General features: G+C 42.7%; 2 protein-coding genes across 5 annotated transcripts; both read left to right on the forward strand.

Moving 5' to 3' along the window:
• Positions 1-216,271: 216,271 nt before the first annotated feature.
• Positions 216,272-234,825, forward strand: CCDC82 (coiled-coil domain containing 82). 4 transcript variants are annotated; one of them, XM_087758296.1, is made up of 9 exons: positions 216,272-216,408; positions 217,088-217,640; positions 218,300-218,516; positions 219,689-219,781; positions 221,889-222,013; positions 222,859-223,029; positions 229,493-229,678; positions 230,242-230,337; positions 233,275-234,825. In XM_087758296.1, exons 2-8 carry the CDS (start codon positions 217,095-217,097, stop codon positions 230,305-230,307), a joined length of 1,404 nt encoding a protein of 467 aa, XP_087614422.1. In that variant the 5' UTR covers positions 216,272-216,408; positions 217,088-217,094; the 3' UTR covers positions 230,308-230,337; positions 233,275-234,825. The 4 variants fall into 4 exon arrangements, with proteins under 4 accessions (XP_087614422.1, XP_087614419.1, XP_087614421.1 ...); XM_087758295.1 differs by lacking the exon at positions 233,275-234,825 and adding an exon at positions 216,753-216,889 and having other exon boundaries at positions 216,315-216,408; positions 230,242-232,872; XM_087758293.1 differs by lacking the exon at positions 233,275-234,825 and having other exon boundaries at positions 230,242-232,872.
• A 4,300-nt stretch (positions 234,826-239,125) lies between these two features.
• On the forward strand, positions 239,126-456,577 carry MAML2 (mastermind like transcriptional coactivator 2). Its single transcript, XM_087758870.1, has 5 exons — positions 239,126-239,555; positions 384,215-385,672; positions 442,765-442,968; positions 446,076-446,187; positions 451,741-456,577. Exons 1-5 carry the CDS (start codon positions 239,133-239,135, stop codon positions 452,721-452,723), a joined length of 3,180 nt encoding a protein of 1,059 aa, XP_087614996.1. The 5' UTR covers positions 239,126-239,132; the 3' UTR covers positions 452,724-456,577.
• The last annotated feature ends 16,583 nt before the right edge of the window (positions 456,578-473,160 follow it).

Consider the following 473,160-nt stretch of genomic DNA (forward strand, 5'->3'; position numbering starts at 1 on the left):
TGAGGAACCATGAAGGTATTTAGATAACAAATATCAAATTGAATTCAGTGAGACTTGGAAGTATGAATAATTGCATGGAATTAGACCTCAGTGCTCTGTCCTGTTTAGGTTTATATATCTCATTAGGCCTTCTTTTATCCCTTGACCTGCCTATCTAGTCTTCATTTTACTTTCCTCCAACAATTACTGTCAGTCCTTCAGATTTATATTTGTCCAACTTGCAGCCAGGCAAAGTCTCCACTTGCTAGCTGAAATATCTGGCTCCTTTAACACTTTGTTAAAAATCCTTTCAGTTCTCTAATCATTTTTGGTTTTCATCTAAGGACAAGCCCCAGTTCATCAGGATCTATCTGGCAGTTATGTGTTCTGGACTGAACACAATGTGCTGGCTGAGGTGATACCACAACGATAGAAAGAAGAAATATAACTATGGCACTCTGGAACATACCACCTCTGAACATGAAACTCTGAATAACTCTGGCCTTTTATCGTGTCTTATTATATTGCAAAATTACCTGGAGGCCCTTTCCAGCATGATCACTTTTTCCCGCTTCATCTTGCCACTGAGCCAAACTGTTTCAGACCATTCTTCCTCTAATTTCATGTTACATGTTTTCAAATTGTAATTAGTAACCTGAGTTTTTTGATCCTGCAGATGTGTAAAGATTCTCAGAAGATGTATACTGTCATATAGAGGGCAATCAAGAGAGACTTCAAGGCCTTGGGACAACTGGTTAAGCAATTAGGAGCACAAGTAGTGTTCTCTATGTGTCCAATGACAGGGAATGATGAGGGAAGAAACAGGAAGAGCCAGCAGATCAATACTTTGCTCCAAGCCTGGTGTCACCAGTAGAATTTTGGGGTTTTTGATCATGGGTCGGTCTACACAGCACCAGGACTGCTGGCAACAGATGGGGTACACCTGTCTCAAAGGGGGAAAATTATCTTTGCACAGGAGTTAGCAGGGCTCATTGAAAGAGATTTAAACTAGATTGGAAGGGGGAAAGGTATAAAACCAGGCTCTCTAGAGATAAGCCTGGGGGTGGCATGCCAATGTTTAAGGGACAGTGTGCTAGCAAGGTCCTTCAGTCCACTGTCTCAGTGGAGGTAGGGGATGGAGATCCATGTGCAGCAAACACGCAAGGATTATGGATGTGTTATAAACCACGGAAGTGCCTGAGAATGGTCATGTAGGAATTAGGGTTTCTCCCCCCAAAAAGGTGGTGGGATCAATAGCCCAGCTGAAGTGCATCTACACCAATGCATGCAGCATGGGCAACAAATAGGATGAGCTGGAAGCCATTATGCAGCAGGAAAACCATGATATAGTTGCCATCACGGAAACATGGTGGGATGACTTGCACAACTGGAGTGCTGCAATGGGTGGCTATAAACTCTTAAGAAGGGACAGGCAGGGAAGGAGAGGCGGTGCGGTAGCTCTGTATGTAAGAAAGTGTTTTGATTGTATAGAGCTTAATGATGGTGACAATAGGGTTGAGTGTTTATGGGTAAGAATCATGGTGAAGGCCAACAAGGCAAATATCATGGTGGGACTCTGTTATAGACCACCCAACGAGGATGAAGACGCAGAAGAAATATTCTATAAGCAGCTGGGAGAAGTCTCATAATCACTAGCCCTTGTTCTCATGGGGGACGTCAACTTACCAGGTTTCTGCTGGAAACTCAATACAGCAGAGAGGAAACAGTAGAGGAGGTTCCTGGAGTGCGTGGAAGATAACTTCCTGACACAGTTGGTGAGGGACCCAACTAGGGAAGATGCCCCACTGGACCTGTTGTTTGTGAACAGAGAAGGACTGGTGAGTGATGTGACACTTGGAGGCCATCTTGGGCATAGCAATCATGAAATGACAAGAGTTTTCGATTCTCGGAGAAGTAAGAAGGGGGGTCAGCAGAACTGTTACTTTGGACTCCTGGAGGGCAGACTTTGGGCTGTTTAGGAGCTGGGTTGACAGAGTCCCTTAGGAGGCAGTCCTGAAGGGCAAAGGACTCCAGGAAGGCTGGGCATTCTCCAGGAGGAAAAACTGAAAGGTGCAGGAGCAGGAGGTCCCCATGTGCCAAAAGATGAGCCGGTGCAGAGGAAGACCAGCCTGGCTGAACAGAGAGCTTTGGCTGGAGCTCAGGAAAAAAGGAGAGTTTATGACCTTTGGAAGAAGGGGCAGGCAACTCAAGAGGACTACAAGGATGTCCTGAGGTTATGCAGGGAGAAAATTAGAAAGGGCAAAATCCAACTAGAACTTAATCTGGCTACTGCTGTAAAAGACAATAAAAAATGTTTCTATAAATACATTATCAACAAAAGGCGGGCTAAGGAGAATCTCCATCCTTTATTGGATGTGGGGGGAAACATAGTGACAAAGGATGAGGAAAAGGCTGAGGTACTTAATGCCACCTTTGCCTCAGTCTTTAATAGCAAGGCCAGTTGTTCTTGGGGTACCCAGCCCCCTGAGCTGGAAGACGGGGATGGGGAGCAGAATGAAGCTCCCATAATCCAAGCGGAAAAGATTAGCGACCTGCTACACGACATAGACACACACAGGTCTCTGGGGTTCGAGGGGATCCACCCAAGGGTACTGAGGGAGCTGGTGGAAGTGCTCACCAAGACACTTTCCATCATTTATCAGCAGTCCTGGCTAACCAGGAAGGTCCCAGTTGACTGGAGGTCAGCAAAGGTGACGCCCATCTACAAGAAGGGCCAGAAGGAGGATCCAGGGAACTACAGGCCTGTCAGCCTGACCTCGGTGCCAGGAAAGGTTATGGAGCAGATCGTCTTGAGTGCCATCACATGGCACATACAGGACAACCAGGGGATCAGGCCCAGTCAGCATGGGTTTATAAAAGGCAGGTCCTGCTTCACTAACCTGATCTCCTTCTATGACAAGGTGATCCGCTTAGTGGATGACAGAAAGGCTGTGGATGTTGTCTGCCTGGACTTTAGTAAAGCCTTTGACGCCGCTACCCACAGCTTTCTCCTGGAGAAACTGGCTGCTCATGGCTTGGACAAGTGTACTCTTTGCTGGGTAAAAAACTGGCTGAATGACCAACCCAGAGAGTGGTGGTGAATGGAGTCAAAGCCAGTTGGCGGTCGGTCACAAGTGGTGTTCCCCAGGGCTCAGTATTGGGGCTTCTTCTGTTTAATACCTTTATCAATGACCTGGATGAGGGGATCAAGTGCAGGCTTAGTGTTTGCAGATGACATCAAGTTGGGTGGGAGTGTCGATCTGCTGGAGGGTAGGAAGGCTCTACGGAAGGACCTGGACAGGCTGGATCAATGGGCTGAGGCCAACGGTATGAGGTTCAACAAGGCTAAGTGCCGTCCTGCACTTGGGTCACAACAACCCCATGCAACGCTACAGGCTTGGGGAAAAGTGGCTGGAAAGCTGCCCGGCAGAAAAGGACCTGGGGGTGCTGCTCAACAGCCGCCTGAACATGAACCAGCAGCGTGCCCAGGTGGCCAAGAAGGCCAAGAGCATCCTGGCTTGGATCAGAAATAGTGTGGCCAGCAGGAATAAGGAAACGATCGTCCCCCTGTACTTGACGCTGGTGAGGCCACACCTTGAATACTGTGTTCTCTTTTGGGTCCCTCACTACAAGAAGGACATCGAGGTGCTGGAGCATGTCCAGAGAAGGGCAACGAAGCTGGTGAAGGGTCTAGAGCACAAGTCTTATGAGAGGCAGCTGAGGGAACTGGGGTTGTTTAGTCTGGAGAAGAGGAGGCTGAGGGGAGACCTTATCGCTCTCTACAACTACCTGAAAGGAGGTTGTAGCGAGGCAGGGGTTGGTCTCTTCTCCCAAGGAACAAGTGATAGGACAAGGGGAAATGGCCTCAAGTTGCACCAGGGCAGGTTTAGATTGGTTATTAGGAAAAACTTTTACACTGCAAGGGTTATCAAGCATTGGAACAGGCTGCCCAGGGAAGTGTTTGAGTCCCCATCCTTGGAGGTATTTAAAAGATGTGTAGATGTGGTGCTTAGGGACATGGTCTAGTGGTGGACTTAGTAGTGCTAGGTTAACGGTTGGACTTGATGATCTTAAAGGTCTTTTCCAACCTAAATGATTCTCTGATTCTATGATAAACCTGTTGGTTTAAGTGGTGCTATGACAATTCAAACTGGCTGAGAATCTATTCTAAAATATAGCAGTGCATGCGCCTGGTGTCAATCAAGAAAAAGATTGTCATGGGGATAAATCATTTTTCACTTGCTTTGCTGAAAAGAAAACTTCACTCCAGCAGCAGCATTTCACAGTAACAAAGAACTTGGAGTGAGATTTCTCCTTAGTCATCATTTTTTGCTCTGAGGTAAGAAGTAAAAGTATTGAGTGTGTGTATGTATTTATATATACGTCTGTCTTTCTATACATTTTATAATAGTCATGCCATTCTCCAAGAAATGAAATTCACAGATTTGAGAGTCATGTCGGAATTCCACCCTGCATTTTACAAGCACTCATTGTTTATCAGTACACGTTCATGTACAAACCACTAGGTATTAGTGATTACACCTAATCTTTGATATTAATATAATCATATTTCCAGATAAACAAAACATGTAGAAAACTAATTACATTATTTTTTAACCTATACCCAGCTCATATGTTCTCCCAAGTGCATGCATTTCTCCTATTGTGTACTATTTTTATTAATTTGCTTTTCTGACTATAGGAGCAAATATTACACAAATCAAAATCCCCTCACCTTTTCAGATTTGAAATTCCTGACCCAATAAACCTCTGAAAGCTCTATGATTTTCAGCTAAGTTGTTCTGAATTATCACAACCCTCTTCTGGGCCTATGCCATGGCTTCCTTCAGCAATATTTCTGATAAAGGTTAATGCTGAAAGCAAGCCTGCAAACACCTCTTCCCTTTGATACTTCTGGAACCATAGAGACTACTTCCCCTGCTTGTCCGGGTCAGAGCAGAGTTTTCAGAACAAAGCTAGATTTGATTGCACTAATCTTTCCCCAGTCAGCCTTTGGCAGCTCCAGATACCCCTTCTTCCAAGGTACTTGCAATAATAACATATATAATCAGAACAACACATTTTCATTTAGGGAAACCTGGTGAAAGAAAAGGATGCCCAAGGTGATAAATACTACCAGTAGAACAGCTGCAAAACCCTCTTTTTTTCCTTGAAAAATGCTTGGTTTCTCAAACACCCCATACCAGTATTGAAATATTCTTAATTGCTTATATATAGGTGTGGTTTACAGAACACTTCAACAGAGAGAACTCAACTTTTGCTGAAAAGGCAGCATGACTTAAGAAACAGCACATTAGACTCCTAGGTAGCCATTCTGTATTTTCTTCAGCACCTGCCTTGAGCTAGAGCAAAAATCACTTTTCTGTATCCCAGTTTCCCTCCTGTAAAAATAGGGGCAATGGTCCACAAACTATTCACAAGAAGTGCAGTTTTAGCACTGTAGTTCCCAATGACCTGCTTTACATTGCTCAGACAATACAGTGGGATTTTAAGATGCTGTAAATGTAGCCTTAAAGTTCTGTCAAACCACCTTAATAAGAGTAACACATCAGCCAAGATTCTGTTCCTACAGGGTATTAAGTGTCCCCAGACGAAGGGCAAGAGGGAAAGGAGTGGAGCTGTACAGTCATTGAAGTCTAATGGCTATATAGGTATAGTTTCTTTAAAGCTGGCACATAACAAGTAGCCCTCCTCTTCCTTTCTTTGTTTAATGTCAGTAGTAAAATTGCACACTTTCACCCTAAGTAGAATAAAGTTTTAGTCGACACAAAAGTAAAAATCAATTAATCATAATTAACTAGCATTTGTACAGTCCATAGCACAGAATTCATGCTTCTTGCAATATTTTGTATAGCAGCTTAAGAAAAAATTTAGGAAATAAGATCAGCATCTGGGGAATATCACTAAGTAGTTTTAAGAAACCCTTGGCTTTAATTCAGTGAGAACTCATGTAGGAACATATCTAGCTAATTTTTATTGTTATGATTCATTTTACTGAGTCTTAGAAGTACCTTAATCCTATAGACAGACTATCTGCATTAGGTTAGATGTTAATCAGTCTATATAAAAGTGCTACAATCCAAGCCCACTCTGATGTCACTGGGGCACACTTCAGTGTATGTTATTTTGTTCATTTCAGAAACCTTATCCATTATGAAGTCAGTTTCATTTCCCCAATGTCTTGCACACTGCATTTTGGAAAAAACAATGTACAAATAGCGTTAAAAGAATATTAGTTCAAGAAGCTAAATTCTGAACAATTTTTAACTTAAAAGAACAATCCATAAACTCAAATTTCCATAGCAGTCAGAGTAAAGATTAATGAAATATTAAAAGTACTCAAAACATCTTGCATTTTGAAGCTATGACCATTTGATTCTATGACAAACATCCCACAATCAATACAACCTTCATGAATATATTAAACAGCTGTTCCAGTCCAATTTAATAAGTTCTCAAAACATTTTACTCAAGATACTGAAGTAATTTCAGCAATAACTCCACAAGCATTTATTGTATTTAGTAGACCTCCATCTGAAGTTTAGAGGGTAGGTTTAAAATATCTGGACAATTCACATTCTTATAAATGCCAATTACTGGAAATATAGCACAACCTTCATTCTGATCTTCAAAGCCAGCTTATATATCCCAGGCTGCCAAGAGCCCTCTGCTTATTCAAGAGCATCTTACCTTTCTTCTGGACCATGAGGCTGGTGCAGGTACTGTGGAACAATCCACATCCTCAACTGCAGGAAGGAGGTAATCAGCTGGGATCAACCTGGCCATGTCCCTCCAGCACACAGTTGCATCTACCCTTCAAGGCAGATGCAGGAAAAGGCAATAATCATTGTCTTGTCCCACCCGTGCTCTGCTCCTGGCAGTCCTTCTGCTCTTGGTTCTTCTTCATGTGGTAGTGACCTTTTAGTTTTCACATGTGTGACAACTATGCTTCTCATGGCCCAAGAAAGTCCAGTTGTCTTTTGCAGGTGAATGAATGAGCTGTTTTATTGCAATTGCATACAGGTACATTTTTTGAATTATATTCCACCTATGGACTGTCTCAGGGCATACAAGCAGCATTTGAGACTACTGGAACAGTGAGAGCTGATATCTCCCATATTCATGCTGACATTCATGCTGATATTGGGCAGTGTCAGTCATGCACTGCAGTTGATTTCTGTCCTTAAACCTAATCTAACACAATCAATAAGAGTTCTCTGTTCTTCCATCCCAGCACAGACTCTTTCTATTCCTTCCATCTACCCTCAGTCTGGCAGCAGGGATGCATCCCGGTAAAATCAAGAATCTGAAAAAGCTCCCAGACACCCAGACATCTTTACAAACCTGAAAGGAGAGTTGATGCAGCAGGGAACTTTGTCTCTTTCTGAGATCTCACCATGTTCATTATTACCATGAGCTGTTCAGTGTATCCTGACAATCAACTTAATACGGTTTATCAGATGTTTCCTCCATGCTTAGTAATAATGTTACTGCCTATGGCTATCTACCTATTTTCTTTATGTATGTTATTTTACTTTAAGGGTAAAAGTAGCACAGTAAACTAATAATAGATCAGTTTATCCTGTATGGGATTCATATCTGATTACACTGAAGTACCAGAATTTTCCAGTCCAAATTTTCTGACCACCAAAGATCAAATAAAAACTCCAATGTTGGACAAAAATGCAGTTCTAATAAACCTGAAAAATTCTTCTGTCACTGCACAGATCAGCAACGGCACTTGGTTCAAAGGATGATAATATTTTTTTTTTAGAAGAAATAATTGCTTAACAGCCTTTACCGGAACACAAATGCCAATTACCTTATAAGTTATCTAATCTTTGTCTCACAGTTTTAAAATGTAGTTCTATATTTATCTTTTATTTTTATTAGACTTCTATGAATTAGGTTACAAATTACCTGTCAAGCAATACTATTGTGCACAGACTCATGTAACTGATTTTTCTGATATATATGAAACATTTGCTTCCATGTTGTATGGTGTTGTCTTCTTTTATATTTAAGAAAGACACAGATCTTGAATTACTTTTAGTGAATTTCTATCATACAGAAATATAGAAGTCCAAGGTTTGTGTTGATCAGGCTCTCCATTCTACATGTATTTTTTTGTTGGATTTTTAAAATAATGATTATTTTCAGGGCTGGACTTTTTTACTAAAATCAGGCACAATATTGCCATCTCCAGCCATTCAGCCATAGAGCTAATCCAAAGCTTTTGTTCCTGAGAAAAAATACTTGGGGACATGTATCCAGATCATCTGACCCTTTAACTTTTGGAACCATATTTTTTCTGACATCAGTTACATTTAGCATGCTACAGGAAGAGATCTGTGGTGAAAGCACCAAATGTGCCTGGCAGTCAGGATCACAATGACAAGAGCAGAGACATTTGTGACCCTACAGTGGAGGGTCATGACATGATATCTGTGCCACCAAGTCAATCAACCAGCAAGGGAAGGACTGAGAGCCACAGCTCCAGTTCTCATTTCCTGCCCCCTTTTATTTTCCTTTTCCTTGGAGACCCTGATATTATTCTGAGGAACCATCTCAGAATATAAGGTTTTAATCCAGCTTTGCTCTTACCCAAGAGGCAAGAGGGAACTCCAAACTTTTCCTCTCTCCCACTGTGCAAGTCAGTCAGAGCTTAGCCCTAAAGGGATGTCTTCTCCAGCAGAGTACTGTGAAACTAGCACAGACCACCTTTAAATGAGCTATCTCAGGCACCAGCAGCAGCCTCTTTCAACACAGAGTGCCTCACAGCATGATTTAACCTATGCTTTGGACTGCTGCCAGCTCCTACATCTCTAATTTAAAGCAAGTCTGAATGTTTCTCTGCTGCATAGTAATTTCTTCCATAGCTGTGAGATGAAAATCCTTTAAGCAATAGATATACCAAGGATTAAGAACTTTCACACCCTAAATGACAGTGCATGCACTAAGTCATCTCTCACTGAAGTGACGTTACATGTCATCCGTACAGCAGAGGCCATCATTCTTACCTGTGTCAGTGTGCAGATGAAAACTAGCAAACATTCAGAAAACAATATTTTTACTGACTTATTTTGATACTTTCAAAACCCAGTGTTTTATATTGCTGTTGGACAGCAAAAGCTCCATATAAATATCCATCATTATCATAGGTTTCGTGAGAACCACCATGACTACAACCTCCACTTAACACAGTCAAAACAGCTCTTTGAATTTTCATTTTTCTCACACTGCTGTGCCGAACAAGAGCTCTCTGCACCATCATTTTGCAGCCCCTGGTACAGTTCCCCAGGCAGTAATACTAGGGAGAGAAAAGGTGGTTCTGGATACCCAGAACTGAAAGGATTATCAGCTCCATTTTCTTGCAGTCACAGGCAGCCATGACATGCAAATGCCTCACATGACAGGCTCCTTCTGCCAGCCAAACAGTGTCCTGGTTGCTGGAAAGCCAAAGACTTCAGATGATCCTTGGCAGCCACGCTGCAGCTCTCTGTGTATTTGAGATGTAAGAGGTGAGTACAGGGAATGCAGAAGAGTGTAGGCAGTAAATTCATATGTTTACTTGAGTAAGACATAGCAGATGACAATGTTTGGCATAAAGCCACAGCAGCGATTGGATTTACAGCTCAAATTTGAAATAAAGAAGGTCAGGTCATCTCTTCCTATACAAAGAACTATAGAGAATAATATAAATTGAAATAAGTTGAAGAATGTAAATATCCACTATGTGCGTTGGAGGGCTACATATTCAGGGAGTGGTGGTGTTCAGAAATGGCTTGGATCTCAGGGTCTCACCCAGGTTTAGGATATTAAGCCCCTCTGCAAAGCTCATGCCATTGATCATGACAAGGTTCCTCAGCAGCATTGCTGTCCTTGCAGCTCCCTATACTTCTGCTGCACAACTGAAACACAAAGAGATTAACACCAAGAATGTTGGGATGAACTCCTGTATTTACATTTCATAGTTTTATTATTCCTGCCTAGAATAACTGTTGATGAACTGCAACTCCTCCCTGCACAATTCTACTGAAAATATGTAGGTGTCATTTACACTTTTTGGTCTTGCATTTTCCTGAGCGCACTCTGATGCCTCCAAGGCTTGACCTCACATTTATGCTTCCCTCGTCAAGAGATAAAGTCCTGGCTGAACTTCATGGTGTCTATCAACCTTATCTACCTTTGTGATAGGTGAGTCTAATGGTCCAGGAAAGATCTTGGGCCATCCTGACTGACTGATGGCATTGTTATGTCATGGAGTAGGTGGAAAACTGGATGTAGAGAACAACCAGCCATCTCCACGATACCCATAACTTTCCATTTTTTTCCCCAGGAGAATGGACTGATCTGCTTTTGACCAGCTTCAAAGGCATTCTGGTAGATAAGCTGCACTAAAATGGCCAGCCTGGATGCTGTTGCTATCCAATCAGTTAGATGTCACTGAGAAGTTCATGCTTAGAAGAGGCTGGTGGATTACCACGAGCTCAGGGAACTGCACAACACACTTCACTCTACCACCCTCCTCCAGCAAATACTGACCATTGGAGTGAATTTCCTAACTATTTCACACCTCAGTGACTCTGAGCAGCCATCTGCTGCAGGGAGTTCCTGAAGCAGCTAGGAGCTCTAAAGATGGACAAAAGTAACTCATTGGATGCTTGCCCAAATCCCCATAATGCTTTGAGCAATCTCTGTTTAGCTGATGTGTACTTGGCAGATTTGCCTGAGCCTCTTCCATTAATCCCTTTCACAGTTTGGAGAATCTCTGCTGTATCAGCACAAAATCTTACCTCAGCCACTAAAAACACACCCTGGTTCCTCAGACAAATGCCTTTGAGACCAAATCTGCCTGCTCCCTATTGCACCCTCATGGGCACTTATGTCTTTTCTTAGGTGTGATGCTCAGTGTTGTTTATAGTGCTCTAGGTGCAGTCTAACTACTTTATATACAATAATACTATCTTCTATGATTTATATTTTATTCCTGGCAATTCTGTTTGCCTTCTCCAACACAGAAGCACAGTAGGTTGAAGGCCATGGGGAATATTTCCATAATAACTCCCCAAATTTATTTCGAACTCCTAGTAACACACTGCAGTGACATTCTATTCGTTACCTCGTTGGATTCTTTGCTATTCTACATTGTCTCTTAGAAAAAGGCATTTAAATGATTTAAGCCCTCTGTGTCGAGCTTCATTGTTCTTCATTATTTGCTGTATTTCCTGCATTAGTATCATATCCACACCTGAAAATTCAACTCTCAATAGCATTAGGTAAACCGTTAAAAATAATAGAAAGCTGAGGAGGGTACATTGATCCTAGTGATCCCTTATGCTTTCTATTTGCAGTAAATCAGTCCCATCCTTTCCTACAGAGGACTTTTATTTTGTTGAGAAAATGTTTTTTCTTCTTCCAAAGCTTAGGCATTACAAGAATTTTTTCTGTTCTTGCCCATGGCTATATTTTTTTCTCCATGGCAGATTTTTTTTTCTCTGAAGCAAGACAGAGGCAATGGCTTAAGCAGTATTCATCAAAATGTGTATTTGGAACATGTAATAGCCACTCAGTGATACTGGAACAATTGTGGTTTTAGTCCATCTATCTAAACAAAGATTTAGGAGACTTGTTATAGTGGCAGAATATTTTGCATAACACTATGAATTATTTTAAATAATTTATCTCCATAAATTGCTGTAGAATATTAACCAGAGATGAAAAAGTAGATTTCAAAAATTAAACCTCAAACTTTAAAACAAAATGCAATAAAAATTTTGCAAGCAAGCTAGTGAAGCAGGAGTGTGTTTGGAGGCAGGATGATTCTCACGTAGGATAGTTTTCTCAGCTGACACCGCCACTCGCCATGACCAATGTGCTAGAAAACCTAGGAGAGGTGAGCTGAAAGGAAGGTAAAAGTTGCCACAATGGAAGACCAACTTTTTAGAAAGCTAAAAGGCTTTTTAAGATGTCTGAACAGAAATTTGAGCCAATAAATTGGCGATCAAGATTTCCACTTTTTAAAATGGTATTGAAATTCTGGATCTGGTCTCCCCCAGTAGACCAGTAAAAAATGCACTTGTTAATATCTACCTTGCTGTACTCTGTTCCCTCCTGCCTTTATGTATGTGGGGGGGTCAGACTGTAATTCAGTATATTAGAGACCAAATGAACAGGACCCCGTTTGTGGATGTTGCTGCCCACCCTCCCTGTGGGCAGTCCACCAGTAACAAACCAGGTTTCTCTTCAGGACAGGCTACTCTTCATTTGTTTCCAATGTCAAAGACATTGGCCTTTTACTTTCAAAACAACTAAAAATCAAGCCAAATTACATTAAAGATTAAATTCGTATCTTAGAGTCACTACAATATTTAAACACCCCAGGAAATGATGCAGAGCAGGGTGCCCATCATGAATTACACAAGAGCCAGTCGGTCCAGCCACATGACAAGGTTTCAGTGGAAAAGAAACATATCTGGTGTGTCTTGCTTTAGTAACTGTTACAGAACATGACCCATCAGGAAAGGCATTTCCACAACCATAACTTCTAGCAGAAAAATGCCAATGCTTTCTTTCCCTTCCACAACCAAAAAAGGAAATTGACCAAATCTAAAACAGAATTTGATCCCAAATACTTTTTTATTGAGAAAAGGGGTAATAGGGAATTTATGGGCACAAAATCACAGAAATCAGACTGAAAAGGACCTTGAGTGGTCATTTTCTACCACGGTTTGTGCTTATCTACCTATTTCATAATACTCAGTACACTTCCTCTGCCACTGACTTTGCCTGGAAGGTAATTAGATGCTGTACCATGGTGGATGGCAGTATGAAGGTAAGAAACAGTTGCTAAAGAATTTGAGCTTGAAACTTCATACTGGGATAAGCATAGCCTGCAGATGCTTTAAGGCTGTGTTTTTTAAAAAAACTTTAGCCTCAGGAACTTTATGGTTTGGTCTTTGGCAGCCCATTTATTGGACTGTTATCCTTATTGAGGCTCTATAGTTTTTAAAGAATGCCACAATGATCATGCTGGTATTTGGGGAGCACCTGCATCAGTGTGTAATGCCAAGTACCCCATCTCAGTCATTCTTAAAGCAGGGAGAAATAAAGAAGTCTTTATACGGAGACTTCCCCAAACAATTCCCTTCCTAACCATTTCAGTGTCATATTTGACAGGCTTCACATAGCTGAAAGCAACTGTTTAGGTAGACACAGCCTTTGGCGACTTGACTAAGTAACTTGGAAAATGGTCATTCAGCATAGTACAAAAACTGCTTCAGTGAACAGCAGGAGACATCTTGATCACCAAGAAATATCCTGCTGTCAGGGTGCAGCAATGGGTGGGTGTTCTCAAAGGGAAGAAGGGAGCCAGCAGCTGAAGGGGATCCCAGTACAGTCCATAGGGTGACATCTCACAGGGTCCAAACGCAGCAGACAGAGCTGTGGGCTGGTAACAGGGTCCTTCAACAGTCCCAGGCAATGGCAAGCAATGAACCAGGGCTGGGGTCCCTCCAGGGAGCCTTGGCAGGAGGAAAAGGAAATGGAACTAGAGGCATAGCTGGAGACAAGGCAGGGTCCATCCAGTAGATGGGACCAGAGTCAGAGCTGGAGACCGGCACTCCTATGGTTTTGCTGGGGCAGGGACTGACAGCCACCAATTGAACTAAAAATGGGATTCCTGGGCCCATGGACAGGGAGTGGAGGAAGACCCCAAGTGAGGTCTACTGGAGCCCTCAAGACCCTGATACTTGCTTATGAGGGCTCAGGTCACTATTTTAGTGATGTTTCTGCAGCCATGGAAGTTATCACCTTTCTGTTTAATGACTAATGCCATTGGGAGTTTTGCTAATGAGCAGATCTAGATTGCCTGACCTACAGTCACACACAGAACAACAAAGAGGATTTCTTCATGTATACTGTACAACCATAAGACAAGCTTCAGAGGCTTACACACTAATGAATATTACATTATCTTTTAAAATATCTGAGGCAAGTAGAGACTAGATTATCAAGACACATTTTCAACATAGCAGGGATTGAATCTTGACTTCTTGAGGCCAATAACAAAGCCCTAACCACAAACTAAATTTTCTTCTGTTCTTCAAGTAATTTCAATTTATTCCCTCTAGATATGTAACTGGACCCTTTCATTTCTCAAGTGAATGCATAAAAATGTTACCTTGTCCACAAGACCCTTCTATTACAATGTCTTTCCAATGAATGCAACATAGAATGATCAAAAAGATTTGCAACTTTAACTCCAACTTTCACAGCCAAGGAAAAATATATTCCTGTTTCACACATTAAATATTTGCAACTGCAGTCAAAAATGGTCTTAATCCTGAATCAAATTCTGTTGACACTCTTGGAGTGAAAGACTTCACAATTTATTATTTAGGTATGAGATATTTTATCTGAATGTAAAACAAGCCTCAATTCTGAGTCAGACTCAGACAGGTGGTGACAGTGGCATTTTAATTTATATTGAAGCATGGACAAAATTAAACATAATTTCAAGTGAGAGTCAAACACTGAGAAAAATAAGAGATTGAAAATGAGAAGCCATGACACATCAGCCTGAAACAAGCTGCATGTAGTGGAAAGCTGCTAGATTGTGACGATGGGTAATTAGCCTCAAATATGCGCAACTGTATTTCCTCTCAAAAAAAAAAAAAAAATCACATCTATATAGGAGTCTAAACAAGTTTTACAATCTACTATATCCAAAGAGAAAAAGTGGAAAACTTATCAAAAGATAACACTTATCTTTTATTTTAAGGGATGCCACATCCAATTAACCTCAACACATCTAACACAAACTCCCCCCCAGTGTGAGAGCAGCTGTTTTGGAGCGGTCACCTTGGAGATTGCTAGATTTCTGGAAGTGCCTATAGGAGAAGAGGTCCTTGTGACTTTGGATGAAGGCATGAACTGACTTTTGTGTACTTCTACCACAAGCCTGTAGAATTGTAATTTATCACGGAGAAAATATTTGGGATTTATTCTTTCCTTGCTTTGAAACAGCCAAACTTTACAGAGAGTTGTATTGTTTGTTCTGAATTCACATCTGAACAGAGATCAAGTCTGAGACCAAGGTTTCAATTTCAATAGCTAAAGATTTAAAATTTATAAGGAATCGAAGTCAGGATTTCCTCTAACAAGGTCAAGGTACTGTTCTCTGTTTTATTTTAAACATTGCAAGCCACCACTGTAATATTCAGGGCTTGGTTTCATCCAGTCTAAATTCAGCTGAAGTCCCAGCTCTTCTCCCTCTCGTCAGCTGGCTCCAGGACTGCCATGCTCCCTAGTCAATAAGGGAGTACAGAGTAAAGCCACTTAGATGATATTTAGGCCTGGTAAATCTAAATCAGTTTATTCTGAGGGCCCTGATAGAATGATCACCCCACTACCTCTTCTAATGTAAGCTTTGTTGATCAGTTGATCAGACTGATCTGGTGTTTCACATCTGCTATTCCTTTTTCCCTTTTGTGGAACTTGCTCACTCAGGCTATTCTGGCAAATGAATGTCATTAAAAATGAAAGGGAGACAGGTAGTACTATTAATGACAAGGCAAATACTATATACAACATGTGGAGAAAAGGCAACACAGAGAGTTGTCATTTATAAACACTAGGGAAATAATTCAGCATGGGAATAAAAGTGGTGAAAAAATATATCCTGCCAAACTGACAGGAAAAGTAAGTTATTGCATGGTATTCACTTGTAGAAGTATAGGAGGGAAACTGCTGTTTTCTGCTTTCTCTCTTATAAAAGAATCTTTCTTTTCATATTTATTCACATGCATGCAGAGAGACTCATAGGGGCTGATTTTGAAAGATTTTGATAACACCTATTTAGCCCACAAGAGTTTGCCCACTCAGTACCAATTGGACAAAGAGTCAAGATTTTAAGCCCAAAGTGACAGAATCTACTAGGAGGTCTCTGTTGGGATTAATACAAAACTGCATTTCACAACCTACCTGGACCACGGGAAGCAGCCAGCAAACTGCTTTCACTTTCCTGAGAGGCAGGTCTCACAACTGCCGCCTCTGATGACCAACATAAATGGAACACAAGGGACTTGAAGGCGGAGGAGGACAAGGGAGGCTGAGGAGAGATCACGCCCTGCATCTCTGAGAACTCTCCAGGCAGCTGAATTTCAGTTTTGCAATAACAAACCAAAACAAAGTAGATTTTTTTTTCTTTTCCTTCCCTAATCTTTCAGAAGACAAGAATGCCAATATTTTCTTTCAAAGCATTGAGAAGTGTCTTTCCTTAAAAAATGGAGTCAGTGGACTTTAGCAAAGCAGTGATACTACAAGAACCAAGTGCCATTGGTCATATTCAAAGGATATCTGTTTCTAAGCACTGATTCCCCTTGAGGGGCTCAGTGTGAGCAGACTCGTGTTACACTAACAACTCAGAAACCTTGGCTGAAGCTGCCATCTAAGTAATAAATGGGCTGTGCTGGAACCACACTTTCAGCTGGCTGCTGCAAACTTCCAGGGCACCCGGAATTTTAAATTTAGCTTTTCCTCCATTTCAAACATCTAAACCTGTGATCCACATGTGAACATCCTATGTGACACATAGAGACAATGAGAAGAAGTGATTACCTCTGAAGATCTCCAGAAGAAAATCCAATCCATCTAAGTATCTATCTCCCTTCATTGACTTAGAAGAAACAAGTAAGAATTTTCAAGGTGTTAAATGTATATTCAGCATCCAGGTGTCTTTCCCCCTTTTCAAAATGAAATCTTAGTGGTGCAGGACCACCTATTTGCAAAAATGATAGTGGTAGCAATTCTTTGGTTTTGAAAAAAAAACTAATAGTCAGAATACATAAAAAGAAGCAGGACAGTCAGGTTCCAGGTTGACATGGAAGAGTTTGAACACCTGTCTCCACTGAGTGCTTCAAAGCACGTGAGATGAGAAACTCTCTGCCTTACTTGATGAAACTAACCTATCATGCAACCAAGGTGTTGGTACCAGAAACAAAGCAAGATAAAGAAATCTGATAAACTTCTGATGTAGAGGCTGGCAGAAAGGAACAAAACTGGGGTCTTGGCCCTGAGATGTATGTGCAGTTCACATGAGAACTGGATTTTGCTGTTTGCTAGCAGCATCCTGGGCTGCATTAGACAGAGCATCACCAACAGGTTGAGGGAGGTGATCCTTTCCCTCTGCTCAGCCCTGGTGAGACACATCTGGAGTGCTGTGTCTAGTGCTGGGCTTCCCCCCACATGAAAGACACAAACATACTGGAGCGAGTCCAGCAAAGGGCTAATTAAGGGACTGGAGCATCTGTCATATAAGAAGAGGCTGAGAGAGCTGGACTGTTCAGCCTGGAGAAGAGAAGGCTTAGGGGGATTTAATCAACGTGTATAAATACCTGATGAGGAGGAGTAAAGAGGACAGAGCCAGACTCTTCTCAGTTGTGCCCAGTGACAAGAATAATGAACATGTGAATAAACTGGAATACAAGAAATTTCCATTTAAACATAAGAAAAAAACTTTTTCATGGTGAGGGTGTCAGGCACTGGAACAAGTTCCCCAGAAGGGCTGTGGAGTCTCCATCTTTAGAGATATTCAAAACCTGACTGGACGTGGCCCTGAGCATCCTGCTGTAGGTGACCCTGCTTTGAGCAGGGGGTTGGACTAGATGATCTCTGGATGTGCCTTCCTACCTCAGTCACTCTGTGATTCTGTGAAAATTTAAAGCAGTCATGGAAGCAGAGACCAAAACCTGGGTTTTGGTGGGGGAAAATTAAAGCTAGACAACTTCCAATTCAAGCAAGGCAACAGCAGGAAGGTTAACTAGTTCTGGGAACTAAGTAGGTTGGACTACTGTCCAAGAATAAAGGTAGGTTCTATCCATTGGCATGGTTTGCTGAATAGCAATCATACAGCTGAGAAAATGCTTCAGAAACATTTTCCCAAATGACTGTACTGCTAGTCAAAGACCCACAATGCTCCTGAAACCTTCAGCAGGCTGTGAGCACCCTTCCTCTCACCCTGCATAAGATCCAGACAAAATATGGCCTTGCTATGTTTCTGTAATGCATATTTAACTGTCGTTGCTGTTATTTTGCCTAAATTATGTGAAGATCTCAGCCCCTGGCTCTTTACGCAAATTTTATGCTGCAGGGCAAGAATAGCCAGCTATGTCTTTCTGCCTGATACTGCAACTATGAAAGCAGGTGCAATCTTTGGTATAAAAGCAGCGGGACTACAGTGAAGGTATTATTACTATGACACATAGAATTAATGAGAGCTTTTCTGGAAACCTTTGCTGAGCCTTATATCTCGTAAAAAGAAGCAGAAAAATTTGAAAGATTTTAGAAAAAAAAAGCCAGAAGATGGAACTGAGGTTTCAAAAGCCACATTTAAGTATAAGAAAGTAAAGACACTTCATTTATTTAATTTCTCAAAACACAGATTGCACCATCACTTCATCATAGCCTACACGTAGTACACGGGAAAAGATTTTGAAGAGTAGAGGAATCCTGCTAGTAGATAAAGGTATATAGAAATCTATTATCTGAGAGCTGAACCTAGACAAATTGGGGGTAAGAAATAAGTCAGTCTTCAAATGACAATAAGTACCCAGAGAAACAATTTAATGACTGACACAATGGATTTTCCATCATATGAATTTAGTACATCACTACTGGATGACAAGTGTTACTGAATATATCCAACAAAAGTGATTGCTGAAAGAAGGACATGAGCTGACAGACCTCATTGACATCTGTTTTAAACGCCTGATTGATGCATCTGATTCTGAATCTGAGAGGCTGTTTTTTTGAGTGGTGGCAATTATCTTACCATTAATTAATGTGCTATTAGTAAGCCTCTAATGCTTGGTTTATACTTCAGATGTTTAGCCTGAGTAGTAGCTGTTCTGCAAACAAATAAATCTTCTATTTTAGTGTGTAAAATAATGAAAATTCTTTCATTTTCCCAATCCATTTTTTTGTTGTTTTTGGTTTTTTTTTTCCTCTCCTCTTGGTATTACATTATGACTAACGAAAAGATACAAAGTTAATCCTCAAGTCTATAATGTCCCAAAATACCAATCACTAAGCCCAAATACTAAGAAGACAAATGCAAGATGACCTTGTACTGCTTAAATAATACATTCAAGCTAATAAAGATTGAGACAGCAATGCATTGATGTTACCTGACTGTGAACCATCAAATACAGAGATGTGTGGGATGAAGGCTACGGAAAGAGCAAGCAGGTGCATGCAAGTGGACTGTGTTGTTCAGATCACCATACCAAATTTAGAAACTTCATGGCCAGTCTTGTTTGAGTCACCGCTTTCAGAAGACAATACCTTCTTGGTAATGTGGCGATGAGGGACGGTCCCTGACAAATGGAGGAAGGTGAATGTTGCATGTACTTTCAAAAAAGGCCAAGAGGAAGATCCAGGGAACTAAATATTGAACAGTCTCACTTCAGTCCCTGGGAAAATCATGGAGTGAGTCCTCTTGGAGCACATCTCTGCACATGTGAAGGACAATAGTGTGGTTGGGAACACTCAACATGGATTTACAAAGGCTAAATCAATGCCGACCAATCTAATTGCTTTCTAAGATAAAATGACTAGATGTCCAGAAGAGGGAAGAACAGTGCATGTCATTAATCTCAGTTTCAGCAAGGCTTTCAACATATTTCCCGCAATATTCTTTTATCCAAGTTGGGATGTCATGGTTTGGATGAGTGGATCAAACCAAGGCATAAAACTCTGGTTGCATGATCATGCTCAGCGGGTAATGGCTAACATGTCATTCTCCACCTCAAGGCTGGTAACAAGTAGAATACCACAGGGGTCAGTCCTGCAACATGTTTAATGTCTTCAGCAGTGACCTGGAGTAGGTGAGAGAGTGTACTCTTGTCAAATTTGCAGATAACACCAAACTGAGGGACCAATTAATATGCTGAAGGGCAGGCCTAACAACCACGTGGACCTAGGCAGGCAGGAGGAGTGGGCCAACGGGAACTTGAGGAAGTTCAACATGGACAAATGTAAAGTTCCTCACCTGGGAAGGATAAGCCCCTGCAACAGCACAGGCTGGCCACTGCCTGCCTGTGGAGCAGCTCTGGGAGAAAGGCCCTGGAGGTCCTGATTGGGGAAAACTGAGCATGGGAATGCAGGAACACTGGCAGCAGAGAGGCCACAAGCACCCTGGGCTGTAGGAACAGGGGCAGAACCAGGACATCCAGAAAAGGCATTATCACGCTTTATTCAGCACTCATTACACCACAACTAGACACTCTGCTCAGTTTTGGGCCCCCCAGTGCAGGAAAGACATCAATAAACTGGAGGGAGTTACTAGGGACAGCTACTGTGATGGTGGTGGTTGGACCACTTGCCCTGCAAGGAGAGCTTGGGGGAGTTGAGCTTGTTAATCCTGGAGCAGCAAAGGGTTCAGGGACCTGACAGCAGCCTCCAGTGCCTACAGCAAGGTCATTGAGTTGGCAGAGTTGGGCTATTCATAGCAGTGCAGGGCAGCAAGATGTGAGACAACGGGCATAAATAGAAACAGGAGAAGTTAAGAATGGACATAAGGAGAAATTTTTTCACCATGAGGACAGTCAGGGGGTGGCACAGGTTGCCTAGAGAGGATGTGCAGTCTTCATCCTCGGAAGTTTTCAAGACTTAACTGTATAAACTCTGGAGCAAGCTGGTCAGACCTCATAGCTGACCCTGATGTTCCTTCCAACCTGAATTATCCTGCATTTCTGTGATTCTAAGGGTAAGTCCACATCCAATAGCTCAGAAATATAATTCATTGCCCACAAGATCCCAGACAAAGTTTAGAGCAGGAGTTCAAGAAAGGTAAGCTTGGGCAGCTGGGCAATAAAATTATACTAGGAATAATGTAGGCTTATTAGAAATTATAATTCATGATTAATCAGATAGGAATTACTTATAACAGATATGAGGGAATTAAAAAGAGTTATGTTACCAGGAAAATCTTGGGAAATGAAGCATCCTGTATGGCTGGTATGGTGAAAGGCTAGTTTTGTCTGAATCAGAGGAAATGAATAAAGCAGTGTGAGATCTGTCACTATATTAAACACATTTGGTAGCTGATCCTTTCCAAGTCAACAGTCACTGCAAAAAACACCAGAGTATCTGTAAACATTTCCGTTCCCTCTCTTCATCAGCAAGAGTATTTCTGCAGTGCCACCATTTCCTCATGTTGTGTTTTCAAGCTCAACAAGTAGGTTTATAAGCATTTCTACACAGGTATTGTCAAGCAGAATTAACCTCATTAAATGGTAGATGCATATAAAGGCAATACCTGCTTTTGAACTACTTGTCCCAGCCACTTTCAGGTCTGATTTTCAACATCTCACTTAGGATAGGATTAATTGCACTCTGAATGTGCCTACCTCACTCTAGCTGAGTTGCTGAGCTGTAAATACCTGTCCTGTACACGATTTCATACAGTCAGATGAATCTCACTTGAGGTGCTTTTCCTACCAGCTGGAAAGTTTTGTGGAGGCTATATGGTGAGATGGAGGTGGGAGAAGGTGAAATGGTGGTAACACTCTAAAAAAAGGTGGACCTGTATGTAGCCAAAGGCAAGACTGTTCTCCTAAATTTTGGGTGCCTGAGGGTTATCTTTGTCTCACACATGATGCCCAGCTTCAGGGTGACTCTCTCCAGTCTGGCTTGCAATGGCTCCTTGGAAGTCTGTAAGTAATTGGGCAGTCCCAAAAGACAGACACTGTACAGACACTGTCCCCAGCATGTGTCCTGGCTACATGCCAAATTTCCTCATTTTAAGAAGCACAGGAAAATATAGTATTAAATTACTTCTGGCCCAAAAGGTTAACAAATAAAGTCCCAAAGCATGCAAGGCAGCTTTAAAGACTTGATCACAGAGTGGTGCCAAGGCAGCCTGACTGGAGCCCAGACAGTGGGGTGCAGAGACACCCCCCTCCCCAAGCACCAGGTGATATAGCTTAAGTTGAAAAGCAGGGCTGTTCAGCTTGGCACAGCACTAAGCAAATGCATCCACAAAGCTTCTGGATCCAAATCAGTATCTCCAGATGTCACAGAGCTGTGCTGTGGGAGCTCAGGAGTTCAGGCAATGCTGCATTGTACAGCATAGGAAAGGCTCTGCTTCCCCTCTTCTCTCTGCTAAAACAAATGCCTGTGGGGGGTGCTTGCCCCAACACCCCATGTGAAAGCATTTAGAAGGAAACAATGGGTTTTCAGAGTTAAAGTACATTTTTACAAAGTTTCTGCACATCTACACCAATGGCACTAGTGAGTGTTTGCCAGGGAAGAATTTCAACAAAAGTAGATGTGGCATCATGAGCCCCTGAAACTGTCCCTGACAGTGGGTTGTAAATTCTCAATTCATACTAAACTAAACATACTTCCCACTCTACTTGTATGCTGTTCCACCTCAGGAGCCCAGACCATACACAGACCTCTGGGGTTAGCATACCCAAGTCCTCCCTTCCAGCTATCCAGACAGGTATGTGGCAGAAATGTGCTCTGACTCCTTTCCACCCACACACCCCATTTTTCTTCCCAAGGAAAAAAGTACTGAGGGGAGACATGGCTTTTGTTCAGGTCTCATCTTGGCACGGAGGCTGGGTACGGCGGGAGATGAATACGTGCAGCTGCACCTGGGAGCTGGCAAATGTCCCAAGGTCTCGTAGTGCAGCACATGCAGGGCAACTTTGTACAGTCAGCTTGGCATGGAGTTCACACAAAGTTAAAAGGCAAGTGCCAATTCTTACTCATTCTAGCAAGGTTAAAGACAAACACAGAACTGTGAGAATTTTGAAACAAGACTATAAAAAGAAAATTATTAAATGCATTAACCCACTACTGGAAATCCTTGACTTGCTGGCTCTTGAAGTTTCTTTTCAAGCTCTCCCTTAGTCATACAAATGCAGGAATGATTCCCACCTATTATAGCTCTCCTGTTAACACAAAATTCCTGGAACTGAGTTGTGGGATCTAACTCAGCATGTGGCTGTGGTCCCAATCTGCAGAGCATAATCTTCTTGTCTAGGGGCTGCCTTACTAAATATCCCAGTTCTCACTGGCTCATTGCAGCTTGGGGTAGCAGCAAGTTGTGGTATGGAAACAAATCCTTGCTGCTTTTCTGCACCTTACCAGTTAGCTTTACCAAAACCCACTGTAATATCCCAATGTACTTCTGAGCAAGCATACAGAGATCCATGTGGGAGTGCTTTTCAAATGTGCTATGGATGAGGTAACTCCCCTCTTCAAGAGACCCCTTCGATTTAATTAAAGTAGATATGAAGACATTGATAGGGTTGCCTAACTGGTTCAGTTGTTGGTTAGCTCTGCTGCTAAATTACAATCTTATATTTTCTCAAACATAGAAGTTCTGAACTAATTCACAGGCTCAGCCTTTAGTATGGAACACAATATTTATGAAGCAAGTATCTTGAAAATATTCCTTGCATCCATGTCCTCATAATATAATTTTTTTTGATGTACACAAAGTCTAACTATGCTACCCAAACAACAGAAAACAGATTAACCATACCCCCATGGTTCAGGCCTTTCTGCCATTTGCAACACCATGGCTTGACAGGAAAATCCTTATCAAGAAAATGCAGAAAAGCAGAATTTTAGAATCAGGATTGCCTATTACAGTGAAGGTTCTATTTTTACACCATTTTTCACAACAAAACCAAAAGCCTTCCCTTTATGAAGCCAAGAGATGTATCACATTAGGATGATTTCTGTAGTCATTTCTTACACTTTCTTAGAACACAGATACACTCTGAGAATTTATTAATACATTGAAATCAAACAAGTCAACAAACAGAAATAGTACAAATGATTACTACTTTGAGGTTTGATAAAATGTGTTTTAGAAACTGTTTAGAAACCAGAGAGAAGCCTATAATTAAGGAACAAACAGAATGAGTGCCACTGAATTTAATCTTGCTGGTATCAAAACAGATGAAAGGGCATTATGCATTACTATTGTTTAGAGCTGTAAAGTGTGGCTTTTTATAAACTAAAGGGAAAGCTGTTGAAAAAATCCTATGTTGAAGTTGGAAAAAAACAGACGAAGTAGGAAATAATAAGCAGAATCTGGTTAAAAGTAAAATTAAGAAAGCAAATAGAAACAATGAAGATTGAATTTCCAAATATTCTTTGACTTGAATAGAGGCTTTTCAAAAATACATTTTCTACAGTTACTCAAAATAAACACACTCAGAAATGGTGGGGATCGATTAAGGAAATGATGCACTTATTATAAAGAGCTGCCCATGTTTTGCCTTGTGCGTGAAAGAGAGGGAGAGGCAATCACAAAATCGTGGGCAGTAAAAGCAGCAAAAAAGAGATCAGGAAAAGAGATGGCAGGCTAGTCTCCATGGATGAGACTGCAAAAAACTGGATGCTAAATGTTGTTCTCATGCAAAGTCCTGAAGCACTTTTGTAGAACGGTTTATTGACCTTTCACTAGTCCCACAGGCAAGGTGAAATATTGGCCAGCTCTGTCTCTGCCAAAATGAAACAAACACACTCCAAGTTTAGACTATTTATGGTCTTCCATCATCAGTATACAGAAAAAAGAAACTTTATAATCACACAGCTAAATTAAATAAGAACAGAACCACAACTTAGCAACAATTTATGGTCGACAATTTTTCTGTTCGCATTGGGGCGGCAATCATATTTTGCTTCTCTCAGTTCACTGCTGTAACACTTCAGCTTGACAACCCCTGCAGCTCTCTGAGAGTCGATGGAGTTACACCACAGTAAAACCGGAGAGGCGCAAAGGAGTCTCCAGCCCTTTTTTACTGACTGCTGTGGAAACTTAAAATAACTAGTATCAAAAAAATTTTTCTCTTCTTGTTGCAAGTATGAATTGTTGCCAGGATAAAAGCATAAAAAACTGTGATTTTAAATTGAGTTTCTTCTGTGAAGTCTACAAGTGATTCAACAAGACAGACATTCAAATTACACTAGTCCAGCATGTTCTTACCCAAATCCCCATCCTGTGCACTTCCCATTACTATGCTAGCACCTTTGCTATTCCCAGTAAAATCAATGGCAAAATTTCCATTCATGGAAAACACCAAAGCTGCTTGTCAGAGAAATCCTTCTCTTTCCCTATCCTATCTTTTTTTTCTCTATCCTGTGTTCTCTCTCTATCCTTTCTCTAGCAAACTTTTGGGCTTTTGAGGACTACGATGGGTCCTGTAATGGCTGTTCCAGAAATACCTCCAAGAAGTAAAACCATACGGTTTTGCAAGCTCCTTCTGCCATCTCAAAACATACCTCTTGCCTCCTTTTCTGGGTCTGCTTATGGCAGATACATACAGGCTCAAAACACCACCAGGGAGTGAGGGTTTTATATAGATGGGCACAAATCATTCTGAGGTTCTCCGATCCCAAGCTGATATCTGTAATGGAGCAGTCTGAGATATCCTCAGAGAGAGTCTGAGAGATTTGCTGGGGATTATATGGCTTCATTAACTGTCTGGCAAAAGAGACTAATTTAATCATCTAAGAACTGATAGTCAAATGGCATGAGAAATCCCATCAAATCAAAACGCTAGGCTGATCCAAAAAAATCGGATACAAAATTATCACCTCAGTGAAATGGTAGTGCTATGGAACCAAACACAGACAGTGAGGATTTCTGTAGATAAGCCATGTTTTGTCTCATTCAGGATGTTAATTTGGTCCCAATCCTGCAATTTTTAGCTATATAAGGAAACTAATAATCTGAGGAAGAAATTTTTACACTGCTACCAGATTGTTCCTGTGTATTAGGGTAGCAGGATCTAAATCTGCACTGTCTGTTGCTGGAGTTATGCATGGGAAAAGTCATGCAAAATTTTAACAACAAAGAAGAAATTGGTTGTCACGAAAAAAGCAGCTTTTGCCAATAAGACTAGTGAGTGGTATCTAAAAGATAGGCTTATCGTCTGTTTGGAGACCTGCAGCATATAGACCTTGACATCTACAGCAGGCTATAAAGGTTTACAGCTTAATGTTCATACAGAGGTGTGCTGACTCTATGTCACATGCTGGTCTGGGGGCCGTACATAGGTGGTTCTGGGATCTGTGTATGTACATTACTTTGTGTAACTCTTTTAGACCAAACACAAAACCTCAGCCACTTAGTCACATTTCTTGGTTTGTTTTGATAATATCCAGTTCTTTGCAATAAACATTTCAGAAAAAAACTTGATTTGTTTTAATTAAAGAAACAAGTAATCACTGTATCTTATATCTTGTATCTTATACAGTAATCACTGTATATAAGAAAGACATTCTCTGCAATGTCTTTCTGTAATGTAACCAGCTATAGAAAATATTTACCTTAGCGGAACTCAGTGGAGGTTGGGACTTGATTTCCTCTCTTATGCAGATGGAAGGATAGGGTTTGGGTTTTGGGTTGTTTGGGAGTTTTTTCGTTCATTTTTCGGTAGGGAGAACGGGGAATGTGGGATCTTTCTACCTCAGTACTAAACAAGTACACAAAGATGGTAAAGGGCTTAGAGGGGAAGCCGTACACGGAGCGGCTGAAGTCACTTGGTCTGTTCAGCCAGGAGGAGACTGAGGGGAGACCTCATCGCAGTCTAAAGCTTCCTCACAAGGGAAGGAGGAGGGGCAGGTGTTGATCTCTTCTCCCTGGCGACCAATGATAGGATCCGAGGGAACAGCAGGAAGATATGCCAAGGGAGGTTTAGGTTCGACATTAGGAAAAGGTTCTTCACCCAAAGGGTGGTGGAGCACTGGAACAAGCTTCCCCAGGAGGCAGTCATGGCGCCAAGCCTGACAACATTCAAGAAGCATTTGGACAACACCCTCAGACCTATGGTGTGAATTTTAGGGTTGTCCTATGCAGGGACAGGAGTTGGACTCGATGATCCTTGTGGGTCCCTTCCAACTCAGGACATTCTATGATTCTATGATTCTATGATTCTAAGTACTTGCAATTTTTGTTCTTGCAATGGCAAAATTAAATCTACAAGCCAGTTTATAGTGTTCTTGTAAATAAGCAGTTATTTCTTGAAATGACAAACTCTGCCACTTACCGTGTCTCTGAAATCTGATCCTACAGTACTGCCTTTGCAGACCATGGTATATATTCATGTGCAAAAGAGTAAGGATGGAGTTCATTTTATCCCATTTTAGTGACCTCAAAGTGCAAAGTCATTATCTAGGGTCATCCTAAGGGTCTTCACTATAAACAATAGCAAGAGACACTTGAGGGGGTGAATCTCACCATCTTCAAGAGCTTCTTTATGAAAGGCCACATCACCCCGCAGAGCTGCTTAACTCTCTGTAACAGCAAAAGCAAGGAATGGCTTCAGCCATGCCAAGGTGCCTCTTAAAATTAACGAATGGATCATTTCACATCTTTGATCCAGAAAACTTCAGAAAACTGTTATGGACAGATATTTTTATTGATCTTTTTGTTTGTTGGCCCAATATACTGTTTCCTTTTCCTTTTGGAAAACCAGTAAGAAATAAAAGTAGAAAAAAACTAAAGAAAAGATTTACAAAAATTGAGAGGTTTTCTGGTGGCTGTACCACCTGCACCAAAACTGCCCAGACCACTGAGAAGTCCTCCAGATGCTGATGAAGTCTCCATTGCATGAAGTTCTATAAAATACACTTTTAGATATGAGATACAGCAACAGTTCTGAAAAAATCAGAGTGAAATTAGTCAAATATCCCCAGGTTCTCCTGCACGATCACATATCTTGCCTGTCAGCCCAGAACTTGAGGCAGACGTATGGCACGGCTCTAAACAAAGCGACAAACAGAAGCCCTGCCAAATCCATGCTGCCATTCCAAGGCCATGAATTCAACGAGCCTTTTGCATCAATTGTTTTCTCTTGGGTCAGTGCATGACATGTCGCATTGCGTGCGAGGAGCTGGGATAAGACCCTGTCACTCTATTGTCTTGGCCTCTTCCGAAGAATCTCATTACAAACCTGAAGAGCTTGGCTAATGGAGTTTAAAGTGACAGAGTCTTTTATAGTGCAATAAAACCTTTTAAGATGTACTTCAGGGGCTTCTAATTCTCTCAGCAACACAGTAAATATAATGAACGTAAAAATTATCCTTGCAGATGTTGTGGTGTCAGTAACAATAACAAAATCTCAGCACGGCACAGGACCAAAATAGCATCTGGGATTTTGATTCACTCAATTTAAGCACACAGTGTTTGAGCATTTACGGTTTTACAGTTTTTGTTTATTGATTTACAGTATTTTAATAAGATTACTGTGAAAACATATATGCTGAACTGTTACTTATATGGGACATATACCAATGCCCATCACTTCCCTCATTGGTTTCTACAGAGTGCTAATTTGCAGCCCTCTGGAGCTCACAGGAAGATTTAACATTAAACAGCCTGCTGCCTAGTATGAGGGGAAGGAGATGACTAATAACTGTTTCCCAAGCCCATCAAAAGACCATGAAGCCTTCTAAGACTTTGCAATAAGGGAAAATAAAAAATACAGAATGAAGCCATTTATATTTCTGCTGATTTAAAACTGAGTGGGGAAGTATTAGCAAAGCAACACACTGATCTATCGGTCATTGCTCAGGCAATTTCCAAAGCATTCTGAGTATAAAAGTCATTTGTTGCTTTGTGGCATACCCAAAAGTGCCAGTAGTTTCAAATTTGTGAGCAAGAGGCCACAGGGAAGCAACTCTTCCCATATCCATGCACTTGAGCACGCACACACATGCAGCGAGGGATTTGTCATGTGTAAGTTTTGCCATCTAAAAGTTAGGTATCTCAGTTAGGCAGCTGCCTATGCTTGGGAAGCAGTTCACACATCAGTGACTTCCATGTCAGGTGGCGATTCACACTACCTACTAAAATGCCACCCAAATCTCATATAAAGATATCCCTGCCTCTCTCTCTTGTTCTCTCCCTCCCCTTAGTGTCTCCACTGGCTCTAGCAGAAGCCCAGCCATTGCCTGAGGCTATTCTTCACTTTTGGATGGCTAAAGTTGGGGGAAATGAATCCCAGCTTCGGGTAGTAAAGAGGCAAAAAGCTGAGCAGATATGAAGAGTGAACTGCTCGATAGACTTTTCTGCAAATGTACTCCCTCCACCTGGTGATCAGGGTACCTGGGGAAAGCAGTACAGGTACCCTTTTTCTGCAAGTGAATAGAAGGTCTGGCCACAGGAGATGTCATGCTGCCACCCCCCCTGAAAGCCACATTTAGCAACCCAGGGTTTCCCACAGGATATATAAAATAACTACTCAGGGTGGTCTGTGGCCTTGCACAGCGGAGGACACCGCTGCCAGGGCTGTGCTCACCACCAGCACCACTGCTGTTCCCAGCCACTGTCAAAAACAACCCTTGCAAATGATTGTATTAAAGACAGGAGGAAAAAAGGCTGCTGGGAAATTTATCTTATTTCTGAACACATGTAAACCACTGTTTGTCAGCTTCACCCATGGGAATAGTTTTTCACCTGGAGTCTCAGAAATCTCTTGTCATAAAAAGGACACTGAAAGCCAAGGTTTTCCAGAAGACTTGCCAGCCTTTGCCCCATGATCCAAATTCCAGAGCATAACAACCCCTGTCCTCTCAACAGCTCCCATCACACAAGCCATGCAACCCCCTCCTAACAACAATGGTAAGGCTGGCTCCCAGGTGCTGTCAGCCGGTGTAACTCCATGGCAAGTACAGTGATTGCTCCCAGCTTGACAAGTGGTCAAATTAACACTGTGCTTGGTAAAGACAGGGAACACACTGGAGTAAAGAAAGACTTTGGCATTAATTTTTGAGCAAGAGACATTTTTAGTTAGAGTGAATGATCATTCCTTTCATTACTGGAAATATTTGCTTTCTTCCTTCCAGCATGCTTGGCCAGATAGCAGCTCTGAGTCAGACTTTTGTTTATATACTGTTGTCCTCTACATCTTTCAGATGACCCAGAATGTATTACCATGGCAGGCTGAAATTTCCCTGCCACTACTTGATCCAGTACTCCTTCAGCTCTGTGCGGGCATGAGGCATAACCTCTCTCCTCTTTGTAATGGTTAATGCTCACTTTGTGCTCTAGCATGTCTGGCCTCAGAGTCTGGTGTATGTGGTTGGAGATATTAGATGAAATCAAGTTTCTTCTCTCTGCAATGAATACGTATTTGGAGTAGTATTGTTTTTCTTGTGCTGGTTCAGAATAGTCAACAGCAGTACTAAAGTGTTTTTTACTCCTTCCCAGATTAAATCTGTATGCTTTCTTTAGTTTCCACTTTCGAAGGAAGGTTTGCTAGCAATATCAGCTGATCCAGTTTGGCATCGCTTGACGAATCAAGAACATTATTATTAATATCCCAACTGTCAGAGAAGCAGAATATAACTTTGTATGCCCTCCTCTGGGGTTTTAATCCATTCAGATGGGAACTCTTTAGTTGGTAATTCAGTAGCATCAGACTTTTCACTTTAGAGGCAATGATTCAGTCTCACGTTTTATTTCTTTCTGTCATATAATAACCAACAGTTCATTTGTATGCTGCCCTGTGTAGGTAACGTAACTAAACAATCACTTTGGTGAGAAGAGAAAGCAGGCCTGTCAAGGAAGGCAAGAAATTGGGGATTATTTAGATTTTTTATAATTAATTTTTTTCTGTTTAAAAATGTCAATTTTTTTACTGTAAAAAGGGAAACAAAAGAAAATGTTAGCTATTACTATGACCAAAATAAAATTTCCTTCAACCATAAGTTTCACCATTATTTCTTCATCAGAACATCTCATGAACAATAAATTTTGGTATCTACTGACATTAGCAATAAAGGCCACCCCAGGCAGAGCATTTATTTCAGTCAAGCATTATGTATTCTTAAGCTGCCAAACATGAGATCTGTCAGAAACAACAGCTGGGACACTAATGACAGCTACATACTGATATACCACAGTAAGCTTCTCAAGAAAAAAATTTAAATATATTTCAAAATCATTGAAATTGTTATTATGCTGACTGGGCCTTGCACTTTCTTATAACAGTTCTATATTGAAAACTCTTACAATTCAACAAAGGAAATGGGTTAGTGGATGCAAACATCTGGGTCCTTTTTATTAAAAAAACCCGAACAATACTCCTGAGGAGCCTGATCCCTGAAAGATAATTACTTTTTATAGTAAGAAAACACTGTTGCTTTTTTTTTTCTTTTTTTGGCATTACATAAACAAATATTTAGCTTCTTGCATACCATGTCTAAATACATACTTGCTTTGGTGTCTCAGTGCTGGGACCTAAATTCTTTGCTGATTCATACCCTGTCAAGTCAATGCAGCAATTGCAAGTAAACTATTACATTTCAAAGCCTTGTCTATCCCAGTCTTGCAAACTCAGCTCTATGTTAATGTAAGACAATTATATTGTACCCTGGATAGTCTCTTACTTATTCTAAACTATCTCACCCATGATCCCCAAGGTTGTGAGACATGTTCCCACTCACCATTGTGCTCCTTGGGGTGGAATTCTGGTCTGGAGAGTGCTTCTAAGAGCACTTTGTCATATAATTTTTTTAATTTTCATGTTCTTTTTTAGCTAATAGGGAGAATTGGTGCTGATTTCTTTGGGGTTTTAATCCAGCAATCTTTTAAAAATGGAATTTGAGAGTTAAGTAACTCTCAATGTAGTAACAGCTCAGGTGAACCATTCACAATCAACCCACCGTTCCCAACATCTCCATGAAGGAGTCTGCGAAACACCAGACTTCAGAGTGCTGCACAAGGACAGGGGCTGGGGTATGCTGAGCAGCTCTTGTGACCCAGCACAGCTCAGCACTGGACGATCTGTGGGATATTAAATTACATCAATGGAAGAAAGACACATCAACAGATTCAGGAGAGCAGGCTCAGGAAGAAGTGCTAGATCTGACTTTTTAAGCCTCCTTGGTGAAGTTACACAATTGTCACTCACAGCCTGATATGGTAGGAGAATCCCTACTTATTTTGTTTTCATTGGGGCACAATTGTCATCACTTTTTGATAATTCCTTGAAAATCCATTTACATCTCACAGGGACGAAGGAAGAGGTTTTATATAATACCTATAGTTGGTCGAGTCACATCAGAAGACGCAAAGAAAGTGCTGATTCTTCAAAAGCACCTTTTGGCACAGGAATACATCAAGCTCTGACTAAATTTCACTGGGAGAGATTTCTTAGCTCCAGGAGGATACTCTTTCCTTCTGTTAGAGCTGTTCCAGACTGTATGTATAATTAAATATTCATTGTGTGAGAGAGACCGAAATACAGCAACTGATAGATAGGGAGAGAGGCTGTCCCCAAAGCCCAACAGCTAGAGCAGTCATCTTGGATGTTGGAAGCCTTAATCCCAGAGGCCAACTCCAGCTCTGTCAGACAGTTTACTGCAGACGTCACACATAAGGGAAAAGTGTGTATTGTATACAGTAAAGTGCACTTCAGAAGATTTTGTTTCCTCCCTTAACATGTCACTCCAATATTCCACCTTAGCTTAAATCCAGGACAAAGCTACCCATCTCTTTTAATGGTGTATGGCACTTTGGAGGCAGTTAGCTTAAAAATCAATTAAAATTACTTTTTTGGTAGGATTTCTGTAGAGAAAATATACAATCTACATACATTTTTAGCCAAATGCTGACATTTGGTTCAACTATTTAATCATGATATGGATGGATTTTAGACACATAAAATATTGATGTGGAAAACAGAGGTGGCCACTGTGAAATACACTTCATTTACTATCTGAAAACCACTCACATATTCTTAGGGACTCTGTATTATTGACAAAATTATAAATAGCTGTCGTTTTAACATGCCAAGTTAAAAAAACGCTATTGCTATTATTACACACATTTATAATGTTTCTGGGGAGTGTAATTGGCCCATCAGGGTAATTATGTCTTTCATTTTTCCTTCTTCCTGGTTGCCTACAGTAACTGGTGGGTTGTTTCATTGTCTTTTTCTATTTTTTTCAGAAAGCAATGAAACCGTTAAATACCACTGCTGGACCCCAGCATGAAGCAGAAATGAACCTTTACCAGCCACCAAAGGATTAGGGCAGGGCGAAGGACCTGCCTCCTTCCAGCAGCAGAAGAAAAGGCGTCATTCCTTCCACTCCTCATGCAAACTCAGGTCTACCCAGAAATACTCCTGTGCACACATGGTGGAAGGAAATTGGGCAGAAGTTGTGAAAGGAGGTGGAGGAGCCACCACTGAGCCAGGCAAAGCCTCTGGGCTGAGCTTGGGTGCACTGATATCACTGTCTAGCCCTGGCAGCAAGCAGGGTACTGCTAAACTCCCTTCTCCTTGTTACCCAAGTGTCATCTCAAACTTCTCAATTGAACGGTTAACTTCCTTCAAGTCTTTGCTTAAAGAGTTGGTTCACTCTAATTAGTTGAATCTTTTTTTATATATGAAGGATGTCTATTCACACATATACACCCATCCCTACTCAAAGACATGTATATACAAATATATATACATGCGTATATATAACCATGTTTAAATATATACGCAATTAAACTAAATTCACACTCCTATATAGCTTCTTGCCATCCACTGAAAAAGGGATGAAAAGAGACAGAAAGAGAGAGAAATTAAGGGAAGGCAGGCAGGCTGGCAGGGGGGGAGGAAGGAAGGCAGGGAGGAGAGAAGGAAGGACAGAAGGAAAATATGAGACCCAAAACCCACTGGTCCTGTATTTTGTCTCTGAACTGTCTGGCACCAGGTGTTTCCACAAAAAGGCATGTGCTCCCTGAAGTACCAGAACACGAGACCATATGAGCCCTTTCTTCAGTAGATAACAATCTAATCTCTAATTTTTAAACATGTGGTTTGATTTCCACAGCCCTTGATATAATAGCCTTTTACATGTTTTGCTGCCCTCAGTATACAAACTCTACATATGCTCAACATGACTATAAATGGGAAATCCTTTTTTTTTAACTGAAAGCATGAAATCAAAAGAATCTTTGCATGCGAAATATCATAAATTATTATGCTTTACTATCTTGAAAAAAAAAAACCACCAAAGATTGAAGCAGAAGGAGAATAATAGCATTTTATATAAATGCATTATATAAATGTAAGTGGTGTCTTGAATCTCAGAAGGCTCCATATAGCTTACACTACACACCTTGCAGCCTGTGTACCTCAGAGGAATTAAATTGTATTCCATTTTCATGAAACAGAATAGGGAGTTGCAGACAAGATTATTATTCAATCAAGTAGCAATCTTTTCTTTGGGGTACATTAAAAAAAAAACAGTGATGAGCAATATGATTTTACTGATTTTTTTTTGTTTGTTTGTTTTAAAAAGAAGCTTTGTTCTAAAATGGCTAGAGTTCATATGCACACAACTAACACGAGCAATGAAGCAGGATGTTAAATCACTTAACAGTACCGGCATTATGACCCACAGGTCATCACCTAACCATCACTACACACTGCTCCACATAAATCTCTGCACAACTTAAGGCTGTCTGCAGCTGAAGAAAGGTGCAAATGGTACAACTTTGGGAGGACATAAGCTAATTCACAGAAAGAAACAGCCTCCATTGTCATGCCCATTTATGCATACCCCTCATATACTCGCAGAACAATAAAAGTACTTACAAAAGAAAATCTCCAGTGACATTTTCCATACTTTTTGCTTATTAATGACTTTGAAAAAAGCGCATGTTATCGATAAAAAAATAATTTAAATGCATGTTGCACATTAACACGTCCTGAGTATACTCAGGATATTCCAGTCTGACAATTTTTGTGTAATGGCTCCATATTTTTAAGAGAGATTAATCAATAAAGAAAGGTGAACAGATAAAATAGTTTCAGGGAGAGAGTCACATTTCAAACCTCTTTCCTAGTAGGAAATCATGAATAGAAATGAAAATTGCATGAAAAATTCAAAGGCCCTGGAAGCTAGACCTGTCTGGATTTTCACACAGTCAAGCTTTAAAGAAGCAGAAATCCTGTTCTATTTTGAACACATTTTAACCCTTCAGTAGAGAGTTGTTATCAGATAGTAGAAAAGTTATCCTACAAAGAAAAAGTAAACCCCTATCTATTATCTACTATCAATTTCTTTTATAACATAACTATGCTGTGGAGATTATTAAAAATATCACGTATAATCTTATATATTATTACAGGAGGGCAAGTGAGGAAGAATCCCCTGTGAGTTGGTTAAGAATTTTCTTATGCCTTTTGCCTTCCAGTGGATTTATTCTGGACTAAAAGAGTCTCAGCTTGTTTGCTCCAATAAAAATAACTTAAGTCTTGGCAGTACTGGAGAACTGCGGGAGATTTTAAGCAAAGGGACAAGGGGGCAATCTAGAGGGAACAAAATGCTACAGAGATTTCGTGGAATCTCATCAAAAAAAGAGGTTTTTATTTTTCCTCTAGACAGGCTTTAATAAATTTGATATCAGTAGGAAGCATGTGCCATCTCTCCTACTGTTTAAGTAATTATACAGAGGTATTAAGATGTTAAATATTTCAGCATTTGGAGAAAAGAATTTGGGTTGTTTATTTTCATTGTGAAAAATCACTGGAAGGAAGGGAGTGTGAGGTATCACTTACTATCTTGGCTGAGATGGCTAATTAACAGATGGCTCAGTGTAGGAGAGGTGAAAAATACACTGAATTACTTGCTCAAGCCGCAGAAGGAAGCTTTCATCAGAGCAAGACACTGATCTTGGACTTTGCTACACAGTGATCTAATCCTCCATCTTCACTGCCTCATATAAAAGTTTGCATCTTCTGTGGTGCTCAAAATGAATGAGTTTACTCCTAAAATTTTGCATTTCTTATATAGTTTTCTTACTGCACCAGAGGTCTAGGTATGATTCTTTAACCTTGAGGGAAATGCTGAGTGCTCTATTATTGCATAATGAGTTGATACAAAATAACAGTGCCAGCTATCAACTTGTTGCCTGACTAAAGGATGGAAAGCAAAACAGATATTGGGACTCTGGGGCTGCACTGCCATCCAAGAGACACACATTGAAATGCCAGATATTTGTATAGTCTTTGTGATTTCTGGCAAGCCAGGTAATTTCTCTCTACCTTAGTCATTCATCTGCTAAATGGAAATCTGTTTAAAGTGTGTTCATGTGAGGATGGAGACCATCTCTTTCTTCCACATTCAGCTTCCTTAAATTTTATCCACATCCATTCACCCATCTGTCCTGTGTTCCCTATTGCCAACTGATGCCTAGCCCATGGGATGCGCCAGGCTCAGGGTGGAAGTAAGGCTGTCTGTAGTGAGCAGCATGCCTGACACAGTGGACCTGTAAGTACATCTTGAGCTGCTACTCATCTATTTCACTACACACGAAAAACAGAATTTCAGTTTTACACAGCTGTGTCGCATGTATACTTGGGTACAGACAAAATGTGAAATCTGCCAAGAAAGCAGCCATTTTCTCCTCACAGCAGTGTTCTATGTAGAAAAAAAAGAATATATATATATATATATATATGCATCAAACATGGTCCTTTGCCAAAAAATAAGAACATTCCAGTTGTATTTTCTTGGGCTGCCCTCTGTTTCCTCAGTTTCCTTTCTATAACAATGATCCAACTTTTCTGTTAGGGTAATTAGACTAACCTAGTTAGTGGTCAGCACTTTCTTTTCAGTTCTTCTGCAAGCTGCAAAATGAACAGTTTGTCAAAACGCAGAGAACTTCATATTCAGGTGGCAGAAGAAGCCAAGCTTGAACATTTCATGTATATTTAAATGTGCACTCAAGCAGTGACATGGAAATCAGTAAAGCAGCTACTAATGATCTGGTTCCATTAACAAATGCTCATTTGGATGGTAAGTGACCTGAGACAGAGAGGAAATGCAATTTTAGCTGCCAATACAATAAAAAATGGCTGCTATTACTGCTATATAGGGGTTATAATCAACTATACTTTTTATTGGCTCAATTCAGCTACATTACAAACAATTAAACCTCTGTTTTGAATAAAGGAGTATAGTGGGTTTTACAAAACTACCTCATGTACAGTTCCTTTAGCTTATGTTATTAATATCACCTTGGTTACTGCGTTGATGGAACTTATTCCTGACATAACGTTTCTAGCTTTTGCCTTATTAGCCTAAAGTTTTCTAAAATGCTTTTACCAGGAGAAGAAGTATCTCTCTTCTGGACATCAAATTAAACTTAGTTCACATAACACAACACAATCACTCTAGCCAATGACTAGAACATAACCTGATTCTGCCACCCTACTTTATTCTGAGTAGGAATTTATTCTACTGCTGCCTACAGATACTTGCAAACCTCTGTTATGACATTTATTACAATTCAAAAAGTTTTTCTTTCAGTAACATCTATTAACCAAAAAGTTTAAGCACATTATGCTACACACTGCAGAAATTCATAGAAAAAAAAAACATTTCCACAAAGACCTTTGAAGTCTTAAAGAAAAGTGACCATACAGAAGGTTAGTATCGCTATCACAGCAAAACTACTTTGTCCTTTTTGGTCATCAGTCTTAGAAAGGACAGATCCTGCCCACTGAACAATCCCCTTGAAATCAACTGAAATCACTGTGTCAAGAAGACAAAGTATACTTGGCCCCAAGTTCAAACAAGCAGAATTTACAAATAACCTTTAATTCACAGCCCTAATCTGTTCTTCAGATCTCACTGACAGACTTAAAAGCAGAGTCTGATTTTAAGAAAAGACCGAATTCTCTGTTTCTAGCTGGTTTTAGAATTGGATCAATCCTGATTTCTATGCTTTACAATCACATACAAAGATGTGGCTATTTTATTTGTGAGTGTCTTTTTCAGTAACGAGCCTTTTTGTAAGTGGAGCCCAAAGGAATAAAGGGAGCTTCTGATTGTAGTTAGAAAATAATGTGGTTAGCACGCCTAATGACTATGGGATGGACAACTGAGGAGCAGGTGGTTGAAGTTTAGTGGAGTGTGTTGGGAGGATCAAGAAGTGTGGGTGAAAACGGGAATTCAGAAGCAGGAAAGTGGGCCCGGAGATAGGAGAACAGTGAGCACAGGAAAACGAGTAAAGAGGTTTAATCATAGGTCTCAAAGGAAGATATGTAGTTGAGGCTGAGTGAACTTGCAAGTAAATCAGAGGACCTTTCCCTCCCATGATCTTCTCACTTGACCTTTTGAAGGAATGCGTAGTTTAGAAGTGCAGGTGAGTGCAGTGAAAGCATGAGGAGGCAGTGGGACTAAGACCACGTCCCCTTGAAGGCCTGTCCTTGTAGGTCCATCCATCTTGATCAGAGTACTAAGGCTGATGCAGCACTCTGCTTTTCACTGATATTACATCAGAGCATGCTCTACCAGGTCACACTGAATGTACAAAGACTTTGAATGGTAAAGCTTTTAATGAATGCCCCAACACAGTGCATTAAGGAGCACCAAGAATAAACAACAATTCTGCGTCACCTGCACACACCCAGTAACTTCAGCAGGCTTTAGACCAAACCTTTGGGAGGACACACTCTTTATCCTTAATGTCATCAACTAGCCAACAAGTTAGGGTGTTTTCACCTCTCCCTTTTACTAGTAAAGGCACTTCCATATTAAATATTTTATTCAAGACTGATTCCTGGAAGGACCCCAGACTCCAACACTTGAGGAGATGACTACCATCTGAATGGCTCCCTGCAGTCCCAGTTTGAAGAATGCTCAGCTATAGTCAGAAGGTTGCATATTCATAGTTAATCTCACTGGGGTAAATTTCCATCTACAATATTATTCCCACATGTCTTTGTCATGGTTTCTATGGATTGAGAGTCAGTTGCTCAAAAATAAAATGTCCGTTAAAATATTTCCCTGCCCCGTAACTCCTTCTGGCTAAGTAAGCACAAGCTAAAAGAGTCAAGCTACATTTTCATCCTGAGCTCAATTTGATTTTCAGTACTCACCACTAATGAAATATCTAAAAGTGATTTATTGGAACATACCAGCTATATTTAAGCAGCAGCCAAAACAATTACATTTAATTAAAATTAAGGTCAAAGAAACACAGCAAGCTAATGTGACACTTCAGACATCAGCCTGGAATAGATGTTATGTTGGTTGATTATCAGTTAGGTACAGTAAACATAAACGTGTTCAGCAGGCAATTCTCAGTGAAACCAGTTCAGGCAAGCAAACAAGTGCTCTGACTGAAATTTTTTTCACTTTCTCTGGATTCAAAATCATCCTGCACACTGTACTGTTCTTTCTATCCTTAACCTACTTCAATGATTTATTCTTTTTCCTTGAGGAAAAAGTATTCTGCCACTGGAGAGCCAGAGAAATGCAAAATTGTGGGGGAAGGGGTTTAGTTTTTATTATGTTGTTTCATCTCTTCACCTTGAAAGCAGAAAAGGTCTTCTCGTCACAAGCCTTAGTCTAATTGGGCTGAGAGGTATTTGAGCATCTTCTACATGGCTACATATCAGCAAGCTTGGAAAAGGTTTTACTATGAAATAGTTAGTTGCTTAGTCCTTTCTGTAGCAAAGATTAAACAACTGTGATTTTCTCTGTGTTTGTTTTCTGCATAAGCCATTGTTTATAAAGGTATCTTTTAAAACTGGGCACTTTCACGCTGTATATTTATTTAACGAGACAAATAACTTAAGTCTTGATGGCAGTTTTCTCCTAAACTCCTTTGATGATCAGAAGGAAAGGGTACTGTATGAATAAAAAACTGCTCTGAGTGTCCCCTGACAATCAGGATTCAGTCATGTCCAAAATTCCTTCCAGTCCCTCACGTCTGAAGTCAAGACGCTGATCTGGCAGTGGTGTAAATGGATGCAAGATCTGGCCTTCAGTCTCCCTGGATGTTTTGTTTCCCACAGCTCTCTAAACAAAACAACAAACAGAAGCCCTGCCAAATACATCTTTTGTTTTCCACTTGTACAAATAACCATGGAAATAATACAGAAATAAGTTCTCCTGCAGCCTCTGCCTGTCAGGCAGGGACAGCAATCGCATCCACATCACCCAGCAGAGCACACTGTAGAGACCCTCAAGCTCACAATAGGTTGTTTGGGTGCATCCACACACTACAGTGTGCACACTACGCAGAAATACTAGCTGATATGCCAAGACCATTGTTCCTACTCAGCTGAAACCTGCCCCCCAGCTCACCAATTCCCGCCATAACTTCTAGCGCAGGTGCAACAGTGCTCATTCAGCACAAGTATGAGTGATGCTGTTCTGAGGATCTCTGTGCAACCAACAAATGCCCACACATCCCCAGCACAGTGGATTTCTGATCTCCACTGGTGATGCCTCAGTCTAAATAGTAATGTGGCAATTTTTCCTCTGAAGCCTCAGACTTTTAGGGACGCTGCGTGAGGCTTACAGGCAAACACAAATGGAAAACCAAAGATTAGCGGCAGAGCACAAGGGAAAGGATAACTTATCCCTTTTGTACATTCATTGGAACAACACATCTTTGGGGACATGCCAGACCCAATCTGAATACAAATCAGAAAGCATTAGCATAGCAGCTGGGGCTACAGACAGCCAAGTGAAAGCACAACAGGGTCACTGCCGAGGCTGCTGGAAACCAAAAGTAGTGACTGTGTGGAGGCAAGTCACCAGTAAAGAAGGAAAAGGAATGGCAGACAGAAAATCACCCTGACTGGGGAGGAACTGGGGCGATGTTTCCATACTGGTGACGTTTTAGCTCTTCCTGTAAGAAAAAGATGCTAAAGGACCTAAATGGGTTTCACAAAAGCAGCAACCCTTACTTACCAGCAGTGAAATAATCAGAAAGACTTTTTCTCGAACACCTTCCTGATGTAGGCCTTCCTTATCCTGATCAAGGCAAAACATCATGATGGAATAAATCCTGATCCGATGATAGAATTACTCCAGCCTTCACCTAGGACAGGCTTATGGTTTTCTGCTTTCTTCTGAAGATGGAAGAAAGCTGATTATCTCTGCAGGCAGATCTGGGCTGGACTTTGGTCCTTCAGGCTACTTTCTGTGCTGCCATGTAGCTGTCAAAAGTGTTAAAATGACAGCGACTAAGAGATGGTACAAGTGTACGTTATGCTGAATCTGATGGGATTTGGACTAGTCATCTCTCCTTTCAGCAGACCTGCCTGATTCACTCCTCCAAGCTATCATCCACAATGTTTCAAAAACTCCTTGTGGTGCTCAAATGTCCAAGAAAAAAAGATGACCGATCAGAGAGTCTGGAAGGGATCTCTAGAGATCATCTGTCCCAACTCTGCTCAAAGCAGGGCCAGTTTCAAAGTTACATTGGGTTTTGCAGGTCCATGTTCAGCTGAGTCTTGACCACTTCTGAGGATGGAGGCTCCACAGCCTCCCTGGGCCCCATTCCAGTTTCTGACCTCCCTTGCTATTAAATATGTTTTCCTCATGTCTAGTCATGTTTCCTGTGTTGCAATTGTGTTGCCTCTCATCACTCAACATCTCTTATTAAATATTTGCAGAAAGCAGTTAGGTCCCCCCAAAGCCAACCCTGCTCCAGGCTGACCAAGCCCAGCTCCCCCAGCCTCTCCTTACAGGGCAAGCGCTCCAGTCCCACCATCTCGGGGACCTCCCCTGAACTCCCTCCAGCTCACCATTGTCTTTCCGGCACTGCAGACCTGAAACTGGGCACAGATGTGATCTCAGAAGTGCCAAAAAGAGGGGAGAAATCATTAGTCTCGGCTTGCTAGTGCTAGGGCTTGTCAGCTTGGGGAGGAGGATGATGACTGAGTTTTACAAACTCTCAAAGACAACAGGTAAGTTGAATGCAGAAGAGTTGTTTATCAAATCCTGCAATGCAAGAGGCATTTGCTGAAACTAGTTTAAAAAACATCAGTTTAAAACAGTCAAAAGAAAGTATTTCTACACACAGCAGGTAGTGAATTTGTAAAATTTACTGCCACAGGAGGCTGAGGAGACAGCATCAGCAGACTCGCAAAGGGATCAGACAAATTCATGAACAGAAGATGCTAAAAGTTCTGGGCAGGGATATACATACTGCTGCTATTCCAACTGCAACAGTTGTGGATGTGACCAGGGAAAGCAGTCAGGCTTGCATGCTGTCCCTGAACGGCCTCGCCTCTGGTCACTGTTGGAGGCAGGTGGACCTCTGGTCACTTCTTGTTCTCTTGTTCAGCTGAGCCCTGTGGGAGGCTACCGAGCTGACACTTATTAAATAAAAGAGACACAGGGACAATAACTGAGTTCTCTTCCATGGAAGATTGATCTTACTGTGCTGAGAATCATCAGAAGTTATGACAAGCCATATCCAAAACTGTTGTCCTGTAGAAGTTAGACCAGAAAACCATAAGGTCCTCTTCAGGATAGGATTTACTGCTAGTGATTTCTGTGGGCTGTAGAGGTCTGACAGCCCTGCAGGATGTGGTCCTAGTGGCAGGGACAGTAAATCAAATATATCCAATTGTCTATCATCTCCAAAAGAATAAATAGAAATCACTAGCATAAAAACTGAAAAGTAACTGAAACAGCTCAAAATATTAAGCCATGAGAAGCACATTTAAATGTGCAGACCTGAGGGGGTTTAACACAGAAACTTTTGATAACATATTTCTCTTTTAGATATATTTTCCTTTTGTTTTCTGTTGCCAAACAATTCCAAAACCTTTTTTTATCAGAATCATTAAAATGTGGGTCATGGTATTCATGAATTGCACGTTTGCAATCCTATCTGTGGGTTTTAAACAAGTGAAATTAAAATTCCCCCTTCAAAATAAACTCAAAAAATGTGTTCTGCTACCATTAAACATAAAAAGGATTGTATTTTTTTTATTTGTTTGCTGCTTTTAAAGTAATTGCTTGTTCTTTGAATAAGTAAAGTGTGTTTACCCTTCATTTGCAAACTTTGGACATTTTAGGACTTAGGCTATGTGTATAAAAGCAGAGGGAATTGAAATAGCAAAAAAGTCCATACAGGATAGAAGAATCTGAAAGTTTTCTCTTCATTAATTATTCCTACAGAGAGAAACATGGAGAACTTTCTTAGTTAGATTCAAACAAATTGTCTTCAGGAAGTAAAATCTCCGAATGTTCTGGAAGAGCAAATCTTTCTCTAACAGCAATGCACGGCTCCACTTAGAATCATAGAATCATAGAATTATTAAGGTTGGAAAAGACCTTTAAGATCATCGAGTCCAACCGTTAACCTACCACTGCCAAGTCCAACACTAGACCATGTCCCTAAGAACCACATCTACCCTTCTTTTAAATACCTCCAGGGATGGGAACTCAAACACTTGCCTGGGCAGCCTGTTCCAGTGCCTGACTACTCCTTCAGTGAAGAAGTTTTTCCTAATATTCAACCTAAACCTGCCCTGGTGCAACTTGAGGCCATTTTCTCTTGTCCTTTCCCTTGTTACTTCCATGATGTATAGCTCAGTTGAGGAGCTTTTTATAAAGGAGAATGTCAAAATATGTCAAGAAGAAGAAAAACAAACCTTCAACACTGCATCAAGGTGGAAGAAAGTAAGTTGAAGTTTTCCTCTAAGAAAGACACTAGGTAAGGAATTATAAAAATGTAAATTCTCTGATTCCCCTTCCCCACTGAGGTAGTGAATGCATTTCAGTGTGGTTATAAAATTACTTACTGGAAGCAAAACCATGATTTGTGTAGGTCTGGTATAACCTAGACGTTTGCCAGTCATAACACTGGAAGAATTTCCTGGTGCAAGAGCTACTAGCAAAACTGTGCTTTCTGGTATAGCTTAAACTAGTATATGAACATGAACAAGACCATGCTTTTTTGTTAGTTCTGGGAAAATTTTTTTGCGTTCATTAAAAAAAAGAAGAAAAACCAAAAACCACCAGCAAATAAAAAATGGCTTTTGCTTTTGTAAAAAAAAAAAAAAGGAAGAAGAACCAACAAATCAAAAATACCAGATCCTAAACAAGGTAGTTATGCTCAGAAGAATATTTAATACAACTGTATCTAGGTTTCGTTCGTCCCCTTCCAGGCACTGTGATGAAAGTAAAGATGATCACAGCAATTATGTTAACAGTATTAAGAAACTATTGCTTATGCTGTAGGAAGTGACCACTGTTCTGCATTTCAGCTCACCCTGACAGTAAAAAGGCTAGCTTAAACCACTTATTTAGATTCTAATTTGTGCTGACCACTGCAGAAGTGATTTAAACTCCCTCACTCAGACAAAGCCAGCTGAGAGCAGGCATCTGAGCAGTTACCATGAATCAGCTTGAGAAACACTATACGAATTGCTTGCAATTGTGCAAACATAAGTAAAAAACTGGACGGAGAATTAAAAAGAAGGTGGAATTACAACCCATAAGGATGAAAGAAATGAGAAATCAACATAAAGTCGCAGTTCTCCAGGGCAGATGGGATGGGCTGTGAAAGCTTCAGTTCTGACAGTGCTTTGTGACCATCAGTTACGTGCTGTTGCATGGAGCTCTTAGTACTGTCTTTTCTATTGACTAAACACCCTTCTCCAAAGAAAATGAGCCATCAGATTGAGAAATTTTCCTAGTTATAGCTGTGTCAGCCTGCTTAAACTGACCTTTAGAGGATTCACATGAGAATAAAGGACATCTTATTATTCAGTGTGCATTTTTGTGAAGCCAAACCAGGAACTGCCTATCTTAGACAAAGCACAAGATTTCCTCCTAAGAGAATCTCTGAGGATTTGCAATTAATCATGCTCTTGAGTAGTTTATAATCTGATATCAGAAAACACTTGGGGGAAAATTAATCCCTGAGGCAACTTCATTTTTGTACAATAGGGTAAAATTTGGCCCATTTGAGTATGTTTCTACCGGCCAGTGTAGGGTATGCATGCAGGGGTGGAGAGAGTAATTTGATAAGGGGAAGGGAAGCTGGTTTTTCTTATGTAGAGAGTGAATTTGTTGTGTAAATAGGCCAAATAGTCTTAAAATGTGGGTTGTTATAACAATGTTTGTAATATCAAAACAACATTAGTATGCCTTTTATTCTGTAATTTCAAGGTAATTTTCAAAGCTTAATGTGCCAAGTTATAATAGCTGCATGGGGAAAATTAATACCATGTATTCCCAGTTTGCATAAAGGCAAAGATGAAGCATGGAGTGGTTCATGAACATGCTCCAGGTTCTTGGGAGAATTTGGTGTTCCAGATTCCCACTACAGTGCTCGAATAAAGCATGGTAGGAGGTAAAGGGGAAAAAAAAGAGACCATATCCAGTAGGGATTTTTACATATAGTGCCTGGCACCTGCGGAGTTATAAAAAATTAGTTCTTCACATAAAGTGACCTCCTGAAAAACTGACTTTGGCTCACTGAAGATATAAGTACATCCCTTGGCCCGTGTGATTTTGCTTATCTATCTGAAGAAAAAAAATCTCTTTGGACTGATTTTGACTAATGGCAGTGAGCCACATGAATCTTGGAATGATGACAAGAGTGTAATATGAAGTGATCAGGGAACATTCAAGCATTTCATCCTGAATAGCACCAACTTGATTTTGATTTCAGAGTAAAGGGATGGTGAATAGGAGGGAGGAGAAAGAAACAGGGAAGATAAGACTTCCCATAGGCTATGTTTCCAGCCCTGATTTCCTCTGGTACTTGTTACACTAAAATAATTATTTTTTTTTTTTTCAGGTACTTGAGATTTTCAGAACCTTACATTGAAGGGGGGGTAGCTGACACTTGACACTGGTAATTTTCTAATTTGCCCTAAAACTAGGCAATGAGGAAAAAAAAGGGGGGGATTGCATAGGACAGGAAGAGAAAAATGAGGTAATTACAGCATTGTTTCAGTATCTATACTTAGGGCATGTACAGTACATCAGCCTTCTTTCGATGGGCAGCGGAATTCACTGTACGTCATTATTGTAATGAGTAGTAATGAATAATGATAAGACTATGGGAGTCTTCTCTCTGTACAGTACCATTACAGGCATGAGTGGATAAACAGATTTTGATTGAAATAGTCCCTAGTAAATCAGGGCTGAGTTTTTTTCTGTGCCATTTGAAATAGCTTGAGTCTATTTTTATCCTCACCCCATCATTTTGCAGTTTCTTATCTTCCATACTTATTACCTAAGTCATTTCAAAATCCAGGAGATTGCTAACTACTTGTGTGTCAGAAACTGTTTCAAGGACCTTCAAATTTACCAGTGGAAGATGGAAAGGAATGAGCAAGATTTTGTCTGACTTCACGCTTCAGTTTCACCAATGACCTATATACTAATAGGAAAACTTATGCCTTTACTGAAGGAGAGAATGTTCTGGAAAACTTTATGACAGTTAAAAACCCATCACAGAAAGTGCAGCTTGCTCTCAGTTGCAGATTTGACATGACTAACATTTCCTGAAATCAGTGTTTTGGGGAGAAGTGTATCTGGATATCATCCTCCTGGCAGATGAGACATTGTGTCATAGGACAAATGTCAAAGTGAACATCAGAGGTTGGTTGCAACGTATAAGGTGACAAACCCAGAGGAAAGCAGAGAAGCCTCTCTGCTTCCTGGAAACGTGAGATAGATGCTTTGCCATGTGTGGCATGTTGGCTGCCTTGTCCAGAGGTATCCATGTGTGTAGACATCCATGAAGCAAGAAGGGAGACTCATACCTTTCAGCAAGTGGGAGTCTCCTTCCTCATTAACATCTGCTGTCCTAAAGAAACAGATTGAAGATGCAGCAGTAGGAAAAAAATGGACTAAACTGGTCCCCATAAAGCACTGGAGTCCTAAGGTGGAACTGCTTCCTGTGCCTGAATCAAGGCTGAATCAAAGCTGTCCATACATGCAACATACAGTACAGATGTGCCCTTAAATGACAGCTTTTTCCCACCTTGCTACTAAGGCAAGGCAGTAATGTTCTCCTCCTCACATGAATCGGGAGAATAATGCAAAACACAGGCCAGAAAGCCAGGGATGTTCTGAGCTTGGCAGACATTCAGTAAACTTACTTAACTGAGGAAAAACTGAGTGAGGACTTGAGAGCAAGGAAAAGTGTAAAAAACCCTAAAAAAATCAGAAAATCTGCCAGTGTACTGATACTGTTCAAGCACAGTTCAGCGCATGCCTTTCAGCTTTAGGTCTGCTTTGAATGAGGAAGTTTGAGGCTGCGATAGTTTCTACTTGTAATGATACATTCACTTAAATACAAAGCTTTCATCAGCAGAATCACATCTCTGAACATGATGAGTCAGCTGAAAATTGCAATTCAACCTCTACTGCTATTTCAGAGGTAATTCAAACACAGTCTGATGATTCTTAAAAGAAGAAAAAGACATTGATGAGCTGATTATTAGATTTCCTGGGATATCTGTGCATTCAAAAGAAGTAGACTTTCTGAAAAATTTAGGGCACAATTCATCTAACCAAATGTAGAAGTCAGTAATGCACTTAGATCTAACCTAGTCATCTAGATTCCCTTTATAGTCAGAAAAGAGAAATAAGCTGCTTTAAGTCACCTCACATGAAACAGACATTTAAAGCAAATGACCAAACAGTGCCAATTTCTTCTGGAATGACCCCATCATAAGTGACTAAAATTCAACAGCATCAATCTTGCCCTTTCTCACCAAATACGTAAAAGACATGAATGGTAATTGAGCTTGTGAGATTTTCCAGCCACTGAAGCTGAGGTTCACCAGCCACTGTGCTCTGAAACACTGTCCCTTGCCTAGACTGTGCCTGTCCATAGCTGGTCTCTCCCAGCATCACACCTCTGATGTGAACAGCCCCAGGTTCAGAGGGACCATTTCCACAGCAGGACAGTAAAGTATGTTGGTCCCACAAAATGCAATGTCTTGAGCACCATTTACAGGTACATCATTTACTAATTAACAATTTGTTTGAACACCAGCAGAGATAACTAAACTAAGGATATAGACCTGAGGATAAGTTGAGGACCATATTTTTGTGCCAAGGGGCTGTAGTTTCCCTAGAAATCTTTTCCCAGTACCTATCATAATCTATAGCTCCCTACAAACTGGGGCAACTCTGGGATGGGAGTGAGGAAAAGGTTGCAGCCTTTATATATAACTGCACATAGAGACAAGGTATTAAACAACCAGGAGTTTTTCCAAATCACCCCTGAGTTAAAAAAAAAAAACCAAACATTAATGTCAGTGGGGATTGCAACATCATATACAAATATTGTGCAGAATACGGGGCGGGGGGGGGGCTACCAGTCATTACTCATTGAGATCAGAGACTGGGCAAACCTTGCCTCTCAGGCACAGAATAGTCTGACAAGCACAAACAGGGCTTATTCTTTTGATTTAACTTTATCAAAATATAAGGAAACATCTCCCTTTTCCTCTTATTTTCCTGTATTCTCTTGATCTTCCTATCACCTTGAGCACATCACCCTAAAGTCACTCAGTTTTATCTAAGGCAGCACAGTTTCTAGATGGAATTAGGATGATCACTGAATTCGTGGAAATGACTTGGTAAGCATTATATTTTTCAAAATGTCATTTCCTTTTTTTCAGGGGTGAGGAGAAGGGAAATAATCGTGTCTTTTTTTATATCTTTCTTGTATTCTTTAGATAAGCATATCCATTCTTTTTATAACATCTGCTTACATGATTTCTACCTGGTTTTGCATATAATAAAATATTCTAATAGAGGTCCTTCACTTCTTTGATTAAAATAAATGAGGATGGACATACTCCTTGAAAAACTGTGGAATAAGTGAAAAAGCGTTGTTTGGAATAGTGCTTAACATCTGAAACTCCCTCATATTGCCATGCAAAAGTCAACTGATTATTTCTGAGTGATGTATGCTATGCTGTTAGTCTAATTGCTAGCAGTGGCATTGCTCAGCCATAAAGAAGTTCACTGCATCAACAAAATTTAATTGGGGCAGCTCAATATACTGGCATTTTCTTGCAGAACTAGTTAAAATGAATACAGAAACTGTTATGCACAAGGACTGAAGTGTACATTCTTCACTTGAATCAGAGACATTCACAGAAAAACTCATTTTACAACAGCACACTGTGATTCTGCTTCCTGATCTTTACTCCAACAATCTCTAGCTGAACAACAACAACAAAAAAGTCTCATTTCCTTTATCATACAACACTTTGGGACTATTTAACTGACCAAGCCATTGGCTTTACTCTCGTGCAGAAATTTTAACAAGAAAAGAAAAACACAATAAACGAAAAAGGAAAAAAAAAAATTAAAAATTGGTATAGCCATTTTGTGTGAATTTAATTTCAGTAGGTAACAGAATTAATCAGTCTGGCATTGTTGATGACAACTGTATTAACGTGCCGCTGGTTTCCTAATGTACAGAAGTGCTTTTAACAAAAATTACAAAAAAAGGATAATTTTATATAAAAGCATAAAACCCCAGCAATACAAAGCACTAAAAATGTTCTATTTTCATTACTCACATCCTCCCTGGGAGGCAGATTCATTAAGATAAGGGAGAAGCCTAAAATATCCACTGACATTAAAGTGACCGAAAGGCAAAAAAGTAAATAGTAATACTAAAAAAGGAGAAAATTTAATTCTCTCTCTGTGAGTCTGTGGGAGAAAATGAGTGCACCACAGTTTAAACGGGTAACAGGGCATGTTTCAGAAGTGGCGTATGAAAGCATTTGTTGAAATACTGAACTTTGTCTTCTCTCATTAAGTTGATTCATTGAGTAGGTAACAAGGGAATAACTGGCAAGTGCTGACTGCTGTGTGAGCCTCCACAGTGTACACATTAATTGTTCAAAAGAAGCAAGCATGCCCACCCAGCCTTGCCTTTCAGAGCTCATCTCTTTTCTCCCACCATCACGCTAAAATTATTTTTTTGCCATCGCAGTTTAGGAAAGCCACTGCCTCCTACCAGAACTATTTCAAGTAGAGACTTGTACAAATAAAGCAAGAGAGAGATCATAGAATCATGGAATGGTTTGGGATGGAAGGAGCCTTTAAAGATCATCAAGTCCAACCCCTCTGCCATGGCCAGAGACTTCTTTCACTAAGTTAGGTTGTTCAAAGCCCCATCCAACCTGGCCTTGAATGCAATCATGGGGCATTCACTATTTCTCTGGGCAACCTGTTCCAATGTTTCACCACCCTCATTGTAAAAAAAAGTCTTCCTTATATCTAATCTAAATCTACCCTCTTTTAGATGAAAACTGTTACCCCTTGTCCTGTCACTATATGCCCTGGTAAAAAGTCTCACTCCATCCTTCCTATAAGCCCCCTTTAAGTACTGAAAGGACACAATAAGGTGTCCCCAGAGCCTTCTCTTCTCCAGGTTAAACAACCCCAACTCTCAGCTTTTCCTCATAGGAGAGGTGTTCCATCCCTCTGTGGCCCTCCTCTGGACCCGCTCCAACAGGTCCATGTCCTTCCTGTGCTAAGGGCTCCAGAGCTGACCACAGTGCTCCAGGTGGGGTCTCACCAGAGCAGCATAGAGGGGCAGAATCACCTCCTTCGACCTGCTGGCCATGTTTCTTTTGATGCAGCCCAGGATACGGTTGGCTTTCTGGACTGCAAGCACACATTGACAGCTCATATCCAATTTTTTATCCATAAGTATCTCCAAGCCCTTCTTCCCAGGGTTGTTCTCAGTCCATTCATCACCCAGTCTGTACTGATGCTGGTGATTGCGTCAACCCAGATGCAAGGTCCTTGCATCTGGGTCGACGCAATCACCAGTATCAGTACAGACTGGGTGATGAGTGGATTGAGAGCACATCCTTGAAGGGACAGACCCACATATCATTGGACACAATGGAAATACTCTTCTGGACTTCAAGACTCCCAAGCACTTAAAAAGAACTTCCTCATCTAGAAACTCTCCCAAGTGGAGTGCAAATCAGGCCCTAAATCTACTTAGTGTAACTATTTGTCAGACGGACTTATTTCAGAAATGGATACTTGGCGCTGATTAATCAAAAATAGAGGTGATGTCTTTTCGCTTGAGTGGGATGTGTTGAGGGTCAGGGGACTATTGATTGTTCTGATTAATACACTGCACTTCCACGGCTGGGAAATGGCAACTCAAAATGAAAGGGCCCTATTCTGCCCTGCTTTTGTGGGTACAATTCCCCACTGAAATCAGTGTCTCAGAGAAAAAAGAGAATCTATGGTTCCAAGCATTAGTGAAGGTCAGAGTGCAAGACATACAGGGCAAATCAATGGCCATTGTAAATCATGGCCACTCTTTTAACTCAGTGGACCTATTGCACTTTAGTCAGGGATTTGACCCTGAGAGCAATCAGTATTTTTCCTTCATATCTATTGTTTCCTTAGACAATTTTGATTGTTCTTCGGTTTTACAATTGGTGCTATTCAAAATGGATTACAGTAAGCATTCTGTTAATTTCTAATATTCACAGGTACTTTGATAACAAAATTTTGATATTTTTATGCCTTTAAATTATCTTTTTATGCTGCATGAGTATATATTTCCTACATTTCACTGCTCAGAGAATACCTCTGATCTAGAAAGATGCTGGGAATCTAAAGGAAGGTGTCAGTACTATAATTTCATATTGAAATGTGGAGTATACTCAGCATCCTGTAGATATGCACTTCATTTGTTTATTCCTGTTGGATTTTTCTTTTTCTTCTTTTTATATTTACTTCCCATTTTTTTTAAATTTCATATGCTTTACGTGCTAAGAAATTTAATATTTACCTGAATTCTGCAATCCAAAATTCAGCAAATTCTCTACACAAAATCATATATTTTTCTCTTTGATATCTCACATGAAAAGTATTCTTTAATATTTCTCCAAGGAGAAAAATTCTCCAAGGAGGAAAATATAGCTCTTAAATAAATATACTTAAGTACATTTTTTTAAAAAAGTATGAACTTATAAACATACCCTAGTCCTGAACTTAAAGTGTAAGTGTAACGAAAAAAGAAATTTTGTTTGATATGTTCATCCTAAATTTGCAGAATCAGAAAACTGGGATAGTTCAGAAAAACTTAATTGCTAATTGAGTTGACTCCTGATAATTAGAGATTCACTTCTGGAGTAAGATGGCTTTTTAAGCAATTCCAGTGCTGTCTTTTAACTTGAAGAATTGAGGAAGCCTCCGTTAGATATTTCTCAGAAATAAATCCAAATTCTGTCACTGCAATTTCCAAATGGTTCTGAAAATCTCAATTACTCGTCTCCCACTAAAAGACAACCTATGGTCACAAGTGATGCTTATAGTTGCCTTTGGAAATCCCAACAAAAACTCCCCTAGCTTCATTATCCATAACCCCTGTATAAAGAGTAGGATAGAGAATGAAATACAAATAGATGTGGATGGATGAGAGTCTAATTTAATAACTACTCAATATAACTGCCCACTGTCTGATGCATTGCTGCATAATGTGCTATTGATTTGGGGAAAAAAAGATTATATGATAGCTGGGAGCAAATGCCTGCCTCTCTTCCTCACAAGATTTATTGTTTTTGATAATGAGTAAATACATTTTATGCATGAAAAGCTAGTAAAGTTTTTTCTAACTGTCTTAATTTCATCAGCTCCAAGGACAAGACCCCTTATAACTTCATGGACACTGTACATAAAAAATCTGCATGTACTTCAGTCAGCTAATGAAGGCTCCCACGAAGCACAAGTAACTCCTGCAGACAGGAGAGGCTGACAGAGGATCCCTTCATGTACTTACTTTCTTATGGTACAAATACTCTGATTTCTATAAGCAGCATAGATGTTTTGGTGCTTCCCTTTGAGTCAGTATTAAATCCCATGTTAAACAAGACACTAGTTTTCTGGCTAGGCCAGGTAGCAGGTACTTCTGGGCTAGGTATTCTTCAAAGGAAAATATGCTATGTCTCAGGACTTGTAGCTGGTGGTTATGACTCATATCTTTCATCAGTTCAGCCTTCTAAGGGCTGTCAGGACCAAAAAATTTCATTTATGGCAGCGAGGGGTAACTCATATTTAGAGAGAGATTAAGTCTTCCAAAACCCTTCATCTTCATCGTCACCTTCATTGTCCTATTTGAGGTTCCTCTCTATTCACACTGAAGATCATCCTTGGTAACTTCCTGAGCCATAACATAGCTGAATACAGCATTGCTTCCAGCTTTTTGGGCAATTCTGCAATAAGCTGGCTGGTGAAAAAGCTCCTAATTCACTGTTCTCTGAAGAAAGATTCACCTTGGGATGAGCCCATCAGATAGAAGACTTTACCATTCTTTATTCCCTTACCCTTAAATTGCTGACACCTCTTAGTTGATCTTCTTGTCCAACTAAGTAACACGGTTTTAGGTCATTGGATTTGAAAGATACTGAGCTATGATTTTGTCTGCCACAGAATTTGACTGGAAACATTTAGAAGCCTATGTCACTGCGTCAGAAGATTTCCGTCACAGATTCCTACATGCTTTAACTGGAATAGGATGGGTGCGAAGTGGAAAAAGAGATGAGATTTATCTTCCATCCCCATGACATTCCAGACACCCATATGGAGCAGTACAACTATAAGCTGAAAAGCACAGCTCTTAACAGTTGTGCTAAAATTATACCTACAATAATTAGGGAAGTGTGCCCACTGCTGGGAAAATGCAAAGATGCTTCAGCTCTTATGTAATGCTTTTCTTTGGAACACATCTTTTATATGCATGTATATCTATGTAGATACAGATATAAATAGATGTAGATGTAGATGAAGAGAGATATATGTATGTATATTTTTAAGAATGAGAATAGGCTGACCCCTGAATTTCATAAAGCTCAATATCTTTATGAAGTACCTTCACTTGTAATTCACTGAAAGTGGACAGCCTGTTGAAATTAATAAGAGGGTATTTAAAAACTGGGTAAAGCAATCCAAGAGCCACTAGCAATTATTCTGGAAAGCTCATGGAGAAAAAATGAAGTGGCAAAAGAAAAAGGGAAAAAATGGCTCTTTAAAAAGGGAGAATAGAAGAGGATGTGATAGTCACAGCTCAACAGCTTAACTTGAGTTCTTAGAAAAACACTGAAAAAATTAACAATCTGTAAGCATCAAAAAGATGATACAGTACCACGCAGCAGCTCCACACAAATCAGTCAAAATCAATTTTACTTCCTTCTCTCATAGAACAGCAGATCCAGTGAATAGCAACAAAGAATTTTTATTCTGTTCCAACTTTGGTAAAGCTTTTGCCACTATTTCAGATTGAAGTTCTGAGGTAACCTGAGGAAATATGGACAAATAAAAATACTAGGTAAATTAAAAGCTGCTTGGATATGATAATCAGAGAGTAGCTCTCAATTATTTACTATCAAAATGGAATGGGATAATTAGGGGTCTGCAACCAGTAATATTAAATATTTTCATTGTGACTTAGAATCATAGAATCATAGAATCGTTAAGGTTGGAAAAGACCCTTAAGATCATCGAGTCCAACCGTTAACCTATCACTGCCAAGTCCATCACTATACCATGTCCTCGAGCACCACATCTATCCGTTCTTTAAATACCTCTAGGGATGGAGACTCAACCACTTCCCTGGGCAGCCTGTTCCAATGCCTGACTGCTCTTTCAGTGAAGAAGTTTTTCCCAATATCCAATCTAAACTTCCCCTGGCGCAGCTTGAGGCCGTTTCCTCTCATCCTATCGCTTGTTACTTGGGAGAAGAGACCGACCCCCACCTCACTACAACCTCCTCTCAGGTAGTTGTGGAGAGCGATAAGATCTCCCCTCAGCCTCCTCTTCTCCAGACTAAACAACCCCAGTTCCCTCAGCCACTCCTCATAAGACTTGTGCTCCAGGCCCTTCACCAACTTCGTTGCCCTTCTCTGGACACACTCCAGCACATCGATGTCCTTTTTGTAGTGAGGGGCCCAAAACTGAACACAGTACTTGAGGTGCAGCCTCACCAATGCCGAGTACAGGGGCACTATCACCTCCTTGGTCCTGCTGGCCACAAAGTTCCTGATCCAAGCCAGGATGCCATTGGCCTTCTTGGCCACCTGAGCACACCGCTGGCTCATGTTCAGGTGGCTATCAACCAACACCCCCAGGTCCTTTTCTGCCAGACAGCTCTCCAGCTACTCTTCCCCCAGCCTGTAGCGTTGCATGGGGTTGTTGTGACCCAAGTGCAGGACCCGGCACTGAGCCTTGTTGAATCTCATAGAGTTGGCCCCGGCCCATCGGTCCAGCCTGTCCAGGTCCCTCTGCAGGGCCTTCCTATCCTCCAGCAGATTGACACTTCCACCCAACTTGATGTCATCTGCAAACTTACTGAGGGCGTACTCGATCCCCTCATCCAGATCATTAATGAAGATATTGAACAGGACCGGCCCCAGTTCCTCAGAACCCTGAGGAACACCACTTGTGACTGGCCGCCAACTGGATTTGACTCCATTTACCACCACTCTCTGGGCTCAGCCGTCCAGCCAGGTTTTAACCCAGCACAGAGTGCACACGTCCAAGCCATGTGCAGCCAGCTTCTCCAGGAGAATGCTGTGGGAGACAGTGGATGACGATAGCAATTTGGGGAAGGTCACGCAGGCAGGATTAGCATCCATGGTGATCTTGAGATTTTGGAGGTATGATCTAAGTCAAATGGGGGACAATTCAATGTGAATAAATACAAACTTCTACACTTAACTAAAAATAATCACTTCCACAAACATGAGATGATGCTTAACCTAGACAGCAGTGCTACAGGAAAGAATCTGGAAATCCGTTGTTGAATAGGTATCAACAGTGCTACCAGGTAAACATTATAGAAGAATACGAGAAATATCTTCTGAAAGACACACGATGTAATCTTTCCAATCTCTTTATCATTCACCTCCCAACTAGAATAGTACATCTATTTTGGGACATCGCTCTCTAAGAAAGATGTGGGCAAGGAAAACAAGAACACTCTGAAGTCTCGAAAATATGATCTGTAGGGAAAAATTAAAACATTGGGGGTTGTTTCAGCTGAAGAATACAAGACTAGAGGGACAAATGATACAGTATTCTTCAACTGCATAGCAACAAAGATGAAGGAAAATAACTGTGAATAGTTTATCATTTAATAGGTTAAAATTCATCAAAAAATATATAAGGTAATTTTGGGGAAAACTTGGCTAGTAGAACAGATAACTTAGGGTGGGAAGATGGAAGGTGGTTTTGAAATCTCCTTTGTAGAAGGTTTTTAAAAATGAGTTACACAAGTATCTGTCAAGTTTACCTATAGTTGGTCATTCTTTGAGGTAAGGGAGTGATTTTGAGAACTGGTTTAACCCTACTTTCTCTTATCACTCTCTGTCCATTCACACCAATTGTACATTAATGTCTGTTTTCAGAATGGGTGAGAGTCATATCACCTAAGATTCCTCAGCATTTCTAGAACATACCACATGGTACTCAGAAATAATATTATAGTACTTCTCGTTCAGTTTCTGTTACTGTTGCTCATTTTTATAAGTTTTGGGGATTCTGTGGGATCCTTGAAGCTGATCCACCTCAGAAGGAATGTGTCTGGAATTACCCATCCTTCAGCGACAACAGTGTGTTGCTTTGCATATATAAAAAGGTTCTGGCAAATAGCAGTTTCCACTGACTGGAGTGGGATGTCCAGTGAGCCCTTGTTTTTCTTGTAGGCAAGAAGCCACAAACAAGGTGCTTATTGGTATCCGTCATCTTGCAAGATGAAGTTCTTTGGAATACAAGATTGTCTTCAGTAAGTTCAATTCAGCTCTCTTACTCAGAAAAGCAAAATAATACCTATTTTTTTTATGTACAAGCCTGTTGCCTTCATGGTCCTACACCATCACCCCTCAGTGTCTTTCAAAACCAAAACATATACTACTGGTACTTCTTTAAACTCAGACCAAAGACTGGTTGAAACACAGTTTTTCCACTATTTGTACTGCTTTTTGAGAGACAAAACAGGAAGTCAATCAGTTGCTGCCAAACTCTCTTTAATACAACACTAATTATTTCAGATCTTGTTGTCAAGTTTAGTTCCATGTACCAAATGATTGAGTTATTTTTACTGTTTAAGATAAGTGCATGTCATGGTTTAACCCCAGCCAGCAACTAAGCCCCACCCAGCCACTTGCTCACTCCCCACTGGTGGGATGGAGGAGACAATCAGAAGAGTAAAAGTGAGAAAACTTGTGGGTTGAGATAAAGACAGTTCAATAGGTAAAGCAAAAGCCGCACACGCAAGCAAAGCAAAACAAGGAATTCATTCACTGCTTCCCATCGGCAGGCAGGTGTTCAGCCATCTCCAGGACAGCAGGGCTCCATCATGCATAAGGGTTACTTGGGAAGACAAACATCATCACTCTGAACATTCTCCCCTTCCTTCTTCTTTCCCCAGCTTTATATGCTGAGCATGATGTCATATGGTATGGAACAGCCCTTTGGCCAGTGTGGGCCAGCTGTCCTGGCTGTGCCCTCTCCCAGCTTCTTGTGCACCTGGCAGAGCACAGGAAGCTGAAAAGTCCTTGACTAGTATAAACATTACTTAGCAACAACGAAAATATCAGTGTGTTATCAACATTATTCTCCTCCTAAATCCAAAACACAGCACTATGCCAGCTACTAGGAAAAAAATTATCCCAGCTGAAACCAGGACAGTGCAGTTTGAACCTCTCTTCAAGTCAATAGCATCTTCATGAAACCTTCCAGGAATTATTCAAAATCATTTCTACTAGTCACCAAGTTATAAGGTCTAAGAATCATTATTAATCTGTGTGTAGCAAACATTTTATAAGGATGTTGTTTTCCAGATGATGCATGCTTTGACAGTTCTAACTGCATAATGGTTTTAGCAAACTGAGGGAGATTTCTAATTTTGTATTAATGAAAATCAATATATATTTCTCTGGATTTAATGTGTATAATGGTTATATTTCTCACAAGCATTTTGTCAACTATTGCTGTGGGTCAGTCTGACTGAATTCCTAATGTAAGACAAACACTGGAATGCTCCCTGTGGAAACTGATTTCATTTCATCTGCCATATTGTCCCAGATAGAATTGTTTTTATCAGTGTGATTAGGCCAGTGAAAGTTGCATTTGTTTATTTTCCTTGTATATGTTATGTATGATAGCCCAGCATCAGCATCAATAGCTACTAAGTTCAGGCCACAGGTATCCTTCTATCCTGTGCTCTGTCAAGTGGCTCTGATGCTGAAGCGTAGCATTTTGGGGAGGTGGAAACTGATGTGGTTCTCAGCAGCATCAGATCTGTTGCATCCAGATGCCAGAAGTTCTGTAGTCAAAGAGTATGTGTACAGGCACAATATCGACACCTCTGGACCATAGTGAAGATGTTCATGTGATAATGACAGTAGACTTAGACAGTCTTTTACTGCCTTTTTAGATGGCAACAAGACCTGTGACTAGACCATCTCAGTGACTCATTTAAACATTTCTTTAATAAAACCTAGGGCTAAATGCTACAGTATATCTGCTGTTGCTCCAGACATAATTACCAGTTAAGCACATTCATCAGAGCTGTAATATAATCTTAAGTGATTGACTACTGAAAACATAATCAACCCAAGATGCTGTGGGACCCTGTTCATGTGCTGAATGTGTTCCACAAGGACAGGTAACAAAACTGAATTTCAAGATGGTTTTTTTGTCTCTTGGGATTTCACTTGCATCTTTCTGTGGCCTCTATCTTCACTGGTTTGAACTCCTCTGGAGTTGTCTCTCATTTGCTGTAATGTTTCCACTTACCTCTGCCTTACCAAAGCTATAGTTATTTTGCAGAAGAGTTATAGTAGTCAGGGTGTAAGAAAGCTAAGATTGCAGGGACACTTGATACAGCCAAAAAAGCAAAACAAATCAAACTAAAAAAGATTTTTAAAAGACTAGACAATCTCTGAGTCTCAGAATCCCATTATCACCCTAAAGCTGTTATCTACATTTCTCTGTATCTCATTGTGTCTTGTACAATGGCATCTTAAGTATTCTGCCTCACCTAGGTAACATATGAGCTGCTGACACAAGACTTCTTCACCAGTGATGTACCTCATTTAAACCACCTCTTATTTCCTCCCTGGCTCAGCTCAGCACCCATTGCATATTTCGTACTTCCATTTCATCAGTGTTTGAACTTCTTCACTCCAGCTGCCTCAGAGACTGATGGGGATGTGCTAAGCACCTTTTCATAGGTGTAGCAATACTGACACAACCACTAATGATGTCATCATTAATTTTTAGCTATGTATTTACATCTTTGGTTTTTTTTTAAAAAAAAAGTATCTGCATTTGTTTGTCTTCGGTGCAGAGAAGTGGTTGTCATTCTCATGTGGTAAACAAAAGCACTGTATTCCTCCAATCACTTGAAATAACAAATAAAACACTGATGATAAATCCTTACTCTGTGAAATTACCCTATATACAACTATTTTGCAAATAACTTACCAAATATGGTGACACAGCTGTAAAGACATATACTTTGCAACTAGACCAGGCTAACTACACTGCTGTCCTCATTGTCCAAAGATTAATTCTCTGTTTCCCCATATTGGGAAACAGGTTTCAAAAGCCCAGGAGACAGAACTAGAATGATTTTTCTGAGATATCTTTCACCTTAGTCTAAAAAGGAAGGAGAAACTGAAGCAGAATAGACTCACCATTTCTTTAACAACAGAAAAGAACATATTGGAGTGTGGTTGTTTTTCAGAAGGGAAACCTTATGAAAATTATTTCAGGGTCAGACAGCATTTTAGGGACCTAGAGGGAATGCTGAGAAGAGAAATCCTTGCCACTCTTAACAGATAACAGACTATGAAAATCACATTATACATCCACTGGTTATCCTTAATTGAGAATCTGTTTTATCAGAGTTAGTGAAGAGCAGAAGCAGAACTCAACAATATGAAGATGTGCTAATCCCTCAGGTGATACAGTTAAATCTTTTGGAAAACAAAAATGCTATGAGTAAATGGGAAACTCACTGACATCAAGGAATCATTTGTGTTGTATGCTGAGTTCATATGACTTCATCTGCAACCAAGATTTTCCTTATGAGCCAGAATGGCTTGGCTATTTTAATTTTCTTTTTCTCTGCCAATATGGGCATGAGCTGAGAAGTGCAGCCATGCTCATTCTGGTTCTTTGTTCTGTGTGAAGTCTTCCTTTGCTTACTTTCACGTTTCATTTCGTATGTATGAAGAAAAGCCAGAACATAAACACTACGCTGACAGTTGTAAGTTATGTCAACATTTTTATATATTTTTCTCTTATACCATGAATATGCATTTGTTTATGTAAATGTATATAGTATCTCTCTAAAGCTTTAGGAGATATACAACAACTACAAGTCAGAACATAAATACATATGAAATAAAACCAGAAAATAACTACTCTTCTGGGCCATACATCCACAGTAATCACTCTGAGAGAATCATAAAAATAACTCTTCTGAATACGTTTAGACTAAAACCAGCCCCATACCTTTAAATTGAAACAAGAGACTCCGAATATTTCCTTCAGAATTTCTATTCTAGTACTAATGTAATCAAATGCCGCGGTCGTGACCCAGACAACCTTCTAAAAGTGCTCAGAAGGAGTTTCAGGGTCTTATCACATCTGCTCAGATTTTTTGATCTCTCATCAGTGGGTCCCTAGTTAGGAATTATGCCAGCAGGTTAGGATTTCCACAGCTTTAAAAAGAGCAAGAGACAACCCAGCAGCAGACACTGAAAAGAGACTGAATATGGGTACATTTCCTCTCTCTACATCAGTACCCAAGTAGATATCTTGTTATCTTTCTCTCTCCCTCTTGGCTCCTCCTCATGGAGTAAAAAAATTGCCCTTTGGCATATGATCAGACACACCAGGATGATCTTGATCTTCTTGTTCTGATATAGACACAGTTTTTAGAAATGTGCCCAGTGGTTGTGTCACAATTGGAAAAAGTGTTTGAGCTATTGACATGATTTACGCCTCAGAGAAACAAGAGCCAAAATAACTTTACAATGGCTTGTCGTGGTTTAACCCCAATCGGCAACTGACCACCACCCAGCCACTTGCACACCCTCCTCCCCCAGTGGGATGGGGGAGCAAATTGGAAGAGCAAAAGTAAGAAAATTCGTGGGTTAAGATACAAACAGTTTAATAATTGAAATGTAGTAATAATAATAATAATAATAATAATTTTTTTTATAGTAGTAGTAGTAGTAATGAAAAGGAAAACAACAAGAGAGAGAGAGGAACAAAATCCAGGAAAAACAAGTGATGCAACCGCTCACCACCCGCTGACAGATGCCCAGCCTGTCCCCAAGCAGCGGTCACTGCACCCCAGCCAGCTCCCCCCAGTTTATATACTGGGCATGATGTCATATGGTATGGAACAGCCCTGTGGCCAGTCTGGCTCAGCTGTCCTGGCTGTGTCCCCTCCCAGCTTCTTGTGCACCGGGCAGAGCATGGGAAGCTGAAAAGTCCTTGACCAGTGTAAGCATTACTTAGTAACAACTAAACCATCAGTGTGTTATCAACATTATTCTCCTCCTAAATCCAAAACAGAGCACTATGCCAGCTACTAGGAAGAAAATTAACTCTATCCCAGATGAAACCAGGGCAGGCTGGACTCTTATCTCTGTGCTTGGTTTTCATCCTCTTGCAGCAGTGTATGGCACTTCCCCAGCACAGAGGGAGACGGAGAGGATACCAAGGTTATAACACACTCTGTAACGAAGACCATAAAATTACCTTAGATTGCTAAAATATCCTCTCTTTTTAAAAATAAATCTTGACAAAGTTAGTGTTCCCTATATTATAATCCATGACAATTAACCTAGACACGGGGCGTATTTCCAATTGTAAGGTAATGTAGCATTCCTTCAAAGAGGTGTCAAAAACAATCATAGGCTAATGAGATTTTACATGAACCACCTGCTGGTGGCTTTCAATTAGATAAAATGCCTTTGCTGGAAGTGAGGAAACCCTTTTCATTATTTGCAAATGAGTTACACAACGGAAAGCAATAACAGGAAAAGAAATGAGAAACTAATAGAACAGTCTGAGCTTCTCAGCTCTACTCCCATTCCCATAATTCCTCTCTGGGAAATACAAACCACAAAAAAAACCCAAAACTAATGATGGCAATACTGAGTGTCCAAAGACACTGAGGAAAAACACAGAGGAAAGCTGCATGAATAACTGATATGTCAGTTCACTGGCAACCCTAGAAAAATGTTAAAATAAATTGCTTTGGGTCAGATCAAGCATTTGGTTCAATTCAAGAGGAAACGTTTTGTTTTGCATTCCAGTTGTCATTTTTTTAGAAGAAAAATAGGAAGATTTTTTTTTATAAAAGAAAGGTTATTTAAAATAATATAGTTATTGTGTTTAAAAAATTTTAAAGATTTCAGATTTCAGAATCTCTCTCAGGGGCAACGAAATGATCGAGAAGAACAGTTTGACAAAACCTGACATAAATTTGCAAAGTGTCATAGTTTAGCCAGATCTAGGTTTTATATGTTTGTTTACTCAAGACACCTTGGGCCAAAATGTACTCTTCTGTCCCAGTGAGATTTGGGCTTTCCAGTATAAGATCAGAAATCACTTTGGATAAGGCTACGTTTAGAGGAAGTCTGATGTAAATCAGAAGGCATAACATCCAACACAGATCCCTTCGAATGGAGGAAGAGGAGTACAGCTCAGAAGCATGACAGATTCCTTCTCTTTTATGTTTATTTTATAGACCTTTCATATTTGCAAGTTCCAGAGAAAAAATAAGACAGCACAGAACTAAAGGGCTTATACTCATTACATTTCCACCCACCTCATATCAGGATGTAATGGACATTGACAACAGAATTTTTGAGACTAAGAGGCTATTTATATGGACATAAGACTTTCAGATTGGCAAGAAACATTCAAGTTAGATTCTTTTCTCTCACATCAGGCATGGTGATTTCATCTGTAACATTAAAGGACTGGTGTTTTTGAAGCATCACAGGGGATTTAAAGACTAGCCTATAGCATCATGGAAGATGCCTCCTGCAAACTGCTTTGGAAGCCTGTACTGTGGATGTGGATTTCCAGAGAGTTCAGGTATTGATATACTTCTATTAGCTCTGTTAACAATATGATTTTCAGATAGGGTGTCTCAAAAAGACTTCCTACATGTTCCTCCTGCCATCTAAATTCTGACCTTTATTTTGTTCCCCAACCCATCTTTTCATTACTGAAAAATATATAAAGTATTTCCCATGATTCTTGTTCTACATGAATAAATGAGCTTTTAATAAAAAAAAAAAAAAATTCAGTGGATGCTACCCAGTTCTACGAAAGAGGCAGATTCCTTATAGAAGAAAACAGAAAACAAAAACTAAATACCTTCCCCACTGGCTGACATCTGAGATGGGAAAGGGAAAACCAAAGCAGAAGGAAAAGCACAAACCCCATAACAATGAAAGACCTACCTTTCATAAAAAAAAAAAAAAAAAAAAAAAAAAAAAAAAAAAAGAGCATCTTTGCTTTCCTAGGTGTTTGTGATGAATTACCTTAGCTGAAGGAAGTTTTGAAGGGTCTCTGGATCCCACCGAAAACCAAAGAGCCTTGCAGGGGGAAGAAGCCTTATCCCCCTGAGACATGGAAAAGTGCTTACAAAAGGTTTCTTATTTCAGTCAACCAAAAAAAGGTCAGATCCATTCGTGATGGATAGAAGCTGAATGCACTGTCACACTTCTTGAAGTTTCAACAGCTGTATACCCTGAAGATATTATTCAAAAAGATGCATTTGGAACCTGAGTCTCAGGCAGAATACAATTTGAGAATCTGCTGTGGCATTAAAAAAGAAGCTCACACTTTAGAAGGTTCATCATCCAGAACCATGGCTTTAATACAGACTGTTGTGGCAACCAGTCCTTGCCTGCAGAGTCTGACAGGGATGAGAGAGAAAGATAATGTATCATTTAGAGGCTGAAACACTGCATGGATTTCCAAGTTAATTCAAATAAGCCAAGCAGACCACAAAAAAAAAAATGTGTTTATGCAAAAGCAGGCTGAAAATGAGAAGGTGACTAAACTTGCTTTTTCATAATGTATCATATGCAAATTAATTTAAAAATTAAGGAAATGAAGCTGTGGGTGAGTTTGATTTTTCAATATTTAAAAGCAAGAAAGGATTAGTTTTAAATATAAGGCAGTAAGAGGACTTATTTATCATCATTTGTGGTTCATTAGTCAGTAAAGGTCAGATGATGTCCCAAAGGCACAAATTTACTCAGGCTTATACTAGTCTCAGGTCAATCCATGGAGAGGACTGGGGTGCATTAAAGCTGCCTTACCCCTGCTTTGTAGGGTAATCACTTTCTTCTGACTCGGCTCAGCAGCATATAACCGCCCTCTCCCTCCATGTCCCTTAGCTTCCCAGCCTGGAAAGAAGACTGGGTCGTCAGTACTCCTTTGGCTATGATCCCCCCTTACTGCTGAGTCTCTCCTACAGCTGCAACTTTTGAAGCATACATATATATTAAAGAAAATGTGCCTCCCTCTGAACAAGTGTTCTGGTTTGGGCATAGAGAGTTATTCCAAAACAACCCCATACGTTCACATTAAATGTAGGTCATTTGTAAAACAGAGTTTCTTTTGGGGAGGAAGAAAACTGCAACTTCTCCCCCTTGCCCTTTTTGTCCATTAATTCCCACAGCTAAAATTGAGAAAGTGAAATCAAATTTTATGCCCACTTACACTTTTGCAGAGATGCTTAATCCAAGCTGCAGTCTAGCTTTAAAGAAATAAGAACATTATTTTATTTGTGACAAGTCTGGCCAACGTGTCTAGCTTCTAAATCTCATATTTAAGCTATTTCTACATGCAGTTTTCCTAATGAATCATATTATTGTTGTGTTACCTTCCAGCGCTGCCTACCAGGGCACAAGCAGGTAGTGTATCCAGAGCAGCTACAGCAGACTGACTGAGAATCATTAGCGAGACAAAAGGGCAGATGACAGACATTAACGTGAGGGAAGGAAAAATTACCTCATGCCAGGCCCAGGAAGGGTCATAATTAAGTTGTTTCTAAATCAAAAAAGAGAAACCACTTGCAGAAGGGAAGCCTACTGATACCCCTATATTGACTGCTAGGAGGACTGGAACATCATTTTGCATCCTAGCTCCTACCGTAAGATAGTGCCTGTTGTATTGCCTCTGGAAGACCATGACTCTGTCATGACTGGTCCCCAGGGCCACCACAACATCTGCAAAGAGTCATCTCCTACCCTCTAATGTTTATTCTTGGCTATATGGACTATCAGTGGATGAAGAACAACTTGGTGGTGGTCACTTTGCTCCACGGGCTCTAAATGGATCTGTGTGCTCTATGACTTTCCAGCCCCCTGCTCTGACATGTATAAACTTACTGCGTGCATGGGATCTGAATGGAAGGTCCTCACAACACACTCAGGTCACCCTCTGTGAGAGACAACGGCTAGCTCAAGGAGAAACAGCTTTGGAGAGAGAGCGCGAGAGAAGAGGTTCCTTTGTCCTGTCAAAGTAGAAAATAGCTTGGAAAACAGGCCCAGCCTAGTGACAGGCCTGAGATCTTCTCAAACCTGTTTTGTTGCCTATGGACACACCTGCAAAAGAAAGGGGCAGCACATTGGTTACAAATGTATGCAGCAAGCTCACCAATTATCTCAAAAAATGCTGTGTGGACTGGAGCACAGCCACAACACAGTCTCTGCTCCCAGATGTTCCAAGACAGGGAGACACCAGGACGGGAAGTCATGTCCTTGCTCTGCAGCCATGGCAGGGCAGAGCAGAGCAACCTCAACGCTGTCATGAGGAGCTGGAAAGAAAGGAAATCCTTTCATGTTGCCAATGACTGCACCTACCATTCCGTGCTGCCTTATTGAGGATAAGACTAATTTTGATTCTATTGGTTCAACAAGAATTTGGCCTGCTACTCTTCAAAAATTAGTCTCTGTGAGATACAGTGCTCATCTTTGTTCACCAAAGGTTATTGCTGTTGATCAGGATTTGCATGGCTTTATTTCTGTTGATCTTCTCAGATCTGTTGAATGAGAGCTTATAAAAAGGTGTCTGTCACTATTTATGGGGTTTTTTTCTACATATTTCTAACCTATCAGCTGTTCATTTTACCCTAGTAGATCTTGATTCTTTCATTCCTTGTATCATCTGTGTTGTGCTTTCATCTGGCATATTGTATTCTCAGAGCTGCCAGAAGATACATGTCAATCCTTAAATCTAGGCCTGAGTGGTGTATATACAAATCAAGTTGAAAGATGCCAAACAAAAACCTGAAATGAATTTTCTTTTTTTTTGTTTGGACTGAATCATTAATATAGTATGGTTGCAAAAATGTTGTCCTTGGATCTCTTTCGTATTGCATACTATAGACAACATAATTGCATAATAGAGACAATTATGTTACAATTATTCCATCGGCAAATATGCTGGATTGCATAATACAGACATCATAAAATAGACAACATGGACAGTCTTTTCTATTCAAACTGGAGGCTACCACAGTTGCCATGCAAGGGTCACTCATTCATCTTGAAAACATTTTTCGAGCAGTCCATTAAGTAAAAGTGGCAAAAAGTTCAGTGGTAATTAAAGGAGTGAGCAAACTCACAATGCTGGTTCAAAGGATGTAAACTTCTTGTTTGTCCTTCAGCTGCAGCAATGAGAAGTGGTAATCCTGAAAGAATGTCATTTTCCGCATGGATACAAGGACGACAATTGTTTTACACAACCAGCTATGTTACTATATTAGTTAATATCATAAACTATAACCCTGAATATTGAAATCAAGTACCTGAAAGGGCAAAAGCTAGGAAAAGATATCCTTCTGATGCATGTTAGTGGAAACCATTTGCTCTGTATTCAACATAGTACAACTTTGAACAAGCCCACCAAACTCTTACACTTTAGCTCTGATTACAAGCATCTGTATATATTAGACCCATATTGTCAGGATCATTTCACTTGTCACTGAAATGCAGACACCGCTGAAGAAAAGCAAACACTTAACAAAGCAATATATTAGCTGTAAACAGGCAAGTGTGAGACTCCAGGGAGCCAAAAGCAGAAGGTGAGACCATGGCCCTGAAGCTGAAGCTCTGCTTAAATGGATTCACAGCAAATTGCCTCATTTCCCCCTTTCTCCATAACATGAATGCAGCAAGTTCCAGTGTTTTCCACAGTGCAATTCTGCAGTTTGAATATGCAGGCAGACAGCTTACACACCCAGGGCAAGAGCCAGCATCCCTGATCTGGCCATGCTCCAGGGAAAAGCACATGGATTAAACACCAGGGCAGAAACATGCCACAATATGTCACTCAGTAAAAGCCAGACAGTTCTCAAAAAAAAAGACTCTCCCTTTAGTTTCCTATAAGATTGCACCTCAGATTGCATTTTGTGAGTACTGAATCCTTTGGAAGCAAGTAGCCACCCTTTGCTCCACAGTGTGAGCCAGGTGCTGTTGTTATCCACAGTACAGTGGATCCCATTATGCCAGGAGATGGTTGTCCCATCATCCTCTCCGCTAAGGCTACAAATAGCAATAATCCATAGTAGCAATCAACCCCTATTCAGCAGTAAAGGTGCCATTTCCAATACATCTAGATTAGGATTGCATTTCATAATGCAATGCCTGTCTCCTAACCTCTTTTATACCTGCCATAGATCAGATTTCAAGATTTACATATGTGACAATAATACACTGAGGAAAAGAAAACTAATATTAAAAGCCATATTTAGATTTTAATTCTTTCAGAAACTTTCTGAAGTCTGTAATTTCAGCAACACGGAAAGAATCTGACAGTCAAAGTTAATCACTTCTCCAATCAGCTGCCTTATTTACCAGGCTACTAGATGTGAGATTATTCCATCTGCATAAAGATTCCTTTATTTTTTAATTTACATATAAGACTGTAAAAGGTACAAGATTGACAGCACTGGAAATGGAAGGCCTCTAATTTATCCAAAAAAAGCAAACTGCTTTTACCAAAGGCAAGAGCGATGCAAGGCAAGAGCAGTGCAAGGCTCCTCCTTCACACTTGTGATGTGCCTCGGCTTTAGAAACAGAGGGACCACTTCTAAGAGGAATACATGCAAAATAAGAAAAAAGAAATACAAGAGGACTTGAAAATTGAAGTTTTGCAAGTGTCTTTATAAATCTTTAAATAGATCCTTTCTGAAACCAACTGTTTCAGATAGCCATATTACTCTAAGAAAACCTGGTTAATTTACCAGTTAAACAGGGCAAGAACTGAGTAGGAAAAAATAGGATCGCCTTTGTGAAGATTTACTGAAAAGGATTTGGAGTCCTCATCTTTGCCTGTTTCTGAACACAATCATTTTCTGCAAACAAACAACACACTTGAATAGCATGGACAGAGATGAACAAAATGGACCAGACATTGGAAGCAAAACAGACCAACAATGCATGTCGGATGTGAGAATGGACATGATGGGAGTTTCCACTTTAAACAAGCAAGTTTTTAAGAAATGCACAGAAAAGTCAAAATAGCTGGACTCTGAACTTCTTTGTGCAGGTTTCAAATCCCACCAGAACTCACACAGTATTTCATTCTGCCTGGCAGACCAACTAAGGTCACCCGTCTATCATGAGAAATGGCTGATCAAAAGTACCAGTCAGTAAAATATGTAGTCTGTCTGTAATATGTTCCTTAATTCCCTGTGGCATCTCCTAGGACTCCTAGTTCTCCGTACAGAGAAAGAAAAATCTTTGATTCTAAATTATATTCATGTATTTTCAGGCTAGAGAATACTATTTTGATGTACGTATTCCTTCTCCAGTTCCTTAATCTTTCCTGCATACTGTTAATTGAATTAAGATAACCCTTCAGGTTTAAAATAGGGCTAGAGAAACATTTTTTTTCTGAACCCTGATCCTTTCCAACACACAAAATTCTCTAGCAGAATGGCACATGGGACTTCAAGGAGCTACAAAAAAGTACAGATATGTCTTTTCAGTGTGGCATTGCAAATGGTAATAGTAAATGTATCTTTGTGAAATCACATTATTAAGGAATTTATTAATAGGCAATGATCTGCAAGGCAAAATAACAGAGAAAAGAATCAAAAGTCTAACCTTAAAAAAAAGATACCAACTGTGAGAGCCGATGGTACATAGATAAAAATTAACAGTGAGCAGGCCGTGGATGAAAGCAAAGGTAGTTTACAGCTACCAGCTCAAATCTATCTCCAGAGGCTCTTTGAAACAGAAACAGCAGAGACATACCTGCTTTCCCCTTCCTTTCCTCTGCAAGGCAAAGGTGAACTTGATGACTTTGGAAATTTGTGATACTGAGACAAGTCTAGAGTTCCTTAGGCCACCAGCTGAGCAGGGAGGGGACACAGCATGTAGCAATCTACCACACATTTAGGAAGCTTTAGACAAAAACATCCACTCTGCAGTGGGTGCAAATTATGAGAGACACAATGAACACAACAGTTCATTTACACATGAATGTTGGTTTGTTGCCAAGAGGGAGGTGTTTATGCTGTTGTTTGCTAGCTGTATTTCAAGCAAGAAGATCTCGTAATCCAGGGTTGATGAGTCTTGGAAATGCTAGTGTCCAAGCTCCATGCTAGTGTGCTAGCTTCATACCAAAGCCTCAGCAGAGATTTTCACAAACTAACAAAATCATGAAGTTAGATTCCTAAATTTGCAGTTAGGAAAGTGCCATGGTTTAACCTCAGCCGGCAACTAAGCACCACACAGGCGCTTGCTCAGTCTCCTCCCAGTAGGAGAGGGGAAAGAATCGGAGGGGTAAAAGTGAGAAAACTTGTGGGTTGAGATAAGAACAGTTTAATAATTGAGATAAAATAAAATAGTATAATAATAATAACAACAACAGCAATAATAATAATAATAATAATAAATTGTAACGAAAAGGAAAACAACAGAAGAGAGAGAAACAAAACCCAGGAAAAACAAGTGATACAACCACTCATCACCTGCTGATCAACTTCCAGCCCGTCCCCAAGTAGTGATCACTGCCCCCCAGCCAACTCCCCCTGGCTTATATACTGAGCATAGAATAGCCCTTTGGCCAGTCTGGGTCAGCTGTCCTGGCTGTGCTCCCTCCCAGCTTCTTGTGCACTTCCTCACTGGCAGAGTATGGGAAGTTGAAAAGTTCTTGGCTTAGTATAAACACTGCTTAGCAACAACTAAAACATCAGTGTGTTACCACAGTATTCTCATGCTAAATCCAAAGCACAGCACTATACCAGCTACAAGGAAGAAAATTAACTCTATCCTAGCTGAAACGAGGACAGAAAGGCATGCAAAAACTTGATTTCCAAAATGCTGAGAACCCAATTGCTTCCAGAAAGGTTTGCAAATATTAATTTAGCAGAGTCATCCCATTTCTTCCCCAGCAGTTGTTAAGCACCTTTTCTTTATTTGTGTCATCAATATTCCCTTTGCTGCATCTAACCGTAAGGGATTTTGACAAAGTTACATTTGACCAAAACCTTTGATCTAAAACCCCTCATGCAATTAGCACAGCAGTTATAAAGCTAGACCAACAATCCAACAGTATAACCCAAGAACTCTTAAGAGAATGAATATGAATCACTATCAAATGAGAATCAAATAAGAATAATTTGAAAGCTAAGACACAAAGGATTTCTCTAATCTTAGATTGGTTAAGGTCTTGGAGGAAGTCAGTGGCAGTGACAGAATGAAAACAACTTCTTTCCTGTCACTGGAGAACGAAGTCCTCCCAGATTCCTCATACAGTCCCCATTTTTAACATGAGATGATGTAATAAATCCTACCCTAGTGAAGAGGGAAAAAACAATAAATCCAAGGAGCTTCTTTCTTTATAGCGGGATAAATCAGAACGAGAAGGTGCCCAGGTTTGTGTTCTGAAGGCAAACACAGCTTTTGTAATTGGACCCCTTTTCTCAGGGTAAGTATCTCATCCTGCTGGGCTCACCATTCTGCAGCAATCACAGAGGAATACTCTGCTTTCATTCAATATGACATTTCCTCTGTGTATGACTTATTAGTGTGAAGTTGCAGCCTACAGCAAAAATAGAAGCTCAGCCTCTACTAAGAACTCTCTTCCAGCTAAGTAGTAGTTTATAGCCTTTTAGCTATAAGTAGATCTGATTTTAACTAAAGAATCAGAGTACAAGAGTATCAATTCTAATTGCAGTAGACTGGGTGACATTACTTGAATCCTTGTTTCCCAGTACATTTCAGTAATGTACTAAGCATTTGCACAATCCCATCAAAATTAAAACCAATCAGTAGTGGACAGAGGAACGAAACCCATGGCTTCTAGAAAAAGCAAGTCAGAGCTTTTAATTGGGATTTCAATTCCAATTTCTGCCTAAATGCTTCACAGACATCAGTATAGCCAAAATAAATGGCATAAAATATAATCAACTAAAAAGAAAAACAAATTGTTCATATTTCATAAAATAAAGGACAAAACATTGCATTCAAAAATATTAGTTTCAGGGAACCATAAAATCGCCCATGTGAAAAGAATTCCAGCAAAATCCAGCTAATAAAGTTGCTGTGATATATTAATTTATACGGGGGGATATTTTTATCATTTTCTGAGAGGCTATTGATAAATTGTACAGAAAGGTACTGAAAGAATTGTTGTGTTTGCAAAAACTACAGCAAAAAGCAACAGAGTGCCAGAGATGCAAGCATTTTACTTCTTTGTAAAGGTTAGAAAAATTAGAACCAGCTACACTGCTGTTTATGCCCTCCAAACAAGTTAAATGAGGTGGAGATGTAAAGGGAGCTGACCTTTCATGGCTGGCCATTTTAGCGGTCACGTGCTATAAGTAGCTGGTGCTTCTTGCTGCATGAAATAAAATCCATGGACCTGCTAGGTACAGATGCCATGCTGCTGAGCTCTAGTGTCATCCCAGAACACATGGGATTCATTGCCCAGACACAGAACTTCTCTGCCAAGACTTACAACAAGATGGCAAAGGCAACTGGGAGCTTGAGCCAACACCATCAGGTCTCACCAGTTTCTTACTGAAATGCGCTCAAATTATTCCATGTTATTTTTCTACCAGTTCACAAAGTCACTGATTTCAAACAGATCTTTTCTGTGCCCTTCCTTGCCTTATCTCTGTAAGAGGGATTCCAGCATGGGGATGATCCTTGCTTGGTCCACAGTGCATCCTTATGCAGAAATGTCACCCCGCTCTACTGCCTCATACAATTTGAAGGATGCTCTGCTTCTAAACAGAGTTTATTCTTCAGTATCTTTGTGAGAGATTCTTTGAGAACTTTATATCCCCGTCCTTCTCACATGACCTTCTCATTTGTTCATAATATAGTACCATGAGAAATAATTCCCTCCCAACTATTTTTTCTCCTTTTCGGATTTAAAAAAGATGCCTTCTCAATTCACTTTTGTGATCTTTCAGTCAATGATGAAACATTTTTCAGTGGCTTGCAAGCATCTTTTCAGCTCACAATCTGTTTCCACAGCACATGGTACACTTCAAAATTCACCATGTTACATATTTTCATCTTTATTTTTACACTGATGTTGTCAAATTTCCAGATTTTACAGAACCTAAAATATGTTTCTCTACTCTTAACTCTATGAGCTCACCCACACAAGCACTTCTCATTTCTATCACAGAAATTATGGCAGTTAAACCATATATTTTTCACCTGTTTCAAGTCCATATTTGCAGTCTGCATCTCTAGTTTTATCACTCTGAACTCCTTCTCACTGGCCCTCAATAACCATTAGGAGCAGCCAGCCCTCTAGCCTTCTCTATCTTCTTTAGGTACTTGTCTTTTCAGGAGATACGTAACATCACCAGCAAAATCCGGGTGATGCATCCTATATGATGTATCCCTTGTCTGCTGTATTTCCATCCTGTTACAGGCAATCAGGTTATTCACTATCCAGTTCCACGTCTAATTCAAAAAACAAAGATGAGAGGATAATTTCCTCTTTTTGCCTTCCTTTAGTAATCAAGCCTGAGTATTTGCTGCTAGCATAAAGATGATACTCTTGCTATTAATTTACATTTTAGCAAGACCATAACTTCATTGTATATTCTCAGGCACAGGCTCTGTGCTCTTCAAAATCAATACTTTACAGAATTGATGAAACAAGCTTCTATTAGCCTTTGATATTCCAATCACTTTGCTATAATTTCCTTTAGTATGAATTAAATGAAACCACACCCATCCACAAGACCTTTCTCACCTGCTTCTTTGATCCCTATTGATATTACTATTGAAACTGCCTCATCTGATATTCAAAAGAAAGGAATAGCTCTGAAGTCCTTGTTTTCTCTAGTATCACCCTTCATTAGAAATGATGCATCTACCTTCGAACATTTTTGAGGGAGCATTTTCCAAAGGATAATACAAGGTCAGACACCACACTGTGTGCTCTCCACCTTCAGCACTTCTGCGGGGATGTGATCCAATTTGGGGGAGATATCAGTCCTTATTTTCATTATGTCCCTCTCTTTATTTCCAATTACCTGAAGTTATCTAAATAATCTAAGTTTACGTTCCTAATAAATTTATTATTATCATCAATTATGGTGCAGCTACCAGAAGTGGGCAGTGCAGTGACTCATCTTTTTCATTAAGATTTTTTATTCCCTTTTTAAATGTAATTTCCACAAAACATATTTCCTCTATAACTTCATGCACTTCATATGCACCATTGTTTCTACTGGAATCCTTAAATTCTGAGCAAAGAGCTACCTTCCCTTGTAGCTGGTCTGTATTCAATTGAGACAAAAGACTTTGTAGAAAAGAAGGCGATTGAAGAGAGAACAGTACAAGCTAGATTTCCTCCTATGATTTGTTTAGTAATGGTTTGTCTCAAATGGTTTTCTTCAAGCCCAAAACAGCCCCATTCCCTCGAAGAAGATATCCTTGAATTTTAGTGGCACCACAGAGTTCATCTTTTTGAACTTAAATCTGTGGTTTCTAGAAGCTTGGGTCATCACATGAAGTTTGACAGGTTTTAGGAAATTTTAGTTACAGTAGACAGGAGAATTGAAACCTTTTCATCTCAGGTGAAAAATGAGGAAGTTTAAATCATAGGCTTTGAAAGTACCACATGGGGAAATCTCCAGATATACTCGATTTGACATCTCAATAAAAGAGAACAAGGCATAGCAATGTAAAATGAAGCACATGAAAGAAGGTCAGCCCTGCTACCTTTCAATTAAACTTGTGCTTCAGAAAGGTTGAGGTGAAGGACCTCAAGGCCTCCCATATCAACTTTTGATGCTGAACTGAGCGTCCATACTGAAGTTTGATCTTAGAAAAGAAATAACTGGACATTGTCTTGTAACACATGACTGATACCACAGATTAAAAACTAATAAAGGGTCTGATTCACTATTGATTTTTTGCCTTTTTGGCTATATTCTGAGCTGGCGCAAATCAGTTTAACCTATTGATGTCAGTGGAGTTATGCCATCTTTGAATTCCTGAAAGGCCCGCGCTGAGCAATGATTTACATTTGTGAAAAGTGGTTTAAAGAAAAATTAATAGAAATTAAAGCAAATGGAAGTGCAGTACCTCTCTTTCCACCAAAACTGGAGGGAAGCATTTCTTTTTCTGGCTTGAGAGAAAAGGCTCTCTGTCTTTACTGATGGGAGTGCCTTTTCTGTTGCAGACTAAATTAGCAATCAATCAAACACTCATTTAAAGAGACTTTCCACAGCTGTTTTGATTCAGAAGAAGATTTACCATGGGAGGATATGAGGGCTGTAATAGCTTTTTTAGCAGTGCTCAGTGCAGCAAATACTCTATAGCAGAAGGTGGTGAACCACCAGTGGTTTCTCTCATTTTCCGTGAATATCACAGCTTTATCCATCCCTGTCTGTGACTATAGCACACTCAAATTGGTTCAAAATCTGACTTCATATTTCATCATACACCAGAAATCTGCACATAAAATTCCAGAGGCTACTGTGTAATTAATTCCTTGGAAATATAAAGTGGGAAAAAAAATATATATAAAGAGATACTGCATATATAAAAATAAATATTTTCAAAATTTGCTCACATTTATTTGATATCTGACTTTCAAAGCACGCCAGTTGGCTTTCATTCACACATACACACATGTTCACGCACACATGCGCACCCCACAAATACAAATATAAATTCCACAGGCTTGTTTAATATAATTTCTAAATGTTTTACTGTAATTTTTTTAGCAAGAGCTAAGATACTGAAAATCAGAAGAGGGAATGATTGCTTTTGTAACAAAAAGCTACACAAGAAAAAAATTAACAAACTGGTGAACTGTAGGCAAGAAAAAAAATATTTTTGACATCTTATGAGAATATGTAAGAGAAATAAAATAATAAATTTCAGATGGATGGTATTTCTCTACTTGAGGGGAACACATGCCTACAGAAAGGAAGATTATGAAGCACTATTATAATGAAAGCCACACTTTTAGTAAAATGAGATTATTCCATTTATAGGTGCTGTTTACAGGTTTTTTTTCTATTGAATAATATTTTAATGAAAAATTGTACATTCAAAAAAGTTTCTTTAGATAATATTATATATGCTTATATATATAATATTATATATAATTATACAATATAATACATTTATACAATATTATATAACTAAACATTTCTGTAGATAATATTGCTTTTCTTACAGAAAACTGAAAACACCAGGCTAAGAATTAAATTTCAGTCAAAAAGCTGGTATGTTTTTGAACTATAGCAGTTTTAACAGCAAAAGGTTGGTTCCGGTGTTTCAACAAGAAAAGTCTTTATTTTCTGCTGACAAGAAGGCCCTGTTTTCAGCACAATTTTCCATGGGGAAAGCTGGGCCTAGGTAAAGACATCTCTGAGACTGGCATTTCATATCCTAGTTCTTCATAGATAATCATGAGCATTCGCTGTAATCAGAGATATCACCGTCATGACATGACACATCATGACGTACAATGTAATACTTTATAACAGGATGTAGGAGAAGCTTGATTCGATAGACATTTTTCAACTGTTAATGACAAATTAGGGTCACTTCTGAATTATTCATCTACGATCCCTGCACATGTTTAAGTCAAATTGACTTTGAAGCCATGCAAGTTTCAAACTTACTACAAGTGAGCTTCTTGCTTTTGTCTGTAACTAATGTCAGAGAAATGAAGTACTAAGACTCTACTGAAATCAAGAAACGTTTGAATTTCATGACTGTTTGCAACGCTTGCAAAGCAGTAAGTGTACCAGATTCAGAGCAGCCAGTGATTTACCCGACTTCATTAAAGAAAGTTTAAAAAAATGAAAAAAACAAAGCAGTGTTTCACTGTTGTTTGTTTACTCTGCTAACTTGCATGTAATTAAATTATGTATAGATGCTCCAATGAAAATATATGACTTTCAATGATGTTATACAGGTTGCTATTTACTGTATTCTTTCACACTGATATATACAGAAAATATAATGGATTTAAGGAGAGACAAATGCCTGTTTAATAAAACCAATGGTTACAACAAGAGCCAATATATTTTTATATTGATGAGTTCATTAGCACTGGAACATTCCATTTAAAAGCCAATAAACATACCTTCATACTGGGCTTAAAAATCAGCTTTGTTAGAGCAGCGCAGCAGTAGGAATCAATACAGCTTCTGGTTCTGTAAATCTTCCATGACAGTCAGACCTTTCCTCTTTTCATGAATGTCTGAATGGGGTAGTCATCTGCACCAACTCAGCTAAAGGGGTTTCTGAGTGGTCCAAGCCATTACCCTCTGTAAGGATGGGATTCATCTCAACCTCACCAAAAAATTCATCTGATGAAAACCTATATCCAGGCTAATGAAGTCTAGGTTAAGTCTGTTAACAATGGAGAAGGACAGAAATCTCCAGAGGGTGCCTTGCTCCTCCTACTGTGGACACAGCTTAGCAGAATCTAAATTGCCATCTTAGGGCTTCCACCTTTCTCCACTACTATGGACCTGGCCTAGATGTCTAGCATCTGCCTTTTGGCTGGCAATGGGCATAGTCTTTCCTGTTCTATGTACTGGTTACAATATTGTGGAGGTGAGTTTTGGGGACATAAGTTGAAACGAGAGATGTTCAGATGGATATAAGGAAAACTTTTTGCCTACAAGGACAGTCAAGAAGTGGAAGAGGTTGTCAAGAGATTTTATGTAGTCTCCGGCCTTAGAGGTTTTCAAGGTCTGACTGTATGAACCCAAAATAACCTTGCCTGACCTCATAGCTGACCTTGCTGTGAGCAGGAGGTTGGACTAGAGACCTCCTGAGGTCCCTTCCAACAGGAATTATCCTTTGATTCTATGGTATTTATCCAATATTATCTTTGTACCGAACTGACTTCCCTAATGGCATTTTAGAGGATTCAGAGTGTACATGAAGCTCAGTCAACTCAATTGGAACTTTTCTTTTAATTTCTGTTCAGAAGTGTCAATGATTTCATACTAGTGCCTGTTGAGTACCTGTTGAGGAGGGACATGACCTTTTGGGGACTTTGGGCTTATTAACAAAACAGCAATGAAGCAGAAAACTGATTTAACTCACTTTCTTGCTCAGTCATCTTTAAGAAGTATCTTCATCTTCAGAAGCCTACAGATGTTCTATGATGAGCCCCACAAAAAAAATATAGAACTATGAAATCAAATTATAATTTCTCCAAATGACTGTCAGTTTTTTGAAAATTCTTTACTTTGTTCATTTTACCCTACCTGCTAGATTCTGCTTGACTGCCAACAGCTAGGAGTGAGGAGAAGACTCGTCAAATGCTTATTCTCCTTCAGTTCGGTGGTCAGAGGAACTGCAGTCCCTTGCATTGCCTTAATGCACGTGAGGTCTTAGGCACCTGGAAGCGAGAGTGCCGAATGTGGGACACGGGTGCAGTGAAAAGATAATGCAGTGGGTGTCTGCATGTGGGAATGATGCTGTTCCCTCTCCGGGGGTTTCAGTGTCAACAGCACCAGCAGTGATGGCTCTGGGACCAGGTACCATGCCTGCTCGCAGCATGGCACGATGGCTCTCTGGGAAGCGGGGTGCCCGAGCCAGCCACAACACGTTGCCACAGCCCCTTGGAGCACAGTCAGCAAATCTGCGTGCTTGAAAAGGCAGAAGAACTTGAAAGAAGATATTAGGATCTAAGAGGCAAAATCAGTTTAGTAAGATTAAAAAATGATTAGGCATTTATATGAATAAGAATATGCCTTATAATTACGCTAACTAGGCTAAAAATTATAGGGCCAACAGCGTTTATTTCAGACATAAGATGATCACCAGCTGGGGACAGACAGAGATTTCATCTCATGGTATAATATTACACAATCAGGTGCATTATGTGGGTATTTTACCTTCCTGTGAAACATCTGGCATGAGCCACTGTCAGAGACAGGATGGCAGACTAGATGGACCATTTATCTGTTCTGGTGCATAATTCGTACGCTACTTTAGCTTACAGACTTAACTGACTGCTTGAGAATATTTATGAAATTGTAGGGAAGGGAAGAGATGTTATTTCTAATTGAAGAACTTGCTATCTCTCACCACCTGTTGTTTGTACATAAGATGATAGGGTTCCAATCACAAGATTAATGCCCAATTTAGACTGGGAAAATATCAGTAAATCTGTCTGATTCTCTTATTTTAAACCCTTTCATGATCTTTAGAAATATTTTACAGTGCCAAGAACAATTTCAAAAATAAACCATAGGACTTCAAAAAAATTTTTCAAAAAGCTGCATCTGTTATTTGCTTATGCAAAACTTTCCTTGCAGATTCATGAATAACTTTGGTTATGTAATTGCTGTAAAATTTGTGGGGGTTTTGATTAAATGGAATTTTTATTTTTACTTTATATGGCAGAAACATTTACAACTGATGTGCTGAATAAAAGTGCAGAGGTAAAAATCTGGGCCCCACCCTAACTTTCTCCAGCATAATATTTTGCTCTATGCTAATTGCTGCATTCTTTTTTTTTTTCCCCTTTACTGATTCTCACTCAGAATGCCCACCAGAAAATGTTTACTTTGTTTTAGAAAATAACAACTTAAAAGCTTATTAAATTAAAACTGAAGAAATTCCATAGCTATTATCTCCTCTTCTGTAAAAATGGATACATCTTAAACGCAATATTTCCATCAAAAAACACTTCCTATGAAATTTCAACTGCCTTAATGAATACTTCCTCTGCTAGCATTTGACATCCATTTGTAACGTACTTTGTGGATCAGGAATAGAGCCCAAGTCCTCATTCAATTAACCCCTTTAAGTTTGCTAAGAATAACAAGATGCTTCCAGATTATTGACTGGTTTCAGGTTTTGCTGAGAGATGCCACTTCTGTGAAACCACTTTTACTCTCTAACCAGCTTCCTGAATGCTATTACAGATAAACAGAGAGAACCATAATGAAGCATTCCTATACCCAACTTCAGCCATTTAGAAGTTAGGTAAAGTGAGTCACCTGTGTTTCTTCATAATCAGTGGGACAAGATAGGCACTTCCAGAGCAGAAATCATGGCATCTTGGCAGAAACATCTAAAATAGTGGGGTACATCCAAAAAGGAGATGCTTCTCCACCCTTTCCCAATTAAGAAGCCTAGAAAACTAGTTTAGCCTGAACACCTTGTACTTAATTCAGCTGACCATACACAGGCTTCTAAGGAGCATACAGGTATAAGGATTGATCTGCAGAGCAATGGTCAATCTAGCCTATTACTTTGTCTTCAGCAGAAGTAAGAGGAGAGATGGTTTGGAGAGAACCTGTGGTGCCCCTAGACGTTCTAAGCTTCCACACTAGGCTCATAAATCTGCCCAAAGCCACGGGAGAACCCTTCCCTTCTGGACAGGCAACTGGAGATCAGCCAGAGTAGCTTCCACATCTGAAATAACTCCAAATAATTGCACACAGGAAACTAAGTCAAGTCCCTATTTTTTTTAGATAGCTAACATTATTTAAGATGAATCGCAATCTGTAATATTAAAACTTCATTACCTGTCTGTTTTTTTGCTGTAGCCATGGCTGATTATTCCTGTTAGGATATCCAGTTGTATGCCTGAACCTTTCCTCCGAAGACTTTGCAACTGTGCTTGAAGCTGAAGACACATGTAATAGGAATGTTAATTTTTAGGAAAAATTACATCGGTGCTTTTTTGTAATCACAGCTTTTATGTTACAAGCTTGCTGTTTAGATTTGTCAGCATCACTGCTTTCCCCATCTCCCTTCAAAGAGTAACACTGAACTTCTCCGATGCTCACAGCTCCTTATTTTTCCTGGTTTTACCCACCTCACCTTAATGTGAGAACAAGGATGGTGGGTTTGCAAAGCTGTCCCCCCCTCAAAAGAGCTTGCTTAGGTTTTTTCCAGACTTCTTTAGAATTTCATAAATGCAGATTGGGCAGAGAAAGTTACTCTTCTGAATAAGAGCAAGGTTTTTGTGAAAGGATCAACTGCGATCTGTCAGGACTCTTTGGGGGTCATCCTTTTAGTAGTCTCATCTAGAAATAATTTTTTCTCCTTGAAAAAAAAAAAAAAGAAAGAAAGAAGTCCAGCAAGCTACAGCAATGTAAAGGGAACCACCTATTATTAACCAAAGCTCTGTGCCCAAAACCAATTGCTCTTAGGCCCTGAATCATGTAAGCATCCCTAATCAGAAAAGTATTTAATCATGTGCTTAAGACTTCAGCTTGAAATCAATGGGACTTAAGCAGATGTTAAGACTAATCAAGTTTTTAACTGACACCTGACATAGGTGAAAGCCAGAAACACTGTTACTTGCTTTCCTGAATTAGGGCTTAGAAAATGATCAGGAACACAGAGGCGAACTTAGTACTGCACCTCTAATTTATGTGGCATCTATTTTAGATCTTGCAAAAGGAAAGAGTATGCATATTTGAAGATACTTTTGTAACATTGTAAGTTTGGACTGATCAGGAGCAAAGGACAGACAAGTCTCCGTGTACAGCTTCCATCTCAGAGACCAGTATTCTTTAGAGGCCAGAGCCTTTCGTGGGACTGCCAAAGCTCAAAATGCACATGTAACCCACTTAACCAACATGTGAGACATTATGAAAAGCATTCAAGAGGGCAGCTGTAGCACCATCTTCCACAGTTTATAGACTCTTAGATCTCCCCATGGCTGATGACACATGGAGGGTCTTCTTACACCGTGCTGCTGATGATACAACAAAGCGTCAGGGACATTTCAACCCAGTAAATACTGTCTTTACCCAGTGAAAAACAAAAACACGACTGCTTTGTAATTAAAAAGAAACCTTGAAAGCCTGCTGAAAAGAATTCTTTGATTCAATTGTTATCTAATCTCCACAGCAGCAGATATTTAAGCTATTGATACATTTGCTGGGTAGAATTATCTACGTATCATATATCTAATGCCCAGAATAATAACATTTTTTTCTGTCTTTCTTGCATAGAAGCAATAGTGAATTTGTAAATTATTTTAATATTTGGTTGACATCTAACAGTATGTCAAATACTTAATGTACATCACATTCTAGGAGAAAGACAGCTGCTTATTTTATTAGACTTTATCTTCTGTATGAATTTTGACAAGATACCAATTTTCCAGGTATAAAAAAGATCCTAGTTTTACTATGATTTATTTTAATTAATTTTAAATTATTTTTACCTCTTTTGCTCTCTTTTAATGATGGTTTCAACCTTAGGAGAGCATATTTTTTTTTTCTCTAAATGAACAAAATAAAATGGAGAGAAGCTCGTCTCAGGCTTACTATATTCTATATCCAACACATACCTTGAACAAAAGGAATTTTGATATTTGACTCTGAAGGAGAAAAAAGACTGCTCTTCCCAAACATTTATCCGTTTAAAAGACAACTGTTGAGGGAAAATAAACACTCTGAAGACTGAACCAAGAAAACAGTGAGCCACAGGTAGGTTTCTAAGCTTCTTTCAAAAATAATTCACACAACATAGTTCAAATAAATAAATAAATAAATACCTATTATAATACCCTGTCTTCATATGTTAATTACACCTTCAGACAGACGATTTTGGGAAGAAAGTACTCCTTTTCTAGTTTACAAACCCCGAATGTTGAAATTTTTTTTAAGCTTAATGAAAATCTCTTTCTAGTTCCCAAAATAATAATTTAAAATAGATTTTTTAAAGACTGAGTGCGAATTATTTCATTACTACATTTTGTCTTCTTCAATCAGTTTTCTGAGCAGATCAAAAAATCTGCTAGTGCATTCTTCAAGAAAAGGTCTCTAAATCAACCTTTGAGGGAAAATGAATAAACCACTGAGTGGAAGGTCTCCCATTTTGGAGAGGGATGAGAAATATTTCAGGTCTTATGGTTGAAAAATAATTTCTGATTATGCTTAGTAAAGAATTCAGGAAACCAATTTTTTACATTAAAAATCATTTTCTTTCATTTGATTTATCAACAAGTTAAAAAAAGGCTGTTGGTTTTTGGCTACTGTTGGAAGAATGCACAAGATAATGGTGAAACCCTCATGTTTAACATTCAGAAGAGGAAAAAAAGTATTACTAGCCTGTAAAATGTTGCAAAAATGCTTAAAAAAACATACCCTGAAGTGGCATAAAATATTGAAGCCAACAGAACTGCTGATTTCCATTAACTGAGCACAGAACTGAAGACTAATGTGTTACCCCAAATCCAGCAAAATCCTGGTAAGTAGTTCTTGTTTGGAGTCCTAGCAATCCAAAGCCTGTGTAAGCTCTCTGTATCAGGTGGAGTTGCAGGTTATCTAGCATGCTTTCCTTTAGCAGACCTATAAAAATACATGGATTCAGATATATTCAAATTATTACCTTTATTTGTGCACATTCATGTATAAATGCATATAGGTATTCATTCAAAAATAAAAAATATGAATTTTGTTGACATCCCTGCATTACTTATATGTTGGAAACCTTTTCCGTAGCATTTGTTTCCTGACTTTTTTTATGATGTTTGCAGAGATCACTTTTCACCACAAGATTGGCTGTAATACTGTTGAAGGCCATCAGATAATGCAAAAAAAAACCAGTACAATGTTCTTTAAAAGCATATGTATTTAAATTCCTATTTATTTACCATTTAGCTGGAGAGTCCATCAAATACCCATTTATAACCCTTGCATTCCTGAGAAAGCTGAATATCTTCTGATTTCAGTAAGCACATTATACATTCTGGAGTTGAAAGCTCTGTACATTTAGCATCAGCAAGTTTATCCAAGTACTTAACTAAAGACTTCAGATTTTGCCTTTTACATAATGATTAGAAGGTGCCCTGCTTTTGGCTGAGATCCTGGAACTGCACCCTGTGCAAATGAGGTAGCCCTAAGGGTGATCATTGTTGCATTTCGGGAATTAAAATATAGCCTAGACATTTTGTTCGTTATCCTTTTTGTTCACAGAATCACAGAATGGTTGAGGTTGAGCCCAGCACTTGCCTACCCAAAAGTCCAGCTACTCTCATTTTGGAGAAAAGGCTCAGGAGTCAAGGGTCACTGTCACTGAAGTACCCTACCATCCTGACAGGCTGCTGGGTGGCCTGAGGTTATCTTTTCTGTCTGGTGGCAAGCCAGGCTGGGAGGGTTAACACCCAGGACATCCTACTTATGATGCTGCAGGAATAATTAGGTCAAGTTTTCCCTCAATATTGGCCCAATAACTTTGCTGCCTTCACAATACACAGCTCCCAACACAACACTGTTCCCCAAGAAGGCTCAGCTCTTCAGCTCAAACAGGGCAGAAAACAGCTGAAACTGTCATCTAATTTAAAGGCAACTAATGAACAGCTATCAAACAGCAGTGACTTTCTGCCATTAACAACTTTGATTCAAACAAATGAACTAATGTAGAGAGGGTCTATTTCTCATTGCCAGACATTTAGGCTTAAGCAATCACTCTTTTAAGGTTGTCTGGAATAACAGTCCTAATTCTGGTCTCCGGCAAGTGCAAATGAGCAACGACTCCACTGAAGTCCACAGACACGCTGGTGCAGAACCAGAATGGAAATGCAAGCAAGCTGGCACACGCTGTCACTATTTGCCAGCCTGAACAGCTATCAACCAAACAGTACAAATGCACGAACAGCCAGGAACTTGTATGCTTCTAGTGGTTTAACTTCCAGAGTTTTTAAATGACCCTTGCAATGCTGTGTGCCCTTAGAAGCAGCTGATGTGCCAGAAGAATTTGTGTCAGCTAAGGCAATAGCACATTCATTACAAAAGCAGGGGGAGGAAATAGTTCGCTGCCAGGTGTAGCTGCTCAAACACATGTGCTCTCTGCTGTGTTTGACTTACAAGAGTATTAGCTAATAAATATAATTTTCTTACCTGGAAAACCAAAGACTAGCTGCAGCATAGGTGAGCGCTACCTGCATTAAAAAAGCTTCCAAATCTTTCAGCCCTCTGAAGAAGCAATTAACTTGTTTCATTGCTTTTCCCGTTAGGGACTGATGATAGCAAACACTGTACTCTTTCTTGCAACACAAAGCGTGGAACCCTCCACACAGTAAATAGCATTGGAGGAACTCTTTCTAAGTGGAAAAAAATTAAGTGTTTCTGCCTCAAAAAGCAGGCAGGCAAATATGGCAATTTCTTACTGAACAATTCTACTTACTGAATATAGCTGGAGTCATCTGCTTACTCCAGTAACTAATTTTTTTTTTATTGCTTTTTGTTCCTGCTATCCTGCTGCTCCAATGCAGTTAAGAGAGACGACTCTGAATCCTGCCCCATTTTGTGCAAAATAAACAGAATTTATGCTGCAATTACAAAGTCAGATTCCGCCTGCAGTTATACCTTGTAACTCCCATGAAGAAAGCAAGTTGAGCACAGCTGAACCCAGAGTGTGGCCTCTGGAATCTTTATTGCCGACAGAGGAACAAGACCCAGGGAGAACCCAGCTTGGCTTCCAGGCACAAGGTTGAGTTTATCTTGGTAACCCTGCTAGAGCCTAGTGGTGGATGCTTTATAATAAAAAACAAAGGCAGGTGTGTCGGCAGGGATGGCATTACATACAGCTTTGTAGGGTAGGAATTTACTACAGCAGAGAAGAAGGATTCAAACTCCCTAAAGAGTGTTTTCCAAGAAGTACATATATGTTTCCCGCTGATGAATGGGAGCCTTACAGCCACTTCTGTTCTCCATTCTGAAAATATAATGTATATTTCCAACTATTTTGGTTTACCTCTGACTGTGAGAAAGGTATAATTTAGGGCTTATCAACACAGGGAAATTGCCCAGAATATCTATTGCAGAATAAATTGTCCTAAAATATCTTTGTGAACTCGAAGAGATTATTTGTTCTCTGACCACCACTGGATCAAGATCATGAACTACATCCAGTTTCTTCTCCTCTGTCTGCTCCAGCAAGGCACTTTCCAAATAATTACAGCAGGCCTAAAGGAAAGTAAAACTTTCATTTATTATTAGAGATTCCTATATGCCTTTACATCAGGTATCTAAGTTAGAAGGCTGGTAATGGTAGGCTTCCCAGACAGTTAATATGGAGACAGAGAAAGCATCCCCCTGTCAGCCCACTCCTGATACACAACACTCTCTGGAGAAGCTTATTTTTCTATTAGCTGTAGAGAGCAGTTCTAGCTTAAGTGCCTCAGTAAGGCCTAAAGTTAGATGTGATGAAATTGAGTTAGAGCATTCCTGCGAGCAGCTGTTCCAGAGGGGTTTGTTTCACAATACCTGGCATCCCTCAGAGACAAAGCTGCCGTCCGCAGGTGTGATTGCAGACCTGTCCACACTTTCATGCTGGTCAATGTGCACATCGTGCTCCCTCTTCTCCCTGAAAGCCAACACTGGTGACCATGAGACCCTGCAACTGATGGCTCAGGAGCTGATCTGAGTGAAGAGTAATCCTATAGAAAAAAAAAAAAAAAAAAAAGCTGGTTTTCATTTGGGTCAGATCCCTATACAGACTCATCACCCTGTCAAACCAGAGCTGGCGCAAAGGAGGTGGGGAGGATCATACTGTCATATGTGGAGGGCAAGACTATCTTTCTGGGTGCCAGCCAGACTTGGATCAGCTCAAGGCAACAGTGAAACTACCTCCAGAAGCTCTGGAAGAAAGCCAGGCCAAAAAGCCAAGATTTTGAGAACACTCAATATGTCATTTTAAATTCTTACTAGCTCCTTCTTTACATATAAAGTGTTTCACTTCAATAACCATTTTTTGCTGATGCAAAGATCTTTGGGAGCAAGGCATTGTGCAGAGGGGTGAACAAGAACTTTAAAAGCCTGAGATGACTCCTACCTAGAAAGGTCTAGCCTGGTGGACCATCTGAGGAGGAGTAAAAAGCAACAGAAGAAATACGTTCAAAAATACTTGAACTGATGAACAAAATGCTTTGCGTTTCTCACACTTGTGGGCTTTTTACAGCTGATTGCAAGGTGGCTGCCTTGGCTGCATCACATAACTGCATGGTTCTGCAGCCCACACTGACACCTTCTGCCACAGCATGCTACACAGGGCTAATTCACTTCACGCTCCACAAACCAGTACAAATGGATTTTGGTGACTCTACGTATCAGAAAATGACTCAAGAAAAGATAAATGGATGAACTGCCTCAGCTTTCTCACTGAAGTCTACAGCTCCAGAAGAACCCCTTGTGTCCACCTATGAGGTGCTTGGGCTGTTATGGGCATGTGCAAATCACTGTGGAAGAAAATAGAGGAGTGGGATCAAAATCCCTGCTAATGGGGTCCATGCACATCCAGCAAAATTATCTTGTCCAGAAACTAGCACTTCTCTGAACCGCCAGCAAGTCTGACTGAGGCAGTAGTTCATCCCAATCTGCATCTGTGTCCACACAAGGTGACACTGGAGAAGTCGGAGTTCCCTCATATGACTCCTTCATGGACAACCATTGGGCTGAATCCATGGGTTTTTTTGTCCATCTTTCTGAAGCAGTTTGAGGACCTTCTAAATCATAATTAAAAATAAATAATTAAGTGACAATTAAATGCATAGTTCATATATTAATTATTAATAAAAGCTTTTAATTAAATTAAGAGGGAAAATCCATTTCATTAGCCAAATTTCATTTCTTTTTTTTTTTTAAATAGTCACCTCTTCTGGAGGTCCTCTGAAATGATTCAGTAGCACATCTCTTCAGGACTCACCGGGTGCTGACTAGATATCTCACAGCTCAGGATGAAGGTTTGGGGAGGCTCTCATAACTTTGAAAGAATTGGGTGATTTTTTAGGAATACAGAAATCTCTGTCAAAGTGTTTGTCTAAATTAATTTGTCTCTATTATCTCCCAGAGCCTAACAGTTTGGACCATTATAGCCTATCTCCAAAAGGACTTGGGAAAAGTCTTTCTCAGACTTCAGTCTTCCGCTGTAGGCAGGTTTCAAAGCTCTCCATCACTTTTTCTTCTTCTCTTGTTCTTTTTCTCTCTCTTGCTATCTTTCTCCTACATTTTTCATTTTCTTTTTTCCCCAGTCTTTCTGCACTGTCTGGTTTCAATGACCCCTTTTTCCATTCACACTGCTGGTGTGTCCCCATTTCCCCTTGATTCCACATCACGAACCCAGGATCGCTGCACCCCTACAACACACACCATAAAGTGCCTCTAACCCTCTCATCTCAGCACTTTCCAGCCTATATCTCCTCTAGTCAAGGCCTCCTTCATTCTCCCCTCAGTTTTCCACTTTCCTAAGGCTACTCTAGTTTTCTTCTTTCCTCTTTTTCTCAATTATTTCTACAGCATTACAATTACTGTGGAATTCATGCTGCTGCCAGGGTCCATCACAAGAGCAAGAGATATGTCAAGGTGGTCAGACATCCACAACTCAACATTATTCTTCATTTCCCCTCTCCCCACACAAAGATATGCTCAATGGCACCTGTTAGTCCTCTACATTTCTAATATCTCTGTCCCATCCTTGAGTTTTATCGTATGAGCTCACCGGTGCACTCGGCATGCCATGAGGTGCCACTTAAAAAAACACAAGTATGACGTTTCCTTTTTGGGAGAAGGTCTCTCTGTGTAACAGATCTGGTGTCAGTGCTGCAACACAACCTGTGCTGACAGTTTCATACCTGCAAATTAACACACAGGTCTGCCAAGGAAAAGCAGCCATGTAATTGGTGAAGTCCCACGGTTTGATGTTCAGCAGTGTCGATGCACTTGGGGCATCTATTGTATTTATCATTGCTGCCCACAGATAGAACAGAAGCATCACTTTAAATTGACAGAACACAACAATGAACACAAAATCAATGCCAGATGTGCCCAGACATTACTGAACTCTTTACACTACTTTATAAGGGAAGAAAATGAAAATTCTCTTTTCCTTTAGTTTTGTTCTTTTAAAGTGGCACACCCTCATCAGCAACTCAAGCTGAAATTGTTTAGGTTAATTTCTGTGCATGCAAAAGAAGGACACACATATTTTCACAGGTCCGGATCTGAAACCATTTACATAACTCTTCCACGTTTTTGTTATATGTATGGGCTCATTGCTGTTGTATTAAAATAATCATCAGAAATCCCTGACAGTATTCTAAAGTGGGCAAGAAATAACTATTTTCCCCTTCTAGAAATAAAACATAGAGATCTGATCCAAAATAGGCAGCTATCTGCGGTGGCAAAAGGGACTCAGTTGCAACAAAGTCAATTTTTAGATGCCAAACTGGGTCTGCTTTTCAGGAAAGCTCATCATGCAGTCTGTAGGAAACCAACTTCTTTAAGGAGTCTCCACTTAGTCAACAACTGAGGCAACCAGAAGCACTAGGCTCTAGCGAAAAACATCTCTGTGTTACCCTATTCCTCTAAATAAAACAGAGATGTTTTTCCAAGAAATAATATCCATTAATTTTTCTGTAGGGGAAGCAATTTGGCCCCGCATTTCTAAACACGTTTTACACTGGCTTGCAAACACTTTGTATCATAGTGAACAAAGGCAGACTATTTCTGAAATAGCTTTTTGCACATGTACTCTGATTGTATTTTGCTTTCTTTGATCATTTTGTTGCTATGCTATTGATTTTTGCATTAAAACAGAGACACAATTCCCAACAACATACATGTTTAAAAGTATAGAAATCTTTCCCCTTTTGTAATTAGTTCCCCCTTTTCTAACTCCATTTAATGAAATCTCAAGGGCCAGTTGCTACAATTCTTATTCAGGCAAAACCCCCATTAATCCATATATGTTACCATAATAATCTGTTATGAAAATAGCAGTCATATCAGGTTATAGTTTTCTAACATCATTACGTGGAAGAGGAAGGAGAAGGGGATGGATAGTACGGAAAATAAGCTTTTATTGTAAACCAAAACCATCCATAATAATTAGCTATATCTGGGAAACATTCATGATTACCAAAAGTAAATTGATTAATTTTAATTAATGTCTCTGTTTTACCATGGTATCATTCAGATTGCAGAAGGGACATTTTCCCTATTTATTTTCTTCCATGGGATTGTCTGTCTCCTCCTCCCTCCCATCCCCAACAATTCCAATTGTTTTACTTGTCAGCTTGATCAAAGTATGGCCTTCAGTGATTTCACATCCTAAGCCCATTCATCAGAAAGTCTAATAAAAGTGTTGAACTCTTTTATTGATAGACAGTGGCACAAAATATGGGGCCTGGGAAAGATCAGCCACCTCTGACTTTCCCTCCTCAGCTGTCATATGAAGGTATTGCTTACCCAGTGACAGAGGGGCCTTGTTTTGTGGCCTCAATAAAATTAATCCTGCTGGAAAATAACACCAAAGATGGCTATTCTTCTTCTGAACAGTATTGTCCATCACAGCCTTCCAGAAATCCTCAAAGGACAGTTCAGCTTTCAGCTATGGGTTACCCATTGCTTTATATGTCAGAATGAAGATTATCAAATAAGCAATCAGTGGGATGTCACAGGCCATCATAATTTATAGCGCTACAAATACATCTCAGGCTGAGTCTACATCTTCTACTCCAGACTGAAGGGCTGTCTTGTTTCAGGGGAAGAAGAGGCAGCCTCAGCAAATCCAGCAACACAGATATGTATCTCAGCAGAGGGAGGGCCAGAGGACAAGCAGCAAATGCCAGGATAAGAGGTTGTTAACAGATTCCAGCTAACCCTATTGTTGATTAGAAAATTGTGGTTTTGATTAAAGAACATCTCTCTTTTCTTTCCCAACAGTCAATTTTCTCTGGCACATGATTTACTGATTTCTTCATTTTTTATAATTGTAAGCAAATTCTATTGCTCACATGATAGTGAACTGGAACTACTTAAATAGGGAGCCTGTAGTCCATCACAAGAGATGAAGTCAAGTGAGTGACACCAATTTACCACAGAGATTGGGACCACAAAATAACAGAGTAGTATTTTATCTTAAAATTATTTTGGTAAAACTGTTTTTTTCAGTATTCAGATATTTGCTACGGAAATTAAACTTTCCATAGGAAAAAAATTCCAAAACCTCAAATTCATATTAAATTGCAAGTGAGGTGTGTTCATTTCACAACACAGACTGGATCATTGAGCATCAGCTGTTCATATAAGTGTCTCATATAGTATTAATACTAACAAGTCAAGTAGCAGCACTTCAGCCTGCTTAATACTACAACCATAATACTTAAAAATACTTTTTAAACATCTATTTAAGAAACAAAAACACAGCTGAAGTATTGTGTTCTAGCAAGGAAACAGTTCTAAAAGTTGGACCAGCTTTAAATTATAATCATTTTCATTTATCTCTGAAAAAGACTATGAAAAGACAAAATAACATCATCATACTAAAGGGAAGAGAGAAATACAGTAAAAAACTGTTATAGCTGCATCAGCTGTATCAGGGGACTTCTAATGACCTGAAAATCTAACAGAAATCATAACACTAATAGAAACAAGGACATGACAAAAGGCAGCATAGATCCTCTTGTCTTCAATCTTCACCAAAAATGATTAAGTATGAACAGACAGTTAACTAAACTAGTTTAAATGAGGTGGCAGTAGTACAAGCCAAAGGAAGAACAGGTTAATGAACGCTAAGATAAATTAGGTGTATCTGAGTCAGCAGGAATTGATGAAATTCACCCTAGACTACTTAGGAATATAGCCAATGTAATCTCTGAATCATTAATAATTATCTCTAAAAGTGCAAGAAAAGTAGGGATGGTCCCAGAGAACTGTAAATTAGCTGTCACGGTATGTATCTGTGTAAACAAGAAAGGAGGGAAAGGATCTGGGGAATTATGGACCAGTTAACCTAACACTGATTCACAGAAAAATATTGAGTTAAAATTATGAAACCATCGATTTATAAACAGTCAGCGTATACAAAGCAGATAACATGTAATTGTGAAGAAAAAAACAGGTACAACCAAATTAACTTCATTTGGTGGCCCAGTGGAACGGGGGGAATGGGAGCTGTGAAACATCTGGACTCAAGTAAACTTTGGACATCACACCATAATCTTAAGAGCGAACTAAGGAAACAAGCTCTGAATAAGATAGGCACACATTTAATTGAAAAACTATATTCAGTGAAACACTAGTTCACTACTGAATTGGAGAGTGAGGACTTTTGGTGAGTCCTCAGGCAAATGAGTCCAGTTGGTATTATTATTGACATTACCGGTATTTTCACTAGCAACTTGGATGAATGTGTTTGCTAGTACTATAGAGCTATAGAGAGCTGTGAGCAATAAGAAAGACGAGATTAGTCTTGAAAAGTATCTTGATAAATAAAAGCTGCCCAGAAAGCATCAAGACTGAAATACATAAGCATAAATGCAAAATTATTCAGAGAGATATTTAAATGTGCAAATAAATAATAGACAATATCTGTCTATGCAGAAAAACTGCAGGAAAGTATGAGCAGAGTGGACTCAAATTAAGTGAATCAACAATACAATGCTGCTGCAAAAGAGGATAAACCTAATTCTCAGCATTATTAGCAGGAATTTCCAAAGCAAAAGACAGGAGACAATTACTGGTTCTGAGTGAGGCACAAGATGAACTGCTGTATTCAGTTGGGGGACTTACTCTAAAAGAAATGAAAGGAAAAATTGAAAAGAATGAAAAGAGATCATTAAGAATGATGTGGGTTAAAAAGCAGTAGCAGTGATGAAAGGTTGATAGACCTGAATTGCAGTTCAGAAATGGGAAGGCTGACAGCAGTCTTCAAAGATATAAGAGCCCATTACAAGGATGATGGCAGTCAATAATTAAACCTGCTGTAGGACTAGGCATAATCAGATTAACTTCTATGCAGCGGATTGAGGTTAGGTTAGATTTGATGGGACAGCTAACTAGACATGTAGGGAAACAAACAGTATTTAGAAGTTAGAAAGACTTGGAAAAACAAGCAAAGTAGAACGTGTCCTGAAGAAGACGCTTTTTCTGGCTCCATTGTGAAGAGGGGGAATTTAAGTAAATCACTTTAAACCTTGTTTAACAAGGTTTACAAACAATTTCTATTCTTTTGTGAGTCTACTATTTAAATACCAAAGTAGCAGGTAAGGCACTCATCCTCAACACCCTTCTTCCCCTTCCACTGAGCTTCAGATAAAGCATGCCTGGGAAACTTTTTGTTGCATAGTGCTTTAAGTGCAGTAAAGCAAAGGCTAGCATTTGCAGTTCTGTCTCCTGTCTTTCACTTGCAGCTCTGTGCCTTTCACCTGAGCTGCTGTGGCAGGTTTTTCTCAGGGCAAAGTTTTTTTTGCCTTGTTCTTATGCTGTTGTTCTCAGGTTCCTATTCTCATAGTCCTGCATCTGCAAAACCCAATATTCTTGTTATATGAGATTTGTCATGGGAGGCAATGCATGAAACTCACCTCTTCTTTCTCTCCTTTTTCTTGCCACCTTCCTTTATAGGTTTTAGTTTATATTAGAGGATTACTCCAAATGGAAGTGTGAGTAGTTCCCTGTCAAAGTATATAGTGCTAGAGAAAAAGCACCGTGTCATCTTTATTGTCATCACCTGCTGCACTGTGAGTTTCACTGTTAGAATTGATGTCTGCCATCATCCATGGGCACCCTAGTAAAGTTTTGTGCATGTAAGCCTGCTCAGCATCCTTTGTCCAAAATTTTAGATTATATAAAAATAGAAATTGCTTGAGGGTAAGCAAAAAGTACCAGCTGAGATGATGAAATTGTTATTAGTAGAACCCAAGCCTTTCTTCCTGTAGATAAAACAAGAAAAGAAACATAATGGAAAATGGATAACCAAAAACCCAGAAATTCTGCTCTTAGTAATGACCCTTACCCATAAATGCTAGAGAAAAAAACAGGCACAGCAAATATGTTATCAGCCCTACTGAAAGCCAGCAAAATTCTGTGAGCCTGGGCTGTTTCAGACATTGCTTGTAGCTGCTTCTCTGTTTACGGCAGTACTACAGAATCTGTCACATTCCTGGCTGTGCCAAAACCTGTTTAAAAATATATAAAGAGAGAAAGAGAGTGAGCAAGACAGAGAAAAGCTATTTTGAGAGTGGGAAGGAAGACACCACTGAAGGAATCGATGCTCTCATTTCCAGTGTGGTGAAGAAGATAGTGATGGGTGCCTTCCTCTCCTTCACTGTGATCAAGATGATGAAAAATTGGTACGAGCACTGTGGCCTGATGTCTCTGAAGACAGTAAGATTGACAGTCACATACGTAACTATTGCTTCCTTCAGTCCAAATCTCGTGGTATCAGTGTTGTACCAGGAGCCCCAAAAGGGGTTGATGGGTAAAAAAGGTGCCATTCTTTCACTATATTTGCTAATGACTTAGACCTTATTTCTGGCAGCACTATATTTGATCATGGTTTGCAGTCCTATCCTCTTATTAAGCAGACATCATCTCAACACAGTCTTTTCATCAAAGGAATAGATGTTTATGTCTGGACTAATTCAATCCTCCTATCTGTTTTTTTGTCTACTCTTATAAACAACTACAGGATGGACTGAGTTATACTTCCACCATTTTGGACAATTTCAAGTACAAGGCCCTTTAACAATAGGAGATTTGTCTGCAACAAGTGTAATTTACAGAAAATTACTATTTTAAGACTTGTAATTATTCCGTTCCTCTAAGAGGCTGATGCTAGTCACAGCAGCTGCAAGTAATATTATAGCAAGAATCTTTTCTATCCATTGCCTGCACTTAAGTAATTTATATCTGAAATTATTAGGAAGTTTAATATTTATATGTAACTACTTTAAAGTTTGAAGTAGAAAAGTTTACATTCATACAGCAGTAGTCTGAGCTGCAAAATGACTAATAAAAAATTATAATTTCTTATTGAACATAGATTTGTGAGTGTGGTAAAAGTTCTCTACTACATTTAAACTGTATACAATAAAATGGTCAGTAAGTCACATATCACAAAGTACTACACAAAGATTACAGTTAATGTTAGTTAATGGATTCTTAGTTAATGGATTCTTAGTTAATGGATTACCTTACAGTACTCTAGGAAATGCCACAAACATTGTTCCTTTGAAACACTGATATATTATGCCAACCTTTTCTACAGATATAGTTGGTTTCTCTTAAATCAATATATGTAAAATAAGTAATCTAGCAAACGTGCGTCATGTTTCTCTTTATCTAATTTAAGCCAAGTCTTTAAATTATTCATTCAGAGAATATTAAACAAAAAAAACTTTTTTCTCTATATGAACAAAATGACAATACAAAGGCATGCCATATTAAAGGTAACGATTAAAAATAACCTGGGAATTGTCCAACACGAAATGTGTGCTTTACTTCAGTTTTCAGTGAAAATAATGACATCGGACTGGGAGGAAATGGAGATGACTGTAAGCAAACAGGAGTTACCCCACAGAAGGGGAAGCAAGAAGCACTTTGGAAGGAAGATGATCTTCCAGTTCACAATTTGGCGATAACTGGTTTCTGCAGAAAAAAACTTAATCAGTTGACAATGACCTGCCACTGAAAAAAAGTCTCTCAATCCCAGCAGTATTCAGAAAGTACCTTATACTTGAAGAAATGTGGTTATCCCACTAAGTGCTGTTAGACTGTGTCCTCTTGTGGGCCTCGCACTACGGAAGATGAAGACAATCTGGAGACAGTCAGGAGATTTGGTAAACATATCTACCGGGAGAGAAATAATGCCAAAAGCTTTAAAATGTGACCTATAAGGAAAGGATGAAGGAATCAGCCTCGGTTTTGCCAGCAAAAAGACAGCGTAGCTGAAACATGGTAACAGACTTCTTACTGTGTAAAAAGCTGTTATGAGGAAGGCAGAGATAATTTTTTCTCTATGTCTATTGTAGGTTTGACAAGAAATAAACCTCTTAATTTTCACATGGTGTTTCAGGTTAAATAATAGGAAAAGCTTTCTACTGACTCCTTGTCACCTGAAGCTTTAATGAACACACCACAGAGTCACTTATCAGCCTCAGGGAAGGGGTATTGAATCCTGTCATAGCAGGGATGAATTAGGAGACCTCCTGAGATCTCTTCCTACACCTATACAACTTTTATGATGTAAGCTGGGAGTAGTACCAGAGACTAATAAACATAGTGTTTCTCTTCCTCTTTCTCTTTCTCTTTCTCTTTCTCTTTCTCTTTCTCTTTCTCTTTCTCTTTCTCTTTCTCTTTCTCTTTCTCTTTCTCTTTCTCTTTCTCTTTCTCTTTCTCTTTCTCTCTTTTTCTCTCACTTGGTCTCACTCTAGCTGTATGCCTTTCTCTTGTATAACATTTCAAACAGCAACAAGAGATTTTTAATTCATACCAAAATGTTCAAACCACCCAGCAGAGCCCAGGGAAGCCTGAAGAGTCCCCAGTGTAAGAGGATGTCTGTGATTTAGAGACAATTAATAAATAAATTTTCCATTTATATAAAAAAAACCTGCATCTGCTGTGAATTGCTCAGATGCTGAGGTACCATGAACAGCTTCCAGCTAAGGGGAATCCAAACCTTCTTCTGTGAAGTCAACAGTAGGTTTTTTGACAGTAATATGACAGGTTGCTATTTTAATGTCATTTTTCTTTTCTGCTAAAAGATTTGGACATGTACTGGTAGGATTTCTTAGATATTAGGTCATGAAGTGATGCAACTTTATGTCTTTGGGAAACCCTTATTGTCAGTAGTTTTCAAGTATTTCTGTACCACAACTACTTCATATCTTGTAGTTGTTTGTAGAGTATGCAACAGTACTTGAACTCAGGAACTAAAGAGTTTAGTGCCCTATTTATCTCCCTCAAAGACCATTAGCTTTGTATTAGGGCTGTTACACCAGACAAGCAATACTCTGCTGTCAGGGAATCAATGCTTTTGTTGACAGCCTGAGGGTATACTCACCACTCTCCTTTGTAATGCTGGCTCATACCCAAATTATATTTATATAGACTTCTGTCACTTATTTGGTGTTCTCCAGGTGCCATTTATAGCTAACAGTTCTTCATGAGGTACCTTAGATAATTGTTACTCACCAATCTAATGAGAAAGACACTCAGTGTGTGCAGTTTCACTGTAACATCAATTCTTGATGACACAAGCGAAATGCATCTATAGCAGCTTTAAGTGATTTGTTTCAGCCCTCTGTCCTTTGCCTGGACTTTTGAAGAGGATGAGTCTGAACTGCAAGTTTAACGTCATTCACCTAAATGAATTTATGAGTGGTAGAAGATAGAATACCACATGCATAAAGACTGAAATGTGTTCATAAGAGGAACTCCACCTTTGAACATTACTGTGAGGCTGAACTGGTAGTCAGTATAGACATAGAGCTGGACATACTGTTCAACATGTCTTCAGTAATAGTAATGGATAGGGTAATGATTTATGATGTTTGACAGCTTTCTGACAGGCAGCAACATATGTAGAGAGAGGTTAAAGAACTTCTGTCTTTAATTTCTTTAGGTAGCCAATTTTCATTGATGTGGCCAGTGCAAGGATTTGATGGCATTTACCAAAGTTAAATTCTACTGTATATAAATAGGTCAGCTTGTTCTAAACCTGGTTTAAGTGACTGAGAGGAAGACCCATGCTAGTGAGTTGTGCCAAGGACTAAGTGGGGAAATCCTGCTGAGAGGCTGAATAGAAGCTTATTGTTTTTATTCCAAAATAAAGAATACCTTAACATTCATGATCCTCTTCTCAAAAGGTTTTTTATCAGTGGGGTAAATTGTTACAAAACTGTCAGTTATAGCTTTCCTTTTCATCCTGAATTCTTGAGACACCCTGAAAAACATGTCATCAAGTACAGCAGCCTTTCATGGATTCAGTCCTTTGCTCATCTTTTATACTAGAAGAGTCCTGAAAATAAGGAAGACATCTGACAGCTTGGCTTGTTTTGATGGAGTTCTTTGTAGACATTTCTTCAACAGGATTTATTTACCAGCATGTTTGTGTTCCTGGCAAGCTGTATGGCTATCACATTTTCATTTACTTGCACCACATTGCTGGCATCTTGGTTCACAGCACCCATAAGCAAAGCAGCAATCAATCAGCAGCTTGGCTTTTTAAAGTTAACATTTTCCATGCCGTCTTTTTTTTTTGTTTTATCCTGACCAGGCTTGCGGATTTTAGCAATAAGATTTCTGTGCACTGGATCTACCCCAATTCCAGTGTCCTTAGAGTGCTTCAATTTTGATTACCCAGGAGGAAGGCCCCTACTTTTTAAGACATTCCTTTAAAGCCCTAGGAATTGTCAGGTTCTGCTGATCTCTTCAAAATATTAAAAAGCCTACTTCAGTTAATCAGATCCTAAGGATTTTTATGATGTTTTCATTAGTATCACCATGTACTCACTACTGATTCTAGCAAGGCTTAAACACCGATGCCTTAACCTGATAATATATGTAAGGATATACTGATACCACCTCCCAGTGTGTCTGTGTTTTTAAGCCAATTTTATCATGCAATATAATATGAAGATCAGACATTTAGCACACTCTTCAACAATTTCTCTTTTTTTTTGTTCTTGTATGATAGACTAGTCATTGGTCGTTCAAAGTTATGTTTAAGAACAGTTCTCTCATGTGACTAGTATTAGCCCCATAAATGCTGCATCCACACTTAAGGTGGCAGTGAGAGGAAAGGAGTGAGTGAAACAGGTACCCAGAGGTCTGTTAGTTAGGTTCAATAACAAGCAAGGCTTTCAGACAGTTTTCTAAGACAAAATAATTAAGGACACAGTAGTAGAAGGAGAATAGGACACAACACAACAGTTTTATCAAAAGTACACTATTCAAGACTGTTCTCTTACGTTTCTTTGATATAATAACTATCAAGACAAAGAAGTCATATAAATCCCATATAACTGAAGCTGGGTAAAGCATTTCCTATGATGATACACGGAAAAGGATAAATTGAGCTAGGTGTTAGTACAAAACACTGCAAGTAACAGGAGAAAACAGCTAGAAAAGGAAATAATCACATGCTGGGTTGAAGTGCATTGCTAGTACAGTTCCTCAAGGATTAGTCTTGGAAAAGTATTATTGAATTGTTTTACTTATTTATGATAAAGAATAGCTACAAAAAACACATATTAAGTATTAAATAATATTTTCATCAATGAATTTGACAGACGTGCTCATGAAATTTGGTGACAGTAAAGCTGGGAGTCACTGTCAATATAGAATTATGCTACTCATGAAGTAGCATTGTGTGACCTTGTGAACTGGAATAACAGTAATAAGAAGAAATCTAATAATACCAAGAGCAAGGTCATTCCCATAGGGACTATTCACTTGAACTTTAGCTATATAATGGGTGCTCATCAGTTGTAAATGGCAGAGCAAGACCTCGGTATATCTTGGTACATCACAGGATGTCCACACACCAATGATCTGATGACCCTGGAAAATACAAAGGTGTTAGCTATATAAGTCAGGTGAAGTATCTTTAACAGCCAGAAGCCTTTTATGCCGCCCCTAAAAGTATGAAAAGGATAGAATTTCCTCTCCATAGCAGTGATATATATCTCCAGGGGTAGGTGAGTGATGAGTTAATGAAGAAGTCTCATCTGGGAATATGCAAAATGTTCAATAGAGATAAATTCAAATAGGGCCAGGTTTAGACACGGGTTACCAGGGAACAGAGAGGCCATCTCTTCTGTGAATACTAGACATGCTTGACATGTTTAGCCTAATGGAATAAGGCCTGAGCAGGGAAATGAGTACTCTTCATAAATATATCAGGGACATAAATACTAGAAAAGAACTATTAAAGTGAAGGTGCAATGTTAGCACCAAACAAAATGGTTTTACTGTGCTCTGGAAGACTTGAACCAGGAGAAAAACAAGACTCTAGAACATCCTTCAAGGAAGAATAGTGGGAGGAATACCTTAATCAGTTTATAAAAGACATAATGAAAGTTTTATTTGAAATAGCAGTAAACTGTGCCTAGCAGGTCCCTTTCAATTCTATGCTCCGATGTAGTTCACTTTTGTAGTGAAAGAGAATAAATCTTTCTTTAATAAATAAGGAACAGAAAAGCTAATATAGATACCAAGCTTTCTTTTCAAAACTGAGAGCTAAAATGTTGCTATTACCCAGTGACAGTACATTTTCTCTAGTAGGGTTAATTATCCCATTACTATTGGTTATCATTAACATTAATTATTGATACCAAAGTAGCATCAAGAGGTCCCAGCCAAACTCAAGGCTCCACTATTCTGGGGGCCTGTGAGAAAAACAATAGCAGAAGACAGTCTGTTTTTCAAGGAACTGCAGTCTAGCTTCCCAGCTAGAGACTCAGAATGACCACGGCATGTGTGTATGATAACTACGCATGATAAGGAGCCCATTTAATTTAATAGTGCTGCTTACAGTACGCCAAGTCAGGCAGGTATAAGTTCTAGCAGACTGGAGGCAGAACAGGGGGGACAGAAAAAACTGGAAGGAAGACAAACTGGATTCCTGTCCCTGAAATTTTATTCTTAAAAAAATAACATAAGTACACAAGGACAGGCACTGTAGGTCAGACCAGAGTGAATTTAACAGCAGTCAGAAGCAGCAAAATAAATTAAGGAGGAAAGAAACATCGAATGACCACTTTCCTGTTCTTATTACCCAGCTTCTGTTAATCTGTTGTGAGAGAATATACTAAGTCTTAAGCCATACCAACAAATCTGAGCTTAATAGACTTTAACGAACCATAAATTTGTCCAGTCACTTTTGGAACTCATGAGGGGTTTGGTCTTCATAACATCTTGTGGCAATGGTTTATACAGCTTAACTGACTGCCTCCTTTTGCTTAATTTTAAATCTGCTGCCTTTTATTTGGACTCCTGATTCCCATATTACAAGAAACCTTCAATAACCAATGCATCTTCACTATCTTCATATGCCTTAAGCTTTACAGATAAACTGAGGTACAGGGAGGCAGTTTGCCCAAAGTCATTGAGAAAGTCCTTAGTAAAGTGAAGGACAGGAGACAGATGTGTTGGGCTCTCGAAAACATCTCACAGCCATAAGATTCTCCTTTCACACACCATGTGCAAATGTGCACATACATTGTCCAGAGACAATTACACTTCCTCAAGGATGTTATTAATTGACAACATGAAATGGGCAATCTCATAGTTCTGCTAGATCAAGTATTTAATAATGTTCCTTTTTAGGATCACAGCCCAGCTAAAAATCCAAGTACTTTCTTTTAAGTTGCTTAAAATAGCGTGAAAGCCATGCATGAAATTCATCATCTGAGGTGGAGAGAACAAAATTTGTTTAGAGCCAGGCAATGGATAAAGCTACCTTGTTAGTTAATACACCAAACTCATTTCTTGTTTACATCTGGATTCAATTAGGTCTTGATTCAGCCAGGCTCTGAATTACACCATTCAGTTCATTCTGCTCCGACCTGCACTTTACATATGAAGCTGCAAGGATGTCCTTATGTACTATGCCGAACAGGGACAGATGCTGAAATCAAAGCAATAAGTAACATGTCACGGAAGCAACCAAAAGCTGAGTTTGTCTCCAGGTTTATCAAACAGCTCTGTATTTTAAGTGCTTTGCCATATACTGAACCTAGTGAAACTTCAGTACTGATCCAGGTATGTGGGACTGCCTTTACTTGTTAAGATGTAGGATTCTGAAAGGAGATAAAGCTTAATGGATGCCTACAAAAGACCTCAAATATGTACTGCTACAATGTCAAAACAACATTGTTTCCTTTGGTCTGTGGCTGGGAACTTCAGCTTTGGTGGCTCAACAGCAAAGGGTCTTGTTGTCAGTCTTTCACACCTAGATGTGCACAAATACCCAAGCTCACGTATACCGCATATTATATCGCAAGTATAACTAAGAAAACTTCTCTGAACTGCCTGACAGTTGTACTCATGTGCAATGTGGAGTAGCTCTCACTCTCTCAAGTTCATTAAAATGATGATATGGTTCAGTAGGAAAGAGGGGAAACGGCAAAAGGAATGGGAAATAGGCAAGAAATAGCACAAAACACTGAACAACTAACTTTTCTACCGACAACTTCCTCGTAAGCACTTTTCCATCAGTTTTAGATTTGGTTTGAGACATCTGAAAAAAAATTGTAGCTATTTTTTTCTTGCAGTGCGCTTTCCTTTTTTATACTTGGTGAATTTTAGTGTCCAGGAAGATAAAGAGAACAGCCATGGCATACTGCAAATATTTTACAGGAATGTCTGACAACAGGTTTCTCCTAGCCCAGAATAAATTTCAGATGTGCCTGCCTTGCAGAAACAAGGGGACAAGCATGCAGAAATTGTATTTACTGCTTTTATTGCTTTAACAAAAGCAATGCTATAGAAGCAGCATTTGGAAGACTTATACAAATCAGACTGTCTGCAAATGTTTATTAATGTCCTTCTATGAAAATAAAACCCCCTACACTGATTAGCTATATCGCAGTGCATTTCACACATGTATTAAGACAAGGTCAGGAGACCCTGTTATGGATGGGATAAACTTTTGGAATTTGCTGCTGATTGCAGTCACATTCAGTTTAACAATGTTGCTCCTCATAAATATCTTAATGAGTCTCAGGATAGTTTTCTTGGCCTGTGAGATTAGTAATATCCAGAAAGAGTGAGCTCCATGCTCAGCAGGGAATTAGGTTCAAGCCTCCATCCAGTTTAATGGGCTGCTTAAAAAGCAGCTCCTGGAATGCTGTCTTGCTCCTGATGTCACCCCAAAACTGAGTTGGCTCATGAGATAAATAGGAGCTTGCAGGGAAGGATTCTGTGTGCGGTGAAGACTGGAGTTTCTTAAAAATTAATGCTGAAAGCACAATTGCATTTTAGACTTGCTTTGCTGTTCAATAAAAACAGTCAGCACAGGTAAATATGCTTTATAAAAACAAACCCATTAAAATTTAAGAAAAATATTATATGTGTAAGAAGGAAACTCACATAAACAATATGTGCTGCATCTGTTAATTTTGTGCTAAGAGACCCAGCAAATTCAGGGGCAGATAATTTTGAAGACCAGTGAAATACTATATCCCTGCCCTGAACAGTCTAGACAGTATAGAAACGCAAGCACTGTGAGAACTCTTACCAGCTTCCTAGCTCCATTTTATAGATAGGAAGCTAAAATAACTTCTCAGAAATCATCAGAGAAAGCCTAAGGGACAAGATTTTACCCACATCTTCTTAACCCTACACTTTACCTCAACAATATCAATCTTTCTCACGTACAGGTTATTCTGGTGCTTTCTTATAAAGAATTTTTAAATATGAACATTTAATGCCAACATCACTAATAGTGCTCCATGCTTTTGAAAGTCCTTATAAAAGATATGCACTTATAAAAATAGAGTGCTGCTAGAATCATGATGCATATGTTACAAAAGGAGGGCAGAATAACTTCATGGACTGCTTTATTTGTCCAACCAAAGTGTGGAAAGTGAAAAATTACTTTCTTAACACAAAAAAAAAAAAAAAAAAAAGAGAGCTCCTTAAAGAAGAGATTCTGCTGGCCAGTATGGGAAACTTATTACTAACAGGCAGATAGCCTTATTTAATAATTGTTAATAAATTACAAGCAGATATCAGATACAATGCTAAAATTATGTTTTTAATACATATTGAATTTGTAATGCCTACAAAAGTGAGTTAGCAAATGGTATTTTGAAATCTACACTAAGTATGATTGTAAATCCTCAATAGATGGTGCTATTATCTAAGTTAATATCTTAGCTGATTATGCAAAGGACCTCAAGACGAGTGTGTCTGGGATTTATCTGTGAGGAGAGGCGACCATCTTTATGATGTCTTTGTTGTGGTTATGGTATATGGTCGTGAGAGGGCTTCCATTTGCTTTCCACTCCAGGGTAATGATCACAAACATAGGCAGGTATTCCAGTTATACAACTCCACCTAACAGCAGACAGATTTCAGTCATTTTCACTAAAAGTAAGGCTATTAGAAACAGAATCATTGCAGAAAATGGCATACCTTTCATAATTTTTCTTCCATAGTTTGAAATGGTTGATATCTGGAGCTAATTAAAAGTGTGACACAGTTTCGCAGCATGGCAGAACATTGCAGGCTGCTCTTACATGGCTCAGCATTATGGAGGCAGGATGCATACAACAGCAGCCATCGCAATGACTTGACTTCTTGGAAAGTAGCTGTGTGTTTCCTATACCTACAGACTGGATGCAATGATTGTCCCCCAAGGCAAATTTTTCAGTCATTCCACAATTTCTGCTTTTGATTACATCTTCTCAGGGATGCTCTTCCAAACCTTCAGGAAGGTAACCGAGAAGGGCACTGTAATCTGATCCTTGATCTGTTTTTAGGATTTAAATCTCTCGAATGCAATCACCTATTTCTACCATCTAGATTCCAGGACTTGGAAAACTTTAAAAAGGTAAAGAAATAACAGTATCATTCAGGAAGTGAAGCATCAATGAGTAAGGTACCATCAGTTTCCCCATTAAAATATAGTAAATATTTGCTCATTCACTAATGGTTGAAATGTTCTCTCCTTTAATGACAACTCCAAAGTATAAATTAAATTAAACCATTAGCTAATTCCCCATTTTATATCCTATTTCAATCACATTTACTACTGTTTGATTGCCTACTCTATGTTATCTGAAATACTATATACATATTGATTTGTGGACATTAATATAAGATGAAGAGCACACTAAAAAAGTACCTAAAAGAAACCACAGAGGAATAATTAGACTATTAGGACTTCTTAATTGTCCTTTATCTCCTTTGAGTATTTAAGCGAAAACAAGTTTTAAATATATTATCAGTAAGTCACTGAATTTTAGGAAATAGTAATAAGCAAGTGACTGTAATTGTTAATCAATATGATAAGAAAACACAAACATGGCAACAATTGCTAATAATAATATTAAGGCAAGGTCTAGTCTTGAGTTAGGTTTGGACTCTGGCATCCTGACTTACCCTGAACAGCAACGTATTCTGGGAACAATCCCACAGCATCATGCGCTGTATCTGTACCAGGCTGGAAAAGTGATGGTGAGCATGATGTAGTTGATGTCATGCCCATGATACCCCACAGACTGTCTGATTGAGAAAATCTGGACCTTCCTGACCAATCTGGGTATTTAGGTTGGGCCCCTCAGACAGGCTGAGCTTGGACTCACAGGGTAAGTACCGTTATGTTTCAGACAGAGTGATGGATTATATCCTTTATTTTTTACTCAGGTATAATTCAGAAAAATTACTGTAAACAGGCATTGGTCAAAAGAAGTCTGTTTAATATATTACTACCCGGAATACGTACTGGGTATTTGGACAATTCCAGCTGTTCCTCCCACAGCTTGATAAGGTGATGTGGGTTTGAATCCACAAAAGCAGAGAAGGGAATTCAGATGGAATATCCCAACTGAGACAAATGATTTCCAGCATCAAGGCCACCATCATTTGTATTTTCCAATGATAACAGCCAACACTGTTGAGTTTTCTGCTGAAGTTACTCCTGTCAGATGTTGGGTATGCACAGAGTTTGCCTCTTGGACTAGACCCATTTGCACTACTCGGCCAAAATTATGTGTAGTCTGTGGTTCTTGAATGAACTAAGATGAAAGACAGGCACTGTGATGTTCAGCCCTGACAGCGTGGATTCTGTTCTGTTTGGGGAGTTTAACTTACAAAAAATGAATGTCTACAATTTTCCGGGTATCTACTTAGAGGCTTAAACAAGAGTTTTGCAGATCATATTTGCAGACCAAAGCCATGACTTCTGGCTGGCTTAAAGCATGCTAAGCAAGCTGCAAGAAACTTATAGCCTGGATAAAATCCTGGCAGGTGGATTTTACTGAAAGATTTAGGGTGATCATGTTATGATCTGCAGCAATCCCATTATGACTGAGTGTCCGTTATAACAGATGCTCAATTAGAGAAATTGTGTGCCCATTTGTATTCACAAACGTTTTAAAGTACTGTTTCTATAAGCCTCTATGTATAAAATTCCTGATGAAATCAAGAGTTTTCTAAGAATAATCCACTCCCAAAGTGACAGAAGGACTCTTCTGACAATGAATCTGACACTGCCTAGATAGCACAGGAAAAATATTTATTTTTCCCAAAGCCCAAGAAAACGTGAATGAAGCACTAAAAAATGAAACCAATGGAATGAACACTAGCTGCTTTGAATGTTCTATTAACAGTCAAATAACTAAAGGAATAAAATCCAAACTGGAGAGATATGGTTAGTTTGTGAAAATCACTGCCATGATGTAAAGGCTACAAAACTGTATGGACAATGGCTGTAAGGGTTTTTAATTTGGAAATTAAGCAAAATTTTCTGATCCTCTAGTTATTAGTTTTTTAACAACTGCATTTGAGAAGTAACCAAATATATTAGTTTTGAGCAATATGAGATGATTTTATGAAGCCAAATGTAAGAACTGGATTGAGAAGTGTGCAATTTTCTATTCTTGGGCTGATGTACTTCATTAGAACTGAAAGAAGGTGAGGCAGCAGGAAGCCTTCTCATGCAGACTGCAGCATTTTAAATTACTGCAGCATGCATACAACTAATAAATTAGAAAGAGACATTTCTGTCAGGAGGGAAGTTGGGAACTCTCTAGCTTTCCAAGACAGTGTTCTTCCCCAGTCAATTCAGGGCAACAAAAACTGTTCAAGACAAGGGAAACTGCGGTACAAGTCTGAATGCCCCACTCACATCTTCTCCCTTGCTAAGTTATCTCCTGTTCAGTATTGATACTAAACTAAAGTTTTATGAAAGTTCAATTGATTTTTTAATATTTTATGAAATATCCTTTCCATAGGACTTTAAAATATTATTAGAATGAACTCTTTTTCACTTCTGACCTTTCACAGACATTGCGCCTTGCATTGATTTTTCAGCTCTTTGATACTCGCTGAGCTACAATAGTTGCAGCAAATAGGAGAGGAGGGGGAATCAAATGCCATTGCATTAAAGAACTGAAAAGAAATTATCTACGTTTGATTACCAACAATTCAACTTTCCTATCTCGCCCCCTCAGCATGAGACCTTCAGAGATAAGTCACCAAGCAAACACTTTTTCTCATACTCACCCAAGATTCAGCGACCTTAACATTGCTTCCAACCCCTTTTATCAATCACTCTTAGCATTAAAAACATGTATTAAAATAAATACCTGAGCTGAGTCTTTAGGCAATACTAAATATTCTCTTTCTCAACTAAATGATTTTCTGTCAGCTGGCTTGTCAGGCTCCTGAGGGAGCAGCAGGGGATCATTTGAAAAGAATTATGTTGCACCAGTGATATATTAAATCCACTGGAATCAATAGCATTTAGATTTTTAAGAGGATATAGCCAAGACACTATCAATTAAAACAAATCCTGACTCAGTAAGCTTAGTTTTCACATCAGGGTCTTATTTAAGCCAGTCTCCCAGAAGGTAGCGTGGGGTAATTTTATCTCCAATTTAAACATCTGACTGATGGACACCAATACTTGACCTGTTAATTCTTGGCTCTTTTTATGTCAGGCATGAGGTATAGGGTTTGTTTTCACTGTCCACAAAGAGTCCAGTGCCACCTGAACTCTCCAAAGATATCACCCACAAGGTGATGGAAATCTCTCAAATGACCAGTAGATCCGCACCCTGGCAGGAGACCCTTGTGCATCTCAATGGGCACTAAGTGCTTATATGTAGGCCACTGATTCAAGCTGTTCATGCCATCCTAAAACTGAATCTCAAATAGATCCAATGAAAGGAGCTTAAGGTAACTCAGACTCAGCCACCAAAATCTTTCGTACCTAAATTCAGCAAAATTCTTTCTACAGGCAAAATTCCCCACCTAAAGTTGTTTCAGCAGTACTGCAGTTTTAGCATTACTTGGATTAAAGAGTTCACAGAAGAAGTCACTCAGAAAACCTTCAGTATCATCCATAGGACATGATGTGGAATATCACCAAGCGGATTTAGGGCTCTGACTCTGGTGAGCCAGGTTGGTATTTGTTTGGGTTTTTTTTTCTCATGTCTCAAGAGACAAATATTAATCATGTCAACAAAGGCACTATGGGAGGATTTGCAGATACTGCGATTTTTTCTTGGTTAATATTCAGGGGTTTGGATTTGTTTTTGTTTGGGGAGACATGTTTTATACAGACTCTTGATTCAGGAAGTCATATCTTAGAAAAAGCCTCCAATCATAAATTCAGGCAGAAATGATGCCCTGTTGTTTTCATTATCTGATTTCACCTGTTGTCTTACAGCTGAGAAATTTCGAAAGACTGTGAAGGTAGATTAGAGTTGTATTACCTTCAGTTTAGCCTCCAGAAGTCCTGAAGGGTGACCAAGTCACAAGTAATACCTGCTCTGTCCTCTGCCAGTACATTTTGGGAACCCAGGTGGATATACACCAGCAGGATCGGCATGAACTGCATGCCTTGCTAGCAGTAATCCTTCTATTTATGTTTCCAGATCCCTCATTCTACCCAGTCATGTTAACAGAGGCAAAGAAACACAGCTTTTAATCTCCTAGCTTGTGTATTACTCTAGTATGAGTAAGCGAGCAGCTAAAATCTCTAAGGTTGAATTAATCATGTATTTTGAAGCTCTTCATAGGCTCAGTTCAGGCTGTTTCCAGGAGCATGAGATTATTTTGACAATATAATCTCTTAAAGGATAAAGGTCAGCAGCACTTGCTTCTTTCAAGAGGAATTTTGCCACAGGGAGAAGTTCAGGCTCAGGTCCATTATAATTACCATGGTAGGATGGATATAGAACTTGAATAACACAGTGTCAACAGGGTTTTCCTCATAACAGTATTCATCATCCTCAACCACAGAAATACTTTACAAAGCAAACCTGCTCAGTCAAGCCTATCAGCTGCTTGTAACTTCTCAGCCTACAAATTTTTAAATGCTTTGGTTTGAAAGATGACATTGTAAAGAGAACAGCTGAGAGGAGAAGTTTGAATTGCATTTTAAAACTTCATTTTGAATTTCCCGATTCTTATAAATCGTATTAGAACCATAGAAAAATTTAACTTGGGAGGGACCTTACGAGGTCATTTGGTCCAATCCCCTGCTCAGAGCAGAGACAGTGTCAAAAGTAGATCAGACTTACCAAGGTCAATCCTCCAGAATATTTTAATAGTATTTGGGGTGAGTTTTTCAGACAGAACATGTACTTCAGTACATATCAGGAATAGACCAGAAATGAATTCACGTCTACACTAGGTCACTTATGGTAAGATTTATTTGACCTGTTTTAGTTTATGTATTTGACCAGTATACTTAATGATGAATTGGATTGTGTTCAGAAGTGTCTCTTCCTTTGTGATGACTGTAAAGGAAGCCTAGTCCAGATGTAGCCATCTCCAATTAGTCAGATGAATACCACCCCAAGAACCAAATGCAACCATTCAATTACATTATCATCAGTTGTATCATCTGTGTACAAAGGGGAAATCTGGATAGCAAAATGACACCATCAGCATTTTTCTATAATGTATTCCCAGCAACTGTTTCCCCAAGGATTTGTTTTAACATTTCAAGTCTCTGAGGATCTTTTAAAAATCAACTTTGCTTATGTGTTTCTTATACTCCTAAATACACTGTTACTCACTTAAGTACAATGACCTGAATTATTAGTGTTTAGTTTCATATTTTTTATCAAATACAAAAAAGGCCATAAGATACTCCTGGAGCTTCTTATACTTCTCCTTGAGCCCTGTACATATGTACTCAATGTAGCCAAATACTTACCAAGGATACAAAAGTGTAAGCCCAACTAAAAAAAGAAAAAGAACAGAATGTCCATATATAGTTTGTTTCTAAGAGTACATATCACTTCCAGAATATCCAGTGGCATAACATACTCTAATGGCATTAATCTAAAACCTGTCGGAGCTGAATTCACTGAACATCACACAGGATTGAACTATCTGTAAATTAGCTTGCCAAACAGAGTTCCATGAGAAAGGAATGATCCTGACACTTGAAAGAATGCAATAATTGGGAATAGATTTTATTATTGGGCACAAAGGAGGAAGGTGTGTTTTGCCTTCTTGTTTTGTATACCCACTCAGCAGACAGGCATCAGCAAGTTCACAGTGCCACTGAATGTCTGTGTATTTCTCAGTCTAATCAGTCTCTAAGAGCTGTAATTCTAGTTAAATTCAGTGCAGAGTGGAACTGATTCGCAATCAACCGGACCTACTATCCATATGCTTAAGCTCCAATTGCATGAAAGAGAAAGGTGAATGGATGCCTCACTCTCATGCTATCAGAATAGAGTGAAACCAATTGAATGTATTGCCTTGTACTTCCATTTAAAACCCCTTTTCTAGTAGACTCACACAATCAGCAAAACCCCTTAAAAGGTCTGAATCCCTACATAAATACCATCCAGAATGACCAATTTCAACACATTACAAGCCAGTAAAATAGAAAGACCTTGACTCATGATTTTTTTCTTCTTAGAAATTTCCAAAGCAGTTATAACTCTCATAATGACAAAATATAAAGTCCTTAGAGAGATGTGGGAAGTAAACCTTCTCTGCTCTCTTTGTGTGTTTCATTCCAGGTTTTGACAGTGAAAGATGCAGCAAAGTGCAGTCAACTTCCTCTGGTGTTACTATGATTTAAACATTAAGCACATTTTTCTGAATAAAACAACTGGCAGTGACCTCAAACAATCAGATTCATTGGTTTATATAATAAGACAGTCTGAATATCTTTGAATTTGAAAGCAAAAAAAATATATTTTGCTTTGCAAAATTATTTTAATGCTCCATTAACTTGCAATCTTATATTTTTCTGCTACTACTATTACTAAGAAAAGAAAAAAACAAGAGAGTGCAATCCATGGTCATCAGTACAAGATTTCACCTTTGTTTTGTGCTATATTAAGAGTTATGCTTATGGTCCTACAGGACGTGGATCCCTCTGCCCGTGTCATTCACTGTGATACAGTGGAAAGCATTACATGCTTACACATTCTTATCACTGATTTAAAAAAGAGATAGGGACTTGCAGGGAAAGCTATCAGATAGAGTCAGAACAGAGAGTGCTACACAGCACATAAACCTTAAAATGCCTTCTTCTCTAGGGTTTGCAACAGGGACAGTATTCCTGTTCACTTATTCTTGGTCAGCCAGAAGTGCTTCAGGGCCGCATGTCCCCTGCACTGCCAGAGGATGAGAGTCTCATCCATGCAGGACCTGAGATGCTCCTGTGAGATGATCAGGGTCTTCAGTGTCCAGCCAAAGGCTTATATCTGCAAGACTGACTACTTCCTAATCCTCGCCAAGGTAAAAATCATAACCACTGGAAAGTACTTGGCCTAGGAGGTTTGTTAACAGGTGCTGGCATCCCTTAGCAAGGGTTTGGTAAAATGTTTTTCACACAAGCTTGTTCCCCACTCCTCTTAAGAAATTCCACAAAAAAACCCAAAATCTTATATTTTTATATAGTAGAAATAACCCATCTTTGAGCTTTTGTTTGTGCAGCGGCAAAGGAGATTATGGGAACGGGTAGGAAAGAGTGCTCTTTTCTCAGTTTTTAAAAAATTGAGGCAGTTTTTTTTTCCTCAGTTCCCACTGAATTAATTTCATGACTATCCCAAACTGAAGTCTTCTGGTATTTAAACTTATATCAGTTGAAGCTGCCAATATGTGGCATCGTTGAGAAAAAGATCCTGAGGGTACTGCTGAATAACTCAGTTTCATGACAGCAAAAACATCTGATTTAGGGAGTACCTATCTCTCCTACAATCTACTGCAAATGCCGTTATCTTTCCAAGTAGCAATTGTGGAAATTACTGTAATCAGGATGCCTTAACATGAAATCTTGGAATGAATGTATGCTAACATAGTTATTCAGTGTCACTGAGGACAATCTGTTTGATTAGTCCCAAGCATTTAATGAAAATAATTTATTTCTGTCCACACATTGCAGTATGTATATACCAATTGTAGGCTCTGTCATGGACTGGTGAACAAAATCAAATTTAATGATAAAGGGCAGGGTATTCATTATTGTTCAACATAGCTAATCCTCTATCAGTACTAGATTATACCCACAGCTCATCTTCAAGGACCTTTTGAATCAAAGTTGATGCAGCATAATTTCTAATCCATCTGAGCTCTGTGAGCTGCAAATAGTATGAATATAAAATATTCATCTCCCTACAATGTTTTTTAAAAAAATCCAAAGACTTCTTTTGCCACAGAAAATAAAACACTAGGTCATTTTTATTGTTTCCTGCTTCAAAAATAGCAGGTGGCTGATAGAAAACTACAATGAGTTCCGTTTCTGCTCATCCATCTGCAGCTCACAGTCTATTGTACAGCTCTTATTTATTGGCATTGTATGTCAATGTCAAATATGTTTTCAGGCTATTTAAGCTTTTATTATACTATGCTTCTATAGGATTAAAAAACAATCTTTGTTTTAACAATGTCTGTATGATTAGTTGATGTGCCAGCAGTAACACTGAGCAGCTTCACTATATGTCCCTAGGCTGTAACAGATGTTTTTGTCTTCTGGTTTCTTTTAGTGTTTATCTAGCAAAAATTGAATATTACAAATATTGAAGTGTCACTGTTCATGTCTGCATTGTAACAATAAGGGCCTCTCAGCATTTAAACTTCAGACCTTCACTTGGTCTTTAAAAAACATGGTAAATGTAAGGGGTTTTTTTTTTCAGCTAGATAATAAACTAAAAAGGAAAGCTAGATTACAAAGATGGGCATATTCTTTTAATCTACTGTTAGAATAGAATAGAATAGAATAGAATAGAACAGAACAGAACAGAACAGAACTATTTCAGTTGGAAGGGACCTACAATGATCATCTAGTCCAACTGCCTGACCAATTCAGGACTCGCCAAAAGTTAAAGCATGTTGTTAAGGGCATTGTCCAAATGCCTCTTAAACACTGACAGGCTTGGGGCATCGACCACCTCTCTAGGAAGCTTGTTCCAGTGTTTAATCACCCTCTCGGTAAATGTCCAGTCTGTGCTGTTTCCATTGTATATACACACAATTAGTACTGTAAAGACGTCTAACTGTATACAACATATAGGTAATGGGTTAAAGCTTTTTGAGAAAGAAAGGTTCTGTTTTGTCTCTCCATTTCATTTAAAGAGTCAGTTAAGCTCCTCTTTCCATCCAAATCAATACCAAAAGGAAAGTTTCTAAGGAATTTGAAAACTTTGTTTAGTATTGTTTGGTGTACACAAGAGAGAAAATTAAAGTTCCACCCCACATAGTTTTTCTCTCTCCTGTCTTTCTGCTTAGATTCAATTCATTTTCTCTAGGTTGGATGTATTTAATAAGTCACAGCCTGAGTCCTTCACGTCAAACACCCACACATTCACATGCCTCTGAATAAATAGCATACATAAGAGCATGATTATATGCCTTAGGTTTAAAGATACAAATACGTGTTTCAGCATCCAAAAGAATTCTGCAAAACAGTAGCAGTTATTATTCAAGGTATTGATTTTAATGAGAGCTGAAAGTCTCAGCATCTCTGAAAATCAGGACACTTATTTAGGTCATATGGATATTAACCACCATTTTCAAAAATGGCTGTCTAAATTTAGGAACAGAAATTCATATTTAAGCATCAGCCTCAGCAGTTCACTTTTTTCAGAGGTATTAACCACTTGCAACTGCTAGTAACTTCATTTCTCTGTTTCTATAGGCCAAAATTTTTCAGAAATGACAGAAGAGTTACAGTGATTTGATTTTGGATATCCACCTTTTGTGACCTGTTCAAGGGCCAGGTTTCCCAAGAACAAGACTTAGCCATTTCTAATCAGGCATATCTAAGTTGTACTGGACTGGGCATCCAAATTTTCTAATCTTTTCTTAAAATCTTGGATCTTTGAAGTAAAGGTTAGGATTTTTAAAATATTTTAGCATTACAATTGTGGTACTTTTCCCTGCTTTATATGAATGGTGATTTTGCATCGCACACACTTATGAATGTGTTTTGGAAACCTAAGATAGGTGTACGGGAGCAGCTGTGGGGCGAGGGCAGTCAAGTCAGGGACCAAGGGTGATGGCCCTTCCCAATAGAGCATCATCCCACAGCACCCAGCCAGAAGACCAGAGAGGGGATGGGGATGGTGACCAGGGTCAGCCACACCGCAGGGGTGGCCAAATGAGTCTGCAGTTATGGGCAGGCCTGAGGTGACGCTAGGGAGGGCCAGTGTGGGGATGGGACATGGCCAGGCACAGGCATTGCTGCGGCACGGCATGGGCAGGGACAGCAGCTGGACCCCAGGTTACACTGCACCATGCCAGGGCTGTCCTTGAGCACAGCTACCACCCCCTGGGGAGGGGGGAGAGGTTGTGGAACCTGTTCGTGCCCTCAGGGACCTGAGAATAGCTTCATCTCATCCCATTTCCAAAGTCTATGTGTTAGATACCTAAAATGGAGCTAGCTGCCCCAGATTTTGCATAGTCAGTGGATGGAAAAAAAACACTTCCATGGGGCAATACCAGTCTGTTTTAGATGCCTGTCTTCAGATAAGATGAGTCATGAAGACACTGATTTCTCTACCCAGACAAATGAAGAATCTTGTATAAATCTAACTTTTAGGTACCTAAGTCATGAGATATAAACCCTTCCTCCAATTTCCTTTTAGTGGAAGAAGGGGTTAATCATACGCATGATATTTTGTCTTCAAATTTTCTTAATGTCACCCATATGTCACAGCAGCTACACCTTCTCTCAGATCTTTTAAGTTATTTCTCCATCAAAACTGGCTTAGATTATCCTTTTAACCATTTTGAAGAAGAAGGTGTGCCTAGCCTCCAAATTTGGATTATGAATCCATCAGTTTTGCTTTTAGCAAAACATATGAGAATACAGTAAAATTTGGTGTTATGTGAAAGTAGGCAGCAATGACAGGCTATAATTCAGATCAAATATAGTTACTAAGCCAGTGTGAGAAGAAAATGTTATAATTCAGCACATACTTGTAACTTGCTTGTTTTTTACAATGTCAAAATTTGAAAAGAGAAAAAAAAATGCCTGTTTCATTTTGTGTAAACCTTCTCAGATATGAACTTTGAAAGGTTCATCCCCATACTATTATGCATGTTCGCTATCTCAGCACCAGAGAGACACTGAGCAAATAAATGTAACTTTTAAAAACAGTATTAGGATGCATGGTAAAAACTATCTACTCCAGCTGCTTTTTTAATGGCAGAATAGCTATACTGGCTGGGAGACAGTGAACACATGGCTCAAGAAAGAAGAGGCAACTTACTGTAACACTTCTGGAACCCGTGATCTGCACAATCAGATTTCCATTTCAACAGCATGTGCAGGGCTGGTAACTAGATGAACTGCTATGCAAGGTGTCAGACTTGTCCCTGGGAAACTTTAGGGTTACACCAAAGGTGAATTTGACCTGTGGGACTTTTCCAGCACCTGAGATTACAGTGATCAGCATTTCTATTATTAGATGATTGTGTCAGCACTAGAAGCCACAAGGCTGAAACAGACAATAAGGAAGGAAACTTCACAATTAATGAAGAACTAATTTAATGAAGGCTGTGAAAAGAAAGACTGATGCACTTTTAAAGGGCAGGGAGAAGAAGACACTGCAAAGGGTCATTGCAGTCCTCTACTTTTCATATTTATCTCCTTGAGGACTTATTTAATATATTCATTAACACAGATTATCTACTGAACTACCTAGATTTATACTTAACAATAATATTTAATGGAAACTGATCTGCATGTCTTGTCTTGTTTCATGACACCAAGCCTACCTATATATATGTAGTGCAGGTGGTAGTCCGGTCGAATGGCACTATCAGGAGATGCATGCGTTTCAAAGGCAACAACCTCCTGTCAGTATGTTAATCAACAACTCTGAATCACAGACAGACATTCACAACAGCCTGAGCTTAAAGGTGTTGATCATCCAAGCACATAATGTAAATAAATGAAGGTTTAATACCTCTGATGACCAGAAAGCTTTTGTTTTCTAGGATGTATGAGAAATTTGAAAGTAGGTGCTAAGATCCATATGAGTACCATAGCCCTGACCCTGGGCAAGCGTCACACTTTTGTAGTAGCAGAACAGATTGGGTAAGCACAAAAAACAGAGGAGAGCAAGTAGGAAATTCTGGACAGCAGTTTTTCCTGAGAGAGGCAGGAGGAGAGAGAGCAGTTGGGGACTGGCTCCTAGGAAGCAAGACAAGTTTAGGGAGTTTTGGGTTGCATGATTAGGGCTGCTCTTTAAGTGGTGGCCCAGGACTTGGCATGTTTGCGAGTGCAGCCTGCCACAGCTGAGGATGCTTTGAGGATTTGCTGTGTGTCTGCTATTCAGAGGAAGGTTAGTGGAGTGCAGTGGGACTGGGATGACACACTTTTTGATCCTGAACAGGAGGCAAACCTTTCCCAGACCCAGGTGAGGTTAACAGATAGTGGCTGAGTGACTAAGGGAATGCAGTGAACAGCAGAGTTTGTTCTTAGGACCTGTACTGCAGAGAGCACAAGGAGCAGCATATCACCTTGCTGCTTATTTGGCGGCGGGGGAGGTGGTTGTTTTCTTTCATATTCTTGGGTATTTCTAACATACTGGTAACTAGTTTTATTAAAATAAGAGTAAGAGCAATACTAATCACTCCTTCAAAAAAGAAGCTAAACTAACACAAGCTTCTGAAAAAAACACATTCCCTGTCCGTAGTATAGATGAACAGGGATTATCTGCCCAAGTTTTGTTCATGGAGTGTGAGCAGTAACTTGTCCTGACTGGTTTGTTCTCTTGAGGTGAGGAGGGTTGAAGTGAAGCAACATACAGAACAAAGGTTCCTATATGAAGCCTATGGTATGGTCAGATGATTCCCACCTCAGCTGTGTCACCCCTTGTGCTGACATACTCCCATGGGAGTGCAATTTTAGCAAATCCCATGAGATTCCCACATGTACTTGGGGTGCACAAAATGAACTGTCATGGTCCATGCTGTTACCACTGGTGCAGGGGGGCCCAAGGGGGATGTTCTGGAGACTAAATCTGGGGCGCCAGGTAAGACACAGAAGTCCAGGACCTTATTGATAGCATTCTCTGAAAAACTGCCAGCTCCCCACATGAGACCAAAGATGCAGGCAAACCACCACAGTGTCTGTGAATGAATGAGATGATAGTATAGCAGTGAGGGAATTAGGCATCTTAGGAACTGGGGAAACCTGTACAAGAAGAATTAGATGTACGTTAATCGTAATAGAGCCAAGCTCCTGTCACTAAAATTCAATAAATTGGGAAGGAGTGCTTACAGTGGGAACAGAGGAAAAGCTGACAGCGTAAGAGCACCTGCTTCAGACTTATGTGACCTACAGGGTGGTTGTGGCTAATGCTCAGTGTACCTCTGAGAAAAACAGTAGAATAATTGCTGCACAAACGCAACAAATAGGGAAGGTGAATTAGACCACTTACAGTGCCATTTTGCTGATGCATGCCAGATTCAGGTGACAGGGTGAGGGCAGAACTTGCAAACGTTTCTACACCAGTGCTAAAAGCATAAAAACAAAAAGAAGGGAGAACTAAAACTTGGGGGTTTTGATAAAGGAATAGCCTACATGGCACCAAGCCTGCTGGCGTCAGATGGGATTCACCTTTCTTAAAGGAGGAAGAGGGTCTTTGCACACGAGCTAGTGGGGCTCCTTGGCAGAGCTTTAAACTAGATTTGAAGGGGGAGGGGGATAATATCAGGCTTGCCTGTGACAAGCTGTGGGATGACACGCCAAGGTTAGAGGGACGGGGTGCTAGCGAGGGCACTCAGCCTGTTTCTCTGAGATGTGCTGGCTACACTGTAGCACGCTTGACGCCTTACAGAGATGAGCCAGGGGCTCCTGAGGTAATAGGAGCCACCAGGGAAGCACCAGTGAAATACTTCAAAAGAATTAAGGGGTGTTCCTCTAAGAAGGTGACATGGCCGACAGCCTAGCTGAAGTGCCTCTACAACAATGCACACAGCATGGGCAACAAACAGGAGGAGCTGGAAGCCACTGTGCTGCTAGAAAGCTACGACCTAGTTGCCATTACTGAAACTTGGTGGGACAAATCCCATGATGGGAGTGTGGCTATCAATGGCTACAGCCTGTTCAGAAGGGACAGGCGAGGTAGGAGGGGTGGAGATGTTGCCCTCTACATCAATAAATGGATAGAGCGTGAAGAGCTGTCCCTGAAGAATAGCCATGAGCAGGTTGAAAATTTCTAGGTAAGAATCAGAGACCAAGGCAACAAAAGGAACCTTGTGGTTGGTATCTACTACAGGCCACCCGATCAAGGGGAGCCTGTTGATGAAGCCTTCTTACTCCATCTACAGGAGGAATCACGCTTGTGAGCTCTTGTCCTACTGGAGGACTTCAACCATAGAATCATAGAATGCTTTGGGATGGAAGGGACCTTTAAAGGTCATCTAGTCCATCCCCCCTGCAATAAGCCTGGCCTGGCCTTTAATGTTTCCAGGGATGGGACAGCTAACACCTCTCTGGGCAACCTGTTCCAGTGTTTCACCACCCTCAATGTAAAAAATTTCTTCCTTATATCTAATCTAAATCTACCCTCTTGTAGTTTAAAACCATTACTCCTTGTCAGGTTGGACGGGGCTCTGAGCAACCTGATGTAGTTGAAGATGTCCCTGCTCATTGCAAGGGGGTTAGACCAGATGACCTTTAAAGGTCCCTTCCAATCCAAAGCATTCTATGATTCTGTGAAAATGCTCAGCTCAAATGACAAACCTCATGTAATAGCCATCTCAGACACACAGTGGAAGAGGAAAACCAGAGGGATACCATGTTATCAAGCAGCCAACCTTACAGGAAGAATGTGGTAGGAGGTAAAAGCAGGGGAGCAGCCTGTGTGTGATGGATAATATCAAGCATAACAGTATTAAAATATTATGACGAAAAAACTCCCATGGACTCCTCTCAGGTACAAATCCCTGATAGCAGCATGTACTGCTTGGATTGCACAACCAACACTCCAAACAAGATGACGGCAGTGATCCAGAAGTGTTATGTCAGATTTAAGAAACTGCACATTTAGAAGAGGCAGCAATATCAGGAGATTTTGGCGACCCACCTATGAACTGCAGCCATACCTCACTGTGATGCAGAGATAACTCTTTTGGATGCAACAAATGTAGAACTGTTGATCTTAAAAAACACAAGAAAAGATGGCCGCCTTCTGGACTTGATCTTGAGTTGTGCATAGGACCTAGCTGATGGGTTATCCATGGAGAAGTCCCACTGTAGCAGGTTTAACATGGCAGCCAGAGAAAGCAGAACAACAATATACTGCACGTGGTTATTCAGCTTGAATAGATGGAACTATATAAAAATGAGTCAAACCAGACAAGGTGGAGGGCATGAGAGGGGCAGAGAGCAGCCCAAAAAAGCAGAAAGACTATAAGAAGCCTGAAGAATATCCAGAAGTAGTACATTAGAAATGGAGGTTAAATATTTGTCATAATTCAAAAAGACAAAGCAGTCCAAGAAAATAACTTGCATAGCTCAATAGGACAGGTAAGAAAACTAGCAAATTGGCTGGTATTTAAGAAATAGGAAGTTGGTTCAAATAAGAACAGAAAAGCCCATAAAACATGGCAGGCCGAATGTAAAGAGGAAATACTGACAATTAAAAAAGAACTTGAATAGTGCTTTCTTCTCTTTAGACCACTGTACTCCCTCAAGCACATTAAAAGTCAGAATCAGACCAGGGAAGTGCTACAGCTGATTGATGGCAAAGGTGTAAAAGGAGCATGTGGGGACAATAAGGAAACAACAGTGAAGTTCTGTAATTTCCTTGCATTGTTTTTTACTGTTGAAGATGACACGGAGCTTTCAAGACCTGACACCTTTGCAGCAGATTGTTCAGAAGAGTGAGATGAATTTGGAGTAAATATACAGAAGTCTCAGACCACGCAGACAAATTAGATTTCAGTAAATCGTTGGGACCAGATGGTGTTAACCCATGAGTCTTGAAGGAGCTCAAACGCGAAATTGCAGAAGTGCTGGCCAAAGAGTGTAATGTGCCTTTGCAAACAGCCATGTGCCAGAGGACCAGCAGTGCACCAGCTGCCACTGTGCCTCCTGGCTGGAGAGCGGCTCTGGAGGGAATGGGAACTACCGACCAGTGACTCACCTGCGCAACGTGGTAGAGCCTATAACAAGGAATAAGATCACTGAGCACATGAACAAGAGCTATTTTGGGGAAAAGAGCACAGGCTTTACATAAGGAAAGCTTGCCACAGAAACCTGCAGACGTGAGAGCATCTCCTGGCACCACTGTTGGAGGCAGACTCAGAAGGGCACTTCTCATGTCCACTTTGGTGGTGCCTGAAGAATTTACAGCTTCAGCTCCTCTGTCTGCAGCATCTTATATTTTATATGCTCCTCATTCCCTGATAACCCTGCTTTCCCTTTGCTTTTACATCACAAAAAATTGCAAGGCTTATCCCTACAAAGCATCTCTGCTAAGCCTTATCCCATGCTCAGACAAAACCTTAGTTCTTACTGCATTTACATTAATATGTCCTCTCTAGATGTGTCATTTAATTTCTTTTGGCTTATATAAGGCTTCTGCAGTGTAGTCTATCCATAAATATAACTTAGAGTTATGTGGCCTATAGCATTTAGCTGTATAGGTTGTCGCTCTTCCCCTTGTCAGACTCAACTTAGTTCTGTGCAAGGTCCTTTGAGACCTCACTCTCTCCAGATGAGCTTGAAAGAATTAGAGAAAACTTGCCTCTGTAGGTATACAGAAAACTCTCCCTTGCCCAAACCACTTACATGCAAGATCCGGCTTCCTGAGAGCCAGTCCTTCTGTGTTTTACCTTGAACTTCACAAGAACTCATTAAACTCTGAAAAAATCCATTACACTGCCATGTCTCTTGGCTCCAAATGGGAAATGTACATTGACGGCCAATGTCCTATAACATCATTTCTTAGTGGTTGTTATGATCATTATGCACAGCTATGAATGTGCAAAAATACAGTTAATATCACTATAATATATTAAGGAAGTAGTAATAATATATTACCTAAAGTAATTGCACAGCACATATATAATGCTGAAAAATTTATTTAAGCAAATTAAGAATACTGCAGAGGAGCTATTTTCCAGCTATCTTGGATTGAAATGTTCACTGTTGGAAGTCTAATTTAAATTTTTATGATTAGATTATGATAACCATTGCGAACTCAATACTAAAAGTATATAGCCCTAAAAGTCCATACAAGCACCAATTAATCTATCCTGAGATTCTATGAGCAAGAAAATGTGTTTACCATGGAATATTTTATTAGCACTTCATTTTAAAAAGGTACTTCCCCACAGGGCAGAGTTTTCCTCGCACTGGACTCTGAAGAATGCTGATGATGCCACAGTCTCTTACTAATTGGATTCACGAGCTACAAAGAAACGAATCTTGGTTATTATCTGTCACTTGGTTATGGAGACCTACAAGTCTCTGCCTGAAGAAGATGTGGTCATAGATTTCCCACCCCTAATTCCATCCGAATGACTAATTAGCAGTCACTTCCTATTGAGGAGGGAAAAAAACACTGCTCTACTTTTATTTGCTAGCAATGCACCATATATTTAAGTAAATATTGATTTTCTAATCTCTAAGATAAAGTACCACAGAATGGCAATTTTGAAATGGTGGTAGTGCATATAGCACTGCATGCTCCATTAACCTGTTCCTTCTCCCCTGTGCCAAGGCTTGTTGTCAGTCTGGGTAGCCCAGTTCCTGAATATTCAACTTTTTATTTTTATCTGATTGAACTCCAAACCCCAAATACCTCTTCACATCATGTCTACTTACCTTCTGTCATTCTTCGACATTGAGATAGCCCTTCCTCCCCTCTTCATATCACCTTTTATGAAATTAAATAGTAAATTTGTTGGGCAGGAGCAACATCTTTTTCTTGCCTATATCGTGCCTAGCTGTGTCAGTATAAACGCATTCATGTTTTTTATTATGTATGTAGCTCAGTTTACTTACAGATACACATACAACCTATTAGGCAAGTTGTGCTGACAGCAAATAAAGCCTGGTTCAAATATTGATAAATCCCTTTGAAAGTTAGTAAAAATGTTATAGCTTGAACATCCACCCAGAAATCATGGAATGTCAAACATTTCCCCAAACAGGGATTTTACAGGCACAACTTAACAAGTCTGGTTCTGAGTATGAAACAAAAATGGTTTCTTGAAGAGGAAAAGGAACACAAAATTAAATTTGGAAAGCCAATAATTAGACAACAGAAATGCTCTTCAATCCAGTCACCTCTCCTCTCTTGGGTCTATAAAGTGCTTTTTGACTGGATTTTCTCATCCTTGTTAAGAGGCAAAATTTCACAGCCCCATTCCTCACAACAGAATGAATTTTTACCAAAACAAGTGCAACATTCTCACTGCATGGTCATCACCTAAGCAGAAGAGTTGTTTATTTGGCCCTATCCTTCAGTTTCTCAACAGATGATGGCACAGAAGTCCTTTCCACAACAGTCTTCAGACCACAGGGCTATCTGACTATATATGTTTATATACACACACACAAATTGTTTTTACAATCATAGATGGAAGAGGTGTTATAGACTTCACTGCTCTCCACTTTAGCAACATTTTCCTCTATCTTGCACTTAGAAATCATTTCACACTTTACCAAATGCACCATTAAAGCACTGCCCTGAGCAGGGTCTGGTGCTGAAGTGGGTTCGTCACTGGATGGGTTCATAACGAACCAATGCCCCACCGAAGTCTATCATACGAGGGCTGCACACTGTGACCGTGGTAGGGTTATTCAGTGCATGAAGAGCCCCATGTCTCTGTGCTCAGCTATGAAAAAGTTGTCTGAGCCAGGATCCTCTTCAGGAACTGTGGGCTAAGACATCCCCACTCTGCTTTTCTGCAGAGAGGCGGAAAGGGAAATGTCTGAACCTGCATTTGTGGGGCTGATTTTTAGCTCCCCCCAGCCTAGGCATAGGTCTTGCTGGAAGCAGAAAGATTGAAGTAAAGACGGCATTGGCAGATCAAAACCTGTTCTGTTTGATGGACAAATGTAAGTAAGTTAAAGCAGCATTAGTAGAAAGACATTAGAACCTAAGGATAACACTAGTCATTGAAAAAAAATCTTCTATCTATCTTGATAGATAGTGATCTTCACTCAGCACTGACAGTATTGGTACTACATGTAGGCAAAGTCTTTACGATTGTATTATCCTTGCAGACATTAGGGACCACAGTTTTTTAGGGAAGCCCAGAAATATGCAGTCACGCTCCATTTGAAATTCACTCTATTTGCTTTCAGCTGACCAAAATTACTAAAAAAAACCCTAACTTGAAAAACAGTAAGACTAAGCAATGAGCTAAAAATTGTTCATGCCAAATCCTTCCCTTTCAGAACTTTTTACTTCTTTTTTTCTTTGTCTGGCAGACTCTGTGAAATGGTATACCAGAATAAGTTCCACAAAGAGAAAGCAATGTGCTCTAGCAAAGAGTGCTTCAGCATCCATGAACTTCACTAATGCATGTAGACAATAGTCTCAATATATTTCAGCATGAATTATTTGTCCATCTAATACAATATTTTCCCTTCTTCCTTTCCAGGTGTATCTCATCATGACCACACACTTTATGTTGACTTTACTTAAATCCTGTAGAGCAGGAAGAAATTCACAGATGTGAGATAGGCCTACTTGGCCTGTGTAGGGGACATTTAGAGTAGAAAACTGTAGCTACCAATATCTAGTAGAAAACTATAGCTTCCAATATCTGATAGCAAAAAATGAAATATCTCTGAAGGCAATCAATGAAAAACTGAATCACGCAGTTCAAGAAGTGACCAGTGCACTCCAGGATTTGGGAGTCAGGCCACTTATTTCAGGGCATCTCTTTCAACTTAGCTGCCTACTTATCACCAGTTTATATTACAAAAGTTTGGGAACAGGTTACACATAGCAATCAGCTTTGTTTATGGACCTGTCAATCAGTAGGATAGAAAACATCTGTGATCGGATAACATGGAAAGGAAGATACATGAGAGGACTATTACCTCCTTTGGGACAGAAGCAGTGATGCGTATATAATGAGATGCAATTCCAACCACCAGGTAAGTGAAGAAAAGGTGGGCATCCAAAGCCTGAAGTCAATCTGAAAGAGTATGCAATTTTTTCTTTCTAAAATCTGTAGTCATAATGCAATAAAAAGAGCGATTGAATAAGCACATTCACTAAATGCCTCTGCTCTGATGATTAGCTGCCTGTTACCAACAATGTCCATTTAGTCAACAGTGTTGTTATTTGACGTAGCTGTTATACTTCAGAATTTAAAATGCGGTAAGGCAGAGAAGGTAGTTCAATTTCATACATTCACAGATAACTCTGATAACCTATTCTGATTTCTGAACAAGAGCAAATTCACTTCACCAGGGAAATTCATAAAAGCAGTTGAGAATCAAGGTTCATATTATCATTCAACCAGCACTAACAAGGACATGTAAGTATGATATTACTATGGCTTAATATAGCTATGTATCAGCTGGGTGTCAGCTGCACTAAAACACACAGGAGGTTTATTTTCTAATGATGCCATTGATTTTTTTGTAGTAATACCAGTAGCAGTAGTTGTAAAAGGACAGAAGGTCTCAGTTTTGACCAGGGTCAGACTATGCCAGACATAAAACAACATAGGGAAATCAAATCCTTGCCTGAAAGAGTTTTTAGCTCAATCAAAGGAGAGAAAGACAGAGGAATACAACATGAATGCAAGCTAGTTAACAACTGAATCAGTGCAAGTTCACTTTGCAGAAAGGCAGAAGCAGGAGGTGACAAGGACCAGTCAAAACTTGCTGGCACGATGGGTGCTCCACAGCTGCTGACTGCTACCAGCCATCTGCCATTGCCCACATGCAAGTCCAGCTCAGTTCCTCTGTGATAGGTACAGGCACAAACACATTGCTTGCTTTTAGCAAGAGTTAGCAAAGTGCCATGAACTCTGTAGGGTCTCAAATAAACCCTTATCTAAGCAAAACAGAGCGCCCTCAGTTTCTGTGATCAGCAATGTCAGCCAAATGGAAAAAATACTATTAATTTCATGGGTTTGCACAGAAAAGGAAAGGATTGTAACTTTTATAATTCTAATGATTTCTAGATTAAAAATTAAATTATACAAGAAGTAGAAAATATTAAAAATCCATGTGGAGACCATCTATTTGGAGAGCAGGTAGAACATCCGAACTCTGTGGATAGTGATAAAGAAACCTACAGGTACCATTGATCTCGCTGTCACTATGTTATTAAAGAGTCGTAATGCAGTAATCATGTTATAGCAGCTAGGAAGCAAAGTGGCATCTCGTGTATAAGGAGTTTCTGAATATACTTGATCATACAGTTGGCTCATAATCATAATATCCTCTGCACCTCAGACTTGATCTTATTGTTAAATTCTGTGGGAAAAACATGGAGATGCTTCGTCAGGTGTGAGTGAGTAAAGACCAATCTGGTAATCTTCACCATGCATCTAGGATAGATATAGCTAAACAAATGTGGAAAGAACGAAGGTCAGAATGTCTACTGGAGGAATCTAACTTAGGTATTTGTATAGGTATGTGAAACGATATGTCATTTCTCCTTTAGCTTGAAACCATGGGGCCCAGGGATTCGTCTTTGTTCTCTGCAAGGGGTCTCACCCCTCTTCTATCTTTCGTGCCAAGGCCTCCGAGCTGCAGAAGGCTGACAACTGGGCAATTACAAACTATCCTGCTCAGACAGTGTCCCCTGAGAAGCATCTTCAGGATTATATTAGAACACACCCACTAAGCATGTGCTTGGTATCACCCCAGCTCATCAAGGTTACAGGAGTTAAACCATTGCTAGTCCTTCCCATAATGAGTTTCAGATACCTCCCAGAGGTGGCTCAATACAAACTACTATATGTGGGCTCCAGTGAGTCCTGCTCCCTTCTTCTTCTTCTCCCCATCCTAGGAACCATGTCACCTCTGTAGTGTGCTCCTCATCACCACTAGCTCTTTCTGCTCACATCATCACCACCCGTATTCAGTCTTGGATCTCCTTCTCTATCTCACAGAAGCTCTGCAAAGTCATGAAGGAAGCAAGGAAAAGTATCAGAAGGGTAGCACAGCACACCATGGTTTGTTACCCTAGGTTGTAATGAAAGGATAGTCCATATTTATTTGGAGCCTAAGATAAGGGCTTCTCATTATTAGGACATGGTTACTTCTAAATAGTGAGGTGTAGAAGACATGAAGCTACTTGTGCCAGCTGGCCGACCACAGGAAAATGTGGGTTTCTACACATTCAGTCAGTATGTGCTACCATACAGCTCATGCATGTATGACTTGGCAAAGGACAGTTATTGTTATATAGAACAAAGTAACTTCTATGTTTTAGTCTTATCGTTTAAGTACACCAGTTACCACCAGCATCTTAGTAAGCCAAAAACCTCTAGGAATCACATTGTTGAAATTAATATATGTTCTTACATCAAACTCGCTTATACAGATCAGTCTGAAAGGTGCTAGCCTCCCATCTGGGCTTTCTGATTAGGGATTTTTACTGCTTTAGACTGAACGATAAATTATGTTCAAAGTGTCATTAAGTACTTCTTCTAACAATGATAGATGGCAATATTTAATAGCTACAGGGGAAAAAACCCACACCCCTGCTTTGATCCCAAGTAATTCAAATATAGGAGTTTGCCTTTTCATCACAGAACATTTCTGGGAGGATTCAAAGTTGAGCTGTGGACATATGTGCTGCAGTGCTTCTACAGCCGGCTTTGCCTCAAAGTTACATGGTATCCTAAATAAATCAAAATTATTTTTCCATCCACTTTCCAGTTACCATATATATAATTAAACTACCTGCTCATAGTGACACAAGCCTTTTCACAAATGTTTCTTGATATCTCTAGTGTTTCATGCATTGAAGATGCTATCAAAATGTTTTGCTTTTATTATTTTGTTCTTAAATTTGTGCATTCATTCATTTGTCATCAGTTCATCTATACTATATCATGTGTGCATTTCTCTCTCTGAGGCTGAATTGTTCTTGTCATCCATACTAAATTGGTTACTCCCTGGTGGAGGTCAGGGAATAAGTTGAAGTATGCAATGTGAAGACAGAGGTTACTAATTAAAATAATTAATGATTATTATATTTTCATTATTTTATATAATACACAATACATATAGAGCATATAATGAACAATATAAAAGGATGCATTAGGGAAGTGTGGGGAGAATGCAAGAAGGTCAAACCCCAAAACCCACCCAAGAGATTGCTCAGCAGGGACAGTCGCCCATCCAATTTTTCAAGTTCCTTCACTTTGTGGTAACTTACCCCCAAACTCTGCTCATGTCCCAAAATGTGAATACAATGATACTGAAAGTAAAAAAAAAAAAAAAAAAAAAAAATTGTGAGAGTAATATTCCGTGTCTCTCTGAACTGGAGTTCCTAGAGAACTAATTCATTTTCAGTAGACCAGGCTTTTTCAGATTAGAGAAGCAATCTATACCATTTTACTTGGCATTGAGAGACTGAATTTTATTCCACTGAGACAGACAGTTAAGTGTCAATAACTGAAGAGAGGTTCTTAGCACCATTCATTCCCTTCTAGGTGCTGTCAGCTGAACTTAGAGTCTATATTAGTACATCTACAATAAATGTGTCCCTGAAGAATGTAGAATAATTACAAGCAAAACACAAACCATAGAAAGAAGGTTGAACATCTATATTTAAATAGAATTCTGATATCAAGCAAGCAAAAAAAAATTCTTGCAAGGACATAGGGGAACCCTGGGGAAAAAGGAAAATTACTTGCCAAGTCTGAGTTAGGCAATAGTTAGCAGAGAACATGTGTTTTGTTGTCTTGCTAAAAAGTGATGCCAATAGGTAACTTCTGTCAAATTAAGCTACAAAAAACTGAAACACCTTGTTCATTAATTAGCCTACCGTAAGCACTAATTTGACCCTCTAGCAAGAACAAAAACCTAATACATAATATATCCCTTCCTGATATTGAAGGTCAATGAGAATCTTTCCATTAACTTCACACAGGAAGAGAGTTCAGTCTCCTCCACTGCTCTGCTTAAACCAACTTTCCCTTGACTCCCCTCACTAGGTCTTGTTTTAGCCAAACTCCTGCCTGTCCACTTTTGCTGCCATTCTGGTTTCAACCTGCCCTGATCTGGTGCTCCGCAGTATCTTCCTTTGCAAGTCTCTTTCTCTGCTGCCTGCCTGATTCCCTTAAGCGATGCCCATCACCATGTTTTATCAGTCCTTTCTGCACTCTGAGCTGCCAGTGTGATGCTTTGCAAAGGAAAGCAACAAATTCACATGACTTTGTGGAATGACTCAGCTAGCACATTTCCTTTGACCACCTGCAACAGCTGGATGCTAAAAGGGACCCAAACAAACATGCTGAAAATGCAGACCTGCGAGTCGCATTAGATGTGGGATGTAATGGAGCATGGTGGCTTAGGGGCTCATAAATAACCCCTATACCACCTTCACCACCACCTTTTGGTTCCTCAACCCAGAAACCTATTAAAGATAAGTAATTATCACCATACCTCCCCAGGAAGCATTCTCCACAAAATGGCCCTCAGACAGATTAATGCTTCCTTTTTCTGCAATGAAGTCTTGATTTTCAATTTTTGGTACAATTAAGGAGCACTGTAAAACATTTTTATTATCTTTTTGTTCAGACTGAGAGACAATTATTGCACTGTTTGTATATGCAGCAACCTATTCAAGTATTAGTCATTTTCTTTGTTATTAGCTTCTGCTTTAACTTGCATGATAAAGAATTATGGCCACTTTTGTGATCCCACGGTGTTTGTTTTCATTTTTTATGGCATGGCAACACAAATGAAAAGAGACAGCTAATGGCCTGGGGAGGAGGACGTGTGGTCTCAACGGGAAGGCTGCAATGACAGCTATGAACACTCGTTAAAGAGGCAGGGTGAGAGGACATTGATTTTCCAAAGAAAAATACTTTTTTATCCTTCCAAAGATATCTTCCTGTAATTATCTGGTGCCGTGTTCATTCTACACGTGTTAATTGGAACAAGTTTTCATTTGCACAGGTGGCAGCTCAGGATATCCTTTCGCACTGTAACAGCACCAAGTTACGCAAAGAAGAGAATATACAGCACAGCATCTGCCCTTCACAGGACTGCAACTTTGTGTACCAACAGCCGGAGGTGGCCGAGCAGCAGACGACACTATCACCAGGGTCCCAATTTGCTAAGGGCAGATTTGTGAACACACCAACCAGGGCTATGTCTATTCTAGTAAATGAAACGGGCCAGGGACCATTCTCCAGCCTGGAGGCCAACTGGCATAGCACAACTTTCATCCTTTTAGGTAAATTCTCTTATCTTCAAAAACAGAGTGGCTGCATTCAGGCTGTTTACTGGGCACTGTCCCTGGCTTGTGCTGTCTCCCCAGCCTTGCCTGAGCGTTATCTTGGAAAGCACTAGTTGCAGCAAGCCAAAGCTCTGCTAAGACTGGGATAACAACTTAACAGTAAAGCTGAGCACACACCCCTGCACGTGCCCACGGCCTGACACTGTTTAGTTTACAGGTGTAGCCATAACCATGGAAACTATTCTGAATATTTGTGCAGAAGAGGCTCATGGATGAAAAAATAAATCCAGTGCTGTAGATTTGCAATGTGAAGTGCACTTACAGCGCTTTGTAAGAATTTGATGGATTGTAGCTGTAAAGTGCTGCTTAACTGTGAAAATGAGTAATTTCTGTGCTATCCTATCATCAACACAGTTTTTAGAAATTATGTGTCCTTTTATGTACTGAGCAAGGGGACATAATAGCTTAATAGTGACTTTAAGAAATTAAAATGTCTCTCAAGTAATAGTAAATGACAGCAGCCTTTCTTTTACCCCCTCCCTCAGAGATAAGGACTGAACAGCTTCATAGTTAGGAGTCAACATGTTGTAATTGCCGTATTTCCACTCAACCAGCATAAGCTTTTCCAAAACACTGTGCCTATAGCCTCCTCTCAGACATATCAGCTATGCCTTCCCTTCCCTCCACTGGCCCTGCCAGCATAGCCAGAGGGATTATAGGGACAGGCTAACCTGAATTTATGTATGCCAAGAGTCATAGGACTTCCCTGCTTCAAGTCCTGCAGGCAGAGCTGAACTAGAGCAAAGCCTTGCAAAACCAGCAGCCTTCACTGCAGATTTCCAGTGATGGAGAGTAGCTACACACTCAGGTGCCAGCCTTGCTACACTACATCTGATAACTAATCACAAATTGCTTAGATACTTTCTGCAGCTACTCATTGGTTTGACATGTTGTACCCAAGCATGCTATCTTTATTAGCAATGCTTGGGAAATTGCAAATCTAATCAGATCAATTACACTACAGGTTTATTTCCTGATTTCTGTTGGTCTTTCTCTCTAAGCATTATTATCTTTGTCAGCATTCTCAGTACTTAACTTCACACATAAGATTTATGCAATTAGATGCACAATTTTAAGGATACATATCAATTGGTATGCTTATTAATTAATTAACTATTATTATTAACTTATTAATTAATTAACTATTATTATTAATTAACTATTAACAAATAGTTAAATAGGCCCAAATAATCTTGTGTGAAAAGCCTACTATTACCAAGTTTGCTCATGCTTGCAATCTTTCTGGACTGTTACCATGGTGGAAAAAAAAATTCCTTCTGTCAGTATCTCCCCATTGCAAATTTTGCCCATTCTCTGTCATCCCCCACCTGCACCACTGCAAAAATAGGATAGGATAAGATATAGGATAGGATAGGATAGGATAGGATAGGGTAGGATAGGATAGGATAGGATAGGATAGAATAGAATAGAATAGAATAGAATAGAATAGAATAGAATAGAATAGAATAGAATAGAATAGAATAGAATAGAATAGTTCTATTGGAAGGGACCTACAACGATCATCTAGTTCAACTGCCTAACCATTTCAGGGCTGACTAAAAATGTTATTAAGGAAGGGCATTGTCCAAATGCCTTGTAAACACTGACAGGCTTGGGGCATCATTACCTCTCTAGAAAGCCTGTTCCAGTGCTTGACCATCCTCTCAGTAAAGAAATGCTTCCTAATGTCCAGTCTAAATCTCCCCTGACACAGCTTTGAACTGTTCCCCAGCGTCCTATCACTGGATATGAGGGAGAAACGATCAGCAGCCAAAAAGTCAAACACCATCTGCTCAATGACCTCCCAGCAGACACTTGGGGCTGCTGTCAGGGCCCCCAGAAGCTATCTCTGCTCCAGGCTGAATAAACCCAGCTCCCCGGCCTCACAAGTCAAGTAAGTACTCCATCCACCACCATACTGGTGGCACCTCTTAACTCACTCTAGTTTACTAATGTCTTTCTGAATAAGAAGGTGCAAAACTGGATGCAATATTCCACATGTGATCTAACAAATGCCAAGTAAAAGGAAATAAACCCTTCCCTGGAAGTCCTGGCTCTACCCCTGTTCCTACAACTCAGGGTGATGTTGACCTCTTTGCTACCAGTGTCCCTGCAGTCCCATTCTCAGCTTTGCCCCAGCAGGACCCCCAGGGCCTTTCTGACAGAGCTGCTCCCCAGGCAGGCAATGCCCAGCCTGTGCTGTTGCAGGGACTTATCCTTCCCGGGGGAGGAGTTGGCATTTCTTCTTGTACAGTTTCAGGAAGATTTTGTCAGCCTGTATTTCTAGCCTAAGTCCGTCTGAGTGGTGATCCTGCCTGCAGACATTGCTATTTCCTTAATTTGCTATCGTCCCTAAAGCTGATGCAGATATCATCTGTCTCGTCTTCTGGATCATTGACACACATAATAAACAGGATAGGTCACAGTACAGACCCCCAAGGAAGTCCACATGCTACTGGACCCCACGTTGAGAACGACCCATTAATTACTGAGCCTGATGACCCAGACAGTTACTTTGCCCAATCTTGTAAGCCACCCAGCCAGCCCGTAACATCCCAACTTGGATACAAGGAAGTTGTCAGAGACAATGTCAAAAGCCTTGCTAAACTCAAGGTAGATATTATCACCTCTCCCTCTCATCAGAAATTCTGGGCTTTTATCCTTCTAAGAATCAAAATATTCCCTTCAGCCACTGCATGTTTAGCATCCCGTATTCTCTTCAGAGTTCTTGCTCTGAGACTAGATTTCCCCCTCAGCCTGTAGCCATGTCATTATTTGATCCTTTGTATAACCTTAATAACTTAACTTAATCTTTATCTTTGGCCATGTTTAAAATGTGCATTGCTGGCTGGAACCCAGCCCACTGAAATATCAAGACCGCTGTGTTTCTGTGACCTACTCTCATATTATTTCTGGCATGTTATGTAGTATTTATTATGGAGCTGCCAATCAGACAAAGAAATGGATGTGTTCGCTTTTTTGTTATTGCTATCTTCTGCTCTGGGTAATGCAGCCTTTACAAGAATCACCAGGAGCTACATTTTAATAAGGCTTTGCTTTAGTTCATCCAGAGGCACATCAATAGCACCATTGAACCTGAAGATAACACAGACTGGAGACTTTCTACTAAATACGTAGGTAATTCTTTCTGTTAACAGTTTTTCTGCTGGCAGTAGTACCTATTCATGTCTTTTTTACCTTGTGCTCTACCTAAAAGTTATGACCTGTGTGAGCCTGCTTCTCTCCCACTCCTACAGTTTTGTCCTGTTTGCTCTGTTCAGCATGAAACCAGAAGAAGAGACACTTTCCTTGACTGCCAAAGCAGCAGAGAGAGACTCTGCCTTAAGGAAATATTTATAGGCAAGATGCTGAAGAAGACTCCTCTCTTGGGTTCCTTGCCTCATTTCCAAGTTAACTGTATGACTATTTTTTTTTTAATATTGTTGACACTGAGTAATGATAGCAGTAACTTTTTCATCCCAAACAAAATTCCCAGTGAAACGCATGAGCTGCTAGGACAGAATTCATCACCATCCAGACTTGGATCTTAGGTCAAGAAGCGTTGTTTGATAATCTCTTACATGAAATCTAATGAGAAAGCCAAGAATATGCCTTAAGGAAAAGTGTAATTTAAAGAGCAGAACCTGTACTTGTTCATCTGAATCACATTTATAATGCACAAGAAAAAAAAAAAAAGCTTCATTTCCTGTGAATGTCTTTACCTTTGGCTTTATGAGATTTCTTTTTGTACTGGTTTTGGCTGGGATAGAGTGGATTTTCCTTATAGTAGCTGGTATGGGGCTACGTTTTGGATTTCTGCTGAAAACAGTGTTGATAATAATACAAGGTTGTTTTCGTTATAGCTGAGCAGTGCTTACACAGAGTCCAGGCCTTTTCTGCTTCTCACCCCACCCCACAAGCGTGGAGGCTGGGGGTGCACAAGGAGCTGGGAGGGGACACAGCCAGGACAGCTGACCCCAACTGACCAAAGGGCTATTCCATACTATATGACATCATGCTCAGCAACAAAAGCTGGGGGAAGAAGGGGGGGATGTTCAGAGTGATGACGTTTGTCCTCCCAAGTAACCATTACACGTGATGGAGCCCTGCTGTCCCAGAGATGGCTGAACACCTGCCTGCTGATGGGAAGTAGTGAATTAATTCCTTGTTTTGTTTTGCTTGCCTGCGTGGCTTTTGCTTTACCTATTGAACTGTCTTTATCTCAGCCCATGCGTTTTCTCACTTTTACCCTTCTGATTCTCTCCCCGACCCCACCGGTGGGTAGTGAGTGAGCGGCTGGGTGGGGGTTAGCTGCCCAGTGGTGTTAAACCACAACATTTTTTAGTTATTTCAATCCTACATTCCAGTCTACTGTTTTCCCAAAATCCCACTGAGGACATTCGTGTCTGGAACGAAATAATGAATTTTTATTTTCCCACTATGGCATCACTGGGGCAGAGGAACCCTTCCTTTCCCTCTCACCAAAATAAAATAAAATAACACCAGAGAAAGATGAGCACAGAATTGTTTCCAATACAAAGATATGTCTGAACTTTCCCCATTTTCACACAAAATGACTGAGTGAACGGCTTCCCTAATTTAATTCCCATTTGCTTTGCTGTAATATACCCTTTGTAAAGGTTAGAAGTCCATCTGCTTATTCTTCCATCAGAGACTCGGCACAATTCCAGCTGCAGATGTGGCAGCTCCAGTGCAAAATGAGCAACAGCTTAAATAGTCTCATTTCCAGCCCAAAATGTGAAAGTTTTTTCTCTTGAAGGAAAAAAAATATATATCCCAAATCAGTATTTTGTTAACAGGTCCATAACAGTTGGACTTGACGATCTTAAATGTCTTTTCCAACCTAAACGATTCTATGATTCTATAAATAAGAACACTAAACAGGGCAAGCCTGTCAGAAATGGGCCAAAAATGTGATTCTGGGAGCCTTGATAGACAGATCTCCTGCTCTCAGTAACTCCCAGAATCACATTTCTTCACCTTTCATTCCAGAGAAATTTTGAAGAACACAAAACAGACTAAAGTTCAGATGTGAAGGGTGACCTCAGCAGTGTGTGCCAGCAGGAGTTGGTTTTAGTGGCATTTTGCAGCATGAAAAAGCAACCCTCACAATCCCCATTCCCATTCTGGGGAGGGGCAAAATCCCATTGTACTGAAATCAGATCATTAATGGATCGTTTCAGTGAATGATGATGTCATTCGCAGGACTGTAATATCTGTACGTGCTCAGTCTGCTCGTGCAATCAAGTGATTTGAATTTTGTTTGCAGTTGTGCTTTGGAAACCACTGATGCTGGAGGAAGGAAGGTATCATGCTGTGCAAGGTGCTGAGCACAGCTCTGATCTCCCTGAAGCTTTGTTCTCATTTCAGTGGAACTCCATCAACACAAAGCCTTTTTCTCATCCGCCGTGGGTTGCCATGAAGAAGCAGCTGATGTCTTATGTCTGAGCTGCATACCTCAGGTGCTGATGCCCTTTAAGATGATGTGAATCAGGAAATAACTGTTGCAATCAGTACAGCTCCACTGATATAAAACTTAAGTCACAAGGACCCCAGAGTACATAGACAAGACTCTTTTCAGCCATAATCACATCCATAAAAGCCCGCTGGCCCCATTGCACTCGCCCTCTACAACAAGACAGGAATATGCTTGTACCTTCCATCTCTCTCCCATCTCTGACAAACCAGCAGCACAAATGTAAAAGCCTTTTAGGGTGAATGCAGAGTCCTGTGTAGTACTGCCTCTGCAAAAACTATGGCACAGGGCAGCAGAACAGGAACCAAATAAATTGCATGGGGAGAACTAGAAGGCAGTTTCATTGGGGCAATCTGGCATCCCTGTGATGTCCTGTTGTGACAAGCTCTTCTGGAGGTTAACACTAATAAAGCAGCACTCACCTGCACCAGTGTCCTGGTTTCAGCTGGGGTAGAGTTAATTTTCTTCATAGTAGCTGGTATAGTGCTGTGTTTTGGGTTTAGGATGAGAATAATGTTGATACACTGAGGTTTTAGTTGTTGCTAAAGTCAAGGACTTTTCAGCTTCCCATGCTCTGCCAGGTGCACAAGAAGCTGGGAGGGGGCACAGCCAGGACAGATGACCCAGACTGGCCACAGGGCTGTTCCATACCATATGATGTCATGCTCAGTATATAAAGCTGGGGGAAGAAGAAGGGGGGCACATTCAGAGTGACAGCATTTGTCTTCCCAAGTAGCCGTTATGCATGATGGAGCCTTGCTGTCCCAGAGATGGCTGAACACCTGCCTGCTGATGGGAAGCAGTGAACGAATTCCTTGTTTTGCTTTCCTTGCGTGCATGGCTTTTGCTTTACCTGTTAAACTGTCTTTATCTCTACCCAGGAGTTTTCTCACTTTTACTCTTCCAGTTCTATCCCCCATCCCGGGGGGGGGGGGGGGGGCGGGGGGACGGGACACGACATACAGCAAGTGAGTGGCTGTGTGGTGCTTAGTTGCCAGCTGGGGTTAAACCACGACAACCAGGAGCAGCATAGTCTTCACAGCTCCAGTATTGGGCAGGATCAAAACACCTTCACTTACCTGAGAGAAAGCTGGAAAAAGTGGCATGCACTCCAAAATGGTGTACAAATCCAGAGCACTGAATAAAGCAGTCTAGGAAATATTTAGGAAATATTAAGGAAATATTATATTATATAGGATATATAGGAATAGTAAGGAAAGCAATCTCACCTGGGCTTAGACCTTTCCCTCCAGGCAGTATTCACAGTCCTCACTTTTTCTGTTTGTGTTTTGTGTGTTGGTTTCTGGTCTCCAGCTATTAATTTGCTTTGTGAAAGCCTGCTTCGCTCCAAAGCTCCACTTACAGCTCTTTTTCAGACTAGCAACTAAAGCTTCTTCTCGGCCTGCATCCCTGAAGAGAAAATGACTACTGAAGATATTTCCCAGGGTAGTTTTTAAGACCATTCTGGTCTTCCACATCTATGTCTATCCTCAACAAGTGCAAGGTCCTGCACCTGGGTTGGTGCAATCCCCAGTATCTATACAGGATGAGGATGGAGGGACTGAGAGGAGCCCTGCCAAGAAGGACTTGGGGGTACTGGTGGACGAAAAGCTGGACTTGAGCCAGCAATGTGCTCTCACAGCCCAGAAAGCCAACCGTATCCTGGGCTGCATCAAAAGAAGCGTGGCCAGCAGGTCAAGGGAGGTGATTCTGCTCCTCTACTCTGCTCTGGTGAGACCCCACCTGGAGTCCTGCATCCAGCTCTGGGGTCCTTAGCACAGGAAGGACACGGACCTGTTGGAGCAGGTCCAGAGGAGGGCCACAAAAACGATCAGAGGGATGGAGCACCTCTGCTATGGAGAAAGGCTGAGAGAGTTGGGGTTGTTTAGCCTGGAGAAGAGGGGGCTCCAGGGAGACCTTATTGCAGCCTTTCAGTATTTAAAGGGGGCTTATAAGAAAGATGGGGACAGACTTTTTAAGAGAGCCTGTTGTGATAGGACAAGGAGTAATGGTTTTAAACTACAAGAGGGTAGATTTAGATTAGATATAAGGAAGAAATTTTTTACATTGAGGGTGGTGAAACAGTGGAACAGATTGCCCAGAGAGGTGTTAGCTGTCCCATCCCTGGAAACATTAAAGGTCAGGTTGGATGGGGCTCTGAGCAACCTGATGTAGTTGAAGGTGTCCCTGCTTATTGCAGGGGGGATGGACTAGATGACCTTTAAAGGTCCCTTCCAACCGAAACTATTCTATGATTCTATGATTTTATGATGATTCATCTCTCATTCATCTGGAAAGCATTAGCCCCCCTGCTAACTGTCCAGAGGTCTGGCCATGTTCCTGAGGCCAGTCACGGAGAACCAGCCCTTATGTTCAACTTTCTCAGAAACACTCACGTGCCCTGTTCTATTAAATCTAAGCTACCTAAAAGCAAAAGCCCTGAACTTGTCCTCCTAACAGTACCTCCTTCTGTATGGAAATCACTCAGCTCCTCCACAGCAGGAACTGACCCCAGAGTCCCCTTTGCAGAGACTATCAAATGCTTCAGCTCCATGAACTGTCTTTATTGGCCAGTGAGGGTTTTATATACCTTCAACACAGTATATTTTTTATCCTTTTCCAGCCTGTTATAAATAAGAAAATAGTCACTTTCTATTGTTTCTAGAATGGCTTCCTGTCTTGATAAAGGTCAGGGAACAAATGGGCTTGCACAACTTGCAGCTTCTCAAGAAGCATTGGTAAGGCAGGGCAGGAATACCTGAGCAGAGACTGCTTGAGCTCTATCTTGAATAGAAACAGGTCTTTAATTCCGGCAGCATACACAAGCATCATTTTTCAAATACAAAAATCCTCCCACTAGATATTGGGAATTGGGCAAGGGTCAGCAGTGTTAAACGGAAGGCAGCACTTGTTCTGCTCTGAAAGAAGGGCTGATTTGGAAGAAGTGTAGCACAGTCCTGATAAATCTCCCTTAGTTCTGGAGGTCCAATATGTCAGCAGCATGAGAGGGAGAGAGAAGGAGAAACAGAAGCTAAAAAAGCCACTAGGATATTGTGGTCAGGATCATGCAACTAAAGATCAGGCATTCAATCTGGAAATGGTAATAGGGAAGGAAAGCAAGGGAGCAGAGTGAGATGCTATGGGCTATTAGAGATAATAGAGAAAAGTCTTTTGACAGAGCAGGGGGACTTCATAACCTGTAGATTAAAGCCCACCTTGCTGCACTGGAGAGATGGAGCTGGTTAACCTGATGTATGTTCCTGCTGTAACAGGCACTAACACAACAGACAGACTAGAAGTCAGGAAGACAGTTTGACTGGGCAGCAATATTAAAGTTTTTCACTCTCCTTGCTGAAATATTACTGGAAATGGATGTTATAGATAAATACATGCAGAAAAAAATATTTTCATATCAGATGCATTAGTGACTTTTTTCTTGAAGACAATCCTTACCTACAAAGAAATAAAGAGTTAACAACTGCAAGGGGAAAAAAGTATGCTTCTGGTTATGTATTTGACAGATACTAGAACTATAAGTCAATAGAGGAAAGAGAGCTGAGCTGAAAGAGAAAGTCAAATGTGTTCTGAGCACTTTCTGGGGTCCAAAGTGAAGAAGAATAGAGGCTAGCATAGAAAATAAATAGTTTTTTTCAGGGGTAAAGGTGGAAGGCAGGAAGCAACCTGGTGGAGAAGTTTGAGACCAGCATTGCCGCTGAAGTTTTCCTATAGAAAAGACCACAGATACAGAGGTCTAGATGAACCCTATGCATGTCAAAGCAAGAATAGCACCGTCTGAAGTAACAAAGCAGATATGTTCACGCCTCAACAGTGTGAAGAAAATCTCCACGCACACGTTCCTCTCACATCAGGCTTTCTAAGGATTATGTTTCATTTTCCCCCAAAAATGCAGTGTCACCAAAGCAGAAGATGAAGGAGGAAGATAGAAGCAGAAGAACCCAATGGGTCCTGGGTTTCTAGACATGCAGGTCCCTGCAATGAGTCCTAGGTAAGACTGCACCTTCTTTCTTTTGACTGTCATTTCACTATTTCATCATCACTTTTCCCTCCATCTTCTCTTACTCACAGTGCTGTTTTGAAACAGAGACAGCCTGAAAACATATCGGGGGGGAGGGGGGGGGGGGGGAGGCACATCTGTGTTTTCTTATGTGTCCATACAATCGCTTTGTTCCCTTCTGCACCTTCTCCATCCTTTCAGAGGTTTCCAGACACTCCTGAGAGATGCTGTTGGGCTGCCCTGTGCAATGATCTTTGCTTCCAGACTGCTGAAGGGAAACAAATATCATCTTTAGTGTGTTTTCTGTGACTTCAGAATACACTGTAAAAGAGAAAAGTTTGATAAACCCTGTTTAGGAAGGTAGGAGATGTAGAGCACAAACCTCTCTTTAGCCCTCAGGATTTTATGAGCCACTGAAAATGAAAACAAACCCTTTTTTGCGATATGGGATTGCTGGTCTTTCCCTGCTTACCTCAGGGGAAGTTTGTGTCAGAATATGAATTTGAGCCCATCTCTCCCTAAGACCCATCTCTCCCTGGACCACTCCCTTTAGTGACTTACCCTGCTCAGCACAAGGAAGAGGTTTGCATCTACATGGCCATTCATGGCCTTACCTGTGTTCTGCCACACAAAACCAAAACATTTAGCAACAGACACGGTATTAACTTAGACGTGGCTGGGATTTATTCTAAAACAGAACTACCTCTTTTTTAAATATCACTTTGAAATTCTCAGTCTTTGTTTTGCTGCAAGTTTTACCAATCATATGCATTTTTAACAACTAAAAATCACGGTCTTTTTTAGCATATATAACTTAGGCAACATGAGATCACTTTGTTTTAACCAAAGACCCTACTCAGATTATTTCATGATACACCAGGTTTCAGATAAATCCAATTTAAACTAGTCAAGCTTAAAAACAAATCCTAACACAAACTGTCAGATTTGTTAACAGTAATTTTTCCATGTATTATTCAGGTTATAATTCAATAAAATCTGTATAAAGCCAAAATATGGTAGCTAGGGTGATGCAACAGTTTTTTATCACTTAAGCATACACTATACTTAAACACAAACAATTTTCTGTACAAAAACTTCATTTTTCAGGGCAGTTATAAGTCTCTATGCTTTCATTCAGAATGAGTGTTAGTGACTGTATCACAGTAAATACCTGAATAAATAAGCAGAACTGGCACTGAAATATGAATATTATTCAGTCCAATTTCCTTTGATTTTGACATGACCAATTTTGAAAGTCACAAAGTAGATCACAGTGGTGTGTCACCTGATTGCATCTAATATAAATCTAGATAAAAGGTTGTATCTTTTTTAATATATCAACTTACTTAGAATGCTTTTTGGCTGCTGACACATCAGCTAGATTGCAGTGATCAATAAAAGCAAAGAAAATGCTGAGATATTAGAATCTTTATAATACCCCTGGTCAATTTTTCACACAGTTCTTAGTACCCAGGTTTTATGTCTAAACTTGCCAAGCTAAAGAAGTAATTCATATGATAATGAAATGTCAAATAACTCTTGAGCTAGAGACCTAGATATTTAAAGTATCTGATTTCATTAGGAAGCCACTTCTTAAAGATATAAGGAATGATCAGATGCTCTACTCATCTTCTGTCAGCATTCAAATAGAAGTGTATTTGTTTTACGAGAATTTAGCTTCCTCCTAATAAATCACACTCCAAGAGCACTAACATCTAATTACCGATTTACACTTATACAGTATATTATCCCTTAATGAAGATGAAGCCTATTAGAACAGACAGTTCACTGCAAGTTCAGATGCTGAAGAACAACAATGATGGGATGCCTGGAAGGAAGAAAAAAATACTTTTTTGCAGATGTTAAGCTTGTTGATTTGGTGCCCTGCAAGAACCGGACCAATTTGTATCAGACAATTTCTCTAATACACCTCTGTTTTTAGCCTGGAACCTGCCTGGAATGCAAACTGTGTTATAACTGTCACATATTGCCAGAGGGAAAACTGCGCCCTGTGTACATCAGGGTGGTAAATCAAATCACAAAGACACATCTTTACGCCACTAGATACAGGAAACACCTCAACGAATTTTATTCCAACTTAAGAAATTTAATTATAATTATTACAGACAATGGAGCAAAATAAGGATGAGGTAGTTTTGTTCAAAATAAAAAAGGTGCTGGTACAGCCTGCAACCCCACGATGCTTTCGTTTCCAGCACAGAATGCATAAAACATTTCATAACACCTATGCAGCAACTACAAGAATTTAGCATTGTGACCAATACTGCAACAAAAATGTAAGTTCAGTGAGAACGACAGCAATGGAAAGAACCATTGGCGTATCCAGGGAATTGTAACCAGATACTTGCAGCTTATGGGACTCCCTTCAGCTATTAATAGTGAGAATGATAACATAAACTGAGATATAGTTTCAACCCAAAGAAGTTGAACTGTAAGAAGAGGAAAGTCTTATACATAAGTATGTCAGTGTGGGAACCTGCTTTGACTTCCACCTTGTCGCTGGAAGGTATAGGAATTACTGAGCTGACTTTGCATTGTTTTGCACTGACACCCGAGGCTGCAGCCAGGATGGAACTGATGGGTCCTAAATGGAAACACATTCAGAATATTCCTGGCAATTAAATGGACATCTTGTAGCATCACATCCAGTAGTTTTACTGGATGTTGTCCAATACACATTTCTTTGAATTCCTGCAAGTTAACATCATTCTTGTAATCACAGAGTTCTTTTAATGCCAAAGTCCCAAACATTTCAGAGAAATAGCTGATGAGCAATTATGATGTCTGAGCTCAGGGGCTCTGCTGCAGTGCTATGCGCTGGTGTGATACTATACATCTTCTTTTCTCTTGTTTTTGTAGTCACATCTAATCAATCACATGAGGTCATTTGATTCATTAGCTACATTCTTCTAAAAAGAGGAATATTGAAAGTTAGTGACCTTCTGTTATGTTGGTCAGACTCTGGTGCCTTCATGGGATGGTGCAATTACAAGTCCTACACAATGCTTGAGAAAACACATATCTTCCTACAAATCTAATTGAAAAACACACAAACCTTCCTGTGTCCAAAAGCGAACTGAATTATGCATAGCATAATGCCTTTTCTTAGGCTAAAATATTTTCATTGTGAAGACACAGATTATGATGGCAATGCTGACTACATAAAGTATGTCATCTAATTTTAGCATCAACAAACCAATGTGGGCATTATAAAATGAACTGGCCACCCTTCCGCTTCATTTATTAACTGGTTTTGCTAACAGTCATAACAGAGAAAGAAGGTTTTTGCTTTTCATAACAAAATAGAGTTGGCATTGCTGCTAGTGAGAAAAGTCATTATTTCACCTGAAAGGTAGCTTGACCTGATAACCACTAAAACACAAGAAACAGAAAGATCTGAACAGCTTAAAACTTCTAGAGTAATTAGGATTCTTTCATTTAGAGAACTCATTGTTTGCCTCTAGCAAACAGAAGGAATTATTGATCCTTCATTCACTTTTCAGCTAATTAGATATCATCGCTCAGCTTCTTACTAATATGATACTCTTTCTTCTGGATTCATTATATGTCCACCCTAATTAGCACTGGCACGCAAAAGCATAGAAACAATCAACACTCCCACTAAGAAATGTTCAGCCCAACTTAGTGGAAGATAGGCATCTCCCTGGCACGTCCTTGTAAGATTTCCAGACCTCCTTGTTGCTGCAGAGTGTTTGGCATTACAGAAATTGGCTCACGGTCCATGTCCTATCAGGACATGCTCTCATCAGGGTTAATACCACAGAGACAGGAAAGAAAAAAAAAAAGCAAGTCTTGATTATTGCACCTTGTTCCAATTGTGTATGGACCAAAGGGGATAAACATGCAGGCTGTAACACCATTTGTTCACAAGCAGTATAAACACTACTGATATGGCACCGTCTGATCTGCAGCATTCCATCTGCCAGCTGCAAGAACGAAAAAGGGAAAGCAATTAAGAATATTAATCAGGGCTTGAAGTGATTCATGATTCATGATTCACGTGAAGAAAGACCAAGATATATCAAAAGATAATGTGTTTGTTTAAAATAAAATAGAAGCATGATTTCTTTAGTCCTGCATATTTAATGCAGTACATTTTTTTTCCCTGACTGCACTGAACTTTCCACCAAATCTCTTGCACTTACTTTGAATAGTCAAGCACTTAGCTCAATCTATCTCAGTCTAATTCAAGCTTCTGATTACTGATTATTTAGAAGCACTGAGTTAACATTAGAGTATCAGCAGTTAGATTATTTCCTTGGTGATCTTCATTCTGGTATTTAAAAATGTCATTTCATCCACTCCAATTAGACTTTTCTGCTAACAAAAAAAAAAAAAAAAAAAGGCAAAAGTTTCTTTTAGATTTCTGGGTAAATGTACAAAGTATAACAAAAAATTTGATCCTTGCTGTGAAACTATTTGGGAATATTAGCAAAACCACTCTACAAGTTTTATGCAGAAAGATATCTTTTCTGTACAGCGGAGGTATTTCTCTACAGAATTTTAGCTGCTGCTGAGGGGCTATCTCCCCGTGGAAAAGTGAAGTACAACACTGTAAAGATATTTAAAGTGCCTAAAGATGCAGATTGGCACCCACCAGGATTTATTTCATCTCTCCATAAGAGACCTATACGCAAGCAGAAAACACAGTTTAAAATCTAAGGAAATAAAATATCTATTCAGAAACCCAACCAAGAAAACTAGCCTTTTGTGTGTGCAAAAGCTACAGAAGCAATCTAATACCATGCAGACAATCCTTTTTACTGCCACTCACCAAGTTAGGTGGCCTTCTTACCGTGACAGGCACTTAGGACACAACAGGCACTGCCAAAGAACAGCTTTTCTGTGCATGTGGACCATGCCTCTAAGTTGAGGAAAAGAAAGGTTTAGTGTAATCTGCCCTGGCCGGCAGTTTGTCTCTGGGCCAGCACAATCCCTCGTGCACACCAGGGAATTGGAGGAGAAGCCTCCACTGTGGAGACCAACCCCCGGACACTCATGGAGGTTATTTACCATGCCTCAGAAAGCTGTCCTACATAAAAAGCTGCCGTATCCAAAGATGGTAGCGCAGACTCACTGGGGTATTTATTGCAGCTATTCCAGCAGTTGCAAACACTTCAAAATTAAGATTGGATTCCTGAGTTGAAGGTCTAAGGTATTTTGATTTAGTCTCTTCTCCAGAAATAAGCAAGACTCAAGATTTTAAAGCATCAGGTATTTAAGGATGTCTCAGTCTGGAGCACAGAAATGACAAAAAATATTTCATGCATGTATAAGGCAGGGCTTTTGTTGGGTTTTGTTCCCTGGATTTTAGGTCATACAACAGCTTGCACCTGTCAAGATAAATTAAGACAATGTTGTATGCAATTTTCATATTAAAAAAATTATTTCCTAGAGTTGAAGTAGGCAAAAAGGAGCATTTATGAAGTTAAAGAACCTCAGAGAGAGGACTTTTAAAAAGATTAACCTGTTAGAAGATGATGATATGTTATCAAGCTCTGCAGTAGAAGCTTGATAAACTTAGGCTGCCTCTGAAACCATCCAAATGGGGGCTTTAGATGATTTGGAACCATTTAAAGAAGGTCTGCATGCCATCTTTTGCAATAAAATAAGGACCTTGGCACTTGATGTCCTCTGTCATTAAAGGCTGAAGTATAACATTAAGCAGGTTGAAACCAGATGGCACACTAAAATTGAATGGGTAGGTGAAAAAAAAGCAGGGATATCTGGAGAAAAGGGCATAGAAATACAACTTTTTGTGTGCAGACAACATGCCAGGGGGGAAAATGATAGAGAGGGCACAGCATGCACCTATATGTGCCATCTTCACAAATGATCAAAGCGATTTGCAAGAATACATGAAGTTTAATCCTGCAAAAATGCAAGGGACAGGCTGGGTATGCTGACTCCCTTATTCAAGTTTTCCTCTTAGGAAGGATTGAGCACCTGGATGGCCTGCTCTTTGCTCAAAGAAAGGAAACCTACATCAAAGAGATGTGTTTCTCTTTTTACTGAATTGCACATATAAGGAACAACCCTTTGGGAAAGTTCAATAAAGACTGAAAAGGTAGCAAAGTTGATGTTAAAATTCCTCTGTGCTGGGGCTCTCTGCAAACAAATCTTCATTTTTAAATTCTCTGGTCACATTTTGCTTGCTGCACTTCCCAGCATTGCCTTTCTCGTAGCATCCAACCTAGGTCTGCATTAACCCCTTCTTCAAGCACAGTAAAAGATCTCAAAAGTTAAATCATTGCGTGAGCTCACTGAGAAGCTGTATCCAACTGGATGTTGCTCATCTTCTGCCCTTCAACAGACAGAAATGCCCCTCCCCAACACCAGTAGTGTGCAGAGGTAGGGCTGCATGTTATAACCATAGGGCTGACCATACTGAAGTAAAAATCCTGGCTAAGTAATTATTTAAAACAAACTTCTGTTCTGAAATACTGTGGGATCACCTCAGAGAAACATCACTCCCTGTCCCACAGAGTGGTCGTCTGGGGTTGAGGGCACAGGACTGAGGCTGAAGGGACAATTTCTTTCTATGCCACATGGGCTAGAGCAGGTAATCCAGAACAGCTTTTACTATGCAAAATCATGAGGAAGCTGTCTGCCACGTAAATTTAGACAGCAAGTTCTCCAGTTCGGAAAGTCCCACATAATACACAGTACCTCCCACAGTGAAATCTCCATGTCTATACACATATATATGCATACAGAGTAACTCTGGGACACAGCAACTGAAAGCAAAATCCACCTTAATTGTTGAGCACAGAACAATGGCAACAAACTCCCCTTTAAGAATTTAATCTCAGTAGGTCTTTATATATTGAATGCCTTTATTTTCTTTTATTTTCCCTATGACTGTTTTGGGTTTTCTTCTTAAGCAGGTCGCAGAAGTACAAGAGGATACAGATCTAACAAGCTTCGATTCGAGAAGAATGTCCTGACTTCCCTGCTGCAGACAGGCGCCTTAATGGGAGTTTGAGATAGAAAGGATTTCTTAAGCCATTATCAAGATCTTTTCTGGCAGCGGCTTTCATAACACTGTCAGATTAGAGTCCCCCTCATTAACTGTCAGCCACTATCTGTTTTTCAGTGGGAGAGAGGACAAGGAGGGAATAATAATCCTCATATATACTGGATGGCCTCTAGGAGAGAAATGTCACTTAATGACATTTGTACAGCAGATAATACCAGGCAAAATAAAGGGCAGGAGGAATTTTTTTTCTTTTTTTTTTTTTCTCCAGAAATCCTAGAAATGTTTGTTGCCGTTCTCTCTCAAATTGGCTTTGCAAGTGAGTTGGAGGTTTTATGTCAGAAATTACTCATAGATCACTGGAGGGATAACAGAGTCCCTTTTGCAGTCCCGAGCACACTAAAATATCTTCCTTTGCACTTTGTGACTGACAGCAGCTTCCTTTCATCCTCAGGCAATGGACAAATTAAAAGACAATCCTGGTCCCTGTGTTTTCCCTCTGATTACTGTGCACAGGCTCGCTCTCAGCTGTGTCAGACTGTGCTATTACCGCACCTCAGCTACTTTTCTCTAGATGAAGAGGGGAAAAGGTCTAAAGGTTTTTTTTTTTCAGAAGACTTTTTCCTTTCCCTTAAGAAAGTTCTTCTGAGCCCTAGATGGCAAACCTTTGAACTTAGTGCATCCTTTGTACCATGGCAGAAGCACAAACTACCCCCAATCATCCAGGAACAGAGCTGATTTGGTGTGTCCTCCTCCCAGGTTTTATTTCCACCATAGAATTCTTGTGTTTCTCTGCCTCAGAAAATACCTAGAAATACCAAATTAAAATTTAAAGATAATTAGAAAGGATCGGGAGCCAATTTAAAAGGCACAACATCTTTAAAACAGTACACAGACAGCATTTATCCTTGATTTTTTTCAATGATCTTATCTCTTAGGCTAGCTGAAAAGGCTTGGAGATTTCCACCTTCCCTCCACACTCAGTCATGGACAGCCCAATTATTCATGAAAGAGGTATGCAAAGGCTGCAGCCGTCATCGTGGCTTTCTAAAATCACCTTCGCTGTTTTTACACAGCCTTGCAGTAGAGACAGAGTGGACAGCTGGGTCAGATAACAGCAGCAGTCAAAGTCTCAAGAGAAGTCACTGCGTTCCTAAATCAGAGCTTAAGGAGGTTCCAGCAAAAGATTCAAGGAATAAAGTTAGACAAACAATCATCTTCAGTGGCAAATTCTGTGCTGGATCTTTCTTCATAGTTCTTCTCAGTAAAGTAACTGGTAATATACCTCACACAGTCTGAAAAAAACTTGTCATTTTGTACATGGAGTCTGACTGTCATACGGGTAGGAGATTTTTGCTTTGTCTGTATTCAAAGACTTGTAGTATGCTCTGCAAAAACAGATGTTGCTATATTTCTTGAGAAGCCAGGCCTTAAACGTAAGATCTTTTAGTCAACAGTCGCAAGATGATATGAAATATATTTTTCTCCTTTTTCTTTTCTTATCTTGGACAGCATTTGTTCTTCTTTTTCCTCAGCAGTGCTGTCTGAAGCATCTTATTCAGTCCTTGCTTTGATCTCCATATGAAATCTTCCCAAGACAGACACGGTCCCAAATCACAGCGGAAATCGTCTATGTCCTTGCAAGACCAGAGAGAACATGAGCCACATCGTTGGCATTTCTTATAATCAACTTCACACACTCCCTTGGCTCCCTTTGTAGATGCATGTGAGTCTAGGCTATGCCATAGGAAGCCTAACCATGGCTACCTAATGATTTAGGAGGTAAAAGTCTGTCATGAAAATTTGCAAGTTTGGAGAAAATGTCTCTAAATGACTAGGAAACATACTTGTAGCAAGGGAAGGAAAAAAAAAGCAAAACCAAAACCACAACAATATCTTCAGTCTTAGATTACATGAGAAAATAGCCTAATGGACCTCAAACTAAAATAAAAAAATAGGAAAGGAAAATACAGATCAAGTCACATGAAATGTTCACCCTGTAGCTCACTACCTTGCAAATTATGCACAGGTTATATTGCAGTGTGCTCAAAGAAAGAGAGAGAAACAATGGGAAGTCCAGCAGACAACCAAGAACCTTGGCTACAAAAGCCAAAACAATACTGGACGTGCTTGGGGATATTTCCAAAGCTGTTGGTTATCATATCACACTCCTGGTGTTGGACCAACTTAAGCACCTTGGGGAGATGGCTGTGAATACAGGGATTAAAGACAGCCATGGAGATGGTTCATCCACAAAGGACCAAGCAAGCCCACCATGGTGCTTGGTCCCGGACAGTAAAGGCAATAGCTGACCTGAGGATTTTGCCAAAAGTGCATGTGAGCAGCCTGGCAGCTTGTTGGCTGAAACAGAAAGAACTGACCTTGAGGTTAATTCAATACAGAAATAGCGATCATCAGGGTTTTCAGTCAGTTCTGTGTATCTGTTTCTAAACCTAATAACCCCATTGTTAATACTGTTGTAATACATTCCTGCCATGCTTGTACTTCCATATTTCTCTATTGTTGAAAGCAATTGCCCATTAACTGGCAAACCGCAAAGCATTACATTCCTCCTCCTAGCAGTCTTTGAAAACAGTCTTGTGCCTTTCTCTAAAACTTTATACATAAGTTTCATGAGTACCACAAGGGAAGGGAACTTCTTTCTCACTGAACAGCGTGAGCCAGGGTAGGTAACACCAAGCATGAGTTAGAAAGAGATGTTTTCCAGTGACAAGTATTAGCCAGTGATGGGCAAAAGGAAAACAGGAGCTTTGTGGAACCTGAAGGGCTTCCTGCGAGTTTGTAACAGTTATCTGAATCATAATTTTTCTTCCCTTCAGCTGGAGGAAGAATGTGATCTATTAATATTAATATACCACCCTTGGTGGTGGCAAGACCAGCCCCTGGTAATGCACACAGGCAGGAAGAGGCACTCGCTTGAACAGCATTTATATACTACAGCGTGGGAAATGATGCTCTGGATCATAAATAGACTCTTAATTGCCATAAGTGCACAGCCTGAAGGGGTGTGAGGGAAAATTCCTTGAACTCTCTCCAATCAAGATACTATAGTGTGTTCATTATAGAAACAACAAAATTCAGTCTTTATGTCTTGGGAAAATAGAAGCTTAGCACCTTTGACCACTGACTATCTTTCAGAAAAATCTGGAGACCCTGAGGAGTCTAAAATACATCAAACTTAGGAGCAATTCTGAGCATACCAGAAGACAGATTTATTTGTCAGTGTAAGTCTTAGCACCTTTAAAATTTAAACTGCATTTTTTTCAACAGTAGTTGTAAGATGAAAAACAAAGGCATCAGGGACTCAAGAAGAAACAGTATCTTGGAAAAGAAGCTCTATTCTTATTAAGAGTCAGCAATTGTGTCTATCAAGTTATCTAAATTTAAAAATACAATTGTAAAGATGTGTTACTTTAGCCTCCAAGAAGCTAAAAAAAAAAAAAAGGAAGAGTGTTATTGTAGAAACGTTAACAGACTACAGCACCCACAGAAAAGGGAGTGCTGTAAATCAAGTGACATATCGTAAATCTAAGCAGACAATTTATGAAAGCCTTGCTGAAAATCAGTGTGTCATTCCCTTCATTCCAATGTCACCATTACTCTGCAAATATAGAACAGTTAGAGTTAATTTTTCCAGCAAGGAAAAAAAAATTGTGGCCTCAGAACATTACTAAGAAAATATGACAGATTGGATAGAATTAGGTTAAGGGGAAAAATAAACTCTGGAGGGCAAAGCCTATGCAAGCTTGTAATAAAAACACGCAAATCTCAAAAATTGCACTGAGGCTGCACCCTCACTTCAGAATCTCAGTGCTGTTGTAACTGAATGCCATGCTTTTGCATCAGCCCAAAGAAGAGATTTCTCCCATTTTACATTATAGTTTGTCTCCAGTAAAAAGAAAATAGCACAGCCCTTGACTGAACCCACTTTGGGAGTGTGGATTTCAGAGAAACCCAGACTCTGTGCCACATGAAGGATGTATTCCTCATTGTATGCATCCCACCACACTGGCCCCTCCACTCCCAGAGTCCCTTTTAGATCTAAACTTCCATATAGATTTACTTATGTTGAAAGAGCTGCAGTTTTCTGATTGTTCAGTCCTTCTGAACAAATGTATAATGAGCAATTTTTTTCCCTAAACTTGGTAAAACTCCTATGACCATCTGAAAACTGATTTACAATATCACAGATTGGGCAACATAATCATGGTAGCTAAAGATAATAAATAATTATTGTTGCCATCTGGACGCTTTGAGAAGCGTCCTTCTGAAGTTTGTGCTTCAGTTTCTACTGGAATAGAGCTGGTACAAAAGTAAAGAACAACAACAACAAGTTAAATTTACATTAACAGAAGAATAGCTGCTAATTTGGAATCTACAAGGGGAAGCACTGACATTAATTTAAATGCACTTTACACAGAAATATTCATGAAATTTTGTAGCTATTTTCTAGCTTGTCAAGTATATTGATATAGTAGAATAGTTTCCTGATTATCAGTGCTTCTACTTGTAACAGTACAGATCACATCATCTGAGACACAAGGGTTTGTTTTGATACCTTTTCCCTACCTCTATGAATCCGGTTATCCTTAAAGCCAACAGTTGCAGCAGGTATTTAGCATTTGGAATGCATTTCTCTGCATTGTTATGTTCACTGTTGTTTGCAGGACAGACTGATAATATCATATGAAATGCTTAAACCACCTTTAGCACTGTGCTGCTCATAGGCATGGTAGGGGAGAGTTCAGCCCTGCCCTGATCTGCAGCGTTGAGCATCAGCTCACTGCTATTAGTCACACGCTGCAGCACCGGTGAGCAGCGACCAGTGCTAATGAATGATAGCTTTGGAAGCAGGGAGAGGTGGCCTTTTCTTTTGCTGTTCTGTGGCTACCCCTGCAGGCAAGGAAGATGCAACCTTCGGCTCCCAAAACAGAGGTGCTTGGGAAGCACATGGCATTCAGGGTTGTGAGCGGAGATTCACCCAGTGCTCCTCAGAGCCATAGCGGGTGTCTTCGGGGCATCTAGCAAACAAAAGAGTGAACTTGCTCATGTGGGAAGCTGGAGGTCAAGGCCTTCCTCAGAAATAAGCCACAGCTGTGGGAAGGGACTACATTACAGTCCCATTTTGAGGGAAACATTGAGGGTGAATATGATTTTTTGTAGCCCTGTCAACAGGTTTAAAAAGGTCATGGGAGAGAGATAAAATGTGCATGGCACCCACAAGGCATGCTCTTCATTCCACTGAAACAGCAACCCCATTTCTGTCCCTGCACATTGATTTTATGATCATCAGTGCAGTGTCAATTTGCCATAGGAGTGCTGATCAAAGACCGTAACTTCAAAAAATATTTTCATGAAACAGGCTAATTCCCTGTTATGGCTGTTTATTCCAGGGGGGTTCACTAAAACAGTGAGTCATCATTAGCCTTCCGATTTATTTCAATTACTTGATCAAATGCAGCATAAATAATCCAATTAGTATATTCTGATTCAAGCAGGCCCGCATAATGTTCTTAAAAAAAAAAAAAAAAGAAAAGAAGAAGAGAGAGAATCCTGCCTGGAAGTAGCACACTTTGAGTGAAGTGCTATTTGGCTCTGATTTTGCAAGGATGACATTTGGATTGTTGTGAGCTTTCACAAGTAGGGCATTGCAAAGTTTAACTTCTGTTAAACCCAAGTAATGCCCTGATATTCTCTCGACTGAGAACATGCCTCCTCCTGGGCCCTCTTGCAGATTCCTCTATCTTATACACCATGTGAATTTTGCAATCAGTACCTGTAGTGGAAGGCTCTGTCCCTGGAACAAGCAGAGAGTGGGCAGTGTAATGGTTTGATCTTGTTGGGCGTAATCAGGTTCCTTTGTAAAAGGAAACAGGTTCTTACTCCGGTTCCTGCATCATTTCCACACTGTTCATAGCAAAACACTAGCTGCAAACTATGTCTAGGCGGCAGCTTTCAAATTTGAATTGCAGTGCCAGGAAATGCAGCTTGGGAAAATCCAACAACTGGTTGTAACATTCAGCACTGTCCCCTCCCTGGGCTGAACTGAAGTCCATGAGCACTAAGGCCAAGGAAAGGGGATTAAACTCACCCTTCCTTGCACTGCTTCAGGCTCAACCCCTGGGAGCCAGGGACTTAGTTTTGGATGCAGGACAGGAACAGACCCTCCTGCATCAGCTGGGAGAGGCTGACACCCTGCAGAGCCCTTGCTTCTGACCACCTTTGCTCACCTCATGGGATCCAGACCTGCAAGGTCCCCAGGCCATCTCACTGCAGCTTCTGGATCATCTGGGAAGAAAGGGAGAAGAAACTTTTATCAGGGCAAGCAGTGGAGACACTGAGCCAGGCAAAGGCTGGCTGTTGCACCCAATGGACAGACGAGCAATGTAGCTGCCAAGCCAGGGGTGTCCACCACTCCCTGGGAGGTGCCACATGGTGTGCCATAGGGTGTTTATTATGCATGTGTTATACAAAGGAGGTTGTCTTTAAAGAATAATTATGGTGTTGACTATGGCAGAAGAGGAAGGGGATGGACTATTACAGAAGAGAACTTGGGATCCAACCTAAAGCACCCAAGAAGCCCTGTTCAGGAGGGAGTTGCCCCTCCAGTCACCCCTCAGTGCACACTGAGAAGATTTTATTTCTTTGCTACTTATTTTTTTATGTGCAAATCAGCTCTTTGGCCTCCCATCTACTAGGGGCTCCCATCGACTCCCCCTGCTTTCCCTACCCATGTCGGCAAGTCCAGCAAGGCTGTCCCAGGGGTGCAAAGTGACAGGCACCATTCATCAGCCCCTGCACTGGCAAGGGCATTTTCACACACTCTGGGTACAGGTTCCCACAGCTGCAAGACACAGTGGGGTACTGATTGCACAGCAATGGTAAAATGAGCCCCTTACCCTTGCCAGCTCCCTACCTTGCCTCTGGTGGCTACTGACCAAAAAAAAGCAATAACACCTGACAGGCTAGTGTCCAATGCTCACTTTTTAGGTAGTTGTTTAATTTACAGCTTTTCAGACAAGTTTGTCTACTTCACACTGCTCACTTGGAGTCAGGATTTCATTCTATTTGAGTCAATGAGAGTATTTCTACTCATATCAGAAGGCAGCAGGTAGTAGGTCTGTTTCTAAGGCGTATCACTTAGATAATTTATGACAAAAACCTGCGCTGCCTTTGGTGGAGGAAGACAGAGCTGGAAGCCTACAGAGCTATTGGACAGGGTTCCCTCTTAATGTCCTTGATGCTGAGGGCAGGTCTATCAGTGCAATGCAATACCACGTGAAGCTGCCCAAAATCACTGTGCATCAGAATGAATATACTCACCGCCATGGAGATCTCTGCTTTGCCTAATTAGCACTGCTGAGAAGCAAGACTTATTAACCTGGGCAGAGCGCCACAAAAACACAGCTATCCTGCTTCCAGCGCTTCAGTGGACTCATTAGTGCTGTCTTGGGCATCGTTGCACAGAAGCAAATTTGTGAATGAAGACCTGAAGAAGGGAAGCCATCTGATAAATGCTGTGGCTCTCTGTGGCCCTGATTAGAAGTCATTCAAAAACTGGGAGGTGGGGGACCATATCCATTGTGAATCTGAGTCATACGCTGCACGTAAGTTTTGCAAAATGGAGGGCTTGTTCCCCCTGTCTCCTCTGGCATGAGCTGCCAGCAGGATACTCCTGAAAATTATTTGCCACAATATGTAGATCCCAGTGCATGCTCCTTGTGCTTTCACATGAAGACACAAAAGATCATCCGAGGTTTCCTGTATCACCAGAGGAAAAAGCCTCCCTCTAATAGACCACTTTGCCTTCCTAATGATGAACATTATCTAATAGCGATAGCTGACCTAAAAACAGAAACAAAGAAATATCATGTGTGCTCTCATTATAGCCACTGAAGTAGTTATGGTCCCGTTTCATGGAAGGAATATGTAGGTGATAATAACCTTACCAAAATGAAATGAAATGGTGCTGTCACTAATTCCATTTAATGCTCTAACAGCATCCAAGTTAAACGTGCTTATTAGTTCTTAACATTGCTGGTTATAATTTTTAATCCCAGATAAATCTCTCCACAATGAGGAACTAATATAATGAGCTGGTAAGAAAACAACACACTTCGTAAATAAATATTCTTAATGACAATCATGTGTGTCCAATGGTAGCAAACTGCCCAATACTCTTGCCCTTCTGTGACCTCCTCCTAGTTATTGGTGGTATGCGTTCATATTTCCCTATAAATGCCATGCCATATTGGTTTTACTCTACTTTAGAGGAATTTTAGGGGAAATTAGGTTCTTTGGACATATTGCACAATCTTTTAAAGATTGCTGAGATGTTCTGAAATTTCAGCGTGCTGTTATTCCAGAGTAGCTCATCTGGACATCAGAGATGAATAAGAGGGTGAAAAACATCAGTATGAAGATTAACCTTTGCAGTAAAGTGATGCTGTCAACAAAATTAACAGCTTTCTGACACACTTTCATTTGTATGAGTTCACTTTGAATTTTGAAAAAAAAAAAAAAAAGCAAGCCACGACTCCATGGAAAAGATGTTTTGTTTTTCCCCATGTTTTTGTCTAAGAGAAAAAGGTGTAGTTAGAAAGAGAAAGTCACCCTTCTGTAGGAACAGTCCATTCTGTATAAAAGCAATGAATTAATAGGAAGGTTAATGCTATTGACAAGTATCAATAGCACTACATCAAAATAACTCTGTCAACAGGCCTTTAGTACTCCCAGCACCAACAAAAAGATGCAGAAAACAAAACACAAGCTTTGACAGCAATGCTAAAAGAACTATAATTCTTCAGGGTCACAAAAGGATAGAAAACCTTAAAATCACAAAATAATTAAGAGATCATTTCCAAGGAAGAACAACTCAAACTCTTCATTTCACTACTGAAAACAATATCTCTGGGTGATCAAAGTGTAAAAAGTATATTATGCTTTTTATTTTCAGTGAGCTCAGCTACCCACTATAGATCAACAACAATCAACTATTTTTCTCATTTTCTATGGATGCAGCCAGTTCCACAGGTAACATGTCAGAAAGCCACCAAGAGTTCAGGTCTTCAGAAAACTGCTGTTGACTGTAGCTAACTTCAGCAAGACTGAAAAATGAGTTTCTTCTCTAAAACTTTGTTTGAAAGGTTCCATTCACAGCTCAGAGAGACAAAGCAAGAAGCTTGTGTTGTAATGTCCTGTGGCTAGACTTCATCAGTATCTGCAAATGATTTATTCAGATGACTGATAGCATTTTATCTGTATGATCTGTACAAGCGAGTTAAGATTTGTAGGAGGTTGTATCTCTTAGTAGACCTAGGAGACTGAAAACAACAGAGAAAACTTTCAGTCGCACATGCTTGTCTCAGGTCAGTTGTTTCATGCTTCTGGACCTGTATTTAGCTTTATAACCTTATGTTTTGGACTGAGAAAGGACTTGTGCCATTTTTTCAGGCATTCGCTGTTGGTCTCCCTGCAGACCTTGATTTCTTTAACTCTAAAATTTAAGAAACTTTGTCCTTTCCCCCAACCATGTTTCTGAGCATAATGACCCCTTGGTCCATCATGTCCAAATTGGATTACTGTATTTGAACCTGATGACAAGTCACATATCCCAGCTCTCCAGGAAACACGCACTATCTTTCTCAATAGATGATGTCATGACAATGACATCAATTACTTTAGACTCTGATCATTTCAGTGTTCCTTTTATCAATATCAGATCAATAAGGACAAATGCAGACCTGTGAATCATCAGATCTATGTCCAGCTCCAGGCAATGCAGATCACAGAGCTTAAAACACAGTGCAAAACAACTGGGAGCAGAGTATTTTTTGTTGTGGGGAATAAAACACAAGACCTCCTGGATCCTACCAACATACAAGGCTTCCAAAAGACAAGACAAAGGAAGAAAAATTCACCAAGGACTACTAAAGATACTTATGTCGCTTAGGTTTCTAAACCACAGGTGACTGTATAGCTGCAGGCTTCTTAACTGCTCCTACTGTTGCTATTGACCATTGCCAAATACGGGATGAGCATCCAGGTTCACCTCTGATCTGGCCCAGCACTGCCACCTGTATGTCTTAAACTGAAAGAGAAAACGGCACAAATCCAGAATGTGACTACTTGATGGAAAGTTGCAAAGCCCCTCTCTGCCTTGCAGCCTTTCCAGGCATGAGCGACATGAACAGCTCCATCCACCTCAGCGGTCCTCTCCAGCCCTGCGTGGCTGTGTAACCATGCTGCTTCCCTGAAAGAACCTGCATGAACTGCAAAGCAAATCAACTACAAACTAGTTTTTAATGATGATGATAATTTAAAATAAAAACAAAACAAATACCCTGACAGTAATATTACCTAAGAAGGGAGAAAAAAGATGAAGTCTCTGTGAAATCCCCCAGCTTCTTCAGTTCAGCTCAGACTGTGTTGATGTGCAGCAGGATAATATCCCTGAGTAGGTTTTGAATTGCTCGTGACAAAGGTACATTTCTGCCAGTTGGCACTGTTATTCTTGTCACTTACCTTGTCTCCCTGTTCTCTCCGTGCAACAAATGATGCCAATCACTTGTCTGCCTCTTTCACAACAGTTTCTGTATCTTCTTTCAGGCCATGCAAAGAGGTTCCTAAACAACTTTCTGAACATTTTTTTTTTTTTTTTTGGCATAATTTCCTGCAGTCTGGGGACAAGACTTTAGGAACCAAGACACTTTTTTATTCCCTATGTATCAGTTTATCATGACACATATTCTTTTGTCAGTCTTTAGAGTAAGGCTCAGAGAGTCTTAGGGAATAAAAATGGAAAGAACAAAGACAAATAATTTGCATTAACATGTTCTTTGTATTTCAACCTTTTGTCTGTTGTGGTTTTTTTTCTTTCTTTATAGGTCATAAGCAATCCAATGAAAATGGAACGGTCCCTATCTACCTGAATATCACCTAGCATAGTGAGCCATCACCTCTGGCTCATAGCACATTTTCCCACTGAAGACCTGATTATGAAAAAAGTTACAATTTTGTCAACATTTATATCACCCCTAAACTCAAAATATTCCCACTCTGTGCTATCCACCTAATTTACTGAAAAAAAAAACCTCTCTGTATTTTAGTCCATTTTTCCTGTGGAAATGAAGCTAGGTGTTTAGTCTGTGTATTTGTCCGCACGTCTTTCTCAACATCATTGGAATCTACAGGTTGATTTTAATGCAATTTGACATCAGTCTGAAAGATAATTAGGTTTCTATGAATTTCATGAGAACAAATGGATGGTCAGAAGCAGAGAAAGGATCCCATTCATGCCCCAGCCAAAGGCAAGCCCAAGAGCTTATAGGCATGCGGGTACATACCTTGAATAGCCCCCAGAGAAAAAAGGTTCTTTTCTCACTTCTCACATCTCCCTTCCCTTGATCAGTCAAAAGATACAAATCCAAAGGACACCAGGCCTCAATATTTCCAGTGCTTATAAAGATACTCTTCTGCTTTCTACTTCAGTTAGCATTGCAGAGCCCAGCGCTCAGCACCCAGCAACAGGAGAAAGGGGTGGTATATATTTTGGCTCATGTTTATATATATATATATATACATACACATAAAAAACATTAAAGCTTAGGGATGATCTATGAATGAAAGTTAACATAGATAGACCTGTGCAGTTACTTACATTATTTACTTGTCTGCTGTTTATGGAGGCGGATCTCAGTTGCCCCCAACCTTCTAGCTGCCCTGTAATATAAGCAATAAATTGATGGTGATTACAATTGTGCATGAAGTTTCAACATGCTGTTTATAGACTAAGCTGCTGGTATTGACAAATCGCCTTTCTTCTTGTAAGGAGGTGAATGCAATATGAGTTGCAGACACTGCCCTTTAGCAAGCTCTGACTGAAGATTCCCACTTTGATTTACTTTGGTATTAAAGCTTTAGTTTTACATATATGAAAACTAAAAAGGAAAACCCTGCAAGCCATTGCTTGTATGAATATCACTTATTTTTCTTTTTTTATCATTTGAATGACTCTCAGGCAATTAGTAATCTGTGCCAGAACAAGGATTTCTATATGGCCAGATTGTGCGTTATTAATTTATGCAGAGTACCATTTACTCACATAACTAGTCGTGCTGATTTCAGGAGGACTACTCACAGGAGTAAAAGCTACTCTGCTTATGGAGTTCTAAATTCCTATCCCAGGAGTATCATGTTTCTGGAAAAAGCCGTTAGTCTTCATTTTTTTTACTTGCTTTAGGCAGAAAACTGAACTGAGAGTGTAAGCTATCTTAATTAAATCTGATCTGAAGCTTTGCTTTTCTAGTTAGCTCATGCATTCTGATATGTAAGTTATACCCTAATCACTCCTCAACATAATCTTCTGCACGATGGTATCTAAATATAACAATTAGTGCAGAAATGAAAAAAATTAGTTCAGACTAGACAATATAAGAGAAAAATAAACTCCAGGTGGCATGGTGATTTTTTTAAAGTCAAAAAACAAATTCCTCACTGGGAGGCAGTGCTCATAAATTAGAATTCTATTTATAATGCGTCAGTGACATTTTCATATCTATTTATTTTAATGCCTACCAGCATTTAAAAATTAGTTGAGGTTGTGTTGCTATTACAAAGGTTAAATGAAGAAATTACGAGTTGCACAGATGTTTATGGTTTGGGTTGATAGCTCTGGGACATCCCATTCTGGAGGCATTGTGTTCCAGTTCATTTTAACAGTAATTAGAAGTACCCCCGTAACGAGGTGCTTGCTGCTGAAAACAACTTCATTAGTTTGGGTGATTTTATTGGTTTCCTTTAGGGTGAAGAACGAGTGTTAATAGTTGTAATTTAATAGGAAAATTACTGAAGCAAGGAAGATTCCACTGAATCTTAAATGAGGCATTAGACAGACGTTTCTTTTCCAAATAATGAAATATAAGGGAAGAGCAGCAACCTTAAGAATTATCATATGAATGTATTTACCCTAGAACAGATGAGCTATTTTGTTTAACTATTTTAAATATCACTTGAAGTTGTTAGGAGCCTATAGAGAAAATACCTATTAGTTTAAGAAATTCTGAGGACATTTGGCTGCACGCTTGAACATTTGCACACATTGCGACTCTGAACTGAAGGGCTGCCGGTCAGAAAGGTTGTGTTCTCTTTCAGAGAGTGAGAAAGATTTCCTTCCTCTGGCAACGTGATATTGCTCAGCACGGAGCGTCTTCTTTAAGGTACCACCAGATCCCACCAGGTAGAGCTGCCCTAGCTATGCTGGAGCCCATGCTCTCAGGGCGATGATGGATTGGTGGCAAACTTGCTAGGCTGCCTGAGCTGAGCTGTGTAGTCACACCTCTGCTAGAAACTTCCTTTCTCTGGAATAGGAGATGTTACTTATTGTTGGCCTAGGGAACATGTTCTTTCCTGAGTGGACAGCTGCCCTCCAGCTCCTGTTGAAAATCAGTATGTTCTCCAATAGCTTGTCTGGAGGCCTTCTCTGACTCTCCTTTCTGCCTTCCCTCCCTGCTTTCAAGTCTCCCTTCTTCTGCAGCTCCTCAGGAATATCTAAAGGCCTCTCTGATGGTGTCAAGAAGAGGTAGATAACATGAGGGTGCTCTGTGAAGATGCTGTCATGTCTCTGTGACCTGCTGAGAAGTTAGCTGAGTCCTCTGGCCAGAGAAAACAGCTTCCTTGATAAAGTGGTCCAAAGTCACAAATGCAAACACTCCCTCTGCAGAGGTTAGCCACTAGATCACAGCCAAGGTCAGGGCAAAAGATAAGCACATCCCCTGCCTAAAGGGAAGATATATTTCCTTTACTAGAAATGTCAGACCCAAATCTATGAAATGAAGCCACCTCTGTCAGTCTTTCTGACCTTGAGAAATTAAACAACACATGGTTCTGGAAGGAGGATGGGAAACATCATCAGAAGAAAGGTGCTATCATAATACCTATCAGAGTTTAAAAGACTTGGAGAAGGTTTAAAGACCACTTACTTCTGCATCTGCACACAAACTCTATCAGAAAAAAAGAAGCGAAACGAAGCGAAGAGTAGTTTTATTTCTGATAATAGAGGTTTGTGAAGCACTTGATGCTTTCAAGAGCTTTCCAGTAACAGCAGATGTGGCAAACTGAAATTAAAGAAGTGCGCTCCATATAAAATGACTTACATAAAAAAGGTATTTTTAAAACAGAAAGTATAAAATAAAGGTGTAAATAGAGAAGGAACTCAGGTGGAAAATAGTCCCTGAGAAGAAGAAGAAGAGCATCCTGAGACTACAGACATTAGAAGTAATTCAAAATACAACCCCAAAAGACACATAAGTTAGAAAGTGGAAGAGCTCAACTCAGAACTTGCCTGGCTATAAAACAGCCAAAGGCCAACCCTAGAAAAGGGGGACGTATTACATTGGTTGCAACACTTTTCAAGGGTTAACAAGTGCCAGAAGATGTCCACAGCATGAGCAAAGAGGATGACAACCAGTAAAACTGTATTAATTATACATTTTTTTTCCGATAGAATTAAATTGGTTAAAAGCATTAGAGAAAAAGCAAAGCCAAGTACCAGCACATCTTTGTCACAGACCAACAAAACAGGGGGAAAAAAAGCAGTTATCTTGATGGATATGATTCAAAGAATCACTTGAGAAGACAGTGAAACTATATTGGCAACATTTCCACACACAGCCTTTGCTAATATTTCTTCTCTGTAACAGATAAAAAGCAAGTAGCATAAAACTGGAAAACAAATAAATAATAAAATTATTTCTACTGCTAACGTTTAACATTCTTCAAAGATCATAACAAAGCCATGTTCAACTGTACTCATCAACTATTCCATTTATTGCAAAGAAAAGCTATCTAGTAAATACTTCTAGTGATCCAGCTGTATGTAATCATGTTTGAAATGAAAGTCTCTTATTGTGATGATTGTACTCCAATGGTGCTGCATATTCTGACAATATTATTAAATACTGGTATACTTAATATGTCCTGACTCCTAATTCACTAAACAAAGAGTTTCAGAGCTGTTTTTCTGTGAAAGCAGAAAGAAAAAAATCAACTCAAATTTCAACATTGAGAAATTACTTAATGAAAGGAAACCCAAGAAGTGGTGTCAAAATAAGCTTCATTAAAGATTCCATAAAGAAGCTTTTTGCCACCTATGAATAACACAACTATGAAGGAGGAAGTATGTGAGTGTTATCTTTGATCTTTGCTGAAGTCAAGAAAGTAAAACCAAATGCGTGCATTAGTCTCCTCAGAAAATCCTTCTAGCCTATGCAAGTACAAGACAAATTCAATAATCCATGTCCAACATCAGAAAGGGGGAAAACAATTAGTCTTCTAATACTGAAATGCACACCATTTGATAAGCAGAGAACAAGAATATGCTGGATGCACTCCTATCCACGCAGCACAAGTGACCTTTGGAAGTTTTAAAGGGCCTGAAGAGACCAGAGAAGGAGACTGCATTCAGCTGAAGGTAAAGCTCTAAGAACAAAACACCCACTGCCAGGTGTGTGAAAACCAGAGCTTTCACTGTCATGCTGCTCCTTGGTGGAAAGGAAAGAAAATCTCCCACCATCTTTTCTTCCCTCCTTCCCCCCTGACTGAAGGATCTGGGCTGGGCTGCAGAGCTTTTGGAGTTATACGGAACCAACTTGAGCTGGGTCCAGAAGAAGGGGGTGTCATATGGTACCCTCAGCACCGAGCAATCACAAAACCCTGTGAGCCCACCTTACACCATGCACGCTTTGCACCCAGGGAACAAGCTCCTAATCTGTGGTTTTGGGATTTACTGAAGGCAAAAGATAGAGTCCTACCAAATTCCCAGCACAGCCCAGAAAAACTTGCTAATTGAATGACTTCTTCATTTCTTATAACCAGCCACTTCAATGTCCTCCTGTATATTTCCACACCAAAAACTACAGAAACATTCTTCTTCCCAGCTCCTGATTTCTGAAACCATGTAGCTGGGGATTTCTCATCTCCAACAGTTTTTGGAGTTTTCCAAAAGCCACCTAAAATACTGCCTTCTACAATTCTTTGAATCTACCATGTAAAGTGGAATAGATTTCAGATAGATGACTTTTAAATGATAAAATATAGCACAGAGAGGATAACAAAAAATTTCTCTCATTTATTGTTAGAGATAAAAGAGAGAAAAGACACAGAAAAGAATTTGTAAAGGTAGAAGCTTCTCCCATCCATTAGATATAGTGGGGTTTTTATGCTAAGTGATAGGAGATGACTCCATTAGACATGTACAGTTTGAAAGTGGCATCTGAGGTAGCCAGTCTATTATCCTGCTGTAGTCAATGAAAACTAATAGGCATTTTCAGCATATGACTCCGCTGATCTGTTTTAGAGAGCTGTTTCAGATTGAGATGAACTGAGGCTTAAAAGCAACTATTTCTCTCTGCTGACCATAAGGGAAGAGGAGACAAGTTCATGTGTAGGCATTTACATTTGACCAGGTGGCTCCTCCTCCAGGTTTCCAAAACATAAAGTGGCTTCATTCAAGGAGACTTCCCACAGACACATCCCTGTTTGTGACAGTTTGCAGGCCATAGGCTAATAAAGTGATCTTCTGCTGTCTCTTCCAAAATCTACAACCTCCCATGACCTGTCGGCTTCCATCCATATTTCATGGAGAAACAGGCAGCTGGGTTTTCAGATACTGTCCAAACATCCTCCTTGTTCTTTTCAACCAAATATGGTTTACTCGGTATAGAACTGCGTACTTTATTAATACTGTGTTTTTCTGCATCAAGTATCTTCAATAGACTTATAAATAGGAACCAAAAACTGTCTCCTCCACAGGAGGTACTGATAATTTCCGCAAGGTACTGACTCTGCTCTTACTCATTAGCCCTGACCAAACAGGGAGTTTACTAGACTTTTTACCCAGCAAGTTGACTTGATTTCTTACACGTAATCACCTAGGTGGGTAAAAAAATGGTTGCCCAGAAAAGATGTGCAGTGTCCATCCTTGGAGACTGTGAAGACTCAGCTGGATAAAGACCTGAGCAACCTGGGCTGATCTCTTAGCTGACCCAGCTTTGAGCAAGAGGTTGTACTAGAGACCTCCTAAAGTCTCTTATAAACTAATTTATGCTATGATCCCATTCTGGTTTAATACATAGGTCCAAAAAGTGACAAAGCCAAGAAAAAAAGAAAAGAAAAAACTATTACAGGTATTTGAATTAAAGATTTTACTCCCTAAGTTCCAAAATGATGAAAGTTTGGGTTTATACCAATATCTATATATTCTTGCCCTGTTCTAACACTTTTCCCTAGTCATTTGTCATTTGCCATGGTTAGAGACAAGATACTGGACAGATAGACCTTTGGTTTGACATAGTAGGGCTTTTCTGATGACAGACATAAAGGAAAATGAGGTATTGTGTATCTGTCAAGCCCAACAGTAATATGTTGTCAGAGGTTTCCATGGAAGCAGCATGGCATAGCTCAGTCTCAAGAGTGCTGCATAAATAATGCTTTCGGAATACTCAAACTGCAGATTATTAGAAAGACAGAAGAAAGTTCACATCACAAATCATACTACATGGCAGGGAGGTAACCAAAAGACAAACTGCTGCATCATGCCAAAAAAACCCACACAGATTTCAAAATGTTAAATGTAAGTTTACGGCTGCAACTAAATTTATCTCCTGCGTGCAGGACTACAAGAACAGAAACTATCCTCAAAAAAGTTTAAGAGTATTCTAATTTAACAATTTCAAAGATTGCTTCTATTTAGTGTTTTATTCTGGATCAGAAGCGCATGTTTGAAGCAATCACGTTCACCTCCAGGCTTCAATTTGCATGGCAGAGCAGCCTCAGAAAGCAGCTGGATTCCTCACCAATGAAGCCAAGCAGGGAGCTGCACCTCTTGCACACCAACCACAGGTGAGCATTGGGCTCACAGGGTGGTCCAACGTAAAATCTCCCAAATGTATACAGCATGGACATCAGGACCTCTGCAGGAGGTGGAGCTGCGGAGAACAGCTCCACAGATCCACCCCTATTGCTGATATAAAGATAGCCAGAGATGCTGAACACCTAAGAGCAAAGATAATAAGGAAAGAGGTCCCCAAGATTATATTCAGGGATTCATCCTTCTGAAGTAAATAGCTGAACCTCAAAAATTTGGGGGACTTGAAGAATACTCTTTCAGGACGCTTGCTTCTTACCAGTAGTTTGGGAATTACTCCACTGATGCACATGCTCCTCACCCTGCTGCAAATCTCTGTGTGGTGACCAGTGACACCAGTGCCCACAAGCAGAAGACATCTCTGCTGGTAGCCTGCAGCCACGTCCTCTTTGCAAGGAGGGTGCTCATGATTCAGAGAACCCTGAAGTCACCCTGTAATTGTCCTCTGCTGGCTTCCTCGTACATATCTCTAAATGCACTATTTGAGGCAATGAAGTGAAGTAAGAGGAAGGAGTTGTGATTAATATTAATACAATCACTGTGACTTTCAGTCAAATCAGTAAATTGCAGATGCTGAATGTTTGGGCAATTCCTCACCTTTGAATCTCCATTCACTTCTTCAGCTGACTGTGTATTTATCACACAAAATAAAGCACAACAGATCTTGTAAACTGACACCACTGGGGGTCCGAAGGAGGAAAACAGGGAGGGAGGAAGAGGGACAGGGAAGTCAAACCCATTCAGGCATTTCTGTGAGCGCTCAGATGGGGTGGCGAGGGGCACCCTGGAGTAATCTAAGAAAGCCCAAAGCAGAACCCAGGCCAGCCAACCCAGCAGACCCGCAGAAAGTCTTTTCCAGCTCTGCCCAAGACTGCCAACAAAAAAGAAGCAGAGGATTAGATGAACTGTTTAAGTCAACTGAATTTAACATTTAGGATCAACTCAAAGGTCCTCCTTCAATGTTTATCAAGTCAGACGTAGTTGGGGATGTTTACTACCTCTGACATTTCAGCAACCTTCTTCGTAAATGAAGGTTTAATTTGCAAAATGTTAATTTTCAAATGTTTCAAGCAAATGCTTAGAGGTCAACCGTTTCGTTCGATCCGGATTTTACCATTCAGATTTTTGTTCACTGTAATAACATCATGTGAAAAGTTAACCTGCCTAGTGTGGAGCAAAATAATAGCCATAACATATGATTTAGCATATAAACGTCTTTTTTTTTTTTTTTTACAGGAATAAAGGCAAATGCAAAAATAATTGACTTCAGTACACTGCAGTTAGTTAATTTCTTTTTCTTTCATAATATCTGCTGTAGGTCTATGCCCACAAGCCTCATATAAAATGGAATGGCAAAATATTCTGGAAAAATACTAGCCAAAGCTGGATCTGGACTGTTTTATACTTATAGCAGCAATATAAACTACTATAATATGTTACTGCAAGTACCAGTAGGAATGGTGACATTTGTTGTTACAGACCTCAGTATGTCTGAACAAAAGATGGTTGGAAAACAAAAAAATCTTGCCAGAATGACCATTATTGACAAAAATATAATGTCTATGGTTTCAGATTGAGAACACATAATCACATCAGAAAAGTTAATGCTTCTCCTTGAAATGCAAAACACAGAAGTGCAAATCCCTGAACCAAGTCACAACAGGGACTTGAGCCTGAATCTGTTCATCTGTGACTGAGTTCTCAAATGAGGCTAGCAAGTACCCTCAGCTGATCTTCTCTAATGTGCTTGGGTTTTCAGGGATGATTGCAAAGCATCTTCATTTCATTCTGCAATGGAAGAACTGCTTTAAAATCCTTATTATTTCTAAAGAACTGGAAATGTTGTCTGTCAGTTTCCTTTTTCCCAAATAAAGATTGGTGAAAGCTTGCTTTTAAGAGAGCTCTGCAGCATTAGGGATTCAGCTGGAGAAGTTTAAGAGAAATATCATTGGTAGTGCAGAACTTTTTTTATGCTGTCATAAAGCCAGGAGAAGTCAATTAGGTCTAGTACTTCATTAATGATGTTCACAAATCACATTTATGGCAAGTCTCATATCTATTGCTCTGTTAGAATATGCCATTTGGAAAGACTAGATTTGACACCCTTATATGATGGCACTGCAGCTACTGCTGGGGTAATTAATTTTTACTTGTGCTCTGGAGAAACCAAGCAAAACTTTCTAAGACATTTGGCCAATTACACACTCTTTAGGGCAATGAAGCCTTTGCAGAAAGCTTGGCTTTATATTACCACTACGATCAAAGCTTTAATGAAATTGCTTCATGACAGAAGCCACTGGACTATTGAGAAAAAGCTACAAAAATAAATTAATGCACAATTGTGAATCTGCAAAAAGTCATATCTTTCAGGTTTCTGACTTTTTATTAATGTGCTCCACCAAGCAGCCTCCCCTGTGTACAGTTCTAACAGATATTACAAGAACACCTTTTCCTTTTGATAAATGATAAAGGCCATCCATGGGATCTTCATAATGGGAGTGTTGTATTCCCTTTGTTTTATTACAGTATTTCCAGAGGAAAGGTGTTACTCTGCTCTCATGGGGCAAACTTGGAAGGACTGGAGTTCTTTTATGGATGCACTGGCATAAAAAACTACAGAGGAACCTGGGGAATTGCAGGCTGTTTTGCAGCTCTGATACAGCACATCCCCACTAATATATGTGTCAGAGTATTGTAAAAAAAATGGCAGTGAAGTTTAAACAGAGCAATGAAAACTGTAGTTTAGGAAGAGACAAAACTTTGAAGATCCTTCCTGACTATGGCTCGGCTGTACACGCCGCCCTGCACCAACGTGATACCCTCACACACAGGCACAGCTCAGGTGCACGCAGTAGTGTGCTGAGCTTGCACAATTTCTTGGCTGCAGACTCATCTACAAAGTGTTTCTGAGTCACAGAGGATGTTAATGACTTTTTAGAAATGCAAGTAGAGAGAATAAGGCACCTGCAGCACACAGATACACTGCAGCTCAGTCGAGCATCCTTAAATTCCTCGGAGATCAGTGAGCAAGCTCATGTGTGTCCCAAGTTAAAGACTACCCCGGCACAGTATGACATTACCGAATCTTACAGTAACTTGCACGTCCCTGATCAAGCCAACACATCAGTCCAGCTGGTGAGCTACCCTGAACCACGCACCGCAGGTCAGCTCCTCAGGCAGTGCAAATGGGCAGCATCAGGGGCCAATGGATGCTGTAACAGGCCTGCAAAAAGGGAGAGGGGGCATGGAGGCAGGCTGGGGGGACAGAACTGACAGGGAGGAGAACGAAATTCTCTAATACAAAGTACAGCTTTGCTGTTGCTTTTAACTCTGCTTTTTCTAAACTCACCCTCAAAAATGGTTTTTTGAGATCCTGAAAGATAAAACACAAGTGCAAAACATCTGTGAAAACCTTTCCTCAGCAGAGCAGAGACTCCAGTCCAAAGCCTTCACCCAGATTATGTCTCTTGAATCTGCGCTGTGCGGCATAGTTATCCATGAAGGTATTCTGGTGTGGTGTAACTCAGAAAATATGCCAGTGTCTATACAATGAGCCCAGATGCACATTTACCCCCTTGTCTGACTTTCCTGAGGTGCGCTCCCAGCAACACAAGATGTGAACAGTGGATAGGCAAGCTGCTGGTCTGGATCTTGATGTGGATCTGCACTTTGGTGACAGCAGAAGCCACCCTGCCTGACCGTCGGCGCAGATAACAAGTGGAGGAATTATTCATCTTACTGGCTGTCACACCATGGTAATTACATACAAATGCAAAAATAAATCACAGCTCTTGGTCAGTGCTCTCTAATACAGCGTAGAAACATCACTTTTTTTGGTGTTTCACGTGGGATCCAAAATATCCATCTTCCCTTTCAGGATTGTGGTTTCCTTATATTTGATTGGTTTGCCTTTACCAAGCAGGCTACAGAAAATATGTGGAAATTCTAAAATATAAATGTATTTCCTGATTTATGTTTCTTTTAATGTAACACATTTAAAGAATGAATAACATATAAGTTCATATTTACTTGTTTCTGTTATGCTTTTCATTTTCAGGTCAGGAGAGCAGTGCAAAGAAGCAAGGGGGATGCAGGATAGTGCAGGAGTGGTCAGTGGTGGCACCTGCTGGGGACCTAGCAAGAGCATCTCATCAGGATACCAAGGGTTATTACAGGAGGGAAATAAGGAATTAGAAATGCAGTCCTCGTGAAGAATTGTGTTAAAAGATAAAAGGGCGGATTCCTGTGCAGCTCAGAGACACAGTGGCCCAAGGATCAGAGAAGAGCTTTTGAAGTCTAGACAGGAGCTCTCATCCCTGCTCTGCCACTCTTGGGTGACCCCAGTGAAGTGTCAGTTTGCTAATCTTCAGCCAGGCGAGTCTACTTCTGTATTTACTGTTAAAAACCTGCAGGCAAGCTACAGCTGAAGAACACAACATAGCAATAAGTGGCAAATCAAACCCTGCAGGGTTCACAGGGGTTCATCCTTCAGCTTTGCACTGATTTTCAGAGATGAGTCCATCCCACACCAGGGGAGAGGTGGAACATGGAGCAGCATTCAGCAACATGTAGCACAGCCTGAGGGATGCTCATCCTGTTAGCCAAGAGCTTTAGCCAAATGAGCCCCACTTTCACAAAGCACGTCTGCTGGAAGAGCACAAGCCGCTACGATGACAGAGCAGGCTCACACTTTGTGTTGCAGGGAAGCTACTGCAGTATCTGAGCTTCCTGGAAGACTCATAAAACTCACCAGCCAGATACAGAAAATAATAATGTTTAATGTAGCAAAAGGTTATTAGTGGTCCTCAGTGTCCAGTTGATAGGGAGCGTGGTTTGTTGCAGGCCAGAGAGATGCCCCTGAGAGCAGACCTCTAAGGGTTGGTGCTGCAGGGCTGCTCCGCTCCCCTTTTCAGCGATTCCCCACCACGGAGGTCACTTCAGGCTCACCAGCTCCATGGCACCTGCCGTCACGGGGAGGGTAAGAAATCCCTTCCCTTTCTGCAGCTGAATCCTCTCCTAATGGTAATGAGGCACTCAGAAAGAAAGCATTTACTTAGACAAACATCATCATCTGTCAAAGCCATGGCAATAATAAAACCTCTGTTGCCAGAATTCACTTACATTGAGTGATGGGTGGGTGGATTCAACAGCCATGAACTCTTAACTAAATGCATTTTTCCTATAAATTCCCCTGGTACATTAACTTCTACTGATAGCAAATAGCTGCCCCATCTCTAAAGAAACCTATATTAATCTTACAAACCTGCAGGACAGAAGAGGCAACTACTGCTGGCTCAGACACATGCCATGGCCCCGCTTCTCCAGATCTTTGCAGCTCCTGTAGACATTGCAACAAAATGCCCCCAGAGCAGACAACCCACTTTGCATAGGTGTAGATGCTCATCTAGACAAAGCCCTGGAGTCTGGCAGGCAAACAAGCCAAGGCACTAACTCCAAGATGTGTGAAGCAGGCTGTCGATTAAATGAGCTGTTGAAATGAGCTTACTGATGGCAGTTTAAATGACAGGCTCCTCAATTATTTTCAATGAGGACTGTAAAAAAAAAAAAAAAAAAAGAAATTCGGCCAATGCATTTTTTGTTCTTTTCATGAGCCCATGGCTGATACAAGACATGGGGACACAAGCCACAGCATGCCTTCTAGCTGGTCAGGTGGCTGGGATGGCTGGGATGACCAAGTGGTAAAAGGAGGAGCTATCTCTGGTCCCTGGGGTCACAGAGTGTGCTGTGGCTGCAGGTCTGCAAAGAAAGCACCTGGTCACCGGCTCCTTTTCAGTGTGCTTGAACTGATGGGTAGGCACTGAGGAGCAGCATAATTATCCTCCTAACCTCAATCCCCACTCAGTACAAGTCTGTGAGAAACCATCAGGAGGCAAGGAAGCCCTGGAGACAATAATATGTTAAAAAAGACCCTTTAGGAGGTGAAGTAAAAGGTCTGGACACTTTACGTTTACTTGGAAATTCATATTTTACCACAGTTCAAAGACATTTCCTGGGGATAAGAAATGGTATTTTTTGCAGCCAGGCCTACAGAATTAATGAAAACCTTCAACTTCCCAGGACCCCAGGGTCCCCTGAGGGCAATCGTCCCAATTAACATTTTCTTGATTGCTCATCATTAGGCTTTCAGAGTGTGAAAAAGTGTTGCAGAGAAATCACAGTTCAGCCACGCAGCTAATCCCGTGGAACACTTTTATTGTTGCATCTGAGTGAGGAAGCCATAAAACAGAGAGAGAGAAACTGTGCTGAATCTTTCCAGCTCTTTGAACAAGTACCCCCCAAAGATTTAGCACGATTTCCCCTCTCCCAGCTGTAATTTAAATAGCCCAAACCTATGGCTTGTGTAGGAGTTTGTTATATGCTTTATTCTCTCATAACTTACGCTTGAGGCCTGGTGGTGCAGAAAGTGTTGGCGAATTTCAGGCTCAAAGCGCACCAGAGAAGCTCTTCTAATAATCCCAGGGTGAACCAAGGGCTGAACAAAATTATTAATGGAGATAATAATTGTGAAGATGAGGCATAGTCTCTCTGCCTTTATCTCCTCCTCCTGCAGAGCCTGTACACGCAGCCTTTGTCTCTGCCCAAGGACTGCCTTGAACATTCATTAGCATGGATGTGATCGTCAAACGGGCTCACAGGAATTTGCAGCACAACATTCCCATTAAAAATCAGAGGAACCTGTACTCTTGAAATACACAAGCCTTTTTGAACTTCCTGTTATGTGAGCACTGGCCCAGCCTCAGCTGGGACTAGCTCTCTCAGTTGAGGCAGACCATGTGTAGAAGGCAAAACGGGAGTCACCTGAGGAGTGGAGCTGCAGGAGGTGAATGAATATAGTCCAGGTTACTGGGGAGCCCAAAACCAGACACAGTGCTCCAGGTGCCACTCATAAATCCCAAATAGAGGGAAAGGATGATGGCCCTCAACCTGCTGCCTACGTTTTCACTAATGCAGCCCAGGATGTGGTTCTGCACCCTTCTTCACTGCAAGGGCATGTTACTGACTCTTGTTCAACTTGTTGTCCACCATGACCCCCTGATCCCTGCAGAAACAAAGCTGTCTATACAATCCAGTCCACAGCCAGTCTCCATTGTTTTGTGGGGTTATGCTGGCCCACGTTCAGGACTTAATGCTCCCCATTACCCTATTAGGTAACCCTACAAAAGCAGCACTGTTTGATATATGCTACTATCCACCAAATCAATAAGGGCAGAGTGAAAGTGTGCTCCGAGAGTGAGGCTAACCAGGTTGCCCAAGGATACACACCAGAGGGAACTCCAGTGGCTGGATGGACAAGGGACTTTCACCATGCTGTTCCAGCTGCAGGTCTCTCTGCCGTTCCCAATGGTCAGAACTGGTCAGAAAAAAAAGCCTTCTAGACGTCACCAGCGCACTGTGAGAGCACTAAATGGAAACAGCTATTTACTCCGGTGGGACTAATCCTGAAGCACTGTGAGGGTGGTTGCAGCAGGTTCCTATTGCTTGTACCTTACAATGCCCACTCTATTGACCGGATGAAAGCCAGAAAAAGAGCTGGAGGATTAATTATTTCTGTTCCTCTCTCAGTAATTACTAAACATCCATATTGCATAACATCTGTTCCTAATAATTCTAAAAATAAATAACTTTACTTGCAGTTGTGCTTATAATGCAAAATTAAAAACCTGACATCAAGCATCCTGACTCTTTCATGTGAATACTTCAGGGGAATAGACTCCAGACAAGAAGGTCTATATTTCCTTTCTAGTCACTGGGGTTAACAGGGATGAAATGGAAACAAACAAGAACCCCAGACACGCTCCCTGTTACACCTTCCACACTGAGCACAGCCAGGATCACTCTGTCCAGCACCTGCCCACAGGGACCAAAATGTCTGTGATGCTGTATGTCCAGCTGTCCAATGACCCACCAGCCCCATACAGAAAGATGATGACTTCTTGCAGCATGGAGCAAGAACAAAGCATGCTCTTGTTTCTCCTTTCTTCAGCTCCTAAGCCCCAGCAGATGAAGGGCAACAAAGGTAATGAGTTCTGCTCCTTGCCTGTTTTCAACTAGTCTATCTAGACTGGGCAAAGACCATGGCCAGAATGATCCCAAAGGCTCCTAAACAGAATTAAACATTCTGGAACTGTTTCTTTGAGCTTTGCTTCCATTTTTACTCAGTATTTACTGAGCTTGACACCCCACAATCCCCAGTGACCTGTAATTACTCACTTGGACACTATGCATACACCTTTTCCCACAATTAAACCTCAGAGTGCCACAAAGACATTAATTTGTACCTTCAAATATGTCCCCAATATCATACATTTAGGAGTGTTCAATTAGTAAGTGACCATTAACATTCAACTAGAGTTATCAAAGCAGAAGTCATGTAACTATTCAACAGGAAGGCCAAAACCCTACCAGACTGTGTACTGAGCTCATTAGGCACACAAGTCATGCACCAGCAGGTGAAGAAGCCTTCTTCCAAAACTCTCGAGGTGCATTTAAACTAATAAACAATATGAACCAAGGAGCAGTGTCTGTACTGAGGCCACCAGGTGAGGTACAGTTCAGGTGCATACAACTCAATTCTCTAACCTCTGATACACGGTAAACACTAGGAATGGATGCTGATCTATGACAAACACCAGACCATGCCCAAGATTTATCATGCTAGTAGGCAAGACCAGAATCATGCCGGGGATTATCCTAATAATTTAACAGCATGCACAACCAGGTTTCTATGTTCAGGCCTGTGGCAAGGTTAATTTTATTTTACTAGTGTAAACACAGCCTCAGAGCTCCTTGACATGGCATTTCAAATCTAGCACCTGCCTTTAAAATTGCACCTGGGACACAACAACCCTACACAGTGCAGGTGTGGTGCTGACTGGCTGGAAAGTAGCTTTGCAGAAAAGTACTTGGGGGCCTTCATGGACAAGAACATGTGCCAGCAATCTGCCCTTGCAGCAAAAAAGGCCAACAGCCTCCTGGGAAGATCAAAAGGGATGGTCTACTCAGGACTGCTCAGCACTGGCAAGATCCTACCTGGAGTATTATGACCATATTTGTACAAGAAAGCATAAACTGGAGCAAGTCCAGTGAAGGGCTGGAGCTCTTGCCCTGTGAGGGAAGTGGGTTCATTCAGGCTGGAGAAGAGAAGGCTCAGAGGGGATCTTGTTGTTGCCTTAAAAAGGAATACCTAATAGGAGGGTGTGGAGAAGACAGGCAGACACTTCTCAGAGGCTAAGGCTGACAGCAAAAGGACGAAAGATAACAGTCATGAGCTGCAAAACAGGAAATTCCAGTTAGGCATCAGGAAAACATTTTGATCATGAAGGTGTTCAATTATGGGAGCAGGCTGCCCAGAGAGGTTGTGGAATCTCTGTGCTGGAGATATTCACAGCCTGACTGGACAAGGTCCTGGGCCTGCTGTGAGCAGGGGCTTGGACTAGAGTAGGTACCTCCCAGCCTGTATTGTTCCACTACTCTATGATCCTGTGACCAAACATTCCTAAAACTACCATAAAGGAAACTGCTTTTAATCTAAATATAGCTGCTTTTAATGTAAGTACGGCTAAATCATCTTTGATTAAGGATTTACCAAGCTGGAGAGAGATCTTATTCTGTCATCCTTTCAGATTCCTTACTCCATCTCATCTAGAAAGAAATTATCTAAATTACATACTCTTTTCCTTTCTGTGCATCTGCAAAAATCTTCACTTTACAGTTGGCTTCCAAACAGTAGATTGCAGAATCAAGCCCTCAGTTAAGACTGCAGGAGTTTTTTATTCATTTTGGCTCCGTTTCCCTGCTTCCCACAGGCAGTATGCAATTACTTTAAGGAAAATAAAAGATATTATCCAGCAACGGTGCATGACACTTCCTAGTCAGTTCTGTGAAGCACAGCACCGCAGTAAAGCACCCATTAGAAAGTCACATGGACAAAGCATCAGTGCTTCACTACATTTTAATTTCTGCAAAGGTAACATGAAGAGACTCAACTTAGTGAAACAAAACTCTGCAGTGAGCTGTTCGGATTCAGACTTCCCAGGTACCTCCCAAACCCCTGAAACTCGCTGCATGTGTCTTTCCCCATCCTGTGAAGGCCCTGACTGTAAGATTTTAAAAAGCCCTTCTGAACATGATGGCTAATAAGATGCAAAACCATCAACATTTATGAGAGAGTTTACTCATTATATATTACATTATCCACATAACATATATGGGAGTACTGTAGGAAAAGGAGGAATTTTGAATGGCCATCAGCTCCTCCAGCTTTCAGAGAAGCTCAGCCAGCCTTAGACCATCTCTGACAGACTAGATCTTTCTTAAAAACTGACAGTGCCTGGGACTGCACAGACTCCTGAGGCAATCTGTTCCAGTGCTTAACTATAGTTAGAAAGTTTCTCCTAATATCTAACGTAAATCTCCCTTGCTACAAATTAAGCTGATTACTTATCATCCTACCCTCCACGGACACAGAGAACCACTGATCACCAGCCTCCTTAAACCTTCAATATGGTTGAAGACTCCAGTCCTGTTCCCCACTTTTCCTTCTCTTTTCTAGACAAGACGATTCCTCCATTTTTTTCTCATAGGTCACATTTCTCTCTGTTAAGCCCCTTTCAAGTTAGTCTGCATTTTTCTTAAAATGTGACATCCAAAACAGTACTCCAACATAGATTTTGTAAATGTGAAGTAAAATAAATTACTTAACATCGTGTCTCACCTAGGACATGTCAATGCATTCAGGAGGGACATCCTGTTTTATGCCAACATTACATTGTTGACCTGTCTTCAGTCTATGATCCAACACCACCACCAGATCTTTTTGCACAGGACTGTGGAATAACCACTTTCCTCCACTCTGTACTGGATTTTTCTTTCCTAAAATATAGTCTTCAGATTGTTCTTTATCAAATTCCACTTTTGTGATTTTAAACCATCTATATATGATTTTAACAAGATTAATTTCAGTTTCAAGCCCATCTTTCAAAATGCTTGAAGTCCCTGTCAGATTGTTGTTCTAATAGATATATAGATTTTTTTCTTATATTCTTATTTTGACCATAAGCCTTGCAATATTTATCATCAGAAATATTTGTTGCAATTTTTTGCATTGTTCTTTGACTCTTGGATCTTTAGGAAGCTCTAATGCAGTCACAAGTTTCTTGTTACACATTCTCTTTTCTCCACACCTGCAAAGTTGATTGGTGGGCTGCTTCTTTCTCTTCTTTCCCTTAAGATTATGAATCATAACTCTTGGGGATAGCTTTCCCTCAGATCCCTTCTGATTTTGGTTCCTGCTATATTAATAATTCTGTCCACTTTAAACAAAACAAGTACATGAAAAAATGTTCCCAGCAGATTTCCAAACACATAATTGGGTAGCATGTGTCCAGCCAGGCTGCTTTTTCCAGGGGCCTTTTATTCTCTGGCTCTCACCATTACCAGTCTTGCTCTTTGAATGCTTCTCACGTTGTTAAACACACTTCACATACTTCCCCACCTGATCCAATCATTTCTTGTAAAGTTCTTCATGAGTCACCCTTATGCTTTAATTATTATTCCCTTCATCCAGATGTTCTCAAAAATCCTATCATCACTTCCTAGACATTCAGGTAAGCACAGACATGCCTCCTTTTCTCTTGCTGGTATAACTATGATATAAAGCACAGTTTTTACAGACTGCATCTCATGCATGTATTTATATAAGCAAACACACATATACAGAAAGGTGTGTAATTCTACCTCACTTAGCAAAACCAGCTATCAAAGTCACCAGCAGATGCTGAATCAATTCTTAAAAAGCATTTCCAGCAAGCTACACCCTCTTCCACTGCTGGCCTTCTCCTCCTTCTCTTCTCCTTCTCCTTCTCCTTCTCCTTCTCCTTCTCCTTCTCCTTCTCCTTCTCCTTCTCCTTCTCCTTCTCCTTCTCCTTCTCCTTCTCCTTCTCCTTCTCCTTCTCCTTCTCCTTCTCCTTCTCCTTCTCCTTTCTCCTCTAGCCTGTCTAGCCATGATCCTCACTGAGAGAATAATGATTATTCTGGCTGCAAAACTCTCTATCTACTATACGGCTCAGTAGTATTCATCTTATATAGTCTCTATGTGGTTTGCAGGTTAAAGTGCAAGACACTTTTTACAGAAGCATTTGTATACAGATATGGATTATGGTTTCAATTAACTTTATACTATTTTATATTTTAACTATACAGCCACACACTTACTTACAAACAAAATGAGTATGATTTTTCTTCACTATGATGGTACTAAATATGTATTAATCACTGGTAACACAGAAGGGAGGGCTAGCTCGTGATCGGTGTATGTCAGTGCTGCTGAAGGAAGTTCAGTGAGCTCTGCTGGGCTTTCTGTGAAGTCAGTCACTGCTGCGTGTGAGCAAAGGTGCCACGGCCTCCCCTGAAGAGCAAGAATAATCAGCTCGTACAGAGCTTTTATCCAAGGAATATCAAATTGGTTAGCCAACGTTAATTAACTCTCATGGTGTTCCTGTGTGGTACATTGCTATTGTTATTCACAAACAAAACAAACTCTGCTAATTTACCATCAAGCTGACTGAAGTAATTAACATAACTCATATGCAAAACACATGAAAGATTTAAACGTGGTGTAACCGCCACCAACAGTCACTCACAGGGGCCATCAGCTCCGGTGCAGGTGCATTCCGCAGCGGAGCAGGGGATCATGGCTTATGTGGGGGCTCCTGAGCCAGGGAAGCCCCCAGAGCGCAGAGACCCACCAGGGGCCGGCAGCTCTCACGAGGGAGGGCGTGCAGGGAGGGCGCCTCTTCCAAGGAGGGGCATCCCACTGGCCAAGTGGAAGACTTGAAGTGCACATAGCCCAGCAACCGGGCACCGTTCTGTGACCACCGGCACGGATCAAGGGCACTCATCCTACCTGACCCTCAAGGCGGAATGGTGGGCACTTGTCTGAGAGCAAAGGCTGCAGCTCTGGCTGGGGGATCTGCACCACCCACCCCAGCGGTGGCCGTTGCCTCCACGCGGATGGAGCTGCTGAAGGGAGGGGCCGCCGTGCAGAGCTCAGACTGCAGGACGTGCCTAGACCTTTCTCCTGGGGCAGGGACAGGTGGCAGACCTGCCTGCCAAAGGTGTGCCCAGGTGGAGGGCCTCCTGCAGCAGGTGGCTGAGCTGCAGGAGGCAGTGAGAAGGCTGCGTAACATCAGGGAGGCTGAGAAGGAGTTAGTTAGCTGAGTCCAAGCACAGTCTGTAGTGGACCCGCAGCCCATGACCAAACAGCCAAAAACTCCCCCACCAGCACACACAGAAGGGAGGGGGGCCGATAATGCAGAAGAATGGACGGTTGCAACGGCAAGGACCAGCAGGAGGAAGAGACTACCCCCGAAGCCTGAGGTCTTCTTGCAGAACGGCTTCACCACTCTGCAGACTGAAGAGGAAAGACCCGTCACACCAGGAGAGACGCTGGAGCCGAGTAAGGCAGCCCGATCTTCTCCCCGTATTAACAACCAGTGCAACTAAGAAAAAGCAACAGGTGATAGTAGTAGGCGACTCTCTTCTGAGAGGTACAGAGGCACCCATTTGCTGACCTGACGCACTCCCTAGAGAGGTGTGCTACTTACCAGGGGCTCATATCAGTGATGTCACCAAGAGACTACCAAGCCTCCTACAGTCCACTGACTGTTATCTGCTGCTGTTGTTTCACGTGGGCACCAGTGATACAGCCAGGAGCAGTCTGAGCTGTATCAAGATGGATTACAGAGCCCTGGGAGCAGCGGTAAGGGACTCCGGAGCACAAGTAGGTTTTTCATCAGTCCTCCTGGTCAAAGGGAAGGGATTTGAAAGGGCCAGTCAAATCTGGCAAATGAACAAATGGTTACAGGACTGGTGCCACAGCCAGGGGTTTGGCTACTTAGACCGTGGGACTCGCTTTGAGAAACCTGGTCTGCTGGGGGCTGATGGGGTCCATCTGTCAGAGAAGGGGAAGGGCATCTTCAGCCATAGGCTTGCCAAGCTGCTGAAGAGGGCTTTAAACTAAAGTTTCTGGGGGAGGGGAACCTTGATCCCTCCCACTCCTACCAGTTTGATGCCAGTGCCAGCAACAGATGCCCAGAGCCTGGAGAAGGATCACAGGTCAGCAGGAGAGCACCTGAAGAGCAGCACAAAGGAATTCCAGCTACTCCAGCCAGTAAGTTGGCTTCACTGGGGGCCCAACTTCAATGCCTCTATGCAAACGCACGTAGCATGGGGAATAAACAAGAGGAGTTAGAGACATGCACATGCCTGCAGGGCTATGATCTTATGGGCATCATGTGGAGATACGACCAGAGCATTGGAATGGAAGGATACATTGGAATGTGAAGCTCAAGGGCAGCCTTGGCTGCAGTGACCATGAAATGGTGGAATTCAAGATCCTTAGGGCATGGAGGAGGGCGCACAGCAAGCTCACTACCCTGGACTTCAGGAGAGCTCTTTGGCCTCTTCAGGGGTCTGCTTGGTAGAGTACCATGGGATAAAGCCCTGGAGGGAAGAGAGGCCCAAGAAAGCTCATTAATATTTGAGGACCACCTCCTCCAAGTAGAAAGTGTCCCTGCCCATGGCAGGGGGGTTAGACCTAGATGATCTTTAAGGTCCCTTCCAACCCAAACTATTCTATGATTCTATGATTCTATGACTATTCTCATTCAAATACTCTCAGCTTTCAAATAGATCAAGATAGTCACACATTTATGGATTTCTTTTCAGTTAAGAGACAACATTAATTAAAAATGCTTGCTGAAGATGCAACCCTGCCCCTCCATCCCAAGGTGTGAGTGAGCCCAAAGCCAGATCTGTTAGTTCTCATGTTTGAAGAGTATTTTTCACATGTGTTCTTTGCAGGGGAAGGAGGCTGTGCACGCCAGCTCTGCTGGAGCTGGAGCCAATGCACACATGCTTGTGCTGCTGTAGGCATTAGCACATCTCTCCCAAGGGGCAAGGGAGCAACGTTGGCTGCTCCCACCCAACCTGCAGCGCTGCCGAGACACTGGGAGCAACCCAGGGCCAGCAGAGCAGGGGACTCAGGGGTGTCCCAGCTCCCCATGTTTCACAGGGTCCAGTTACCCCAGCAGGGTAATGGCAAAATGTGTGGTCACTTGAAACTCAAGTGGTCCAGCAGTGTCCACATGGATGTGCTGAAACAGAAGTCCTAGCTAAATAACTAATGGTATTTTTGTTTACCTAGAAGCATAAATTATGAGCCCCCAAGGAAGCTTGTCTACACAACCAAAGATATGTAATAACTGCTGACACTCTCACATGATGTATAGCTTTATTTTGACATCTAAAGGATTATTTTCAATTATTTCTTCCTGGACAATTATGCTTATTCTAGCCCCATAATGCATTGTGTCAGTCATCTCTGGACATAAAACACTTTAATAGTGTAGAGTAAGCTTTTTCCTTCCACACAAAATATCTTTGGACCCATAATTACATTTCATAAAACTTCAGTACCATAATTTAGCAGTCCCTTTCATAATGTTAGGTCTGCATTTGTACAAAACAAAAAAAAAGCTGTATATATGCTTTATCTCTAAAACTTTAATTTATTTCTTGTCTATACAAAGTGTCAAAAGTTTGGTCAAAGTGGTGTGTTACAAGGCAAGAAATAAGCTAGTATAACACCTTGACAAGGCCATTCCACAACTGGCAGCAATACAGGATTAGTTTGGGTTTGAAATTAGTTAACTTTACCACATATCTTTGCTAATAATGGATCAATAATCTCCTGGCCACTTACTCCCAACCCCAAACTATTTCACAGCATTTTAGAGGAGGACAACCCACTGGCTAGGGCTGTGCTAGAGTTTTCTGCTCTGCTGCAGATTCTTTTTATAAACTCCAGCAAATCACCAGGTACCTCCAGGACCGGGATAACAACATGGGGTTTCTGAAGGCAGCTATAGCAAGGACCATAGCAGGCTCAGGGACCTCGGTAGGGTTCCTATACAGCAGATAAAGCAGCAAAACTCAAGGCAAAGCCATACAGATGGGGAAGCAGACTTTTATTTTCAAAGAAACAGACTTGCCTCCCTCACACCCATTCTCTCAAACTTTTCTCATTCTTTTATGGTTATAAGCACCGAGATGTGTGCATCCAAGTAACCTGTCCAGGATGACTTATGGTGACACAGAAGGTGAGGGACACTAGCTAACAAGTCCTCATCCAGTCTTCTGGGTTCATCCTCAGTGGTGATGAGATGCATGAGCTTTGGAGCCTACAGAGTCTCTCTTGCCAAAGAAAGCTCATGTCCAGCATGAGTTGTTTTGCACCAGTGCGGCTCCACATCTGTGATGAGGTCTGTGATTGCGGAGCAATCATCACGGCTTCCAACACTTGCCCTTGCTTTTATTTACATGCTGCTTCTATTTTGTCTTGCTTTTCTCGGTCTTTTGACTTACAATGTATACACCATTATTTGAAATGCTACTTTGACATTTATTCTGGTGCCTTTACACATGCAGTCTCATTCACACTCTGTATACTGATAGATTCGATTTACAAATTTCTACACCTAAGAATGTACTAGCAGCAGTAAGGGTCTCACCTTAACATGTAGGGCAAGAGCACATTCTCACCCAAATGCCATTGTTCATAACTTTCAGGTACAGGAACTGGAGATCCAGGATATAGAAACCATTCATTGTAAGAACAAGCAAAGCCATATAGGTACAGTGGAATGAGTTTGTGATATATTGCTCTATCCACCACCTCAAAGGCACAATTTTCATTGAAGCCATAGCACACATTGCTGAACAGAGGTTAAATCAGACACATGAGCCCAGGTTTTCAACCAACAGATGGAATTTCGTAGGAACACAAGTCACCCTGGCATTATCGGTTGCACAGGCACCATGGGTGTTCAAAAGCAACTTTCAAAGTTTATGGTTAAGGACTTAGAACAAGCATGGCTTAGTTGATCATGATTCTATTCATTTATTGACCCCAGATGATACTTTTGTGTGCTTGGAAAAAATAATTCTGATATTCATGAGACTAAGGGTAGAATTAGGATCCTAAGTTTGTACAATCACTTTTTAACATTTCAAAGGCAATTCATATGTAAGAAAAATGCTTCTTACTGTTTTAATGAGTGTTACTAAGTAGCTCAGTCCCCCTTGCTCCACAATTCTCAAGTAGTCTCATGCACATTGGTAATAGGATTCGAGATCATTAACCTGTAAATCATTGGTTGAAATCTTGAACAGGTCATTAGTGACTAGAAGGCATTAGTATCTAATGACTGGTTTCATTCCAGTAGACAAATAGTCACCACCACAGCTGGCATTAGTAAATTATTTCAGTAGAGACCTAGGAAATGTACCAGGTCCAGATTTTGCTTCTGCCAATCTGATATCCCAGCCAGTCTCCCTATTAAGCATTGAAATTAATATTTTTTCTTCAGTGTTTTCAAGAGCAGCTCTCGGAACATTGTTGGGAAATGACAGAACAGACTGAAAAAAAGCATTTTTTAATGTCTGAATCTAGTTTTCTAGAGATTTCTGTCTTGTAACTCAATCACTGTAGTCTGAAAAAAATCCAAAAGAACAAGAAATGCATTTCCCCCAGCTGGGACATTTTATAATGTCTCTCTCTCTCCTGTGTGGATTTCTCTGCTTGATCAACATCTGGAAATCCCAGTGGTTCCTGCTAATACACAGAATCACTCCACAGTGTACTTACAGCAAGCCTCATCCATCCCGCAGCAAGCCTGTGATGATGGGACCCAAGGGCTGGAAGGACTCTTGTATGCCACAGAGGTCAGAGCCTTGCAATCCAGAACAACCCAACAACATCCATGTTGCAAGCATTACCAGACACATAACACTTCCAACAGCCTCTAGCAAACTTGAATTCGAAGTCAGGACAGATTACTGAGAAAAAAATACACCATTATTGCTTAGTTTCTTCTAATTTCAGCATTTGCTACTGGGTTAGAAGGACCTTTGGTCAAATACAATATGTGTTTTCTTAAGCAGGACCAGAAATACAAAGACCAAAAATCACAAAAGGTGCAATATGTCGTAGGAGGAAAGCAGGAGAAATTAAGAATATCATGAACACCCAAAGCACTAATAAGGTGTTTTGTTTTGTTTTAAATGAAAACAGGCAGTAGACCCCAGATGCCAGATCTTTATAGGCTGCCATCTGACTACACAGATAGCAGCCTTGTACAGCCACTCTCATGTATTTACAGTAAGTTATTACATGAGTCAGAAGCCACATACTGACCTTTGCAGTCCATTAATTTTATTTTTTCCTCCTGTTCAATTATTGCAAGACCTTGAGTCATTGTGGGTAACCCCAGGAGAATTGTAATTAAGAATTAATATAAAGCCAACGTGTGGTGCAAAGCTCTGAAGTACTTTTGTCACCACGTGTTTATGGTAATGAAACCACGATGAAGATTTTATCGCTGAGTAAAACACTTTTGAATGTACAGTCACTGACCTGCAAACTGTTCACATGGCAAATGTATTAGGACATTTGCCTAAAGATCTCTTTCACAGCTGAGAAATAAGCCAGGCTGGTTTTGAATAGGATTTAACAAACTAATCACCACCTGCAAGTTTTGCAAATTGCAAATCCTCACACCTCACGCTGCAAACAAGGCTTAGGTATTCAGCATGTAAAATCCAATTATTAAATACTTTTAGGGGGTGTGTGCTTTAAGCTACTACCTGTCAAAAGCACTAAATAACTCATTTCTTCTGCACTTATAACATAGGTCTGGGTAAGCACACATCGAAAATACCGCTCCAGCAAGGACTAATTGTAGAAGTAACCAGACAAACTGAAGCAGCATTTGCGTTTTTTCCTCTTACCTGTCAGTCAGTCAATCACATCTTCAAACTCCGTGCTGGTGCAGAACCATGTCATGCAGCAATGCAACCAGAGAGAGGAAATATTTTACTGTGGGCTCCATCCTGAAAGTCCTCAGCATACTCGGTTATGAAGATGCATAGTCAAGTCTCAATACCTTCTGTGCAAAGGTTAAAAACATCCAATCGAATAAAAAGGAAATCAGCTGGTTATTTATTATTTATCATAAGTTTGCTCTGGCTCATGTTACAAAAAGGCAGCTGGAGAAAAGAGAGCCAGTGTGGAGTCGGAGATGTGTTCCCTCTCCTCCCCACCAGGTATCACCCCAAAGCGTGAATGACTTTGTGCTGCTTGTGGGATTTGTCGGCTGTCCCTGCAACTTTCCTGCCTGCGTGGAGGGCAAGAACAGGTTCGGGAAGGCCATGGGTCCACTGCACAATGTGCCATGAACCTCCAGACCAGCCACAGCTCCTTCCTAGACCCACGCTCTTACCTGGCTTCGCTCCCTGATGTCCTGGGCTCTGCCTGCACCAGGCTCAGGCTTCGTCGAGCAATATTGCTCTGAACCTGACAGAATTGGGCCCTGGAGGACATAAAAGGCATAAACAGTTGCTGTCCATATTTTACCTCACCTGCATAAAAATAGATCACTCCAGTTTCCAAAGCAAGCAGTTAATCTTCATAAGCATAACCTATATTTTCTGAAGGAGGAGAGAAAGAAAGAATACTCTCTGCAAGTTTGTTACGTTTGACATATTTTTCCTAAGCTGTCTCACTGCATTACTAAGGCATAAGAAGACACATATATTAAAAATCCTGCATTTAAAACTTATTTTGTTTGATCTACAACAAACTGACAAATCAAAAAAATTCAAAGTTATAGATGATACTTTATTTCAGAAAAGGAATAGAAATTTAAGACACAGACTGAGGACAGCAGAACTGTCTCCAGATGAAATTCTTAATTTGTATTGCATTAAATCAGGCAATTAACATTATAATCTGGAGGCATAAAGGCTGATACTTCTTGGTTTTTCTGAATTTGTTTCCTTAGGGCTTGACAGTGACACTCAGACACAGCTCTCAATAGAGGGTAATATTTAGCTATGCCACATTAGAAAGGAGCCTCAGGAATTCACAGGTTCCTATTTTGTCTTGCTCAGAGGGGAAAGCATTTCACTGCGTGTTTGAAAAAGGCTCTTGCTTATTCCTTTCTTCACTCCAGCTGTGTCTAACATTGGACAGAGCTAAGCACTTTGGAGGAATGTTCATTCCCCATCATAACAAGGATGAACCCCTGGGAGGGACCTCGAGATACCCTTTATAGCTAGATACAATCAGAGAAAAATTATTCCCAGACTGTTTCTTCTATAAAAATAAAACAGATAAATGCATTTCTATATGTCCATTCTAGAGCAGGTGCTGTAGCCTGTACCTGAGCCACTATGATAAACCAGGAAACAGCAGGTCTAGCAAATAAAAACATCAAACTGCTTTTACAAAGCTACGTATCCAAGCTTCTACTGGGTAAATGCATGCCTGAGCGCATGGAAAATAAAAATGGCACATGATGCCAGTAGTGGCTTAGCTGAAGAAGATGTTATCAAAGCAAAATAGCTAGATTGTACAGAACAGTCAGTTCTTGCCCCTCCAACTTGACTTCACAAATCCCCTGTGCAAGTTTATGAACCTCTTACAGTGGGACCAGATTAGCTGCAACTGCTGTGCTTGCTTTGGCCATAAAGCATACAAGACATTACAAGAAAGGGAGAATTTGTGCATAACGCCTATCAAACTCAAACAAGGTATTTTCCCCAGTTCCCACACACCCACCCAATTCTGTGATCTTTAGATTTAATGTCATACATTAACTCATATTTGATTCTTCATAAAGCAAGAGCTTTAACCTTTACAGTTGGTATTTTTAAAGGGGAACAAAGGAAGGCTCCCCTCCTCCAAATTTTCATTCAAGCACACATAGTCACACTGATGAAACTGCTTCCCCTGAAGTTAGCAAGGGCAGTCACAGGTTGCAGAATGAGGCCAGAAGAGACTCTAGACTAGTGGGCTATCAGACATCAAAAATGAGTGTGCATGCATCAAAAATGCTGGCCTTGAAAGGACAGGTCCATAAAGACCAAGGGAACAGAAGTCTTTCACATCTGCCATGGAGCTCTGCCCAGGATCCCCATATGAACAACACAACCCATGCATGTCAAGAAAAAATAATCATTCAACATCCCTTTTTTCCGAAGAGGGTAAATGGCCCACTTGAACTCCTAGCAAACTTTGCTGGGGGGAGAGAAGAATGGGGTTTTCCAAGTGAAATGAAAACTATGAAATTATAGAATTTATGACCTGGAGGCCACAGTTCCTGAGTCAAGAGTCCAAAACAGTTCTGTTGCTTTGACATTACAAGTCCCAATTGTATGGAAAATGTTCACAGCCAATAAGAATATAAGGGGCTTCCATACCAGCTCTTGCTAGGTAATGAAGCCTCTCTAGTGAAGTGTTCACAGGCAATAAAAGTAATAGCTGAATTTCACTTATTTCCCCTATGCATCAGCAGACTTCTACACTTTTGTATCTCTGGAATGTGTGCATTATTAGATTCTTCCATGTACCCGTCACCGTGGTGTTCAAGTGCTGTTCATCTTGAACCAATGCACACTATTCGAAACTCGCAGTATCCAGCTCTAATTTTGCAGTGTCAGTCCATTATTAATTGTTCCATATGCTTGGAAATGAGCCAGCGAAGCTTTCTTGGCTTTGCTCCCACTCCTCTCCATATACGGGCAAGTCATCTAATTATTTTAAATACAATTCAAATATTTTTCTCAAGGTGCTGGGAGACCTTCTGTGCTTAAGACAGTAAAATTCTTCATAATAGGTCTTTTTCTTCTCCTTTTGTAACTAGGCTATGAATAGCTTTGTGAGCTTTTAAAGTTCATTTACACATCTTCCAACAAGAACACACAGCCAGTGACACCGCATGGACCTTTCTTGATCCAGGTAATAAGGTGTGTTACCTGCACTGTGGATCAGTTGTGTTTTAACATCTGACATATTCCAAACTGATCTTCCTCAATGAGAATTGTACAGGATGTACGGCAGAGATCTGCCACAGGGATGGGAACATCCACAGACCAGAAGCAGGTACAGAAGTTTGCCCAAAGCGTTTATAAGCTTCAGTTTATAACGCATCAGCCCCATCCACCCAGCTGACAACTGCTGCCTCTGCTTGCATTCTCCAGATTGTGCTTCCTCCTCTCCTCCTGAAACAGCTGTTTACTCTGCAGACTGTCACAACCATGCATCCCTGCAGACACAGGCAACAGCTTTTCAAATTTGTCCAGGAGTCTGGCTTTGACTAGTCTCTCCCAAGGGGTCATTTCAAAATGCAGACCTGCTTCTGCTTGGTGATACTTTCTCCTAGGTTGTTAAATAATTTTGTGCAAGCTTCCATCTGCTTTACCCTTCAGCATAGTTCTTTTTCACAATATGGTAAATGTAGCCTTGGCAAGGCACCACAGCAGAGTTAAGCCCCTCATCCGCAGAAAAGGTACATTCAGGGCAACAGCAGGGAAAGCTTCCTCCGAGTGCCTGCACTTTAATCCTGCCCTGGAGAGTTTCCTGCCACTGTTGCGCTCTTGTTAACGACAGTTGTCAGCGGCTGACCATTTTCCTAGCACAGATGGGCCCTAGGTATCTGTAGCCAAAAGTTATTGCTGAAGCCATTTATTGGTATGTCTTCAGTTTGCAACTCATGCTCAAACTCTGGCATTCCAGCAGCTTTTGCTCCACATCGCTTACATCAGCTGGTACCAACATCTGGCCCAAAGTTTAAAGCTCAGGTCCAGATGAATCAATACAGACTACAGCAATTTCTCTCCCACACAGGAGAGTCCTGAACACTGTACTGAAATGAAACAGTTCATCAATTTAATTCCAACCCATAACATCATGCATTTGGATGTTATGCCAAATTTCCCGTGTCCTAGCAGCAGTGCTGCGACCTGCCAGGTAGGCTCTTTGGGAAGAGCGTGGTCAGGGATAGACTGGAAAGGACCCTCACGAGTCAGCTGGATGCATGGAGAGCAGGTGGGCTTGCAGGTCCCTGTGGATAGCAGGCAGCACTAGTTTTCTCCAAACAGTGTTAGTGAACATGCTTAACTATTGCTAGTACCAGCAAAGAAACAGAGTCATCCGTCCATTACTTTCTCACTTAAGATACTATTTTAAATTATTCTGGAGCAGTTTCTGCTCTGACAAAACAAGTCAGACATCCAACATCTCTGCTGCTTCTTGCATTAGCTGTACCAAACACTGAGCACTAAGTGGAGATGGTTCCTGGTTGTATTTGGGACAGCCATTAGTCCTTTAGATATTGATTGGAGTCAAAGGTTGTTGTGTTTATTTCACTTTGTTTACAGAAGGAAAAAAGGAAGGAAAGTCTGTTATGTTTCTTAAAGAACAGTTTTACCTGGATTTGTTTTTACTTCTGCTGCTGTGAATCAGACATAGTGCCATTTAGCCCTGTGGTGTTATCCCAGGTAAAACTGCCATGAAATCAAAACCAAGGACATTGTATTTAGAATAATGGTATCAAAAATCCTTCTCTTCGTAGGAAGTATTGCTGAAAGAGGGGTTTAACATAATCCTTTAACTGGAGTTCTATGCAGTTTTCAACAGGAGTCCTAGAGTATTTTTTCCCTTTTTTTCTTCTTGCATATTATGCATGTCATTCATCCATAAGATGCCAAAATATCCTAAAAGCCTAAATACAGGACTAACCGCAATTCTGAATAAAAAGCAGTAATTAAAAATAAATAAAAACAGTGCTTAGGCTAAACTCTGAATCCACAGAAATCAGGGTGCTCAGCTTAAGTTGCCTTGACAACCCTTCCACCCCTTCATTCACAACGTGGGCATGGAAAGAAAAGGTGGAGATGGAGTTAAAGTTGTCATGACAACTTTGCCTCTGAATTTTCTGTCTTTTGTAAACTGGCTACTTTGGGCTACATGTTGCTCAGCAAAGCTCTTGACAGAGAATGAGTTTCATAGAAGCAGTTTAACAGATCAAAAACTTGATTTTAATTTTAACAAAAATGTATGTATGCATATATATATAGACAGAGACAATAAAGACTGAACACGTGATGAATCCAAGCATCAGCTAAAACAGAATATTTTGTGTCTTCAATCAACACAGTATTGTTAGCAAGATTTTTTTATTTTATTTTTAGTATCCCTCAACCTTCACATAGAAAAGGTTCAGGTGATATCTGAACTGGCAAAGATGGCATATTCATTTACCATCTACAGTCTCCAACATTACCAAGCTATTTCATTTGTTTTGTTAGGAGCATAATCAGAAACTGCCTCCTCCGAGAGGAAATGAGACAAGCTCTCAAACACTACACAGAGATTTCTCTGCAGTGGGAACTGTATATCAAATCTCCTTGCATAGTATTAAATATTATTTCCTCAAATATTTTTAACCTCTGGACTTCACAGCAGAAAGCGAGTCTTTCACAGATCACTCTGCTTGCCTTGTATTCCTAGGAGCAGAGCTTTCACTACAGCCACCATCTTTGTTAAGTTAAAAAAAGCAAAACAGAACACAAAAAAACCTTCACCTTTTGTTCTGTGTTCTTGAAAGTCCTCACTGAAGAAGTAAAAAGTTCTCATTTGATCTCATAGCAGATTTCTCTTGCAAAATATGATTTCAAGTAGTAAACAGTGATCTTTAAAAAAGGTATTATTTCCTCTCAAATACTTTCAAAATCATAACTCTCAGTCAGACAAGGGCTTAAATCCAGTATCTGTGCAGACTGGAAAGCTCAAATTGCTTTCTAATTTGACTTTTCCTATCTGCTCCTGAAAATGTCACCGAGACCGGCCGATAAAAGAAACTCAGAGAACTGCAAACCTGCTACTTTTTTTCCTCCTGCTCACCTCAAAAAGATAATCTTCATCCAGGAGAGCCTTCCCCAAAATAGGAGCTCTGCTTTACGACCAGTGTGTGTAGCAAGCACAAGTCGTAGACCGCAACTGTGATTCCTGGGCACTGCAGTAATGTGCTTAACAGTGAAATAACAACCGCAACACCACAATATTCGCAAACATCAGTAAACTCTGCATCCAGATTTTCTCATTTCATGGAGAGAGTTTATTCTTTTTAAGTGGATCCACAGCCCAAGATCTCCACCTGCTCTGCATTGGACCTACAGAAGTCCACTTTTTCACAACTACTTTTTGCTACTAACTAAGCATAGGCAGAGCACATGGTATCAGAGTAAAGGAGATTACCCAAGTGCTGCTAAAAGGCTGAATCGCCTGCCCCCAGGGGGTCCCTGTAACTTGGTTAATAAGTGTAGCTGTTAAAAGCTGTTGAAATGATGGCGCTAAAAAACTGAACAAGCACCACAGAGAAAAGGCTGGCTAAAACAACCTACCCATGAAAACAAAGTGAAGATCAATAAAAGAATGGAAAAAAACCAAACCAAACCAAACCAAACCAAAAACCACCAAATAAAAGTAGGGGAAAGATAAAGGACAAAGAGATATGTGGAGCTGATAATAGTCTGAAATCAGCTTTCTCTCCCCTCCTTACTTTCTCTTCCTCTTCCTTCTCCCCCTTCCCCATGTCCTAACTTCTCAACTCCGCTTATACAACTCTTTGGCCTCTACTGTCAGATTAGCATTACAAATCCTCACGCTGGATTTCATTAAGTCAAGCAGGCTCAGTGAAGATCACTGGGCTCAGCGTACTCCTGGTGTAATCTCACCCAAATCCATGGAGTTACATGAGGGATGAACTGGAAACAGTGATGTTTCCCGAATCTTCTGACATCCAGCTTTGGAGCTCTGTAACTCCAGACTGATGATACACACTGAAGGGTTTTCCAAACACAGCAGGGGCGAAAGAAAAAATATGAGCTCCTTGGGTGGTTTTCATCACGGTAGTTGCACTATGTCTGCCATATATCAAAACGGTTCCTATGTTTCCTACGCAAGATTCATAACAGCTCTAAAAACACCACCATACTTCACCATGTTGAAAAACAAATTTCTCCATAGCTGGAGAAATATATTTTTCTAGGTGCAATGGCAAGGAACACAATGTCCTTTAAAGCAACTTCACAAAAGAAATGATCTGATTTCTGGAAAGCCTTTTGCAATCTCTGCTTTTTTATCTGCAAACTCTCTGCAGTTGTTTATTCGTGAAGCGATAATCCTCTCCCTTTGTCTCAGTGAATACTTCTTCCTGGGAGATAAAAAATAGTTTGTACGAATCTGCTGTATTGCTTGTGAGTAGTAATAACCAACTCACATCAAGGCTGTATTTTTTTATTATTATTTGTGCTGCAATAGTGCTGGGAGCCCCTTGCTGGCACTGGATGTCACTGTGTAGGAATTGCATATATATGGGATAAGAGACACTGACTGATCCAACCGATCAGCTGCACTGCGTTTTAAATGGAAGAGGCAGGGAAAAAAGGATCAGCAAACAAGACTCCAAAAGACCTCAGGAGGTCATCTAATCTATATTTGGATGTGTGGTAGACTCACTTATGGCTGATCAGCTACTGCTATCAGTTGTTTCATCTGTTTTATAGATGGAAAATTAAAAGATTGTGTCGCGCCCGTGAAGCTTACTGGCTGGCTGTGGCAGAAGTGGAAGTTTAACCCAAATCTCACAAGTCCTGGTTGATAGAGTCCATGAAAATATTTTATGTTAACTGAAGTTGGGAGCCTCTAAGGAAAACAATGATAAACCTGTTATCTGTATTTGCTACTATGAAACAGCGAGTTAAAGAAAATCTAGCTATCAGCTACAATTCTTTATTTGCTCTTCTGCACTCAGACATACCTTAAAAAAAGCACAAAGTCCACAAATAGCTGTATATATTAAAATATCTCCACCTCATTTATCACGCTGCATTAGATATTCATTTTTCCTTCACTATCAGTAAAAAACACTGTTCTTTGCCATATATAATATATGAAAGTCACACTATACAAAAATTCACAGAAGATAAAATACTAAGATCAAAAGCACTCTATATCTGACACAGACTTTTTACACACTGCAATGCATCTTTTCCCATGTATTCTGTCTATTCCATGAAGCAGTATACATGCTTAATATAAGATAAGCTCATCCTTTCAGTCAGTTATTGTAGGTACCGAGTTTTCTGTTTCAATGCAGAAGAAAAAATAGTTCCAAGTTACAGGCAGTTCCTTTCCTATCACCGTGTTATCATTTCTTCTCTGGGCTGAAGTGTAATCACCTTCTTTCATAGGTTACTGTTTCTACCTTCTATTTCAAATATGTTTCATACATTGATGCAACCTAGGCAAGATTAATATGGCTTTCCTCTTTAAAATAAATCTTTTGATTTGTTGCTGAACGGACTGTTCTCAAGTATTGCTATCTAACTGCAAGGGACAATGCTGTTTATCATTTCCCCCTGAAAGCAGCCATCCAGATCTAGATATTACAGTACTTTGAATTTAGAAACCATGAAATATAAATGTGTTCCTACCAAGACTGAGTAGGAATTAAATGAATGTTTATTTTACATCTGAAGTACCTTTTACATTTACTTCCCATCTATGACATCTAGATAAAAATCCCCACTAAAATAGACAGCTAACACTGAAGATTTCTTCGGAATAAGAAACACGGAAGTTCAAAATTAATGAAATGCAGGTCATATGAAATAAAAATATAAGTAATTACACTTAGTCAAAAAACTAATGGAGCATTTCTCCCCTAGAAAATGTTGGTTTTTAAGCTAACACATCTTGGGAGAACTCCCTGACAAAGTCTCATTCTTGTTTTGAAAAAAAACCTGGAAAATTCTTTAAAATACTTCAATGTATTATTTGAAATTATTGCTTGAAAATGTTTTAACATCATATGAAATATAGTCTATACATTAAAACTGAAACAAACCAATGTGATATCTTCATTCACATTAAATTTCAATTTTCACCAATTCTCTTTCCAACTTGGAAATGAGATGACATTTCATGGCTGTTGAATTTCCTATCAGATAAGAAGTCTGGTTCCCGTTTTCAGAGAATACTTACTTTTTACCAGAGGAATGGTTCCTTCCACTAGCCACCCTCTCCTCCAGGTACAAGCTCCTACAGTTAGTAAAGTTGAATATTAGAACATGCAATATACTTAAACACAGCAGAAGTTAATGAAGTAATGCCCTTTGTTGCTGACAGCGCACTGGGAGCGTGAAGAACATTAAATCTCTTTCCCAAGCTACAGAATCGAGTTAGCCTATCTTTTTGACACAGATTGGTATCATCCTAATGACTAAACAGGGCCATGCCTGTTTACATCAGCTGAGGTGCTGATGCTGTACACATATCTACTTTAGCTTGAACCAACAAGCTGCACTGTGATAATGCAACATTCCAACCAGATTCTATTAAAACATACTCCAGAGTACTGAAATTGCTAAAATGGAGGAGGAAACTGGGATCCACTGGGCAACAGAATAAAAATTAAAAAGGGATGTGAGGCAGACTTCCCCTTTATCCCCTCCTTGCAGAGTGACTGCTTTTCTCCAAGCTCAGTCTCAATCCAGCACGCGTGCTGGGTTGCAACAAATGACTGGTCTCTTTTCAGCTCCAAAGAAAAGTCTTCTCCTTCCATCCATTCTCTGCCTGCTCCTTGCTCTCCTCAGCAATCTCTGCCTCTGCCCATCTGAGCATGTCGAGTTATTTTGAAAGTCTGGAATCTCTCCCTCCTTCCAGAGGACTCCACCTGAACCAGGGTCTAGTGGCAAGGTCAGGCTGAGAGGCAGACCTCCTCCTTGCTGCCCAGCCAGGTCCTTTCCCCAGGAGATATCCTTATGCTCTACCAGAGGTTCTCAAATGTCAGCCAAGGAGGTGTTACCTCTGCAATAGGACAGGACAAATAAAAACCTTTATCTATAGTCTAGAAAACCATTCTCACTCTAAACCAATGGAAACACTCTAAACCAAAGGAAAAAATCAGCTTTAAATGGGTGAATGAAGGACCCCTTGAAAGGATCAAAGGAAGGATCAAAGTGGATGAATGACTACCTAGGGATGGAGGAACTCAGGAGCTAAGAAGGTGGTTGTTCATTATTCATGGGTGCCCCCAAAACACTAAGAAAAGACTTAATCTTAGTACCTGACCTCTGAGAAGGCTTATGACGATACCGCTGATGCCTACAGTTTATTAAGCTCAGAGGGACAAATGGTCATTGGTATTTTTTATCAGACACTTAATCCATGTTTCTGGGCAATGACACAGACAAAAAGTGCTTTGTTGCACAGATGAGGCTCCCTTTTTTTGAGAGAAAGGCTAGGAAAACGGAAAAGTAACAATTTGGCTATCTGAGAGGAAAAAAAAAGCGCAATAGTTTACACTGAGGAGGTGTAAAACCGAGTACGGGTTTTGGATTCCTGAGGGACGAACCTGGCACCTGTCCTCCCCCTCAGTGTGCAACTAAAGGACCAGGTGTAGGAGAACAAAGTCAAACAGACTTTTTGATCTGGAGAGGCTCACAGCTGTCAGAAATGTGAAGTTTAAAGAAAAGTTCAGAGGACACATAAAATTTTTCCAGAGTATGAAGAGCAAGACCCAAAGAAAGAGACAGAGAGTTGCATTTGGTGCCTGAAGGAAAGACAGAAGAGCTGTAACAGGACAACTGAGTTGCTTATGACTGATCCAAGAGCAATGTTTAAAGGACTAATGCTGTGCCATTATTGAGAGGGTGTCCCCTGAGCTTCTACTGGAGGGGAGATGTGTAATGTGTAGTACATGTTGTAGCTCCTTGTTTGTCAGCTTTCTCTGAGGTCCTTGAAACAGAAGCAATGCCTTTTTTTGTCATCAAGCCCCCACCACAATTTGAGTAGTTCAAATGTTTAGGGGGTGTTATTCACTGAAGACTCAGTCACTTCATCGCTGGGTATAAGTACAAAATCATTCTTTTGCCTCCCTTTCCGTTGAAGTCAGTAGCAATATAGTCCCTTCAAAAAAAAGCAAGATTTGCTTGGAGAGCTTGATCATGAAAGGTGGTACCTTCATCTAAAGAAGCACCTACAAACAAGATTAATCTGAAGCATGCAACTAATGCTATTGATTTCAGTGGGATTATTCACATGCAGGAGTTAGAACAAAATATCTATGCCAGTGGAAAACGGTGTATAAAGCACAATCTGCTGTGTATGTATGCTATTTAATGTGTACTTTTGCTGTTTCAAGATTGCAAGACCTGACTATAACCAGTTGTGGTTATAATACAGGACTCTGCCATACTGCCTTTGCTGATAGGGAAGATTCTTTTTTGCTTACCCTGATAAAGGCTATCATTTTCAATACAAAACAACTTAATTCTGTTCCCTATGTCGCAAGTTGGATATTTAGCTGGAAACAGGACATCTGGAGGTAAGCAAATGGAGAATCATTACAGGTTCATTTCACAATTTAGCTTTGCTGTATCTGAAAAAGAAATGGGCATGGGTTAATCCCCTTCTGCTTAGAGGAGAAGCAAGCAGAAAGACTGCCTAGAGCAAAATTAAGAAACTATTTTCTCTTCTCACTGTTCTCATTTTATCTCATCTTTCCATTTCATCCTGAAGCTGCTGCCAATAGTGTTAGTTGTGGAATTAATGTCTTGCCAAAATAGTGAGAAAAGACTTTTAAACAGTGAGATCTATTAAATTATGCAGTAGTTTCCACAAGGGAAAGGATAGGAGACTTATTGCTTAAGTAGTTTGAAAAAAGCACGGATAGTTCAACAAGGGGAAGTGCCAAGTCCTGCACCTGGGGAGGAACAACCCTAGGCACCAGGACAGGCTGGGGGCCACCCAGCTGGAAAGCATCTTGGCAGAAAAGGATCTGGGGCTCCTGGTGGAAAACAAGCTGAACATGAGCCAGCAATGGGCCCTTGCTGCAAAGGTGGCCAATGGTATCCCGGGCTGCATTAGGCAAAGCATTGCCAGCAGGTCGAGGGAGGTGATCCTTCCCTCTACTCAGCACTGGTGAGGCCACACCTGGAATATTGTGTTCAGTTCTGGGCTCCCCAGTACAAGAGAGACATGGATATACTGGAGAGAGTCCAACAAAGGGCCACGAAGATGATGAAGGGACTGGAGCATCTCTCCTATGAGGAAAGGCTCAGAGAACTGAGACTGTTCAGTCTGGAGAAGAGAAGGCTCAGGGGGATCTCATCAATGTCTATAAATATCTGAAGAGAGGGTGAAAATAAGATGGAGCTAGGCTCTTTTCAGTGGCACCCACTGACAGGACCAGAGGCAATGGGCACAAACTGAAACACAAGAGGTTCCCTCTGAACATCAGGAAACACTTTTTTTACTGTGAGGGTGACCAAGCACTGGAATGGTTTCCCAGAGAGATGGTGGAGTCCTCATCCTTGGAGACATTCAAAAGCCATCTGGACATGGTCCCAAACCCAAAAGGATAATAAGGCACCAAAACAGACCTTAAAGCTCTTATTTATACATACCATTCACTGATATCAATTATATATATTGCATGAATCAGTTTAGGTGCCTTGACTAATTTTAGGGAAGAAACACAGAACAATGCTTTCTAAAAAGTATCACCAAATAACAGGTAACCAAATCCAAGCACGTTTCAGAGATCTCATCTGTAATGCTAGAAGTTCCAAAAACAGTGGAGGATCAGCTTAGTTAAGTTTTCTTAACTAAGAAAAAATTGCCAATGAATGATTTGCTTGACTGCCTTGTCTGTTCTTGTCATCCCTGAGTAGACTGTGAATTTCTAAAACGGAGTGGAAAGATACAACTAAAAACATCCAGTGAATTAATTTTGTGTATCTTATCACTGTATACTGCAATATTTGAAACATCCTCCATATAGTATTAGTAACAGCAAAAGCGCCATGATCTCTATGGAACTTCTGTGTATTTTTGCTTGAGATGCAAGGATCTTGGTTGACTGGTTACTTTGCTGATTTTTTTTTTTTAAGTATTATTTTAGTATTTGGAAGGGCAATGGCCCTTGGAAAAGCTGGTACATGGACAGTGCAGAGTTAAAAGTGACATTTTAGCTGTGGTAGAAGGTCTTTTTAAAAAATAGTAAGATTTTGCAGCACTTCCAAAGAAAAGGCCAGTCGTGGCAACTGTCTAATCTTCCCAAGAAATTTTACTGCCTGACTAAATCCATTTAGTAAGATTTTAATATTTAAAATGTGAACTGTTCTGAATAGACTCACTAGTCACATGGAAAGCTGCTTCTCCCAGACTGGAAGGGTGCACTATCCAAATTGCTTCCTATTGTGCAATCATAAAATTATGGATAAGAATTGTACTTTGCAAAAGTTTTTTGCTATTTGATTTAAATACTGTTTTGTCTCATACCACTTACTGATCTATATATTCTTTTGTTAGAGTACTGGAGGAAAGGTGCGATCACAGTCAAAGTGAACTTGCTAAGAATTTCTGCTCTTGCTATTGACTGAAAATATTTCTGCTCTCCTCACCAAAGCTCTGTTTGACATCTCTCCTTCTATCAAAACAAATGACGTCTGACAGCAAACAACATTGGGTCTCCTGGCCCAATTTTATATTCTCCTTTATTTTATTTTTAAGTGTGCTTGCTGTCTTATTATTCTGTCTGGATACAAATCTCCCAGTTGATTTAAAAATGCATATAACCCTGGGAAGTCTGTCCCAGCATTAATGAGAAATGGCACCATTCATTTACAGGGAGCTCCCTCAGCCTCGCTGTTGACACAGGCACCTTCGTGAGTGCAAGGGAAAATGAGGAAGGAAGCGAGAATATTTTCTGATGGTTTGTCTTCTCTGCATCAATTATCTCAAGTTATTACACACAAGTAGTTCTCTGTTGGTTAGTGTATATCAAGTGAGAAATTCACTGTGCAAAACCACCACCAACTAACACAGGCCTGGTTTGATTAAGAAGAGAATTATGGGTTTGATCCCAGATGCTGCAGCTCATGCACATTACCGGCTCAAGTGTCAGCAGCATTTGACCTCAAAGCTGTATCCAGCAAGCCATCTGGATCAAGCTCACAGCCCATTTAACATGAGCTAGAAACATTTATCAGGACAATAAAGCTTTCAAACTAGCAGCCATCTCAGAGTATGAAGCTTGTTACGGAACCAGCATCAGCACTGGAAGACGCCAGCACGTGTTAGCCCCATTCCTCACATATCATCTGCAAGGAGCTCTCCTTGGGGTGAAAGACATGTCAGTCAGCACAAATGAGAGAGTAAAGCAGGTAACTATGATCAATGAACAGAAATATGACTGTGCCTGATAAGGTTTATTCACTTTTCAAAATGGGGTCTGCCAGCACAGATCAGTCAGGAGACGAGCCAGATGGCAGTATGTCATTGCTCAGGAATAAAAGCCCTTACAGCACACCCTTGGTTCCACCTTCATTGATAGCTGATACGTGCATTACCGAACAGTAAAAATTTGATCTGGCTCAGACAAAGGCACATGACTGTATTTCTGTCATGTTAGAAAAAAATGATATGGTACTTACATCAGCTCCTTGCTACTTGGAAAAGATAGTCAATACCCAGTCCACTATGAGAGGAGAATGACATGAGACTGTTTCTGATCTGGAATAGCGTCCACTGGCACAAAGTCATCCCTTCAAAAAGCAAAAGCATTGCATTTGAATTGGCAGGATGAGCTTGCATCAGTTCTGTGTTTGCACCATGTGTCTGTGGTGGTTTTTATCTGGTTTAGTCTGTTAAAGTGAAGCTGTACACCACAGCTTCAGTGTCGTATGTGTTCAGCACTTTTTGAGACTCCATAATCACCACTGGAAACTCTAGCTATGAGGCACTACCTTTAGGATACATATAGGATTTATCTAATCTAACTTTAGATGTCAGTAAAGTAGGCACCTACATCTAAGCTAGCCATCAGAGCCTCCCATGATAGTGAAGAGGAAAAAAGGAACACGTGGAGCATGACTTGCCTGGTTTGTTTTAGAAGCCCTTTTCACAACATGACGACTTTAACCCTAGAAGCCACCATTTCTTTACATTGACCTCAAAGAGAACCTAGGTGACCAGCTGAAATGTAGTCATCTATATGATATGTATGTAGTCAACCGAATCCCACAAATGAAAATTAGAGTGAAACTACTAGTCCCTTTAGTGTAGGTGTCTCTGTCTGTATACTGTCAGGTGGCTGCTACTTTCCCAGGGTTGTTGAATTTGGCCATATTTTGTCCTTTAAATGAAAGTCAGCCCTTCTTCCCAGAAGCATATAATTCACCTTGAAGGATTACCAGAAATATTTTATCACCTGCTCTGGTGTTAAAACATTTCTTAAAACAATCTGCTAGACAGGAAGAAATGTGAGGGGGAGATCATTCAGGGAACTCTATCAGAATACTAAGTCGACTGTGAAATACTCAAATATATGGTAATTATCAACTTAATAGAGTATGTGTTCTGTTCGGATTGGTGGTGGGGAGTCGTTCAAACAATTAGAAAGATTCCAATTTGTCAGTACAGCAATCCTAAAATTGCATTTAAAAAATATCATGCCAGGACATTGGGAATTATAATTACTAAAGAACATGCCATGCACCTAATTTTTTTTCATGGTTCCTTGATTTTTGCTAATGAATAACTGGAAGCACAAATAATATTTGAGTTGAGATTTTTTTAAGGGACTAGTGATATGTGGTTCCTCCGTTACCCAATGCCTAACTGAAACCACTTTTAAGTGCTCAGGACATTGGATGTTCAGCTGTCTCTAAATATCCACGCATTTAGAATTAGTCGGACGGCCTTCCTAAACAGTAAGCCATCACTATAAGAAACACTTCAGGAATCTTTGTCCGCTTACTTGCTTGCATTTTTACAAGAGGCAGACAGACTGCGGACCTGCCTGTAAAGACGGATGGAGACAGATGGAAGCTCTCTCTGTCCGTGTGCTGAGTTGGACATACGCAAGCTAAATGCCGCTCAGCAGTTGTATAGCTGTATTAGCACAGCAGTGTCAACACAGCTACACAACTTCTGGAGCAGAACAGATGAGGCACAGCACTGTGCAAACACAGCCAAACAGTTTCTGGATGGTGTTTGGTGTAGCCCAGTAAATATGATTTTTTTGCCATTCCTAGTAAAAGGCCACGCATTTTTTATTGACCTGACAGCAAAGGATGTCAGGATTTGTTTGGGCTTGTCCTGGCCTAAGTTGATAATTAGCTTGTTTTATTTAACTAGGGTAGGAAATGTCCAGCAGTCAGGTTTGCTTTGGGTTAGCTCTAGTTTATAGTGATAACAAGTAGATTTTCTGTGTCGATTAAATTACCTGTGATCCTAGAATAAAATATGGTTTGCAAGAATGCAAATACGGGATGGTATTGGAGGTCCCAGACTGTAAACACAAATCCCAATGGTCGGTCAGTGGTCACTGCAGGCATGCAACTGTCTAAACCAGTTTAGACCATATAACAAAGAGACCACAAAACTGAATAACTGAGAACTAAAGAAAACAAAGCCCATGTAATACAGGCTGTATTAAGAAAACAGACAAACATAAACCCAAACTGACCCCAAACCAGAGAAGAAGGGACCTCCAGCCATCAAACTCCTCCTGGGGGAGAACTGAGGACACTGGTGGCTGCTGCCACCCCCTCCAGCAGCCCCAGGACCCAGAGGGACACTGGAAGGATGGTGCAACACCAGATACAAGGGGGCAATACTTTAATTTTGCAGTTAATAGGATTTTGGGCTTAACACTCTACTTCTTTGTAGCTGCCCTGTAACCTGGGAAGAAAGATGCTGGCTTTTTGCCCCAAAACATATTCACCATAAGATAAGTTTCACTTCATTTTAGATATATACAGTGTATACATCTACATTTGATCTAGTCATCCTGGGCTCCCATTATAGTCACTGGAGTGAAATAGGTGCTTTTAGGGCATGAATTATCTGATCTGGTTTAGATGTCTGCTTTAGGCTGACAGGAATTGCACCTCAGTTCATAGTTCATTTCCCTCCATTGACTACAAAAGGGCTCAAGGCAACTAATTCAGAGAGGGACAGTTACAAGGACTTCCACCTGCGAGAACACGATTCCTACCTTCTGTGTTCATGCAGTATCTCTGTCTTTTTTATTTACAGATTATTTCAATGCGTAATTACTCATTGGATTGAAACCCCTTAGAAAGCGTGGCCGCAGGATTTAATTATAAAACAACACTGTTAGAAGTAGGGGTCACTCATCTGGAAGGAATTTGCATTGTACCAATAATAATAACAACAGAACTAATAAACAAAGGCCATAATTTCAAAGGTATTGCTGGTTGCAGAAGAAATAGATGGGAACTGTAGAAAATCAACACTTTTCCAGAAGGTAATTCAGCATCTTCCTGAATTAGGGTCTTACAAATTAGGAAGCTCAGCTACAAGGATCATAACTTAAAAAGCAAAAGCACAGCTACAAGAGCAGAGGGAGCGCTCTAGCAGTGAGTCCCATAGGAAGCAAGGAGGATCTGCCCCATTTCATCCCTGTTTTACACTAACCAGCCCATTATTAGGGCATCAGAGGACAGGACCACCCCGAGCTTGGGGTTTCCCAGCAGAGAGCTCTCTCCTGATGCCCCGGCGGTGCCGCCGCCGCCTGCCTCGTCGCTGGGCTCAGCCTGAGGAAGCAGCCAGCCATGTGAGGCACCCGCTACCGCGCCGGTCTCCGGACCAGACAGCTCGGCTCTGTGCACATTTATAGCTCCATAAACGACAACAATACTAACAATTTACTAACTTCTGGTAAAGACCGGCTTCTTGGGAATTGCTGATACCTCTGTTTCTATGGGAAATAAATCTCTCTGGAAGCTTTGCTCTGCTGCTTTCTGAGCACATGAAAGTGCTGCTGAAATTCCTAATTGCAAATTAGACTTTTGACAGGGGAAGGCAGAGCAGACGGATTGAAATAGCCTGAAAGTGCTTTTCTCTTCCTGATGGCAGAAGAGTTCATAATCCAGACAAATTAACTGATTGTAACAAACAGCATTAAGGCAGCACTGTGCAATGTTGTGTCTGGCAGCTGGTGGCCAGACACTAGAACATACTTACCCAATTAGCGCAGTCCCCTGCGCTGGCCAAAATGCACATTAAGAACAACTGAGATGTGATCTGGGACATTTTGTGGTCCACGTACAGCAGCTTTACCAGGTGGGCCAGAAAAGTGAGATTCTCAGTGGATGAGTTAGCTGGGATTGTAATAAACCTGAATCTGCTGGAAGTCAGTCTTTGCATATCTTATTGGCTGAACCACTCCAGGTTTAGCTGAGCTGTCTTTCCGTGGCTTTACAACACTTCAAGGAGATTTTAGAGGCATTTTGTGATTACTGATGCCTTCCTATACTTCCAAAAAATAATAAATAGGCTGCAGACCTTTCAGAATATTCTTTTTCTGACATGGTTACACTTAGGGAATAATTATTCTTGGTACTCGTACAATACCTTTCTTCAGCTATCATAACAAGTTCCAAACATTAATGAGTTACAGGCTTAATTTTCAAACTCAGCTTCGGTGACTCAGCAGTCCTAAAAAAATACAGTCGTTTGTCTGTGTTCTCTACCTAAGATTTAGGAACTTAACGCTAGTCACTCATATCTGAAAACATAAGCTGCAGAGACTTGAGGGAGAAGTAGGAAGAGATCCCAGATCTCATGACACTTAGTTGTGTATCTTCCCCAAAAGACCGTGTTTCATCTTATGCCTCGATGATGTGAGGGAAACATTTTTTTTTCTAATATACCATGGGAATGCTGGCTTGCTAAGACCCAGGCAGCGCAGAGTGCACGATGGAGAATCTGGGGATCTCACAGCAGCATTTTCTCTCCCTGATTACCCACGGCTCGGGAAGATGGGCTGTCTTGGATTTCTACCTGTCTTCAAGGAAAGAACTCAGAGTGGCAATGATATTGTTAAAATCAGACAGTCTACTCACTGAGCACATTAGTTTAATTTCAGTTCCAAGATTAATGAACCTTAATTTTGATGCATAGGCTCATGATTCATTTTGAACGCTTTTGCTGCCTAGATATCCCCATACTTACCTAGCCAGTGTGACCCCACTATCCAAACATGTCCGAGTTATTAAAGAACTATGTTTTCACAACAGCTAAAAGGAAGCAGCAAATGCATGCCCTTTGCAGAAAGAAAGGAAACTAGAATGCTGAAATCCTAATTTCCCTGATTCTCAATGCCTCGAACCTGGAACACTTCGCCTTTCCTGTTAAATCAAAAGCATTCTACCTGATTTTAGTTGTGTACATCACAGTAAGGTGACTTGTGCCCTAGAAATGCCTTTTTCTTGTTTCCATCGACTAGAAAGGGAGCCTGGGCAGATCAGCTCAGAAAAAAAGGATCTCTGCAGGGTAAGTACTTGGAGTTAGGTTAAAAAAAATACCAGTCAGGGAGTGGGAGAGAGGCTGCAGCACTGTGCTGCACATGCCGCTGCAGACAGGAGGGAATCAAAAGTGGGAGACATCACAGGTTTGGGGAGAACTCCCAAAAGAAGCTCTCTGGAGTATTCTGGCCAATTTACATATTGTACTACCCCAAAATTAAGAAAAAAAAGGCTCTGGTTGCTTCACACTCCCTTAAGAGTTCAGCTTGGGTTTTCAGCTGTGTAAAAGAGAAAATAATCCGATGCACTTTCTAAACAAAATATTAGGTCAAAAATAGAAGCAGAGGCAGAAGAAGGTGAGGTTTGTGAGTTCTGAGCTGTCCATTTGAATCAGAAGACTGTACTCAATAACTTTGCTAAAAATATCTTCATTAAAGCTATTTAACATTTTTGTTGTTTTGAGCATTTATCTACAAAGTAAAATATTCCAAGTCAGTTTCTAATTTACCTTAAGAGCTAACTTTAATGAAGTAGAAAACAATATGCAATAAATTGTTTTCCCATAACAAAACAAGTTTACTGATGCTTACCAGATGCCTCCCTCTGACTAAATGCAAGAGCATCCAATATAATGGGTTAACTCTGATTCAGCCTTCATTTCACAGAGCAACACACCAGCCATTTGACTGGACTGGGTTTGAGATGGACATTATCTTAGTTACATAATGAAAATATTTACTGTTATTGTTGAAACTGCTAAAGTCCAAATAATACCTTCAAATGGCTGAGGAAGGACTTGATCCTTCTGTGGCCCTCTGCTCCTACCATCTAGTTGAGGATCTTCATATTCTGTCTACTTCTAAATTAGGGGGAAGCAGATTCTTTTTGCTCTTTCCCAGCCGTCTGCCTCCATGGGATATTCATTACTATGCTGCTTAAAACCGTATGTAAAATTTACTGTTATTCCCTCCATATTGTGTTGCCTTATCAATACCTTAACTTCTTCCCTTTCCACCTTCCCCCGAGTTTGATTAATACTGCCATCTCATCAAGATTTGAGCACACGAACACCATAATTCAGGGTACTGCTTTGCAAACCGATGATACAACATTCACGTAGGTGGTGGTCATTTACCCAGAGTGGGCTCAGTGCACGGCAGGGGTTAGGTTTAGGCAATACGAAGCCTGCGAATTCCTCAGGAGCTGGTTTCACACAGCGAGTTACCTGCTGTTCTTTTTAGCTCTTTCATATGCAGAGGTCAATACTTTTGTAGAGATTATCCTTTTAAATCAATGTCAGCTGACTTACACGCGGATTGCTTACACAAAGTCTGATGGTATTTGAAGCTGTGGGAGGAATGTGTGTAAGCAGGGAATCCCATGCTGAAAGTTGGCCATTAGCGTACATCCAGGCTCTGTTAGAGCATTTTGCAGCTTCTTTAGTGTCTACATACAACATGACAGCAGATTTACCACATGCTGTGACAGCCCCTTCAGCAGGACAGTGCCATTAATCTCCGGATAGACTACTGAGATCAGCACTGATCTGGTGGTTGGATCCCCTAATCCAGGACCCCGCGCCCAGCAGGACCCCTCACTGCGTCAGCTTGTTCCAGAGGCACAGGACTTGACCTCAGCCTGGAATCTCTTAACTCATATTTAATCATAATACTTTTCTCAGTTCCTCTGCAAGCATTGTAACGTAGTGACTGAAGACATAGTCAAGCATTTAAGTAAACGATTAACCTAAAGCGCTTGAATAGAATCGTTGACTTCAGCAGGGCTGCTTGTATACTTCCAGTTAAAAATGCGTTCAAGTGCTTCACAGATCAGTTAGTTAATTATCACTAAATACATGCAACAAACAGAAACACAGAGATGACACAACCACAGAGTACTGCAGAATACATCTTCTGGAGCAGTAATAGCAAATTCTGGGTTTAGGTGCATCTTTAAAGTACATACTTCAACATTAAGCCAAGAGGATATTTGATGTTTGTGGAAGAATACAACAGACTCAACATGCAAAACAGGAATACAGGTAACCTGCTTCCAAGATGTGCCTGTTTCCTAGAGAATAATTGAAATTCTGTATAAAATGCATGCCAATAGTAAATTACAGAATATTGAAAACTTTATAAGGAAAGGAGCCAGTCATTGCTGCCCCCTCACACAGTATAGAAATCACATTTTGTTTAATTAAAAAAAAAAAAAAGAAGAAAAAGAAAAAAAAAAGTCTGCTGGTTTACAAACCAGTCTGCTGTTTTGTTAGTTTCTTTTTTTCCCTGGGAAGTATGGGAAGGGACCCTCTCGGGGGTCCTGTTCAAGCTCCTAAGGACACTCTTCCTCAGGCCTGCCTTGCCTTTTGCGGTGAGCTGGGGCACAGGGCGGGGGCAGCCCCGGGATGCTGGGGGTCAGGCCGGCCACCGGCCCGGGGCTGCGGGGCTCCGGGACGCCGGGGCTCCGGGCGTGCGGGGCTGCGGGCGAGCAGCGCGCCCTGCAGGCACAGCGCGGCCCCGCAGCGGCCCCCCGCCGCCGGCCCCGGCTCCCAGCCCTCCGCTCAGGGTCACAGGTATAAATGAAGTGGCTGAAAGTCGCCAGGTTGGCCCGGGGCTGTGCCAAAGCAGAGGCGACTGCTCTCGGTAGGCTGTTGATTAATACCGCGTGTGGTGGCAGCAGTGATTTTTTTGTAGGTTCGCATTACTTATTCTCCTTGAAAAGTAACAAGAAAGGGCAAGTTTGGCTTATTGTTTCCTCATCCCTGTACTGACAACTGCAAATCATTTCCAGGATGGATTAAATTATGCGGGGGGAGGCAGGAAAGGAGGCTAAGAGGGAGATGTGCAATGCAATACACTCTGCGTGATTTGCAATTTAGATTCTGTTGTATTGATTACTGCACAAGCTGGGGAGAAAAAAAAAAAAAAAGGCAGTTGGCAGGTCTCCGACTCCAAATATTTCCAAAATGATTATACATTTTATTAATCAAGGTCAAAGTAACCTCATTTGGCCAGTATTAATGAAAGCATAGGGTATGTGTTAACTAAAAATCACTTCAGCAAAGAAAATTGAGATACATTAAAATTCGGTGGAGAGAAGTTTACCGTGTGTGGGTTTCAGATGCCATCTACTGGGCAAATCTCATGCTATAAAATGACAAGTACACCTTGACTCCTGGCCTTGCAGTCTCCCCTCTCTTCCTCCCCCAGCCTTTTTCCCCCAGCGGTTCAAGCTAAGGAAACCTTTCCAATGCGTTTCACTTTGGCTTGAGAAGTCAGAAGGGTTTGTGCAGTACTCAAGTGCTGTGCTTTGCTGAACTGGGAGACAGGGTTACCCATGTATTAAAGGTTTAATGTAAAAATACTTGCACAATTTTTTCTATAAACACTGAAGAGAGAAAGGCATTTTGCAATGTAAGTACAGCTCAGAGCACAAACATGACTCGTGTCAGGAAAACCCCTCCTGAGCACCTAAAAATAAAGGTCATCTTGAAATAGGATACATTGAGCAGTAAGGCCAAATAACTACTCGAAGTCACATGACATGGAAGTATGAACAAAAAACCAAAAGAAGCCTAAAGGAAACACTAATTTATCACAATTTTGGCTCATAGCATGAGCCATGCACTGCAAGTGCACTGCAGTCAGCGGGGAGTCTTTCTATCCCACTTCGCAGGCTTTGGACTGGAGTCAGCCTGCCCGCCCTATCCAGCTTTTCTGAGTAAGTATCTTTCACGTTTGATGACTCTCAGTCTGTTTTCTAATTACTTTGTTTCAGCACTGCACCAGAACCAGAAAGGATCAATCCATTAAATAAAGCAAGAGTCCCTGCCTGGGGAGCTCCCAGCACGTAGCCCTAATTCGAGCAAACAGCTCCCTTCAGGACAAAGCGTAAGCAGAGCTGGCTTTTTGTATCCTGGGCTAATAAATCCCCAGATTATTCCGCAAATTCAGCAGTCTTTTGTGAGCTACAGTTCTGGTTTTCAGGCCCCTTCTCCGATTCTTTGATCTGCTACAAAGCAAAGCTACCACGCAGTTTAAAATAATTCATCTTATATTGCATCAGATTATGAGTACACATATGGACATTTTCTCTCTCCTTCCCCTTCTCCATCTCCCCCACTCTCTCTAACCCATCTCCTAAGGCTGTAGATTTATAGACAAACAATCAGACTTTTTTGTTGGTTTTTTTTCAGTGCTGTTTCATTTTAATAGGACCAGTGGGAATTGGCCTACTTAATGAGAGAAGCTTTGAAACTTTTTGTAAATAAATCTTATTCCAAACTGTGAGGAACAGGCAAAACCTAAAAAATATTACAAACCCCCTTAAATCTGAACAAAAAGGTTAACCAAAATGGCATGGGCTGATGCAAGGTATTTATCTGGCTAATTTTGAATGTATGATTTCTAATACATTTTGTAATATGTTGTCAATAACCCATAGTTTCAAACAAAATTATTTTGAAACATAAGACAGGGCTTTCTCAATTTTGGAAATATTAAATTAATATCTTGGTAATTTTGAAAAATGCTCTGAGCAATTTTTAAGTTCAGGAGGTAATTTCAACCAACCCATTTCTATGAAAAGTTTTGTACAAAAAAAAAAAAATCTCTTTTTTGATAAGTTCATTTATTAAACAGTTTCCAAACCACTACACTTCTTTAGTAACTACTGCTTTTTCATCAAATCAGAATAAAAGAGCAAACCCAGCAAGACAGCAATTTCCTGAGACCCTATTGGATAAAACCAGAAATCCAGCTCTGTCCCAAAATATAAGAAGCATTACATAACCTACAGTAAGTGCACCAGATAAAGATAAATCAGCACCTGTCAACTAATGAGGAAGGGTTATCATTAAATTATCCCATAGTAACCGTTCTTTCTCCTTTCCTCAAAAATCACTTTTAGAAACCTGCTTTAAATGCCTATTTTAAAAGACTGCTGTTATAAAATATAACTTCCCATGCTAAAAACTCTCTTCAAATTCTTTCTCTAGAACTACATTCTAACAAGAAGGCAATAAATCTGCACACATTGTGAAAAATAAAAATACTTTATGTTAGCAGTTAAGAAAAGGGCTTGTTCTGGGTCAGGAGTTCTCTGTCTGTTGATGCAGCAGAGGCAGCCTAAGCGAAGACCTGCCAGGTGCCTCTGAACCACTGTCACAGGGGAGGAGGGGACAGTCCCAAACTCTGAAGTTAACGGGCGCTCTGGCCCCAGTCAGTGGGTCTAAACACCTAAATGGGTGTTTACCAGCACTATTTTACTATCTATTTTGCACCTTAGCTTTTGAGTCAAGCAGTACTGCTCCCACCCTCGGTCACCCACCCCTGATCATAGATAATCACGGATAAATGTGCAAGGGAACGTTATCATTCTCCAGGACTTTTCTTCTCTTTCCCCCTCCACAGCTTCCTTTTGCACCCTGGTTTAGGGCCCAGAGCCTGCAACCTCTGCTGTGCAATACCCAGAGCACGCTAGAAAACCTGCACCCCACAACAATCTTACTGTGCTGTATCGCTATGAAATGCCCATCATTCCTGCTTCCACCACCACCACTGGTCACCAAGGCCCTTCTGCTCCCCTGGTCTCACCACGCAAAGGCTCCCCAAATTACCACTTGCTTAATCTGGGGTGGGTGACCATGCCACGATTTCTGCAATTCAGTTCCATTTGCTGTCAACACTGGAAGAAAGGCTTCTTTTCACCCCAAAATATGTAGAAAGGCCAATAGGAAGCAAAGCCTAGAATCGCAGAAGCATTAAAGAATATAATTTTTACTGAGATTAATGACAGTAAAGTACCTACACAGGACTCAGGGCCAGATACACAAGGATTTCAGTTGGGAAATCAAGTCCCTAAATGTGTGTCTTTAATGCCTAATGACCTTAACCCCTAGTTTTTCAAAAGTTAAAAACAGTGAATGTAGAGGTTTTTGAAACAGTTGTTTCAAAATGGTTTCCTGGGATTCACATCTCTGGAATTAATAGCATGTTAAGAAAAAAAAATACGTAGGTGCTCATAAGGAACAATGTTTGCAATATGTTTAATTCCTTTTGCCTCCATAGAAAGAAAAAAGGAAATTGTTATTCTTCCTACATAACAAATTCATGGATTTTCTTTGACGTAGAAGTATTTGCAATATGAGCTATTCTGCTGTGAAGCACAGACAGAAAATAGTCATCTCAGTATATCTGAACAGACTCATGACCATCTTTGTTGCTATTACCTAGGTACCAGGTATGTCCGTTACATTCACTCCCAAACCTGGAGCCACAAGCCCCAAAGTGCCACAAAGCATGAGAGTATTTGGTGGGAGATGGGAAGCACAGAAGAGTAAAAGACTTGGAAAGCACTAGGTCCTCTGGGGTTATAGAGTATCAGGGATAGGGCAGATGGGTGGTCACAGGCAGAATTCATGAACCTACTCTTCAGAAAGTTTCCTTCATTGCCTACTCAGCTGTAAGAAGCAGGAACAAAGGCAGATGCCAGTCCCACCAACAAACACCACCAAAATGAACATTAACACAATATGCAAGTACAGGATGAACTGCAGATCTAGAGGAGGGTGCTATGCAGAATTTTGCTATTTGCTTAAATATAGCTTTGATTAAAACAGTGCTGTCAATTTTAACTAAGCAAAATACTCCAGGGGTCTAAAGGACAGCAGAAACTATAGCCAGTTTAGAGCGTAAATCTCTCCAGCTGCAGGAAATACTATCAACACTAATCACTTAACCATGTTCCAGTGGAGTAAGTGGTCACTCTGAGTTTGCCTGAATACGTATGTGAAGCAAGCTTATTTTGCATGAAATCTTCTTTGTAAGCACAGTAGTTGTCTCCTGTAGGTATTAAATTTTTACGAGCTTCTCTCAACTCCTTTTACTTCCTTTAGCTCCCCAGCTAAAATGCTGAGATAACTGCTTGTGTTTCCTACTTGTCTGGCACTGTCAGAGGGAAAAGGGAGTGATTTAGTAACTTAATGCTACAGAAATGTTGTTTTCAGCCAAAACAACAATCAAATTCCAAAGTTCTCTGAGATTTGATTCATGGTGTTTACAAAAATGTGGTTCTGTGACCTCTGCTTATCATTGCAATCATAAATAACTGGCTGTGTCCCTCTGCTCCTTTTAGTTTCCTTTATCCACCCTCTGTCTCTTACTTCATCCTTACATTGTACGTTCTAAGGAACAGAGACCATCTTTTCACAATAATCAACTAACTCTGCAGGACCATGTGTGAACTGGTAGGTGCTTCTCGAATACAAGTAATGAATACTCAGAACAGTAACAGCGAGTCGAAACTGAAATACCCCTTCTGTGCCTCCCCTGCAAGTAGTTAACATCAGGTCATTGTGGTTGGAGTTATACTAGCACATGGGCAAAACAGAGACCCAGCAATCATACAGTTACATTCTAATGTTCTGCTCTGCGCTCTTCTGTTTACGAACAATATTAAGCACTTTGTAAATGTGATGCTTGGAATTTAACACGTAATTTAACCACCATTTTACCAACTTGAAATGTGATGTACTTAAGTTTAATGGAGCCAAAAATGAACACTGTAAGAAAAGCATAATCTCAAAATATATTGTGCCCTAGTATTGAATGAAGCACCTTATGTGAAGGCAAAAATCCATGTCATTGCATGACATCATTATATTCAAACGGAAGAAATTCATAAGTGTTTAGTATGAGCAATCATAGAAATTTTAAGGAAACTTTTCATTGTGACCAGTTTTGCTCACAATTGGTTATATAGCTATTTTTTCAATTTGTGGGACAGAAAGAGAGCTTTCTCTTCAGACAAAAGAAAGTTCTTGAAATCTTTTATGGGAATTTATAAAAAGTAATAATCAGATTTTTTTAATAAGTACTTTTTAGTAAGCCCAATTACACAAAAAGGGGGGGAAGGGATGCAAAAGCCTTTCAACAAATGAAAATTACAGTTAGCACTAGTTTTAAAGTCAAGCTACTGGCAAACATCCATATCTAATAAAAGCAACTTTCTCAACACTCCCCACCAAGAGTTTGCTTTCCCTCCCACAAGATCCCCATGTGCTTAAAAAGTAGCCATGACAATTCTTAAGCATGTTGTGTAGCTAAAATATAAGACACCAGTTAATGAACTATGTACCCCTAGATCTGAATGGGAAAGTATGCCACATATGCTGAGATAACATCAGAAATAGAAAAGTCATGGGAAAGGAACTTAGAAACTACATTAGCCTAAGAAATCGAAGATAAAAATCTAGCCCAGACCTCTAAGGGTCTTTGAGGCCTTTCACATGGCCAAATTATTTCATCATTTGCAGTGTTCAGGGGCAATTTGGCCTGTGATCGCTTACTTAGTAGCATTGTTTTTTTCAGGCCTATTTCACCTTGCTGAAAATGCTGGAATTCTGCACTAAGTACTCTTTGGGAATGTGGGGAAAGGTGGTAGAGGTTAGGATACTTCTGATCTACATAGTCTCAAAGGAAGTGGATTACCTCAGCAGCTGAGATCCTGTACTGGCCTCTACCTACTGTCCGGTGGTTTTGATAATTTCAAGGTAGAATTTCAAGACACGAGGCTTTTGTAATGCACTTTCATCTGGGTTTTCCCTTTGGCTTACTAGACCCCACATCCCAACCTCAATATCATGTAGCTGGGCTCATGTGAACTCAAAGGCTATTTCTGGAGGGAAGGAACAAGCATATAGTAGAGGGGATGGGAAACTTTAAATACAGAGTTAGGGAGAGGAAAAACCCCACTATTCCATCTGGTCTCTGCAAAGACCATACCTACACTAAGGACATTAAGTGAACATATTTTGTTAAAAAAACAAGAAGTTATTGTACTTACAAAGAACTTGTGCACAAGAACATAATCTTTGATCACTTACCGGGTACCAGCATTTACGTCTGTCTTATCTACAGTTTGCTTCTGGGTACTTCTGATACATAATACATATCATGAATACTATTCTTTTGTCCATATATCCCCAGTTATGCCGAAAGATTCTTAGATTTTAAAGATTTAAAATATGCCCCCTAGATTCAGCATTGCTCTACAACAGGCCAGTTCTTGAATGAGAGGTCAGCAGATACAAAAGAATATAAGGGGAAGCTGGGAGAATACTGAACAAGAGCAGATGTGCAAACTACACAGTAATGAAAAGAAATTAAGGATTTCAGACTTGAATACCTAAAGTGACAATCCGTCTTCTATTTTAATTACTTTAACAATGAAAGAACTCTCCATATGATCTACTTTTTTCATCTAGTCCAAATGTGTAAATCTAGAACTAAAATTGCATTTTAAAATATATTACATATCTATTTCAAAAAACACCCAGACAAACCTGCTTTCTCTGTTTCTCTTATGCATCTCTTCAGGCATCTCTTTTTCCTGTGTTGATCTTTCAGGGTATGAGTCTGTGGGGTTGAAGTCAGTTGAACATTTGTTGTTGACTCCACTGGCAGCAGGTTAAGACCCAAAACTCATAATCTGTCTGCCACTGTCCTGATATCTGTATCTCTTCGTTGTGCCAGGGATCTGAATACAAACAATAACTTCAGATGAAGGGTGCTTTACTACCTTTCAAATAGTAAATCTTGGAGAAGAACCATTAGCCCTGTGATGAAACAATCCTTTATTCTGACTTTGCCATTATGCAAATTAATTTAATAGATTTCTAACTTTTACAGCTATAATATGTAAACTGCCACCTCCTTACAAACAGGATTACCTCACCTTCATCCTCTCGATTAAATAAGAAATAAATGGCACAATGAGAAATTATTAGTAGAGATGTCAGTTTATTTGCATATACTTTGGTATTCTCTTTGTAGTACATGCAGCTTAGGTTAACCAGTCAGGTGCTCTCTCCATTACAGTTTAAATACTTCATTTTTTTTTTTCTGATATATAATGCAAGGAAACACACAAAAGAAGGTTTTTAATAGCTGTTAATCAAGCCAGGCCAAAAACGAAGGCTAAGTTTACAGCTGAAAGGCTTTGCAGGTATAGAGATTCTGGTATATTATCATGGTAAAAAGTTAGTGCAGACACGGTTTACACAAGCAGATAAACGCTTTCGCCACTACAGGTTTTTTTAAGTGTTCTTGTTTCTGCTGTCCCAGGTCAAATATATTAGAGCAGCTAAGCACAGCTTTATGGGTGGAACTCTATCTACTCTTGGCAATTGTAATAGCACAGTTATTCTGGTCACACATCATGACTCATCACATTCTTCCTGGCAAAAGCTTGTACTCCAGCTAGAGAACTGCTGCCAAGGGATTGTGTGTGGTTTGTGAAAAAGAGAAAAGAAACCACCCAGAAGCTAAAAGTAAGTTCTTAAATATCAAAATTAAGGTGAAAAACTCTGAAAGTAGGATAAAATACCACTCCTCTCATTGCACAAAAATCCTGATCTTCATTACACAGTTCTTGTGGATGCTAGTAAGTTATGCCTTGAACTGCTCTTGCTCAAAACTCAGCACATGAATATGGTCAAGTTATGGCCAACACTATCTAAACCTCGACATCATTCAAACAGAACCTTTCCAGCAGTGGGAAGGAACGCCTCAATCTTATACCAGCACCAGATAAACATCAAATCCTATTTACTCCTCAGTCTCCTACTTCAACACAGAAGGATGTAATTCATACTCCATGTGACTGTGAAAGATGAGGATATTTCTGAAATCTTACGGCAGTGAAAATAAAATAAACTGAGGTTTACTGGAGTGGAACTGGAGCAAAATGCATGTGATTTTCAAATAGTGATAATGAACCTTAACCACATTCAGCCTTGTACTCTCCTGTTAGACTATATATACTTCAGGCACTGAAGATAAAAGATTTTAACTTACACACACAAATGGCAAAATAAACTACACATTTTATCAATTATTAGGACTTTTAAATAGCAGGAAAACCAAGAACTCCCAAAGGCACTGCAGACAACATAAACATGCAAGTCATCTAGTAATCATAATCCAGCCTACAAGACACACAAAGAAAACTTTTGTATATGGAATATGATTTCAGAATCTTATGAGACCAGAAAGCTCTCAGTGTTTCAAAAATAGATTAAATGTTAACTCCATTGGTCTCTTTTGTCTGAAATTCACTCTTTCTATGAAATTCAACCCTACACAAAGAGCCAGAATCAGGATTAAGGATCTCATAAACCCTATTTAATTCCTTAAAAAGGCTTCTGTGCAGAAATGAATTCCAGTCTCTGAGAAAAGTTGTACTATTAACAAAAGTATGCCAACAAAAAAAGGCATTTAGAATTAGTTTGAAAACTCTATGCTCTAGAAAACTTTCTAAATTTTTGGAAAAACTTTTTTTCTAAATGGAGATGTGTGTTCTTTAAAATATGCATTGAAATAGAATCTTAAAATATTTTCTCCTAAGAAATGATAACTATTAAGGTAAATTTCTCTGTTGCTACTGGCTACAGAGTGATAGCAAAAAATGACAAGAATCATGTTAAAGTCAGCCAGCAGCTACCAGGGCTCCTGGGCAGGTTTATCATTTGCAGGGATTCTCCCTAAAATTAGGGAAATGGTCTTCCATTGACAAGGAATAGGAGGCAGAGGAATGCAAGATAATGAATCTCCTGTAATATTGTCTTCGTATACCCTGTAGGAGGTTGAGTTCAACAAAGACAGAGAGAAAGAATGAGAGACAGAACTAAAGAATGAAGGAAAGGAAGATGACCCTATATTCAATTTCTACACTCGAGGCATAGTCTTACTTGGAGGCCTCCTTATGAGTCCTAGCAGCTCTTTCTGGTGATAAAACAGTTACTGTCTGGTTAATTTACATCTCTATTTAATGTATGACATAAATGGACTGAGAAATGTGTTTGGTGAAGGGACAGGGAGTCCCTACTGATGTAAACTGATGAACAGTAAAAAGAACAGTCCCTTCTAAGGAACTGCAATGCCAAAACTCTTCATGCCAGCTGAAAATTTATTTCAAAAGCATTAGAGCTCATTGTCATGGGTTCCCTTGGCTAAACCTGTTGTTGTCAAACTCAGAGGTGGCTTGCCATTCCTGCTTTAACAAGCTGTTGAGCTATTGCTGTCAGACAGCGAGAGCCACCTTGGTGGCTGTGCCAGTTCCAGACAGGCCTAACCTCCTCATAAGTTTGGGTGCATTCCTCTTTAAAAAAATCAAAAAGAGCTTTTTTTTTTTTTTTTTTCAGCTGGGGTAAATTCCAGCATTATTATTTGAGCATGAGCCAGCCTAACGTTCAGTATGCCTGGGAGTCATAGCGGGTTTGCAAATGCTGCACTGCTGCAGGAAACAGTCCCTGGGAAACGTGGGCTCCGAGCTTCCCATTGCTTACCTTAGGGAAGGGAGAATACCCCAAGCAGGAAGGGTCTGTTTTATGGAAGGGATGTCAGTATAATCCTGTACATCACTGAACCCCAGAAAAACTCAAGCTTCAGAGAAACTGCAATGTGAACATAGCAATAGCCAGACAATTAACAGATCAGTTGGAACGCAGCATAGCAAATACTCAGCAGTGAAAGTAGCTAGCAACGGAAGTGGCTAGTGGGGGCTGCCACTTAAAATAAATTCGAATTTCCAATATATTAATTTCTCTATTATCTGAAATCATAGGGGACTGGGATACCCCAGTACAATAGAAAACTCAGTACTGGGGAGATTCTGTGGCCATCACATGGCATAGTGATTCCACAAGCCCAGTGAAAAGGCTATGGTACACATGAAAATCAACTGCATTTATTTTTTATGTGACAGATGAGTTTGCTTAATGTGTAAGGAACATTTTAAGAAATTTAGAGAGGAGCTTTGAGGAAAATTGGCCTATTTGGAAAACTTGTGTCTCGACTGGAAGTCTGCTTCTAGAATCTGAGGACACAACATGACCCCACACTGCAGACCCCCTGGAACTGGGACTCACCTGAAAAATCATCAGAAAAATCAAGACAAGATCTTTCAGCATTGTGCATAAGAAAAACTTCTTACCTGTCCTTCAGAAGCCAGTATTCATAACTGAAACTCTTCATGTCATTTAAGTAAAAAAACATATTTATTATCTATTTTCCTCAGTTACATACAATATATTCATTGTAATTATTCCAGTCTCCTGTACTAGAGTGGTGTAACTACAAGGTTTCCTTCACGCCTTTTATCACTAGGTGGCGACGTCAGAAGGAAGAAAAGCGATGAAGACCAGGGACGGAGCAGCACCCCGAAATGCTGATTTCCACCACAGGTTGGAGGAAGCATTAAATCCTGGGCAAACCCTGATCCGTTTATTTCTTTGAAAATTCACTGACTTTAAATTTAAAGCAATTAAAAGAAATGTCAGCCCAGGACTATAAATCCCTTAATGCAATATAATCCTTGAATTATGACCATTCTAATCCTTGCAATATAAACATTTTGGTGGGAATTCAACCCACCATCTACATAAACACCTGTCCACACCTCTTCACCACGTGAAATCCATAGCAGTGCTATGCAAATAAGATGAGAAAGAATTGTCTTTCATTTCCAGGTATTTATTCTCCTTGTGGTTTCATTACCACCTATTTTTAAAGAAATACATGGAGATGTTTACAAGGTCTTGTTAAAACAGTACAAAAAAACATCAGCAGAATGAGTTCCAAGGTAGCAGCAGTTTTCTACCACAGACCAAGCAAAGCAGAGCAAATTTAAGACACAAATCTTATTAAAATGCATCTGTAGGAGTATTAGCTCTGAACAGATTCCAACATCCTATTCAATGGACATTTTAAGCAGAAAAACACCAGAAGCTCATTAATTGTAAATGTTCATATTTTCCTATATACACATCCAGAAAATGTCTTGTTCTTGGAGCAGCTAAAGTAGTGCAACTTACTTCCTTATGAATTTATTGTACCCTCCATCTCCCAAACTCCTCTGCTGCAATACTCCCACGTTCCCCTGTGACCAAGACAACATTCAGGCCACCTCCCCATCCCCTAACCTCCAGTTTTGGGGTTCCCGCCTAAGGGCCAGCCCCAGCTGAGAGCAGCACGCATGCTCAGCGATTCGGTGCATGCTGTGAAGTTACTATTACCAAGAAAAAGAGCCCTGTGCTGAGCTCGCAGGTCTCTTCTCAAGCACCAGCACTCGCAGGACCTCTCTATGTCACCCAGCCTCTGATTTTCCACATGGATGTAGCACGAACCACAGAGAACCAGAGCCCTTGGCGTGCTCCTGCTGCTGGCTGAGGCCCAACGAGGAGCTGCAGGCACTGTGCCCAAAATGTGATCTACAGACACCAAAGAAAGTGGTGTTTTCTTCTAAGAGGCCCACGGAGGATGGGTGGGCTGGCAGAGGCGTTCCCAAGCATGGCCACCACTGGGATTTCTGGTCTGGCTGGGCCCCAGCCTGGCACCCCCAAAACATCCCCATAGCTACAGCTGCCACAACCTGCTTTCATGTCCCCCACCATCTGGGGATTGAACACAATAAATCTAGCAGGTTTGTTCCCAAGGCCGCAGGGAAGAAGAGTGCTGGCAGCTCTGAAGAAGCTGCTTTGGCAGGGTAAACCTCAGGCCAGGCCGCTCCTCAGTGACCAGCCACTGGTGGTGGTCACTGGTAGCCCCCTTGGGGAGGTGCCGTACCTCACAAGCCTCCACAGATTTTCCTCAGGAACGCACCTAGGGCGAGCAAAAATGCGATCACAGCTGAACCACCACACTCCAACGCTACTTGAGACCTGCCGGCTGAGGCGCGGGACGGGCTCGAACCCGCCACCTCGGCCTCTCCAGCACCGCGCGCCAACCCGCGGACCCGGGCACACCACGTGACACACCTTCCACCCCGCCGCGGCCCGCCAGCACTTCCGTAAACGTTGCGGGAGCTGAGTGACAGAGCGCGGCGGCCAATCGCGGCGCGCGGTGCGGCGGGGGGCGGTAGTCTCTGCTCAGCGGCTCCGGCGCTGGACCGCGGGAACGTTAACGGTAAAAGTAACGGCTGCTGCGCGAGCTGCTGAGGGGCAGGGGGAGGCGGGGGGGCCTGTGTGTGGCATGGCCGCGGGGGCGGGCGGGATGAGCTCTGCTGGCCCGGGCCCGGGCCGCTTTGTAGGGTCGGGAGCGGGCCGCGACGGCGGGGCGCGGTTCGCCTCAGGGCGCCTCCGCCGCGTCGGGTCGTGCTGCGGGGCGGGCAGGTGGGGGTGGGCCCGGCGGCCTGTGTGGGGTGGGCCCTCCCCAGCCGAGGGCAGCGGCTGTGGGCGCCGGCCCGCTCCTCAGTGAGGCCTGCTGATGATGATCCTGAACGAGCGATGCACGCTGCTCCTCGGGAGCAGGCAAGCTCTCTGCCTCAGCTATGGGCTTCCAGCGTTGGAGGGGATGATGGGATCTGTAGCTGCACTTCAGACCTGATTTTTCCAGTTCATTCACGCTGGATGTGGGCAGTTCTGCTCTTCTACAGTTTTTGAGTCAGGTATATCCCCTTCAGAAGTTCTTGTGCATGCTTAATTTTGTTTGGTGTTCATTTCTCTGTGTGTCTCTTAATAACGATATTGTTAAGTCACAAGTGTATGTAACAAAATATGCATGCCCTTGTACTTTTTTTTTTTTGAATGGCATAATGTAATAAGTGCTTTGTTTTACTGGTTTATATTTTGGTGTGTTGTCACAGCCTTCCAATGGAGATAAAAGCAGTTGTCAGAAGGTACGAAACAAGAAATAAGACAGCAGGAACAGAACTGTCATCCAAATCCCGAGTTGATTGGAGACGCACTAAAAGGGAGCTCATACTACTTGACAGCAACGATGAATCCTCATGTACCTCTGAGGAGGAAGAGCCTACCACATCAGAAGATGAAGTAGATGAAAAAGACGAAACTGTTGTGAAGAACAGCCTTTCAGATCAGGAAGAGAAAAGCCATGATGGGGAAGTAACAGAAGATGGTGAGGATGAGTGCATTGTGCCTGGGAAGCGTAAAAGGTTGAACACCTCTGTCTTGTATGACAGTGATGACAGCGAGGACAGCGATATACTTGTTAGAAAAGTTTTTGCTAAACGTCACTGTATAATGGATGAAGATGAGAGTTCTGAAGAACAGCAAACTGATGAAACCTGCCTTACAGAAAATGTTTCTACTAATAGGAAACAGAAAGTGTTTGCAAAATTGAAAGAACTTGCAAGACAAAGAGCAACTCGGACATCCTGCAGCAGTGAAAATTGTGAGGTCTGGATTTTATCTTTGAAATTCAATCACAGAAAATACTGAATGTACGGGAAGGCGAAGCCTAACAGATATAAATCAGTGGGGTTTTATTTATTTTGTGTTGGTTTTTATTCATGAGAAATCAGTAGTTCTGTCACATTTTAACAGTTGTCATATTAACTAGATAAAAATATTGACTGCTGAAAACCTTTATCTTGAGTTAAATTTTAATCACTGAGGATTTAAGAATTCCCTTTCATTTGCTCTTTCAGGCATTCTGATGACTAAGCAGCTTAGAACGCAGGTATCTATCTTCTCTACGTAGTCAGAAAGGAAAAACTTCTTTATCGTTCCTTTTTTTCCGTAAAGAAGAGATGCATGAGAGGACTATCAAATTATTTTTATCAAGAAGCAAAATGCCTGCTGAAGTAACTTAGAGATCTCATGTTAGCTTAATTCCTACAAATAGACTGAAGAGAGGTACAAGGAGATGGCTGATTTAAAGCTGAAAGTAATTATCACCTAGTACAGAATGATGTATTTTTTGGAAACATTGTTTCTTGTTAATTGAACAGATGGTGTTATTAGGAGGTCAAAAATCTTATCCAGTATATGTAGCATTTCGTCAGTGCAAATACTGAAAATTCTTGTGTTTGAAATACTTTTTAAAATTTAACTAGGATTCTAATGGTGAAGCAGAAGAGGAACCACTCTGTTACTTGCCCCTCACACCAACAGAAGGTAGTGAAACAGACAGCGACAGCATGAAAGATTTTATAGTAGAGGAAGAAGAAGATGATGATGACAACACAGAGCATGTGAAGAATGAAAACCAGCCACAACAGAAGGAACTATATACATCAAATAGCGAGTTGCTGGAATACTATGTCCCACACTGTAAGATCAAAATTAGTGACAATTCTATATGTATAACTTGCTTATAGTGCTGTGATGAATATTAATGGACTGTAAATACAAATACTATGCAATAGGATGTGATACTTTAAACGGAGATTTCTAAAAAGCTTCAATTTATTGTGGAAGTACTCTGATTTCCATAGTGAACTTTTACAGTCTTTCTGTATCTCATTAAAGGGAGGGTATAATTTGGGGGGAAGGAAGGGAAACGCTATTGCACAGATTTTTTAACTTGGTCTGATTTAGGATGAAGTAAGCTACCTATGATGCAGTCATTCCTGTGGAGACCTAAAAGCATCATACTCCATCTTGTCATATATGCTACGAGCAGCTATGTTACTTCTAGCCAAATTCTGTTCTGGAGAGTGATGTAAAATTCTTGTCATGAGTTTGGGGTTTTGGGGGCTTGGCATTTTTTTTATTTTAATGTATTTTTATTCCATGGCAGTGAGACTTGGGAGCACAGGTCTATAGGGGTTTCTGAATTCACTGGTCAATTTCAGCCAAACTGCACAGAGTGAGAAAACTTTTCAAGTTGATCTTTTATGAAAACTGGTATCTGGATGGAGCAGAGAGATTTGAAACAGAACTTTATGCTAGTTCTCTTCTTCCATATTTTGTTGTTCAGAAGCAGGTATGTACTCACTGGACAGTCAGCGCTAGTGTAGATGGTCACAAGCATTTGTGATATTTCTTCCCCAGTAAAGACCTGAGCAGAATTGTGTGTATTTGAAAGAAAGTTAGAAAAAAGAAAAAACAAACAAACAAAAGAACCCCATAATCCTGGCCTTCTCTGGTTTGCATTATTTCCTGCTATTCGTAGAACAAATTCTCTTCTTTTAGTGTTTGTAGCTCTTACTGTGGGCTATTCGTGCTGAAAGGACATGTGACTTGAGGATGCTAAAATTCATCCAGATCATTGGGGTGAGAAGCACTATTTAAAGGCAAGGTCTTAAGGGTGTGGATGTTGTACATTGAAATTATTTTAAAATCCATATTTAAATGACTTCAAAATTCTAAATTTACAATAATGGGGAAAAAAAAAGAGTTATTCTTACAGGACTTTTAATATTGCTTACATCTTTTTTTTTCTCTTTTTTTTGCTTTTTTTTTTTTTTTGGTAAATTCTGGTTATATTGCTTTCTTTCCAGTATCTCGCTGTGATCATTATGTACACTTCAAAAGAATAGTAAAGGCTTTCCTCATAAATGCAATTGATGACACTTTTCTGAGTTCATTATATGGTAAGTAAATTGCATTAAATAATGTAATGGTTCATTCAGAGTTATACGAAGACATTTATTCTAGGGAAAGATGGGTCTCCTGAGTATAGGACTGTGAATCCTGAGATCTGTTCTTGGTTTTGCTGCTGTGTGACTTTGGAGGGGCAGAAATCTATGTGAAAAGGATAGAGTAATCTTGGAAAAATGTGTAGACTTAATTCTTTTAAGCCTAGAAGGCATTCTGAGATGTAGGGAAGTGTTTTTGTGTTACTGATCAGTAGTAACAGTTCCAGCATGAAAGCAAAATTAATTTCAAAGTAGATATCTCATTGAAAACATTGCAAGGTCAGGTGATTTGTCAAAATGTTGTGTGCTTCATAGATTTTTCTGATGAATTTGATAGATAAAAAATAATTTTAGTTATGGAGATTACTCCATATCTGATTTTTTTTTTTCTTTTCTTTTTTAACATTTGTGCTTTCAGATAAAACAAATAAATTTCAGCTGCAGTCAGTACTTCTTGTCTTGTTCTTGCTGAGGAAGTGCTTTTTGGCATTTGGCCTAGCGGGGCTGAATGGCAACCTCACATGTAGTTTCCAAAGCGCTGTAAAGGTGGGATTAATGAGAGGACTGTCAGTGTCAACAAAGTGCCAAAGAGAGGAAGTTTTGGTGTCATCAGGAGCTAAGAGGGAATGGAGAAACTGAAGTAAAGGCTGTGTATTCTCGGAGCTAAAAATGTATTTCAGCTACCACTGCTAGTTCGTTCAGGTGTTAGTTTTGTTTTGTTTTACCAAGTGAAAACAAGCTTATGAAAAGTAATAAGTAAACTTTGCCAGTTTCATGTTGTAATAGCTTCCTTCTATTTCAAATTGTATCTGCTCTACAAAACTAACAACTTATTGCCAAGGTGCTGGAAGTAGATCAGCTATGCAGGTGAGTTGGAGGTTGTATTCTGTCTTTCTGAAGAACATTGTATAGTATGAACGTAGCCTATAGCATTACAAACATATATTTTTATAACACACACTGGGTCTTTCTGAGTTAATGTAAGTGAATCTGTTAATTAGTTTGAATCAAGTATTAGAGTTCAGACTTGCTTTTTATTGTGAGGGATTTTTTTATGGTCTAGCACAGTCTCTTCAAGCTTTTATTATAGCTGATTTACTGAAAATGTATGTGTAAAGCGTATACAGAAAAACAATTAATTGTAATTGTGGTGGCTATAACAATAATGACAATTAACTGTTTTTATATAGAAAGCTAGATAGCCAGTGGTCCTTCTTGGTTCTGTTTCTTTTGCTTGAGTAAGTATTTGGAAGTACTTATGCTGCCTAACTTGAGGCATCTGACTGAGCTGGTGAAGTGTAAAGGTCAGTTTCTGTGTGTTCTTTGTAAGTAACAGAGAGAGTTGTCAAAATTTCTCCTGTGAAGCAGCTATTATGGATCATAATAGAAAATGTATTCAGTAATAATTTTTAAAATAATTCATAGTGCTTAATATGCAGATTCATAGAATCATTAAGGTTGAAAAAGACCTCTGAGATCATCGAGTCCAACCGCTAACCTAACTGCCTGGTCCACCTCTAAACCGTGTCCCTAAGCACCACATCCACACCTTTTTTGAATACTTCCAGGGATTGTGATTGCACCACTTCCCTGGGCAGTCTGTTCCAATGCCTCACCACTCTCTCCATGAAGAAACTTTTCCTAATATCCAACCTAAACCTCCCCTGGCGCAGCTTCAGGCCGTTTCCTCTCGTCCTATCACTCGTTACTAGGGAGAAGAGACTGACCCCCACCTCACTACAACCTCCTTTCAGGTAGTTGTAGAGAGCAATAAGGTCTCCCCTCAGCCTCCCCTTCTCCAGGCTAAACAACCCCAGCTCCCTCAGCCTCTCCTCATTAGACTTGTGCTCCAGACCCTTCACCAGCTTCGTTGCCCTTCTTTGGACGCGCTCCAGCACCTCGATGTCCTTTTTGTAGTGAGGGGCCCAACACTGAACACAGTACTCGAGGTGCGGCCTCACCAGTGCCGAGTACAGGGACACAATGTCTTTGAAAATTTTATTTGAAGAAACTTGTACAACATAGGGTGGGCAGCAAATTAATAATGACTCTCACTCAACAGATGGAACAAGACAAAAGAAGTATGCGCAAGATATGTTGCTCTCGCTTCATTATTTGGATGACCGCTTCATTCAGCCTCGTCTTGAGAACTTAATCTCTAGAAGTCGCTGGAAAGATCGATACAAGGTATGTAGCTTCTACTTTAAATAGTGAAGTGGGGTCTAAATCATATTATTACTGACAGATTTTTTTTTTAATACTGTAATTCTCAGTAAAGGTACAATAATCGCTATAATTATATATACTTTTTTAATAGAAAATCATTGTTCTTTACCTTATGTAACTTGTTTTGATACTTACAAATATCAGAAGTATTTTATGTGTTTATAACCAGATATTTAGGTAACAGAACAGAATCTGTTCTCGGTTACCTGACTGCTTTTCCTGCTAACTTCAGCAGATGACTTTTTGAGGATTTTTTGTGACTCGCTAAGTGTTCTAGCAAAATTTCTTCCCCCTCCCCCAGAAAGATAAACCAGTATGTTCATAATGAACCTTCTACTACTTAAAAAAGATGAAGTCAATATACAGTAGCCTAGTCATGGTATGTGAATTGCTAGAATAGTATTAGTGGGATAGGTGTGGTGATCTAATTATCACTGCAATAAAGGAGTATGGCCAGTGGAGAGATACAGTGTATTTATTTGAAGTAGACCAACTGATACAGTTGCACCCCCACCCCCTCCAGGAAAGAAAAAAAAAGATATGAGAGAAAAATAAGTGCCAGGATGCAGGAGCCATTCGTTAGGTCTGAAGCCGAAAGAAAGAATTAATGAACTAGAACTGAGTGAAGTGTTGGAAAATGATTGAGAAGGTATATGTTCACAACTGAATGGTGAAAGACTTCAGATTTTAATCTCTTTGGTTTCTCTTGCACTAATTTTTTGTGAGTATAGAGTACCCGGCAGCCTATTTGAGGCACCTTTCAGTTTATGGAGATTCTTTAATGTTATTTGAAATCTGTTTTTCAGGAGCGTGTGGATTGTTACCCAGATGTTCGCATAATCTTGAAAAATCCAAAAAATGTGTCTTGTCAGGCCTGTGAATTGAATCGGTATTGTAAGTTTAATGTGCTGCTCTCTGGAAAGCTTTATAATAGTAGAACTTTGCAAGCAGATGACTTCATGTCAGATGACAAGCAGGTAACTTCAAACAACCACCCTTTATAATTATTTTTGAGCTTTGTCTAGTGTTACAGAAAATCATACAAAGAACAGAAATCTTATCAACATATCTAATGTCTATAATGCTAGAGGCAAGAGTTAAGCTACTGTACTTCCATTTCTAAACCCTATTAATTTTTAAAATATGAGGACCATTTTGCAGTTTGGAGGAGCATAGTCTTGGATTTAGCTAGGAATTATGAAGGAAGTTCCTGTGAAGCTTAAAAGGATGAATAGAGGCATTCCCCTCTGCCCCCCACCCCATCCTTTCTTATATCTTGGGAAAGAGGTAATGAAAAGTATCCTCAAATAAACCTAACTTTTATGAAGAAAATAAATCTGATGTTTTTCTGTGACCTTTGTTTGTGCCTGCATCACAGTGATCGGCGTGCCATTTCCTCCCTACTTTTGCCACTTAATATTAGTACCTGATGCAGCACATGTACTTGCACTGCAGTAAGCGCTAGTAAGTACACCGAACCATGAGTTGGGCTTCATGATAAAAAAGATAAAGGGCTCTAAGACATACGATAGGGTTTATTGATAACTCTTGCCTTCAAGTCAAAATTGACATTTCCCTCAATTTTTCCTCTGCTTCAAATCTCTACAGTCTGAGTCTCATCCAGGGCAAGAAGGAAACTCTAGGTACATGGCGTCCTACACATCCTACTCAGCATGCTGGTCTTCTGTGGTGCATGGGGAGGCAGTCTGAAACTGTGCATCAAAGAGGCTGACAGCACACATGAGGATTCACATACTAACCAAAGTGCTAATACGAGCACTCAATCAGTTATTTCTAAAGTAGTTTTTTGTTTTGTCAGAGAACATTTAATAGAAGATTGAAAATCCTAAAGCAGATGTGTATCTTAAAGACAGGAAAACCAGTGGTAAAGAAATGACACAACTGATTGATGCTCTGAACATGCCTGGCATTCCTGGTTTTCACCAAGTACCTGAGAAATACCATGACTTTTTTTTATCTTGACTAGATCCTGTCTCTGTATGCCAGGAGTCTGAGGCTTTAAATCAAGAATGATACTTGCCTCTGATTTACATATATTCTAAACATCAGAATGCCTTTTCACTGAAATTAGATCACTTGAAAGCCCTTTACCTTTGTGTGTGCCTATAATGCCCTTAAGAATTTCCCAGCAGAAATCTTGCATTGATTAGCTTTCAGAAACATTATAGAAGTAACTTTCTGTGTAATGGACAATCATCTCCATTGAATGATGGTGTTTTCTATTTTCTTGCAAGTAAGGATTGTTCTACATTGGGTCACTAGGCTTGCTAATTCTGTGCCTACTATGCCTCTAGCATTTGGAGTGTCCATGTGCACTCCAACAGTTCTTGTTTGCTCTAGGTCAGAACACTGAGTGAAACAGTGCCACTGTCATTCTAACAGTCCAAGTGCAGCCTAGTCAGAATTTACTGCTTTGCTCTTCAGATTTTTTCACATCTACTATTTCCCATGTAGCTATTCACTCAGGACAAAATATCTTGACATCTCAGTTGCATTGACGCTTGAATTGCTGATCTCCTCTTGAGAAGACTTGTTCCTAACTACTTCAATACATTTTATTAGAGCCTTTTTCTCATTACTGCATTATCAGAACTACTTGTCCAAACTAGAAAACGTTTCCATTTGGGTAGTCTTGGATCTTTTTCTCACTCAGTTGTCTCTACTAGCACATTTTGGATTAAATTATATTTTTGAAATGAAACACATCTTTCACGTTGTTACATGATGTTGCACTAGGCAGTCATTTTAGGTGACCTGAGCAGTCAATTTTGTTATATTGCACAGCTGAGACTTTTGAAGACCTTGACTCTTAAGGACCTGGGTGTTCCTAATATTTAGGGATCTTCCCTTCAAATTTACAGCTACCAGTAATTGTTATGATTAGGTATGCATGTGGCCTTCTTAAGTAATGTAATTCATGACCTCTTATGATAAAGCACACTATCTGTCAAGAATAGAATATTGCCACAGTTGTGTACCAAGCTGATATCCAAGTTCTGCCTTTCTTCCCTTTCAGGAGGCTTATATATTCCTTTTCTTTGTGAGTGTAAAAGAATTTTTGAATACAGCTGAAGTTCCTCACAGTATTTGCTAAAAAGAAAAAAGCGTCAGAACAAGTTGTATTTACAATATATTTTGAAATGTGGTATAATAGGATTTCTTATATAAAAATAAAGTGAAGCCCTCATCAAACTGGAAGTACACCTTACTGAAGCTCAAGCCTATATTGGTTGGATGTTCGCAAATATTCTTGGAGATTTGAGGGGTGTCAGTGTGATTATCATTATGTCATCATATTGGGCTCTGCGTGTAATGCGGAATCTAGGAAAACCTGTGCCACAGTTTTTTTTTAATAGATTACAGACCCTTCTGAGCAGCAGTTGTTAATACTCTGTTTTGATAAGTCTTGTCTGTGCATGATAGTTAAGAGAGCCAGGCTTTCCCAGCAAGGCTTTTCCTTTTTTTCTGTTTATTGCAGCAAAACAGTTAAGTCCTTGGCAATCATACTAGCACTGATACTGCAGTCCATCTTACAGTCATTATTCTTCCTTACATGCACATCTCTAAATGGAGATCACTAATTTAAAAATTTTCAGTTTTTCGTGGGAAGTGTGTGCCTTACCTAACCAGAAAGAATAGGTGAACTAGCACAAGAATTTAATCTTTACTCAACTTCCAACTTAACTGTGGAAATAACAGTAGCAGTTCCCTCACTGCTGTCCAAACATTGTCCTACACAAAGCATTGGCTATTTTTCACTTTGGAAAAAACTTGGAATGTCCTACTGAATATTGAACTAGCTTGCTAGTTCATTTTTGTCTTCTTCAGTTTAACAGTAGAAAATGAGAGCTTTTTTTACCCTGTGTACCCCAGCATCTGGTGAGATACCTGCCATGTGCATGCTCAGTATAGCTCAGGGGCTGCGGAACAGACCCAGGAGAGAGAGTTACTGAGCACTTTCCAGTAATTTTTGATAGCGCCTTTGTAACGCAACATTCATGTTCTTATGGTGACCTGTAACTTAGACTGCTGAAGGTACTGTTCTCAAGTAGTCTTTGAAGTTCTGCTGGCAATGCGTTGATCAACTTGTCCTGCCAATTGAGGAAAAAGAAAGGAGAAAAAAAAAAAAAAAGAGGCACACAGAGCTACATAAAACTGGCACTTCAAGAACTTAATTGACTGAAAGAGAAGGCAGTTCAGCACTGGCAGATCAGATTGAATGGAAACACGTAGTTGGACTATATTCTAAAGTTTTATTTGAAAATACCCAAGAAAAGTGAATGTGGAGAGAACAAAACCAGACCTCCAACCCTCTTCTTCTGCATAAAACTTTGCTTTTCTCTCGTCTCTGAAGTATTCTGCTTTGCCAGTAAAAAGAGAAGAGAAACAGCTGTTCCAGTTTTGCTTAGGCTTCCAGTGATTGTTCCGTCTGTAGCTGCCAATTCTCATTCCTCCACAGTCAGGAAGAATCAAAGAGTTTAAGGTATAGGTGTCCCCCACACTTCTTTGCTCCTGGGTCACCTGGGTTATAAACTGTTTTCTACTGTCAGTCTTGGTGTTCTACTTCTGTTTATAATCACGCTTAAAGGACATGGATTCAGTCACTACATGGTGTACTATTGTCAGGCTATGCTCCCGCATTCCATACAAAGTGATTTAACACAACTTTGGCTGATGTGGCCAGCTTGAGTAGATAAGTTAAGCATTAGGACAGAGTCACTGAGAACTGCAAGAGGAAAAAATTAGAATGAACGCAGTACTGAGATTCTTTCCAAAGCTGCATTCTGAAATAGCATTGTATTTTTAGACAATCTTTCTTGCTTTAAAAATGCAATACATAATTACGTTATACAATATTTAGCTATTTGCCTCTGTCATTTCTCCAATGTAGAAATACTTTACACCTCGCATATAAATGAACTATGAAACTCATTGTCACAAGATACTTTGGAAGATAAAAGTGTTAGTGGGTCCCAAAAGGGATTAGACAGGTTCTCGGGGAAGCTTCTTCTACACTATGGAACATGATAGCTGGGATGATACAGACTGTCTGAACTGTTGACTGCTAGAAGCTGTATGGTAATGTTATGATCATTCTCGTGTTTGTCCTGCATCTTATACGAACTTCCTAAGTATCTCCTGCTAGCTGTTGCCACAGGGGAAGAACCAGGCCATCAGTTGATGCAAGATGGTATCTTCTATTTTACATCACATGGTGTTCCAGATGCCACACCTCATTGCTTGGGATACTTGGAAAGTTATGAAATGCTCTGTGAGACACTGCAGCTCAGTTCTTGGTTGTTTCAGTATTTGAAATGGCACTTCTGGAAATTTGAGTGAATCAAGGGTATGCATTGGTTGGTAGGTCTTGCACTTCAGAAGCACCTATCGCACCAAACACAAGCCTTAGCTTTTCAGTTTTCGGGAGAGTAGAAAATGGAGCTGCATGTAGGTACCTGTACATGATCAGTAGAGAATTACAATATAGAAATAGGAATTTTTTTATCTCAAGATGGTTAAAATTTCAGTTAATAACCATCTGCTTTAGGTCAGATCAAAAGTTCTTTTAAGTGAGTGTGCCTCTTTTGACTTCAGGGATATTACACCTGCTTACATCAGTTGAGCTGCTGGTTAATATATTTAAGAAATTAGGTATATTCTTATATTTAAGAAAATATATAAATAATATGTGTAAATATAAATTTAGTTTATATAATCTTTATAAATATAAATATGCTTTTCTGTTACTGTCATCGTCAGTAGAGACTGCTAGTGCTAGGTTGTATAAGTAGGTCAGGTGTTTTGGGGAACTGCTCACAGAGGCAAACGTTTGGTCATGCATTTGGAAAAGCTTCCTGAAAATGCGGGTTGTAAGCATTAATAAAACTTAACCTTCTCATAATTTCAAAGAGTATTCAGATTATTACCAATGGCAGCAATAAAGAGTATCATTATTTTGGCTCACAAGAGATCAATTTGCAATATATAACATGGTTGTTTTTTGATATATGTGCATGTGATCTGAAATAGCAATATAATTGCAGCTTGCATTACTGATGCAAAGAACTTTAACCTTTAGCCATTTACCTGCTTGTTATTCGCAAAGGTGTGATAAAACATCAATCCAAAACAATGCTGCCCTTGAAGGACAAGTTGATGGGGTCTATTTTCAGTAAAACTAAATCAGTTTCTCCTGTATGTGTCAGGAGCTGAATTTCTTTATACATGCATTAAGTATGTTGCTTTTGAGTGTAGAAAACCTGACCTCCAAAAACCCAGCCAGATGTAGATTTCTTACCTGGTAGGCTTTGTCTCCGTGGGTTAGAGTAGTAATCGGTGCACCTGTGGGTCACTTACAGGGGATAGATTCCTTTTCTGATTTGCCATTGTATGTACTTGAACTACTTCTCTTGTAGAAAAGGAACAAAACTTACTCTTGTGAAACGCAGGATGTCCTTATAGGCAGATGAACTTTGCCTCTTTCTCCCTCCCCACACCTCCAGTTTCACATATTCTTAGTGAAGATTTAGGATTGCCAAAGATTTTTGTAAACAATATATTATTCAGTATTTTCAGGTAAACACCTTCACTGCTTAACATCTTTGTATAAAATCTGAGTTCAAGATACGTGCAAATACTTGCCTGTATTTAATGCTAGCGCTGATAGATGGTAATGAATCTACTCTAATCCATGCTCTGATTATGTATTTATATGCATATTTACCCTTTGTTTATCTATAAATACTGCTGTAAAGAAAATTGTTAAACAAGACAGTTCTGTCTTTTCTGCATGGAAATTGTAGAAGTAACACTGGTAATAACTGGGAGATGCAGAGGCTTTGATTTCTACAGCATTATGGCCTAGCTATACCTCCCAGACAGTACATTTTATTTTTATGAAATCCAATCTCTCTATATATTTATGAAATATATGTTTCTAGGCATGTGTCTATTTGTATTCGTATGTATTTCTTGAAGAAATATTGAATATTATTCAGTCTACAAAATGCTAGAGCTGGTATTTCATGTCCCTAGGAAGTACTACATATGAAGCAAAAGTAATCAAATAATTTCTCTTCCTCTGCTTTCACAATATGGTGGCTGTCTAAAGCGTTAGTGATTTTGTAACAGAGTTCCACCAAGAGATAGGAAAGAGTACCAATTATGCACATGGTTGTGTTTGTAAGAAAACAGTACTGATAAGCTGCCAATGCATAGACTTGCTGGCTGCCTGCTTGTTCAAAAATTGTTCTGCTGTGGCTGTGAAAACTACACGGTTTTGCACTGATTTTATGCATGTAGTGTCATTCTGTTTATTTCATTATTCAAAAAATCTTCCTAGACTGACTTAGCCATTCTTTATATTGTGAAGACAATCACAGTTCTATCAGAGAGAATGATTTGTTCGCTTTGGCCTAGGTTTTGAAGGTTGGCGTGGTGTGTGCAAATCGTACAAGAGTTTACCATAATTTGAAGCACTTCAAATACAAGTTGTATGTGGATTGCAGCTCCCTTACTGAGCTGGATGGTGTTGAGGATGAGCCAGTCAAAGACACAGTCGAGCGGCTTTTCAGCCAGTTGGAAGATACTGGGTGGATTCAGAAGGTACGACTGAGTTATTTGATGTATCCGTTTCCAAGTAGATAAAAGTAAGCTGAGGTAAAATGTCTGATTTGATTGGTCAGTTCTGAATTACTGGGCTTCAGTAATATAACTCAGCTTAACCATTCATCCACTTCTGCTGACCCAGTCTCTCAAACAGTGGTACGCTGCTGCGTTCACATAGAGTTCGTGTCTACTTTTGACATTAAGCTTTTTGACAGCTGCACGATCTCTGGGCTGTGGTGGGCAGGCTCCTTTTTCATTTGGAAGCAGCAACACAACAAACTCAAGCTGTAACTTAGAAAGATTGGAAACACGTACGTGAGGCACAGCAAGAATATTTTACTCTTCTGTTTAGGCTGAAGTACTGTGAAGTACTCAGAAACACGTTATGAACTATTTTAAGACAACTTGTAGTACAATTGCATTTAGCAAGCTTTGAGATGTCATTGCTTCTGAATTGTTATTGGCGTGCTCGTTAATGTACTGAAGAAAAAGAAAAAAACAGTCTTGTAATTCAGTTATTAAACATTGATAAAACAATACAGGTTTTATTTTATTTGCAGAGATATGATGATCTTGAAGACTACATGAATGATGCAGACAGCTTCCAAGAAGAGAAAATGGATTAAGTGGTCATGTAGCTGTTTGAAAGACATCTTGTAAAAATTTGAATGGCCTGCTTTATCTGCATGCACTTTATCTCTGCTTGGTCTTCAAGATTCTTTTTAGGCTGTGGTATACTTAAATCCATATGCCTTTAAACTACTGTTTGAGAATGTGCTGTATCTTTTTTTCTCATCTGTGTCAATAATAACCCAAAGTTTTACCGAATGAGTCCTTCCAGTCTTACTGCATAGGTCTCTAAGTTTCCTTCTGTTCTTAAAAATAACATCTCAATATCTGTTTCCTTGTGAAATAAAACTTCCACCTATTTATACTGAGCTGCATCGTTGTGAAAGTAGGAGATGCTGAGACCTTTTGAAGTAGGTATATTTGGAAAGGTAAGGCTGTGTTACACAAGTGTGTATGACTTGCATCTGACCTTCCTTGTTGCTTGTTATGTGCAAGTAAGTCCAACCATTTAGAATGATAGTTACAATAAACAGGACCCAAATGCAAAGGTCTATTTCCCCTCTGAGGAATTGGTATAGACTGTTGCAAGGCAACAGAGGAAATATTCTGCAGTTCTGACTACATTTGCAGCACAGTAGTTGTTCCTCTCTTTAGAGAGTAGGTGATGAGTCACATTATAGGCGTCATACAGACTGAGTCTGGCTTAGCCATCTAAATGAACACTTGGGCCCACAGTGCTGTCTCTGATAAGCAGCTGGGGCAATTTACTGAGATTTTAAGCATCAAATTATGCTGTGCAAACATAATGGCAACAACTTGCAGTAACTGAAAATTTAAGAGAATGGATTAATGTGGCCATGGAAGATAAGCAAGGAATTCTTCCAGTGTAACTTAACAGAAAGTAGGAGTTACTCAGAATGCATGGCTTACCTGAACTGCATGAAGCCCAAATCAAAGTTCTTTGGGGCGAGGGGAGCAGATTTTTGAGGAGTTGGGAAGGGTTAAGTACTGTGTTGTCCAGTCTGAAAAATCAGACGTGAGCTGTCACTGTGTGCTTGCAGCCCAGAAAGCCAACCGTATCCTGGGCTGCATCAAAAGAAGCGTGGCCAGCAGGGCGAGGGAGGTGATTCTGCCCCTCTACTCTGCTCTGGTGAGACCCCACCTGGAGCACTGCATCCAGCTCGGGGGTCCTCAGCACAGGAAAGATGTGGACCTGTTGGAGCGGGTCCAGAGGAGGGCCACAAAAAAGGTTCAGAGGGCTGGAGCACCTCTCCTGTGAGGAAAGGCTGAGAGTCGGGGTTGTTCAGCCTGGGGAAGAAAAGGCTGCGGGGAGACCTTGTAGCAGCCTTCCAGTACTTAAAGGGGGCTTATAAGAAAGATGGGGACAGACTTTTTAGCAGGGTCTGTAGTGACAGGGCAAGAGGCAACAGTTTTAGACTGAAAGAGGGTAGGTATAGATGGACATAAGGAAGAAATTTTTTCTGATGAGGGTGGTGAGAAGCTGAAACAGGTTGCCCAGAGAAGTTGTGGATGCTCCCTTCCTGGAAGTGTTCAGAGTCAGGTTGGACAGGGCTTTGAGCAACCTGATCTAGTGGAACATGTCCCTGGCCATGATGATCTTTAAAGGTCCCTTCCAACCCAAACCGTTCTATGATTCTGTCCCTGTACTTTGTGCTGCATATAAAATTAATTAGATGTAGCCTAAGATAAGAAGTAGGGCATAGGGTTCTGAATCCAGTTAGGAACTGTTCCTACATCCTGCTGTATGCACATCTCTTTTATTAGTCTTTTGTGGCTGAGCAACCTAGTGAAAGCGAAGATGTTGTTAACACTCTAGATTCTTTTAACACATTGCTCTTGCAGAAGCAAAACTAATGAAACCCAGTTTCTGGTGGATTTGTCCATAAGAAATCCCCGCATTCATTATGCCACGCTACTGGTGAGGGGTATGCTGACTGGCTAGGCAACGGCTGCCAGGCGTATCGCTTAGTGGTGAACATCTGCTGGCTTTTTACCGTAGGAACTGTACCTTACGTTTGTCATTCAGTACCCTTTTTCCAGCGTTCATTGTAAGAAATGAACTGCTTTTATATTTTAAGGGGTTGAAATTCAGCAATGGTTTATATGCTATTAGAGTGAGCTAATATCATCAGTTCTCCCAGGTACCACATGCAGGTACAAGATCTACAAACCAAGATGAAAAATCCCAGTAAACAGATTGAGACTTACTCTCAAGTAAACTTATGCTGAAGATATTATTTCCATACCTTAACTGTGAGATAGATATGTAAATATTCTGAGATTTGATATATCTTATAGCTATCTCCCTGGTTACCAAAGCTGAAGGAAATCTTCTCTGTTCTTTTTCCTTCTTCATCCCTGTTCTTCTGGGAATATTGGTGGGAACACACCCATCAACTTAAAAGTACTCAGGAATCCGTCTCAAATATATCCCTTTTAGGAAAAGTAATGCCCCTTGATGCCCCACTTCTTTCTGTTAACAAAATCTCTGTACACTTTTGTTGGCCTCTCTAGAATAATAACATTTATGTTTGGTGCAACTTTATTCTTACAACAGAAAACTGTTCTGAAATAAATGAGTTTGGTGTCACATAACGGAGTATGCCCTCTCAGAGCCTTCCTGACTGGTCTTAATCTCTGCTACCTTCTGAATTTTCTGAAAACTCTCAAGCCTGTATAATTTTTATTTCAATATTTTGCTATCAAAATGAATGGTCTATTTCTCATTTTGCCACGTTAAACTGTTTGCTACCAACTTAATAAGTTTGGGAAATTTTGGCTTGCTGATTACTGAGAATATTTCAAGAATACATACATTTTGATTGAAAATGAAAATTGGAAAATTGTTCCAGTGATCAGTTTTACTCATTTTTTGATATCTACCACATCCCGGGTCATGTTTCTCACCTCCTCTTTGTTCACCTAAAAGGTGTGAGCTATCTACTTCTTTCGTGTTCCTGCAGGCATTTTTTTCCAGATCTATGTATTTCTGTCTCTAACAGGGACACAAAAGTATCCTGTCAGAGCTTCTTGGAAGGAAGTGCCTCCATAGGTTTACTCATCTTGTCTGTGACATCACCGGTTGGACCAAGAAAATGCCTAGAATTGACATCACTGACTTCTGTTTCAGTAGGAAACTGATATTTGATTTGGCTTGGCAGGGGCTGACATAATGTTTGTGTGTGTGGAGTCTCTCTTAAACTTTGATATTCCCCTCACTGAGACTGGAGGAAGTGATAATATTTCTGTGGCTGTTGTTTTACCTGGAGAGTTTCGACACGGCAGAGAATGTGCAGTATCATTACATCATGTTTACATTTGTCTTCACCACAGGAAATGAAAAGATTGTTTAGAAGACCTGTATATGTAAAAAATGAGATCAAATATTCCAGGACAGGCTGTAAATGCTAGTACTTGTGCAGCACGAAGTACAAAGAGGACTCTTCCCCCCTGAGACTTCCTATGTATAGAAATACTCAGTAAGAATAGTTCTAGCAGAAAAATTCTGTGCAAATATCTAATGATGGGAGAAGTCAGAAATGTGACCAGTCTTTCATACTTCCTTTTCCACATTGGGGAATTTGAGTGGAGTTAGGGGGTGAGAGAATATAATGTTTGTTCTGATAGGACATTTTTAATTGTCTTTAGTGTTAATTTGTGAAGTGGTAGCTCTAATTAAGATAAAGTACCTGTCTCAATGGAACAATGAAGAGAGCTCAGTATGTGGTTAGACTGGGCATGGGTGATTAATGATCATCCTTGGACATTAGTTTCTGTAATATTTCGATAATCTGCTCTAGTTTAAGTTCTGTAACTGGAGACTCTGATAAAGATAAAGCTCACACAAGGTATTGATGCACAGGATCGGGCTTCCTAACGTGAGGTACTTCGGGGAGAAAAGGCCCTTTTCAGTCTATATTCTATATCCAGTTCTTGCAGTGAAGTATGACAAGAAGCGATTTTTCTCCCCTCAGTGTCCCTCAGTTTTTGGAAAGAAAGACATTTGTGGATCAAACGGGATGGTAAACTTCTTTGCTAATAGCAGAGAGCTGTTACTGTCATTTTTTTGACAGTGAAGGCTTCTCCTGTTTCCAAAAAGCAGCTATTTCTAGCAGTTCAGCAGGCAATTACAGGCAATTCCCATGCTTAACTCCTCTAGTTTACTTTTATTTGGATAAATAAAGGCTTGTAGTTTTATCCTTCTTTAAGTCTGTCTGGATAAACAGAGTGGGTGTGTTAGATAAACACATGTAAATACAATACCACTCCAAGAGAAATATCCAGCACACACAAAACAGACTTTATAAAGTTGACTTTCTGATTCTGCTTTGAAAAATAAGAAATAACAATTTCTAATCTGAACTTAGAGGTGAGACAAAAGAATGTAAGAAAGTATGATCTACCAGCAAGGAATAATATGAAAAATATGTGACATGGTATCGAAAGAACCTGATAACAACCCCCTTGATGGCTCCGCTTCCCTGAATAGTTTGTGTGAATTTTGGTATTTTTCTAGGTAATAAAAGTGATGGCGTGGGGTTGTTTTGGTTTGGTCTTTTTTTTCCCTGTTGTTTATTAAATAACATGTAGACACAGTTTCTTTAGATTGCTCTGGGGATTATATTCTTAATTAAAACACTGGTGTGTGTTCAAGATGGCTTATTTTACAGTTTGAACAGAGCGATAATTGCACCCACCTTGTGCCCAGCATTTAAGGACAAGAAAACTGACTCGGGCGCAGTCAGACTCTGCTCCAGGGTTACACAATTTACCAGGTGAGCGGCACGGTACGTGAGCGGCACGGTACGTAAGCCTGCCTAGCGGGGAATACCCCAGGAAACACACGTATGTATAACCGTCATCGTTCAAAATGGCTAAGAACCCCTCACTGAAAAGCAAATAATGGAAACGGCTGAAAATTCAAAGCTCTAGTTTGCAAAATCCTCCACAAGACTGATATTAAGCATGTGCCATTCCGGTAGAGTTAATATAACTTTGAAGTAATTTGATACATGATTTCTAAACACAGATGAATGAGGTATGCGCCTAGATTTAAGCGTGTACTCGAGTTTTTAAGCGACATAGGATCAGTACAGTCTTTTTGTTCCATTTTTGGAAAGTTACTAGCACAATGGGACGTCTATGGTGAGAATTCCTGGCTGTGAACCCAGCACAAGTAAGCGCTTTGCTGATCTGGAAGGGGCTGCCGACTCCGGGAACTCAGAGATCCGACAGCAGGAGTGAATTCACACAGAAAAAATGCTCAAGCATGACAGCTCATACGAGGTTACAATATCGTGTGAAAAGGTCACAAGTTAATGTGGACAGAAGGAAAAAATTAATTAATTATTCAGGATCTGTTACGTTAATGTTTTATCGAGTGTGTTTATTAGAATGCCTATGGCACGAATCGCAAGTGATGTCACGATGATGTTAAGAACCGTTTCCTTTTAAGAAAACTGACAACCAGGCAAACCAAAACCTACAGCGGTATGCAGGGACTGGGAACGTTGGCCAGGGTCTCCTGGACAAAACTTGCAAAGCTGAGGGACGGATTTAGGGTATTTCCTTCCCTGAAACACCAGGGGCAGCATTCGCTGTCTGTTGAGCGAGCGGCCGGGGAGGTGCAGCGCAGCCCCGCCACCGGCCGTCTCTCGCCCCGAGAGGGACCGATTCAACCACAAAACGCCGGAGATGCTCCTTGGCAAGGAGTGACTCTTAAACGCCTGAAGTGAAAACTGAAAAATCTTTGGTTTGAAAGATCATTCTCTGAGCCCTACAAAATCTTGTAGGAGAGGGAGAACTGCTGCAGCTGCCCTGGTACCTGCTGGAGCAGCACCACCGATTTCCTACTCCCACAGCAACTTTGAACACCCCAGCCATGACCGTGTTGAGGACACCCTTGCTTGTTCCCCGTGAGGTTCGTGTGTTACTGTCACACGTGCGCTCTGTGACTGACCTCTCAAACCCAGCAGTGGCACCTGAGCTATGACAAACAAATAAAAGCCCGAGCGAGGCCGGAACCAAAGGTAACATTGTCTATTATTTTACAAACATTAAAATTTCATATTTTTTTCCAACTGTGCCAGCCCATTGTTCTCAACAGATGCATGCTACCGTTATGTACCAAATAATAACCCACTCTTCCTCAGTTGCTCAAGGTTAAACAAAAAAAATCCCTTTTTCCTGTTAGCAATAATGCCTTCCTGTGAGCGCAGCACATCCACAAACCTGGCTTGCCCAGCCCTTGTCCCTCTGTGAAGAATCAAAGTCTTTGCTGGGGCAAACGTGGGTCTGAATGTGCCGGAGGCTCTGCCCGGTGCTCACGCAGCCGGATCCTGGAAACCCATGTGGATGTTTATTGCAACATGAAGGAGATGGGGGTCTTGGAAGCGGGGGCTTTCGTATTCCCCATATGTCCAATACTGCATATCTTTTATGTATTTTGGGGGAATTTCCAGGAATGTGTCGTTTTGTCATTGGCATTCAACGCATTTGCACGCATGACCTTGGAAGGGGATAAAACCACCTCGGAGGGTTATCATTAGTTCCTCCTCATCCTCAGCTTAATGCTCCCGGTACGTTGTGGTGAAATTAGTGTATTTTTCTGACTGGATCCACCGCAGAACTGAGTGAGATGATGCACCCTTGTATTAAGGGCTGCAGAGTCCCAAAAGACCTTAAAGGTTTTCCAGCAGGGATGTGTCTCCGCATGCTGGCGGGCCATTTTTCTTCCCAAAGAGCTATTTGGGAATTCAGATAATACAGCCACAGTGGCACAGCAGCGTATTGCTTTAGTAAAGCTGACCAGCTCCCAGCTATTTCTGCATCCTCCTCCTTCACAGCTCACCTACAGCAACCCGCAGAACCTGACGGCTGTCGCTTGCAGCAAGGCCAGCACCGGGGGCCAGACCTCGCAGTCGGCCAGCCCTGCTCCAAATGGAGGAGTCGGGCGAGAGAAGCACCAAGACTGTGGCTTTCCCGGGGAGGAACCGAAGCGCAGGCGCTACGTGCCTTGCCCCGGACACCCAAGAAGCTCAGGTCAGAGCCCGGAGCTCCCACATCCCAAGCCTGACCTCGTGTCCTGCGCTCCTCCCGTGCATGAGAGCGCCCTAGAAGGCACTGCTTGTTTTTCTACCGTCTGTTCCAGAGAAATCCAGCTGGTAGAGGAGCGCAGCGCCGTGATTTATTTGAGAACTCCCTCGTACTCGCCTGAAGGTCTCGCCGCCGGGGGAGGAGGGAGAGCGGGAGGCTGCGCTCCTCGGCGGCTGCTCAGGCGGCGCCCGCCCGCCCCGGCCCGGCACCCAGGTACAGGGCGAGGAGGGGAAAGGGGATTTCCTTGGCTTCCTCCCATGCAAATACCTCCCGCGGAGCGGCGGCGGCGGCCCGGCTCCCCTCGGCGGCCGCTGGGAGGCTCCGCGCCTCGCCCCGGCCTCCCCGCCGCCGCGGCCCCGGCCGCGCCGTGACACCCGCCCCCCGCCTCCCGCCCCCGCGGCGCCCCGCGCCCCCGCTCCGCGCCGCTCCGCTCCGCTCCGCACCGCACCGCGCCGCGCCGCGCCGCACCGCGCCGAGGGGCAACGGGCTCGGGCAGCCGGCGGCGGCGGAGGCAGCGGCGATAGCCCGGCGGCAACCACCCGCCCGCCCCGGCGGGCCGGGGATGGAAGGTACAAAAACACAAAGGAAAAGTGGCCGGACTGTTCTGGGTGCAAAATGCTGGAAGTTTGTAAGTGCAACTCTCCGTTTGTAATTACTGTCTGAAGAGGGGCTGGCTTGCTTTTTTTTTTTTTCCCTTTTTTTTTTTTTTTTAATTTTTTCCCGTGCTTTTCTTGAAACTGTACTTGAAACTATTCAATATCTGGGAGTATAAGGGAAAGTATGCGAGAGGAGTTCTTTGCCTGGGTTCGTAGCTTGCTGCTTTATTACTAAGGGGGGAAATAAGCACTGAAAGCAATACGGATTTTATCCAGAGGCTGGATTAACTGAAGGCGAAGCGTGGTCTGGAAGTCCACTGACTGACATTGTTCCGGACCGGGGGATCCGGCTCTCTTATTTTTAGAGGAACTACAATTTAGCGGCAGACAGTTGGAGACAGTAACAAACCGAAGAGCGGCCAGCAAAGAGCGGGCGAGAGAAACGAGAAAGCACAAAGACTAAACTAACCCGAGCCGCCTCCTCCTCCTTCCCCGGCTCTTTATTTGCACATTTACTAAAGACTTTTTTTTTTTTTTAAAAAAAAAGAGAAAAATCCCAACAACCCCCACTCCACCAAATCTACGAGATTTTTGGTCCGCCGGGGGGGTTTCTCCGTGCCGCCGCGCACGGCGATGCCTTCCCTTGCATAAATTTCCACTTCAAGGGATAACGTTCCCGCTCCCCCGAAATAAAATAAAATCAATAAACCTGCCAAGTCTCACTCATTCCCGAGGGAGATCTCCTTCGTCCAAGGATTCATTTTGGAGGCAGCGGATCGCTTTATTTTTTTTTTTTTCCGCCCTCCTCCCCCGGCGGAGCCCCCCCTCCCCGTCCCCCCCGCCCCGGGCGCCCTTCCCGCCTCGCGGAGCCCCTCGGCGGGGGCTGCCCGGCCCCGACCCCCGCCCCTCCCGCCCGGCCGATGCTGGCACAACACTAGCGGCCGCCGGACGCCCCGTCCCACCCCCGATCTGTCAACCCCCCGCCGGGCCGTCACCGCCCGGGGGCCGGGTGGGGGTGGGCCGGGGGCGCGGGGCTGACCGCCCTCCGCCCCGCCGCCAGCCCCCGGGCTCGGGCTCCCGCCGCTGCCCCCGCCTCCCCCCCCCCCCCCGCCCCCTCCATGCGGCAGTGAGGACCGACCCATCCGGAGGGCCAGGACCGGCAGCCAGCGATGGGCGACACGGCTCCCCCCCAGGCCGCGGGGCTGGGGGCCGGGCTGCTGGGGGGGGGCCCGGCGGCGCCCCGGGTGCACAGCGCCATCGTCGAACGGCTGCGGGCCCGCATCGCCGTCTGCCGCCAGCACCACCTCAGCTGCGAGGGGCGCTACGAGCGGGGCCGCGCCGAGAGCTCCGACCGCGAACGGGAGAGCACCTTGCAGCTCCTCCACCTCGTGCAGCAGGGGCAGGGCGCCCGCAAGGCCGGCAAGCACCCCAAGGCGGCGGCCGCCCCCGGCGGCTCGGCCACCCCCCCCGCCGCCGCCGCCGCCGCCGCCGCCGCCGCCGCGCCCCCGGACTACCACCAGCACCTCCTCAGCAACGGCGGCATCAACGGGGAGCAGCCGGCGGGGGAGCAGCGCGCCTCGGCCCTCCTGGCGGTGAGTCACAGCGCCCCCTGCCGGCGGGGAGGGGCCGCCACGCGCGGCCCTGAGGAGCAGCCCCTGTCCCCCTCAGGGCACGGCCCCGGCCCCGGCAGCCGCCCCTCAAGGTGGGCTCCCGTCCCCACCCGAGGGCCGACCCTGGGGCGGGGGGGCGGGGGGTGTCCGTGGCCGCTCGGCTCGACCCGCCGCGCCTCGTACCCCCCGCGATGGTCCCTACCAGGTGCTGGGCCCCGCCGTGGCATCCAGGGTGTGAGGAGCGGCGGGCAGGTCTGCCGGGCCCGGAGCGGGGCGGCTGAGGGACGCGTCCTCCCTCCGAGGGATTTTGGGAGTACTTGGGGGTTTTTTAAACCAGGTTGTGGTCCTAAAAATGGGTGGCGTGCCTCCGCCATCGCCCCGCCAAGGCGGTGACAGCAGGCATCATCCCTGAGGAGGGGCGAAGGCGGCAAACGCTGCCTGCGCATCCCCGAGCAGGGGTGAAAAGTAGCGCTAAACTATCGCCCATGTTCAAAATTGCACCCCTGCCCCGTTTGATCCCGTTGGTCAGGGCTTCAGGCAGCTCTTTTCACGCAGGGCAGCAGTTTGCTGCCGCGTCCCTCGCCCTCGGCCGGTGCTGGAGCACGCGGCAGAGGGGCAGTGCCGTGGCACGCCAGCCCGCGCGTGCGGCTCAGCGCCGTACCCCAGCGACCGGCAGGCGCCGGCAGCAGCAGCGCTGCGCCGGAGCGTGCAGCGACGTCCATCCGAGCGACGGCATCTCACGCCCGGTGCCACAAGCACCGGCCCCACCAGAAAGGGTCAGTTTGTTATTATCACCAAGCGTGTTTCACGGAGCAGAGTTACAAGAGTTTTCCAGGCACTGCCACTTTGTAAGTGATATGCTGACCTTTTTCAACTGGAAATTGCTCTGAACATGTCAAGGAGGCGAAGCCTGGTCTCCTGTTACTTTATTACGAGCAGTCCATGTACCACGCTTTTGAAGGCGTACGCTGCGCTGTGCTGCCTTGCTGCCTTCCAACTCTTAATTCTCGGCACACATGCGAAATATTAAGAGGAGCGATGGCGTCCTGATAGGCCGGTGGCTGCTATTTGAACGGCTGAAAATAGATCGCTCCCTCCGCTCCAGACATCAAACCTATCTTTCTTCGTGCCTGACGTATGCTAAAATGGGACCTTTGTGGTTGTTTCTCCCTTCTTACCCGGGAGTTCGCTGCCGTGCGTCGATCGACATTTGGGGCTGTGTTACTCAGCATCATTCGTGAGGGTGATGATGTAAGCGTTAATGTGATAACATTGTGTCCGAGGGGAATTCAGGCGCTTCGACCTGACGCAGTGTTGAGATTAAATCTCCCCACGTTCCTCGTCACAATCAAGAAAGCCATTATCTTATTTTTCCAGTGTGTATTAATGAAATGCTTTGCACTTGTCTTATGGGAAAAAAAAAAGGCTTTTGCCTAATAACGTACATCCCAGAAAAATCCACTTTCTGAAATCAGGGAACAGGCCTGTGTGGGGTTTTTTTGTTTTCAGTTTTTTTTACTAGTTGTTACTATTATTATGAAATAGCTGGAGGCAGCTGTTTGAAAGTGCTAAATGAAACAACTCCAAAGGAAATATTGAAAGATTTTCATCTTTTAAATGCAGAGAGGTTGTCCTTGTTTCTGAAATACCGCTAACGATTGTTAACCTGCTCTTTGCTGGAGAATGCCATGCACGGCCCTCGCTCCGCGTTGCGTGTTGCATCACCTCCCAGATAACTCCACACATACGTGCCTTTGACAAGGGAAAGGTCTGACAAAGACCCCCTCGTTTTTGCACGCTAGCGTTCGGTAATCCTGCTGACAAGGTACATGACTTCACTGAGCATGACGTTTGGGGCCCTGAACCATGTTTTGACACTGAAGAAATGCTGGCTCATGAAGCAGTATTGTTGTAATGGTATCACTGCACATCACTGATCCTCCCACTCTGTGCTTGACACAGACATTCCTCATTTGCTGCTCTGGTAGAACTGCCTAATTAAGGAACAGAGAAAGGCATCGGTTCAAAGTCACGTCTCTGTGTCATGGAGGCACATGTTTCCATTACCAAGAGCTCCTTAGAACATTGTTGCAAATATTAAAAAGGAAAAGCAAACCACCCAGTGTCTGAGTGGGATGAATTCAAGTGGCTGAGGGTCATACACCAGGTAGCACAGCATTGTGCTCCTGTTCTTGAAGATTCAGAGGGCAGGAATGGGCCAGGAAATAATGGGGTCTTGCTTTTGCTCCAGCCGTAGCTGGAGGAGGAGTTTGCTCTACCAGTTATTCCAAGGGTACTTGAAGAGGAAGGACAAGGCAGACTAAGCCTGTTGCCCTGTGTGTTTTAAATGGATGGGGAAGAGAACCATCTCTAAGCAGAATTCGTCCTCTGTGGGGTGTTTCCCGAGAGGAAATCCAGTGGAAGCCTTATATGCACTATTCCTCTAATTCCAGACATTTTGCTTAGAGCAGACAGCAGATCTGAGGTGCTCAGGGTCCTGGAACAAGGCGCAGCTCTGAGCTTCAGCTGTGGCAGGCACAGCTCTGGCATAGGGAAGCACAAGACAGGAGCGTTTGTGTGAGTCTCCCACTGAGCATGTGAGATTGGACACATCTCTGACTCCACGGGGGGATTGTAAAGCTCCACCTGCCTTGCTGTAGGTCCACCAGTTTAAAGAAACCTCCACACAGATAAGCGCAAAGGCAGTCATAACTCTCGTTGGGGAGTTCTGGCTATCGGGACGCACTGTCTGCAAAGCCAAGATTGTCCCCATGCTTCCTTTCCTGAAAATAGCTGGGTTGTTTTCTTTGCTTTGCAAGTCCCACTGCTCTTGTTACGAGTGTGCCAGCCATGTTTAGTGGCACTGGATGGGTCATTTACACAGTTGGACTCAAGAGTAAATATTTGACACTCGATAACATTTGACACAACGTTCACTTGAACATATCAAAGAGCTTGAAGTGATTATCTGACATTGTTGATACTATTATTTGATAATTATCTTTTCCCAGTGGACAGTTTAAAACCGGCAGAAGAGAGAGAGTTTTTAGTGAGGTTTGGTTTGGGCTCAGTTTGGCAGTGTTACTTTGACTTTTGAGAAAGCGTCTTTGGCAGCAGCATTTTCTAATTGGAGAGTGGAGACCTGATTTTTTGGCTGGACCAATGGATGTGGGTGCATGTGGAGGAGAAATTTATTCTTCGGGACACAGCTAGGAAAGCTTTTGCACTTTCTGCATCCCTGCATTTCCCAAGAGCTGACATTTGTTTATTTATATGGTGGTGTTGCTTTTCATGGTGCAGAGTGGAACAGATAAAATATTCTGTCTTTCTTTTATACATACATCTATATGTATGTATATGCCCTCCAGCACTTAGCTGTTTATATTATTTATGTTATATATAAACAGTTAGCTCTGGAGGGCGTTCCTCAGTGGCTTAAGCATTGAACTGGTGATACCAAAGTTCTTGCACTGCAGTTTCAAATCTCCGGTGGCCGATTGATTCTTTCGTTCTTCTGCCACAGGCTGAGCACTGTTCATTTTGCTCTGGAACCAGGAACTCTGTTTCACGGGCATTATTGTATTATTCTGGTCAGGCTCTTTCACTGCAGCCGTCACACTGGTGGCAACATCTTCTCTGAGTGTGTTAAGCGATGTTAGTCATTAGTCACAGGTGACTTGTTCTACTTTCACTCATCTTGAAGTTGCGCTGAATTTATCATTATAAGGATTAATTAAAAATATTAACTAAATATATTAATATTTTCTGTACTCAAAAGAGTGACTGTGAAAGTGGCCTGCTCCCCAGATGTAGCAGGTGAAAAAGAAAAGGGAAAGCAGTCCTATGAAGATGATGTAGCCAAGGAAGAGGAGAATGGGTTAATTTCTCCTACTCCCCTAAATTCTCATCAACCTCAGTATGAATCTGGAAGAGTCAATGAGTTTGTCCCAGTTCCCTGAGGACCTCAGTGGAAGAGAGGGTTGCCTGACTGGTGCCAAGAGCCAAGTTTGGCTTGTAAAACCTCAATTTATGCCGTTATTTTACGTGGAGATCCTTTACGTGATCATGGAAGCCCTGACTTTGTCTCCTAATAACTTTTTTTAATGATCCACACTGTGCTTGCTGAGGTTTGGCTTCCCCTGTGCTAGCACTAAAGATCCTCAAGTATTTTAAAAGGAAGGATTGTGCTCTGGTACCTTTGGCCCAAGTGTACACTTCCCCATCTCCCAAGCTCCTTGCTTTGCTAGTTGCCTGCCAGGGTACCCTGCTGAAATAGCTGCATTTTCTAGTTCTGGACGTACGTAACTTTTGGAAGCGCTCTGAAGCAAGCAGGATAAGGTGACCAGGTATGGAGCGATGTGATGTTACGGTGTGGTGAGCACAAGTGGATTAAAGCACAAACCATTCCGCAAAGCTGGGGTGGGATCTTTTGACTAACAAAGTTTGGTGCCAAAGCAATGAAATGTTCTGTTTGTGAGGTGAGGGACCGCTGTCTGCTCCTTGTGCTTCCACGGGAGTGAAGCTGGGTTCTGATAAAGACAATTTATGTAGCTGAGTCAGGTAAGATGGGTAAGTCACATTGCCTTTGTGGGTAGAAAACTTTGATCTGCTGTCATGGGCTCTCTGGCCTGCTGGGAGCCATTTGGTTAGGATGGACATGGGCACCATTTAAAATCTTTGTTCCCCTTGGCTGTGAGAATGTTTTCTGAACCAAAATCAAGACGACCCCCTGGAAGCTGCATAAAAGCTATATTTAATGAAAAGTTCAGCAGGTGAATTTGTTAAATGTATGCTCGTGTAGGAGCCTTTTCAGTCCTAGCTCTCCAATCAAATCACTTGCCTCCTTTGAAGCTTTTTGAGCTTTGAATACATTTAATGAAAGTCTCCTCAGTTCTGAAACTGTTTAACAGACTGTTTCCACCACCAAAGTTTCTGTAGGTAGCAAGCAGAGGAACAGTTTGTCTGCCTGGACTTGACACGCCCTCCGAGGCCAAGCCATGGGCTTCTTAGCTTCCCTGACTATTACGGCACGCCCTCCGATAGAGCTCTCACATCCCCCGCGGTACTCAAATTGAGTCCCTTGTGTGTAGCACCACAACAAAGGAGAGTGATACACAGCTTCTGTTTCTTCTGCGCTGAGAAGTGTGACTCCAGCAAAAATGTTAGCTGCTCTGTGGGGAAATCTGAACCTTAGAAAGGTACGTCTGAGTCAGAGAAGCTGCTTTGCCGAAACTTTGACTTATCTCACTATTATTACTTCTCCCCTTGCAAAGAATACTGCCTGCAGAAGGTGTATTTGGGGTTCGGTTAGCTTGCAGTGACCAAAAAAACCCCAGTAACTAGGTTAGTCAGTTAGCAGGTTAAGAAACGCCATAACATGCCTCTCTTCCTCTTCCTAACTGCTGTCAACGGTCCTTTCTACCAAAATATCATCTTTGGAGGCTAATGGTTGTCTGCTTTTCTTACGAAGTCTGTTGGCTTATGAAACTGAAACTTCACCCATGTCTCATTACTGGAAAAGAAAGGCTCCATCCTGGTCCCTTTGACAACTTTGGGAAGGGTAATATCTTCACTGCTCCATTTATATTGCACCTCCTAAGTGGTGTAGGAGGAGCTGGAAGCTCCAGCTAACAAAGCACTGGCACAGAGGTGCCAGCTTTGGCAGCAAGCGTCTCTGTGACCTGTTGTGCCACTATTTCCCTTCCATGCTTGAGCTCTTCAGGTGCCACCATCTCACTGCTTAGCACATGGGACCCTGGTCTCTGCTGAGGGCCTAACTCTACATGATAATGACCTGACACCATCACTTCTATGGAGTTCAGGAAGGTGATTAAAGAAACCACTATGCAACACTTTAGAGGGCACACAATCAGCTACATGGTACGCAGAAAAGCTTTAGCCACCTGGCTGCTCTGAAGAGAAGAAGAGGAATGATGTCTTTACTCTTTGGCCTCTCTCTGGTGTCCGCATGTCAGCATTCCCCTGTATGACTTCCCAGTGATGGTACTCTCGGCAGCAGTAGGATGAAGCTGATGGGATTCATGACAGGGCTGTGTTTTCCACAAACGTGAATCAGTGGCTGTAAACCTCAAAAGGATCTTACCCATATCACGCTGCTACAGTTTGGAACAGCTTTGAGCAGTGAAAGAGGCAGTGGTCTTGGCTGCAGAAAAGGAGGAGTTGGTGCCAAGTGAGATTTGGATCACTTTTTCAACTTAACAGTATTAAGAGACAGATTTTTTCGTTTTTGTTTTTTTTTTTTTAGATGAAAGCATAAACTATTTATGCCCCAGATTTCCCATGAAAAGCTTCCTATAGCCACTTGAGAGCCAAATTTTGAATTCGTCATACCTTGTCAGGTTCTTCCAAAGCATTATTAGATGCAGGTAATCAATCCATAATTGTACTGAAGTGCCAACATCAATACCTAACGCAAAATACCTGCAACTCTCAAGCAACAGTCCTTAGGTGAGTGCGCTGTAAACTAAACACTCAGTGTTTCTACTCTGACTCTAGGATCTATTCAACAGATTACTCCTGTTTTGTTTCACTTCCATAAATCTTAGTTTCCTCTATGAAAAATACTATTTATCACCTTTGTAAAGTGCATTGAGATCTGATGGTGAGTTTTATGGCTTAGAAGCCAAATTCGTTATTGATGGAGCCTAAGACACGATATTGGAGCGTTTGCTTTGGCAAAGGTGCAGGCAATGTATATGAGTTGATGGATTCTTCTTATTTGACTTCTGTGTTTTGAGCCTTTGAGGTGCACTCGAATCACCTCTTCAGCCTTTGACCCACAGGTATGAGTACTGTAAATACAAACCCAAACGAATCTTTTACATAATCACATGACTCCCAGAGCTGCGGTTTTATGGCACCGCACAGCCAAGATTCACAATAAAAGTGCAAGATGTGGCAGTGCCCCTTCTTTTTAGGAGAGAAAAGCATTTCCCAACTTTTCATTCATAATCATAAATGTATGCTTCATATTTTCTTGCTTTACTTGCTCTTCATTCTGCATCAGTTTGTACTCTAATTAGCCTCTCAATTAAGTCAGCTGTGTCCAAGCACTTTGTGTACTTGATGCTCCAGCAAACTGGGAGCAAAGTGGGACTGCAACTGAGAGCGTATACGCAAGTCATCTGCTCTCCGTCGAGGCTGCAGCTGCACCCTAGCACTAGCAGGTGGGAGCCACCTTGTCCTGCACGTGTTGCCTCCCATCTGGTAGTAATGGAGGAAGGTTCATGTTTATGGCTTGGGGCGGGAGAAAGACTCAGAAATATTTCTTAATTGAATAACTTACACAAAATTCCCACACACTTACTGAAAAATTATAATTTATTTCGTTTTTAATTTGAAAATACCTCACGCCTGTGGCTTCACGTACAGGTGTTGGCATTTCCCTGAAGAAATGCCTTTTGTTCAGAAATGGCTCCTGTAGCTATTTTTATCTGTGTCACTCAGTTATAATTCTGATGCGCTTGCAAACCCAGCTGAATCGAGTTGCAGAGAAATGAGTACCAAATGGAAATCGGCATGAAAGTGCTTCTGACACAGTGAGGAAGCAGATCTTTCAAACCCATTTACCTGTTGCCTGAGCCTGAAGCTGGCTGAAAGACCCGGTGGGGTCCTGGACTAGCAGATGAAACCCCAAGAAGGTTCCTCATGGCTATTCTGTTTTGAAACAAAACACACTATTGTGCAAGCGTCATCCCTGTGGCACCCTGGCTTTATTACAGAGCTCTGCAGGCACCTCCCTAGAGTAGGTGTTATACAAACACCCAGTGAGAACCGTGCCCTTCCCTGCATACCTTAGGGCCTCAAGAGACAAGATAGACAAAGAATGGAAGGAGGAACAGAAGCACAGAAAGGTCAAGTGTCTTGCCCAAGGTCAAACAGCAGGTCAGTGGCAGAGCTGGGAACGGAGCCCAGATTTCCTGACTCCTAGTCCAGCACTCTATTAATCATCTCTTTGCTTTGTGTTCTGCGGCCCATTACTGTCCATAGGAAATGTGAGGACGACTTTCCGACAGCTTCAGTTACTTCTTAGTTTTGGAAACTATTGATCATCAGCACACTATTGAGATAAAGAGGTCATGCAGTGGACATATGCACTAGAGGATTCAGAACTAAGTGCTCTAGGTATCGATTTCATTCCAGGACACTGAAAAGCCATATTTCATAATCCCAAACGTTTCTTCTAAGTCAGATTTTTTAAGTCTTTTTTCCCTTACATTGTGTACAAAGTGGTTTGTTTTTACAGAGTTACTCATCACAGTTGAACTCCTACATTGGTGCTTGCCCTATATATTATTTCTTCCTTGAAAACGAGTTACAACAGTTATTTGGTTAGCAGGGCTTTTCTTCTCCATGGAATTTACCAATGAAACAGTCAGAAAACCAGCGAGTCAACAGTCCTGAGACACTTGTGATTCTTACTTATTTTCATTCCTCACCATACGATGTATTCAGTTTTCAAAGTCTTTCAATGGAATTATCTTGATCACAAAGTTAATTATACCTGTGAGATTTTTTTTCTTCAGAAAAATTTTGACTTCAGGCAAAACTCTGGCTACCGTGGTAATGACTTATCGAGAGTCTCTTATAAACAATAGTATAATCACTTTCTTATAGTCATGGCAACAGTGTTTAAGCAATGAGCTTACTGAACACAATGTGCACTGTCTCCACTGAATAGCTGTTGCAGCGCTGAAGTGTATGCTGCTCATTTTCAGAGGACTCAGGGACATAAATTATTCAGCAAAACAGCACTGCTTCAGAAAGTGTCTTTGAAATTGTTGTATTTTGTACTAGCCAAAGAAGGATGCTTGTCGGTGCTGACGGGGCTGTGTTTAATTACTGCACGACAGTGTACTCTTTGGGCCAGGTCCGCTCCCACTGAATTTAAGGGTGTCTGTCTCAAACCATTTGAGAGCTGTGCTACCTGTCGGCAGGGTCATGCTTCTCCTGGTAATGTTTGCCGCCGTGTGGAATCCCTAAGGTGGAGGGCAGAATGGCTCAGGAGGATGCATCCTGCACATATGCATGGTGTGAGAGGCGGTGACTAGATGCAGAATGAGGAATTTGTTTTAATGAACAAGGGGCTTACTCCAGCAGGGCCGATCCCTTCTTTGGCCCAGAGGATCACCTGGATTCCTGTTCAGTGGGTTGGGGAGGCACCTTGGAGAGTGGATGGCTTCACAGGAAGCTTCAGAGTTGAACCCCAAGAGAAGGAGTTGCCTCTGATTTTTCTGTTTATTTTGTTTTCACAGCTCTCTCATTCAAATAACTAGACCTGGAGGAAAGACCTTGTTGGCAACAGTTGTTGTTTTGGGATGAGTCATTCCACCAGATTTCAGAAATGCCACCCCAGTGACAGTTGGCAAAAATGCTGCATGGGCTGTTCAGTTTATGTTTTTCACTTTGGAAAATCATACCATTTATTTAGGGTTCTGTTGCTTTAGAAACCATCTCCAGATGCTCCAATTTCCTTTCCTTTCCTTTCCTTTCCTTTCCTTTCCTTTCCTTTCCTTTCCTTTCCTTTCCTTTCCTTTCCTTTCCTTTCCTTTCCTTTCCTTTCCTTTCCTTTCCTTTCCTTTCCTTTCCTTTCCTTTCCTTTCCTTTCCTTCCCTTCCTTCCCTTCCCTTCCCTTCCCTTCCCTTCCCTTCCCTTCCCTTCCCTTCCCTTCCCTTCCCTTCCCTTCCCTTCCCTTCCCTTCCCTTCCCTTCCCTTCCCTTCCCTTCCCTTCCCTTCCCTTCCCTTCCCTTCCCTTCCCTTCCCTTCCCTTCCCTTCCCTTCCCTTCCTTCCCTTCCCTTCCCTTCCCTTCCCTTCCCTTCCCTTCCCTTCCCTTCCCTTCCCTTCCCTTCCCTTCCCTTCCCTTCCCTTCCCTTCCCTTCCCTTCCCTTCCCTTCCCTTCCCTTCCCTTCCCTTCCCTTCCCTTCCCTTCCCTTCCCTTCCCTTCCCTTCCCTTCCCTTCCCTTCCCTTCCCTTCCCTTCCCTTCCCTTCCCTTTTTTTTCCTTTCCCCTTTTTCCCCTTTTCCTCTTTCCCTCTCCTTCCCCCCCTTTTTTTCCCTCTTTTTCCCTTTTCCTCACTGCTATGGTATCTCAACATCTGAGCTTTTGAGCCTTGATTCTGATCTGATTGGCCCCTCCTGAAACCACCTATGGGAAATATTATGGATGTGGCACTGTGAAACATCAGCCTACTGCAGGATCAAGCTCTTTATTTCTGCTCATTATGCTAGTTTATAGTCAATTATTTTGTTTTCCAAAGAAATGCATTCTCTCTGCTTTTCTAAAAGTTTTTGCTTCAACATACTTCCAAGCTGGATGCACTTGGTCTTCAACATGGGGCTGCTTACCTCCATGGCCCAGTTCCCGGAAACAGTTATGCATGTGCTTAATTGTGCACACATGGGTAATCGCACTGAAATCAAGATGTGTAGAATTAAGCAAGTCTAGAAGTATTTGCAGGGTTTGGTGTTTGTTCAACAAACAGGCCTCAGCCTGGCTGAAGTCCACGACGTGCTACAAAAAGAAACCAAATTCAAAAGTAGCGTATTAATTATCAATTGACTTTTTTCCTTAAACTAGTTAATTCTGTACTTTTAAAAACTACTTTCCATTTTTCCTGCAAATCCAATTGCCCTTCCTTTCACACTCATTTTTCCTCCTCACTGCTCAACTCCCAGCAGACCTGAGCTGCCAGCCACATGATCCCCTTTCATAATGATTTGAGTTCCGATGTTTCTTTTTTCCTACCAACTTTGTGTACTACCATAATGGTTCCTAGGACATATTTTGGCCAGCTTTTAGGGAGAGAGAGAGTCACAGTGTTTCAGACCTTCATTTCCAAGTGCAGTATTAAATATAATCCTTATAATTATAGCACTGCCGCTTGGACCACTGTAGTTCAGGCTATGTCAATATGTCGTCAAAAGCTCTCTTTTTTCAGGAGCTGGAACTCAGTCATGTTGATTGAATTGAAATTTGATGGCCGGCAGCTGCAAACACACTCTGGCCCCATCCCCCTGCCTCCCTGCTTTTTTTTTCCTTTTACTACAAAATCCTCTTGCTTTCTGTCAAAGTCGTGAGTTTACAGAACAGAGATAATGGCTGATGCCAGGCTAAGTTATTCTGAGGCACCCCTTTGGGTAAGTCTAGACTGTCCTTCGAGGGGTGCCCTGAGGCAACCTGAAGGCACAATATGCTATCAGTGCCGATGGTGAACCTGAGAGCACAGCCCCAGGTGCAGCGCGAAGGCCACCCTCAGACTACACATGACCATCCTCCGTGTTGGAGCTCTTAGGGTGCCATCAGCGTCGCACACGGCAGCTAAGGAAGCTGTAGGCATGCCTGGGCTGAAGGCTGTGAGGCTTCTGTGTGAACAGGGCTGGGAGCACCGCAGTCCTCTCCCCTCTTGTCACCTTGGTCAATGGCCATACAGACCTCGCTATTCATCTAAGCAAAGGCATCAGGACCGGGGTAATTCCCAGCAGCAGTTAACACTGCAAGTTTAACACATGCTTTTTCAGCCCTAGGGGACCGGGGGAAAAAAACAGCTTTGAACTGGGAAAAAAAAAAAAAATTGGTAGCCAGTAGTTATATAACAAGATCCTGTCATTTTTGGTACTTAAAAACCAAAACAAAACGCCAGCATTCATAACACGAGATATTCAGGTTTTAAAAAGTGCCACTTGCCAATACACAGTAACTACTTTTCATAAGGCCCTTTAGTCCATGTGTTTACAGGTGGACCAGAATAGCTCTGCGGAAGTTAATCCGGTCCCTTGAGTAAACAGTATGTACTTCTAAAACTTTCTATATATACCAACCATATGTAAGGCCTTTGACATACATTCGTACCACACACAATACATCTGAGGGGCCCTGACAGAGCCAGGATGGCTAGTCAGGTCGGTAACCCCCTTGCTAGTGTACTGGACGTGTGTTCATTCTGTCAAGCCCATGAAGGGTAACTGCATTTGGATGGCTGGTGTTTCGAAAGGGCTGTTTACTGAAATGGTCCATTATGTGGTTCTCGGAGGCCTCTCCCAGGACATACGGTCTGTGCTCGGGTCTCCCAGGCTGTCATCAAAGCACAGGCTCTTTGACACAGGTCAGAAGGACTCTTCACCACAGCCTTGCACCGCCTCTTTTGGTCACAAAAGTCACACTCATCCCCTTTGCCTGGTAAAGTCCTTCTCTGCCGTCCCTGCCTCCAATTCCCAAAGCTATTAGCCATTCCTCCTCCTCCAGATTCACCCCTCTCTCACCTGGGCTGTTACCCTCCCTTCTCTCCTTTCATGCTCCTGACACTGCTTCATAATGTTGTTTTTCTAGCTTGGAAGGGCCACGGGGCCAGGCTAACAGAGAGATGCTGAACACATGGTTCCCACATGTTCTCCTCATCTTCCCTCATACTGCCTCTCTAGCTGTCTTTCTCTCTTTGCTTCAACTGGAAATCTAATGACTGTGAGTGTATTCTCTCCTCCTCTCGTTAGTTTTACAAAGGACGAGCTCAAAGGTCCTGCGTCATTGTCACAAGAAACTTAGGGCAAAAACTTCCATGAGTTGACAATGCACTTGTAGGTTCTCTGGCCCCTCACCGCAGGCCATGGGTGCTCCCAAGCTGGGCATGCAGTTGTGAACGCTCAGGCTGCAGTTCAGAAAAAATACTGAAAGAATATGTGTGAAGTTAAACATATGATTAAATGCTTTTCAGTTGGAGTGCTGCTTGCTTGAAGTGGGACCCCGTACTGGAGAAGGCATCCTTATTGGTCTGATTCAGAAAATACTTAAGGGTATACCGAAGTTTTAAGAATAGTAGTACATCCACTATCTTGTATTTTTAATGACTCTTAAATAGGGCAGGGTGGTGTGGGCCAGGCAGAAAATGTGGAGGCTCTCCTGGCCATCTCTTACATTTCGACTCATGCTCCGGAATCTGAGTGTCTCTGAACTCTAAATACATTTTGGTAGTGCTGCTGCCTACATGCCACTGTAATGTTCTGTAATATAATTGTGTTGCGTGCTCATGTGCAGATTATTTAAGGCAATTACAATTAAATGAAGAGCGATTAAGTCTTAGAAAGGAAATATTCTTACAAAGTTAGCAGTATTTCGATGACTGTGCTTGATGGTGAGTTGGACCCTTGGACCCTTGGATTCCTCTCCCGAATCCTAATGATCAGTCTGGGAACAGCTAGGAGTCCAAATCTTTTTGACTTACAACATCTAGGCATCTAATCTTCCCTGTATTGAACTGAAACCAGTGGGAACTGGACACCTAATTGGATTTTTGGATCTCAGCCTAAAATCTCTGGAGTGCTTTGGAAAATTTATGCCTAGGAGATTTTGCTTGAGTCAAGAATATAGACTGGGGACATTGCTCACAAAAAAGACCCAAGATGTGACATCGGTGCATTGGTCAATGAGTCATCCATCAGTGCCAGAGGTCAAAGTATTCTTTGTATTTACCTACGAAGTAGTTACCTATTTACATTCTGAAATGATGCTTGTAGTACTAACATGACATTTTGGTTTGCTGTGCAGCGAAAGCACTATTTTTAAATGCCTTGCATAAAGACAGGCCTTGTTTCTTTAAAAGTTAGAAATACTAGAGAACAAATGTAAAAGGCCCGTTTCCTTCCTTGCTCGTATGTGTTGTCCAGGAAAAATCCCGAACTGTGCTAGCAAGAGACTGTCCAGTCTCTTTTCTTGACGATGATATAAGTGTTGCTCCTTCAGAGAAGGCTGAATTGTTATTTTATCATTGCCTTCTTCTGATCTGTCACTGTTTCTGCTTTCCCTCTGTTTTGGCTTTTCGTTCTTTAAATATACTACTGATAATATATTAAAAAAAATGAAGGCAATAATTTATTAAAAAGGGAGTTACCTGTAAAGGACTCTAGGCATACCACACACAGGCAGGTCCCAACCAGGAAATCCAGTGTTAATGCTGAAACTCCAGTTCGCCGGCTCACTGTTTCTCACGGGTGCTTGGTCCTTGCTGGGTGCTGGGATGCCTGGGCTTCCCAGCACATGTGGTAACCATCGACCTTAGCGTGGTGTGAGAGGCCAGTGCTAGGAGCTGAGGGCAGAAGCAGAGCTGAAGGGCAAAGGAGTGAAATCTTGCTGTCAGTGCCTGAGTGTCTCTCTCTGTGCAATCCTATGACATGTAAGCAAAGGAAGCTTGAATATTACCCTGGGAACAGGAAAGCGAATCGGTACAGAGCAGGATAATCATCCTTTCAAGGAGAAGAAAAAGAACTTGGCTCCTGCCATGTTCTTTTTTTCATTTTTCAAGGAAAAAACCCCACTGATCCAATTTGACCAACTCTACAGCCGCAGTGCAACAGGCACCAAGTGGCCAGATCTCCTGTTTTATGAGCCCTATTACAGAACATTCACATGTCTAAAACTTGTGCCCTTCCTTCTTTTGATACACTTTGCCTCCTCAGATCAGGCTTTCTCCCTCAGCGCTTAATCCCTCTTTAGCCATCACCTTTTCCTGCCTCACAAACCTCTCCGTGTGCTCACTTTGAAGCTCCTGTGGGCACCAACTTACTGCGAGTGCTTTGTAGGGGAGTCCAGAGCCATCGCCTCTCACAGGAGCAAGTAGCTACCTGTCAGGACTTAGCTGCTTCAGAAACAGTCTGTAAGGGTACAACATTACAGGAGCAATGGACTTGGAAGCAAAACAAAGCTGCCTATGGCAAGACACATTTAAGTCCTGCATGAACAACTGTGTTGGTCAGAGTGTCTCGTAACTCTCTCTTATCTAATCTAACATATCAGTATCTTTACTGCATTTATTACCTTGTTATCAAGGAATGACAGGAAGGAGATTGGGGCCTTGGTAAAAGCGTGAGGCAGAGAGGCAGAAATCAGACATACTGTTGAGCAAAGGTTAAAAGAGCTGTACAAGCAGGGCACTGAGCATTGCGAACAGCAGACCTTCTCTTGTCCTTCCCCCGTCCCACTGACTTTGCGGCAGCGAGGACTTGATTGCACAGCCGGTTTGGTGCAGGAGACTGGGAGACCCTATAGCCCAGAAATGGGTTGTTTAAAGGTTTCCTGTGTGTTAGAGGCTTTCTCCAGCAAAATTCAAATGCAAGGCCATAGATGTCAATAATACCTCTGATCATTTGCTCAGGAACATTATTAATGAGATCATTTTTCTGAACAGGTCCTGCAGTTTCTGCACCCTTGGATTTCATTTGGTTTGCCTGATGGGAATGAGCTACAGCTACCATCAGTGTTTATTTCCAGTTAGTTTTACTTGTGGCACTCCTCAGTAGTCCATGGTTAGGATGCTCCAGTTAATCAACCCTCCTCCTCGCTGCCTCCCCCTTTTGTTTATTTGTCTGCTCTTGCATCACAGAAACATTTCCAGCAATTCCTCTTACACAGCAGTTACCAAGGTAAAGGACTGTCTAGTTACGCTCCAGCAGAAACTCAAGCGAGTAAATGCTAAGAAAGATGCACACTTTGCACAACAAGTGATTCCCAAACCAAGCAGGGCAGGCCAGCACCCAGAGGCCCTCAGGCTCTTTCACACGGGGGACTGTACTCCTAGGACACAGCATCAGAAATAAAGAGGGGCTCTACGCGAACCAACGCGCAAAGCTTCCTGCCTCTTAGCCAGGTTAGGGACACGGCGGTGCCAAGCCTTTCTGCAGGAGCCAGGATGGGCTGCTTAGAAGGAGACACAGTCAGTGCCTTCTCCACTCACAGCAGGCAGAAGAAGGTCTGTTTATTCATGAAAACTGTCCTGAAAAATTAAAACACAAAATTAAGCAGGAGTGTTTGGTTCTTATTTAAACATTTGCAGCTTGCACTGGTGATGCTGCCCACTGGTGTGTATACAGGCTGTGGGCCAGCAGTAAATAGCACACTGATGTGATGGGGGGTGCAGACATGTAAACCAGAGCAAGTGGTACCTGGGGCTGTTGTGGCCAATGGCAAGGGACACCTTTGATGTGAAGTGGGCAGGGCTGCACCGTGAAGTAGGACAATGGCATGAAGGACTTCACATTTGTTTTCCCAGTGTGGGCTAAGCAATTCCTTGGCTTGCACAGAAACACTAGGAAGATGGTTGAGAGCTTTCGCCCCATAAGTCTGTGAAGAGAATGAGTACCTGGTGTTGCAGGGTGAAAAGGTCTGATCTACTGACAGGGAATGGCTTTGCATGTGGAAAGGCACTTGAGCCGCTGGGTACAAAGCAGAAAGTGAACCTGTAGACCCTTGGCTAGGGCTGGACCCTTCAGTTTTATATCCAATCTCATTATTTTCTTCGGATTAACACCAGTGAGAGAAAGAAGAGAATCTGTACCGATAGCAAGAAGACTGAAATTTCATCTCTGGTTAATAAGCCATTTGATCTTTGCTCTCGTGGTCTCGCTGGAATCCAATCTGATCTCCTCTGGCTGAGGCATCCCCTTGGGGCTCACATCACGATGCACGTCTGCAGCCATCACCAGTGGCACATGAGGGAGGGACAGGGGGAACGTCAGGTCCATGCTTAGGCTCCCCAGCCTATTGAAGAGAACCCCCCAGCAGCTGAGGCAGACTAATGCAAAGCTCCAGACTGCTTTTTTGGGTCTGTAGGTTTTGTAGGTTTTGAGAATGCTGTGGCAGTGAATGACACAGTCCCTGGAGTCCCAGGAGGGAGTTGTGTTGTTGTGTCTTGGTACAAGCAACTGGGGTTGTGCTAATGACCCCGTTCGCAGAGAAGACAGTGGTCATGTTGCCACTGAAGAAAAAAGGACCGAGCTCAAGCCTAAAGTGAAATGTTATGTTCTTAAGCTAAGGAAAAATCAAATTAAAAATAATTTTCATAGCAGAACTCAGCTTGGATTGACTGGCTTTGTTCAGGTCATCAATACATAATCATAGGGTAATCTCTTTTTTTGTGTCCTTGTTCATGTTAACACACAGAGACTTGCATGCTAACCGCTGTTTTCACCACCAACAAATTCTAGAGGTCACAGGCTCCTAGAATCAAATTTACGAGCTATCATAGTGTGGGCTGAAGAACCAGCTTTTTTAGGGTAGTAGCTGAGACACTCATTTCCTCTGTGGATGAGCCACAGAAACGAATGCATAACACACGCTGACCAGCGGGTTGTATTTTGGCACCTGTACTGTGCAGATGTAATCCAGCAGCTGGGGTGAAGCAATCTGAAAATGGCATCAAACATATCATCAGTAGGATCTCATCACGCTGTGGGCATCATGCAAAGTACTGCTGATGTCAATGAGAGTTAAACTCAGTGTTAGTTAGGGTATCCAGCTTTGTGTTAGTTGCTGCAAATCCTACCTGAGCCGTACGTATGCCTATCATGTAGAAAGCTCACCCTCTTGCTTCAGCTATTTATTATCCGCACCAAAATGTCTCTAATGCAAGTTTGAACAAGTTAATCTGGCTGAGGGCATTGTTTAGAGCAGTTCTGCACTAACCTGGACTGAAACCTGTGTAACTGAAGTGCTGTTAGTGCACCAAAATGCTTCTCACGGTTCTTGTTTGCACCATTCACCCCAAAGGATGGATAAATTCTCCCACAGGTTGTATTGGACCAAGGCAAACTGCAGACCCTCTGTACGAGGGACCGTGGCCCACAGTGCCTCAGTCACACACGTGTTGGTGAAGAAAGACTAACGGTGGTGGGATTTTGCCATGGCAACTGACACACTCAGGTCACTGGTCCAGCAGCAGAGGTTCGTACCTTTGGGCAGGCTTACTCCGAGGCCAGGCATACTTAAAGCACAGTCCTACCTAAGCCTCTATTTAAGCCTGAATACTTGATGTATTATTTCCATTTTGAACTTTTTCCAGAGAAATCATTTTTTCAACCGTTATAAAAATAGCTAAATAATTTTGTAAAGCCTGAAGGACATTCTTTTGCACCAGGATTTGAATTGGAAATGGCTGTTTGGGGGCCAATTTACCTTCAAAATTCTAGTTTGTCCACAAGGAGCTAGTCGGCCTATGGCATTTCCAGCCTACAAAGCTTTTTCACTTTAACGAGGGCCTTAAAACTAAACAAGCAAAATCATAGTCCAAAGAAATTATAATATTGCTTATGCCGGGAAAACTATATCCACTCTTGAGTTTACACTGGTGAGGTTTAATGGCAGAGAACTGGCCATACTCTTATCCACGCTGTCACATATACCCTCAAATTTTCCAATAACAGGGTAGCTTTCCTTGCACAGAGCAGGTTCTTGCCATGTCTCCAGGGGTATATAGAGCCTGTGGACATACCTGTCAATATTTTACAAACTGCAGATCCTCTAAAAGTTCTCCAATGCATATGAAGGCTCATTTACAACTACTTTAAGCCTCGTGGCAATTGATTCGCTTTTCTTGCTTAACTTTCACAGACCCTTCAGAAGTAGTCCTCTGACCCTCATGGGTCTGCAGACCACAGCTTGAAAACCACTAGCTCTTAGTTTAAATAAGATATTTTGGGGCCTTCTGGGCCTCATGTTCTATTGCCTTGCAGCTTGTGAGGTCTGCTATACCTATGCAAAGGGAGAGTGAAACACTACCAGATGAGGATGGTGGTGTTCAGCCCTGGTGTTGGCCTTTATTTGGACAGGTGTGAAGGACGCCAGTGCGAAGCAGCGGCAGATCAGGACCCAGCGCTGTTATTGCTCCCCCTCCATACAGATCGTGAGCAGTGCCACTCACAGCACCGAGCTGGGAACAATCCTATGTGCAGAACCATCAGTCTGCTGTTATCCCTTGAAAGCCAGGCACCGGCCTGGCAGAGGTGCACATCGATAACCATGGCAAGGATCAGGCCCTTAGACACTTCGGAGTGACACGTGGTTCTCTTGGACTCAGGGACTCTACTCAGCGTTGGGTTCTTGCTTTGTCATGCTGTTTGCACCCCCGTTCAGTCTCAATACACTTACACTTTTTGGCGTTTCATGTCTTGTACATGCAGCAACAATCTTTTCATTTAAGCAATAGTAGACTGAGAAGCGTTGAGTGTTTCAGTCCCTGTTCTTTCCTTTGATCTCACCTAAAGCTCCATGCAGAGGGTAACGCGATCTCCGTCACTATCTCCTTTCATGCCCGGTAATTAGCACAGGTCCATGGGCTGGGTGCAACGCTATCCTTCCCTGCGCTAAGAGGGGAGAAGGAGAAGGGGTTGGAGCGATTGTTTGCTGTGTGGATGACTGTGGTGTTGCCATGGAAAAGCTGGAGACTTCAGGGGAGTTTGTGTTTTGTTGGGCAGGGAGCCAACCTGCTCTGACTTATTACAACTGTGTGAGTGAGTGAGCCATGCAGAACTTTATCCCTCTGTAGCAATTCCAAGGCAGGGATTAAAAAAAAGGACAGGACTGCTTTAACAAGGAGGAGTGCAGTGCACTTTGCTAAGGCTGATTGCATTAAATACAGGAGATGCAAAAAAAATCCTTTGCTATTTTCCACATTATTTTTTTTTCTTTTTTGGCAGAATGTGTCCAGTCTCTTCTGAGGACTGAATTCAGAGCAGTGCAAATAATGAGATCTCAAGTAATCCTCCTGGAAGCCAACAGGGCCATTTAATTGGCTGTATCTTTATAGAAAGGAGCATTTAGAGTTCTGCTGAGTCCGAGTCCATTAAAGTCTTTGATCTGTTCCAGAAACAAAAGTGGAAGCAGACTATACTGTTTTCATTATTTATCCTGAATGAAGTGCAAAAAGTAAATACATAAACAGGGAAAAAAATGAATCAAGGCCCAGGTCTAGCAAAAAACTATCTGCATACTGAGCTTCCTGAACTCTGAGTAGTGCCATTATTCCCTGGAGGTGGAATTAATAGTGATGCATGCTTTCTACAAATCATTTTCTATGGGCAGATCTCAAAGCAATTTCCTAAAGCAGCCAATCCCATTACTCCCACATTAGAGAAGGAATAACTGGGGCTGCAGGGCTCATGCAGGAGACTAGACCCTTCCCGAATCCCTGGTTAGCCGCTGCCTTCTCACCACGCTCCCTCTGAGTGTACAGAAACCAGGTATAGGTTGTCAGGGTTATTCTGAAGTATTAAAACACAGCTGCATAGTTTTATTTGTTGGAAGTGTGACTTTTCCCTACAAGCCTGGCTGCCATGTCGTGTTCTCGTGTTGTATTTAATTGAGATAGAGGCACATGCCTCTTCCCGAAATGTATTTGAGCAGGTGGGAAATGGCAGGGTTTTGGTTTGAACTCTTCTTGCTTTCAGGGCTTCTGGATGTTTTAAAAAATCCATTTACTATAGGAAAGAACTGTTGTGGGGGTAATTTTCTGATTTTCTTTTTAAATCAGAATTTCCTACCTGTCTGTTCAGTGTTATAATAGATGCATCTAGGAATGCTATTTTAGCATACACTTCTCAGGGAAAGGTGTTATAAACGTTCATCATAAATTGTCATCTAGCAAAGCTCTGATTTCTATAGGAACAGGAGAAAGCAAAATTACTTTCTATAGGATTTGGTCAGGGAACACACAGGGAAATCTTGGCTCTGCAGCAGTCAGTGACAAACTTCTGGTGCTTGCAGTCCTGTGATTATACTCAGGAGGTAAATCCTGCAAAACCTCTGACAATGGGAGACTCCTTCTATGAACTGCAGCCAACAGCATCACCTCTTTACTTCCAAAGGTAAAGACTGCCTGGGTACCATCACAGTCTCTGATGTTAGGCTGGCTTGCAGTACTCTGTGGTTGAGCTGGGAGCTCTAGCTGAGAAGCTGGGGACAGATCTTGCCAACAAGGGAGGTGACAGAAACTCCTATTGATTTCACTGTGACCTAGATAAGGTCTAAAGATTAGATATCGCCATAGGATCCAGCCATGGTTTGTCAGTGAACTCATTGCCTCCTTGCTGTATCTCATTGAATTTAACAGGATTTATCTTGGGAGCTGATTTTCCAGTTACTTGGTGGCTGTGATGTCTCACGAAGTTTACCATTGCTGCAACAAGAAGTGGTCTAACGTTGTGTTCCAAATACAGCAGGACAAATCAACTAGTGTAAATAATTGTGCTTGATGGAGCCGTGGCCGCTTATACCAGCAGAGGACTTACCCAGGGAATCGAAGAGTTTTTGTTTTAAAGCTAATCATCTGCTCAAAAAAGTTACTTTTATCCTGCCTTTTTTTTTCCTCTTTGTTGTTAGTTGTTTTGTGACATTGCTGGTTCAGTACAGAAATTCGTGTCTTCCCCACAGAGTTCTAGTAGCTACGTGTTCAGGGACACTCCAGATTAATGAGGTCTGCAACATCTTTAATCTTTCCTCACAGCATGCTGTGCTTGGGATGCAGTGTGTGAGAAAGACCAAAAGTGAGGGATGCGAGAAATGTATTCACACAGGAAACCGAAACTGCGCTGTCATTCATTCCTGTAGTGCAAATAACCCTTTCTGTAACCTCAGCTTCCTGATTCTCGTGCGGCTGGGGCCAGATTTGCCACTGGCGCAAACTGGTGCAGCACTACTGACATCAGCTGAGATGCACCAGTTTACTCCAGGAGATAACTCGTTCCAAGTCTTTTCAAAAACAAAACCAAGGGGACAACAGATGTAGATGAATCTAAAAGCGGCGAGGTCTTATGAAATGAAGGGATTGTTTTTAATAGTCGATGAGCATGAAGGCTGGACTTCTTACTGACACTTGGACCCAGTTCTACCACTCTCTTCCAAAGGAAAAGCTTCTACTGAGTGCACAGCAAAAGTATCCACAAAGTTGTTTATCTTTCAGGGAGTCATCCTTAAACTGAACCACATCTTGAAAATGCATGTTCTTTTGTATGCTGCTTCATCTGAGGAACTACTGATGTTTCCTTCTCTAAGGACCTTAACATTTCTCAGCTTTTCCTCCACTAGCCAGAGAGGAGCTGGCTGGTATAAACTGCAGCAGCAATTTTCTGGGGTCATGCATGCTGTGGTGTCAGAGAAATTTGGGAAGTCAGCTTCCAGAGCTCCTGTTTTCTTTTCCTTCCCCAAGGGAAAAATGGTCTTAATAGCTATTGAGCCAGGCCCAGCTAAGGAAATGTCCAACAGCAGGTCTAGCTATGTTAGCTTATACCATTTCCAGGCCCCCGGCTATGAGTGTCAATGGTGCTTATGTTCTTCTGCAAGCATCAGGGAAGGAAAGCTGGCAGAAATGGGGTGAGGTGGGCAGAAAAGGGAAGGAAACCTCTGCGCACTCCTTCCTCTGGCCCCAGGGGATTCACTCTGTTTGCATTGAGCTTGCCTATGCTTCAGGGCAGCGGGCAGAGAGGAAGCTGGGGTGAAGCTGAAAACTCTCTTCAAACCTAACTGCATCCTTGTCCTGACACCTTTTTTTATTAGGGAGTGGTGTACAAAGCTTCCCCTATACACACTGAAGTCTTCTCTGTTTGTCTTAGTGATGCCTCCTCACTGAAGTCTTACCTTTTACCAGGTAGCAGCATTTCAGGCTAGCCAAGCGAGAAGGAAGGGTCACGGTTAGGCAGAGACTAATAACAGGGCCTAACCAAGGGTGCTGGCAATAGTGCAGACAGGCTGTGGAGATGAAGGATGAGGAGATATCCATATTCCCCAGCCTCCTCCCCACAGAGCCTTGCTGCTCCAAATGGCTACTACAAACTTCTGCAAGGGCTGTGAATTCCTGTGGTATTGCTTTAGTCCTGCCCCAGCCAGGTAGAAGGTCTGCAGAATAACTTGTGCTACACGTCAACACAGCCGCAGGAGTCCACCTTCCTTCTCCTGGCCGTCTCCTGCAGCTGAGCAAGACAGATTTTCCACCTCCTTGAAATCACCTAAATCCTTCTAATGGGGAGGAGAAATAAGATAAGCTCATGAAGTGGATATCCTGGAAGTTTCTGTGTGTCTGGGAACTTCTTCTCCGTGCTGTTTGGTAATGCTTTTTCTTAGAGGTTGACTCACATGTAAACCGAAGCTCTTTAGATCCTGCCACGTTCTTCACTCGGGGTATTGCAGAGACTCTGCTGAATTCGAGGAGAGCTACACCAGGCCTGCATTTCTTTATGCTGTCTTAAAACAGGCCCTCAGCCCAAAAGCACCATCTGAAGTTTAATTGATCCAAAAAGGAATTTGAGCTCTGCTGAAAGCTAAGCACAGTTAGGATAGCTCACAGCCACACTCATTTACCCCAAATGAGTGACTTTTTGTTAAGGGCTGGGCGCAGCAGCTGGCTGGGTGGGAAGGGGCAAGGGAGGCTGCGCAGGGCTGCAGCCGCACGCCGCGTGGCGCAGGTGTATGCGGCACATACAGCCATATGCGAGAGGGAGGGGAGAGGGGAAGGAGAAGGGATCAGACCACTACAGCGCCCTGGGCTTCCCTGGCAAAATTGCAGAGGACTTAAAAGGAGCAATAGACTATGTGGAAGCAGCATTAAAAATAATTGCATTATGCTGCTTTGGTTATAACCTGTCCCTTGTTCATAACTCCATCCGTGACTCAAGTGCCCTGCAGTAGTTTGGACATGTGACAGCTAATAAATTCATTTATTGCGAGGGCTGTTTGTTTCAGCTTCAGAACTGAAAGTTCATCTGCAGGTGCAGCAGGGCTGTGCAGAGAAACAAATGCAGATTTACAGCTGTTGTGGCTTACTCCACTCTCTGCTACAACAAATCATTTTGTTCGGGAAAGAGGCTCTGCTGTTGGCCAGCCCAGACGTGGTCAGGAATTTGAAACGCTGCTTTGTTAGTTTAAAATAAAACATTGCCGGAGATGTTAGGGTAGGCGTTTTTTAAAGATTTAGTGAAATCTGTCATAAATCAAAGACTGATTGAAACTGAACAGAATGTGCCTTGTTTTCCACCGTCATTTGCTATCTTCTTCCTTTGCCATTGTGAGGGTGAATCAAGAGCAGGGTTGAAAGCGTTCGGCTCCGAAGGCCAGTTATTACTTCCTCCTGTGATCCTGTTTGATTTTCTGAAAATGAGTCAGTCATTTTCTGCAAGAGTTTGGTGCAGGCTGAGCCTTTTCTCTGAGCTCCACTCTGCAAGACAAAAAAACATATTGCTTCACAGGCAAAGCAAGTCTGCACAATAGAAGACTTCCTTACAACTAGGCTCTGCCAAGTCTGCTCTCAGCCGTGCATGGAGTCATGTTACTCCTCAGCAAGGTCATACAGGCCTAAAATAATCACTGATGTTTATCTTTCCCAGAGGATATTAAGCACCCCCAAACACCAAGGCAAGAAAATCTATTAACAAAAAAAAAAAGAGGATTAAAAATAGTTTGTACCTCAGCTATCAGTAGAAGAGCATTATGGCTTTGCCTTTTCCCATTAATATTTTGTGATCTCACGTGTGAAGTGCTGAATTACGCCAGCAGTGGGGGAGGAACGGCTTTGCTATTTTTCATTGATGTTATATCTCTCTATTTACTTAGAAGCAGGCTGTGTACATTTCTCATCATTAATGCTGCACCTTGGCTGCGTGCTGTTTTTACGCTACTTTCGTCATAGGGAGAACCAGAAGATGGCTTAGTTAGGGCGGTGCTGCGGCTACTTTACAGCCTAGATACTTGCCGAAAGGTGCACTAGCTGAAAGCTTTGTGGATCTAGATCTTTGTGACAGCCTTGAGAAGGAGCAAAGTGCTGTCGGCCTGTTTCTAGAGACGGAGAAGGAGGAGGCTTGGGAGGAGCGTGAGCTGGTAGCCGTCTCTGCTCTCTGCCCGGCGCCGGTGGCTGTCACACCGCAGCTCCATCACCTCCCCGCTGCCTGGCCTGCTCCTGAGTGGGCCGGAGCAGCTCCAGCCGAAGCAGAAAGGCTGCAGGAGGAGCTGGTGATGAGGAAGGGAAGGGTGAGTGGGCCGTGCCCTGAGTCAGGCTTCCAGGGGAGAAGCAGGGACTGCTGGATACACAGGATCTAAGCCCACATCACCAAGGCTCCCAAATCGCTGGGATTTTATCCCATTCAAGTGTGCCAAGCACTGCTGTTAACAATTTGCAGTGCAGGAAAGCAAATATCCAAATACTCTCCGTATTGCCCTGCCTTTCACGGCTGCGCCTTTGAACACCCATTTACTTCAGCCTTCCCTTCAACACTGTGCATTTGGCGCATCCCCTCATGCCTATGTCCCCAAATTCGCAAGCCCCCTCTGGCTGGCTGGCGAGCGAGAGACATTTCCTTGCCGCGGCGCTGTTCGTGGGAAGATGTGCGCGCAGGGGGATGCAACAAGCTTCGCGCAGGTTCTTTGTGTTTTGACAGACTTCGTTGGAGGATTTCTCTCCGATTTGAGCCAGACGTGGTACTGGCAGATGCTGTGCAAGCTTCCCACGCAGCGCTGGCAGTGCCTCTCCAATCTGACCCGCGACCACCGCCCCTCCCCGGCCCCCCCTTCCCTCTCCCCTCCCAGCCCAGGCCAGCATCTATCTTGAGTAGAGAGAGCTCTCCCTGCCAGATTGCGTGGTGGTTTTCTGATGTGAACAGATGGGACTAGGGGGGCAGGCTACATCTGTTCGCTGAATTCTTCCACCTTCGCAATTGTTTGCAAATGGGTGAGAGCTCGAGGAGGCTGGGAAACTATGGGTTTGGGCTCAAAATTCTCTTTTCCTGTAGCATGCCCAAGAGTGAACCTGCACTGCGTAATTAAAAGTTTGAGGCTGATGAGGAAAACACCTGCTGGTGCAAACAGCTCACCTCTTTCCCTGCAGAAGCACAGATTCCCTGCAGGACTAGTGCTAACGCTTCCGTCAGTCCAGTTTAAAAAGGTCCAAGTGATGAAAGGTCCCTCAGGATGCCATCCCACAGCATCACAGCATCAGGGTGTCTCTTTCTGAGATTCCGCATTGATTTCATTCCTGTTTCAATTTCTTATTATGTTTACGTAACTGATTTTCAGAAGGGCTTGGCTCTCATTTCTTTGTGAGACATAGGCAGATGTAAATATTTCTACCAGACATAGGCAGATGTAAATAGATAAAGAAGGCTGAACACTTCGTGGAAAGTGGGCCCTAAATTCTTTGCCTTTATGATTGTTTTTTACACCCTTTAAGCATTTGCAGGTTGTTATTATTCATGTTCTCTTCTCCCACTTACTTCTTGCCAGACTCTCCATACAGCTCCTCAGTTTCCCTCATAAATCATGCCATCTTGCCTCCTGGGCACAATCCCCCCTCCTCATCCTGGGCTTGCCAAGGGATGAACAGTCCCCATCCCTCTCACTCTGCCTCTTCTCTCCAGCATAGCATCACCTTATGGGCCACCTGAAGCCCTCAGGGCTGGAGCGGCATGTGCTGAGCCCTAGCAAACCCACTGCATACCAGCACTGGGCAGGGCAGTCGTGTTGGCTCACTGTCAGCCGAGGGTGCCCTTGCAGGCACCCAGCATCAGGGTATTCGACCAATTAAGACCATTTTGTGTGCCTGTGCTCAGCCCCCTTCTGCCTGTCTCCTGCCGGCACTTCAGTGCCGAGACTTAGAAGCCAGTTGTTGGTGTGTCAGGCTAACGCACCTGCGGACTAATGCCCTCTGGTCGCTGATGCTGTGCTGCGGGACTGATTTCTCAGGAGGACAGAGGTACCTACCTCCCGTAAAAAGGAGTGTGAGCTGAGAGCTTGGATACCTCTGAGGCTCCAGGTGTGCATGTTTATGGCACTCATCTGCTCTTCCTCTGTACTCATCTTCTCAGAATCTGCACTTGAACTCCACCTTGATGAGTGTTTGTAAGCCAAGTAATTATTTTCCACAGGCAACAAGTTGCCATTTTTGTGCCTGAATTAAATTTTAGCTTCTTACACTTTCTAACTGCAGGTTTCTTTCTGTTTGCAATATTCCTCTGGTTTCGCCATTTCTTGCGGTTTCTCCCATTCTGTAGTAGTTGGCAATTTCATTCCTGAACTGTTTATTTCTTCTTTCAGATCATTAATAACTACTAAAAAAAAAAAATCCACCTTAATACACTGATTCATGCATTGCCTCACAGGGCAGAACTCATTAGATTTACATGAGTGTTAGCCTTTGGTTATGAACCTTCAGCCAGTTTTTAAACCACATCACAGTGGCCCTATTCTGGCATACTGAATTATTTCTCCTTTAAGATTTTATCCACTGGTAATTGTGTGTGTTTTAACAAAAAAGGAAACACTAATTTTAAATCTATGCTGCCTATTATTTGGGTTTCCTTTCCCCTCTAGTTGTTTAGCAAATTATTATGTCTTAACATCGTTTTCATTATTTTACTGTGAAGAGCGGCTAGATATAAAAGATTACAATTACTACACTACACTACAATCACTCCAGGATCAAAAAGTAGTACTGTGCCTGCTTTTCTTTGGTCTTTCACTTCCTTCCCATTTTAAATTGACTTTAAAAAAAGATTCAAGCAGTTTAGTCAGTCCATTACCAAATTCCCCGAATGCTTTATGAAGCTGCTGAGCAGGGCCATCGGCACTGTAGTCGAGCCCAGTGTTGGGGGATTCAGAACAACAACTGCCTTTCATTCAAAGACTGGCTTAGCGTTCTCCGTGAGTATTGTGTCATCTCCCTCTCTCTGGAAAACAGGAGTGTCCGTATTTTGATCTTCCTGGTGTCACAGATACCAGTTTTGGCCCGATCAGAATAATTACGTACTCTTCACATCGGAGTTGACCATTATGTTTGTTCCTAAACCTGAAGGCGACTGAGGTGCTCAGGAAGGCAGGGTTATATTCTCGAGTGAGATCTGTCCACTAAGTTCCCAATGCATCTTTAAAAACTTTCTTCCTAGTGAGTATCGATAACCTTTCGACTGAGCTCAGTGCTGTTACATGTGACCATATTGGACAGGAGTCACTTTTGGGGAGTGTAGTGGGAAATGTTCTCCTGTGGCCATTCAGTCCTCCCAGACATGACTCGCGCTGCTTATTTCTGTGGAGAACTCCTGCAAACCTTAACAAAATACCCAGAACAGAAAGGAGCAGAGGCTATGATCAAAAATGTCTTTGTCTTTTCATTAGGAAAAAACTACAGCCCCATAATTCACACAGCTATGGCCAAATTCTCACTGGCTTTAGTCAACTCTTGTTAAAAACTGGCTGGACACAATGGTTTTCATGTTGTCCAAAGAGTCCAAGAAGAGACATATGACGCTATAAATGACATTTTAGGCATAGTGCTGTTTTCTTGAGCAGAGAAACAGTTTATATCTGAGCTGGATGCAAAGCATCTTTTGTTGGTGGTTACAGGCTTGGTTTTCCCTGTGGTTAGGGAGTGACTGTGGGGTTTGAATGGTGACGTGGGAAATGGTCATCTCTCCTTGTTCCTTAATGAGGCAGGTACCAGTCCTATCGTAAAACCTTGCAGGAGGTTTGGCTTAAACAAGGAGATCTTATTGTACATGCATCTATTGAGTCCTCCAGTGCCCTCCTCCAAAAAACATGTTAGACATCTGCAGCAGAGCTGTAATCAGCCTACCTTGGGTAGGATTTGATCTATGAACATCCAAAATAGGTCAGAAAAATTGTACCTTAGAAATGCTTACTCTTTTCTATTGAATAAAAAAAAAGAGTTTAGGGTGAATTGCTCCTGCCTAGAGCTCTATAAATAGGTCAAATATGCTCTGCCCCTCAGTGTTTGCCAGAGGAGGAGAAAAACAAATAAGGCCATTTAAGATAGAGGTAAAAGCTTTTGGGGTACTTCTACCCTATAAGTCAAACAGGCCCTGAGGCAGCCCTTGAGGTTTACTGCCTGCACTGACAGCAAGCTCATGTACAAGGCACGGACCCAGCCAGTACATATCTTCCAAAGCCTGTGAGATCTCACCTGCCTGAGCTTGCCCTGTGGCTCAGCATGCCACCAAGCATGCCCAGACAAGCTCTGTGCCAGCCGAAGGGACAGGAGGTGGTCGTGGGACACAGCACAGAGCTCTTTGCAGTACACTGGAGACTGCATGGAGGCATGGTCTGGAGCTCCCGGGCTGAACCACTGTTGGCCATAGGGAGAGGAGGCCACCATAGGGACTGATTTGCCTGGTGCAAGGATACCTATCCGCCTTTTTCTTTGGCCGCATGGCATGTCTTGTACTCGGAATTTATCCCAGGACTTGGGACTTCAATGCCCTCCCATCCCAGTGACACCTCTAGAAGGGCACTGAAGGCTTCATCAACAGAGGTCTGCAGCGCAGCTCTTGCTGTAGACGACCGCGCTCATCAGCAGTGATGGTTTAATAAAAAGAGTTTGATCAATATCAAATTTAATGCACAGAGCAGAGGTTGAATAAAAGGTGCTTTTTATAGAAAAGGAGAGTTTGTTTAGAGCCTTTTGAACATCTCAGTGTTTTTCCCTTCCTTGCCAGGCTTTTAATGGTAGGAGAAAAGTATCACACTAGTGGTGTTGCCAGCTCTGTGACTTTATCATGAGCCAGTGTTTGCTATTTTGCTTAAAACCCCAGCTCCTAGAAACAATGGATTATGTGAGAATCTCTCAGCTCTGACTTGAAAAACAAAGAAAATATCTAGTGCTTTTGGTGTCAGAAAAATGGTTGAAACATGACCCCGATTACATCCTGAGAAATCCAAAACCATATTTGGAATTGATTACATTTTTATGAGCATGTTTTGAAGCCAATTGTGTGATTTTTCTTTTGGAGGGGGGCATCTGACTCATGATTTTTGAATGCTTGGGGAGTGGTGCTATTACATTGGGGATACCGCTGCCATTTCCAACTCTGTTGAATGATTTCCGACACAAAAAGCTTTTGCTCTTTAAAGCAATGTTTTAAATTTGTAAAAAGTATAGGACAGATCCTGCTTTAAAAATATATGGATCAGTTTTATTTTGTTCCTGCTGAGCAGCAAAGGCATTGAGCAGATCCCATGCAATCCCTAAAGATGAATTGTAATGCTTTTTGGTATGTACAGAGAATACCCGAGTTGACCACAATAGGCTTGACCAAAAGGTCCAATCCCATGAATGTTCAGTCACTTTAGGGATGGTGCTGAGCTCCTGGGGCTTTCATAATTCCTAAGAAGCCCCCTCTGCACCTTTCAGAATTAGGGCATTTCATAAAGACTGTGTAAATGCTGCTCTTTGGCAGCATAATTCATTGTCACAGCTAGGCAGTGGTGCTGCCCGGGGAAGCAGGTATTCTGTGAACTGCTGCTATAGGATGCAGTGACTCACATTTACGTGGCTTAGTTTGAAGCGAGGCTGTGAGCCAAACATTTCCCGTTGGACCCCTGCCTTGAAAAGTCTATGGCCAGCCCAAAGGAGACTCTGTGAGCGTACAGCTCGGGTGGGACCTGGACAGGGCTGAGCACATTGTGGTGCGTCAGGTGTCAGAAAGCAATACCAGCCTTTGAGGGCAACAGTAGCTATTCTTTGTTAGGGTGGCATTTTTCAGTTTCTGGGTTTAAACAAAGGCAAATGATAGCAGTAGAGGACACGGCTAATGAGCCTGCTCCCTCTGGGAGTCCTGTAACACACACAGTGTCAGCACCTGGTAGATGATGCCATTCACCGTGATGCCAGTGTTTGCCCAGAACACATGGTAGGTCTGGCATTGCTGCCATGCATGCAAGCGCTACTAAAACATCTTCTGTCTCTTATTTACTGGGAACATATCCTCACTTGAGCAAACCCCCTTCAGAATTACCCATAAGACAGTGGTAAGGAGCACTTTTCTTGCTGAGAGCTCCACAGGCCTTCCAGATTTATTTGGTGAGCCACGCATTTGCAAAAACACATCCTGGGTGCTTGCCAGTAATAATGTGAAAAATCACACGCAGGCTATAGCTGTTCCAAAGGCCTAATATTCTTTCCCCCAATGTAATCAAAAGACACTGGCTGAGTCCAGGAGCCAAACCGTGTCCCTGATTACTTAATTTGATGGGGTTATGTATATGGCCCCGTAATTAAATGAGGCTGGCAAGACTGGTGCTTGGTATAAAATTCATTACACTCTTGGAATGATTATATCTAGGGGGAGTTTGAACTATGTTTTCCACTCTCACCCGCTTCTTTTTGTACTTCTTTTGTTATTCCTTTTTATCTTTGTTGTTTTGGATAAAAATTATCAGAAGGTAATAAGCAGGAGGCACAAATTAGGAGCAAGATTGCTTAATCCATGATTGCAAGATTTGGGATGTTTACATTTTGCAGTGTTGCTAACAGTTGAGGTGCCGGTTGCTTAGCACAGAGCAAAAGCAGATCTGCTGAGATCTGCTGGAAATGAGCGCCTGAAGACACTGCGTGATGGATGAGGGTCCAGGCGTGGTGTGAGCCACCCCTTCCTCCTCGGCCTGGGGGTCAGAAGAGAGGTGTGAGAGGGGCAGGAGGCTCATGGGTCGAGGCCAGCTGGGTGTCTCCCATTTAGGGACCTGACCCCAGGGTGGCCAAGGGTCACCTTGCAGTGCCAGATTTACACTGACGCAGCCGGTGTGAGGGAGACATCCCCTGGAAACACGTCTGGTTGTTCCGTGAGTGGTGAACAAGTGAGTCCTGGCTGTCTTGAGTGGATTCACTGATGTCTACTAAGGAATCAGTCATCTTGCACCTTTGCCTCAGTGGGATCATGAATACACTCCTGCTTTCTCTATCTGTCTGCCTATTGTCAATAGCCATATAGTTACCTAAAATGTTTTCAGATTCATTTCTATCTCAATGTTTGGTTAAGATTGGCGGGCAAATATAAGAATTAGGGGTTAAGGCCAGGCAGATGTAAGTGTTCACATATAAGTACCCATGGAGTAGGACCACATGTGCCTCTTTTCCTTAGAAAAGCAAGCAAAAAAAAAATCCCACCCTAGTAAAAGAGGAGGCCGAGGAAGACTACAGTGCCCTATGTTACGGAGAGCTTTGTGGTGGGACTTTCTGGTTCCAGGGTGCGTGAGAGCCTCATCCTGACTTCCTCCGCACACTGTAATCCCACAGAGCATCAGCGGTGACTCAGCTCCTTTACCACTCACTGTGGGTACTGTCTGTGGTGAATCCTCCCCACCCCTGGGTTTTTTAAACTTACATTTTTCTTCCTTAACCTTTGGTATAGTGGACTGCAGCAGACACTTTGGAGTAGTGTCCTTTTTGAAACACGCCCAAGACCTCTTAAGCACCACATTCCATCAATGGAGACCACTAAAATCATTTTCATTCATTTAATAACCCAAAGTCACATTTTGACCTGATATATCTTGAATAGCTCGTTAGCAAGAACACTGCTTCCACATTTGTAGCTGATGGCTGATATTGCTAGTATAGCTTCTTTCATTTCAATACCCAAGAAGGAAATTGTACATGTGTTTAGGAGTGCAGTTAGCCATTTTTGCAGGTATGAATGCAATCAACAATCCCTTCTACGATTGTTGAATCTGAGCCAATATTTAAGAAGACAAGGCATTGATAAGGACTCAGTGAAGCAAAAGTTATGGTCTTCAGTTTGCAAGTGGGTGCCAGCACTAATGAGTAGACCATGTTATTTGTCTTCACTGATTTCTGTCTTGAGAAGGACAAAATATACTGAATGGAGATCCTGCAACAATCAGGTAGCTAGAGTAGATTGGCACCCCATCTAAAGAAAAACATCCTTATCCAATCCCCACCCCCAAATTCACTTCTAGTTAGCAGAGTTTTAAGCATATATTTAAGGAAGTTTTTAAAATTTGCCGCTTAAAAATGGTTTTTGCTGAATCAGAGACTGGATCCTTTAAGAGTGCTGTCTTTTGTGTGAGAGGCATATTCAAAACTGTAAATAAGAAAACTCTTTCTGTTGCTACTGTTTTTTGGAGAGATTCTATTCCTACTCTGACATTTTTTGCTAATTAACTGACAATTAGCAGCTGAGGGGTTTACTGTTTATTATTTTGCCTGCTTTTCCCCTCTGTTAAATTAATGATCCAAAGTTAAACCTTATGGATCACACCTCTTTGTTTGCTGTTGTTGATGGATCGTTTTCTGCTCAGAATGGAAATGATTAAATCATATAAGAAAGCATCATGCTTGCTGCTTATTCTCTGGCATCATATATGGAAAAATATTGCAGTTGGTTGAATTGTCTAGTTGAAATTAGCCTTTAAAGGAAAACAAAACAGAAGGGAATTGTGCAAGTGGGTTCGTTAGGGCTTTATCAGAACAAGGAGTGAGTGGTGAAGAGGGAGAAAAGATGACAGAGTTCATGTTCCTGCAGATTAATTTATCAGTCTTTATGGGTACATGAAAAGAAAATTATGGCTACCTATAAAGGTCTAATTAGGGCATCTAGTGTAAATTCTCTGCAGCTAATCTGGTACAGTTCATAAAAAGCTAACAATAAAAACATAATGATGTGTTGCATTAAATGGGCAATCTTCAGCACATGGGGCTAAATTAAAAAAGGTCTATTGGAAAAGTAGACTCTTTATAGGCCTTAAATTGAGGATAACTCATTAAATACACAGCGTGTTTTGCTGTTTAGCCCAATAGTGGCTAATGTACACTAGATGTGCATTCCTGGGAATGTTTCTGGTCTTGAGAGCAAGTCAGAACTTCTGGTAAAACCAGTGCGAGTCACACCACGAGCACTTGGGGAATAGTTTCATTTTTTAACGCTTCTTCACAATTCTCAACTTCATTATGCAGCCTGAATCCTGCTGGTGAGCCTTTCTTGGTGTAAACGATCCAAAATGGGACAACTTCTGTGACCCAGCCTTCATATTCAGGCCTGGAGCATGGACATTTCAGAAGTTGGCAAAGGCGTGAGTTAAAAACCTTGTGTAAAATCTCAGTTCTATCTGAAAGGAGTAATTCTTAATTACGGTAATTTGAGAGTGCAGAGAGTGCACTCTGAAAACTCATCTCTAGAAAGCCTCCAAATGTAAAGGCAGTGTGAACAGAAAAGCAAATTAATTTGTTCAAAGTGCTGTCAAAAAGATAATTTTCCTCACTCATTGCTTTGACCACACCATCGTCTTTTTGTCTCATGATTGTCTTCCCCTTCTCACTCACACCAGACAGCTACTTGTCTCTGCTTTCTGGGCTCTCTGGTTAGTCCTCACCTGCTCTGGTTCTTCTGCAGCTAATTGAATTTTTTAGTGGCCCCCTTGGCCACTAATTGAATTTTTGAGGAAGTCTCTTTGGAGCTTTGGGAAGGAATTTTTCAGATGTACCAAACAACAGGTAAATTTTCTCCCTTTACCTTCAAACCCTCTGTAAAACTGTCATGGGCAGATGCTTAGACAGAGCTGAACAACCATGAAGGAGCCAAGACAGCTTCCCACTTCTCTGGCCATGGTGGTGCTTGTCCTGCCTCTGCTGTCCTTCTCAGCTAGTTGGCATTCAACAGGCTCACACAGCCCTTAAGGTAGTGAGAGAGGAACAATATCTGGGAGGCTGCTGCTCTGTGATCAGCTTTCTTATATGACAACATAACATAAAAAATGCATAAGGAAAGGCAGGATTTCATGAGGGTGGGGTGTGTAAGAGCTGCGAGTCCTGGGGCCTCTACGAAATGCTCTGCAGAAAGTGGGCTCCAGTGAGTGCTTCCTACAAATGCATTTCCACTGCCTTTGAGAGAAAGCAGCTCCGTTCCCACGTCCCTGAGCGATATAGGAAGAACATGAAAAACTGCAGAGGCCAAGCAGACCATATGGGCGGTAGTTTCCTCCCCAAACCTTTCACTGCAGACATAAATACAGTGATCAGCTTGCTATATGGTATAAAAATGTAGGTGAGTACATTTAGGAAAAAAGAAAGTAGCGGAGTTTTGTGCATAAATTAACCAGATGTTATCCTTTTCTATGTAAAAGAAACAGACTTAGCAATTATGTTTCCATCCACATCTTAGAAGGCCATTTTAGCAGAGGTCTCTGCTTACCTGGTGTGACTGCCAACTTAGAGAATTTTTAGGTTGCAGACGATTGGTCTAATTGGTTGTAAAATAAACTGTTTCAAAGATCTGGCACTCCTTACATCTGCCGCTCTTGGCCTAATGTGTTTGTGATGTATTTGCTGGTAGAGAAAAATGTTGCTGGACGTGTGTGCATTGGAAAGCTGTAAATTGTTTTTCCTTTCTTTTGTTTCTGTTTATCTTGGTTTGCAAATATTAAGCAGACATAGTTCTCAATATGGACAAATGTGCTGCAAAATGCCACTCAGCTGAGGAGATCGTAGCTGCTTTTCAATCATTAAAAGCATATGCAGAGGAATAAAGAGCACAGCTAATTTCAGAATGAAGGTTTGCAGCGGATGCATAAGCCCTTGTGAGTAGAGGCTTAGGTGACAGAAATGCTGATGTGTTTGAAGTGAAATTCCCAGAGACGAGGAGGGTTGTAGGTTGGCACGATCATCAAAATAATAACCTGCATGTCTGAAAGAGTGCCTGTTAAATGCCACGTAGCCCAATTCTTCCAGTTACACTGTTGACAAGCATGGAGTTTCTTGTGTGTTTGGGTTGGCCTGAAGAGAGAATATGTCCACACAGGTCGTGGATGAGCATGAGCTCTGGGTACTTTGGTGAAGAGAGGCTTTTCTCTCCCTCTGCGCATACTCCTGTAAGGGCTGGGCCTTTTTTTTTTTTTTTTTTTTTTTTTTTTTTTAAGGCCAGAAGAAATGCAAGCAATTCTGTGAACCAGACACATCCACCAAAATGGAGCTCTGGAAGAGGGTCAGAGGCAAGGGAGGATGAGGAAAGATGTGGCTGCATTACCACCCTCCACCCCTACAATTTCTTTTTAACAGCCTCTGTGTGAGAAGGGAAAGGGATAAACCTTGATAATTAATGTCTGACTCAAACCCAGCACTTCCAGGAGCCCCTACCGGTGTCCAAGAGGATGTAAATTAGGACAAAATTTTAGCCATCAGTTAGGATGATGTTCAGAGCAGCTTCAGGGGGTAGTTATACACCCTGCTCCCTCTGCTCCCTGTGAAAATCCTGGCCTTAAGCCCAAGAGAGTCTCACAGCTTCCACAGTGTAATGAGAGCCCAGGCAACGCTTACCCATCCCACTCCCAAGCCCTGAACAGTAGGAGAGGATGGCCAGGCTGTTCCTCCCACCGCAAGGCGCAGCTGGACCGCACGCTTGGATGGGGGACCTGCCCGATCTGTGTACATGTGGGCACTCCATGGCTTGTTCATCAGCAGGCATTGGGTGTCTCTGGGCAGGGAGTTTGGGTGGTTTTGTTGTTTTGGGAATCAAAAAATGCATGTGACCTTCTTTAGCTGCGTGTCACGAAGGACATGTTTGGGTTGGCTTAACGGTGCAGCAATATCTATAAATTTCCTTACTTTTGTCTGTTTGTGTCACAACCTTTATGTTGAGTGTGCGGGAGGGACCATTGGTGTCTACCAGAGCTGCTTGTAAGCATTTTTTCTCCTCTTGTCCTGTCAATTATTTACAAAAGTAAAGCAGTTTAAGTATGGCCGAATATCCAAAACCTCTGGCACCATCCAATGGATAAAGTAAATATTTCTATACCTTTTGAAATCAAGGGAGTCCCAGATCCTTTGTAGTTGACTAGGTTTTGATATTCCCTTTATGTGCTTGCTGCAGTATGCTTGTTCATAAGTGTGTCATCTTCAAGAAAGATTTCCAATACAGGTTTCAAGGCTTCCTGTAGAGTCAAAATCCTTCCTTTTGCTTGTATGACTTTGTGTGCTGCTTTTACACAGTGGAAGGGGAAGATGCACAGGACTCTGCGGAGCTGCCCTTGCAGGACAGTGCTCCCTTCTTCAAGACCAGACCTCCTGCTTGCCCAGGACTGAGCACATCTACTCCAGAGAGACCTGGGCCAGGCTCACCTTCTGCTTGGGCTTCAGCCTTTCCAGAAAGGCTTACAAAGCCTTCATTAGCTACAGGGCTGCAGCACCCTCAGGGAAGCTACACAACCATCATCTCACAGCCCAGAAAAAGGATCATTTTGATGCATTGTTCCAGAAATGCTTTGAGCCCCAGCCAGCCACTTACGGCCAAGTGCTGCTCAGAAGGTTATCTAGACATAACTGCAAGTATGCAAGTCAGTATTTCTCTCAGCAAGTATAAACCTTTTCCCTCTTTATCCATCTTTGGATGCCAGTTGTACCAGAGATCTGTGGGGGCTTGGAGATCAATTTTGACATGAAAATAATCAGAATCAATAACAAGCAGATAATAAAATGGTCATCTTCAGGCTGTCTGCAACAGGCATTATCTTAGTTATGACTCAAACCACCTGCTGGCTTACTCCAGCTCCTTGTACAGTCTGCAGAGAGAAAGAGTAGGATAGCAGGAGACTGATTGTGGTTTGTCCCTTATTTAAATGTCCCAATTGCTTCTGGGCAGCTTTAAGCTTTGTCCACTCAGATCCTTGGACCATCCAAACACTGCCTGACCAAATCCTTACCACTCTGCAGGTAGGCTTGTTAGCTCAGACATGATGCCAGAAGGTACCATGTGAACAGATTATGTATTGATTGTGCCAAGAGCCAGGCAATGTGAATTTCAAAAAACATGAGCCCCTTTTTTGACCTTAGGTACCAAAGTGGTAGGGTACTACATTAGATACTTAGAGTAGGTGGTCTGACTACAGCCCAAAATATTTATAAAAAATTAGTAGCCTTTGTAATGGGAACACAATGTACAAACACCAGAAGCTGCTTGCCTTTCCCAGAGGAACTACTGGAAGCTGTTGGCTGTGCTATTCCACTTCCAGAACTGAACAGGATTTGGGCAGCACAGTCCCCACCAGACACTGGTGTTTCCAAAGCCATCTTGCTTTCACACAGTGCTGCCTCACAGCCACCTTTGTATGGGATGCTCTTTTGCTCTCACTTATCGTTCTGCATCATCTTCACCAAAGACCTTTCTTTCACAGACCAAAGTTATTCCAGTAAGCCGGGTTTTATTGTCTCACTTGCAGATTTTGTGGACAATTATTCACAGGGAAAATATTTATCTTGTTTTTCCCAATCTCATTTCTACACCTGCCAAATCGCCTCACCCTTTCCAACTCCTTCTAATGCCCATGAAGATCCCATTGTATCATTTTGGTCCATTTCGTCAGCTGAAGAACGTATTGGATTGGGCAGGTCTGGCTTTACTGCCAACTATGACAGCTTATTCGAATGTCTGCTAGTATCTGTGGGACAATATAATGTTCTAATCTTAACCAGAATGGCATCAGACTTCTGGCATGACTCCATCATAGTCAGTGTCATTATTAGCAAAAAGATTTACTCCATAATGACCAACTTCATTTGGTTTGTGCAGTGAATTCATACATTTATGATGGCAAGTTCTAATAATACTGTTTCTCTGGTAAACCAGCAGCCCCTGAAAGAAAGTGAGAAAGCAGAAATCTCAAGTTTGTTCAAAAAATATTTGACCCCGTCATGGCTGTAGGGAAAAAATGTTGTAAACATTTAGTCAATGTGTATTATAGCTTCAGAAACCTGGTAGCGAATAAAAATTGGATTCTTTTCATTATTTTCTTTCTTAAATCTCCTGGATTGTTTTTTTTTAAGCCAGTCTCAGGATTTTGTGGTCCAGCTCTTGCATTTTAAACCCTGGGGGTTTACAGCAATATATGTAACAAATTTTATGGCTTATTTTAAAACAAGTTTTATAAACTATGGATCTTAGGCCAGCTGCCAGATATTAGGAATATATGGTTACTTCTTGATAAAAACTTGCTGTCACTGAAGAAGATTTATGGTTGCAACAAGATATGAGCTGATAGGGGTTTAAGTCCAGCCCATGCAATAACAGAATTTATGTGCAGTTTCCTCCTCTTTAATCAGTGATTAGAGTAGGAATGTGATGCATTTGAACCAGTTGGTGCAAACTGTGCTTGTGGGAGTTACTTATTTGACATGACTGGGACTAGTTATGACCTTCTCCTAAAGATTTCGGCTGATTCCCCTGGGAATTGAATGAGGCTCTACGGTCTAATCTGCCCCCTCAGTGGAGGTGCTACTGTTTCCCACATGCCTGGCTGTAATGCCTAGGGATGCTGGGCATCTTTGGTACCCACTGACTTTGACCTGGAGTTGCCCAGCACTCTGAGAAGTCAGGCCACGTGGGGATTTGGTACATGAAAGCACCCCAAACTAGGGCATACTTTGACTGTCCTAAGGACACAGAGCAGTTTGGGTCATTGCCTGTGGTGCTCTGGGTGTAGCTGCTGTTCCCAGAACAGCTGGTAGGCTGGGAGGGAAAGGAGCTGAGCCAACAAGAGTGGAAAAGCCAAGAGAGCTCCAGAGGGAAGGGTCCAGTTTCCAAGCCCTTGTCCTGGGACAGTGGTACAAAAAAGCTGGGGCTGCTGCCCAGGGAGTCTGGCCTGAAGGAGAGACTGAATGGCATAAATTAAACATGATCCAGCATTATAACGCATGGGGTGAACTCACAGGAGAAGCTCATGAAGCAAAAACTGTGAATGGATATAAGTGAAGCCTTGACTTGTTTACGGAAAAGAGAATTGATGAGTATGTTGAAAACACAAGAAAGTGAGATTACAATCAACCAAAAAAGGGGGAGGTGTGCCGGCCCAGCAGCCTGTCCCTGATTCCAGCTGTGTCTTGTCGTTTGAGCAAAGCAAGGCAGCCAGGGAGCGAGGAAAAGCAAGCTGCAAGAAGGACATCTCTGGAGGGATGTGCATGAGGGAAAGGAGGTAGTGACCTCTCTTCTCAGCTGACTCCCAAACCGTGTTGGAGGGAAAGCAGGGATACCCATCTTTACTCCATATTCTTGGTTACAGTTTGGTGTACACCTGTACATCAACTGTACAAGTTAGAGACTTCCCAGGCAGCGTTCTGGAAGCCAGACTATCCTTTTCCTGCCCTTCTCTTACCTGTTCCTCCTACCCCTCTGTTTCATGCTACTGGTTCTGCAAGAGGACTCTGACTGTGCTGTTCCCAGCTGGGCAAATCTGCTGGCTGGCTGCTCCTGTTGTCCCAGGTGAACAGGCAGGCAGGAGTGGAGGGAAAGAAGGATTTTGATGGCAGGGAGGACAATGAGTGGCAGGGAGAGAAAGAATAAAACCTGCATCTGGAAGATAAGAAAGGATCAAGAAAGCACAGCCACATGAAGAGAGTATTTTATCTTCAGCAATGTTTGCCACAGTACGCATTTGCTCCAAGTATAATGGAGAGGAAATCTCTGAGCGGCGTTATAAACACATCTCCCAGCCCTGGTTATACACACACACATAAATGGCTCAGGTTTCACTCCTGCGGATTATTATTGTATCACCGCAACCTTGAACTATATTTATAGCCTTGTAAGCTGCCGAATTGCAGACCTGCTTCTTGTTTGTTCCTGGTAGCAGGCAGCATGGCCTGGAGGGGTGATCGCAGCTGAGAGCGTTGGTGGAGGAGCTTGGAGTCCAGCCACTCGCTCTCTGTGTGGCCATGAGCAACTCCCCGCCTCTCCGTGCCTCAGTTTCCCCACTGATAATAGCAGGAAGGGTTGTTATCCCCAAGGCAATTGTGAGCACTTTATTAGAGCTTCTTGTATCTTTGGTGTTGAACAGCTGCTGGTGATGGTTACAATAGCTGATTATATGTGGTAGCAACAGCTTCTTGTGAGACCCTTTCTTCAGCCTCTGGTGACTGTGAGGTGGAGCAGCAGAGGACTTTGGTGTAGGTGCTCTGTGTGCCTGTGTCTTCATGGAGCCACCAGGGCCCCATGTTCACTGGGATTTCTGGAGGGAAGACATGTAGGCCTAAAAGGCTCCACTGGCTACAGAATGACGGATAAGATGCCATATCTGCATACTTCAGGAAAAGTAATTTTCTTTCAGAGACAGGCACTAGAGAAGACGAATTATGTTAACCTTTTCTTTCCCAACCATGGATTATAGTTAGAACAAGGCAAGAAGGTGCCAAAGAGGGGAGCAAAGGTCTCCAAGTCCTTGGCGGAGCTGTGGGTGCCTGCGAACAGGAGCACAGGTCTGAGGAGGTGGTGGCAGACGCCAGAGCTCGCCCTGGGGTGGGAAGCTGTGCTGATGAGGCCAGCTGCAGAGTTCACTGCTTCTTATTTGTCCGACACAGAGTTTTCTCACATTTCATGTGACATGACCCTGTTGCCATCATGTCTGGCCCTCTGGACAGAGTCTTATTTTGCCGAGGTTCATTTGAAGTCTAAGGCCTGAAAGGTTACAACATCACATGGCTATAATTTCCAGTTCCCAGACTATCCTTTCTATCAGCAGCTCCTCGCTTTCTCCTCTAGGTCTCCTCCCAAATGTGAAGCCTACAGAAACCCGCTCTTCCTATAACAATTTTTATCAGGCTTGTGATGTGCAGTAGTGTCCTGTTTGTAACTTCTATCTCTGATGGCAACAGAAAAGTGTTCACATGATTAGATGATTACATATGGTTATATTCTTTTTTTTCTTCATCTTTTTTTTTTAAATGAATAGCTAGCTGTTTTTTAAGTTTCATTCCCCTCAAAGCTTCTGTCACATCCCTAACCTTAGGGGCTACTCAGAAGTAGAGAGGGCTTTCCTTTTTCAGCACATTCCTATCCTCCACTGTGTAAGTCCACGAGCCAAAAGATGATGTGATCCTGGCAGCCCAGTTTTTGTGTTGAAAGTGTGCATTGTGCTAAGGCTCTTTCCCCCTGGAGTACTCTGTGCACTCCACAAAATGATGAAATCAGGGATTGTAACTCAGCAGCTAATTAGAATGATGATAACACCTTATCCTTGGAGGCTTGCCAGCTCGTCTGACTGCAGCAGCAGTCTCGCCTTGGAGGACGGTCTCACTTCAATCTCTAGGTCCTCGAGTCCCGTGATTGCTCCAAGGGCGTAGGTCTCCCACCATGGCCCATTCTGCCCCGCAGCTGAAGTCCCATGGCCTCTCTCCCTCTCTGAGATCCCTGCATCAGGCGCAGCTCACCCCTGGTCCATGGCACACCCAGGGATCACAGATAAGAAAAGAAGTTGTGAAGTTGCATTGCCGTGAGAGGGAGTACTTTAGGAGACACACAGACTGCATGGCCCTTCCCCAGTCACTGGAGCTACAGTGGCTCCTCCTAGGCCACATTCTGTATCTGACACTTAGATCTTCACCAAGAAGAAGAAAAAATCAGAGTTGGCCCTTTCAGGAGCAGAGGAGAGCATAGAAAGATGAACACAGTCACTTCAAACCTAAGAGTCCAATAAAATACTTCCCTCCTCCATTACTACTTGTTTAAAAAAAAAAAATAGCGCTTTTTGAGCCAATTCCTGATTGTAATTTTTGGGGGTGGGACAGGAGAGAGGAAAGGCTGAGTCACAATTTCTGAGCGCTCAGCTCTTCCATAATGCTTCATCACCAAGGATCTTAAAGTGGTTTTGGCATATGAATGAGTTAAATTTCACCGCTTCCTACTCGGGCCAGGAAAACCTTTGTTGAGTTCATTCACAGATGAAATGGAGAAAACCTTTAGGCCAGAGTTTTCCAACCTGGATACTTCATGTTAGATACCAAAGCTAGAAATAACATAAAAATGTAGTGGGTTTAAAGTGCATTTATCCATCCTTCTACTGTCACATTAAGAAAGAATTACCTGGATTAATTTAACCAGACTGCTGAATTCAGTAGCCTACTTCTGATCTGGTAACACCAGACACCTCCTCTGCCCCCACCAGAATTATCTATGAAAGGCTGAAGAGGAGGCAGCTTTGCTATCTTCTGCTGAAGGGAGGGCTTCTCACCATACAAAGTAATAGCATCCTCCCTTCTTCCCTCTCTTCTTCCCTCCCTCTGGTTTTCTGTGTCCAGAACCATGGCAAAAGCTTTAGAGATGCTGGAGCCTTCAGCACCTTCAGCTCCAGAGACATCTCCCGTCAGGCTTTCACTCCTTCTACTTCTCAGAGCTCTTGCACTGAAGAAGCTGACCCTGTCCATGGACACCATCTGCGCACAGAGAATATGAGAGTTGCCACGAACCTGCAAATCAAAAAGATGGCTTGGACACAGTTAGCCCAGTGGCAATCCATGTGAAACCAGCTGAAATTAAGTGAGTTACTCTGGGACCATGCTGGGGACAAGAGCTGTGAGTGGAGACTCCAAGGAGCCTGGAGCACTCCTTGAGCTGCCTGTGTGGCAAGCCTGGGGTGGGCTAACCTGCTGATCTGCACTGAGCTGTCAAGGCTGCGCACTTGGCTGGAGCTCTCCAGAGAGCTGCCCCCATTTATCCACCTCCAGCTTCCCTGCCTGGACCTGCCCCAGCTCATCCAGGGGAAAGCTAAGGTACCCCCTTAAAGACCATGGAAATCTCTGCTCAGTAGCTTCAGAAGAGTCACTCTGGGTATACAGGACCAGACACAAACCCTTGGCTGGGTACGAGACCTCCCAAAATGGCTACATTCTCTTCTTTCAGAGCGTGTCTTGCAGGCAGTGCTGCACTAACAGGATTTTTGTGACAGTGGCATAGTACAAGGCACTACGAGTATCCCCAGGGCTCTGGGCTAGAGTCTATTTTGCCTTTGTATCCTGACTATCTGAGCAGAAAGGCTGGCTTAGCTTATAAATGTGACTTCACAGAAACATGGCAAAAGACAGAGATACCTTAAGCCAGTAAATGTTTCCAGATGGGGGCATTTCTGGTGAACTTTTTACTTCTGCCTCTAAATGAGGCACTGTTAGCTTTTTACAAAGATTGAAAAGATTTGAGCTTCAGGGTTAAGTGTGGTGGGACTCTTTCTTCCTTTCTCTTTCTTTTTTTGTTTTCTTCCTTTCTTTCTTTCTCTTTCTTTCTTTCTTTCTTTCTCTTTCTTTTATTTCTTTTTCTTTTCTTCTCTTTCTTTTGTTTTCTTCTTTCTTTTTCTTTTCTTTCTCTCACTTTCTTTTCTTTCTTTTTCTTTCTTTCTTTCTCATTCTTTTTTCTTTCTTTTTTCTTTCTGAGACTTTCTCCATTTTTCTCTCTTCCCTTCTCTCTCTCTTTTTTGTAAAACAAGGCAGCTAAGAAGAAGGAAGCACTGCTGTTTTAAAAAACACAGCTTAATATATTCCTAGAAACCTGTAAGCAGAGAAAGAACAGGCAAAAGAGGGAGAGCAGGCAAGTTTTGACAGTAATAGCAGTGAGCCAGTGGAACATCTTGAAAGGAACTAGCCTTGTCTTAGGAAATTAAAAAGACATGTGTGTAGCTGTTAAAAAGCCTGAGAAAAGTGTCTGTGGTTCTCAAGCAAGGCAGTCCTGCCGGAGGAAGTTTACAAGATCTAGGAGTAGTAGTATCCGTGACTTTAATCTGGTCTTGGAAATTATTAGTTCTAAGCATGCTGGAAGGAATTAAGACCAAACAAGGGTTTTCAGTTTAGAATCTGAGTCTTTGATGCTTTATGAAAGTAATTTGATTGCATCAAATGGGTCCCAGGGATAGGAACCTTAGTCCATAAATATCACCGATCCACATCATTAAAAAACCCTCAATCTGCACTTTTTTTTCTTCTTCTTCTTTTTGCAGTGCTAATATTCTTTGGACATAAGAGGCCCGCAGCTGAATCAGCAGGGAGATTGATTTCTCTCTCTCCCTTTAAAAGAGGGAAAGAAGGTCCCTTTGGGTCAGGGTTAAGGGCTTGGAAGGGGCCTAATGGGAAAGTTCATCTCACAGCTGCCAGAGGTATATAGTACCAGGCCCATGGATAACAACAGGATGTGGGTTTTGAGCACTGTCAGCTCCTTCATGATATATTTCTTTTTAATTTTCTCCTTTTAAAATAATACACCAGCAAAGAACATTCTTTATTATCATAACAAAATCTCTGCTCCAGTGACTGAGACGTTCCTAATTGTTTTCAATCTGTCAGGACTGCTTTCTGTTTGCATTTCTGCAACCACTCAAGAGATTGCTGTAAAGAAAACAAACAAAAAAAAATGGCCTGGGCTGACTCAGGGGCTGGGTAATGGGTTACAGCACTTTCACCTCTCGCTCACCGCCGCCGAGCAGGAACCAAAGGCTGAATTGGTTGGTACTAACTCGAGTGTCAGCTTTGCAACACCCAATTTCGAGCTGTTGTTAGCACTGGAAGTCACTGAACAGGCACAATGACAGTCAGGGAGTTAAAAATAAACTCTGGTGGTGGTGGAAGGCACAGGCAAAACACCCCATTCACCCAAGTGTGGGGATGGAAAGTGAAGGGGAAGAGTGCACGCAGCTCTTCGCACCGTTATTCATTGCTATGAATGACAAATAGCAATGCATTCCCCACAGAGAAAAACACATCTGATCTAACTTTTCACACTGTTTCATAAAAAGTGATCTCATTAGTGTGAGAGCAGAATGATTTCTGGGAACAGTCTTGTCCTGACTGGTTGCTGTCGAGCCTACAAGAGCAGGTGATGCGGAGCGGCCTTATACCACCACAGCTGCATCCTCATCGGCGCGTCGTACTGGTCTTGCTGCGCAATAGAGGGAGCGGTGGGAGCAGAGGGGCTGTGGGGAAGGCGGTGCGCAGGAGGCCCAGGGCCCCCTGCAGATGTCTGCTGGCAGAGCTGGGGCACACGGGCCGTGGGAGGAGCGCCGAGGAATTTTCCCAGCATCGTTCCCTGCGCGTGTGGGTGTTGCCTCCCACCACAGAGCCGGCGTCCTGTTACGAGTCTCGGTATCACAGCACGAATGGTGGGCCCCTACCCCAGAGGGAGTCCTTGCTGTACCGCAGGCTGTAGGAGACAGGTCCTATCTTGAAGAGCTGCAGAACTAAGATGGGAGAAAGAGCTGCCCCATACAGCAAGCAAGCTGAACACTGAAGGCAGGATTGGTGTTACCACGTAGAAATGCTCATTGGTTGTCAAGCCTTTCCCTCTCCATTATAGTATAGTGACTGATGCTCTATCTGCAGACAGTTTGGGTCTCTTCTTGAGCTTGGTGCTAAGATGCAGTGGTCATGATGACTGTGGCCCATAGCCTTAGAGAAACCTGAATCCTTACCTGGTAGATGCTGAAGGCAACCAGAGAAAATAGAGGGGCTGTGGATCAAGTCCATTGAGGTTTATTCAGGATCACCCAGGAAGATGAAGACAGGACTGGGCACCAAGCTCCTCAATCACAGCTTAGTGCTGTAATCACGCGTTCCACCGGGACCGTCCTCCTGTGGCTATCCCTGGCCATCAGGGCTCCAGATGTCGCTCAGTGCAGAAGGAGCTGAAGAAGAGTTGGGGCTGGTTTTGCGTGCGTAAACAAAAAAGCAGAACCACAGAAACTGTCTATCAGTATGTTTGGAAGGCACTCGTCACCCTGGCATCCGGTATGCCCTGAGCTGCCGGCAGCTACCAGCACTGAGAAGTCCACACAAAAACTCAAGAGCTCTGACCACCCCTGGAGAAAGGTCTGGGTGAAGACTGGGCCACTGCGGAGTACCAGAGCCAAGGGCGTGAGTCAGGCCTTTGTTATGAAAGACGGGAAGAAGGACCTGTGTCGGAAAGGGCTTACTCTGCCAGTTTGGAAGTCATGGCTCCTTTTGCTCTGCCACAGACTTCCCACACGTGCTTCAGGCACATCCTTCAGCTCTCTTTGGCTGCCAGTCCCCTATGTAAAATGGAGGTGTTGTCTTGCTCAGCCCCATCAGGGAGCTGTAAAAGATGGTCTGTTTCCAATTTGCAGGGGCTCTCGTGGTTGCTCATACAAGTAACTTTAAAAACTTCAGCTTGGAGCAAATCATCTTTGGGACCCCTGCTTGGTCTCAGTACTCGGGAGGAAGCCCACAGCGAGAGAAAACATGAGGTTCCCGTTCCCCGATGCTGCACAGAGGTGGCTGAGAAGTCTATTAGTGGGACACGGTTTCCCACCTGGTTTGCACTGGCGTAAAAGCAAGGCAGCAGTCGGGTCCATGCTTTCCCACAGGAAGCACTGGACACAGAGATAAGCTCCTCCACGTTAACGCTGAGATAACAGCAAATCTCTAGCAACTAGGAACATGAAGCATGGCAGCCACAGTAGTCACGGGGTAGGTGGGGGGTCTGTCACATTTTTTATGAAGAAGCAAAATTGCTTCTCCTCTCACCTTCCTGAGGAGGGGGAGACAGACCCTTGGCTAGCCTGGCTTGTCAGGAGGGTCGTTGCTCCTACTCCTTGTCCTCCCCGTGCTCCTTGACTGCCTTTGCTCTCTGCAGCAGTGTACGGAGATGCACAGCGTGGCTGCGGGCAGCAGGGGAGCAAACAAGCTCTGGAACAAAACAGAAAGTATGTTCTCTTGCAAACCTCATTAATAATGGAGAGCGAGTGAAGAGAAATGCTAAATATAAATTATATTTCTTGTTGGGAAGAGAGGGAACGTACTGCACCGCTGCAAAGAGGCAACATGAAAGGTGAAGCCTTTCAGAGTTTACATCACTCCCCTGTAAAACAAAATTTAGGCTATTTCACAGTTACCGCAAGATTTATCTAGGCAGTGGGATGACGAACATCGCTAACAAATAAACAAAGAAATCCCTTGTATATTGAGATTTTTACTATCTCAGTCTCTCTTTTTTTTTTTTTTTTGTTTTGTTCTATTTCAGTTAAAAATCTCCAATTTTCTTTCTTACTAGTGGCTCTCCAGAGATTTCAAATTCCTGCTGAAATGATAAGGCATTTTCTCAGGTTAAGCGAATGTGGCCCATATAGCACTCTTCAGGAAATGCATGCCTTTTGGAGACATGCTGCTAGTAGTGGCTGTGGCTTAGCAAGTAATTCATTATTCTGGGCCACTGGGCTACTGTCTAGCCTGGTGGTCCAGTTAAGTGTTTTAAAGATGCAGGTAACTGTAAGTAAAGAGTACGTGTTACTCTGCCCATAAGTCTCTGCCGTAGCATGACATAAAGACCTCCTAAGATTGCGGTCCACACGTTCTTGCTCTTTTATGCTGGCCATTAATCTCAGCAATGCATACAAAATTGATTTCCTTTTCACAACATTGTTTTCAAATGACTCTTCTGTTTTCTTCTGCTTGGTTTTTGGCAATCTCAGGGGCTTGGGAGCTACAAGGAATATAATTCAGAGCTTCTCTGAACGTTTCAGTGCCGAAGTCGGCAGGGCTTGCTATCTCCCATGTTTCACTGGTCGTGGGCACACCAAGGAGGCTGCAAAGAGCAGGGGCATCAGGGTGGTAACACTCAGTGCAAGAATTAAAGTAATCATCAGAACTGAGATCCTTTGTAGCTTACAGAAGTAAAACCAAGAGCAGAACTCGGATGCTAAACCTGCTAGTCCAGGGGTGGGGTTGGTTGGTTTTTTTTTCTTTAACTACAAAATCCAGAAAGAGAACCCGGAAGAGCCGGTTGCTTTCATATGCGCTGCACTTCTGAACAGCAAAGTTCCCAAATAGTAAAACTCCCGCAACAGCTCTCTCTTCGCCTGCGAACAGCGAGCTTACATGCAGGGAGGGGGAAAAATGCAGCCACATTCCTTTCGCACTCCCACTCGCCTCTGAGGTTCTTCCACTTCCTTCCTATGGCTTTTTTTAGAACTATAGTGTTTTTCTCACGTCCGGCAACAAAGGATGTTTTGTGCTGCTGCCGAGGTTGTTGGTTTCTTTTTTTTTCTTTTTTTTTTTTTTTTTTAACTTCAGATGCAGCTATCATGTTTGAAAATATTGCTCTTGTTTGTGTGGGAGCATAACTTTTTTTTTGCTCTCTGGTACCTTACAAGCGTGATCAAATGCTGGGAATCTCTTTAGTTGGTTAAATTCTCCCACCAGACTCAACATTTGTATTTCCCTGTAACTCTCTTATTTACCTGTAAAAACCACCGTGCTGCAGCCCTAAAGGCAGAACGAAATTTGGGAGTTTGCAGTGATTTCTCTGCCCTGTTACTGAATAAGAAATGGAGTCACTCCAGAACTACCGTGGTACAGCTGAGAGAAGAGCATGGTGCATAAATTGGTTCATAAAATGCATAGCTCGTAAACCCCACAAAACTCTTGTGGTGTTTCCAGTAAAAGATCCAATGAGGGGACAAGGAGGAGCAGATCAGTAACAGAATCACAGTCTCCAGCCCCTAGAGTCAGCTCTCCCATTTTATGACAGTGTAACATCATGGAATCAGAGTGGAGAAATGCATCCTGGATTAAACCCTTGGGGTTTGAAATATTCTTGTCCCCGATCACTATAGCTGGGTCTTTGTCACAGTGATAAATTGACCACAGTCACACACGCTGACATTACTCACTTTGAGGAGTGAAACTCCAAACATCAGCCATCGCTGTGTCAGGGACCCTGAATATTGGATATTCAAGCATTCAGTGTTTCCAATTTATTATAATTTGTAGGCAGCTAGACAAGGTGGGGGGAAAGCCCCTAGACAGCCTGGAATTATATCATAAATCTCCAAAAGCCCTAACATAATCTTTAAGACTACTCAGACAGGGAGCATGAGTGATACAGTGAGCCTGATTTTGACCTTTTGCTCAGCAGTGCTGCACAGGTATTAGTACACTGTTGGCTTTGGCTTCTGCAGGAGTCGGTGCATAAGTGTCTTGGAAAGGAAGTATTCAACTCATTGAAAAAATGTAAGGACTGCTATCTCAGTGCCTGCTTCATCTCAATAGTTAGGGTGAAGCAATGAAAAAACGGGAGGCCCTGCGTCTCCCCTGCCTGGTGTGGGAATTTCTCCTGGTTTGTGCAGGTGCGGGTAGAGTGCGGTACCACACTGGAGGCATCCTTTGTACTGCACATAACTTAAGAAATATGCATACTCATCTTTCTTACTTGCTGGGTGTTTTTTCTAGATTTCAGAGCAACACCAATACCAGCCCTCCAAAACAGTCAGCAAAATTCAGGAGCCTGCTGGAGCTCTTACAAAGTGAGCCCTGATTAAGAAAACTATTTGATTGCTGCTTTCGTGGCATGTCTGTCTTCCTATCCCTGCTGCCAGGTTTCCCAGAAAGGAAGGAGGAATTCTCCCCCATCATATTGCAAAAGCCTTGCGAGAGCCTTGGAGCCTGCTCTGGTTGGTGTGAGCCCTCGGGTGTGCTCCAGGGAATCATAACGCCGCACACACAAATGGGGAGTAGCCGTGCAGACTACGGATGTCCCTGTGACTTCCTAACAGCTCGACTGTGACTCTATTGCCTGGCTTTCCCTCTAATGCTTGGCTGAGTTGAGGGAGAAATGTCGGATATGGGTGGCTTGGGTTGCCCCTCGAGTACCACCCTTGCTCTGAAAGTCTAGCTCCAGGAATTTGTGGTGCAGTGCCATCCATCCCCCCTTTTCTGCTAGCTTATTCATCCCCAGCTTCCTGGAAAGCAACACGTACCCAAGCCACAGGCATGCCAGCACCTCAGGGCTGAGACGAACGCATGGAGGCTGCTTCACGCTAGGATGCGAGGCAGCAAACTGGGAAGCCCAAGGCACGTTTGCTTGTTTTCTCCAGCCAGTTCTGCTACAAGGGCTGTGACTCCGACAGACTCAAACACCCAGGGTGGTAATATCTTAAACAACCACAGCTGTTTACCAAAAGTGAGTCAGTCTTCCACCGGTTTGGCTAACATGAGCCAGCAAACCTGATTTAACCTCAGCCTTTTCCTTGGTGTAGGTACAGCCACTTGCAGCTGCTTACAGAAAGGTATTTTAGCTAATGAGCGGTGGGATGAGAATACCACCAGCTGGAAGGTGGTGTCAGATGGATGTCCACAGCGAGACCTGGCTGGCACTACAAAACCTTGCCAGCAGAAGCTGGTTTTGTCGCTGCACTGGGGCACACCATAACAGCCTGATGAAAAATCCTGGCCGCCTTTTTTGTGACCTGAACAGATTCAGATCCCTGAGCCATCAGCTGATGGTTTCTAACCCAGCAAGCACCATGGCTTATGCCAACCCCATGCCACAGAGAGGAGGTGGTACCCCGTGGCCGTAGCCAGCGTGCTGCGGTGCAGCAGTGTAGTGAAGTCAGTGCTCATCCAGAGAAACTCAGCGTTGTCAGCATAGCCTGGGAAAAAAGCCTGCTAGTCTATGGTCAACTCACTTTGGAAGTCAAGATAAATCAAAAAAATAGGTAAAGCTCACTACTGTTTTAACTTACAGGACAGAAATACCCTTAACTACTTGCCCAAGTAGCACTTTCAATAAACAGCAATGGGGAGGGAGATGCTGTGAAGGCTTTACCTTGCTCCTGGGCTGCCCTGGCCGTCCCCATTGCAGCCTCCAACCACCCCAGCTCACACTGGCAGCCTGGCCTTGCTGCTGCTATTACTTTAATGTTGGTGGCTTACATTTATTTCCATCCCATTAGAAAAAATACAGTTTAAACCTCCGTCCCTAGAGGCGGCTGTGATCTTGTTTCAGTAAAGACAAGCAGGTGTTGCTGTGACACCGGCTAGGACCTGTGCTGCTTCCTCACCCATTTCACAGGTCAGGAGGGTGATGCCTTCACAGCCCTCAAGTGGAGTCTGGCACAAAGAGAGGAAATGCACCTACTTTGCCCCTTCCATAAGTGTGATTTACGAGCAGGAAGGCTGGCAAGCATAGTGGGGCAGAGCTCCGGCTAGCCCAGCCAGGGCAGCACCCAGGGCTGCGGTGCTCCATCCCAGGCCTAAAGCTGCAGGGAAAGGGAGTTTGGAGTTGTGTGAGACTTGGCAAATCTGCACGAAACCCCGGAGGAACTGTGCTCAGGAGAGAAATGCAGCCCCTAGATCTACTCTACAAAGCCCAAAAAACCTCTGGATAAATTTCAGTTGAAAACTGGCTCTTTCATGCCTGCGATAACTGCAGTTGACAACCAAACAGAGACCCTTTCATATTTAAAAATAGAAAAAGCAATTAATTATTGGAGTCAATATAAGCCAGGAGCTGGCACGGTAGCAGAGCAGTGTCTGTAGCGATCTGACTGTAGCAGAGGCCATAGTGGCTTTGGAGCTCATGCGCCCGTCAGCCCAAGGGGACCCCTGGCATTTGGGATGCAAAGCTGCTCCAACACGGGCGCAAAGCAGATTCATGCCCCATGGCGGCAGAGTCAGTAGTCAGCAAAAAGTGAAGGCAGCCTCTGACCCCCTCCCCAAAGATCTTGATGGAGTCAGTGCTGCTTTGTCCAACCCTGCCTAGCTCAGCATTTGCGCATACTCAAGCTGAAATGCTTGTGTGTCTCTGGTTTACTCTTTTCCAGTGGCTGTGTGCAGCAAGTGCCCGTGTGTCAGAGGCAAGCCTCGGTGGTACAAACACCAGCTGTAAGGTTACCAGGCAAGCCCTGAGAGCCAGAGCCACTGACTTCTCTTTCCCATAGCTGGATAGTCTGGTTCAGTGTGGGATAAAGCATTGCACACCAAAGGCAGGCTTATCTTTTTCTGTCTCAGTGTTTACCTGGGATAGACCATGGTGTGAGATGGTGATGGGACTTAGGGACTCCTGGCTAGGTTTCACACAAGGTCTCGGTAGCATTTGACCTTCGGTTGTCTCTGAGTCCTTTGGACATCGGTGAATGTCCCAGAAGGGAGCTTTCCTCATCCTCCAGGAAAATCCAGCTTTTTTTTCTATAAAGACCAATTCTTGCCACTTGCTAGCTACAAACTGTCCTTTTGGATTAGCAACTCAGTGAAGTACTAAAAGTCAGCTGCCTTAGACACTTCATTTTCTGCTGCAAGATACTTGCACATGACCGAGCCTGCTGATGTTTGGTGAGCCTAGACAGAGCGGAGAAATGAAAGGAGAAGCAGGTCTCAAGCTGGAGGAGACTGTGGCTGGGAAACCGGGGTGGTGCTGCCATGTGAGCCGAGGAGAGACCTTTGAAGTGCAGTCTTTGGGCAGCTGCCTGGGCCCAAAGCAAACACTGCACAGGACTTCCACTTTGCTAACGATAATGAAAGCAGTTCCTGGAATGATTTGCTTGTCCTGACAGCAGCACAGTTTGGTTGAAATATGTACAAATTTAAAAAAAAAAAGAATAAAAGAGGAACTTGTCAGAGAGGCCCATTCCTTGGCCCAGCTGTTCTCACAGCCTCCTTTCCCTGTCCAAATTGGTAATTCACAGCAAAGTCATGATTCAAGCACACGGTGGCTGCTCTTTTAACATGATCAAAGGAATAATTATATGCAGTGGAATTCTCCAAACACAAAAATCGCGTGTGATCTTCCCGGCGTGAGGAACCGGCTGTGTGTCTGCAGAAAGCTCCCATTTGCTCTGCAGACAGTCAGCCTCAGGTTGCAGCCAGGGACGGTCCCTGCCTGCCGCCACCGAGTTCTTCCTCGGCTGCCTTCCACCGCGCAAGCTCGCTCTCTGCTTTCGGGCCGGCCGAGCGGCAGGCGGATGTGGAGATCCTTTGTTTCTCTATGTGTTCAGGGGATGAAGAGGAGATTTCCCTAAAAAGCGACCACTGCTTGCTTAGTTTATCCTGGAATGGAAACTTTATTTATAGAAGCAACAGCAGCAACAGGCACCCTGGGCCCTAGCAACAGCAAAGTGAGCTCCACAGTTCCTGATGGGAAATATTAAAAGGTGCTGCGCTTCAGCCACAGATTTTGTTCATGGTTACCCCCTCTGCACCTGTCCCATCTCTTCTGGGAGCTGCGGATCAGAAATCCAGCCTTTTCTTCTTCCACTGTACAGGCTTCTCTTCCTCCCCCTCGGCAGTCAGGGTAGCGTGGTGCCTCCAGGGAAGGGCATTGCAAAGCTCTGAGGGCTGTAGTTGAGGGGTTGCGTCGGGTTGTGGGGACACATGGTGGTGGGAGCTCTCCTAGGGGAGCAAAAGGTTGCTCTGGTGGCCTGAAGTCAATGGGGCAGCCTGAGTGTTTGAGCAGCATGGGCTGAGTTGAAAGTCACTGAGCCCTTTGACTCCAGGGCTTTTCTACCACATCCCTGGCTGTTGAGCCCCTTGGCTCCAGGGCTTTTCTGCTGCATCCCTGACTGTTGTCCAAGCCCAAAGCCTCCACCCTGCAGGATTACTGCTGGGGGATCCAGCCATTGCACACCGATATACTTGAACCTACTCTCCCCGGATCACACAAGCTCAGGTCCATAGTAAATCCCTGGAGCTGCTCACGTTCGCCCCATTGATAAAGCTCACCTAAATTCCCTGCCAGAGTGCACACTTGCAAGGCAGCAGTGCAGGTGGTAGGCCAGTCTGCACCTTATCGTATACACGTGTCCTCTCTCATCCAGACTATTCCTGGCACATCTCCTCTCTTTTCATTCAGGCACCTAGGATGAGCATCTGGGGCCAAGATTGCCCATGTAATTGATGCCTTATATAATGATATGGAGTTTTGGAGTGGCCTTGAACTAAAGTAAGTCACCCTCTATACCTTTCTAAATGGCGTTTCACTTTGTCAATGTACATAGTTGGCCCTATCCATTCACTTTATCTCCTTCTCTTCATTCGGTCATTCCTTGAACTAGCCACTGGCTCAGATGAGTACTGTTAAGATGCCGTTGACTGCTTGGTGGTCCACGCTGTATCATCTTCATCAGTTTTTCATATCTCTTTCCACAGGCGACTGTAGATTATCTGGGTTGTTTTTGTTAATAGGAGACAGATGGGAATTGGGTGTCAAGTTGCGATTCTGAAGCGTAGGAGATTCATAGCCTTTTTTAAAATGCATGATATTAAAGATCATTTAAAACTAAATTAGTTTCTGGCATTTAACAATTAGTGAGGCAAAATAGATGCTCAACAGAGAGGCCAGAGGGGGGTAAATTTTTAGTCTGAGTAGTCACCTGTGAGCCCCAGGCTGACATAAACACATCTGGTACAAAAAGCCAGACTCTTGCATGCTCTAAATCTCCCATGTTTGCCCTGGCACTGCACAGCACTCAGTCTGGTGGATTGCATTGCCTTTCTCAATCAGGCGATACACAGCACAGGAATAGTTGGGAAGAAGAAATGCTGGCAGGACTGATATGTCTAGGACCTTGTGCATTACACAAATCAGATTTTGTGGAGCTTACTTTGCCTGGGTCTATTAGTCGAGCCTTCAAAATCAAAAACAAGAGGAGTTTCTTGGAGTAGTGCATGCACTATTCTAAAATGAGCTGCAAGACTTTTACACATGGGTGAAGAACAACCACACTGGGACTGAAAGGGGTATGTCAAGTGGGAATGGCTCAAAGCTACATCAGGGAGGTTCAGACTGCACATTAGGAAGCATTTCTTTACCGAGAGGCTGGTCAAACACTGGAAAGGGCTTCCTAAAGGGGTGATTGATGCCCCAAGCCTGTCAGTCTTTAAGAGGCATTTGGGCAATGCTCTTAATACCATGCTTTAACTTTTGGTCAGCCCTGAAGTGGTCAGGCAGTTGGACTAGATGGTTGTTGTAGGTCTCTTCTAACTGAACTATTCTATTCTATTCTATTCTATTCTATTCTATTCTATTCTATTCTATTCTATTCTAAAGTCCAGGATCCTGTTGCAGTTCTGGCCAGGAGTGGATGCTGGAGGAAAAATGTATGAAAACAGGCAAACATGGCACAGTCCTTTTTTCCAATGCAATCATAGGGCTGGGAGTTCCTGAGCCAGAGACGGTATCTTTGTGTTTAGTAATTCCAACTGACCTTCCCTCCACAAGTGTGTCTAATTGCTGTTTTAACTTCTGGCCTCTGCAACAGCTGATGGCAATGAGCTGCACTGGTTAATTTGCACTGGATGGAAAAGTGCTTACTTTGGTTTGCATGAAACCTGCTGCCTGCTAATTGCATTTAATGTCTTTTTTTTGGAAAAAAAAGGAGGGATGGGAGGCTCCAAACTCACCAGGTTGCAGATGCCTGGGTGCAAGGCATAGGCAACGGGCTCATGCTCGACCTTCTGCATTCACTGCGTGGCTCAGCCTCCTGCCCTGACACCATCTGGTGAACTGCAGTCTTCTCGCCAGCAGCATCCAGCAGGCAAAGCCCCCGTGCAAGACCTGTTGTTGCAGTTCAGCAGGTGAATGGGCAGCAACTCCAGCTCTCATCCTGGTCCATCCTGTCTCTTATTGTTTTTTCTAGCTTAAAGTCAAGTTGGTGTTGGCTGGCACTTTTCATATGCGTGCATTTGCACACCGTCAGCTGGCCTGCGCCCCTTGGAGGCCCAATAATGCAGAAAGCAGGAAAATGGGATGCTCAAGAAGTGCCTCAGCTTGGGTCAACTGGAACTGAAAGATATTGCAGATCTTAAGTAACTGGTTTTCAGAAGCCCTCCAAGTACCTATTAAAATTCACTACCACAGTTGCATGGGCCACCACAGAAATCTTAATGTGGCCGTGTGGGGATGTGCAGCAGAAGCTCTGACAGCAACTGTCTGCTTATTTACTTACAGAAAATAATTTATGCTCCTACGTTCACTGTCAGCTCCATTTTTTTCTTTCTTAATTTATACCCCTGGAGGAGTTCTTTTCTCATCGACTAGTAGAAACTACCCTCCTGATTTAGACTCCAAGGTTAAATATCCAAAGTTATATAGTACCTTGATGTCTCCCTACTTAAACTGCCCTGTTCCTTTTTGGAGGATTTAAAATGCACCTCACCCCCAGGTTTCATACTGTGTCCAAGGGATGCTTGTAAACCATAAGAGAGTTTTTTTGTATTGGTACAAAAATGCCATCAGCTTAATCTGGCAAAGTATTCCTAGTGTGGACACATTTGGCAAAGCTGTACGGGTATTGGAAAACCTCTTTCCACAAGCAGAACAAGTTCTACCAGTAGAAGCATGGGTTTGTCACTGTAACCAGGACGAGGGGAGAAATGGCTCGGGGCAGGAGTGGAGCCAGCTCTTATCTCCCATGATCTGGAAAAGAGGGTGGATAGTGAGGTGGCAATGTTTGCTATTGGTAGTAAGCTATTAAGGGTAATAAAAATGAAAGTTGACTGCAAAGACCTGCAGAAGGCACTCACTATAGTTAGGAGTGAGGCAATAAAAGAGCAGAGGAGATTAATTTAGATAAATGTGGAGTGTTGTGCATGGGAAAATCTCCTAACTGTAGATGCCAGTTGATAGACTGAGTTAGCTGTGTCTGTTCAGGAATGAGATCCCAGAGTTGTAATAGCTCTGTGAAAACAGCAGCTTGTTCCTTGATAGCAGTGCAAAACCAATCAAACGTCAGGGGTTATTAGGAAAAAAGAGGAAAACCAGAGGCCTACGAATTCACTAGTTCTGCCTTTCCTTCTCAGAAAGGGTATATTAGAAATAAATAGGTACCAAAGTTGCAAGGATGACCCAAAATATAGGACAGTTTCTAGATGGTTGGGACTCCCTTGTCAGAAAAGGGAATACCTGAAAGGACATGACAGAGGTGCTAGCAACCATGAATGCCCTCCAGCGAGTCAGCAGGAAACCATTTGGGCTGTTTCTTTCAATACGAGACCTGTGGGACATCCAATATGACGAGGTGGTGCCGGGCTCCAGACACGCAGAGGGCGCGGTCACAGTCAAACTATGGAACTCATTGCTGCCTGATGCTGTACATACTAAAAATTGGCAAGGTAAAAAGCAATTAAACATATCTCAGGAGCAAAAATCCATTGACGTCCGTGAAATGCAAACACCCCAGCTCTGTCTCAGGAGATCCTTAAGCTACAAACAGCTGGCAGTTGGTGGAAAATACAAAGGATTTATTCCCATGTGTTTACCCCATTCCCATCCTCTTCCCTGTGTACCTGCTGTCAGCCCAAGCTGGAGATGGGATGCTGGGACAGACTGACCTTTGGGCTGACCCACTGCAGGAATTCTGAAGTTTGGGATAACCCTCACTTACATCACTGTTATTCAGATGAGGTGAAGCTGTATCAGAATAGAAGTAAAGTAGTAGTAAAGAATCAAAGTAAAAGTGAGGTTCTCCTGCAAGAAAAGTAATCTATACTTCAAAAATAATTACACTAAAATAAAAAATTTTTAAAAAGCATACAGTGGAAAATTGGAAATTAAAAAAAGAGTCATTTGAGCATTGGAAAAGCATCATGCAAGTATCCCTAATAATTTTCTGCTCCTGTCTGTCGCCAGGCTATTTCACATGCAATCTTAGCTTTCAGTCACTTGTAAGCAATGTCTCACATTTTGAAAGTTCTCATGATGCAAAAAAACATGAAAATGTGCTAATTGGACTGGCTTGTTTTCTCCAGCTCCTCAGAATGGGGAAGAATACTTCAACTCCACTTCTCACGATAGCCGTCTGCCCCTACCCTGACCACTTCAGCCTCCCTCGGGTGCTCTAGGAAGAGGCACAGGGTTGGCACAGGGTGTGAGCAGGCAGACCCATGCAGGCAGGCCCATGGAGGTACTACTGGTTCTTTCTAGTACAGCTGCTTCTTCTCCAGCCCTAAACTTTCCAGCCTAATGCCTGCACTGGTAGGTTTTCTGGGTGCTATTAAGGTTTGTTAGACAGCTCTTAGGCTTCACCCCAAAGTTAGCTGCATTTTGATGGATGCGCGCAGAGTGCTTTCGGAAGAACTACAGAAAGTAGGTAATTAATTATTAAAAAGTAATTAGCAAAGAAAGAGGTTTACTTCAAAGTAGGGATTTAAAATTTCACTGGAAGACTGGTGTTCTTCCCTGCAGAAGCTTCTAAAGAAAATGCGGCGTTGCTGATAGTGCCATACATGCACATAAACACCAGCGTGCTGTTGTGGATTTGTGAGACATTTAAGGACAGCAGGAGGGGGCTGCACAGCTGATATTCATCACTTGCACAAATAGCTGACTAAATAGCCTAGATCCGCGATACCACGGAGTGGTCATTGCAATGACTGGAAATGGCAAGTTCAGAAAGGAGTTGCTCTCGGTTTCTCTCCTAGCCTGACGGTCTGGCCAGGAGGAGCTGCGGTGCTACTGGGCTGGTGACACTTCCCATAAGCGTGTGCTCGTCCCCGCTGCAGCTTCACACGCACAGGAGAGCGAGGACGTTGGAGAAACACCTCTGCCCCGGGCCGCTGTATGGCTGCTTGGCCTCCGCGGGGAGGAAGTGGCTTCCATTTAAGGAGCTGGAGAGGTTCTTGGCAGGGATTGCAGCAAAGCATCCCAAAGGCCGGGTCCCGTTGGCAGAAAGGCCAGGGGCAGCTCGAGCTCGCGCTTTGGAAGTGCCTTCTTTTGTCAGCTTGAGATTTTCCAGAATTGCAAAGCGGAAAGAAAGAGAGGGGTACGAGGAAGCTATTAAAGATACGTAAAATAAACTTGAAGGGGGGAGGAAAGCGCGTCTCATTGAGAAACCGCGCACTTTATTCGAAGGAAGGATCGGTGAATGCTTATTATTTTAACAAAGACTTTTTCTGTCGCGAACAAGAGAAGCAGATGTTTAAAAGACGGACAGGAAGCGGCTGTGACAAATGAAAGGATTTTTGATTGAATTCATGAGCTGTGTTTCCTGCCAGTAATTCATTCAGCTGTAGGCTAGATCAAAACATAATATTATGGTTTAATCAGCACGCTTTTTAACACGAAGCCAGAATATACAAGCTCTTGGTGCTACAGGTAAAAAGCCATTAGTACAGTTGGCTCAGAGGCTTCTTTGTAATTCATTATTCATTCTTTTTCTTTTAAGCAAATACGTTGTCTATCAGCAAACACCTGAGAACTCCTAGAGAGCCGTGTTTTGGAGTTTGTGCAAGCAGGTGTAGAAAGGGTAAAGCACTTGCAAGGCATGGCAGATGAAATAGGCTGCCTAAAAGTACAATCTGACTTCTGTTGCAGTCTGAGAAAGCTCAGCTTGCTACTGACTGCAGGGAGCATTAGATCAAGCTGGTTATCCTTGGAAAAAAAAGCCTGGCATAAGGATTTTTGTTTTTTTTTTTTTTCTCAGCACAGTTCTGAAAAAGAAGCACGTGTGTGTGTGTGCATGTGTGTGTGTGCGGGTGCACGCGCGTGCGCGCCTGTGTTAATTTTGATGTTTTCTGCTTCTCTTCCTTCCTCCTAATGAATTCTATTTGTTTACAGCCTCAAGGAAAGCTTGTCACTAGAAATTTCCTTTTGAGTTTTCAGCTCGAGATTTCACAACCACAGAGCCATTGCAACACAGTGATAAACAAGCTGAGGGAGGCAACTCTGGAGAATTGAGGCTTCTCTTTTTCACCATTTAGTTAAGTAAATAGTTACCAAATGTGCCGAGAGATAGAGAACTTTATCCCTAGCTGTAATGAGCATTAACAAAAGTGGATTTTTTTCCTATCCAAAAACTTAGAGTAGGCACAGGAACTGTTTTGAACAACTTATCCTTACACCGCTCCTTGTCAGAAAGGGTCAGATGCCGGGCTGTACTCCTGGGACACAGCACCGGGCTGCAGGCTGCATGGGAGCAAGTAAAATGGAAAAGAGGGGTTGCAAAAGGTGCCTAAAGCTCAGGGTCACAGTCTTGGATTTGCACTTCCCAGAGCAAACACAGGACCTGGCTGAAGCCGAGAAATAGTAACCAGGATATGCTCCATGCACAGATACCGGCTGCCCTCCACCTGCCTTGGCCAGGCTTTCGGAGGAGGGATGAGGACACCGAGGCACCCTCTGCCAGGTTTCCTCCTCTGCAGGGGTGCAGTCAGCGTGGCTTGGCTGCTGGGTGGGGCTGGGTCCCATCCTGTGCCGAGTGTCTCCTGTGCAGGTCTTGGTCCTTGCATTAAGCACAATATCCATAGATCTGCCGTGATAACCAGGCAGGCTTTCTCCACTGCATTTAATCCATTGTAAAATTTCCACAGGTGACCCTCTCATTATATAAATGCACTGGGGGAGCCTTGCAGTCATGATTTCCAGGGTGCTCTGGGATAATGCAGTTAAAGGCTGCTTGCTGAAGGCTGGGATGAAATTCCAGGGCACAGACTTTCCTTGTTGCAAAAAAAGTACAGCTTTGGACCAACCAAAACTTTTTTACCAATACTTGTGAAGTTTAGCAAGTGGTTTTGGCGATGGCAGAGTAGGCATATCTTGACATTTTCGAAATAACTGAAGTGGTTTGTTTTTTCACTAGGAAACAAAGTTTTGTTTTGAAATTTGTCTCAGCTTTGTAATAATAAAGAACAGTAAGAAAAAAAAATCCTTCCAGGGAAAGAAAAATGTTTCAATTTAAGTTGAATGAAGATTTTTCTCTTCGACCCAAGTTGAATAGAACTTTTCACTTCTTTGAGGAAGAAAAAAAGGGGCTTTAGGACATCAAAACAACAACAAAAAAAGGCTGTCTAAGGAGTAATAATAATAAAAAAATTATTTGCCTATTTCTGTTTATTCAGGTGTGCAGTATAATTACAGATATGAGGAAACATCAGATGTGGAGGTCCAGATCCCTCACTCGTGGAGAAGACACATAACACATTTAAGGACTTACACACTAGACCAGTTGAGCTAAGGAATAAAGACAGGGGAACTAAATGTACCTTCCCGCTCTTTAGTAGTGGAAAACAGAGGACTCTCCTCAGCTGTTCAGGACACAACCTGATCTCACAGCAGAACAGCTAAAGAAGGTGCAGTGGGATCTGCTGCCAGCCAGCTGTTTGAGGCAACTCAAATCATAGAATCATAGAATGGTTTGGGTTGGAAGGGACCCTTAAAGGCCATCTAGTCCATCCCCCCTGCAATGAGCAGGGACATCTTCGAAAAGATGAGGTTGCTCAGAGCCCCATCCAACCTGGCCTTGAAAGTTTCCAGGGATGGGGCATCTACCAGCTCTTTGGGCAACCTGTTCCAGTGTTTCACCACCCTCATTGTAAAAAATTTCTTCCTTACACCTAGAGGTTTGAAAATGGTTTGAGTTTTCCATTCTCCCAACTGAGGCACAGTGTGCACTAATCCTTTCTGTGGTGTAGCTGAAGAGGATGCTCCCCAGGTCCTTTTGTCCCATAGGGCATCTTCACCGCCAGAACTGTGCCCAGTAAGTGGCGGCTCCTTGGTAAACAGCATAATCATTAAATGTCAGCTACTGCTTATGGTTTAATTGCTTTTGAATTTTAGCAAGCAGCTCCTCATTCATAGCAAATTAGCATTTCGTGCATTCAAGATTGTGCTATTAGCTGCACAATAGAGAGGCTGGTTTTCTGTAAATATTGAGATTTGGTAATTATAACCCGACAGTTATTAACACTCCATGGCAGATAAATGCTTCAGCTGCTGAATCTGCTGTGGGCAAACCTCCTTCCAGAAAGAGCGTCTTATCAGTGAGTGGAGGAAGGCTCTAGCTGCCATACTACATTAACACCACATTAATGAGCCAAGAGCCCACGCACCACAATGAAAACATACCCTGAAGTGTAGCAGATGGGCTCAGAAGCCAAAGCCACACAATGGGGAAACCTCGGAAATCATAGCTAAATCCAACAGAAAACAAAAGCTGCACAGCTTGGCCCTCCTTTTAGTAAATATCCTAGAGTAACAAGCATTCTTGGATCTTACTGGGTGAAATTGTGGACTTCCCATTGACTTCAGGAGGACCCGGGTCTCATCTGGTTATGGGCAGTATGTCAAACCCATCCGTAAACCACTGCTGATCGCCTGAGCTCTGCACCGGCGTCTCCAGTGAAATCCTTCAGCAATGCTCATGGAGGACTTGTGATTCAGTCCTTCGGATAACTGCACTGCTAACCCACAGCAAGGCTTCACGCCTCTTGTTGCTAGAGCTGCTTAAAATAAAATAAACAAAAGCATGTTGACAAATGTGACTGAATCAGTGCGGGGGGAAGCACTAACAGGTTAATCGTGTAAATGATTAACAAGTGTCTATTAGTCATATGTGAACGACACTCCCCCACGTACTAGTAAAAGTGCTACAGCATCATTCGTAATAGTAATGATGTCATAGTGGAAAATGCCCTGACACGTAAATGTATTTGCTGGGAAGCAATGGCTATTGCACATGGTTTTTAAGAATTTATTCTTTTACAGACTAGTGTAAGTCTGTTAACCTTCCCACCAGCGCTACATCACTCTGCCTCATTGTCGTTAGTGAGGATGTTACGTACATGAAGCACAAAATTAAAATTAAGTAGCTTTCAGTTGTATTTGCCAGACAGAGCAAATGCATTCTTGAAGTCCTTTGATAAAGCTGTGTGTAACTACTGTTTTGCTAGTGCTGTGGTTTGTAGGCAGCAGTACTAGTATCAATATGAGCATTCCGTATGTCAGCCTGGTAAAATTTCCCCTATTGCTGCTTGTGAATGCAAAATGATTTCAAATGGAGGAAGACGCTGCATGTTTTCCAGGGGTTTTGATACAGTCAGGAATTTTTGGACAAAACTGCTTGCCTACCAGGTTTTGGTACAGCGGTCATTGGGAAAGGCTTTTCGGTCAAAAATGCAATATCCAGTCATCCAGAGGGATGCTATTTACATCTTACATCCCTGCCCTGGTCTCTGTGTGCCCAGGGAAAAGGCAGCTGAGCCCCTGCAGCTCCCACTGCACGGTGATCTCTGCACTGTGGACGTCCTCAACTCCATGTGTGCCTGCTTGGAAAAAGAGCAAGAACCAGTGAGCAATCATACAAAAAGGCCTATATTAAAAACGGGGTAGGGATGGGGTCAGGACTCCAATGTACACCTGATCCTCCAAAGGGGCCTCCTGCTCGGGGTCAGTCTGGAAAGTGAGGTGCTTGGTAGAGCAGAACTTGGCCAGAGTTCATGGTTCCAGGGCTGGTGAGATGGGAATGCAGCCTCAAACACATGTTTCCAGTTTCCAGTGGCCAAGAAGAGATTTTGGTTAATAATACAGATGCCTGTATTAAATATATTAAAGTGATGGTTAGCTCTGTGATCTTCTGCATCAGACCTGCCAGACAGCAGCGACTGTAAGGCACCTTCACCATGCTGTTCTGATACAGGGTTCTTGTCAGGGCCATTTTCTGATTAGCCAAAACTTTCTTTCCCTCCCTCTGCTACAAACGGGGCTTGTCACCTGTTTCTCATCTGTTTTCATTATAGAGGAGAAGTAATTGGTACATCTGGGCGTTATTGGAGAAAAGGCTTGGCTGAAGCCATAATGGGGTAATTATAGACTGAACTGAGCCATGCCGATGCATTGTAAATACATTTGCCTCTGAGTGTGTGATATTGTCACGTGTCCATTCAGATGGCTTTTTTGGGAGAGGGAGGAGAGAGAGGGGCAGGATGAAAAGCTGACCATGCCTGACCTACCCTATGCATGTGTGGTAAACCTCCAAGATACAAAAACCCTACCATCACAGCAGAAAAACAACAGTGTGCCCACTGTAAAATGGACCAACGGCTCATTTTCCAAATGGCTTGTTTTCCTGGGGATTCAATTATCCCGTGTATGACAACTTGCTTCTGGTCTTTTGTAACTGCAAGGAGACACCAAACCAAAATAGCTCGTTTTCACTGTTTTGGTGGTGCTCTCTGCTAAATAGCAACACATGACTGCTGGTACACCACAGAAGCCAGCAATCTAATGTAAAGCGTGACGGCAGGCTCTGGCAGCAGCCTGCGCCGTCTGAAGGAGAGGGGAGGATAGTACAGGGAACCAGAAACCTCAAATGGCTGTGTGTGTGTGTGTCTGTTTTTTGAATGGGGCTCTTAGACGCATCTCCGCAAACTCGCAGCCCTCCCTCCCGGAGGTGACACTTCCAGTGCAGGAGAAAGTGTTCAAAGCCTCGGTGATGTTTTACATCATTGGCGCAGGGCACATCACAGAGCCACACAGGGACAGAACAGCTGAGGCTGGAAGGGAGCTCTGGAGCATCTGGTCCAACCCCCCTGCTCAAGCAGGGCCACCTGGAGCCAGTTGCCCAGGACTGTGTCTTGGCGAATGGACCATGTCCATTGCACCGAGCTGGTAGCATCTGCTTTGTGCCATGGGGTTTGGGTGCAGTTCTGCCTAGCCCAGGTAGATGTTAAAGTTCAGAGGGTTTTGCCTTGGGGGAGATTGCAAGCACCAATGTCAGATGCTGCTGCAGTAACTGAGCCAGCCCCATACAAAACTGGGTGGGTAATGGGACCTGGATCTTTGGCTGTCTCATGGTATGTCATTGCTATGCAGTAGGGTTAGAGAGGTATAGGATTTCAGAATATAGAGGAAGGATAAGCCATCTGGAGTTGGGCATGTTTCTAGGGTCGCTCTGGCCTCCAGCCCATGTCTCGTCCGTAGTTGGTTACGGCGTTCACAGGGGGACACCGTGGTCAGGAGGGGGATTTTCCCAGGGTGAGGCTCATCCTCCACACCCCGTGGTGTGCCGTACCCTGCAATTTCTCCAAATGCAGGAAACTTACCTGTGTATTTTGGGGTAGTGGCACTTTGTGTTCATACTCTTCCCTGTTTTCGTTTTTCACATGAAATTGTCATACCTCTGATCTGTAGCGAGCAACATATTATCAAAAATATTAAAATAGGTGGGTATAATGGTCGTATCCTGTACATATGGAAAAAATCCAGAATGGGAATGGGGAGAGATTTAGCCATGACACAGGCAAAAGTGGCATTTGCAGAAGGCAGAAGACAGAGCAGAGCAGAGCGGCACTGGCGCTGGGCCTCTGCAAGCTCCACACCGGTTGAATATCCAGCTTTACTTCCATAGCCAGAGACTACCATTTCTATTTCTTTCTTTTACCTTTTTTTCTGATCAGGGAAAAGTTACGTCCTTTTGGGCTTGACTAAAATGGAGCGATCTGTTCATTTAGCTGCTGAGAAGGGAAATTAACTTCATTCTTATCCGTCTACCTTATTAGCACAAATATTGCGGCTGCATTATCCTATCCCACATAAAACCCTGTACAGTAGAGCCTTTTAATTGTCTGGCTAATTGTTTGGCCTCGGAGCTGTCTATTTCCGATTGTCTAATTCTCATTAGAATGCCAGCTGACACCGAGTCCTCCAAAGCTCCCTTTAGCTGCTTTTAACCACTTCTGCACTAATTTGGTGGTGTTGAAAGCACTTACAGAAAGGCAACCAACAATAAGAAACACAGTGCAAATGCTTCTCTTCTCTAATGCATTCAACATTTTAAATCTTGGCCATAAAGGAGTTTTGATGCTGGTTTAAATGCATGTATCCCTACAGAGTCACAGCATTGTCATTAGTGTTCAGAAGTGTGTAAAATACGTGGACTGAAAATCTAGGCACAAATGCTTCAGTCCTTGATCTGAAATATCTCCTTCTGAAATCAATGGGGTTTTTCACCCTATGAATAAGGAATGAATCAGGATGGCAGGGTGCAGGCCCCCAGTGAGAGAAAGGCTTGGTCTGTATTACAGTGTTCTTTGTTAACCCTACGTTAAGCATTTCTGAGGACAGCCTACAAAACCTGAATGAGACTAAATCTTGGGTTCACACTCTAAATTCAGTGCCGTATATTATTGCCATGTAGCCCTTCTTTTACTTCGTGATACTTCAGCACCCATGTCAGAATCTGGCTTAGTCCATAGCCATAGTTAGAAAATCTTCCTGTTGTCTGTTCCTTCAGTTATCTTCTTTGACCAGCTCTCAGCAATATCTAGTGAGTCACTTGAGACTGCCCAAAGCTTGTCCCATGTTGCCATCAAACTGAACAAACGCAAGCAGGTAGGAAAACTCAATGGGGCAGGACTCCCTCAGAGTCACGTTTCCCACCACCACTGCCCTGAGAGAAGATGGGGAAAAAAAATGTGTTCTTGCCAGATTTCAAGTGACATTTGGTGACCTAAAACCTAGAGAGGGATTAAAACATGGCCAGCTACTGAAACCGAAGGGTATAAATCTGATGAGGGTTTATTACCAGTTTTAGCACTGGATTCCTTGATCACAAATGCAGAAAAGTAGGAAAGGCTTCAGTGCTGCAGTGGTGGAGGGTTTACTGGCTTCCTGCACATGGGGAGGCCTCTTGCTTAACTAGGGAGCCTTGGCCGTTGGGAGCCAGTGCCCCAAGGCTCCCTTTTGCTGCATCCTACCAGCTCGTTAGGCAGAATGAAGGGTTTCAGGGAGCCTTAAAGCTTGGGAGGCTGTCCACAGGCTTTCCCAGCTTCTCCCTCCAATGCAGCCCAGTGAGCAGATGGGCAGAGATGAGGGAAGCCCTGGCAGCCTCTCCGCTACCCCGTAACAGCAGGCATCGCACCTACCAGCCAGGGCACCCGGGACACCCAGCGCCCAGGTCACCCATCCCTGGCAGCCACAGCAGTGTATTTTCAAAGCATCGCATTTGACACCTTCCAAAATGAAATACTGTGAGACTGCTGCTTCGCAAAAATGTGGCATTTGGGGATTTTCCTCACAATTCTTGGAGAAAAAAGTTTGGAAAGGTCACGTACGGAGTTCATGAAACTCCTGCATGTTGTCCCAGCCCACCCCAGGACTTGCCTTGTGTTCTTCTGCTGAACATCTTGCCACCGCCGTCCCCCAAGATATGTTAACTGCCTACTGCATCGCTATCTACAGCCAAAGCTGTTAATGATATTTCCTGCCAGCAAGGGCAGCTGAGCCCTTATGTCTGGCATATATAACTTCTGTATATATATAAATATATATATCTTGTTCAGAAGTAGTAGCAAGATTTTATATCAACAGTTTTTTCTTATGTGAAAGATAAAAGGGGAAGGAGAATAAATCTTGTCTCATCTTGCAGCTTGGGGTGCCTGTTCCAAAAACAGGTCCTGGAGACCACAGCCAGAGCGATCATGGTTCAAAGAGCAATACAAGGCCACTGATTCAGCCTGGCACCTCTTCCCTCCATCCTGAGATGGGGCATTTCCTATAGTTTTCAATACAGTTCCACTGCCCTGATAGGCTTCATTTCCCAAGCATCCTTTTTTAAAAATACTTGAGCTGCTTTTGCCATGGATTTCTCTGCCTCACTTTCTTGCTTTCTAGAAAATTACAGTGTTCTCCCTTGACATTTTCTCCTGTCTCATGGAAGAGGAGACCGAGTTACTGTTGTCTCCTTCAGCTGTGAGCACAGATGGAATTTATGGCTTTTTGGGTTGTATTTATAACTGTTTTAAAAGCATGGCAAATGTCATCTACAAAAACTCCTGTTAGGCTGTTTTTTCCCGAGGCACCACACGCTTTGCAACTGCTGCGGCACACGAGGCTGGGACCCTCGGCTTGGCGTGAACTATTGCTTTTGTAGCTATAGACACTTCTATGCGTTGTTCAGGGATTTACCTGAGCGTGACACTTACTTGAATCGTACGCTTCATGTGAGCCACGTGCTTTCCTTATAGAGGAACCACACACCCCACCACTCTCTCCTGTCTCACACAGGCATAGGTTAAAATGGAAGAAAATGCCACATATTGTCTATTGGATGCATTTTTCAGGTTTGTGCCTGCGTTTAAACTTCTAATTGCCTTTAGGTCTCACAGCCTTGTAAACTTTTTTGGCTTTGTCTTTTGTAGGTTTTTTTTATTGGTTACAACTCAGTTCTCTAGCCTGAATTTTTCAGGTATCTGATTAATTTTTCCTTTTAGCCTAGGTTCCTAAGGAAACAAATCTCATCCAGTTGTGTTTCTTGTCCGTAATAACTTCTGGGCAATTTTTCAACCAAATTTGATAGAAGGTTAAAGGTCTGTAACACATAAGTTCCTGCAGTTTACATGAAAATTAGTCTGGTTAGAAGAAAGAGGAAGAAATTAAGCTGGCACTGGAGGAAAGGCAGCTGTCACTCAGTTTTCAGTGGCAGCAGCCAACTGCCCAGCCAGCCAGCAGGATCTGGCCACAGCAGTTTGTCCCACCAAACAGGCTGGGAAAATGAGAAAGAGTTGAGCAAACTGCTGTTTGGTGGTGGGATTTTGAGGACACTGGGCACCAACCCTCAAGAAACTGGAGTTTACCAGATCCATTGCTCATGGAACGACTTTATTAAATAGGAAAGGTAAACAAACATTTTCCTTCCTCAGCTTCCCCAGAAGAGGTTTCCGAGACTCTCTGCTCCCAGCAGCTCTTACTGAAATTAATGGGAGCTGCTGGGGCTCAGTGCTTCCAAAAATAAAAACACTTTGCCAGTGGTACAGATGCAGATGTCTAAATTTAAGCTGTAGTTTTTGAGCATCTGGGGCCTAAATCCATGTCTGAGCACTTCAAAACAAGTGGCCTGATTTTTTTATAGGTACTGAACAGCCTTACTGAAGTCAAGGGACTTATGGGCTGTACGGATCAGACTACATTTGGAAGTCAAGGGATAGATATAGGTAGCTGAAATGTAGGCACACAAATTGGAGCACATTGGCCGTGCACCTGAGAGCAGGGGTTTTCAAAGCGTTCGGCCTTGGCATAAGTGATCCTATTGAAGTCGCTGGAGTCCAGAGGGAAAGAGTTAAGTCAACACAGAGCACTTCAGAAGGCTCCCGGCTCAGCATGTACATCTGTGTTTAAGAAGGATGCTGGAATAAAAAATACTTTGCAGGTGCAACACGGCCAGATTAGCATGGTGGAAGAAACCGTAGGTTTTTAAAATCCTTGGACTGGAGCAGCGGCTCTTGCAGCTTAATGCTACACACATACCGGGGGCTTTTTGTATTTATTTTCCCTGTGTGCCTTGTTGTTTTAAGAAAAAGGAACAAACAGGGAGCAGTTGGCTGGCAGAGCCTGTGAACTCGGCGGGAGCTGCCAACGGGCCTTGCTGGCTCTTTGCAGTGAAAGGAGCGGGCTTGTGGAGTTACAACTGCTCCGCAAACCCTCCTGCCCCGCTCCTGCCCCGGCTCAATGGGGCTTTGTGCAGAGGCAGGGCTGCCTGGGCAGAGCTGCCTACTGGTTCTCTCTCACAGGATGGAGAAGGGCTGCCTTTAACCCTTTCCTAGCTCTAACAGCACGATTTTGATCCAAGCTTGCTTTTTGGGTTTGTTTTCCTTCTTCCAGCCTCGGGAAACAAAAAACAAAACAAAGAAACAAAAAAATCCACCCCCTCCCCCCTAAAAAAAAAAAAAAACAAAAAAACCCAACCAAACAAAAAATCACTTTCTTCAGGCCCCGATTCAGCACAAATTAAACAATCAGGAGTTTAGATGTTGCTGACAAGGGAGCTGAAAAGTTCAGTCTGTAGCTATCGTAGCCCGAGCCAACACCCCGTCCTCAATAATGCGGGAGAACTATCATGGTTGAACGAAAAGAGGTAGGATTTATTTGATCAGAGGTAGATGATTTATCACCTTTCGTTTGACAGCTGCAGGATTAAATGTACTATTGAGTCAGAGGTGGCTGCCTGTAAGGAGATTTACCTGTAAATGTGCCCCCAGAGTGAAACAGTCTGGATTTAATAAAGATGCCAGATTTACCACAAGCAAATGAGAGGCTACAGAGGCCCACATGATTAAGTGACAAAATGGAGGTGGAAACTGGGAGGAAATGAGGTGAAACACAAGGGAACGACAGCTCGAAAATATGGACTGAAAAGCAGAAGGGGATAAAACACCTGGGCAGGAGACTTGAGAGGCTCGTAGGTGCAAAGAGGCAGGAGAAACACTGTTCAGATACCCTTATATAGCACTGGCCTTGAGTCTTTGCCTGTCCTCCACTGGAAAATGTGGCAAAACATTGCCAAAGGTTCCTAGTGCTATTTATGGAAATGAGATAAAATTGAAGCCAGGTTTGGGGTAAGCAAAACCTCCTTGTTCCAGAGCTGTAAAACCAAAACCCTGGGTTGGATTAAGGACCCGCTGGATCTGCATCTTCTGAGCTGGTGAGAGGGGAGCTGATGGGCAAGCAATCCCATCAGTGCATCGCTCTGCCTTGGAGAGCTGCTGGGAGCCGGCTGTCACAGGAATGCAATACTGCAGAGCTCTTGTGCTCTACGTATTTGTTTAAACTTGACAAAAACTCGGGCCCTTAATCTGCAACAGTTTATTTGAACAGGCTGGGAAGACAAGGTTATTGTTGTCATTGTTTGAAAGCCCTGTAATTGAAAAGCTTATACTAAAGATTTGTAGATGTATGTCCACTTAAATATGTGAGGATCTGCGTGTGGAGTACCCAACACTGGGAAGTAATAACTGCATCCACGCGGGGAAGAGCTGGTGTGAGGTCAGAGTCCCAAAGACAGGCACTGAGGAGTCACCTGGAGGAGCCGTACACAAGCACCCCCCACAAAACGTTCATGGGATATGCCCATCCCCGTGTCCAGCATGGAGGTGTCCATTTACCCTGCCTCTGTGCAGGCTGGGAGTGCCCTGTCCCTTCAGCTGAGTTCCCGTGCATGCGTGCTCAGAGGACACATCTTTGGTGCTGCCTTCTAAAATCTGGCCCTAATTTTAGACCAATTTACTATTCCAATGAAATGAACCTGCAAAACATATGGTGCAAATAGCGTTCGCCTAAGTGGACTGCACGCTTCAGGTTTGATTTGTGACTTCTCTTTACATTCCCATTCACGTGGGAGTCCGTGATAGATCTTTAAACAGAATAAACTGAAACCCGTCCACAGCTGCCTTTCATCAGGGAGAGGGCTGCAGACAGACTCCAGAGCAGAGCCTCTGTCTGGGGCAATTGCTGCAACTACCGTGGAGGACGGTGCACGCACACCGCGAGCAGCGGCTGCAACAAAGGAGGCAGACTCTTGTTTGGCTTGCGCCTGTTTGTCTTTGACACAGACATTACAGCCACTTACAGAAATTCAGTCTGAGGGGGGGGAAAAAGAAGAGAGTGAGAGGAGAAAGAAAGAAATCATTAAAAAAAAACCCACCATGATGGAGATTTGGTAGTGGATTTTAAATCACATTTAGACATAAATCCTTGAGTTCACAATTTCCATAGATTACTGGCATCTGTGGACCCCAGATAGACGGTAATCACTAAGATTGTTCTAATCTTCCTATGAGAGGTTTTTCAAAGGAAGTATTGAATTACACCAATTCTCTAGCAGGGCTGGGTTTTAACTTGCAAGAAAGTGCTTTAAACCCAAATGCATACATTAGTGCCAGGCCTATAAAGTGAGGGTATAATGCTTGTGACTTTCATACATCCTGATGTGTAATTTGTTATCCGGACAATAAAACTTCACAAGAGACACCCATGCTCAGCTGCACCCAGTGGTAAGGATATTACAAACCGTCAGGCCCATGTTGTCATCTTGGGATCTTCTGTGTGGCACAGATGTCCTTTGAAGCACATCTTTGCTCTCTGCAGAGAGCGGTGCTTGACTCGTGCACCAAGGTTGAGTCGTGCCCTAATTGAATCTTGCCGCAGCGTAGCGTTTCATCCCATTGCCCTGCGTGCCTGCCCCTAAAGCCAGCTCCCATCACACTCTGGAAGTAAGCAGAGTTAAAAACGGTGTGGTTGTAAAGAAATCTATTTGGTATGGAAAACTTTGTACAGAGAGAGTAAAGCTGTGGTCCCTGCTCGTGACCAGAGCACACAGGGGAACATCAGAGAATATCAGCAGAATAAACGTAATTCTGCTCACACTTATATAAATGCAAGCTGGAATTGCTTCTACTGAACACACTAAAGGGATGTGGGAAGCTGGTGTGAGATGGAAATCCCGATTGCTGTGTCAGATTCATCACTACTACACGAAAATGAATGGAATTACACCAGGGATTATACTGTCCCCATATGAGTTTTTATGCCTGGTAACTCCTCAGCTTTAATTGGTATCAAATTTGCGCCTGCTGTACTGGGTTGCACAGCTGAATGCTTTTGCTCCAGTGCTAAAGGATTAAATAGACAATTGAGGTTTCTCAGAAAGGATGTAGAAAATGTAAATCAAACAGAGAGTCACTGGAACTGGTTGCAGTGCTGACAGCCCTTACAATGCACGCTGCCTCCGACCGCTCGCAGTGACCGGCTGCAGCAGCACCCGGGCTGATGCAGAGCAGCATCGGGGCCATACACAGGGGGAACAGCACACGGGACTGAGAGCCTATGAGTCCCCAACAGCCTGCTCCAAAGGATGCCAGCTGCAAGTTGGGAAGCTGAATCTGGTCTTCGTGTGACCAGGAGAGCCGGTGTGAGCCTGGCGTTGGGAGCTGCTGGGGGATGGCTGTGCTCAAACGATGATGGAGCTGTGCTCTGCACGACTGTGCCTCTCAGCTCAGTGCCTCTGCCATAGTTAACATGCCGCTCGCCAGCCAGACACCAGCGTGGGGAAGTATTTGCCTTTGCATTGCATTTGGATAGCTCTGAAGTTTTAGGGATCTGTCAGGAAAGTTTGGAGGAGTCTAAGGCAATGCTATGCCTCCCAGGAGCAGAAATATGCTGGAGGGAGGGACCTGACCTTGAGAACAAATGCATGCTGTGCTGTATTACTCTACAATCAAAATGATCCAATTTACCAGAAGGTAAATATTTTTGTTACCTGCTTGGGAACCAGTCAGCACTTCTTTTATGACAATGCAAGTTTGCAGTTTGGGGTTTACTTAGGAGAAAAAAAACCCCATCTTTTTGGTTTCATTTGGTTTGAGGTTTTTGTTTGCTTTGGAAGAACACTGCTTCCCTGCAAGGGACCACAGAAATTCATTCTCCACAGCTGTGTGAAAGCCAAGCTGTGCAGAGAAAACCTGTTTCAAGCACTTGTTGATGTTCATGCAGACTCCACTTTGTGTGATGGGACAAGCAGTGACCATGACAGAAGACTGTAACGATAACTTCATGCATCAGTGTGATGTTGTCATCACCATGAGGCTGAGCTGGTTGCCTTGTCTTAACTAGAGAAAAAGAAGATAAGGAGGTTGGAAAAGACAGTGCCAAGCACCACCACAATGCGCCCAGTGTTAGTAGCTCTTTGTTGCCTACTGTGCCATGATGGTGTGAAATGAATCCCTGGGCTCCTTTCTGAATAGACCTGTGGAGTGTAGAGGTGGTTTTGCAATGATGTCGAGGGTGCTAAGAGGAAGATGATCACATTGTGATGTGGTTTCATTAGCCAAGGATGCCTCTGTACAGTTTTGGCAGCCACACTTACTTATTTTACTTTCCTGCATGGGGTTAACAAGGTGACGACCCCACCGTGCCCCCATGTTGGACTCCCCAAGGTACTGCAGAGCTTGGTGTGGGCTTCCTGTCCATCCCCTTGCCCGAGGATCTGAGTATCGGTGTGTTCATGAACAGTGGAAGGCAGCTGTTGCTTGCGTTGTGGATCTCATGCTTGTCAGTCTGCTGGGAGGTTCTCCCCTCTGCCTCCCAAGGGAAGCTTGGCCTGATTTTGTGTGCGGAGCTTATCCTGATTTCAGTGATGGTGAGACATTTCCCAGGGTCCATTAAACTGCTTTGTCTCTGAGTGGGCTTTCTCTGATGTTCAACTGCTTGTTCACCATACGTGTCAGCTTGCATGTACATCCTGGCTTAAGCAACTTGTATATGGTATAACCTTTTCTGTAATGCACATTTTGAATGGTTTTCTGTGTTCCCTCCTAGCTAAAGCAGTGCAACTTCTGTCTGTGGGTCAGCCTTCTTGGCTGGCAGCTGCCAAAGTGACCTCTCGGGAGTGATGATGGGCACAGGGCTTCTTGAAAAGCTATCAAACATTTGAGGAGACACTGCGCATCCTGGTTGCCTTCAGGTGGGACCAGGCTGGAGGGCTGGCGGTGAGCTCCATGCCTCTGATAGCTGGATCTCCACAGCTGTGCTATGGACAAGCAGTGTGCTGCATTCTGCACATACTCTTGACGTATGGCTACTTCATTCCCATCTTGTTATCGGCCTCTCTGAGAGCACTAGACAAACGTAGGTGTGTAGGAGCTGACAAGGTCTGTCCAGGTGGTTTGTGTGGCCGGAGGACAGACTCGGGACTCCTTGCATGTGTAACCAGTCCAGAGGCTGGATTCCTTCTCCAATGCCTCCTTGCTCTGTGGGTCTTCTCTTTTTCACCTCCTCTTTATTTCCTCCTTGCTGTCAGCAGATCAGCAGGACGCATGAGCTGAAGTGTAATTCCGGACTAGAGCTGGCTCCCATCCACTCAGTTTGGAGTGGCCTCACTTCACACAGCCATATATGCATGTCCAAACTATTCTTCAACTTTAGCAAAGACCTATGGAAAAGCAGCATATATACATGCAACAAGAGTAGCGATAAGACTGACTGAGCTGCCTGAGTTGTCACAGGCTTTGTACAGACCTCTGTCTTTCAAATTGGACTGCATTCATGACTTAAATGGATGCTTTTTCTTGATTTACTGGAGGTTCACTTACAAATACAATAGGATTATGAAATACGGGTATCGTCAAGTAGATTATTCTTCACAGAGGAGTTATTTTCTCTGCTTCTTACCCTTCTGAGTTTAAACCTAATGATTTAGTAGTTAAGAAATATCAGGGGAAGACAGCGCTCCTGATTTTTCTCTGACATATGCTACAGTGAATTAATAATAATTCTGTGGAAGCCAATGAAATGGTAATAATCAGGATAAATCTTGGTGAGTAAGAAACACATGAATCCAAGTCCCATTTATTTTCCACGGAACTTACCCATTATGCATGGCAGTTTCTACTTGGATCTAGTTCAAAAGATGCTATGGTCAGATTTAGGCCCAAATTACCATGACCGAAGCCACAACACCTTAGCTGAGGTGTGGAGTTCTCCATGTGCGTACACGCTCTTAGCCTGGAGCCAATGTAAAAGACTTATTTCAACCCCAGTTAATTACAGGCTAAACTAAGACAAATTATCTTGCTGCAGTCTTCCAGTACGTGCAAGGTGAGTTACCATGGCTCAGCTGACCCATGTGGTAGGATCCAGCTCCAGATTGTAAACACGTCATTGTAGTATCTAAACTCCTTTACTCAATCGAGACCTAGGCAATGCAGTCAGTAGAGTCCTGGGAGCAACTCAGCTGATGAAACATTGCCTTTTCCTGTATATGAATAGGGTTGTGTTTATCCATCTCAGCATGTTGAGCATGTTAGAGCCTACCCAAACTCTGAGCTGTCTGTTCGTGGTGTGTTTAATGTCACTTGACTTCCATTGGGACCATTTATGGAACAAGGCTCTATACATCCTGGATAAGGGTATCAAATACCCTGAGACAGTGAGATGCAAAGTACTGTGTCAGGGCACACTCTTGCTTTTATCTGAGCTGTTTCCAAAGGGCTGCATACTGTCAGTGCTTCGCACTTCTGAGGCCAAAACTGCAAGATGCATAGCAGCCTTTGTTGACTCATTGGATAGAATAAATCAGAAACATGTTGGAAGAATGCAGCATTTCATACGATTATGCTCATATTGATCTTTCCTATCTGTGATTATTTCTGTCACAGAGAGATGACATATTATGACATCTTAACTCCATGTCATAGGGAAAGAACTGCTATGATCCTTCACTGATAGATGGAGTGCAGAGAGCCAGAGACCCAGCACCACAAAAAGTGGTGACACAATCATATCCCGAGGTAGTGGGACATGATTGCCTGTAGAAATGTGATTACCTGTTTGAATGGCCCACGGTTGATTTCTGTCTCAAACCAACTCAAACATTTCACTGGCACAGCTCACCATTCCCAATAGACAATTGGAACGCGTGTTCAGACCCTACTTTGGAAGTTAGAGGAGTGTAATGATTTGGATGTGGTCTGTGGCGTGTTGGTGGTGGTGAACACCAGAGAACAACCCCAGGGGTATTTAATTTCCTAGTAGATACACGGGTATATGGGTTGTCCATAAAGTTGCACAAAGAGTTAGCACAGAGCAAGAAAATGAACTCAGCTCTTCTGCCTTCTAAACCCTTGCCTTAATAGCAGTTTTAATATACCTGGCAACCAGAGGAAAAGAAAGCAATGGAGAAGAGTGCAGGAGAGTGGTGCCCAGGGTGGTGGAGATCTGTGCTGGTGAGTCTGCATGGCACAGCGTGGAGCAATGCTGGGAGCCAGCTGGGAGCCATGAGAACATCAGGGGAAGCTAGTATGCAAAATGAGGTGTTTGGCCCTTTCCATGTATTATTTTTCTAATAGAACATTGTAATTTGGTTTGATGCCATAACAGCCATGATGGCCACAAACTGTCCTCTAGGCCTTAGTGATGGGAGATCATTCTCTGAGCTTGTCATTTATTTTCCCCACAGACAATTCATAACATTTCCCCATTTAATGTAGAGAAAATCAGATAAAATCTACAAGAGAAGAAAAGCAAAGTCCATCACCAAAGAACTGTGCCACTTCCTCCCATTTAATGGCTAATGGTAGAGTTCCTCAAACCTTGGTATCATTTGGATTCCTGACAACTCCACTCTCTCATGGGATGCATAAATATCAGTCTGTTCCCAGGAAGATTAACTAGTAAAATGATTGAGGAGAAAAAAAAAACAACACAACTTTTCAGCATGTTGCACTTAGACTGCCCTCCAGACTTCCCTTAGACTCTGCAGCCTTTATTTTTAAGGTGCTTTAATTTGCCTACATTCATAAAATCCTGGAGTGTTTAAAAAAGCAATTTTTTTTTCTCACCAAAGCAGCTAATTTGAGGAGGGATTTAGCACTTTGAATAAAAACCTTTGGTCTGCTAGGGAAAGAAATTGGTAAAACTACAGTCAGTCATTGCCTGCAGCAGCACAAAATGTATCTTGCTTGATTTAAGTCAAGCTCTCTGTACTTGAACAGTAACAAAGTGTGGGGCACCAGACAGGGATGAAAGCAATCCCTGCCCATTGCAACCCCATGAACTTCAGTGAGGCCAGATTTCCCCTCAGCATCCCTGGGAAGAGGGATTTACTTCATTTTAGTGATTAGAAACTTGGGCAATTTGTCTCAGCTACTAATCTAGACTATATCTCTGCAGTCAGTGAAAAGAGGCAAGCATGTTCAGAAAGTGCCTGGCCTGGCCTTTGGGTGGGTTGAATTGCTCTTGGAAGCTGCTTCTCTCCCCACTGACTGAAGGACTGTAGTCCTGGGACAAGGATGGAGGTTGAATCCCGTGCTAGATGTCGGCACAACCTGCAGGGCTGTTTAGGTATGGGAAAGGGAACTGGGAAGCAGCAAAGGCAGGATGCCAAAATGACAAAGCTTAATACAAGCCTCACCATTGCCACCCTTTCTATAGCCCTCTCAAGGGTTCTTTGGGGCATGTGTCCTCAAAGCCAGCTTCTGCTCCTCCCTGTGTCTCAGTGAGGCCCATATCATCCACCTCTGCTGAGGGGATGCTTGCCTTTCTCTTCCTCCATGATCTGCTTCGCAGAAAGAGCTTGGGCAATGCTGCTCCTAGGGCAGGGAGAGGCTGTGACAGGTCTCGGGGACATCTTCCACGCACTAACCTCTCAGTTACTTGGTCAACTGGATGTTGTCTCACCAGCTGGGTTTCCGCTCATGTGGTCCATCCAAACTCTCCTACATGTTCAGAAATCAGGGTCTTGGGCAGCCACTTCATTCGGCTTTAAAACCCAGTTCACTGTTGCTGGTACTATGGAAACATGAAGCACTAGTGAAGTGGAGGGCTTCATTTCACAGACACTTGGCTTTCCTTTTGCATTTGCAGACTCAGGATCCAGCTTTTTAAACTGAGTTTCTTAACTGCATTTCACTGAACACAAATTAAAATAGACATCCCAAATACAGTGAAGTGATTTATAGCATCTGACTCTATAGGCTTCTGAGATCCAGTTTATATAACAGATGCTCTACATACACCAGCTAATCCCTGCCATTGACACCAGCTGAGGACTGTTTACTTCATTACCCAGACATGATAACGGCATGCTCCTACTTCCCTGGTCATTTTATCCAAGGAATACAAAGCTCTCTCCTAATGTTGATGAGTTAATCAGCATGACACCCCTCTGAGCAAGTTTGCCCAAATGTAAAATGAGGCATGGAGAACCTGAAAGACCTACCCACATTCACGCTATGCAAACTGGGATTGAACTGGAAATGCCATCTACCTTGTCCCTAGTTGTTAGGAACTGCCTCACCTAAAAAACCACAGCGACACACAAAAAATATAGCTCTCCATTTGGTTTTTTCATTGTTTTTTGTTTGTTTGTTTTTTATGGTAATGCTACTTATGTTTAGGAGGATCACTTTTTGTCTACTAGGTCAGGTCTTCTGCAGTTGTAGCTAGCAAGGACTTGGCGCACTGGAACACCAAGCTGAGTCATTCTTCTTAGGTTTCTTCTCAGGATGACACGTAGTTTTGCTTCTGAAATGCATAAACCACCCTGGGACTCAAGGCAGTGCTGGGCCTTGAGGACAACAGAGAGGAAAAAGAGGACTTGGGCTTTCTCTTGGGATCTAAACTTCATGTCAGGTAGGAAACATTTGTATGACTTCAGGAAATTCCCCGGTTTGAGAAGGGGAGATTCAGGAGTTAAATCTGTACTTCTTGTTAATTAAATGGAGCGTGCACATCTGCCTTTGAGAGTGGGTCAGGAACGTTAGTGCTACCTCTCCAGTGCAGCTGATGGTTAAAATTGTGCAGTCTAAACCGAAACACACAATCCGGGTGATTCCTCTCTGCTCGCAGTGGAGGTGTCCAGCTCAGGTATTGCGAGAAAGCTGTGTGCCCTGTACAACAGATGGAAATCTCTCTCTGCCTGTTGTCTCTCGAGTGAGGGATAGCAATAGCAAGAAAGCTGCTCTCCCAACAGCTGTGCTTGTTTGAAATTCAAATAAATTTAGGGGTAACGGGTACAGGTTACTCTCAGGGAGATTCTGCTTGGACACGAGGGGTAAATTTTTCACAATGAGAACAGTCAATCATTGGAATAATCTCCCCAGGGAAGTGGTTGACTCCGCTACGCTGAACACGTTTAAGACTCAGCTGGACATGGTGCTGGGCCATCTCATCTAGATTGTGCTAGAAAGGTTGGACCAGATGATCCTTGAGGTCCCTTCCAACCTGGTATTCTACGATTCTATGATTCTATGATAAATTATAAGATATTACATTTCAGAGAGTAATTCTATGTGTGGTTTTACACATTCACTTATTTCACATGGATACAAGGCTCTAAGCATTGGTGATTCAAAACCATTAAGGTGTAGGGTTTTTTTTTCTGGGTATCCTGCATTTGCCTTTATCAGAAGGTACGATGGACATCAGAAAAAGCAGCATTGATATCTAAAGTGATTATGACAAATATAGGCGTAAACTTTGTAATGAGGTCTCTCCACGTCTGGTAATTTTCCACCAACACCTTCCTGGACTGTACTCAGAAATTAAGTAAATTTGAGGTAGTTTTAAAAATAGCTGTGTTTAGTAAGAGGGTATCTAATGGTTTTCAATAAGTCTTTCATGCAATATATACATTCATTTTGCAAGAAAGCTAGTTATGTGGAGAAGGTAGCAAATGCCATTTTAAGGAGAAAGGGGTGTTATTTACTTCAAGTGAATTACTTTTCACATTATCCTGCTGCATTACACAGGCACTATTAGGCACCAAAGAAAACCAAGTATTCGCAAGAAAATTTCTTTATGTTGAGCAAAGAGACTGTGACCCCTCCAGGCAGGACATAAGCGGCCACAGGTCCATATCTGTCATCAGGGATCCTTGGCACGTGACAGTGGAGGAGCAAAGCCAAGCCTCTGCCCTGTCTCCTCCCTTCAGGAGGGCAGTGAGAGCAGGCAGGCCTGAGGAGCACCGGTGACTTGTGGCTGTGCCACCATCAGGCCCTAAAAATGCACAGACTCTCATCTGATGTGAAGGTAGACCCTTGGTTCAGCCGCGGTGATAGGACCTGTGCCTCTCACAGGAGATCTAGCCCTTCCTGAGCTGGTTTAGGGTTGCAGCTACTCCTCCCTTGGGTTGAGCAATGGCACAGAGCAGTTGATTTCACTTCAGCTGCAAGTCAGTCTCTAGTCTGGGTGGCCCAGATTTGGCTTTGACTGTAGACCCACAAGATGCAAATTTAACCCTTGCATGTTCAAGGATACAGTCTTCATTTAAATGAAGAGCTGTGTTCTCTGTCCTTAACACACTGCAGAAAACTTTCTGTTAGGAGGTGGTGGATGCTAGTGGAGATGGACCTGGAAAGGGCACTGACAGGGTGGTACCAGGATGCTCAATCCGTCCCATCCAGGTGTTGTCCTGCTGGTGAGAGGCACCCCAGCCCTGGTCCTCCTGACTGCAGGAGCAGGTCTGGCACATGTGGCATGGCGAGGACAGCCGGTTGGATTGATTGTACTGATTTAGGCTGTGGTGGTCTGGCACAGGGATGCACCACAAGGACCTCCAGACAGCACCACTCACACAGCTCGCATGTCTTATGAAGCCTTTTCCCATTTCTTTACCACCCTTTTCATCACTGTTTCTCACTCCCACTCTTCTCCCAAATAAACAACCCACCCCTAGTCATTTTTCCCCTCATCGGTCCCTTCCCACAGGGGCAGATGGGCTTCGCAGGCCACGAAAGTCTTCAGATGGTACTGGTATAAAGCTGCAAGCAGAGGTATAAAGCATCACCATTTTTTGATGCATGAAGCCAGACTTTGCTCAATTCAGGATTTGTTAAAGCATCTAGAAAATGACTCATTTATTTTTTTCCATTTCTCTAAAGAAGCCACTGTTGGACTACATCCCTGTAGTGAGTGTTGGCCAGATCTTTCACAATATTGTTTATAGCTCATTTTTAGGCTTGTTGCATGCAGTGAACATTTGTGTCATTTCAGGCAGCAGCAGGTGAAATACTGAAGAGAGAAAAAGATGAAAACTTCTGGAAGAGCACTCTGCAGCATTGTGGCTTAGCCATGCATGCGGTACATCTAAAAATAACAGCTAATGGAATGGGAAGCCAAGACATTCTGTTGATTTATAATGGCTTTTTTTCCTGGTTTACTGCTTGAGTGCCCTGCCCACTGAAATTTGACATTGCAGCCAGACTGCCATTAGATAATCAACGAATGCTCTTCTCTTCGTTACTGTATAGCCCTCCGAATGTCTCGGCATGAGCCATTCTTTTCTAATATCATCCAGGCAAATTAGAAAGATGACTTCTAAACTAATGAAAGCATTTTGTTCTCTTCCAGTGATAGTTACAAGACGATGGGTATAGGCTAAGAACCAGTATGAGAGATATGTGTTCGAATCTGACCTGGATCTAAGAAATGTACTTTGGCTGGATTTATAGTTCATTTTAGATCCAAGTTTGTATTATTGGTTTCCATCAAGAAACATGGAGATAATAAATGTAGGTGTCCAGACTTTCTTGCTTTCCAGTTTCAAAATTAATCCTTGAGTTGTCTTTAAAAAAGGATTTTGTCACTAGTAAAAGAAAAACATACGAGCCTATTGATCTCTTTGTATATTTTTTACTTTTAAAGGCACAGTAGATCATTCATTGAGAAAGTAATATTTTATATGGTTTGTAGAAAATAAATCTGTTTTATCACTGCAATAAAAAAGGAGCCAGATGTTTAGAGGAACACGTTCCATATGGAAGAGGCTTAAAGTTGTGCAACTTGCTAAAACCATGCAAAGCTGCAATTATGGAGAAAACAGGAAGACAGCTTCCTCCCCGAACGCGCACCATTTCCCAAGGAGGAAGCGAGCCTTTTTTCTCGGCTCTTTGTTGATTTTGAAGCAGAGAGACAACTATTAAGTCATGACCGTAAAAGGCTTGTGCTGGCAATGACATCAGTGGTAAAACCGCCCTCTTTCCCTCCCCACAACAACTCTAACTACACTTTTAAGAGACTTCTGCTTCCCCTATAAAAAGGTGGAAGATGCATTGATTTCTTTGTTTTATGGCCAACGCGCTATTTAATGCAGGGATACCGGCACTGTCCCTTTTATGAACATACTTCCAGCTTTGCAGACAGCAGAGGTCGTCCTAAATTTCCATGAAACAAACCAAAGCCCCTCCTTAATTAGCTCATTTAATTTCACTTTATGACCCAGAGCCCCGCTGTGCTGAGGTGTGGCCTGCCGCATCCCCGAGCGTGCCTTGCTGCCTGCTGATTGAGGTGGAATGCTGCTGGCTGGCTTTAACCCAGCGACCAGGCAGCGCTGAATGTTTGTTGCCTCAAGTGTGGTTTAACAGGAGGAACAACATGGAACTATGATATGGAGAGCATATAATTGCATTTGTTTTTTAATGGGGGCTGAAAGAGGTCTACATGCTGCTAGAGGAGGGTGGTGGTGATCCCATGGCTTTCCAAGGACCTGTGCTCTCCTCTGCCGAACACTCCTGAGTGAGGTTGGATGCTGGTGTTGTCAGCACTTGGGATTTAATCCTAAAGGCTATAGCCTTTTGTTCCAATCCCTAGGGCAATGCCATGAGAAACTGAGGCCTTGAATTCCCAACATGCAATGAACTCGTGCTGTGCTGGATGTTGTAACACAGGCAATGCTGTGTCTTCACCTTACCTTTAAGTCAGCTTCTTGTTAGCATAGCTAACCTAGATAGCACTGCTATCTAAACTGGAGGTGCCATAGGGAGGTGTGAGGAGCAAAGGAAACCTACTAAATCCTGGCTCTGTAAACTGGAGTTGAATCTTGCATTTACAAAGTATGCCGTGATTTGATTTCTGCCTGTCATTGTAGCTGTAAGTTTTAAGCAGAAAAAGGAGGCAAAATATGACCTAAACTTGATCTTTGTGCAAATATATCCCAGAAGGGCAGTAAAAAAATTCCACATTGGTTGTGCTGTAGCTACCTTTGGTTTTCTACATATTTTTGTGACTTTTGGGGCTTTATCCTTTGCCTCGTGAATGCTTGCAGCTGCCCATGCATTTCCTCTCCTGAATTCCTGCCGGGCAATTCTGAGTACGTGTTTGGAAGAGGAAATATTTTCCCACTTGTAGCCCATGCAATGGGTATCTTTTCCCTTGTGATGGATTTCCCCATCTTCTGCTAGACGCTGCTTGTTCTTGATGCCATGTTTTATTTCTAACCCTGAGCTATATCTGTCTGCTAGACAGGTCTACCTCCTGAGTGCTATAGGGACCACCTTGCAACCTGGTGACCATAATGCGTATGTGACATTATAGCAGGGATGAGGAGATGGATGAAAATAATACTATGATATTCAGACTTGATGCGCAAGCCTGAGAACGTAGAAGTGGCTTTTTGAATCATGCAGTCACGAGGGAAGGTGTCATTTCAGGAGTCACCACCAGCAGCATCTGACTTTCTTCTGTCCTCCACCTGGGGCACACGCCAGTCTGTCCTGAGGACACCAATGAACTGAAATCTTTGGGGTCAGTGTGGGAGGATCTGGGCAATGATAAACCAGAAGATCAAACTAGGTGATTCAAGAGTCGTCTTTATAATCACCAGCACTTGCAGAAAAGGGTAGTATGTTTGTGGCCTGGAAAGGGGCCAGCGTGAAGCGTCATCAACCTCAGCTCAATTTAACTAAGAGCATTTTTGTTTCTAGCTTGTTTTATCACACCAGACCAGTTACTTTCATGGGATTTGGAGTAAGTGCTGCCGCACTGCACTGGAAGTTTTGGCAGTTCTTTTAGTACCCTTTAACAGGCTTAAGAGATAGGCCAGCGAGGAAGGGGGATGACATCCTCTGGAGCACAGGGCTTCAAAGCAAACGGATTCCCTTCTCCCTCCTCCCCCTCGCCCCTCAAAGTGCAGCGAGCGCCTCGATGACTTTGGAGTTACAGATTTTGCAGCTGCCCTGAAAAAAAAAAAAGTGCTGCAAGTTGTAAGGAAGCAAGAAGTGTTTGTGAGATCAGAGCCAAGTGATTTATGAAACAGTGAAAGAAAAAGATGTAGCAGCTTTAAATTCTCATGCACGTATTTCTAGATTATAAAGCTTGTCAGTGGGGAAATACTTTTTAAAATCCCCACCTTTTCTTCTTCCTGTGTGAGTTGACTCTCAATACTGTGCAACAGAAGCAAAGTCCGTGTAGAGCTTTTTTCCTTACCACAGCATCTCCGCCTTCCCCAAATACATTTGAAAACATTATTTTCCCCTCTTCTGCATTTTCATTTTTTAATCTTTAATATAAAATCAACTGTAAAATTTTTATTCTTCATATATTTTCCAGTATTAACATAAATTAATTCCTTCAAAGATTTCTTCCATAGCCAGTGGTAGAAAGTAAGACACAACAAGTTTGAGCTCAGTTGGTTGTTTTTTTTATAAATTTCATCTTATGTATTTGTTGGCTGCACTGGAAATTGCGCCTCATTTATGAGCTAAAGGTATGCCATTATTAATGTATACATGTAAGACAGAATGAGTTAAAGTACTGGTCATAACTGTGATTTAAATCAGCAAGTAAATAACTTTAATTTAAATAATCCTTTTAAGTCTTGGGTTGCTTCATATAATTTAGATATTTTCCAAAGGAAAAGTTGAAGTTATTGTTTCATAACAACTAAGATATATTGATTTGCAGCTAAAAATTGATTTTACACTAAAATTGGGGTGGTTTTAACAATTTAGAGGATATATAATACATACACATTGAAGCCATAGCATACTTTACCACTTATATATTCAAATTTTAGTGTTATCTAAACTAATGTTATCTAATGATAACATTATGAAATAAAACCATTTTTATTATTGAAAGTTTTCTGGTAATTTGTATCAAATTGCATGTGCACGGAGTCGGAATACAAAAATAAATTTAGAACACCATGATATTAAGTTGCCTGTTATTAACTGAATAGGAAAGATAATTCAAGAATAAGTATGTCAAAACTAATCTGTTTTTTTAAAAACTACTTAAAGGTCTTTTCCAACCTAAACGATTCTGTGATTCTATGATGTTTTAAATGATAGGAAAACCATCTTTAGGAACAGGATTGGACAGATTATTTCAGGCCATCTTGTCCTTCAGTTTTGAACCAGTGGGTGAAAACATCTTGTACATAGTTTTTATTCCTAGACTAGAGAGGGAAACTTGGTTTGCTTGTTTTTTTAATTCTCAAGGGTATCTTAGCATTGAGTGAAGTAATTACTGAACTGAACTGAGCTGAAGGAACTGAGAGGAAGAAGAAGTGCTTTCTGCACCTGCAGAACAAGATGCAGCTGTCAAGAGCTGGTTTATCACTTCAGCAAATTCTTGTTCCAGGTGCTCAGCAAGTGACTTCCCCGAAGCCTGTTGTTTTACTTTCTTAAAACTTCAATAACAGCATGCACTGCCTGAATACCATTTGTGTTTAATTTAAATTATAGAAATAGATTGCTTAAGTCTCACGTAAAAGATGTCAAGATTTTAAATGTAATGTAAACAGGTTTATTCTTAAAGAAAAACACACTGTACTTAAATTGGATTAAAATAGCAATACTATCTGAATAAACTGAATGATAAAGGTACAAAAATCCTCAAAAACCCACACATTCCCTTTAGAAAAGAGAATGAAATAACATTTTTCTTGAAATTATTCTCTAAAATGTAGTCCTTTTTTACTTAAGTCAATAGAAGGAATGTGTGAGTTACTGAAGAATTTTGTGTCTCCTTCACTCAGTTTATGAATACATTATTAAAATTTTAATTCAGTTTTTGAAGTACCCAGAGGCCTCTTGGCTATGACATGTAGGTAAAATTAAAAAAAAAAAAAAATTAAAATGTTACTATTTTTACTGGTGGGAATTCAGATGATAGTCTGAAGAATATTCCCTTCACTACCTGTGCTGAAGGTGAACCCTAAATTCAGATTTTTCTTTGATTTTTTTTCTGGTAAGAAGTAAGTCCTGAACTCATCTGACTAAGACAACATCCAGCAGGGCCAACCTTACTGCCCACAAGGATATCCCTAGAGGTAGCGAGCAAAAGGTCCATCTAACCTGGTCCCTGTGTCTAGTAATGACCAGGAGCGGATATTTAGACAAGGGCGCAGGAAATTAGATGATCATTCACCTGGTAAACATTGCCAGTTTGCAGTAGTCACCAATGTGGTGAGACCAGATGTGGACACCACTGAACCAGTCCTCTGTGAACTTGTCCGTTCGCTTTTTGAACCCACTTCTTCTTTTGGCAGTAAGTTCCCATTAAACTTCGCACACAATTTAGTTAGCTTGTGAGCAAGTGTTTAAATAGTGTAAAATAAATATGATAAATTTCTGCTTTTCACAATGTCATTGAGAGATATTTGGATGCCACTGAAGAACTTGCATTAATTTCAATGGAGACCGTAACATGCAATCTGAGAATGGCATTTGGCTGGGAGGACGGGTACATATCTATTCCAGCAAGCGTTGGTCACCTTGAAATTGTTTTATAGATGATGCCCTTCTCTGAGTCTGACTGGTAACTTTCCAGCATTATTGCTGCCTTCAGAAGCACTAATTGGCACGTTGAGCACAGAATGTGCTTTCAAAAGGACTGAGGGGTGAATTTCCCACTTCTTCATGTATGAAAGAATCATGGCAAAAGAACTCTTATTCCTCTGTGCTGTGAAACACACAGACTACAGAGCAGCTCAAAGCACAAAATTTTGGACCACAATCTAAAATTTCCTCAAATCTGAACCTTAACCAGAGCTTTTGGTTTAGTTTTACACTCTACGTGTGGGTCTCTTGCTCCAAATACTGTCAACACCCAACCCAGTAAGCAAAAGGCAGCAAGGAATTAGGAATCACCCAGCATTTGTAGCGCAGTTAATTACTTGTATAACATATAATGACTTCCTGAGATCCTGCGAGAAGGCCAGAAGGAGTGACTACGGCTAGGTTCCCTGTAACGCCAGCTGAGTGGAGAAATGCATCCTCCTCCCTCGGTTTGCTGGAGCAAACAGAGTTTTGTCCATGCAGTCTGAACTGCTGGACGAGATAAAACCAAATCACATATAGACTTAAAAGTTATATTTGATCAGATTTTCTGAAGCGCCTAAGGAGCTAACCTGCAGTCCTGCCTCTCTAGCCATCTGATGGGGGACCTGTTTGGGGACAGCCTATTGCCCTTGCAGTGGAGCTGGGGGATCAGCAGCAAAGTGGGGAATGATGCATGCCGAGGTTTTATCACAGTGCAATGTCAGGAGGGGCCATGATGGTCGTTCAGAGGGGCTTGGAAGCCCTCCTAGAGCCCCAGCTGTGACCTCTGAGGCTCCAACGCCCCCATTAAGCTGAAATTATCCGACTTCTCTGAAACTCCTGGAATGGCTGAGAAGGCAATTAGACAGGCAGGCAGGCAGCACAGTCATATAAACATCATCCAGTGGGAGACCAGACTGAAGAAGGGGGTTTTGGATGTCTTTGACTTCGATGCACAAACTGTTTGTGCATGAGGACTAGCAGGAGTAAATTTAAACAAAAAAAAAATTACCAGCTAATATAAGAGTGAAAGGTGAGACCAATTATACTTGTACCAAAAATCCCTGGTACTTACAGGAAAGAACTCACAGCTTTGTACAAAGGAAGGTCAGTCTCAGAAAAAGGGAGTACATTTTGTTAAAGAATCACTGCTCTTTCTGCTGAAAGGTAGAACGTATTTTTCCAAAGGGTCTAATAATTTGCCTTTGCAGTTATATACCAATGAACATTGGGAATAGCTATGGAATGGGGGTTGGTGTTGGCCAGCTCAAGCCTGAAGGCCATTTTTTTTTTTAGCAGCTAAGGAAAATAAGTTTTACAGCCCAGGAACAACTCAACAGTTCCTTCCCTGAAGCATAAAACATTCACAGAAATCAGTGGGGGTCCTGGCTGAGAAGGGAGCAGGATTCCTGGTTGAGATTGTAGCCCCATACAATGCTCTGGCATGTAACGTGCTGCAGATCTGCGCTTGGGCAGGCGAGGGCATGGAATGGACTTCATGGTTCACATACAGGTCCTGAACCGTGGGGGGTGGGATATGATGGTCTGTACAGAGTAACGGTGTTGCACTTGGTCTGGACATGCATTCCCACACTGCTGCCTCATAGATGCGTCCACCATACCCATTGGAGAGTGCTGGCTGGTGGAAGAGCTGAGGGGTGGCCTATAGACTCAGAAATTATTTACCATCCACGCCTGCCCATGGAAGGACACGCAGATTTCAGGCACAGCCACAGGAGCTCACATACCAACCCCAAAGAGCAGCTCTGCCCACAGCCTGCATGTGGAGGAGATGGAGTCCAACCCACGTGCTGCTCTTGGCATCGAGCCTGCTTACAGGGAGCAGCAAAAACTAAGTCCACATTTAATATCAGACGACCATTGCAAGGCAGTCAACGTCGATTTGGAAAGGAGAACAACAACTAAAGAAAAGACAGACTGACAGAGAGCCCTGAAGGGGTTCACTGGGGCTTACAGAGAGGAATTGCCCCAGCTTTTAGCCAGGTGGAGGGAGTTTCATGGCAGCAAAAGGCACCATGCGAACGCCTGCACGGCGCACGCTGTAGGATGCAAGGATGTGGCTGGGTTCCAAAAGGAGTTTGCTTTGTGGCTGTCGATACAGTTCCTTGATTCATGGCTGGTTTTCTTTCTCTCTTGACTTGTTGTTTGAAACACATGTGCAAACTGGCCAGAGTTTTGCTTTTCGTACTGTTCAAGGATGATCAGAACACAAAGTGCTGTCTCATGAGTTTTGCCGACTCAATTCCCTTCCAGAAATTTGCTCACATCTGATTTTGTTTCCTCTGCCCACTCTCTGTAGACAACCGAGTTTCCAGTGTCATTTGCCTCCTACGCACGCTCGTTAACCCATTTCCCTCCACCTCCGATCCTACAATGCCCATCTTATCCAATTAACAGTAGGAAATAAGTAGGGGTTTTATGACGAGGGTGTGAAGTTCCGTCTGACACTTTGCATCTCTCCAAAGAACAATGCTCTCTTAATAATTATGTTCAAATGACCATTAAGTTGGTGCTGCCACAGTTCTCCCTTCAGTTTTAATGAATATAATAAACAGGAATGAACCTCTGCTATCTGCAGCTGCTGCCATTGTCTATGAACCACGCGTTGCTTCAGAGAAGTTTATTTTAGCTTTAAACCTTTTTCAAACAATGTACAAGAGAGTGAAAAAAAAAAAAAGTTGGTGCTTTTTTGTCAGCTCTTGCCTTTCCCAGATGTTTTTAGCATGAGAAATGCTATAGTACAATTAAAAAGAAGTCTCATTTTCAGAAATATTTGGGAAGCGGGACCCCAGTAAAGTCCCAGGGGTCTGAGAGTGCTCAGGAAATTGTCAGCGCTGGGGTGCAAAGCCTTACCCTGGTTGTATGACCATGCAAATCCCAGCTCTGTCAGCGGTAGGGTATCAGTGCAACAGAGTGCAGGTTTTTTTGGTCCTATTCAGACAAGGAGAAAATCCTGGCCTGACAGTCTCCTTGTTTGGGGGAAATCTCTTAAGCTTTTTTAAAAATGTCAGTCTATCCCAGTAATGCTTTGCACCTAGGACCCTTCAAGCAAGGTTTTCAGAGTATTTTATAATAATTCCAGCACTGGGAACAGACTCAGTCTCAGACTGTGTGAAACTGAGACAAAGACCCCAAGAGTCATGGTGCATGGTCCTTGCTCTGAGCACTAACATTTAACTGGCAGAGCATTGCAGATGGACAAATATTTATTCTCATCTCATCAGAATTGAGTTCTTACTCCGTGTATTTTGACCTTTGAATTTTTTATTCGATATTCAGACAGAACCAGTGCTGCATATGCTACCTTTAGTCACCATATCCAAGTTAAATTGCTCTTCCCTAAATATTTTATTTCAGACGCAGGTATCCTGAAAAGTTCTGAACACTGGAAACATTTAGTTTAACATTATTATTATGTACAAATAGCTTTTGCAGCATTGTGATTAAGGTTGTGTCAGCAAGTAACATTTAAAAGCCAAGACTTATAACTCGCTGAAGAAATTCACCTGGGGCTAAAAGTTGGCTTTTCAAGCAGTTCTGTGGGAGTTAGCCAATGTCTTTGAATTTCTTGGCTTCTCTTGGCTTTGAGTCACAATGTGACTGAAACACGAGTTTCTTATTTTCTCTGTTTAAAAACTGATCTGTTATCTTCCCACCCATAATATAAGGTAGCCCCAATTGTTAGTCTTTGACCTAAAAATAGTTATATGTTTCTTATTCAGGGGCAGAAAATTGGTCAATTGCAGACAGATTAACTAAATAACTAAACTCACATTGTGCACTGTTACTTAGTTTTATTTCTCATGAAGATGGCTGATACATCTCTTTGCTGTGACAATTTGTAATATCATTTCCACAGGGCTGATCATGAGCACTGTAGGGTATTTTGAGGATTTATTAATCCCCTGAAGGACCAGTATACATGCATAGTGTTATTTGTCTTGCACATGAATGACAGATAAAAATCCAAATGGTTTCACGTCCAAATGAAAATGTTGGATGACTTGACTACTATTTGGTTGATTTACACAGCTGGTGGGTTTGGGGTTTTTTCCCACTTTTATGTCTAAAGGGGTGAAAACACTGTGAAGCCTCTTCCCTCTGAGGCTTTTCAAGGGTTAAATTAAGGCTTGCAACAGCCCTGGGAGGCAGATTTTCAAATCACTGATTTTTGTGAAACATATGCTGGTATTATACTGTGAGTAGGTAGCTGTGTTTGCTGGAGCTCTACGTACATTATTGTAGGGCTGTACATACAGTTATCTTAAATTACTACTGTGGCATTGTCATTTGGAAACCTCACACCTTTTTTTGCTTAGCACTAACATGAAAGCAGGTTCTGATTAGGAATATATGAAGTTACTCATTTTCCCTTCATGAGCTGTTTGAAATATTTTTGGATTCTGATGAGGAGGTGTTCAGAGAAGGATTCAGTCCTCTTGTGGTTACCATGAAATTTCAGGTTTACCCAAAAAACCCTTCAGCATCCTCTGCCAGCATCTGCTGTTCTTTTTCTTATGGCTCCCGGACTCACCCCCAGCCCCGCTGTGTCGATAAGCCTGGGACTGAATGGTCTCCTCTTCAGGAAACCATCACCTACGATGGCTGCGCTTCGATAGGATCCCATGAAAGCAGCTTTGGGGTTGTGTCAGCTCTGCGGCTGGTGGTGATTATTTTGAGGACTCCTACTCCTATTTAGCATGGATCAAGCTTTTACTGACCCAAAGTGGAAGTCTGGCATTGGGAAGAAATCTCTCGAGGGGAGAGCTTGTCTTTTGGGAACAGGACTTTTGTGAGAACCGGCAGTGGCGGGAAGGAAATGTGGAGGACATGGCTGGAGGGGGGATGAGGAAGGCAGCACCTCCCAAAGAGGAGGGTGCCAGGGAAGCTGCTGCAGAAGGAGGTGCTCACAGGGGCCTGCAGAAACAGCTCCAGAAGTTTTAGCCGGTAGCAAGACACTTTGGATGAGGCTTCAGCAGTTGTTAAGCCCAAGAGAGAACTCTTGCTGCTGCTTTTAGTTTTTTACTTAAATAAAAGTACGTCTTAGAAGTTAACAGCCTTTTAGCTCAAGCACTCTGTTATCAAACCTCAACATATGAGAAATTATATCCATCCTGCCTTCCCCAACCCCATTTCTCAACACTGTTGGCAGACATACCCCTCCAGTCCTCTCTTCCCAATCTGAAGAACACCAGTTTTCTTCCTTTCCATCTTTTTGTCCACCTTGTTGAGCTTGCTTTATATCTGCATGTCTGTTCAGTTGTCCTCTCCCTCCTGCAGCTCCCTCCACATGTGGGGCAAGGGGATGGCTTCCCTGGTTAGAGAGATGTTACCTTTCAAAAGTAATCTGTGACCCTGCTTTGATTGTTCTGCTGGGGGTTTCACACAACACTTCTTGCAGTTGAGGGAGGGGGATGACATATAATGGCTTGACTCGTTAACATGGTTAGCATAACATGGCTTAACATTGCCCACTGTTCTGCAAAGCTTCAGGTCACCATAATCATTGCTGCCGTTTTGCAAGTCCCAGGAGTACTCACAATTTGACATGAACAGGTTCCCGTGGGAGGCTGGAGATATGCGGCGGTTGCAAGACAGCACATGGTGTTTGTGGAAAGAAGGGAACATCAAACACATAGAGGTTGCCACCATAGCTTCTTCATTCTCTGACACCATGGGGGAGGAAGAACTGCCTCTCAGAGAGCTAGGAAAGACAAAATTATTGAGTGACCTGGTTGGCTCATGCCCATCACGTTCAGTCTGGCCACCGCGGCTCTCCAGGGAAGGGTGTGCAGCTGGCCCAGACGTTGGTGCAGGGGGCTGAGAGGGACCAGCTGAGGTAGCTGATGAAAACTCAACTTCATCATGTGCTGCTTTGGTGAAACGTTTACCCATGGCTATTTCCTGGGATTTTAAGAGAAGGCGGGCAGCAGTATTTGGTACCCACTAATTAGATGCAGTTTGAACTGTGTTGTGGTAATGATGTAGTGAAAATCTGGCCCCTGCCGTGACATCTGCAGCCAGACAAATGACACCACCCAGCCTCTGGTCAAAGCCTATGTTTTCAGTTCAGCAAATAACAGCTAAAACACTGTAAAGACTTCAGAAAAACAGAGATGTATGAAAGACCAATTCCTATTAGTTCCATAAGATGTTAAACAGGGCTCAAAAATGCATAAAGTTTTTTTTTTCAGAAACGTGCTTTATGGACAGTAAATATGCTTTGTGATTTCTTTATATTATTTTTTGAGAAAAAAGCTATTACTATTCTGTTGAGTAGTTCGTCTCCAAAAGCACAGCTTAGAGGATCTGAGATTCCTACACTCCCAAAATGGAGGGCAAGTGCCAAAAAGAGTAGAGATATCATGAATGTTGCAACAATATCAGAAGAAGTGGAATGACCTTCCCCACTGCCCAAGCTTAGATGAGTCCCTCTATAAGGGTTTAGGACTGAAAAACAGCTGTAGGTGTCAAAAGGGTTGGCTGAGAATGGTAATGCAACCAAATGGATGCCATGCTATGTAGTGAAATCATACATTCGGTAAATGGGAGCTCTATATATAGTTTTTTAAGGCCTGAAGATTATTAAAGGAGAGCTTAGTACCTGGTTATGTGAGCCTTCAAGAGCTCCAGCTGCTCAATAGCTTGTTTTGGACCACAGCACAGAACCAGAGGCAGTACATTTTACAGATGTGCTTTCACCCCTTGCGAACATGGTCATTGCGGAACATCGCCAGCGTACTGCCAGGATGGCGTGTGCTGTAGGTTTCCATATGAGGCTGCTGCCACCACAAAAAGACACTCAGTCTGTTGGCTCACAGTGTAACTGCCTCCCAGTTTCATCTCTGGAGGTCTGTGGTCCTCAGTGTGCTGGCAAGGTGGCAGCTGCCACAGAAATGCCCATCACTCGCTCCTCTAATAGACTGACCGCTTTTCCTAACATTAATATTAATAACCCCTGTCTCCCACCCAAAGCATGGTGTGGGCCAGAGCAGTTGTGCTGCCTTGCTGCAGCTACCATGGAGCACGTTCAAGCATTGTTCGGTGCTGAAAGCTGCCTCCAATTAACCCAGCTGCACCTCCTTATTAGGAGTGGAGAATCAGCTGCCATTCGACGTGATGCTAACCACAGCACTCCCAGCCGCCACCGGCCAGAGAATTTGGTGTGTCCTAGCCACATCGGCTCCACAGCCAATTGGGCTCCCCTTCAGTGAGATTTAACCTCCTCCAGCCTAGATCTGCAATGAGGTTTAGTTTCCTAAAAGCATAGAGAGCAACTAAGATGAAGAGGTCTTTAGCCAAATCATGTTGACGCCTAGGGGATCTAGGTGCCAACTGCTGCAGAGCTTTTGTAAAGACCAAGTCTGTTGAAGCCATGGACATGGCACACGGGCATCAGGCTGGAAGAGTAAAGCACCTCTTCGGGTGCTCTGGTACAACCCAGTGGTCCCCCATTTGCATTGCAGGTTCCCACATTTTTTTGAAGCCTGACCGTATGTGCCTGAGGGTTATCATTCATGATGTCCATCTGACGTAGCAGAAATGGTTGGAGAGCAACACCGACTAGCAAAGCTGGGCACTGTCACCCCTTCAGCTAGTCAGGCTAAACCCAACCTAGACCATGCACCCGCACCACCAGCTCCCTGCCCATATATTAGAGTAAAGTGAACACCCTGAGCTGAGCAGGGGCTGGTTGTATGGTGTGCACACCAGTGCTGCTCCAGAGCCGCAGCCATTGACTCAGGGGCCGTGCAGACAGCTGGCTGTGCTAAATTAGCCCTGCAGGAATTATCAGAGTTTATGAGTCAAAGCTGGAAGGTCCTTTTGCAAATGGGACCTAAGCTTCTACAGCACTCAGCAGCTTTTGTAACGTTAAACTCAGGCCGCTTGGCTGGGTCTCACAAAAGGGGCCTTGCTCCCCTTGCACGCGTGCTAGCTTCCTCCCGGAGCACGGCGAGCGGGGATGTTCCCTGTCACGGTGAGCACCGACAGCTCCCTCGCTGGAAACCTCACCTGAGAGTAAGACCAAAATGCTGCTGGCGGGCACTGCCAGGGAAATAACGGTTCTCAGTTGTGCCCCAGCCATTTGACTGGTCCCTTTAAAGGCAATAAACCTTAGTAGCAGCTTTCAACCTATGGGTTCCTTACCTAGAAAGGTCTCGCCATGAGAGTGTGAAGGTGCTAGGCACTCCCGTGGCCTGGCTTTATCTTCTGCAAGCACCACGCTAAGTCCCTCGCAAGAGGCTGTCAGCCCTGCAGAGGTACTCGGGAGTTCAGCGTTCAGGCAGGGCTCAGCATCCATCTCTACAGCAAGAAGCTGGAAAGCACATGAAACCAAATTACTCAGATTTTCCCATCTGTGCACATGTGCTTAGCTGGTGTTAAATTATCAGTGTAAAGGCCTAGTAGCTTCGTAATGTACACACAGAAAGATTCCCACAGATTTTTCCTTTCTTTTTTTTTTTTTTTTATTGAAGCCAGCTGAGTAAATTCATAGGAAGTTGTAACAGGACAAGTGAAATGTATACCCACATTCCCTGGGAATCCAAATGCCTTTAACACATACTGTATTTCATGTGAAATTTATTTTAGAAGACACCAGAACAATATAACTTTTTCATCGCTGTGTTTTAAAGCTATCACTTTTGAATGAAATAAGGTGACAAGAAGAAAAAGAAAATGTGAAAATCCCAGAACTTGATACCCTTCTCCCACACTTTAAGAGAAGAGATTAACTTCTCTGCTTTTCTGGGTCACTTTCAAATTTATTACTAATTACAGAATAACTTTAAAATGCAGCCTCAATTTAAAATACCGTGAGCAAGAAGCAGCTGGAATGACTTAATTTACTTTGGAGTTGGGTGCTGTCTTGCACTTATTCTCTGTTTTGTCTCAGAAATCACTGCAATCCCATTTCGTTTAAATAAAAACTGTGGCAGGCAAGCACTAGCTGGGCACTGCACGAGCAGGGACTGTTCGGGGGGCTGGGGGAGCTGTCTGATAACCTGCAGGGTGGTCAAGCCGCTGAAGAGCGACATCCACGCTGCTCTCCGTGGGCTCAGCAGACCTGCCGTGGGTCCCGGCAGCCGTGTTGATCTGCATGGTCGCGCTGGTGAGCAGCCTGGTAGTCGGCAGTGGCTTGCCGGTCCCAGCGTTTGCAAGCCGATGGTACTATGGCATCCTTCACCCAATTTCTACCCCAGCTCCTCTGCCTTTTGTGCTTAGCCTCATAAAAATCTGGGAGCCAGACCTCCAGCTTGTTCGAGTCAGTGGCTGATTTATGCTATCTGAGGGATCTGAAGGTCTCCGCAGTCAGTTCCTCATTTGTAAAATAAACTGAGCCGAGCTTAATGAGATTTTGTGAGATGACTCTGGTGAGCCCTGCGTCAGGCACAGTAACACTTAGCCTGCAGGAAGGAGGGCTGGTGCTGTCTGTGCTGCCTGCAGCCTGGCAGCCCCTGCGATGCAGAGATGGGGCAGTGGTCACTGATGGGAGGAAGAACTGCAAAAAACAGCATCTCCTTCGGGCTGGCACTGCCTGCTCATACAGTTTGTGATGGGGATAAATGCGCAGAAGGGCACAATCCTTCTCCCGTTGAGGTCGATGTGATGTCCTACACCAGGATACAAGTCTGGGTTTTCCAGAAACAAACGGTTTCTGCATTCATTCTGAAATTAAATGATTTGTTACTCAACTACACGATAGCTGCATGACAACCGTAGATGCCACTTAATACTGTAGGAGCTGCTTCTGCAAAATTTCGCCCACAAGTCAGCGTGCTGCTGAGCTGCGGGGAATTCCTTGCCTGAGTAAGGTCTGCAGGGCTGGGCTCTAGGTGTTCTGTGGGGTGGCACATTTCCAAAAGTGCACGTACAATGGAGGGACATGTCCCATTTTGTACTTGCTCTTGCTGGGCTCCCGACCCCATCCGCTGTTGAACTGGTGCAAGAAGGAACTTTAACAGAGCCGAGTTCAGGCTTTGAGCCCTGGAGCTCCTCAGAAAACATAGCTTTAGCTGGCATGTTCAGCAAACACAGATCCAACCCCTTTTCCCACACCATGTCCTTCGTCAATGTTATCGCTTAATGTGAAGCCTGATTTTGAAATCACCCCCGTCTTCCAGATGAGCTCAGTCCCAGCATGCTGGCCATCACCTACACATGTAGCAAGGATTCCCTGATGCCTTCTAAAAAGAAGACATTTAAATGAAGGGAGGTCAGAAAGGCAAGGATATAAAGGCTTTAACTTGCAAAATAACTGTTGCTTTGCCATAGCTGAGGTTTGGTTTGGGAGGCTAAGAGATCTTGTTTATGATTGCAGTAAGAGTCCAAGTGGCCAGGAGGAATCTGCCCCGCAGATTTGTGCTCTCGTGCTGTACGGCTATGAGCTTCCTCAAGGGCCGGGGCAATTGGTCCTCCAGCTCTCACAGAGGCTCCCATGCTTCAGTCGTTAAGCAGAGCGCAGGGTTTCCCTGCACAGCCGTGCTCGTAGCCGTGCACAGAATAAGACTTTGCTGTTCGTTTTCAAAAAAATTTTGCTCACTTGGGCAACTTGTGGTGGTTATTGGCATCAGCTCTGTTCCTTGTGTAAGGAAGGGATGAACATGTGAACGAGAAGCAAGGCCTTCAGTAATCTGATTTTCCAGCTGTACCACTCATCTCTTCTCTTTGGCTTTACCCCCATGCCAACTCTTTCTACCATACCCATGCCCTCTTCATCCCACACTCGCTCCTGGTCAGTTTTCTGCACTCTATTCCTTGTTCTGGGGGCCAAGCAGGACTTTCATCTGGGGTGAGGGAGCTCGGCACCAGGCTAGGTCAGAAGAAAATGCAGGAAGTGGTGCTTTTCGGCTGGAATTCGCTGACTCAGCGAATCCAAGCAGCCTCGTTGAGAGGCTTTGATTTCAGCACGGTTCTGCTGGAGCGTGGTGGACTCCCTGCCTTCTCCCCTTTCATTCCCCTGCTTCACCAGTGTCCCAGACAGAGCCAGCTCTCCCAGGCTATTTGAGGCCATGAATCCCAGCCAGCCCCACAGTCCGGCTCCAGTCCTTCTCCTGGAGTGTTTTGAAAAGTGTTGGCTTTCCTTCCAAATACCTCATGAAAGTCCAATTTCCAAAGAGCGAAATCCTCCCCAAGGCTGCCCAGCTCCTCTCCGCACTGCGCAGGATGGGGCCTGTCCATTCCAATGTGTAGGCTTGGTCCAGCTTTCAGAGGCTTTGACGGGGCTTAGGTTTGACAGGGCTCACACACTGCTCAGCACCGGGGTCTCTCACGCAGCCGTTGTGACAGCCCTAATTGCATTGACAGTCTGACAGGGCGGCTGGATCTCCCCAAATGGGGACAACTGCAGGTACAGGCAGGGGATGCTGCCTCCTTCCTTCCCTCATGTCATGTCTTGATCCTTCCTCATCCCGCCTTGCAAACACTGCTCCAGAGGTCTTTTTGATCTTTTTGTGGAAATATTGGTGGCTGCAGCCTCTCCCTGTTGGAAAAAAGAAAAGTTTGGGGGCCAGGAGGCATTTCCCCCTCCCGTCCTCTGCAAGGGAACTCTGGCCCTGGGGAGAAGTACCTCTCCCCTCCATCTCCTTCAGCAAGGGGAGATGATCAGGCCCTTTCAGGCAACAGTAAAAAATGGACTAAATGACCTCAGACTTGGGGGTTATTGCCTTTTTTTTTTTTTTTAAAAAGAGGTCACCCATGACCCCAGTGTCTGAGTGCACATCCCTGGGAGAAGCCAGCTGGGGAGGCTGTTATCCCACCAAACTAAGGTACCTGGTCGTGCGCACCCTAGGAAGAGCGTACCGGGTTTGTTTTTAGAGGTTTGCTTTTCATGCAGTACTTTCTTCCCTTTGTCAAACGCTAGGAACCGAGAAGGTCACAGGGCTGATTATATTGGCTATATGCAGGCAGCATTCAGGCTTCCCAGCAGAGCTGTGTCAGTGCAGTTCAGGCCTGACCATAACTCCCCTGAGCTAAATCTGTCATTTACGCTTAGTTTTCTTTCCATGAAAAATATTTACTGGGGCTTGAGTTAAAGTTGCCAGATAAAGCCTTTGTTTTACCCAATAGTCTGGTAGTTAACAGAGCTTTCTAGGATGAAGATAGAGGTATTCATCCTAATACACTCATGGTATTCAATAAAATAAAACCTCTCCTAGTACTGCAGAGGAGCTGAAATCCTCAGGTGCTCCCTGTCTAGCTTAATAACATGATCACTGAGTTTTCTTGGCTTGTCTTCTTGAAGTGAAACATGCCAAAATACTAATGACAAGGGATTTTTAAAGAGTCGGTGATTTGTTATGCTGGAAAATGGACGAGTGTGGAAGACAACAGTTTCAGAAAGCTCACACAGATCGCCAACCTCCCTCCAAGTTTTAGCTGAGACCTTGTAAATATGGACTGTCAAGGTTATCAGCATGTGGACAATAAACAGTTCAGGAATGCAAGGTTTTGTGGGGAAGATACAGCTCTAAAATATTTGCTGGGAAGACCTTGGAGGAGGTTAGGTTTGAAACCTTCCACAGATAAGCAGCCATAGCAATATTTATTATTTACATGTAGCTACCATCTCTCTTTCTTTTGCAAGGGAGGAATCACTTTGCAAGAATTTTTGAAATAAAGCACATATATAGATGGCTCTGGTTAGGGACTCACAGAAAACACTGCACATTTAAGGCTGCTGCCTAAATCTGGTCTAAACCAAAGTAGTCCAGTGGGTTCGTTTCTCTAAGGGTGTTAATAGTCTCTGGTGAATCTTGTGGCGATGGTAAGTTGTTGCCACCTCAGCCACCCACCCCACCGCCCTGGGGAGGTTGTCCTGCCCGAGAGCTGCGTCTGTGTCTTCTCTTGCTTCCTACCCCCTGTGCTCCGATGAAGGTGAGCTCAGCCCACGACACCAGACTATGGGGTGGGTGGCCAAGGCACTGACTCACATTCCCATCCATCGGCTGGTAGAGGGAAGGGATGGGGTGCCAGCGAGACTCTTCTCTTGCACCTCCCCAGCAAGATTCACCAGAGCCCATCTGCCAAAGCCCTCAGTGCCTGAGGTTCACTGTATAAAAAGGATTACGGAGATTTCTAGCTTGAAACAATTTTATTTCAACTCTTGTAAACCTACACTTTGTATGTCAAAACCTCTTTAAGAACATATAGAGATTTGGGGGTGTTTTTTCTCCTTTCTGTCTTTTGCCTTGTGACATGTTTGTTCTGAGATCACCTTCTAGGCATCTTCTATTAAAATATATGTGACAAGCACCAGATCCACTTTCACGCAGCTGTGCAGTATGTTATTTTTCATGCTAATGCACTGTTACAATTCTACTGAGTGCAGTTATCTAGAGATCAAATTCGCCACATGTGTGCTGTGTTTTTTGGCTACCAGGTCAAGAGCAACAGGGAGAAGGAAGCAATGCTTGTGTGTTAACTGTTCATGTTGCCTTCATGAAACATGGGCTTCATTTTCAAGCAGTCAGAGGAACTTTTGCTTTGCCCCACCTGCCCTCTTGGTTTTTTGTTTTTCTGTCAGCACAGCTGACTGCTTCATCAAGATTAAAGACCAAACGGACTGTTATTACATGAGACAGAGTCACTGTCTGCCACCAGGAGATGATTTAATGTTATGTGATACACAACCTTACTCTATGCCCCCCCACTGTTTTCCACACAAAAATCATTCTCCAACTTGCTTTGCTGTCAGGTTTCACCTAGGAGAAAATTTGAGTCACTGACTACAGCAATGACAGCAACCAGAAGTAATGATTAAAGACCTCCTTGTCATCGTTGTGCCAGATAGTCGTGGGTGAAACAGGCTTACGAAGACACATTCAAATCTTATTTACCCCAAGCCCAGCAGCTGAATTCTGCCTTAGATCAGATGCATGCAATACGCATCAGGACTGCATGCAGAAGTTGCTAAAATAGACCCAAATCTCAAGTTATGCTATTGAAACAAGGAGGAAATACTGGGTTTGGTGAAATACTAGATATCATATGGGCAGAGTCCCTCTTCCAAATTGCTCCTAGAAATGCAGAGGAAGCTTTTAAGGTTGCAAAAAGGTCTCAAAGCAACATCATACAAGCAATGCAGCCTGTCACTCATATATCAAATCCCTCTTACGGCCACTAGTTTCTTTCCTGCTGCCTGAGCTAAGACCTGCCACTGTGTCTGGTGTCCTTTCTCCATCGCAGGCTACCTAGCTCATCTAAACATGAACCAAAGTTGGACTTCCTTGGGGTGAGAGTTTGAAGTCTTATTCAGCAATTTCGGCCTTTGAAGAGGAATCATTTCTCCCTAGCACCTGCCCCATTGCTTTCTTCAGGGAAAAGGGCATCTGCAAACTGTTTCCACCTTCTGGAGAGAGATTTTTCTTTTATGGCTTCTACTACTTTGTTATTTCTTCAGGTATCAGGAGGACCTTGCCTCTTTTCCTTTCCTCACTTTCTCATGGTCTCAGATTGATACACAAAGGCAGTGGAAACTATTTCCCAGACTTTTCTATGACTTCTGGATTGCTGAGTGTACGAGAAGATGCCTTTTAAGTTTACACTTGATAAAAAATCATGTCTTGTTCATAAGTTAATTATTTGGGAATGTCACAATAATAAACTTTGACTTCTTAACCTTTTCCAGAAATGACGCCAAGACCAAATCCTGAGGCTGCTTTCTAGCTACTGATTAGTAGCTAGAAATCTGACCTTTTCTGTCTATGTAGAAAACAGAGGCGGTTATGCAGCTCTCCATGCTGTTAGAGTCAGCTTGATTACAGCTCCATCTTTCTTTCCAAGTAACTTTAGCCCTTGGGTGTCTTGCTCTGTCTCCCTTTTTTCTTTTGAAGAAAGACATGGACCTGAACTAGACTTCAAAAACTTCAAAATATCACCACTGTCCGCAAATTAGTTAGGCTCCAGCTTTGCCTCCGCTCACTTCTTACTGATTGCGTGCTCATCGCTGTCATGTCTGAACCACCTTTGAGTAGTGTGTAGTGCAAAGGGGACTGTCCCTTGGTCACACACTCTTTGTTCTGTCAGCCTCTTCCAGGAGAAGAGAGGTGTCAGTGGTTGAGAGCTTGGAAGGGAGTTTAATTATATGTTTGTTAAATGTGCATGCCAACATGTACATTAAACATCTTTCCAAGATTAGGCTGAAGAATGGCATCCCGTCCATGGAGCAGACAGACGGTGGTGAGGTCTGTGATACTCAGTAATTGCTGGGAGCGTTTGTACCACCCTATGGACTGGACCTGGAGTATGTGCTGTCTCCTGCTCAGATGAGCTTGTGCAAGGAGCTCCGTCTTGCAGAGGAGTAAAGTTGTCGGAAGGACTCAGTTTCACCCTAAGCCCCGCGCTCCACGCAAAGCCGGTCTGTCGTGCAGAGCTGGCAGCAGCGGCTACACTGAAGAGCTTTGTTTATCACATTGTTGTGCTCTAATGATTACTCAGTCTCAAAATTATGTGTTCTTCAGGAGTGATGGGGTTTGGGACTGTCAGTCAAAATTTGTTATGATGAGTGATGATGTTGTCATCCCAGTTTAGCTAATGCCAGTGAGGATGGTCCAAAAATTGTTGTGTTTGTCGTGAATGTTTTACAGTTTAAAGGTGATCTCCTTATGCTGTTATTCCCCCTGCCGCTGTTGCAAAAATAGTGTCTTTTTTAAGGTGTTCAGAATCTTCTGCTTAGCACTGAGCTGATGACAGCTTCCTATTTGTCTCTGGAGGTTGCCTGATAATTAACCCCTCTGTGTTTAGCTCGCAGTATGCCTTGTCAAAGCCTCTTCTGAGCGGTGGTGAGGTGGTACAGCGGGGGCTTGGTGGGCCTGTGCCAAGGAGGCTGAAAGATCAGGGCTGTCTTGCCCAACATCAGCTGTTCCCATAGGCTGAGAATTGCAAAAGGCAAGGTGCTGACAGACAAAACCCTGATGAAGTACACTGCAAAAATTAAAGCATCTCCCACTTGCAGCTCTCTGCTGACTCCTATCCTGGGATTACCGGCCCTGGCTCAGTGCTGGCACGACGGAGCTTCTGGCTCAGCCTCTGTGATGCACCGTTCAGTGGCTGAGTAAGACCAGCTTTCATCTGTCCTTCAGGCTGAACACCCCTCCTGTGGTCCTGTCTGCCAGCTTTGTGGTGGAGATGGTAACATGTGGCTGAGGAAAAAGAAAAGCTGGTGGCAACGTCTTGAAACTCCTGCTACCGTGTGCTGAGTGGCTGTGACTCAAAGCCTCTTGGCTCTGAAATTGCACACAACTGCACCTCGGTGAGCAGCGTCATCTCGCAGAGTGCTGAGCTGCAACCCTGACATCCGTGGAAACTCACGGGGTTAGCATTTATCTGCACTAAAGCAAAAGAGAACAGAGACCCGTCTCTAAGTGTCGCAAATGTGAAATTACTCACCAATTTTCAGAATGTAATTACTTCTCAGTTCATCAAGTCCCTTGAAAAGGCTCTGACCACTTTTTACAGCCATAACTAGTGAAGTCACTTGTGTGTTACCAACATTGATCTTGGTCCTTAATATGTTTTGATTGTGAGTAAACCCTCGGATGCTCTGTAAACTGAGAGCAATTTATGGCATACCTTTGGAATTCAGACCCAAACCAGTTTTGCACTGTAGGTATGATGGATTAATCACCATTTTATTCTGGGTATAAGCAAATAGCCTTTCAAGTCAGTTCTGTGCTGCAGAGGAAGTCAGCAGAGATTTCCCTGTAATGTGAATAAGGAATCTTGGCGGGGATGAGCATTTTGGAGCCACAGTTCTGCAAAAATTCAGATCCCTGAAGGAAGTACAGTAGCATGGAGGCCTGCAAATAATGGATTACAATAATCCCGCCAGGAAGTGATAATGGCATGTATAAATATTTGCCTTAGTTGACTGCAAATTATGTCCTCCTGAAAGATGTTTGTCACTGTCGTTAGCCATTAGCATCTTCTAAATGCTTTACCAGCCGTGGTGTCATTCACAATAAGGCCTCCATCTCTACCAAGCACGACCACAGTGTCTGAATGGGATTAGATTGTTTTTTCCTAGTGGTTTTATTCTACTGATTAAAAACAAACCAAAAGCCTGTGGTGTCAATCTGGAGTATTTTCCTGAACAACACAGAGCGTGCAAACCATGGAGTGAAATTGTGGCCGTATAGAAGGCCGCATCTAACCAGAAGCTGAAATGAGATTGGATTCATGTGCAAAACGGGGGATTTTGTTGCCCCATGCACTACCACCCCGTTTTTTAATGCCCTTGGCTCTGCAGAGTCCTGGCTGAAGGTGGGGATGGCTCCGATGAATGGGAACAACCTGTACCAGCAAACAGTGCTTGCAATTTCCCAATCAGAGTCCTGTCAAGCTGGGCTAACTCACAGCCTTTAACATCCTGCAAATTCCAAGAGGGATTAAGTCTTCATTGTCAGTCTGGTGAAGCAAGTTGAAACTCAGCTGAAGTTTTAAAGAAAAAAAGAAAGATCCAACAGTCTTCAACAGAGGCAGCAGACTACAAGAGAATGGGATTTAGAACAGAAGCACAGACAGAAATCAATGGGGCTTTTATGGCATCCCTCCTCATTTATCTATAAATCCCATTCTTTCAGCTATTTAGGCCTTATCTCTGCACAGAAGCTGAATTAGGTTTATTTTGTAAACCAATTTAGGAGAGCTAGTGCAAAACCCTGTATAGATACCCGTATTTCGGTTTAAGAGTGGCTGCAGAGGTTAAGCTGGCACCTGAAACAAAACCTCAGTTAAAGTGGTACTGCTTGGGCTTATCTGCATGGAAGATAGAGTGAAATAACTAAAATGTGAATTTAAAGTGTTTGAGGTAAAACCTATTAAACCCCTGGGTGGATGCTTTTATTCAGACATAAAGGAGCCTTTAGTTTGCTTGATTCATTCCTAAAGCAAATTACAGTTACTTTATTTCTGAATGAAACCTTCCATATAAGGATTTAATGTGCTTTAACTAATCTACTTTAAATTCACATCTGTAATTTGGCTAAGTTTCCTGTGTATACAAGCGCTGTGTGCGTAGTCCAGGTCTGATTTGCTGGAGGAAGAAGAGGTAGGCAGAAAAATTTCCTCACTAAACTATATCATAATTAGTTGCACAGTTCTCGCTAAAGTGAAATAAAAGGCCCAGGTAGCTCCAAAGCATCAGTCAGCCGGGTTCTCGCAACCCTACCAGTTTATACCATTTGCAGATGGATCCCTTTGCCTGTGGTTTGCATTGCTATTTTCACGTTATTCCCTGCTGCAGATGGGTTCCAAGTATCAAAAAGGCATTTCTGTTGTTCGAAGTATCAAAAAAAGCATTTCTTGTCTTCTCCCACATTCAAGCTATCCTACCTGAGGGCAGCTTTGCTCTCGAGGTAGCAACTTAGAACCCATCTCATGCTCCTAAGAGCACTTCGTTTCTCCCTCCTCCAGCTCAGGCAGGAGCTGCGTAAGGTCCCCGCTCGGAGCTGTTACGGATTGCACGCGGCTCTTCTGCTCAGCGAACTTTCACTTTCACCAAGTGCTCAATGACAGGATGTGGTTTGCTGCGTGAATGTAAATGAGAGAGGAGGATCTGGCCTAGAAGGTTTTCAGCCCACTTCTAAAATACTCCAGTGTCTTTGGCTGCATAGTTTATCTGGCTTTTTTTGCTGCTGTTGTTTGCTAGTGCTGTGGTGACGACTGAACGCTCATCAGAACATTTCCTACTGCCTAGAAATTAACCTACTAATTCAGGGGAACATTCATTTACTGAAACATCCTCTCCATGACAGTGATTGTTGGAGGTATTACAGGAAAAGGTGCAAACAAACAAACCGAATAACCTTCGGGGTAGACAGTTATGAGTGAGCCTGCCAAAAGGTACTTTGTGTTATATGCTTTAACGTGTACCCACAATTATTCACGTTGTAGCATTACAGCAGAATTAAGCTGCTGAATCAATTGCTATAGAAGATGCCACATTCAGGGATACAAGACCGATTCTGTTCTTCTTTACAATTCAGAGAAACGAAAACTAAAAGATAAGAAATAAAAAACGGTCTGAGAGGGGATTCAGGTCAGCATTTGGTATTCTTGTTCTAAGTAATAGGCATCAAACTTGTTTGAAGACCACAGATGAAAACTGATGCTGGTATTCCTGACTTCTTTTCCCTCTCACGGGCTGGAATTATATGCCTGCATTTGCACAGTATTAAAATCTCCAAAATATGTAAATGCTAGGTTTTGTTTTTCGCCCCCTCTCTCCTTCTCTGTTTCCTTCTCTCCGTCTCAGGTTTTCATGCTATACTGTCTTCGTGATACTCTGAGCACCTGAAGCAATGGCAATAGCCCATAGCATAGGTGACTGTCTTCCTCCTTGAGCAACTAGTTATTTCAGACTTTTTACATTTTTGGAGATATGTTTTTTGCAGCTGGTGCTGCACCTTTATTGTGTGAAAGAGCAACGGGACAAAGTGTTGGTCTTCAGAGGTTCCAGAGACCCCATCCCATAGACTTGGTCAATCCCACACCACATCCTCTATCGGGCATAGACAGGCCTTACCTTTACCATGGACACCTGTGTCATCCGTGCTGACTACTGCTCAGTGACCTTTCTGGGTTTCTGATCTATGTCCATTGAGCACCTTGATCGTAGGGGCTGGGCCTGTGGTGTTGACTTGCTGGTCTCTGTAAAAGCTTGAAATATGGTGGGGTTTTTTCTCTTTATCATTCCTGACTCCCATTTTGACATGCTGTGCCCACATGGCATCTCTGGCAACTTATTGCAGTAGCAAATGTACTCACTCTAAATTACTTCAAATAGATATACTGTTAAGGCAGTCTTAATTTGACTTCCAGTGTAGTGTAAAAGGGTACTACAGAACAGTGAGTCTAATCTCTGTAGTGATCTCCGCAAACCTACGGGGGAGGTGGATCTGGGCCCTTTCAAAGACTACAATAAAGTTGCCACATAACATTGCACGATACTTTCCTAAGAAAGGCTGCTGTTTGTTGAGCACAGCAAAGTATACGTACATATTAGGAGAATCCATCAAATCAAAGTTTATGTCCAAACCTTTGAAATGCGGGTATCGTATCAGGGAAGAGCAGTGATAAAAGGGGTGTATGACCTACAACGAAGCCCAATTTATGTCACTGTCTGTACTGCACAGGTAATCTAGACATCTTCTTCCCACTGGCCATCCATGGCACGTGGCTCTCCAAGCATTTGGACAGATGCCATGTTTCACCTCTGGAAAAATGGGGGAAATCCTTGTTCTCTGCTCTCCAGTCCACTCATGTGAAGAGGCGGGGCTGAGATATGGGATCTGCAAGGTGGATTTCATCTTCAGAGAGAACGTTTCCAGTTCCCGTGGTCCGCCTGGACCCGGGAGGGGGGAACTCCCATTGAGATCAGGGCAGGGATCAAAGAGCAGGGTTTTGCCCGAAGGGAGCCGTGGGGCAGCCCTGCCGTGGGTGATTTAACACCTGCACATTCCCATAGCTGGCAATCAAAGGCTGCATGGCCCAGACCTGAGAGTGTCTATTTTTTTTGTTGCCAAACTTGCAAGTTCAAGTAGAATTTAGGGCGGGGGGTTGTTCTTCTCACATTTTTCTATAGACAACTTTTCCAGTTGTCTCAGTCACATGGATCACGACCTTTTCAGCCTCTAATTAAATTCAAGTGATACGAAGTACATTGGGCAGGATTTGCAGGTGGCGTAAGTCAGAATAAACCCATAGAGCCAAGGATCAGGCTCATCACACTTTTAAAAAGTCAGATGCTTTCTTATCAGGAAATAAACCCTAAAAGGTCCTGATTTACCATTCCCCTAGCTTGAAGCCAGTACATTTCCACTGACATCAGTTATAACTAAATCACTGCACTGTCATGAAGTTAGAGTAACATGGGTATAAAACAGTTTTCTTCCACATTGTCCTGTCTAACTTTAATGACATCTTGGGCATCGTGGTTTGAGCCAAAAAAAGCACTCTTTTCATATGATCTTTAGTCAATGCAAGTTTTCAACATCCTAGTCTTTGTATTGCAATATTTTAATTACTGTTTACTTTATTTAATTACTGTTTTCCTTGCTAATTCTAAATATACATCTTTCCTCTCTACTTCAAGGCTTTTGGGATTTTTCCAATCAGTCCAGTATCAAAGAACATTTACAGTCTTGTATTTAAACTTCTCATGCTTGTAAACTAAAACCTGTGCAGCCCCAAGGCCAAGGCTTTGGCTGTGTGTTGTACGTAGCTGATTTTTTTTTCATGTATATGCTAATCTTTTAGGAAAAAGGTCTCTTGCAGAAGTGAAAACCTTATCAGAAAATTTGATGTTTACATTTTCTGATTTGGATGAAAAGACAAAAAGTGAAAAATCTGAAGCTGATAAATGAAATTTCTTCATCCTCTATTTTTTTCCCTTTCTTTTTTACTCTTTGTTCTTTCTTTTTCCATGTTATCTCTATGAAAGGGGTGTTAGAAGAAAACTGTGAAGACCAAAAGCCTTTCCATGTCATATTGAAAAAAAAAAAAAGAGCTTTGTTATGCTACTGAACATGAGAACATTTGGGAGATAATAGTTTCCTTTTGGAATAATATATATATATATACTTGTAATGAATATCATGGCAGTGAGAAACCCCCAGGCTCCTGAGGCACTTTAGTACTAATTGCAGTCTATCTGTGATATTTTGCAGGATGTCTTTTCTTTGAAGAACTCAAGGCACTTGCCACGAAGGCGATCTTTAAGACTGTAGCTGGTGGGGAAGCACTGCACTCATTAAAGTCGATGAAGTAAGAGAGAGAGGGCTGGCATCACCGAGGTGCTTGCATGAGTAAAAATACAAGTGATCAGGCTGTTAGCAAGGATTAGCAAGTGATGTGGTGGGACAGAAGGGCTCTGTGGGTGCCAAGGACCCTTGGTCTACACCTATATATGTTATGGGGTGGTTTGCTTTAGACTAAGTCTTGTGCAGCCGCATGGACTAAACCCTGGGCTTCCAAGCTAGGAAGGCAGAGCAGGGCTGAGGGGTCTCCCGACCTGCCTGTTCCCCGCACTGAGCTCCCCGCTGCCTTCCAGGGAAGAGCTCCCCACTCCAGTACCCACACTGACACTGCCCCGCAGCCTCAATTCTTGCAGATGTTGTAGTTGTGCCTCAAATTGTACCGGGGAGCGATGGACAGTTTTCAGGAGAAGCAGAGCCTGGAGTCAGTTTTGGCAATATTGTAGCACTGAGCAGAGCTTTGAAAGATGGGGTTGGAAATCTCTTGATAATAAACTTTCTCACGAGATTTTTGGCAACCTTTGTGTCTTGTCCCAGCTGGAAATGCTATGAGAACATCTTTTCTTGGAGTATTTTGTCACTCCCAATTTCAGACAGCAAGTGGGAAAACATTTATTCTAACATCAGAGAGGTTAAAAAAATGGTCCAGTAAACTGAATCCTGGAACAAAAGGGAAATTGAGGGGCTTTTGTTCTATTTAGACTCTTTCACCCAATACTCTACAGAAAGTCACCCGAAAGTTACGGAAATAAGAGATGAAGAAAGCTGTCCAGACCATTGGGACATCTAACCAATCTCCTTGCTGGTTCAGGGTTATTCCTTGTAGTACACTGTCTTGTATTTTGTCAGTCTATTCTTAAACAACCCAAGCAATAAGCCTTCCACTTCTTCCTAGAGACAACAATAAAAGCCAGTAGATCTCAGAGTCAGGAATTTTTTTGCTGATATCCAGAACATTTTTTTTTTCTTTTTTGCTTAGCACTTGGCCTCACGAACAAGTTACCCCAGCTGAGCTGGTATCTGTGTGCACCCTCCTAGCACACAACAAATGCAGCTTAGCTCTAACCTATTTGAGGGCAGTTTAGGGCAAATGAGCTTTTGGGCTAAAAGGGCACAGGTAAAGAGTTACCGTGGATCTGCTGATGTGTGATAACTTGCCAAGTGATGTATGCCTTACATGTGTCTAAGTTTTTAAATCCATCCCTGATGTTTCCTGGTTTAAAACACCCCTGTAAATAATAAATCTGCTCCCAAGGCATTTATATTAGCTGGGCACTTTAATTCAGCGCTCAGGCAGGCTATACGCAGTTAACTCTCAATCCTTTCTCATACATTGGTCCTTCCATCTGCCTCATCTCTTTTGCTGCTGCCTTCTGAATTTCCTGCAGTTTCCCGGCTCCTCTGGCACTGGGGACCGCAGCACACTACTCCACGTGCTCACATCGCAGCCGTTTACGAGCACATCATAAACAGGAGTTTAGTTTTAGGTATGAGCGTAGCTTTGAGCAACCCGAACAGTGCACTTTCCATACATCTAATACTGATTCCGCTAAGGGCAGCTGGTAGTTTCCAGACTCATATATTGTGTATTGTTCTCCTAAAGTTTCCCCCTATCCTTTTAACAACTGCACTTTTCAGAAAGATACACATCTAGAGCTCTGTTGTTGTGTCTCGATTATCTACAGATCATATATGATCTATGAAAAGCTCCTCTCTTCACCCTGCCGGCTCTGCAAGCCCAACCTAGGATCTCACAATGAAACTGGGATCTTTTTGTGGTTACACATCATTCCCAGGAATCCTGTTTCAGCCTGAACTCTATTATCAATACAATTAAGGTGAATTTGAGCTGTCATGTGAAGTTTTCAAAAGCGCTTACATGACCTTAGAGGCTGGGGCTTATTTTCAAAAGTGACTTGGTGCACTCGGGAGCCGAAGTGAATTGATTCTTTATTAAATGGGTGCTCCCTTATGATTTAAATGCTTTTGAAAAGGGAAGTTGGGGTTCCTCAGGCATTTCAGGCATTTCTGACAAGATTGTTAATGTTGTTTAGGTGCAAATGTATCAGACCTCAGCTAGCACAGAAGAACTTGGAAAGTACCAAGTTTAATTTTCAAACTAAAATTTGAGTTTAGGGGTGTAGTGCTCAGAAAACTTATGCTGGAAACTAAGACAATTTGATCCTGAAAATAGTGAGAATAAACATGAAACCCTTAAGTTCTGTCTTAAATATAGTCCCAGTCTAAGTGACTGAGACACACTGTGGCGGCTGCTGTAAATCCCCATTCAGGGACGCTCAGTGTAGCTGAAGGAAGTGACGGGACACAGTAACAAATAAGACATGCCATAATAGTATAGGACATTTTATTTGAGGCTCTGCCATTTTTACTGGGTACTTGCCTTTGCTGTAATGGGCTACTTCTCTTTGTGGTTCCTAGCGTGTTTTTATAAATATTTCTAGTCAATATGAAATCTTTAAAATATGCAAAGAATACAGCATAGACACGAAACGGCAATGTTGTGTACAGCTGTACTGGTTTACTCCTGTTTGTCTTGAGTTTTGCCTGGGAATACTATTAAATGTCCTGAAATTGAGGTCAAGAGAGTTTTCTGCTCGAAAGTTTTATACAATGTCAACTAACTAAATGGACTCTGTTCCTCAATCAAAATGCAATGGTTAATCATTTTCTGTTTCTCAGTCATGTTCACTGTGGTTCTTCATTGCTTATATTCTCTCATCAGAGAATGTTGCTCACAAATATCTACTGAAATGCTGCTGGGACATTAACAAAAAGGTACATTAGAAACAACCTTTAGCCCAAGTGGGCAAATTAATCTTCCTCCAAACACTAGTAATTCCCTTGGAGTTAGAATAGAGTTCATCAGTGCTATGGATAACTGTCTTGGAGTGAGATTCACATCTGAACTCAAAGTTCACATTATCTTTCACTATTAGAGAAAAGAAACAAGTCCGTTAGTGACCCAGTCTTACCTTGGAGAAAGATATGAGAACAACCACATTTTAAACAGATTTATTTTTCCATTTAGTTTCAAGGTTTTAATCACACTCTCATCTCCATATTAGTTCATAGCCATGGAAAGAAAGTAGCAGAAGTCCAGAAGAATAAGCACTGCCATACTTTTGCAGGCAAACAATCAGTTCATTGAACTTATGGTTCAAGATGAGAAATTTATTTCCAGATTTCTCCCTCTGCAGGCTTAAACTTGCTTCTGATCTTATGGGGCACTCATTTCACTGTGGTTAGGCGGCTATTAAAGCCAGCGCGACCGCAGGAGCAGAAGCAGCGTGGCTGACGGCAGTGGGTCACTGCAGTCTGAGCAAGGGCAGGATGGGCTCCGTTGGCCACGAGGGGATTGCATCAGGCGTAAGCCAGGCAGGAACTTGTCCCCAGATCTTTTGGGTATATATATTTTTAATCCATGTGGTTAGGTGGCTTTGGGATGCCAGCCCCTCAGTTGTGATGCAGAGATCATTTGATTTTTCAGCAATGTACGTACTTCACGGTGGTTCTCGGTGTGTTTTTGTAATTAGGCATATTTAACTGTGCCTTGTTTTACTGCTGTAGGAAGAATCTCATTTGTCAGCAGTTTTAAGCTTTGCCAAATAAAGGCTTATTGGCAAACTGCATTGAGCACTCTGATAATAACCCAACTTTAGAAAACACACACCCTGCTGTGTTGTATTCAAGCCATGGTGCTGTTGAAATTAAAAGGGGAGACAATGCCTGCTTTCAAAAACTGGAGGTTCTTTGTATTCTAATAAAAGCCTAAATTAATGTTTTAAAAGGTTATTGCTATTTTTTACCAGCTAGCTGGCACTGTGTATAAATCTTATTTAGGCAAGGTCCTACATTATTTCACTGTTTTTAACACGTCAGCCAGTATCATACTGCCATGGATAATCAGTTCCTGAAATTCATTAGTCCAACCCGTTAAATCCCTTTTGTTTAGCTTTAATAGCAGAGTATTTCTGTGTATTCGGGAATCTAATATATGATGTACATTCTGACAACACCAGCAGGGACCACAAATATTTCTTACATAACCTAAAGGACATATGTTTGGCTTATGGCAAAAATAACCTCATCATTCCTGTGTTTCAGGTTGAGGTGTCCATGTGAGGTCCTTTTATAAGAGCAAAGTAATAGGAACTATGTATAATTTAATCTCGTTGGCTTTTAATACATTTCCTTCAGCTTTTAAAGACTGCTCTAGGAAATGGAAAAACACACAGTCAGCTATGAAATTCTATGACACTGATGCAGTCAGGCTATAAAATATTCTTTGCATCTTAATTGCATTTTATATAGCCGTATAACCTTGTGTAATTCTTAACTCTATAAATCCTAGCTTTGCATCCCGCTCTGGCAGCTCAGCGAGAGCAGGAGAGGAATGTTTCCCACAGTTCATTGTTCAGTTCGGTTGTGTGGGCAGAGCACAAACGTCAGGACTGCGCAGGGAACTTGCACTGAACTTTGCAAACTGCTTTTTGCAGACAAAGGATTCTCTTCGTCCCCATGGATGAACCTGATCTCGCACGATGAGATCCGTCTCTGAGCTCTCTCCAAAAACAGTCGTGATTTGATAGCCAGGCCTGTTTCATGTAGAGTGCTTTACTTAAAGGTTTGGAGGGCAGGTTGGGGGAGAAGAGAAGGTAGTTTTATTGGCATATAACTGTTAGAACAAAGCAGGGCATGACAGAAGCTAAATACCTATCAGGTGAGAAATCAAGCCAAAGCTAGAATAATCTTTCAGGCACCACCAACCATGTGAAACATTGACATGATGCAAGCGTGCCTGCAGTGATGCTGTACCCAACAACACAACAGATGCATTTGCCAGTACTTTCTGCCCTCTGATCACCGTCTTCCAGTGAGAGCCGCATCCCCAGCCAGTGCCACGCTCGCAGCCTTGCACTTGCTTCCCCCCTGTAAAACAGAGGCTGAGAAAAGGAGACCCGAATGCAGAGAAGGGAGACTGGTTAAGAAGTGAGGAAAACAGTGGGAGGATCATAAAGCGATGATGGATGTGATCTGTTCAACTCTGTAGCTTATTTCTAATAATAGAAGGTTTTTAGAATGGATAGACAGAGACATAACAGGATCCAGTGGCTGAAAACTGAAGCTGGATAAATTTAGATTAGAAATAATGCTCTGTCTACACTGCAGATTGTGGCGCAGTGTTGAGATACATGAACGTTAAATGAGATAATTTGGAGAGCAAAAGCCGTCCAACAGCAGCGGCAGGGAGATCCCAGGTTGATTTAGCTCAGTAGAATAAAAGAGCCTGCCCAGAGGTCCGTGCTACTGCAGCCCAGCCATTCCCAGCTGTCCAGCGAGCATTTAACTTCACCGAATATCCCAGTGCCTGACCATGTCAGAGTCCTCAAGAGCAAGCATAGCTAATATTGCAACATCTCATCGAGGAATGTTGAAATTAGTGAGTGGCATGCTGCATCTCGCTTTGCATGTAGATGTAGACAGATTTTACATTAAGGTCCCCTTCTGGATTTAGGAATTCTGCACAGCTGCGTAAAATGCATGCTGTTGAGGACCTGCTGAGAAGTACTTGGGAAGGTCAAGTTGAAAGTTTCTGCTAAACCAGCTGAAACTCAGAATTTCCATTTCATGGTGAATTTTGATATTTTAACATTTGGCTTCGTTTTACTTCGGAAGACTTTTTTGGTTTCTTGTAGTGCTGAAATTCTGTAATGCTTTTTTCTTTGGAAAGACTTTCCACAAAATATATTGGTTTTGACAAATCAGCATTTCTGCAATGGAAAATCCTTTTTTGACTGAAAATTTCCAACTCCCCATCACACAGTTTCAGTTGAACCTCACGGGTTAATCTCCGTGAAGTTCCATAGGACCACCCTCTGCAGGAGGGACTTTTACAGCCTCTTTTAGAGAACAAAAATAAAGAGGAACTGACTTTGGCCCAAAGGGATTAATTGGTACCCTTATTTCATTAGGTTATTTAAAGCAAAGATCTCATTAAACTTTCATTGGAATAATGTTAGACAAAGTCTGTAAGCTGCAGCTGTTGGGAAGAAGTGAGAGGTCAGCAAATTACCAGATGATAACAAAAAATAGTATTACAGTCTGAAAGAGGGAGAACGGAGGGAGAATAAAAGCACAGACTGGAGATTTGGGACCTTTCAATTCTCCGTTTTTATATTTGTTGGATATGTGGGCGCTGATGTGCCATTTGCTCCGCGTAAAATCTGTTGAGCTAAGGAGGCTTTCAGAAGCTGAGGAGACCTCACAAGCCTGGAGTGTCAAAATAAGACTAGGTTGTTCTTGTGGTTCATCGCTGAGGCTGTTTGGCTCTCTCTGGCCTAATTAGCTGCTGTGTCAGGGATGATTTATGTTCTCTTAGTTCACCCTGTTGAAACGGCTCCACATACATCGTGCAGCACTAATGGATTAGTCTTGGCACCCCCAAAGTGACCGCGTGCACGTTGGGGTGAGACCAGGACAGCATGGCAGCACGGGGAAGAGAGCAGCACAAACCTGAACTCCACATGCCTTGTGTCACTTGCAGCCTTTGTGTTTCTGAAGCTGTTTTTTTGTTTTTATTTTGTACTAGACATCTGGAAATTCAATTAGAAAGCATTTACATTATTTTAGCCTGAGGAAGGGGTGAATGCTGGGTACCGCCTGGTTGGTTTTGGTTAGTTTTGGCTCACTTTCTGTGCTGTTTGGACCTGCGTAAAGCAGTGTTTGGACTGAGCGGGTCAGACTCCTTTCTGGGGCCACTGTTACCATGAGATGACAGGTCCACAGTGCAGCTCCTTTGCATTCGAGGGAATGCACAGTCTGCACTGAAGCCATAGGACACATTGGCCGGGGTGCGTTGCCGGCAGTCAGGATTCCTGAGTTCCCATCGCAGTCCCATGGCCCCATCCCTTCCCTTCCCTATGTCCTCCTTCCCCTCCTCGTCCTTCTCCATGGTCTGGCCTGCGCTCAGCCTATCTCAGAGGGCCAGCAAAGCCCTGGGCCCACCTGCCCAGGGCCAAGGCGCCCAAATGCATCCACATGTGCGTTTGGCTGCTGGTCTCTCCCCTACAACACCCTGTTCCCAGAGGGCTTACACAAATGTGACCAGGGACAGTTTGCATTTGTGAGAATTCGGGGAAAAGAAAGGTTCAAAACGCTGTCCCGTTTCAGCATCATCTGCCAGCACTGCTTGCAGTAAGCAAAGTGAAGTAGCTTATCATCAAACAAACAATTTGCTAGAAAAATCAGATTGGAAGCCCTAAGAATTAAAGTTGAATTGATTGTTCTTCCTTTCTGGGACAGGAATGCTAATGGTGTCATACTTTGATGCCACTAAATGGACTTAATGCTTAGCTGCTGCTTCTTTCCCTTCCCCTGCCTGTGCCCCCTGCTGCTCCCCTTCTGCTGGCACTGGCAATTTTCTGCCCCACCAATAAACCTGTTCAGAAAGCTAAATCAGCAGAAAACTAACCCTACAGGAATGAGCAGAGAGCCGTCAGCTGGCTCAGATCTCCAACCCAGCTCATCTGAGGCCAGAAAAATGCCAGTGCACAAGGAAGAGTGGGAGGAGAGGAGCAGGACCATTTTCAGTGGCGGCTATCATTTAAATCAGAATAGTTTCCCTACAGAGCCACAACCTAAGACTTAAAAATGCCAAGATGGGCACCCTGCTCTTACTAAGCCTCCTAGGCTGGCTGTCAGTTCCCACCCTAACAGCTTAGACATCCTACATGCTCTTCTGCAAGCCCCTCACCTGCAAGCCCCTGCAGCTGCCAGCACATCAGCAAATCCAGTCCACAAGAATTCTTGGCTGGGGGAATATTCCTATTTCTACTTGCTTTTTTGTATATTTACATTGCATTGCAAATGCTGATTGTGTTTTACCCTGGAGATTATAAATCCTAACAAAGTACACTGAAATCATCGAGCTCTTTCAGTTAGCAGTTCCTGGCCAAAAGAACTTTGTTTTTTTCTGTACGTGAGGTTACAGTCGGCGCTTGAAATTTGGCAACTGCTAAAGACCTGTGTAGTATCACTGAAAAAGGAATAAAGTAGTCGTCAAGAAAAGGCAGGGAAATCTGACCTGTATCAACCAACACCTCCTCCGCAGCCCGTACGTACATAGAGCTCAGGCTCTCGATTAGGTTACTACAACTTCAGTAATTGTGCTCTTCTGAGTACCAGTGGTAACTGTCCATGTGCACACTCTCAATTCCTGACAGATACATGGGAACGTGACTTAACATAACCCGCTGTCATTGAAGTATAATTTAGTTTATGATTACTTGAATTATAGCCCATTTGCTAGGGGCTATGAACACATGTGCACACACACAAACACCCACGCGCGGAGTTGCCATGACTGAGCTGACACATGCCAACATGGCAAGCTGCGGGAGGTGAATTATGAGTCTGAACTCATATGGATATATTCTACTGGAGGAGAACCAGCATATCTGTATTGGGTCTAACAAAATTGAAGGAACTGCTCCTGAATTGAATTTTGGTATCTCAGTCTGTTTCTTTTAGGAAAGAGAAGGGTGAGGACTGACTTTGTTAGTCTTGTGTGTTGCTGCATGAGGAACTACAGATGGGTAGAAAGCCCTGCAGCCACAGGGGCAGAACTAGAATGGGCTTTAATGGTTGGAAGCTGAATTCAGGCAAATCAGTCTACACATCAAGTGTGATGTGTATGTACTTATATATTGATCTTTATGAATCTACCCGTGAACTTGTATCGACAGAGGATCAGATTCTTAGTTGAGTTATAATGAAGTGCAATTCCATTAATTTCAGCTGCTCCCTGACATATCTGCATCTCTGTCACAGTTAATATCTTGGTTCTTCAGGAACAGACTTGCTTACTCTATCGCCTTTGAAAAACAATCCTTGTCCTTGATGTTAGCTCTGTTTTACCTGGAGTGAAGCAGTGGCATTTGCAGGCTAACATACAGTGTGGTCCCAGAAATGCATACACGCAGTGAATGTGTGTGTAAGGCTCACACAGCTCACTAGAAAACCTTTCTTCTACCAGTCCTTCACACATGATCAATACTTGCCTCTCTTCTAGGTTTTTACATTATGCAGGATGTTTGAATAAATAAAGCTTATTTCTATCTTCAGGGTTTGGGTTTTATCTCAGAAGATTTGTACATGGCATTTGAGATAGTCCAGCAGGAGAAGTGAGAATGCCCTTGTCCAAAGTTTGTTCACATCTGCTCCTCTGGTGGTTGCACCGCCAGAGCCATCATCTGGACAAGGCACATGCACAGACCTTCAGTTTCCACGTAGACGGTGAATTGGCAGTTCTTTAAGGCCAAGCGTGTGCTGTGGACCGGTGCCCTCCCCGACGCTGCTCCAGTCCTGGTCCCTTTATGCACCACACTGCGGGGTTGCAGAGGGCCCTGCCCGCCGTGGGGAAGGCAACTGAAGGGCAGCTCTGACATTTCCTTCTACTTCGTTTTTCCTTGATGGAGAAAGCAGAGCATTCATGAGTCAGTTCTTCAGTGTTGCCAACCTCGGTCACTCATAAATCATTAACCAGGCATGCAAAATCATGTCATTTGGGGCCATTAGGGCCGTTGTGTTTTTTAATTCTGTATCTTTTGCCTCCTAGGTTGTAGGAGCTTTGAGTGCCTTTCTTTCATAGTTCCCAGTTTAAACAGGCAGTAGTTCCACATTCAGCAGCAGTCCCACATTCAGCAGCAGTAGTCTCAGCTGGACTGTATCTTCAAATGTAAGGCAGCAAATTGGAATATGTATGTAGGCTGCAGTTTGGGATTTCTTCAGCCACATTTTGATCTCCTGGCTATTTTTCTACTCCCAAGCCTGGCTTATGAAATGTTTGGGTTTATAACCAACCTATAGACATTATAAAAAGACATCCTGAGCAGAGTTTATGTGCTTTCTTGTATGTTATAGTCAGCCAGAATTTCAAATACACCAAAAAACCCTACTCACTGTGCTCTTAAATAGCATTAGAATTGCCTTTTTGCCATTTTGCTACTATGAATCATTAGACTCCAGCAATGTAATGCCCATTAGATCATCTAGTTCAGCTCCCGATCCATGTCAGATTGTTCTCTACAAATATTTTCCTCGTACGAGGTCTTGCATTCAGTTTACTATGTCGTAGACTTTCCACTGCTTCCCTTGGAAAAGAGTGGATCAAGAATACTAGGAAACATCAAATCACATTGAATATGTCATTCCAGACTGTAAACAAACAAAGCTAAAAATAATTTGAGAACCATGTACAGTGGAAAACTTCCATTTCCAGAAAACAACCAAACAGCTATTCCAAGGAAGTCCTTCCATATCCTTGTACAGTTGTAAGTTTTTCTTTGTCAGAGATTTTTATTTAAAATATAAGGCGAGAAAGAATATGCTAGAAGCTCAGAATAGCGGTTTCTCTTGGAGAGATAGAAAATGAAGCAGACTTGTAGTTCTGCTGCTTGTTTACATGTCATCCTCCCTTATTGGCAAATAATTATAAGCAGAATCAAATGATAGCTATCTGCTGTGCTGAATTCCACTGCTCTGATTTAGTTACACTAAGCATGGAGGTTTTGAGTCTGATTTTTAAAACTGTCAGGCGCCAAATAGCATGCTTCACATTAGCCTGCAGTTCTGTACCTAATTTGCATTCAGTTATGCAAATTAAACATTTGACTTAAGTAATCACACACAAATCAGCATGTCTGATCATTTACACACATGCTTATTCACTTCATTTGCTCAAATACAATATATACTCAAAGTAGACAGCTTAGTCCCTACCCAGTTTGGTAACCAGCTTCAGTATTTCTGAGGCTGACAATGTTGTTTCTTAATAGGGCAGCTGCAAGCAGTTAATAATATAGGCATCCTTTAATAAATTTTCCTTTGTGCATTTTTGCATGCCTTTAGAATCTGCTAGTGATGGACATAAGGTTGCCTGAATGCATGGAAAGTCGAATGCATGGAAGTTTGCTAAAGCTGACCTTCAGCTGAATTGTTGGCTGTTGGTATGTTAAAAGCAAGTAGGAGAAAATAACCCTGAAGTCTAGTTAAGCATGCTCATAGAACATAACCTGGTTTGGACAGCTTAAGCAAAAAGTGCATCTACACATATGCTAGTTAGAAATGTGCAAATTTAGCATTTTCCTGCAGTAAAATAAGCAAAAAATAAAATTACTTCTGTACTTAAATATTCATTCTTTCAGTAGCATTCCTCTGTTCCAGGAGGTTGCAATAATATGGATTGCTATCTGATGAAAGAAGATCAGCTTTTGGAAGAAATGTGAAATTATTTAGCAAGTGAAGCAGAAAGTGGGGGTTCAAAATATTTCAAATACGTTCAGTTCTTCAGGGAAAAGTGGCTGTTGGCACAGGCACAGAAAACTGCCTTGATACACTAATGCTTAACAAATATCTTGTCTAAGAAAAATGCATTTGATAAGCAAGGTCTTTTGAAATTAAGATGGTTTTATTATTTCTTTGTGTGCAAAACTGGAATAGAACCAGTTCCTGTAAATTAGATAAATAAGCAGTTTAGGAATTAATCCTAAAAAAAGATCCGAAGAAAATAATATTATTCTCCTGAGGTCGCCATAGGCCATACTGCAGCTGCCCACTCAGGTGGTGCAGTACCAAAGCTGCCTGCCTGCATGGTGAACTTGGAAGGACTATGAAGGCCATTTGCTGTAGGTAGACCATTTCTTGTATTACATTCAAAACTGTTCAGGTAGATGAGGAAGACTTGAACACATTAACTGAAAGGAGCTCTGTACTGAACTACAGAAAGTTGAAGTCCCTCCGAAGCTGTAATGGTGCTGAGAGCTCTGCTTCTCTGTATGCCCTAGGATGCTTTGGGGCATATTCATAAGCCTTTGGTACCTAAGGAAACAGGCTTTCAGGAGCATCAGCTGTTGTCTTCAGGCACCATCATGAGTTAGTTGTTGCTTTAGATAACCCATCTGTATCCCTCTTGGTCAGGTACATAAAGTCCACGGTGGTCAAGATGGCCTGATTCTGGCCAAAATAACCCATGGTCAGGAGAAGAGCTGCTGAGGTCTATGTAAGGCATCTTTACTCACAATGGACTCTTGCCCAAAATGTCCAAGATGGTCACGGCAGTGACAGACAGCCCAAGAAACAGTGCTATCCCCCCAGCATCCATCCACGCCGTGCCACGCACTTGCGCGGAGACTGTGAGGCTGCAGGCGTTGAGTGCTGAAGGGAACATTTGGAAGGCCTCAAATGATAAAAAACCACAGTATATGAAGCAAACCTGCAAGGCAGTTTTCGTTGGCAGGAGTCACACAGGCCCTGAGCATTGCTTGACTTTGGAGGAGGCTGCGAAGCTGCCTAGCGAGAAGCATGCACCATGACCTCAGACTAAACAGCCCCCTTACAAACAATGTAGGCGAGAGATAAGTTTTGCTTTGTTTTGGCCCCCGCATTAATTGCGATTAAAAATAGAGTCCTCAGCAGCAGGGAGCAAAACAACTTCAGCATTGTTAGCTTTATCAGGAGAAACAGGGAGCGCAAAGGATGAAAACACAAGGCAAGCAGAGGGACCAGGAGTAGAAAAACGATGTCAAGTCCAAGGACTGGGTCGGCCTGGACCACCCATCCCCTCCTGGGTCGATCTACTTGCTCATTTTCAGTGCAGAACAATAATAAGTTTACCTCCATGCTTTGTGTTTAAATGAAAGTTTTAACCTGTCAGTATTTAGTGGCTGGAAATGACAAACCTGTTCTTAGATCACCCATTCCTTGCTTCCAGTTCAGGATTACACAACTACAACTAAATCATTTGTTGTTCTCAAAACTTAAGCACTGAAAGGAAAATCTCAACCCCACCGGGATTTCCGATAGCAACATATCCATCAGTTTCAACAGATTTCACCCAAGGGAAATAACATTCCCACTTATTCTGAAATTTCATCATGGCTGAGTTGATCTCCAAAAGGTGAAGACTGCAGCACTGTGGACTCAGCCTCGGAGCTGTGTAGGGAAATGCTTCAGACAGACCAATGCTTACATTTTTTAGCAGTTTGTTTCAACACTGTGATGTGTTAATTTGGACTTAGTGATGAGAGAGGAGTTTGGAAGCTTTCTTTATACAGTATGGAAAAGAATCAACCATGTCTGCAGAAACAGATCCCTTCATTAGCACTCATTAGTGTTTGTTATATTACACCATCACCCAATGATCTCTACCCCATAAAAGATCCATTTTCCTGTCTGTTAGGTGAATATATATATATTACAAATGGCATTTGCAGGCCAGAAGACATGAGACCCTAAAAATTTCTTGTATTCCTTCCCAATTCCTTCTAAATGTTCACTCCCAAACTGAGAGCAGTTTGCAATGAACAGAGATAGCAAAAAAAGTGATTTTCCATTTCATAAACACATAAAAACCTTGTGATTTAAATCTCAGAGCAATCACAAATTAAGAAAATAAGAAGTTTGGACCAGCTAAGACCAAAGGTTTGTCTGGTTCTGTATGTGGTCGCTCTTAGTGGTCATTAGCAGAAGAGCATAATAACCAGATGAGCATATATTAACCTTCCCCAGAATGCTCTCCCAGCCTCCAACCATCTTTGGCTAAGCATGAATAAATGGTGTGTTTGCATTTAATAGCTTGAATGGATTTTTCTTCAATGAATTCACCCAGTTGATTTCTGAACCCATTTAAACTTACATCTTGCTAAAAATAGCTCCATAGCTGTGCCTCACATAAGGACCTCCTTGTTTGCTTTTACCTTGCCATGTGCTCATTTTACATGATGGCCTCCAGCTCTTGCATTGGAAGGTTCATCGATCTCTGTTCACCTAGTCCATGCAACATGTTTTATACATTTGCTCATATTCCCCCCTCAATTTTTCCTTTCCTAGGCTGAAAAATCCTAGTCTATTTAACTGGTTCCTCTATGGAAGCTGCTTTTTCCATTTGACTGTCCTTTTTGCCCTTCTCTGTATATTTTTCTTTCTACTATGTTCTTTTTGAGACAGGGGGTGGATTTAAACAGTGCCAGCATGATGTGTCTTTGCTTTGCTCTCTATTCCTTTGCTGGCATTCAGCTTGCTGTCTGAGCACTTGCACTTCTGAGCACGGAGGTGGTGTTTATAGCGCTGTCTGTTCTGACCTTGGGATCTCATTCCCGCGGAGTAAGACTGAGTTTAGGGCCCACCACTGTACATAGAGTAAGGACTGTTTCCCATGTGCTGGATTTTATATTTGTCTATGTTGAATTTCATCTGCTCTTCTATCACCTAGTTGCTGGTAATCTCCCTTCACTGCGAGAGCTGATAATTTGCTCTTACCCTTCCATTCTGCCCTTTGACCAATGATGTATCAATGTGGAGAGCTTCCCTCTTACCCTACGACAGTTTCCTTTCTTTAAGCATCTCTAACAAGTGATCTTGCTGAGCGCCTTTGGGCACAAGCTTTGCAGTAAGCTATGTCAACTGAATTCCCCTTGTTCACATGCTTGTTATCTGCTTCAGAAAACCTTACTAGAGTTGTGAAGTACAATTTTCCTTTGGAAAAGCTGAGCTGGACTTCTCCAGTATATCCTATTTATCCAGGTGTCACCTAAAGCTATTCTTTAGAACTTCTTTATATATACATTTTGCCTGGTATAAGCATTTTCCCTAGAACCTTTTTAAAAATTGGTGCCATATTTGCCACCTTCTGGTTTTCTGATGCCAAGATCATTTTCAGCCAAAAGCTGCACGCTATAGTTAGCAGTTCAGCTAAATCAAGATAAAAGGAGAAAAAAATATAGATTTTTTTTTTCATGGAAAAGAGTTTAGTTTTGCAAAATTCTGAATGACCTGGCATTTTAGTTTGCTGCTAATGTCAACCCATAACATTTAGTGATTATCTGCTAGTTCATCGTTTCACTGTTTGACAAATATTGTGATAAAGGACACTTGGCCAGTCAGAGTGTAGAGAGGCTGACCTGTGCTGAGAGCACTGGGAAACCTGAAAGGAAATTACGAACACAAAAAAGGAACAGTAAACCTGAAACAAAGTTAAATAAAAACTAGCATAAAATAGAAAACTTGGAAAGAGGCAAAATAAAGCACTCAATTTTATTTTGAGTCATTCTCAACATTTTTCCATTTCAAAGAGGTCGCTCTTCTCAGTGAAAACACAACTTTGCTGTAAAAGTTTCTACCACTGTTAGAACTGAGCTTGTAAGAAAGCAGCATGTTCAGCAGTATCTGTTACTCATCGGGGATGTTGTATATTTAAACTGATGTAGGACTACGCTACAGAGGCTGGAAACGTTAAATAACGTGCAAGCTTGTGTTTCCTTGTGAACATAATTGCCTGACCTCTACAGCAGATGCAATTTGCCAAGATTTTCTTAACAAAGGCAGTGACCTTAGTTTACTACATCGTATGAATGTATTCAAGCCTTGGCACTGGCGTATACTGCATTCCCTTTCTTTCCTCTGCAGTTTTGCCTATTGTTTAACTCATTCTATTTATCTGAAGCCCAAAAGAACCGGCACAAACTACCTGCTCCACCACACATATTGATTAGGCTGATATTGAATTACAGTTCCTTATTTTAAGAAGTTTTGTCAGCGTGCAGTCCAGCGGAGCGTTGTTTATGAAATAAAGCTGTTACAAGGTCAGAGGACTAGCAGCCCCGTGGGATGGTAAATAGCATTGCAGACCATATACTGTTAATTATTTAACATGTCTTCAGATGAGTGATTTGAACTGAACTGTCTCATCTTTCACAGCTAAATAGTGAAGATGACTCATAAGCTTTTATGGTCCAAATCATCCAGGGTAATTTACCTCTGCAAATTGAGAGATGGTAAAGAAACAGAAAAAGAAGCTGGGTTTCTTACAGTTTTGAGTCACTGTCCCTTTACATACCCTTTTCTTACCAAGTGCAACGCACCCAGCTCCTTCTCCTGTGTCCTGTAAGATCCTCACCAGGCAAAAGATGTCAGATGCCACCTGGGTCAATTTGTAACTGTGCCAGCCTCTGCTGAACAAATATGGCTGGGTTCAGCCAGCACCTCCCTTGTCTGCGCCCCAGGTTGGATGTTCTCCACTTCCCAGCTGCTAGTTTTCATGCAATGTGTAAGAGCTTTGCTTCTCTGAGACTCCTGCCAGTCTATCAAATCTGACTGGAGTTGGCTCAGTGTTGGCAGGGCGAGGAGGGAAGTGCTACGGGGGCAGAGATCCTAAGCAACCAAAACTCAAATGGCATGGTGCTTATTGTCTCTGGAAATCAGATGTCCCCTATGCCAATCATCCAGCCAGGAAGATGCTATTTTGATATAACCAACATACTTAAAAGTAGATCATAACATGGGTGCGTCCTGCAAAGGTTTTCTAATGACAAACTACTTCACGTATGAGCTGCCCCTTAAAACCTGAGGGCAGTGAAGACCTGTCTCCACAGTACAGAGAAACAACCTCTCCGGGCCTGCCATCCTTTATTCCTTGACTTCATTCACCCTTCCTTTCGTCTTTAGTTCTCCGGGATCTTGCTGCAGATCTCTACCTTCAATGCATTCTGTTCACTCATATTCCTCAGACTAAATCATACACTGTCACTCTCCTCTTCCTCATTCTCTCAGATGGGTCGTTCCCTTCTTTTTCCATGTCCTTTAGATTGTTCCTTTCCTTCCTTGTCCAGCCTTCCCTTTCTCTCTATCTGCTTTTCTACCTCTGTCATGTTGCCTTCTCATCCTTATCTCCCTGCTTCATCAACTCTTTCATTCTCTGTCCCCCTGTTCCTCTTTGCTATCTGTTATTTGAATTGTATCATGCCTACATAAACTCATGTTTTCTGAAATGCATGTCAACCATGTTGGTCAGAAAGGGAAGTGGAGGCGAGCAGGACTGCTTGAGTGGGCACCTTATAACTCAGCCTCAGATCTTTCAGAGCAGTTTAGACAGCTACTCAGCTTTGACGTTTAATCCCCATTGATTTTGAGTAGGATTTAGGGGCCTAAATCCCTCAGAGTCTGTGGTCCCAGGTCAGCAACATTATCCATCCCACGTCGCAGCCCCTTAGCCAGATCCACCAATGTGGTCTCACAAAACATAAGCTATTAATGACAGAAGTGGCCCGTGTATGTGGCTGCTCTTCGCTTGCTCGCATCACCTACTAACTAATTAAATTGTGGTTGTGCTGATTGGCGGGGATGTACTTACACCTGCAACCATGGTCGAAAGCCAAGAGGAGAAAAGGACAGAGTAATATGGAAACCTAGGCACTGTGGTGATGCAGGGCTGCCAGTTTGTGGATTGCCCAGCCCCACCAGGTTCGCAGGAGAATTAAGTCTCTACGCACATTCTTCTCCCTTTTGCTCTCTCCAATGCTACAGCAAGGAGAACTGAAGGAAACTGTGAGTAGGAAGGCAGATTTTCCAGTCCCCTTTGTAGGAATGACCCACTTAACAGATGATACAATCAGGGTATTTACTCTTTTTTTGCCGCTTCCAGTAAGGGATGTTCAAAAGCAAAATGCCCATTCATTGAGATGCCCAGTGTCCAAATCGGCCGACACAAAGGAGCTAATCTTGTCCTCAGCAATCCTATTTGTTCAGGTGCAAAGCTAGCGCCTACAGTAGCTACCAATCTAAGTACAGATGCAGGGGCCTAAAAAAAGAAAAAAGAAAAGAGAGAAAGAAAGAAAGAAGGCCATTTCAGACAAGCCATAGTGAGCCCAAGCAAGTTTCAAGTAAATTAATTGTGGAACAACACAGTGTACAATTTTGGCCTCCTAAAATGGAACATATTCCTTATAAAATGGGCATGCTGAGCAGCTCGCTGACATTTCCAAGTGAAACAATAGGACCACTAGAATGGAAAGTCTGCAGGAACGGCAGACAAGGAAAGGAAGTTTAGGTTGAACAAAGGTTTTGTTCATTTTTACAGCCCCTAGAGGAAGAGCAGTGCTGTACAGAAGCTGTTAATGATGGGCTGGATTGGACGGCTGAAACCAGTGCCAAGATCTAAATGTGTTTTGACTCCAAACTCCTACCCAGCTGTCCAGATACCCTGCAGAATTTCCAGCTGGTGTGAACCCCACCGGCTTCTTGGACGAGAAAAAAAAAAAAAAAAAATGGGTGGAGGGCAATCCTATCTGTCGCTTGCACGCCACCTTCTCGCTTGATAAATGCAATTCACTTGCATGAAATAGCAAATCATTAAGCTTTGTCTGACAAACTTGCAAGTTGACCTAAACTCTTGGGTTGTAGGAAGGAACTGTGCTGTGCTGAGGGCTTGCTCAGGTAACTATGGCAACTCTGCTTCTCCGTTAGGCTTTGAACGAACTGTTCTTAAGTGAAAACAGCTTCAGCCTACCATCGCTCTTTAATAAATAATCTGCCAGCAGAGGAGAATTCAGGTTCAGAGAAGCTGTGCTTCCTTTCAACTAAGAGCTGGAAAATGCAAAAGTAAAATTCAGCAAAGCCATTTGCAAAATTTCCGTGACGTGACTTTGTTCCTCCGGCATGTAAACAAACCCCTCAGGCCCACCCCCGGGGCTCGGCGGAGGGGTACGGGGCTCAGGGACCTGCTCCTCGCTGCTGCTTTCCCAGCAGGTAAATGCAGAACTGGAGCTCACAAACTGCTTTTGCTCGTAATCTTCCTCTTGTGCTTGAAGTCATTTCTAAGCTGTATGTCATCATTTTAGATCTACATGAGCAAAATGAGATGTTTCTTTGTATTAGGCAGTGAGGGAAAGAAAAGGAGAGAAACCTTTTGAAATTTGTCATTCAGGACCGGCAGGGTGAGATTCAACCTGCGTAGTTCTGCGATATGTCAAAGTGCATCGGGGTCAGAAAATAACACTGCACAGTTCCTGAGTGGGAATGATGTTTACAGGCTTTTCTTTTACAAGTTTGGATTCTGCCAGGGACATTACATGAGAACTTACAATTTGTTCTTTATAACTAAGAGTTGTTTTGAATAGTAGCCAGGCAGTCTGGGCCAGGTTCTTCTTTTAGGCTCTGATGCAGCAAGGACTGGCCTTGGGGCTTGATATGAGTTTTCTGTTGTCTTCAGTCGGAGTTAGTTTAATTTGGTATCTCACGAGCATAAAGTTGGGCCACCTTGGTCAACAGTGGCCTCGTTTCTCCTGCCTCTCTCTGCTGTAGGGTGAAGGAGGGATGGCTGAAGCAGCACGGCTGGCCCTGCTGCTCAAGCTTCTCCACGTGTTTTGAAGCCTGAGGCATCTCTTCCAGCACGTTTTGTACATGGCTGCATGACTTCTCCTTCACAAGATATGGTGGGCATCACAATATATCCAGAAATGTTGTCAGATGAATAGAAGTAAGCTTCTGGGGCCAGCTGAGCACCTTCCACCAAGAGAGAACAGGTCTTACATATACCTGCCAAGATCTAAGGTATCTTTCAGATCTAAGCATTTCAAAACCTGCCTCAGCCCAGTCTCCTGACCAGCGAGGAGAGCTCTCACCCACCCTATGACCTCCTTTCCCTCTGTGCATGGGCATGCTCTCTGCAAGGCAAGCGAAGGCACTGAGGGCCACAGTGTGCCCTTTCTTCCCTCCCTGCCCTCTCACTGTGTGAATCCCATCCAAGTTGGCCTGCCAATATCCACTGGTCTCTGCCAGCATAAACAGTGGCAGAGGGCCACAGGGGCTGCAATTCCACTTATGAGGAGAGGAACAATAAGAGATCAGTTTGGTCCAGAAAACATATGGAAGTGGCCAAAATGGAGGCATGACCAAAGCGAAGAGAAGACCTACAGAAATGGTACCTGTATGACCCCTCCGAAACACTACAGAACCATGGTAGGGTCACCTCTGCCTGCCCCAGCTCTGCAGCCTGGGTGGAGGACAGCAGTTTGGACCCTCTGAATGTGGTCCCACAGGGATGCAGGGTTCAGCTTCATCAAGGAGAGCCACCTGCCTCAGCTTTGTCCGTTGGGCGTTAAGACACTGAAACCATTAGGAGCACCAGGCAGGAATAGGACCTGGTCACCACACCAGGGCAAGCCAGGGGCAATGCTGGGGGCAATGCCAGGATGAGTGGGATGGCTGAGGAAAGGGGAGGAAATATGTTCCGTGCTCAAAACCCCAAATTTGGAAGATGTCTTCCACACTGTCACATCTGTTTTCTCAGGATCTTCTGGATCCTGAGCTGAATGATTAAGGCTTGGAGGCTTATAGACACTATCTGGTTATTGTCTATGAGGCTGGGACGTGAAGGCATTAAAAATAACTACTCTTGCCACAACCCAAATAACTCAGTAGGGTTGAGTGACTGTAACCCGATTTGGCCTTTTGTCATTCTGAGTGCTGCTATTACAAGGCTGCAGTTTCGTGATTTGTGGAGAGCAAATTCCCCTCCAAACAAAGGCCAAACCAGAGCCAGGGCCTCGTGCACATCTCCAGGAGAGCAGGGTGCGGTGGCTATGCCCGGGTCCTCACTGAGCTGAGACAGCCCCAAAACCACCAAGTTTCTGGGGGGGCTCTCTCACGGGGGATGGCTGAGCACCTTCCACCAGGAGACTCGCCTGGAGTGAAGAAGTGAAGGTTTATCACTGCAATCTGTCAACATTTGGGCAAAGTGTACCTTTGTAGGTGAGATAAAGTTTCCACTCCTGATTGAAAAAAGGAGGGGGAGGAAAGGGAGAGAGGTACAGAGCCTAAGAATCCTAACACTTAGATGTCTTAATTAAAGGTAAACTTTTGCTTTGGGGTGGCTGTGGTTAGAGCAGCAGGCAGAGACCTGACAGCACAGGCTAAACAGAGAGAAAAAAAGCTCTTTCTTTTTTTTTTTTTTTTTCCAAGCATTCACTTTGGCCTCAGTCTGAAATGGCTTTGAAACTGCAGACACCTTCATGTAAATGTTCTTAATAAAGAAAAAAAAAGTCCGCTGTGGGACATTTGTAATCCTTCTGATTTAGATGTTTTAATAATGTGCGAGTTTATCTTGGAAGATGGTGGCTGACCTGGAATTAAAAGTATGGCTCTGCCAATGTAAGACTAAGAGCCCAGACAGAAGACTTAAATATAATAGTATAATATGTGTGTGGATACACACACACACACACACACGTATATAGACATATATATGCACATGCTATATAAACACATCTCTAAATAATCATAAATTCCCTTTAAAAATTATTTCAGCCCAAATTAAGGTATAGACAACATCTGATTGGCTCAGACACTACAGACTGGTACCCCATGATCTATTCATTTCCTATTCTGGTGTGGTTAATTGGGTATTTCGATTTAATTACCACAGTCAATAGCACTTTCAGTTGAGTGTATTAAGTGTTCATTTAATTTACTGTAGATTTAATAAGGCAGCGGTTGTATGTTAAAGCTGTTAACCATCTGGATGGGCTGCAAAGCCCATCTCTTCTCTTGGGTAGCTGGGGCCTGATCCAAGACACACTGATGTCTACAACAGTCTTTCTGTTGACTTCAGGAGCTCTAGACCTGGGCTCCTTGGGGAGCAGGGAGGTAGGCAAATGCCTCTGGCTGTGGGCTTCCTGGCTGGGGTGTGCAAGGGAGGGTTTTTTAAGGTGCCGTTTCTTTTCTGTAGGCAATTTCATAAAGCAGTAATGGCAGGAAGAGCAACCCATGACTCGGGGCTTGGTAATTATGAACTATGAGACTGATCCTTTTGGATTAGGATTTTAAGGGAAATTTTAAGAGGCTTCTCACAGCCTGGGTAAGGAGGCCACGAGCTGGGTCACACCTAGGAAAAATTAAAATACACACACCAGTTTAACGAGCCTCATGCAACTGAGTGATCTATTTTACCCCTGTCACAGGGTCTGGCAGAGCTGTTCGTCCTCCCTCCACCTCCTGTGAGTCACGAGCTCATGCCGTGCATCAGGAAATATGCAGGTCTGCAGGTTTTCAGATCACTAACATACTAGGGAGCAAAAAGAGGCAACCAGCAGATATCAGCATTGCCTCTCTTGATTTCAGGGGATCTCTTAAACAGGAGCATGATTTGTTTAAGGAAAGGATGATATAGCATAGGGCTGTGATTGCAGGGTCTGGACTTTATGGCCTGGGGACCTGCCCATCCTATCTTCCTGCACAGTCCTACTTGCTAAGCAGGCTTTGGTGAAATGGTAAAATATCACAGTATTGGATGTTTTAGAGATTTTCTAGTGCCTAAAGATGCTGGCAGGTACATGAGGGGATTTCCAGGGACACCTGGGTCAGGAGTGGCCGAACATGACGTGTACCAATACACTCACCACACAGACCACATGCCTTGGATGGATGAGAAGAACTGGGGAAAGAAGAGGGGGGTTTAGGCAGAGGATGCGTAGCCAGGTTCCACAGCTCTGCCATGGGACAAGCAGGAGGAGGGTGTTTTGGGGGATCCTAGAGTGCAGGTCATGGTGACCCCATTGCTTTCCTCTTCCTCCAGTCGACGATTGGGTTTATCCAGCAACCCCCAGTCACACACTGCCGGTTGTATGACGTTGCCCAGACCCAGGGCCATGGCTGGCCACCTGGCAAGTGGCACACGACACAGGGGCCACAGGTTCTTCAGGGCTGTGTGCTCCTACGCCCCCCAGGCTTGAAGCCAAGCTGTATTTAAAAACAAGCAGCAGAAACATCGGCAGGAACAGGACTCCAGCACATAAAATCAAGTGGAGGGAAATTCTTCTGCTGCAGAAAGTAGGCAAAAGGCAACTGGAGATGAATAGGCTGCCTGATAGTTGGCAGACACGCAGACTGTCTGCCATAGATGGTAATATAGGCACTGCAACTATTATGGCATCTAAAGTCAAAAAAGCAATAAAAAGCTTTAACCTCTGCTATCCGGGAAAACAAACAGTGGCTTCAGATGCAGTCGGTGGAGAGAAGCCTTTGCGATGCTTGTGACAGGCAAATGGTCTAGAAAGCTCTGCTGAGCTGTGTTTGGGATTAAGGGCTAGGAGCGCCTGGGTTCGTGCTGTATTTGTACCAGTTACACAGCCAGTCTTAAAAATTATATTACTGCTGTTATTATAACGATATTGCTATCACTACTGTTATTTTCTTAACACATCAAGGGAGCCTGGACAGCTGCTCTTTATTTCTTACGTGAATGCAAACGGCATTTAGATTTTTGTGGAGATCAGACACCAGACACATTCCTACATTCTTGTCCATGTTCAATATTTTTCCATGAGTCAAGGAGAACAAGAATGGGCATATTGTGTAAATGCAAAACTCTGCCTTTTTAAACTGACACGATGAATTTCAGCCTTCCCTCTTTGTCTCTCTCCTCCAAGCAGGGGCTTTTCAGCCTGCCAGATTTTGTTACTTACTATCTTTGAAAACAGAGGGAGGGAAAAGTCAGCCCTTGTTAATTCATTGTCCCAGCTACCTAGCAGTGCTGTAACCTTAAGGACTGCTGGTTTTTTTTTTTTCTCTTCTGAGATGGTGAAGAGCTGTTGCTTTCCTGCCAGCTCCATTGTGTTCCCTTAGTAAAAGCCTGCAACACTAGAGGCACTTTAAAAAGAAGCGAGGAGTCTGTTGCAATAGACATCCAACAAAAGTTCCTGCTGCAATCCGCACTTCCAGTAAACGCTGGTTCAGAATCCAGATTTCAGGCTCCAGGGCTGGTTCTTAATAAAACACTGATACAGGTCACTAGCTGCATCTGTTTACAGCAAGAGAAAATTTGGCTTATTGTTGCACCAGGCTTCAGTACAGATTCACAGAAAAGAACACATATGCAGACAAATATCAGCATACATGGGGTCCCTGGAATTTGCATGGCAAAATGCTTTCCCACCTCTGTTTTTTAAAGTGTGTGTGAAAGGTGCCTGATTGATGACCTGACTGATTCGTGCCTGCCAGAGCAACAACTGCCCTGGAGACTGCTCAGATTTGGTCCACGTGCCAAGCAAGACTTCATGGCCTGCCTTTCCAAAGGCTTCTCCTAAGTACAGACCACCATAGACAGAAGTCTGTGTGCAAACAAAGTAAGACTTTTTTTCCAGACAGAGATGTCTTTGAATTTTTGCAGATATTTTAATAGGCTATAAAATGTGTATTCCCACACCATAAATGAGAATAAATATGTATCTGCCAAAGCAAGTCTAGTCTAAGTAATATGCAAGCAAAGTTTCACTGAAGTGCTTTGATAACCCTGAGTTTTTGGTCAGTCTTTCTGAGTGGAAAGTTGGTGAGTGCCCTCTGAGCACATTTGACCCAGAGCTTCCTAGCTAAGCCTTATGAAAGAAAGGGGGGAGCACAAAGGGCGAAAGGAACTAGTTAGCACCAAGAATGGTGTGGTCATTTGTCCACTAGGAACCAGTCTGCTACTTCCAGAGTTTCACATATAGCAGTTTGCTGTGCAGCCCTTTGGCTGTAATGATTTCTAGTCACCATTAACTGGTGCTGTAAAGGTGAAAGGTTTCACATTAGTTATCAAAATGGAAAATTATTTTTTATCCAGTCTAGTATTTTCTAAAGTATATTGGGATCCATATTTTGACACCTAAACAGATGTCTGCTTTTCAGAGGCACTGAATGTGCATTGGTGTCTTTTGGAATTTAGCTGGAAAGCAGGGCTCGTTATTAATGTGTTTGACAGTGTCTAAATGCATGAAGAGTATTTTTCAGAAAAATATATAGAGATAAAGTCCTTGTCATGGAACCTTATAATCAAGGAGAGAGAAACAAAGTCCAGCGAAGTCCATTTGAAGACTTGAATATCTCAATGGCCTTTAGATCGGGCTTAAGGAAAAGCATCATTTAACAACTTGGATTCGTCTGATGCAGAATCAGTTTGCTTCATCAACCCTTTGATTGTTTATGTCATTTAAAAGCTACTGATCTGATGCTTTCCCTGAAGGAATCTACATAGAAACAGAGATTGACATTTCTCAAGTGCATTATCATTTGTGGCTTTCATTTCCTTCTCTTCCCTCATCATATATATCATTGACTTGGAGACAAGTCAAATTTGTACATTTCCTCCATTCATTCTACATTCAAAGTTTTTCAGTTACATACCAGATCTGTCTTAGAAGTGAAGAACAAAAGGATTAGAGGCAAGGAACACAAGTTACTAACTAGATGTAAGAAAAAAAAGGAAAGCTTGAATGGGGCCTGGAGAGGTTGTGGAGCCTTCATCCTTGGATGTGTTCAGCACTTCCCTGGGCAATGTCTTGAGCAATCTGATGTAATTTTGAAGGTAGCTCTGCTTTCAGCGGAGCCTGGACCACATGCTATCCAGAGGTCCTTTCACAGCTACGTTATTTTATGATCCTAAAGGCCTTCTAAGGAACTCTCCACTAAGACCTTTGCCACAATACTTTTATTTTCTTCCTGTGAATAACATGGTACATGGACAAGTAGCAAATGAACTCTCTTTTTACTGTGCTAGTGGTCTGCAGAGATGGAATTTAAGAGACCCAGAGGGTTTCCACTGCATGACTCTTGGTGGGAACTTGCTCTAGGTGCCTGGACTCCCTTATCCAAGTCAGCAGAGTAGCTGAACAGTTCTTCTTCTGGCCACGTCTGGTACATCATTGACATGTAGGCCACAAAAGTGATGCAGCACTGATGCAACAAAGCTCGGTTGTAGTTGAGGGATCCTTAGAGTCCTTGGCTGAGCCGTTTTCACTGTGTAGCCAAAGCAATGCTGTTTCTTGTGATGGTTGTGGTACCTGTGTCCAGTCTTGCAGGAGCGTGTCCCCTTGTCACAGTGTCAGGAAGGAGATGCTATTCCACTCAGTCAGTGCCAAACAGGGAATTTTTCTCATTTTGAATTTTCAAAGCCAGCAATCACAATTGGCTCTAGAAACAGGCTCAAGGCTGCTGTGGAGGAATATATGACTTTGAGAATGGCTGTTGTCTATCTGAGAGGCCTAGAACTGCTCATTTTTCAGTGTTCTTTCTATTTGCATGAATTCACTCAACAAGTGATTGGTGCACATAGGAAATATGGCACATAGGAAGCATCAATTGTAATGCATCTCCTTCTGTCCCATTCACCGAAAACTATCATAGTGGCCAAAAAGTATCTGAAAGTTTTGTGGTGACCCTTCGTGGTTTACCACCACAGGAGATGTAATGCATAGCTGGTGGGGATAGGCCACTGTCCAGAACTACCAGGAGCATCTTCATCAGCTGCTTAGCATCCCACTGTGTCTCATGGGACACAGCAATGAGTCTAGGACCAACAATCCCCTTGAAGAAAACTGTAGTTGGGATAAAAGCATTCAGTACAAAGGCTCCTAGGAGACTGGATGGCTGCAGAGACGTGAGCGTCCGCAGCAGGGGATTGCACTGACGGTCTTAGTCACTGGCATTGCTGCTCCAAGCCACAAACCACGGTGTGTGCTCAGCATCAGGGCTTTGCCTCAGAGGGGCAGGACAAAGGGGCTGAAAGGCTGCAGTGTGCAAACTGTGTCACCTCATCACTGGGGAGGTTTGCAAGTCCCACCTTGGTGTTGTCTCCTTGAGCCTCTCCTCTGCCCATCTGAGGGTTGCTGGGGGCACTGCCGTTGAGCCTGTCTCCCACAGGTAGGCCAAGACATGGGCTCTCACACTTTCTTTCCCTCTTTTATCCTTTCCCTGCACCAGATTTAGTCTTCACATACTCTTGCTATCTATTCAGTGACCAGTGTAATACTGTTCAATGTTACATTTTAAACAATGTGATGATGGCATCTGGTGCAGAATCAACAGCTCTTGAGACACATGAATCCTATTGCAATGTCATCTCCTTTTGCCAAAGCAAATCTTTTTGCAAAAGCCAAGCTTTTGCTAGATGCTCTGTACTATCAAATATTCTCTTTGCTAATCAGAGAGAAAAAGAAAGCCATAAAACTTATTTTCACTTTCTTAGGAGACGTCTCCATGCATTTGACTTATCTACTTGTGCAAGCATCTTTCACTCATCCTCTCCATTCCGCTTGTCATTTCTCACATTCCTTTTAAGCATGATCTTATAAGCTTTTCAGTAACTGAATGGTTGGGTTTTTTTAGCTTGTAGGTGCCTTTTTCTTAGCCCGGACTGCTCCCGGTCCCTTCTATCCACACTGACCTTTTCCAGCTCCTGGAGCATTCCTTCCTGGGTGGTTGCTTGTTTCCAGACATTTCCATTCACCCTCTCTGTCCATTTTCTTGGGTTTAGATTCTTTCAACCTTCTCATAAGATATCATCAAGATGGTACTCAAACAAAGACCAAATAATTGAAAATCACCTGAATGGCAACATGTGCTAGTCCAAGACAGTACAGCATTCGGGGTTCCTGTAACCTGCTAATGGTCTTCCATTATCGCAGACCAATTTTTACTATTAATTCTTGTTCTGTTATTCTGTATGTGTTTTCAGGCTAAAACTGAAACTCAGGAGTACAATTAGTAGTAAATATTTAGATACTGGTCAAATGACTCCCATTTTTACAATTTTCTTCCAGACTTCTAAGTGTTGGAAATATAGGAGTTGTGAAACATGGCCAAACATGTGTCCTTTCTAAACCCTTGCGGCATCTCATCAATAGCAATGGCAAATATACCAGGTGAAGGTACACTGTCACCTTGACAGGCCTGCAAAAACCACCACTTTCTCCCCTGCCCACTGACAACTGTAGGCAGTCCCCATAGACTGGTTTGAACCTTGATGTTTAATATTTCACACCCCCTTCTAAACATTTTTTGTCACCTTTCATAAGTCAGCACCTTCCCATTTCCAAACAAATGCTCAGTCCCTCTTTAGATCTCACTGAGCTCTGGATCTGTCATGTAGTTCCTCAGACTCTATCCACATTGGAAGAAAAGGTTTATAATTTCATTGGGATTGAATTTACTGCTGTTCAAGTTTACTAAATACCCTCTTGATCTGCAGTTAATCTGTTAGAGTCTTATTATAGAAACTTTCATAATGTTCTCTTTTATTTGTCCCTTCTATTGTCCGTTCTCTTCATAAGAGAATCTTCAAAGCTCTTAAATCGATGTTGTTACTTGTCTCCAAAACCCTCTAAATTTTTGCCCGTTCTGCTCATACAGGTCAAACTCTTGGTGGGGTGCACTTAGCCTGTCCTGACACTGCATGTTTAAGCTGAAGGTGTTGAAAATGGCTGTTAAGTACTGCTTTTATTTGATGTCCTTCTTAATGGGGTGAATGTGCATGATGGGGAGAGGCAGGTGGAAGATGCTAATACAGGTCAAACCCAACCATCAAGCAAGTGCAGCAACCTTGTTAGAGATGTTCTCTTACCACAGGCCTGGATTTGATCCTAAATATCACTTCTCCACTGAAGTTTTTGGCAGAGAATTAGGGCTCCTTCCTCCTAACAAGAAGCCATTTTGCCAGTTGCTCATTAAGAGTCTTAGTTGATGCAGGGACGGAAGGCAGTTCTCACTGAAGCAGGCCCTCCTTGTCCTGGCAGATAGATTCTGATGCTGGAAGCATGACTGGGTAATATGCTGAAGGGATCTTTTTTTCCCAGTTGACAAGTGATGACTGTATCTCCTGTGAACTGTAACTTACCCTGCAGAAGACCTCAAGGCCAAACAGTTGGCGTGAGTGTCCTGTGTGATGCATTGATTTGCAGGAAGAGAGAAACAGTTTAAATGTTTCCTTATTTTCCAAGGCTGGATGGGTGGCTGCTGTCTTCCTCCATTGATTGAACTTTTGATACAGAGTGTTGTCGAGGAGATGATAGGTGCTCAGACAGGTAATAAAAGCCCATGTGTGGGCATGGATATGCACTCTACTGAAGCTACAAAGCGTTTGCACAGCCAGTTTGGAAGCGATGCTGGGCAGAAAACCAGGACCAGGCTGCTCTCAGCAGTCTTTCCTTAGGTGAAATCTGCTATGCTATTGATCTCTAAAAGGCAAATCAAATAACAGCAGCCACATTTTTAAGGATTAGTTGCTTCCTGTGCAAGACAGTATGTGTTTTTAATACTTTAAGCTGACTTATGAAACTGGTAAACAATGTGGAGGGTGGTGTTGGATGACCTCTTTTACGTGCCTGATCATCCTGTCAACATTTATAATGCATTTGATATTTCATTCTCATCAGGATAGGATCAGTGAAGCAGTCGCATTTCCCAAAGCTCAGGTTGCATTATGCTTTGTTCCACATTTCATGGTAATAAACGTTGACACAAATTTCTGTAGATTTCACATAGAGTGATTGTTAATTTATTCATGGTTGAAAAGGATCTTAAAAAAAGAGAAAGAAAAAAAAGAACAGAAAAGACTTCTCCAGAAGACAAATACACAGCTTGCAGGATAAGAAATACAGATCTTTCATGCCTATTTGTTTTGCACACAGTAATGACTGCTACATTCTGATTAGCAATCTTGACCTAGTTAAAGTGCTATTGTTTCTCTGTGTTCCTATTCTTCTAAAAGACTGTGGCTAGACATGATATTTTATAATCCATCAGATGTAAAATCTGCATAAAAAATATAATTATTGTGCTTCAGCAACTTGGACCAAAGCCCTGACGTTATATTTCTAGGCAGTACACTGTGAATAATATGGATGCATTTTTAGGTTGGTATGTTCAGTTGGCAAGATATGTAATTTTTCCATAAGCGAAGGTAAATTGTGGGATTTCTAACATACTGATTACTATTCCAGCCTTGTTCCCAGCTAATGAGAATTAAGTGGATACTTGTCAGCCAAGGAACATCCTTATTTGTTATTATAAATTCTGTTTTAGTGGCACTTATTACAGTAAACAGGGAGAAAAACTTGTGTTACCTCTTCAGTCAGCATTATTATTGACAGTGGTGCTTATGCCTAAGGATCAAGCAGAGCTAGGACGCCAGTGCAAGAGGCCCTGTATAGACACCGAGCCTCTTCCCAAAGAGCTTATGGTCAGAAAGACAGGGATGGGCAGTGGCAAGGTTTGGGATGTGTAGAGCAAAAACTCATGGCAGCAAACCTTGCTCCTTGTGATCACAGTGATCTCAGGAGCTAAATGGGAGAGGAGGGAGGCAGAGTGGAGGTGTGCTGGCTCGAGCTGCCGCGCTCACCGACAGCGTGAGGCTGAAGGCACCTGCACCTCCTCCTCCTCGCTGCCCAGAGAGAGTGGTTGGTCCCCTTCCTACAGACACAGAGCAGGTGGTAGGAGGCACCTGGAGCTGAGCCTGTGCAAACCAGGCTGGAGTGGCATCTGCTAGTCTTGCACAGCTCTTTGCAACCATGGTAGGACCGCCTTGATGCAACCACGGTGCCGTGCGGTGCTGTGAGGACACACCAGCTCTTGGCACCGCTCCCCATTCTGCAGTGTGCCCAGGGCCTCCGCTCTGTCACTCAGTCCTACATGAAAAATGAATGTTGTTTCCCAGATCAACATCATCCAGCAGATTGGACTTTCTGAACTTGGAGTGCTAAAATCTCTCAGAAGACAACTGTCATGCTTACATTCTCAGCCATGTCAGGTAGAAGTTGCAAATGAAGACAAAAGATTAAAAATAAATATCCTCTTGCTGTGCAGAGAAAGTGCAGAGCAGAGAGGCTGGGGAGAGGTGCTCATAAGAGGACCATGCTGTTGAGATCTTCAGGAGAGACGTCAGGATGAACCTGATGCCCTGGGTGTGGGGAAGAGTGGGAACAGCCAGATTTCAGGAGATATGTAGAAAAAGCAGTAATGGGAGCCCTTTTGCCTCTTCCTAAAAAGTGCATCTGTAGTCAGAAAAGGACCATGAGGGTGTGCGTGTCATCATGGTGTTAAGAGCAGTGATGGCCCTGGAGGTGGCAGCTCAGGGCAGCGGCCTCTTCTTGTCCTTGTGTCAGCCCCAGGGTGCCTTGGTGGCTCTGCAGCTGGCCATGGTGTGAGTCACCACGACCATCGTGTCTGGCCAAAGGGGTAAGAAAACAAGGAGAGGGGCGCCTGGTCCTCCTGCATGCTGGGGAGATGCCCACAACAGGGAGGCTCTGCACTGGTGAACCCCAATCCTGCCTGGAGAGATGCTCCCCAGCTCGGCTCAGCTCCGGACACTGCAGGAGGTGGCACTGCAGAAGGCTGGCAGCAAACACTGCGAACCACTATTTTGAAAATGAGAGCTGCTGTTATTCAGGATCAGGCCCTAAGTCCCAGGGGTGGCTCGCTGAGTCCAGCCCTGGGATGCAAAGGTGCTTTCACAGCATAAATAAGAAGTAGCATTCAGCATGTTTTCCTCCTTTGGAATGAATTCTTTTTTTTTTTTGGCCACTTTCATTGTTTGAATATTTTCTGTATTTTTCATGTAATTCCTTTACCCCTTCCCCTCCCCAGATACATGAAGGATTTTGTTTACAGTGCAGCCATAGATACAGTCAGCACATATTGTGAGAAAGTCTAGGAATTCCAAAAGGGACCTTTTAAAGTGGATTTGTCTGCTGCTTCTATATTAAAAGCATAAAATCCAGCACTGCTTTTTTAACATCAGAGGTATTACTCCACATGGATCGCTAACGCTGCCGTGCTGCCTGCTTCACGAAGTGTGATAACCGCTTGGGGTTTAAGTTAGCGGCACGTTACGAGTTTCGTCCCCGTTGTTCCACCACACAAGCTAAGAAAGCTGCAAACCTTAGTAGGAAAATGTGAGAGATGGGAGAACAAAGGTGGTAAGAGATCTTCCTTTTACGTCTTCAGCTAATAAAGATTAGTGGAGACTTAAAACTGTCACACCCTGCTTATTTTCTCTGTAGTTTGCTTGGAGCATTTTGGTGTTTTGGTCCCATCTTAAGTGTCTAGTTATAAACATTTTGAGATGTCACATGTGTTACTAAGATCTCCGTACAAGGCCAAGGGTGGGTTGCACTGGGAAATGAATTTTTTTGGAGACCTGCAGGCACTATGGTGGTACTCGGGCAAGTCAGAGGGACAGGCTGGGTTTTACTTGTCCCGAGAGCTGCGAAACTCAAGGCTGGTTAACCTAGGACTTCTGTCAAGCGCTATGCTCCTACACATTGTAAAATGAAGTAAAAAGCAAATTCTAGAGGAAGTCCAACTGAAGAAGCTGCATGAAGCACACAAACGATAAGACTTTCAATGAAAGTGAAACCAGATAGTCCTTAGCGTTTCCTGCTGCCACAGACAAATTCTTTTCTTGGCCATATGGGACAGTCCCTGTGGAAAGGAGTACAAGGTGAATGCACATGGGTCATGTCAGAAACGGATCAAAGATGTAATAAAAATATTTTAAATATGGATATTTTGGAAAAAACAATATCTAAAATTTCTCATTGTCAAATTGTGCTTTTGCACCAATGAAGTTTTTGTTTCCATTTTCTGAAAAAACTTTTGAGCCAGAAAAAAATCATCAATATTCAGCAAAATCCTCTAGTTTTACATTTAGTAAAAAATTTCAACCAAAAGAAAGGTGTAGCAAAAGCCTTTTTTTTTTTTTTTTTTGCCAAAAGAGAAATTATTTGATACCAGATTTTGATGAGCCCTAATTATTAGCTTGGTGGAACTCCTGCTGATTTGGCCTGGTGTCAGGGAGCATTAGAGAAGAAGCTGTCTCTCTTAAATCCCCTTTAAACTCAGAATAAGTTTTAAACAGAAATTAATTGTCCCTCTGCACAGGACGTGGTGTCACACTGGGTCGTTTAGACCAAGTCATCTCTAGAGTTTTGCCCTCCGCTGTTAACGTCCCTGAGCAGTTTGGCCAGTAACAGCACCGTGCTATCTTGCAAATGTGATTTCCAGCGGCTTAGCCCCTGCAGTTTTAATTTCAGAAAATCAGCGTGTCCAGCACTCCCTCGCTGTAAGTGCGTGAACACGTGCTGACTCACCAAAAGGTCTTACAATAACAGAGGCTGCCAGGAAATGCATGTACTCTTGGATGGTTCATAGAGTGCTGCCCACCTACCTGTGGGATGGAGCTGTGCATGGAGGGCTTCCTCCTCTCCCGCTTACTGTCATGTCACTCGTTTCCCGTCACAGAGCCTTTCAGTATGACGCAGTTCAGGCAGTTTGAGATGTGTAATCGCGAGCCCGTTTGATCTGAGGAATGTGCCTGTGTGGGATAGGAACTTTTGCTTTACGTTTACTGACCCAAATCAATCCTGGCTTGCAAATTGGAAGAAATGGAGCTTGAAATCTGGCAAGCTCTATTTTTACCCTCTGAAGAGTCTGTGCTTTGCTTGGGGAAAAAGGGCTTGAGTACTGACTTTCAATCAGTAGTTGAAAAATGTGATTGCTAGAAAACTGCAAAGATTTGAGTGACCGAACCCTGGTCCGCTCCCTTCTGAAAACAAAACAGGCATAATGCTGAGGCAGCAGTGCCCTGTAGAAGGCAGCATTCAGATGAAATAGCAAGACAGAAAAGCTTGTGATGGACACTGCTCGTCTCGCTGAACAAACACAGACTGGTCCCCTGCAAACCGCCCTGACACATAATTGGTAACGGCTCGGTGCAAGGAGGGAGAGGGGGCTTCATCCCTGTGGGCTGCCACATCCTTCCGATGCCCTTGCCCTCCACGTCCCTAACTCATGGGGGATGGGGAAGCAGGACCTTTTCAGCAGCCTCAGTGAAGTCCCCCAAGAGTCCCCTGCACCTTTGCAGTCTCCCTCGCTCTCATTACTGCTTTAAGGTGGGGACATCTATTGACCAAGGTGTTGTCAGCATTCCGAGGGCAGTGTTTGCAAGGTTTGGGGGAGATGTGATACGCCAGCACTTGTTACTTCTTTAGAAATGCATAGTGCCTTTTTTGGTGGGCACTTTAGCAGAGCAGATGTCACAGGAGTCCTCCAGCCCATGTTGAGGAAGCACTTGGTTAAGGGATGTGTCTGGAGATCGTGGTGCTCTCCCTGGCTCTGCTGCTGACTTGTGCGTGTCACCAGGCAAAGCACTTCACAGCTCCCTCGTATCTGCGAGCAGCTAGTTCAAATGCCGAAGAAAAGCAGCTACTACGCGCAGCGCAGTGCAACACCTGCATTTTTAATTGTATCAGAAAGCCTGGTGCAGGTGCTCTGAAAATGTGAAGACATTTTGAACAGCTCCCTCCGATTCAAAATGTCAAGCAAAAGCAAAATTAACTCAGAAAGGCATATTCACCACATAAAGCATATACATATGCAGAGGATATATTATTCATTATCTGTTCAGCCTTTCTGTCAGCAGCACGTCTGAAATCAAAACATGCTGCCAAGTCATGTATTCTGATGACCCGGGGACTTCCCCATTTCCCAGGAAGATGAATTTGGAGGCACAAGAATGATTTCTAATAAACACACTGACAGCAAAGATGATGGTAAAAGGAAGTGCAGCTTACCGTTTTTTTGCAAAGGAAAGTACAGTGACTCATGTGTCAGAAGGAACACGCGAACCAAAGACAGTCCGTGCACTTCGCAAGTGACCACCCAAAACTCCCCCCCCTCCAGGGGACAGCTGATGCCAATTAGTTACTCTTGAAGGCACAAGGTCTGAGGACTTGTACAACTAGGCACCAGCGTGTCTGTCCTTATGAAATGAAGACGAATCTGTGATTCAAAAGCTATGCTGGAAACTTAACTTGAGATATGAGATGAGATTTTTGGTGTCAGAGAGAGAAATTACAAGCTGTATTTTTAAGGGGCAAACTCAGTGACCTGCTGATGCAATGGAAGGATAGGTGAATACTGAGGAAATAATATGTATTTGTCCATTGAACTCTTCCCAAGCAACTCACTGGTATTCACACCAGAATAAAAATGTTCACACCTGGAGTTATCTGGGAAGAGCTCTTACCTATAGATAAGCCAGAAGTTGAGGGGAACAGGGGCCACAACAGAGTATTAGGTGTCCATGGACTTCTGTACATGAAACAGCATGATACAAAGAATGTGATTTGAAGATCTCATAAATCATCCTTCCTCACTTAACTGGAAAATTAGAACTCTTGGTGTTCCCTCTGCCCATCACAGGCTCCAAAGGTATCACAGTTTGTACGGGTGCCGTTTTCTCGCTGGCACACACAGGTATTTGACAGATGACATTGTCCTGTTGCCTCCAGGGCCGGTGCAGAAAGGCAGAAGATGAGCCATGTTTCCCTGCGGGGTTTCCTGGCATTGCTCACAGCTGAAACAGTGACAGCGTGCGTGCCGACTAAGCGAGGGCTGCGTGCATGTGTGTTCACTGTGTCTAGTGCTTGGTGTGCGCCTTTAATGTACAGAGCTACAGGTAGAACAGCTGTGCTTGTTTAAAAGTGATCTATTCTTTTATGAACCGTGGTTTTGAAATTCAAAGCAACTCTACTTGAGGGTACCTGCACCAAGTCCAAACTTTTCAGTTCATGGGGCTACACCTTTGTTTTGTGTGGGAATTTGCGTGTACAACCATGGCAAATGAGTGTACATCAGGTGGACAGGGCCGTGAACCTCTTTTCCTTCGGTAGGCCCACAGGGCTTGTGAGCAGATGAAAGTATTGCTGTAAATATTCAAGGAAAGGAAACAGAGTTACAGTTCTCAGAGCAGTGTTGCATGGACTGTGTGTTTTATAGCAGATGTTTCAGGACATAAACAATTAGGTCTTAATGTATTCATATACATCTCTGAAAAATAATCCGGCAGTACATTATTGACCAGACCCTCGGCTGACATAACCTGACATGGCTCCAGTGGCTTCATTTTCAGTTTTGAACAAGTCCACTTCTAACATATCTAATTATACACATCTCTGGCCAGTATAAACCTAGGTGAAATCCAGATGCCTGGGTCTCTTGTGTGCCATTAAAATATCTCTTAGGACCTTTGGACTCTACAGCAGTCGAAAATGGTCTTTTGGATCATATACCAAAATCGTGAGAGTGAAATCCTGCAGCACTGGATAGGCACAAGGGCAGATTTCATGTCTGCATTAGTTGCTGCTATCTGAAAATACTTTAGATCTGTCTGGCACAATTAGATGGGAGCAAATCTGGGGCAGCTGTGCCCTAGGCTGTGCCAGCTACAGCTCTGGCCACCTCCCTCCACTCACACCCGGAGGGGAAAGGGGGTTTGTGATCAACAGGAGGCAGCAGTGCTCGAAAAATGCCAGTGGCTATAAGGACAGGAGTGGTGGTGGTAGGGAGGTGTCTCACAACATATTTTCCTACAGTTCTGCAATTTCATTGACTGAGAAAGCCCAGAGTAGCTTTCTGTATTAAGCAATGCTTATGTGCCTGTTGACTTGCAAGATCCTTCTAGCAAATAGACTACAGATTGTTTCTTCGGTGTCATCTAATGATTATTTTTTTTTGTCTCTGCTTCTTTCAGCTCCAAGGCTCCTTGAAGAGAAAGTTGGTGGTAAATCTGTCGCCTGTCAACAACAAAAGGCCCAATGGTGTTTCAGAGAGCTCTTTCCTTGACATTAAGAGGATAAGAGTGGGTGATAATATCTCAGTGGGACAAGGTGGACAACATGTCAACAATTGCCAAAGCCAGTCAATGTCAGGAACTATGTCTGTCGGGCAAGGATCACAAAGAAAGGCCAGCAACCTAGCAAACAATACACATGCTAGTGGGAATGGCATGTTTAATATGACTTTGAAAGAGGTAAAGAAAGAACCAGGAGAAACGATGTCCTGCAGCAAACACTTAGATGCCCAGACATCCCATGAGAACGTGTTCCCTAACAGATATGGGGAAGACTCATGGGAACAAATGATGGATCTGGAGCTTCAGGAACTATTTAATGAACTGACTAACATATCAGTGCCACCAATGAGTGATCTCGAGCTAGAGAATATGATAAATGCCACAATAAAACAAGATGAGCCATTCAACATTGACCTTGGGCAGCAGAGCCAGAGGGGCCCTGTGAGATCTCTGCAGATGGATAAAATGGTGATAAAGAGTGAATATGCACCAGGCATGAATCAGGCTCCTGTGGGCTCCCCACAGATGAGGCCTTCTTCTACAGGTCCAGCCTTCACTATGGCCACCGCTGCCATGTCCACCTCTTCACCCATCCCTTCGGTGCCTCAGAGTCAAACACAGGTATCGCAGGTTTCTTCTGCGTCCAGTCGGCCATTGCCTAACTGGCAGGAGGTGTCTCATGCACAGCAGCTCAAACAGATTGCAGCCAACCGGCAGCAGCATGCCTTGATTCAGCAGCAACAGCAGCAGCAGAACCAGACGGCCAACTGGTCCACCTTGTCTCCATCAGGACCTTCCCCTGGACCCTTTGTGCAAGAGAAAATCCCCAGTCCTTCTTTTCGCCAGCAGCAGTTCAGCCCACAAAGCTCAGCAATGCTTGGGGTACCAGTGAATGGGAACCAGTCAAAAGGGATGAACAACTATGTTTATAAACCAGCCACTCCCCAGAGCAATCCCATGGACATAATCATGCAACAGAAGCCTCAGGACATCAACAGAAACTTTATCAACAGCGCTCAGCCACCACTAGAGCAGCATCATGGCAACACAAAGCCTTTGTTTCACTTTAACTCAGAGCAAACCAACCAGCAGATGCCTTCAGTTTTGGGTTCCCAAAACAAGCCTGCCCTTCTGCACTACACGCAGCAGGCACAGGGTTCAGCCCCCGTGCAACAGCCACAGCAACAGCAGCAACAACAACCACAGCCGCAGCCTGCTCAGCCTCTCCCAAACCAGTCTCTTCAAAGGCCACCTAATGTACCCCTAGCAATGCAGCAAAAAATGATGCTTCAGAAAATGCAGCAAAGCCAGCAAATCTCAGGTTTGCAGTATCCAGTCTCTCAGCAGCATAGACAGGTAAGGCAAATTCCTCCTTATTTGTTACAGAATCATTCTGGTCTGAGTAGTAAAAAGGCTTTTCCAGCCTGGCCTCATTCTTCCAGGAGATGTGTACTGGTGGCAGATAACGACCATCTCAGCACATACTTCAGCAGAGCTGGTGATGGCAGGTTTAGCACCTATTGAGGTATATCATGGATGCACATTTATAAGAATTCAAGAAAGACATGTTTGTAACACTTTTTTCTTAACGCAATGGAGTGAATATGTCACTGATATATATTATGTGGATACTTGTCAGAAAGGTGAGATAGTAGGACAGATGCAAGGTTATTTTGGACCCCTATCTAAGTTTTCTAGCTTACAAGAATTTAAGCTCTTTTGAATGGCAAAGTCTTAATGAATTCCTATGTTATCTTAGATAATATATTTTACAATGTTAATTTTTATGCCATCGTTTTCCTCAGGGAGGCAGGGTTAGGAAATTCTGGTTTTAGATATCTTTTGACTGACATGACAAAAATACTGTTTGCACATTTGTTATCTGTTTGGCAAAGGAAAACTAAGACTTATCTGTGAGCTTTATAAACACCCATCACACTTCTGGGAATATTCTGTGGATAAAATACATGCTTAGATATGAAGGTGAAGGTTGCCAGAGATACGTCTACAATTATATACCACATGGCCAGCTCCCACAGTGCTATCCTGAGACAGCGCTCTGACACGATTGATTACTGTAGCTCAACTATGCTATGTCAAGTCACCATGCACCAGGATCCCAAGTTTCAGACCTGCCAATCGAAGTTTGAATATGTAACCTCACTGCACCTCAGAAACTGGAAACCAGATGCAAACCAAGTAAAACGTGTATTTGATCTTGGGACATTTAAGCCACTCTGGGGAGTTTGGGTGAGGCAAATGTGGTTCAACACATTTGAAGGCATGGAATGGCAATATAGGTGTGGAGATCATTTGTGGATTTCTTATATATGAAAAACAGCTATAAGAAACTACTGAAAAGCGAAAGCCTAAGTCTTCCATAAAGTCCCAGAGAAGCAGCATTGTGAATGAATCACTCAGAACTGGAGTTTCTTGGCCAAACTGTTTGGGTGAACACTCCGATGTTTTTTAAAAAAAAAGTAAAGTAAATACCGTTGTATGCATGGAAACATTTCTCCTTTTAACTCTTTTAGACTCCCTGACCAACCAACCATGACTTTTTCCAACAGAGAATCCCTTAGCAAGAGGCATAAGGTGAAACATTTAGGCAGCTTTGGGTGAGGAGACGTTGCTTTGGTGGGAGATGCTGGAGAACGACTGTTGGCAGGAAGCAAGCACAGCTATAGCTTTGCTGTTTTACGGGAGGTCTCTGCTGGCTGTTCCTCTCCTTCTTGGGCCAGTGTGTGCTCTCTTCTTAAGCGCATTTCCCTATTCTCTTAATAGACTGGCAGGGAGATGAATTTTAACAGTTCCTTCATTCAGCCATGATGAAGCTTCCAGCAATCTGTCAGCACAGGGGAGACAGGCAGGACTTCTGCAAACACTACTATTTTTCTGAAAAAAATATGCAAGGTCACATTCTGGAAAGGAATAAAAACATTGAGAGCAACTCTGCTTGAGGCAATGTTAGCTCCTTGCTCTGTGTCCTCTTGGGCTGCTGCTCAGGGAGGCAAGCCAACAAGATGGCACTTGGCAACATGGCCATAGCAGTACTTGAAAGATTTATCATGAGTGTTGTGGGATCTCTCACCTGTGCAGCCACAAGATCTTTTGGCTTAGGAAACTTTCCCTAAATGAACTTTGCCAAGTGCCAAACTTTAGCTATTACACCAAGGAAGGAGTTTTGCCTATCAACACAGACTTCTGCAAGTAGCTTTCCAAAGTTTCTTATCATCTGACCACTTTCCACAGTTTTGTCTGCAGGATATGGCTACCTGACCCACAGCACAGCCAAGAAGCTTAGAAGCTTTGTAGTCACAGATTACGGGGCTTTTGCAGCAAGAATGATGCTGTTTCTATGTTCTAGAGAGATAACAGGACTTTTTTAGAGATCCTAACCAGTTGTTCCAAAGTTCTGCTGAAATTCAGAAAATCAGGTAGGTGTCTCTCAGTAGAGTATTCTGTGGCTGCTGGAAGGATACTTAGAAATACAGGTGGTCCATAAATAGCAAGATTTTGGATTGGCTTGAACATAGCTATTTACCAGGCAATATTCAGGACTTCTGTGAACTCCTTTAGGGCCTGCCTGCACAGCTGCAAGAGCCCACCAACCCCTTGGTCAGGCCTGCTTGCCCCCATAGGTCCAGTCTGAGTATTAAATCAGAGTGGGAGGAGACACCCCTAACTTTATATTCCAATAAAGACAACAAAGGTCAAAGCAACCCCATGGGTCAACTCCCGCTGATGTTAGCAATGGGAACATCATCTCATTTAGGCTGCACAGTCTTCTTTCCTGGAGGATCATCTACCACCTCTGAGGATTCCTACACATCATTAACAGTAATGCAGGATTAATTACCAGCATTTACTAATTAACTTAATGATTAATATTTATTTTACTCATGCTCTATTTCTTCATGAGGAATCAAGGTTTGATTCTGCTTGGTATCATTATATTATATATAATATCAATATATTATATATATATTCTCCTCAGATCATTATAATTGTGGACTATAAGGACCATCTCAGTACTGGCTGGAGTGCTTTGTTGCTGGACATGTGAGTGCACATTCATAAAGGGTTGCTGTGACATTGCCATCAGATAACACTGGCTGGAACACTATAAATTAGCATTACATTTTTAGCTGAACCAGCTCACCCTCTGGATTTTTACTCCCCAAGTTTTAAGATCCCAAAAAAGCATTTGAATTCGACTTTATCAGCCCAAGCTTGCTAACTGGAAATGTAAGGCTTATAATTTCTCTGCTTGTCACATTCACTTTGTGTCAAATCGGAGCGAACTTGTAGTGGGATTTGCTAATTAGACGTCTTTTGCCTCTAGGGAAAAGTCATAAAAATGATGGAAATCATCTTGGTTTCCTGGAAGGTTGATCTGAATAAAGGTTTTGTTTGCTTCTCTGTTTTATTCTCCGTTCTTGTGGGAAAGATTCACCTTTCCGTTGTCTATCAGGATGCAACATATGCACAGTCATGAAAAAACTCTTAGAAATTCAACACTCTCTTTGTTTAGGAAATAATTAGAAGCTCCAAATTCTGCACAGGTTTAATCAGGTTTGCAATACTTATACAGAACCTGGGCTGATGTGGGGAAAATCTGTAAGTGGATTTGGGTAGAAGTTTGAAGTCTAACTTTCCTCTTGTGAAGAAATATAGTCCAGTAAGTGAAGGATGCTTCTGAAGTAAGACTTAAGGGTTTTGAACAAAAAACCTGATGTTTTTAACTAGTCTAAGAAATTCCATGCATCTTTTCAAAGTTTTTGATCAGCCATAAGACTTGTTCAATAAGATCCATTAGTCTTCTGTGAAGAGGTCAAAAAGCGATTAAAAAAAAGAAAAAGCCTGTATCTACTAAATAAAATGTTATTCATCCCCTTCTGGTTTTGACCTAAAGCCAAATTAAACTCAAAGGTTTCAAGCTGACTTTTTCTCCAAATTTTTTTATTCAACTTCTTTCACTCAAGGGAGGGGAGAAAGGAAGGCTGAGCTCATGAGAACGGGAACCCTAACGGAGCAAGGCCACTCTGTCTGCTACATGTGGGCATGTGCCCTATTTAGTCTTGGCTTTGGGGACAAGGATAACAGAAGGGATCATGAGAGCTTCAGCCCCCACTTTACACGAACAACCAGTGGTCCTTATTTTTAAGGCTCTGGAGGCGTCAGTGTTGTCTGCGTAGTTACAACCCACAACAGTGTTTCCTTGTGCAGAGCTCAGGGCCTTGTTAGTCCTTGTTCCTTTATAATCGCTTTGAGGATAGGATCATCTCCTTTTTTTCTTTTCTCTTCTTTTTTTTTCAAGAACCCAGGAATGTGGTGGGATCAGTTGTAGTTTGGGGCTTTATTTGCCCTTACTTGCCCTAATTGGGGCATGCCTTAGATCATTTTCTTCACCAGGTCTTAACAGGCTCCTTTTAAATCCAACCAGCGTCCCTTCCTACTGAATACTGAGCAATCCCTTCTCCAGTACCTGCTCCAAGCATGAGTGTCCCATACATGTCCCTTGCCTCATGCTCTCCCACAGCAAGGCTTTGTATTTTGCAGCATGTGGCCAATGGCCTCTCAGGTGCTCCATGACCCGGGGACACAGCATGGCTGCATCTGGCTGGAGAGCGGCCACGGTGCAGCACTGCACCAAGGGATGTGCCACCAGTGAGGAGCTTGCACTCAGAGGAGCTCCGGGTGCTGAGGTGACACCCCCCCCCCCCCTTGCAGGCCCCCTCCATTACACTTCAAATGCCCAGAACTGATATATACGTCGCTCTTAAATGTCTCCAAGGGATAGAGATGGTATTTCAACTAACCTGGCAGCTCTGCAGAGATGCTGAGACAGATTCTCCTCTCATTTGCTCCGGTGTAAATCCAGGGTAATTTCATTTATTTTCAAGAGAGCATAATTGAACTTACAGCAGCATAGTAAGCAGCAGGATACGACCTTCTACTTTTTTCTCAAAGCATGGGCACCATACGGATTTAATAAGAAGTGTATGTTAAACTGTCAGATTGTTAGAGTGCTATGCGAGGAAGAAGCACCAGGAGCAAAATATCTAATGGCTTTTTTGAAAGTGCAGATAGAAAAACTTCTGTTACCGTTCACTGCTGAACGATAACTTATACCTCTAATTTAGCCTCCGAAATTTCTCAGAGAAAATGTGGCTTCTTTGGCTGATTCATATCAAAACAATATTTTCCTAGACCTTTGTGTTTACCACTAAAGAAGAAGAGTACAGTTTGGTGCGGCAACCTCTCTGTTTTCAAGTGTGAAGGAATTATTTTGCAAATATTTGTGAAATGAAGAGAGAAAACCTAGAGTGGCTTGTGGTAATTGGTACAAACCAGGACTTAAATTTGACTTAGATCATAAATAACAACGATTCCAGGCTTTTGGAATCTGCAATAATAGAAACTGTTCCATAGTGTAAGAAAATAACAATGTGACCTTTCTTTCAATGCTCACTATAAAAATAATATTTGGATGACAGCTTTTCTTGATAGCTCCATTTTGGTTGCATTCCTTCATGCAAGAGCTTCTGAATTAAATATTCTGGATAAAAACTTGAGTATGTCCCAATAACCCATGTGACCCAAATGCAGGGCCATAGCTGATTTATGAACATGAAACCAGAGAGAAAATGTCATAAGTTCCTGTATTGTCATGGTGAACAGTTGTCTTAGTACTATCCTTCAGTTTGCTGAATGAAATATATAGACAATCACACTGTGGATGGTCAGTCCCTGAGGACATTGTAATTCAAAGGTTCAGAGACACTGCCAGTTCCATAAGGTTTCTTGAACTCTTTGCATAAAGTATTTACACTGGTAGAACAGTAGAATATTAGCCACTTAGGTCAAATGCTTCTGGGTTTGGGGATTTGGGATGTAGCTAAGATAGTCCCTGTTGTCTCATTTGGACTACTTTTTGAAGGTACTTCCATGAAGATACCAATAAAAACCATCATTGCACTTGCCAGGCTGAGTTCTTAGCTAATGTCAGCACACTTGAAGTCTTATTTATTTTTTATTAGTGTTGTGAAAGTGCCTGGGAGGTCCACTGATAGGGCAAAATGTTATTCTGTGAAGAACTGTGTAAACTCAGATTAAAAAAACGGCCCCTGTCTCAAAGGGTCAGTGTTGATCTGGTTTCTGTAAGAATCAAAGAAAAGATGAGTTTTACAGAAGAAATTTGAAGGGTATCAGCTTCTACCCACCTGCATGTCTAGAGATGTTGATTTGAGGACTGCAGTGATCCAGGAGGCACTTCATGAGCCAGTCAGTTGTCTTGGCCATGGGGAAAAAAATGCTGTTGGAGACAGGAGGCACAGTAAGGATGCTCACTGCTTCAGTCCTCTGATTTCACTCCACTGCCACCTGGAAGACAAGGGCTAGGCTAGGGAAGCAGAGGGACAGCCAAGGTACCTGGTGCATACATAAGAGAAGATGATGGTGGCTTCAAGTAGGAAAGGGCAGGTGAGAAGATCCACAGTGCTGGTGGCTGAGATTACAGTTTATAGGCCTGGGGTGGTGGGGTAAAGTAGGGAACCATCACCAAAGACAGGACATGAGTTTGTGCTTATTAGATTAACTGGAAAGGAGGTGTAACAGGACAAGACTGGGATAAGGAACTATGCTGCCCAGGAGGCAAGGGGCCGGGGATGCTTCAGGTCTGGTTCTCTGCTACTAAGCAAATTAGTGTGTCTTGACCTGTGATCTCATGAATAAAGCTGGGATATCTGTGAGGGCTTCTTACCTGGCTGAAGTGAGGGTTTCTGCTGTTGCTGTGTGTGCATCTGAGGCCAGAGTCAAGCCCTGAGTCAACTTCCTGCAGGGATTTTGGAAAGGCAGCCTGGAAAAACAATATAATTCCACAGCCATTTAGAGCTGGCATGGTAAAAACCCTTTCCTGTAAGTTTTTGCTTGTTTGTAGGCAATTTATGAATACCTCAAGAAGTCAAGGAACAAAAAAATTTTAACAATCTCCAGCTCCCATTTCTATCCCTAGAGTGTTCCTATTATTTTAATTCCCTGAAGTCCTCAAGAGCAAATCCCAGTAATTTGTCTCTCTAGGGGTTCAAAATGAAGGAATATTTTAATGGCAAATATTACTTTTACTGCTGGTGTTTTTATGGTGGAGACCTGCCCCAGGCCCCAGATGACTGTCATTAAGACAGCAACAGACCTAGTAATGTTCCTTTAATGTGAGTTTTCACGGGTGAATTTACCATTTGTATGTGATGCTGATCCAGAAAATCAGCCAGATGCTCCAACAGAACTATTCCAGAACCATCTGCCTGCTTCATTTGCTGCATGCCTGTTTCTGGTAATGTACACACACAGTGTAAGAGACAGCTTTTGCCCTGAAGAATTTATAATCTAAATAAGCAAGCCAGCCAAACCTTGAGAGGAAGGAAATGTTACTGTATATTTTATATATTTTTATATATTTTGTGAAAGAGAGAAGGAAGATCTCATTCAAAGCCATTACAATCAATCCACTAGAATTGTTGCATAAGGACAAATTGCCCATCACAGAAGAATCCTCTGACAGAGTCTGGAGTTGAACCAGACCCAGTGTCAGTCTGGGAGACACTATCCTTGTGTCCTGGGATAGTGCCTGAACTCATCAGCCCACATCTGCTCTCCTTGACCTGACTGCCCCTTGCCCCTTGGTCTGAGAGTCTTCTCTATAGAGCCAGCATCCACCGCTCTCAGCCTTCACAGCCTGCACAGTCCCCCAGAGGAGAACTCTGGAGTAGTTACAACTGTTTGATGCCTCTTTTTCCCTTTGTACCTATAGAGTGATGGTAAACAGTGCATCGATGTGCACCCATCAGCTTGCCAACTCTCCAAGGGGCCTTTGAGACACCCGTGCATGGGTGGACGTGCCCTGGCTATGCCTGAGATTCTGCTTGCCACCTTGTGCGTGGGGAAGGAGTAAGGTCTTGAGGGCAGCTTCACACTGTGTTGAACAGGTTGAGTTCGTGTCATCTCTTCAAAAATGGTCCTCACTTCTCTGTCACCTCTGACAAGGCTCTGTTTTGTCAACCCCCAGCTGGAATTTGGCGGGGGACTGGGTGCCTGAAGCAGCTGGTCCATCTGAAAAGCCAAGCGCCTTTCATGGAGTCTTTTAATAGTAATACTTGGCCTTGACATAGCTGTGGAAACATGAAAGTTGAATGATTCTCCAGTTTCATAGGAAGAGGTGAGGATTTACATGAGGTCCGCATCATATCGTGAACCAGTAGAAAACACAGAAGTCGGGTAAAAGGAGGAATATTTATCCCTCTCCGTCATACCAGTTATTTGTATTTAATGTCAACCCCCTAAGCTTCCTATGTAACCAGTGAGGAAGGCACAGCTCAGAGTACCTAAGCCAGACACATACGTGGGGCATAATCTCACTGCAGAAGACGCTCAGCCTCCATGAGCCCAGCTGTGTGGCTCGGCCTGCAAAACACATACAAATTGAAACTACGGTCCATTGAATTGCGTGCCAGTATGTCAAAGGAAGGGGAGGACAAGGGTCTTTGCACACTCTTAGATGAGGTTTCACAGGATGGCAGAGCTGATCTTAAGGCTAGGAGGTTCAGAAAGGGGCAAGGAGTCCTTCCCCACCCCAGCCCTGTGTCCAGGCCTTCCTCTGGCACCAGCTTTGGCACTTGTCTGAGCTCTCACAAAACTGGCAGAAAACTATCCTTTTTCTCTCTGTGTTGGTTTTCTGCTCTTTTAGTGACTTTCTCCAGCTTGTGGGGTCAGGCAAAGCCAACACTGGCACAAGGGAAGTGGCAGGAGCACGTAGCTGGAGGCAAGAAGCGGAGATGGGATTGCTCTTGCCAGGAGCAGCAAGTTGTTAAACTCGACTCAGGTGCCTGGTGCTGAGGAACCTTAGCTACAGGGGTGGTCAGAGAGGGAGTGGAAGGTGGACAACTGACTGCAAGAGGGAGTCTGGGTGTGGAAGGGCAGGAACAGAAGGTAGGAGAGAGTCAGGGAGCAGAAACTTTAGTGCAAGGGACAGAAACAGCCAGGTGAGACCAGATTCAGAGTAGGACAAATGTGATGGGGCAAACAGAGACTGGTAGAGGAGGTGGTGAAGGAGTAAAGTGCAGGAAAGGCGAGGGTCTGAGGGTAGGGAGAAGCCTGGAAGACAGTAATAGAGAGTGAAAATTGGGTTTGGGTGAGGGGCAGTGAGGGAGAAGCATTGGGAGCTCAGGAGGAGGAAGATAAGAGTGAGTCTGGGTGCAAGCAGAGGAGGGCAGGGGATCCCAGGGTGGGAAATAGTGTGGGAGAAAATGGGGCAGAACAGGAGCTACTGACGCACAGGGGACAAGCACCTGTGGTCCTTGCAAGGAGGAGAGTGGAAGATTAATAACATTTAAAAACTAACTGTTTCTGTATCATGTGCCAGGAATAAGTGAAGGGGCATAAGGGGCTTGTTGTCCAGTGGTTCTCAAAGCATCTGCAGGAATTCTTCAGGACAGGGCAGGAAATGCAGCTTTCCAGACCTGCCTCACTCAGAGCACCTAAAATTGCCAGCTGAAAGGACACACTATATATTTCGGTCCATGCTATTCATCCATCAGTCAAGGAAACAGAATAAGCAGCATACTTGTCCCACTGGAAAAAAAATAATGCATCCCATTCTCTGGTTTTCTTCCTTCAAGGGACCTTACAGCTCTTCTACCATCCCCGGCTGCAAGTGTAGCCTTTGAATAACCAACATGTAGTTTATTCCTGCCTGGCCAAAGATACAGATGAGGAAGAGAGATGGAGACTGAATGACCTCTTAGACCTTCATAAGAAGCTGTATAGTCCACCTTGTTTGAAAAGTTCCCCCTGATTGACTGATACCAAAATCCTTGCAATGATCAAGGTGTGAAAATGAAGATGGTATTTCTGTGGAGCCAATTTGTTCTGTAACCTGTAAGAGGGAGAGACTCTGAGGGCTTTCCGTAATTCTGTGAAGATGGGTTAGATGTACTCTCTTTTCTTTTTCCAGTCCTTTCTATAATTTGCAGTGGTTGCAAGCCGGGCCACAGCCTGGCTCCAAGTGCGTGATGAATGACTAAAGGATTTAGTGCTTTGGTTCTGGTTAGAAGAGCATCCAACTTTATCCGTTGGAGAACTAGATTTCTCCGAATGACTGTAAGCTGCAATCCCAGCTAAAGCAGGCTTTGCTGGGGTGACTCCAGTCTTGTCTGGTTTCAGCTAGAATGGAAAAAAAAGAAATGAATGGCTTTTTTTTCCTACTGGAATTGGTAAAAGACATGGGAAGACATAGGGATTAGCAGAAGTATTGGGAGCTTCACAGCCTAAGTGCAAAACAGAGTGGGAGGAGGGAGGGTGGGAGTGAGTTCTGGCTATCCATCCTTAATCCAAGGCTGCCTGCTCCTTCCCAGGCTATACTTCACTGTCATACACTTGCAAATTCACTCCAGGAATGAAAACAGACTAACTTTAAGCCTGTTCCCAAAGCTGCAAATTTGTCCCTGCTGGGTGTTAATTTAACTGCTTCCAGGGCACCAGGATGTCTACTAGTGTTCGCTTTTCTTTCTTTCTTCTTTTTTTTTCACACATCTGGTATTGTGAAAACTTCCAAGGCACCACACAGAAGAGTGATGAACTGACCACTTTTAACCCTTTCTGTAGCATGCCAAGTATGAACCTGCCTGTCTCTCTCTCTCTCTCCAGCGTTTTCACCCTATAGCAGAGTCCATGGGCCTTGTTACGCATGGGATCCACAAGCTTTAAACTGGATCCTATGAGCATTTCACAGGCTGAGCATTGAGCCTTTCTTCAGCTCCATCATCCTCTGTTTTTCCTGTGAACAAACCTGGCTGAACAGTAATAACTGGACTTGTCCAGTTGTTGTCCAGTAATAATTTCCAGCAAGAAGAAACAGGTTTGGGGCAGGGAGTATTTTTTCCCAAAATATTTCTTTTTTCCTCTTGCTTTTATCTGGTGTTGCCACGTCCCAGCAGGGAGGACGTTCAGTGCAGGAGTTTTGCTCACATTAGGGCAAGCGATGGCCTTTTCCTGTTGGTTTTTGATTGTTGCGTTTGCTCTGTAATAGCTGCATTAACTGTTTATCTGCTGCATGGACTGAACCAGAGCAAATACAAAACAAATCAGGTGTCTCATTTCCAGCCATACCTGTTCTACTTCACCTGACTTTCTCCCCTTTGTTTGCTTTCTGTTGAACCGGTTGTTTGTATGACCAGCCCACTTGTTTCACTAGCATATTCTTACCAATAGCATACAGACTGGCTTATTTGTCTTTGGCTAGGGTTTCCTAAAAAAAGCCAAAGGTACTTGAAGCCCAGATTCCTCTTCCGTTTTGGCCTGTTGGGCAATGCCAGCCTTATGGCACAAGGAGGGTGCAAAGTCTTCCTTTGCTGTCTTCCTCTCAGCCCTATCATTACTTTTAATCCCGCAGCCCTCCTTTTGTACTTCCATGCCAACAACTGTCACTTCTCAGCCCCGGTTCCTCTTCAGCACCGACTCTGGGGAGCTGAAACACCATGGAGAAACATCTCACAGCCATGTGGGCTGCTTAACACAGCGAGAAAGCAGCAGTATCCATCACACTGATGCAGGAGACCCAAACATGTCGCAGTCCTTGATTTTGGCATCTTCTCTTCTTCATGTAGTGTTTTCACTGCTGAGTTTTATTTTTAAAAGAAGTAAATAACTCTCCATCCACAAATTACAGGCCTCTTTGGTAAACATGAAATCTGCTTCATGGGCTAAGTGCAGCTGTGTTGTCAAAATCTTGTTTCGTATTCAAAGTGCTGTCAAGGGCGGCCTTTTTCAGAAGCAGCACTTCACTGTGGGCCAAGCTCCGAGGCCCCGGGAAGCATCGGAGAAGTTCTTCAGAAGGGTTTTCCATAGCCATATATATGCTGTATTAAAAAAAAAAAAATCTCTTCAGATTTTTAATCCTGCCTAAAGTGGTTTCTGGAGTGTCGGACTCCACCTGAAAATACTAATGAAATTTGGTTTGTGGAGATACAATCATTCATCTCCCTATTAAGCCTGAGCTTTTTAAAGCTGCAGACTAGGACTTATGTGTCCATAGCCAAATTATTTATGCAGATCTAGAGAATGTCAATCCAAAAACCATATAGTTTTAACATATCCACCCCTGCTTTTCTTCTGACAAGTTTTCCAACCGGTGCACCTAGTACCACCTTTGAAATTGGCCATAAGTAAATTTAGGCTGGAAATTAGCAGCACATTCCCAGCAACTGAAGAAATTGTTTGGCTTTCCCGGGGGAGAGTGCTGGTGGCCAAAAACCTAACTGCTTGTAAGACAAAATTTAGAATAAATGTTATATGATATGTGATAGCAAGGCACTCAGTTTTAAAATTAGATCCCTTTCTACTCCTGTTTTCATACCAAAGACACAAGATAATCCTCTGGCTGTTGCCTCATGTGGCCCTTTCTTTGAAGGAACCAAGTGAGGAGCTGTGTCAGCCACTACTAAGCAAAGTGGAGTAGATGACATGGCTAGGGATACCGGACAGACTTACAGACATTTAATTGTAGCATTCCTTTAAATATATGGTCTACTGTTGTTATGCGCTCTGAAGATATTTTCCTCCCAAAGAATCCAAAGCAAATCAAAAGCTAGTCAGTTGGTACACTAATTGTATATAAATTTGCATATGAATCATTAATTAAAGTCAAGCTGTGGAAAAAATTAAAAAGGCTAAAAGACCTTTGGACATTTGTGTGAAGATCACCGCTCTCGATACCAGGGAATATAGAAATGTTTGGATTGTTTGCTCAAACGGTCACAATGTTAATGAATCATTTTAATCACCTTCATTATAGTCTTTCAAACAGAGGAGACTACTATGTAAAACCAACCCTGACAAAAACAACATACAAAACCCAGAGGCAATTGTGAGGCTGCTAATTAGATAACTTTGTCCTGATATTTGCATTTGAGCCTATGGATCTGGACAACATAGTACGTTACTCTCAGGGCAAGAAGCAAGCGAATGGCTGCTGCCCCGTGTCCTCTTGAACAACATTTTCAAGGTGCCTCTTGGTCTCTTGCATCCCCCAGGGTAAATATTGGAGATAGATAGGCTTTATTGTGTTTTTCCCAAATTTTCGTTACATCGCTGGTCTTTTTGTGGCAACAAAACAATGCAGGAGCTGGAATTATGCTATAAATGTTAGTGAAAAAAAAAAAGACGTAGAATGCCCGGATTTTGTGTTATTTTAGCCACGCAAATGCTACAAGCAAAAACTAAACCAAATTAAGTTCATGCACAAATATCAGTAGGAACGCTGAGATAGTAGTGATAGCAGAAGTAATGAAATTATGTAATATAGGCTAATTGTTTTCTACACACTAATTCATCCATAAAGCTTCTGTGACGCAAACTATTGAATTATTAACTGTTCTGTAGATGTTAAAAATTGAGACGGTGAGATCAACACTTTTTCCTAACACAGCTGGTGATGTTAAAGCATTAGAAATACATGTGGTGCATCGAAATAGGTGTCTTGGTACCAAGTGACTGAGTCAAGGAGAGATGAAGTAGATCAATACTTGTGAAAACAGGCCAACTATTTAGATACATAAGTACGGCTTTAATTTCAGTCTCCAAAATAGGGCTGGATTCAGAATTAGCATAAACTTTGCAGTTTTTATAAATTTTTCAAATTAAAATTTTTTGACCAAGCATTCCCCTGTCAAAAATTCAGATAGGCAAAGAGTCCTACAAATGTCAATGAGTATTTTCAGGAAACTTCCTTTTAAAGATTTAGAGGTTTCAACAACCAAAGTGGTCAGAATTTCATTTCATTAATATTTAAATATATATATAGCTTAAACCAGTTCAAAAATTCAGAGGTTTACATTCCATGCTGAGGGAGGCTGTATGTGTCGATACTCGTGTGTGATCGAAAGGAGCTCATGTACGCTAGAGTAGCATCTTTACACTTCACAAAATAGCAAATAGATGCAAAGGTAAGAAAGATCTACACTTTCAAATGTAGATCACAGGAAAAATTGACTTCACACCAAGGCTTCTGAATTTGCATCTCAACTCCTTTGTATATGTCCATTTACACAAAAGGCAAATATATTTTCATATATGACAATGCAGAGAGCAACTCTGTCCTTATTGAAATGGTAATCAAAATATTGTTCATAATTGCTGTGTTACATAAACAACAGTAAAAAAAAAAGGTACATTTAAATATCTTAAGTTTTGAAACAATGCGCTCAGACTGGGAAAAACAGGGTTTTGTTCCCTGTTCAGACTGAAGCCTCCCTTCTTGTCCATCAATTCTGAGTGTTACTGAGGTCCTGTGAGAAACACAGGGCAAGTCCTGTAGTGAACGAGAAGGAAATGAAGCCTGCATTCACCTGAAATACCCTCACCAAGTTTGCTCAAAATGGCACAGAGAAGGGTAGGAGTCACTGTGGTGGGAGTGAGGAGCACACACACACACATATACATATGGGATAATGCCACTGTACCACTAGGTGTTTGCACCCCAAACACCACCTGTGGTCTGCACATCCATCTCAGGCAGCATATGGAATGGAAGAAGCATCTTCCTTATAACTAATCTGAGACTTTTCAGACAATGAGAAGGTATGAGAGAGGAGATATAGATAGAGATCATGAGTGACATGGGGAAGACGAAGAGGGAAGAGTTAATCACTGTTTCTCCTAGTAGAAGAGTTGCAGGCACCTAATGAAATCACCAGGCAGCAAAACAAGCAAGAGGAAGGCGTCTTATAGCTAACACCAGGGAACACTTTTTGTGGGCATCTTTGCTGCATAACACTGTGAGTACCAAAAGTAAGTATGGATTCAGAATAGGGATTGAGCAAATTCAGAAGAATATTTGCCAAGGGCAGTCAAACACTATGATGTAGATGCAAAGTTGCACTCTGAAAATCCCTAAATGGCAGAAGCCAGAAGATATATTGGAGGCAGTCCCAACACGTAGCGGTTCTGTTCCTCTAGTCCATCTGTGAACATCTCCTCTTGGCCACTCTGAAGGTGACCACTGTAACACACGGTTCTGTTTGGAGCAACAGAAATAACACTGCTTGTTCATAGCAGAAAAGGTTATTAATACAAAGAATGCCAGAAATGGTGCCTGGTTTGGGGGGAGTTCAGCTTAGCCATGTCTTCCCCAATGAAGTTTAGGATCACCTAACCTACCAGCCCCTCACTGCAGCAGTATTTTTACCAGTTGACTGGTCTCCAGTTGACCTGGCCCATTTTAGCCCAGCGGCCCTAGGGCTTGTGAAAGTGGATCTACTGTTTGCTTTTCAGCTGTGAGAGCAGGCACAGCAATGGGATTGTGGGCCATGCCTTTTGGAAAGGTGTTTTTTTTTTTTAAGATGGCAGCTCTAGGAGAGCTTAGCACTCCCCAGCAGTTTCTACTGGCATATCTGCTCCTCCTGTTGCTGCCTTCAAGGCAAGTTTAATGACTGTTTTCACAAGGTGGTAGAAATGTGCTGAAGAACACAGGCAAAGCAAGGGAAATGGTGATTTTCAGCCATTTATAACTGATCCAAACTGGAACGGCATTTCATGGAGAAGCCAAAAGCAATAGTGTCAAGGTACTACTCCTGCTCACTTCCCAAAGTTTTTGCAAAAAATGAAGGAAATTAGATTTCTAAATTAATTATTGCAGGATCCCTTTCAAGCAGAGTATGTAAAGCCCCCATAATACTAATGCCTGCTTTTCACATTATGTTCAAAAGACTTCTGCTGATTACTAGGGTGATTTGTGTAAACAGTGACAATGATACTTGTTTACTCCTCCCTGCTATCGCAAGTTCCTAAGCAAAGATTTTGGGTCTGATTCTTATTCAGGCTGAGATCCCCTTTATATCATTATGACTGTAGAAAGGAGCCTTTAATCGAAGAAAAATTTAATTACCTGTTCAGGCCTCTTTGGTGTAACAGGGACTTAGTGTTAATAAGAATCAAGCTTTAGGTGTTCCAAATGCTCTATAAAAAAAGAGACAACAATGTGCAAAGTAAACTCCGAGTTATTAATTCAAGAGCAGTACGAGCAGCAGCAGCAGTAAAGAAACCCGATATATCCATCAATCAACACCATGGAACCCTGTTTGTTTGCACTAGTTAGAGAGTGATGAATAGGTCCTCTGTGTAAAACATTCAGCTACAGTGTGAGAGGGTAATAAATTATGTTTGTTAATTTTATATGCCATACATATAAAAATCACTAAAAATTGTTAATACACTGTAATGGTGACAGAAAGGTCTGGTGCTGTAGGAGCCTTAACGCAGTGCTTTTTCATCTCCACAAGTGAACGTCTCTTTTGGCATTTCCTGCATTTCAGGGAATATGATATAAAAGGCCCGGAGGAAGAATTTTAATTACTAATCATTCAGGTTCACAGCTGTCTTACTGGACTATACTTACCTAAAAATGGTGCTTCTCGCTTACGCTCATAATCCCCATTACCTCAGCAGTCAATGGAAAGAGGCAGGGACCTCTGGGGAATGACTGACTGTCCCCGAGGAGGTGCCCCGGAGAGGTGGTGGGACGTGTGGTGGCAGTGGAGGCAGGCAAGCAATGATGGCACGGCTCACCCGGCTCTGGAGAGCTGAAGGCGGATGAGGTGGATCCCCCGGCAGGGTGGTGTATGGGCAGGCATGAGCTCGGCTGCAGGGCCAGGTTGTGAGTCGTCCTGGCCTTTAAGCACCCAACAACGAGCATCGAGAGTTTGGTCTCCAACCATTCTGTTCTGGCACAGGTAAAGAAATTTAGACCTGGGCAGCTGGCGTAGACCACCTCAGCCTGGTATTTTTTATGCCCAGGTTGAACTGTTGCAATTTGGTTCATCTTTATCCGTGTGAGCTCTTTCCACTTTTGGCTGTGAGCTTTGACCAGGACAACACTTGGCAGGCACACACCCTGCCTTCTCTCCTATGACTGCGCTGTTGTATGACTCCGTTCACATTTTCACACCCACTTCTGTTGCAGCCAAGGCTAAGCAAATGTGCGTGCAGCCTCAGTCGTGCTCACATTAGCTGAAGTTGCTTTTCACAAATCTTTCCTCTCTAGATAAGCTGGTTGCTGTTGTCTGGTGTATACTGCAGAAGGGTACAAAGTCTGCAGTGACACTAAACAGCGCGGACAAAAGTATGTTTGAGTATTTTTTAAAACATCGTCTCAGAGGAGAAAGCAAGCTTGAGAAACTGCTTCACTTTCCGGAAGCTGGCTTTACGGCAGTATTTATTTCTCAAGTCAGGGCAGCAAGGAAATGAGTCTAATGCATGAGAATGTTGCCATGTTATTAAACGGTGGTGTAAAAGCTGCGCTTACTTTCATGGGAATGAGGTTCTTTGCCAAAAATGAGATGCCTCAGCTCCCCCCGGGGACTGCATCCTAGTTTGGAAGGAACGGAGGAAGCTGCTGTGCAGTCAGAGCAGACAGCAGGAAAGATCGTGCATTTGTGGCAGCCTGTTTGTGAGGACGGAGGAGCAGCTCGGCGCTTGCCAGCCGACGCAGCGAGCGTTGCACGGGGCGAGGCCGGCAGATCTGCCTGGTGTCCCTGCCCTTGCACCCCAGCAAATACGCCCCGAACCGCTGGTTGCTCCTTCCAGCGCTTGGGTGTTGCTCTCGTTTACACCTGGGTGCAAATCCAGAGTAATTGCACTGAAACCCACTTACACTTTGCAGGGTGCTATGAGAGGGAAGAGCTGGGCCTGCACACACAAGACAGCGCAGCGCAGCACAGCGAACTGGCCGGTCCCTACAGGGGAAAATCCGGAAGGCTTCGCTGATGGCAGCACTGAGCTTCATCCCCCAAGCTGCACAGTAAAAAAGAATATAAAAATAAGACTAGCTTTGTTTGACTTGTTAAACACAAATCATTTCAAACCCCCTGTCAGCAAAAAGTAATTTTTTTCCTAGCTATTTTTATTTTATCAGAAACGGGGAGCACTCATTAACACTGGTGTTTTGAACTGTAGTTTAATAGAAGGCAGACTAATACAGTTCATTAAAATATGCATGTTTGATGTTTGAGGTAATGTTTGCACAAATCCTTGGGGAGACGATACTGTAGAGCTAAAATGATGTTTTTCACAGCCAAATGGCATAATCTCATTACCAAAGTTTTGTGATCAAGATGAAAGGTACACTTAGTAATTGCAAAGGATAAACATTTTTTTTCTCCGTAACTGCCCTTATTACTCATGGGTAACAGATCCAGTGCAGACTGTTACATTTCCTTATTTTGTCTTTCTGTCTTCTTTCCTTTACCACCCACTTTGTTTATGATTCACCAGCAGTTTCTATGGACTGAATGTAAGGAATGAGGGAAATTTCTGGTTGCCTATTTCATGGCAAAAGAACATCCTGAAGAGTTCCATTTGCTAACATTTAGCCTGGAGATGCAGATATTGCTCAGGGAGGACAAAATCTTAAAATCTGAATTTCTTTTCCTTGATTTTACTCCAGCTTCTAGCTTTCTGACAGGCTGCTAAGCAGACTGTTCTTCAACCTCTTCCAGCTGGTGAACCCACATTATTTCAAGGAAATCCACAGACCCAGTACAGCAAACAGAAACCTTGCTTTCCTTAGTTACCTTTTGACCCTCAGAAGTAATCTGTGGACTCCCAGGCATCTGATCTTACACTGATTTAAGAGATCTGACGGAGAAAGGGTACATCTGCCAGAAAAGTATAGCTCTGCTAAACATTCCTCTGACCACAGTGTCTTTGGAGAGGAAAAAAAAAATCCTTACCTCGCTTGCAGGGTATGGGAAAAATCCATTTTTGCCCTTAGTTCAGTACTGCTGTAACAGCAGTTGGGGTGGCCTTTGGGCTGTGTTGTTACAAATAACTCTGAAATGAAACCACAACACAGTCAAAGCACTGGACCCTAGTGTGATCTGGTGAACGTTCATTTTATGTGTTCTGGTGGACATTTCATTGTGTACCTACGGGGAGTTTTGGTTCACAAAGCAAGATAGATTGCACGGTGAATTTTTTTTCTGCTACTTTACGGCTAGCATGTCATATCTGTAAATGAGGCCTCTAAATCAGGAAACGACACTGTTCCCATGTCCTAAATGATTATATGACCCTTTAGGATTGAGTGATGTGTTGATCTTTTCTAATTATACTATACTGTATCTATTGCGTTCAAACATGGTCACGAACAGGGCTGTTTCTGCTCCTGTAGATGTAGGTGGCAGAAGGCCAGCTGGAGCTGCACCAGGTCCCGTTTGCAGCCCACTGACTATGCGTTTGGGAGGAAACTGAAGAGCTTAGGTTCATGGAAGACAGAAGAAATAAAGATGCTGGGGCAGGAGCAGGATGAGGTCTAAAATGATGTTTTGAAGGTTCTGTCTCTTTTGCAATATGATTCCTCATTCATCATGCAAATTTATAATTTTCATGCAATTAAAAAATAATTTTTGTTATGAAGGTGAGTTTGATTAGCTTGTACAGTTGACAGCTAGTAAAGCTGTGTGAAATGCTCACACACAAAAAACCTCTCCTCTTAGTAGGAAATTCCACATTTTACTGGAGAAAAGGCATATTTCCCTCATCATAAGAGAGAGGGAGGATAAGAATTTGTCTTTGTTCTCATTACTGGCGGTAACTCAAGAACTTTATATAGGTGATGCAAACTTGTTAGTGTCATGACATAAAGCCATGACTCAGGAATGCGCCCAGCTGGATCCTCACCGATGCTGCCACCATGGCCGTGTACAAGGACATTAAATTAGTTGTAGAAGTCACAGTCGCTCCTCGTCTTAAAGTTCTTGATGCTCCCAGAGTGATATAAATGTGCTACAAGGTAAATAAAGCCCAGCCCCATGAAATTCAGATACACAGTGATCTGACCCCAGTTCCACAGGGGCCAGTGCAGCAATGCCGGCTGCAGGAATGAGTATGTGCCACCATCCCTTCTCCTCCCTGCTGGTCACAGCACTGGCTGAAGCACTGGGGTGGATACATCTATGCTGACAGACAAGCGTTATTATCAGCTTAGTTTGTGTCATTCAGCAGCAGTAAAGCTGCCAGCAGAAGGACTCCTGTCAGCATACAGTGTGTCTCCACTGGGGGCTATGCCAGCATGTCTGCAGTAACGGAAACATCCCGGTGTGGACAAGCCTGGGTCTCTTTCCACTACCCTGAAGGAGCTTTGGAGTATTACCTGGTTGTATCACGCCCTGTGTAAAGTCTCTTTTACACAACAGAGGGATTGGAAGGTATCTTAGCATATCTCCAAGTCAGCCAGACTGTGGCTGATGGGCAAGCGGTCTGAAGTCCTCAGCGTGCATGGCTGCAGCCACATCTCCAGAAGTGCTTAGCATCTTCTGAGGCCATGCAATGGAGCAGCCAGATGCTTGCCTAGGACCCAGTCCAGCTCAGGACTACAGGACTCCTCACTGGAGCGATACAGGCATCTCACCGGCATCACACAGATGCCTAAATTCAGCCCTCACGAGTCTCACGAACTTCTGTGTCATGCCTCCCTGGAGGTGGGCCTCCCTTTCAAGGAGTGTGGTGGCCTCTGCCACGCCTCAGGAGAGCTCATGCCTGGCAAAATTTCTTGGACGTATTTGTGATCCCTTGAGAGCTGTAGGCACTGTGGGCCAGAGGGTCTGGGGCAGAAACCAAGCCACAGGGAAGCTCTGCTTCTGGAGATGCACCACGCTGTGTGCTCGCCTGCTCCAGCAGCCTGGTCAGAGGCCACACCATGACCTAAGTTAGTACTATGAGCCATCTCTGTGGCCTGGGTTGGCACTATGAGCCATCTTCGTGGCCTAGGTTGGTGCTATGATCTGTCTCCATGGCCGAGGTTGGTGCTGTCAGCCATCTCTGTGGCCTGCGTTGGTGCTATGAGCCATCTCCCTCCATGTGACTCAGGCGCATGACCAATACACCAGATGAATCCTGTGTGACTCAGCTCTATAGAGCTGTCTAATGATGGAAGGAGCAAGGCATGAGAGCTATTGCATGTTGAAAGGTTGCAAAAATGAGAACTCAGCCAGCACATTTTTTTGATGAAGATGCTCAGGCAAGCTGGAGGTCAGGTTTTCTAGAGCTCTCAGTTTGACAGCTGTCTCTCAGATGCACGTAACTTGATTTTAGCAGTCACCTCTTCCAAAGACATTGGTGCCAAAAGTCAAAAATGAGGGATTTTGAAAAGCTGATCCAGAGCTGCTGGTGGCTGTCATCCCAGGTTTGATGCTGCGTAGCTACAGTTTGAAAGGGTGGATGAATGATTGGTTCATGTAACTGAGAACTGCTAGAGAGGTGTTAGCTACAGACTACTTGTTGCTGCCTAAGCACTCAGTTTAGACCTCACTGAAGTCCCTTCAGAGAGGTTTGGACTATTGGCTGATTCCTCCAGCTGGCAAAGTTCAGTGAGCCCAGCTGACGGGAATCTTGAAGTTGAAACATAATTCGATTCCAACCCTTGACAGCAGGTCTCTATCAAAACCCAATACAATCATCCCTGGAAGCAGGAATGACTGTATCCTTTCTAGATAGATCTGTCAGAAGCATGGGAAGAAGAAAGTAGGGAAAATAAAGGAGCAAGATCATAAAATGAGTATCTGTCTTGTCTAAATTTCCATTTGCCTTCCAAGTTCTAAGGTTTTTGGAGAAAAAAAAGCATCTAAAATAAGCTTTTGACTATATGTAGCACTATTGCAATACTCATTTTGAGGCCAAAGCGTCACTGGTTATGGACAGAAAGGAAGGGAATGAAAAAGATACCTTCTTACTCAACTGATCGGTCCCTGGTGTGCATTATGAGTCATATCTGCTTATTTCACTAACAGAAACAAGTTTTTACTCTTTTTTTCCCTTCCTATTAGCGACACATAGCACTTACAGCTAAGGGAGGACTGACTAGATCATACTCTGGCTCTCAGATCACCAACAGAAGAGTTAACTACGTTTCTATTGCTGTGATGATGCACAGGCTAGAAGAACACAGCCTGACTTTCAGGCTTCAGGTAGCATTCACAGTCCTGGCAGCTAGAAGATACGAATGAGGGATTTTGCAATGGAAAGAAAATGTGAGCCCAGCCCTCTGAGTATCCACATTCATAGCAGATAGATACTATGCAGAAGCATGGCTGTATAAAACCCCACAGACAGATCAGCAGATTGCTTAAAAAAAAAATTGTGGGACAAGTCCTGCCCATAGTAAACCCTAAGCCAGTCCATGCCCTTTTTGAGGACAGAAATGTGGTCTTGGGTGGGCAGAAACAAAGCTGAAAGGGAAGGCAGTGGGGCACAGCAGGAGGCCATACAGAGACCAGGGGGTTTTACTGTCCCAAGACCAGGTGTACATTCACCATACCAGGCATCACTAGCTGGGATATGTGGGTGGATGCCCTCTTCTCCCTCCCCAAGAAAATCTCCATAACTGGACTTGGGCCATGCAAATGATTTTGTGAATGATAAACTAACCAGTTGGTTGATTTGTCAGCTGAGGAGGTTCATGCCAAGAAAGTCCTGTTCAGTCTCCTATGTGTGCATTGACTCTGCTTTAACAGCCTAAGGGCCAAATATTCCAGTCTGTTTCCAGTGTTGGAAAACAAGATTTAACCAAACTGGCTGGCTAAATTGGGATTATGGCAATGTATTTCACACTGTTGAATCTCTTATGTTTGTTGCTAACCAAAACAGATTCCATTTAACCAGGGAAATAGGCTGGGCTAGTAGGTGCCAATTTTACATCAACCTTATGCCTATAGTAATTTTCCTGCGTCTATCATCTCAACTTTCCATAAGTTTGGTATATCTGGATGGATACTGGTGCCAGCAGTCTTTTCTTCCTCTGGTTTCCAGGCAGCTGTTCATGTGCATCCTATGTACGCTTATTTACACTCACTAGGAAGCACTCCCAACAGAGGTTGCTCTCAAGCATGCTGCCAGCACATAGCAGAGGTGGAACCACCAGGCTGCGATAAAAAGTTTTGCCCTTGAGGCAAAAAGAGGGATGGAGACAAAAAGCATTTATCTTTTCCTGTCACTATTATTGTCTCGTGGTTCCTCCTCAGCTAATGCCAGACCTCTGGCAGCGGAGCAAAGAGGGATGGGAGGACTCATGCTGTGCGCCCATTGAATTAACAGTTTGAGGGAAGAGGCTTCCAGTAGCTCCTTGAAGAAACAGTTAGAAGTGAACCTCAGGCAAATCTCCTACTTTTTAGGTAGGTCCCTTTGAAGGGCAGGATTTGCCTTGTGAATTATTTAATTTAGTTTAACTAACTGAAAGGTTTTAATTCATTCACTTAAATGCACTGAAATCTGCAGTATCCTACGGACTCACTGGAGTCAGTGGGAACCCTTCTAGTGACTTCATTGGCTTTGGTTCTATAAAATATTTTTTTTTAATTGTATTTATTTAATTTATTCAGTTGTATTAAAGATTTCTGGCATGGGGAAAAAAAAACATCTCTTGCTTTCTGAATTTAAATCTAATGCTAACTGCACCTTTTAAAAGTCATGTTTCAATGAAGGACTTAATTCTATCATCAAATCAAATGAAACATCCTTGAAGTCTGAGCTCTCCTAATGTTTATCAAATGTAGAAGCAATTTTACTATATATGAAAAACAAAGGAAAAATTCCATTCTATCAGAACTAGAATTTAAAATTTCCCTCTGTACTTTTTCTGCATTTCAGTGTTGAGTATTTAATTTAGATGAGAGACCCGCCCCCAAAACTACTAAAACAAAACCCTCAACAAAAAACCATTTTGAAATATCAATGTCTCCACAAAACACTGATGATTTGAAAACAATATGCTTGACCCTTTCAAAATGTGTATCCTCACTCCTACGCCAGTAGCACTTCTATTTTTGTAGCAGCCCAAAATCTGGCAAGACGCTCATCTCTCCCATTGACATCACTGAATCATGGATCAGTGCACATAGGCTGGAAGCTTGTCATATAATACCTTCACGCTAATATTTATACACTTGCCTAATTTTACTCCTAAGAATAATCCAACTAGCATCAGAATTTTTTGGTTCACAATATGACTACAGGTAATTATTGCAGGTTATTTCACGCTTCTGTTGTAAAAGCAGATAAAGGCAAGCCAGATCACAGACATGTTGTCCTCAGTTCACTCAAAGCTAAAGTAAATGGCAGTCAGTGTAATAAAAATCGTACATGTTCTTTGACTCATTTATAAACTGTGATATTTCGTTGTGATATTTTGTATGTATATAATAGCCAGAACTACTCGTGCATATATTGCTTTAGTGGCAAGTGCTGCAAAAGCATTTTTATTACCTATCCCAAAAGAGTCCCTATTACTTTTTACCTATATAAAGCTACAGGACAAGTCAGTTGCAAGAGTTTCTCTTCACCATCTTTAAATTATTTGCTCTTCAGCCAATTTTCAGGGTTGATATCTTTTCAGTTCTGAAATAGCATTTTTACATCTTCAGCCTGACCTCTCAGCTGGTATTTAGTAACTGCACGAGTCCAGCATCTCCTCTGGGAGTCTGCTCTGCAAAATAAAATCATTTCATTAAAAGCAGCTTTGAGGTGGCATCAAGTTGAGGGGACAATAATTTCTTAAATAGCACCAAGCTGATCCCTTGCTACTGTCTGCCTGTGGCCTGACCAGATGTTCTCGTAGGGCACTTTCCCGGTATTGCCATGCCCTCTCTGGCATCTGTGTGTACCCCAAGCTACAGGAAAAAGCTTGAATGACTTGGTTTTGCTTACCCTCATTTTGTACTCCTGCTTTTAGTACCAGAAGTGGTCCCAGGCACTCTGCAGCTCTCAGTGTTCTGTATTTTTTGGTATAAACTTTTGTTCTTTCATACTTTTGCTGGGTTGAGGGAGCAGGGTCTTCCTGCCAGCCATGTATGCATGAGCAAAACTATGTTGGGCTGTGAAGGCTGAGCCTGAGACAAAGCATTCCCAGTAAGATTTGTTTCATATATATAATCTTTTTAGTACCCTTTAAATGCTACATTAATTGTGAGGAATTAGTACAGGGAGGCATATCTTTTCACTTAATCATTCATGACCAAGAGGTTTCTTGTAAACTTGATTCACTCTCTTGTCTCCGGACTTTCTATTCTTCTATCTCACTCCTCATTTGAAGTAGCAATCTGCTACTTATCCTGAAAACAGTTCTTTCCAGGCAAATGGTATGAAGCTGCTTGTTCCTTCTGCCAGGCTGGCAGCCAGGACAACTGAGTCCAGAAAGCTGCTACTGAGTGTCCGACACAGAGTCCCAACAGAGACAGATGCTGTTCAAGCCCACGACCAGGTTCAGAACTGGAGAGATGATGTCTTTCCCTGGTTGCAAATGTCTTGTTACTGAAGAAAAAGAGCTGATCTCCCCTTTTACTGTCAAAACAGAAAAGAAATGGGGTGAATTATTTTCCATAAAGTTTGGTTTATTACTTACCTTGCCTGCTGGGTGACGATTCCTATGAAGCTCATAACTTTTATTCTTTTCAGTTGCTTTTTGGGGTGATGGGACCCCTTTGAGTCGGTAGGTCTCCATCATCACCCTCGAGCTAGAAATGCAAGGAAGAGAAGAAAGAATTAAAATTCTGTACAAAGGTCAGAGAAAGCTTAAAGCCTGCAACTTGAAACCACTGGCACGGAGCTGCGGCACTTCATATTTCTGCTGGGAAGGGATCCCACTTGTGGAATCAGAATAAAAGAAGTTCTTGTGACTCTTATGAGTGAATGCAGTGGTATATATATGCAAAATTATATGTATGTGTGTATACATGCATGCATATTTCTTATATATATGTACATGTATATAAAGATGGAAATCTTTAGGGGCAGTTTTGATTTGAAATCCTTGCTTACTCCTGGGTGATTAGAAAGGATAATAATAACAATAAAAAAAACCTCAAATGGGGATTAAATCCTCAAGAGAAGAAGTGCTCCATTTATTGGAGCCTTGCTTATCTCGCACAGAGTAAGGGGATTATGCGATTGCTTTTGTGTTCTGAACGATTGTGGCTAGACAGTTTCTGACATAATAGACTTGCCTACTGAAATAGAAACATTACTGTTAGATGGATTTGCAGCTGGCTGCAGAAATGCTTTTGTCTGAACAGAAATGTCCCTTGTAACTCACTGAAACGCTTGCTCTGAGTGTGGAAGTCAGGCCTTTTGGGGAAGACATACACTGCCTTTTGTTAGGCTCACGAGACGCCGTAGCCTCTGGAGACGCTGGGGCTGGTGCGTTGCGGAGAAGGGACCCCAGTTCATAAGCCCTTTTGAATTGAAAACGCAACCCAACACTCGCGGAGTGGAGGCAGGGTATAGAAGAAAAACTGGCTTTTGAGACATGTTGCTAACTGATGTAATGGCACCAAGCGAGGAGCTTGATTCGCAGGAGGGCAGCGGAGTTATGTGGTCAACTGGCATGGGCTGTCCCCGAGAGTAGGGTTGGAAATGTTTCTGTGTGGACCTCCATCCCTCTGGACATGCAGAGTACACGCTCCTTTGTGATAACCATCATCAGCTTCAAATACTGCTTGGGAGACTTTGGGCTGCAGGGCTCCCTGCAGACCTCCCAGCCTTGCTCTGCTAATTCAGCCTGACCTGCACGCTGTCCTTCAGGGCTGCTGGTCTGCATTTTCTGGCCACTAATGTGCTCCTTGGAAGTGTTCAGTCCTGCTTTGCTCTGGTGTCGTGATCTCAAAGGGGCTTTGAGTGTTAGAGACAACTTTTATAAGAGCAGATGGGAGCCTTTGCATCCTTTTCCAGCCGAGGACAGAAGTTCCCCACTAAAGGTGACATTGGGGCATCCAGAGCCAGGCTCAGTTCCTCTCCCTCCATGTCCCCTGCCTTTCCTTGGGGTGCTTCTTTCCCCACTTTGGTAGCTCAGCAAATTCCACATGACAGCAGAGGTGCTGCCACCCTGTGTGACTGGGCGACAGCAGAATCGAAAAACCCAGGTTGGGGCTTTCGAAGCTCTCAGCCTGGGGCGATGCTTTTGGCTTCAGAGGGGCAGCGTGAGGCCAGTGCAGAGCACGGGGGAAAAATCTTCCCCCTCCATGCCTGAAACACTGCACCAGCACAATGCTGAGCCAGATCTTTGGGCTGTGCGTCACTATCCCTCCCTTCAAACCCCAGTGTGTCCTTTCCAAAATAAAGTGTGGTCCCAGGGCCTCTCGGCTCTTTCCTGTGCCCACGGCTGGCTGTCCCCAGGGAAGGGACAGTCTGGGAGGGATGGGCCCCAGTATGCAGCTTCTTGGGGGATGATAGAGCTCCTCTGTCCCTTCCATAGATGGAGAACACTCATGGGTCGGAACATCTTTTGAGGCCAGGCAGCCCAAAGCCACACGAGTGTTGGAAAGGGACAGCAAAGGGTTAAGGTGTTCGGGCCATGGCCTGCACATCAGAGCTACTCTCCTTTCCTGTTTTCATTCATCTCTGGCCACTTCCACCAACACACCCACTCCCACCCCTTCCCATAACCTGGTCACTTTGTTTGGGGAAGACATTAACTTTCTGCAGCGTTGCTTTCAGTGTGTTTTTTCTCTTTAAGATTATGTCATTTTAAAATCATTTCACTTCTAAAAATGACAATAAACTTTACACTTTCCTGCTGTAAAACAGGGCAGTGCTGTCACTAGTCTGCTCCTTCTGGGGGATTTATGGCCCCGTGTCTGATGTGATGCAATCCTCTCAAATGAAAAATCATCACGACTGAGCCCGTAGCACAAAGAGACGATTTAAGAGGAACGGGAATAATTAAGGCTGCCCCTTACAAGCCCAACACAAAGGCATTTCTCAGAGCAGCCTGTACTCTTAGTGAACAGGCAGAAGGGGATCTTAGTTTTCCAAGACTGAAATCCCCCATGGTCTCCGCCGCATCTGCGAGTGAAGGCGAGCCTGTGTCTTTGGATTTTAGCTGGTGCTTGGGGAAAAAAAGAGACTGCCATTCTGGGGGGAATCCTTCCTCCCCAAGCCCTCCAGACCTTGCCAAGCCTGTCTTGGGGAGGGGAGGATGCTGAGCTGGTTGCAGCACACACATGCACCCGCATGGCTCTGCATCACCCTGCTTTCAGTTGTTCCCTCAGTAAGGAACCAAGAGCATCTTGTGGCCCCACATATTTGCATAAATAGCTGATAGGACTTCAGTTTGGCCATGTCTGTCATCCCTCGCTCAGCGGCTACTGTCTCACTTGAGCCCCTGGCTTGTGTTTGGCATCCCTTCGATTTGGAGACTCCTGCTACCAAGTCTGCTGCATGAGCTGCTCACTCTGGTACCAGTCCAGGGCAAGAGTCTTCTCAGTGTCCTGTAACAGCCCAAACTAAGAGCTGTTTAAAATTTGTAATTGTTTCCCAGGGTGTCAGGGACTGTAGCTTTCTGTGTTAAACCTCCCTGGCGTCTCTTCCCGAAGGTCCCTGCTGCAGCCTGCCTTCCCCTCGGGGACCGAGGTGCCAGGTCACCACCTCCTGCTGTGCTGCTGGGGGATCAAAAAGAGACCTGTGGTGCACTAATCTTCCCCTCTGACTTTTTCCTTAGGCACCAAACTGCCTTTTGGGTTGGGGGGGGTGGGAGAACTGCCCAGCAAATGTGTGTCCTCCTGCTCATCTACTATGTGCTTGAAATCAGAAATTTGAGAGCAATTAGAATTCAAACAAGGCATTTAAGGAAGAGAAAAAGCCATGTTATAACTGAAATAATAATGTAGGTTATGTTTTAAAATTCCCCACCAAGACAGTTTCCCCAGAAATTTGGGGGATTTTAGATGGCCACTTTAAATGAACCACTGTAGATGCTCTGAAACTGGCACGTGCTGCATTAGCAGCTCTTGCCGTTGAACTGCTCTCTCTTTGGGAATGGAATTCATGTCCAAAATGTTAAAGGAAATGCCCACTCCAGTTAAATGACAGGGCGGCAATTTCAAAAACACACAACTTTTGTTTATCTGCCCCTCTTCAACTGAAAAAACGATCAGTGATTGCAACAGGAACAGACTCTGGCTGAAAGCTTTTATTAAATCCCACTCATTATCTAGAAATGTGACTGAACAGAGTACCAGCAAGCATGTTATAGAGATCCAGTTTATATTTACACAGGATTTTGAACTAAATGATATATATCTTTTTTCATCTTCAGTTTCTGGCTTGGCTTTGTCTGCCTTTCCAAGAGGGAGGCTTCAGATTATAAAAGCCCTAGGTCAACTTGCGGCTGAAAGCACTCTAAGATCATCGTCTTTGCAGCACTGTGCACACAAGTGGTGCAATTTAATAACGATAATAAATGTAACACATATGAGAAGTGTGCCAGTGCTAATCACATTTCATATGAGTAGGCTTTTTTGGTCTTAATGCAGAAAAAAAATGTGTCTTTGATGCAGCTCCTCTTGTTTACTATCATTTCTGTGATTGTTGTTTTATGTACTTCTTAAATCCAATTATGAACGTGACTCACTGGTATTCTCAGCAGACTGCATTCGGGGAGACCATCTTGTCAAAAGTTAGACCTGAGATAGTGGCTCATTTACGCTACATACTTACTCTCATTTTCTGTTTGTAGGGCATCGATGCAAATTCCTGATATTCAGATAATTGCATTGCTTGATTTTATCTGGAGGCGTATTTTTAAACTTTGGACTGTTCATGAAGAATTCTCTGTAAACATTTCATGGTCGAGTTGTGACAGTTAATTATATGTGGTCACACCAGCCCAAGAGCATCATTTCTATTTATTCATTTGATAGCCATAACAGCTAAGTTTGAAAAGAAAAGACCTGTATTCCTCCAGTATACTGGTTTTCACTGGTCGGTGAAGCAATGCCAACTGGAGATAGAATAGAGCTGGATTTAGCCAGCATGGTGTCCCAAGAAGAGGTAGTGTCCTAAATTTTTCCTTCAGTTCATCCTGTCAATATGTCCTTCACATTTGTCCTAAATGCTTCTCCCACTACCCTCCTCCAAACCTCCCCTCCCCAACTTTCTGTCCCCTCTCCCTCTCTTTTTCTTTCACAACCTACAACAGAATTGGGATCTGAGGACCATCTGGAGGAGGATCCGCAGATGTGCGGAGCTGACAGTGCTGCTATGGCTGTGCTAGTCAAAGCTTGGTCTAAATCCTGCCTACCTAAACGTATCAGACCATTGGGACAAAGTTCTTGGGTGTCACTCAGTCACGCTCACGTTGTCCTCAGGGGTGAATTGAAAAGACAGTATGCAGCTACATAGCGGGGCACGAGGGAGTGTTCTCCTACTGCATGTGTTTATGCAGCATCTGGCTGAGGGTTGAGGGCTGCAACTGCTCCAGCTCTACAGCTGTTGCTTAAGAAGCAAAGGTCTTGCACATCAGCCTCATTGCGCTTGTTATTGTTGCTTCCATTTGGCTTGGTTAAGTAATAGATTATACTCTATTTTAGAGTTCCTGTCGTAATAGATGCAAATGATCTGCACTCTTTGGTAGCTTTTTTTGAGCTGACCTGTGAATAAACATTGGTTCTTCTCCAGCGGTGAAAAACCCATAATTGTCTGAACGTTGAGAGAAACATATTAGCTCAAGCTGCAAAATGAATGTGTAATGGGGTGGATTCATTCCTGTTTGCACTTTCCTTCAGCACGTTTCCTGCACAGATAGATTGTAAAATTGGTTGTTTTAGAAGAAAGAGGTTGCAGGCGGTGTCTTTGGGCACGTGGTGAGCTAAGGTAGAAGTTAGGGGGAGATGCCATCTGCTGGAAAGTTTGGACATTGTCAGGAGAAGCAGAGTTGAAAGCAGCTGTGAGCAAATGATACGGAAGATCAAATTAACGCTCGACGTCCATGAGTAGCCACTAGCTAGGGATGAATCCCACCTCCTGCTTTCTCCGCAGCTCGGAGCGCTGAAGCTGCCGCTCTCCTCCCGGTGGGATGTTTGTCTGACCCTTGTTAGCCGAGCAGCTGCTGAATCACGGCTGCCACCGCTGTGTGCAGTCACATGAGGCTGGGAAGGAAAATGTGGAGGGCAAGAGAGAAAGAGGTCAAATAGAAAGATGTAGGACAATCAGTAAGAGTAGGTATAAAGGAGAATAAAAGGTTAAAAATCTAGAAATGTAAGTGGGAAGAAAAATAAGCCTACAGAAGCCCGGGAAGGGAAAGCTTTTAATAGCTGGAACCGCAATAACAATAATTGTCATCAATGAGGACTGATAAATGTGTGTCTCTAATCCAGCAAAATATTGAACCTCACTGAGTAATGCTACTAACACCTTAGTTAAGCACTTATGCAAATGCTTGAATGATAAAGATAGAATGAAACTAAACGCAGGAAACAGCATGTCAAGAATAAAACTGTTAATTGTTTTTTGATTTAATTCTCTGATTCTCATTACTGCTTCTCTCTACAACCCACTGTGTTTTCACTGTAACTTTCAAACTTTCAAGGTGGTTGTAGAGAAGTAGGTAGAGCTTAGTGCTTTCTTCATTTCCCCCCAGTGTGTGATTGCACTAAATGTGTTTTTAATATTGCTTTTTACCACTTTGATTTTTTATTTTGTTGTTGTTGTTGTTCACATCAGAAAACCACAAGGCAGACATTAGATATGATTTATCAGGAAATATCTGGGGCTATGCCAGCTGATTAAAAAAGAAAAAGAAAGCAAGCACAACACACATGGGAGCCCATCTGAATAAGATTCATTGGGCAGCAGTCATGAGAGAAGTTCTCTGTAAACTGGAGTTGGATGAGCTGATGGTAACAAAGGCACCTGTGTCGGTTTGTCATGGAAAAGGAGAAATGATACCTCACAGCACATATTGATAGGAATTAAAAGTAATAGGCTCAAGCATCCTTTAGCTTCAGAGTTCGAACTTATACAAATGTTTATTGCTGTGGGGCTCCACTTTAATATGCTACCTGAGATCCAGCTCAGAGCCTAATAGGGAGGCATTTAAAAACGGATAGGTTCAGCATGATTCTGCTCCTGTCGGAGTGGATGGGAATAGGTGTGTGCCATTAAATGCTCCCACTGGCTTTAAGGCCAGTGTTAAGTCCTTGGGAACCATGAACCTTGGGTCTTCCTTTAGCAGCAGGAGGCCCTAGCAACATCCTTAGGTAGATCTTGGGGCTGGGAAGTAGAAAGAAGATGTCAAGGACAAAGAAGAAAAGAGTGGGAGAGAGAATGCGAACAGAGAAAGGAGAGAGCAGAAATGTAGGTGCATCATATATCTATTTTGTGTTGTCAACTTAATTCAACTTGGAAGCTCCATGTCTTCCTTGCACTGGCAATAATCAATAGCTCATAGTAATGACTTGTAAAACTGTGAATTGTTAGAGACTTGGAAGGTTTAATCTTCAAAGCTCTTCAAAGATTGTATCTCAAAGATCCGGAGGAGTTAAGATATAATGGTGATGAAAAATAATAGGCAGTCACATGGGTATCTGGGTGTGTAGATGGCTAACCAGCCAACCAGCTGGCTAGGGATTTAAGAAAGTGACCTTTGGACAACCTGTGTTTCATTTGCTTGAAAGTTCAAATCTTTTCTCCCTCACCTGGGCCCTGAAACTGGCCACTGGAGGATTAGCAGTTTGCTGGGGCTCTTATGCTGGTCTCCATGAGGGGTCACTTCATGAAGCACCTCACCCTCAGGCATGGGCTCACCTACTCCTCTGGTCAGGGTGAGCGGATGGGCCTGCTCCTCCAGAGGGAATCCATGCTATTGGAAGCATCATTGCCAGCTCCTCTCAAAATCCAGGAGACATCTTTTGTGGGATTTTTCCCAACAACAAGAAGATGGGAGAATAAGACTATTTATGCCATCCCTGCCACCAATGAGTTTTACATGGGCTCTGGACAGCAGCACCATGGGAAGCTTAGGGGTTGTCCAAGCTAAGAGAAGTGGATTGCTGGGAAGGGGAGGGAGGATAAACTTGTGTCTTTTGAGATTTAACTGCAACTATAATTTAAAGCTCTCCAAGCTTCCTGAACTTAGTTCTTATATCTGGAAAGTTTTCTTTGTGCTTGCCCCAAGACTTTAACACCATAGAAGACAATAACACTGGAGGACTTCTTTGTCAGAATGCAATAATACACCCAATGTAATTAAATTAAACTAGTACAATACTAATAACAACTCCAATAATAATAGTAGCCAGAGGAAGAAGGAAGGTTGTAAATCCTACTGGCTGAAGAATTCTACGTGTACTCAGAGCCCATGAGCAACATTGCTATTCTCAGTGCTGCAATGCTTCTTCTCCCTCCTAGTGATAAATAAGGTACGCTGTCCCTCTACAAAATGTGCTAAATGACATGTGAGTCAGTCCTAGCGCTCTGAAATCCTATCTGGAATGCCAGGGGAGTAGTTAAGCAGCTGCCTTCTTATTGTCATAAAACTTGATAGCTTTTTGCAAATATGTACAAGCAAATGTTTTGTTTACTTTTAATGTGTTTGAACACGCACACTGCCAAAAAGCTAAGTACCTCCGACAAAGTTTGGTATTAAGTCTTTTCCATCTTCACTTGGTTGCTTATTGATTTGTCAGGAGAATGAATTTACAGGATTTAGGACAAAACAAAAAGTAACCACAATCTCATTGTCAAACTTGAAAATTTTTAAGAAATAATGAAAAGAGTGAACATTTGGAAGTAAAAAAATGGAGGTTTTGTGGAGTTGGAACAAAAAAAGGGGGAAGGGTACTGAAATACCTTCATTCACTGTTTGAAACAATTGCTCCAAGCAGGAAACTTGGCACTTGAAGCTTTTATTAAATCAATTCAGAGGGATCTGTTTTCAACAAATGAGATAAATGTCAAGATGAAGTTTTTAGGCACTCACAGTACATCACATTTTCCTTACCCTAGAAAGCAGAACAAAAATGTGCACAAATAAAATTACTTACATATGTAAAAATCCCATTCAGTTTAAATAATCTTTTCTTCCTGCCTGGTGTATCAACAGTGTATCAAAGCTTAATGTAATCTTTTAAGAGTATGATTATTTGAGAATGTTTTCATCCCCTCCACTCCTTATTGTTAACCTACATCAAAGCAAACATGTAAACACATATTTATCCGGATAGCATCTTTACTTTGGTCACTGTGGTTCTGGGTGCTTCCTATGTGTATATGGAAAGGGACATTCAGGCAAATCAATAATAATTCTTTACAAATTTTTTTGCTCTCATCCATTTAGCAACCTCTCTCTTTCATTTTACTCAGTCTCTCATCTCCCATTATGTGTTTTTCAGACTGTTCCAGCTCCTGGAAATGTCTGGTTTTCTGCTGCCTACTCTTTGCTAGCACAACCTAATGCTGCCAGGTGCATTTGTTGTGGCGGACAGGAGGGAGGACCTGGCTCGGAGACAGGGGCATGCTGCTCTCATCTGCAGCTTTCAAACTTCCATTGCCAGTTTGTCCAGAGGCTTTCTGGCAATTGAGTCCTTTGCATTTTAGTAGAAATATGGCAACCATCTTAGGTGCTTATCTTCCCTTTTCTTGGAGAAAAGAGACGGGGAAGGTGCAGGTTGAGAAAACACTAAAACAATTCTGAGTCTTGTGAGGTCAGAAACTGTGGGATAACATTGATCTCTTCATGCTGAGTCTGTTCCCTGAAGATCCCAGTGTAACGCCTAAGCAGCCACAGGAAAGAAGGAAGTTTTATTTCCAATTTCTTAACAGAGTACCACCTGATTATGCCTTTGCAATACAGGGGAGGGATGGTACAAACAACTCAAATTGCTGGGAGGGTGCTAAGGGAATCTTTCAGTCCCAAAGCACTGAGATTTGTAATCCTTACTCAAGCTAGGGAAGGCTATTGTCAATAGTCCCTTGATATTTAAGCTCTCCAAACCACTGAGTCATTGGGCCTACTCATCTGAGTCATTACAAAAGGGAAGGAGTGCTGCTGTTGCACAGAGGACCTTAGCAAAGGCCAGTTTTCAGGGAATATCCCACTGGACAAATCCTCTCCCATCTAAATGCGAAGAATGTTCAAAACTTGACGAGTAGAGCAAGAGAGAATCAGGGAGAGGCTGTCAGGTAGGAGGTGGAAAACAGTGATGAGCACAACGGATCAGCTGACTTCTGTCTTCTCTAGAGGATGTTCAGCCAGTTTTCCATCCCTGCTTCATATGATTCATGCTTTGCTCTCCCAGCAGTGCTGATGGGAATCTCAAAAGATCAGAGAAGGAATGAAAAGCAAGTTTGTTCCTTGCCAAGTCAAAACATCAGCCAGGGGCAACACAACTCCAGGAAAAGCCAGGGAAGAGGAAAAGTATAGTTCTGATGGCTCACATTGCTGGTTACAGAGTTTGGCAGAGCCATTTAGCAAATGTTTCTGAATGAGCTGTCTGGCAACCAGTAGAAAGGACCAACGGTCACACAGATTTCTGTGTTGGGCATCTCTGGCACAAGCATCTGTCAGGTTGACCTTGGCCTCAGGTAAAACAATGCTGTTTGGACTTGTGAAGGCATTGAAATATGGACCTCTGTCTTCCTAAGGAAAAGTTCATGGAGGTCTTAGAAAGCAAATCAGCAAGTTGTACTACTGTCACTGAGTGCTTTCTTTGAAAGATTCATTTCTCCAGGAGGCAGAAGCCTGGCTTCCAAATCTTTCATATCTCCTACAAATCTGTACTCTCCTCCTCCACAATGTAATGATGCTCCAGCCTGACATATCTAGGGAGAAACAAAAGCCCATATCAGTCTTTACATTTTCAAAGATTATGGAAGTGACCCTGATTCAGTCTCCAGTCCATATCTTCCCTACAGAGGTACCATCTGTATGCTTGGTTTGGTCCCCAGAAGATTGCAGGAGACATCATGGTGACAGGACTTTCTCAATAATTTTTCTCACTTCTCAAAACATGCCTGTGATAGGATGGAACCTGAAGGTAATAATCCAAATCTTAAGGCAATAATCCAAATGTGGTAGCTGTATTTCTCCCCAAGATACAAACATTGGGATTGTGTCCATTGTGTCAGCACCTCACATGTTGGCTTCCAAGGTAGAAGACAGAGTTGTAGATTATTAAATGCATCACTCCAGTGCTATGAAAGCCATGGACATTTGTCCTCAAAGGGCAGCTGAGATTTTTCAGGTACAGGCATCCCCAAGTAGCCAGAAAGCCAGCACAACCAGATTTATACTTTCCACTACTTTGTAGGCACAGGGACCATTTCATGGCCAGGATCATGCAAGGAGGGTCTTGGCCAGGGACAGTAGTCCCTGCAGGACTGTTCTAGCTGGCATACTTTAGAACAGACTTCAAGATGCTTTAGCTCACATGTAGGATTGTTTTGGCATCTCTAAATGCCAGAATGTAGGATACTGGGATCCTTGGGTTTTATCCTCGGTTTTGGAAGTGGTCTGCTGCTTGATTACAGAAAGTACAACCAAGAATGTAATTTGGGAGTGCCCACGTGGATGGATTTTGGGTCTGTTTTAGCAAATACATGTTTTCTGCATCTTGCTTAAGATGAATTAGGATGAACTTCCACTTTCTTTCAGTTCTGTTATGTAGATAAGGAGATGCAGAGACGTTTATCTAACAAAGTTCAGACTATCAATGGGCTAAGAGAGAAAGCTGGATCAAGTTAGGAAAGAAACTATGGGGATAAATGGTCAGGTTCTTAATAAAGGAGTTTTATCATTGGGATTAAGGCCAGGACCTCTGGTGCAACAGACACATAGATCTAGAAAAAGGGGTGAGTAACAAAGTGATAAAGTTTGCTCAGAACACAAATTATTCAGTGTAAAACCAAAAGCCAGTTGCAAAAAGTGGAGAAAAGGTTTCTGAAAACTGAATGACTGTATGAAATGGTGAATGTCTATAAATACAGAGTAACAGACATGGTTAAAAGAAGCAATCCTGTGTATATGTACAAAATCATGAGCTCTGACTTAGCTACCACTGCTCAGGAGAGATATATTGAGTTATTACGAGTAGTTCTCTGAAAATATCAGGACCAACAGTTACCGGAAAGGCAAATAGCAGGTACAAAGTATTAGAAAGGGAATAGAAAGCAGACTACAAAACATCATTATCCCAACGTTTCAGCCCATGATTCACCCACATTTTGACTGCTGCATGCAGTTTTGTTCTCCCTAGAAGATCAGAGAAAGGCAGCAAAGATGATCAAGAGGTATGAATGGCCTCCAGGTGGAAACAGATTAAACAGTCCAACACTCTTCAGCTTGAAAAAGAGAAATCTGGGAGGGCCTGACAGAGGCATACAGGTACGAGTGACATGGAAAAGGTATATGAAGGGGAGAAACACTTTCTTAGTGCTCTGTTCCCTGTACCAGGCATTTATTAGAAGTTGCTGCTGGAAACAGGATATTCAGGTAACTGGAGCTGTTTGCTAGTTCTTATGCTCTTTTATTTGGGATAGGAGAAAATTGTTACACATGTGGGAAACTTATATTGCATCTTGCTGTGTTATGGATGCATCACTGATTTTTGCACAGTATTAAGGGCAGCAGAGAAGGTCAGGGCAGAGTTTCTGCTGAGGCATCAGTTACGATGAAGAGAAACAAGCCGAAGTTTAGCTCGTGGGCAGAAATTTCCCAGAATACATTGGCAACTGGGCAGAATTAGTGCTTTGGCTTGGCTCCCAAGCACACTGGCTCTCTGTTCCAGCACAGGAACAAACCTAGGCAGGGTTTTGCAAGATGGGTCAAATTCCTCAGAATGGACCTGATTCAAAAGTATCTGCTGGTCCACGACTGTGCCCCAAGTCTAAGGGCTGTAGTAACTCTATTAGGCAGTAGTAAAGGAAATCACATGGTGACACTTAGTGAAGGTATTTCAGCTTTATAAAGTTGTCAGCTACCTATCAGCAATTCAGAGAAATGCAGAAATTACAGCAGTGTTGTTGTAATTACTGGTGTGCATTATCTGTCATCATTGCCGGTAACACTCAAGCAGTTAACATGCCCTTTGTTAAGGAGCATCATGAATAATTGTTTTGTCACACTGACACTGCTAATAAAAACTAACAAATTTTGTATGATTACTAGTGCTGTCAAACTGTGTTCTCAGTTGAGTATTTCAGATATCTTATCTATAGTTGGTGTTATTTTATCACCAATGATAACTGATCATAATTTTTGTGAGGGACGTCAGTTCAGATGAAGATCCCGCTTTGCTACGCCAGTATCACAGCACCGTGAGGACTCGCCTTACTGGGGCCTCACCATTGCCAGGTAAGAGATGGGAAGTGGTAGGCTGAGACAGGGTGCACACAGCAAGGCTTTCATTGATGGTCTTGGATTTGGGGTAGATCTGTTTCTTCACAGCACAGAAACACTACAGGAGCGGCTCTAATGCTGGTGGACCCAGATTCCAAAGCAGGGAGGTTCACCTCTGGGTGAGGTGTAAGCACCTTAGGGTTAACTCATGGCACTGCTTGAGGCTGGCAGCAGAGAAGCTGGGAGTGTCTGAGAAGCTGATCTACACACTGGAAATGGTGTGCTGGAAACATTAGCTCTACCCAAACTAATTTTCCTTGTTTCTGAGCTTGCTCAGAGGTACCACAGCATCTCTCCAAGGCACAACATTGTGCAGCTCTCTGATAGTACCTCCAGAAATCACATGGATGTGCTCTGTTAAAAATGGGAAGGAACTAAAGGTCCTTGCCAACACACTTTAGAACTGACTATGTCTTAATTTATCCATGGCAGAGTGTCTTACTCAGTAGGTGAGAATTTAGCTATGAGTATACTGAGTGGCAGCCAGCTTGGAGCATGAGTCTAATTTACTGTAACTCTTGCTACATTCTGTCTGATCATTATCATGCTGAACAAAATGTTTTTAAAGTGCTTTTATAGGGCTGAGTGACTTATTCAATAATTTATACCATTTTGGAGGGATTAGAGGATGAATTTAAGTCATCAAATAATGTCATTATGGCTCAATGACTACATTCTTTATCAGGAAAAAAAAATCAGTTGTAATTATGCTCAAAAAGACAGAGACCCTTTATTCAGCAGTTCCCCCAAGAACAATGATATCAAAGATGCTGATAGGTCTCTCAGCTGTAAAGAGGGCTGTCCTTCTCTGTTAGGAAGGAATAGATCAGCTGCCGTCTGCTTAACTATCACCATTGTGCCATTTATGCCACATATTTTCAGTGTTCCATGACTTTAAATGTCTGGTCCTTGCAGAGGCCAGTGATCCATCTGCATGCAGAGCTGTGCAAACTTTCAGGGAGCCTATGGACCCGCTTAAGTTGGTGGGAGTTTTGCTCCTAATTTCAGCAGAGAATTTCTCTCTGCCAGAGCTCATGGAGAAAAAAAAAAAGGTGCAGTCCTTGTGGTGGGTCTCTGGACATCATTATTCACACCAGATTGTAAGGTGTCAGCCTGGCTCTTAGGAATTTTTTTAATGTTTTTTCCCTTTAATTTGTTTTTATTCATCTAAACTAATAGCTGCCCTGGGTAGGGGACCACTGGCATCTCAAGATAGATGTGCTTTCCACCAGTGGACTGAGCACTGCAAGATTTCATTGGACCCAGCTTATGTCTAATGCTGGCAGACTAGCAATGTAACTCAAAGCTTTCATTTTCTCCATAAAGGTATCCAGTGAAATCATAAAATCCTGCTCACTTGACCTCTGAGCTGGCTTTTCAGACCAGCTTTTAGCAGCTTAGGAAGACTTATCTCAGAGAGGAAAATCAGGTCATGCAGTGTGTGTGGACAAAGACTAGATAAGTCTGATTTCAGGAAGAGAGGAAAATACATTAGGTCATCCCTTATCCTTGCAAAATGACTGTATGTACAAGATGGACATTAATCGGAGTAATTCCCCCAGAAGAGCTGGAGAGGAGCAGGCCAGAAGGAAACATGTCTCTCTACGAGGGTGTTCGGATTTGGAGTTCTCTGCACAACGCTCTCCATGTCCCTCACTTACTAACAGCACCAGCCACAAGCAGACAGGCCACGAAACAAAAGCTCATTAAAGACAGGAGTAATGAACAAGGAACACATTCAGTTTAATGTCTAAAGGCATGTAAATTACTACTAAGGTCCACACCTGAACAATATTTTATTGCAGGCATTGGCCTCCATGCCATTTGGTGCAATATGACTTTTCTAAAGTACTCTTCTCATCCAGAATGCCGCCTGGCTGCTCCATGACTGTGTCTCTGTCCTTCCAGATCAAATGTACCCTGCCCTGACAGCCAGTAAAACCTGGAAATCTCTATATTATGCACAAAGAAACACTCTCCTCCCCTCCAGCCATGCTTCCACAGCTTGAGCTCTGAAGGAGGTTGGGTCCCCACATTTCCAAAATTTGTTGCCAGCACCATAGTTTGTGCACCCTAAACGAAGCTATTAATTATAGAATCATAGAATCGTTAAGGTTGGAAAGGACCTCTGAGATCATCGAGCCCAACCTGTGAACCTAACTACCTGGTCTACCTCTAAACCATGTCCCTAAGCACCACATCCACACCTTTTTTGAATACTTCCAGGGATTGTGATTGCACCACTTCCCTGGGCAATCTGTTCCAATGCCTAACCACTCTCTCCATGAAGAAACTTTTCCTAATACCTAATCTAAACCTCCCCTGGTGCAGCTTCAGGCCGTTTCCTCTCATCCTATCGCTTGTTACTTGGGAGAAGAGACCGACCCCCACCTCGCTACAACCTCCTTTCAGGCAGTTGTGGAGAGCAATAAGGTCTCCCCTCAGCCTCCTCGTCTCCAGACTAAACAACCCCAGCTCCCTCAGCCGCTCCTCATAAGACTTGTGCTCTAGACCCTTCACCAGCTTCGTTGCCCTCCTCTGGACACACTCCAGCACCTCGATGTCCTTCTTGTAGTGAAGGGCCCAAAACTGAACACAGTACTCGAGGTGCGGCCTCACCAGTGCCGAGTACAGGGGCACTATCACCTCCCTGGTCCTGCTGGAAATGACACGTTTGTTGTCCTATTAACAAGTTAATGTTTTCAAAAGCGGAAGGAATGGAAAATTTTATGTTGATGACTCAAAATAATAATACCATTCAGCCCTCCTATCTGGTAATGGTGTTGGCTGTACAGGCCTTATAGGAATCAAAGGCAGAAAAAGTTGATATTTCGCTCCAGATTCACCAAGACACTAGTCTCCCTTATTTCCAAAGTCTAACTGGCTTTCAACCAGACCATGCCAAACAGAATAAACTTCAGCTCGTCCTCCCCGCTGTGCAAAAGGACTGCACTGTAAATATGGGAAATGTCTTTATATGGACACAAAATACCCAGAACTGTGAAAAAAAGTATTTTAAGTGTAATTATGAAGAGCTCTTTGGATTGCAGTGATATCCCACTGATATCAGCCTGAGGAAATTAAGAAACTTAAACATTTTGTTGGGTCATGGTGTTGATTGCTAACTTTGATACACATGGAAGCAAGGTAACAAGCTGCCATTTTACTTTTTTTTTTTGTAAGGCAAAACTAGCCTTTTTCCAGTCAGTGGCGCTACACTATGTTATCCTTTTCTACCAAGGCTAGAATGAAGGAATAGCGTGACAAAGAAGCTTTGCAAGTAAGGATAATGTATGCAAGGGTAGTGCCACAAAATGCCTCTTCTCTACATTTCATTTGCTTTCCTTCTTTATGTGATGAGAAGGCATACAATATTTTTGTGCATCCTGCTTCCCCTCGAGTGTATCACAGCAGATAAGAACTTGTCTTTATGACAGAGCCTGGTCCAAAGCCCAGTGAGATTTTTCCAATGCATTTTATTTGGCTCCTAAACCTGTTACTACAGACTTGATGCCTGTGCAATTTCTTATTCAGATTTCTTATCATCAGGTAAGAATTGTCTCATTTCAATGAATAGTCTCATGTCCAATTTAGCCCCCCATGCTCCTCCACTCAGCAGAACAGAGGCACCTCCAGACTCCCCCCCATCCGTTTCAGAGGCCAGACTCAACCAGTAACCCTCTGGAGGCAATGAGTTGCCTTCTCTCCATGAACAACAGGTAGAGCCTGGGTGACTGGATTAGATACCTAAGTTTCTAATGACGTGAAATGAATCTGCTTCTGGCTCCTAGATGGGACAATATCGTAACTCCTGTCCATTGCATGTCTAGGAAGGCAGGGACTGATGGGTCTGGCTATTAAGATGGCTCTCTGAATCACTCGGCAGTCTCTTGAATTTAGATGCCATAGTAGTTGCGACACCTAATTATCCATGTATAGTAGGTGGTCCAAATAGGAGTGCACAGCAGAGCAGCAGATGTGGGTTGCTGCTGTCAGATCAGATTGAGATTAGATAAAGCTTAATTAACACTTTATTTTCATTAGATTCAGCTCTGATTAGTCACACAAAAATTATTACAGAGAAGCATGGCAGAAATCAAGAGGCACAGCTAACATTCTTGTTCTTAAAATCAACGAAGCATTTTTACAGAGCAAGACCTTGCTAGTAAGGGGTTATTCCCTGAATTTGACACCTCTTTGGTCTGGAAACAAGATGAACTTGGAAAGAGCTCTTTACCACACCAAGCAACTACTTCATAAACCTGCCCTTTCTAGCCCTATGCATCCCAAGTGACCTAATATACATAATCATACATATTTCAACACACGTTTGAGGTACTTTATGCCATTGTTTAAAACTCACATTATTTCCCATCATGTTACTTCTATATTTGTAATAACAAGAGCGACACAGTGTTTTAGAGATGTTTTATCAAGACTCCTAGTAACTTTAGTACAATTTATCAAGAGTTTTGGTGTCAAACCCCGCAAACATCACATCAGAACTCCTTGCTACCCAGTATCAAACTTTTGTCATGATTTTCTGAATATTCTGAACCTGCAGTTTGACACACCACAAGATTTTTGCCCTTCCCTTAATTAACAAATGCAGGTGAAGATGTCAGAGGCTCCTCCTGTTGTTTGAATCCACAGAGTCTCCAGCCTGGTAGGCTTCTCCTGCCTGTAACATCTAAAAAACTTACCAGAAACTTTTATGTGGCCCAGAGGGAAAGTCGCTTGCAGGAGCAGCCTGCAAAGCAGCCTTCGGGTAAAATTTATTTCTGTGCAAGATAGTACAAACTGGTGAGCCAAGTAAATCCCATTTAAACCTTATTTTGAAGTTAAAGGAGGCATATGCTGTCTATTGCCCAAGAGTGAATCCAACTTTTGTTTTTTAGGACAGGGGAAAGGATGTCGCAGATCAAGATATTTTTTCAGTAGAGCAAATATGCAGGTTTAGAATATCTAAAATCCAAAATAATCCAAGCCTGCAATAAATGAATGCTTCTCTCTTATCCTACGTTATTGTCTGACTGTCAGGACTGCAAAGGGATGACCTCTACAGGCCCAGCCAAATCAAACCAAGCCAACTCCTATTTTTTACCTCTGTGGTGTCTAACCAAGTATTTACAGAACATACTACAACTCCATGCAGTTCATTTAGTTCATCTGGTTTCTCCTTGTGATATTCCTTTTGCTTTCTCTCCTTGTTTTCATGAAAGCACAGTTCAGTGGTCAGTTGGGTGTTTCTGCTTCAGTGTTTTGTCTGAGCTGTCTGGTCCAACACATCTCAACAGGCATTGCAGATACCTGTGAAAGGCTCCTTACTGTACTGTTATCTCCTCAGCTCTGCCACCAGACAGTGAGGATATACTCTGTGCCCTGAAAAGCCTGATACCAATAAATAGCGTCCTTTCTTAGTTTCTGTGTTTATTAAATTGTGTGGCTGTGACCAACAGGGTGCTGAACATCTTCATTCTCAAGTCTGCTTGCTGTCTTGTTCATGGATTGCATTCTATCTCTCCAAATTGTTGGAGAAAAGCTGAGCAATGTAATGGTGACGAGGGATTTCTATATTAATTGCTTCTTAAAATAATACTACTTACATTTTTTTAGTATGTGCTGTGAGACTAAGGAGGAAAGTGCTGGTGTAGGGAACACAACGGCAGTGGGGAGGGCACTGAAATAATTCCTCCCCACGGGCATTAGAGGCTGAGTGCCAGTCGAAGCCAGGCTATACATTCAAGAAAGGAAAGTTCACAATGAAGTTTCCTTCGTCTGCATTTTTGCTGACACATGAAACAAGGACCCAAGGACCTCCCCAGACAGAATAGCAGGAACATGGAAAACGGAAACAAAACATGTAGCTATGGCCACATTTCGCAGCAGAAAAGAGAACCTGTTGGTGCTGGGATGTGCTCACTAGTGCTCGTGTTAACTTAATTAGGAAATTGTGTTAGACAAAAGGATGAGAGAAAAGAGAGAGGTCAGGCCACTCTTCAAACCATGGACCAAGTTCCACCTCCATGCAAAGATGGGGACAGAACTTGCATCTCCCCCATGCCTCTTTGCAGGCCCTGCCAGAAGACAACCCTGTGTGCCCCTCAGCAAAGCCCAGGGCTTGTCTGGCACGGGGGACAGCATGAGTGGAACAGGCTAACCAGAGACCCCTAATCCTTGCACTGTGGGCTACCGACCTTTGCTATTTCCCAAACTGTGGGAAACACCACAGCATAATTTGAGGATGATTTGTAGACACAGGCAGTTGCATTTACACTTTCTCCTGCTCAGAGAAAGAAAACAGGACAGTGATGCCCTGTCCACCTGTTGTTTTCCATACGTGAGTAGCTCTATTTAAAAACTTTCCATACGTGAGTAGCTCTATTTAAAAACAGGGATGCAAAACATGTTTTCACTGCTCTTGCACAAGAATAATGCAAAACGAGCAGAAGAAGTCCAAGAAGGTTTTTGTTGGCACCAACCTTCCCATTCTCCGGAGTCCCACTTTATCTGATAGCTGGAATATGTCAGGCCCTGGATAGTCTATTATTCTTTCCCACGCTGCAAGATTTGCGCAGTAAATAACTTAAATAAATACCAGTAGTATAATTATTTTTTACTTCATCTGATTTAAGGAAGCCTTTCCTCAGATAGTTCCTCCCAGGCATGGTGTCCAAGGCAGGACTAGTCCCTGGTGGATCGAGCTATTCTGACCTCTGTAGCTAGCTCCATTTCAGCTTTCTAAAGGTTGCAGATAAAGAACAGAAGAAACAACTCATTATATCCAAGTACTGTTGCACCTTTCTTTGAGCTTGGTGAGATGCCAGGCTCTCCTTGAAGGGCCTGTGCCATCATACAGTGGTAGCGGCCTTCTACCGCCTTTGATTAACAGTTTTTTTCCTGAAGCTAGATAAAAAAAGGAACCACCATGCAGCATTGCCATGTCCAGTAATGCTACCAGAGGGGCAGTGAGGCAGCAGATAAATTCCCATGATGGGGATCTGGCCAGGCAAAGAGCTAAACTCTGCAGAGTCGAAAGTAGAAGTGGGTGAGCTCTGTCTAACTCCTCTGATATCCACCAGAGAAGAGGTATTCAGAGCTTCTGGGACAACTGATAAAACCACATTTTTTCCTGCATCTTGAGTTCATAGTGAAAAATGAGGCAAATCCCGGGAGTGTTCTTTAGGAAACTTGGTGTTTTCACATTTTAATGAAACTGCTGTTGGCACAGACAGATGAAGGATAGGTAGATGTGTCAAACCCTCAGGCTGCTGTGGCCACTGGCATCATTTTATCACAGTCATCAAGAGACCGAGAGGGGATGGCAGGAGCCTAAGGTTTATGTCAATTCCCGCAAATTAACAGCCATCAAATTAAGTTGCAATCATTATAAAAGATGAAGTGCAAGAAGAGGGAAGACCACTGTTGGGGTTGTGTCCTAGGGACTCATTTAAGACCAAGTAGCTGGGCAGTCATACCTGCTCCGTTGAACCCTGCATTGTGCAGTCGCACCAGCGCCACGGGCTGTCACAGTGGAGGAACGATTTGTTGCCCCCCTCACCCCTTCTGTTCCCAGCGACACTTGGTCCCTAGCCCCAGATGCTGATTTCGGTTAGCGTCAGTCATTGTCCTAGGACGGGCAACTTGAAACAAAGAGATCCAGTCCCACCGCGTGTCCCACCCAAGGCTTTAATCAGTGCAGGGAAGCACAGGTCAGAGCCATTCTTCACACATTGCTTTTCAGTATTCGGCATTGTTTTCCATCAGAATTCAGAGCTGTTGGTTTAGAAAGCAGATCCCAGGAGGCTCCGGTTTAAGGATGCTCATGTTCTTGCTGTGTATTCTTAGCAGGAGGGCTTTGATCTTAATATGTGTCTCTGACAGTCATGTCACCCATGTTGTGCCCATTTGTATTCAAGTGTTTGGTTCCAGTGATGTGGTTTTTCTGTTGTTGTTGTTGTTCTTTGTGTTTAATTATTTTTTCTTTCTTCATTAAATATTTTGTTCAGGTTGCCTCTTCCCTCATACCCTCCCGCAGAAAAACTGGCATTTTATGGTGTTTGCTTTGCTTTGTGTTATTGCTTGAGGAAAATTTTCACATTATGTCATCATCCTTTTTGTTTGTTTGTTTATTTTGTGGTTGCTGTTTAGAAGTGACACAAATGTGTTTAAACTGCAGACAATTAATAGGGAGGGTGAATCCTATATAAGGAGGGATATGGAAGGTGCAAAGAAAACCTAGATAAATGCCAGTGGGAAAAGCTGAGGAAACTAGGGAATAGCCTGGAAATCAAGAGGATAAAAAAATTACAGTAATTTCATATAGAATTTTGCATTAGTGCTTATGATCAAGAAGAAAAGGCACAGACTGTTTTATTCTATTTCCATTAGATCTGTTAGAAAGTAGTTTTGCAAATACAGCACTAATGTCGACCTGATCTCACAGTGACAACGCTGGGTGCGTTCAGGTCTGGAAGATGGCTGCATTCATGCAGCGTCCTCATGAGCTAAACATCCCTCAGCTCAATGTCCCTCAGCATGGTTTATCATCTTTGAAAACAAACAGTGGCCTTTGAGAACAAATATTTCACACTTGGCTAGTTCACTTGGCACTGCTCCATGCGGCCTTTGCTGCCCAGGTCTCCACAAGCTCGGGGACCTCTCGACCACACTCCCCTGTATGTTGCCCTTGGGCTAGTGGGACTGTCAGCATTGCTGCAGGGAGGGAAACATGAGGATGAGGCCTGAGGATGATATGGCAAAAAAGACATGCGTTATATGTAAGCCTGTTATATGTAAGACTTCGGTGTCATTTTTAGCACTGCTCTGTAAACTGGACATTTAAATATAAGCACGTATGTATGCCAGTGCCACCTATTATAGAATTCACCAAATGCTTCCTCTCACAAGACCCTGGGTTTGATTGCTTATAGTTTTTCTAAGTAAGTGGGCTGAAATTTTCCATGCTCTGTATCGACCTCAGGCTAGATAATTTTGAGGTAAGATAATACACATATGGCAACGAGACAAGAACACTCAGATGAATAAGGTATACATATCCACAGATAATATATGCCCACATTAAAGATACAGACAGATAATCACAAGTGTTCAATTCAATCAGTTCAGGAAGTTTTCACTGCCTCAGCTGGAAATTACCACTCCTTAGCGGAGGCACAGAGTCTGTGAGCATGCACGTACCTTGTCCTGAAGTACTAGGCAAAACAGGGCCACTCGCACCAGCTCTTGTTCTAGCTGGAGGAGTGGCAGTTTCTTAAACCTCTCTAATTTGGTTTCCTGCAATTGTGTGGTGATAAACGAAAGGGCTTGGCTTGTTGCAGTGTGGATATTGCCTATTACAGCCACTGCAAATGATAATGCTAAAAGTAGAACAGATCAGTATGTGTCTGATCTTGTCAAAAAAGCTCCTGACGCAGCTGGTAAGCCAGCCAACCAGGGGAGGTGCCCTGCTGGACCTGCTGTTTATGAACAGAGAGGGCCTGGTGGGTGATGTGGTGGTCGGAGGCTGTCTTGGGTTCAGCAACCATGAAATGATAGAGTTTTCAATTCTTGGAGAAGTAAGGATGGGGGTGAGCAAAACCACTACCCTGGACTTTAGAAAGGCAGACTTTGGGCTGTTTAGGAGTCTGGCTGACAGAGTCCCTTGGGAGGCAGTCCTGAAGGGCAAAGGAGTCCAGGAAGGCTGGATGTTATTCAAGAAGGAAGGCTCAAAGGCCCAGGAGCAGGCCGTCCCCATGTGCCGCAAGTCAAGCAGGCGGGGCAGAAGACCGGCCTGGCTGAACAGGGAGCTTTGGCTGGAACTCAGGAAAAAAAGGAGAGCTTACCACCTTTGGAAGAAGGGGTAGGTGACTCAGGAGGACTACAAGGATGTTGTGAGGTTATGCAGGCAGAAGATTAGAAAGGTGAAGGCCCAGCTAGAACTTAAACTGGCCACCGCCGTTAAAGATAACAAAAAATGTTTTTACAAATATATCAGCGACAAAAGGAGGGCCAGGGAGAATCTCCCTCCTTTGTTGGATGTGGCGGGAAACATTGCCACGAAGGATGAGGAGAAGGCTGAGGTTCTTAATGCCTTCTTTGCCTCAGTCTTTAATAGTCAGACTGGTGTCTGGTGTGGCCAGCAGGACCAGGGAGGTGATAGTGCTCCTGTACTCGGCATTGGTGAGGCCGCACCTCGAGTGCTGTGTTCAATTTTGGGCCCCTCACTACAAGAAGGACATCGAGGTGCTGGAGCGTGGCCAAAGAAGGGCAGCGAAGCTGGTGAAGGGTCTAGAGCACAAGTCTTATGAGGAGCGGCTGAGGGAGCTGGGGTTGTTTAGCCTGCGGAAAAGGAGGCTGAGGGGAGACCTTATTGCTCTCTACAACTACCTGAAAGGAGGTTGTAGCGAGGTGGGGGTCGGTCTCTTCTCCCTAGTAACGAGTGATAGGACGAGAGGAAATGGCCTCAAGCTGCGCCAGGGGAAGTTTAGGTTGGATATTAGGCAAAACTTCTTCACCAAAAGGGTAGTCAGGCATTGGAACAGGCTGCCCAGGGAAGTGGTTGAGTCTCCATCCCTGGAGGTATTTAAAAGACGGGTAAATGTGGTGCTTGAGGACATGGTTTAGTGGTGGACTTGGCAGTGATAGGTTAACAGTTGAACTCAATGATCTTAAGCGTCTTTTCCAACCTTAACGATTCTATGATTCTCTGATTCTACGAAAAAAATGATAGGAGTCTTCATCATTCATGCTTATTGGCATACTTATTTCAATGTAAGTTAGAGCACGAGGCATTTGAAACCAGAGCTCCATACAGATCTCAGGATAATCTTTGCCCAGGTACATTGGTGGAAGCTCTTTGCTTGTGTCTCTCTGAACCAGGTAAGTATCTTGTCCAGAAGTCGTAGGCTGAGGTCACTCCAAGCCAAGGGTGCCATTGTGCCCCTGTGGCTGGATGGAGACCTGGGAGGAAATTCTAGCCCCGTTAAAGTCAGCTGGAGTTTTGCCATCAACTTCGATGGAGCCAACATTCCTCTTCTGATGCAGGCATTTCACAATAACCTCCTCTGTTGAACTTTCAACACGTGCATGTTATTTTCATTGCAAATAAACAAAATCTTTCTAAAATGGAGACCTTCATATATACATTATGCCAGAAGATCACATTAAAAGTTCATCACAGTGCATGTGGTAAAATACCAATAATCCATCCTTGAATTCTCTGGGAAAATTTCTGACATGAACAAATCCCCTTTAGGTCGTTTCACCTGAATATACAGCAATCAGATGTACAGCTGAGGGTTTATTATTTTTGCAGAATGCACATGCATTCCGAATTTGCCGTGCTCAGAAACGGAGACAAGACGTTCATCTGTGCGCTTGGCTTTGGGAAGAGATGTCTCTGTGTGTCCGGACATGGGCCCTGGTATAGTGCAGACAGGAAATCTGCCAGACTGCCGCGGCGGGAGGCTGCCTCCAACACGTGCAGCAAGGAACAAGAAACTGCTTAATGATTAATCACTGTCAACCTTTGTTCTCGTTAAAGACTTGATTGTCGGACGAGGCTCGTAATGAGGCACTGTTCCTGGGTCTGTTGCTGTGTGATTGTGCAAGTGCTGAATCTGAGCCTCGGTCCCTGCAAGATGCAGCTCCCACTTTGCCCAAGTTTAAGGAGTTGGGGTGGGAACATTGTTATAAGAGTGCCTGCTAGCGGCTATAGGGCCGTGCAGCTTTCCGGCAAGGGATTATGGCAAGGCTACAAATAAATCACTAACGGCTGAAAATCAGTTCAGAAGGATATCTCAGGATTGAGCATCTTCCTTGTCGGTGCTGAAAAGGCAAAGTGCTAAAAAAGGTTTCTATTAAGAACCACACAAATAACTTTCTGTCAAAGTCTTTATTGCCTGTGTTTTCTCACCGAAAGTGGGGATTGGCTCCTTTGAGGTATTTGATCACCCATTTTTACCTAGGAGATTGTGCACGGTGTCTGGTTTTTACTCTTTTTTCTGTAGAAACTTCTGCAATACTGAATAGCAGAATTAGCTTTTTCTGAAAATAGCTCTGAGGTCCACCTAACTTTCAGTGTATGCAAAAAATTGAGCTTTTAAAAAGCCTGGCCTCCCTGGCTCTCCCTGTGAGAGCTGCAGCAGCTGGGATTGCTGAAGTACTTACCCCTTTGCATCTTGGGTATATCTGCTGCATCACTTGATACCCAAACCTGTCACTCCAATGGGTGACTCCCACTCGTGAGGCTGCAGAAATCAGGTGTGTGCTCCCTACTGTCGTGATCATTTCCAGCTTTGTAGTATCTGAAGGGGTTCATCCACATTTCCTCCTCGAGCTCCATTGCTCACTTTGTTGGAGGAGTGACACAGCATTTGCTTCTTTTCCCTGGTTGGATGAAGGCACAAGTATTTCTGGCAGACAGCCTGGACTTGTGAAATTGCAAATGCTAGCGTCCATGATTCCTTGCGTATGTGCCTTGGAAACATGGTTCGCCCTGAAATTTTTGTCCTGAGAGCTCAGATGTTCACAGAGAAAAACACAGAAGATGGTCTCATGTGGCTGAGCCAACTTCTTACAAACACTCCACAAAACTACTGAAGGGAAATATTTTGCAGTCTCCACCCAGCTGTATCTCTGGATATTAGACACAGGAAAAACAGGTTTTGGGATCTTGCAATATTCAGGTTTTTCAAATGCAGTTTATACATATGAATGTGATCTTCCTGGAATGCATAAAACTACTCTCTGGCAGGGTATTAAGAGAAACTCAATCCGTAACAGTATCTTCTGCATGATTAATTTTAGATACACTTGATACAACATCCTTACAAAGCGATTCAGTAGTGCTTGGCAGATCAAGGGGTGTTCACACTCACTCTCTTACTCAGGTGTGACTGTAAGCATCTAAAATTAGGAGTATAAGGGAATGTTCCTATCACCTAATCTGGGCTCCTAACTTAGTTGTTAGGCATCTAGAGCCTAATTATACAACCCCGTCCCTCTGTACAGTGAAGGGAGAGCTCCAGCAGGCAGTTTAGAGAGAATCTGACCTAAACTTAGAGGAGACTCAGTTTTATGCTGTATGTTCCAGATGTGCAAAAAGGTTGAATGAGTTTGAGGTGCTCAGGAAGATGCTTTTTGCATCCTCATGGGACCGAACAAGCAATAAGGCAAGGAAGAATTGAGCTGGCTGTGTTTCTGCCCAGTCTGTGTTATTTCCAGCCCTGATACGTAGATCAGATCCTCAGCTGTTGCAAATCAGCGTAACCTCAGGAACTACTTGGGGCTCTTGCAGTGTACACTGGCACAGAAAGAAGCCCACTGCGCTCCAGTCAACAGTGGGAGTTATTCCTAAAAATAAGAAAACTCTTCAGCTTTTTCACTATAACTAGAAGAGTTCTTACTCGACAGGCACTTTGCCATGGTCCTGCTGTAGTTTTGCTTTCTTGTCTGAGGCAAGGACATGGGCAGGCAGTGCTTGGAGTCCAGATGTCCATGGAAACCCCAGCGTTTTAGCAGAAAGGGGTGTTTCTGCTTGCATTAGATGTAGCAGAAAAGAGACGGCTCAGAAGGCGGCTGGCAGGTGCTGAGACCGGCCGTTGGATGGAGCACCCCATGCTTGGCTTCCTGAAGTTGCATGAAAGAAGAGCAACGAAGCTGGTGAAGGGTCTAGAGCACAAGTCTTATGATGAGGAGCGGCTGAGGGAGCTGGGGTTGTTTAGTCTGGAGAAGAGGAGGCTGAGGGGAGACCTTGTGGCTCTGTACAACTACCTGAAAGGAGGTTGTAGTGAGGTGGGAGTCGGTCTCTTCTCCCAAGTAACAAGCGATAGGACGAGAGGAAACAGCCTCAAGCTGTGCCAGGGGAGGTTTAGGTTGGGTATTAAGAAAAATTTCTTCACTGAGAGGGTAGTCAGGCACTGGAACAAGCTGCCCAGGGAAGTGGTTGTGTCCCCATCCCTGGAGGTATTTAAAAGAGGTGTAGATGTGGTGCTGAGGGACATGGTTTAGTGGTGGACTTGGCAGTGCTAGGTTAACGGTTGAACTTGATGATCTTAAAGGTCTTTTCCAACCTAAATGATTCTATGATTCTATGAGTGAGATCAGCTCTTGTGAATAAGCCTGGTACTGCCCCGTCCTTGGCCCCAGGGGCCACTTGAGAACCCCAGTTTCTGGCTGTGGGAAGCAGCATGCCAGCTGAGGCGGTGGAGGTTCCCACCAGGGGGTCACGGCAGGTCTGGGCTTTGCCACCAGCCTCGCACCACCCTGAAACGTGTGGCAGGACTTCGGTGAGCCACTCCCTGGAGTCCTCCTCCCCCTCCTTCCAGTGCTCACTGTCCAGGGTGGTCTGCAGCCAAAGCATAATGCCCTTGAGAAGCTCATAGGGTCAGGACAGCCACCAGTCCCTGATTTAAGAGGAGGAGATCCATAGAGGTGCCTTGATCTCCACCATCCTCACTCTAAATAGCCTGTGATGCCAATTAATGCAACTGAATCAAAGCGTTCCTCAGTGGGAATGACATGCACAGGTTGAACAAAACTTTACACAGCATCCATCGCTAAGCAGGTTTCAGTGAATGCATCTGAAGCCTTTTACTTTTTTCTTCTAATTCATTGTTTCTTTAAACCAGAAGTAATGGAAAAGGAGAGCGAAAGTTGGCACTGTCACTCCTGACCTGACACTGGGCCCAGAATGAGCTGCCCCACAGAGGAACAGAAAGGCAGAGAAAATCTCTCCCCCCGCTATTTTGAGGGAAAATCTGCAAGATGCAGAAGCCCATCCTGTGACACAAATGGCAGCGCTCCTGGCTGAGAAGCAAACAGCCTCTGCAGGCATTGTGGTTTAGTAAAAAATTGACCATTGTTTCCCTTCTGTCCCACCAAATTTGTTCATCAATTCAAGGCATTTCCAGGAGAAAAAGCCGGAAGGTGTGCACATCATTTTCCACCCAAGTGTCCCTAAACTGCTTCTGAACTAGGGATTTAGAAATGCAAGCTTGGAAAAGGCTTACAGGGGCTCCTGACAAGCTTTGGAGAGAAAGGGAGAGAAGAGGAAGGGAAGAAGGTGCACTTTGTCCTGGCAGCACAGGACAGCTCTCAGCTTTGCAGAAATCCCTCTCTCCAGCTGCACATTGCTGTTGCTGCTCAATATAAAAGCAATGATCAGAAAAATCTATTTCTTTCCCTGGTAAACAACGTAACGTCTTGCATTTCTGTGGAGCCTTTCACCCACCTCTTTGAGCTCCATGCAGGAGCTTCTTCAGAGCGGCGTGGAAGGACCCTGCAGCACTGTGGGGTTGTGGAGGGAGGGATGCCCGGCGTTGCCCGCAGCTCCTTGCCGTGGGCTCGGCCCAGAGTGCAGCATTTTGTGTCGAAGGTTTAAGCAGCAGCACAAGGGGTCCTGGCACGGGACAGAGCCCACAGCGAAGGGCTGCAGGAGCCCAGGAGGTGCTGGGCAGGGGCTCACTGGTGTGAGCTGCCAGATTTGGCAGGGCACAGGCAGGACAGGGGCTGGTCAGGCTTGTCCTGCACGCTGAGCAGAAGACCAAGGTGAGGCAATTTGCAGCAACTGTTAGTGAAAGCATCGGGAATGGCCCCAAAAGGGGTAACAGAGCTGATATGCAGCCAGATCCTAACTCACAGGCATCGTCTTGGGAAACGGAAACGGAGAGGAGAGGAGAGGAGAGGAGAGGAGAGGAGAGGAGAGGAGAGGAGAGGAGAGGAGAGGAGAGGAGAGGAGAGGAAGAGTCTATTTTGGAAAATCCATGTGTGTTAGAAGCCAAAACCTCCCTTCATTTGTATGAACGCAAGTCAGCTGCAGCAGGGATACTGAAAGGCAAACTCAGCCTTAATTGTTTTGATTTACTGCTAAACACTTGAGGATAATGTTCTTTGTGATGCTTAGGAACAAAACCCCAGTTGTGCTACCAGCTCTGAGGAGCTTTTACTGTTCTACCACTCTTTCTGCTTCTCATAGGTTTTATAGCTCAGTGTAACATCAGAGAATGGGGTGCAACGCGCCTGCTTTGCACCTAGAGCACCACTGTGCTGGAGTTTCGGCACCAGCAGAGCAGATGGGGGTTTGTGGTGCTCAGTGAACACTAGCTCAGCCCTTGGCTGCTGCCCCTGCCCCAGCTGGCACCGGGCACGGCCCTGCAAGGGCTGCAGCTCGTCTGCAGGGCTGGAGGAATGCAGCATGCACGAATGGTGCCAGCAAGTGGAGCAGGAGTTGGGGGTGAACCCAGACTGCCACATGTACCTGACGGAGGTGTGATGCTTCCAGCCTGTCCTAACACCCGGCTGGCTGCAGGGATGTGCTCCCCATCGCATCACCTCTTTGGAGGCAAAGCAGGGAGAGGGTTACCTTCCCCGTGCAGGGAAACAACATGGTGTCACCGTGCAGGCAAGGCACCATGCAAGCAAGATGCTGGGCTGCCCGTGCAGCCCGCTGGGCAGAGGCACCCCTGGGCGAGGGGACACACATGTCCCACTCCGGGCTTTCTTTGGTCAGGGGTTTCTGAAGTGCATAAACTGCAAGCATGGGAACCCAGGAATGAAGTTCAAAAGGCCACCGGCAGCTTTAGATGTGTGGAGTTGTAGTAAAGCTGCTGTGGTAAAGCCAGGCTTAGAGTAGGATGAAACAGTTCGATGAAAGCAGGGTAGCTCCAACTCAAACCTTCCCTTCCTCGGCAGGAATGTGGGAAAGCGTGCTTTGTCTAAGCGCAGGGGCAGAGCCCACGTCCCTGGCAGCGGTGTAGCCCTTCTGCCTTCTGATTTGCAGTGATACAAGCGCGGGGTGAGAGTAAGGCTCGATAGCACTGGTTCACGAAGGGTCAAACTGCCATGCACCTAATCCCCTGATTTATTAGGAAACTCTTCTTCCTTCTCCCATCGCATCCCTGCTGATGGAAGATCAGCAGGCAGGAGAAGTAACACATCGTAGATTCATAGGCTCACACTGACATTTCATGAACAGCACAGAAAGGACCAAATGCAAAAAAAACCCAAACTGGCTCCAAGCTGATGATTTATACTGTTTTCTCAGGGCCTGTTTGCCAAGCAGCTGGTGTTTTGTGCCAATTGCTATTACAGAAGAGCTTTCTTTAATAGGTATCGTGAATGGACACTACGCGGTTTATCTTAAAACAAAATCCCTCCCCACAGCTTATATGGGCTGGCAGGGGATGAGGGAGAGAAAAAGTTGGGCTTTGTTGTTCTTTTCTTTATGCAGGACTTTGGGGGAGCCTGCATTATCTGTGCAAAAACACAACAGATGAATTCTATTAATGGATATAACATGTGGCCGGGTTCAAGCTAGAGTTGTCATTTGAATATAGAAGTCAAAGCCAATTTATTGAAACATATTTTTCTTTTCAAAATATTTTAAGAAAGACAAAAAAGTTTGCGCAACAACTTGGCAAGCAGATCTGTTGAGAGGAGGTATTTTCTATCTTGCAGCTAACATAAGGGCTGAAAAATGTGGCAGTGCCGAGCAAACCCAGATTCCTTCTGGAACTGAAAGAAAGTGTGCAGGATATAATTGTGTAAGAGCCCAATAAATTTTGAAGGGTGGGTTTGTAACACTGCCTTGGGGGCTGCAGGTGTCTCCAGAAGAAAGTCATGGTTTTTATTTCGGTAACAGACGTCAAATACTTTATCTAGCTAGCTATGCGCTCGTGTGGCCCCATCTAAAAGCCACAGAATTGTTTTAAAATAGAAATACCCATAACAATCATTGTGTTTCTTCCATGCCAGATGGTAAAAAGATAAGTTGGATTAGTTTGTAGTGTGTGTGTGTGTTATTGTGAGGGGGGGGCGGGGTGTGTGCAAAAGCTAAGGCACAGAAATGAGCTTTCCTGGAGTTTGCAAAGTGATGAGCATCAGTGCTCCACAGTCTTCAGGGCATGAGTAGGCTATGCCTGGCCAGTCCTTGTTTCGCTCTTGGTCAGTCCATATTTCCCTGGATGCCATGGGAGGCAATGGCTGTGGACCAGAGCTTTACTTTGGTAGTAGACCAGACCTTGGGACTACACCTCGGTATTGAGAGAACCGCTGTATAACAGGGAGCATCAGACTGCAGCTGGCAGGGATTCCTGTGTTGTGGAGCAAATACACTGCTATATTATGGTTATACAGAATTAAGTGCTTTGGTTCCTATGGTGAATTGCAACAAAGTGGAGTCAGAAAACTGAGGTTTCTCATGACTCTTGTGACCTCTCCCGTATCTCTCATTTTCTTTGCAGCTGGGAAGCTAAGGAATACCTGACTATCAAGTGATCCAACATAGGCTGAATATTTTTGTGGCGTAACATATTTTTGTGTGTGGACTGAGAAAGCTACATTTCCTACATTTGGTAAAGGTCCAAGTATGAAACAGTGGTGGAGCAAGTAGTCAGAAAACATATTGCTGCCAAGGGAAAACCATGGGTAAAAGAAAATGAGCAGCATATTGTCATCCCATGTTCATTCTCATCCTGTGTGTGCATGGTCTGAGTTCCCAAGTACCTTCCCCATTGCCCCCTGAGATGACTTTTTCTCATTCCTTCCTCATGAAGCACAGGGAAGAGGAAGCGGAGCTAGATCCATCGCAAAGATCAGGGAGACCCCAAAGCCCTCTTCAAAGTGCTGTCCAGTTACACATTTGTTTTACCAAGGAAACTGGTAAACTGATAAACTCTAAGCCTATTTAATCCTGCCGCTAATGGGAGACAATTAGCAATCTCTCAGAGATTGCTCTTGTCAGGGAGGTGATGGGATGAATGAAAGCGGCACCACTCACCCCACTGCGAAGTAACAACTTTCCGCTTCTGTATTTTCTAAGAATAGATGCCACTTCTAGCAATGAGTCTGTAACTTCTCGCTGCTGCTTGCCAGATGGTAGGAACCAGCAGACACCGAGTTTTTTCCCTTGTGGTCAAACAAACTGCCGTACGGCCCGATGCAAGTTTCCTGAAAGATCCCCAGGACAGCTCCGTTACTTCTGTTAACGTTTCCCAAGCTCCTGGTACAACATTGAGGTTTTCCACTGGAACCACCTGGCACGTTTTCAGTCTTCCATGAGCAATGAAGTTACTCAATCCCGTTCTTATTTTGTCAAAGCCTTTGTATCGGTTGCTTGTCCTGAGAGTCTGTGGGCTGTGTCCTGTACTTGAGCTAACTGCATAAAAAGGATTATTTCCTTTTCTTGATGCTTGTTATTATTTTTATCCTTCACGAGCCATTTCTTCTGTTTCAGGATCAACACTCTGTGGTAGGCCAGGGAGCTGGCCCCACTCCAAGCTCCAGTTCTTGCTCAAATCCAAACACTGGAAGTGGTTACATGAACTCATCCCAGCAATCAATGTTGAATCAGCAACTGATGGAAAAGAAACAGGCTCTGCAACGGCAAATGATGGAGCAAAAACAACTCCTTCTACAGCAGCAGATGTTGGCAGAAGCCGTAAGTTTTCCAATTCCTTATTTTACGTGGAAAACATTATCACAGAAACAATAGAAAAGAAAGATAAGACAGGGGGAAGAAAGCCCCCAAAACTTCGAGGTCATTTTGGCAATGCCCAGACCTTCTAGAGCGTGCCTCATATTTTTCAGCACTTTGCTAAGCCCTTTTGAAACCTTCTTCAGTTTATATGAAACAACTCAAGTATCCGAGCTACTGTGGTTTCGTTATGAGAACAGTCTAAGCATATGCTTAATTTAAGGCATATGAATATTGTCAGTGGTTTTCTTTGCAAGATAAGCTAAGGTGCACTGCTACGCTACTTTGGCCACAGAGGAAAGTTGACTTCCAGGCTCTGCAACCTAGGCAGCATGGTATAACTTTATAAAGTGTGTAAACAAGGATCAGGGACATCGATTTTAGTGTTCAACACAAGCTTGTGTGCTTGTCTGGGATCATACATGAGTCCTCTTTTTTCTGTTTTTCTTTTTGCATTTACAGATATTTGTAGCCAGTTCTTCTCTCTCCCTTGGTATCTGAGTGACAAATTGGGAGTTTCTGGTCATTTTATGAGGCATGGGGGATATTTGTGGTCTTGTTGGGAGTGATAAATATTAGAACCCACTGATTTTGTTCCACTAAACTGGCATTGTCATTGATACTGCACAAACTGAGTCAGCTGAAGGTGCTTTATGGCCCATCAGCCATGGCCAGTACAACGGGGGGGAGTCCCAGCTGCTCAGAGCAGTAGCACGTGCCCTCTGCATCCTCGTATTCGCCGTTCCTTGGTAGTCCTGCTTGCCAAAGCATGGAGAAGAGAGAAGTCCTAGAAGAGGAGCTGAGCTCGGCATGTCCTTGGGGCAGGCAGAAAGCAACACAGGTGCCCTGCAACAAGTAGGGAAGGGCTGCAGGGAGGATTCCAGGGAAGGATGGAGGTGACACCACCACCTGCTTTGCTTCCCCCAGGCTGCAATGACAGCAGACCCCCAGCCTGGGGCTTATTTCCCTCAGCCTGCATCTCTCAGCCTACAGGGCAGACTCATTCATGCTGGGCTGACGGTTTGAATCCAAAACTTTCTTTTCTCTATAAAGATGTAGACTCAGAAATACTGACACATTTAGTGAATGCCATTCAGTAATTAAAGAACAACACAGAAGTGGAAAAGCACTCATGGTTTTGTGGGGATGTTTTTTAAAAAAAAGTATTCAGTTTTTTTATAGAGAATATCTTTTTGTTTACAAATTTATTTCCATTCCAAAAATACAATTAGACAGCTTGAGTTTGAAATTAAGGATTTCATTTGTCCTACGAGGGAAATATTTGTTGACTTTTTAATTTATGCAGAAGAAAAGTTTCAAGTCAGCTCAAAATGCTGCAGTTTTCTGTCAGAATTTTTAGCAGAACAGAAAGTTAACTGTGCGTGTAGCTTTTCTTAAAAATAAGTAAAATAAAGATCAAAATCACTCTACAGAATGCGTTCTTTTGATCAGCTTGAATTTGCTGTTGTATCATGTTCATAGAAATACACACAAAGCCTGCCTACAGTTTTTACATGTATTGCAGGGATTTCCTGCGAGATAACTTGTATTTCTTCTTCACAAGGGTTCAGGTCGAGCGGTATGTTAAAACGAGCCTTATAAATCTTAATCAGACCCCTCACTCCCAGAGTGCATTATGGAAATGCCTAAATACCGCAAGAAAGGCTCTTCTCCCAGTGTTTTAAAGTGCTCCTGGCAGAAGAAAAAACAGATTTTTCATGAGAAGGTCTGTTTGCGTGCTGTTTTCAGGCAGAAGATCCCCAAATTACTCTGATGGACACTCAACACCAGCCAGGGCCTGACTCTGCCATTCTAGCAGCCAAGCACAAAACCCAGGCGCCTTGCAGAGAAGGGGTGAAGCCTGCCCAGCAGCTGCCCAGTAAGCACGACTCCAGGAGGCATGTCTGCACCAGCAATGACTTACCAGTGACTGAGGTGGTCAAACCCACATTTTCCCGCCATGGGGCCATGTATGCTGAGGAGTCGTTGCTCATGGGCAGGCAGTAGCACTCTGGAGCCATCAAGTCACAGTGATGCTGATGAGAGATTTGGCATTGACTCCGGTGCCTGCGCTTTCCAGATCTTTATGAACACAGGGCAGTTAGTCAGATTTCAGTTCGAGGACTTGGATTTCTATCTTCCCTTCACCAGAGATGTGTCCCTGCAGGCCCAAAATAAAAAAAACATACTAATTGGCTTTTTCTGCAATCTTTCCCCACTGTCCTTCCCCCAGAGCTTGCACTCCAATGTAAGAGTAATGACAGCACCACGTACATATATGGGGAAGCACAGGGCAATGGTGAGTGGGATGAAAACCAACAAGCCCAGCCCAGCACTGTCCTTGCTAACTCCTGGCCATGTGTCCTGCTGGCATCCCTGGTGAGGAGAGGCACAGGGGAGGAAAAAGCAATGGGTTTTGCTGATTTTCGTGGGAGCTTCTCCAGGGTAGGAGGAAGGACAGAATGAGGGATGGGTATGGCTGGGGTTCAGGATGACAAGCTGAAATGCCCTTTGCCAGCTGTGCATGCTGAGAGGTCAACGAGTTGATGAACACTGATGCAGCCAAGGGGCAGGTGTGGACCTCACAGGTCTGGACCCTCGTTGCTCCCCAGCTGCATCCCAGCTGTGTGTTTGGGTTAGACCTGGATGTTTGGTGTGCCTCTGTGCTTTCTCTGAAAGCAAACCCAGCTGCACAGACAGGGAGGGAGCCATGAGGAACCATCAGGTCCCTCTGGCTGATGAGCATAGTGAGCAAAACAGTGTGGATGTCGGAGGACACTTTATACTGCAGTGCAGACATGGCCAATCTTTGCAGAGGCTGAGCAACTCTCAGTAATTTTATGGAAAGTTAGACCAGACTCAAACACAATACAACCAGCAGAAAGGTTTCCATACAGCCTTCAGTGGGTGATGGCACAGGTTCACAGCTGCCTCTCCTGTTGACCAGACAGGATGAAAGGAAGCAACACTTCAGCTTTGTACACACTGAGAAAAGAAGGAGGCGGGCAAAACACAGAGCCAGGAGAGCATAAAGAAAAGCAAATTAATATTTTTCTACTCTAATCCTCTAGGAGAAAATCACTCCACAAGATCAGCTGAACAGACACTTGACACGACCACCACCAGATTATAAAGACCAAAGAAGGAACGTTGTCAACATGCAACAAGCAAACCAATATCCTGGTAAGTGGCCATGTGCTAAATGAAACTGTTTACTTCCTTCCTTCCAGCTGGAAGACCATCCAGAAGAGCCGCGCATGCACTGATAACAAGGGCCTGATTTTCTGGGTATGCACTTACATCACCGCAGAGACAGTGAGTGGTGGCTGCTGCTCTCCTGTGCTATTTACCTTACTGCCCACCACCACTGAGAAGTGCTGATATATGATCTGGAGAACCAGCTGGTGGTTCATCCAGGCTGATGCTGCATGTCTCAGGCATAGGGACGGAGGTGGCCCTTCCGTTAGCACTGCCTGAGGCAGCGCACCCAAATACTTGATACAAAGGTGTCCTCTTGTCTACGCAACCTCACTCTATCCAGATGCTTCTTTCATGTACGTAGTACATCTTGCTTCAGAGACTGAGATGAGAACCATCCATCCCTTTGAATGGCAGCTCATGTACAGTGTGAGGACCATCATACTCATTTTTAAGTATCTCATATGACACCATGATGGGCAACCAGAGTGTTGAACTTTTGGTCTCTTCAATATGCCACGGTCATGGCCTCAGTGCTGCTCTACCAGCAGCATTTCAACAGATTAGTCAAACAGTAGGGTAGCTTTCAGCCAGAACTGCCCAGGGCAGAAAATGCCACGCTTCAGGACTAGTCCTTGGTTTCAGCTCTCGAGCCCTCACCGTCTTGAAGAGTATCGTTTGGGGAGCACAGGACTGTCTGTGTGGCTTTTCATGTTGTTCACCTTGCTGGTTAGGTGGAGGCTACTCCGAGAGCAAAGGCAGAGTAAGGAAAAGATGCTGGGGCAAGAGAGGAGGTGAGGGGAAATGCAGCAGATGGGATCAAAGGATGTTCTTTATACGGCAAAGCATCTGTGCATTTAAGTATTAAAAGGATCCTTTACCTTCTAGTATATCTTTGTAGGCCACACACTGAAGAAAAAAAATATGGTTTCGTTTGTTCGTTTTTCTGTAACTGTTGGCTCCGCAGATTCAGCCAGGGATCTGATTCTTTCCTTTTTACCTGTCCTTTGTAGCAAAACTTTTTCAGCTTCTATTATGTTTTTAATGAGTTCCCAAGGGCAGCTTGCTCACATGCCACCCCTCTGCCCAGCCTGCTGGCCATGGCACCAACAGCTTGGCTACATGTGGAAGGGCTGGGTTGGGCTGCTCAGGCAATGTTCATGCACTCCTTTGCTTTGTTTACAAGTTCTAGCAGCGATAAGCTTGCTGCAGTCTGGAAACTGCTGCTTTCTAACGGACCTGAGTATTTGTCATCTTCAGTAAATTTGCACAAGCATCACTGATGCCAGCGTAATGACTCACGGTGAGGGCAATGTCACAGGGCGGAGAGAGCCCTGCTTGCTGGCTTGGTACCTCCTGCGCTTGTAAAACAAATGCATTGGCAACCCCAGCAGTTTGCTGGGGAATCCTGTGATTTGGTGTGTTGTTTAAAGGCTCATTCCTGGAATCAAATGATTAACTGAGATTCTTGGCTTTTACTTAAAAACAATCCATTTCTAGCCTGAGAGAGAAAATGGAAATGACTGCAGCCACATCTGTGAAAGGCTCCAAAATAAGTAGATCGCCATTGTTATGTGGCTCTTGTTGTTCTTAATCTGATGGACTTGTTGCCAATCTCATGGTATTTGGAGTCCCATCTCCCGGGTTTGAAACATGTGGGATTGGCAGCACTTGTCCATACAAATCTCACGTCCCTGCTGCGTGAGCCCAGGGAGGAGAGCAGCTTTCAGGCGAGCCTGGGAGAAAGGGCTGTGCTGGGAGCTCGCAGCAAAGCTACCAGATGGAGCGATTAGGAAACGCTTGCATAAGGGAGTAACAGCAGGGAATCTGTTCCCTTTTTCTGGGAATAGCTTTGCTCAGGTCAGGGAAGAAGAGACAAAAAGTTAAATAAAACAACGTAGGGGCTTGGAGACACTTGGTTAAGCATTTTATTCCTCTATGCTTTTCCCCATAGTGCCATGTCATAGCAAGAAACCCCCAAGACAAGAGCAGGTGAATCGGGCAGTGAAGGCGTTTCTCTGAATCGCCGTAGCCTGGGGTGCCCAGCTGCTGCACACAGCGCTGCCGGGGAAGACATTTCTTCCCATCTGGAAGAAATCAGAATGGAAAATACTTGTGTTAAAAATAAAAGGATAAAAATAGCAATACAAAGAAAGAGGAAGCTTCGTCTTTTGCACAACAAGTCCAGCCCATGTCCTGACCACTTGTGCTCTTTAAAGAGCGTGGCATTTGCAGGAGCAGTGCGATGGTAGCCCTGCGGGCTGCTCAACAGCTGGCAGGGTCACCCCGGGAGGGGCTTCATCCCAGCGGCAAGTGAAGTGACCCCACAAACTTGTAGTTCAGCTAGAGGGAGAGAACCAGCTCTCCCTAGATGGCTGATCCAGGTCTTTTGAAGTGTCACCGATTTCTGTGCCGTTCCTCCTCTTTAGTACCGGCATGAGGGAGCAAAGAATCAGGGCCCCCAGCTCTATCACCCCCGCGAAAAGATGTTACAGTATTTCCAAAAAGCAGTGGGCAATGCCCAACCCACCAGCAAAGCCAAAGACGGGGCTAATTGTGAGGTTGCCTGCTGAGAACTGGTTTTCTCCTCTTCGTTTCCAGAGCTAAATTCAGTTAGGGGGCTCCCTGGGAGGACATGGAGGAGAATCTGATTGTCTCTGGGGGGGTAAAACCAGGTGGATTCCTCATAGCATCTCCTGTCCCAGGGACTGCCCAGCTCGGGGACTGAATTTAGGTGCTCACCTTAGGACAACGTAATTGTTAGGACAATTAGATTCTCTATAGTCAAGTGTCTCCTGCTTAGAGCCAGTTTGTGGAAAAGCCTGCCTTCCAGGATAAGGTGAGCTTCTTAATTTAGATATCTATGTTTGTATTGATTTGGAACATGCAACTCTGGTTGTGGAGTCACGTGAAGTGTTAATAATGATTTGGGGAGAGATTATTTTTAAGTACTTAAGGAAAAAAGGAATCCTTTGCATCCATTACTAAATGGAAATAGCATATGTATAAAAATAATGCAGAAAAGGCAGAAATATATGATAATTTTTCCTTCAGTTCCAGTCTGAGGGAACTGAACATCATTATGGTGAAATTTCAACAGGAACAGTATATTAAACAGCTGTTCCTAAACATAGACTTTTTAAATATGTATGTGCATGATTTGTCTTGAAGAGTTTTAAAAGAGCTGGCTGAGAGGTTCTCCAAATTCTTAAAGTCACTTTTTATTTAGTCTTGAAACTCCAAGGAAGACTGCTAATGCCATGACAAAAATTAAAAGAGTAAGTAGGTAATTGCAGCCCTCATGACCTAATGCAGAGCTCAGCAAAAATATTGGGGAGCTGATACAGCCTGAAGAATAAAGAATTTAGGAAGGGAATATAATTAATGTCAGGCAACACGGGCTGATGTAAAAGAATCTTTTCAAACTAGCATGGTATTTTTTTCAATGGAACCACAACTTTGGTTGATAAATGTAATCGTTGTTCAGGTAATGTCCTTTAAAGCATCTGACTTTGTATTGCCTATTTTGGTTAAGAAACCAGAATGATACAAAATTAACATATCACGTAAGGAAATGGCTGATAGGTCTCCAGATATCACTGTAAACAGGCTGTGCGATTGCAACCAAAAAGACAAACACAGTCTGAAATGATGCTGAACAAGAAAAAAAGAGCTTACTTTACATCCGTGTTGGAGTGGTGCAAGAGCTATTACTGTGACCAGCTGTCATGTACAGCCTTGAAATCAAATGTTGAAAACTGTCAAGTTCTGAAAAGAGCTTAGAAGGACCGAAGGACTGGAAAACATGCTGCACACAGAGACTGATGTATTTGGAGAACGCTACAGGCATGGTCACAGTCTTGAAGCACCTGTGTGGTAAGAAGGAATTCATGATGGACCAACTAATAAAATTAATCACACAGTCTATAATAAGATTTGATGATGAAGTCAAAGTTAGTCAAATTCAGTCTGGTTTTGTTGTGGGCACAAAGGATCGAACCAAGGCAGTGTCCCTTGTCCAACAATTGCTACTGGTTGCTACCTATGAAATAGCAAAGCTCCAGGGCTGTATGTTCCCCTGTTCCTCCTCTGGGAGAGGCTCAGGGAATTCCCAAAATGTGGTGGTACCTTGGTAGCAAGCCCATTCAACAGCTTTTCTCACACTTTGGGAGCCATCCAAAGTGGTACAAGACTTTAGCTTGTACTGTGACATGTGGCAAAGATTTCCTCAGCTGACCCACACGTTGTGTGAAGAAACATCTCCTTTCATTTGCCTTGGACCTGACTTCTCCTGGCTGCACTTTTTGTAGGGCTTGTACTGGAAGCAACAGTAGCAAAGGGAATTAAGCTGTGGAGCACCTGATTGTGTGCAGAGGAAGGTTTTCCACAGTGCCGTTTGGTCTTCTTCAACCAATCTCTCAGGGATTAATTCAGAGCCTTGCACTGCATAAGCAATCAGCCTACATTGCATAAATGACTTATTGTGGCCGCAAAATAGAGACTGTGTAGCCGCAAATCTGCCACAGAAGTGAGCTTGTGTCGCGGTTTGGAGGCTGAAGAGAAGAGAAACCTCTCTTCTTGTGATTCATTGGCAGATGTCAGGTACAGGAAAATCCTCCACTGGGCAGAATTAGCCATGAATGGTAGCTTGATGCCAACTCATACCTTCTAGTTTTCTGATGCACAAAAGGTGATGTTCATGTGCAGCAAATGCCTGCACATCAGTTATCACGGGTGGCTCCCTCATGGGCAAGTCAGCTTCTGCAGGGGCAAATGGCCATAGCCCAGCCAGGAATAAAGTTTAGAAGGGGCACGTGGGTGGCACTCGCCAGGCACAGCACCGAGCCATGTCCTCATGCCTGCTTGGCCGCCACATGGGAGGACAAGCAGGTCACAGACTGGGCTGAGCTGCTCTCCCAGCACCTGGCTGGAAGGGAGGCTCTGAGTGCTGCAAATGTGTGAGACACAGTCTTGGCTCCTGCTGTCATCTGGGACAGGGATTTCCAGAAGGGATAGATACCACTGCTGTAGGTATCTAAGAAAGGTGGAAAAGGGGCCTAATGATGGTGCCTATCACTCCCCGTTATCTCTAGAGGGAGCCAGGATGAGCCATGCCCTGTAAGGAAGAAAAGTTCTTGATCTTCTCTGCCTCTGCTCATTTAGACAGCCTTTGTCCTGTCTGAGGTGTCTAGCGCTTCTGCAAAAAAAGGCAGAAAAGTCTTCTCTCCTGCCCAGTGGTTCTGTCTGTCCTTCCCTGCTCCAGTATTTGTCTTACAATGAGCACCAGTTCTGGCTCATCTGATGTCCTCTGGAAGGAGGGAAAGACCACCAATGGCCTCATATAGACCAAACCACCCTTTGGATGATAGGCATCTTTAAGGCCTTGAGCAATTTCATGCAAGTCCTCTTAAGAGCAAAGTATCTTCTTCAAGAAATTCTGCTTCTAGAAAACTGGATTTTTAACCTGTTGGTGTTTGAATGACACCACGCATTGATGCACTCATGTTTGTTTTAACACTTTTGATTTCTCCTTTCCAGGTGGTTCACCAGCTGTCAGTATGAGCTCCAACAACATGTCCTTATCCAACCCAATTTCAACTCATAGCATCATGCCCCAGAGCTCCAGCCTCATGTCCACCCCCGCTGGGACCCGGATGTCTTCTGTTCCTGCCGCTCGGAGTATGGGCTGCTACGGGAACCTTCCTTGCAACCAACCAAGCGCATACAACGTGACTTCAGGAATGAACCAAATGCAGCCACACAGAAACCAAAATCAAGTCCTGCCCAGTCAGAATAACCCCATGATGTCTCGACAGCAAACTATGACGCAGGGAAACAACGTAGCGGCTTTTGGGACAGGGTCGGTGGTCAACTCGCAGCAAGTAAGGCCAAGCTTGAACCATGGAGCCACAGGTATCCCTGCGCAAAGGCCAGCCAACGTGATGATCACGGCTACTGCCACTGCCCAGAACTGGGCCCCACAAGAAGCTGCAGTGAAGCAGCAGGATGCACTGAAACCCGCAGGGGTCCGTTTCCCCACCGGCACTCCATATCCTAACCAGTCTTTGCAACGCAACGTAGGCAACCAGCATTTTTCTCAGCGTGCATTGGCACCTCCTAATCAGTTAACAGCAGGAGTCCAAATGAGGCCTCCTCTAAACCAAATGCACCAGACTCTAAATGGACAATCTGCTGGCTCACTACGAGGTCTCAGCATAAGACCTAACCAGCTGAGAGGACAGACTGTGCCTACCTTGAATCAGCCAGGAACAAGTATGACACCTCCGTCATCTCTGCCATCAACCAGTTTCACATCTACCAACCAAAACTCTCGGGCTTACCAAGGAAGTGAGCACGGTAATGACCTAGCATTTGACTTTCTGAACCAGCAAGGTGACAGTATAGGACCTGCGCTCAACAGTGACTCAGACTTTATAGATTCTTTACTGAAAACAGAACCTGGTAACGATGACTGGATGAAAGACATCAACCTTGATGAAATTTTGGGGAACCACTCGTAAGTGACAGTACCAAGGGTGAACCAGATGAAGAGGCAGTAAGGACATTAGCTTTCTCTTTAGATGCCAACAACCTGCTTTATTAATTTACACTCCAGTAACTGGGCTGTCCTTTAAAATACCATGTAGGGCAACTGCCCTGTTTGAAGAGTTGCTCTAGGAACAAAACTGAAGTCCCCCCTGATGAAACGATAACGTAAGTGATATTCATGCCTGCCACAAAGGAGTGAGAACGCATGAAGGGTCTGTTCCCCACACCGGTGCCCAGCGCATTGCAAACCCATCAGTTCTTCTCACAGGGGCCACGTGGAAAAACATGTTTATTTTCCCACACACGCAAGCACCAGACAGTGGTACAGGTTGTGGGACATAATTTCTCTGAGTGCAAATAAGAGCCCCAGCGGTCCAGAGCTCTTCAGTCATCATGTTCACAGCCCTTAACTTCCTCGGGACTACTCAGCCCTGACAGCATCAGGCCCTGTGTAAATCTCATTGCGTTACAAAAACTGTTTACTTCTACACAGTACAAACTCTACATTTGCTTTCCCGATGTTTTTGGTTTAAAACCTCTATGTTTTGTAGCACACAAAAGGGTAAGTGGTCTCATCTGAGGGAAGAAGGAAACAGATCATCCCGTGTGTTACTCAGTGTGCTCTAGTGTTCGCTTTCTCCCTTTCATCAGTGCTTGCAGCGAGTATCAGAGGAGGCTACTGTCCTGCCAGCAGCACAATCGTTTTGGGCATTGAGGGAAATGAGATGAACTACACCAAAGCTCAGGATCCTCACTTTGCCACCTTGCCCTACCCCAGGGACTCCAGTGACTTAATGGACAACTTAAGTGAGAAGGGTGCTCACGATTTGACCCTCACCAACTACTTTCCCAGTCCAGCTTAGAGGAAGGCAAATGCATGAAGTGGCTCAGCTAAGCCACTATACTCATTTTCATCTTAACCCATGGCGAGTGTCAGGTAGTTCAGCCCAGCCCTCTTCTATCGAACAGGTTTACCCCAGCAGAAATGACAGCATCTCTGTCTGAGGACAGGCTACCATTTTGATTGCACAGCATTTTGGCTCCATTCTGCTTTCCCTCTGCCATATGGGGGTAGTTGAAAGAGGTCCAATGACGGCCCAGGTCCCCACAGCTTCTGTCGAGCAGAGTACGAGAGGCTCTGCCCCTGAAACTAGCATGCAGATCAGTTATAACCACCTGGGTTACTCACGGTAGGAGGCTCCACTCAGCCACATCTGTGCTTGTAAATGAAACAGTTTTGGGGAATATTTCTGGGCACTGGACTCAATCATCTGCTCTGGGTTTGGGGATGGCCCAGCTAACACTGACCTGAGCACCTTCTGTGCATCACTAGGGAGTTAACCTGGGGCAAGGACCATTCCCACACACAGTTGCAGCCACCTTGCCTTGGAGGCTAACAGAGCAGAGCAGTAAGGACACGCAGCTTGACCTCAGTGACAGGGAATAGTCTCGACCGTGTTAAATTTTCTTCTACAGATTTGGTCAGTAAGGGCATCAGAAGGAGGTGCTATGTGACTATAAAGCAGATCTGCAGTGATTCAGACAGGAGGATTCATAGATGGGAACAGATCTTGCAATTCAAATGAAAATGCTGTTCTTTAAAATTATGTGGTGCGACGTGTTTCACAGCCTCCTCTGAATTAGCTAAAACTAGATGTGGCAAAGGAATACAATGCCTATATTCACATGCCTCAGTGCCAAGAGGCATTGCTCTGCCCTGTGCAAGTGCTTTATTCATCCTTGTTAGTGGCAGTGGGATGAGTAGACTACTTGACAATAGCCTCTGCACTTATCTGACCTATTTCTCAAGAGAGGTTTTAATAAGGCTTTTCCAGTCATTTCACCCTGTCATTTCATGTGGGCACAATTTTTCATGATGTTTCAAGAAGCATCATCACACAAACGAGCACCAGCACCTCGAGGAAAGGTGTAACGTAGGCATTCAGCTAGATATGCCAGTTGAGGCAGGCTGGTCCATGATGCTGTTCATTTCCAGACATATTTTTCATAAGAGGCACAAGAAAGCCTGCTGAAGAGTCCTTTCTGCTGCCCCAGCTAGTGATGGTTGCACACCCCTGCCTTGTATAACGTGGTGGCTCAGCTGCCCAGAAAGCTCCCTCTTCTACCCAGTTTTGGCTGGGGTGCACGCAGTCCCTTTGATATGCCAGTACAAATTTTTCCAAGTCTTCAAAGAGCTTTTTTTGCCCAGGTCACTGGCGCCCCACCTAAGTTTGGAGAGGTACAGATGTGGTCTAACAAATGACTCCCCTATAAATTGTGCAAAACTAGACTGAAATAGTAGCTATGTGAGTTTAAAGTGGAGGGAAGATCGGCTCATCTGTCTCACACCCAGGCACACACCCCGTCCACGAGCAGGTCAGCAGTGACTGCCGAAGCTCTGGCAGGAACAGACGACTGCGATGCCACTAAGGTCGAGGCTGATTAGTATCACCACGAGCAATGGGCACTGAAGTCTGGTAACTTCAACTGCCCTCACATGCCATTGAAAAAGCCACCACTGGTTTCTGTATTAAGACCACATTGTTTTCCAGATCCTCAAATGATGTAAAAAAATTATTCAGCTGAGGAGCTGGTCCCAAGACTTCAGGATATCATCCGGTGCTGGATTCAATGCGGAGCTTTGTCCCGTTGGCCTCAGCCTGGAGTGGAGAAGACACTGGGCTGTGAGTGCCATCCCCGGGATCAAAATTTCATCCTGTCTTAAGTAAATTCAGCAAAGGTAGAGGCCATTTGCAGTCCTGTAAAGATATGCCTGATGCATTTGAAATGTGAGCTTGTGAAAGACTCTTGCAACCAAAACTTGAATCCAATATCATTTATTCAGAACACTTGTATCTGAACGGAGCTAGTGTCTTTTTTCTCTTTCTTTGCAATGGCTAAGTGCACTACCCTTATAGTCTATTTTTCATCATTGACCGGGCACTCTTCGCAGTATTGGGTTGTAAATATAAAGAATTATTTGTTTTGTAAACTTTTGTAAAAAAAAACAAAAAGTAATAATATTTTGGTAGGAATAATAAAAATCATATTATTTGGGTTATATTTATACATATGTGAAATAAATATACTATCAAAAAGTTGTATTTTATACAAAAAGTCAACGGTTACCTTTTGTATTCTATATACAAAGTTTTGTATGATACAATTGTTTATTTTTATCTGCAGACTTCAACTTTGCATTTTGGGGGAGGGCAGAATGGGATCATGGTTAAATCGCTGGGTCTGACCCCAAGCTCGCCGAAACCAATGGAGTCTTTCCATTGCCTTCACAGGGCTTTGAATCAAGCCTTTAAATCACCTTCAGATATGTTTGACATCTGAAGCTCTCTGGAAACCTCAACATGAAAACATTCCAGGTTTCAAATTTTTTCCCTGAAAAAGGCTTTTATTATTATTATTATTATTGTTATTATTATTGTAACTCTTGGGAGGCAGGTGGGACCTATGTAACTGTCATGTCCTTGTTGCATGTATGTCTGCTTTATATTTTCCCCATATTATAAACCAGTGTTTCTCTATACAGACTGAAGGGAAAAGTTGCTGTACAGAAATGTTTGTGTTTATGCATTTTTACGTGTGGCTGTATATACCTCCTAGTACTATGCAGTGACACTTATTTGACTCCATTTATTTTTCACCTAAACATGAATAGTATGTTTTTCAGTAGCTATCAAAACTCTGCCAAGTAAATCAATCAAAATTATCCCAAGCGTCTCTTTTCTTAACATGAGTTTTATAATGAATGCCTGTTTAGTCAACTGCTCGTTCATCTGAGTAAATTAAAATTACAGTGATATTTTAGGAGGGGGCGAGAAAAATGTGCATCTGGCAGCTTCTGGGAGCTCAGTCTGCCTCTGCAAGAGCTGCAACGCTTTCCTACTGACTGAAGACATGGTTTCCTTACCAGCAAGGGTTAACAGATAACACATGGTATTTTAGCTCGTGGTGAATGGGCTGGCGTAGCCTTGCAGCACAGCAATTTGCTCTGGGATCCTGCTGAAGTTAAAGCAGAGAGCTGGGTACCCCAAGAGCTAGGTACCCCGAGAGGGTTGGCCAGGTCCCCAGGCCCATGCCCTACCCGGGATCATGCCCTGGAGGTATCTGCCCCTCTCTCCCCACTAGCAGAGACCCCTAATGAGATGCCAGAAATCAGGCAATGGGCTTCTCCTTCCCTCCCTGGCTGCCTCGCATTACGCCTCATTTTAGCCTAAAGAAATTCCAGCGTGTACCAGATCACGCTGGGTTGCGGATTGTTTCACGCAAGTATTCATCCCTGCCAGGCTATTTTTAGCAGGCCAGCCCCGAGGAAGTGATGTCCCATTCCTTGAGAGGCTTTCCTCGTTAGCCAGGCTCCATCTCCAAGTGGGTGGCTCTTCCCACCCCATGAACTGAGCGGCAAGGGGTGGCGAAGAGGACGCTTTGAAGGGACAAATGTCAGCACAGCGCTGCCCATGCTCAAAGGCTGCACCGTGCTATTTTCAGATGTAGCAAACAAAAATGGCTTTAAACTGAAAGAGGGTAGATGTAGACTGGATATAAGGAAGAAATTCTTCACCATGAGGGTGGTGAGGCACTGGCACAGGTTGTCCAGAGAAGCTGTGGATGCTCCATCCCTAGAAATGTTCAAGGCCAGGCTGGATGGGGCTCTGAGTGGAAGGCGTCCCTGCCCATGGCGGGGGGTTGGAACCAGATGATCTTTAAGGTTCTTTCCAACCCAAACCATTCTATGATTCTATGATTCTGTGAAAAAGGGCTCCCCACACCTTAACTGCTTCACCACTGTTGGTGATGCTCAGGGACCGCCATGAAGCACATCTGCCCTTTTAGTCCCCCTCCGCTCACCTTCCCCCACAGGGTAAGCAGGGAGACCTTCCCTGGCTGCCCCCCACCACCCCAGCTCTGCTGGCTGCGGCCCTCCTGTCTTTTTGCCAGTGCTGCTCAGTCCCTCCATTATATCTGACTCCCACCTGCAAATGGCTCCTGTGTCCTTGCCTGGCACCCAGGGGCTGCACAGGGAGGGACAGGAGAGGGATGCTGGCACATGCTCTGTGCCCCACCGCTCCGGCTGTGCCCACACTCCCCATCCCGGCTGGAGATGCTGAAGCAAGGAGGTGCCCAGGAGGTGCGTGGCTCTCTCCTCGCTGCAGCATCTCCAGTGTGGGTCGCAGACAGTGCTCCCCTCACACTCGAGGGTGGAAAATAGGGCACGGTCCCACTCATCTGAGAATACATCTGAAATAGGTCAAGAAATTCATGCCCTAAAGGTGCCTCTTTGTCTATCCCGGCTGTAAAGGCAGAAGACAGGGCAGGTGGGATGGGCGAGCCTCAGGCAGGGCTGCTGCCTGGCTGAAGAAGCTACGTCTATATCAGTGAGCTGAAAAACAGCCAGGGACCCCTCCCCAGCCCTGGAGCATGGTGGTCTGTGCCACCAGGCTGTGAGGGTCCCTGGCAGTGCTTGGGTGCAATGACCGCCCTCCCAAACAGGTCCCACAACCAAGAGCCATTCCCACTTTGGATGCAGAATAAGAGGGTATAGTAATATGGACACGAGTCACCCTGTGCCACATAGCCTCCATGCCAGAAAATGTCCCCAGACCTGCCTCCTGTGCCCAGTGAGATGTAGCCAGCGAGACCACATGGAGGGGGTGGGCGACAACGGGTGGCAGTGAAGATTTTCCCTGCCCGGCCAGAGGCAGCGCAGCAGGAGCTGCACTAGATCCAGGCCAGGGCTGACCTTTCCCACCCAAATCACTTGGCGGGAATCGCTACCAGCTCGGACGGGCGGCACAGCCAAGAGCGCTGCTCCCTCCCACGGCAGCACGGCGGTCCGGCAGCCGCAGGAACCAGGGGTGACGTGGAGAGGATCCTGCCACAATAAAAGCTTAGACCATGGTAAAATCTTACATCACCCTAATTTTTATATTAAGCATTCTGGGTCATGCAGGCCACTTTGACAGAGCCCCTTTAATATGGTTCCAAATCATATCCCAAGTATCCATTTGAAAAAAATTTTAAAAATTATTTCATTTTTTTCTTCTAGTTGTTACAAACTAGCTCAGCCACAAGTTACTGTCTTACTGGATGACTCACAGGATGAAATCCCAATCCATGTGCTACAGGTCAGGCAAGCCAATAAAAGCAGCCTGTTTAGGACTTGAAAATCATAGAATCCTTAAGGTTGGAAATGACCTTTAAGATCATCAAGTCCAACCGTTAACCCAGCACTGCCAAGTCCACCACTAAACCATGTCCCTAAGCACCACATCTACCCGTCTTTTAAATACCTCCAGGGATGGGGACACAACCGCTTCCCTGGGAATCCTGTTTCAGTGCCTGACTACTCTTTCAGAGAAGGAGTTTCTCCTAATATCTAGCCTAAATCTAGGGGTTTTTTTAAAAAAAAAGAAACCCAGTCCCAAACTAGCATTTGCCAATCTTGCATTTTCATTAGAAGGAACTCCTATAAAAGAGCTGAAGCTTAAACAATCATTTTTTCTGTAATGATTTAGCCTCTTCAGTGCTGAAGAGCAAGTACCCAGCAAGGGAGTGCAGCTCCTGGTGAACATGTGTTGATGTTTGTGTTGCTGCTGCCTGGGTGTCAAGGTCAGACGAGCTGCTCAGTCTTCCTCAGGATGTGCAATGGGAGATGCCGACACGGTTAAAGCTCCACTGGCTACGCTGGCATGTGCCTGGTGTGCAGCACCCTCTCCCCAGACATGTTGTGCGTTCCTGTGCATGGCTTGAGACAACAAAGATGCTCTATCTATGTTTTTTGGAGGGCTGCCTGCGATGTTTTCACTCTGGCTGACTGGTCCGCCTTGTTCTGCAGGACACAGTTGCTCTGGTTTATCCTTCATGCCCAGGAACATTGGGAAAATCCTGTGGTGGTGTTAAGCATTTGGGTGAAATGCTGAGCGCAGGTGCATCCATGCAGTTTGTGTTCAAGTTAACACATCTGATGACAAAATCTATCCCTCAATATCCATTTGACATGAAAGTAAAGGTTCCTGGTCATTGTGAAGGTCAATGAACATCACATAAAGGCAGAATTTGCCCTTGCCACTGTTATGTTGGAGTTATGTGGTGAAAATAAAACCAGGGCATGTATTCAAGTTGCCTCTTGTGCTGTCCTGATCTCCAAGTACAACAGGGAAGTTCAACTCTAGAGGCCTAAAAAAATTTTAAAAAATTGAATTAGTGCCTGAAGTGCACTAGCTCCAGGGTACCAGCTGACTGAGAAATCCTTATTAGAAATTATTGTGTTATCATTTGAGGATTTGATTCGGAAAGCTCCTTCTCACAGAAGTAGCCCATAGGGTTAGTTCCCTAAACTGATCATACATGTCAGTCAGGTTAATATATAAGTGTAATTCACGTATGAATGTGATTTCCATCAATGAAAGACATCAAACTTTCTCTAGGAAAGGCATATCTGGGGACTCAGCAAGTTGGCTGTGTCTCTTAAAATTCATTTTAGAAGGAATTTGATGCATTTTCCAAAAGTGTAGCTTTTAAGAGAGAAATACGTCAGAATGAACGTTGCATATTATTTGATTCATTAAACTTACCAGTGTCCTTAAGGTAAATACTGACGAATGTCTAAGAATATATATATGCATTGGCCAAAATATCCCTTTGTGAATCGGCACATCAGCTTTGCCAATGATGGTTTATTCCTTTCTTGAGTTCCTTTTTCTCTTAAGGATTGTGCTTTTTTCCCATGTTACTTGTCCTCCAGTAAGACTTCTAGCTGGCATAATGTTATTCATAGTAACTCTATGAGTAACTGAACGCTACGCCGAATTAAAACTGGTGTAAAGAAACCTGTTGTGCTCTCTCCTGTGGTTTCCTTAGTGTGAACATGTTAGCCTTGGTCTGTTGGATAACCAGGCTCACAAGATGTCTACAGCAGAGGGAGGAACTCCATGTGTGTTCCCAAAAGGCTGATCAAAGCTGCAGGGCTATGTGGTGTCCCCATTCACATGTGAGCAGCAAGTTAACTGCATTAGCACAGCTAAAATCAGGATTTCATGCATAACACTCCCTCAGAGCCAACGTTTCCCTTCATTTAAGAAACAAATGCACTAATCAAAGGAGTTTCCCCATATTTACATTGCATCTTTATATTATAATGTGCCACAACGGTCTTGATTAATTGTGTGGATCTCACTATAGAAAAGCCATCGCATGTTAATCTTATTCATTAACTTTCCCTCCAACCCCAAAGTCCAATCTGTTTTACAATATAATCTGCTAGCTTCTTACATACAAATACCAACAGACCATCTGCTTATACCGGGGAGTTTAAAACTTTCCTGTAGAAAATATCTGGAGTGTTTTAGAGGGTTACAAAGAAAAGCTTTCACATGCTGACAAGATAGTGCCTTTTAAAGAAGTAAATCATTAAAAAACAGAAAAAAAAAACCATCCTGGAGAACATTTCATTACTTTCTCAACATTGAATATAGTCTTTTTACAAGTGACTCAAGTGCACAAAACAGCACAAAATCTCAGAAATTTCCTTTTGTTACATTGGGTTTTTTTAAGCCTCAGTAGTGGCCTATTTTGGTTTTCTTTTTCATTTTTCTTTAAAAAAAAAATGAAATACTGTCCTTTTTATACACTTGGCTGTGCCTCCAAAGCCTCCTGCTATTAGATCAGTTTTAGCTTTCAGTAAGCAAGAACATGCAACAAAGAAAAATCTCCCAATGGCCACCAACACCGCGACAAAGTGTAGCTGTGCATTTGGATGGCAGATTAGCTCCAGAAATGCCACTTTCTATTAAGCTGTCCAAGCTTTCATCAGAGAGTGCTTACACCAGGCTTTTACGTCTTTTGATAAAAGGTACGATTTTTGAAAAGGAGCCCAAAGTCTGGCTTCCATGCCCACGCTGATCAAAATGGTGATGTCTGGCCCTCAGATTTTAGCCCCACAGTTGCTTGCAGAACAGGGACGCGATGGTAATGCGATGTACTCTGGGTAGAAATAAGCAATGCGAATGATCAGAAGTCTAGAAAATATATAGAAAATAAGTGAGGTGGTTTAGCCTAAAGAAGAGGAGGTTTGAGTGGGGATAGGACAAGAAGTCTTTGAATAGATAAGTCATTGCTGCCAGATTTGTAGAGGCCAAGAAATAATGGGTTCAGGATAGGTGCCAGGTGGAAGTTTTTAACAGGAAGGATAATATGAAGCTGGACTGTCTGAGGAGGGGATGGGGTCTGAAGGTCCTCAAGACCTGGTTAGGCACCTGTCAGAAATGATAGTGGTATGGTTTATCTGCCTTCAGCCAGGGGAATAGAATAAAGTCTTCACAGGTCCTCACAGGAAGACAGAAAAACTATGGAAAACAAGCGGCAAGTTTTCATGCTGAGGAAGAAAAGGCAAAGAACCAGTAGATACAGTTTTGCAGGGCTTAAGTCAATGAATACTCACCAATTCCCATGAATATCACCCACCCCACGCCCCCCCTTCTGTAATGCAGCTACTCCAATCACTCTCCGCTCCCATACCATAAAAACACGGCAGGAGGCCTGAGAGAGCTGGGTTTGTCCCAGCTGTCCTGCCTGCCCCTTCAGTCTTTTTCCTGGGGGGTGAAGTTAAGGAAATCTTCCATTTGAGCCCCTTTTCTGAAGAAAAAGGATTTTATTCTATGCTTGCCCTTTTGTGTTAAATTTACCAAGGCAGGCTGGCTAATCTCTGGAATGATCAGAAGGTCCCAGAGATACCTGAATCCAGCCCAGAGCATGTCTAAGTTGATGTCTTTGTTCGCTTCACAAAACCAAACAGGAGTAGCTTGTGTGAGGATTAGATATCTGCAATTCAATCCAGATGATCACTTTATTATGGAAAAACATCCCTCTCCATACCACCCAGAAAGACGGCCACCACGGGATGAAGTATCGCAGGCTCCTGTTCCGCCCCAGTTGAAGCTGCAGGCTTTAAAGGCAGAGTTAGAAGAAGACGTACAGCTGCTACAGGAGATGGGCTTAACAGTGTGTGAACACCATGTGCTTGTAAGGATATTTAAAGGATTAGGGGAGAATTAAATGTTTGTCTGCCTTTGTTGTTCAGCACAGCTTCAAAGCTGGAATATGATATTACAGAAGATATTTCCCTTTTTAAATACCAGAAGGGGACTCCTAAAACAATAGCTGGAAAATGCAGGCATGACCTAACCGATTTCTACACAAAGATGCTGGACGATTCTTATTAGATGGGTGAAGAACATGCTATTCTGCAGTATAAAACGGTGATATAAAGTTCACAATTTAAAATATCAGTGAATAATCTCAAGCACGGACAAAAAAGCCAGCTCAAAAATTTCTCTCTAGGAAATAGAAGGCAAGCATCCTGGCTGGTGCTTTCAATTTATCCCGCTACGGTGGGTGGTGGGTTAATTGGCCAGGAGCAGAGCGACAATTCCCGTGGCCTCTCCCAGGAGCGGCTCTCTTGGGGACGATGGGGTGGGCAGCCAGAAGTGCTCACCAGTTCGGCTGCTGCTGTTAAATCTGCCTTGTATCTAGGATCAGAGCTTTTAATTTCCCAAACAGGGAACTATAACCTTTTAGGAAAAAGCAAATCTAAGACAGAAACACTGTTGGTGAGATTCTCAGGTCAGCGGGTGCTTTCTGGGGGGAAGGCTTAGTTAAGGATTCAAGTAAATTCAGTGCCTTAGCTTGCAAGGGGAGGAATGGAGAGTCTCTAAAGGAAAACAGGCATCTTTCTCAGAGAGGTTATGACATTAAATCAGATTTTTACTGAACTGAGAAACTTGCAGCTCCGGGAATAGGGCTACAGTGGTCTTAAGATACCTTGGCATGTTCCTGATCCCGAACTATTCTGCATAGTTTAGATGACTTTGGGGACATTGGCTAAGTTGTGGCACACACCCCACAGCAGCTGCCCTCTGGCCACCAGAGCTTTGCCTGGGGCAGCTGCTCTGCTCTGCGCTGTGGCTGCGCTCTTGCTCAGGGCCTTTCTGTCTCCAGCAGCATCTTCTCAAAATACCAGGTCCAGTGCTTCTGAAAGCATCTTTAGAAGGCAGACCGATGGCTGTTTTCTGCATGAGGGAACACCTCTTCCAGCTGCATTTGTGGCTTTTATGGATTCTTCTTCACTGGTCTTCTTTTTTCATTCATTATAGAAGGGGCAGAGCAAAGGTGAAAACCTCACTCATATCTTTCCCCTCTCCTTCTCCAGCCTGTCTCTCTGAAAGATGTTATCACTGAAACAGTTAATTTGGACTAGTAGCAATTGATATCAGCCTTAGAGAATAAACGAAAATTCTTTGTAACAGCAAATACTCGTTCTGAGCAAACACAGCCCTGATTTCCTAAGCTGCCCATCACCTAACACAGCTGTATTACTTGTGACTTCACAGGCTCCAGAGTGAAGAAAATAACTTTGTTCATCTTCGCTGTCGCCATAGTATTAAATTTGAAATGCATTCGATTTTGGGTTAGGTTTAATCAGAGTGGGAATGTGCTCTATAGAATATTACCCAAGCATTTTTACAATGGGCACTGAGCTAACAGATATTCAGGTTATTGAGCAACATATTCATACAGCCAAAGGCTTTAAATCTTGTCCATGAAGAAATGTTTGAGCAGAACAAGGACAGTTCTCTCCTTTCCTTCTTTTCCTTTCTAAAAGTGAATTAATATCTCTTACTAGGGACGCCGGTCCATCCTACATCAATGTTACTTAACCCTTGCCTTTACAAAGGATTCTCGTGACCCTTCTCTGGCAAGGGATCACACGCCCATCTTTTGGAAGCTGGTATTCATACCCAGCACAGGGAATGCCCTCAGGGTAAAGAAGTATCATCTTTGCCCTGGGAAACTCCACTCTGCTTCAGTTGAGACATTTAATGTTAAACCTCTGTTATTTCACTTCTCAGCTTCCTTAGGCTGGAAAGCATGTTGGCAATGCTCCAGCACGACTGAAGCATCCGAGGGAGCTGTGAGGCACATGCTGATGGTTCAAGCCAGGGCTCATTCTGAATTCCTGATGGCTTCAGGCACTGCCAACCCCACAAGCACCTCTGCTCTCTGCAGTTGCTTTTGTAGCAGAGTTGGCCAAAGCAAACGTGTCCCAGCCAAAGCATCAGCCTCCAACCTGTCTCCACTCACGAACCACCCGAGCTTGTCTATCAGCATGCTGAGGATGGGCTGAACCGCTTGGCAGAGCAGCACCAGATATTGCCTGGAGACACTGCTGAGCTGCCAGAGCAGCTGCAGCTGAGAGATGGTGGAGGACCATGCTTCATGGCACAGTCCCGTCACACCAGTCTGGGCCCCCCATGATAGACGGAGGGGTGCCATCCCCGGGCAGGAAAAAAAAAAAAATAAAGGTTGCCTTAGGCTTCTTTCTTCTCCCTCCACAGTAGTGCCAACAGATCCAGCACTAAAACTTACTTCTCATCCTTCCCCTTCCTTGTCAGGGCCAGGAATTCCCCAGCTGAGAAGTGAGGGCTATCGTCTTCCTCCATAAACTCCCCAACAGTAGCCTATGTCCCTCTCAATCTCTTAACCAAATTGCAGGGACATGAGGCCCTTGCCTTTCAAGGGCAGGAAAGAGGGTACTGGATTGTACTCCTCCACCTTAGCTTTTGAGCCAAACATGAGACAGTGATCCTTTTCAAACATCCCAGGCCCAAACCACGCAGACATGCACAGAGGAATGAGGGTATCAGGACCATCAAAGTCTCTGAGTTACAGTACTAAAGGCTCAGGGGTCACTCACAGTAGATGACAGTAAGGTAACTTACTACACTCACATAAGATAATTAATACTTAGTTTTGCCCTTCACAAATTCCAGGAGTTTATATATCAGCACCACATCAGAGTCTTGCTATCCAGGGTAGAAACAGTTGGCATCCAAATGCTGGAATATGGACAGAAATGGCATATTTGGAGTTGTTTGTGAAACCTGAATTCAGCCACACTTATGTGCAGGCATTAAACTGATTTTTAATTACACAGTCTCGTTATGCTTTTTGTCATGAACCTTCACTGCATCCAGCACAGAGATGGGGTGTCTGAGTGGGATCCGTTCAGGTTACATGGGGAAATTTAAACCAGGCATTTCCTAACTTTTGGTACACATGGCATTGCAGCCTAAATATTTCTTTGATGCGTTAATTTGATGAATGCAACATAGATTTGACTACAAAACAAGTGGCAGGATAGGCACAAGCTGGGTGCTACTTCCATGATCTAAAACTAGCTTCGGGAGGAGGGAAATGGTGTTCATGTCTACAAGAACAGTAACATTAACCGGTCCTTTCAGCTCATGCCAAAATCTTAGAGTCTGAGACCGCTTGTAGGACACTGCACGCTCCTGCAGTTGTGCACTTCCCTGACCAGCCAGTCGCTACCACCTTCCTGGGAGAAGCACACTCTCCCCTTTCCAGCTGCCTAGAAGCATTGACCAGTGTTCCCATATTGGGTGTGTAATGGCCGTGGAGGCAATGAGAAACAACTCCCTGGGTAGGCCCACATTGCTAAACAAAAAGCAGTCAGGGAGAGATGCTGGCCATGAAGTCAGGTGGAGCAAATTGGCTTCTGCTCACGCTAGAACCAGTTCCTTCTGGAGCAGTCTGGCCACATCCACGCTATACTGAGCCTGGTTCTGCTCTGGCCCCAATACGGCACCAAGATGTCATTTTGATTTTGGAGGCTATTTCAAATCAGCGTGTCTGCTACAAAGGGAGACCCACCAGGCAGGCATTTTCATGGCAGGAAAGGATGGGTATGCCTTGCACATCTGGAGGTGTGGCTGGAGAGCACAGGGCTGTTTGAGAAGGCACAGCTTGCTGTCTCTGTGCCAGAGGCTGCACAGGGTGCAGGGAGCCCAACCTGCCGCAGTCCCATCCCACACCACCTTTTGAGAGTCATCACTGGGGCAAGCTCCATCTTGAAGATCATTCGCCCAGTGGGAAATCTCAAAAGGCAATGTGAGTGTCTTGAAGGCAGCAGATTGAAGCAGTCTCCCCACCCCAGATGGTAAGCTAACAATTAATCAAGTGTGATTAATCAAGGCTTCGACACTTAAATTTGCTCCTTGTGCCTCTTATTTGGCATTATTGACAACCCAGTGATCTGCCATCTCCAAATTGTAGTACCATTGGAACTGGCAGTAAGCTTCTATGACAAGGTGACCCGCTCAGTGGATGAGGGAAAGGCTGTGGATGGTGTCTACCTGGACTTTAGTAAAGCCTTTGATGCTGTTTCCTACAGCATTCTCCTGGAGAAACTGGCTGCTCATGGCTTGGACAGGCGTACTCTTCACTGGGTAAAAATCTGGCTGGATGGCTGGGCCCAGAGAGTGGTGGTGAATGGAGTCAAATCCAGCTGGCAGCCGGTCACAAGTGGTGTTCCCCAGGGCTCAGTGTTGGGGCCGGTCCTGTTCAATATCTTCATTAATGATCTGGATGAGGGGATTGAGTGCACCCTCAGTAAGTTTGCAGATGACACCAAATTGGGTGGGAATGTCAATCTGCTGGAGGGTAGGAAGGCCCTACAGAGGGACCTGGACAGGCTGGACTGATGGGCCGGGGCCAACTGTATGAGATTCAACAAGGCTCAGTGCTGGGTCCTGCACTTGGGTCACAACAACCCCATGCAACACTACAGGCTGGGGGAGGAGTGGCTGGAGAGCTGCCTGGTGGAAAAGGACCTGGGGGTGTTAGATGACAGCCGCCTGAACATGAGCCAGCAGTGTGCTCAGGTGGCCAAGAGGGCCAATGGCATCCTGGCCTGTATCAGGAATAGTGTGGCCAGCAGGACCAGGGAGGTGATAGTGCCCCTGTACTCAGCACTGGTGAGGCCACACCTCGAGTACTGTGTTCAGTTTTGGGCCCCTCACTCCAAGAAGGACATCGAGGTACTAGAGCGTGTCCAAAGAAGGGCAACGAAGTTGGTGAAGGGTCTGGAGCACAAGTCTAATGAGGAGAGGCTGAGGGAACTGGGGTTGTTTAATCTGGAGAAGAGGAGGCTGAGGGGAGACCTTATTGCTCTCTACAACTACCTGAAAGGAGGTTGTAGAGAGGTGGGGGTCCGTCTCTTCTCCCAAGTAACAAGCGATAGGACGAGAGGAAACGGCCTCAAGCTGCGCCAGGGGAGGTTTAGGTTGGGTATTAGGGAAAACTTCTTCACTAAAAGGGTAGTCAGGCACTGGAACAGGCTGCCCAGGGAAGTGTTTGAGTCTCCATCCCTGGAGGTATTTAAAAGAGATGTAGATGTAGTGCTTAGGGGCATGGTTTAGTTTATCTTCCTCAATAGGAAAAGAAGCATAAATTAGATAAAATAAAGTATTCTTAAACATTTCCCTAATTGTAGCTATTAAATACACCAGCTGTAGATTAAGATCTCACTTTGAGAAGTCTGTGTACACATATACAATATAAAGACAGATAAAGACAATACTATTCCAGGCAATTTAGACATAAAATTACCTCTATTTAAAATGACTGTTTGCTTGAAAATTGGTGTACGGATCAGGACTGTAAAATAAAGATTTGAGATCCAAGAGGTACAGAGACTCTTACCCTGCACATGAACACCTATCCCTGTTGATCTTAATAAAACAGCTCAGCACAAGTGCTGGGATCTCAGAAAATCCCCCTCCTAATGGCTAGCAATATCAAAACCAGTTCTTGCCCCAGTGTCCTTCCTTCCTGCCTGATCACCCTACCAGTTCTGGAAATACATTTATTTCCAGCAGTGGTGGTTTAACAAGTGCCAGGACTTTCAAGTTTAACTCCTGTGAGTAATTCTTACTTCATGTCTTCCAGATTGGAGGCCATTACACAGATGTCAAGGAGCTGCTGAAGTGTTGCAGTCCGAACCTGTAGACAGCCAGACAGCTCCTGTGATGTATTTAGTCCTTCAGGAGGAAAGATACCATACTGCTTTATTTGAAGTGACTCAAAAAATTGATCTTCTAAATCTACAATATGTTTTGCAGCATGCAGTGGAAGTCCTGCCCCTAGAGCCCAAGGAATGGAGCACACAGCAGGTGAGGCAGCCGTGCGCTCTCCAGAACAGGGTGCCTGCACCTTCAGACTGCCCAGTCTGCGACAGCACTAATGTACTCACCTTGCCAGCCTTGCACTGCACTGGTATCATTGCTTAGCTATAAGCGAACACATGCTACAGTACATTGCAATAAATCAGTATCTGCAGAGGCCATTAAAAATTAAAAGCATAAGGCAATTAAAAGCTGGGTGAAATGCCTGGCTCCAGGCAGTGGTCTGTACACACTGAGCACCCATGGGGATGGATCCTGACGTACTCATTAGCCTGTCTGATATTTAATGCCTCGCTGCTCTGCGAGCAGCCATGAGCTGGTGGTGGGAGTGAGGACAAGAAAGCATTACACAGGCAGAGCAGCAAGAAGAATAAATCTTCTGCCCATCAGAAGTGCTCTGTAAACAGCTAGCAAGCTATAGCATGCAGGATTAGGTCTAGGTTGAGTCCAGGGCCCCACATCTGTAACACCCTGCACCAATATGTGCACGACTGCGTAAAAAAAAGCAATCAAGTGACAAAAAAATAAAAAGTGTCAGAGGCCCAACTGATCATTATCTTCTGCTTCTATCAGACACGTGGGGATGCAAGGCAAAAGCACTGTCAAGGTGCCATCACAGCCAGCAAAGAACCACGTCATGGGTGAGCTAGGGTGACCACTCTGATCAGGTTAACCTCAAGTACAGTAACCTTGGAGACACGGTGACAATTTAAGTGTAGCTCTAAGTCCCTCTCTTGGTTTTGTCTAGTTTCCAGCTTCGACGGCACAGGCATCATGCATCAGCAGGACCGAATCTGTGCATGTGCCCCGTGACCATCTTGTAACAGATGTTCTTGCAACCACAGGCAGCTCTAGCTCCAAATCACAGCCACAGCACGTTGTTCTTCATCAGCCTCTCTGTGTGTGCCAAAGCTCTCGCTGTTTCTGACCTCATACTTTATCAGCTGATGGAGCTTGACAAAAGGAACACATGCCACCTCCAGTGTGATTTGATGATCATACATCACAGTGGGATCTCACCAGTGACAATCCGCCCTTCCCAAGGCGCTGAGAATCTTTTATTGGCTGCCCACTGCCCTTAAGCTGTACATCAAGGAGACAAGAAAACGTAATAAATCTGAGAATGATTTTAGTGAATCAAAGGGAGAGACAAGGGTGTCTCTGGCTGTGTGGTTTTCAGAACAATTATGGGACTGAGTCATGCTGCAAATTTGTTGGACTCACTGATGTGGACTACTAGAGAGGAAGGCACAGTGTGTGAAGCTGCCATTGCCATGAATTATTTAACTCATTGGCTAACAGGCAGGGATACAGGAATGTATGAGTACGGTGGGGAAAATATGGGAGATCCATAGAGCTCCAGCACGGAGAGCTAGTTTTAGGATGCATATGATTTTAATGTTGGGGCTGGAGCGAAGGGGGACAAGGCAACCATTTTCAGAAGGGATTAGAGCTCTTGCTCCCTTGTTGTTTATAGCCCTTTCAAATAACCGTGTTGGGTTGCGTGATGGGGAAGAGGGGGAAGGAGGGGAATGTCTGATGAGCTGTGCCATGGAAGGGCAGGTTATGACAAAGACTGCATCAGGGGAGCACACTTTCTTAGACAGGATCATTTGAGCACATGGTCCTGCTTCGTTGTCCACCCTTTGACCACTGTAGAAGCACGATTCCACCTCTGCTCTGGCACCTGATGCTCCAGGTACATTTAATCAAGGAGTCACAGACCACGACCAAACATCCCCACAAGACCCCTAGGAGCAGGTTGTGTCAGGATGCCCGGGACGTGTGACTGTCCCTAGCTTTGGGGAGCACTGTGCTCACACTGTGGGACACAACAGGCCTGTCTTTGGCTGTGCAGCAGCAAAGCCGGGGAGTTCCAGGGATGGGAACATCTGGATTTGTAACACCCAGCACATTCATTTATCATATACCAGATGTATGGACTACACGTACACACAGAGCTACAAAGCCCCTTACTCAACAGACACATAGCTTAAATACAATGGACACAAATACTATCTCCCTTTCACACTGAAGGACTGAGACAAAAGTTTTACTTCTCCTCACTTAATCATGTTTTACATGGTACATAAAATTATCCTCTTTGTGCTGTATTGGCCACAGCTTTGACAGCCTCTGAGCACCTAAGAAAGCCTGACTATGTATCTTACACTTCTTACGTGCTATAAACAAAAGTTATAACCATGTACAATTTCAGGAAGTATTGGAGGATGTCTGCTTGTCCTTTACTTGGAAATAATCTTTCACACCTTTGATTCAAGAAACTTCCTTGTCATTCTCTCTTTTGGGATATTGTTTACCTCAGCGGTATCAACCACACGGCACTAAAGATGAACACAGATAATTTTATTACTTATTCATTATGTTAATTTTCTTTTACTGTTTCCTGTGTTCAAATCACAAAACAGCAGAACATTCCTTCATAAAAAAAACCAAATGATGATACTTGTGAGATAATGGTAAAGGATGTGGCAAGAAAAAGTAGGTTAACAGACTGAACTATGCTTATTTTGCATCAGTTATAAAACAGTTTTGTGAATTGTCCTTAATTGCTTTTGGTTATGTCAGGGCCTTTATTTAATTCTCCGTCACTTGTAAGAGCCCTGAGGTAACTCACTTCACAGAGAGAAAATTCTGACTGACTTTGAAAATGTGGTATTTTTGAGCAAAAAGACTCACTGAGCAGACTGCTAGTTTCTTTCAGCAGCAGGCGAGATCCAGGAGGTGATTAGCTTTGTTCTCATTTACAAAGCACCAGTGGGAATTTCTAAAGGGTTTCGCAGGCCCTGGGGATAAGGCCAAGAACAAAACAGGGCAGTGAAAAGCAAATAGAGCACTTCATCAATAAACTACTTAGAGATGCCACATCAATAGCAAATTAGGAAGAAAGGAAGGCACTCTAATATTTTCACATAGCAAAGGAGGTTTATATATTGTTTTTATTCGTACTTGACTTTTTTTAAACTGCACCACTATCAAACTACACTTAGGAGAGGGAACAGAGGTAATACCAAGCTACCACAAGGCTATTAGTCTGATAAGATTTGAAAGGGAGACATGCACTGGCCTGGGTTAGTTCTACAACGCTGACGTCTCCCAAGGGTTACTACCGTCAGGAGCTCGGTCCTCAGAAAGGCTGGGAAAAGAGCGCACCAGTGGGAAAAGGCTACCAGGAACTGCATGACTGCTTGCCAAAGATGCAAAACTGCTGCTGCTACAGCACCCCCTGTCCGTTTGTCTCTGAAGAGGCGTCCTTCCATCCCTAGGTGGGGATGGAAAGCTAAAGAGATGCAGGGGGGGAAATAGTATCTCATTAGTATTTCATTTTCCACTATTAAACTGTATTTCTGAAAGGTTTCTTGCCCATAACTATAGAAAAAAAAAAAAAACTAAAAAAAAAATCAACATTTAAAAAAAATTTACAGCTGGAAGAAAATCACCACAGGTCTATTGATCTTTTCATTTTAATAATGAGGAAGCATTTTGTTTGGATTTTAACAGCGCAATAAAACACTAGCAATTAGCTTATTTTTTAAAACAAATATCTCACTTCTAACCAGAAAACAGAGTTTTCATTTTAGAAAAGCCTCCACAAGCTCAATTTTCTAGGATGAAAAAACCAAACAAACACCAGCAGACAAAATCAGTTGCCAATTTATAAACTTTTTGTTCAGAAGATTAAGTAAAAAACACTGAAAAAAACCCCTGCTTTGACAAAGCTGTGTTTTCAAGTTTAAACCAGCTTCAAAACCATCCCACATCAGGCTTGCTCAACAGATGCCGGTAGACACTAAAGGGAAGAGTGACAGAGGCAATTTCATCATGCAGTCTCAGGCGGGGCTGTTGCAACCCCGCTTCAGCACCCTGCTCATGTTCACGGGCTTCTGCGTGATTTAAACTGCTCTAGAGTTACACTCCGATGACAGGAACAAAATGGGAAACAACAGAAGGAGATACATCAACTAATTTACTCCTCGGAGCACAAAGAGGGATGATGTTTCAGTAACCATTTTACAGTCATGGCGTATTCAGATATTTAGAAGATACAGGGTTTATGCTGTTTTGAGGTGGTATTTCAAACGGGGAGGTCCATTTGGACCGATGCTCCTGACATCAGGTGCTCTCTTTACCAACAAGCGGGCCTTACTGGAAACCCACCTACCTACTAACACATCCCCAGCGTTTCAGTTCCTGTGCCTCGTGGGATTTTTGCCAAAAGAGCTGTGCATTTGGAAGACACCTTTGCGCTGGGTATGGGAGGCTTAAGATGCAACTCCCCAGCCCTTGTAAGCGAAGCCAAGAGCTTTTCTCTTGCTCACCGAATTGTTCCAAG

The sequence above is a fragment of the Nipponia nippon genome, unplaced genomic scaffold (assembly GCF_047370975.1).
Source record: "Nipponia nippon isolate SJK-2023a ecotype South Korea unplaced genomic scaffold, ASM4737097v1 scaffold_2, whole genome shotgun sequence".
Classification (NCBI taxonomy): Eukaryota; Metazoa; Chordata; class Aves; order Pelecaniformes; family Threskiornithidae; genus Nipponia; species Nipponia nippon.

What these genes read in the sequence shown, in the direction of transcription:
- CCDC82 (XM_087758296.1), top strand. Translation starts at nt 217,095, where the DNA reads ATGGAGATAAAAGCAGTTGTCAGAAGGTACGAAACAAGAAATAAGACA. An exon ending in TTTTCTGAGTTCATTATATG is followed by an intron (nt 219,782 to 221,888) that starts GTAAGTAAATTG and finishes CTCACTCAACAG; the next exon opens with ATGGAACAAGACAAAAGAAG. An exon ending in ATACTGGGTGGATTCAGAAG is followed by an intron (nt 229,679 to 230,241) that starts GTACGACTGAGT and finishes TTTTATTTGCAG; the next exon opens with AGATATGATGATCTTGAAGA.
- MAML2 (XM_087758870.1), top strand. Translation starts at nt 239,133, where the DNA reads ATGGGCGACACGGCTCCCCCCCAGGCCGCGGGGCTGGGGGCCGGGCTG. An exon ending in GCGCCTCGGCCCTCCTGGCG is followed by an intron (nt 239,556 to 384,214) that starts GTGAGTCACAGC and finishes TGCTTCTTTCAG; the next exon opens with CTCCAAGGCTCCTTGAAGAG. An exon ending in TCTCTCAGCAGCATAGACAG is followed by an intron (nt 385,673 to 442,764) that starts GTAAGGCAAATT and finishes CTTCTGTTTCAG; the next exon opens with GATCAACACTCTGTGGTAGG.